This window comes from Triturus cristatus, chromosome 12 (genome assembly GCF_964204655.1).
Source record: "Triturus cristatus chromosome 12, aTriCri1.1, whole genome shotgun sequence".
In the NCBI taxonomy this organism is placed as follows: Eukaryota; Metazoa; Chordata; class Amphibia; order Caudata; family Salamandridae; genus Triturus; species Triturus cristatus.
This window is the reverse complement of record NC_140595.1, coordinates 694286033-694862748: the sequence shown is the minus strand read 5'-3', so window position 1 is coordinate 694862748 and position 576716 is coordinate 694286033. Positions and strand designations below refer to the sequence as shown.

The 576716-nt window shown below is 43.0% G+C and overlaps 1 protein-coding gene across 1 annotated transcript; it reads right to left on the bottom strand.

The window, feature by feature from the left end:
- Positions 1-93974: 93974 nt before the first annotated feature.
- On the bottom strand, positions 93975-572808 carry LOC146780114 (uncharacterized). The gene is made up of 12 exons (XM_085638050.1): positions 572366-572808; positions 481199-489541; positions 460054-460254; positions 440015-440133; positions 405129-405187; positions 345825-345982; positions 331261-331320; positions 300328-300493; positions 257714-257881; positions 194925-195028; positions 103430-103506; positions 93975-95687 (listed from the first exon to the last, which is right to left on the bottom strand). The coding sequence occupies exons 1-12, from the start codon at positions 572424-572426 to the stop codon at positions 95601-95603; spliced, it is 9603 nt and encodes a 3200-aa protein (XP_085494176.1). The 5' UTR covers positions 572427-572808; the 3' UTR covers positions 93975-95600.
- Between the last annotated feature and the right edge of the window lie 3908 nt (positions 572809-576716).

The following is a 576716-nucleotide window of genomic DNA, read 5'->3' as shown; positions in this document are numbered from 1 at the left end:
CCTGAAACCCAAAGCCTTTCCCAAGGGAAATCATTTTCGGCCTACAACGTTAGCTAACATAAGAAATGAACAGGCCTTTCTCTTTAAACGTATATGCGATCAGGCATTTAAACGGTTAAACACATTACTAAATCACACATTAAGCATTAGTTCATTATTTTTTTAAACGTAAATAAGCAAACTACACGTGCAACTTTAACATGTTTAACCTAAAACATTACATTACATGAAAAACAAACATTATGCATTTACTAAAATACATTTGCAATGCTCTATGACATTATTCTTTATAAAAAATCATGGTTACGTTTCAAATCAACTCTATGTTAAACAATTCTAATAATACAATTTCTATGTCACCTCTAAACTAATTTGAATAATATGTGTGTGCGGACTAACAGTGATTATGGTGCACCCCTACAAATTTCAGAATAACATGGCGCTCTATCAGAATGACTGGGGTTCCTCTGAGAAATGAAATGAGGAATTATTTGGAACTCTATAATTTTAGTTCTTATTACATCTGGTAATTCCTTATTTTCCAAATACGTTTCGTCTGGAGGTTTCGCTGCTTTCAGTCACTGAATGTGAAGAGATCTCCTGTGTTCCTGCTAATCTCATGAATGTGATGAGGGACAGTAAATGATGTGATCAGCCCCATTGGAATCAAGTGGCCACTTATAACAAGGGCCTAACCCATTACAACAGGCCTATATTAGCAACTGGGAATACAAAGTACATATCTACCATTCCCATAAGTAACCATCAGCATTTGGTTCAAACTCTAATAAAATGGAAGTCCTTCAAATACCAACAACATTCACAAGAATGTGGTCATACAGAGTGTCATTTTTCTCCACGCAGACAATTTTGAAAGGAGGCTGTTACTGCTACGTGCACCCAATTCTTAACATAAAGAATTTTCAAATACACAGTCACCTCCTTGGATACTTTATAGAACTGGTGCAGCTTCTTTAACACAACTGAAATTATATTGTCCAAAAAATGGCATTAGTTGCCTCTTCTTACTGGGTTAAGACTAGTGCAGTCTTTTCTAATGAGGGTTCTCTGAGTTTCACATCTGTCTTACTCCCAGCTGCGTACTCCCAGCTTCTTGTAAAACTATTCTAGAATGCATTCTCTCAGATTAAAGCAGTTTAAAAGTAACATTGTTATGACATAGGGGTCATATAACCTGCAGGACTATGTTACCATTGAAGGACCAGCCAGTTACACATCGGTGAACTTCTGCTGTTTCAAAATACCAAATGATTTCAAAATTTAACTTAAAAAAGATCAGAAATACTTTCCTATGACATATCAAAGGCAGGTTGACACTGACCAAAATGCTGCTCAAAGGATTTGCAAGTGCGTGGCGGCCATCTGTCTTGACAGCCTGTATGAAAAGGAGTTGACTCCCTTCAATGAACAGCTCCCGCAAGTAACATCCTGTTTCTCATTGCACCTATGATTGGCATCTATGGATGTGAGGAAAACCACAATACTGTCCTTCTTACAAGTACAGGTTCTCGCAGACTGCAAGGAGACTTACAACCCTAGGGTAGAGTAGGGCAAGGGTGCCTAGAAGTTATTTGTATTACTTCATTCAATGAGGGGCAGGAGATTGGCTTTTGTGGGAAGTAGGTGACAAAGATTACATTAAATAACACCCGAGTCTGCTTTTTAGCAAAACTGGAGAACAAGATCTTGTGGTATTCTTTTGGACTTAGATCATCTCTTGGGTGTCAGAACTGAATTAAGGTGCTGAGGAAGGAAGTAGAAGAGTGTGCAGGAATCGCAAGAAAATTCACCTAGGAAATTCTGCAAATCACTTATGAGGTAAGATTATAAAAGCTGCTATTCACCACTCCCAACTCTGTATGCTGAAGAGGAGACATCAGAAAAAGCCTGCTTGGACAACTTCCTGTCTGAATATGAGATGAAGTGAGGGGATTATGACCTCTGAAACTGTTCTCAAGGTCAGAAGCACTTACCACTAAAAGATCCCTCAAGCTAGGAGGGTCCAGGATTTCTTTGGAAGAAACCTGTCTATGATGTGACTACCTTGTAGGGCGTAGAAGTGTAGAAGATCCAAGGCCCAGAGTCACCTGCATATTCAGGTAAGAAGGATAGGGGCCGCACATATTACGAGGTGGCAGTGTGGGGGAGGGGGAACACGAACAAAAAGAGACAGAATTATGAATATATAAATTATCACTTATCTGGTCCGACAGCTGTTGCCTTGCTCCCAATCCTGCCTGCTGCCCAGGAACTGCTGTACACTGCGCAGACTCCCAGCATTCCCAGCATGAGAGCAGTGCTGCAGGTGTTCTGAGCACCCTGGTTCGGCACTCAGACATGGACCGGGACCCTGTGTTGGTTCTCTACCTGGCTGTACAACGCAGCTCGGGTTGGAGAAAGGCTAAGTGCGCATGACGGTTTCACCCGCCCCAGACAGCTGGCCAAACTGTCATGCACACTTAGCAGTGCCCACCACTCCCCCTCCTCCCTGGTGCTGCTGCGTCACTATGGATGGCCCGCCCCTCCCTCGGCTCAGCTGGCAGAATGCAGAATGAACAATAAAATGATAATACAATTGTTTTATCATCATTTATTTCATTGTCCTTTACTGTCTTTCAGCAGGGGAGGCGACAGTCCTTCAAAATGGAGGAACCTCCCCCGCTTAAGAAAACCCCAAAAATTTGGATCTGCACTTCTTGGTACTGTCCTGAATGGAAGTGGGAAAGCCTTTTCAACATTGGAACCTATGGCATTTCCCTGGAGGTTTGGAACCATAGACGTTTCCTACAAGTTCTGAAGGTTTGAACTTTTAAACGTTTTGATATTTGTTACATTGAGAAACATTGCCAGTGCGGTCCAATGAAGCCACAAACTGGTTGATAAGATTTGCTCGCTTTTCCTCCTCTGAGTTTTTTTGCCACATGAATCAAGGGTTCTCTGGAATCTTGTGAATAAGATATCGAACCCTCTGGAGCTCTGCTCAGCCTCTGCCACGGTTGCCTAACCCGCTGACATATGTCGACCTCCACAAAAGCGAGAAGGTAAACAAAAATCATGATTTTATTGAAAAATTTCACTGTCAAATATTATAAACTATTTACATGCTTATTTACATTATGGCTCGTATAAGCATGGGCTTATCATGTGCAATGTATTGCTTTTGAATGGGAAACATTTTGTTTTTAAAATGGCTTCTTTGCTCACTATTGGGCATATTATCAAGCACGGCGTTAGAATTATTGCCGCTTTAGCGGCAGAAAACTGCCGCTAAAGCGGCGATAATGGGCTTGAGAATATGCCACAGAGAATTCCAATAGAAGCCCATGTTCACACCGGAACATGGGCTTCTATGGGAATTCTCGAGGGCATATTATCAAGCCCATTATCACCGCTTCAGCAGCAGTTTTCTGCCGCTAAAGCGGCAATACTTTTAACGCCGTTTCTTGATTATATGCCCCCAAATAGTCACCACCCGCTTCTACTGCTACTGAAAACAATGCACCGAATACACTACAATTAAGGCACTCCATGGAGGTGAAATTATAAGCCTTATATTAGATCGCATGAAGGTGATGACACTTCATTGCTTAAGGAACTGAAGGGAGCTGATCCAAACAAGACAATGGATACATTGACTCAAACCCCACTGTCACCCTATTCTCCACAAGACATCTTTGGCTTGACAGACTCAAAATGAGAGGTCAATTGAAAAGTATAAGGGGTTGAGACATTCATGGTGCGTCACTGCAAACTGAACCATTTCATAATGTTTCACGGCTAAACAGAATGGTACCGTTTATTTTACATAGGTGCACATGCATCAAAATAAGCTATTGCGATTCTTTAATTACATTTTTTAAAGAGTCGCAATTGTCTATGCATGTAGGAATCGCAAAAATGATCGCGCTTCCTAAACATTCCTTAATTAAGGAATTGCTACCCATTCATTCCTATGGGCTTAGAGGCCCATAGGAATCAATGGAAATTGCATGCGCAATTTACTCGCAAATTTCGCATGCAATTTCAAGGGTGCCAAAAGGACACCTTGTTGCACCCCTGAAATTGCCATGTGACCAATAGTTTGAAAAAGAAAATCCGTTGGAATTACAGAAATATGCAAATGATGGTAAGATTTGCATTCCAGAACAAAGGGGAAGGTAGCATATAGACTGGCAGAGGCACATGGTATAGGTGGGGGACCCTCACAACAGGTACCACCAACACCCATGGAAACTCTAATAAAGTCAACTCCACAGCCGAAGAGTGTTGTTGTTTCATCAAACATAGATAGTATCAACCAACTATCTTCGTCCCAAGGTAAGAGTTTTACTACTTTGATAAGTGATATTATGTTTAAGGCCCACATTTGTTAATGCAAAAAGAACTATTGATGGACAGAATGCAGAACAATGTCATACATTCACCCCAGTACAGAGATCAGGGCCTAAATCCATCGTTTTTTTGCTCACCATGCCATTCCAGTTTGGACCCAGCCATATGCAAATCAGTCTTGACCCTGTGCCCAATGGGAACAGTCCAGCCCGAACTGCCAGGCCAGGTCCTTCCTGGACTGGAAACAAGCATCCTAGAACCGGTTTCGTGGTTTCACCCCTCTTCAGCCAGGATAGCTTGATTCCAGTGGCATGGAGAGCACAGGACTCACGTCTGAGCATACCAGTCCCACTTGGGGTGACAAATGCAAAAAGAACTATTGATGGACAGAATGTAGAACAATGTCATACATTCACCCCAGTACAGAGATCTGGGCCTAAATCCATCGTTTTTTTGCTCACCATGCCATTCCAGTTTGGACCCAGCCACATTTGTTAATGCCATTAAACTATTTAGTCAATAAAAACTCCCTTTTAATTTATTTTTAACGTTTTAATGCATTATGGGGGTTGAAGTACAAATGTTGAAGTGTAGTTTTTTTCTGAAAAATCCCCTTATAACTTCCTTTTAAACTCAAAGACATCATCTGAATAAATAGTCTGTAAAGACAGTGAAATATATTTCACACATTTTAATATATTTAAGTAAAGAAAAATCTGAAAAGTAATCCACATATACATATAATTCTCACATATATAGCATTCTAAAGAGAACAGGAAAGTGAGAAAGATGCCACTCTTTTCTTGTAACATGGAGGTAGCCACCGATATACCAGTCACCCTGACAGAACAAGTCCCACCCAGATGCATAGGTGCACACAGTGATAGTGACAGTGAGTGCCTGTGTGTATACGTAATACAACAGCAAAAACATGATGGATTAAACATTTGAATTGATATTGGCCACAGGAAATAGCTCAGAGTCGCATTCCAGTCCATCTATTTCTACCTACCATGCCACCCTAGTCCAAGGACCAATTTCTGAGAATCAATACTGAACCTAATCTTCATGGGGATAGTCCATCCCGAACTGGAAGGCGAAACACCCTCCAGAAAGCACCAGAACATACCATAGACTGTTTTCACCCTACCTGAATCTCATCAGTAGGATGTAGCCTACATCGTGCAGGACACTGAGAACAGGGCCCACATCGGGGCACACCTGCCGCACTTAGGACACCAAAAACAAGGGGATGGATAGAATGATTGAAAACTGATTGCTCTGCAGCGTGTTTTCAAAATTAAAATATTTGGCACATCCCAGGTATAAAATATGAATTTTCAGATATGGTAGACCAGTGCTGCAGTGGCGGTTTCTGTAAATAATAAAAGTTGCCACAAAAGTTTATATCACCGGACAAATTAGGTTACAGAACGATGATTTACCAGACACGTGCCCGTAACGCACCAACATTGCACAGTGAATTAGCAAAGGGCCAACCTGAGCCCCTCACCAATCCCCAAACTATCAATTACCCAAATCACTCTTTACACATATGCATTCAACATTTATAACCTAGGGCCTTGTGAGGTTGTGAGGTTGTAGCAGGCTGCTATTGAATGATGATGCAGACACAGGCATTGTAGTTACTTCCACTGGACTGACCTCATTCCTCGTGCTCCAGTTCTTTATATTCACTAAACCCCTAACAACCCAAACAATAAGGCTCAAGGCTATGCGAACACCCTCAATGGTACCATTCTAGTACTGAGCGTGCGCAACACTACAGTGGGACCAAAATATAAAAGTTTCCAAAACAGGTGACACCCCACCCACATCCCACTACTGTTCATAGTCTCAATATTTTATTGAGGGAGGCGAATGATTCCGAAGATTTTATCTAAGATCATTCTTTCGAGAACATGTTGCAGGACTACTTTGAGGACCACTTAACACTTCCTGCTGATCAGGGAACCACCCTTAACCAGCTCCTTCTGTGTCATCAGGTGGTGTCAGAAAGGTAGCGGCACCACTCCTTCTGAAAGGAGAACGACCAGTTATGACTAGTGGGCTGGGATCTTCTGTCCAATTGGCTTCCAGAACAGCGGACCATGATTCCATCTCTGTGAACGATTTGTAAAGCGAAATATTTCTTGTGATTCTTACTTCATCTCGTTGGTCAGTTACCATGGTGTCTTCAACTCGCATCATGTTCCTGAGGTTTGGTTCATACGGAAGTGGAAACTTGCTATGCAGATGATGATCCAACGCTAATTCTAGATCCTCTTCTTTTAAGTTACTCACTGTGGCATGCCGACTCCAGCTGGGAGTAGCATTTCATTTCCTTCACTTTTCCGGTGACAACTCATCATCCCAATGGACCAGAGTCTAACTCGTGTGATGAGGAATGGCTTCTCTGAAAAGGTGACTCACTCAGACACCATGACTCAAGCACTGGCCCATGGTCACGTAGGTGTGGGGCATCTGCCGATACTTCAAGGTGGAGGCCTTCCACTGTTTCAATGATGCCAGCCTCTTTTAACTTCCTCAGTTCTTCTTCAACTTTTGTCTGGTGATGAAAATCTAGTCTATGATGTTGCAGTGCCAAGGATATACTGAGTGATTGATATCTAGTCATACCATTTTTCCATTCAGACACCCAAATCCATAGACTAGTTCCCTGAATCCCTCAGTTAGTCTTTCAAACTCAGAAGCATGTACCCTGAATGCAAATTGAGTGAGCACAGTCTCTCAGTGGTCTGGCATCTTAATTGCACACTGGTGCACCTTCATTTGGGTGACAATATCATTATGAGTGATGTTGATCACATACCCATTGGGGGAAGTGGTCTGGAATATCTGCAATAATATGCTTTTATGAACCCCTCCAACTTTCCACATGTGGTGCACCTTTCCCACTGGCTGTGCAATCACCAGATGAGAGAACGGTCAACTACAGTACAGTGTCCACATGTGAAGCCTTTTCTGGGTGCTCTTTCTTGACATAATATATCAGCTCAATTTTAGGAGTCTGTTCCCTTTGAAAGCTCTCTGGAGTGCCTTAAGTTCACAATGTCCTGTAGAGATTTGCAAGGCTCTTGTAGTATCTTTTATCTCAGTGTGACTAACGCACATCCCTGGATAAACAGTGCTGTATCTTTTCTGTTTCATCCTGCAGAATGCCTGTGCTGGCAAACTCCATGACTTGAGCTGGGTGTATAAAGCATCAACAGATTTCTCTGGTGTCTGCTGAGTTTTTCATAGTAATATTTGCTTATAGTCTAGGTTGGGTTCAAAATGGCCTTTGACATTGCTAATTCTAGCGTACGCATGCAGGAGAGCTTCCTTCGGAAGACAGTGTGACAACTTGTAGATGTCTTCCCCCGCAAGGTGTAGCAGCAAAGGGTGTTGTCTTCCACTGCAGTTGCATTGGAATTCAGTTCTAGTCGCTCCATCCATAGCTTCCACTTGGGTGCTTGAGTCGTCGGTTGCCCCAAGATGAGAAAGTGCTCAATAACTTGAATGGTTTTCATTGCTGCTTGCCCTTTTAGCTACCCTTATTGGGTGAGTCCTACGTTGGAGTGACCTTGCTGTAAGAGGCGACTCAGTTACTGAGTGGGACCTTAGTACAAGCCAGGTTAACCTGCTGCCTCCAGTGGACTGCTTGCCACCTTGCTTAATCCTGCACCACATTTGTGTTCACCACATGGGTATGACAAAGACCTGGCTGCCATTGCTGGCTGGAATCAAATTTGTTTTTCAGAGATGGTAGGCTCCTCCCTCAGGGGTGAAGACCGCAGCACTTCCCTGTTAGGACCACTGCCACTGGCCCTGGTTGGCCCCCACCCGGGATGGGTAGGCAATGCCCATCCTGCTTGTACAGGGTGAGTGCAGGCCTGGTTACATACCGCCAATGGGGAATGGAAGCACCGGGAATTGGGGTTAAGTGCTCTTTGGCTGTGTTGGGGCCCACACAGTCAGTCTTGGGAGTTCTGCCTTGCGCTGAGTAGAGGAGCGTTGCTCCGCCCTTGTGTCCCCCGTGCTGCTGCGGGCTTCACACCGCTTACTAGCCAATGAGGTCACAAGTTCAACTTACTGCCCAAGGTGCCACCCCATGGCAGTGGATCGCGGTGCTGTGCTAGCACGCATGTGTGGTGGCCATAACACAGTGGCAGCGGTGTAGCATCTCAAGAGGTCTTGGTCTGCAGAGAATCTGGGTCACCCTTTCATTACCAAAATGATGACACAGACACAGGTATTGCAGGTACCTCAACTGGACTGACTCTGTGCTCCTGGCTCCTGTCCCTTTTATTTGCTATAGCACATAATCATTGATGAAACCACTAGCGCACCAAACCACAGGGTCCAAACACCCTCATTGTTCTCACCCTAGTGCTGCATTTGCACAACACTACAGATCACGATCAGTGGCATTACAATCAGTGAGCATGCTCACTCTTCCACCTGCTGCCTCGCATTAAGCCCCCTCCCTACCCAGTTCTTGAATATAACCCTATACCTCCCTCACATTCTGTGTGCTAGTTAATTTTGGTGCACATTTATTTCTGGTAAGGAGCAAATACAAATAGGATCAGTGATTACCACTCAGCCCTGTTGGGGCAACTCGCGGTGTGCATGACAATAAAGATCTGCGAAGAAACCGGGGATTGTTAGAATGATATATTTAAGACATGCAATATACTTAGTGCTCTTTGGCTTGTTCTGTGCCTTTCACCCCACACTTGGAGATAGTGGTGGTGCTGGAGCAGAGTTTTCTGTTGAAAATCTATTGGGTTTTTAAAAGCTCTGGTTTGTCTATTGTCAAAATAATTAAAAATCATTAATTCATAATTACTAATTAGCTTTACAAGTCTACAACATTTACAAGTCTACATTTGTTTTGTGTAAATGTTCTGACTAATCAATGCAAACTAACAGGAGAAAATTATACGTGGGGATGCTTTTGCGTTGCTTATTAATAAATGTGCATGTTTTATTAATAAATGTTGCTGAGTGTTGATTATTTTAGAGCACGAAAACGCTTTTTAAATGTTATGTACTAATGCTTTTCTTGTGTTGCAAAGGCTAGATAATTACATACACATAAGGGTATTAGTGGGGTTAACACTGTTTAATCACTATGCTGTGGTAACGTTGTTTTTGTCTCTTTTAATTAAGATGGTACATTTTGGCCTAGTGAAAAATGGCTACCGTTTAAAGCCTGTACTCGAGTGAATGATTTTGTGATGAGAAGGCCTTGCTGAACATGGTCGAGAGTCATCTGACCACAGTCTTCGCCTGGTAGAAAATCTTCCGTGAGGACAGCAGCTCTGGGCGAACATCCAAGTACATCTGAGTAACCTTGGAGGACAAAGGAGCCTCAATGAATATTGTGATTACCATGCTGGTTCCGAGGAAATATGAACATGGAAAAGAAACATTTCAAGATTTAGTTCCGTTGTCCGTCTTTTTATTTTTGTGATTTTTCTGAGCGGATATTTTCTAAATGTAGCGATGCTACATCCTTTCCTGCTTGCTTTGCTCAGCGGTTCAGCGGATATCGAAAACATTTTATGTTGCCTTCTATTGTTGAAATTATTATAAATATTGTTAGCTTAGAGAGGGTTTGTTCGTTGCATTTTGGAATCTGAAGCCACTTCTTTCCGAACTTGCGTTGGTGAGGATCGATGCTGCGAGGACGGTGACCTAAGAGACTTTCTATTGAGGGACCTGTCCTGATGACCCGTTTATGACATTTAAGCTAGAATAGGTAATTATGAGAATAATGAATTTGCTTTGAGTTAATTTCCATTTGAACTAATTTTAGATAAAGAATCATAATTTTAAAATACAGTGTTGGTTATTATTTCTTGTCAATTATTGAGTACTTTATTTTGATTATTGTTGATTATTATTGGATAAATCATGACTCAAGACAGTGTCAATTAGGTCCTATCGACCGTAGTGTAGATGCAGGGTGTTTAGAAGGTTTTCTTTCCACAGGTTCAGTGCTAATAGAGTAATCTGAGTGTATGTTAGTGAAATGGGCCCAAGCGTATGATGAGTGTATGTGCGTGTATCTGTGAATTTACTCTATCCGTGGAAGTAGGGAGAATTTGTACACCCCAATCTGCACCAATTTCCTGGTAGCAGAATTTGATGGTTTTGATGATTGTCTTGATCTGATTAGATTGCTTGTACATTAGCTTTTGATTTATTGATTATTGATTGATGTTGGTATATGTACTAATACTATATGTTGAAGTCGTCATGTTGAGTTTTATGTAGTGCTTCTGGAATTTGGGAGCTGGTAGCAGTTCCGTAGTAGGGCAGAGGGAAGTATATGCTGCTCTCGGGAAAGACGGGATTGTTGGTCCTGTATGTATGCAGGAAAAGAAAAACGTGTGACAATTGAAGTTGCGCGTCACATTGTCTGTGTTCGGAATTAGTGACATCGTTGTGTGTTACTATTAGAAATATTTCTGGTATAAAAGGAGTGTGTATGGTAGCGAAGGTTATCTGTGAAACTCTGGTCTTAAGTCCCAGGGATCCGTAAGGTTCACCGTTAAAGCTTATTGCGGGAGGAGTAATAGGTATTCTCTGAGCTTGTTTGAAGGACTGGGCAGAGGTAAACACTGCTTGGTTAGCGTATGTTATAATTCTGTAGTGGAGCAGATTGTTCGCTGTTCTCGGGAAAAGCAGGATTCTGTGTGTATGTACTATATTTTCTTGTATGAATGTGCGTGAATGCTCATATATTTAGTTGATTGTAATACTCTTTGGAGCAGTCCTAGAGGAAACAGTTAATAAATGCATGTTAGAAGGGCAGAGTAGAGGGATGTGCTACTGTGTCAACAAGAGGATTTTTGTGAAATAGATTTCTTTACTATTCTTTGGTTAGCGAAGCAGACAATGGAGATGTTTATATGTTGTAACTAATAGATTTTGTAGAATCTGACACGAAGTCTACTGAGAAATTTTGTAAAGGAGGGGTAGACGACTGACAGGAGACAGGAGCAAGAGACTGCAGCGACTGCTGACGTCAAACAGACCGCGCTCTGATTGGATATTAGATCAGAACAGTGCTCGCGCTGAGATTGGTGCGTTGGTGTGAGCCGCGCAAGGATTGGAAGAGGTATTCTAGTGACGTAGACGCTCCAGGATTGGTGCGTTAAGTGTGAGTCGCGCTGTTATTGGATAAAACATCGTACTATTGAGTTGTATTACGGAAGGGATTAGAAAGTTTGGTAAAAGCTAAAATGTATTACCAAGAAGAGAAAAAGAAAAAATCTTTATTCAAAAAGATTAAAAATTGGTTCGACAAAGATAAAGATGTTAAAACGAGAGAAGGTGAATTGTTACCTCCATCGAAAACGCCTGCATCCTTCATGGCTGCGAGATATGGGTATCATACCTGTATATGGTTGGAAAATTGGGTTAGGTATACTAAGGAAGATGGTGTTCTAGCATTTCCAGAACATGGTTCATTTAATCTGGCCGTGTTGAAAAATTTGCGGGAAAAGATGTTATGTCTTGACCCAAGACCTAGGCCGACACAGTTTGAGGCTTTAGTGGAATGGGAAGAGGAAGTACATGAGCGAGAAAAGCAGAGGTCTGGGGGAAACTACAGGTACATGTTTGGGAGGAGACATGGTCGTGAAACTCATCATGATCGAATGACGAGATGGCAAGATGCTAGTATGACAGAGGGATTATACCCTATGAGAACAGTTGAAGAGAAGGGTACAGAAAGGGTTCCTGAGGCAGAAGTGAGAAGATATGGAGTTAATGAGTATGAGGATGAAGTCTTGAATGACATGATTTACAAAAGGCCACCTCCATATAGACCAGAACCAGAAGAGAGCACACCAATTGTTTCTCCGATAAGAGATACATTGCGTATCATTGAGACAGAAAATGTGACACCTGAGTCAAGAAGTGGTAATCCTTTCAGGGAAAGAGAGAATAGAAGTGGTGGCGAAAATACGAGAGAATTAGCCAGAACTACATCGGAGTTGACTGAAAAGATCAAAGAGCTGACAAAGAATCTAGACGCTGTTACGGTGCCTGTAACCATAGGTCCGATTATGCCTGTTTTTGATAAGCAGAGGATAGGTGAGAATGGTTGGTGATTCCATGTGTTGGGAATAGATTGACAAATTTGGCTGGTCCTTCAGGAGATTCAGGAAAAAGGACAGAAAGTAGTGATCTGAGACAATCCAGACATGAGACATGTAGTGAAGGATTAGAGATACAGTCTAATTCAGGATTGAATGCTGGTGAAGCTAGTTGTTCAGGGATGCCGATTTTAGAACCGCAGAAGAAAGGGGTTCCAGTGAGAAAATCTACTGAAATAACAGCTGAAGATTTGAATGAATGGATGAAAGTTCTTCAAAAGAGGGATAAAGATTCACAGGCAATTGATGTGGCTAGGTTACGTGTAGAATTAGAAGAGCTTGTTGCAGGGACAGTTCCTACAGAAATTCTAAAAAATCATCATGATGGTGAATTGTTATTTATGTGTAAAAATATCACCTGGAGAACTAAAAATACACATGACAGGTTAAGAGCAATAGCGAATGAGCAAGGAGTTGATATGGATAAAGTGAAAGCTTTGCAGAAGTCTTACAGGATGGATTTCACGGATAAAGACATTGAGAATTTGAATGGTGCTGGTAGAACAGGACAGATTAAAGAGATGATCGCTTTATTGCGAAAATGGGGTGATGTTGAGAAGTGGAAGGATAGGTGGTACAAGAAAAGAGAAGAATCAGGGGATAGGACTTATTCAGCATTTCCTGTGAGAGAAAAAGAGAAAGCATCCACTGCTGCTTATCCTATGAGAGAAATACCTGGAGGAGGATATGTACATGTTCCATGGACCAGACAGGATATTTTATCATTTACGAATGATTTCCCTCGACTGAGAGAAAAGCCCGTCGAGTGGTATAGGCAGGTAGACAGGTTTGTGAAATTGTCAAAAGTGCTATGGATTGACCTGAATAGTCTATTTGATATAATTGTTCCAGCAGATTTGTGGGCTGAGTGTAAAATAGTTGTAAGTTGGCCTACTGAGGAATATCCAAGAGATCAAAGAACAGGAGCACCAGATCCAGAGGTAATGAGAAAGTATGAGCAGGTGATCGTATACCTGAAAAATAAAGTACCTCCAAAAGAGACAGACTGGGTTAAAATAGATCGAACACACCAAGAAGCAAAAGAATCGGTTCATGCTTTTTATGAAAGGCTGATACTGGCTTTTAAACAATTCAGTGGGGATGAACACCTGGGTGACAAGGATTTGAGTCATTTTGTATACAGATTTGTATATGGCCTGAGACCTGAGATTAGTGAGAGAATTCGTGAGCATACGGTGGACTGGCAGAGTAAGAAAATAGATGAGATTCTGAGACATGCAAAATACTTTAGTGATGAAATTGAAGCAAAACAGAGAAAGCTGAAAGAGAAAGCAATGTGGGCACAAGTGAAAGTTGCGGAAAGACAGGAAGCACAATTGGTGGAACAGGCGAATAATGCAGGAAATAATCCAGGGAATAGACCTAGATATGCAGGGAAAGGAAAAGGGAATCTTGAGAAAGCCAAAAAGAAGTTCCCGTGTCACAACTGTGGCCAACTGGGACATTGGAGATCTGAATGTACCAATCCACCATTAGCGATTAATGAGAGTAAAAACTTAAATCAACAGGTGCAGAACGAAGGGAATAATCGACAGCAGCAACAATCTTCTGTTGTGAAACAGCAGAGTCAAGAGCCAAAACCGCCCTTGCCGCAGAATAGAGGGTCACAAAAGTATAATCCGGATTCGGGATTCTACAATGATGAGCAGGTAAACAAACCAAGGCGTTCTAACCAGGTACAGCAGTACTTGTTAAAGAATGAAGAGAGTGAGTCTGAAGGTGATTATTGACGGTGCCGAAGAGAGGAGGAAGAGTGCATACTTGGTGCAACTCTAGAAATAGACCAGGCAGGACCATTTGTGGATGGAAAAATAAATGAAGAAAGTGTCACTTTTTTAGTAGATACAGGTGCGACAAGATCAACTGTCAGGTCAACAGATATTAGAAATCTTCCTCTCTCGGATGAAGCAATCCAAGTAGTTGGTGTAGCCAATACACAAATCAAGACACGTCTTACTGATCCAGTAAGAGTACAAATAGGGAAATTTTCAGACATGCACAGATTTATTGTTTGGAATTGTGACACTAGTCCAGTGAATTTGTTAGGTAGGGATCTACTTTGTAAGATGAATTGTACAATTTTTTGTACACCGGATGGAATAGCTTTTGAAACACCAGATGAGGATGTTTTGTACCGAATGACTCTAGAAAATAGAGAGAGTGAGTTAATTGGTGCATATGCTGTGTTTGATCCGGAGGATTTGCCTCAAGAGTTGAGAGACACAGTGAAAAGGACAGTTTGGGATTTTACTGGAGAAGATGTGGGATTGATGAATAATGTAGATCCTGTGAAAATTGCAGTAAAAGAGGGAATTACTTATCCTAACATTCCTCAGTACAAAATGACACCAGAAATAATTGAAGGAATAACTCCTATAATTGAGAAAATGATTCAGCAAGGAGTTTTGAGAGAACAATTGAGTAGCCCGTGTAACTCACCGATAATGGGGCTAAAGAAACCTAATGGGAAGTTCAGGATTGTACAGGATTTGAGAAAAGTTAATCAAATTGTGGTGGCATGTTGTCCTATTGTGCCAAATCCGTCAGTGATTTTGTATCAGATTCCACATGATGCTGAGTGGTACACAGTGATTGATTTGTGTCATGCTTTCTTTTCAATTCCATTGCATCATGACAGCCAGCCGATTTTTGCATTTAGGTTTGGCCAGCGTATTTTAGCATGGTGTCGTATCCCACAGGGGTATACAGAGAGTCCTTCGATATTCAATCAGTTATTGAAAAAGTCATTGGAGAGTTTGATCATGCCTGAAAACTCAGTACTAGTGCAGTATATTGATGATTTACTTGTGGCATCGAAAACACGTGAAGCTTGTGAAGTATATACCATAGCTTTACTGAATCATCTGGCAGATGGAGGGTTAAAGGTATCTCCAGCTAAATTGCAATTTTGCAAGAAAAAGGTGCATTATCTTGGACACAATATTGAAAAAAGGTCTGAGAAAGGTGACTGATGACAGGATTAGAATTATCAGAGAAATGAAAGCCCCAAAGACCCAGAGAGAAGTGAGAATGTTCCTGGGAATGGTGGGTTATTGTCGTCAGTGGATAATTAATTTCTCGCTGATAGCAAAGCCACTGATTAAGCTGACAAAAAGTGAGATGACAGATCCATTGGAACTAGATGCAGAACAAATGGCAGCATTTGAGGAGCTGAAGAGCAGAATGTGTGAAGCCCCTGCTTTGGGTATGCCAGACTATGAGAAAGAGTTTGAATTGTACTGCAGTGAGAGAAATGGATGTGCACTTTCAGTGTTAATTCAGAAGCATGGATTACTGAGAAGGCCTATTGCGTACTTCTCATCGACACTTGACCCTGTAGCTGTGGGTTTACCAGTTTGTCTGAAATCTGTGGCTGCAACATGCAGAAGTCTGGAACAGAGTGAGGGAATTATAATGGGATATCCTGTAAGGGTATTCGTACCTCATAATGTGGCAATTCTTTTGACAAGAAGCAGAACTCAGTACATGTCACATAGTCGGTTGACTAAATATGAGAAAGTCATTCTGGGAGCATCAAATGTGACTCTTGAGAGATGTGTGAATGTGAATCCAGCGACATTGTTGCCGGATATTGAAAATGTGGGTGTGAAGACAGAAGATGATCACAATTGTTTGGATGTGCTGGATTACTGTACAAAACCGAGACCAGACATAAGGGATCTTCCTTTACTTGAGAGTGATCATGTGCTGTTTGTAGATGGATCATGCCTGAGGAATGATGACGGTGTGCTGAGTGCAGCATATGCAGTGTGTAAAGTTTCAGAAGTGATGGAAGCATCACCATTGAAAGGAGTGAAATCTGCACAAGTTGCTGAATTGGTGGCATTGACGAAAGCTTGTGAAATTGGGAAAGATCTGAGAGTGACTGTGATGACTGAGAGTCAGTATGGATTTGGAGTTGTGCATGATTTTGGCCAACTTTGGCTACAGAGAGGTTTCTTGACGTCGAGTGGGACTCCAATAAAGAATGCTGAAGTGATTGGGAAATTGCTTGAGGCGATACAGCTGCCTAAAGAATTAGCAGTTGTAAAATGTGCTGCTCATGGACAAGGAGATGATTTTGTGACTGTTGGCAATAGATTTGCTAACGACATTGCACAATATTGTGCTAAGAACAATCACTCAATTAATAGGGAACGAGAAGGTGAAATGTCTTTTTGTTCTGTGATGTTTACTAATGTCCTAGAAACGTGGGATGAAGTGAAACAGTTGCAGGATGAGGCAGGAAAGGAAGAAAAGAAAGACTGGATCAAGGCAGGTTGTGCCCCAAGAGAAACAGACCATGTTTGGGTCTATAGAGATGGCAGACCAGTCATGCCAAATTCCATGCTGTCGACAATGGCAAGGATGTATCATGGCCAGGGACATTTGGGAAGGGATGCGATGATCAGGTCTTTTAAACAAACTTGGTACAATGCAAAGTTCAGGACAATTGCAGAGAGCATCTGTCAGAGGTGTTTGATTTGCCAACAATTTAACACTGGGAAAAAGACAGTGGTAAGTCTGGGAACGATAGGCAGAGAAGGTGGTCCTTTCACGAGAATGCAGGTAGATTTAATTGAAATGCCCCAAGTGAACAGACTGAGGTATGTTCTAGTGGTAGTCTGTTTGTTCTCAAGATGGGCGGAGGCCTATCCGACTAGGAGAAATGATGGAATAACAGTGGCAAAGTTACTGTTAAGAGAGTTGATTCCTAGGTACGGGTTTCCAGTAACGATTGAGTCTGATAGAGGTGGACACTTCTATAATGAGCTCATGAGTTTGATTTGTGAAGCATTGGGCATACAGCAAAAGCTACATTGTGCATACAGGCCAGAGGCTTCTGGTGTGGTTGAGCAGATTAATGGCACAATTAAGAACAGGATTGGTAAGATGTGTTTAGCCACTGGAATGAAATGGCCTGATGTCTTGCCTCTAGTGCTAATGACTATTAGATCTACTCCAGATAGAACTACTGGTTTGAGTCCGCATGAAATCCTAATGGGACGCGCAATGCGACATGCATATGTGCCTGTCAATAAGTTGATGACAATAACTGATGACATGATTTTGGATTACTGTAAAGGCCTGGCTGACGCAGTTCATTCTGTGTTTCACCAGGTTGGAGAAGAAGCTACCACACTTGAGAAGAAGCAAGCTCATGATCTGAGTCCAGGGGACTGGGTGAGGATTAAAGTACACAGAAGAAGAAATTGCTTGGTTCCAAGGTGGGGAAGACCAAGACAAGTTATTTTGACTACGACAACTGCAGTGAAGTGTGCTGGTGTGAAAAACTGGGTACATGCGAGTCATTCTCTGAGAGTTCCAAACCCAAAGGATGGGACTGGCAAGGAGTATTTTGAAGAGTCAGATTCCAGTGATGATGAAGACCCAGAACCAGTGAGAAAAAATCAAAGTTCAGGAAAAGAAGCAGAAAAGACTTCAAGAGAACAATTGAGAGTCTCAGAAGGGAGATCAGATTCTGTAAGAGAGCCTGAAGTTCCAAAAAGCAGTGGAGGAAAAAGAAGAGAAAAGAGCAAATCCACAGGAATTACTCCTGAATCAGAAGAGGAGGAGATTGAAGAACCACTTGAGATTATATCTGAAGAAGTAGGGTCAGAAGAAGATAGAGAGGGACAGATTGCGGAAGACCCCCGAGGAGGTGTAGGGAACACTTCTAATAAGCTAGGTGAAGGGACAAGTAGACAGCAAGAAGATTGCGTGTTGGAGACCCGAGGAGGGAAAGAAGTAGGGAAGTCTCAAACAGTGGTGAAAAAGACTGTGGAGCGAAAGAAAACTGCTGAAGAAGAAGAGGCATTTGAAACAGAATCGGATGAAAGTGAGAATGAAAAATCAGAAGGTCGAGTTCTGAGAAAGAGAACTTGGATTGGAGAAAGAAATAATACAGAAACAAGACCGAAAAAGGTTGTAAGAGGAGATCTTTGGCCTAACAACAGAGTAAAGAGGCTGAGATACAGACTGATAAGAGCAAATACATCGAAAGCTGAACAAGTGAATGAGGTGTCGAGTCAAAACGAAGTAAAAAGGAAGGAGCAAAAGGAATCAAGAGAACCTGAGGAGATAAAGAGAATTAGAAAACCCAACCAAAAGTACAGATCACCGGAATGGTCTTATGTGGCACTGTCTGAAGGAGGAGAAGAAGAAGAAACAGTGAATCGAGACAATCCGGAGGGGATCTTGAGAAAAGTGGTTGAGGAAAAGGAAAAATCTTAAAAGTTATCCTGACTGACATTGGAGAAGAGTCGGATGCACAGGATGTTGTTGATGATCTGATACAATTTGATGTTGCTGAAGAAGAAGGAGTGAAAAGTGATGAATATCCAAATTGAGTGAACTGAAGAAATCACTTGGAGAAAAGTGAAAAGGAGAAAGTCTGAAATCCAGCTGTTTGAAGTAATCCAGAAATAAAGAGTAATACAGTAGTGGAGTAGTAGAGGCTAAGTCAAAAGACAAGGTCAAAGTAGTAAAATGGCTAACATAGAGAATAATCAAAGTAGATGTGCCTTTTTGAAAAAATGGTGTAGGATGTGCTGTTGCTGTACTGCATTATTAATGCTACTATGGGGTGTTTTAGCTTTATTAGTTACATTTAGAGTTACAATAGGTACATTTGAAATACATACTGAGAATGAGACTAATGTAGAGAAGAATTCGCAAAAAGTAATTCCAACTAGAATTAGTAACACTTACATGCATAAAGATAGGTCAATTCATGATTTTTCTAGTAATGTTTTTTCAAAATTGTTGTATGAATATGTGAAGACAATGGAAGTGAGGGATTGCTATGTTTGTATGCAATTACCTGCATCCGTTTCAGAGGGTGTTACTTATCACCATTTACCAGCTACGTATGGAATTTCTTGTAGTGTGTTAAGTAGTGTTTTTTATTTGCTAGGGAAAATAGATTATAAGATGTCTAACAAAGATAGTATTTTTGGGCAATTGCCTATGAATGAGAAGCTGAATCCAGCTAAAGAAGCTAACATTTTTGGTGAGATTTTTATTGAAAAAGAAGAATTAACATTAGATTACATTTTTAAGAATAATTTAACTTGTAGTTTGAAAGAAGAGGAGAAAGCTTTCCTAAACATGGTGGAGGAAAGGAGATTGAGAATGCATGAAAAGACAGGGAAATACAAAGTGAGTGAGACAATTTGGGACATTGAGATGGGAAAAGAATTGAGAAATGGAGCTAGTCCAACTTTAGCTTTAGATGCACCACAGAAGGGTAAGCTATGCATTACAAGAAGAAAATCCCAATATGATACATACTTTGTTGGGACTAGTGAGTGTCATGATACATACTTCATTGCAACAGGATGGGGTTTTAGAGGAGGAGAAGATCCAGTTTTCCCAGGAGTGTATTATGTTTGTGGGAACAAGGCTTATTACAAGTTGCCTGACCATTGGTATGGCACGTGTTATGTGGGCCTGGTTTTTCCAAAGATTTTTCATGTAGATAGAATAGAAGATGTAGAACATATTAATTTACTAACACGTTTTAAGAGAGAAACTTGGTCAGAAATAGTGGGTGACATTTTTGGAGCTTTAATTCCAGCAGTGGGAATTTCTTTGAATGCATATGGAATTCGAAAACTGTCAACAGTGGTGGATCGCTTATCGACAAATACCGCTGGAGGGTTTGTTTTGGTGAATACAGAATTGATTGCCGTACGTGCCATGTCTATGCAAAATCGACTTGCCCTTGATATTCTATTGGCCAAGGAGGGTGGAGTTTGTGGAGTATTGAAAGTTCAACATTGTTGCACTTACATTCCAGACGAAAGCAAAGACCTGAAGGTCTATATAAAAAATATTACTGATTTGCATGAAGAATTAGTACCACTGGAAGCTGAGAGTATTTGGACTAAAATAGCTAATAAAGTAGTTGCTGTTAAGAATTTTATTGCAAAAATAGGTAGTACTATTATAGGTAAGATATTGTTTCCTTTAACTTGTATAATTGTTGCTTTATTGATACTAAGATTAGTGTGTTTGTGTTGTAAAAACAGGGGAGGGAAAAAGAAATTGATTAAAAGAAATATTGAAAGGAGAAATAAAAGAAAAAGAGATCCACAAGAAATAGAATTAGAAGAATTGAGGGAGAGTGTTTATTTGGAGACAAAGAGGGATGATGAAAGGGAGTCTGGTGTCTAGTGTTGTGTAAAAGAAAAAGACATTTCTAGTTTCTCCTAAAAATTGGGATTAAAATTTTACTAATTTTTTTTTGGGTTGTTTATTTGGTGATAATATCACCAAAGGGGGGATTGCTGGAGCAGAGTTTTCTGTTGAAAATCTATTGGGTTTTTAAAAGCTCTGGTTTGTCTATTGTCGAAATAATTAAAAATCATTAATTCATAATTACTAATTATTTGTTTTGTGTAAATGTTCTGACTAATCAATGCAAACTAACAGGAGAAAATTATACGTGGGGATGCTTTTGCGTTGCTTATTAATAAATGTGCATGTTTTATTAATAAATGTTGCTGAGTTTTGATTATTTTAGAGCACGAAAACGCTTTTTAAATGTTATTTACTAATGCTTTTCTTGTGTTGCAAAGGCTAGATAATTACATACACATAAGGGTATTAGTGGGGTTAACACTGTTTAATCACTATGCTGTGGTAACGTTGTTTTTGTCTCTTTTAATTAAGATGGTACATTTTGGCCTAGTGAAAAATGGCTACCGTTTAAAGCCTGTAGTCGAGTGAATGATTTTGTGATGAGAAGGCCTTGCTGAACATGGTCGAGAGTCATCTGACCACAGTCTTCGCCTGGTAGAAAATCTTCCGTGAGGACAGCAGCTCTGGGCGAACATCCAAGTACATCTGAGTAACCTTGGAGGACAAAGGAGCCTCAATGAATATTGTGATTACCATGCTGGTTCCGAGGAAATATGAACATGGAAAAGAAACATTTCAAGATTTAGTTCCGTTTTCCGCCTTTTTATTTTTGTGATTTTTCTGAGCGGAGATTTTCTAAATGTAGCGATGCTACATCCTTTCCTGCTTGCTTTGCTCAGCGGTTCAGCGGATATCGAAAACATTTTATGTTGCCTTCTATTGTTGAAATTATTATAAATATTGTTAGCTTAGAGAGGGTTTGTTCGTTGCATTTTGGAATCTGAAGCCACTTCTTTCCGAACTTGCGTTGGTGAGGATCGATGCTGCGAGGACGGTGACCTAAGAGACTTTCTATTGAGGGACCTGTCCTGATGACCCGTTTATGACATTTAAGCTAGAATAGGTAATTATGAGAATAATGAATTTGCTTTGAGTTGATTTCCATTTGAACTAATTTTAGATAAAGAATCATAATTTTAAAATACAGTGTTGGTTATTATTTCTTGTCAATTATTGAGTACTTTATTTTGATTATTGTTGATTATTATTGGTTAAATCATGACTCAAGACAGTGTCAATTAGGTCCTATCGACCGTAGTGTAGATGCAGGGTGTTTAGAAGGTTTTCTTTCCACAGGTTCAGTGCTAATAGAGTAATCTGAGTGTATGTTAGTGAAATGGGCCCAAGTGTATGATGAGTGTATGTGCGTGTATCTGTGAATTTACTCTATCCGTGGAAGTAGGGAGAATTTGTACACCCCAATCTGCACCAGTGGCACTATACATTTGTAACAGTGACCTAACAGTGGATTCTCTATTGCTGGTAGCAGTGCTGTCACTATGGTTGAGGCCGCTCATAAATGGAGCCGTGTAGCACAAACATTTTTAGATATATTGCCCTCCTGTATTGTTGTCAGCACCTGTAATCAAACCAGTGAAACGCCGTTGACCCCTTACAACAGGAACTCCTTACTCTTTGTAAAACTCTTGTGGTGTCCCTAATACTGTTGTCAATGCGATGTCTTTTTATTTCACTCTCACTTTATCACGTCACGCTTATTGTCACTTCTTGTGTGAGCGCCTGAATACTATATTAATTATTTGTTATTCTAACAAAATTAATTACAATTCCACATGACCTACATGTTCCCTTGTACATTACGTACCTCTCCCAGTAAGATTAAGTGTCAACAAAAAACTTGTCTCCTAGTGTCTCCCCTTGGAATCTCCACTTATCCTTCCGGACCATTTTGGCCATACTGAATCACTGTTGTCCCTAAACATATACTGACCCCAGGTTCACGTATCGGGATACCCAAGTTCTCCTATATTACTTATAGATGAAGTAGCAGGACTTTTCTTAGACTAGATGTTTTTCAAACTAATGTCCAAAGACCTTGGATGTGTCAAGCCACTGCATGAATCATTCCCTTATGACAGATGGGTTTCAGGGACAATTGGATGACTGCCAGTAGCACTTTGCCCTCAAAGGTGTATGACGATAACAGAGCAGTCATTGTCTTTTGCATAAATTGCGTTTGAATCTGAGCTTGGTGTGAATGCAGCAGCTGCAGAATTTGACCTTGTGGGTAAGTTGCAGTGCAACAGCATGCATTGAGTGGTTCCCTCTGACCGCCCCATCCCCCCAAAACAAAATGGGGCAACTAACATATGCTGTGCTTTCAATCACTAATTCCTGACAATAAGCAGGACTGACAATAACACTGTGAGGAAATGTGACAATGGCAATGTTCACTGTTGGAGAGCTTGATGATTCACAGCTTAAAGTATTTTATGGAATATATTCACATGATATATAATCCGATTTTTATCATACATGCCAACATTTTGACATTGGAAACTGGACTATTTTGAAAAAGAAAATATGGGGACTGAATTTTCCCCAGTTACCTAAATTGAAGCTCAAGCAATTTTAAAAAGGAGACTACTAACATGAAACCATTTTAGGATCATAAATTGAGTCTGCTGCTACGTGTGCATTATTTCCTATTGAGTGCAAATTAATTGCGAACACACCACTGTGCATCTCCCAATATTGTGGTAGAACTGGGTGCTGCCACCTGTAGGCCAAGATATCTTTTGTGGGCCTCATATTGGAATAGTGTTAGAAATTGGGTTTCTGTTTGGCAGAGGTATGTACTTTGTCCAAGCAGGAACCACAATCCTAGTTAGGGTAAGTCACAGGACACCTTAAATTATCCTGTGCTCACACTCTGGTAGCTTGGTACAGAGCAGTCAGGCTTAGCTTAAAAGTTAATGTGTAAAGTATTTGTGCAACACTTCAAACAGTAAAACAGTAAATATAACGTATTTTAATAAATCAAACAAGCCCAAAATGTCAAACATCCAATAATTAGAAATTTGGATATTATTTTTTAAAGATTAAATGTGAAAATAGTGCTTAGAAGGAATAAGCATCTATTTGGGCAATCTGGTCATGCTGGACTGGGACAAAGTCCAAAGTTCAGGCCAACCACAATGGAGCGTGGGTGGGATACAGAGACTTCGTAAGGCCAGTTGCAGTTGAGGTGATGCATCTATTTTTTCCATGCAATGATGGCGATGTGACAGTTCTGAAGACGAAGCACTGGTTCTGCAATGCACTGGTTCTGACGCCAATGCACCTGGTTTCTCCGCGCATTTGAGGAGATGAGTCCATAGTCTCTCTGCGATGGTGGTGATGCGATGGTTCTGATGCGGCGGCTCCGAATGCGATGCGCCAGTCCTGTTCCCGCAACAGCAGCGATGCAATGATTTTGCTCTCACAGCAGAGGTTGCGCTGGTTCTGCAGGGGCAAGGACCTGAGCCCCTTTCCAGTGAGCCAAGTACAGGAGCAGCAGGATGGAAGACTGTTATGCCCCTAAGTCGTTAGATCAGGAGGCTAGTCACCTAGCCATTTGTGTCACTCCGGGTTTAGGTGATGGGGGTCCAATCTTCACCCAGTCAGAGAGAGCAGCAGGCAGTAAGGCAGCACAGCAAGACAGCAGTCTTCCAGGGCAGCAGTCCAGCAGAGTGGCAGTCCTTAAACATAGCAGTTCTTCTTCTTAGGAGAGTGGTTTCAGGCCCAAACGTTTACTCAGTTGGTAGGGTCAGTGACCCAGTTTTTATTCCAGTTGTGCCTTTGAAGTGGGGGTGACTTCAAGCAAGGGTCTTTAAGGTGCAGAGAGGTCCTCCCTTCCTTCCCTGTTTTCAGATTCACTACAGGGGGTATGCAGCTCATATTCCATAACAATTTAGCAGAAAGGTTGGGACGCATATTTGCCCCCAAGGAGCTAAAATAGATTACAAGTATGTTTTGGCAATTGGCCTACACCTAATTCAATAAAATGTGTGCATAGATTCATAGGCTTTGCTATTTTTACATTATATAGATATTCATAATTTTTTATACATTTAGACCCATTACAAAACTCCTTTGTAAAGGATCTACCTTCACAGGGCAGAAAGACGCTGATCAAGCCTTTTCTCAACAAAATGCCTTTGTTTGCTTCTATTTTACAACTACTAAGTGGAAAGCCTCCAATTATTGTTGTGATATCTTTCAACACTTTATTTCGGCCAAGGACCATAAAAGCACAATCGAGTACATTTATACAATAATCAGTTTAGATCATTACATGATAATATTCCGACTTAATCAAGCCACGCAGTTTCATAAGACATTACTGTAAAGCATGCTTGCAGAGATCCAAAGATCCACAATGCAGCATATAAACCAACACCTTGAATCCATTGAAGAGAGATTAGTGTTAATGCATAATTTTCCACTGTGTGGGATGAGTGATTTGCCTACTACTACCCCCATGTGACAGAGTGCTAACATCTTAACATATGACAGCAAAACTTCCTTCATTTGGTTCAGTGGGCTCGGGCCTAGATCGAATATGCCATACACTTTCTAGGTATTTTGCAACTGAAAAAGCAATGGAAAGTGTAGTGTCTGACTTGAAGATTCTGAGTGCTACCCATGATTAACATATGTCCAAGGCTCGACATAGTGGGACAATCCAGTGTGTTTGCTGTTTAACATACTTAGGGCAGAAAAACAAGAGGTGCTCAACCGATTTATCCTGCTTGGATGCAAAGTTTGTCATCCTCTGTGAGGCCGCTCCATTTAGAGGTGAAAGATGCAAGTGGTAGAGTGCTCAGCCTAAATCTAATGTAAAGAGCATTAATAAAGGGAGGGTCTATCTTGTCCATATAAGGCTTAAATAGAGGTGCAAATTTAATCTCGAGAAAACTTGTTACTAAAGAGCCAGAGGTTAGTGGGTTTCATTTCTAGCAATGGGAATAGTTTTGTCCCACGGAAATGCAATCACTGGACTGATACATACAGTGGATTATTTTCCTAGAACTTTTTACCAGCAGAAAATGTTCCTAGAACTTTTTACCAGCAGAACTAAATCACACCATTACAGAATATACCTTTCAGAAACAAACAGATATCTTTAGGAATTGGTCATTATTTATTAGGAGCCAAACATACAGTATAAGTGTACACTAACCACAGAAATGCACAGTTTAAAATCTAAATCGGCTACAACAGATTTTGCTGAGCAATGTTCTTTGTTGAATATGAATCTGTGATCAAATGTAAACCCGGTCCCAATGATGGTAAGGAGGATGTCTTATCTTGATTGAATCAACCTGCAAATTAAAATAACACTGCCACTGAACCTTCATTGATTTGGTGATTTAGAACCCAGAAAAACTATTCTGTAGCCCTAATCAACGTTAAAGGTTGTTAAATCAAAGTCTGTGCAGTATTACTTCTATTAATAGAGAAGCTTGAGTCAGAGAAAAGGATGTTAGAAGTGAGAAATCCGGGTTGGTATATAAAGGGAAAGGTTTGTATGTACCTTCTGGGCAGCTAATACAACAAGCTATGAGTTAACCACATAATTCTAAGACGGCTGAGAATTCTTGAATAATGAAAACATCTCCTTAGATCCAGGGTACCAGATTAGTTCAAGCCTGGCAATGACTTCACCATTCTCTTTCCATGGCCTGTCTTAGACTATTAGCGCCCAATCACTCTCTACATGGTCAGCATTTGGTATCAGTCTAGCTCTATGGTTGGTCAATGATTTTGTCAAACTTGGTACAGGACATGCAAGGGATGTGCATGGAAAAGACCAAAGAGCAGGTAATGTTACACATTGCAGCTCCTCTGATTTTAAAACTCTAATTTTTGGACCTCTTTGTATCTGGTTGAAGGAGTCTCAAAGACTGGTAATGTGAAGATGTCTGAGGTGCTAGTGTATTGCACACATTGGCATGCTCAAATATACACACGCTCGCCCTCACAGGCACACCCTCTAAATCATCAGAACACCACATGTGACTAGCAACAACTTTTTTTCACAGGTTCCATTTGGACTCCTGGCCCTTCCTGTGTCATCCAGCTCTGGTGCATGAAACTTAAACCTCGAACCTTAGCAGTCACAGATAGGAAGTTTTAGTTTCTGATCTTTTACCCCACCCTTTCCCAACTCTGTGATGAGTTGAGAAAGGGTGGGATGAGTCTGGGTAATTGTCGTCATGGACACTGCAGGGCCTAAGTCAGCAGTACCTTTAGAAGTGATGCTTTATCATGTCACAGATGAGGAGGCACTGGGGCGTGCAGGGCCCCAAGAGAATGCTGGATTTCACCATCCCTGGACAATATCTCTAGTGGTTGTTGCAGGCAACTTCGTGGGCCTGCTCCGGCCATCAGGCAGTTTCCCTAGCTGCTTCAGTATTAACCTGAAGTAGTTTGGTATTTTATTTTACTATACCAAGAGTTCAAGATAGATTATTTTCCACTCTTAGTTTAATAAAACGGGCCATAAAACACAGGGGGCGTAGCCCTGGAGCCCATAAGGAAGAGCAGACACTATCAGGATTAAATGAATTACACTGAAAATAAGGGGCAACTTTACAGTCAAAGGACCAAAACAGTTTAGATCAAACCACTTCTGTCTCTCATATTGCCACTCTTTTTACAAACTCTGCCAGTACATTATATGGCCCTTCGTTAAATAGCCATTGATTAATGCTTAATTTCGGTTGACCTGTCCATATATATATATATTCACTGAAAAAACCATAGGTTTCACACACGTTATAGTTAGGATTTAGCATTTAAAAAACCTTGCAAATTCAGTGAAAAAACCGTAGGTTTCACACACGTTATAGTTAGCGGACATTTCACTCATAAAAAACCATTGAAATTCCCCCGTTATAGTTAGTTAAGCTAACTATAACTCGCGCACCCGCAATCCACTGCTGATGACATAACATATTACATCACTCATGACATGGTCAGTGACATCACTCATGACATCACTGATGACATCTCAAATGACATCACTGATGACATCATCCAGTGAATGTGTGTTTTTCTGAAAATTAAATATGTTTTATATATGTATATCTCACGGTCGATGGAAGAATAAATGGGTATATAAGTGTCTAAAAGGATGATTTGTTTTTGAAAAATTGATTGTGTAACTGACTGATTAAGTGTATCTTAGTGAATACATGTGTTAATGAGTAATGTTTAAATATGTAATTTTCTGTATCAGTCTCTCACTTTGTGTATAAGTGTCTGCATGGGTTGGTGAGTAGCTATATGGGTGTTTATATTGGATTTTAGGTTGTTTTTTGAGTATCAGTCTGAGTGTCTGCATGGTTCGGTGGGGGTTTAACGTAGTGCATAGGTGCATGAATGATTGTCTGTCTGGTTGTATGTTTAGAAGACAGCATGTGTGCATGACTGTATGGTTTGATGAGTGTGTGTATGGGTGTGTTAGTGAGTGAATGACTGTCTCAATAGTGTCTTTATGAGTTTTTTAATATGTTTTAAAGAAGTATATTTGACTATTGGTGTATATAAGTGAGTATATGTGAGAGTGAGAGATTGAAATAGTTCCTGTATGAATAAGTATGTGTTTTTATTAGTGATTATTTAAAAGAGTAAGTATGTGTAAGTTTCTGTAGAAGTACGTGTTGAGGTGTGTGTATAACTCAATATGCAAGTAAATGGATGTTTGATTCTTTATTAGCATGAGTGACTATGTGTGTGAGTAACTGTATGGATGAGTGGCAATGTGTAACAGGATGTATAGGTGTATGAGTACATATGATGAGTGAGTACATGTATGAGTGACTGTACAGGACTGTTGGTGAATGAGTGGATGTGTATGTGGATCTAAGAATTACTGAAAAGGTTATTGTAACTGGTATTGGTATGTCCATTGTTTTGAAAATTGTAGTCTCTATTTTTGAATGTGTGTATCAAAGGTTATATTAGGGTGAGAGGAGGTCTACCACTCTGTCACAAGGATGATGTCATCAGTGATGTCATTTGAGATGTCATCAGTGATGTCATGAGTGATGTCACTGACCATGTCATGAGTGATGTAATATGTTACGTCATCAGCAGTGGATTGCGGGTGCGCGAGTTATAGTTAGCTTAACTAACTATAACGGGGGAATTTCAATGGTTTTTTATGAGTGAAATGTCCGCTAACTATAACGTGTGTGAAACCTACGGTTTTTTCACTGAATTTGCAAGGTTTTTTAAATGCTAAATCCTAACTATAACGTGTGTGAAACCTATGGTTTTTTCAGTGAATTTGCAAGGTTTTTTAAATGCTAATTCCTAACTATAACGTGTGTGAAACCTATGGTTTTTTCAGTGAATTTGCAAGGTTTTTTAAATGCTAATTCCTAACTATAACGTGTGTGAAACCCATGGTTTTTTCAGTGAATTTGTATGGTTTTTTAAATGCTAATTCTTAAACATGTGTGATTCCCATGGTTTTTTCATTGATTTTGTATGATTTTTTTATTATAAATTCTTATATTATGTGTTTTTTTTTAAAAAAAAGCAAATTTTTTTTTTTTTTAACTTTATATTCTCTTAAAACACTATGTTTTTTTTAAAAAAAATTCTGCAATATATTAATTTTTCTCTTTTTTTTTTAACCAAACAGGTAAGATATATTAGTATAACATAGAAATTCTTTTTTTTTTTTTTTTAAGTGCGCGTACGGTAAGCTTACGGTAAGCGTACGGTTTGCGTAATGTTCGTAATTTTTCTACTCTTTTTGCGTATAGTTACGCAATTTGCGTAGCCGTGCGTACTGCGTATGGGGCGCGTAAGCGTGTACGCTACACGCGTACGTTACGCGGAAGTGTTGGGGAGTGACTGTTATGCGCATGCGCGCGAGCGCGTGTCTTTTTTACGCGCATGCGTACTTTTACCGTAAGCGCTCCGTAAGCGCTCCGTAAGCGTAATGTAAGCGTAACGTACGCGCACGGTGGGTCATGTGATCATGAAACAAAACTTTTGATTGGTTCAAAGTAGTTTCAGTTCTAGAACTCTCCTACACCACACCCATTCCCCTCATTTCTGCTTGTGATCCCTTAGGAGAAGGAGCTGACTTGTCTTTGTGATACGATGGCAGACCAGCACTCTTCTGCTGAGAGTGAGGCTAGCAGCACCACCATCAGGCAGAGAAAGAGGAAACAGAAGAGCTCTTTTATATGGGAGTATTTTAGTTTTCCTGAGGGTGAGAAAAAAGTCAATGCTGCCTTGGTGACTTGCAAGCTGTGCCAGCGTGTACTTTCGAGAGGAAATCCCAACAAGAAGTATTCCTTCGGGAATCACACTATGTTGAGACACCTTGAGGATGTACATCCTAGGACACATGCACGACATACTAGAGGCAACCCTTCAGTAAGTCGAGCAAGCACATCCACAGCAGCTCAGCCGAGTCCTTCTTCAGAAGCTCAGCAGAGCCCTTCATCTGTGGGGGCAGATTCACCTTTTTCTGATCCTGTGGAAATGAACCATCGGTTTGCGAGGGTTACTATGCGGTGTTCATTTTGCCATGGTCTAATTGTTCATAGGGAGACCAGTCTTCCCCTAATTAACAACAAGATAGACCAGCACATTTGTCCTACCAGCTAATGTTCCCATTCTTCCTTTCGTCTGTCCCTGCATGAACACAACGGCTCTTTTAAGAGCCAACCTTACCTCTCAACTTTTTTTTATTTTTTTCTTTAAAACTTTTTTTTTTTTTTTACCGTACGCGTAAGGTAAGCGGATTTTTTTTTTTTTTTTTTTTAAAAACACAAAAAATCAATTACCACATCTCAAGATCCTTGAGGAATTAATAACTAAATACTAAAAATCTGTTTGGGGAGAAGTGGAAGAAAGGGACCATCTAATTTCTGACTTACCTGACCCACCCAACAATTTAATTTTTAATTAAAATTTAATTGAAATTACTTGTAAAAATGGTTGGTTTTTTTCGAAAATTTTCTTTCACAATCTGAAAAAAAAGAAAAAAGTATTAATATTTAATAAATCATTATATAACACAGTACATGTTTTTACATATTTTCCCCAAAACATTTTTTGCCTTTTTTTTGCTGTTTTTAGAATATATTGCATTTCACTATAAATCGTGAAAGCAATTGCATTCATCACTTAACAGCGGGCAAAAAAAAAATAACAATCTCAAAGATTGTTTTAAAAAAGCCCAGAATCTCTTTTTACTTAAACATAACATTATAGAAATGCATAATATTCTAAATATATATCATCTAATAACAATAACTATTTCTTTAAAATACCGTCTGACAATTTTGTTACAGAAGCATAATCTCAAAAATAATATATCTCAAATAACTCCACAATACATCTGGTTACCTTTCCTTTAGGCCAAATAGTAATTTTAAAATTCTTTTTTGATTAAATTTCCAATGGTAATCTAATAAAATTCCAAAATTTAAATTGTACAGATGTTACCGATTCTCTCTAACATTTTGGTTTCCGAAAGATTAATTAATAATTAAATAAGTCCACAATACAATTGGTTACCTTTCCTTATGGCCAAATAGTAATTTAAAAAATCTTTTTTGAATAAATTTCCAATGGTAATCCAAAAAAATTCCAAAATTAAAATTGTACAGATGTTACCGATTTTCTCTAAATTTTTGGTTTCCGAAAAATTCATTAGGAATTAAATAAGTCCACATTACAATTGGTTACCTTTCCATTAGGCCAAATGGTAATTTGGAAAATCTTTTTTTTTGAAAATTCCAATGCTAATCCAATAAAATGGTAAAATTGTTTTGTACAGATCTTGCCAAGTATCTCTAAAATTTAGGTTTCAGGAAGATTAGATAGGAATTTGCTAAATCAAAAGGCAAACGTTGCTTGAAAATCAATTGGGAATCATTACACAGTGTCCAGCCTTTTTCACATTTAAGATAAACTGTGTAATGTCCAGAAGTAATAGTAGGTCCTTCATGGAAAATTATTGCAACTGTTACAAAAGTTTTTCCTGAAATTGATAATTGCTGTCCTATAAACTTCTTTATTAAAGTATCCAATTTTGAACCATCAGCTTTACATCGTTGCATCATTAAAATTACATACTGTCCGTATTCCTTTAAAATTAACGTTGAAAACATGTCAGATTTACACTCACCGCATTCCATGCTATGATTAGCATCTTTAACTAATTTAGCAAAAGTGACTGTTTTACTGTCTGGCAATGTTAAATAAATAAACCTTTCAGAATCAACATTAGAGCCACATGTATTGTAACAGTTTTCACAACTATGTTCCCATTTATAAGAGACACCAAACATATTTTCAATTGGCACCCCTTCTTCTTCCAGTACCTGAAGAAAATACATCAAGAATTCCTGTGCGTCTTGCTGTACATTTTGAGAAAACTGTGTTCGTCCTGAACATACATCTAAAAGTTTTCTAATTTCAGTAGCACTTTCTATTTGAGTTTTATCATTACTCAGCTTTTGAAAAAGGAGACTCAACTCAGAACAGAATCTTTTTCTCTGATTTACTATTATCTGCTCTTGCAAACTTTCCAGATAAAATGCAACATTCAGCACTACATTAGCGTAGCAGTTGACACCAGAGCTATTTTCAAAATGACATCCTACAACCTCTTCAACACTGTCCTTTTTCTTTTTGCTTGCAATTACATCACTCCTCTTTTTTTCCTCCTCTCTACATCCTCATTACAGATATTCTCAATTCTCCTTTTACGAGAAAATACACGTTTCTCTAACACAGGATACTGACCTAAATGAGGGGCATAGGTTCTTCTTAATCTATTATACTCCTTTACACAGTTTGTATCAGCACTAACTTTTGAATCATCAAAGTCTATCATGAATAAACCAGATAATGTTTTCACTCGTGACAAAGCTACATAAGCCATACCTTCTGTGAACACAGTTGAACCAATGTTTACAAATGCACAATCTACAGTCAATCCTTGAGACTTGTGAATAGTTACAGCATATGCTAGAGAAAACGGAAACTGTTTCCTTTGTACATATAAGTCTTTCACAAGCATGAAACGAACTGTACAACGACAAATGTCTATAACTTCTTCTATCTGATCAAATTTTATTTTTAAACATTCAATTCCATCTTTTTTCTGATAATTAATAAAACCCACAACTCTTCCCATAGCTCCATTAACTAAACCTTTTTCAACATCCAAATTTCTCCTTAAAAATACTCTACAGTTCATGCAAACATATAGATTTTTTTCTAATCCAGCAGTTTTCGAAATGTTCTTCTCTAGTGAATCCAATTTATTTTTCAGTTTGCCTGTTAATGTGATAGTAATTCTTCCATCCTGAATTTTGTCCACTGCTTCCAATTTCCTGAAATCTTCCTTTTCCAATTTCAAAAGCTCCTCATTGAATATTGAGCATTCACGTAGAGTTGGCATTAAGCAGATGACACTTTTCTTTTCTGCAATGTTCTTGTATATCTTCTCTGCAACTATATCTTCCTTTGGAAATAAATGATGTAGCAACCGACTCTGTAATGCTTTTGTGCCAGCTTCAGTGAGTAGTCCAATTCTGATATCTTTCAGAATACTTCCATATTCTTCATCGTTTGCTTGCCTCATATTAGTAGTAAGTTCCTTGTACTCAAAGAAGGACCAAATATTTGCATTACCAATGCTTCCCAATGACTTCTTTGTGTCTTCATGTGTCACAGTATTAAACACTGGTTGTCCTTTAACTGGAGTAAGCTGTAGAAGATCCCCAAAAACTATGACATGTTTTCCACCAAATAACATGTCATAGTCTGTCCTTAGAATTTGCTGCATTCTTAAATGCACAAAGGCAAGCATTAAGTTTGATACCATGCTCACCTCATCAATAATGAGAACTTGCATCTTCTTCAATACTCTTGAAACTTCCAAGCATGCTTCTCCAGTTAGCTTGTGGTATTGTATTTTGTTCTCATGCTCCACTGGTAACATTAGCAAACGATGTAAGGTGATTCCTTTTATGTTATATGCTGCTAACCCAGTTGGAGCAGTAACCACACAGGACAAAGTTGAATCCGTTTTTTGCTGTAGGTAGCTTCTGATGACTTTTATTAAGAAACTTTTTCCAGTTCCAGCTTGTCCACTTACATACATCCTGATTGGATGAAATGATGTGCATGAGCACTCTTTTTTTTCATGTAGTAATCCGTGATCAATTTTGTTTCTGATCTCTTCATAAATTTGTTGCTGCTCTTCATTCAGTTGTCTTTCCAAATTTGGTAAGTCTATAAATTCTTCTTGAGCTTGATTCATAGCCTTTTCCACTTCATTCATGGCTATTGCAGCTTCATTTTCAACGATTGGTTGTCCTAGGGGATCTTGACTGAGTGTTCCTGAACTTTGGCTGTCTTGAGAACTGTCTCTAGCTACTTCAGCTGCAATTGTAGTTTCCTGTTCAATTTCTTCATTTAACATTTGCACATAATTTGTGAATGTACTGCATTGTATGGTGTCTTTGCAAGCATTAAATGAATCTTCATAGCTTTGAAATTCTCCCAGTAGTTCATCCTCTGTACGCCATGGTTTAAACAGCTGTAAAAGAGCCAAGTAGTAAAATTCCTTTTTGTCAGTAGTGTCGCAACTGAGCTTCCTGTGATTTATCAAACTTCCTTTTGTTTGCTTCACCAAACATCCTTCCTCACCAATGACTTTATATTTTCCATTGTTGATGTCTTCTGTGGCTTTCCGTGAATAAATGTAGTTCTGCAGCACTTCATAGAGACACATGTTCTCTAGATGATGACTTCTCTTGGGATAATATGTGTCCAACATGTTGGATTTCAAAATATCTGTACTTTCTGGGTCATTCTCGGCCAAATATTCAATTTCTCCAACAGATTTCAGTACCCGATTTCTCATTGCTGCAAGGCCTAAACTTGCCCAAATTATTCTTCTTGATTTCGAGTAGAGACTTGCAGAAGATAACCTATCTGAACATTCGTAGGATCCAATTTCTCGATGCGATACCATCTTTAAACTGAAACTGTACAGCTTCTTACTGACAGTCTTCTCGTGAGAAATTTCTTCCCACATTTCTTTCAATTCAGTTTTTTCTGATTTAGTAATGTAAGACGCTACATATCGAGCAACAGCAATGGAATTGTCAGCTACATACTGTATATCCATGTTAGCATTCCACATGGATAAAATGACTGGGTTGTAGTCATTTATATTTTTTGATTCTTCTTTTCTTTTAAGGTTGTAGGTATTCTTAGGTGATTTTCTTGTAAAAGTATGTCTCACAGATGACATAAAACTGTTTACTCTTCCATTTGAAAGAACAGGTCTAGGAAATCCAAATCGACATGTAGTGTAGTATTTATCTTTGCTCTTGTATTTCCGTCGACAGTATTTTCCACACCGATGACTTTGGAAACGTAAAACTGGCTCCTTTAACTTTTTCTCTTCTGTGCTTTTTGGTATAGCACATGTTGCATATTCTTCAATGAAAGATAACACTGCTTCATCAGTATCTGTTCCAAACTTTGGGGCATCCTTGATCCACAACAGCATATGAATATGAGGAGCACCTCTTGCCTGGTACTCTTTTCTCCAAAAGAAATCCTCTACTTCTCCAAGAGGTGGATTTTTTTTATTGCAGATGAAGGACATCATAGCCTCAAATCTATGATTGAAATATCTCCAAACATTAACCGGATCCAATGAGCACAGTTCTCCTGCTGTCTTGTATTCGATGTTTTTAATGTTTGAATTTGCCTCTCGTAGAAAATCCAGTAAATCATCCCAAGCGTACTCAGCACAGCTTAGAGTAAGGAACCATGTTGGTGTTCCTAAATTCCGTAACATGCATTTTAATTCACCATGGCGTCGGTACCAATATTCATTTGTCCCACGCTGACAAGCCATCAGATTGATCAGTTGTGTTTCCAAATGATCATCTCGGTGCTGCACTTTCTCCATAAAATCCTTAGCAGACACATTTTGTAAATGTACTCCACTTTTTAAAATGTGTTTTACTGCATATGATAATGCAGACAAGTCGCTTTCAAATAAAAGATGGAACAAATAAGGAATACTTTGACGAAATCTGGGATCTTCTGCATATAGTCTTGTAGTTCGATACTCAGAAGCTGGAATCTGTTCTGGACGTTCATCGTATTGTCCTCCTTTTCCTGTAGGTAACAGCTGGGGAAAACATCGAGCTTCCAAGCTCTCCTCCCATACACTCACGGGAGTTCCTTTTGCTTTCTTCATCTGAAACAGATCAATATTGTCTCCCATAACTTCTTTTGAATGAAGAGGATGTATGCTAAAATGTTCATAAATTTCTTCTTCCTTTGACTTGTCCACTTTTTCAATTTGTCCAGTTGGTGTTTCTGTGTCTTCTTGTAAATCTTCTTCTTCTTCTTCTATATAAATTGATTCATACCATTTGTTATTCCTTTTCAAATACAAATTTGCTCTTTGTACTTTCCGTACATCTACCAGCTCCTGCCAAATCTTCTTATTCTTTGTAGGTACACCATTAACCAGAATAACTAATGGTTCAGTTTCCAAAGTATCTGCATCAATAGTTTCCATATTTTTTTTCAAATCCAAGGGCAAATACACCACTCTACCTTTTAAACCTCTCAGTAAATCTGAAGGAGGTAATTTACCAGTTTTGGGCTCCATACGTACTATGGTCTGGAACGGATGAAGACATTGAATAAGTATAGACTCATATGTATTTAATTCAGAAAGTTCGGCAGGAATAACATCCAATTCTAAATTATTATGTACAGCTCTGGTCGGCATTCTATTTTCCTCTAACTTGTTGTAACAGTATTTACAAATACGCTGATCTTCACCCAATTCAAAACAATTTTCAAGAAATATATATGTGGCAAAATACTTCCACTTATAATTATCTTCATTTTCACTTTTTCTGTAGAGATCAACATTCCTGGTTTGTTTTCTATAATGAGTTCTGCGGCAACAAATACAAGTAATATTTGGTCTTTCATTAGAGATTATTGCAAATTTTGTTATGTGATCATTAAATGTCTTACTTACAGAGGGTTCTACATTCTCTTCCACTTCTTCCTCATTTACTGTGTCCTTTTCTGCACTGTCTTGTTCAGGACCAAAGTAACAAAACTGAATTTCATCAGTAACCTTCTGTACATCTGATACCGATCCACGGAACAGAGCCCTATTCAATTCATCTAACTTTATTGCTCGACTTTTAGCAAAATACAACCGTCTTACAAACTTTCTCATTTCAGTATGATGAACAGCCAGCATCCTAAAATGATGAAAAACACTTTTACACACTTTTCTAGATAGACAAGCCAGAGAATGACCCTGCAAACCAGTATTCTCTGTCACTCTGCATGGATCTAGACTTTGAAGCACCTTAATCTTCTGTTTAACACTTTTTTTACTATATTCTCTTAGAAACTCACGAAATTTATCAATAGATTCCTGACGCACAGTGCAAATACTACTACAATTCCAAGTGTACACTGGGGCTTTAGGACGTCTCCCCATAGCCTCATCCGCCATCACTTGTACCTCATCTCTTGGAACCATTTTCTCCTTCTCCATTATACAACCATTTTTCACTTCATAAGCACGACCTCTGGTGTCAACTGCATGCAGCAAACTATTACTTTGAAAATAACTCTCTTCATTAAAAAAAGGTTCACTACTTGAACTATGCATCCATTCTCCTAAAAACACTTTACAAAAGTTTGTTCTTTTCACTACTCTTTTCCTTTTGCTTTGTGATTTCATTACATTAACCATTTTATCTAATGTACGCATCCTGTTCAAAATTAAAATGAATAGTTTCCTTTTTAATTCTAATGCCTTTGCTGCAATGGCTTCAATTTCTTTTTTTCTCTTATAAAATTTAGCCTTTTGCTTATATTTCTTCACATCCTTTATCAAATTGGACATAACTCTTCTCTGAAACATTTTTCTACGTATCTCTTTAAACGCTGTTTTTCTTTTTAAGTTAATCTTTATTGTTTCTGAAGGTATATTTGCATTAACTAAATGCTCAATTTTTTCCTGTTGTTTTCTATTTAAAACATTCTTTCCAGTACAGACATTTTGTACATTTTTCCTTTTTTTGAAGATGTTCTTTAAAAAATCTTTTGTCTGCTTACCAGAAGACTTTCTCTTTTTCCCAACATGAGCATCTCCAACTAACTTAGGTCCTCCAGTTGTCTTCAAATATAGTTTTTTTTTGTGGTTTTTCCTTAGTCTGGATTTTGTAGGCATCTTAAATTTTGTTCACTGCTCTTCAGCAATACCTGAAAAAAACTAAAAAAAAATTCCTTTTTTTATTTAAATATATTACTACATTTTTTATGATCTTTTCAAATCTTAAAATACTATGTACCCCTTTCCTACAAGTGAAAATCACAATAACACCTTCACAAATTAAATATCTAAAAACAATTCCTGTGTGCACACAGAGTCATGGTTTGAAATTATGCAGAAAACGAAATTTCTTTGCCAATTGGAAAGCACACTTACTACTGCTTTTTTGGCAAGTGATAAGTACTTTTACAGTCTGACACATTTTGAATCCACTTTTCAGATTCTGAAAAAAGCACATGTCCAAACAGCTTTTTGAGACCAGCAACATCTGTAACCTGGGTGACTGACTACACTCCAGCAAGGGCAACCAGCCTTAGTGATGCTGAATGTATTTGCATTACTGACTGCAACCTCAAACCCCACTCAGTTGTGAATACTGTGCATGATTTCACAGGATAAGCAGCTGGGTGTGTGCGAAGAGTCTGCTTCTGCAGAAAAAATAGCTCCCCCTTGCCATCTAATGCAAATGTAAAATTACCAGAGTAAAACTCAATAAATCTCTTTGTGTAATTCCTCTTTGCACACAGAGTCATGCTTTGATATTAGTCAGAAAACGAAATTTCTTTGCCAATTTGAGAGCACACTTACTACTCTTTTTTTGGCAAGTGATAAGTACTTTTACAGTCTGATACATTTTGAATCCACTTTTCAGATTCTTAAAAATGCACATGTCCAAACAGCTTTTTCAGACCAGAAACATGTGTAACCTGGGTGACTGACTACACTCCAGCAAGGGCAACCAGCCTTAGCGATGCTGAATGTATTTGCATTACTGACTGCAACCTCAAACCCCACTCGGTTGTGAATACTATGCATGATTCCACAGGATAAGCAGCTGGGTGTGTGCTAAGAGTCTGCTTCTGCAGAAAAACAGCTCCCCCTTTCCTACTAATGCAACTGTAAAATTACCAGAGTAATACGCAATAATTCTCTGTCTATAATTCCTCTTTGCACATAGAGTCATGGTTTCATATTAGTCAGAAAACGAAATTTCTTTGCCAATTTGAAAGCACACTTACTACTCTTTTTTTTGCAAGTGATAAGTACTTTTACAGTCTGACACATTTTTAATCCACTTTTCAGATTCATAAAAAAGCACATGTCCAAACAGCTTTTTCAGACCAGAAACATGTGTAACCTGGGTGACTGACTACACTCCAGCAAGGGCAACCAGCCTTAGTGATGCTGAATGTATTTGCATTACTGACTGCAACCTCAAACCCCACTCGGTTGTGAATACTATGCATGATTCCACAGGATAAGCAGCTGGGTGTGTGCTAAGAGTCTGCTTCTGCAGAAAAATAGCTCCCCCTTTCCTACTAATGCAACTGTAAAATTACCAGAGTAATACGCAATAAATCTCTGTCTATAATTCCTCTTTGCACACAGAGTCATGGTTTCATTTTAGTCAGAAAACGAAATTTCTTTGCCAATTTGAAAGCACACTTACTACTCTTTTTTTTTGCAAGTGATAAGTACTTTTACAGTCTGACACATTTTGAATCCTCTTTTCAGATTCTGAAAAAAGTACATGTCCAAACAGCTTTTTGAGACCAGAAACATGTGTAACCTGGGTGACTGACTACACTCCAGCAAAGGCAACCAGCCTTAGTGATGCTGAATGTATTTGCATTACTGACTGCAACCTCAAACCCCACTCGGTTGTGAATACTATGCATGATTCCACAGGATAAGCAGCTGGGTGTGTGCTAAGAGTCTGCTTCTGCAGAAAAATAGCTCCCCCTTTCCTACTAATGCAACTGTAAAATTACCAGAGTAATATGCAATAAATCTCTGTCTATAATTCCTCTTTGCACACAGAGTCATGGTTTCATATTAGTCAGAAAACGAAATTTCTTTGCCAATTTGAAAGCACACTTACTACTCTTTTTTTTGCAAGTGATAAGTACTTTTACAGTCTGACACATTTTTAATCCACTTTTCAGATTCATAAAAAAGCACATGTCCAAACAGCTTTTTCAGACCAGAAACATGTGTAACCTGGGTGACTGACTACACTCCAGCAAGGGCAACCAGCCTTAGTGATGCTGAATGTATTTGCATTACTGACTGGAACCTCAAACCCTAAAAGTATTCCTCATTTCTAACAATACACCTTATTTTATGGTGAAAACATAGTCCATATTATTTTACATGTTCCTCACATTTAAATTTCTCCCAAAACACAAAACGATAAACACAACTTCAACAAAAGGAATTCCAATTCTATTATTCATTTCTTAATTTACCATATACATCCCCTCTCAAACTCATAACTCACCTTTAAAATTAGTTAGTTGTGAAAGAAATGTGGCACTCAAACAGCAGATTATCAGAGCCAGGATCTCTGTTCTGTACACCTCTCTCCTCTCAGCAGAACCAGATAATGGCAATGTTTCCCTCTCTTTTTCCACACATATACATGTTAATTTCAAATCTCAGTGCTTCCCCCTTTTTTTCAAATGTAATCACACATTTCTATTGGTTGAAAACCAACCCTTTTCCAAAAGTACCCTTCCCCCAACTTGACTTCAGCCTAGTACCCTTCCCCCATCTTGACTTCTGCCTGCTACCATAGCAACAGCTCTTGAAACACTGCTGTGTAGAGTTAGGTCAGAAGTTCACCACACAATGTTTCATTTCCAAAGAGCAGGAGTGCTTGACTTTTCAAACCTAACAGCAAATCCCTATTACTGTTCTTTGGTTACACATTTTTCTGTACCAATACAAAACATGCTTCTATAAATTTACACATACAGCCTAGTTTTTAGTGTAGAATGGTATGAAACAGCCAATCAGTTCTTTTTTAAAAAAATAAATATGTATGCCTCCATTTCCAAACTGTCTTTCATTTTTTTTCTCATTCTACTGAAAGACACCTCCTGAGTGCATCCAGTTCTCCTTTTAAGATGTTCACAGTGTGGATTGTAGGGCACAGCTATGTCTTCTGGAGTGAAAAGTATGCAGAGAAAACAGGTATGGTGAGAGACCTTGCTTTGCCAAATGTCGACATTAAATGGATTGGTCAGAGAGGGTTAAAGTGGCATCAATTGATGCCATTGGTGAAATCCTTCATGCAAATCCAACACCCTGACCTCATAATAGTGCACTGTGGTGGCAATGACCTAGGCACTTTGACTGGGGTAGGTCTGGAAATGCTTATGAAGGAGACTTTTGCACAACTGTTTTCACTTTTCCCTAAAACTGCCTTTGTATATTCTAACATATGCCAAAGGCAAAAATGGAACTGGTCCAATCATTTTTGTCCGCAGATTGACAAAGCAAGAAAGCACGTCAACAAATCTGTTTCTGCTTTCCTCCGAGACTATGGTATGGGTTCCATTTACCACAACAACTTGCGTTACGACATGCAAGACATTTATAGAGGAGATGGTGTACACTTCACTGATGAAGGGAACAGAGTCTTCCTCTTGAACCTTAGACTCTGCATCGGTACTTACTTGTAGGTACCACTAAAAAATCAAATCACTTCATAAACACAACGGCTCTTTTTAGAGCCCCCTAATATCTAAACACTTAAATCTGAATTTTATTTCTTTTTTTATTTTTTTTTTCTACCGTACGCGTACGGTAAGCTTACCTTAAGCTTACCGTACGGGTACCCCGCGATTTTTTTTTTAAATTAATAAATGTTTTTTTTGTACTTTTCTGTCCTTCTTTGACCCCCTTTCAAATGTTAGGGGGTTTGTAACTCTCTTCCTTGCCCCCTTTTCAAGTTATCACCCTTTTTTTTTCTGTGTGAAACACACAAAATGGCGGCCGCCGCTTCCTGGTTTTGACCGATTTGAATGTTTACTAAGATCTAACAGCCAATCAGAATCGCGCTCGCGCACGTCACCGTACGGTAAGCTTACCGTAAGCGCACGGTAAGCGCACCGTAAGCTGCCACACATATATATATTGATTTAAATGCTATCTTCTCAGGAACTACTGAACAGATTTACACCAGACCTACAAAAGGCACTTCCTTGACCTGAGGACTACCTCTCTGCCAAATTTCAAGTAACTCTGTTCAGCCGTTCGGGCTGTAGCTGTGTCTAAAGGTCCTATGGAAAAATGCATGGGAAAAACGCGTTTTGGGACCCGCCTTTTTTCTCAGCCCCCGCTTGACGAATCCCCCCGAGACTTTCAGGGTAGGAGCGGAGCGTAGCGCCCCACCTATTTTGAAAATTTCGCGAGGATTCGTCGACCGGCGCCAAAGTTATTCAAAATAGAATGTTGCGGTTTTCCTATGGAAACAGGGTCCTAACTATAACTACCTACTGGCGACCGCCAGTAGGTAATATATATATATATATATATATATATATATATATATATATATATATATATTTACCCAAACTGCCCAGCAGATGAGGCCGCAGCACACAACACGTAAGGAACAACCTTTTTATTTCTTCCAACAGGCAGCTTACGATCCTGTGTTTGATTCTCCTGGCCTGACGCGTTTCAAAGGATGTCTCCCTTCTCTTCAGAGGCCACCCTGTGCAAATGGTGAATCCGTGCTTTGCCACAAGTTCCCTGCATGTTTTAACGTTTTCGATTGGCCCCAGGTGTGCCTCTTTCATTTTCCTTCAACAGTGCATGCTGGTCCTTGTGGTTAATTTTTGCATAGTTAAACCCTCCAATGGGTTCCAAATGCTATAAGTCCTTATAGTGTCTGTTTCTAGCCCTCCATTGGGCCCCCGAACCACACTCTGCCTGTCGAAATTAATCCGTGTTGTGCCTTTTGCCAAGGGGGAAGTTTCCCCCCTGTAAGCATCCCAGTGTCGGATGGCGTGATCCCTCCACGGCCTGGACCCGCCGTGTCAAATATTTACCCAAACTGCCCAGCAGATGAGGCCGCAGCACACAACACGTAAGGAACAACCTTTTTATTTCTTACAACAGGCAGCTTACGATCCTGTGTTTGATTCTCCTGGCCTGACGCGTTTCAAAGGGTGTCTCCCTTCTCTTCAGAGGCCGCCCTGTGCATATATATATATATATATATATATATATATATATATATATATATATAATTTTTTTTCTTCCTCAACCATCGTCGTACCGTAAATTTTACAGCCCCTAGTGCTGTAACTTTCAAATTGTTTAATCTATCTATTGTCAATTGAACTTCCTGTGGTGATGTATGCCTAGAACACTGCTCTGTCATGGAACCCGAACCGCTCGGTGATTCCAGGATAGGCAGCTACCTCTGGGCCCCTGTAAGGATGAGCTCCTCCTGTCCTCTCCTATTCTAATAAACCTCCCTGAAACACGAAGAATCTGCCTTGCATCCTTCTTCAATTTGGCGACGATCGGACTAACCCACAGAGCGTGCGGACTTCACTTCAAGAGGGAGAAACGTGTTTTTTTTTTTCTTTAAAAAAAAAAAACTCTTCACGGAATCATCGAACAGGGGCCAGAGACTTGGTGAGACCCACGTTATTAAAATTCCCCTTCACGAGGTGAGAGCTGGCATTTCATTTTCGCTACAATTTATTAACTTCACGTCCATAAGTGTTTTCAGGAGTTCAGCAGCGCGAGACAGGATCATTTCATTCGAATCCTGCGCACGCTCGGGAAATCTTTATTCACGATCCTCATATTGGGCCACCCACTGTTTGTCATTTTAAGTTTGCATTGCCATATGTAATCTGAGGGCGGATCTTTTGTTGCTTTGTGTCTCTCTCGCATGCTAGATAAAGTGCCTGGCACACGATTAAAGTGTTAAATTGCCCTGCGCTTTGATATGCAGCGTTAAGAAAGTCAACAGAATCTAATTCAAACGCGCGGAGGTTTTGACTCGTCGCGCTGAATACATTAAGGAAAAAAAAGTGTTCTGGTCTCACCTGTTACATGAAGAGATCTTCCTTCTCTACAGCCTTCTCTCCCTGCCTACTGCACTGCATTGTGGGACATCTAATATCAGTGAAATAGAAACAGGACTCATTTACTTTCAGGATTTTCATTCAGAGCTGCATGAAATAGAAAGAAGACTTCATTTGTGGGAATTCACATGCCATTTTTCTACACAAAGAGAGAGAGGAAAAGTGACAAGAAGAAAGCAAAATATATTTATAAAGTTTTAGGAAAACTCAACAGTGATTTGCACACTTATTTAAGGAAGTCATTTATGCAAATTACAGTGTTGTGCACATTTTTTTTCTCTCTGCTTCAACATAATTATCATTATTTTTAATCTTTTTTTGTCTTTATTTCTACAACAGCGATTTGCACGTTCACTCAAAGAAATTATTAGTGCAAATTACAGTGGTTTTTTTTCTTCATTTAACAACATGCAGAACGTTCAGGCACCGGCACCATTCCTACAAGACCCTGGAGATCCACCCTTAGAGTGGAACTTATGGCTCAGATCTTTTAAGGCATATCTAGGCGCTATTGATGCGCAAAAGTTTAGACCAGAAAGACGGAAAAGTCTCATGTACTATCACTTGGGAGTGGAAGGACAGAATATCTATGATCACCTACCTGAACATGTCCCTGTTGAGGATGAAGATTTAGATGAATTTGGGAGCGCAATTGCTCAATTAGATAAATATTTTTCAAAGACAAACAATATGGTTGTACATAGGTACACATTTTTTACAAGAACACAACAACCTAACGAAAGTATAGATACTTATGTCACTGCACTGAAAATGTTAGCTTCTAAGTGTGATCTTGATAATTTCACTGCAGAACTGATACGTGACCAATTAGTAGCTAGATGCTACTCTAAGAACATACAACAAAGACTGCTTGCATGCAAAAACCCCACTTTAGACAAGGCTATAGACATAGCTAAAAGCATTGAAGGTTCCACCATCGACGCAAAGCTACTGGAAGAGTCTTTAGCTAAATCCACTGTTTCCGGCGCTGTCATCAACAAACATAATCCTACTACTAAAAACCCTCAAACCAATTTTAAACCCAGATCATTTAGCAGGAAAAATTTCTCTGTTCAGCAATTCCAGAAAGTATTTTGTTACAGATGTGGTTCACCGTCACATGTTTCTTCCTTCAGATTTTGCCCTGCTCTTGGTCAACAATGTAAGAATTGTGGCAAAATTGGCCATTTTCAAAAAATGTGCAGAGCAGGTAAGCCTACTAATATTCGCTGTGTTTTAAATGATTTTGGTAATAATTTTGATGAAGAAAATCCTGAGGGTAACCAGGAATTACTCTTAGGTGTTAGATGTGTTAAATCTAACGATGAAAACTTAGTAGTCGATCCAAACCTTAATGTTTCTATTGAAGGTCATGCCATACAACTTTTAGTTGACACTGGTGCACGTATAGCTATTATCTCTAATGATATTTTTGAGAAATATTGGTTTAACAAAACTTTACTTCCCACAGATATTCTTACAGTAGCATTTGAGGGAAGCAAAGTAGACCTCATTGGCTTCTTTTAGGCTGACATTAAGATCTCAAATGAATCAATCAATGGTAAAGTCTATGTTGCAAAAAAGGAATCAATGTTTTGGGCTTAATTCACCAAGCTGAATTTGGTATTACGATCAGACCGGGTTTAGAACAACCCATTTCTTTTGAAAAGAAAAGGCTAGGTTCGGTAAGCGCCCTTGACAACATTTGGATTAAAAAGTTCAGCAGCGTCTTTCATGATAAGTTATGCAAAATTTCAGACTTTACCTATCGCATTAAGGTCAAACATGACGTTGTTCCTGTAAAACATAAGCTACGCAACATACCTTTCAGTGTGAGAAGTGATCTTTCTGCCATGCTCAATGATATGTGTTCACAAGGCATTATCGAAAAAACTGATGGAACTCTGTGGTTATCTCCGATTGTTCTAGCGAAGAAAAAGAATGGGGAATTACGCATGTGTGTGGATATGAGGAGTGTGAATGACGCTATCTGGATAGATAATTATCCCCTACCTAGAATTGAAGACATAATAACTAAAATAGGCCAAGCTAAGTGGTTTAGCAAATTAGACTTAAGAGCAGCTTACCACCAAGTTGAATTAGATGAAAGTTCCCGTCATTTGACTGCATTTGTAACCCCTGATGGAGTTTTCCAGTTTTGTCGCATGCCCTTTGGCATCGCTTCTGTTGCTGCAGTCTTCCAGAGACTCATGTCAGACATGTTCACTGGTAACGAACATGTTGCAATTTTTCAGGATGATATTTTAACCTCTTCGATGTGGCGCCGATTCCCGCTCCGCGCTGACCGTTTCTTGCGCGGGCGTGGTCATGACGGAACGGTTCCGTCATGAGCACAGCTCAACCGACGCTGATGACGGAACCGTTCCGTCATGAGCACCGAAAAGGTTAATATTTGCCATTAGCGAAAATGAACATGACTTTGCACTAAACAATGTTTTGGAGACTTTAGAAAAAAGAGGTGTTACATTGCGAAAAGATAAATGCACCTTCAAAACAAAAGAAATTGAATATCTTGGGCATGTGTTTTCCGAACTAGGTGTAAAACCTAAACCCAGTTTGATAAAAAGTATTGTAGATGCGCCCGCTCTTCAAAATAGAGAACATTTGTTATCTTTTCTAGGCCTTTGCGAATTCTATGCAAAATTCATACTGAATTTTGCTACAGTCACTGAATGCTTTAAGGTTTTACTTAAAAAAGGTGAAACATTTGTATGGTCAGACTTATGTCAACACACTTTTGAGAAAATTAAAAAAGACATTACTTCAGGACCAGCACTCCAACCATTTGTAGAAGGTAGAAAAACCTTTGTTACTGTAGATGCCTCAGAATACGGTTTAGGAGCAATTTTGACCCAACTTAACACTAATCATGAAACAACTGTTGGCTTTGCCTCTAGGACGTTACATTCACCTGAACGTAAATATTCTGTTATAGAGAAAGAACACTTAGCATGCGTATGGAGCGTAGAGAAATTCAGAGCTTATTTGTGGGGAAGACCTTTTACCTTAAGGACTGACCATCGTCCCCTGGTAGAAATTTTGTCAGGAAGGAAGTTATAACACACCACTGCCCGCATAGCTAGACTTTCAACAAGACTTTTAGAATTTTCCTTCTCTGTAGAATACATTCCAGGTGGGAAAAATTCTAGAGCAGATTGTCTTTCTAGACTCCCAATCGGAGACTGTGATGAATTTGATTGGGAGTCAGAGATTGAAGAATGCTTCATTGCCTACATTGGCGATTCAAGTATTTGTAAAGAACAGCATGATTGGGTGGAAGAATTACACAATGATGTTGTACTAAGGGATGTCATACAAATGGTTACTTCTGGTTGGCTGAAAGAAAGAAGTTTACCCGATAAACTTCAACCCTTTAGGAAAATCTCTGACAAATTATCTTTAGAATGTAATAAACTAATGCGTGGTGATAAACTCATTCCTCCAACTTGTTTCTAAAGGCGTATTATTGAACTTGCCCACTCTAGTCATTTGGGTTCCACTTCCACCAAAAGAAGAGTAAGAGAAAACTTTTGGTGGTCTAAAATGGACCATGAAATAGATTTGTATGTACGTGATTGTGGTAAATGCAAAGTCAGCGATAGGGTTTTAAAAACTGAAGGGTCTGTTGAATTCCCCACCATCTGTCCAGAAAGAGTTTGGCAACATAGTGGGGTAGACTTTTTAGGACCCTATCATGTTCTACCCAACTACATGAGATATTCCATTGTTTTAATTGACCACTTATCTAGGTGGGTAGAAGTTAGAGGAGTAATGGAGCCCACTACAAGAAATGTTATCAATTTTTTCCAAGATGTATTTGCAAGAGAAGGTATTCCAGGTGAAATTCTAACTGATAATGGCGTTCAATTTGTCTCCATTGAAATGAAGTCCTTTTTAGAGAAGTGTAACATCAAACATATTAAAACACCTTTATACAACCCTCAAAGTAATGGTAAAGTAGAACGCTTCAATAGAATATTTGTTGAATGTATCCAGTCTACTTTAAAGTGTAACATGAATGTTGAAAGTGCTTTGAAAGAGTTGATTTGGAGTTACAGAACGACACCCCATAGCGTCATGACAAAGACCCCTTTCGAATTAATGCGAGGAAGGAAAGCCACAACCGATCTATGCCCTTTTTGGATGACCTCAAGTCTTGGACAAAAATGTGGATATTAGTGACTCTTGGAATACAGCCAAATCCAATTCAGATGCTTCAAGTGCAAAGAGAATTTGTGGCAACTCAAAATACAGCAAATTGAAGTTAGGTGACTGGGTTCGTGTAAAAAATCCATGTCTTGTTGGGAAGGGTTTCTCTAAGTTTAAAGCGCCTTTGCAAATTTTGGATCTCAGGAAAAATGCTGCAAAACTTTCAGATGCAAATTGGTGGAACATTTCTCATCTTGCACGTGATCCTAGTGCTGGTTTCACCCCTAACAGCCAAAATGACTTCAACCCTTCTTATCATCAACTCATACAAGCAGATAATGGAACTTTGAGAAGAAGCGTCTGCACCAGGTTCACCCCCAGCAAGTACCAAGACTTTATTTGTGATTAATTTTCTTTCTTCTCTTTTAGAGGGGAGGAGAGCGTATTGTTCTTCTTTATTTTATGGCTCATTATGGTTTTCCTCAGTACATATTTTTTAGGTTTCCTCATTCCTTGTTTTCTGCTTGATTTGTCTTTAATTTGGAAAAAGGGAGATGTGTGGTGATGTATGCCTAGAACACTGCTCTGTCATGGAAGCCGAACCGCTCGGTGATTCCAGGACAGGCAGTTACCTCTGGGCCCCTGTAAGGACGAGCTCCTCCTGTCCTCTCCTATTCTAATAAACCTCCCTGAAGCACGAAGAATCTGCCTCGCATCCTTCTTCACTTCCTTAAAGGTTCATATTCCGAGTTCATCTGATTGGTTGTTTAGCATATGTATTGCCTTTGTATTACATCATATTGCACACATGTTCTCAGCAAATAGAACATTTTATTCATCAAGATTTCTGTATTCATGAATTTCTAATGCCTGAGACATATGAATAAATGTTCAACTATAGATATTTTTAGCTTCTATACTAGAGATTTTTTATATGATTTGAATATTTCACAAACATGTTAATAGAGGATACTAGCAGCTCTGCTAGTAAAAGCAGATGAACCAGTTCCTCCAAGATTACCAAATCTAATTTTAATAATCTATTTTACCAAGGCCAACTCCGCATTTTATTCTTCAGAGCTTGTTAAATTGAGTAATTGAGTGCCAATAGGCAGGGTAAAAGCAACATCAATTTAATTGCAGTCTTTGGAGACGGCAATAAATGTTTTTCCATGAAATTATATAAAAGTACATTATAAAAATAATAGTTATCAATGTTAGACATCGAATCCCGCAATTTACGTATAAAACCTTTCTCTGCATTTCTTACCCCAATCTAGTTGGTTCATCACTAGTTAACTGCAATAAGAAAATGACGCAGCTACTCAGCTATAATAACTTATCACAGCTGAGTGGTGGAGTCACTATCTCTGCTGTCAGCAATCGCCATACATATGAAAGGCAGGTCACTGAGAATATTTGCAGCTATTAGGTAAATAATGAACAGTGCAATAACCTTTCAGCTGTCCTGAACTAAGTTTCTTTGAAATAAATATTAGTAGAAAGGGGATATTTTGGGTGAACGTTTATTTTTACAGACCTAGAGTTAATTACACAAAAGCAGGAATCTCTCTGCCTGTTAAATACATTTTGAACTACTTTTTAACTTTTGTATTACTGAATCTTTTTTAATAACTTTTTATTATCAGTGTTTCTTATTGTAAAGATTTAAATTAATCGAACAATAAAGTTTATTGCCGGTGGGTACATTTTGAACTACAGCCCTCTTTTGTAAATTATGTACAATAATCTGCCTATAACACAGTTTTACCTCAATATTGTTTAGCTGCCTATTGGTGGGCTTCATTTTGAACTGCAGATTTTGCATTCATTCTAAATATCTGCTACCATACAACGTTTCCAGGGAATGAGACTTTTTTGGAAGGAGAATAATAGTTTGATCAAATATTATTAGAAATAAAATGTCCATGGTGGCACATTAAAAGCATAATGCAAGTGATCATGCATTGCGTGGCGGGCCTGACGGGAAATGGTACCGCCCGCCATATGTGCGGCGGTCCCATGGGGGAGATTATGATGCGCCCACCACACTGGCGGGCGCATCTCGCATTTTTATCATTGCGGCGGGCTGTGCTTTCAGTAGCACCCGCCGCAATGGTAAAAATGCATGTTGTGCATTTTCATGCACAAAGTGGCAGACTACGTGTGGTGCCTGCCGCATTGTGCATCAAATGCAGGGGAGTACCATAGGTATCCCCCATGTGCACCCCCTACCCCCCCAACTTCCTGGGGGCCCGCAACGGGCCCTCAATTGTCAACTCCACATGCCTTTCTCCGCCACGGAAAGGCTGTTCTCCGCCGGCATACTCATATGGATGGCGTCGTCTAGCAGACACTGACACCATATTAAACCCTTTTCCGACCAGTCGACTCGTCGACTGGGCGGAAAAGCGGAAGATGGACTTCCGGTCCGCTGCGGTGCCCCCCACCAACCTAATCAGGCAGGGGGTAAATTTAGTGTGGGCGGTAAATAATGGCGGGCGGATCGCCACCACCATACGGGCGGTGGCGATCCGCCCACCATTATAATTGATCCCATAGTCTGGCTACTTTAGTCACTGCTGCCCCCACAACTACTGGAGGACTTCGGAGCACAATAACAACTGATAGTGACAATCAAAGAGCATCACCTAAGTCGGCCAAATTGGGGAGCAGACCAATATCAAAGAGATCCAGGAAAAAGAAGAAAAAGGATCAAAATAAAGCCATAAAACAACAACTAGTGTCACAAAAGCTGGTGTCCCAAACTTGGATGCTCCCGATAAGTGAAACATCGGCCAACCTGTACCCCATCTTCCAGGGAATTCTAGCCCCAGGAAAGACAGCCAGCGGGAGCAACACAAATCAACCTCAGGAAACGCATGCACTTTCCTGTTCAGTACCAGAGTACTCTGAAAACATGCCGTATCACCTAGATACTCAGGACACTCTTCCCCAGTTGCATTACCAGTGAGGGATCACCCAAACAATAAATGTCCAGCCCGGGCTAAAGCCAGAAGCTCTACCACATAGAACAATAGTGCCACTCAAAACTCAAGACCCCAATAACGTTGGCATTTCTCAAACACGCGTAAACCAGCACCTGGATGGAAAACTCTGGGATAAGCATGACATCATCTCTTTGAGTAGTAATAGCACCAACAATGAGTTCAGAGATGAACGAACATCAGCAAAGCTGATCCTTGAACTCCTGTATCATTCAGAGGGCCAACACAATATACTAAACAGATTCAACTTGGTGAGACTGTTTCAAACCTTTCCGCACATAGCAAGAAATCGACAGAGGATATTCCTGGAGTCAAATTCAAAACATTGACAAATTGCCCGAATGGGCCCAAATCAACAGTCGTAACATTTAAATTCTCCATACTAGTAGCAGATATTCTGTCCAACAAGTCTTCGTTTGACTAGTGAGGGATAGAGATCATGGAACCTTTAACCCCAAAGCACCCTGACCCGCTGTAGGAACAAGGAGAGCTGCCAAGGCTCAATAGACACAGTATTCTTTGGGGGCTGGAAATTCACCACTCAACCTAACATATAATGAATTGTAGATATCACACTCTTACGGCAAACAAGTAGGCCCAATAAGGAGATGAGTCTTCGATCAAGCAGAAAATACAAAACAAAGAAATGACTGGAGCTGGCTATCAGCAACACTTCAGAATAATATAAGAAAGCATTCCTAGCATTGGCAGCTATTCGCTTCAGCTCAAATTCAAAATAAATCCAAGTATATTCATTATGTCATGGAATGTAGCAGGTCTAGCAAAACTACTGCTCTGCTTTCAGGAACCATTGGCAACCTGTCCCATCACATTCCCATGTTTCTTTGAATTCCACCAACCAGCCGTAAGAACCAATACATTTGGGAGACCCTCCGATAGACTCTCAATCTATGTAAGCCTTGACCTAGACTTGAAAGTCAACACTTCCATACTACACAATGAAATGTTCCAACTGGTGACCCTGGGTGGACGGCAAATAAATGACCAGTACTTGAAGATCCTGCTTGTTAACGTATACTTTAAATGTTTTGCCACAGGTTGACTCAGTTTTGCGACTCACTTGAATCAATTCTATATGAAAATATAACACAAGAAGTCAGTATATGTGGCAACTTCGATCAGCGATCTCTGGGAACAGACTTGGCAAATGGATGTGATATGGCTAGTCCGCTAGCCACTCTTTCCAAGCACACACCTTGAATTCCATCCTGCATTCAATTGAAAACAAATTTCCCGCACTTATATTACAAATTTCCTTTTAGGGATTAAGCATTTTGTATTATGTGTTCACCACAGCTAGGATCCAGGATGCGGTAGCAAGCTTTGACATCTTGACTCGCTCCGAGAGTGACCACTTCCCACTCGTTCCTTCATTAAAAGTTAGTTCCAACAGGCTGGAAAACCCTGAGTATAATAGCTGATTCTAAGGTGGAGGAAAATGGCAATTTAATCAGAAGGATGAAATAGGGTCCAGTGAATTTGCAGAAACTCAAAATCTAGGAGTCGACCAGAGGTGCGCATCTCAAGACCCTTAGTGGTAGAACCCTTCTGGCCAACTGGGACTCAACTGTCAGTGAAATATATCGAGTGTTTGGTAACAATCTATGCTCTCAGACTATATCTGCTAATGCTCAGTGGAAAGCAACCAAAGCTTACATCACTGCGAGCGAACTGAGGCTATTTAGGGTAAAAATCATGACAAAGGGAATGCAAAGCCTCAATTAAAGGCAAACTGAAAGCTAGACTGCAAATCCTTAACACCCAGCATAAACAGATGGAGCAGAACAGATAGAAAGAGAATGGTTGCATGTATACTCGCTGAGGGGGAAACCAGAACAAAGCAAGCCCTGCTACAGCAAGAGTTAAAGCCAGCTCTGAGTCTCAGTGGATCACACATGTACAAAATCTTTATGCAGCCGGGAACGTATCATACAAAGACTTGGAGCTGCAGAATTACTGCTCTGATTTACTAAATCTTGAGTAGGTGTTTTCGGGAAGTAATATCTCCAGACTCTTGAAGAAGATCAGAACAACTGGGTGCATCGCCAAACGGTATTTCTGCAATTCTCTTCAAAGGGGATCTCGTCCTGTGGATGCCATACTGTTCCTCCACTACCAAACTTGTCAATTGACTGTGCAAGTTCCAGAGAACTGGAGGGGTTCCATTCTGGATCCTATTTATAACAAGGGTGACAGAGCTAACAAGTCTAACAAGTTCAACTATCACCTCATCGCCCTTCTGGACATTGAAGCTAGGGTCTACACCTCCACTGTCTACACCTCCACTACTCTTCTACACAGAACAATATTGTGGCCGTTTCTTACCTATTTCACAGGGCAAAGAGCAAGAAACAACTCCCTCTCTTTGCCTGTTTTGTGGATTATTCATCAGTCTTTTACCAGGTAGACAAGAACAGCCTGTGGAAAAAGATCAGATGATGGGGCATCCCGAATACCATGCTTCTAGCCATCATATCCCTATATACCTCAACCTTTGTTAAATATTTTCTTATAAACACTTTATTTTCAAATAAAGGAAAAAATTCACATTGCATTGCATATAAAGTCGTCACAATGAAATCAAAACGTTCCTGACAGTTGTAGCGCATTAGTGGACATCATATCAACCAGTAGAATGGTAACACTCAGCCGACACCGGTCCCCGACCCTCCCCGTCCACCCCATCCCGCGACCCCAATCCAAATTGATGCACTGAAGGCTGTCCATGTATTGCAATCGCACTGTGCCACTACCTCACCCCGTGGTCTCGCAACACCACGTCATGTAGCTGTGCGACCTTGGGCCCCACCTTCAGCCTACACACTCAAACCTATATACCTCAACTTGGGTCAGAGTCATGTTAACTCCAAAGACGGTCTCCAGGAAGATTAAGAAGTATAATGGTCTCAAGCAAGGTTGTGTGCTCACGTCCTTGCTATTTAACCTCTTCATTGCTGACATGGACGTTGTGTTAAAGCATGCTAACTTCATTCCGACAAAAATCGTAAGGATCAATTTTGCGATACTGCAATATGTCAATTATATCGTTTTCTTTCGACTGCTCAACAATTGGCCTACAGAGAGCTCAGAATGCATTACACAACTATAACTTGGCTAATAAAATGATGGCAAATGGCTCAAAGACCAAAATTCTCGTCTCTGCACCCAGTCAAAAAACAAAACTACAGATGGAGTCTGGGAGCTCCACAAATTGAAATAGCCAACTCTTATAAATATCTGGGAGTCTGGTGCACCTCCAAAGGTGGGCACAAAAACAACTAAGACATGCCACAACAAAAGCTGAGTAAACTATATCAGTGTGTGCAAACTGAACAACTCTTTGGAAAGCCTGTCCACCAGCCGAATTAGCTGAGTATTGGCTGCAACTGTTACCAACGATTTGCCATAATTTGTGGAAAATCTATTCAGTTTTCAGTTTTCCACTGCTGACTGAGCTCTTCAAAGCATAACCCACTGCTCCAGTGAAATGTATTAAGTGCACTTCTCTTTGCAAGAAACAATCAATGCAATTCTGTCTCTTCTTAAATGTTTAATTTACTGCTAAATTTTGCACTTCTCTACTGTGCTCATCCAACGAAAGTCATTAATTTGCATTTTAGCACACTCTGAACCAAGTGTGTGGGGTCAGTTGTGTTTGTCCATTGTCCCCCATCAAACCTGTGGTTCCATTCCCCATCTAGAGGTAGTGTAGCTACTGGGTTACCACTTCCACCATAGAGCCACATCATGATCCACCAACAGGAACCATTCACCCTTTACAATGACCTAATGGACAATCTGCCACTAGGCTTCCAGGTCAAATTGATAATCCCTCTGCCCTATTTAGGGTGGAAGAAACATCACTATATTTCAATTTCCAGGTGGAACTGCATGGTGATGCAGGGCAGGGAACTCCCTCAATGGCCCCTGCATGTCAGAGGTATTAGTGTTTTTTCACCAACAAACCCTTGCTTTGGGGGTTTGTTTAAGGAAAACAAAAAACTTTGCTAAGCAGGCACAAAATTAACAGCCTTTACTGCAATTGCCTCACTGGTAGTCAGGCTTTAGGGATCCTTGCTAGGCAGGCGGGATGTGTACGTTGGCCATAGCCTGTACTAAATAAGCTATCACTGTAAGAAGTTCTTAATCCTCCAGTGTTTTTGTTACCTCTGTAAAGTGCTCTGACACTTGCTTTGTCATAAAGATGTACTATACAAAAATGTAAGATAAATAAATATATATGCTTAATTTCTTGTACTTACCTTATAGAACCTTCGTACCATTCTTGATCTACCACACAGAATCTGCTAAATATATCTTCCTAAACTACCTACATACCATATCTAACTACCATCTCTACCATACGTCTCATACCATATGTTTTATATCTAACCTACCATACATACCTACTAACCAACCCACACCTACACACATTCCTGCCATATATAACCTATCATACCTAACTTACTATACCTGCCTACCTAACCTACCATGCCACACCTACCTACACTAACTACCATATTTAAAATTATATCTACCTACCACAACTGCTATCCATACCTTCCGAGTGTAGCTACCATACCTACCTACCAAACCTAACATAATTTACCTACTATACCTAACCTACTATGCCATCTACAGTACCTACCTATATACCATACTTAACCTACTCCATCTGACTGCCATATCTAGCCTACCCTACTGAACCTACCTGGCATATATCACCCACCTACCACATGTAACCTACAATGGTTACATGCGTAACCTACCTCTGCCTCTGGAGTGTGTATGTATATCTCTTCCCAAGGTGGCAGTTTTGTGAAAAAGGGGTACGTTTATATTGAATTTGATAAAATTGAAGAATTAGCCATATGACATTTCCCTATTGAATTTGAGATCGTTTTGCAATGATAAGATCAAAGCATACATTTATTGAGTCAAATCTGGCCAAAAACTTTATGCAGTTTTTAAAATATACTATTAATTAAATACATATAATTCGAAAAGTACTTAAAATGCACCCAAGACCTATTTCCACATCTAAAGAGGTATATCAGTTAACATTTTCAAAGTTATATCTTGCGTTAAAGTGGTTTACTTTAAAATGAAAACCCACAAACACTTAATAAAATTGGTCAATCTATTGCCAATTGTAATATAGTATGAGTATACATACAAAGACACCATTCATTTTAACCTCAAACAAAATTTGATTTGTAGACCGAGGGCTACGACCTAAATGTAAATTTAGCACCGCCTATACTAAGAGGCTGTCACATAATTTCTCATCTTAATTTCCTAAGGAACCTATCAACAGGGCAATTGATGTCTTATCTGGTGAACTGATTCATTTTTAGTTAATAATTTGAGTGGTTCAAATAGACCTTGGTGGGTAGGGGATCACATGAGCTTTGTTATTTATATTCTTTTTTGCCACTAGTTTGTTATAAAATGAAATCTCAACAAATGCAGCCCTACCATTACTGTCCAGGAATGCAGTATTAATTCACAATGTAATCCCTCATTCTTAGTGCCTGGAGAAAATGTAAGCAATTTCTTTAAACATTTGTTTTCCAATGATTCCCAGGAAACACTGGCGTCCTCGTGTAACAATTAATGGGCATATGAAATCATTGTTGGTATCTTGCCCTTAAAGACCTTAGTTAAGGGTGATAGAGAGTAACCACTATAGTCGCTGTTAAATTTAACTCGGCCTCCTACTGTTAGTGCAGATATGTTTTTAGTGACTCCAGGTAATTAGCAAATTAAAATTAAATCACTAAACACAGACCACGTCAGCTTTTCACTCACCTAGATGCCACGAGAAATTGCATTCCTTTTTTACAAAAAAACATATGTTTTGTTTTTCAATATTAACCATGAGATGATTTAATGAGCAGTAAGATGGGAGATCTTCCAATTTACTTGGAAGGCCTATTGCTAGTTCAAGAGCACAAGAGCACTAACCAGGGAATTGGAGCTCCACCTATCTTGGTGGAGAATAAATTGGTTTGTTTCACAACAGAAGGAAGATCAGCTAGGTACAATCCAAAGAGGGTAGGGGTCAACATTCAATTGTTTTAGGCCATTTTAGTGTATCAATACATCTTTAGCCCTGTTAAAAGTGTGGAGCAGCTGTATAATAGACAGTAACTCTGATAAGATTTTCCATGTCTTAGGTTTCTACCAAAAGGGACTCTCATTCAACTGTCTCAAAGACGGTATGGAAATGGACAAAGCAACAACAGTCTTACATTTTGTCCAACCGTTTTCTGCACTACAGCCCAAAAAACAAAACCATAGTTCATTGTTGAGTTGCTTTCCCTAAAGCCACCTTGTTTAATGGGCATTGTTATCTGAAATTGATTCTTCAGCTGGTGTACCATTTGTATTAGAAAATGCTATAGCACCACTTGGACAAAGAGTCTGTAATTGGACCCAAATTGCCACCACTCTCCTTATAAATGTTTTTCACCATTGCTACCCTCCATGTATTTGGAATGTTATCAGTCTCTACAAGCTAATAGGCCCTTGAAAAAAGGGCAGCAGATGATTTGCTCTCACCATTCAGTATTTACTTATATGTAACCAATGAGAGATTGTAGGGACCCACCGCATGATTTCATTTCATTGACTGGATAATTTTCTTCACTAGGGTTGAGAGGAGAAACAATAGGCTAAAGGACAATCCTTTACATACAGTGGGAACATCTGATTTTGGCTGATCATGCAGATTTTTAAATTGCATTATCCAGGCTTCTTCTAGGATCATACAGATTAGTCAAGTGGGATATGCAGGGATACTGCCCTTCTCCATTCTTCAGAATCTCTAAAGATGTTGCTATTGAATTACCTCAATCTTAATTTCCCTTTTCTCTCAAATATTCAATATTTTTCCTTCTAGTCAAAGATTTATACACTTTCATTTGTCTGTTTAGAGTGGATTTATTATTGAGATCACATTTATCTATCCTTTTCAATTTACAGATTTTGTTTTTAAGGCTTGTAAAGGGCTAATCAAATCATTTTGGGTACTATTACACTGCCCCTACTTCTCCTAGAATGGCCTCTTTGTAACCATATTTGTACTCAAGCTTCCCCTTGTCTTATGCCAATTTTTTTGCATTTTTATGGTACTATAATTTCTGTTGTCTTTACATGCTGCATGATCTTGTTACTGGCTGTTTGAAATGTATCACTCATTTAAAGAATTCAGATAGACGGATCATTAGTGCTGGTGAAGTATGTCAATTCTTACTGTCAAATTATGAGGGTAACCCACTTGAACATGTAAAACTTTATTTACAGGCAAATAAAACTCTATAATCATGGTAACCTGAAGATGCCAATGGTGACTACCTTCCTGGTAACAAGGAAAAGTTCTTGAAACAAAATAAGTCAGAGCCTTCTACAATTATATAATCAATGATGTGGCACTAGAATCCACTTCAAAAGGTAGCTCAGAAATCCATCATGCTGTGTCCATTAGGGTAGCCTACGTAATCTTTGGCCAATGTCATTCCCTTCTCTTGAGGAGGACTAGGATGGAAACTCAGCAACAGAAACATAGCATGACTTTAGCAAGTCACCTATAATTAAATTAGTTGTAGAGGGGATCAACCTCATATTGAAATCATTGGCAATGTTTGTGACTGCACTAGGATGATGTAGATTTAGCTTATCAATATATTCTTCCATATATGAAACATAGTTGCCTACACATGGTAGCATATTTTATGTACATAATCATTGTTATATCTGTCAGCCTTGGGGCGGTCTCTCCACAAATTGTTGCCTTAGTCCTCCTGTGTATGCAAAATTTGTTTTTGTTAACTTTAGGACTCTGCACACTTTACCACGGTGCTTAACAGTGCTAAGGTATGTGTGCTCTCTCCTTTAAACATGTTGAAATTGGCTTACACTTGGCACAATTTACTTGTAAGTCACTAGCAAAGTGGTGCTAAAGGTAACCAGGGCCTGTAAAAAAAAAAGTTACTAGTGCCACCCAATTAAGTAACATTTTTAAACATGCCTTAAAACTGTCATTGCAGCCAGTGTGTGTGATTTTAAACTGCCATTTCAACCTGGCAAAATAAACCTTTAGCCAGGCCTAAACTTCTAATATATATAAGTCACCCCTAGGGTAGGCCCTAGATAGCCCACCGGGCAAGGTGAAGTTCATTTAAAAAGTTGGACATGTACTTTTAAGGTTGACATGTCCTGGTACTTAAATACTCCTACATTTATTTTTCACTACTGTGAGGCCTACCCTTCCCATAGGATAACATTGGGTTCCCTTACAACATTTAATAAGTGATAACTTACATTTGGGAGCAAGTAGGAAAGTCAAGTTACAATATTGCAATTTAAAACCCTCTTTAATGGTAAAGTTGGATCTAAGGTCACAATTCTGAAAATGCCACTTTTAGAAAGTTGGCGTTTAATTGTCCCATCCATTTGATGCCTACCGCCTGTATCCTTGGTCACATGACTAGTTGTAGGTGTCAGTTGATCATTGTTTTATTACTTCCAAAAAGTGAGACAAGGGGGAATAGGTGTTCAAAACCTAGCATACGGATCAAATCCGCAAAAAGGGCTTATCTTACTCAGCGTATCAACAAAGCGGCTCACTCTAGTAAAGAGCTACACAAGATACTGAAGGAATTTACCGCCCCTCAGGTTGAGCGATCTTCTTTTGTACCTACCCAAGACTGGGTCGACTCCACTGCCTTGTTTTTTGATAACAAGATCAAAACTATCTATGCCTCATTTCTTTCTCGGACAGCCGTTCATGTCTGCCATACCACCAATATGAGTCAAACTAGTCCCTCGCCTCAACAGAATAACATTCCTTTATTAACGGAGTTTGATCCCATAACAAGCATCGAAGTCAGGGAGAGCCTAGTAAGGGTTAAGTCTGGCTCCCCCGCCGATCCCTTTCCTCCCCGCTCCTGTGCCAAAATTTTACCTCTATTTGTGGATACCTTAACCGTTGTTTTCAACCAGTCTCTTAATCAAGCCACATTCCCCCGAAGATGGAAACAGGCACAGGTGAAGCCCATTCTTAAAAAACCCTCGGCTGACCCTAGCCTGCCAGCCAACTATCGTCCTATCTCTTTGCTCCCCTACTTTGGGAAGGTCCTGGAGCTCTTAGTTAATAAACGTCTCACGACCTATCTAGAGACCCACAGGCTCCTCGATCCCTCCCAATCAGGCTTCCGTGCGGCTCATAGCACGGAGACCACACTTATTGAGGTAGTGGACAATATCAGACTGGCCCTGGATCGCCGAGAGTCGGCAATCCTGGTCCTTTTGGACCTGTCGGCAGCATTCGACACAATCTCCCACAGTATTCTCAAACATCGTTTGTGGGAGATTGGTGTCAGAGGGAGGGCCCTGGACTGGTTTGCGAGCTATCTGGCGGATCGTTTTACTAAGGTTTCTGTGGACGGGATTACCTCCCGTTCCTACCCAGTAACGGTCGGGGTCCCGCAGGGCTCGATCCTCAGCCCAATGCTGTTTAATGTTTACCTAGCCCCGTTGGCCGACATCATCAGGTCTTATGGTTTTGACACCCTATCATATGCCGATGATACTCAGCTGTTAGTGACTTGTGATCCTGACCAGTCTGATGTCCAAACACGTTTCAAGAGCTGTTTAATTAAGATCAATGACTGGATGCATTTAAACAGGCTTCAGCTTAACGGTGGGAAGACCGAGGTAATCCTATTCGGGAAGGCTGAAAAGTTCTGGACCTGTGACTGGTGGCCTCCAGAGCTGGGTACCTGCCCTACGCCCAAGCTCGCAGTCCGTAACCTGGGTATTACAATTGATAATTCTTTATCTCTGAAAACCCACGTAAATCAAGTGCTGGGGACCTGTTTTGGCATCATGCGTCTGCTACGCAAGATTTTTAAATGGCTACCCATAGAGGCCAGGAAACCTCTGGTCCAGGGTCTAATCATCAGTCGTTTAGATTATGGCAATGCCTTATTTACAGCACTCAACCAGGATCAACTCTGCAAACTACAGATTCTCCAGAACATGGCCGCGAGGCTTGTTCTGGACCTCCCTCCACGCACTCCCTCTGCTCCCATTTTGAATACCCTACATTGGTTGTCAATTCGCCAAAGAGGGCGCTTTAAAATCCTATGCCTTACGCATAAGCTGATGCAAGGCACCGGCCCTCTATACTTGGCAAAAAAACTTCAAAGGTACGTCCCAGGACGCTCGCTGCGGTCCAGCGCTAGACCTCTACTTGTCCAACCCCGTGTCCGGACTGCCCGCAATGGAGGTCGCTCTTTTTCATACCAGGCTCCCACGCTATGGAATAGACTTCCTTTGGATTTACTTTCCATAACCGACCATCTACTTTTTCGCAGAAAGCTGAAAACCTGGCTCTTTTCCCAAAAAGCTTAGGCACATCAATATAACGTTACTGTCCAGTCTCTTTGTCTTGGTTGCGAGCGCCCTGCGACCTTTGGTGATTTGTGCGCTATATAAAAATCTTTGACATTGACATTGACATACGGTGGCTAAGCTGGTGTCTGCACATCTACCTCTAGTTTAAGGCCATAAGAGAACCAAGAATAAATTAACACAACAGAGTCAAATGTCTTTTCACTTAGTGGTGCTATCATGCTGTCTGCATCCAGCCACCTTTGGTGCAAATCGACCGCACTTATAAAAAATTCAGACCTACTAACTAACACAAAGTTTAGCACTCAAGCACACACAGTCCAGTTTGTTATTATTAGTTCCTTTCTTTGTCGAGTTCCACTCTTCCAGTAGTTGAATCCAGTCAAAAGGCACAGTACTTCAGTCTTGTTTACTTCAGAAGAAAATTCTTTCTACATTAATGTCCATAAACACTGCAGCTGACACATGTTTCTTCCTCCTGGACTTTTTCAAGCCTGCGAGATCCTATTGTACAGTTTTTTTGCATGATTATATATTCCGTATTCCTGACACCAAGAAATCAGTGCCATCCCCTCATTCGTGTGCCATCACCTGTTCAACCCACTGCGGTGATTAATGTACATGCATCCAAAAGAACCCCATAGGGAAGGGATGTGTTTGAAATGTCACTATCCTATAAAGGTTTATACTGTAAGGTGCCTGCAAATTGATTAGTGGGAAATCATAAAGTGCCTGTAGAGTGGTCTATTAAAAGAATCAAATGGTTTTGTTAGTTTGATAAAAATGTCCAATGTGCATTAATTGTGAATTTACACGATGCCTATAATCTCTTAATCATGTTGTGGGTGTAGGCTGTGTGGAGGTATTTCGTACCTACGTGCATGGATGGAGGTCCAAATAGAAAATTGACGTCTCTCCTTCTTTTATGTTCATATGTCAAGGTTAATGGAACGTCAGTCTGTAGACCTCGTCGTTGTGGTAGATGTCCCAATGACTGAGGATTCAGAAAGCATCTGTTAAAAAGAACCCAATTGTTTGTGAAAATATGCATTCTAAATAAAGACTAGTAACAGTAACCTGTTAAGTACAGTGTAAAAATGAGACTGTAAAAACCAGCAAAGAAGAAGGTGCAGGCACTTACCCTTCCTCTAAGCTTGTTGTAGCTCATGTTGAAGTTCTGTAACAGTCGAGATAGTCATAGCATGTGGGATCCCAACGTGGTAAAGATCCACTGGTCAGGGGATGGGCAGGACCCTCATAAGCCTTCTGTAAAAAATATAGACGGCAGCCACTGTCCGTGCAGGAAACAGTGGTGAGTCGGTGGGGCCATATGGGGGGGGGGGTTTCGAGGGGTGATGCCGAGGGAAAAATAAATAATTAATTAATTTTCCCTCTGTCCTTCGAAATACACCCCCACGTGGCCCCGCTGCCCCACTTCTGTTACCTGCATGGACCGCGGCTGATAGACGGTATCACAAAGCGGGGTCTTAACAGTAAGATGGGAGGACAAATAGCATGAAATCCTTTCCCCTAACTCGGGATTGTGAGAAGGTTTAAGGTGAGTAATCTGAGCGGAGAAGCAGAGAAGGAGAACAGTTCTTACCAGTTCTGTAAACCACAGGACTTGCAACACAGTATACATGCAGGAGTAGTCTGTCGCCCTGTATTGTGTGCAAAAGTGATGTAGTACCAATAGGGAGAACCCACCAAGGTGGGTAACTCCTAGCTAGTTCACGGACGAAATGTTGGCTTGGTCATCGGATTCCACTTTGTTTAGAAAATGGTGAATTGATGGAGTAATGTGAGGTCCGAACTCAGTCCAGCCGCAAAGGCAATTGGGTCTGGTAAGGGTGCATTGCTGTTAGCAATTGTATCCGAAGATTGAAAACGTAACAAACCTGTATGTGACCCCAGGATTGGGGATGACCACATATCTTAGTACACATCCTGGGTGAGGACTGCATTTAAGGTCAGCAGACCAATGCATCTGATGATAGAATTGACATGTTTCTGATTCGGCTCATAAGTCTGGGTAATAGTCAACTATGTAATAAAGCCTTATTAGACAGGATAAATGTGAGTGTGTGCTGTGTGACCAGCTGCTGATAAAATACCCATGGTCATGGTCTATGGGCCAAGCATCAAGGGATTGGGCGAACTAGTAGCATGTGACTCATTGTTGAGGTGCATGTTTCAGAATTCACACAATGTTGCACAATAGATGGTGTTATATTCCCCAATATACTACAATCAACATACATAATTGTGTGCTGTAACAATATGGCATACACTATTGTTGCATGATACAATTGTTCACAGATCTACAGAAACACATGTAGTTCCTTGTCCACATTCAAACCCTGCTGCACCGCCCTCAATTGGATGATCCAATAACATTCCAACTGTCTTAATCTTAGCGGAGAATAGGTGTTGGCAAGATGATCCATCTCTATCAGGAGAGGGGGAGCTGTGACCAACCACACTTGCACATCACACAGACTCTGCCTCAGAACACTCATAAAAGGTTTCACACTAATATTTTGCGTCCCTAGGTGAGTTTGGGTCAAGACAAGGAGGCAAGAAATTCCAGACGCCTCTGTAGGGGGAGCACTCTAGAAGCTTCTCCCACTTCAAAGCTGGCACCAGGTATAAATGTTGGACCCTCAGACCCAACACTTCAGGATGCTTCTGGACCTGTGGAAGACACGCAAGTTCCAGGAGGCCACCCTCTTTGGGCATGGTAAAACCAAAATCGGGTACCTGGCTGGGGTCAAGTCCATCCCCTGGGAGTAAGAAAGAGAAACCTAAATCAAGCAGGTTGGGGAAGAAAGGCTTATATTTGTATGGAAGCAATCACTATAATAGCTCTAGCACTCATACAAAGGTCACTCCAGATGGTTGCCCCCTTTGTAAGTGTGTACAATCAAAGGGGGAACTGAAATCTCTGATCTCCCAGCTATCAAGCTCAGGCACGGGATCTGGGCTGGGTCCTAAGGCTCCAGCCATCGCTAGAAGGTACACACTTGGCTTACTCACTGGCCTCCGGCCAGATGTATTGGCTCCGTCTGCTTACCAAACACATACCCCCGAACCACTTGAGTCTCAATCAAACCCCGACATTGGCAGTGAAGGGGAGGATACTGCTGGGAAACAATTGATGAGGGGCTCCTCAAACTCTGAAGAACCATCACTCTCTCTAATCCTGCAGGCATTGCAGGAGCAAAGGCTGGAGGCACAAGACCACTATGCGCAGGCTAGGGCAGACAATCTCAGTATCCAGCAGTCCTTAAATGAGGTGACCAGCACGGTGGGGGTACGAACGAAGGACATCACTGAGCTGCAAACACGGGTCACGAGACAGAAGAGGCAACCACAGCAACCACTAGAATTGTACAATCTCATGACAAGAAAATACTAGCCTTGCCAACTAAAATAGAGGACTTGGAGAACCCGCAGCGTTGTAACAACTTAAGGCTGTTCGGGGTCCCCGAAGGCAAGTAGGACTCTGACCCTTGTGCCTGTGTGGTTCAGCTATTCCAAAGGGCTTTCACTGAACTGTCAGACTGGGATTGTCAAATCCAGTGAGCACATAGACTGCCTATAGTTCTGCACAAACCAAACTCTCATTATCCCAGGCCTTTCTGATTTTTTTTATTAAGCCTGGTGATATCTATTAAAGCTAGGCCTTGTTCCCCAGTAGTTGTAGACTCCCTTTCTATCTTTGTCAGATTAGACCTATGCAGAGCAACCATGGACAGACACTGGAAGATGAGACAACTTATCGATCTTATAATGGCGGAAAACGCCCAGGTGTTTTTTCAAGAGCCAGCATGACTAAAAGGTATAAAAGACGGACATTTGCAGTTTTTTCTCATGGACCATGAGGCTAAGCAAGCTTTAAGCCAATGGCAGCTAGAGAGGGCTTCTAATAAGACCTAGAAGTCTAAAGACAATAAGTGCTTTATTTTCGGAAATAAGGCAAATCAACAGATTGATTTCTGTTTTCTCCCTCTTCCCACTTTTATCCTGATTTTGGAATGTCTCTACCTTTTTCTTTTTTTTCTCCACGGGGCACTTTGGTGGCGGGTGATGGGTGGACGGAGGGCTGCTCTGGGTGTGCTGTGGGCTGATAGCTGCCAATTCAACCAGCAGCCTATAAGAACGATGATTCCTTCTTCTCAATACTGGGGGGGCAGCGGGGAAGGGGTAGGAGTGCATGAGGAAATGGGGGCAGGGGAGGTTGCTGATGGAAAATTCAAAAAAGGCACACATAATTGGGGAAGGAGGGGGGTCAGGGGGCAGGATTAGGGACAGAAAGACGACTTGAGGATAGATAATGGGTCCATACTTAAATACACGGTAGTGGCACAGATCGCCAAGTTTTATGGCACTGATTAGATGAATAGCCCAGAATGTGTCAGGCCTAAATAGTGGAGCTGAGCGTCAATTAGTTCAGGAGGAGCTGAAAGCGTACAGAGACGCATTTAGCTTATAAAGACCGAGGCTTGCTTAAGCATCTTGGGTATCAAATAATTATCTGTACATCTCAGATCACGTCTATAAGGGGTACTGCTATACTGGCGAGCAAGGCACTAGATTATAGAGTCCTTGGCTGACCAAAGAGGTAGATGGACACAGATGCAAGTGGAAATCAAGGGTACGAAGTATGTGTTTTGCGCAATATATGACCCCAATGTCGATGAACATGCTGTGTTTGACTTTATTAGTTTGGGTGATTTTAACTGCATAGTGAAATATGCCATTGACTCCACAAACCAGGTGGCCACTCCTAAAATTATGAAGGTGAGAGCTTCAATCCTTGATATGGGGCAGCTGCACTCTTTAAAGAACACTTGGCGCTCACTCTATCCACCTGGTCCAGGGTATACTTACTACTCTGCTCCACATTGACAGTATTCTACAATAGACTTTGCTTGGATTTCTGACAATATACTGTCAACTGCTGACATGGAAGTATGCCCTATGATTGCATCTGATCATAAACCCATATTGTTATTTTTTCAGGTTAAGTCAAGGCTCAAAACATCTCGGCCCTTTTCATTCCCACGCTATCTACTTATCGATGGCAACTACTTAGCTCTTATTCATAAAAAATGTGCAGTGTTCCTTGAGGATAACGTGGGGTCGGCCTCTCCTTGTATAGTGTGAGACGCGCATAAGGCATATACTAGGGGGTTACCCAGAAGTATCTAAGGCAGCAAAACAGGGAGGGAGAACCCACACACAGAACTGCTTTTCAAAAACTATTAGCCAGTGAACTTCGCCATGCAGATGCAACTCGGTGAGGCACTCTAGATCAGGATCTATTGTATACGTCCCTAATAGATGAGCGACTGCCTATAAGCAGGTTTTTCGGAGAGAAAATTGCTGTGACCTACAACAAGCACAGGTTGTTAAATTATGAGTATAGGGATCGAGTAGGGAATGTGCTTTCTCATCAGCTAGCAGACAATTCGAGCGAAGACACTGATAAAAGTCATCAAAGGGGAGAACGGCATACTACATAAGCATTCATAAGCTTAAACTATAGTCGAGCAATTCTGCATCTTCTATCAAAAACTTTATAAACAAAAGGTGGTGCGGGACGAGACAGGAATTCAGGAATATTTAATGGTGAGTAAGCTCCCGCTTTTGAGGGAGGAGGACTCTGCCTTGTTGGAGCAAGAAGTTACGCATGAGGAAATCATTGAAGCAATACTTGGGTTACCATCGGGGAAAGTGGCCGGTGAAGCCTCAATCCCAGCCGAGATTTACAAAGCCTGTAAGAGTGCTATGGTTCTTTTACTGGGAGAGGTTATTCAACTTATAGGATCAAGAGACTTGGCTCCTGAGTCATGAAATATTACAAAGATAGTCTTTTTCTTGAAAAAGGACAAGCCATCTGAGGACATCAGTTCTTACCGGCCGCTAACCCTTATAAACGCGGATGCAAAGATACTTGCTAAAATCCTGGCCACCCGACTGGCTCCCATGATGCCAGGCTTAATTTCTTGCCAGCAGCATGGCTTTATACTGGGTAGAGAAACCACCGCTGATCTTAACACCGCAGTGGGGGTTTTGACATTGCTGGGAAGTCAATGCCGAGCTTGGCCATGGTCTTGCTAGGCACCGAAAAGGCTTTCGACCAGGTTTCTTGGGATTGCTTATGGGCAACACTTACATCATTTGGATTAAGAGGAAGATAAGGTAAATGGGTACAAGCCTTGTACAGTAGACCTCAGGCTAAATTGTATTACGACAGCTTGCAAACAGCTCCGTTTCGAATTCAGTGCGACACCAGACAAAAATGCTCTATTTCTCCTCTCCTCTTCGCACTATGGGGCATATCAACAACAACCGGCGATAATTATTGCTCAGCGCTCTTAGCGTGAGGATAATTATCGCCGGCTAGCGTGAATTTTTATCGCTGAGATAGCGTGCTATTAGCAACGCTTATCTCAATAGTGATAAAAATCTACACGCTAACAGGCTAACGTGAGATTATCGCTGGAAACCCAGCGATAATCACACGTTACCTTGTTGATAGGGACAGGCAAACTTAGCCATGATATCCTCCTTCCAAAGGATATCATGGCTAAGTCTGAAAATTAGCAGACGTAAAAAAGCAGCGTTAACCGCGGTTAGCGCTGCTTTTTTTGTCTCTAACAGGGTTAGCGACATTCTTGATAATAGGAGAAATGTCGCTTAGCGACATTTCTCCTATTATTTTACTCTGGAACGCCCCCTTTGCATCTCATTAGAGATGCAAGGGGAAGCGTAAAGTAAAAGGGTGCTAACATGCAAATTTGCGTGTTAGCACCCTGTTGTTGATAGGGCGCTAGTTTTATCTCTGCTTTTTTGGCTTTTAAAGCCAAAAAAGCAGAGATAAAGCCTTTGTTGATATGCCCCTAAATTTTGAGCCATTCATTAAAGCGCTGCATGCTAACGTACAGATACTTCCTTTGACCATAAGGCAGCGCCATCTGAAAATCATCGCTTATGCTGACGACATAGCCATCTTCACTACCGAACCAGCATCGGTGATAGAAGCTATTGAAACGGAAGCAAATAAATGTGGTCTTCTTTCTGGTTACAGGCTGAACATCAATAAGACTCAAGTGCTTCTTAACTTCCAGCCTGAACGACCTATCTCAGGTGTCCGCCCCACTGCTACTTACTTAGGGGTACGCATCTCCTCAAATATTGATCGTATACCAGCACTAAATTTTGATCCTTTGCTGGAAGTTATGACCAAGCAACTGTAAAGCTGGCATAAGCTTCCAATTAGCATATTGGGGAGGTGCAACATTATAAAAATGAAAGTGCTACCAACATTTTTATAACTATTCTGGTCAATTCCAATGCGCGTCCCTAACTCCTTCTTTAGTAAATTAGATAGTATCTTGAGCAGTTTTATATGGGGGTACAAAAAATCATGACAGGCAATAGGGCTAATGAAATTGCCGTATAACCAGTGGGGGCTAGAATCCGCGGATTTCAAAAGGGGGCGCCTGTTTGCTACTTTATATTGTTTTTTAAAGCAGACGCTGCCGTGTTCCTGGCCTCCGGCAATTTTAAGGCAATAATAAAAATGTCAAGTTAGCTCCGGTGATTAGTGTTCTTTCTGTAGAGAGACCGTAGTTTTCTCTAGTGGAAGTTTTGACTGCTGGAAGTTTTGATTCCTCATAAGGTAGTGCGGAGGGCTTATATGCCTGCTGCAAAGAAAGTGTACCATGCAAATCACAAAGTGAATAGAACATAAATAGGTCAGTGGGTTACTGCTTTCCTCAGAGACTTCCTTTTGTTACTTGCAGTTTACAAGTTAAACTCCTAATGTAAAATAGTGAGCTACTGTCATCAAAGAACTGAAATGCAGACGTCAAGTATAAATTATAGCGTATTGATTTTTTCCCCCAGACTTTCATTATCCTAATGTTTCACAAAGGGTTCATTTGGGTAGAAATAATTTCTGATTATTAAAGAGAACCCCGGACCATGGTGTTACGTTTCAGATTCTGAGTTTGTGCTTCTCCAGGCAAGCCCCCTTAAACTATACTGCCTACCAGTATGGATGACATATAAATCCTTTACCTTGTAGTCTCCGTCTTATGTAACGTTTCCTATAGATTGATTTACACATATATGATTGATTGTCTCTGTAATGTGTGTGCAATGTAAAGTGCTCTGACACCCTACATTTTTATGAGTGACACTATACGACTAAATAAATGTATCTGAGAGAGAGTGGTTATGAAGACCGTTAAAGGGTGGGTAGTGCAGAAATCCATTGAGGAGGTGGTCATTCAGGGGAGGGGGGGGGGGCGCCAAAAATCATTGTCGCACAGGGCGCCACCAGTGCTAAAGCCGTCCCTGAATGTTTTTATACAGAATCAATGACCCTAACTGCTCCAAACGTGTCCACTTTAAGGCCATCAGGGATTGCGTACACATATGGCAGAGGATCGTTGCCATGTGTTCCATCTCTCTTTTCCATGATAATCTCCCCTAATGGGGTAATCCAATGTTTCCGGAGGTATTTCAGGACTCTGATAGCAGGCGGGGCCAGTTATATGACCATAATGGCTTTCGCTCATTTGAAAGCCTGCGACTCACATTCGATGTTCCTCGTCAGATGTTCTTTAAATACCTCCAGCTCAGGGATCACTTTATGAGACACCATGCACTGCTAAAAGTATCGAGCTCCGCAGTGTGGGAATGTCTGTACGGGCAGAATAGACGGTCAGCAATTAGCATGATGTACCAATGCTTGTGCCAGTTTAGAGTAAATGGTTGCGAAAAACTAGTAGCAAGATGGAGTGAGACTCTGGGGATAAATGTCACCTCTGAAGCAATCAAGACGATGTTTGGAACTATAGAGCGATTAATACACTCTGTCAGTCTAAGGTTGCAGCAGTTCGGCACGATTTGTGCACTATATTATACCCCAGAAAGGACTGCTGGATGGGCTTGAGGCGGGGGAGGACAAGGTGGGGGACAAGGAGGGGACCACTGTAAATGCCCCAAATACGGCTTGCAGGCAGCTAATATTCTGCCCATGTTCGCTACTTGTCCTGACTTAGAAACATTTTGACAGAAGATCATATATGCTATGAAGCTTAGATTAAGGGTCCACTATACTTTATCGTTGGCTGAGATCATGTTTGGCTACAAAGAGGATAGTCATGGTCATAGATTAATTATTTCAATAATGCTGGTGGCAGCTCGACTTGCTATAGCCAGGGCCTGGATTTCATCTAAGCTTCCCTCAGAAGCTGAATGGTGGGCAATTATGAGAGAAACTTTTGAAAGGGAGAAGACCCTGGCTAGAGCAATTTGACTCCATATGGGAGTGTATCCAAGATGCTTAGAGTATCAGATCAACCGGGACTATTTATTAGAACATGGCCCATTAGTAGTAGGAAGTTCACATATTTTAAATCTGCTCATGCTATGATTTGGAATGATACGGAATGCTTGTTGTATGTATTATTGTTATAATTATTGCTTCCTGCTTTGCCATGTTTTTACAAAAGTGTCTTGGTGTTCCCTTCTTGACAATAAAATGTAAAACAATTAAAAATAGGTTATACATTCTAGCAACGTTCTTCCACTAATATTGTTGCACCTTACCAAATTTTTGCTGCTGTATATTAGCAAGATGCGCCTATTTTTTTTTAGTTTCGTTCAGTGTAAAATTATTTTTTCCAATACAAAACATATATACTTTTTTTTAATCATTCCACTACCACACGATTGATTACAAATCAGACAACAGTTCATAACAGCTAAGTTATGCATACTTTAAAAAAAAGACCATGTCTTAGTCAGTTTATTTACAACACCAACATTTTTTGTATGCATCGTTTTCCTCTTATGTACAGTTTATTAATCCATTGGTTAATTGGAAGTTCTGTGGATTCCCATTTAGGCGTTAAATGAACCACCCTACTCTGGCAGCATAGATGCTAACTCCAAATGCTGAGAGTCATCGTTTGTGAGAAAAAAGAGCATCCAGTGATATGGGAGTAAATACACTATTGCCAACAGAGTCTAAAATCCTACTTCAGAAGTTTTGTGAGCATTGACAAGTCCAGATCATATATAACCACGTTCCTTTCCCCATGAAGACGGGCTGAAATTGTCCCTATTCATAAAAAAGGTAGAAAACAAAAACTTGAGAACTATAGGCCAATTAGCCTAATAGATGTATTACAAAAAATATATGCAAGACATCTCTTGAAATGGCTAAATAAACGGATAGATAACAACATACTGTCCCCATATCAGGGAGGATTTAGAGTTCGTACAAGTACGATAGATCAAATCTTCAGACTTCTGTGCATTATCTAGAAATGCACCAAGGGAAAGGGAGGCCATATCTAAATAGCATTTGTAAATTTAAGGGCAGCATTCAATCTAGTACCCAGAGGTTTACTGTGGGACTCATTGACAAAATAGAAAGTACCTTCAGAAATGCTAGATCAGAAGGCAAGTTTTCATCATGATAATTATGCTAGAGTTTGCTGGGGCATGAATGGTGAACTTATTGAACCAATCCCTATAGCTAGAGGAGTGAGACAGGGACGTGTGCTTGCGCTCACTTTGTTCTCGCTCTATATTAATGATGTGGTTGATTACTTATATTACCTAAAAAAACACTCAAAAACTATCCTCTAAAGCTTAGCGGGAACTTGGCCCCAGCAATATTAATTGCAGACGATACCAACCTGATCTCACAGACGCCAGAGGGCTTGCAAAATTTAATGGACAATTTTAATATGTATTTTAATGCAAAAGGCCTAGAAATACATATTGGAGAACCACGTATATGGCCATAAATCCCCACAAGGATTTCAGAACCAATCTCAGGGTGAATAATCAGAAATTGGAGCATGTCCTAAAATTCACCTATTTAGGTATACTACTCGATTCAAAATGTATTTGAAAATCACAGATAAACCACTCTGCAATAGTGCTCGCACAGGGGTCCGAGGCTATTCTTAAAACGTATAGCCTATCCTCAAGTAAACCAATGACACCAGTGCTAGAGATTTATAAATGTAAAGTACAGACAGCTGCCCTTTATGGAACAGAATTTTGTGGTAGTGGCAATATTAAGCAAATGAAAAGCGGGGAGAACAAGTTTGTGAGAAGAATCTTGGGGTTACCCCTGGCAACACCACTTACCCCAATGTTTCATGACTTAAATATAAAACGTATAGGGCAAATCTCAACACTACGCCTGTTTCTTTATTGGATTAGGCTATGGACAAAGCCAGTAATAGCGATCTATAGAGAAGGCAGTAAAGAACTTCTAGCCATTGATAGATGCCTAACCTTTCCTTGGCTTAGACTTGTTAAGAAATGGTTCATAGAACTTGGACTCTGTTCTACTCCTTTAGAGTACTAGGAGCCAAACTTTGGAACAATTTGCCGGTGAACATCCGCTCAATGGAGAGTCTTTCCGCTTTCCGGAGAGCTCTTAAAACCCTTCTATTCCCCCCCTTTTAGGTTTTGACTCCTGGTCTTTCCTTCTCTGTCTCCTGTGAAGATTCTGTGGTTCTTTAGCGCCGGGACGCCCCTTTGCTGGGGCAGCTGTTTTGCGCTTTACCAAATTTTAACATAACATAACATATTGGAGTGAGCCATACAAGCTGCTACAAAGTTGCAAGAACGTGCTGAAACAAACATACTGGACACATGCCCTAAATGCACTTCATCGAAACCCCAATTTGGGTCAATTAACAATGCAATTTCTTAAAGTTAAGCCTAACCCATGCTATGAAGAGTTCCTTGACAACATCCATCCGCATCTGGCGAGAATTTTGTACCTGAAATGAAGGTAAGGCACACTACAGATCAACAGCTATACATCAAGTTGGGGAACCCAGGGAGAGCGAACCTGCACTTTCTGCACTTTAGACCTTACTAAAAACAATGCGCATATCCTCTTCTTATGCCCAGCATATGCTACGGCAAGTAGAAATGGATTTGTCCCTGGTGCAATAGGTTGGCATTCAGGAAGCATCAAGATGACTTAAGAGTGTTGAAATACAACGCAATACCATATGCAACATTTGCTACATCTAAATATCTGCTTGCAGTAGAGTTTATATGAAGAAAGAAGGGGTTAAAGCTGTGATTTTGCAGTGAATAATGCGTTCCTCCATTTGAAATTTGCACTATGAAGGATGCTAATTTTTATTGTAAATACTTTATATTGTTTTATACTGCTCCAACCGCTTATATACACATGAGAAAGATGGGGCTTAGATTGCAATATTGTAGTGAATAGCACATTCTTTATTCACCATGGACTCTGTACTGAGATTGATTACAGTTTTACTACGAATACTGAATATACTGTTCGATTCATTTTTAGATACTATTGATTTTAAGGTGTCCACTTTTACTCACAAGAAAGTATGGCTTTTCTCCAAGGATTTATTGATGGATTCATGGATAGACATCTCCTTCCCTTGTTTGAATACTAAGGGCGCGATTACGATGCGGGCTGAAACGGCTCCGACCGTCGGACGGAGCCCTTAAGCCCGCATCGTAATCGGCTGGTTGGATTCCTTTCCGACCAACCAATTTTTATGGGGTCGGTCGGAAGGGAATCCGAATCGAATTTCTGAACCGCCTCCGATGGGCTCGGAGAGCCCTTCCGCTGTTCGGAAAACCTCAGTTATCCATCGGCCGGCACTTTCCGGCCGAGGGATTATGATGGCAGATTCCCAAAGCCTTTCCGTGCCGGCCTTTCCGCCACAGAAAGGCTTTGGGAATCTGCCTTTGGGGGCCCCTAGCAGGGCCCCCATGGGTGCAAGGCCACTAAAGGGCCATCTATGGTGCCCCTTTGTTGATCCCTTCACCCGGTAGAAGGCACCGAACGGAATGCATGCTCCTGTTGTAAAGTATACGATTTCCACTGAACATGGTTCGGTCGCATCCTACTTGCTGGGCTGGAACAGACGACAGGAGGTCGTTTGGTTCCAGTTCGCAACCGATGTCAGACCGACTCCGTTCCGTCTGACATCGGAATCGGCCCCTTAGGGTCAAAACCCAAATAGAAATGCGATGCACGCTTATAGTATGGTTGAATGTGGATTATTTGAAAATCTTGTTTTATTGTGAGACATTTATGGCCTATGGCCGAAATAAAGAATTTAAGAAGGATTAAACACATACTGGTACCAATTTCTATTATCCACAATTTTCTGTTCAATGTATTCCTATGAGCCGATATTGGCAATTTTTTAACCAGTCTCCTTTTTTGCCTAAACTCAGTGTTTCCTTCTTTGATACCCCAGGAAGCATCATCTCCATCATTGATTTCCCATGCACCTTTGGTATAGTCTCATATCAGAAAAGATGTATTAATCTAATATTATAAACGTTCCAAATAAGGTATTGTACATGTTTAGGTTGCTAATTTGGGGTTTTTTGCACCAGTGGGGCACACAATTTGTCTATGATCCATTTAACAAAATATTTTTCATACTCCATGTTTTCTAATGTATACAGCCCTGCAATAACAGTTAAGAGGTTAGCAAGATAATGGCATTAGTAAAACCAGGCATTGCTAGCCCCTATTTCTCCATCCCTTTTTGGAGCTTTATCAAACTAAATCTTGGAGACTTTTTACTCCAAAGAAATCTGCTAATTAATCATTGAAGCTTATTAAAGCATTCCAAATAAAGTATACATGGAAGTGATTTTTTTTTAAATGTGAATAATTGGAGAATGCTCATTCTATTTATGGCGGTTTTACCAATTATAGAGATAGGAAGATTACTGCATTTTTCTAGTAGGGTTTGGATTTTAGTTATTAGTGGATTCAGTCCATACAAGTCAACACATTCTACTGTGGCCCAGATGCCCAAATATTTTTTAGGACATTTATTTCAGGTGGCAGATAAATCCTCTGGGAGTGAATCAGTTTGTGAATTAAATGGTCATATTCAGTTTATAGCCTTCTATTTTAGGAAGACTAACCATTACCTCAAAAAGAGCTTCTATTGATTGTGTGTATGGGGTTGTATAAACAACTAGGGTATCAGCATATAGTTTAAGCTTCAGGGAGCCCTGAGCAACGGGCTTAATGTCCGATGTTGCTCTAAAAGCTATTGTCATTGGTTCAATGTCAATGTCAATGTAGAAGCATTTCTAGAGCGCAAACTGTTACTCCAAGGAGTGTGCTGGTGCTAATGCAGAAGTGGGCTAGCGAGGGGATATAGTGATCAATATCAGTTATTGGGGTAAAGCCATGGTTTCAACTTTTTTCAGAATAAAAGGTTAGCTTTAATGCGTCCAAGTTCCAGAGGAAGTTTATTCCAAACAGAGGGGCCTAGGAAGGAAAATGATGATCTGCCCCCAGCTTTATGGATCTGTAGAACTTTGGCTCGACAAAGATTTGATGAATACAAGTTTCGGAGGGGAGTGTAGAACACAATTCTTGCTCGTAAGTAGCCTGGGCTGGCCCCGTGTAAAGCTTTATGGATGAGGAGTAGGATCATGAAAGTGATCCTCTTCCTGATCGGGAGCCAATGCAGATCACTGAGGAGTCGAGATTTCGTGGCAGGCAGAATATTGTTCAAGCTGCTGCGGTCTGAACCATCTGCAGCCTATCGATCAGATAGTCAGGCATGCCTAGATACAGTGAATTGCCATTTTCCAGTCCTGATGAGATCAAAGCCTGGATCACCCATTGTCTTGCCGCCAAAGACAGGAGATAAAGGAACTTTCTCAGCATACGTAATAAGGAAAAACAGGTTCCCACCATTGCATTGACTTGTGATTGAAACAAGAGTTGTTCAGCAAACTTGATGCTTAGATTTTTGACTGAAGTGGTATGGGTTAGTGGTGGAGGAGCATCCTTTGGCCAAAAGGTCTGCCACGGTTCCTCCGCTCTTAGTCTGAAGAAGAGCAGCTCAGTCTTCCCTGCATTACTTTTCAGTAGATGGGAGTAGAGTCATTGGAACATTTTAGTAAGACAGTTTCTAATTTTCTCACAAGGAATGTTCAATTTTTCTACCAAGAAAAGAGCATGTGGGTGTCATCAACAAATGACACAGCCTTGGTACCCTATGCTTCTGCCAGGCCTGTTAGAGGAGTGAGGTACACATTAAAAAGTGTAGGGCTTCGGGCAGAGTCCTGTGACACTCCCAACGTCAGATTACGCCGTTCAGCCGAGAAGGGAAGACATTTCCTTCGAAAAAGGATGCTAGCCAGTTCCAGGCCTGTTCTTGAATTCCAACGGACTTGAGATATGCCAGTAGGGTGTGAGGAGGGATTGTATCAAACACTGGTGATAGATCCAACATGACCAGCAGCTCCCTGCCTCCTGCATTGAGGCATCAAGGCTGTCTGATTTAATTGCCCACCTCTACTAGTACTGTCTCAGTGCTGCAATTGGGACGAAACACAGATTGGCTGGTGTGTAGCAGGTTGTTACTTTCAAGATGTAAAGATAGCTGCTGTTTGACATGTTTTTCGGGGACCTGTGAGAGACTGGGAGGAGAGAGAAGGGTCTGTAATTGGGTGGGTCTGTGGGATCGGCCTGAGGTTTTTTCAATAGCGCCACGATTTAGCCTGCATCCACGTTTTGAGAACAGTAGCCAGCGAGAGGGAGTTATTGAAATGAGGATTTGCGATAGGGTTGATAGCCTCTGCGTCCCGAGGTTGGCCGGGCAAGGATCAGATGGTGAACCTGATTTAAGGCTCCCTATAGCTAACAGAGAGTTCTTGCGAGAGATTGGAGGAAAAGTCTCTAAAGAAGTGGTCTTGGCATTGGTATAAGTGTCTTGATGAATAATTCTAGGGTTTTCCCCACCTATGCTACCTTCGAGAATTTCCACTACCCCACTAATGCACGGGACTCCGCATTGCCACCTGGGGGGGGGGCTACTGGCTTGAAATGTTTCAATTTTATCATGAAAGAAGTGTGCCAATTGTTCACACCATTCCATGGTTAGTAGTTGTTGGCCTGTACACGCTTCTTGGGAGGTGAATTTTGAAGATCTCTTTGGATTGACGTGTAAAGCACAAACAAGACTGGGAAAGAGGACATCCCTGCGGTGGACCCCATGTTATCTTGATTTGCCCCATGTTCTTCCCATTAATTATAAGCAAATATGTTGCTCTTGTATAGAAAAAAGCTACTGTCCTGACTAATTGACTCATGACCTCGATTTTCCTCAACAGGGAGAACAAACATTTCCATCACATCAAGTTGAATGCTTTTTCTGCATTTAAAAACAAAAAAATACAACAGGGATATTATCAGCAAATACATAATCAATAGACTTGAGCAAAAATATATCCATATAGTTGATGTCTGGACAGATATGCATTTTTAACTTTATGGATTATTTCAGGTATTTATGCTACCAGGCATATTGCGATTAGTTTCACGAGAATTGTATAATCCAAATTCAGCAGAATCGTGGGTTGAAATGAATTTAGGTTGGCCGGGGCCTATACTTTTTTTAAAAAAACATATTAGGTTCCCTCTCAATAAGGAGGGGGGAATTTTACCTCCAAAAATAAATAAATTAATTAATTTTGTCATAAGGGCCTTTAATTCTTCTTTAAATGTCTGACCTTTCAGATGTATAACCATCTTGTCCAGCCATTTTAACCCTAGGAAGATTTTTAACAACCATGGTTACTTGTTTGTGTGTAATTAATCCAATTAACCCTTTAGCTCCTTGGAGGGGGAGGTCATAGTAGTACACCATTAATTTAAAATATTCAAGAATAGACCCATGTGATTTTTTCTTACGCATTATAAATCTTTTGGAACAATTTCTGAAACAACTCCTTGTTTTGTTTTAGATTGGATGTACATGTAAGCATTTCAAGATGAAACTACCAGTGTTTTTATGTACCATGCCAAGATTTTACCACTATTCTCACCCTCTACATAAAAATGCTGATTCCTACTGACATTTAATTAACAAAATATTTTTCTAACAAAGAAATATTAAAATCTTTCTTCATTCTTTTCCATTGACCAAGATTTACTTGAATAATCTATTCATTCAGAGTTGTTTCTGTCTGGCTGAGAGTATTGTGTTTGATTGATAAACTTCAAATTGCATTCTTTATCCTGTTTGGCTTGAAATTATACCACTTCCCATTTTAGGGATGCTTTCAAACTTCCCATACAAACTCTAATGGAGCCATCCTAATAAATATTTAGAAAAAAAATGTGATACTTGTTTTAATGTTCTTACAAAACTCTGCATCATATAACAGAATTTGATCTAACTTCCACTTTGGGAAAACTTTCTTGTAGAATGGAAAGACAGTTCAAAAGTGCTTTGTTTTCAGGTAACCAGTTTGTCACAAAATTGCAGGGCTTATTTATCCCATTTAAAGACATTTAAAAAAAAATCTATTCAAGCAGCAATTCAAAATCTTTTTGAAAAAAATATTTTTGGAATGTAGGATTCACCTTTTTCCATAGGCCAGTTAGTCCTAGGTCTGATTTTAAGATCTGGAGGGCATGTGCAACTGTAAATTTTGCTGGCTGAGCTTGAGTTACTGCAGTTCTAAATTCCGGTATGATGAGCTTGAAAATTCTCCTCTTTTTAGCAGTCTCAAATGAAAAATCCAGGTGAATCTGCAAGGAGTATTATTTGGTGATTTTTTTTAACTCTTTCTGCTTTTTTACAGTGATAGTCAGTATATTTTCTTTCAATCTATAGTCAGAAACGCTCACCAATACAGTCATGGTTTGTGATGTGCTCTGCTAATAGCTAAATCTACTTTGCTCTATGTTATCACATAAGTACAAATAAGATGCTTACTGTTCTGAAGATTTTTGCTGATCTGGCTCTGGGATACCTAAAATCTTAAACTGCATTGTCTTGACCTGATTTCCTAGTCCTCAACTTGTGCTTTGAAATGTCTTAAGAATAAAGCAACACAAGTCATCACAATCCATGCAAGCCCTCAAAGTCCAACACTCTCTGTTCTAGATCCATGACTATACGATGTTTAGTCATCTATCTTTCTTTCAAGCCACTGTCACTATGAGCTAAGTATGGAGCCTAAGGACCTAATTGTGAGTGGCTGGTTAAATCCTATTCCGTGACTAAACCATGGCTTATGCCTGGCGGAATTACGAGTTTGTTTTTATTTAACACATCTGATCATTAGCGGCTGCGTTAGATAACCCTTCGTTGCATTTCATCAGGACAAACCTGTCAAAATTTAACAGAGTAAAACATATGGTGTGTTAAACACCACGATTCTCACGTTATTCCCCAGAAACTCATAATAGGTGTTATTTAGTGCACCCAATAAATAGCATACCCCATCGATTTGTTATTTTTCAGGGGTGATAAATAGCACCTCAACTCATCATCAGGACCTAAATTAGCTTCTTTTCAGTCATTTAATCTCTGTCAATATCATCTGTACCATCCATTCAGTCCCCTCCTCTCCATCAGGAGGTGAGGAGTCCTGTGCCACAATCCAGTCATTTCTCAGCCCTTGTCCATGGTTCGTGCTGAGTTTAAGTAGGTATGGTCAATGTGGTCATTTGTACTTTTGCAATGTCCTTGTCTTAAATCGAATGCTTCCTGCAGTCCATTCTTTCTGAAGGCATCAGATTGCACTGATATTCGAGAGTTAAATGGTATAGACCTAGTGATTAGGCTGCATAGTTTACTTGGGTATAGCTCCTGATCTGAAATGCTTATTCAAGCACAACAAATAGTTCACTTTACTAAAACAGCAAGCAGGTTTTCTTTGGTCTTGCCCTGGTTATTAGAAAGAATCTTGGCCTTGGCTCTCTCTTTTTCCCTCCATCTTGAAGAAGGTCAGGAGTCAGGCAACAAATTCTAACCTCAAGCAAGCTAAGCATATTTATTTCTGTTCCAGTATAGCGATGACAATAGTTTGTCACAAAATGTAAAGTGTAATGCACTGGCATTGCAGAGCTACTTATGTAAGAGAGCAGGTTGCTCTCTTACTTGTAAAGTGTTTTCCTTTACAGGCATATAATGCAGGGGTGTAACTAGACCTGAACTTCGATGGAGGGGGGATATGACGTCAAGCTGCAGTGGTGTGGCTACCACTTCATATAGAAATATCCTCAGAGCCAGTATATTAGCACACATTGCCAATATGACTGGGTTTAATGAGCAAGCAGCATTTGAACATGTCTTTATTTTAATGCTTCAGCACATTACAGTCAGATCTTTTGGCTTTGCCAATAATTTCCACTCAGACACTAAGCACTGCTGGAGTTTCAAGAGTATTCACCACACCTGTGAGATTTAGATGTCTGTAAGATGGTTGGTACTGAGCGAGTCTGGTGCTTCTGTGCATGTCTGACACACAGAAATGAAAGCTCTGAAGTCTTAGTAGAAAAGTATCTTCTCTTACCAACTAAACTAAAGACACATAATAAACAAAAACTTCCATGGAACAAGAAGATGTGCATGGGGGTTTGCCAAATAAACACAAGAAAGTGCTCTCACAGAGATCAAGAAGTAGACTTACATGAACCCTAATAAAAGTGTGATGCGTATACTGGGATAAAGAAAAGTATATTGGACTTTTATCTGAATGTCACAAAATTAGGGCGGTTCACAAAGAGCTCAAAAGTAAGGAGCATTCACAGAGCGGAGTAAGTGGGATAACGTCACAATGTAAAAACATATATGTGTTTACATTATTATAACTCAGACGTAGCTGGGGAGCAACAGAGCATTGTACATTATGGGGAGTGATGGAAGCCGAATCAACATTGGATACATCAAGTAAGGGCTTGAATCTTTGAACAACCGAAAGTTACACACAATTAAAGCATCAGTTGAGATTACTTTAATTTGCCCAGAACTGCACAGTGTAAGGTCAAGTGCCAAGTTTGATTCAAATCTAGGTTCCCATGTTGACACAGTCACTACACCACATCTTCTTCCTTAGTTGATGTTATAAAGCATTCTAAAAATGGTTAAGAGTTGAAAATGCTTACAAAGTTCACCTTCATCAATCCTTGTGAACACTTATACTATTTGGATATTTTTCCATAGGCATTATGTTGTGTTCCCCATTATGTCTACTGAGTAGATCGAATACAAATTATTTTGGTATTTAGTTATTATACAGGGGTCACACCTTGACTATGTTGCCTCTCGTTTAAGGTTCAGTTTTGTCTATGTGCATATGCACTATGGGGTAAAGTATAATGTCATATATAACACAAATATTTACGTAGTTCTATCAATGTAATGATTTATCAATAGTGATGCATCCCCATTGTACCCATCAGGGTGGAACAGAAGATGAGTGCCTTTTTTACTGGCTTATTTTCTAATATTTATAATAGTTTACAAAGGGTTGGAGGTGCTTTTTTCAGTCTTTGGCACTACAATCCTTTGTTGAAATAGCGATGAACTGCCGTGACAGGAAAGCACCAATATTGCAAGTTACAACTATAGTGTCAGTTTTTGATTGAGAGCTGGACTTAAAATATCTTTCAAAAAAAGACAGGCACGTGGCAAGGCCAAATTTGCACTCAGTCTCATTTTCATTTTCTCCGAATGAAAAGAGGTTGGCTAAAGATGTGAAATTTAAAATGTGTGCATGCTGCACCAGAAATTAATTATGGTAAATAATGTTGTCAGACATTCTTATGAAGGAGCCAAAGTTGTGTAAAAATGAGATGAAATCTTGTTATGGTGAGCATCAACAGCACAAGACACACTGCTGCAGGATTAGAATGAGAGATATGAGGTTAGCCAGATGAAGACCTGGGTGCAAGCCCATGGACGTGGAAAGGTTTGAACATGCCCATGAACCTGGCCACTCACACTGGGATGCTGTAGCTCCAGCTGGCTAGCACCACCTGCATCACCAGCCAGTAAGGAGCTCATGTTTCTCCGCTGCATCAGATGTCTATGATCTAAGGAATAGATATAAGGAATAGGTAGCAGTCTAGGGGAGTGTTTAGATCTTTTGTCTGCTGGTTGAACCATGATGGGAGCCTGAGGCTGCTGAAGGAAATCTCTCCTCCTGTACCCTTGAAGTTGACCTACTCTCACAGGCTTTCTGCTTCACGCATCCATCCACTCAATTGTGGTTTGCCTGCTGCAATAAAGCCCCGACAGATGGTACCATAAGGACTGACAGCTGGATCACCAGTGAATGACATCATTGTGCATGATGTCCTGAAGAAGCAGGGCACTGACATGAGTTATATCCATTGACAGCAGTACTCAGAGTGAAAATCAGCCGGAACAGACATGATATGATAGCTGCAGAACTCGCTTGCAGTGGCAAGGGCACAAGTTACAGGGCATGACAGCATTAAGACCTGCAGGCACAGAAGGCACGACTCAGCAGCTGCAGCAAAGCTCAAGGATATGACAAAAGTAGGAGTTGTGGTAACAACAAAACTCAATGTGCCAGCTCCAGAAGTTTCAGAATATGTTAGAGGCGTCGCCAGACAGCATCTTGAGTAAACAAGTGTGACCACACATGTACTGTCTGAATGCTGCCGAAGTGAGAATGGCAGCAGCACTCACCAATATTCCCATTTCAATGGATTTAGAACCTGCTCCAAAGACTGCGCATAACCTGCATCCTGTGATGCACATATCCTGTCAAAGATAAAAGGTTACATTACAGGGGGAGAGGAGTTGGCCTAACGGCTAGGGCTGTCAACCTCGAATCTGTGATTCTGGGCAAATCACTTAATTTCCCCGTGCCTAACAAAAATGAATGAGTCCTCATGTAGCCTAACGGGTGCTATGTAAAGCGCTCTGATACCCATACCGGGTAAACTTCGCGCAATATAAAACTCCGTAAAAAAACACAAAACGTGCCTTGATGTGTCTGTTCTAGACAGATGTTGAGCCTGCACTGCTGCTGCCTATTGCAAGCAACATTGTTTTTGCTGTCAAGGAGTACCTCTTCTGTGAGGGCAGAAAGCTTGCACTATAGGGGCCTGTTTGTAGTGAAGCTTGCATTGTTGCTGCCCAGGACAGCCATGTTTTGTGAGAGAGTACGGCTTGCAGTGCTGTCAACTAAGTGGCACCTGTTCTATAAGGAAGCAAAGCTTGAACTGCTGCTGTCCCATCTGTACCCGTTCTGTGAAGAAGATACACATTTCCACTGATGCTGGTCTTCTACCTATTCTGCAGGGAAGACTTCACAATAGCTGTCCTTGTTGTAACTCCTATGGTTGACAGCATCTGTGCTGCTCCTACTTCTGCTGCCACATGCCCTGTACCTATTTTTTGTGCTAGGGATGCTGCTCATGTCATGATGTGTCTCTGTTATGTTTTAGTGATCCTTCTAATAAAAAATATTTTTAGAGATGCCGAAAAAATGACTTGTCTGTGCTTATTTTTATGTTATCTTCATAAAAGACTTGCCAAAATATGCAAAAGGTTAATGCTTGATCTTTTATGTGAAACACAGTTCCAAAAGTGACTATACCACCTTGTACAGTTCTGAAAAATGGCTGCAAAGTGATTATGTTATATATGCAACAGAGTCACCCCCGCACAGTGCTTAATTTGTCAGAAGAAAAAGAACAAAGACAGCATATGTGCTGTTACCCAAAATATTTCATTGCACCTGGAACATCCAAAACTAGCAATGCCATTGGTCATTGACATGGTGTCAGTCTGACTTCTGAGGAAGAAGAGAACAAACGTAATTAGTGAAATGAGCAGTAAAGTTTGCTTTAGCATAATTTCTTACTGCTTGTTCACACGTCACTCACTCTTCCATCTCCCATTTCACATCCTCTCTCTCCTCTTTCCCATCTCAGTCACATTCTCCTAATTTCTTTTCCCTCTCTTTCATCCCTCCTTATTCTCTTATATGTTCTCTCTCTTCTCTGTCACTATTCTCTATTTCTCTGCAATTTATTTCCTCAATCCCTTCCCTCTCACTATCATCCTACCTCTTACCTTTTCCTCCTGACTCACTATCAGAGAATTGCTATGTCAGACACTAACCACTCCCACAGATTAGGAGCTGGTGACTGGTATCTCAGTGTGAGGGCGGGGTGTTATGGATTTTGTTTTTGACATGTTTATCTCTTGGCCTTGCATATCACATAAATATTTTAATCGATTTGGAAGCAGCTGAAGCCCCCCCTGGGTCTTTCGATGCCAGCAAGGTGTTATCTGCAAATAGGAGGGTCACAACTCCCCCCCCGCCCCACTAGAGTGGGTGCATATGACGGGTTCTGAGATAAAAACTGGACTACACTATTCATAAAGAGGACGAAAAGAATAGGTGCCAGCACGCACCCTTAGCATACTCCCCTAATAACATAAATTGGATCAGTGAGCTGACCTTGAGAGCCCCGCCAGACTCTTGCATAGTTGACCTCATGTTGGCGAATAACCAGGGCTAAGATTTTACTTGCCAATCCCATATATTTTAGCACACCTAAAGCTGTCCTTAGGTTGATAAAAGCAACATATAAGCTTCCCTGGCCAAGGATCACGTTTTCCCAAAATAAAAGGAGAAGGTGAAGCACCTGATCTATTGTCCCTGTCTTCTGTTTAAAGCCAGCTTGGTAGGGTTTTAGGATATTGTTATCTCTTATCCAACCCTGGATCTTGGACAAGAGGGCAGGGCAAAACACTTTTTGAATAGAGTCAATTAAGCTTATGGGCCTATAGTTACAAGGTTGGTCCCTATCGTCTTTCTCAAATAAGGGAATTACCTCTGAGGCCTGCCAGGACCCTGGGATCAGAGCGCCCTCTGTTATGGCATTAGACAGTAAAAGGATATAGCGTCACCAGTTGACACTTTCATGTAGAAAGTGGTCACCAGGAATTCCATAAGGGCCCAGGGCTTTTGCTTCAACAATTCAATCAATTGAAGCCTCAATTTCACTCATAGTAAACAAATCCCTATTGTCAGCCTGGGAGAGTATTAGTGCATTTACCAGAAAGTCAGACGTGCACGAATTGGAATATAGGGTTTTGAAATGATCATGCCAGTTGGAGACAGTAATATGATTTGCAAGAGGGGGAGCCCCCAATTGGTCACCCTACATGACCAGGGACCAGAACGTTTTTGCGTCTTAAGAATCACAGGCTACCTTGATGAGCTGCCATCTACTCTCGTCCCACTCCTTTTTAGATTTTAAGAGGGCATTCTTCCACATCCAGTATCCTTAGATTTGATGACCATGGAGAGTTGGATCTTGAGATGTCTACATCCTCATTTAAACCAGGTTTTCGATTCCCTATTAGTGGGTCTACAGTTATTCTCAGGCACAGGCATGACAAAATGAGAGCCGAACTGCTAAACAAAACAAAAAGAATGAGTGTCTGGCACCGCCTCTAACCGTCCTGGCTTCTCATGCAAAGCTGCTATCTCTAGTGTGCAAGTTAGCAGATCCTGATTTGTGAGTTGAAGTTTAACTGGAGAATCATCTTGTTTCACTTAAGGTGGCCCTTATCATTGGATGGATGAACCTCCCTCATTATCTGTTGGTTTTCAGGCCCACAATATATGGTCGCTATATGAACTTGACCCAGAACCATATCGATAACACTGCGCCAAAGTTTCAGGTCTAATAGAATATAATCAGTGGAACTCATACCTTTTATTCTGTTAAAGGAGTTGGCTCCCATTCTATCATATTTTGTCCTTCCATTTGTAGCCCTCAAGCCAAACTCAACATTATATCTGTAGGAGCTCAGTTCCATCTTTGCATAAATTCTGCCATATCTTTGGAAGGGTTCAGCACTATGTATGCAGGGACTCAGCTGTAGTCTTATGGCCAGAGCTGTTGACTTTGGAGCTGAGGAACCAGGTTCAAATTGCGAAGCCAGCTCTAAATTTCCTGACTCTTGGGCAAATCTTTTAAACTCCCTGTGCGGAAAAAATTTCTATGACCTGGTGTAATGTAACTTGTGCTCCTGTAAAGCACCCCATTAAATTCAGTTTAAGTTTTTGCTATATAAAACTGTGAATGAGCTCCACTCTTCAAGAGGATGGGTTATGTTTATGAAAGCGTCCTACTTTCTCCTCATGTGCAGAAACTAATTTTATCTGTGCAGGGACTTGTAGCATCCTGCCAGCCCCAGGTACTCGCCAAGAACCACACCACACATGAAGAGTAATTTTACACGTCTTTATTCCGATGCATGCAAGTCAGAACTCTACATTCAAACCTGCCTTCGACTCACCTCTCCCTCCCTTCAACTCACCTCTCCAACGCCTACGTCACAGGCCTATGGTATGCAGTGGGAACCAAAAGAGTTTCAGCGTTAAGACACTACAACTCCCTCTTTGTTAAACTAAAAGTTTCAACTTTTTCAAAATAGATAAATGAGTAACTTAATAAATAAATACACAAAATAAATTAACCGATAATCATAGATATATAGGCAATTACAGTTCTTCAATTAAACGTCATGGCGCCTGAATCACACATCCTGATCGGATCACTGGAAACCGGGAACTGGCAGTAGAAGTGTTAGTGCTTTGCACAGGTGAGATGGAATTATCAGCAAACACAGAGTCATCAACAGTCTGTCGGGACCCATTCTCTACATTGACATCAATGTTTGGTGAGTGAACGGCCACATGTTGCAAATTGGAGAAATCTCTTGTTAGGGACTAACTAGGATGCTGGGAAGTTACCATGCGTCCTTTGGTGTTAGTAATGGTAAAGGGTTCAGCCTCAAAAGGAGCATGAGACCTTTTTTGTTCTGTGTTGTCTGAAAAGCACTAGATCTCCTCCTGTAAAGATGACATCTTTTACATGATGTAATCTGTCAGCATATATTTTCACCTTTTGTTTGCAACCAAAGTCTGTAGCATGAATGTCTCCTAGTTCTTGGAGCTAAAGTTGGTCCACTGGGGCAGCTTGGTTGTCATGGCTCTTACAAACATGAGAGTTGCATGGCATTGCCCTGTTGTTGAGTGAGGAGTTGAATGGTAAGCTCGAAGAGTAGTGTTCAAAAGAACTCAAGGTCGAGCTTCTCTAATGTAGCACGCTGAACATATTTCTTTAGAGTTCACATGAGCTGTTTTACCAGATCATTGGCCTGGGGCCTAAGAGGCGTGATTTATTGATGATTTATATTAAGGTGATTTAGAACATCTTTTAATTCTCAACTATAGTTGTTGTCAGATTTTAAGATTGCAAGTATATCCTATGTCGTAAAGATGCCATCTAATTTTTGAATAACCTTTTTAAGTGTAGTGGATGAAAGGTCTTCTACTAATGGAAGACAGAAGTATTCATTAACAATTACTAGAAGATGATGCCCATTCTCAAGAGGACCAAAAAATCAATAGCAATTTTCTCCCAAGCATGTTGTGGCAATTCTGAAATGAATAACTTGAAATAAAAGATGGTAGCATGTGTGACAAGTCTTCAACTCTTTTTCGAACCTGCGTCGAGATACTGAAACCAGACTCAATAACGAAGACCTCTGTTAGTGGCAACTATTCCTCGATGTTCTTCACGGGCAACATCGAATTGTGCAGTTTTATTCTTGTAAACTCAGACTCCAACGTTCAATTTTAGGAGGCATTTTGGCTTTGGGATTGTCAAATAGTGGCAGCAGTGCTTGATGATCAGTCACTACTGTGAAGGGGTTTCCGTACAGAAACACATGGAAATATTTGCAAGCCCAAACCACTTCCAAACTTTCTTTTTAGGTTGTGAGTAAGCATATTCCGTTTGTGACACACTTTTACTGCCTTATGCCACGATATGTCTGCAGGCATTTGGCTGTCTGCTGTGCTGTGCAATGATTGAACCTAACCCAATAGGCTAGTATCAACTATAACCTTGGTATGAAGATTGGGATTAAAGTTGGCCCTTCTCATTACCAATGAAAAGACACAGTCTTTTTTGTTAGTGTTCATAACTGTGCACTGGCCATAGCAAAGTCTTGTACGTATCTAGAACAGTATCTGGCAATTCCAAGAATTGATTGTAAGATAGAAATGTCTTGTGGGGCATTGGCAGTAGATAACACTTGTACTTTAGCTGGATCATGTCCAGTGCCCTTTAAAAGCCTGTGCTTCAGTCTCCCTCTGGACAAAGTTCTACTCATGCACTCTAAATTAATTTCTGAGGTACTTAAAAAAATATATCTTCGTGTGCTATTTGCATGTCTCCACTCTGACACAGCCTAGGTTTTATAAATATACTTTTTATCAAACAACATTTTTAGAAAATGTTCTTAACAAGTAGCATTATGTTTTTAAACAAAACACTAGCACAAACCGAAACCTAAATTAGCTAAATATCTCTCCTTTGACTCGTCAGTGAAGGTGCATTGTTCTTTTTTGCAGGGAGAGCAGAAGGCCCAGACATTTGTGCACCTTCTAGGATGCTGGGGAGACACCTTTTTGGATGATGTTGAATTAGTGGAAGGTAGAGGAAGGAGAAAGACTGCTAGAACTTTTAGCAGGGGGGGCGTTAGAGCAGTAGTTGTTTGCCTCATGAGTGCCTCTTGAATTGCATGTGTTTATATAGCAGGGATAATTGTCCTCCAAACGTGCTAAGGTCCTGGACAGCTTGGTTCAACCAACAGACAATGCTTAATTTGAGCCAGTGGTTGCCGGTGGGGCCAACCAGTACGACCTGTGGGGCTCACCGGCACTTTATATTTCCTTGTTAGATATTTCCCGAGAGCAAGAGAGAAGAAAACAAACAAACAGAAAAGAAGGAGGAAGAGAAGATGGAAAAAGCCTACTAGAGTAAGATAAAGGGGCAGAGTGTGTCTGGCCGTGGATTAAAGAGGCCAGAGGTGGATTCAGGACTATGTAGCCTTAGCATACGACATGGGGGCATTTAATAACACCACCTGCTGTCTTTGAGCAGTGCGTTTGGCACTAGCACTCATCATATTACAAATTAAGCACTGCCAACAGATAGATATTCTATATGCCCATTTCTCAGAAAAAACCCAATCTGGTACCTAAGTGTAGACCTCATATCACATTGCATTTGAATACAATGGTGGACAGAAGATCTTTGTTCTTGTTGAACCCTCACCAGCTGTCCTTCAGATTCAAAGACAGATTGTAAATGTGTACCCATGCCTTCTAGCACTCATACAGCCTGTGACTGTGCTTGAATGGTGACATGACAGAATCCCATCACTGCCATTCCTCTAGACATTTCTTCTAGGGTCTGCATTACAGCACTGGTGTAGATTGGCATGGATGGGATGTCCTCAGCTTCCACCAGATGTTCGACATCCTGTAAAAATGGTCTTCACTCAGGGCCTAAATACAAGTCTGGCGGTCCGAAAACCTCTAGACACGCAGGGGTGGGGCGGTGGTGGTCCAGCCTCCACCGCACCAATGGTCTGTCCACCCCATAACAAGTTGGGGGGTAGACCGCCATTGCACTTCCACAGCCACCAGGGAACCACCGTTCCCTGGCGGTGGTGCTGTAGTAAGTGCTTCAGGAATACACTGGTGGTGCCGCTGCGGCCCCACCATGTATACGAGTTTCGGGACTACCAGCAGTGTCATAGATGTCTTTCCTCCATGAAAAGGCTGGCGGTCCTGACACAAAGGGGACATACAGGGTCCCCTGTTGCCTGCAGGGGGGCACCTGTGTGCATGCATCCCAGTTCCTGCACGGTATGGACTTTACAGTCAATGCTGTGCAGGAACTGTTTTTGGCGTTCTCATTACAATGCCAATTTTCAGAGGCACTGCTGAGGGCACGTCAAAAACAGCCTGCCAGACATGAGCAAACTCGTAATCTGGCAGGGAGTGCAACCGCAGGTTTGATGGTGCATGTGGGAGTGGGCCACCAGCATGGTGGACCGCTCTTGCACTGCCAAACTCGTAACTAGGCCCTCAGTGTCAGCCTCATGTTCTGCCAGTGGCTCACTCTCTTCCACTTCTTTCATTTCTGAAACACTTTTGGAACTGATGCTATTAGGTCAAGTCTTGCCAACGACAAATAATATGCAGGCTTATATGAAACATGAGGGGTAATCATGGTGGACAAGCACTGACCACTGCTGCCATTCACAACAGTTAAGATGGTGGATGTTGTAGATGTGGTCACAGATACACAGGGAAGCTTGGTGACTGCAATAGGAGCTAGAGTTGAAGAGTAAGTATTCCAGAAATTAGATTAGTGTTGTGTATATGAAAGTAGCACTTACTTGGCTCCTCTGCTCTTCCAGCTTCTGCTACACCTTAAGTGTCCTCAATGCTGGCAAGGTTGATTATTGACTATTTTTTTCCTCCCATGGTGTGAGCTTCCGTACTGAGGGTGGCTTTCCTCCAGTTTCCAGACTCTCTCATTTGTATTTCGAAATAAAATTCCAAACATAACGCTTCAAATCCTGGAAACATTTCTCAGAGTCTTCCACATTCCTTGAGTGGGAGGAGACTGCCTTGACTTTAGCAGTGTTTTGTTTCCACATCTTCGATCTGGTATTTGCACTGGTTCTGGCCATCAGCCTGGCCTCTTCTTTCTCCACCTCCTCTGCCAATACCTACAATTCAGACTCACTGAATTTATATTTACTTAGACGTTCACGAACCATGGTATTGACTGGATAAATAGACATGGATGGCTGTCATCACAGACCTGCAAAATGGCTGCCAAAAGTTCTTTGTATACGCCAAAAAAACACATGATGCAGCAAGTAAATTTCCCAAAATACAGTGTAAGCAATGACCATGCTCTCCTGTACTCTTCAAGTCATTTGAAGTTTTAAATTGCATATTTCCTGTTTGGTGACATCATTTCCTGTTGATGCAGTGTTTCCATGCATAAGCTTCTTTTGATTTTACCGCTGTTAACAATCACATGCCGAGAAATCATATCCGGTAAAATCGGGTGTGATGAAGTTGCGCACAATAAAACCATTATCGCTGGACCCGAAAATTACTCGTAATTGGGTGCATTTTTTTTCTCTGGTCCCCTGGACAGTTATCTGGCTGGTAATGGTAAACTAATGTCCGATTACACTTTACACAGTTTACTGGTCAACGGGCTATGGAACAATCCTTCCATTTAGTATACCTACCATAGTGAAAGGCTTCTTAAAGTGTTCTACATGTTAGAATAACATTTATTGTGTCCAAACTCTATCACAAAGCAGAAGCTAGTTTGTCCCCTTTTCTTGCCTGGAGAACTCCCGCCTACCCATATAGTCTTCAGTCACAATGCTGTCCCAGACTACATTAGAAAACATACTTGTGAATACTTATTTGTGTGGTTACTAGTTACTACTCAGTGTCCAGAATACATCAACCTTCTGTGTCTGTGGCAGAAGCATCACCCCATAAAGAGCAATTCTATATGTCAAACCTATGGCCAAATACTTCTGTCAATTTATGATTTTTAGAAACCCTAATAAACCAACATTACACCAATGAATCCAAGGTAAAGACATTGGTAAAATTAAGATTTTTTGTAAGAAATAATGAAGAAACAATAAAGATCATTGAACCAATATGACTTGTTGAAACTTTTAAAATAGCAATGTGATAATAATAAAATGGCGATTATTATAAGGTTTAGGGTAAGAGGGCATTAGGGTTAGAGTCAGAGTTAGCACTAGGTTAGAGGTGAAATAAGGACTTGGGGCCACATACATCATTGTAATTTGCGGTCGCAAAGCAAATCTGCCCCTTTGCGACTGCAATTTTTGCATTTGGGATGCATCATCCCAAATGCAAAAATCGCTACTTAAGTAATCGCTAAAATTGTGATTACTTATATTGTGATTGCATTTAGGGAATCACAAATTGCAATTCCCTAAATGCAATGCAACAACCAAAAAAAATTGTGATTTCGCAATTAAGAAACGCAAATTACCATCAATTCATAGTTGATGGTAATTTGCAAGAACTTTGAAAAATGCACAAAAGTGCATTTTTCAAAGTTCTATGTTGCACACATACATATCCTTGGGGCATGTGTGTGTGCAACATGTGTCGAAATTGCAATTTCATGGGTGCATCAGGGTGTCCTTTTGGCACCCTTAAAACTGCATGCGCAATTTGCGAGTACCTATTTGGTACTCGCAAATTGTGCATGCAATTCCCATTGATTCCTACGGGCCTCTGTGCCCATAGGAATGAATGAGAAGCAATTCCTTATTTGCGAATCGCAATTTGCGAGTCGCAAATAAGGAATGTGTAGGAATCGGAAATTTGCGATTCCTACATGCATAAGTATTTGCGATTCCTAAATTGCGATTTCTTAAAAATAGCAATTTAGGAATCGCAAATGCACAGTTTGATGCATGTGGCTCTAAAACCATATGTTAATTATCACAGAATTCTTTATGTGCTCAAGACTAATAAAAACTCAATCTAAAATGAAAAAAGTAGACATTGTAGAGTCTGCATTTTATATCTGTATTTCTTCATTGTAGCCATCTTCATTTTCAGAAAGATCCAACTTAATGAAGCTTGGATATAAATTGCTCTGTCGTTATATTAAGTGTTTTTTTTTGTCAGAGGGATTTGGGAGATATTCATATGGAGATGGAAATTGCCTGTGGGGTCCCAAGCCTGCACCTATTGATTTCTTTGCAGTTTTTTTTACATAGCTCAAACTCGACCTAAAGGTATTGGAACACCTTACATGATGAACATCAGTCGCATTGCATAAGGGCACATTGTTTTTTAAGGTATGGGGAGTTTAAAGGATTTGCGCAGTATCACAGGATGCTGAGCTGGCGCCGAGATTCGAACCTAATTCCCCAGTTCCAAAGTTGGCAGCTCTGTCCGCAGTGGTTCATCCTCTACCTTTTTATTCATTTTGGGTGTTGAAGTGTCCTCTGGTGTTCTTCTGAAACTGATGTGAGTTTTTAAATTGATACGAATACCCCCACCCCCTCTTCGTTAGCACTTACGCTGTTTGTGCTCTTGCATAGTGTGAAGATATAGCGAGCATAGGCCCTTTTACTGACACTTTCATCACTGCATAGACAACTCGAGGGTCATTGGAAAGGGTGGGAAACAGGCTGAGTCAAACATTCAAGGTTTTATTTTTGCAATATCTATAACATTAAATATGCAGCATAGAAACATATTGCTGCTTCAATCCAAAATAAGTGAATGAAAATGAGCTATCCTCCTACATTTATTCTGTTATTCTGCAGATTACGCAGCCGTTCGTCCATTGGGCCACCGTCAGCATCTGATGGTTCATTAATATTTTCTCTGATAGTCTGGATGGATGAAGTTCCTATTTCCTATCTGTGGAAGTTCTCTTCCAGTGTGAGCCTGAGTTATTTCCATTTCAAATGTGTATGCTTAAAGAGATTTGAAAGTAAAGTGCATGTGGTTACTACAATGAAAAGTACAGAAATGAAATCATCATTTTTATTAGTGGTGGGCGAAATAGCATTTTTTGTTAGGATATATGCATGTGTTTTAGCAAAAATATGTGACATTTCATAGATTCTGGCTCTGGGACATATAGCATAAGAAAATTCAATGCAAGGTTATAGCTTGCATACAAATGCCATGCGGGGCACCAGTAGGAGTCTTATTCGAGTATAACATGACTCACAACCTCAGCTTTTCAGCTGTCATGAGACATTCCTGATTAAACAAGTATCCCTGGCAAAAAAATAAAAAGCAGAACAAAAATAACATTTCACATTATTTGAATTTTGCATTATTCACAATAGATGAATTTTTCAAGATTTTAATACAATGTTTTTCTGAGCTCAATTTGTATTCCAATTCCAAAATTGGTTTCGGGATTTCAGAAAAGTTGAATTCATCCCACTTATCCCCAACAGCAGTTGGATGGTCCCAGCATAATCACAACATGGGTAATTCTGAAAAGAGTGTTCATTCATTGCTGTCAGAAATCTCACCTTTGTAGTTATTCCACTTAAGTAAACACTGATGCTAAAGCTGAATCAAAAGCAAGGCCTTCGATTGTGGTCAAATGTGGTCTCGAAATGACAGCAGTTATTTTATGTTGATTTGTATAGCGCACTAATCACCCGAGAGGGTATCCAGGCACTAACAGTGGTAGCTGGTCTGAGATATCCATCGATCACCTACAGATATTCAGTCAAAGGTACTTAGATGAGATGAGGAGACACTTGTTCTTATGTGGAGCACATATAGTTGAGGAGGAGGACTCTTGGCAAATGAAGACCTATTGGAGAAATCGCACTACGAGACACCGCTCAGCCGCAAGTTAGCACAAAGACTTGTCAACATTATACCCTCATTTTAGGAATCCTTCTTCACAGCACTTATGTTGCGACTACATTTTTATAGGAATGATATTCTATTGAAAACGTTGTAAATCCAAGGGTATTTCCCTTTGGAAGGTAGAAGTCAAAAACCTACATTTTCACATTTCTAGATCATTATCTCGATTTGCCTTTTTGAGAATTTAGATTTTGGGTAATGCTTTTGCGAGACTCAACTGATAGAGCACACGACTCACTTGTGAACTGCTAAATGGCATATGGTTTGATGGCATGCTATTACTTGATTTGCAGCGATTTGACATCTTCTTCGGTAAACTTGTACTTTGTTGAATTGGCAATTTTCTGCTACAGTATGTCAGCATCATAAATATATTTTTGTACATTTATATAGTTATGTTAATATAAGTTATCCTATGCTATACTTGCAAATCCACCCCTGTCAGGGGATTCAATCTGGGCTCCGCTTCACAGAAATGGTGTTGCCTACAAGCGCTGGGACTTTCATGAATGGCTTTTTGAGAAGCTCAGTGAAGGTCTGAGTACCCGGATTGCTGTATGACACGTAGGGCAAAAAAGTCCCAGTACCAGAGAAACTGGAAAAGTGCTGCAATGTGCAAGAGGACCTTGTTCAAAGCATGACCCTCTTAGACTTTGTCATCTTGAAAAGGTAAGTCCCGAAACTGGTTCATAGAACGAGCTTCAGAATTCAGTCAGGAGCTACTTCCATCTCTGTAGGAGGAGCAGCCTCTCTCCACACCCTAGCTTCTCTCTGATGGTCCATTATCGGACTGAGATTCTTCGACATCGGAGAGACTTGGGGACACCTCAGGCCTCTGGATTGTTATCTGTGAAAAGATGAAGACATAACTTTTATTTCCAAAAGGAACTAGCAATCTGAGAATTCAAGTGAATATATGCTATAGAGGGGGTTAAGAAAACAAGAGGAAACAGTTATGTGTAGTGGGCACAATAGTTGCTAATGCTATTGCCTCTTTACGTGTCTCCTGTGACAGGTAAAGTTTAATTTATCAAGCACTAAAAGGATCACCAGCCCTATATCCTAACCACTCCTATCCTGCCCTGCTCCGAGAGCAGAGCAACCTCACTCAAAGTTATGATCATTTTATGTTTCTACTTCACACTGCTTTAAAGCAGTAGGGTAATGCACCTCCGGCATAGCTGAGGAACCGCCACTGAAGGTGGTGCACCATATGGCAAAAGATGGGGTACTGGAAAAAAAGTGAAATATTGAAGAAGGGTGTTATCAGTTGAGCAAAAAAAGAGAATTGATTATTATAATTTATTTAGAGATAGGGCTTGGTACTGTAGGATAGGGATGATGACAAGCCATGAAAATTGAGCACGGCTTGGTGGAGGGTGGGCTCGAGCCTCAACATATTTCCTGAAGCATCAGGTAAACCCACGCGACCTCCAACCTGAGATGCCTCACCTTAGCCACCTCAACAGCCCTGCATTGAATCGCTCCCTCATGAGAACTCACTATACCCCTCCTAAGTCTGCGATTTATTTGTCCTGGATGTTACTGATTTCTCTGCTGTCAGACAAAAAACACTCCTGTTGGGTTAATTGAGTAAGGAAGGCCAAAATGTGTTTAAATATGTGTTTAAATATGCCACTGCGGGACAACCAAAGGAATGAATTTGAAGATATTTACAAGGAAGCTAAATTACCCCTCGAAACCAGATTTGCAAAGACTGTGAATGTTGTAATGTGCAGACATTCATTTTATACTTAGGCCATCTGAATCTGTAGATGATTTTGTGGCCATATTGAAAGAATTGGCTTCTAAATGCAATTTGGCCAAATGACGGAGGAGTTGATTCGGGATTAGCTGATTGTACAAAGTAGCAACAAGAAAAGTCAAGAAATATTGTGGGTGGCAGTAATCCATCATTGAAAGATGCCATAACCATAGCCAAGGTAGTTGAAGAGTCAGAAAGATGAATGAATGAATCAATCAATCAATCAGAGATTTGTGAAGCGCACTCCTCAACTGTGAGGCTCTCAAGGCATGGGGGAAGCGTGGTTTTGCGCAGTTTCATCTCATCCAAAGAGCCAGGTCTTGAGGCTCATCCTGAAAGCTTGCATTGTGGGGGTTTGTCTGATGCTGAGTCGGGGTTCATTCCAGGTCTTGGCTGCGATGTAGGAGAAGGAACGCCCCCCCCCGTTCTGGCTCTGCGGATGTGTGGGATTTAGGCTATGGCAAGATCAGTGGATCAGAGGCTTCTCTTGGGTGCGGAGAAGGAGATTCTTTTGTTGAGTTATTGGGGTCCGATGTTGTGGAGGGATTTGTAGGCATGAGTGAGGAGCTTGACGGTCACTCTCTTTTTGACGGGGAGCCAGTGGAGTTCTCGTAGGTGTTGGGTGATGTAGTGTTGTCGTGGGATGCCAAGGACAAGTCTAGCTGTGGTGTTATGGGTTGTCAGGAGTTTGAGGAGCAGAAATGTCTATTCTGGCATTGAGGGCATTCCCGTAGTCCAGTATGCTGGATATGAGTGCGTGGGTGATGATCCTTCTGGATTCGGTGGGGGGGGGTCCATTTGAAGGTCTTGCGGTGGGTGTTGAAGCATGTGGAGGATACGGCGTTGATCTGTCTGTGCATGGTGAGGGAAGAGTCGGGTATGATGCTGAGGTATTGTGCATGGTCTGTGGGAGGTTTGCCAAGGGTGGAGGGCCACCTGGTGTTGTACCATGTTGAGGTGGTGGATACGAGGACTCCAGTTTTCTCAGAGTTGAGCTTTAGGCAGCTGTTGCTCATCCAGGAGGTGACGTCTTACAAACCTTCCTGGAAGCTGTGTCTGGTGATGTCAGGTTTGTTGGTGAGGAAGAGGATGAGCAGGGTGTTGTCGGTGTAGGATACTATGCTGAGTCTGCGTTTTCTGACGATGGTGACGAGAGGGGCCATGTAGATGCTGAAGAGCATGGGGCTGAGTGAGGATCCTTGGGGTACTCCGCAGCTGATCTGTGTGGGTTCAGAGAAGAAGGACAGGAGTCTGATTCTTTGGGTTCGGCCGGTGAGGAAGGAGCTAATCCAGTCATGGGCAGTTCCCCGTATGCTGGCGTCGTGGAGTCTGGTGGCTAGTGTGCAGAGGAAGACGGTGTCGAATGCTGCTGAGAGGTCTAGTAGGATGAGGGCTGCTGTGTGGCCCTGGTAGAGGAGGGTGCGGTTGTCATCCGTGGCGGCTAGGGCAGTCTCGGGCTGTGGTTGCTGCGGAATCCAGATTGGGAGGAATCAAGGATCGAGTTGGCTTCCAAGACGTTAGTGAGCTGGTTGTTGACGATCTTGTCAGTGACTTTGGCTGCGAAGGGGAGGAGAGAGATGGGTCGGTAGTTCTTGAGGACCGTCTGGTCTGCGATGGTCTTCTTGAGGAGGGGCTATACCTCTGCACGTTTCCAGTAGTCAGGGAAAATGCCTGTTTTGAGGGAGCAATCGATGGTACATCGTAGTTTGGGTGCAATGGTAGAGGAGGCTCTGTGGAAGATGTGGGGTGGGCAGGTGTCAGTGGGTGCTCTTGACTGTATACTTCACATGTTATTGGCGGTGTCTTCTGTGGTTACAGGGGTTCAGGCAGTGATGGTAGGCTGGGTTGCATTGTCGGTTGGAGGTGTAGGGTCAGTGTCTAAATTCTGCTCCTCGAAGTTGCTGTAGAGAGTTCTGATCTTGAGATGGAAGTAGGAGCCGAGTTTGATGCAGAGGTCCTGGGAGGGAGGGATGTCGAGGATTGGCTGGGCGGGTTGGTGAACTCCTGTATGAGGGAAATCCAAAAACGTGAGGTAGAATGCAGGTATACATTGGAGGTGGCTGGGGTAGAGGATGATTCCAAACTGATCAATATAGTGAGACAAAAACTGTCTTCTGCCAATGCGAACAGCAATAAAGCGAGTGGCTCGAGAATTGGAGGCACAACAAACTATACTGGAAAGGGGTTGCCTCGGTGTGTCATAGGTGTGGGAGTGGCCATCACATGGCTGACTCAAAAAACTATTTTCCCCTGGGAAAATACTGTTGCAAAAGTGGAGGAAAAGGCCACTTTGCATGGATGTGCAAAGCTCCCAGCAGAAAAATTGCATCAGTGGACGATGGTGAGTCTGAACACAGAGTGCTCATGGTAAATAGTGAGGCTGTTGATATAGGCAAAGAGCCAAAAAGGAGTACACGTCCTAAATTCTATTTTGAGGTGAACAATGGTGGACTCAGGGTCATTGTACACCAGAATACCAAAACAGTTGTTTGACAGTGCTTGGCCTAACGGAGCACTACAATCCACTGATGTGATTGTAAAAGGATATCAAGGAGCGAACATAGAAGTGACTGGGCTACATCTCAGTAGTAACCAAGTTTGGTGGTAGGGTGACCAAAGGAAACGTGTCTGTGGCAGCTGAGGGTCCACCTATTTTAGGTTCATCACACCAATACGACTTACATATTATAGTGAAGCCTAGGGATGATAACCAGGTGATGGTGATGTGGGACAAAGACTTAGAAAAGAGTCTAAAACAACATGAGGCTGTTTGTGAGAACAGGTCGGGATTGCTAAGTGGTACTTTCAATAAAGCAAACTCAAGGGAGACGCAATACCTGTAAGGCATGGTGCGAGAAAAGTAACTGTGACCAGGAAAGACAAGGTCAAGAACATTTTGGAGTAGATAATCAAGGACAATGTAATAGCGGTTGTGGAAGTCACTGAGTGGCTTTTACCAGTGGTCGTCAAGAAAAAATCTGATGTGTCATTGAGATTTTCTGTGGATTTGCGTAGTTTCAACGGAAATGTGGTCACGGACCTTTTTCCCCACCCCAACATCAGCGAGCTGATTTTGCTGTTCTCAGCAAGGAAATACTTTAGAAAACTCAACTTAAGAAGTGTGAATCATTAGATGGCACTTAACCCAGACTCTAAGCACCTGACTTCCTTTATTGCTTTTGAGGGTACATTCCAATTTAGAAGTCTGCCCTTCGGCTTGTTGTCTACAGCAAATGCCTTTGAAAGACTGATTTCAAGCTGTCCCAAATATTGTTTTTTGTCAAGATGACATACTGGTGTTTGTGGATAACATTAATGCACATGAAAAGATTTTGGGTGAGATGCTGTCTCTCATTGCAAAAGCTGGGTTGACATTGCAGAGAGACAAGTGTACGTTTTTGCGACAGGATGTGGGATACTTAGGCTATTTGATCACAAGAGAGTGTGTCAAACCCAAAGTCGAATTTGTGAGTGCGATAGTGAATGCAGAGGTGCCAACTGGTAAAGACAAGCTTCGATCTTTTCATGGGCTTGGTGGAATATTATTCCAAGTTTGTATATGATTTCATCCATACGACGCAAGCCTTGAGGGTATAAGTGAGAAAAGGCAATGCATTTACCTGGTAAAAAGAACAACAAACCGATTTTATGCAGATCAAGGATAACATTGCCAATGCTGGGGTTTTAGTGCCCTTCCAGAAGTGGTTAAAAACGGTTGTTACAGTGATGACAGTGTAGTTGGGATTGGTGCAGTGTTGTCACAAGTACGTGGGCATGTGGAAAAGACAGTGAGGTTTGCCTCAAGCTCTTTGTCGGCTGCTGAGAGAAATGGGCAGCCCATTTTTATCTGGAATAGCAGAGTGGTATTGAGGACTGATTAGAAGCCTCTACTCAAGGTATTGGGCCCTGCTGGCAAAAAAATGTGTTTACGGAGGTTGGCAAGATTGACAGTGAAGTTGTAGGATTATGATTGCAGCATTGAATATGTATCTAGGTGGATAACTAAAGTGACTTATTGCTTATCAATGCTACCGGACAGAGTAGCAGTAGAGTATGACTTGCATACAGAAGCAGTTGCGGCTAATGTCATGTATGCCACGGAAGGGTTGAACAGTTTTGTCTCTAAGTAAGAGTGGATCAATGCTATGGAAAGTGATAACATACTCATGGGCGTGGGTGAGTTAATCAAAGGAAATATGAGATGAAGCACATTTCCAGAGGTAGTTAGGCCTTTCCATAAGGTAGTTGATGAGTTGTTGATGCAGGTGTTATTATGGAGGGTAGTAGTTTTCTGCCTCCTAATTTGTGAGACTCAAATTGGTGCATTTGGCACATGAGGGTCATATGGGAGAAAAATATTGGTGGCCACTTATGGACACTCTGGTGACAAAGTGGGCACTAGGGTATGGAGTATGTAAGGAATCAGGAATCGGAAAAGCAGTTGAGAGTGGGTTTAGGTGTTTCAGATGAGGAACAACATGTTGCAGAGGAAAGTGAAGTCCGGGTAAAGGTGTGTTTGGACTTAATAGGTCTATTTTCTTTTCTACCAGCAGGAAAGGTTTGCAGCTGTCAGGGTGTGTGCCAAATTAAATGAGTTGAGGTAGTGTGTATGAGTTCATTTTGTGTTGGTAAAAGACAATTGCACTCAACTCACCTTTTCTGGACAAAATAGGCAGCAGGCATACATGCACGTCATTGTGCAATCCCCAGGGGAATGGTTTGATGGAAAGGATCAACCGGATGGTTAAGAACACCATGGAGATGGTAGGTAGTGCGGGATTGGCCATCCAAGATGCCATCAAAGACATGTTGTGGGCTCATTAAACCACAGTCAGTGCAAGCATGGATAAAACTCCTTTTGAAAGGATGAAGGAGACAGTCTGGGACAATGTTGGCTTCTCATGGATGCATGTTGTGGTTTCCAAGTAGTTGGTAAGTGGAGTCCTGGAGAACCAGCTGCATATGTTCATCAACTACATAGATTGAGTTAAGGTCAGACCTGGTGGTGTGGGTAGAGTTTTGTCCCATTTTTGGAGTCCGTACAAAATGAAAGATGTGGGAGGTAATTGAGTCAAGTTGGGCAATGGCCTAAAGGGGAATCTAAGGAGAGTTGTCTTGTATCAGAGTGTTGGTACCTTGAAGATAAGTCCCAGGAGTGAAGAGAAGTGTTCAGAATGGTTACTCATGAGAGACAGTGAATTTCAGAGCGGTATGGAGGTGTGTGCAAGTGTGGGCAATTGTCAGTAGGCAGAGCAATGAGGTCACAGAGTCCACCTGGATATTTTGGTGATTACCTGTGTATTTAAGCAATGCCATATGTTTGCCTAGGTTTCTCTTTTGGGGGTGTGTTCGTGGAATCTTGTGTGCATTGTCTTGTGTGTCTGTTGTGTTTTTTTGTCTGAGTGTTTATGTTAAGAATGTCTTTCATGTTAGGAAGGAAAGGGGATGTTTTATAATGTAATGAGTACTGCCTAGCTCATTTCTGTGGAGCTTTGCGGAATGTTTCCCATGTAAAGGTTTTTATGGCACTGTGGAGCTCTGGGGGGTTTGAATGCGGAGAAAACATTTGCGGCTGTGCCTGGCTTGGGATGGCGTTCTGGGGATTTATTCTGGTGAATAAAACTAGCAGTTGCCTAAAACTTAGAGTGTCCTGCCGTGTTTACTACAATTTTGCATGGCTGTTCATGAGGGGCTTCTGATTCGAGCACAGTGCCCGGGTTCTTGTGTTGATGTGGGAGTTGAGATCTAGCACAATACATCCCAAAGGAATCCTATGTTTGTTTCCTGTGTTGGTGCAGTGGATTGTGACCCAGGAGTCTGAACCCCAAAGAAATCCCACTTGATAGTGTAAGATAATTCAATATAGTATAGAGCCAGAAATACTTTATGTTGATCTATTTCATCTACATTGTTTCCCATGGTGATGTGTCAGTTTGTGAAGTGGAACACATGCATTTTATATCCATTTGCAATCCCGGGATTATTGTAGCTCTGGATTAATGTAGCTATGATTAAACTTTAAAAACCTTGTGTCTCAGAGGATTTGGACCAGTTATGGCTAACATCCGTGCAATAGGTGTAACATCTATGTTACAAAAAGGACCATAGACTGTGAGCCCTTTTAACAGTCACTGTCTATGTCATGCATGAAGCTATTGCCTATATGAATCACTTAACCAAGCCGATATGACTGTGCCATGTTATCGGCCAGTGTGCTCAGGCAAAAAGGCATTTAGGGTACATGGTGACTGCATCGACTGGGAGGTGGCAGGCAATTACTGCACAATCTACACCGTTTGTACCCTCCACACTGATCACACCCATTTGGAGAAAGTACTGGGAGTCCAGAGACTCCAAGACGCCTCATCTCACGGGGATGAAACCTCAAACAGCATGCACTCTGCAGGAGAATCCATGGCCCTCCTATAAAGACAGGCTGGGGTGCACCTGCGGAAACACTGACAGTGTATAAGGAGCCACATTGTCAATGTCGCTTCCTGCACATAACATTAAAACAGGTTGAACCTCTCCGCTGTGTTCTTCATTTCTTTCTTTCTTTCTTGTGCACATTTGGTGAATGGCTCGTGTCTGTGCCAGGCACACCCCACGAGTGAGTGTCCTGATGTAATCCTGAGTTTGCTCTGAGTTAGAAATCCCCAGGTTTTCTTAGATAAAATAATGTTTCCCCTGATAGACTGTAGGTTGGAGTTGGGGGCACACATTCATGAATGTTTCATGTTCAGATAAAAATAAAAAAGGGATTTTGATCAACTCGGCCCGCCTCCTCAGTACTGTTTAGAGTTTTATAACAACACTGCGAGTACCTGAAGAGTGGTGTCCACCTTGTCCAAAGACGGGCGAAATTTCTCTTTAGTGGAAGAATAGTTGCTGCCCTCTTGATCTATTCAGAGTGGAGATAAAAATAAGACATTTATCACTTGTTAGTCGCAGGAAGTCATGGCATCTCGTTCATATCACTATCAATTAAATGGAATTTCATCGGTACCCGATTAGTAAATTTCCCCACTGTGTAAGTTGAGACTTCTAGAAAAAGTGGAACCATACTTGTTTGATTCTCCACCCTTGATAAGTTAAGGGTCTAAGGGGCACAGGTATCAAAATTGTAAATTGCAAATTCCCAATTTATGAATTCCAATCAATCAATCAATCATGGAATTTATATAGCGCACTACTCACCCGGAAGGGTCTCAAGGCGCTTGGGGGAGGGGGTCTGCTACCGCTCGAACAGCCAGGTCTTGAGCTGTTTCCTGAAGGCGAGGTGGTCCTGGGTCAGCCGCAGGTGGACGGGCAGGGAGTTCCATGTCTTGGCCGCCAGGTAGGAGAAGGATCTTCCTCCGGCGGTGGCTCTCTGGACGCGAGGGACGACGGCGAGGGCGAGATTCGCGGATCGTAGCTGGCGGGTGGGCGTGTAGAAGGTCAGGCGGTCGTTGAGGTATCTTGGGCCCAGGTCGTGGAGGGATTTGTGTGCGTGGGTGAGGAGTCTGAACGTGATCCTTTTGTTGACCGGGAGCCAGTGCAGGCCTCTCAGGTGGCTCGAGATGTGGCTGCGTCGTGGGACGTCCAGGATGAGTCGGGCGGAGGCGTTCTGGATACGCTGAAGTCTCTTCTGAAGCTTGGCTGTTGTACCGGCGTAGAGGGTGTTTCTGTAGTCTAGTCTGCTGGTGACGAGGGCCTGGGTGACCGTCTTCCTGGTCTCGGACGGGATCCATCGGAAGATCTTGCGGAGCATGCGGAGGGTGTGGAAGCAAGATGAGGAGACGGCGTTGACTTGTCTGGTCATCGATAGGGAGGAGTCCAGGATGACGCCCAGGTTGCATGCGTGGTCCGTTGGCTTGGGTGCGGTGCCTAGGGCCGGGGGCCACCAGGAGTTGTCCCATGCGGAGGGCGACGGCCCCAGGATGAGGACTTCCGTCTTGTCCGTGTTCAATTTCAGGCGGCTGATGTTCATCCATTCGGCGACGTCTCTCATCCCTCCGTGTAGGCTGGCTTTGGCGGTGTCGGGGTCTTTGGTGAGAGAGAGAATCAGCTGGGTGTCATCGGCGTAGGAAATGATGTTGAGGTTGTGTTGGCGTGCGATGGCAGCGAGGGGTTTCATGTAGATGTTGAAGAGAGTGGGGCTGAGCGACGATCCTTGGGGGACTCCGCAGATGACTTTGGTTGCCTCAGAGCGGAACGGAGGGAGGCGTACTCTCTGAGTTCTGCCGGAGAGGTATGAGATGATCCAGTCCAGAGCCTTCCCTTGGATGCCGGTGTCGTTGAGGCGTTGGACTAGGGTGCGGTGGCAGACAGTGTCAAATGCTGCGGAGAGGTCTAGGAGGTCTAGGAGACTCGCAGTTGGGTAATCACAATTTACAATGGATGAAACTCAATGAGTTTCAGATTGCGTTACCAAGGGGACCACAAATCGCTCTACCTCATTAATATTAATGAGGTAGAAAGCAATTTTCGACCCCCTAGGAATTGCAAAAAACAACAGGGATGGTGGCCTGCTGAGGTCAGCAGACCACCATGTCAGTGATTGCTTTAAAATAATGCAATCTGTTTTTTTAAAAAAAGCAGCCAGTTCACGAGATGCTTTACAAAAAGTAAAATGAAAAGTTTTCTTTTCATTTTTTAAGACCAGGCAGTGGTCTGTGGGACCACTGCCTGCTCTTATACATGCTTTTACTTCAAGTAGGTGGTAATATGCAAATGTTTTGCAACCGCATTCATGGTCACAAAACATTCATGCATACAGTTAGGATTCGGTATTTGGAAGGGACTCCCTAAACACGCCCCTTCCAAATACCGAATCGCAAAACCATTTTGTGCTTCAGTAACAGGTTACCGAATCACAAAAAGGGGTTTGCTGCATCTGAAAAGCATTTTTTGCATTCGCAAACGGGCCAATCCTGCGATCCGGCCCATTTGCAAAGGCAAAAATGCTTGATGCATGTGCCTCTCAATTAGAGTTAGGCGGTAAAAGAAATCCTCCAATCTCTGGAGCGTTTTATACATCTGTATTCCAGTGGAATGTTTCCAATCATATGTATAGTACGTTTCTGTTAATTCCACAGCTGTACTCTCTATGGGACTAAAACGTCCTCCACAAATAAAGGGATTTTTCTGTTACGACTCAATTTTAAATAAAGCTGCATTTGCTTCATTACAGATGCCTAAAAATCAAGATTAAGACACAAACAGCAGTCTAAGTCTGAATTGGGATTGTTGTTACCAGGGAAGTAATAGCACAGCCTCCTGTTTTTTGCACACGCTCTTTTCACGAGGTTATACAATAAATTTCATATCATGCATTTAAAGTTCGCGCACTTGGGGTATATTTCCTAAGATTTTGTGCCATATGACGCAAATCGACACAAAATTATTTTTTTCCAAATTACTTTCCAGTGCAAATTCTTTTTGCCTTGGAAATTCACGTGAATGTAGCACAAAGTAGCGCCTATTGCTGCTTTGCTTTACTTAGCGCCAAGGAGGGCTTTCCATGGGTGTTGCATAGGCATTCCATTGCAACCATCCATAACTTTTGATCCAAAACCCTATCTAATAAAAAAAGACAGGGTTTGCATAAAAACAGTATGCCGTTTTGAAGTAGGGGCTATAAGGAGAAATGCTTTTATTTGTCCTTTTATTTTCTGACTTTGCATGTGTGCTGTACTGTACTGAATAAGCCCACTATCACAGGGTTTTTTCCATGCACGACATTCAAAGCATGCAAGAATTACAAAAAGGTGAAGGACTTTGCGGTACCATGCAAGAAAGAAAAGAGGCCTATCTATTAACAAGCTGCTGAATTGTAATTCCAATTTTGTGGTGTACTGTTTACTTTGTCCATGTGGACTACAATATATTGGAAGTACAATACACCCAGCAAAGAAGCAAATCTTCGAGCACAAGAGGGCAATAACTAACAATGACAAAACCTACCCTGTCGCTAGACATTTCTCTACATTGCATGAGGCCAGGAGTGACAATTTGGTCTATTATTCTATTGACCTAATCCTGGCAAAAGAGAGAGGGGGCGACAGGGTCAAACTCCTGAGGCAGCTGGGGGCTAAATATATAGTCAACCTGTGAAGCCATATTCCATGGGGGTTCAATTGTGAAGGAGAACTTTGGTCTTTCATTGGTTAAATATAATTGTTATGAACCATCCCTGTGAGCTACAACATTGAAATGAAATTTTGAAGGAAATGTTGATACACTTTCTTTAATGAAATCTCTTTGAGTAGCCATAAGCACCGTTGGAATAATTAGAGGTGGAATTATGTGTGAAAAACAAGGCTCATTCAAAGCTGAATAACACCTTCAAATCAGGTCCATGGTAATTCAAATAATGGAATGTGATTGACTTCCGAAGTGCTTTTTTACCCATGTGTCATTGATTTTTATTTATAAATCATGCATATTGTGAATATAATTAGAATTTAATGTATAGGTGATCTTATCATTGTCACACATGTGGAGTTGGCTACTGATGATTTACATTGAGCTCTACTGAATAATAGTGGAAAAATGGCCGACACATTTTTTCCTTTAGAATGTGATCTGACTATTAAGTTCCTTTTTGATTTTGATTTTATATTTCATTGCGATCCAAAGAGATGAATCATTGTTTAAAAGGGTGTTTTTTCTAATGCAATCACTGACATTGATGAAGGCCAGTTGGCTGAAATGCGTTTGTCAGTATTCTCGTATTTGGAATGATTTAAATAATAAAAAGATATAGTGATACTTTTGCTGGAGTGCACAGCAATCTTCGAACACTGTTGATATTATATATATATATGTGTATATATATATATATATATATATATATATATATATATATATATATATATATATATATATATATATTATCTACTGGCGGTCGCCAGTAGATAGTTATAGTTAGGACCGTGTTTCCATAGGAAATCTCAAAATTCTATTTTGAATAACTTTGGAGCCGGTTGACGAATCCTCGCGAACTTTTCAAAACTAATGGGGCGCTCCGCTCAGCTCCTACCCTGAAAGTCTCGGGGGGATTTGTCAAGCGGGGACCGAGAAAAAAGGGGGGTCCCAAAACGCGTTTTCCCCATGCATTTTCCCATTGGACCTTTAGTCGAAGGTACAGCCCGAACGGCTGAACAGAATTACTTGAAATTTGGCAAAGAGGTAGTCCTCAGGTCAGGGATGTGCCTTTTGCATATATGGAGTCAAACTGTTCAATAGTTCCTTAGAAAATTGCAGTTAAAGTACATAAATATCTAAAGCCGCGCACCGTGCGCGCACGGTGCGCGCACCCTAACGTGCGCGAGCGTAATTCTGATTGGTGGTTACATGTCAGTCAATGTTCGAATCGGTCGAAATCAGGAAGTGTCGGCCGCCATTTTGTTTGTTTTGAGTGCGAGAGTGAAAAAGGAAGGTGGCGAACGTGAAAAGGGGGCAGGGTAGAGAGTTCCTGACCCCCTAGCCTTTGTCAGAAGGACCCCGAAGGCAGAAAAAAATATTTTAATTTTTTTTTTTTTAAATTGCGGGTTGCGCGCACCGTGAAAAACCATTACAAAAAAAAATTAATACGTAGTTTATTGTAAAATAAATATATAAAAAATATTATAATAAATACATAACTTAGCATTTAAAAAACCGTACAAATTCACTGAAAAAAACATAGGTTTCACACACATTATAGTTAGGAATTAGCATTTAAAAAACCTTGCAAATTCACTTAAAAAACCATAGGTTTCACAGATGTTATAGTTAGGTGGATATTTCACTCGTAAAAAACCAATGAAATTCCCCCGTTATAGTTAGTTGAGATAACTATAACTCGCGCGACCGCCACTCTATCACAAGGATGATGTCATCAGTGATGTCATGAGTGATGCCACTGACCATGTCATGAGTGATGTAATATGTGACGTCATGAGCAGAGGATTGCGGGCGCGCGAGTTATAGTTATCTCAACTAACTATAACGGGGGAATTTCATTGGTTTTTTACGAGTGAAATATCCACCTAACTATAACATGTGTGAAACCTATGGTTTTTTAAGTGAATATATTTTATATATATTATATATATAAAAATTGCTATTTTGATATTTTGCACAACTATATTTTTGACATCGATATTCTGTCAGCTAACTGTGCAGATCCGCAGATCCTCATATGTAGCAAAACAACCTTTATCAGTCCCATTGGGTTGGAGTGCCTCTACCCTGACCCCTTCCAGCACTTTTAAGTTCAAAGTTTAATTTCCCCTCCACAGGAACCGAGTCCCGATAAACAAATGGTGGCTGCAACTTTCCTCCAACTTGTGGCCAGCCAATCACGACATTGCTGGTGGCGTATCGATCCACAGATCGATCACTGTAGATCTGCTGTTGATCCATGTCTCTAGAGCTATACAATCTTTTTTCTTTATTAACTTCAAAACTACTGAACAGATTCACAGCAAATAACAAAAATCAGTTTTTATGGAACAAGATCTAGCTTTCTGCCAAAATTAGTGTAATTCCAATCTGCTGTTTGGGCTGTAGTCAAAAATCCTTACAGGAAATTGCATAGGGAAAAGAGCATTTTTGGACTCCTTACTTTTTTTAGACAGCTGGTAAAGTGAGTTGTACACTAGTTTTGAAAATTCATGATGATTCATCAAATGTCACCAAAGTTATTAGCAAACAATCTATGGAAACCAGGTCCTAACTATAACTAACTACTGGTAACTGCCAGGTTTTATATATAAATATTATAAATGAATATATATGAAGTGAATTTGCAAGGTTTTTTAAATGCTAATTCCTAACTATAACCTGTGTGAAACCTATGGTTTTTTCAGTGAATTTGTACGTTTTTTTAAATGCTAAGTTATGTATGTATTATAATTTTTTATATATATTTATTTTACAATAATCTCCGTATTTTTTTTTTGGTTTTTCATCGAGCACGCACGGTGCGCGCACCCCCGCGATTTAAAAAAAAAAGTCTTTTTTTTTTTTTGCCTTCGGGGTCCTTCAGGGACCCCTGACAAAGGCTAGGGGGTCAGGAACTCTCTACCCTGCCCCCTTTTCACGTTCGCCACCTTCCTTTTTCACTCTCGCACTGAAAACAAAAAAAATGGCGGCCGACACTTCCTGATTTTGACCGATTTGAACGTTGACTAACATGTAACCACCAATCAGAATTATGCTCGCGCACGTTAGGGTGCTCGCACGGTGCGCGCACGGTGCGCGGCTATAGATATGTATGTGCTTTTAACTGCAATTTTCTCAGGAGCTACTGAACAGATTGACTCCATATATGCAAAAGGCACATCCCTGAGCTGAGGACTACCTCTCTGCCAAATTTCAAGTAATTCTGTTCAGCCGGGCTGTACCTTGGACTAAAGGTCCCTAAGGAAAATTGCATGGGGTAAATGCGTTTTGGGACCCCCCTTTTTTCTCAGCCCCCACTTGACGAATCCCCCCCAGACTTTCAGGGTAGGAGCGGAGCGGAGCGCCCCACCTATTTTGAAAATTTCGCGAGGATTCGTCAACCGGCACCAAAGTTATTCCAAATAGAATGTTGCGGATTTCCTATGGAAACACGGTCCTAACTATAACTATCTACTGGCGACCGCCAGTAGATAATATATATACATGTCTATATATAATAAAATAATAAAAATGAAATATATTAATTAACAAAATTAATAAAAACATAAAGTAGATTTAACATACATTTTAACAAATATGACAGATAAACTTCATTGAAAAAATGTAAACACACATACATAATAATGAATATATATATATGTTTACATTGAAACAATTAATGAACTATTAATTTTACTTTATAATTTTAAAATTATATATATATATATATATATATATATTACCTACTGGCGGTCGCCAGTAGGTAGTTATAGTTAGGACCCCTTTTCCATAGGAAAACCTCAACATTCTATTTTGAATAACTTTGGCGCCGGTCGACGAATCCTCGCGAATTTCTCAAAATAGGTGGGGCGCTATGCTCCGCTCCTACCCTGAAAGTCTCGGGGGGATTCGTCAAGCGGGGGCTGAGATAAAAGGGGGGTCCCAAAACGCGTTTTTCCCATGCATTTTTCCATAGGACCTTTAGACAGGGCTACAGCCCGAACGGCTGAACAGAATTACTAGAAATTTGGCAGAGAGGTAGTCCTCAGGTCAAGGAAGTGCCTTTTGTAGGTTTGGTGTAAATCTGTTCAGTAGATCCTGAGAAAATAGCCTTTAAATCAATATATATATCTGTGGCAGCTTACGGTGCGCTTACCGTGCGCTTACGGTAAGCTTACGGTAAGCTTACGGTACGCGTACGGTGCCGTGCGCGAGCGCGATTCTGATTGGCTGTTAGATCATAGTAAACATTCGAATCGGTCGAAACCAGGAAGCGGCGGCCGCCATTTTCTCTCTCGAACTGTCAGGGGGGTGAATAAAAAAGGTGGATAATGTGAAAAGGGGGCAGGCTCGACAGTTCCTGACCCCCTAGCCTTGGTCAGGGGGTCCCAGAAGGACCCTCAAGGGCAAAAATAAAAAATAAAAATTTTTCGAAAAATCGCCGTATGCGCGTAGCGTACGCGCACGGTGACCCGCGGAATTCCGCGAAATTCGCGGAATTACGCGTACCGTGCGCGCACGGTAAAAAGAAATTTGCAAAAAGGAAAGCTTAAAAAAAAATAAAAAAAATTGTGAGGTAAGGTTGGCTCTTATAAGAGCCGTTGGGTTCATACAGGGATGGAGGAAAGAAAGAATGGGAGTATTATAAGCGTCTACAAACATGCTGGTCTATCTTATTGTTAATAAGGGGAAGACTGACCTCCCCAAAAACAATAAGACCACCACATTTTGTACACCTCATTTCAACACTCGCAAATCGAGGGTTGATGTCCAAAGGAAAAGAAGAAGGTGATGCTCCAACAACAGAGGAAGGGCTCAGCTGAGCTGCCGATGATGTACTCGGCTGAGCATCTGAGGCTGGGCTCTGGTGACTTACTGAAGAGTTTTCTCCAGTATGTCGAGCAAAGGTCCTTGGGTGTTTGTCCTGAAGGTGTCTCGTCATAGAGTGATTTCCAAAGGAATATTTCTTCCTTGGATTTCCTCTTGATAAAACACGATCACAAAGTATGCAAGTGACCAATTGAGCATTCACCTTTTTCTCCCCCTCTGGAAAAGTGAAATACTCCCATACAAAAGAAGTCTTTTGTTTCCTCCTTCTCTGGATCATGGTGGTGCTGCTGGCCTCACTCTCAGAAGAGCCCTGCTGTTCTGCCATTGTATCCCAATGTCAATCCAGCTCCTGCTCCTAGAGAATCACAAGCAGAAATGAGGGGAATGGGTGTGGTGTGGGAAGAATCTGGAACTGAAAGTAGTTTCAACCAATGAAAAGTGTTCTTTCAAGGAGTAATGAGGGGAATGGGTGTGGTGTGGGAAGTTTCTGGAAGTGAAAGTAATTTCAACCAATAAAAAGTGTTCTTTGTAAGTCACATGACCTACCGTGCGCGCACGTGACGCTTACGGTGCGCTTATGCAGCGCTTACGTCACTTTCGCGCATGCGCATTACACGCCCCTGCGTAACCGCGACGTTGCTTCCGGGTGTACGCGTACGGCACGCACGTATCACGTATCGCGCATGCGCATTACACGCCCCTGCGTAACCGCGACGTTGCTTCCGGGTATACGCATACGGCACGCACGTATCACGTAGGCGCGCTGCACTAATTACGTCCAGAGCGCGTAGCGTCAGCTTACCGTACGCGTATTCTACAAGCGCGTAGCGTCAGCTTACCGTACGCGCACGGAAAAAAATGCATAAAAAAAAAACCTTTCCATAATGCAGGATATAGTACATAAATTATTAAAAAAAGGCTTACAAAAAATGACATAAAAAAAATTTGCATTAAAATATAATTAAATTATAAAATCGAAATAAAAAAAACACTATCCACATTGACCCCACCCCCTGTGCTTTTGGTGGCCGAAGGCCACCAAATGTACAGGGCTTATTATAGTTGATAAAAACCGTGCACGGAACGAACTGCGTTAAGTGGGCGTGCACGCCACGAATGGCGTAAAGTAACTTAGCATTTAAAAAACCGTACAAATTCACTGAAAAAACCATAGGTTTCACACACGTTATAGTTAGGAATTAGCATTTAAAAAACCTTGCAAATTCACTGAAAAAACCATAGGTTTCAGACATGTTATAGTTAGCGGAAATTTTACTGATAAAAAACCAATGAAATTCCCCCGTTATAGTTAGTGCAGGCAACTATAACTCACGCGACCGCAATCTTCTGCTGATGACATATGTGTCTTTATGAAAAAAAAATATTTCTAATATATGTATAGCTAAAAATTTATGGAAGAAGACATGGGCAAATAAGTGTCTAAATACAGTATTAGCATCAGCAGAGGATTGCGGTCGCGTGAGTTATAGTTGCCTGCACTAACTATAACGGGGGAATTTCATTGGTTTTTTATCAGTAAAATTTCCGCTAACTATAACATGTCTGAAACCTATGGTTTTTTCAGTGAATATATATATATATATACACATATATACCAATAACATAAAATCAAATTAAAAAAACAATCTATTATAAATTAAACATTAATCTATTTTAAAATCTTTAAACTTAAATCTCCAACTCCAGTCAGTGCAACAATAGGGAAAGTGTTGAATAGCAAAGGGGTACAAATTACTATTCCCACTCCAATTAGTGCAACCGGAGGGGTAAAATGTACTATTCCTACTCCAGGCAGTGCAACAGTAGGGAAAGTGTTAGATAGCAGAGGGATAATAACATTTCTATTCCCACTCTAGTGAGTACAACAACAGGGAAAGTGTTGGATAGCTGAGGGGTAAAAATTACTATTCCCACTCCAATAAGTGTAACAGTAGGGAAAGTGTTGGGTAGCAGAGAGGTAAAAATTACTATTGCCACTACAATGAGTGCAACAGTAGGGAAAGTGTTGCATAGTGGCAGGATAAAATGTACTATTCCTACTCTAATCAGTGCAACAGTTGGGAAACTGTTGGATCGTGGAGGGGTAACAATTGATGTTCTCACTCCAGTCAGTTCAAAATTAAAAACAAATAAAAAATTAACAACAATAAATATATTTTAAAAAACAAAATAAATACAAAATATATAAATATCTTAAACATTTTAATACAAATATATTTAATATTAAACATAAAAAACATATTATAAATACATATGACAAATACCTACATATATTATATTAAATAAAATAAAGATATTTTTCAAACAAATACATATTTTAATTAGAAATTATTTAGAAACAAAAACATTAAATATTACAGAAATTTACTTTTTTTTATTTCCTACATTATAACACAACACAATTCACAAGCCACATCTAAATTAAAAAAATGAATGTACTTCCACAATTAACATAATTAATTACCAATTAAAGATCTATTATTAATTAAAAACAAATTAAAAATCATAAAAATTAATTAACTTCTCACACTTTACCACTATAATCCCCACACCCACAGCTAAAATTAAACTGCAAAAAACATCATTGAACAATTAAAACTTATTTTCATTTAAAAAACGAATAGTATTTAACTAATAATTATAAAGTAAGTAACATTAATTTACTTCCCACCCGTTACTCCAATAAAAGTAAAACCCACACACAAAAGAATAACAATTACCCTAATTAAATATCAATTAATTAATTATTATTAATGATCAACTAATTATCAATTAATTAAACATAAATTACTTCCTAACCTTTACCCCTATAAACCCCACAACTCACACATAAAATTAATTACACAATTTCCATAATTATTTTACAATCAATTAATTAATATAACTTAACAGCTAATTATTAATTAATTAAAAATAAACTACTTCCCACACTTTACCCCATAAACTCCACAACCCGCAACTAAACTAATTACACCATTTCCATCATTAATTTTCAATCAATTATTTAAATTAACAACTAATTATTAATCAATCAAAAATAAATTAATTCTCACTCTTACCCCTATAAACGCCACAACCTGAACCTAATTTCTTTACACAATTTCCATAATTAATCACCAATTAATTAATTAATTTTTAATTAGCAACCAATTAATAATTAATAACAAATAAACCACTTCCCACAGTTAACACTATAAAATCTCAATTAAATAAATATTAATAAATAAATAAAGAATCATCAATGTGTTATAATTAAATTATTTCCCACCCTATTCCCCTATAAACACACAACCTGCTACAGAACTAAAAAACACAACATTTAATTAAATAAAATTGATAGCTACTAAACATTTAACACATGTATTAAAAATATAAACAATACTTATACAAAAAACATACATCCCATACATTTAATATATAAACTAAAATACATAACTCTAATTAAAAAATCAATATATTAAACTATATTTTTGCTAACAATATTAATGACTTCTATATTTTTGCAAACGATATTTCTTACATTAAATTTGATATTCTTGACCACGATATTCTTCCTGTCGATATTTCTGTGTCACGATATTTCCAACTCGATATTTGTGTAAGTCGACATTTCCAACTCGATAGTCTGTCTGACTATCATGTAATACAACCCCCTGTGTAAATCCATGGTGGATCCCAAGATACAAACTCCATTTAGAAAAAAATACACCCACTCATACACCCTCTGATACACCTATGCAGTCACTGATACATCCACTCATAGACTCGGAGAACTCCTCACGCACCCAGTCACAGACCAACACAGCCACACACACACCCACTCATACATCCATACATCCACTCATATACCCATGTAGTCACTCACACACTGACAAATCTACTCAGCTTAGGATTGCTGACCAAGCCCACACTGAACGGCTGGCCTCGGTGGGGCAGGAGAGGAAAAACCATAGGGAGGACTGGCCCTCATGTAGCTAGAGGGTACAGGTCAGTGCTCTAGTTGTTTTCCAGAAAATGCCTACTTATGGCGCCCGCAGCGCGGACGCGCACACAGGTACACCAAAGGCGCACCAAAGGCAAGCCGGTTTGCACCTGTCCGGATACGGCCAATGGCCAGGAACCCTGTCCATTTGTTGTCAGGACCCCCCGGCACATTAAATATACTGCAAACAAACTATTACGATGGAGACTAAGATTTGCTCCCATGTGTGCCCAAGTATTCTCGGCACACAGTTTAATTGGTAAGAAGTGCATTTGTCCCCACTGCTAGACCATGGTAAGAATAGGGAACACAGCAAAACATTTATCAGCTGAGGGGCCTGCAAAGAAGGCCCAGTGGAAAATGGGACCTATCAATAGTCGATCACTTCCTGCGCTCAAGACAGAAATCAAGCTACTCATCGAGGAAGAGGGGCTTGACACACTATTCAGAAAGGAGACCTGGCTGAATGCCTGCTCCACACCTGAACTAGTCCAAGCACTCCCTCCAGGTTATACGATCAGAAGGCAGGATAGGGCTGCAAAGAAAGGAGATAGGGTGGCAGGCATATATAAAGATAAATACGGCTGTACGACAACTCCCATAACCATCACCAACTGTGATACAACACAATTCAGTATTAAACTTTCCCCCAATGTTACCTTCTCAGGCACACACCTCTATAGGCCCCCTGGTTCCTGTAATACCTTCCTAGATGATTTCCTAGACATGCTAGCTACAACTATTAGCCAGCAATGCATCCACAACCATACTTGGGGATTTTAACCTACACCTAGATGAACCTGGTAACACATCCTTGAATAGATTTAGTCAAGATATGGAAGCGATGCAACTTAGACAACTTGTAAGTGAGGGAACACATAATAAAGGGCACTTACTAGATGCAATCTTCTCCAATGAACCCAAAATAGAAGTAGGGACTCGACGACGGCCAGTTCCATGGTCAGATCACTTCTTTATACCATTCCCTTTAGACAACCCCCACCCTCCACATACAGGTAGTAAAACCTTTAAGGCAGGAAGTAAATGGCCAAGAACTATACCAGCCAACATGATCAGTGCCCTCGAAAGTCAGTCAGTCAGTCGAAAGTCAGACCCGAGCCTGACAGAGGATGTAGAGGTCGACCATAATATATGGGACTGGGTTAACAGAGCAGCACCACATTGCACTCAGAAAGTCAGGCTGAGAACTCAACCAGCTAGGAAAAAGGCCACGTGGTTTAATACAAACCTAATCTTGTTGAAAAAAACATGTAAAAAAATCGAAAGACAAGCGAGGAAAAACTATAACCCCACCATTAAAAGTCAATATAAATTGCCCATCATACAATACCACAATGAAATCACACAAGCCCAAGACAAGTACTTCGAGGACAGAATCAATTCAGCCCACAACTCCTCCAGGGAATTATTTAAGGTTGTGCGCTCCCTAACCACCACTGATCAAGGGACGGCCCATCAATCGTCCTCCAAAGAGAGATGAGACAAACTTGCGTTTTTTTTAAAAAACAAGGTGGAAAAGATATACAGTTCCCTGCAAGGGAACACTGATTCAGACAACTCTGATGAACAATCAGAGACCGGTGTTACTCCAGGAATGAAAACAGGGCCAAGTTTAGATCATTTTATAGAGTTAAGTGAGGAAGCCATGACCTTAATCCTACAGAATATTAAGTCCAGCGCTCCACAAGACCCGCCTCCGCCACACATCCTATTACAAGGAGGTAAAACTGCAATGAATACAACAGCTTAACTTCTTTCTCTCTCCCTTACACAAGGGGTAATTCCCAAGACATGGAAACACGCTTTAGTTCGACCACTAGACCTCACCTAGGTCCACTAGATCTGGGAAATTATCAACCCATCTCACTTCTACCTCTCTTAGTTAAAATAGCAGAAAAGTATGTCAATCAGACACTGTCCCAATTCCTAGAAGAAAATGAGGTGCTGCACCACACCCAAATGGGTTTTAGACCACAACATAATACAGAGTCCACCCTGTTGGTGGTCACAGGGGAACTCAAGGGAATCCTAGATCAAGGGTGTATAGCTATAAGTCTTGCTTCTGGATCTTAGTGCAGCCTTAGACACGGTTGATCACAACACTATGATCCTCAGGTTAAAGGAAGCAGGCATCACTGACACTACGTTGAAATGGCTGTCCTCATATTTTTAGAAGATAGATCCTTCCAGATAGTGAAAGGCGAGCACCTCTTAGATATCCTGCAAATATCATGTGGAATTCCACAGGGATACACCCTGAGTCCCACATTATTCAATGTATTGCTCCAAGCAAGGTTATAAATCATAGTTTTATGAAATGTTTTTTTAAAAGTTCTATGTGACAACGTTTGTATGCAAGATTTTAAGTTGTATATGATCATGCTTTTGGTCGATCAATAAAATAATATTAATAATATTCAATGTATACATGCAACCGCTGCCAAAGATAGTACAGGAATTTGGGTTATCTATTGTATCATATGCGGATGATATCCAGATGATACTATGAGTGACCAAGGGCCCTAAAGTCTATACACACCAATTTGGCCCCATGCATGGTGAAAGTATCAGAATGGATGAACAGGTGCAGCATAAAACTGAATAGAGAAAAAACAGAACTTATGTTGCTGGGAAATAAGTCTGTTCCTAGAAACTTTATTGGCTGGCCTCCAGAACTAGGCAACCCCCCAGCCCCAAAAGACTCTGTACAAAACCTGGGAATATGGTTAGACATTGCCTTTCTATGGAGGCACAAGCCCAAAAATTGGCAGCTACTTGCTTTGGATTACTTCACCTGATTTGGAAGATTTTACCCCTTATTCCGCAACAAACCCGGAGAACTGTGGTTCAGGCCATGGTGATATTACGGCTGGACTACAGTAACTCTTTCTACTTGGGTGCTCCCAAACATGCAGTGAACAGACTACAGCTGGTTCAGAATGCTGCTGCCAGCATACTGCTAGTCATTCCCATACAAAACTCGGCGAAAGCTGCACTAAAAATGCTGCACTGGCTCCCGATCCAAGCCAGGATTAAGTTAAAATCACTTTGTATTGTCCACAAAACCATGAATGGCGAAGGCCCGGCCCTAATTAAAAAAAGCTTGTAGTTCTTTATGTTCCTGGCAAATCTCTAAGATCCTCCTCAGATATGCTCATGAAAAAGACAAAAATAAAGAGAGCAAGATCCTTCGCACATCTTGTACCTAGCCTATGGAACTCCCTACCTAAAGAAACACGACTGTTAAAAGATGAACCGGTGTTTAGGAAAAAATGAAAAACTTGGCTTTTTCCCCGATAACTCTCCTCAGCGCTGGGAAGCTCTCAGGTAGCCATGCACTTTATAAATCCATAAACATATTCCTCCCATTTAAAAGCGTAAGTTGTTATGGTATATAGAGCCCATATTATTGTCTCAGAAAAATACAGAATCAGCTTTATTGACATTTTTCTTGTTTATTTTAATCTGCAGACAAAATTGGGTTGATCACTGCCACTTCTGCCTTTGGCAAATGTTGGAGAACACCAAAGCAGTATGTGGGAAAAGTGACATTCATTTATCAAAGGTATCCTTCCTTATAATTTCCAGTACTACCCCAGTAAATGTGCCTAGGTCATTGCTACCACAGTGCAAAATCATGAGGTCTGGATGTTTGCAATCTACAATGCTTTAAATCCAAGGGCAGCAATTGACGCCACGTTAAACCTCTCTAGCCAACCCAATTAAAGCATACATTAGATAAACCATGGTCCCTGTCAATGTCACTCTTTCTAGCACTCTCTGTGGCCCAAAACACAAAAATATCGCCCACAATCCAGATCATTTTGGAGACAAGCAGGATATGCTTGTCATTCTAGTTTGGGATAGGCTTGGAATTGCTAACAGTCAACCACATGTTCTACAGTTTATGTGAAACTAGTATGCTGTTTAGAGAAAGTCTTCTGACCGTTTGACCTACTGGTAGGTAGAGACTATAGGAAACATAGTTACTATGGAAATGGAGCTAAAAGAGTGTGGGAGGAAGGGAACAAAGTAGATTGCTTTGTGAAACTGAAAATAACACTAGTGTACAAAAATTACTCAGTAAGGAGTGTGTGTCTTGTAATTGACAATATTTTACAAAATAACAGCAGATTTTTGAATGATTATAAGGGTTTCGTGTAGATCTACGGATCCGACATGAATTCTTAGGGAGGCTGCTCTGAGCACCACAGAGGATCCGCAGATCTGCAAAAAAACAACAAAGTTGGTCTTCTTTACAGGAAGCATGGAAAGGGTTAAATAATAGGGACCATTTTAGAAGTGATATAACAAAAATAAAAGATGAAAGAGAATCTTTATATTTGCTAAAAACAGTAGTATGATGAGAATACATGTGGAAGGGTAGCCATTTTAGGTACTTTTCTTCTGATATTGGGTGAGGATTGCCATATTTCTGACTTAAAATTCCCTGTGGAAAACAGATGATAACAGATATTGCAATAACAATTGGACAACAGTAAAGAGATTTTACAGGTATGTTAATTAGGTTGTTGCTACAAAATAGTATATTTAAAAATATTTTAAAAACTGTTACTGTATATGAGCTGATAGAAAGTGTGTGGCTCCTAGGCAATATAGTAAAAGGAAAAATAGAAGAGGGCTTAGATGAGAACATCAACTAAATATATAGGTGCCGATTCCGATCCTGTAAAACCCGGTTACAAATGGTCGTACGGAGCATTTTCTCCATACGACTCGTACCCGGGAATACCACCGTACAAACCAGCAAGTACGATTCGTTCAGAAATACCTTTTCCATACGAATCGTAAAAAACACTGTGCGGCTAAAAAATACATACAATTCCGATCCTGGACAGCGCGTACGCGACGTCCGCACGGAGTCAGGCAGCGTTTTACGGACCAGCAAGTACGATTCGTACCCACAGCACTCCGCACGGCTATATTTTTACGGGAGCCAAAAAGTGCCGGAAAAGCCAAGTATGCCGCGATGCACGAGGAAAAGAGGGCCCGGTGCGCGCCGTACCCCCACCCCGTATGTATGCGCCATACCCTCACCCCCGTATGTACGCGCCGTACCCCCAGCCCCCCGTATGTATGCGCCGTACCCCAGGACCGTACCCCAGCCCACCGTATGTACGCGCCGTACCCCAACCCCCGTATGTATGCGCCGTACCCCCAGCGCTATGCGTCCGCACAGAGTCAGGCAGCGTTTTACGGACCAGCAAGTACGATTCGTACCCTCCGCACAGCTATATTTTTACGGGAGCCAAAAAGTGCTGGAAAAGCTAAGTACGCCGCGATGCACGAGGAAAAGAGGGCCCGGTACGGCGCATACATACGGGGAGCTGGGGGTACGGCACGTACATACGGGGGGCTGGGGTACGGTCCTGGGGTACGGCACGTACAGGTGCGGGGCTGTGCTACGGTGTTGGGGTACGGTGCGGGGGGGGGGTACGGTGGTGACACATGGGGGTACGGTGCTGACATGTGCAGGGTGAGGGGGGGCTGTACGACTCCTATCCGGGCACAAGTTTACCCGTGTACATGTGTGCTACAGCGTTCGCTCCGTACAGGGCCTTTTACATGCGGTTGTGTATTCGGACGGGCGGTACGGATCGTACTTGCACGCTCGGACTTCTGTTTTACGATTTGCACGTAAAAATGTCCGGCTCCCTATCGGACACTTTTCCCGACGCTATTCGGACGTAAAAATGTACTGCTTCGTCTCGGACCATTTTCCCGACGCAATTCGTATGTATTTTTCACGTACGAATCGTACTTCGCAGTTTGTACGGTACTTGTATGATTCGTACGTGAAAATATACGGATACGATTCTTACGCAATTTTTTTTACCCGGATCGGAATCGGCACCTTAGTTTACAGCAAAGGAAGATGAGGAATTGCTACACTGTAAATATAGTTTTTTATTAAGCCAGTATGGCTATAAATGATTGTTATAGAAATTAGAGGTGGGTGCTTGCTTATAGCATGTAATTTAATGGTATTGAATGTAGACCTTCTCAAGCAGCCGGGCAGGTACTTACACCCACAGTTACACCTCCAGAAAAGCACTTTAGTACTCACCATTCATATAGCCAGACATTGACTGACATGCTCAGTCAGACAACCATGAAAGCATTCACACACCAGTGACGGCCCGTGTAGGGCGTTTTACCGGGGCGGTGACGTGGCGCAGATGAGGGGCAGGGTGGGGGGTTGCAAAATGCGGCATACGGCCGAGTTCAGGTAAGTTACGAAAAAAATGAATAAAACGAATTTCGTTGCACGCGCTGCATCGCCAAATGCGATGCAGCGCGCGCAAATGAAATTCGTTTCATTAATTTTTTTCAGGTTTTTTAAATGCTAATTCCTAACTATAACGTGTGTGAAACCCATGGTTTTTTCACTGAATTTGCAAGGTTTTTTAAATGCTAATTCCTAACTATAACGTGTGTGAAACCCATGGTTTTTTAAGTGAATTTGCAAGGTTTTTTAAATGCTAATTCTTACTTATAACGTGTGTGAAACCCATGTTTTTTTCAGTGATTTTGTATGGTTTTTTAAATACAAATTCTTATATTAAACGTGTGATTTTTTTTTTTTATTTGCAAGGTTTTTTACATTTTTTTTTTTACTTTATATTCTCTTTAAACACTATGCTTAAATGTTAAAAATTTTGCAATATAATATTTTTTCTCATTTTTTTTTTACCAAACAGGTAAGATATATTAGTATAACATAGTGATTCTTTTTTTCCAATTTTTTTTTTTTTTTTTTTTTACGTGCGCGTACGGTAAGCTTACGGTAAGCGTACGTTTTGCGTAATGTACGTAATATTTCTATTCTTGTTGTGTATGGTTACGCAATTTACGTAGTCGTGCGTACTGCGTATGCGGCGCGTAAGCGCATACGCTGCACGCGCACGTTACGCGGAAGTGTTGGGGCGTGCCTTATGCGCATGCGCGCGTGCGCGTGTCTTTTATACGCGCATGCGTACTTTTACCGTAAGCGCACCGTAAGCGCTCCGTAAGCGTAACGTACGCGCACGGTTGGTCATGTGATCAAGAAACAGCACTTTTGATTGGTTTAAAGTACTTTCAGTTCTAGAACTCTCCTACACCACACCCATTCCCCTCATTTCTGCTTGTGATCCCTTAGGAGAAGGAGCTGAGTTGTCTTTGGGATACGATGGCAGACCAGCACTCCTCTTCTGAGAGTGAGGCTAGCAGCACCACCATCAGGCAGAGAAGGAGGAAACAGAAGAGCTCTTTTATATGGGAGTATTTTACTTTTCCTGAGGGCGAGAAAAAAGTAAATGCTGCTTTAGTGACTTGCAAGCTGTGCCAGCGTGTACTTTCTAGAGGTAATCCTAACAAGAAGTATTCCTTCGGGAATCACACTATGTTAAGACACCTTGAGGATGTACACCCTAGGACACATGCTCGACATACTAGAGGAAACCCTTCAGTAAGTCGAGCAAGCACATCCACAGCAGCTCAGCCGAGTCCATCTTCCGCAGCTCCGCTGAGCCCTTCATCTGTGGGGGCAGATTCACCTTTTTCTGGTCCTCTGGAAACTAACCATCGATTTGCGAGGGTTACAATGCGGTGCTCAAATTGCCATGGTCTAATTGTTCGTGGGGAGACCAGTGTTCCCCTAATTAACAACAGAATAGACCAGCACATTTGTCCTACCAGCTAAAATTCCCATTCTTCCTTTCCTCTGTCCCTGCATGAACACAACGGCTCTTTTAAGAGCCAACCTTACCTCTCAACTTTTTTTAATTTTTTCTTAAAAACTTTTTTTTTTTTACCGTACGCGTATTTTTTTTTATTTTTTTTTCAAACACTAAAAAACAATTACCACATTACAAGGTCCTTGAGGGATTAATAACGAAATACTGAAAATCTGTTTGAGGAGAAGTGGAAAAAAGGGACCATCTAATTTCTGACTTACCTGACCCACCCAAAAATGTAATTATCAATTTAAATTTAATTGAAATTGCTTTTAAAAATGGTTTTATTTTTCGAAAATTTTCTTTCTCAATCTGAAAAAAAAAAGAAAAAAGTATTAATATTTAATAAAACACTTTATAATACAGTACACGTATTTACATATTTTCCAAAAACAATTTTTTGCCATTTTTTTGCTGTTTTCAGAATATATTGCATTTCACTATAAATCGTGAAAGCAATTGCATTCATCACTTAACAGCGGGCAAAAAAAAAATAACAATCTCAAAGATTGTTTTAAAAAAGCCCAGAATCTCTTCTCACTTAAACATAACATTATAGAAATGCAAAATATTCAAAAAAAATATCATCTAATAACAATAACTATTTCTAAAAAATACCGTCTGACAATTTTGTTACAGAAGCATAATCACAAAAATAATATATCTCAAATAACTCCACAATACATCTGGTTACCTTTCCTTTAGGCCAAATGGTAATTTTAAAATTCTTTTTTGATTAAATTTCCAATGGTAATCCAATAAAATTCCAAAATTTAAATTGTACAGATGTTACCGATTCTCTCTAAAATTTTGGTTTCCGAAAGATTAATTAGGAATTAAATAAGTCCACAATACAATTGGTTACCTTTCCTTTAGGCCAAATGGTAATTTGAAAAATCTTTTTATTTGAAAATTCCAATGGTAATCCAATAAAATGGTAAAATTGTTTTGTACAGATGTTGCCAATTCTCTCTAAAATTTAGGTTTCAGGAAGATTAGATAGGAATTTGCTAAATCAAAAGGCAAACGTTGCTTAAAAACCAATTGACAATCATTACACATTGTCCAGCCTTTTTTACATTTGTGTAATGACCAGAAGTTACAGTAGGTCCATCATGGAAAATTATTGCAACTGTTACAAAAGTTTTTCCTGAAATTGATAATTGCTGTCCTATAAACTTCTTTATTAAAGTATCCAATTTTGAACCATCAGCTCTACATCGTTGCATCATTAAAATTACATACTGTCCGTATTCCTTTAAAATTAACGTTGAAAACATGTCAGATTTACACTCACCGCATTCCATGCTATGATTAGCATCTTTAACTAATTTAGCAAAAGTGACTGTTTTACTCTCTGGCAATGTTAAATAAATAAACCTTTCAGAATCAACATTAGAGCCACATGTATTGAAACAGTTTTCACAACTATGTTCCCATTTATAAGAGACACCAAACATATTTTCAATTTGTACCCCTTCTTCTTCCAGTACCTGAAGAAAATACATCAAGAATTCCTGTGCGTCTTGCTGTACATTTTGAGAAAACTGTGTACATCCTGAACATACATCTAAAAGTTTTCTAATTTCAGTAGCACTTTCTATTTTAGTTTTATCATTACTCAGCTTTTCAAAAAGGAGACTCAACTCAGAACAGAATCTTTTTCTTTGATTTACTATTATCTGCTCTTGCAAACTTTCAAGATAAAATACAACATTCAGCACTACATTAGCGTAGCAGTTGACACCAGAGCTATTTTCAAAATGACAACCAACAACCTCTTCAACATTTTCCTTTTTCTTTTTGCTTGCAATTACATCCTCATTACAGATATTCTCAATTCTCCTTTTTCGAGAAACAACACGTTTTTCCAACACAGGATACTGACCTAAATGAGGAGCATAGGTTCTTCTTAATCTATTATACTCCTTTACACAATTTGCATCAGCACTAACTTTTGAGTCATCAAAGTCTATCATGAATAAACCAGATAATGTTTTCACTCGTGACAAAGCAACATAAGCCATAACCGCTTTGAACACAGTTGAACCAATGTTCACAAAAGCACAATCTACAGTCAATCCTTGAGACTTGTGAATAGTTACAGCATATGCTAGAGAAAACGGAAACTGTTTCCTACGTACATATAAGTCTTTCACAAGCATGAAACGAACTGTACAACAACAAATGTCTATAACTTCTTCTATCTGATCAAATTTTATTTTTAAGCATTCAATTCCATGTTTTTTCTGGTAATTAATAAAACCCACAACTCTTCCCATAGCTCCATTCACTAAACCTTTTTCAACATCCAAATTTCTTCTTAAAAATACTCTACAGTTCATGCAAACATATAGATCTTTTTCTAATCCAGCAGTTTTGGAAATGTTCTTCTCTAGTGAATCCAATTTATTTTTCAGTTTGCCTGTTAATGTAATAGTAATTCTTTCATGCTGAATTTTGTCCACTGCTTCTAATTTCCTAATCTCTTCCTTTTCCAATTTCAAAAGTTCCTCATTGAATATTGAGCATTCACGTAGAGTTGGCATTAAGCAGATTACACTTTTCTTTTCTGCATTGTTCTTGTATATTTTCTCTGCAACTATTTCTTCCTTTGGGAATAAATTATGTAGGAACCGACTCTGTAATGCTTTCGTGCCAGCTTCAGTGAGTAGTCCAATTCTGATATCTTTCAGAATACTTCCATATTCTTCATCGTTTGCTTGCCTCATATTAGTAGTAAGTTCCTTGTACTCAAAGAAGGACCAAATATTTGCATTACCAATGCTTCCCAATGACTTCTTTGTGTCTTCATGTGTCACAGTATTAAACACTGGTTGTCCTTTAACTGGAGTAAGCTGTAGAAGATCCCCAAAAACTATGACATGTTTTCCACCAAATAACACGTCATAGTCTGTCCTTAGAATTTGCTGCATTCTTAAATGCACAAAGGCAAGCATTAAGTTTGATACCATGCTCACCTCATCAATAATGAAAACTTGCATCTTCTTCAATACTCTTGAAACTTCCAAGCATGCTTCTCCAGTTAGCTTGTGGTATTGTATTTTGTTCTCATGCTCCACTGGTAACATTAGCAAACGATGTAAGGTGATTCCTTTTATGTTATATGCTGCTAACCCAGTTGGAGCAGTAACCACACAAGACAAAGTTGAATCCGTTTTTTGCTGTAGGTAGCTTCTGATGACTTTTATTAAGAAACTTTTTCCAGTTCCAGCTTGTCCGCTTACATACATCCTGATTGGTTGAAATGATGTGCATGAGCACTCTTTTTTTTCATGTAGTAATCCGTGATCAATTTTGTTTCTGATCTCTTCATAAATTTGTTGCTGCTCTTCATTCAGTTGTCTTTCCAAATTTGGTAAGTCTATTAATTCTTCTTGAGCTTGATTCATAGCCGTTTCCACTTCAGTCATAGCTATTGCAGATTCATTTTCAACGATTGGTTGTCCTAGGGGATCTTGACTGAGTGTTCCAGAACTTTGGCTGTCTTGAGAACTGTCTCTAGCTACTTCAGCTGCAATTGTAGTTTCCTGTTCAATTTCTTCAATTAACATTTGCACATAATTTGTGAAAGTACTGCATTCTATGCTGTCTTTGCAAGCATTAAAGGAATCTTCATAGCTTTGAAATTCTCCCAGTAGTTCGTCCTCTGAACGCCATGGTTTAAACAGCTGTAAAAGAGCCAAGTAGTAAAATTCCTTTTTGTCAGTTGTGTCGCAACTCAGCTTCCTGTGATTAATCAAGCTTCCTTTTGTTTGCTTCACCAAACATCCTTCCTCACCAATGACTTTATATTTTCCATTGTTGATGTCTTCTGTGGCTTTCCGTGAATAAATGTAGTTTTGCAGCACTTCATAGAGACACATGTTCTCTAGATGAAGACTTCTCTTTGGGTAATATATGTCCAACATGTTTGATTTCAAAATATCTGTACTTTCTGGGTCATTCTCGGCCAAATATTCAATTTCTCCAACAGATTTCAGTACCCGATTTCTCATTGCTGCAAGGCCTAAACTTGCCCAAATTATTCTTCTTGATTTCGAGTAGAGACTTGCAGAAGATAACCTATCAGAACATTCGTAGGATCCAATTTCTCTATGCGATAACATCTTTAAACTGAAACTGTATAGCTTCTTACTGACAGTCTTCTCGTGAGAAATCTCTTCCCACATTTCTTTCAATTCAGTTTTTTCTGATTTAGTAATGTAAGACGTTACATATCGAGCAACAGCAATGGAATTGTCAGCTACATACTGTATATCCATGTTAGCATTCCACATGGATAAAATGACTGGGTTGTAGTCATTTATATTTTTTGATTCTTCTTTTCTTTTTAGGTTGTAGGTATTCTTAGGTGATTTTCTTGTAATAGTATGTCTCACAGCTGACATAAAACTGTTTACTCTTCCTTTTGAAAGAACAGGTCTAGGAAATCCAAATCGACATTTTGTGTAGAATTTATCTTTGGTCTTGTATTTCCGTCGACAGTATTTTCCACACCGATGACTTTGGAAACGTAAAACTTGCTCCTTTAACTTTTTCTCTTCTGTGCTTTTTGGTATAGCACATGTTGCATATTCTTCAATGAAAGATAACACTGCTTCATCATTATCTGTTCCAAACTTTGGGGCATCCTTGATCCACAACAGCATATGAATATGAGGAGCACCTCTTGCTTGGTACTCTTTTCTCCAAAAGAAATCCACAACTTCTCCAAGAGGTGGATTTTTTTTATTGCAGATGAAGCACATCATGGCCTCAAATCTATGATTGAAATATCTGCAAACATTAACCGGATCCAATGAGCACAGTTCTCCTGCTGTCTTGTATTCGATGTTTTTAATGTTAGAATTTGCCTCTCGTAGAAAATCCAGTAAATCATCCCAAGCGTACTCGGCACAGCTTAGGGTAAGGAACCATGTTGGAGTTCCTAAATTCCGTAACATGCATTTTAATTCACCATGGCGTCGGTACCAATATTCATTTGTCCCACGCTGACAAGCCATCAGATTGATCAGTTGTGTTTCCAAATGATCATCTCGGTGCTGCACTTTCTCCATAAAATCCTTAGCAGACACATTTTGTAAATGTACTCCACTTTTTAAAATGTGATTTACTGCATAAGATAATGCAGACAAGTCGCTTTCAAATAAAAGATGGAACAAATAAGGAATACTTTGTCGAAATCTTGGATCTTCTGCATATAGTCTTGTAGTCCGATACTCAGAAGCTGGAATCTGTTCTGGACGTTCATCGTATCGTCCTCCTTTTCCTGTAGGAAACAGCTGGGGAAAACATCGAGCTTCCAAGCTCTCCTCCCATACTCACAGGAGTTCCTTTTGCTTTCTTCATCTGAAACAGATCAATAGTGTCTCCCATAACTTCTTTTGAATGAAGAGGATGTATGCTAAAATGTTCATAAATTTCTTCTTCCTTTGACTTGTCCACTTTTTCAATTTGACCAGTTGGTGTTTCTGTGTCTTCTTGTAAATCTTCTTCTTCTTCTTCTATATAAATTGATTCATACCATTTGTTATTCCTTTTCAAATACAAATTTGCTCTTTGTACGTTCCGTACATCTACCAGCTCCTGCCAAATCTTCTTATTCTTTGTAGGTACACCATTAACCAGAATAACTAATGGTTCAGTTTCCAAAGTATCTGCATCAATAGTTTCCATATTTTTTTTCAAATCCAAGGGCAAATACACCACTCTACCTTTTAAACCTCTCAGTAAATCTGGAGGAGGTAATTTACCAGTTTTGGGCTCCATACGTACTATGGTCTGGAACGGATGAACACATTGAATGAGTATAGACTCATGTATTTAATTCAGAAAGTTCACAAGGAATAGCATCCAATTCTAAATTATTATGTACAGCTCTGGTCGGCATTCTATTTTCTTCTAACTTATTATAACAGTATTTACAAATACGCTGATCATCACCCAATTCAAAACAATTTTCAAGAAATATATATGTGGCAAAATCCTTCCACTTATAATTATCTTCATTTTCACTTTTTCTGTAGAGATCAACATTCCTGGTTTGTTTTCTATAATGAGTTCTGCGGCAACAAATACAAGTAATATTTGGTCTTTCATTAGAGATTATTGCAAATTTTGTTATGTGATCATTAAATGCCTTACTTACAGAGGGTTCTACATTCTCTTCCACTTCTTCCTCATTTACTGTGTCCTTTTCTGCACTTTCTTGTTCTGGACCAAAGTAACAAAACTGAATTTCATCAGTAACCTTCTCTACATCTGATACCGATCGATGGAACAGAGCCCTATTCAATTCATCTAACTTTATTGCTGGACTTTTAGCAAAATACAACCGTCTCACAAACTTTCTCATTTCAGTATGATGAACAGCCAGCATCCTAAAATGATGAAAAACACTTTTACACACTTTTCTAGATAGACAAGCCAGAGAATGTCCCTGCAAACCAGTATTCTCTCTCACTCTGCATGGATCTAGACTTTGAAGCACCTTAATCTTCTGTTTAACACTTTTTTTTACTATATTCTCTTAGAAACTCACGAAATTTATCAATAGATTCCTGACGCACAGTGCAAATACTACTACAATTCCAAGTGTACACTGGGGCTTTAGGACGTCTCCCCATAGCCTCATCCGCCATCACTTGTACCTCATCTCTTGGAACCATTTTCTCCTTCTCCATTATACAACCATTTTTCACTTCATAAGCACGACCTCTGGTGTCAACTGCATGCAGCAAACTATTACTTTGAAAATAACTCTCTTCATTAAAAAAAGGTTCACTACTTGAACTATGCATTCATTCTCCTAAAAACACTTTACAAAAGTTTGTTCTTTTCACTAGTCTTTTCCTTTTGCTTTGTGATTTCAGTACATTGACAATTTTATCTAATGTACGCATCCTGTTCAAAATTAAAATGAATAGTTTCCTTTTTAATTCTAAAGCCTTTGCTGCAATGGCTTCAATTTCTTTTTTTCTCTTATAAAATTTTGCTTTTTTCTTATATTTCTTCACATCCTTTATCAAATTGGACATAACTCTTCTCTGAAACATTTTTCTACGAATCTCTTTAAACGCTGTTTTTCTTTTTAAGTTAATCTTTATTGTTTCTGAAGGTACATTTGCATTAACTAAATGCTCAATTTTTTCCTGTTGTTTTCTACTTAAAACATTCTTTCCAGTACAGACATTTTGTACATTTTTCCTTTTTTTGAAGATATTGCTTAAAAAATCTTTTGTCTGCTTACCAGAAGACTTTCTCTTTTTCCCAACATGAGCATCTCCAACTAACTTAGGTCCTCCAGTTGTCTTCAAATATAGTTTTTTTTTGTGGTTTTTCCTTAGTCTGGATTTTGTAGGCATCTTACATTTTGTTCACTGCTCTTCAGCAATACCTGAAAAAAACTAAAAACAAAATTCCTTTATTTTATTTAAATATATTACTACATTTTTTATGATCTTTTCAAATCTTAAAATACTATGTACCCCTTTCCTACAAGTGAAAATCACAATAACACCATCACAAATTAAATATCTAAAAACAATTCCTGTGTGCACACAGAGTCATAGTTTGATATTAGGCAGAAAACGAAATTTCTTTGCCAATTTGAAAGCACACTTACTACTCTTTTTTTGGCAAGTGATAAGTACTTTTACAGTCTGACATATTTTCAATCCACTTTTCAGATTCTGAAAACAGCACATGTCCAAACAGCTTTTTGAGACCAGGAACATGTGTAACCTGGGTGAATGACTACACTCCAGCAAAGGCAACCAGCCTTAGTGATGTTGAATGTATTTGCATTACTCACTGCAACCTCAAACCCCACTCGGTTGTGAATACTATGCATGATTCTACATGATAAGCAGCTGGGTGTGTGCTAAGAGTCTGCTTCTGCAGAAAAATAGCTGCCCCTTTCCTACTAATGCAAATGTAAAATTACCAGAGTAATACGCAATAAATCTCTGGCAACAATTCCTCTTTGCACACAGAGTCATGGTTTGATATTAGGCAGAAAACGAAATTTCTTTGCCAATTTGAAAGCACACTTACTACTCTTTTTTTGGCAAGTGATAAGTACTTTTACAGTCTTACACATTTTCAATCCACTTTTCAGATTCTGAAAACAGCACATGTCCAAACAGCTTTTTGAGGCCAGGAACATGTGTAACCTGGGTGAATGACTACACTCCAGCAAGGGCAACCAGCCTTAGTGATGCTGAATGTATTTGCATTACTGACTGCAACCTCAAACCCCACTCGTTTGTAAATACTATGCATGATTCTACATGATAAGCAGCTGGGTGTGTGCTAAGAGTCTGCTTCTGCAGAAAAATAGCTGCCCCTTTCCTACTAATGCAAATCTAAAATTACCAGAGTAATACGCAATAAATCTCTGGCAACAATTCCTATTCGCACACAGAGTCATGGTTTGATATTAGGCAGAAAACGAAATTTCTTTGACAATTTGAAAGCACACTTACTACTCTTTTTTTGGCAAGTGATAAGTACTTTTACAGTCTGACACATTTTCAATCCCCTTTTCAGATTCTGAAAACTGCACATGTCCAAACAGCTTTTTGAGTCCAGGAACATGTGTAACCTGGGTGATTGACTACACTCCAGCAAAGGCAACCAGCCTTAGTGATGTTGAATGTATTTGCATTACTCACTGCAACCTCAAACCCCACTCGATTGTGAATACTATGCATGATTCTACCTGATAAGCAGCTGGGTGTGTGCTAAGAGTCTGCTTCTGCAGAAAAATAGCTGCCCCTTTCCATCCAATGCAAGTCTAAAATTACCAGAGTAATACGCAATAAATCTCTGTCAACAATTCATCTTTGCACACAGAGTCATGGTTTGATATTAGGCAGAAAACGAAATTTCTTTGTCAATTTGAAAGCACACTTACTACTCTTTTTTTGGCAAGTGATAAGTACTTTTACAGTCTGACACATTTTCAATCCACTTTTCAGATTCTGAAAACAGCACATGTCCAAACAGCTTTTTGAGACCAGGAACATGTGTAACCTGAGTGAATGACTACACTCCAGCAAGGGCAACCAGCCTTAGTGATGCTGAATGTATTTGCATTACTGACTGCAACCTCAAACCCCACTCGTTTGTCAATACTATGTATGATTCTACAGGGTAAGCAGCTTGATGTGTGCTAAGAGTCTGCTTCTGCAGAAAAATAGCTGCCCCTTTCCTACTAATGCAAATCTAAAATTACCACAGTAATACGCAATAAATCTCTGTCAACAATTCCTCTTTGCACACAGAGTCATGGTTTGATATTAGGCAGAAAACGAAATTTCTTTGCCAATTTGAAAGCACACTTACTACTCTTTTTTTGGCAAGAGATAAGTACTTTTACAGTCTTACACATTTTCAATCCACTTTTCAGATTCTGAAAACAGCACATGTCCAAACAGCTTTTTGAGACCCGGAACATGTGTAACCTGGGTGAATGACTACACTCCAGCAAGGGCAACCAGCCTTAGTGATGCTGAATGTATTTGCATTACTGACTGCAACCTCAAACCCCACTCGGTTGTAAATACTATGCATGATTCTACAGGATAAGCAGCTGGGTGTGTGCTAAGAGTCTGCTTCTGCAGAAAAGTATCTGCCCCTTTCCTACTAATGCAAATGTAAAATTACCAGAGTAATACGCAATAAATCTCTGGCAACAATTCCTATTTGCACACAGAGTCATGGTTTGATATTAGGCAGAAAACGAAATTTCTTTGCCAATTTGAAAGCACACTTACTACTCCTTTTTTGGCAAGTGATAAGTACTTTTACAGTCTGACACATTTTCAATCCACTTTTCAGATTCTGAAAACAGCACATGTCCAAACAGCTTTTTGAGACCAGGAACATGTGTAACCTGGGTGAATGACTACACTCCAGCAAGGGCAACCAGCCTTAGTGATGCTGAATGTATTTGCATTACTGACTGCAACCTCAAACCCCACTCGGTTGTAAATACTATGCATGATTCTACATGATAAGCAGCTGGGTGTGTGCTAAGAGTCTGCTTCTGCAGAAAAATAGCTGCCCCTTTCCTACCAATGCAAGTCTAAAATTACCAGAGTAATACGCAATAAATCTCTGTCAACAATTCATCTTTGCACACAGAGTCATGGTTTGATATTAGGCAGAAAACGACATTTCTTTGCCAATTTGAAAGCACACTTACTACTCTTTTTTTGGCAAGTGATAAGTACTTTTACAGTCTGACACATTTTCAATCCACTTTTCAGATTCTGAAAACAGCACATGTCCAAACAGCTTTTTGAGTCCAGGAACATGTGTAACCTGGGTGAATGACTACACTCCAGCAAAGGCAACCAGCCTTAGTGATGTTGAATGTATTTGCATTACTCACTGCAACCTCAAACCCCACTCGGTTGTGAATACTATGCATGATTCTACATGATAAGCAGCTGGGTGTGTGCTAAGAGTCTGCTTCTGCAGAAAAATAGCTGCCCCTTTCCTACTAATGCAAATCTAAAATTACCAGAGTAATACGCAATAAATCTCTGAGAACAATTCCTCTTTACACACAGAGTCATCTTCTGATTCTATGCAGAAAACAGTATTCCTCATTTATACCAGTACACCTTAATTTATGGTGAAAACATAGTCCGTAATATTTTACATGTTCCTTACATTTAACTTCAACAAAAGGAATTCCAATTCTATTATTCATTTCTTAATTTACCACATACATCCCCTGTCAAACTCATAACTTACCTTTAAAATTAGTTAGTTGTGAAAGAAATGTGGCACTCAAACAGCAGATTATCAGAGCCAGGATCTCTGTTCTGTACACCTCTCTCCTCTCAGCAGAACCAGATAATGGCAATGTTTCCCTCTCTTTTTCCACACATATACATGTTAATTTCAAAACTCAGTGCTTCCCCCTTTTTTTCAAATGTAATCACACATTTCTATTGGTTGAAAACCAACCCTTTTCCAAAAGTACCCTTCCCCCAACTTGACTTCTGCCTAGTACCCTTCCCCCAACTTGACTTCTGCCTGCTACCATAGCAACAGCTCATGGAACACTGCTGTGTGAAGTCAGGTCAGAAGTTCACCACACAATGTTTCATTTCCAAAGAGCAAGAGTGCTTGACTTTTCTAACCTAACAGCAAATCCATAGTAATGTTCTTTGGTAACACATTTTTCTGTACCAATACAAAACATGCTTCTATAAATTGACACATACAGCCTAGTTTTTAGTGTAGAATGGTATGAAACAGCCAATGAGTTCTTTTTATATTAAAAAAAATATGTATGCCTCCATTTCCAAACTGTCTTTCATTTCTTTTTCCCATTCTACTGAAATACACCTCCTGAGTGCATCCAGATCTCCTTTGAAGATGTTCACAGTGTGGATTGTAGGGCACAGCTATGTCTTCTGGAGTGAAAAGTATGGAGAGAAAACAGGTATGGTGAGAGACCTTGCTTTGCCAAATGTAGACATTAAATGGATTGGTCAGAGAGGGTTAAAGTGGCACCTATTGATGCCATTGGTGAAATCCTTCATGCAAATCCAACACCCTGACCTCATAATAGTGCCCTGTGGTGGCAATGACCTAGGCACTTTGACTGGGGTAGGTCTGGAAATGCTTATGAAGGAGACCTTTGCACAACTGTTTTCACTTTTCCCTAAAACTGCCTTTGTGCATTCTAACATATGCCAAAGGCAAAAATGGAACTGGTCCAATCATTTTTGTCCGCAGATTGAGAAAGCTAGGAAACACGTCAACAAATCTGTTTCTGCTTTCCTCCGAGACTATGGTATGGGTTCCATTTACCACAACAACTTGCGTTACGACATGCAAGACATTTATAGAGGAGATGGTGTACACTTCACTGATGAAGGGAACAGAGTCTTCCTCTTGAACCTTAGACTCTGCATCGGTACTTACTTGTAGGTACCACTAAAAAATCACTTCATAAACACAACGGCTCTTTTTAGAGCCCCCTAATATCTAAACACTTAAATCTGAATTTTATTTCTTTTTTTATTTTTTTTTTCTACCGTACGCGTACGGTAAGCTTACCGTACGCGTACTCCGTGATTTTTTTTAAAAATTAATAAATGTTTTTTTCGTACTTTTGTGTCCTTCTTTGACCCCCTTTCAAATGTTAGGGGGTCTGTAACTCTCTTCCTTGCCCCCTTTTCAAGTTATCTCCCTTTTTTTTCTGTGTGAAACACACGAAATGGCGGCCGACACTTCTTGATTTCGTCCGATTCGAATGTTTACAGTCATGTGACAACCAATCAGATTTGTGCTCGCGCACGGCACCGTACGCGTACGGTAAGCTTACGGTAAGCGCACGGAGCGCGCTTACAGATATATATATTGATTTAAATGCTATTTTCTCAGGAACTACTGAACAGATTTACACCAGACCTACAAAAGGCACTTCCTTGACCTGCGGACTACCTCTCTGCCAAATTACAAGTAATTCTGTTCAGCCGTTCGGGCTGTAGCTGTGTCTAAAGGTCCTATGGAAAAATGCATGGGGAAAACGCGTTTTGGGACCCCCTTTTTTCTCAGCCCCCGCTTGACGAATCCCCCCGAGACTTTCAGGGTAGGAGCGGAGCGTAGCGCCCCATTAGTTTTGAAAATTTTGCGAGGATTCGTCGACCGGCGCCAAAGTTATTCCAAATAGAATGTTGCGGATTTCCTACGGAAACAGGGTCCTAACTATAACTACCTACTGGCGACCGCCAGTAGGTAATATATATATATATATATTCAGTGAAAAAACCATGGGTTTCACACACGTTATAGTTAGGAATTAGCATTTAAAAAACCTGAAAAAAATTAATGAAACGAATTTCGTTTGCGCGCGCTGCATCGCATTTGGCGATGCAGCGCGTGCAACGAAATTCGTTTTATTCATTTTTTTCGTAACTTACCTGAACTCGGCCGTATGCCGCATTTTGCAACCCCCCACCCTGCCCCTCCTCTGCGCCACGTCACCGCCCCGGTAAAACGCCCTACACGGGCCGTCACTGGTGTGTGAATGCTTTCATGGTTGTCTGACTGAGCATGTCAGTCAATGTCTGGCTATATGAATGGTGAGTACTAAAGTGCTTTTCTGGAGGTGTAACTGTGGGTGTAAGTACCTGCCCGGCTGCTTGAGAAGGTCTACATTCAATACCATTAAATTACATGCTATAAGCAAGCACCCACCTCTAATTTCTATAACAATCATTTATAGCCATACTGGCTTAATAAAAAACTATATTTACAGTGTAGCAATTCCTCATCTTCCTTTGCTGTAAACTAAGGTGCCGATTCCGATCCGGGTAAAAAAAATTGCGTAAGAATCGTATCCGTATATTTTCACGTACAAATCATACAAGTACCGTACAAACTGCGAAGTACGATTCGTACGTGAAAAATACATACGAATTGCGTCGGGAAAATGGTCCGAGACGAAGCAGTACATTTTTACGTCCGAATAGCGTCGGGAAAAGTGTCCGATAGGGAGCCGGACATTTTTACGTGCAAATCGTAAAACAGAAGTCCGAGCGTGCAAGTACGATCCGTACCGCCCGTCCGAATACACAACCGCATGTAAAAGGCCCTGTACGGAGCGAACGCTGTAGCACACATGTACACGGGTAAACTTGTGCCCGGATACGAGTCGTACAGCCCCCCCTCACCCTGCACATGTCAGCACCGTACCCCCATGTGTCACCACCGTACCCCCCCCTCCGCACCGTACCCCAACACCGTAGCACAGCCCCGCACCTGTACGTGCCGTACCCCAGGACCGTACCCCAGCCCCCCGTATGTACGTGCCGTACCCCCAGCTCCCCGTATGTATGCGCCGTACCGGGCCCTCTTTTCCTCGTGCATCGCGGCGTACTTAGCTTTTCCAGCACTTTTTGGCTCCCGTAAAAATATAGCTGTGCGGAGGGTACGAATCGTACTTGCTGGTCCGTAAAACGCTGCCTGACTCTGTGCGGACGCATAGCGCTGGGGGTACGGCGCATACATACGGGGGTTGGGGTACGGCGCGTACATACGGTGGGCTGGGGTACGGTCCTGGGGTACGGCGCATACATACGGGGGGCTGGGGGTACGGCGCGTACATACGGGGGTGAGGGTATGGCGCATACATACGGGGTGGGGGTACGGCGCGCACCGGGCCCTTTTTTCCTCGTGCATCGCGGCGTACTTGGCTTTTCCGGCACTTTTTGGCTCCCGTAAAAATATAGCCGTGCGGAGTGCTGTGGGTACGAATCGTACTTGCTGGTCCGTAAAACGCTGCCTGACTCCGTGCGGACGTCGCGTACGCGCTGTCCAGGATCGGAATTGTATGTATTTTTTAGCCGCACAGTGTTTTTTACGATTCGTATGGAAAAGGTATTTCTGAACGAATCGTACTTGCTGGTTTGTACGGTGGTATTCCCGGGTACGAGTCGTATGGAGAAAATGCTCCGTACGACCATTTGTACCCGGGTTTTACAGGATCGGAATCGGCACCTATATATTTAGTTGATGTTCTCATCTAAGCCCTCTTCTATTTTTCCTTTTACTATATTGCCTAGGAGCCACACACTTTCTATCAGCTCATATACAGTAACAGTTTTTAAAATATTTTTAAATATACTATTTTGTAGCAACAACCTAATTAACATACCTGTAAAATCTCTTTACTGTTGTCCAATTGTTATTGCAATATCTGTTATCATCTGTTTTCCACAGGGAATTTTAAGTCAGAAATATGGCAATCCTCACCCAATATCAGAAGAAAAGTACCTAAAATGGCTACCCTTCCACATGTATTCTCATCATACTACTGTTTTTAGCAAATATAAAGATTCTCTTTCATCTTTTATTTTTGTTATATCACTTCTAAAATGGTCCCTATTATTTAACCCTTTCCATGCTTCCTGTAAAGAAGACCAACTTTGTTGTTTTTTTGCAGATCTGCGGATCCTCTGTGGTGCTCAGAGCAGCCTCCCTAAGAATTCATGTCGGATCCGTAGATCTACACGAAACCCTTATAATCATTCAAAAATCTGCTGTTATTTTGTAAAATATTGTCAATTACAAGACACACACTCCTTACTGAGTAATTTTTGTACACTAGTGTTATTTTCAGTTTCACAAAGCAATCTACTTTGTTCCCTTCCTCCCACACTCTTTTAGCTCCATTTCCATAGTAACTATGTTTCCGATAGTCTCTACCTACCAGTAGGTCAAACGGTCAGAAGACTTTCTCTAAACAGCATACTAGTTTCACATAAACTGTAGAACATGTGGTTGACTGTTAGCAATTCCAAGCCTATCCCAAACTAGAATGACAAGCATATCCTGCTTGTCTCCAAAATGATCTGGATTGTGGGCGATATTTTTGTGTTTTGGGACACAGAGAGTGCTAGAAAGAGTGACATTGACAGGGACCATGGTTTATCTAATGTATGCTTTAATTGGGTTGGCTAGAGAGGTTTAACGTGGCGTCAATTGCTGCCCTTGGATTTAAAGCATTGTAGATTGCAAACATCCAGACCTCATGATTTTGCACTGTGGTAGCAATGACCTAGGCACATTTACTGGGGTAGTACTGGAAATTCTAAGGAAGGATACCTTTGATAAATGAATGTCACTTTTCCCACATACTGCTTTGGTGTTCTCCAACATTTGCCAAAGGCAGAAGTGGCAGTGATCAACCCAATTTTGTCTGCAGATTAAAATAAACAAGAAAAATGTCAATAAAGCTGATTCTGTATTTTTCTGAGACAATAATATGGGCTCTATATACCATAACAACTTACGCTTTTAAATGGGAGGAATATGTTTATGGATTTATAAAGTGCATGGCTACCTGAGAGCTTCCCAGCGCTGAGGAGAGTTATCGGGGAAAAAGCCAAGTTTTTCATTTTTTCCTAAACACCGGTTCATCTTTTAACAGTCGTGTTTCTTTAGGTAGGGAGTTCCATAGGCTAGGTACAAGATGTGCGAAGGATCTTGCTCTCTTTATTTTTGTCTTTTTCATGAGCATATCTGAGGAGGATCTTAGAGATTTGCCAGGAACATAAAGAACTACAAGCTTTTTTTAATTAGGGCCGGGCCTTCGCCATTCATGGTTTTGTGGACAATACAAAGTGATTTTAACTTAATCCTGGCTTGGATCGGGAGCCAGTGCAGCATTTTTAGTGCAGCTTTCGCCGAGTTTTGTATGGGAATGACTAGCAGTATGCTGGCGGCAGCATTCTGAACCAGCTGTAGTCTGTTCACTTCATGTTTGGGAGCACCCAAGTAGAAAGAGTTACTGTAGTCCAGCCGTAATATCACCATGGCCTGAACCACAGTTCTCCGGGTTTGTTGCGGAATAAGGGGTAAAATCTTCCAAATCAGGTGAAGTAATCCAAAGCAAGTAGCTGCCAATTTTTGGGCTTGTGCCTCCATAGAAAGGCAATGTCTAACCATATTCCCAGGTTTTGTACAGAGTCTTTTGGGGCTGGGGGGTTGCCTAGTTCTGGAGGCCAGCCAATAAAGTTTCTAGGAACAGACTTATTTCCCAGCAACATAAGTTCTGTTTTTTCTCTATTCAGTTTTATGCTGCACCTGTTCATCCATTCTGATACTTTTACCATGCATGGGGCCAAATTGGTGTGTATAGACTTTAGGGCCCTTGGTCACTCATAGTATCATCTGGATATCATCCGCATATGATACAATAGATAACCCAAATTCCTGTACTATCTTTGGCAGCGGTTGCATGTATACATTGAATATTATTAATATTATTTTATTGATCGACCAAAAGCATGATCATATACAACTTAAAATCTTGCATACAAACGTTGTCACATAGAACTTTTAAAAAAACATTTCATAAAACTATGATTTAAAACCTTGCTTGGAGCAATACATTGAATAATGTGGGACTCAGGGTGTATCCCTGTGGAATTCCACATGATATTTGCAGGATATCTAAGAGGTGCTCGCTTTTCACTATCTGGAAGGACCTATCTTCTAAAAATATGAGGACAGCCATTTCAACGTAGTGTCAGTGATGCCTGCTTCCTTTAACCTGAGGATCATAGTGTTGTGATCAACCGTGTCTAAGGCTGCACTAAGATCCAGAAGCAAGACTTATAGCTATACACCCTTGATCTAGGATTCCCTTGAGTTCCCCTGTGACCACCAACAGGGTGGACTCTGTATTATGTTGTGGTCTAAAACCCATTTGGGTGTGGTGCAGCACCTCATTTTCTTCTAGGAATTGGGACAGTGTCTGATTGACATACTTTTCTGCTATTTTAACTAAGAGAGGTAGAAGTGAGATGGGTTGATAATTTCCCAGATCTAGTGGACCTAGGTGAGGTCTAGTGGTCGAACTAAAGCGTGTTTCCATGTCTTGGGAATTACCCCTTGTGTAAGGGAGAGAGAAAGAAGTTAAGCTGTTGTATTCATTGCAGTTTTACCTCCTTGTAATAGGATGTGTGGCGGAGGCGGGTCTTGTGGAGCGCTGGACTTAATATTCTGTAGGATTAAGGTCATGGCTTCCTCACTTAACTCTATAAAATGATCTAAACTTGGCCCTGTTTTCGTTCCTGGAGTAACACCGGTCTCTGATTGTTCATCAGAGTTGTCTGAATCAGTGTTCCCTTGCAGGGAACTGTATATCTTTTCCACCTTGTTTTTTAAAAAAAACGCAAGTTTGTCTCATCTCTCTTTGGAGGACGATTGATGGGCCGTCCCTTGATCAGTGGTGGTTAGGGAGCGCACAACCTTAAATAATTCCCTGGAGGAGTTGTGGGCTGAATTGATTCTGTCCTCGAAGTACTTGTCTTGGGCTTGTGTGATTTCATTGTGGTATTGTATGATGGGCAATTTATATTGACTTTTAATGGTGGGGTTATAGTTTTTCCTCGCTTGTCTTTCGATTTTTTTACATGTTTTTTTCAACAAGATTAGGTTTGTATTAAACCACGTGGCCTTTTTCCTAGCTGGTTGAGTTCTCAGCCTGACTTTCTGAGTGCAATGTGGTGCTGCTCTGTTAACCCAGTCCCATATATTATGGTCGACCTCTACATCCTCTGTCAGGCTCGGGTCTGACTTTCGACTGACTGACTGACTTTCGAGGGCACTGATCATGTTGGCTGGTATAGTTCTTGGCCATTTACTTCCTGCCTTAAAGGTTTTACTACCTGTATGTGGAGGGTGGGGGTTGTCTAAAGGGAATGGTATAAAGAAGTGATCTGACCATGGAACTGGCCGTCGTCGAGTCCCTACTTCTATTTTGGGTTCATTGGAGAAGATTGCATCTAGTAAGTGCCCTTTATTATGTGTTCCCTCACTTACAAGTTGTCTAAGTTGCATCGCTTCCATATCTTGACTAAATCTATTCAAGGATGTGTTACCAGGTTCATCTAGGTGTAGGTTAAAATCCCCAAGTATGGTTGTGGATGCATTGCTGGCTAATAGTTGTAGCTAGCAAATCATCTAGGAAGGTATTACAGGAACCAGGGGGCCTATAGAGGTGTGTGCCTGAGAAGGTAACATTGGGGGAAAGTTTAATACTGAATTGTGTTGTATCACAGTTGGTGATGGTTATGGGAGTTGTCGTACAGCCGTATTTATCTTTATATATGCCTGCCACCCTATCTCCTTTCTTTGCAGCCCTATCCTGCCTTCTGATCGTATAACCTGGAGGGAGTGCTTGGACTAGTTCAGGTGTGGAGCAGGCATTCAGCCAGGTCTCCTTTCTGAATAGTGTGTCAAGCCCCTCTTCCTCGATGAGTAGCTTGATTTCTGTCTTGAGCGCAGGAAGTGATCGACTATTGATAGGTCCCATTTTCCACTGGGCCTTCTTTGCAGGCCCCTCAGCTGATAAATGTTTTGCTGTGTTCCCTATTCTTACCATGGTCTAGCAGTGGGGACAAATGCACTTCTTACCAATTAAACTGTGTGCCGAGAATACATGGGCACACATGGGAGCAAATCTTAGTCTCCATCGTAATAGTTTGTTTGCAGTATATTTAATGTGCCGGGGGGTCCTGACAACAAATGGACAGGGTTCCTGGCTATTGGCCGTATCCGGACAGGTGCAAACCGGCTTGCCTTTGGTGCGCCTTTGGTGTACCTGTGTGCGCGTCCGCGCTGCGGGCGCCATAAGTAGGCATTTTCTGGAAAACAACTAGAGCACTGACCTGTACCCTCTAGCTACATGAGGGCCAGTCCTCCCTATGGTTTTTCCTCTCCTGCCCCACCGAGGCCAGCCGTTCAGTGTGGGCTTGGTCAGCAATCCTAAGCTGAGTAGATTTGTCAGTGTGTGAGTGACTACATGGGTATATGAGTGGATGTATGGATGTGTGAGTGGGTGTGTGTGTGGCTGTGTTGGTCTGTGACTGGGTGCGTGAGGAGTTCTCCGAGTCTATGAGTGGATGTATCAGTGACTGCATAGGTGTATCAGAGGGTGTATGAGTGGGTGTATTTTTTTCTAAATGGAGTTTGTATCTTGGGATCCACCATGGATTTACACAGGGGGTTGTATTACATGATAGTCAGACAGACTATCGAGTTGGAAATGTCGACTTACACAAATATTGAGTTGGAAATATCGTGACACAGAAATATCGACAGGAAGAATATCGTGGTCAAGAATATCAAATTTAATGTAAGAAATATCGTTTGCAAAAATATAGAAGTCATTAATATTGTTAGCAAAAATATAGTTGTTTAATATATTGATTTTTTAATTAGAGTTATGTATTTTAGTTTATATATTAAATGTATGGGATGTATGTTTTTTGTATTGTTTATATTTTTAATACATGTGTTAAATGTTTAGTAGCTATCAATTTTATTTAATTAAATGTTGTGTTTTTTAGTTCTGTAGCAGGTTGTGTGTTTATAGGGGAATAGGGTGGGAAATAATTTAATTATAACACATTGATGATTCTTTATTTATTTATTAATATTTATTTAATTGAGATTTTATAGTGTTAACTGTGGGAAGTGGTTTATTTGTTATTAATTATTAATTGGTTGCTAATTAAAAATTAATTAATTAATTGGTGATTAATTATGGAAATTGTGTAAAGAAATTAGGTTCAGGTTGTGGCGTTTATAGGGGTAAGAGTGAGAATTAATTTATTTTTGATTGATTAATAATTAGTTGTTAATTTAAATAATTGATTGAAAATTAATGATGGAAATGGTGTAATTAGTTTAGTTGCGGGTTGTGGAGTTTATGGGGTAAAGTGTGGGAAGTAGTTTATGTTTAATTAATTAATAATTAGCTGTTAATTTATCTTAATTAATTGATTGTAAAATAATTATGGAAATTGTGTAATTAATTTTATGTGTGAGTTGTGGGGTTTATAGGGGTAAAGGTTAGGAAGTAATTTATGTTTAATTAATTGATAATTAGTTGATCATTAATAATAATTAATTAATTGATATTTAATTAGGGTAATTGTTATTCTTTTGTGTGTGGGTTTTACTTTTATTGGAGTAACGGGTGGGAAGTAAATTAATGTTACTTACTTTATAATTATTAGTTAAATACTATTCGTTTTTTAAATGAAAATAAGTTTTAATTGTTCAATGATGTTTTTTGCAGTTTAATTTTAGCTGTGGGTGTGGGGATTATAGTGGTAAAGTGTGAGAAGTTAATTAATTTTTATGATTTTTAATTTGTTTTTAATTAATAATATATCTTTAATTGGTAATTAATTATGTTAATTGTGGAAGTACATTCATTTTTTTAATTTAGATGTGGCTTGTGAATTGTGTTGTGTTATAGTGTAGGAAATAAAAAAAAGTAAATTTCTGTAATATTTAATGTTTTTGTTTCTAAATAATTTCTAATTAAAATATGTATTTGTTTGAAAAATATCTTTATTTTATTTAATATAATATATGTAGGTATTTGTCATATGTATTTATAATATGTTTTTTATGTTTAATATTAAATATATTTGTATTAAAATGTTTAAGATATTTATATATTTTGTATTTATTTTGTTTTTTAAAATATATTTATTGTTGTTAATTTTTTATTTGTTTTTAATTTTGAACTGACTGGAGTGAGAACATCAATTGTTACCCCTCCACGATCCAACAGTTTCCCAACTGTTGCACTGATTAGAGTAGGAATAGTACATTTTATCCTGCCACTATCCAACACTTTCCCTACTGTTGCACTCATTGTAGTGGCAATAGTAATTTTTACCTCTCTGCTACCCAACACTTTCCCTACTGTTACACTTATTGGAGTGGGAATAGTAATTTTTACCCCTCAGCTATCCAACACTTTCCCTGTTGTTGTACTCACTAGAGTGGGAATAGAAATGTTATTATCCCTCTGCTATCTAACACTTTCCCTACTGTTGCACTGCCTGGAGTAGGAATAGTACATTTTACCCCTCCGGTTGCACTAATTGGAGTGGGAATAGTAATTTGTACCCCTTTGCTATTCAACACTTTCCCTATTGTTGCACTGACTGGAGTTGGAGATTTAAGTTTAAAGATTTTAAAATAGATTAATGTTTAATTTATAATAGATTGTTTTTTTAATTTGATTTTATGTTATTGGTATATATGTGTATATATATATATATTCACTGAAAAAACCATAGGTTTCAGACATGTTATAGTTAGCGGAAATTTTACTGATAAAAAACCAATGAAATTCCCCCGTTATAGTTAGTGCAGGCAACTATAACTCACGCGACCGCAATCCTCTGCTGATGCTAATACTGTATTTAGACACTTATTTGCCCATGTCTTCTTCCATAAATTTTTAGCTATACATATATTAGAAATATTTTTTTTTCATAAAGACACATATGTCATCAGCAGAAGATTGCGGTCGCGTGAGTTATAGTTGCCTGCACTAACTATAACGGGGGAATTTCATTGGTTTTTTATCAGTAAAATTTCCGCTAACTATAACATGTCTGAAACCTATGGTTTTTTCAGTGAATTTGCAAGGTTTTTTAAATGCTAATTCCTAACTATAACGTGTGTGAAACCTATGGTTTTTTCAGTGAATTTGTACGGTTTTTTAAATGCTAAGTTACTTTACGCCATTCGTGGCGTGCACGCCCACTTAACGCAGTTCGTTCCGTGCACGGTTTTTATCAACTATAATAAGCCCTGTACATTTGGTGGCCTTCGGCCACCAAAAGCACAGGGGGTGGGGTCAATGTGGATAGTGTTTTTTTTATTTCGATTTTATAATTTAATTATATTTTAATGCAAATTTTTTTTATGTCATTTTTTGTAAGCCTTTTTTTAATAATTTATGTACTATATCCTGCATTATGGAAAGGTTTTTTTTTTATGCATTTTTTTCCGTGCGCGTACGGTAAGCTGACGCTACGCGCTTGTAGAATACGCGTAAGGTAAGCTGACGCTATGCGCTCTGGACGTAATTAGTGCAGCGCGCCTACGTGATACGTGCGTGCCGTACGCGTATACCCGGAAGCAACGTCGCGGTTACGCAGGGGCGTGTAATGCGCATGCGCGATACGTGATACGTGCGTGCCGTACGCGTACACCCGGAAGCAACGTCGCGGTTACGCAGGGGCGTGTAATGCGCATGCGCGAAAGTGACGTAAGCGCTGTGTAAGCGCACCGTAAGCGTCACGTGCGCGCACGGTAGGTCATGTGACTTACAAAGAACACTTAATATTGGTTGAAATTACTTTCACTTCCAGAAACTTCCCACACCACACCCATTCCCCTCATTACTCCTTGAAAGAACACTTTTCATTGGTTGAAACTACTTTCAGTTCCAGATTCTTCCCACACCACACCCATTCCCCTCATTTCTGCTTGTGATTCTCTAGGAGCAGGAGCTGGATTGACATTGGGATACAATGGCAGAACAGCAGGGCTCTTCTGAGAGTGAGGCCAGCAGCACCACCATGATCCAGAGAAGGAGGAAACAAAAGACTTCTTTTGTATGGGAGTATTTCACTTTTCCAGAGGGGGAGAAAAAGGTGAATGCTCAATTGGTCACTTGCATACTTTGTGATCGTGTTTTATCAAGAGGAAATCCAAGGAAGAAATATTCCTTTGGAAATCACTCTATGACGAGACACCTTCAGGACAAACACCCAAGGACCTTTGCTCGACATACTGGAGAAAACTCTTCAGTAAGTCACCAGAGCCCAGCCTCAGATGCTCAGCCGAGTACATCATCGGCAGCTCAGCTGAGCCCTTCCTCTGTTGTTGGAGCATCACCTTCTTCTTTTCCTTTGGACATCAACCCTCGATTTGCGAGTGTTGAAATGAGGTGTACAAAATGTGGTGGTCTTATTGTTTTTGGGGAGGTCAGTCTTCCCCTTATTAACAATAAGATAGACCAGCATGTTTGTAGACGCTTATAATACTCCCATTCTTTCTTTCCTCCATCCCTGTATGAACCCAACGGCTCTTATAAGAGCCAACCTTACCTCACAATTTTTTTTATTTTTTTTTAAGCTTTCCTTTTTGCAAATTTCTTTTTACCGTGCGTGCACGGTACGCGTAATTCCGCGAATTTCGCGGAATTCCGCGGGTCACCGAGCGCGTACGCTACGCGCATACGGCGATTTTTCGAAAAAAATGTATTTTTTATTTTTGCCCTTGAGGGTCCTTCTGGGACCCCCTGACCAAGGCTAGGGGGTCAGGAACTGTCGAGCCTGCCCCCTTTTCACATTATCCACCTTTTTTATTCACCCCCTTGACAGTTCGAGAGAGAAAATGGCGGCCGCCGCTTCCTGGTTTCGACCGATTCGAATGTTTACTATGATCTAACAGCCAATCAGAATCGCGCTCGCGCACGGCACCGTACGCGTACCGTAAGCTTACCGTAAGCTTACCGTAAGCGCACGGTAAGCGCACCGTAAGCTGCCACAGATATATATATTGATTTAAAGGCTATTTTCTCAGGATCTACTGAACAGATTTACACCAAACCTACAAAAGGCACTTCCTTGACCTGAGGACTACCTCTCTGCCAAATTTCTAGTAATTCTGTTCAGCCGTTCGGGCTGTAGCCCTGTCTAAAGGTTCTATGGAAAAATGCATGGGAAAAACGCGTTTTGGGACCCCCCTTTTATCTCAGCCCCCGCTTGACGAATCCCCCCGAGACTTTCAGGGTAGGAGCGGAGCATAGCGCCCCACCTATTTTGAGAAATTCGCGAGGATTCGTCGACCGGCGCCAAAGTTATTCAAAATAGAATGTTGAGGTTTTCCTATGGAAAAGGGGTCCTAACTATAACTACCTACTGGCGACCGCCAGTAGGTAATATATATATATATATATTCACTGAAAAAACCATAGGTTTCACACATGTTATAGTTAGCTGTACATTTCACTCGTAAAAAACCAATGAAATTCCCCCGTTATAGTTAGTGCAGGCAACTATAACTCACGCGACCGCAATCCTCTGCTGATGCTAATACTGTATTTAGACACTTATTTGCCCATGTCTTCTTCCATTAAATTTTAGCTATACATATATTACAAATATTTTTTTTTCATAAAGACACATATGTCATCAGCAGAAGATTGCGGTCGCGTGAGTTATAGTTGCCTGCACTAACTATAACAGGGGAATTTCATTGGTTTTTTACGAGTGAAATGTACAGCTAACTATAACATGTGTGAAACCTATGGTTTTTTCAGTGAATTTGCAAGGTTTTTTAAATGCTAATTCCTAACTATAATGTGTGTGAAACCTATGGTTTTTTCAGTGAATTTGTACGTTTTTTTAAATGCTAAGTTACTTTACGCCATTCGTGGCGTGCGCGCCCAGTTAACGCAGTTAGTTCCGTGCGCGCACGGTGCGCTTCGCTTCGCGCACCGCGCGCCCACTTTACGCAGTTAGTGTCGTGCACGCACGGTGGTCATGCGGTGTGCTGCGCGCACCGCGTGCCCACGTTATGCGGGATGGGCCATGTACGCACGATGCGCTTCGCGCACCGTGCGCACATGGGGGACATATTATGCGCATTTTTGTGAAATTTATTCTTTGTTAATTTCGTACTGGTAATAATCCATGCACAAATGGTGCCCTTCGGGCAACATTTGCACACGGGGTGGGGAGGGTGTGGATAATTTTTTTTTAAGAACATTTTTACCGTACGCGGACGGTAAGCGTAATCGGCGATTTTCCAAAAAAAAAATATTTATTTTTTTTTGGGCTTGGGGGTTGTTTGGGGACCCCTATATCAATGCTGGGTGGTTAGGATCTCAAGAAACTGCCTCTTTAGACATTTTTTGGCTTCGTTTTTGCTGCCCAACTCAGAGAGCGAGAGAGAAAATGGCGGCCGCCGCTTCCTGGTTTCGACCGATTTGAATGTTTACTAAGATCTAAGAGCCAATCAAAATCGCGCTCGCGCACGCCACCGTACGCGTACGGTAAGCTTACGGTAAGCGCACCGTAAGCTGCCACAGATATATATATTGATTTAAAGGCTATTTTCTCAGAATCTACTGAACAGATTTACACCAAACCTACAAAAGGCACTTCCTTGACCTGAGGACTACCTCTCTGCCAAATTTCAAGTAATTCTGTTCAGCCGTTCGGGCTGTAGCTGTGTCTAAAGGTCCTATAGAAAAATGCATGGGAAAAATGCGTTTTGGGACCCCCCTTTTATCTCAGCCCCCGCTTGACGAATCCCCCCCGAGACTTTCAGGGTAGGAGCGGAGCGTAGCGCCCCACCTATTTTGAAAAATTTGCGAGGATTCGTCGACCGGCGCCAAAGTTATTCAAAATAGAATGTTGCGGATTTCCTATGGAAACGTGGTCCTAACTATAACTACCTACTGGCGACCGCCAGTAGGTAATATATATATATATATATATATATATATATATATATATTCAATAAAAAAACCAAAGGTTTCACACATGTTATAGTTAGCTGGACATTTCACTCGTAAAAAACCAATGAAATTCCCCCGTTATAGTTAGTTCAGCTAACTATAACTCGCGCGCCCGCAATGCACTACTGATGACGTCACATATTACATCACTCATGACATGGTCAGTGACATCACTCATGACATCACTGATGACATCTCAAATGACATCACTGATGACATCATCCAGTGAATGTGTGTTTTTCTGAAAATTAAATATGTTTTATATATGTATATCTCAAGGTCGATGGAAGAATAAATGAGTATATAAGTGTCTAAATTGATGATTTGTTTCTGAAAAATTGATTGTATAACTGACTGATTAAGTGTATCTTTTTGAATACATGGCTTAGTGAGTAATGTTTAAATGTGTAAATACCTGTATCAGTCTCTCACTTTGTATATAAGTGGCTGCATGGGTTGGTGAGTAGCTACATGAGTGTCTATATAGGTTAATAGTTGGTTTTTTGAGTATCAGTATGAGTGTCTGAGTGTCTTCATGGTGCGGTGGGGGGTATTACATAGTGCATAGATGCATGAATGAGTGACTCACTGTTTGTATGTGTTGAAGACAGCATGTGTGCAGGACTGTATGGGTGGATGAGTGTGTGCATGGGTGTGTTAGTGAGTGAATGACTGTCTCAATAGTGTCTTCATAAGTAACTACATATGTTTTAAACTAGTATATGTGACTATTGGTGTTTATAAGTGAGTATATGTGAGAGTGAGAGATTGGAAGAGTTCCTGTATGAATAAGTATGTGTTTCTATAAGTGATTGTTTAAAAGACTAAGTATGTGAAAGTTTCTGTAAAAGTAAGTGTGGTGGTGTGTGTATAACTGTATATGCAAGTAAATGGATGTTTGATTCTTTATTAGCATGAGTGACTATGTGTGAGTAACTCTATGGATGAGTGGCATTGTGTTACAGGATGTTTAGGTGTATGAGTACATATGATGTGTGAGTACATGTATGAGTGACTGTATAGGATTGCTGGTGGATGAGTGGATGTGTATGTGGATCTTAGAATTACTGAATAGGTTGTTGTAATTGGTATTGGTATGTCCATTTTTTTGAAAATTTTAGTCTCTATTTTTGAATGTTTGTATCAAAGGTTATATTAGGGTGAGAGGAGGTCTACCACTCTGTCACAAGGATAATGTCATCAGTGATGTCATTTGAGATGTCATCAGTGATGTCATGAGTGATGTCACTGACCATGTCATGAGTGATGTAATATGTGACGTCATCAGTAGTGCATTGCGGGCGCGCGAGTTATAGTTAGCTGAACTAACTATAACGGGGGAATTTCATTGGTTTTTTACGAGTGAAATGTCCAGCTAACTATAACATGTGTGAAACCTTTGGTTTTTTTATTGAATTTCTAAGGTTTTTTAAATGCTAATTCCTAACTATGACGTGTGTGAAACCCATGGTTTTTTCAGAGAATTTCAAAGGTTTTTTAAATGCTAATTCCTAACTATAACGTGTGTGAAACCCATGGTTTTTTCAGTGAATTTGCAAGGTTTTTTAAATGCTAATTTTTTTTTTTTTCTTCTTTTTTTTTTTACATATTTTTATTTTAATTTTCTATCCTTTTTTAAAGACCATGGTTAAATTTTTAAAATTCTACAATATATTTTTTTGTAAAATTTTTTATAAAATAAACAGGTAAAATTTATTAGCAATACATTTTTTCCTTTTTTTGAAATTTTTTTTTAGTGCGCGTACGGTAAGCTTACGGTAAGCGTACGGTTTACGCAATGTCCGTAATTTATCTACGCTGTTTGCGTATAGTTACGCAATTTGCGTAGCCGCGCGTACTCCGCGTGGGGCGCGTACGCGTGTACGCTACACGCGCACGTTACGCGGAAGTGTCGGGGAGTGACTGTTATGCGCATGCGCGCGAGCGCGTGTCTTTTTTACGCGCATGCGTACTTTTGCCGTAAGCATACCGTAAGCGTACGGTAGGTCATGTGATCATGAAACACAACTTTTGATTGGTTGAAACTACTTTCAGTTCTAGAACTCTCCTACACCACACCCATTCCCCTCATTTCTGCTTGTGATCCCTTAGGAGAAGGAGCTGGGTTGTCTTTGTGATACGATGGCAGAACAGCAGAGCTCTTCTGAGAGTGAGGCTAGCAGCACTACCTTGAGGCAGAGAGCGAGGAAACAAAAGACCTCTTACGTATGGGAGTATTTTACTTTTCCAGAAGGCCAGCAAAAGGTAAATGCACCCTTAGTGACTTGCAAGCTGTGTAAGCGTGTACTTTCAAGAGGTAATCCTGACAGGAAGTATTCCTTTGGGAATCACCACACCATGATGAGACACCTTAAGGATGTACACAGAAGGACACATGCTCGACTTACTGAAGGTAACCCTTCAGTAAATCAACCAAGCACATCCACAGCAGCTCAGCCTGGACCATCATCTGCAGGGCCGAGTCCTTCTTCTGCAGGTCAGGTGAGCCCTTCATCTGTGGGGGGAGCATCTCCTTTTTCTGGTCCTCTGGAAATTAACCCTCGGTTTGCGAGGGTTGAAGTACGGTGCGCCACTTGTCACGATCTAATTACTTATAGGGAGACCAGTGTTTCCCTAGTGAACAGTAAAATAGATCAGCACACTTGTCGTACCGTCTAATATTCCCAATCTTTCTTTCCTCTGTCCCTGCATGAACACAACGGCTCTTTTAAGAGCCAACCTTACCTTTCATCTATTTTTTATATATTTTTTTTTAAACTTTTTTTTTTTTTTTTTACCGTACGCGTAATTATTATTTTTTTTTTTTTAAAAACACTAAAAATCAATTATCACATTACAAGGTCCTTGAGAGACTACAATTAAAAACTGAAAATGTGATTGTAGAGAAGTGGAAAAAAGGGACCATGACATTATTGACTTACCATACCCACTCAAAAAAAGATTTATTCATTTAATTTTTTTTTTAATTGCTTTAAAAATGGTTCTAGTTTTTGAAAATTTTCTATCTCAATCTGAAAAAAAAGAAAAAAGTATTAATATTTAATAAAACATTTAATAATACAGTACACATATTTACATATTTTTCAAAAAATATTTTTGCCTTTTTTTTGCTGTTTTCAGAAAATATTGCATTTCACTATAAATTGTGAAAGCAATTGCATTCATCATTTAACAGCAGGCAAAAAAAAAATGAACAAACTCAAAGATTGTTTTTAAAAAAGCCCACAATCTCTTTTTGCATAAACATAACTTTATAGAAATGCATAATATTCTTAAAAAATATCATCTAATATCAATACTTATTTCTTTAAAATACCGTCTGATATTTTTGTTTCAGAAGTATAATCACAATAATATATGTCAAATAACTCCACAATACATCTGGTTCCATTTCCTTTAGGCCAAATAGTAATTTTAAAATTCTTTTTTTGTTTAATTTCCAATGGTAATCCAATAAAAAACAAAAGTTTAAATTGTACAGATGTCACCGATTCTCTGTAACATTTTGGTTTCCGAAAGATTAATTAATAATTAAATAAGTCCACAATAGAATTGTTTACTTTTCCGCATGGCCAAATAGTAATTTTAAAAATCTTTTTTGAAAAAATTTCCAATGGCAATCCAATAACATTCCAAAATTTAAATTGTGCAGATGTTACCGATTTTTTCTAAATTTTTGGTTTTCCAAAGTTTCCTTAAAAAATTGAAACATTCCACATTACAATTGGTTACCTTTCCATTAGGCCAAATTATAATTTGTTAAATCTTTTTATTTGTAAATTCCAAATGGTAATCCAATAAAATGGTAAAATTGTTTTGTCCAGATGTTGCCAAATCTCTCTAAAATTTAGGTTTCAGGAAGATTAGATAGGAATTTGCTAAATCAAAAGGCAAACGTTGCTTAAAAATCAATTGGGAATCATTACACAGTGTCCAGCCTTTTTCACATTTAAGATAAACTGTGTAATGACCAGAAGTTACAGTAGGTCCATCATGGAAAATTATTGCAACTGTTACAAAAGTTTTTCCTGAAATTGATAATTGCTGTCCTGTAAACTTCTTTATTAAAGTATCCAATTTTGAACCATCAGCTCTACATCGTTGCATCATTAAAATTACATACTGTCTGTATTCCTTTAAAATTAATGTTGAAAACATGTCAGATTTACACTCACCGCATTGCATGCTATGATTAGCATCTTTAACTAATTTAGCAAAAGTGACTGTTTTACTCTCTGGCAATGTTAAATAAATAAACCTTTCAGAATCAACATTAGAGCCACATATATTATAACAGTTTTCACAACTATGTTCCCATTTATAAGAGAGACCAAATAAATTTTCAATGGGAACCCCTTCTTCTTCCAGTACCTGAAGAAAATAAATCAAGAATTCCTGTGCGTCTTGCTGTACATTTTGAGAAAACTGTGTTCGTCCTGAACATACATCTAAAACTTTTCTAATTTCAGTAGCACTTTCTATTTGAGTTTTATCATTACTCAGCTTTTCAAAAAGGAGACTCAGCACAGAACAGAATCTTTTTCCCTGATTTACTATTATCTGCTCTTGCAAACTTTCCAGATAAAATGCAACATTCAGCACTACATTAGCGTAGCAGTTGACACCAGAGCTATTTTCAAAATAACATCCTACAACCTGTTCTTCATTTTCCTTATTCTTTTTGCTTGCAAGCACATTGTTGTAAATTAAGGCAGAATGTGATTAAGCATTTACTGAAAACATTAGTGTTTCCCTTTTATCGTGTTTTCCCCATTATGTTGGCCGAAGTCCGGACTCCATTTTGTATTGACATGCTGCCACGTGTTCACCACGAGGAGAGTCCGACCTCTGTGTTAGTTGCTCTTGTAATCTGCCTAGCAACAGTTATAAATAGCTCCCTCTTGTCCATCTGGCGCATGCCCAGACTTGACCGCATCTGTTATAATTAGCTTTGCTTGACCATGTGTTTTCGCGGGCTCAAGGAGTGTGTTAGCTCCGCCCATGTATTGATTTAGAATCGGGAATGACCCTAAATGGTAATGTTCTTCGACTTCATGTACTATCCACCCACTCATGAGCCCCTCTGTTGTGTATAAAAGGGGGCTGTGTACGAATGTTCGGTGTGCTACTCCTTGCAATACTGAAGAGTGTTGTGTGGATTGTAGGACCACCCTTAAGGGTTAATAAACGTTGTTTTTGTACTTTGCAGTTTCCGTGCCAACTTCCTTATAGATCTCGTTACAGAAGAGCGAACCCTTGTCTCTTGCGGGCCTAGCTGGGGCTTGTATTCATCAATTGGCGCCCGGCACGTGGGGCTCATCGGCGACTCGGATGCTCGAAGGACTGGTCGCGACGAAGGTGAGGAGTTTGGCCAGGGACGTGATCACTGCCAGCGGCGTCTTAGCCTTGGCATCCCGAGGTTTTTCTTCCTTCCCTTCCGAGCTGACCATCTGGGTGGCGCCGGTCATCGACTGAGACCTCTTCTGTCGGTCCTGCCGTGAGAGCCGTTTGGGCGATTGTGGAGCTTGGCAGTTGGAACCTGGACTCTTGATTGGTAAGAACCGTTGTACGGTACTTGCTCCGAGTTTTGAAGCCTGGTCTGGCTATTTGAGTTTGATTGATGGTGACTAGTCATATTTTGAATTTGTCTTTGTGAACATATATGCGTTGCAACACATATAGGCAGGTAATGTGGAGAAATTTCTCCGGAGCTGTGTAAACTTGGAACGGCGCAACGATTAAGTGCCATTTTTCTTGATAATACTGCATATTTTGCATTATTCCTAACATGCCTGCTTTTAGCGCACTCCGTAAGTGGTGCTGCTGTTTGGGTAACCGGTTGAACCTCGAGGAATCTGCTCCAGCTCCCCCAGAGGGGACTCCTAATAGGGATATGTACGTGAAGCATGGTCTTTCTTCCATAATGTACAGCACATTGTGGAGGAAATATACCAAGAAGGATCCTGAGTTGCGATGGCCTTTGTATGGATCGTTTGATATGCGTAAGATTGAGTATGTGGAACAGTGTATGTGTAAGCGACGTGCTCGTCAGGATATGTTTGAGTGTGTGCGGTTATGGGTGAAGGAAGTGCGTGAGCGAGAGAAACGTGAGAAAGCATTGTTTGATAAAGAGCAACGAAAGAATGATCATGTGCGAGCACAGGAAGCAAAGCGTCGGGAGGACAAAGAACAGACGGATAGACAAGAGAAAGAGCGTAGGCTACAAGTTTCGGGTCAATATGTTGTTCGCCAGCCAATTTATCCTGTCCTTAATAATCCTGATGACGATTTTTATTTACTAGATCGCTCTCCGCCCCCTTATGTTGGCGCATCCGCTCCGCGGCCGCAAGATTCCGACCCGGCTTCGGGTAAGGTAGACACACGGTCCATGTTGCCAGCCGAGCAAATGGCTGAGCTTCGGCAAATCTCCTTCCGTGCGCTGAAAGGCAAGGTATCCCAGGAGGAATTATTTCAACTTTGGGGGCCATGGCAGGAGAGAGATAAAGTGTATTTTCTGGGTCATTTCGCGGATGAAGTGATTAATGCTTTCCGAAAATATTCTCATGTTTTTGAGCCTGACGAAGTGTCTTCGGATGCCAGAGCAATACGTAACGGTGCTTTTTCTCCCTCTAAGGCTCCTAAGGCGGCTCGGCGGCTGTTCGCCTTGCGGGACGAGGTACTGGCCCTTCGAGAGAAAGCACGCCAACGAGCGGAAACGGAGAAGCAGTCGGATTCGGTTGCAGCAGAGGGCCACCCATCCGCCTCCCAGTCAGATAAGGATGACATAGTGCATGCTAAACCAATGCGAGAGGCGGCGCCTTTGTATGTTCCTCCTAAGGGAGCGGGGACTAGCTCCGATATTAACTCCGTCGATGCTAAGGGATATTTCGTGTATAATTGGGTTTATACTCCATGGCATAGAGCCGATGTTATGGCGTTAAAGAATGCATTGCCTGACCCCCGCAAGAATCCAGCGGCTTTCTATGAAGAAGTCGAGGGGGCCTTGAATTCTTGCATTATGACCTTAGCGGATATAGATCTGTTCTTTGGCCTTATTCTACCACCGGACACGTGGCGATCTGTCCGAAAGGTGGATGATATAGTTGCTTTTAAGGCCCGGTGGTCTGACCTTGAGGATGAGGATAGGGAGCGGAAGCCCGCACAGAAACCTCCCCGGAATATTCTAGATCTCCCTGCTGCTATTGTGGCTAAATTAAAAACAATAATCCCCCCCAAGAAGATTGACTGGAATATGTTGGCGGCATGTCAGCAGAAGGTTGATGAGTCAGTGGCAGATTTCTTCACGCGTTTTGAAGAAACGTTCCATGATTTTAGTGGCCAGTCGCTTACCGACGACACAGGCCGCCACCTTTTTGCGGACAAATATGTGGCTAATCTACTGCCGGCAGTTGCGGCCCGGTTAAAAGCAAGTGAGAGTTCTTGGTCCTCCGCGACACCGACGGCCCTTCTGACCATCGCCCAGTATTATGAGCGTCAGGAGCACGAGGCGAAGGGCCAGGAGGAGAAGAAGTCAAAAGATCTCAAAACGAAAGTTATGTTAGCACAAGTATATGGCCCGCCCCGCCGGGGTAATAACAATAGGGGAAGGAGCGGATCTTATGGTCCCCCTTCGGGCCGACCTGCTTTGAATAAGAACCAATGTGCGTACTGTAAGCAGTTGGGCCATTGGGCCAGGGAGTGCCCAGCGTTGCGCGCTTCGCGGCAGGGGCACACTCTGGGTGGCCAGAGGGGGAGAGGGGGCTTCTCGAACTTTAGAGGGACCTCTAATGATAATGTCCGTTTTGATACGGCCGGACAGCACCGAGATAGCTCGAATATTTTTGATCACCAGCATCAGTACCATGTATCGGACATCGATCACTCGGGATATCACGATTCTCAGCATGCATAGGAATGCGTAGGATGGGGGTCCGACTCAGTTGAGGTGCCGGTCGATCAGACGGGTCCTTATGTATCGGCTGAGGTTTTAGGTTCTACTGATCAGTTCCTAGTGGATACAGGAGCGACACGTAGTGCATTGTCTAGGTACTTGGTTCCGGGGGCTCCCCCATCCGGCTCAATAGTTACATCGGTAGGGTTTGACGGTACACTTTCCCGAAGCCCTCTTTCACAGCCCCTTGCATTTAAAGTTGATTGTTTTTCAGCGCCTTGTCCGTTTCTGCTTGCTCCGTACACACCGGATAACATTATGGGCCTTGATATGTTAAAGCACTTTAGGGCTACAATTCGCTGTTCCCCCGAGGGTGTGAGGGTGATTTTAAATGACAACTACCCCCGATCTGGGCGGATGTGTACGATCTCAGAGGATGCGTTGTTGGCTACCCTCCCCCGAGCTTTATGGGCCACGTCGGACACGGATGTGGGACAAATGGTGATTCCTCCGGTCCACATTAGTGTCCAGGAGGGGGCGGTGCTACCACGCCTCCCCCCGTATCGTATTTCCCAGGAGGGCGAGGAAGCTCTCATACAGATTGTGCAAGATTTGATCGCGGTAGGAGTAGTGGAAGAAGTTCCCTATAATATCTGTAACAGTCCGATTCTCCCTATTCTGAAAAAGGACACGGATGCAAAGGTTTATCGGTTCATAATTGATTTGAGGGAGGTGAACAAGATCGTGATACCTCAGTACCCGGTGGTTTCCGATATCACGACGTTGCTCACCCTGGTCCCGCCTACGGCGACCGTGTTCTCAGTGATTGATTTGAAAAATGCCTTCTTTTCTATTCCCATTCACCCTGATAGCCGATTCCTTTTTGGGTTCACATTAAACAATAGATCTTATCGCTTTTGTAGAATTCCCCAGGGCTACACAGAAAGCCCTAGTATTTACAGTCAGGCCTTGAAACGACAGTTGGATTCCTTTGCTTTACTCGAGGGGGTCGCCCTCATTCAATATGTCGATGACATCCTGTTGGCGGCTGACACCCTGGAGTTGTGCGAGGAAAGTACGATAGCCTTACTTTCCTTTTTAGCATCCCACAATCACAAGGTCTCTAGGAAGAAATTGCAATTCTGTAGACCAAAGGTGACTTATTTGGGTCACCTTTTGTCTAAGGAGGGGCGTGCACTCACACCAGATCGTATCCAAGTAATTTTGGACACACCAAGGCCATCCACGCAGAAGGATGTGCGTGCATTTTTGGGTCTTGTTTCTTTTTGTAGACAGTGGATATTGGGGTTTTCACACATAGCTAAGCCATTACTAGCGCTCTTGACAAAAGACACGCCCATCCCGATCCCCTGGTCAGATGAGTGTGACGCTGCTTTTCAGCAATTAAGACAGGCCCTTTGTTCAGCACCAGTGTTAGGGACCCCTGATTATGCAAAACCCTTTTCGTTGTATGTGCATGAGAAAGATGGATGTGCATTATCAGTCTTAGTGCAGATGCACGGCGATAAGCAGCGCCCTTGTGCATACTTTTCGGCTGTGCTTGATCCTGTCGCCCGAGCGTTACCAGGGTGTTTTCGCTCGGTTGCGGCGACAGCTGTGTCAATACGGCAGAGTGAAGGAATTGTATTGTCCCATAAACTGTTGGTGTTAGTTCCCCACGCTGTTGATGCTCTGCTTAATCAAACAAAGACGCAGCATTTGACCAGTGCCCGTTTAACGGGATATGAGTTGACGCTTTTGGCTCCTCATATTACGTTAAAAAGGTGCGTGACATTAAACCCGGCCACATTGTTGCCATACCCCGAGACCCAGCCTGAGGCGCAGAAAGCGCATGATTGTATTCTTGTGACTGAGGAACAAACAAAGGGTCGTATTGATCTCCAGGATACGCCCTTTTTAGATGTAGATGGAGAGTTGTGGGTAGACGGATCATGCCTGAAGCTACCAGATGGTACGACTTCAGCAGCGTATGCAATTACCACGTTACAGACGATAGTGGAAACAGCACGCATACCACAGAAATCAGCTCAAGCAGCGGAACTGATAGCGTTAACACGAGCGTGTGAGCTCAGTACAGGATTGTGTGTGAATGTTTACACAGACAGCCGCTATGCCTTCGGAGTAGCGCACGATTTCGGCCTACTCTGGAAGGAGAGAGGGTTTCTAACGTCACATGGGGTACAGATAATGCATGGGGAGTTAGTTCATAACCTTTTAACTGCATTGACATACCCAAAGAAAATCGCCATTGTTAAGTGTAGCGCCCATAGGAAAGTGGTTGATAAGGTTGGAGAAGGGAATGCGTTAGCAGATCGAGTAGCACGGGAGACTGCGATGCAGTCCGGTACTACTGCCATGTATGTAGTGAAGTCACAGGTGGAGAGATGGCATGATGCGAAGGAGCAAGTGCGAGAAATACAAAAGACCGCTTCTGACAAAGAGCGGGAACAATGGGTTAGCGAAGGAGAGCTGGATGACGAGGGTTGCTGGAGAAATAAGCAGATGGATAGATGGAAATTACCCACGGCTTTTGTACAACCTATGGTCCAGATGGCACATGGGCTAGCACATGTTGGAGCTTCCGCAATTGTGAAATTGCTTACTCAAGTCTGGGAGCATCCAGAGATTGCTAGCACAGCAAAGAGGGTGGTGCAGACCTGTATGATTTGTCTGAAGTACAACCCAGGGAAAGGCACGCGAACTCCAGCAGGAGGATTTGCGACACCCACTGCACCCTTTGAGGTTCTGCAGATGGATTATATCCAGCTTGAGCGCTGTAACAATTTGAAGTATGTTCTAGTAGTGGTTTGCGCCTTCAGTAAGTGGGTTGAGGCGTACCCTGCGAAAGACAATACTGCAATGACTACAGCGAAGCTATTGCTGAAAGAGTTTTTCCCCCGATACGGCATCTGTAGACTTCTGTGGAGTGATAATGGCCCTCACTTTGTAGCGGATGTTATAAAGTATGTCTTAAAGGGCCTAGGCATCACTCAGAAGTTCCATGCCGTGTTCCACCCTCAGTCTGCAGGACTAGTCGAGAAGTATAATGGTACACTGAAGCTTAAGATCGCCAAAATTCAAGCTTCAACATCTTTGACTTGGCCAGACGCCTTGCCACTGGCGTTATTGTCAATTAGGTCGGTGCCACACTCTCGAACCGGCCTTACACCCTATGAGATTGTATTTGGACGCCCAATGAATATCTGGGGTCCACCAAGGCCTAAGGCTGTGTATGATGTACCTTGTGTAATGATGAGCGATTATCTGGCACAGTTAACGGATAACTTGGTTTCTATTCATCAACAGGTCCGAGAGGCGCTCCCTGATCGGTCTACCGGTGAAGGACATGGTCTCCGGCCTGGGGATCATGTCATGCTGAAGGTCTTCGACAGAACGAACAGTTTGGAGCCGAGATGGATCGGACCTGAGCAAGTCCTTCTTGCAACGAGGACGGCAGTGCGAGTCTCGAACAGGAAGAATTGGATCCATTCCTTGCACTGTCGAAAGGTACCGCCCGGACTGGTGGAGTCTGCCGTGCTGACCGATCAACGAGAAGTCCTAGCAGCAGAGACAGGCCGTGTTGCGAGGCCAAACGACACTGAGGAGCTCTTTTCGGACCACACGACTTCTGGAGGAAGGCGATATCATCTGCGACCAAGGAAGTGAGATCTTCAGTACTGGGACATACTGTCAGAACGGCCCTTGGGTTAGTGAAACGGAGAGCCGCTGAGGCAAGGGGGGGGGATCAGCCCTGCATTAGTGTAGCGACACCCGTCTTGGCCCGTTGGTGAAGAAATCAACCGCTGCCCAAGGGGAAGAGTTCTGACAGACTTTTAGTTTCAGGAAGATATTAGGGTATTGTTTCCTTTGACATGGAGAAAAAGAAGATTTTTTGTGCGTTGGGGTTCATGCTAACAGTAGCTATCGTTGGTATAACCACATGGTTTGTGGAGGAGGCAACTCCAGCTCGAGAGACACTTGTGTTGACGACTCCAGTGCCTGCGGAGCACTACTTTTACACATTGCCATATCAAGAGTTGAAGCATCGACAATCCTATTTGAATAACACTTTCATTCAGATGCTGCATCACACCCACGTTGCTACAAATGCTACGAACTGTTGGATATGTGGGATGATGCCAGCCCATCAGAAGAAAGGAGGTACGCCATTCATACCACTTCCTTTCTCACACAATGGCTCTTGTAGAGCATGGTACACTTTGTTGTTTGCCACTCGGAAACTGACAGTGGGACGACTGCTTTTTAGACTTAATAAAGAATGTCATCAGGACAAAAATGGATATCCACAAGCAAATGGAACAATTTGGGAATGGGAAGAGTACCGACCAGACAATGAATCCATTCCCTATATCTTTACGAACACTAGAGACACTATGGGGAAGGACAAGTTTGTGATCCAAGTGGCACAAGCCCAAGCGGACCTGTGTGTCCAGAGTGTGGGTTTTATCCCTGTTGGTGTCAGTGATTGTTTAACTGTTCTGAATATCGACGGACTGAATAACAGCACCTTCCTAGCATTCCATAATACCTATTTTGTATGTGGAAATAAAGGTTATTACCGTTTGCCGGCTGGGTGGTCTGGGGTATGCTATGTATCATTCCTACTACCCCCTGTATTCCTAGCACCTGCATCGTATCATAAAGACTTGAAATTGTTGAATAATGTGACTGTAAATAGGTATAAACGTACTTTATCGACGGATGATGTGGATCAGACTGATACCAGTTTGCAACAGTATATTGATTTTAACTTAGGATTGTTCTTCTTTGTTGGTGCCGCCTTGAATAGTAGGAAGATCCGAAGATTAACAAGAGTGGTAGAAGCTGTGACAAATCAGACTGCTGCTGCTCTTGGGAATCTTACGGAAGAATTACAGATTACCAGAATTGTTGCATTGCAGAACCGTATGGTATTGGATGTAATGCTAGCTGATCGAGGAGGAGCCTGTAAAATTATTGGAAGTAGCTGCTGTGTGTTCATTCCTGATCATACACCATCCGTTTATAACGCCATTAATAAGCTGCATAAAATAGCAGCTGAAATCCACACGGAAAACGGCACTTGGTCCTTTTCTGGATGGTTTTGGGCATTGGTTACTGCCTGGGGATGGAAGGTCTTAACTGGTCTTTGTATTATCATAGCAATTCTATTCCTTCTCTGTATGTGTATTCAATGTGGACCATTATGTTGTTCTGTATGCATTTCATTCTGCATTCCAGATAAGAAAGCTATTGCCGAAGTTGCCCGTCAGAAGGGTCTAGCTAAAGAGGTTAAAGGAATGATGATAATTGACGTATACGATGATTATTCTTGGAAGCCAGATGTCTTCAGTAAATGCTGAAAGGGTCGTCTGTTGTAAATTAAGGCAGAATGTGATTAAGCATTTACTGAAAACATTAGTGTTTCCCTTTTATCGTGTTTTCCCCATTATGTTGGCCGAAGTCCGGACTCCATTTTGTATTGACATGCTGCCACGTGTTCACCACGAGGAGAGTCCGACCTCTGTGTTAGTTGCTCTTGTAATCTGCCTAGCAACAGTTATAAATAGCTCCCTCTTGTCCATCTGGCGCATGCCCAGACTTGACCGCATCTGTTATAATTAGCTTTGCTTGACCATGTGTTTTCGCGGGCTCAAGGAGTGTGTTAGCTCCGCCCATGTATTGATTTAGAATCGGGAATGACCCTAAATGGTAATGTTCTTCGACTTCATGTACTATCCACCCACTCATGAGCCCCTCTGTTGTGTATAAAAGGGGGCTGTGTACGAATGTTCGGTGTGCTACTCCTTGCAATACTGAAGAGTGTTGTGTGGATTGTAGGACCACCCTTAAGGGTTAATAAACGTTGTTTTTGTACTTTGCAGTTTCCGTGCCAACTTCCTTATAGATCTCGTTACAGAAGAGCGAACCCTTGTCTCTTGCGGGCCTAGCTGGGGCTTGTATTCATCAACATCACTCCTCTTTTTTTTCCTCCTCTCTACATCTTCATTACAGATATTCTCATTTCTCCTTTTACGAGAAACTACACGTTTCTCCAACACAGGATACTGACCTAAATGAGGAGCATAGCTTCTTCTTAATCTATTATACCCCTTGTATCAGCACTAACTTTTGAATCATCAAAGTCTATCATGAATAAACCTGATAATGTTTTCAATCGTGACAAAGCAACATATGCCATACCTTCTTTGAACACAGTTGAACCAATGTTCACAAATGCACAATTTACAGTCAATCCTTGAGACTTGTGAATAGTTACAGCATATGCTAGCGAAAACGGAAACTGCTTCCTACGTACATATAAGTCTTTCACAAGCATGAAACGAACTGAACAACGACAAATGTCTTTAACTTCTTCTATCTGATCAAATTTTATTTTTAAACATTCAATTCCATCTTTTTTCTGATAATTAATAAAACCCACAACTCTTCCCATAGCTCCATTAACTAAACCTTTTTCAACATCCAAATTTCTCCTTAAAAATACTCTACAGTTCATGCAAACATATAGATTTTTTTCTAATCCAGCTGTTTTGGAAATCTTCTTCTCTAGTGAATCCAATTTATTTTTCAGTGTGCCTGTTAATGTGACAGTAATTCTTCCATCCTCAATTTTGTCCACTGCTTCCAATTTCCTGATATCTTCCTTTTCCAATTTCAAAAGCTCCTCATTGAATATTGAGCATTCACGTAGAGTTGGCATTAAGCAGATGACACTTTTGTTTTCTGCAATGTTCTTGTATATCTTCTCTGCAACTATTTCTTCCTTTGGAAATAAATTATGTAGCAGCCGACTCTGTAATGCTTTTTTGCCAGCTTCTGTGAGTAGTCCAATCCTGATATCTTTCAGAATACTTCCATATTCTTCATCGTTTGCTTGCCTCATATTAGTTGTAAGTTCCTTGTACTCAAAGAAGGACCAAATATTTGTATTACCGATGCTTCCCAATGACTTCTTCGTGTCTTCATGTGTCACAGTATTAAACACTGGTTGTCCTTTAACTGGAGTAAGTTGCAAAAGATCTCCAAAAACTATGACGTGTTTTCCTCCAAATAACACGTCACAGTCTGTCTTCAGAATTTGCTGCATTCTTAAATGCACAAAGGCAAGCATTAAGTTCGATACCATGCTCACCTCATCAATAATGAGAACTTGCATCTTCTTCAATACTCTTGAAACTTCCAAGCATGCTTCTCCAGTTAGCTTGTTGTATTGTATTTTGTTCTCATGCTCCACTGGTAACATTAGCAAACGATGTAAAGTGATTCCTTTTATGTTATATGCTGCTAACCCAGTTGGAGCAGTAACCACACAAGACAAAGTAGAATCCGTTTTTTGCTGTAGGTAGCTTCTGATGACTTTTATTAGGAAACTGTTTCCAGTTCCAGCTTGTCCGCTTACATACATCCTGATTGGATGAAATGATGTGCATGAGCACTCTTTTTTTTCATGTAGAAATCCGTGATCAATTTTTTTTCTGATCTCTTCATAAATTTGTTGCTGCTCTTCGTTCAGTTGTCTTTCCAAATTTTGTAAGTCTATAAATTCTCCTTGAGCTTGATTCATAGCCGTTTCCACTTCATTCATGGCTATTGATGCTTCATTTTCAACGATTGGTTGTCCTAGGGGATCTTGACTGAGTGTTCCTGAACTTTGGCTGTCCTGAGAACTGTCTCTAGCTATTTCTGCTGCAATTGTAGTTTCCTGTTCAATTTCTTCATTTAACATTTGCAGATAAGTTGTGAATGTATTGCATTGTATGCTGTCTTTGCAAGCATTAAAAGAATCTTCATAGCTTTGAAATTCTCCCAGTAGTTCATCCTCTGTACGCCATGGTTTAAACAGCTGTAAAAGAGCCAAGTAGTAAAATTCCTTTTTGTCAGTAGTGTCGCAACTCAGCTTCCGGTGATTTATCAAACTTCCTTTTGTTTGCTTCACCAAACATCCTTCCTCACCAATGACTTTATATTTTCCATTGTTGATGTCTTCTGCGGCTTTCCGTGAATAAATGTAGTTCTGCAGCACTTCATAGAGACACATGTTCTCCAGATGATGACTTCTCTTGGGATAATATGTGTCCAACATGTTTGATTTCAAAATATCTGTACTTTCTGGGTCATTCTCGGCCAAATATTCAATTTCTCCAACAGATTTCAGTACCCGATTTCTCATTGCTGCAAGGCCTAAACTTGCCCAAATTATTCTTCTTGATTTCGAGTAGAGACTTGCAGAAGATAACCTATCTGAACATTCGTAGGATCCAATTTCTCGATGCGATAACATCTTCAAACTGAAACTGTACAGCTTCTTACTGACAGTTTTCTCGTGAGAAATCTCTTCCCACATTTCCTTCAATTCTGTTTTTTCTGATTTCGTAATGTAAGACGTTACATATCGAGCAACAGCAATGGAATTGTCAGCTACATACTGTATATCTATGTTAGCGTTCCACATGGATAAAATCACTGGGTTGTAGTCATTTATATTTTTTGATTCTTCTTTTCTTTTAAGGTTGTAGGTATTCTTAGGTGATTTTCTTGTGATAGTATGTCTCACAGATGACATAAAACTGTTAACTCTTCCATTTGAAAGAACAGGTCTAGGAAATCCAAATCGACATTTAGTGTAGTATTTATCTTTGCTCTTGTATTTCCGTCGACAGTATTTTCCACACCGATGACTTTGGAAACGTAAAACTTGCTCCTTTAACTTTTTCTCTTCTGTGCTTTTGGTATAGCACATGTTGCATATTCTTCAATGTAAGATAACACTGCTTCATCAGTATCTGTTCCAAACTTTGGGGCATCCTTGATCCACAACAGCATATGAATATGAGGAGCACCTCTTGCCTGGTACTCTTTTCTCCAAAGGAAATCCACTACTTCTCCTAGAGGTGGATTTTTTTATTGCAGATGAAGGACATCATAGCCTCAAATCTATGATTGAAATATCTGCAAACATTAACCGGATCCAATGAGCACAGTTCTCCTGCTGTCTTGTATTCGATGTTTTTAATGTTTGAATTTGCCTCTCGTAGAAAATCCAGTAAATCATCCCAAGCGTACTCCGCACAGCTTAGGGTAACGAACCATGTTGGTGTTCCTAAATTCCGTAACATGCATTTTAATTCACCATGGCGTCGGTACCAATATTCATTTGTCCCACGCTGACAAGCCATCAGATTGATCAGTTGTGTTTCCAAATGATCATCTCGGTGCTGCACTTTCTCCATAAAATCCTTAGCAGACACATTTTGCAAATGTACTCCACTTTTTAAAATGTGATTTACTGCATAAGACAATGCAGACAAGTCGCTTTCAAATAAAAGATGGAACAAATAAGGAATACTTTGTCGAAATCTGGGATCTTCAGCATATAGTCTTGTAGTCCGATACTCAGAAGCTGGAATCTGTTCCGGACGTTCATCGTATCGTCCTCCTTTTCCTTTAGGAAACAGCTGGGGAAAACATCGAGCTTCCAATCTCTCCTCCCATTCACTCACTGGAGTTCCTTTTGCTTTCTTCATCTGAAATAGATCAATATTGTCTCCCATAACTTCTTTTGAATGAAGAGGATGTATGCTAAAATGTTCATAAATTTCTTCTTCCTTTGACTTGTCCACTTTTTCAATTTGTCCAGTTGGTGTTTCTGTGTCTTCTTGTAAATCTTCTTCTTCTTCTTCTTCTATATAAATTGATTCATACCATTTGTTATTCCTTTTCAAATACAAATTTGCTCTTTGTACTTTCCGTACATCTACCAGCTCCTGCCAAATCTTCTTATTCTTTGTAGGTACACCATTAACCAGAATAATTAATGGTTCAGTTTCCAAAGTATCCGCATCAATAGTTTCCAATTTTTTTTTTTCAAATCCAAAGGCAAATACACCACTCTACCTTTTAAACCTCTCAGTAAATCTGAAGGAGGTAATTTACCAGTTTTGGGCTCCATACGTACTATGGTCTGGAACGGATGAACACATTGAATGAGTATAGACTCATATGTATTTAATTCAGAAAGTTCAGCAGGAATAGCATCCAATTCTAAATTATTATGTACAGCTCTGGTCGGCATTCTATTTTCCTCTAACTTGTTGTAACAGTATTTACAAATACGCTGAACTTCACCCAATTCAAAACAATTTTCAAGAAATATATATGTGGCAAAATCCTTCCACTTATAATTATCTTCATTTTCACTCTTTCTGTAGAGATCAACATACCTGGTTTGTTTTCTATAATGAGTTCTGCGGCAACAAATACAAGTAATATTTGGTCTTTCATTAGAGATTATTGCAAATTTTGTTATGTGATCATTAAATGTCTTACTTACAAAGGGTTCTAAATTCTCTTCCACTTCTTCCTCATTTACTGTGTCCTTCTCTGCACTGTTTTGTTCAGGACCAAAGTAACAAAACTGAATTTCATCAACAACCTTCTCTACATCTGATACCGTTCCACGGAACAGAGCCCTATTCAATTCATCTAACTTTATTGCTGGACTTTTAGCAAAATACAACCGTCTCACAAACTTTCTCATTTCAGTATGATGAACAGCCAGCATCCTAAAATGATGGAAAACACTATTACACACTTTTCTAGATAGACAAGCCAGAGAATGACCCTGCAAACCAGTATTCTCTCTCACTCTGCATGGATCCAAACTTTGAAGCACCTTAATCTTCTGTTTTACACTTTTTTTGCTATATTCTCTTAGAAACTCACGAAATTTATCAATAGATTCCTGACGCACAGTGCAAATACTACTACAATTCCAAGTGTACACTGGGGCTTTAGGACGTCTCCCCATAGCCTCATCCGCCATCACTTGTACCTCATCTCTTGGAACCATTATCTCCTTCTCTATTATGCAACCATTTTTCACTTCATAAGCACGACCTCTGGTGTCAACTGCATGCAGCAAACTATTACTTTGAAAATAACTCTCTTCATTAAAAAAAGGTTCACTACTTGAACTATGCATCCATTTTCCTAAAAACACTTTAGAAAAGTTTGTTCTGTTCACTACTCTTTTCCTTTTGCTATGGAATTTCAGTACATTAACCATTTTGTCTAATGTATGCATCCTATTCAAAATTAAAATGAATAGTTTCCTTTTTAATTCTAATGCCTTTGCTGCAATGGCTTCAATTTCTTTTTTTCTCTTATAAAACTTAGACTTTTGCTTATGTTTCTTCACATCCTTTATCAAATTGGACATAACTCTTCTCTGAAACATTTTTCTACGTATCTTTTTAAACGCTGTTTTTCTGTTTAAGTTAATCTTTTTAGTTGCAGAAGGTATATTTGCATTAACTAAATTCTCAATTTTTTCCTGTGCTTTTCGATTGAAATCATTCTTTCCAGTACAGACATTTTGTACATTTTTCCTTTTTTTGAATATGTTTTTTAGAAAATTTTTTGTCTGCTTACCAGAAGATTTTTTCTTTTTCCCAACATGAGCATCTTCAACTAACTTAGGTCCTCCAGTTATCTTCAAATATAGGTTTTTTTTGTGGTCTTTTTTTACTCTGGATTTTGTAGGCATCTTAAATTTTGTTCACTGCTCTTCAGAAATACCTGAAAAAAACTAAAATTCCTTTATTTTATTTAAATATATTACTACATTTGTTTTCACATTAGTCACAAAACGAAATTTCTTTGCCAATTTGAAAGCACAATTACTGCTCTTTTTTTTGGCAAGTGATAATCACTTTTACAGACTGACACATTATGAATCCACTTTTCAGATTTTTTAAAAAGCACATGTCCAAACTGCTTTTTCAGACCAGCACCATTTGTAACCTGGGTGACTGCCTACACTCCAGCAAGGGCAATCAGCCTTAGTGATGCTGAATGTATTTGCATTACTGACTGAAACCTCAAACCCCACTCGCTTGTGAATACTGTGCATGATTCCACATGGTAAGCAGCTGGCTGTGTGCTAAGAGTCTGCTTCTGCACCAAAAAATGGCTCCCCCTTTCCTTCTAATGCAACTGTGAAATCACCAGAGCAATACGCAATAAATCTCTGCCTGTAATTCCTATTTGCACACAGAGTCATGTTTTCACATTAGTCACAAAACGAAATTTCTTTGCCAATTTGAAAGCACACTTACTGCTCTTTTTTTTGGCAAGTGATAAACACTTTTACAGACTGACACATTATGAATCCACTTTTCAGATTTTTTAAAAGCACATGTCCAAACTGCTTTTTCAGACCAGCACCATTTGTAACCTGGGTGACTGCCTACACTCCAGCAAGGGCAACCAGCCTTAGTGATGCTGAATGTATTTGAATTACTGACTGAAACCTCAAACCCCACTCGCTTGTGAATACTGTGCATGATTCCACATGGTAAGCAGCTGGCTGTGTGCTAAGAGTCTGCTTCTGCACCAAAAAATGGCTCCCCCTTTCCATCTAATGCAACTGTGAAATCACCAGAGCAATACGCAATAAATCTCTGCCTATAATTCCTCTTTGCACACAGAGTCATGTTTTCACATTAGGCCCTTAAACGAAATTTCTTTGCCAATTTAAAAGCAAACTTACTGCTCTTTTTTTTGGCAAGTGATAAACACTTTTACAGACTGACACATTATGAATCCACGTTTCAGATTTTTTAAAAAGCACATGTCCAAACTGCTTTTTCAGACCAGCACCATTTGTAACCTGGGTGACTGCCTACACTCCAGCAAGGGCGAACAGCCTTAGTGATGCTGAATATATTTGCATTACTGACTGAAACCTCAAACCCCACTCGCTTGTGAATACTGTCCATGATTCCACATGGTAAGCAGCTGGGTGTGTGCTAAGAGTCTGCTTCTGCACCAAAAAATGGCTCCCCCTTTCCATCTAATGCAACTGTGAAATCACCAGAGCAATACGCAATAAATCTCTGTCTGTAATTCCTATTTGCACACAGAGTCATGTTTTCACATTAGGCCCTTAAACGAAATTTCTTTGCCAATTTGAAAGCACACTTACTGCTCTTTTTTTTGGCAAGTGATAAACACTTTTACAGACTGACACATTATGAATCCACTTTTCAGATTTTTTAAAAAGCACATGTCCAAACTGCTTTTTCAGACCAGCACCATTTGTAACCTGGGTGACTGCCTACACTCCAGCAAGGGCAAACAGCCTTAGTGATGCTGAATGTGTTTGCATTACTGACTGAAACCTCAAACCCCACTCGCTTGTGAATACTGTGCATGATTCCACATGGTAAGCAGCTGGCTGTGTGTTAAGAGTCTGCTTCTGCACCAAAAAATGGCTCCCCCTTTCCATCTAATGCAACTGTGAAATCACCAGAGCAATACGCAATAAATCTCTGCCTGTAATTCCTATTTGCACACAGAGTCATGTTTTCACATTAGTCACAAAACGAAATTTCTTTGCCAATTTGAAAGCACACTTACTGCTCTTTTTTTTGGCAAGTGATAAACACTTTTACAGACTGACACATTATGAATCCACTTTTCAGATTTTTTAAAAAGCACATGTCCAAACTGCTTTTTCAGACCAGCACCATTTGTAACCTGGGTGACTGCCTACACTCCAGCAAGGGCAAACAGCCTTAGTGATGCTGAATGTATTTGCATTACTGAGTCCAACCTCAAACCCCACTCGCTTGTGAATACTGTCCATGATTCCACATGGTAAGCAGCTGGGTGTGTGCTAAGAGTCTGCTTCTGCACCAAAAAATGGCTCCCCCTTTCCATCTAATGCAACTGTGAAATCACCAGAGCAATACGCAATAAATCTCTGCCTATAATTCCTCTTTGCACACAGAGTCATGTTTTCACATTAGTCACAAAACGAAATTTCTTTGCCAATTTGAAAGCACACTTACTGCTCTTTTTTTTGGCAAGTGATAAACACTTTTACAGACTGACACATTATGAATCCACTTTTCAGATTTTTTAAAAAGCACATGTCCAAACTGCTTTTTCAGACCAGCACCATTTGTAACCTGGGTGACTGCCTACACTCCAGCAAGGGCAAATAGCCTTAGTGATGCTGAATGTATTTGCATTACTGAGTCCAACCTCAAACCCCACTCGCTTGTGAATACTGTCCATGATTCCACATCGTAAGCAGCTGGGTGTATGCTAAGAGTCTGCTTCTGCACCAAAAAATGGCTCCCCCTTTCCATCTAATGCAACTGTGAAATCACCAGAGCAATACGCAATAAATCTCTGCCTATAATTCCTCTTTGCACACAGAGTCATGTTTTCACATTAGTCACAAAACGAAATTTCTTTGCCAATTTGAAAGCACACTTACTGCTCTTTTTTTTGGCAAGTGATAAACACTTTTACAGACTGACACATTATGAATCCACTTTTCAGATTTTTTAAAAAGCACATGTCCAAACTGCTTTTTCAGACCAGCACCATTTGTAACCTGGGTGACTGCCTACACTCCAGCAAGGGCAACCAGCCTTAGTGATGCTGAATGTGTTTGCATTACTGACTGAAACCTCAAACCCCACTCGCTTGTGAATACTGTCCATGATTCCACATGGTAAGCAGCTGGGTGTGTGCTAAGAGTCTGCTTCTGCACCAAAAAATGGCTCCCCCTTTCCATCTAATGCAACTGTGAAATCACCAGAGCAATACGCAATAAATCTCTGCCTATAATTCCTCTTTGCACACAGAGTCATGTTTTCACATTAGTCACAAAACGAAATTTCTTTGCCAATTTGAAAGCACACTTACCGCTCTTTTTTTTGGCAAGTGATAAACACTTTTACAGACTGACACATTATGAATCCACTTTTCAGATTTTTTAAAAAGCACATGTCCAAACTGCTTTTTCAGACCAGCACCATTTGTAACCTGGGTGACTGCCTACACTCCAGCAAGGGCAACCAGCCTTAGTGATGCTGAATGTATTTGCATTACTGACTGAAACCTCAAACCCCACTCGCTTGTGAATACTGTGCATGATTCCACATGGTAACTAGCTGGCTGTGTGCTAAGAGTCTGCTTCTGCACCAAAAAATGGCTCCCCCTTTCCATCTAATGCAACTGTGAAATCACCACAGCAATACGCAATAAATCTCTGCCTGTAATTCCTATTTGCACACAGAGTCATGTTTTCACATTAGTCACAAAACGAAATTTCTTTGCCAATTTGAAAGCACACTTACTGCTCTTTTTTTTGGCAAGTGATAACACTTTTACAGACTGACACATTATGAATCCACTTTTCAGATTTTTTAAAAAGCACATGTCCAAACTGCTTTTTCAGACCAGCACCATTTGTAACCTGGGTGACTGCCTACACTCCAGCAAGGGCAACCAGCCTTAGTGATGCTGAATGTATTTGCATTACTGACTGAAACCTCAAACCCCACTCGCTTGTGAATACTGTGCATGATTCCACATAGTAAGCAGCTGGGTGTGTGCTAAGAGTCTGCTTCTGCACCAAAAAATGGCTCCCCCTTTCCATCTAATGCAACTGTGAAATCACCAGAGCAATACGCAATAAATCTCTGCCTATAATTCCTCTTTGCACACAGAGTCATGTTTTCACATTAGTCACAAAACGAAATTTCTTTGCCAATTTGAAAGCACACTTACTGCTCTTTTTTTTGGCAAGTGATAAACACTTTTACAGACTGACACATTATGAATCCACTTTTCAGATTTTTTAAAAAGCACATGTCCAAACTGCTTTTTCAGACCAGCACCATTTGTAACCTGGGTGACTGCCTACACTCCAGCAAGGGCAAACAGCCTTAGTGATGCTGAATGTATTTGCATTACTGAGTCCAACCTCAAACCCTTAAACTATTCTTTTATTATACCAGTACACCTTAATTTATTGTGAAAACATAGTCCATATTATTTTACTTGTTCCTCACATTTAAATTTCTCCCAAAACAGAAAATAATAAACACAACTTCAACAAAAAGAATTGCATTTCTATTATTCATTTCTTAATTTACCATATACATCCCCTCTCAAACTCTAAACTCACCTTTAAAATTAGTTAGTTGTGAAAGAAATGTGGCACTCAAACAGCAGATTATCAGAGCCAGGATCTCTGTTCTTTACACCTCTCTCCTCTCAGCAGAACCAGATAATGGCAAACTTTCCCTCTCTTTTTCCACACATATACATGTTAGTTTCAAATCTCAGTGCTTGCCCCTTTTTTTCAAATGTAATCACACATTTCTATTGGTTGAAAACCAACCCTTTTCCAAAAGTACCCTTCCCCCAACTTGACTTCTGCCTAGTACCCTTCCCCCAACTTGACTTCTGCCTGCTACCATAGCAACAGCTCATGGAACACTGCTGTGTGGAGTCAGGTCAGAAGTTCGCAAAACAATGTTTCAATTCCACAGAGCAAGAGTGCTTGACTTTTCAAACCTAACAGCAAATCCATAGTACTGTTCTTTGGTAACACATTTTTCTGTACCAATACAAAACATGCTTCTATTAATTTACACATACAGCCTAGTTTTTATTCTAGAATGGTATGAAACAGCCAATCAGTTCTTTTTTTTATGAAAAAAATATGTATGCCTCCATTTCCAAACTGTCTTTCTTTTCATATTGCCATTCTACTGAATTACACCTCCTGAGTGCATCCAGTTCTCCTTTGAAGATGTTCACAGTGTGGATTGTAGGGCACAGCTATGTCTTCTGGAGTGAAAAGTATGCAGAGAAAACAGGTATGGTGAGAGACCTTGCTTTGCCAAATGTAGACATTAAATGGATTGGTCAGAGAGGGTTAAAGTGGCACCAATTGATGCCATTGGTGAAATCCTTCATGCAAAACCAACACACTGACCTCATAATAGTGCACTGTGGTGGCAATGACCTAGGCACTTTGACTGGGGTAGGTCTGGAAATGCTTTTGAAGGACACCTTTGCACAACTGTTTTCACTTTTCCCTAAAACTGCCTTTGTGTTTTCTAACATATGCCAAAGGCAAAAATGGAACTGGTCCAATCATTTCTGTCCGCAGATTGACAAAGCAAGAAAGCACGTCAACAAATCTGTTTCTGCTTTCCTCCGTGACTATGGTATGGGTTCCATTTACCACAACAACTTGCGTTATGACATGCAAGACATTTATAGAGGAGATGGTGTGCACTTCAATGATGAAGGGAACAGAGTCTTCCTCTTGAACCTTAGACTCTGCATCGGTACTTAGGATTTGGATTTGGATTTGGATTTATAGAGCGCATAGCTACCCTTGGGCATCCCAGCGCTGAGAGGACTAAGTTTATTCCCCGTGGGGTCGGAGCAGAGAAATGTTTAGGGGAAGAGCCAGGTTTTTAATTTTTTCCGGAATGCCAGTAAATTCTGCTCACTCCTCAAGGGTAGTGGGAGGGAGTTCCATAGTTTAGGCGCGTTATAGGCGAACCTGCGGCCACCCGATCTTGCCTTTTTTATTCTCGGGATGGATGCCAGTACAAGTGAGTCAGATCTTAATTGACGACTAGCTTTGTGAGGTTTCATCAAGGAACGGAGTATTGGGGGGCCTTTATCTTGCAGAATTTTGTGCAATATGCAGAGCGTTTTGAATGTGATGCGCTCTTTTACTGGGAGCCAATGTAGGCTCTTGAGGGCAGGTTTCGCCGAATTCCGTGCTTTAGTTCCCGTGAGGACTCTAGCTGCGGCGTTTTGGGCGACCTGGAGTTTTTGAGTGACTGATGCAGGGGCTCCCAAGTATAAGATGTTACCATAATCAAGTCTTGAGTTGACCAGTCCCTGCATCAGTAGCTTCCTGGAATGAAAAGGGATCAGGTGGAGGATTTTACGGGCCATACGGATTAGGCCGAAGCAGGTCCCTGATGTTTTCCTGGCCTGGGTTTTGAAGTTAAGGTCCTGGTCAAGCCAGATGCCTAGACTTTTAACTTCTGTTTTGGGAGTAGGGTAGGTGCCCAAGCAGGCAGGCCAGGAAAGATTGACGGGTAATTTATGTTGATTGCCCAGTAGGAGGATTTCGGACTTGTCGCCGTTAAGCTTGAGTCTAGAGTCCGACATCCATTGTGAGATCTCTTCTAGGCAACTGGATAAGTTTCCTAGGCTAGAGTCAGAGTGGTTAATGGACACGACCAACTGGGTGTCGTCAGCGTACATCACTGACTTGACACCAAAGGGAGTGATGATGTCTTCGAGAGGAGCCATATAGACATTAAAAAGTGTGGGGCTAAGGGAGGAGCCCTGAGGGACCCCACACTGCATCGGTAGGGGTTTGGACGTGGAGAAGCCGTCTGAAACCTGGAATGATCTTCCCTTGAGGAAGGATTTAATCCATGCGAGGGCCGAGTCAGTGATTCCCAGTTGGCTCAGCCGGTGGACCAAGATGGAGTGGTCCACCGTGTCGAAGGCGGCACTTAGATCGAGGAGGATCACTGCCACTGATCCTCCTGAGTCTAAGATGGCTCTCGCCTCTTCGACAACTGCGAGCAAGGTGGTGTCGGTGCCTTGACCCGGTCTAAAGCCAGTCTGGGAGTCGCGTAGTAGGTGATTGGACTCCAAAAAGGAGGATAGCTGTTTGTTAGCTATTCGTTCCGCCACTTTACTAATCCCTGGGAGGAGGGAAATCGGCCTGAAGTTGGCGGGGTCTAGGGGGTCCAGGTGGGGTTTCTTCAGGAGGGCCTTGACCGTCGCCTTTTTCCAGTTGGCTGGCACGGTGCCACTCCTGAAGGAGGCGTTTATTAGATAGGTGAAGGGTTGGGCAATGGTGGGGGCGACCAGTTTCATCTTGCTGATGGGGGCAGGGTCCGCTGGTGAGCCACTTTTAACAGCTTTCAGGGTTTCTAAGAAAGCTTCCGTGGAGATTTGATCAAAGGCTCGCAGGCAGGGAGCCTCCGGCCGACGGAGGGGTGCGATAGGATGAAGAGGAGCAGGGGGTGAGGGGAGTGAGGTGAGTATTTTGTCGATTTTTGCGGAAAAGAAGTTGGCCATTTGATTACATCTCACGCCTTCAGGGTCAGGAGGGGGGGGAGGGTCCTGGATTTTGGTGAGGAGCCGAACTATGCGGTATGTTTCCCTCGCTGAGTTAGCAGCTGCCGCAATCTTTCCTTCGAAGAAGGTGGCCTGGGTGGATTTAATTGCGGCTTTGTAGAGCTTGATAGCGGTTCTGTATTCGATTTTGGAGGCTGTGGACCAATTTTTCCTCCAGGCGCGTTCTAATTTTTTGCAGCTCTTTTTTAGGGAACGGAGTTCCTGGGAATACCAGGGATAGTTGGTCGATTTGTTCCTGCTAGGCATTGGTTTGGGTGGCAGAATGGCATCAAGGGATTGATGGATCCAATCCTGTAGCTGAGTTTCTGCTAAGGACGGGTCTTCGTCCAGGAGAGGGGAGGTGGAGGATAGAACCTGAGCCCAGGCGCTTTTGTCCAGTTTTCTCCACGGGCGATCTGGGGGTTGGGGAGGGGGCTTACCCATAGGTTCTGTGGATAGCAGTAGCTCGAATGGGACCAAGAAGTGGTCTGACCATGGAGTGGGGATAGGGAGCCTAGCTGTGAGACGGGGGAGGTTGGAGAACACAGGATCCAGCAGGTGACCTTTGATGTGGGTCGGGAGGTTATTATGTAGTTCGAGACTAAGCGAACCTAGGTCGGCTTTGAGGCTTACTTGTAGGTACCACTAAAAAATCACTTCATAAACACAACGGCTCTTTTTAGAGCCCCCTAATATCTAAACACTTAAATCTGATTTTCATTTCTTTTTTTTTTTTTTTTTTTACCGTACGCTTACCGTACGCGTACCCCGCGATTTTTTTTAAAATCAATAAATGTTTTCTTTGTACTTTTCTGTCCTTCTTTGACCCCCTTACAAATGTTAGGGGGTCTGTAACTCTCCTCCTTGCCCCCTTTTCTTGTTATCACTCTTTTTTTTCTGAGTGAAACACACGAAATGGCGGCCGCCGCTTCCTGGTTTCGACCGATTCGAATGTTTACTAAGATCTAAGAGCCAATCAGAATCGCGCTCGCGCGCGCCACCGTACGCGGACGGTAAGCGTACCGTAAGCGCACCGTAAGCTGGCTCAGATATATATATTGATTTAAAGGCTATTTTCTCAGAATCTACTGAACAGATGTACACCAAACCTACAAAAGGCACTTCCTTGACCTGAGGACTACCTCTCTGCCAAATTTCTAGTAATTCTGTTCAGCCGTTCGGGCTGTAGCCCTGTCTAAAGGTCCTATGGAAAAATGCATGGGAAAAACGCGTTTTGGGACCCCCCTTTTATCTCAGCCCCCGCTTGACGAATCCCCCCGAGACTTTCAGGGTAGGAGCGGAGCGTAGCGCCCCACCTATTTTGAAAAAATCGCGAGGATTCGTCAACCGGCGCCAAAGTTATTCAAAATAGAATGTTGCGGATTTCCTACGGAAACGTGGTCCTAACTATAACTACCTACTGGCGACCGCCAGTAGGTAATATATATATATATATATATATATATATATATATATATATATATATATATATATATATATATATCACAGAGTGGCAGTAGTTACTCTGTCATTATAGTTAGGCTGACCAGAGATAAGGATTTTGGGGATTTTTGTCTTTTAATAACTTTGTCTGCGTAGTTCCGCCAGCAGCAGAGCACTTTCTGTGAAATTCCATTTTGCACAGTAAAAGTCATCCTGCTCTGTGCTTCAACCTACTGGAAGGTGCATCTTTCTTCACAACATGGGCACTCAGTCACGGGACCACGTTAGACAAATACAGAGAAAAAAGCCGGGCAAAGGCTTACAAGAGGTCAAGGCTTTCAGTTTTATTCATATCCAGCTGGTACAGGTGACGTCTTCTGCTGTACTTTAATCTCCTGTCCCTCTTCTCCGATAGTCCCCTCCGTGTTCTGCCTGTGAAGTCTCACGCCTTGCAATGGAGATAAACAGTGCTTATACATTTTAGAAGTGAGAGACTAGCGCTGGGAGTGAGGTTCCGTGGGAATCGTAATGACACTTTTTGGGTGTGTTCGAATATGGACGAGTTTGGTATCTACGAACCGCAAATGACGAGTTTAGTGGGTGTACGCGTTTTAGCTACGCTACTATGTACGGTTCGTCTCATTCCTGGGTATGTCCATCTGAGCCCTCGGGTTCCATTTTAGATGCGGTATCCATTTTGTTTCTTGCCCTCAAGTAGCCAGCGAACGGACCTTGTCCGCTTTGTGACCCTGGGATTCCCAAGCTTTCGCGGAGGACACGTGCTTCTTTGAAGGTGTCTTCATGATGAGGGGGATGACACGGCAAAGGCAGATGGCCCCGCTCAAGGCTCATCTTGCCGTGCCAGTCTATTGTTTCAATCGTGCATGCATTAGGCACGGGTCCTTTGATCCTGCAATCAAGCTTCCGATATTGCTCTTCACACTCTTTTTCAATCTGTTGTGCATCCTTGTTTTTCCTTTGCATCTGTCTCTGTCCCTTCTCCCAATTCGTTTACAGTCAGAATGGAATGTGCTTAATGTGGAGATAATATGCTTTTACAGTTGGGAACCGGCAATGTTGCTGTAATTATGTACCGGGCTTCTGAAACATGAATGCGACCCTTTTGAAGTTTACTGTGGGAACTGAATTGTAAACCTTTATTTGCTATGTTGTGCGATGACGGAAAATGTGTATAAAAGGAGCGATCCACTTTTACAATTCGAAGCAGTCTCTCAGAACCTACACGTTGTGTACTTCTTGCGATTTCTGCATCCCTGCAGTAAATAAACGCTGATCTTTGACGCCGCAGGAAGTGTCCCGTGTCTCTGTGTTTTGTACGCCGGAACAGGTAACCCACGAAGGTTTCAGGTGTTGTTCCCTGGCACCGCTGGGCCTTAGAATAGCCCAGTCCTTCAGTTGGCGCCCAACGTGGGGCGACATCAGTGGTACCGGTCCGAAGCCCGACGATCGTGAGGAACTTTGTGTGAAATCTCCGAGGGAAGGTGCACCCCGCTTCATCAATCCAGTTGTCGAAATAAGTGGCCCGAAGACTTTTCCCGCGAAGATTCCCGCCTCCTGACGGCTGCGACGGACGGATGCCCTGACTGTCGACCTGTTTTGACGCCTGGCGTAGTCCTTTGTACGGCGAGACGATAGACGGGCCTTCCTGGTGACGCCATTGCTCTTTCAGTTAAGAATTTGTGGGTCGCTAACCCTGGTTGTTTGCATGGTTTCATTGCATTTGTGGTTCTTAGTTGTTGGTTCTTAGTTGTTGGGTTTTATTTGACGATTGCAATTGCCAAAAACCGAGGGTCTTTCATTTTTTTGCGAGGACATCATAATTCAATAGCCCTTGAAGTTTGTAAACTCGGTTAGTGTGCACGATGCCTGGCCGTAGTACTTTGTTTGGTTTCCTTCAATGTTGCAGCATGGATTCCCGACTGGAGGATTCATGTCCGATACCTCCAGTTGGAACTCCAATTTATGAGCTCTATAGTCGCCACGGAGTAGGTCCTATTGTATATAATGAATATTGGATTCGTTACACTAAAAATGATGGTGTTCTTAGTTGGCCATCACATGGTAGTTTCGAAACTGCAATATTAGATAATCTTGAAGCTAAATTGTTTAAAAAGAAGGCTAGGCCGGCCATGTTTGATTCCTTTCGGTTATGGCGCAAAGAGGCCAAGCAGAAAGAAATCAAACAGATTAAGAAAAATAAGAGAAAAGGTGTTATTACGGTGATGCGAAATGCAGAACAGTATCAGCGAGACAAAGACGAGAAGGAGCAGGAAGTTTGTGCTAGACTTCATCATATGGCGGTGGATAAATGTTATCCGGTTTTACCGTCTAGTCTTGATAAGACGGGAGAAGAAGTGGTAAAAGATCCCATATTGTCTTATCTATTGAAATCACCACCTCCCTATGCTCCAGATACTGTGGGTCCTGTGATTCCTCTTGTTCCTCAACCTGCTGTTCTGGCGGCTGCTGGTCAGCCTGTCATTCCTCCTGTTCTTCCGAATCCCCTTGTGCCGCAAATTGTTCATCCTCCTTTACCCGCTCTTTTCCCTACTGCTCCTTTGCCAGTATCTCATCAGCCCAATCTTGCTACTACTCCTGCTATCCCGACTACCGCTTCTGTTTCTACGTTTACTCCCAATGTCGTTGCTCCTGTGCTTCCTTCTTCTTCCCCTTCTGTTCGTAGTCGTATATTTAATGCTGTCGCTACTCTCTATTCTCCGCTTTTTGGACCGATACTCGGGCCCGATCTTTCTGATGTCGCTCAGAGGCGCAGTCAAATTCCTGATGGTAGGGAACGTGAGTCGTTAGTGAAAATGGCGCGTAAATGGATTAGGCATCCTGCGAAGTACGCTTCGAGTATAGTTTTTGAGACATTTTCTCAGTTTAATGAGCCCACACAAAGATTCGTGTTCGAGGAAATGTGTAAATTCTTGAGAGAAGAGTGGGATAATGAGGAGGTAGATAATGTACCGCCCGAGATCACTGAGCTTCAGAATCAATTTTCGACTGGTATGATTGTGGGTGGTAATGTCCGACGTGCTTTAGAGCGTCTGTTATCTTTTCGATCTACAGTACAACCTCGAGCATTGTTTAAGGACGAAACTGGGGAGCGGATGGCACAACCTGGTCAGTATCCTATGCGGGAAGTTCCCCCAGTATGGATGCCAGGTGATCCTGCTGCTAATCCTGCTATTCTACCACACTTTCAGAGAGTTTGGATACACCTCCCGTGGAAGCGATCGGAAGTTTTGCAGGTAAAGCAAACCTTGCCTGACCCCCGCAAAAATCCTGCAGGTTATTATAAGGAGTTGTCCCAATTAGTGGATGCTACTGTCATGAACCTTGCCGATATTGATATGTTGTTTGGTAATGTAGTACCTCAACCGATTTGGGCGAAAATCCGTCAAGAGAATCACGCAGCTGAGTTAGGCGGTGATTGGGCTGCTCTTGCGGCGGCTGACGGACGGCAAGTTGGTGGGGCTAAACCTGAACAGCTCATTGAGAATCTGCCCCAGAGGATAATTACACTTATGAAGACACTTATGCCAGCAATACGCGTTAATTGGGACAAATTGTCTGCGTGCAAACAAAAGAAGGGCAAGAGTGTCTCCGATTTCTTTACGAGATTTGAGGAGGCATTTATCGATCATAGTGGTCAGGATATGAGCTCTGAGGGAGGTCAGCGGTTGTTCGTTGATGAATTTGTATCGAATTTGTTGCCTGAACTAAGGAACAAGTTGAAGAATTCTGAAAGTTCGTGGGCCGTTTCTACCACTGCTCAGATATTAGCCACGGCCCAATACTACGAAAATAGGGAGAAAGAAGAAAGCGAACGCGCAGATAAGAAAACGAAGGATCTTAAAACAAAGGTCTTATTGCAGCAAGCGTATCCTCCGCGCTCGAATCATAATGACTCGCAACAGCCAAATCGATTACAATCGCAGTTTTCTAGATCGCAGCCGCGTACTGACTCCTCTACCCCTCACTTTGTGTTGGGGTATAATCAATGCGCATATTGTAGGGGTGAGGGCCATTTGAAGTTTAATTGTCCAGTTTTGCGTGACCGGAACAATGGTGTTTCGGCTCGGGGAGGTCGTAGTGGTCCTCCACAAGCGTCACGTGGTAGAGGTCGTGGTGTTACTCAGAATCAGAATGAGCGTTTTGCCACTTCATCAGACTCGCAAAATTGCTTTGATCGGCGCGATCCATCGTCTGGTAGCTCTGCAGAGTATCATGTGGACGACTATTATGTCGAGCATGATGTTGATGCGGACGGTAATTACTAGGATAGCCATAGACAAAGAAAGGGAGTAGTATCAGTTCCGGTTGATCAGAGAGGGCCTTATGTCGCAGTTGCCACATTGGGCGTAGTTGAGCCTTTTCTGTTGGACACTGGTGCAGCGAAAAGTTCCATCATGCATTCGAAACTCCCTGGCGCGCCTTTGTCTGGCTTAACGAATGTTTCCGTTGGATTCTCTGGCGCCCCCGTTAGCAATCCAGTTTCTAACCCTTTGCCCCTTACAATTGGGTCTCGTGAGTTAGAAGCTCCTTTGATTTTGACTACTGGTTGTGGTGAGAATCTTTTGGGCCTGGATTTATTGAAGCGGTTATATGCGACTTTGTACTGTTCTCCTGCGGGAGTGGAGCTTACGTTGGGTCAGAGAGTGATCTCTCCTATGTATTTGTCGACTGATAAGCTCTCACCGGAATTGAGTTCTCTTCCTGATTCTTTGTGGGCGACAGGTCCCAATGATGTGGGCCTGCTGGATATACCACCTTATGTTGTTCAATTGAAATCCAACGTGCGACTGCCACGCATTCCCCAGTATCGTATCTCTCTTGATGGAGAACGAGCACTTTTAGCGATCATTTACGATTTGATCGATAAAGATGTCATCGAGGAAACACGGGGTAACGTGTGTAATAGTCCTGTGTTACCTATTTTGAAACAAACTGATCCATCCAAGCCTCCTGTGTATCGTTTTGTTATTGATTTAAGGGAGGGGAATAAAATTGTTGTTCCACAGTTTCCCGTGGTGCCTGACATTACAGCTTTGCTGACTCTGATTCCAGCTTCTGCATCATGGTTCTCGGTAATCGATCTGAAGAATGCGTTCTTTAGCATTCCGATTGCTGAGGAAAGCAGAGATTTATTCGGTTTCTCATTAGGTGGTCGTAGCTTCAGGTTCAAATGCGCACCTCAGGGCTACTGTGAGAGTCCATCGATCTACAGCCAAGCTCTTAAGAGTCAACTTGATGCGTTTGTGTTGCCGGCTGGTGCGGCTTTGATTCAGTACGTTGATGATCTGTTGGTAGCTGCTGACACTGAACAGATTTGTAGAACTGCTACAGTGTCACTGTTACAGCATCTATGTGACTTACATCACAAAGTGTCACCTTCTAAACTACAATATTGTTGTCAAGAAGTAACCTATCTAGGTCACTTATTGTCAAAGGCGGGAAGAAGGTTGACCCCTGAAAGAATTGCAGCAATTGCTCGAATGACTGTGCCAACAACTCAGAGAGATGTGCGTGCCTTTCTAGGTATCACGTCATACTGCAGACAGTGGATTCCGAACTTTTCACTGTTAGCGAAACCATTGATAGCTCTCACGTGCAAGGATGTTTCGACTCCTTTGCCATGGACGGAAGAATGTCAGAAAAGTTTTTCTGAACTACGTGATGCGTTGTGTTCGGCTCCTGTGTTAGGTACTCCTGATTACAGTAAACCATTTACACTATACGTTCACGAGAGAGAAGGTTGTGCGTTGAGTGTTTTGACGCAACAATTTGGTGGTAAGCAGCGTCCATATGCGTATTTTTCCTCGACTTTAGACCCGGTAGCTAGAGCGTTGCCAAGTTGCTTGAGGGCGACAGCGGCAGCTGCGGTGTCTATTCGACAATCCGCAGGTCTGGTCATGGATTATATACTCATAGTGATGGTTCCGCATGCAGTTGACACTCTCTTGAATCGGACAAAAACTCAACATCTGACGAGTGCAAGGTTGTCCGGGTATGAGTTGACCCTTTTGGCAAGTCATATACAGATTAAGCGTTGTAATGTACTGAATCCGGCGACATTGTTGCCGGCTAATATGGAAACAAATGGTGTACCACCACATGATTGTTATTTACGAACTGAGGAAGAAACGAAGGGTCGTGTGGACCTGAAAAACACTCCATTGACAGACCCCGATGGCACTTTGTATGTTGATGGTTCATGTTTTAAGTTGGCGAATGGTGATGTGACGACTGCGTATGCTGTAGTGACGTTGAGCACGGTTGTGGAGCCTGCGAGATTGAGTCAGAATTCAGCGCAAGCGGCAGAATTGATTGCGTTGACAAGAGCGTGTGTTTTGTCCAAGGGAAGGCGAGTGAATGTGTTTACCGATAGTCAGTATGCATTCAGTGTTGCACATAGTTTTGGTCGATTGTGGAGAGAAAGAGGATTTATGACATCGCATGGTACGAAGATCCAACACGGACAGCTCGTGAATGATCTTTTGGATGCACTTACATTGCCTAAACAGGTAGCGATCGTTAAATGTAGTGCGCATCAAAAGGTTACGGATGATGTTGGTCGTGGTAATGCATTTGCGGACGAGATTGCTAAGGAAACGGCTAAGAATCTTGTAACCCGAATGTATGTTACGAGTTCAGTGAGGTGGTTGACGGAGACGGGTATGTGTGAAGATACTGTTGAGAGTGTGAAAGCAATTCAGAATGAGGCCACTGAAACTGAACGGACCAAGTGGAAAGAAAGCACGGGAAAGTTGGACATGCATGGATGTTGGGTTGACTTGTCGGAACGTCAGAGGTGGATGTTACCGGATGCGTATGTATTAGCCGTCGTGACTATGGCTCATGGTTTGTCACATATTAGCGCGAAAGGTATATGTAAGTTGTTGTTTCCTGTATGGAAGAATGATGGTATTGCTAAATGTGCTGAGAGGGTGGTTAAGAATTGTATGGTGTGTTTGATGCATAATCCTGGCAAGGGCACCCCCACTCCACGCGGTCATTTTGCTCCTCCTGCCTGTCCCTTTGAGGTTATCCAGCTGGACTTCATTCATATGGAGAGATGCAATAATCTGAAGTACGTTTTAGTTGTGGTTTGTGCGTTCTCCAGATGGATCGAGGCCTATCCTCTTAAGGATAATACTGCCCTGTCCACAGCGAAAGTCCTACTGAAGGAATACTTTCCTCGGTATGGAATGCCACGGATTGTGTGGTCAGATAACGGAAGTGAGTTTGTGGGAAGCGTGATGCAGAGTGTGTGTAAGGGCCTTGGAATTCGACAAAAATTCCATAGTGCCAATCATCCCCAGGCAGCGGGTTTGGTTGAAGGGTACAATGGTACTCTGAAGCTGAAACTTGCGAAGATACAAGCTACGACTGGTTTGTCATGGCCTGATGCCTTGTCTCTGGCTCTCTTATCAACCAGAGCGACTGTGCACTCTCGAGTAGGGCTCAGCCCATATGAGATTGTGTTCGGCCGCCCTGCGAACATTTGGGGAGTCCCGAGACCTAAGGCCTTTGATAGTCTTGAGTATCCAATGCTAATTGATTATCTTCATGATCTGACTGCTAAACTGAGGTTAATTCATCAACAGGTCTTTGAAGCTTTACTGGCACAGACAGAGGGTCCTGGACATCGGCTCCAACCGGGTGACTGGGTTGTTACCCGCAATTTTGGCAGAAAACGCAACTTGGAGCCGAGATTTGTGGGACCTTTCCAAGTGTTGTTGGCTACAAGGACTGCAGTCCGGTTGGAAGGTAGAAAGAACTGGGTGCACGCCACCCATACCAAGAAGGTTCCGATCCCTTCACCAGCAGACAATTGGGTGAGAACTGGTATTGCGGCAACGGAAACCGAGACCCCTCTATGCTTTGTGCCGTTTAGTGATGCTCAACCTGTAGGAGACAATTCATTGCAGCCAGATACACCTGTTGGGTCGTCAGTTGTGGAGAACTCAAGGTCTGAGTTGTCATCTAATCGACTGAACACTGTTTCACCAGCTGAACAATTATTTGAAGAGCAGACTCGACCTGGAAGAAATCGATACTTTCTTCGTCCACGTAAAAAAGACTAATAAAATTTTTTCTTATATTCTCCTTTACTGTTGCCACGAACATTAAGAACAATTACATCCTTTTCTGATTTTTTGAGTTTCTTTTTATGTGTGCTTTTCACAGCTAAAGAGATTTTTATTAAGCTGAGTGTTTAGGAAAACCTATCATCCGGGTTAACCGTAGGGCCGTGCGGGTACTCCCTTCTGTTTAGCAGGTTCCTGACACTAGGTCGGTTACTTTTTGTCGACTCCTGGGAACTCCTGGGAATTGATAATCGCTGCTCAGAACGAAGTGCGTCAAGTACGTCACGGACGGTTTTTAGAGGATGGCATTCTCTAAGGTGTTGGAAGTAGAAAGGATGTCAGCGCAAATATCAAAATTGCATAAGTTTGTACGAACAAAATGTTTTTTGTTTCAGGTATTCCTGCTGTTTCTGGCCGTGTCTATGCTATTGGTGGGTGGAGTGTATTTTGGAATACAGTCGTTATTGCCTTCCATTTCTCCTACTCTTTCTCCTAAACTAAGCTCTATTACCACTGCTTCTCCACATTCCTTTCATCTTCTGCCCCAACATGAATAGGTTAGACGTGCGGAATTCATGAATAACTCCTTTGTTCAACTCCTACATCAGCATCAGTTGGTGATGAATACTAACAATTGTTGGGTGTGCGGGTAAATGCCACATACCATGGATAGGGGTATTCCGTATCTGGTTCTTCCTTATAGCTCCCAAGGGTCAGCTCGAGCATTCCAAACTATGTTCCGTAGTGCACTAGATTCCTACCCCAGTCGAGAGCCACGCTCTGCAAACTTTGGTTCTGGTCCGTACCACAAGCCTTTGGCGATAGCGATTGCTGATCTAGATATTTTTGATGCATCGCTTATTCCAGATGAAGAGGTGCAATCCTATAAAGATCTGAGTGAGGCTGAATATAGTATGTCAGTGGGTGATAGACAGCTTAAGAGCTCGTCTCCAATATGGATCGTACCCCACCTCGGTAATTTCTGCTTGAAAGGTCTGGGTCGAAATCCGAGAGCACAACTTGGGAAGAGTGCTTTTACTGATACGTATGTTCTACCAATGCTCTCTTCCCCTGTTTTTCTGACTGCCAAGGGTACCTATTTTGTATGTTATGAACGTGCATATACATGGTTGCCCCGTGACTTCTCGGGTACCTGTTATATTGCGAATCTTTTGCCACCGACTTTTACAGTTGCCTCAGACTATCACAAAACTAGAATTGTGAGAGGCGTTATTAGCGAAGAGGACACTGCCGGTCAAGAAGCAGGAGACTTCTTTAAGGGTTTCTTGCCGTTTTGGGGACCTATGGTTAATAGTAGGAACCTAAGACAGTTGACCCGTGTGGTAGAGTCGACTGCTAACATAACTGCGAGTGCTCTTGTTAATTTAACAGCAGAACTTCAGGCGGATAGACTTATGACGTTGCAGAACCGTATGGTTCTAGACGTTGTTCTTGCAGATAGAGGTGGTGTGTGCAAAGTGATCCATTCGAGCTGTTGCATTTTCATCCCTGACAACGCTCCAACTGTTTACCAAGCCATCTCGAAGTTGCATAAGATCTCCGAGTCCATACACGTGGACGAAGGTGGTTGGACACTTCTAGGATGGTTTTGGGGTCTGATATCAATTTGGGGTTGGAAGATTCTGATGATCGTAGGGGTTGTTGTAACGTTTCTGTTCACGTGTTGTCTTTGTGTGCAGTGTGGTCCTGCCTTATGTGGCCTCTGTGCTACAACGTGTATAAGACGGCCATCTGTTACCAAGGAGACATTGATGGATAGAATGATGTTCCAGCAACAGCTGAACGATTTGATGAATATCGAAATCGATTCTGATCTCGACTAGTGCTTGCCTACATGAGGGCAAAAGGAGCGTCTGAGGTTCCGTGGGAATCGTAATGACACTTTTTGGGTGTGTTCGAATATGGACGAGTTTGGTATCTACGAACCGCAAATGACGAGTTTAGTGGGTGTACGCGTTTTCGCTACGCTACTATGTACGGTTCGTCTCATTCCTGGGTATGTCCATCTGAGCCCTCGGGTTCCATTTTAGATGCGGTATCCATTTTGTTTCTTGCCCTCAAGTAGCCTGCGAACGGACCTTGTCCGCTTTGTGACCCTGGGATTCCCAAGCTTTCGCGGAGGACACGTGCTTCTTTGAAGGTGTCTTCATGATGAGGGGGATGACACGGCAAAGGCAGATGGCCCCGCTCAAGGCTCATCTTGCCGTGCCAGTCTATTGTTTCAATCGTGCATGCATTAGGCACGGGTCCTTTGATCCTGCAATCAAGCTTCCGATATTGCTCTTCACACTCTTTTTCAATCTGTTGTGCATCCTTGTTTTTCCTTTGCATCTGTCTCTGTCCCTTCTCCCAATTCGTTTACAGTCAGAATGGAATGTGCTTAATGTGGGGATAATGTGCTTTTACAGTTGTGAACCGGCAATGTTGCTGTAATTATGTTCCGGGCTTCTGAAACATGAATGCGACCCTTTTGAAGTTTACTGTGGGAACTGAGTTGTAAAGCTTTGTTTGCTATGTTGTGCGATGACGGAAAATGTGTATAAAAGGAGCGATCCACTTTTACAATTCGAAGCAGTCTCTCAGAACCTACACGTTGTGTACTTCTTGCAATTTCTGCATCCCTGCAGTAAATAAACGCTGATCTTTGACGCCGCAGGAAGTGTCCCGTGTCTCTGTGTTTTGTACGCCGGAACAGGTAACCCACGAAGGTTTCAGGTGTTGTTCCCTGGCACCGCTGGGCCTTAGAATAGCCCAGTCCTTCAGGAGGTGAAGGCATGAGTCTCCTAAAATATTGCTCATTTATTATTAAAAACATTCACAACATAAATAGTAACATGCAGATGGTGATAACATTCAATTATGTCACTTTTTTCGTTACCCATGCAAAGAGACACACCAGCAATATTTGTATTTACTACAATTACACGCACACATACTAGCCTGGAATATTGACCATTCAAATTAATCTATTTTACACACAAAGTGCTGGAACCTTGTTTGTTAAAAAATGCATACACTCATGCAGAACTCTACAGCAGGTCTCATTTAATACTGTGAGCCTTTCAGCCACTATCAACAACTGATTGAGTTGCAGCGGGCAGTCTTTTAAGATAGAGCCATCCCATAACATTTGTATGAAATAACTTGTTACCAAGTAGAGAGAGCAATATGCACAGCTAGTTACCAGGAAGGATGGGGAGACGGAAAGCTGTCAATGTTTGGTCTGCTTCTTCAGTAAATCATTTTTGCAGGGAGAGATGCGACTTGGTGTTAGAGCCCGTGGGAGGGAAGGCGGTGCATAACTAAGAGAGAAGTGGTTCCAACAGATTCATGGATTATTACCAGTGCCACCCAGCGACAGAGAGCATACTACTTGGGCTGGACCACAGTCGGTCATGGCCCCATTTCAGAGCTGAGCTGTAGGTAAACAAATATTCAACTAAAGGAGCTATGCCACAGCAGCCGTTGTTGTTCTTGTACCAACTCAAGCATTAAGTATAGGTAGACCGCAGCTCACAGTACCTGAGATGAACTGCCAGGCCAGGTCCAGAGCTCCAGCTCTCAGATATCGATGTCTTTCTGCCCCTCCTCTCCTATCTTCATCTGCCACTTCTGTTCTGTTTCACTTTCAACTGCAGCATGTTGGCGCAGTGGAGACGCAGGAAGAGGATATAGAGTCGTCCCACAGTCACACAAAAGAGAGAGAGCTGATAGAACGCTGCAGCCAATTACAACCTGTGCTGCGATTACAGGACTCCAACTCTGCAATGTTTTTAATGGGGTGGGCAGCAAACTCAGCTACATGGCGGCCCACAGAGGTTTTGCCGAACTCCATGCTCCAAGCAGACTGTGAAATAGGCAAAACTCTGGGAACTTTGCCAACGGAGCAGAGTTCACTTCTCGCCTTTACAGAAATCCAATGCATTTTAAGACCATAGCACTACCAAGGTAGATAGTGATGACAAGTCATTAGCTGATTGGTTAATGGCTACCTTTAAAAAAGTTGACGGTAGCCATGTTGTTTTCACTTCAAGTTTCCCTGTGTTCAGCGCTACGCTTTTCAAGCTTGATACCTATTACCACTTTAGTACAGTGGTAATAGGTAGGAAAAATTAGTTATACATTTATATATATATTTTTTTAAGTACAGGGTACCGCGGTACCAAAAAATAAATAAATAGATAAATAAAAAATTAGAAATTCACTTTAAGACACTATGGGGTATATTCACAAGAACGTGTGATAACTACCGCAAGTGTAGCGTAACACAACTTCCAATATCGCAGCCCATCGCGGGAAAATAACCCTGTGTCAACGTGGAATTCACAACAAGGCGTTACCATGCGATAGTCCACCAACACCACAGACAATGTCCGCGATAGAACCACCACGACGGAGATAGAACCACAAACCACAACACCAAAAAACACGCGATGGTCCAAAGCGCAATGAGGAAATCAGCGATAAGCAGTGCCAGGCCTGCAACACACACCTGGCAGGCCGAAAAAATCACCATAAAAGTAGAAAAAACACCCACACACAAACTGACCTACAGCCAAGCACCTTGGAGGCAGCCGGAGCAGGCACAGAGGACGAGCACAACCCCACAAGCACCCCGGACGACCAGCCCGGGACATCGGGGACAGGGAAGGACAAGGACAAGAAGACAAGGAAGACGAAGTTCAGTCCGCAGGCGAACAGGATCATAGTCACGGAGGTGATGGAACACCATCAACAACTCTTCGTCACCTCCAACGTCTCATTGGGCGCCAAAACTGGAATATGGCGGGACATCGTCGACAAGGTGAATGCCATAGGAGAGCACAAGCGGACAATGGACGAGGTCAAGAGGCGATGGAATGACATCAAACGGAAGACCAAGGAGAAACTCTCCGCCAACCAGAAGGCAGCTCCACAGCTCATGCTGGATGACATGGAGGAACTGGTGTCGACAGTCATCAGTGTGGAGACTGTGGCCGGAGTCGGGGGCTTGGACACTGCTCGACAGGACACTACACAACCGCAACAGGGTGAGTGACCACCAAGTACTGGGGGTACGGGTGGAGATGGCCACAATGGCACACATGCACATTCAAGCAGGGCACAGTACACACCCACAATGACCCTGGCTCCTCGCACAGACCCACAGACTGTCACAATGTACAATGCCATGCTGTCAGAATGTCAACCTGTACCATGCGGCTACATACATGTGGACACATTGTAGTACACCATCTCCCCTTCACATCACAGGGGCATTGTCAACACCTCCTGCAGAGCAGTCCCAGCCACTCTTCACTGATGACAAGGAGGACAACACCAGCATTGACGCACTCCTAGACAACATTGACCTCATCCACGACTCACCTCCAGGATCAGGGCAGCCCAGTTACATGGAGCAGACCTCACCCACCACCCAAACCACCCAGCAGGAGGCACCCACAGCCCCGGCACCCTCCCAAGTCCACCAGGAACAACAAATGGCCTTCCAACGCTGTGTGCTGGAGGGCCAGAGGGAGACAGCTGAGCAGGTGCAGGTGGGGTTCAAACTCATGACTGCCAAACTGGACGCCATCCTTGGGTGTCTATGTTCACCATATAGTCTCCAACGAGCCCTGACTGACATCGCTGGAGTCATGACGCAGAGAGTAGAACAGCTGTCCCCTCAGAGTTGCTCCAACGATACCAGCCGTGAGTTGGCACACATGCGGAGGCTCATGGAGGACATGGTGCATATAGAGGCGGAAAGGATGGCAGCCACCGCTGCAAATCATCGAAATGTAGCTGGGATCTATCATGCCCTGCAGACCTCCATCATGGCATTGCCACCACAAGGCATGGTGCTGATGAATGCTTCTGCTCCCACACCATCCACATCCCCGCACCCTGGTGTGTCAGTGCCTCACAGTGCGGCAGACGTATCCACTCAGGCCCCTGATGTGTCAGTGGCACACAGTGCCGCAGCCGGTACTGCAACACCCACAGGGAGGGCGGGGCACACACCCAGCAACAAGGACGTGGATAGGTTTGTGATCAGGAGGCACTAGCATTCATTTCCGCCACCTGGCCTGTTTCTGCTTGGTGCCGCACATGGCCTCATGACCTTCCACTAACCCCCGATACACTCCGATGCACTCACCTTGGACAGCGACATGGACTGCCACATCCTGTTCGATGACCAATGACACGGCGGATAGATTGCGGACTGTACCCTTCCACTTCCGCAGTACATGTCATCCCCGTATGGACTCTGGCTGGCCCTCCACGGGCCCAAATTGTGTAGTGTGCTCGCCATTGCCCTGTACCGCTCCAGCTGCATAACTGCACTGGATGTGCAAATAAACTTCCAGTGACGCACTGCTGTGTCATGTCTTTCATCATGTATGAATGTGTGGATGAATGTAGGGACAGTGATTTCCCTTGTGTCAATGATGCTCATCCTGTGGGATGCCAGTCAGAGGTTGCTACATTGCATATTGTGTACCAGGTCCCGTGAACACTACAACAGGGACACAAGCATCAGTTACTTCCTTGTCCAGACATGGACTGGACCACGCGCCAAGCCCACAAGTCATTGTGGCAAGCCCTGCGCTGGTCCGGCGTACGGCAGGCCAGACCACTCCGATGACGCACCGAGGGAGGGCCACCATTGCTACCCGTCGCAGGCGTCCTCGCTGGTGGTGTGCAGGTCACTGGCCTAGTCCTCAGCATGTCATAGCCACTCCCTGAGGGCAGGTTTGCACACACACCACACTCATCTGGCACAGGCGTCATGGGACGGTTACTTTGGGTGCACTGAGTCAGTGGCACCTTAAGCTGCTGAGCGGGTGTGCAATAAAGTGCCGTTGACTCAGTGATAGTTTCTTGTGAACATGCCCCTATATTTTATAAATATAGTGTGCTACAGTGTATTTAAATAGTTTTACATATGAAAATATCCACAACAAAGTGTACAGAGTACCACTTAATTTGTTAAAATGACTGCGCTACTGTAAAAAAAGCACCCTTCCCCCTACACTGTTATAACAATCTATAGAAATTTAGAAACAAAGATTTTAACCGCCCAAAATGTTTGTGGGGTACAGCAGTAGTACCACACTTCGCAGTATTTCCTTTTTTTTAATTAAAAATCTGAAATACTCTGCTCTACCTATTGCCACTTTACTAAAGTGGTAACAGTTAGGGTGAAAATGCCAAACATAATACTTACCTACATTGGAAGGCATAATCCACAACACAGGCAAAGTGTACCTACAAATAACATAGCTGGCTTTCACTTTTGTAAGGCCAATGATTAGCCAATCAGCTCAAGACTTGAGATCCCAATGTACCGTGAAAGTACTGCATAATACAACCCCTCATTTTGGAAAAATACTGCAACAACAGATATAACTAACTTTAAATACCTTAAAACTTATAAACTACTTACACTACTTAGCTGCACTACCCTAAAGATTCATCTGCACACCATATTACCTAATTCATCAAAATTTGAACAAAATACAAATGTCGGTTTTTGCGATATACAAACTACAAAAGTGTATGCAAGTTTTGGGGCCCAAACAGTTGAATTTACATCACTCCATTGTATGCTATTTAGAGTATGCTACTCCAATTTACAACACTCCACTGTACACCCCTACTTTGTATGCTAATCCATTGTACATTACTCCACCCTGCATCACCCAACTGCATTGTATACCACTCCACTCTACACTGCTATACTCTACGCTATTTTACTGTTCACCACTGTCTTCTATTACACTTTTGTGTATGCCAGTTTACTGGACACACCTAAAGTTTGCTGCTCACAACAGTGTGCTATTCCACTGTACGCAACTCACCATACACTATTCCTCCACTATATGCTATTCCACTATACCCCACTTGATGTACACTACTAGAGTGTTTGCCACTCCACTGTATGCTGTTCGACTCTACGACACTCCATTGTATTGAAATGTAGTATACGTCACTGGACTGTACTACAATCCACTGTCTGCTATTTCACTTTACAAGACTACATTCTGCTCCAGTCCATTAAACAACACTTCACTGTATGTCACTTGACTCTACGCTTCTATAATTAACCCAATTGAATTATACAGCACTCTACGGTATGCTAATCCACTATATGTCACTCCAATGTATGTCTGAACAATTAACACCACTAAACTCTACGTTATGGCACTGAACACTACTGAAATCTGCGCTATTCAACTGTATGGCACAACACTTTGTGCTACTCCAATATATGCTATTGCACTCTACCCTATTACACTGTATCCCACCGTAGTGTATGCTATTATGCACTGCACTACTGCACTGTATGGTACTCCAATATACGGCACTCCACTTTACGCTATTTTACTTTACAACAATACACTGTACACACGTGACTTTATGTAAGCTCACTGTACACCACTGAACTGTATATTAATCCACTGTACCCCACTCTAATGTATGCTGTTCCAGTTTATGCCATTCCACTGTACCACACTCCACTGTACACCACTCAACTGTATGCTATTTCAGTATACTATATTCCAATATATACCCCTGCAGTGTACAACACTACAGTGTTAGCACTCCACCGTACGTCAGTCAAGTAGATGAGAATTCACTTTACAATATTGCAGGATGTAACTACACTTTACCACACTCCTCTCTATGCTACCCCACTGAACTGTACACCACTATACTATGGGCCAGATGTACGAACAATTTTAGCATGAACAAACAGGTGAGCAACCCATTTGGGCATGCTAAAATTGTCATGGCCATCTAGCAACACAATTTTGAGAGTCGCAAATGAATTGCGATTCGCAAAAAACAGTTTAGAGACTCGATATTTGGAAGGGGAGTTCCCTTCCAAATAGTGAGTCTCAAACCCATGTACTAATGTTTTGCAACCGCAATTGCGGTCGCAAAACACTCGCAATTACCACCTACTTCAAGTACTAAAAACATTTCTGTCAATGACTATTGGAACAAAAGTTCAATATGATGGATTATATCTACTTTCATCTTATAAAAGATCCAACAAATGATAAATAAATGTATAGGCTGTGCCCATTATATATTTACTGAATGCGCATCCCTTGAGGACCATAATCTCTTAGGCATTTTTGTTATTTCCAAAGAGGAGCTAGCACAAATAACAAATCAATCCTTACCTTCCCAAATCAAAACTCCAGTGTTTCTGATTGTGATCCCCTCATTGATGTCCAAATCATCTGGATCTTCGTACCATCGTCCTTCTTCACTTCCTCTCCTCTCACTGTGGAACAAATTACAGACACGCATTGGTAAGGAAATTAATACATTCATCCTACCATGTGAGTCACAAATATCTTCCTTCATTCTTATAACAGAAGTCTTCCTGTGTGGATTCAATTCATGCACTATTCACTTTATTACGGCACTTAAAATCATGTACCTCCCAGTTCTTTGTTCTCTTTCTCGCCAGCTTGGATGTATTCCATCAGCACTAGCAAGGATGGTCTACCCATCAAGAATAAATCAAAGAACTGATGGAAGAGGAAAATTAAATTTAAAATGGGGTACACATGAAGTAAACCATGGATGAGAAAGCCTGTGCCAACAGCCTTTGAGAGAATGAAGAATGCTAGTGCTTCACAAGACCACAAGCAGCAAAGGCTTCAATTAGGGGACCTTCAGTGTAGAGGCTGCCTCATTAGGGTAAACCTCTGGTAGGCTTGGCACTGCTAATGCCATCCCTTTATTTAGTGCTAAGCAAGGCTCCAGGAGCTATGTTCATCTTCTGTAGTTCCCACTGTTTGGCTTTACTTTGATCCCTCAGCAGGAAACAGGAGGCTGCCGAGGGGTTAAGAATGCAGCAAGGGGTCAACTATATGATGGCATTGAAGTCTGTCAGTGTTGCCACTTAACCTAAAACTAGAATTATAGTCAATTTACATTCTTGCCCGGATCATGCAAATATAAAAAATAAACATGTGTTTCATTCTCATCAGAAGAAACAGGACACCCCAAGCGAGATACTTCTGGAAGAGAAATCCCAAGCTTTTCCATGTAAGGTATGCGGCGGTCATACAATTGGATTTTATTTCCTCGCATGCTGGCAGTAGTTGATTACAGCTTTCATTTTGCAATTAAAATGCTGGGGTAAATGTTTGAGAAAGCAAAATTAAGTATTGTTCTGAATTGACATGAAATAAGTTGAGAATTATTTGAGTCTAATGAAAACTGTTTAAGGGCTAGGGACGTTTTTGATTCTGATAGGTTTTCCAATCCATGAACTAATCATAAACACCGATGGATGTGATGGACAAACTGAGGGGTACATTTGCTGCACTTTCATGCAATGTAGGGCAGCAGGCAAAGTTGCAATGCTGCGTTGCATACACTAGAGACAGCATGAATGCTCTATATCTACAAAAATATGGAGCATTTCTGCTCTCCCACTGCAATGGTGCTGTGTGTAAAGTCTAGCACCAACACAGACACCCTATCACCATAATGCAAGGGTGCATGCATTACAGACAGGATTGTTTAAGTGCAGGAAGGGGGAACTTTCCAGGAGAAAGTCAATCCACAGCAGCATTGTCCTCCTTCTAAGTGTTCTGCAGAACGCAACATATGTGAAATGAAGAAATAACAAGGAGATATAAAGATATTTCTCTTCATTACATATCACTTCCAAAGGTGTAGCATTTTGATGCATTCTCAGTTTTACAAGTCTTTAAAAATCTGGAAATGTGCCGAAATCCATGGGTGGATGCACGAGAACATATGGAATGGAATGTAGCGTAATGCAGCACAGGCACCTGCCATGAGTTACATTTCATTACAAAGCCACGCAAGGCTATGCAAACCAGGACTTGTGTGGCTTTGTCACAATTACTGAAGCCTTTGCATTGTCCTTGTGTTGCCTTGTGCTTGGCCATGCTCTTGGGTACATAAATATGAGCATGAATTTGTGGGATCTGTTTTTAATTTTGTGATGCAAACTATGTTGTAAGAGGCCACATTGCTGAACGTCCATTTGTAGGGGGCTGTAGAATGATCTGCCTTATGAATGTTAATTAGGCAGGTAACTATTTGCAACTCCCAGTGATAGGCTGCAAACACTGGGATGGTACCTGGCAAGGAGCAGCAGGCCATCACCCCTGTGTTTGCATTCCCAAATGGGATTCTTGAAAGGAAGGCCATCCTCCTTCAAAAAACCAGTGCTACTCTAAAAAATAAAAATACCGCATTTTGGAGAACATCGAAGGAAGCAGGTTGTGGTCCCAAGGACCACTGCCTGGTAAAGTTTTCAATAGGCTTCATTGGCTACGATACTGCAACTGCACAAAATGGAAAAAATGGGTTGTGAGGGGCCCCTTATAACTCTGTTGCGGAGGTGCATGCCTCCACTACTGTTTCTATCCTTTATGGCCCTGGGGGAGAGAAGACTAGGTCAATTGTTTCCACAGAGGGGGTTCGCCAAGGTTATATCCTGGCCCTTTTTTTATTCCTTTTAGATACAAATGGCCTGGAGGCTTTTCTCTTGGAGCAACAACTAGACTTTCCCAGCATGGGAGGTAAATCAGTACCTCTGCTGTCATACACAGATGACACTGTCTTGATGGCCTTGATGGTCAATAGCCTTCAAAAAGCTTTGAATGCTTTTACTGACTTTATGTTGGCATTGGACCTGAAAGTAAAGGGTGTGCTGTCCCAAACAAACAAAAACAAGGACATTTGTGGTGAAGGAAAAGATTATAGATAAGGTGCCCAATTTCACTTACCTAGGAAATGTTTTTAATAACAAATTAAACTGGGAGCAACTGATTGTGGCCAGAGTCCAACACACTAGCAGAACAGTGGAGGGGCTTTTCTACTTTGCTTGTAAGTTAGGACATAAGCCAGTAGCGGAAATGATAACCCTATACAGATCTAAATGTTTATCAGTAGCTACCTTCGGGGAAGGAGTACGGGGACATCACAAAAGCAACTGGTTACAAACTCTGGAAAATACATTTTTAAAAAGATTATTAATGATCTCTGTTAGTTCTTCCAAAGCTTTTAGCCACTCGGAAGTGGGGTTGGAAGAGATAGAATAAATATTGCTCCCTTGATCCTTTGGGGAAAGGTGTGGACATCAGAGGACTTATCATCCTCAAACAGGGTTCTTAGAGATTGTATGTCCCTTAAAAGGGCTCTTGCTTTTCCCTGACTCCGATATGTCAAAGAAAGTTTTTATATAAGATCGGGCCAGGGCACTACTATGATAATCCAGACTGTATTCAACCTAATATGAAATTGATGATAAAAAATGCTTATTATGCCGAATTAAGTATGTCTAATTGGGATTGTGAAACACGCAATTGTGTAGATGGGCCGCAATTCCATTTGTCTTTTACCATTCAAGTTCATTCACGTTTCCTCATGACTAGATTTCGACTCTGCACATTGCACTTTCTTGTGGCTTTCCCTAAACAGGTGAGTTGGTGTGAGAGACTAACTCCCTGTCCGTGCAATCATCTAGCCCAACAAAGCACAATGCACTTTGTGTTGTTCTGTTCTACAGTGCCTACAGCTGGCCGAAAGCCATACTGCACTCTAGAGAGAGTCTGATGTCCCACCATCCAAGTCTCTAATTTAGCATCCAGAACCCTATTTAGGCTCTTAAAGGAGCTATGTAAGAGGGCAATTGAACGATAACAACACAGAGAAAACCACTGCTTTCTTCCAAGAAGAAAGAAGTTGCCCTTTTATTGTGGCCTTAAAACGATTAGGTAGTATTGCTCCCCAGAAGTCAACATTATCTTTTTATAGGTCTAATAGTCCTCCATTGGGCCCAGGGGCCTTAGTAGGAGGATTCAGATTGCTAGCAGCAATTACGTCTCTGACATTGATGGTTTCACTAAATTGAGCAATGGTTTCATAATTGCATGGAGTTACTTCCCTGCTTCCTAGACTGACATCCTCATTGGCCAGGTCACAAATGCTAGTAAAATAATCCACCCTGGCTTGAACAGTTATAATAGACTCCACTGAAGCCTTTTTGTACCCGGAGAGAAAAGGTTGATTTACCACCTTCCAAAATTATGCACTGTCCCTCAGGGTAGCTGCCTTTTCTACATTTCTCCAATGTCTCCCTTCTAAGCTTGGATTTCCTAGCCTCAAGCGTTTCTTTCTAGAGACACTTAGGAGACATAATGTCTTCCTTAGAGCATGATGATTTGGATAATTCAAGCTTTCATTATTTATGAATGACTTCCGCATGAATGATCAAACCAGACCTGTGGAAGACACATTTTAGAAACATATGTTGTTACCCCTTCACCGTGGATGTGCCAAGAATATTAAAAGCTGTTAGAATGTTTTCAGGGGTTTCATCAGGGGACGTTAAACATAAAATTGATTGACTATTATCTTTGGTAAGCCTATGTAAAAAGGCCTCCTTATCAGCTCTGTCCCATTTTATCCTGGTGCCTTTATTGCATGAATATTTTAAAGGCAGATTTTCCTTAGACCCTTTGGAATCAAAGAGGTGTAGAGCACTGACCATGACAAACAGATTATGGTCACTTACGCAGAAGATTTCAACATTATAGTCCCTCAATAGTATGGTTAGATCCGAGGACAAAATTATGCAGCCTACCTCGCTCCCAGTATTTACACCTTGGGGGTGTGGAAGTCTCACTTGTCCAGAATTCTCTAGAAAATGACAGATTTTTGGAAACTGGAATCCTATTTAGAGGATCACCATAAGTGTCCGTCCTCATCAATCCAATCAGGCCAAAAGCAGATGATTTGCTGTGCACATTTAGATGCATTGTAAAATCCCCCGCCCTTATTATTAGAGCATGCTTTGTATGACCATCATAACATTTTTCATTAAACTATCCTCAGGGTCATATATTACATTAGTAACATGTGTATCAAACATATTACAGTAAAAATTAATTAACAAGACATCAAAGCAGTTGGGAATCTGCAGTAGCACTAATTGGTGGTAATAAGGCATAGAAATAAATACTTTTGTCAACATTGCAGGTAATTTCATGGAGATCAAAATAGTTAGGCCCCCTTTAGCTCTGCCTGCATGAAAATGCATAGCTGAACTACATCAAGATTGACTGTTTACACTGAAAACCTTAGTATCTCATGCTTCTTGCATGCATACAATGTCTGCTTTGTTAATAAAGGAAAGCAATTTTGGATTTAAAAGCTTAAAATGTATGCCAGCAGTGTTTCATGAAGAATCTTAATTGTTTCTTTATTTTTCTATAATATAAAACAATACCGAATTCTCCATATTTAGCATTTGTCCAAGCACTCCATTTTCTGTTGTGCTTGCACAAAGATATAGATGTTCATCTGAGGAAAAGAAGCAAAATGATGAGAATCTATTTGTTCACTCTTTGGAAATGTTAGGCAATAAATTACGAAAAAAGTGATACTAGTTTGACCCATTGTAGTTCCAAAGCTGTACCAAATTACCAGCCCCAACCAATACCACAAACACCAACACACCTCACTTTAAGATGTTCAAGGCAGGTGTTTGAACAGTATACATATCCACAGCTGGCTGAACATGGACAGCTACTAATGGAGAGAAATGATGAGTAACTGTTTCATCCCTCTTGCGAGATTATATTAGTAATTCCATTAAAAAGGGCAAACTGCAGCCAAATGGCGAGATTAGGTTTTTATGTCACAAAACAGGGCAATTGATTGTGTGAGGAGCAGTGACTGAGAAATGAAATTAATGATTTACTTAAGCTGTACATGCCTAAAAATGCAGGCCGTTCTAACGTCTGACTAAAATGTGCATCATGACTAGAATTTAAAGGTCCAAACTGAGGTGGCATTGTGTGCAAAGCAAATATGTATTGGGATACAGCCCTAAGTAATTACCAGTGGCTTAATTCAAGTATTCCATCCCTCAGTTTTTGTATACTTTAGTATGTCATCCTGAGTGGGATGGGTATGCCCAGACGTGGGTCCTGTGCACACTGTGTCACTGGAAGCAAGATTTACCTGGCTGATGAGCCCATAACAAGGGCAAAAACTGTCCTGGATTGCTTGTGTTATGGTTTAGGAAGGACCTGGCTTGGCAGTTAGGGCTGGACTGTTCCTATTGGAACAGGGTCAAGACTGATTTGCAAATGGCTGGGTCTAAACTGGGGTGGCATAGTTTGCAAAAGAACAAGGGACTGGGAAGCGGCCAGGGCAGACTGGGAACCAAAACCGGCCTTGGTAAAGTGCTCGGCCGGCCCCCTGGGGGGTTGGGGCTGCGGCCGAGCTGTTTGCCAGGGCCTGTTTCAGCCGATTTTGTTAAAAGGGCTCATTTTGCAGCTATGCTGCAAAAACAGCCCCTTTAACAAAAACGGCCCCCAGGGGCCCAAAATCGGCCGCCACCCTGGTGGCCTACCGGGGAAACACCCAGTGCCCGCTACGGCCTGTCCGGCCCTGGATGCGGCCCGAGTAATTAGGATTAATAGAGGCCATCTCCTGGGTAAATACAATATATCTCAGACCCCAAGAGGACATCATTAAACAAAGTAACATACTAGAATGCTTATTGCTGGTTATTGTTAGTGATGCAGGACTGGGTAAAAAGAACTGCTTCTTTTCTCTTCCCAGACAGCCTCTTTCAAGTCAAAGCAGTGTTTTTACTGCACACGTGGAGTGTAAATTACATTACAACCCTGAATCAGTGAGCAAGTGAAAACTAGTGAGTGAGCCAGCACAGCGAAGCATGACCCATCTCTATTTGGATTCTAATTCCTGTGATAGGTACATGGTTCAAAAAATGTATTATGAAATGTAATTAAATGTCACCTAAAATTGATAGATTTTATAGTATTTCATTCAAAAGTCATGCAAGAGATAATCAAAGGGACATGTTTGAGGAGAAATTATATCCTGTGAGACATTATCTCTTCAAACAGGTCTCCAACAGATAGTGCAACATTTTGAAGCTGAAGTATATGCAGAATTTGTCAAATTTTATGAGATGCAAATATTGTGGGTGCAATAAAAGGGTAGCACAGGCCTTGTAATGATGCCTTATCGTCCCTGAGCTTTTGCTCTGACAAGTAACACTAAATACCAGTTTTTAGGTCGAGCCTCGTGTCAGCACGCATGTGCTGCTCTGTGAGACATGCTGTACTGGAGTATGGAAGAGAAGCCCTGCCGACTCTCCGCCCATATTTTTCATTGGCTTGGGTCTTTGTCATTCGTAAATGCTGGCTTCTGATTCAGTTATCGGCTTGTTAGTCCCTCCTTAGTACGGCCTTGTCTTCATTTGTAGCCTCCCATGACTATTGGCCCTTTTTAGGTCTCGACGTTTTCCAATCGCCATGGCTTTTCAGCCAAACACGTGCACGCGTTCCATTGCCTTCAATGGCAACGCGTGCACGTGAGGCGTCATATGGTAGCAATTATTGCTCCCGCAAGTAAATCGCGCATGCCCCCCTCTTCCCCCCTGCTTCTAGCGCGCGCGTGCTCACACACAACTCCAGGGCTTGTTTTTTTTCTTTCTACTTTAAGCGCGAGGAGCACGTGCGGCCAATGCTTTATTTTTTTGCTCTGCTCTCCTGGTTTCGTTCTGACTTTAACAATTTCGATTTTTCATCCACCACTCTCATTCTGTTTCCATCTTGCCTATTTTCTCGTTCATCACCATCTTATTCTTTCACCTCTATCTTCCACAGTTTCCTCTCACATTGTTTCACCGCTGTCTCCATCCAGTTTCTCTCCTCTCTACCTCTCATGTTCTCACCCCCATCTGGAAAAGTCGCATTCTTATTTCCATATCTCCAATTTCATGTCCGCATCACACATCAGTATTTTTTTTTACGCCAACCTCATATTCTTTTGCCTCCATATTTCACAAACACCAGTGCTCAGTCCGTTAAAAAACAATTAAAATAAGTGATGCCTAATTTCTTTCTATTAAAACAGCACTCACTTCTACCACAGATGCTGATGACTGCCTGCATGAAAACTGCAGAAAACCTTGTGTTCTCACACTGCCTCTTTAGAAAATTGTTTGGTTAGGGGCAGAAATGTCCAGCATATTCAGGGGTAAATTTTTTTCTAGCTTGTTATCTTCTGCAACTATCAACCATTGGCAAAGCCAATAGTACTTGTGTGTTGTAGGTGTAATGTTACTTGTTGCATTATATATCTGGATGCATTGACAAAAGCAGCAAAATACCAGTGGGGCGGCACACTATGCTAAGCACAGATTTTTACTTTAAGTGTTTTTTAAGCCACGCCTTTAATTACATCGGCCACGCCCCTTGCCCAATTCTAATGAGGAAGGCTGGCAGGGCCAGACAGAGACACTAATGTGCTAGGCAATTAATGACATGTGAATAGCTGCACCAGTCCGATGAGCCTTTCAAGGGCCCCCATCTGCCAGTCATGATTTCTCCTACGTTTTCAGTAGTGTCAGAGATCTGAAGTTTCCCAGCTCCATAAGCGGGCAGATAGTCAATGTAGGACTTGAACTCCTTAATTTAAAATGACACGGGCAGGACCGCAAGCCCCAGAAAAGAGATTTGGACAGAAGGTGCAACTCGTTCACGGGCCTAGTAAACTACGGAGCTCGCTAACCAAGGGGCATATCAACAACAACCGGTGATAATTAGCGCTAAGCGCACTTAGCGCTAGGATAATTATTGCCGGCTAGCGTGGATTTCTATCGCTGAGATAGCATGCTATTAGCAACGCTTATCTCAAAAGCGATAAAATTCCTAGCGCTAACTGCCTAACGTGAGATTATCACTGGAAACCCAGCGATAATCTCACGCAAAGTGGCGTTAGCTTGTTGGTAGGGCCCCACAAACTTAGCCATGATATCTACCTTCCATAGGATATCATGGCTAAGTCAGTCCTGAAGCAGGCGTAAGGAAAGTAGCGATAACAGGGGTTATTGCTACTTTTCTTGCCGCTATGCTTCAAAGCGTGGGGCTTAATGATAAGAGAAATGTTGCTTAGCGACATTTCTCATGTCATGTCAGGTCAGGAACGCCCACTTTGCATCTCATTAGAGATGCAAAGCTGGGTGTTAGGAATTCCTACGCTAACGCAAGTTTTCACGTGTTAGCGTGAGCTTGCTAATTAGGCGATAATTCTATCGCCGCGCCTTGCTGATATGCCCCCAAGTCCGCCTCTAACACATAAAATGGCTGTGATCCTAGGTTCAAAGGTCATCTTTACTTACAAGTCTCCAAGGAATAGACGTGGCCAAACTTCGTCGACGTGGTTACACGCCCGCCTCCCCGTGGCCAGCAGCTGCTCAATATCTTTCACTGTTGGGGCCCGGGGAGAGCCTTTGTCGGACCCCGTGGAGTCCACAGCGCCCCCTTCATCTTCCATGCCACCGGCAAGGGTATATCCGCAGTCACTCTCTGACTGCCAAGCCTTGGAGCATATCTCCATGCCAAGGGCCTGCCAGCGTTCCCAAATGCCAGTTGTATTTCTGGAGACACGCGGCAACAGGTGCCAGCGGAATCACACTGCACTTTGCAATTTAATCAACGTGAAGTTACGTAATTCAGTTTGAACTCAGCCTGCCAGCTCGTCAGCATATCGCTATTAACTGGACTTTCAAATGGCGATAGTGCTGAGTGATGACTGTGCTGTTTACTCACGAAACAGCTGATGGGTACAGCGTGAGGCACATTGCACAAATAGCACTGTGTGCAACTTGCAGGTCACACTTTAGAGACCCCTGGTGTGGCGTAAAGGCCAGAGCTGTCCGCGTTGGAACTGGGAAACCGGGTTCCAGTTTTGGCGTCGGATCAACATCCTGTGATTCTGGGAAAATCATTTAATCTCCCTGTGTCTCCAAAAAAGTTTAATGTGTCCTTCTTTAATGTAACTAGTGCTCCTGTAAAGCGCTCCAATACCTTCGGGTCGAGTTTGCGCTATATAAAACTGCCAAACAAACACAGCATTTCAATCTTTCACGATCGCTAGCGTGATTCAAGTGAAATTTTCCCCATATTATTGTAAGAAAGGATGGCCCTTGATGATGACGTCCTCTATCGTACCCCAAACAAACTCGAATATGTTCAGATAGGCAATTCTGTCTCAGAAGTCACACTTACACACAAACGATTTTCAGAGTGTGTCATTGCTCCAAGCCTGGCAGTTGGCCTCTATACTTTTAATATTTGTTTTGAGACATTAAGAAAACTATTACCAGCTGGAAGTATCATTCTACCAATTATGGTTATGGTTCTCCACTGTATATAACAAGCATTTGCAATGCAATAGGTCTCACAGTTACGCGAGTTTGAGATATTGATATTGCAAATTACAATGCCTTTTATTTTTGTTTTTGTTTTAAAAACATAAATAAAAGGCGTTGTCAATTACAATGCGAATAGCTTAAACTTGCGTAAGTGTGAGACCTATTGCCTTGCAATGCTTGTTACATGGTACATGTGAGCAGAACTTTCTTTAATGAATTCTTCCTACTAGAAGCACAACATGCTTTCAGAGCGCGATACGTGCTTTCACTTTCCAAGCAGCAGCCCCTCACTTGTTTTATCCGTCTCCCATCCTAGCCCTTCCGAGATAGCGTTTATTTATTTTTTTAATTTGAAGTGCTAGATCCAGATCTGGATTTGCTAATAAATGCAGATGTTGAGCCGACGCCAAGGCTCGAACACTAGTCCCCAGTTCCCGAGTCGGGAGCTCTGACCGCTGAACCACAACCGCTCCCTCTGCGGCTGCCCTGGTGCCCACAGGGCGCCCTAGAAGGGCGGGCCTCTAGTGCCAGCTAGGCATCAGCCCACCCCCCTTCTGCTAGGAGACCCCTCAGGGAGGAGTCCCCACACTCCTAGCAGCCAGTGGCTGCGGCTCGCAGGGCGCGTCACTTCCGGGGTGCGAGGAACGAGGGGGGTATATAGGCCTCCCCCACCCGCTGACCTTCTTCTTTTCGCGCCATGGACACGCCGTCGCTACCTCTCGCTCTGGAGGTGACCTGGCCCTGCCCCCCCATACCCCAAGCCATATCTCCCCTTTCGGGGGATTCTGGTGGGCGGCCCAGCCTCGGCTGGAGGCTGCCGGGGGCATGGGAGGGGAGTAGGGTGCAGCTCCGGCCAGGGCACGCAGTCGGTCTTGCTCCGGGCCAGCCTGCGGCGGTGTCATGAGGTGGCCGGCTTAGAAGCAAGGTGAGTCAATCACCCAAACCCCCCCTAGGGCCCACCACGTAGGCCATTGCCTGTGTGGGACCCCGTCCCAACTGCAAGCTCCCTGGTCCGGCCCCGCAGGGGGCCCACGGAGGTTGGTGCCTCCGGTGGGGTTGTGGCGAGGGACTGGGTTGGGGGCAGGGTTGGGGGTCTAGCTTCCCGGCCCCTCACCGCGCACGCCTGACCTAGCAGCTGCACGCGGAGGAGCTTCTCTAGCTCCCCGCTCCACCCCCCAGGCACGGCCCGTCAGCAGCCCCCTGAGGGCTCCAGGGCTATGCTGAAGGGGCAGCAAATGGCGCAATAGACCCGACCGCTAGGGGTAGAACCTCCATGGGGGATCGGCCGTGCTAGGCCTTGCGTGACTTTGCCTGGGCACCGTGCCTCCCCCTGCTGCGATGGGCACGAGTGGGGCTGCGTCAAGTGTAGGGGCTCCTGTTTCACACAGGTTCACATCCCGGCGGGGGTTCTCAAGTCGGCACTCGTGTAAATACTTTAAAAACGCATTAAGGACTGCAAGCATTCGACCCTCAGGGGTGCGTCCACATCCTGGGGCTAATCGCTCAATCTCCCCGCATCTGGCCTCTGCAGCCCACCCTTTCCCCCCTCCGTCTCCCCCACCCCTGAGGGGAGCGCTACCCCCCTGCCCATCGCCGGGCCTTTTCGGGTGAAGTCGGAGCAGCAGCTCAGTGGGATATTTTACTGCTGGAATCCAGAATTCCACCCAGGGGCAGCTCAACTTTTCTTGAAAGGGTGCCGGTTCCAGGTGACATCGCCAGGGTTGCGGGCTCGACCCGGGCAGGCCTCAAAGTGTTGTGGTGAGGCTATGTCATGGCAGATGGGTGTACATTTTCGGAAAAACGGGGCCTGCAATAGGGGGCACAGCAACGGAGTGTCTGATGCGCAGTTGCAGGGTAACTCGGGTAGAGCCCCTTCCCACCTTACTGCGGCCCGGGTTCGCCCCTCGTAACACTGTCTGGTGGCTGCTTTCGGTGCTCTAGGCCAAAGCGCCAAGGACCCATTGCCTGATTTAGGCAATGAGGAGTCAACGTGTGGGCACAACAATGATGGTTTGAGTGCTTGGACTTCGCACCTCAGCATGGGTTAGGCCCTGGCTTCCTGGTGGCTGATGTGTGGTTTGCCAGGCACCGCATGCTCCACGACAGATTGGATATGAGGAGGGTGGGGTATGCATTGAGGAAGAGTGCCAAGGGGGGTTTCAGGCTCTGCCGCATGGGATGGCCGCGGCCGGGAAGATTAGCTCTTCATTTCCACAAGTCTGTGGGTAGGGTCTTGGGCCATATGTTAGACACGTTACGTGTGGGGCACCATGTCACGCACATAGCAAATGCACTTTTGGGAGGATGGGCAGACATCAGTGGCTCGCCCTGCTCTCCGATGCGGTATTACGGGTGAGTCAGACCTGTGCCTCCCCGGGACCTGTGCTCCCACCTCTGGGTGGGGCCCGCATTGGGATAGGGCTACCCCTGTCTCCAGGAAACCTTGCACCGGCATGGAGTCGAGGCGGCCTTGGGCGGTGTCCCTCTTACTGGGGGGACTTGACAGCAAAGGGTGTGGGCTCTGCGGAATGTCTGACGTCGGGAGGAGCCATGGGGGGACGAATCAGGGTCTGTCACAGCTGCGGTGGGACCGACTGTTCGCATCTCTTCCTGCGAAGCTCCCTCTTCTACTTACCAGGAAAAGAATCACACACACAGGGTTAGGGTGTGAACAAAGGTTTTGGCACAAGCGAAGATACGTGCCTATCTATCTCATGGAACTAATGACCATTGACAATGCCAACGGTCCTGACCTGTTGTAGGTATGATGTGAGTTACTTGTGATATCATATAGTGGGACGCAGTGTACGGAACAGCCATAGACAAGTCGGGCGGCACACCACAGCTAAGCACAGATTCTTATCTTACATGTTTTATGTCACGCCCTCAAGTACATTGGCCACGCCCCCTTATGAACACCCCCCCGCGTTTTCATCCCACTTAAACCGGGGGCTGCACATAATATATACATCGACATCGAGAGAGAGCATTTTATCTGGTGTTCCAGAGCAGGGAGGGATCTTTGCTGCCTATTTACCTTAGGCTAACAACCTGTACAAAGCCAAGAACCCTGACATGTTGCTGGTATGATGTTCTGACTGTATCATATACCTGGAAGGCAGGTGCAGAAACAGCGACATACCAGTCGGGCGACTGACCATGCTATGCAAAGAACTTTGCTGTCACAGGTTAGCCATCCCCCCATCCCCCGTACAGAGGAGTGTAGGCTTTGTGGTTACTGTCATCCGAGGGGCTTTTGACATTTAGTTATCGTACCCCAGCACTGTGCAGGGGTGTCTTCAGACACACTTTTTCTGCTCCCAGCGTATTTCAGGGTCGTAGTGCATTGCTGCCTACCAGCAACCGTTGCCCATGTAGAGTGCTCCAATATATGCAGCTTGGCTATACACCGGTCCCTCGCTGTCCGGTGTATGAGCAGTGTCGGTGTTTCCGCGGTGAGCCTGGGAGAACTTGCACACTGCAGGTATCCCAGAGTAACTGGTGATCAGGGCTGCTCATTGTCATAAAGGTGTAACATGACCGGAAGCCAATATCGGTTGGTGGGAAGTTAATCACCGCTGCTTTGTGCTGCGCTGTACCGGACACTCACCGCATATGCTGCCGGCAAGACATCTGCATCGGGCGCATGGCGGCGTCCTCAGCGTATTTCATCCATAGGTGTAAGTCTGTTATAAACAATGTGCCACTGCCTACAGTAGTGCTAATTTGTAAACTCCTGTTATGTCTAGGTCTGCACGCAGTCCGTGGATCTTAAAGACTTCCGCGCACTTTGGGGTTGCGATGCTAGACTGAGGGATGGGCTCTTGTAAGACATCGTCCTGTCAGGCTCTCCCCACTTGCCAGTTCCCCCTGGCTTGCTTGACTTTCGACCACGCAGAGGACTACCAGCGAAAGGGCAACAAGCGGCTTGAGTAGGTGCACCCTAGTGCCTGCATGAAGCCAAGCCAGGAGGAAGAATGTTTAGGTGGGTGTTACACACAGCAAGGGACAGGGGTCTCATAGTCTTCTGAATATTACACCGTGACACAGACCCATTCACCTTGACGCCTACCCTCTTGGCCCAAGCAGCGCATGGAGAAGCCTTGCTGATAGGCATACCGGGGTCATTAATTGGAGCGCTGAGGGTCGGTAGTGCGACCGTTGATATTAGTTTTGCTCCCACAGGTTGAGAAGAATAAAAAGAAACTAGTTCTTGGTTGGCGCCAATTTGATAAGGGAGTGTGTTCCTTGCAAGCACACAGAGTTGGCTAACCTGTGGGTGGATAACAGATAATCAAGGGACCACTCAGAAATGTGGGCAATGCAAAAGGTGGTCAAAGCATCCTTATGCATCATAGGTTTAAAGCATTCAAGAAGGCTATTAAGGGGGGAGGAGCCAAGATGGCGACCGGGATGGCAGCGTAGGCTCCCGGCTCCGTGAATCTCCGCATCCCGCACAGATATCCTGCATGAGATCCTCAGCCTGTGCTACGTGCCCGTGTTGGTGATTGAGAGCGGCAACCGATCGTGTGATCCTGAAGCTTCTAGCGGCGGTACCGCCCGAGAAATGTTCATTTGAAGTTTGCGGCCTGTGCGGCCCTGGAGCCGGGACCTCGGGTGGACAACATGGCCGGGCGGCAGTTCAACAACAGCGGCCATTGGTGACCGGGTGGAGTCGGAATACCGAAGCGGCGCGAATATTGGCCTGAATCTCGCTGTGGTCGCTCCTATCACCGAGAATAGCGTGACGGGTGCATACCCGGGGTGACGATTCCAGGGGTTATCGGCGATCGCCTGGACCCTCGCCAGTGAACTGATCGGACGCGGCCTGTGGCTCGTCCCGATTTGCGCGGGCTGCTCCCGGTTTTCGCAGACACTGGCCCAGGGGGAGAACGACTGTCACCTGTGACCACACACTGGATACACTTTTTGCCTGCCTCCGGACCCTTGTTTGCAGTGACATGGAACTTGATGCGCTTGTGCCTGAGACCCGGTCCCCATCTGGGGTGGCCCTGCCCTGCGGCCATCTTGATAGGATGGACTCTATCATCCTGTACACTGGGTCGCAGAAAGATTGGGAGTGTGTGGCGCAGAGGAGCGTAGCGGAGCGAGCGCGGAGGGCCGTTCTGGGGTACGGTGACCTTCTCGATGCTCTCGGAGCCCTTCATTCCACCCTGGTTCACGGCGCCCGGGTTTTGGGGAGGAAGCTTGATGGTATTGCGTCAGCGTCGGAACAATTGCGGTCGGCCTGTCCCCAGGTACATAAGGCTCTGTCTCACCCACTTGTGGGACACCCCCGCGCCGCACGGCCACCAGCTGCTGTGTGTGCCCCCTCGCCTTGCCCTCTGCCTCGCTGCCTGCCTCGCTGCCGGCCGACGCCGCTGGCGTCTGTTTTTGCTTGTTTTGTCTAGCATTTGTGCTTGTTTGAACTGCATTTTCCTCCCGTGTTAGCAGCTTTTGTCTGACTTTTGTGCCTGTATTTTTTCTAGTCAGTTTCCTCATTTTCCTCCCGTGTTACCAGCTTTTGTCTGACTTTTGTGCTTGTTTTGTCTCGCATTTGTGCTTGTTTGAACTGCATTTTCCTCCCGTGTTAGCAGCTTTTGTCTGACTTTTGTGCCTGTATTTTTTTTTCTAGTCAGTTTCAGCCCTTTGCGTTCTCCTGCCTGTCTGCCCGCCTACCTCGCCGCCCTCCGCCTTCCCTCCCCGCTCCCCGCTTCCCGCCACCACCGCTGACCACGCCCCTTTTCCTTTCTGTTCCCTCCCCGCTCCCGCCTCCCAGCTGCCCCGCCCACCCGCGCACTTCGCCTTATATGGCGACCGTGCGAACGCGCAGCGGTCACGCGCAGCGGGCGCGCCGATTGTGCGCCGAAGGCGCGCCAAAGGTAAGCCCGTCTGCGCCCGTCCGCGACCGGACCGCGCCCAGCGCCAGGACCCCTGGCCAACGAAGATCCAGACCGACCCGCCTGACGTACTCCGCCGCCACCCTCACCGCACTCAACACCGGCCGACTCCCAGAATGCCATCAAGCCACTCCACGACGTACCCACGGACCTTTCAGCTGCCACGCCTGCAAGTTCACCTGCATCCGGACCAGCCTCGCACCAGCACCCACCAAGTCGAATACCAGCAGCACCCACCTCAAGTGCATCCTGCTCAACACCCGCTCCGTCCACAGACACGCCATCGAACTCTGGAACCTTCTAGACGCCACAGCCCCTGACGTCGCCTTCCTCACGGAGACCTGGATGAACGCCTCTTCAGCTCCCGACATCGCCATCGCTATCCCAGAGGGCTACAAGGTCGTCCGGAGGGACCGAAACGCCAACCAGATGGGAGGAGGCATCGCCATCATCCACAGGAACACCATCCGTCTCACGACCAGCACCGACAACACCCTGACCAGCGCTGAACACCTGCATTTCCAGATCCACACCAACCCGAACACCACCCTCAGAGGCACCCTGATCTACCGACCCCCTGGACCACGCACACAATTCAGCGAGGACATCGCCGACTTTGTCAGCCCGCATGCCCTCCCCTCCGCCGACTACATCCTCCTGGGAGACCTCAACTTCCATCTGGAGAACAACAACGACCGCAACACCAGCACCCTGCTCGACAACCTCGCCAACCTGGGACTCAAGCAACTGGTGTCCACCCCCACCCACCTCGCCGGACACACACTCGACGCAGTCTTCTCATCCAGCACAGACATAGACTTCAGCCACGCCACAGAGCTTCAATGGACGGACCACAGCTGCGTCCACTTCACCTTCAAGAGAACGACGACCCACCAACACCAGCAACAGGAAGCCCGCAGAAGCTGGAACAAGATCACAGCAGACCAGCTCGCCACCTCCCTGAACCAGCACCCTCCTGCCAGCTCAGCGAACCCCAGCCAAGCCGCCGACAACCTCACGAAGTGGATCAGCAACTGCGCGGACGAACTCGCCCCACTGAGGACCCCGCCTAGCAGACCCGGCAGCAAGAAGGCCCCATGGTTCACCGACGAACTCAAGAGCTCCAAGAAGAACTGCCGAGCCCTCGAGAAAGTCTGGAGAAGGGAACCGACACCAGACAACAGGACCTCCTTCAAACTTGCCACCCGGAAACACCACCAGCTGATCCGCGCCGCCAAGAAAACAGCATTCAAAGACCGGTTGGACAACAACGCACACAACTGCAAGGAACTCTTCAACATCGTGAAAGAGCTTTCCAACCCCAGCACAGGAAACAACGACATCACCCCATCGCAAGACCTCTGCAACTCCCTCGCTTCATACTTCCACAACAAGATCGCGGACATACATAACAGCTTCAACAACCAACCAACGCACACCATGACCGAACAACCACCCCCCACCACCACCCTCCACGCCTGGACCCCGATCAGCACCGAAGACACCATCCGCACGATGAACTCCATCCACTCCGGATCACCGACCGACCCCTGCCCTCACCACGTCTTCAACAAGGCCGACGCTGTCATCGCACCCCACCTGCGAGACATCATCAACACTTCCTTCGACACCACCATCTTCCCTGAGAGCTGGAAGCACGCCGAACTCAGCGCCCTACTAAAGAAACCTACAGCGGACCCCACCGACCTCAAGAATTACCGCCCCATCTCGCTCCTCCCGTTTCCAGCCAAAGTCATCGAGAAGACCGTCAACAAGCAGATGGCCGCCTTCCTCGAGACAAACGGATCCCTCGACCCCTCACAGTCCGGCTTCCGAGCCAATCACAGCACCGAGACCGCCCTCATCGCCGCCACCGATGACATCCGAGCCCTGATGGACAATGGAGAAACAGCGGCCCTCATCCTCCTAGACCTCTCTGCGGCATTCGACACGGTCTGCCACCGCACCCTAGTATGGCGCCTCAGCAACATCGGAATCCAGGACAAGGCGCTGGACTGGATCATCTCCTTCCTCGACGGAAGAACACAGAGAGTCCGCATACCACCGTACAAGTCAGAGGCCTCCGAAGTCACCTGCGGCGTCCCTCAAGGATCATCTCTGAGCCCCACCCTCTTCAACATCTACATGAGCCCCCTCGCGGCCATCGTACGCAAACACAACCTCAGCATAATCTCCTACGCCGACGACACCCAACTGATCCTCTCCCTGACCAACGACCCCGCCGCCGCCAGATCCAACCTGCACGAAGGGATGAAAGAGGTAGCCGAGTGGATGACGACCAGCCGCCTGAAACTGAACTCGGACAAGACGGAGGTCCTCATCCTGGGCTCCTCACCCTCCGCCTGGGACGACTCCTGGTGGCCTCCCGCCCTGGGCACCGCACCCAAACCGACAGACCATGCACGCAACCTGGGCTTCCTCCTGGACTCCTCCCTCTCCATGACCAGGCAAGTCAACAACGTCTCCTCGGCGTGCTTCAACATCCTACGCATGCTACGGAAGATCTTCTGGTGGATCCCCACCGAGACTAGGAAGACCGTCACCCAGGCCCTCGTCACCAGCCGACTGGACTACGGCAACGCCCTCTACGCCGGTACCACCGCCAAGCTCCAGAAGAGACTCCAGCGGATCCAGAACGCCTCAGCCAGACTCATCCTCGACATCCCACGAACCAGCCACATCTCCGGACACCTGAGAGACCTTCACTGGCTCCCCGTCAACAAAAGAATCACCTTCCGCCTCCTCACCCACGCACACAAAGCCCTACACGACCAAGGCCCGAGCTACCTCAACAGCCGAGTCACCTTCCACGCTCCCAAACGCCACCTCCGATCAGCCAACCACGCCCTCGCCGCCGTCCCCCGCATCCGAAGAGCGACTACAGGAGGAAGGTCCTTCTCCTACCTGGCCGCCAAGACCTGGAACTCCCTCCCTACCGACCTGCGCCTGACCCAAGACCACCTCTCCTTCAGGAAGAAGCTGAAGACCTGGCTGTTCGAGCAGTAGCGGCACCCCCCCTCCCCCCCCCCCCCAGCGCCTTGAGACCCTACGGGTATGTAGCGCGCTCTACAAGTGTCACTGATTGACCTTCCACAGGAGGAAAGTACCGTGACCGCCTCTGTGAATAAGGGACAGATGGAAACTTTGGACACTGTGGCAGCGTGTGGTCGGCTGGCTGTGGGGTTGGTCTGTTCCGGAGGTTTTGGACTTGAGCGGAAGGTGGTGACTTTGTCCCACGCGCGGCCTCCGGCGATCCAGGCAATCTTCACGCAACGGTCGCCTGCTCTGGCTGATTCCTCCTTCCTGGACCTCGTGTGCGGCGCAGGCCCTGGGGCAGTACTGGGAAAGGTGATCTTCCATGACGATGACTGTGTTGGTGTTCCGAAACGTCCTCCCCACATGTGTGTGTCCCTTCCTGGTCTTCTTTGGACGCTCCTCTTCCTTGTAACCTTGGACATTATAATGGGTCGATGGGTATGCATTGGTGGATTCGCAAAGAGTGGCCAAGGATAAGGCTGATCCTTCAGAGGTTGTCATTTAATAGGCGGGCGGGCTTGGGGGTTGTGTGCTTTCATGATGTAACTAATAGTGTAGTCGGTGAATAATGCTCCCCATTTCTCTTAGATATGGCCGAACTTTTGCTGTTTACTGTTTGCGTTGGGGAGGAAGATATTGTGCGGGAGGGAGAAGCCGGGGGCATGGTTGAAGGCCCTCCTCCAGTTTATTATTACTCTCTCCCCTTTTCTGTTAGGGGGGGTTTCCTCTCTTTCCCCTTTTTCTCTGTTTCTTCTATATTTCGGGTCTGGTTCTGGGGCGACAGGCACGCTGCGGGGGGGGGCGTAGTCATCTGCAGAGGTGCAGGGTGGGGGGTTGGGGGAGGGGCTTCTATAGTCCTTTACTTTGTTTCTATGGCCTTCTTTTTCTTCTCTTATTCTTCTTTGTCTTTCTTTTCTGGGGTCAGTGCGGTAGGTTTCCTTCGTGGCCAATCATTGATTTTCATTTGTGCCCCATTTCCGTGGGGTTTTATGGGTCCTAGGGCAGGAGACTGCAGGCGCAAACGGCTCGTGATAGCCCTCCACATCCTGAACCTCCTGTTTCAGCGCCATTGACTTGATAGATTGCTATTTATTGTTGACGTTCACTATTCTGCCTGCCATTTTTCGCTGCTGAGAACTTGATTGGCACCTGATCCTTCTATCCTTTATTGTAAAATGAAAACCTTTTATATCCTGGTTTCCCTCTTGGGCTGTTCAGTGGATAAGAGAATACTAGCATGGAGAATCTGCTTCCCGAGGTGCTGCATGTGATTAGAATCTGCTTGCTGTTACTTTCACTGCTTAGCGGCCGGCCCCGAGGGTTGTAGGCCCATACTTGTCTTTAATTGCAATGTCAATAAAGGTTTTTCAAAAAAAAAAAAAAAAAAGAAGGCTATTAAGGGATCATTTACAACATGCTCTGGTACCCCTAAAGGTGGCGATTGTCTCATGTCTTCAGCTTTACGAGTATAAACTCCTCGGAGACACAGGTTTAGGGTACGCGATTGAAGCTAACACTGTGTAATTTGACCAAGTTGGTACTGGTGCACTGCACGTGACTCAAGGGGTCACTGGCACTTGGGACAGTCTGCCACGAGGTGGCATTGTCTGTCTCTTGTAGAGATGACCCTAAAGGCATGGATTAACGCAATTGCCATTAAATCACTGTTGCCAGCTGCCCAAACCATCCTTTTAGTTGTGAGGGCTTGAAATAGGCGGGATATCACGTTTGCACGAGTCCTAGGTTAGTAGTTGTGGTGTTACTATGATTGGCAGCACGGCAGGTGCACAGTGTGGTGCAAAAGGAAGTAGCCGCCTGACAGGAGTCCTGGCTTATATTGGCCCAATTGTTAGGTGTTCCTTAGAACTGCGTTGCGTTATATAGTGCACGCGTATGCAGATTCTAGTTTTGCGCAACACTGGGCGTCACTAGGTATGTGTCGCCGCGAGCAGCCCAAGGTTAGACAATGAGTTTTGCTCTGCCTTCAGTTGCATTGCGGTACGTCTGCCTTGGTGGTTACCGGACAGGGTGCCCTGGGTGGTTCAAATCAGTATATCAGTTTGGGGTTAATTATTGGTGCTCTAATCCTAGTTGTACTGGCAGGGTGCCACTAAGCAGGACGACTACTGGGGGGCAGTCTCACACAATTTGGCTGTTCATGTATGAATAATGCCTTCATTCACCAATCTGATAAAAGGCATCGCTCCTTCTTTCCCAGCAAGGTAGACCTAAGCGGGTAGTTATGTCCTTTACTTTGAGGAGCGATTTTTTCAATGCTTTTCTCCATAGAGCTATTCTCGCCAACTTTGTTTCAGTTTTGGACGGTGCCTTTGTCCCAAATCCATCAATACTTAACTGTCTATTGGGTGACTCGCTGTCCACTGGTCCTTGTTCAAGACCGTTTCATGGCACCCGAGTTAATTGTGGACCATGTAGGTTTCAATTGTTTCAATATCAGTTTTGTCTGGGCAATCGACACAATCGGTGAAGCGAGTGCCCACCCAGCTGGTCATTGTTTCCCTGCCCTATACTAGAGCTCATACATGTCAGTGGGGACAAGGTGGGGTGCTCCGTTGAGGTCCACCTTCCCTTTAGTTTTGTTGGTTTGAAGTAGGCAGGAACTGTACTTCTCTCCTCAAGGGGCTTGGCACCGTGGCGGAATCTTCTTGGATGTGGCACGGCGGTGTCCGGCTGTCCTTTTGTTGGTATTATATCAAGGTGGTGTTCTAACGTAGTATTATGCCCAGGTGGCAAGGATGGAATTGGCACATTCTTTCACCTTTAAAAGAGTCGCCTGTTTGCCCCCCCCCCCGGGGTATGTCATGATTGCGGTATCATGGGGCCACTGGTTTGTGGCCGAATTTTGGGGAAGTGGCCCTCGGGCCAGTCCATGCATGATGTAGACTTCACGGGGCTCTGGTCACACCAAAGTTGGCCAAGATCACACAAAGCACAGGCCGAGAGTGCAGTGTCAGCCATATATGGGGAATTATGAGAAATATGCCAGAGGTGGCGAAGAGGACATCACAGACTTGGTCAATGATAATATCATGGTTCATGGTTGTCCCCATTTAGGCTATAGATTCGGACAGGCTCTGTTTTGCTAAGAATAGTTATTTTGTCTCCGCATGTGCCCCTTTCGCAGTACAGCGAGGCCAATTTTGTCTCCAACCCTGGGATTGTGTGCGGCTTTTCCGTTTACATAGGGCTCCCGCTTTCGGTACCTGGCTCACGGGCTTGTGTCCTGCTGGCTGTTGCGGAAGTTGATTAATGGAATGGTCCCAATTGCGGGTAAGCTCACTACTCATCGTAGGGAGACAATTCATGCTTGTTCAACACATAAGGTGACAGCCCCACCAGTTCAGAATGGAGGTACGATCAATATGCTACGCAGCGAAGCCGGAATTGTGGCTTCAGTAACCTCATGCAACTAACAAGCATTGTTAAAGCCAATGGTACTGACATGTTGTAGGTGCATTGTGGTTTTGTAGTAGTTACACAGCGGCAATGCCAGAGGCGACACAAAATAATAGTCTGCCTTACCTCCGGTTTCCTGCCCAATGGTGGGAAATTATAATTTTCACTTACTCAGGAAATTTAAACGCAGAGAGAGGCACTTACAAAATGATGACGGCATTGTGCAATTGGCTACGAGGGCCTTCATGGGGCACACCTGCGAGTACCATATAGAACCAGGTACCATGTACACTGGGTGGGCCGTCCCCTGCAAGCCAAGGGCCGGTATCTGGCAGCTCCAGTAGGCATATCCGCCCGTGCGTCAACCAGGGCAGCAGGCGGGTGGTGGTAGTTGTCAGCTAACCAGTGTGCTGTGGCGCGGAAAGGTTTGGTAAACTCTGCGTTAGTGCCACTTGGACCTTTTGGCGTCCCAAAATTCAGGTAAGGGCAGGTAATTGCACTCACCTCTCCCCCCTGGTTCCGCAGACTTGTCTGCCCCCCCCCCCACCCCGGATTAGCCTCCCAGCGGGCTAGAACCAGACATTAGAAGGGGCATCTCTTGGGTTTGGAGTCCCTATCACATGGATAGTCGAGCGCTGGGGTAGATGCACCAGGTAAGACAGGGTCACCCCTGGGGTTGACCCCAAGTTCTGGGATCATAGTGGGTTGGAGCATTAAGTCTTCAGCCCTGGGGTAGCATCCAGCAGCTCCTCAACCCAAGTAAGGCCATCTAGGATAGATAAGTATCAGCGAGTGGGTACATACACAGGCTAGCAGCGTCATCGTGCCCTGTGGGCATGCGCGCTTTACTAATACACCCAGCTGCAACAAGAAGGGTGCCAAGTTCGTAACGAGTAAAGTGTCTCTGGCATCACAGCTGGGTGGAGACAGTCCCACTTAGAGGTACGCCCGGGGGATATGGTGTGCTCCTTTAGATCCCCATGACCTAGGCGGTGGGTGGCATCTACCTCATCTAAGGTTAGGCACTGGATCACAGACTGTGCGCCCAGTATCGAAGCAGCAGATTCTCTAAGTGGGTATGCCTAGGGAACTTCCCAGAGGGAGCTAGCAGTCGATTTTCCTATAAAGAATAGGAGATGCAGGGCTGCGCTGGGGTGCAGCCGAGCGCAATGTTCATACGCCGTTAGGGACCTCCATGTGCGCATTGATTTAGCGAGTAACGGGACGGCGCCTAGGTTAACTATAATCCTTCCCGCCCTAATAGCCTAGCTGGCTATTGCAGTAGGATCGGTCTCCTAACTAGTGAGTGCTGTCCCAGAGATCGGAGACACATGTGCCCAGTCTCACACGGTGCCAGAAGGGCGGCATCCAGTGTGATCAGCAATTAGATGGGCATCGTGAGCCAGGGTGCCTGAAACTGTCCTGTGCTGTACGGGGCGGAGGCAGGTGACACAGTCGAACTTTGCGGCATGAGGTGTTTGTGCTTGGCACAACCCCACAGGCATGGGGCGTCTGTTCATCAGGTGCTAGCTGACCCAAGCTAGCGGCTAGGGCTATTGGGAGATAGTTGGGGCATCGATATCCTGGAGGGATGTCCTTTCATCTAGATTTACAGGAGGCCCTAGACAGACGATCTAGCGGGCAAGACTATAGCTACTTTGGTGGGGGGCCCTTGCAGCGACGGTGGCCGCCTCCAGACCTGTGGCGGAGTTACAGGGCGATCTGGAAGCAAATGGGTACCAAAGGGTACCTCTGCGTGGCACCATAGGGGGTGCCAGAGCCCAGGAGCCTCATGGAAGGTTCCTGGAAAACCATGTCGGCGCTCCGTCAGTCCTTCGGGCGGTTGTGGGCCTGAACAACCGGGGGCTTGCCTTGTTACGCTCTGCCCTGAAAGGGGCGTGAGTAATAAGGGACCGTGATTAGGGAAGAGGATCACCGAAGGGGCAGCACAGACGGGGTTCGCCCCAGTGCTGCTTGGCTCATCAGGCGGGCAGGCGGCCCAGTTAGTGCCTGCCCTTGGATCGCCCGTAAGATAACCCACCATATTACATAACGGTCTATGTAATAAACCTGCAGCAGTTTCTTACCCTGTAGGATGGGTTAGCCACTCCCTATTTACAACACCAAGTTAGCATAACCGAGCCAACTGTTAGAAAGCCAGCTTGCCGTTTCTGCTGCTTTGCACGCGACACTGTTGTTATATGTTATTCATTTTAGAAATGCTTACTCGACTTTGCCTTACAGGATAACAGTTTGTTGTTTAACATTCTTAACAGTGTGCTGCGACCTTCGTCTGTACATCATGTAAAGAACAAGTCTAGACTAGGACACTAGACGGTGCAGAGTGTTGTGTTCAGATTGATCGACCACTTTTTAGACATATCATACATGCAGCTGCCAATATCTGAAGGACAAGTGCTTTTAATATTGCAGGACAGAATGTTTTAGATTCATTTGAACAGAAGAGCTGATGCATGAGAGAGCCTAGCTGATCCTGTGATGTGATTCTACTAAGCTGATCTATACGGTATGGGGTTCCCCCTGTTAGCCTAAGAGACCTTCTATTAGTATAATAAACCTATTAGTTACTAGACAAAGGAGTGTGGCTGTTTACCACTGTCATTATTATTATGATTGCTCCTTTCATTGTGTATGGTATTGTAACAATGCTGATGGTTCTGATCTTAACCATTTGTCTGATAGTGTTAGCCAAAGTACTGCATCTTAGGACGCGAGGTTTATAAAATAAACTCTTTAAACTTTACTGTGTCTGTATTATTCTGTTGTGGACTGCTAAATAAGTACAAACAGGTATTTCGGATTCCCACCACTCCTGAGAAATATCTAAGTCGCATGTTCTGGGTTGTCTATACATTGGGACCGCCTAGCTAGATCTAGGCTAACGAATGGGACACTAAGCTAGTCGGATATGGGGTTCTTGGTTCTGAGGGGAGTTTCTGGTACACCACAATTCTCTGAGGTCCTGGTTTCCTGCGCATAGTTCTGTGCATAAGCAGAATCCCTGCAACATGGCTCCCAACGTGGTTATGATCTGATACGCCTTACTAGTACTTTTAATAGTCCACAACGCCCTCACTCTGGTTTCCGGATAACGGGAGTGACGGCTTAATCTACCTGAGTTTCGACTAAAGGTTCGTTCAAGCTTGATAATTAAAAAGATTAGTTTTTACTGAACCCAAGTGCTACTGTAGAACTTGTCGTTATTCTTTAGTGTGTCCTAATGGCGGTCGATATAGCCGCGCATAGTCGGGTTCCTCTACGTCAGCATTTGAGGACGTATGGAGTGCCTGATGACGGGCTGGCTGTGGTCTTTGTGGTAGCTGCTGACGCAGCACACCCTTATGAGTTGTTTTACTCTTGGGTGACTTTTCCAGAGGTGAATGCGGACGATGATACGTTCCACACCTACACTGCCACACAAGTACCTGCAGTTTATGCTCCGTATAGGGCACTAGAAATACCTATTTCTGCCTGGCAGCATACCATTTGGTTTAATGGCGCCCTTCCCCATACGGTGGCACCGCCAAGACTGGGCCCTTTGTCAATTGCAGGGGCTGATTGGCCGGTGCTGGCCGGTTTTACACCCCATCCCAACTACTTGACGGTTGGGGTGGCTGACTTACGGGTACCGTTATTTTGGGGCGACTCTCGCCCCAATTCAAAGGCACAACTTTGCTATTGCTTGTTGCTTCTGTATTTCAAACCATGTTTTTCAGTTTTATTCTATATACTCATACTCTTATTCCATCTTGTCATGTTCATCCATTTTGTTCCACATGCACGGTATAATGCTATTTTTCAAAGTTTCTCATGTTATTGATGTGTCCATCCGGACCTCTTCTCAAAAACACGTACAGACGCATATGTTCATCCAAAGGCAGCATTTATTAAAACCCAATGCATTTCGGGCTACTGGGGCCCTTCGTCAGGGGTCACTACAAGTAACAATAAAAACACAGATTTATTGTTTAACCATTGTGTGTGCTCAATAAAATGTACATAATATTTTATCAAAGTGCAATTAACTCCACCCAGGTTTTAGTGACTATCGCATTTCAAGGGATCTAGTATCTCCTTCAAAATAAAATCAAACAACATCACAATATTTTACAAAAACAGCAGCAACAACCGTCTTTCAACAATTATTCTCATCCTTCAAACTTTCTTAAAACGTGCGTGTTACTCTACCGATACCTCCCTTTCGAGTGTAATCTTCTTAAAACATCCTCGTTATTCAACCGATGACTCCCAATCAAATGTAACTTGCCTTTAAACACTTCCCTCCCCTCTTTTTTACACCTCTTTCCCGCACCATTATCATTCTGACACCTGCATGTTTTATTTTGAAGGAGATACTAGATCCCTTGAAATGCGGTAGTCACTAAAACCTGGGTGGAGTTAATTGCACTTTGATAAAATATTATGTACATTTTATTGAGCACACACAATGGTTAAACAATAAATCTGTGTTTTTATTGTTACTTGTAGTGACCCCTGACGAAGGGCCCCAGTAGCCCGAAATGCATTGGGTTTTAATAAATGCTGCCTTTGGATGAACATATGCGTCTGTACGTGTTTTTGAGAAGAGGTCCGGATGGACACATCAATAACATGAGAAACTTTGAAAAATAGCATTATACCGTGCATGTGGAACAAAATGGATGAACATGACAAGATGGAATAAGAGTATGAGTATATAGAATAAAACTGAAAAACATGGTTTGAAATACAGAAGCTACAAGCAATAGCAAAGTTGTGCCTTTGAATTGGGGCGAGAGTCGCCCCAAAATAACGGTATTTTATCTTAAAGCGCCACTTGGGCAAGGTGCTTTTTCAAGGAGCACGCAACATCGAATAATCTGGATGAACGTGGATTATAACAAAAATAGGAGTGCATTCCCCACCATTATAACTTACATTAGACTTACGGGTACTACACACTGCCCCGATTACGGTCCATAGGGCTTTAGTGCAGTGCGTGTCTCGCAACGTGCAGGTGGGGGTACCTGCTGTTGCGGGTCACACGAATGAACACCGAGCCGTGGTCATTAGGCCCGTGATGGTTAATGCGGTTGTAGGCAAGCGCCCCCAAAGTAAGGATGAATTTCCTTACTGGCTTGCTGAAAAGTTTGATCAACTGGAAGCCGTGTTTCCAAACACTTCTCCTGTGGATAAACACAGGATACTCACCATTACTTTGCCGAAAGATCTAGTGCCTGATATTGTCGATTGTAACAATTGGGGCAAGGTCTTTGCTGCGACCTATTTGAAGTGCTATGGCACTCCGTCTATGTCTGTACTACCCTCTGTCATCAAGAAAGTTCAGGAAAATCATGGTGCAGAGGCGGCCATTGAATTGGGAATGAGGCTTGTCGACAGCTTCGATGTGGTTTGTTCCATGGTGAGGGGGAACCTTAAAGGAGATGCCATGCAGTTCCAAGTAGGCAATATGCTGGAACATGTGGATCCTGCCGACAGGCCCAGGGAATTTGCAAAAATGATTGCAAAAGCCTACAGAATGGTGGGACGTAGCGCCCTAGGCGTGAAACCCACCGTAAAGATTCCTGATGTAGTACAGCAGACTAAGGTGAGTTCGTCTACAAAAGACGAGAAGCCCAAGTTTCCGAAGGAAAGTTGGCGAACCAAAAAACAGAGGAAACAGCAACAGAAGCATAGGCCGCGTTCTGCTTCGCCAGTTCAGTCGTCTACTGAACGTAAATATGATTTGCGCGATCGTTCTAATATTAAGTCACCTGATAGATTTCAGGTTTCTGAATGCTCTCCTCGTTCTTCACAGGAAACATCGGCTTCACAATCCGGTGGTGGAGACTGTGGAAGAGGAAGGGGTGCTCAAGGTCGTGAGCAACCCCGCCAGACTGACGTAAAAGGCAAGCAGGACGACGCTGCGCGTCAAAGACCTCCGTTTCAGAAAAATAAGGTTGCTGCTCTAACAGCGAGATATGCCTCAGATGGTACGGACACTGCTTCAGAACCGGACATGGGCTCTAACGGTGTTAGACAGCACGGCGGAAGTTACAGTAGTGCGGCAAGCACTGCGTCCGTATCTGGAGGTGACAGCAACTGATACATATGTGAGTGTTGAAACTGCTGATACTTGCGTAGCTCCCCCTGAACAGATGTTTGACATTATCCTTAAAATAGAGGGTGACATACATCGTAGAATTAGAGTAGTTTTTGGGATAATTTGTCCTCCACTTATGACATTCTGTTAGCGGAGGAGGATTGGCCTCCGGCTTTCATTTTAGATGCTCCTAGAGGAGAGGTGGTGATCCTCCCCTCCTTTGGGCACACAGGGCCTATGGGACATTCTAACAGGTTGGCCGGGGAGTGGGCGCAGGTGCAAGCGCCTGCGTTGTATCGCAATCAAGTGGGCTGAGATAACATTTCTCCCGACCATACGATTCCGTTGCGGTCCGATCCCCAGCCTCAAACACAATATCCCATGCGTCGCGAGGCTAGATCTCACGTCACGACTATCCTTGAACAATTGGAATATCAGGGAGTAATTGAAACTTGTGTGTCACCTATGAATAACCCTTTATTCACTGTGACGAAGCCTGACGGGTCGTACCGCCTAGTTTTGGATTACCGGCACTTAAACTCTCACTGCCGGACGTGCGCGGTACAGAATACTCACAGTTCGGCTCTCGTAGATAGTCTTGTGAGAAAACGATTTAAAACCACATTTGACATTTCCAATGGCTTTTACAGCCATAACCTGTCCCCTCAGAGTAGTGAGTGGACGGCTTTTACCTCGGGCGGTAAACAAAGAAAGTTTAAAAGGCTACCTATGGGCTATAAGAACAGCCCGGGGGTCTTTGCTGCTCGAGTGGTCTCGCTCCTAGAGTATATGGACCCGGATGCATACTCGTATGTTGATGACATCTATCTAACGGACGACGAGTTGCTTCCACACCTTACTCGCGTGGATAACATAATAACTATGTTTGCAGACTTCGGTTACAAATTCAATTTTGCGAAGTGCCACATTACCGAGTTTACAGTGGTGTTCTTGGGGTACGAACTCAACAGTGAGGGTCGCGGCTTGGCTCCGCAATTCCTTGAGAAGTGCGCACGCCTTTGTACTCCTACAATGCTGAAAAAATTGCAATCATTGCTGGGTTTTCTGAATTTCGGTCGTACCTACATTCCTGATTGTGCCCAGCGTATCAAGACGCTTTATACCTTGGTACAACCTACTTTTACCAAATCATGCTGACTGTCAGAGCATACAGCTGCATTGCAAACTTTGCAGTCTGATCTTCTTGCTTCAAAATACTTACAAACTCGTGATAACCACACTAACCTGGTCATTAGAATTGTGCCAGGCGCAGTGTGTTTCACGTACTTAACGTTCAATGAGGGCGACACCGTTCCCATTGCTTACAAATCTCATCTGTACTCTTCAGCTGAGCTGCGCTTTTCCGCTGTCGAAAAAGTACTGACAGCAGTTCAGATGGCGATCCTGAAAGAACGAGCGCTATCACAAGGAAAGCAGATGCTGGTGGTAACACCGTACCCTGCCCTCGAGGCAGTCACTAAAGCTAGTGTACCAAATTCTAAGGCTTTGCATCCAAGGTGGATACAATGGGCAACTTCCTTGGCTTCGCAAGACGTCACATATATCTTTGACGCGGCTTTGCAGTCTCAGGAGTTCTTGGATTATGAATTTGTTCATCCGACTCCTTCGACGTTGCGCCCACTTGAGGAGTTCCGTTGTGTCATTTACACTGATGGGTCTGCGCAACCCGCTACTGGATCAAAGCACGCCTATTCAGCTGCCTGCGCAATTGTTGTGGGTACATTCATGAATGGAGAGTTCCAATCTGAAGCTGTGCATACACAGACATTGGGTGATTGTACCGCGCAGTTGGCTGAAGTTCGTGCTCTAGTGCTTGCACTGGAGTTTGCTGATCTTCGAGTCCCCACTCTCGTGGGGTGTGACTCGTTCTATTGTGTTCAATCTTTCAATGACAATCTACATTTTTGGATTCAGAATGATTTTCATGATTCCAAAGGTAGCACAATAAAGCATAAAACGCTTTGGGTTCGAGTGGCAGCACTTAAAGAACTGCTGCCACTCGTGAATGTAATTCACACTCTTGGTCACCAACGAGTTGGCATCCATGCTGTCGGTAACAGTCTGGCTGACGAGGCAGCAAAAACAGCAGTGGCGACATATCTAGTAGCAGCAGTTACAAGATCAAAAAGTAAGATCGATGATGACATCTTGGCGGCTATTGCCGCTTCCGAGACAGGGAAAAACTTTCCGAAGGGTTTCCCTTCTCGCTACCAGTATCCTGATAACGTCCGGTTAGTGAGGATTAATGACGTTGGTGACAGATTGATTCCCAACGTGGACTGCAGACCATCTTTGATATCAGCTGCCCACGAGAGTGTTGCGTCTGCGCATGCCGGAGTGTCGGCTACTATATCTCTTTTGCAGCAACGTTACTGGTGGTACGGTTTGTACAAACAAACGCGGGCATATGTTCTTAATTGTGACATTTGCCAACAGATTAAACCTTCTTCTGCAGCGCGTCCACCACAAACACAGTTGCATATATCTAATCAACCACTTGCGTGCGTTTATTTAGATCACTGCGGTCCTATTACCTCTGATACTGCGTACAAATATATCTTGGTTGCAGTTGATTCGTGCACACGTTTCCTGTGGGTATGGCCACAAAGGAGTGCTGATGCCAGAACTGTCATCAAGGATTTGCGTGTCTTTATAGGGAGTTTTGCATGTGGTACCCTTCATTCTGATCAGGGTCCTGCGTTCGCCTCAAGGGCGTACAAGGAGGCCATGAGAGAACTGGGGGTCCAAGTCAAATTTTCATCTCCATACCGGCCTGAGGGCAATAGTGTTGTGGAGCGGATGAACCGTGACCTAAAGCAATCTTTGACAGCGAGGGTATTAGGTACAGGCCGGAACTGGTCTCCCACTTGTATGACGTACAACGTGCACTTAATAATCTCCCTAGAAGGTCTCTGGGTGGAAGGACCCCGTACATGATGCTCTTTGGAGTAAGAATGTTTGTCCCGGACCTTGATGGTCTAGACATGGCGGCAGCAGCCGCCCCTTTTGACCTAGATGACCGCTGTGCTGTATTGCAGAATCTACAAGAAGCCAGAGACACTCTAGCGAAAGGACACGTACCCTCGTCATCCGGAGCTGCGCTCCAGATTCCGGTAGTCGGCTGGCTACCTCTAGTTGGTGACCTGGTCCGTGAGAAGGTGGAGAACAAGAAGTGGTTCGGCCCCTCTTATCGTGCACCGGTCCCGGTGCTTGGAGTCCTGGATACGCGTACAGTTGTTTTACCTCCACTTCCTGGTCGCAAGGATAACAGGTACATCTCGATTGACAATGTCACGCTACAGCGGGTGGCCGATTCTCCATAGTATGACACATTCAGTTTCTTGCCCTTCAATGCTGAGAAACTCTGTTGTGGTGCCACCCTCTAACATCTTGCCTGAAGTTTCCATTGAGCTTGCAGTTACTGGTCCTTCTATGCCATCTAATGCTGGTGGTTTACCTGATGATCCTGAGTATGCTTATCCAACAGAAGTACCTTTGCCTCTATTACATTCAACAACAATTGCCCAGTCACATTCTTCCTTTGAAACTGAATCATTGACTTCCACTGCCCCTTCCAAAATTTCAATTTTTTTTGCCTGGTTCAAGAGACATTTTTTGGTTGCACCTTGGACTTACATCTGGCTGATGCTAATAAGTATTTTTGTATTCATGTCCATTGGCTGTGTGGTAGTGTTTTTTAAATTGATCAATGGACACTACCTGAATGAACGATCTACAATTCGATTAATTGATGGAACTTTAGCCCCCCATTCCTCATCACACATCATGAAAAGGGACCAGACTTTTGTGAACATCACCGCCTGGCCTTTACGTGATGGAATTGCTTGGGATGCTGTGAACTTTCAAATTCATGGTCCCACCGAAGTGATTAATGTACCAACCGTTTTTCGTGTTTCTATGGGTGATGTAGTTAAACAGAACATCCGATCAGATGATTGGGATGTGCACGCGATAGAAGCACTATTTTCTGATTTGAAATATTATGCTGCATTTGATGCTGATGATTTGTATTTAAATAATGCAAATTACGATGAACAGTTTTGCTATCAACATTATGGCACACATTTCCTACACAGGGCAAATACCTTTCGGAATTTTGTTAATTTCACTCAGTGGGAACATTGTCCGGTCCCTATGCCTGGCAGTTCTGCCACTTTAGTGAAAAAATGTACATACTTTTCGGATTTTAGTGTGTCTCACCCTGCCTGTTTTTATTTTAAGGTGGCGGTAGAACCAGCTTCTAAGGTTAGACTGACACACACCAAATTATTATATTCCAAATCCTTTATGGATGAATTGGCTATTGGAGGTTATGACCTCTGGAAAGCTACAGTCGATCTTAAATCGGTTTGGGGAACTAAACCGTGGCAGGTACAAGGAACAGAAGCTTTGCATCGTGCCTGTCTTATCCCAAATCATATGTTATTTTTTAATTCAACTATTTTTTAGACCACCTGTTTTGGATTGGCTATATCTAAAAAATTGAATTCCCCCACAATCCCGGATCTGGGTGCTTATCCTAATTGGGCGAATCACACAGATCTGTCCCTTACTATGTTGCAGTCCCTCGTCTCCAACACCGCCTTGAATATTTCAGCAATAGATCCCGAAGGATGGTTGGTATGGCAGACGGGTTCAGATTCCTGTCAACATCGGTTTCTGGATTTGACACCAGGGTATACACAACTTAGAGTAGACCCTCGTTTTCCATCGTCACACACGGTAACTACCTACTCGGTAGGTAAGTTATGCCAGTCATGGTTGCAACATTCCACATTAGCTTCAGTTAAGCTTCATTTATCACGGTTAAATGACAAAATAGATTTAAATGATTTTATTAAGGGTCCTGCGACTGGCAGGTCCAAGAGATGGGTTTATGCTATTTACAATGAAGTTTGGAAGTTATCGCAATTTGAAGCTGCTTCCAGGCTACATGCTATTGACCAGGCCAATATGGAGAAAGTATTGGCTGTTATAGATAATAGTACCTTGTCTTCTAGAATTTATACATTAGATAATATTGTTTCATCTGTCGTAGACATTGTGCAAGATGATGTGTCTGTGTTATATCATGGTCAAAATCAGTTGCGTTCAATTATGCAGTTTGCATGGACCTTGCAAACGTTAAAAGCAGGGAAAGTCCCTTGGGATTACATGAATACGTCTTCGTTGTTCCTTCCTTTTAATTTGACCGATAAACAGCAGTTCATTTCCATGAAAGACGCAACTTACGCATTACTGCACATTGAAAAACTAGAACCTTTACCTTTTTCTATTGCTGAGTTGAATTCGGCTGTGTGGCTTGTACACGGATTGATCACGTTGCCTTTTTCTCGGTTTAAGTTCAGTTCGTGCATGAAGCATTATGCCATAGGCAGATATGAACAGCTTGGTAATGCCTTCCTGCACGAAGTTTGGTCACTTCCTTTCACATATAGATGCGTGAGGGATGGCAAGGAAGTTTACTTGAAAGGTGAAGAATGCACTTCCGCTCCTGATCATTCTGTGGTTTGTAGACATATACAATTACATGGCACTTGCAATATACACGCTCCTAATTTAGCTTGTGTCCTAAAAGGTATTCCAATGCCAGTTATAACGTCTTCTTTTAAGCTGCTTGCCAACGGTAGTTATTTGCTTTTAAATAATGAAACTTGCTGTGGGATGCTAGTGGGTATTCCATACATAGTCACCGTTTCACAAAGGGTGGTTTGCTGTAATAACGTCCTTTTCCCACCCCCGCACGGCAGGCTCGATATATCCATCTGGCCGGCGATTCCAACCTTGAACGCAGAGTTCAACAGGATGAGTAGAATAAGAGCTCTTTTGTCTCAGAAAGAAGTTTCTTTGACTTCGTCCCGTGAAACATTTCTTCTTCACATAGCAAACACACGCACTGAAGTACAAGCTCTTTTAAATACTGACCTCCCCCTACATTTTGGAACGTTGATACAGACTATCTTTAATGCTTCGTCTATGACTGGCCTTGTTCATTTTTTTTAAATTGTCAGCTCAGGCCTCGTGACATCTTTCCAAACTATTTTTGGTGTGATCCCCGCGTTTTTACATTCTATTTTTTCAAGTGTCTTCGGAGGGTTTCCCTTGCTCCTCGCTCTTGGGGCCGGGATCCTCTTGTTGTTCTGTGCATTTTGTTATGGCTGCACGTCTGGGGTTACAAAGACAGTATGCTCCGCCTGCTCTATCTGCGTAGCCGGATGCTTGATTACTAGGCACTTTACCTCTGGTGACCTTAAGCGTCAAGTATGGATTGTCATTCCGGTTTCCTTATTTTACCTGTGTGCAGCCTGTCTTTCATTGCCTAGATTGTCCCTTCCAATGGGCTCTGGACTTGTGTCTGTCAAACTTGGTGTCACCTGACCCGGATTTTGATGAACTAATGTGTCCATTACTGGATCATGAGTTTGCTTGTTCTGGAATTGGGTTTATGGCTTTGGGTGCTACACAAGGAGTCCTTGGTAACTGGGATATCGGAGAGGCCGCTATTGAATTCCTTGAACGAAGTTATCTCGAGGATGCTGACAGTTGTCCTGTTATGGTGCTGGATGCTCCGATAATTGAAGAACACGTGTGTTCCTTTCCCTTGCTAAATTGGATGGCAGATACTTTTGCGGAATGCTCCAATGATTTCCTCTTGGAAGCTGTTGCAACTTACGGTGCATATACCTTGATGGATTGACTGTTTCACATAGTCAAGACAGGATGCATCCATAGATGTCAATTTTTATCAATTTTTTTTAATGGTTTTTTCTCTAGGACATCGTTTTTATTTTTTACTCGATTTTTTCCTCGAACTTTACACTTACCTTATATGGACTTATAGTTCATGCCCTTGGTTCTGTTCTATATCACTTGAACTCTGCGTTCTTGATAAGTGCGCCCCTAGTGGTTAGTAGTCCGATCAAGGGAGGGTGTAGGATGGGTTAGCCACTCTCTATTTACAACACTAAGTTAGCATAACTGAGCCAACTGTTAGAAAGCCAGCTTGCCGTTTCTGCTGCTTTGCACGCAACACTGTTGTTATATGTTATTCATTTTAGAAATGCTTACTCGACTTTGCCTTACAGGATAACAGTTTGTTGTATAACATTCTTAACAGTGTGCTGCGACCTTCGTCTGTACATCATGTAAAGAAGTCTAGGACACTAGACGGTGCAGAGTGCTGTGTTCAGATTGATCGTACCACTTTTTAGACATATCATACATGCAGCTGCCAATATCTGAAGGACAAGTGCTTTTAATATTGCAGGACAGAATGTTTTAGATTCATTCGAACAGAAGAGCTGATGCATGAGAGAGCCTAGCTGATCCTGTGATGTGATTCTACTAAGCTGATCTATACGGTATGGGGTTCCCCCTGTTAGCCTAAGAGACCTTTTATTAGTATAATAAACCTATTAGTTACTAGACAAAGGAGTGTGGCTGTTTACCACTGTCATTATTATTATGATTGCTCCTTTCATTGTGTATGGTATTGTAACAATACTGATGGTTCTGATCTTAACCATTTGTCTGATAGTGTTAGCCAAAGTACTGCATCTTAGGACGCGAGGTTTATAAAATAAACTCTTTAAACTTTACCGTGTCTGTATTATTCTGTTGTGGACTGCTAAATACGTACAAACAGGTATTTCGGATTCCCACCACTCCTGAGAAATATCTAAGTCGCATGTTCTGGGTTGTCTATACATTGGGACCGCCTATCTAGATCTAGGCTAACGAATGGGACACTAAGCTAGTCGGATATGGGGTTCTTGGTTCTGAGGGGAGTTTCTGGTACACCACAATTCTCTGAGGTCCTGGTTTCCTGCGCATAGTTCTGTGCATAAGCAGAATCCCTGCAACAAACATTTGTGTGGTGTGTTTTATTTATGTGTAAGAACATGGATGCTATTGTGGGGGGTGCCTCCTGCTGGCGCTATGAGAGCAACATACAGTTCTCTCTCCATGCTTTTTTAATGTGCATATGCCTTGTAAGCACGTTTTTCAGGGTCGATGCTGTGGCTCAGACTTGTCTTTCCGTGTCGAGAGACTCCCGCCCACCACTATGAGCCACGAAGAGCCATCCACCCTCCTAAGACTCGACTCGCACTGCCCAGTAGAGGAGACCTTAGTATTTAAAAACAGCATGCTATCGGGAATTTTCTCATTGAATGGCAGCAGTGAGGAGAACCAGAGGATCGGGAAGTAGATTTCCTTTTCTTATGAGCCTGTGTTTGCTGACACAGGCTCCACCACTGCACTATTTCCTTCTCAGGTATCGGTTGCTGCGGGTGTTAGATACATCACAATGGCAGCAGGGGTATTCTTTTCGTAAGTTTAGAGGCTGCTTTCTCAGCTACATCTTGCCAATGAGTCTGGTAATCCGTCAGCATGTCCTAAAAATCAGTTTTGGACAAGAATACTCCGGAACAGCGTAAGTGACAAGGCGACGAGAATTACGAATGCAAGTAAATATCTTTAAATATGCGTTATGTGTAAGAAAGAAAAGAAATTGAAAACCATGTACATTGCTGTCATGTGCAGACCCCCCTCTTCAAACGACAACAGGCTTAGCACTTTAATGCTAGCTCCGCCCCTTCCAAACTACACTTCATACAGGGCGGATGTGTAATTTACCAGGCTTCATCCACTGGCCTAAGCGAGGCGCTAGGGGACATTTTAAAATCAACGCGGAGGAACTCCCTCTGACGCAGCCCTGCTAGCTGTCCTTCGATTACAAGGCGCTATTGTGGAGCTAGGGTGACCAACCGTCCGTAAATTTCACAGACAGTGCGTAATTTCGGCCGTCTGTCCGTTGTCCGTGAAGGATTCTTTAATGGACGCCATTTGTCCGTAATTTTAACCGGGCACCGGTCGCACCACCCTAAAAGCGGCACAGCTTCCACCCACCTCCCTTCTTGACTCCGATGCTGTACCAAGGCTCAGATACCCAGCAGCATTGGAGAGGCACAGCGGGATGGCAACTCTCACACCTTCAGCCCTTGATGAGCTGTTAAGAGGTTTTGAAGGTGACTGAGAGGGAGGGGCTACAGCTGCAGGGGCATCTATTCAGATGCAAACAGCCCTGAATGCGTCATGTCTCTACAATTTAGAGGGGCCTCACACATTCCCTTTCTGCCCAGGGCCTCAATCATCCTAGAACCGGCCCTGATTACACTGAGGCAGCACGTGGTTCTCTTCACAGAGCTTAATTACTGTCACTAAATTGTAAGCAAACCTCGGCTCTTCAAACATGCAGTCTATAATGTAATAAAATAAAGAAATGGCACAATCGCACCCACACTGATTAACAAAGTATGGAAGACAATCCGTTAAATCAGTTCTCTTGGAGTATCTCCTTTAAGTACTGTACATCAGTGTGGGGTGGCAAAACTAACATTTTAGAAAGATAGCCTGCCTTCTCATTGTCTTGTCCAGGAGGGAGCCCTACCCCCACCCTGGAAGGGCCAAGATGATACCTGAATACTGCATGCCCACCCCTGTGCCCACCCTGGTGGATCCTGTTCCCCCTCTTGTGATGGCTCCTGCCCCCCCCCCCCAGTGATGGCTCCTGTCCTCCCATGTGGTGGCTCCTGCCCCCACCCCCCCCCTCTGTGATGGCTTCTGTCCCCCCTGTGGTGGATCCGGTCTCCGCCCTGGGTGGCTTCTGCCCCAGTCCTGGAAGTAAGTGAAGGGATGGGTGGAGGGCTGGATGAATTAGTGAAAGGGTGAATGGGTGAATTAAAGATTGAATAGATGGAGAATGAGAGAGGATGGATGGATGGATTGATGAGTGAGTGGAAGGATGGATGAGAGAAAAGGTAAATAGCTGGATGTATGGGTGGAAGGGTAGCTGGATGGGTAAAAGGGTGGATGGATGAGTGAAAGGATGGATGAGTGAAAGGATGGATGAGAGAAAAGGTGTATGATGAGTGAGTGGATGGATGAGTGAAATGATGGATGGATTGATGGATTGATAAGTGCAAGGGTGAATTGATGGACGGATGAGTGAAAGGGTGGATGTAAGGATGGATGAGTGAGTGAAAGGGAGGGTAGATGGACAAAAGGATGAATAGATGAGTGAAGTAGTGAAAGGATAGATGGATGAGAGAAAGGATGGATGAGTGATAGGGTCAATGGATGGATTCATGAGTGGATGAGTAGATGGATGGGTGAGTGGATGGATGGAAGGAAGGAAGAAAGGATGGCTAAGTGAAAGGGTCGATGGAGAGAGAAAGGGAGGATGGATGGATGACTGAAAGGGTGGATGGGTGGGTGGAAGGATGAGTGACTAGGTGACTGGATGAGTAAGTGAAAGGATGGCTGGATGGGTAAAAGGATAAATGGCTGGATAGATGAGTGAATGGATGGATGGGTAGAAGAGTGGATGGATGAGTGTACAGATGGATAGGGTAGATGGATGATGGATGGATGAGTGAAAGGATGGATGGATGGATGAGTGAAATGATAGATGGAAGGATACTTGATGGATAGGTTTGCAAATGGTTGAATATATGGGCTTACTTATATACTATTGCGCGACCTCCTCTGATGTGTCTGTAAAACTTATCTATTGTCCTGAAGTTTTGTCCTGAATTTTGACCTCCTGTCCTGAATTTGTGTCCTGAATGTTGACCCTTTGTCCTGAATTTTTACACTCACCGTCCTGAATTTGCACCAATGCCAGTTGGTCACCCTATGTGGAGCCCACCAATCATTTGGAGGCCTCCCCACCGCCCGGCCAAACCCCCGCCATTACAGAGCTGGGTGGAAGTATGTGCTGCTCTAGTCTCCCATGGCTAGGCAGCAAGGAAGGATAGATGCAGGGTGGCAAGCTTTCCATCATCTCTGCAGGACACCTCTCACGGGGCTACAGCACAAGACATCAATGTATCACAGAGCACACTTTTGTGGTTTTATTCCCGAACTGCCTCCTCCATATCAGGTCCATTTAAATGGTAACGTAGCTGGATAATGATCTATTGGGTGGGACTACGGTGTTGTACTACATTTGAGTCTTGATGCCGTCACACCTCCTGCAGTAAGCCTTAACTGCTTGCTGTTGCCACCAGACAAGTTTACAAATGAATAACACAGTTGTGCAAATAGAGTGAAAAGAGTCTTATTCAATCACTGATGGGAAACAACTGTGTCCACCAGGGGTACTGCCCAGTAACAACCTGTTTACTCCAGGACTTTAAGAGAAAGTCTCACAATCTACTACTGCTGGTTTCCCTTTCTACTAAAATATAGGAGGAGCTTAGACGTAGGCAGAATACAGGCAGCGAGAGCTGTAACAATTGATTCGACAGGACCCTTACCATGGTGGGTAATTCAGTGGAATGGAGGATACACCACCATTAGTGGTTCAGCTGCCACGTTTTAGTAATGGACCTAGGGCGACTTGAGATCTAACTTCATCACTTTACCGAACCACATTGGATGGAAGCACTGTATTGAGAATCTCGAGAGGGCCCAAAGCACAGTGACATTTCCCATGGCAGAGTAGTCCATGGCCTGGATATCACATCACTCATACCCCAGTACTGTTCGAGTGGGCTAGCTAGCAACTATGGAACAAGAATACATGTTTTTTAATCCAAAATTTCCAGTTGGCCATATCTTGTGCTCTTCAGTGTTTGCTCTGGTGCTCTTCATACTGTTATGAAACAGTGTTCCAGGCCACTTTTTTCAGTTTCGCCCCCTTTACCTGAGCTTCACTGGCGCACACAGTGCCCTTAAAGCCCTCTGCTTTTGTCATCAAATGTTTTATAGCACAGGCATCACCTACATTCATCAGAAACTCAAGAGATACATTCCCGCACTGTCCGGGTTAGGGTTGACCCTTCCTAGTGGAAAAAACTGACCGTCCGTTTCACGTTTTTATATTCTGCAAAGGCTCTGACACGCTTCATAAATAGAACGTTAATTGAATTCCTCTGTATTCATTTTTAACATGGCCTTTCTGTCTTTGTTTACTTTAATTATCTGTTTGGGTGTTCAGGGCAGCTGTAGAACACGTTTTATAGGGTTTCCTTCTTAAATTTACTGTTTAAAGTTTTATTGATAAGGGAAAAAATAGCGGCTTAAGGTATTTATTCCATTTTTTTTTTTTACCAGCTGAGTCATCAAAATACCGATTGTGCTATTATAAATCTGGCCAGGTGGCAGCCCTAGTCCATGTCTTTTTTACGTCGAGCTGGGCAGCGCATGCGCTGCAAGACATGCTGTATTGAAGAATGGAATAGAAGCCCAGCCCATTCTTCTCCCATATTTGTCATTGGTTTGGGTCAATGCAAGGCTGCCCGGGGGGGTTGTGCAGCAACCCCCCTAAAAAGGCGGCCGCCTTAGTGCATGATGGCACTGGGGATAGCCGGTCTAGTCCCTGGGGTTTGGCCAGGGAAGACGTCCGGCAAAAGACCACTTCCGGCGGAGGGGGCAGGGGTATTTAGGCTGTCCCCGCCCCTTCCTCGCCCTCTTGTCCCTCTCGTCTTGCCTTGACGCCGTTCGCTCCTCCGGGTCTTGCGGCGGGTTGTTTCGTGATTCCGGTTATCCCGGTGAGTGTTGGTGGTTGTTGAGAGCGAGAGTCTTTGTGGAGCGGCGGGGTGATGCGCTTGGTGTTGTTGCGTGGCCGGGAGGGCCCGGTGCGGTGCTTTTCATTAAGGCATTTGTGGTGGGGAGCACGGTCGTCATTATGCCAGGGGGTGTACCTCAGTGGTAGAGCTCATGGAGTGCGTGGAGGAGGCCCCGGCAGGGCCGGATTTAGGGCGGTGCGACCGGGGTGCTGGCTTCTTGGGGGCGCCGTGTTTGGAAGTTTATTATGCTTTTGAAGCACCTGATGCTGCGTCTCTTTCCGGCAATTACCAGGCCTCACATAAATGTCAAGATAACTCGTGTGATTAATTTTTTTCCTGGAGAGAGATCAGCATTTTGTATAGTTGAGGTTTTGACTTCGGTGAAGTTAGTGCAGAGGATCAATGTGCCTGCTGCAAAGAACGTGTGCCAAGTAGATTACAGAGTGCGTATGATGTAAATAGGTCAGCAGGTTACTGTTTTGAAAAGAGGCATCCTTTTGTTACTTGCAATTTATAACTTAAAGTCCTAATATTCAACAGTGAGCTATAAACGTTCATCCTAGAACTGCATACACACCACAAAGTATACATTATTAGAACATTGATTAATGTTGCAAAAAAGGGTTAATTTGGCTAGAAAGCGACTCTGAGCTTGTGCTTCTCCACACCAAGCAACCTTAAACTATACTGCCTACCAGTAGGGATGACATGAGACTCCTACACTTTGAGTCCTTTGGCTTAGGTAACATTTCCTATACACTGATTCACACGCGTATGATTGATTGTCTCTGCGTAAGTTGTGTGAGATGCAAAGTGCTCGGACACCCTACACTGGTAGGAGTGGCGCTATATAACTAATTCAATGCATCTGTGCTGTGCTGCGCTGTGTGAAGTGCGTCCTGAGGCGGAAAGCCGGGACTGTATGCTGTTTGTAAGGATTGTGCGTGTTGCATTTTAATTTCACTGTATATACTCTTGGGCACATAGACTGTTTTTTAATCCTAAACCATTGGGAGTTACCGCTTCTTTATACCGCCACTTGGTGCTTACCTGCTTAGGCTTCTTGCCCCTTAGCAGCTGAGTAGACGCTGTTGGGGCTGTGACTCGCCTCTGCTTCCGACAATCTTGGGGGTGAATCTTAACAGCGGTCCAGTCTTCGGCCCCTCCCTCGCACTACAGCATAAATCCCCACTTCCCTCCCACTCCGCTGACTAAGAGCGCTGTGTGAAGTGCGTCCTGAGGCGGAAAGCCGGGACTGTATGCTGTTTGTGAGGATTGTACGTGGTGCATTTTAATTTCACTGTATATACTCTTGGGCACATAGACTGTTTTTTAATCCTAAACCATTGGGAGTTACCGCTTCTTTATACCGCCACTTGGTGCTTACCTGCTTAGGCTTCTTGCCCCTTAGCAGCTGAGTAGACGCTGTTGGGGCTGTGACTCGCCTCTGCTTCCGCCATCTTGGGGGTGAATCTTAACAGCGGTCCAGTCTTAGGCCCCTCCCTCGCACTACAGCATAAAATGGCCCCCCTCTATAGGAAGCGCAGCGGACATGCGGAGCGGGCGCGCCAGCGGCGCGCCGAAGGCGCGCCAAAGGCAAGCCCGTCTGCGCCCGTCCGTGCCAGATCCGCACCTAGCGCCAGAGACCCTGGTCTTCTTAACTCTACCCAGCTTCTCCAATACTCTAATACTCAATTGTTAGAACTGAATCAGTTCCGCTGCACTCGGATGCAAACGATAGATGTAGCCGACCTCCCTTCTTCATTTAGCTGTGACTCCTGTGAACGACTAAGGTTTAACAACCCCCCGCCTCAACCTCGCAATCTTAGTACTCCACCTGATTGTTTCGATACCCACACCTGCCCACGGCCCAAAATTAAGGGCTACTGTGGAATCAGCCGTCCGATGAGCCGGGAAAGTTCTTTAAAGTGCATTTTGCTGAACACCAGATCCATGCCTAAACATAAACATGAAATTTCTACTCTCATCACAGATCACACTACAGATCTGATGTTTTTAACAGAAACATGGGCATCTGAAATCTCAGGACCAGACTGGAATGATGCAGTTCCGGAAGGATACCTGGTAGAGTTTTTAAATAGGTCAGGAGCAGTGGGAGGTGGCATTGGGATTATTTATAAATCCCATTTAAAAGTACTCTCACTATCCGATCTGGGTCTCGAAGCAGAAGCCATGAGCTTCAAAATCAAAAGCAACAACTGCCTAATATTCACAGGCCTCCTTGTGTATCGCCCCCCCGGATTGAGAGCACCATTCACCACGGCATTGCTCACTTTTCTTGAATCCACATCGGATTCTGCTTCTTACACCATCTTGGGTGACTTTAACTTTCACTTAGAAGCAAATAATGACTCTGAATCAGCCACTTTAATAGACAATTTTTTCAGTTTTGGCATGAATCAGTTAATATCTGGCCCTACCCACACGGCGGGCCACACTCTTGATGGCATTTTTACCAACAATAGCCATATTAATGTCACCTCGATTTTAGCAGTCCCCTGGTCGGATCACAGTGCCATCTTTTTTAACTTACCTCAAAATAACCTGTCTAATCATCGAAGAGGCTTTTCACTTCCTGAAAAACCCCATCCATGGAATAAACTTGAACCCATCAGCCTAGCTGACACACTCTTGAATAATCCCCCTACCCATGGTTCTGGCAATACTAATAAGGGAGCAATTGAATTTAAAAATTGGATCAGTCAGGCAGTTAATCAGCTGGCGCCTGCTGAAATAAAAAAAGCAAGAAGGCGATCTGCAACTGCACTGTGGTATTCCGCAGAGGTGAAACATCTAAAAATGAAATGTCGACGACTTGAGCGGCTGTGGCGTTCGGATTATAGTACCCTAAACAAATCCGTATACACAAAAGCCCTACAAGAGTACAAGTCAGCAATAATTCAGGCCAAATCAGTATATTTCACAAATAAAATTCAGGCAGCCTCTAATACTACCAGAGAGCTATTTAAAACGGTCACGCATCTGACCAAGAGCCCCCGTGATACTGTTTTTAGTCCTGATCAGAACCTCGTTACCAATATTGCAACCTTCTTTCAGCAAAAGGTGCAGAATGTGTACGATGATCTGAGCTCATCTGCACTTATTATACCCAATGACTACAAAGACACTGTCCACCTGACAGGGCCTAACTATCCTTGTTTTCAGCTGCTAGAGGAAACTCGGGTGGCAGATCTAATTGTACAGATGAAGTCAGGGTCCCCATTAGATCCATGCCCGCCACGCATTCTACACTTGATTCCACAGACGGTGGCAGCTGTTCTGACCCCTCTGCTAAATAATATCATCTCGTCTGGTGATTTCCCCAAATGCTGGAAAAAAGCATGTATTCGTCCGATCCTCATTAGATCCAACGGTACTTAAGAACTACCGGCCAATATCCTGCCTGCCCCTGCCAGCTAAAATTCTTGAAAAAGCTATGAATCAAGAAATGATGAAATATGTTGACCAAAACAAGCTCTTGGATCCCTCTCAACATGGATTTCGTCCCTTTCACTCAACAGAGACCGCCCTAATCATGGCCACTGAAAACATCCGAATGAAAATGGATGAGGGTAGCAGAACAGCCCTGATCCTACTAGATCTTACAGCGGCGTTCGATACCGTCAACCATTCGATCCTATTAAACAGATTAAAAACTCTAGGATTTACTGGAACGGCTCTTGCTCTGCTAACTTCCTTCTTGGATTCTCGAATCCAAAAGGTATTTTGGGAAGGTCTACAATCTGATGAATTTTCCCTTCCTGGCGGGGTCCCTCAGGGCTCGGCACTGTCGCCCACCCTTTTTAACCTATATGTCACTCCTCTAGCTGCCCTAATTCAATCTCATGGCCTACAATTAGTGTCTTACGCCGACGACACTCAAATTGTAGTGTCAGTATCCCAGACCATCGAAGCCACGGCAGAACGATTCAAAAACTGCCTTCTTGATGTGAAAAATTGGATGAGCTGTAACTTCCTAAAACTAAATGCGGATAAAACCGAGATAATCGAATTTGGTCAGAAACCACCTGTCTGGAGCAGCCTCTGGTGGCCTCAGGAGGCAGGCGCCTGCCCTAATCTGGTTGACAAGGTCAGAAATCTCGGTTTCCTGGTTGATAAAGATCTCTCCTGTAAAGCGCAGATCAACCAGATCACCTCAACTTGCTTTTACACCATCAAGATTCTTAGAAAAATGTTACCCTACATTCCTACAACTTTAAAAAAGACTGTAATGGGCGCACTGATAATGTCCAGAGTGGATTACTGCAATGCACTCTACTTGGGCACTGGGGAAAAACAAATTAACAAACTCCAGGCAATTCAAAATGCCGCAGCTAGGGTTCTGCTCAACCTACCCTACCGTCATCCAACGTCAAAAGCCATCAAGGAACTTCACTGGCTCCCAGTCAGAGCCAGAATACAATTCAAGGCTCTCTGCCTATACATAAATCACTGTATGGCACAGGATCAGATGACTTGTCCAAACTTCTTCCTCGCTATGTACCATCGCGTACATTAAGGTCAGCCAACCTTGATCTGATATGCCACCCAAGAATTAGAAGAGTGCGGTGGGGTGGCAGGTCTTTTTCGTACCAGGCCTCTAGATTATGGAATTCTCTGCCTTCTCACCTGCGCTCACAAAAATCCAAACAATGTTTCAGAAAGGCATTAAAGACCTGGCTTTTCTCCTCCTACTGAGATTTACTTCCATCGCTCTCAATGTCACTATAGCGCCAAGACGCCTCGGCATTCGTGCGCTCTACAAATATTTCAGTATTCAGTATTCAGTATCTGAGAGTGTGGTTATGGAGACTTAGTCACTGTTAAAGGGGGCTAGTGAGAGAATCCGTGATGGAGGTGGCATTGGGGGGGCGCCAACAAACATTGTTGCACAGGGCGCCACCAACACTAAGGCCGGCCCCGGGCTCAACCCCCGGCATCTCCAGTTGGATTTATTCGGTTGAGGGGAGGGTGCATCTTCCACAGGGGGGTGATTCGAGTCCGGCAGCGCGGTAAATGGCCCTAGGTCGCCTGCTCCCATGCGCGTTGCGGCCTCTTCACCCCCGGCTCATATGGCATCCCCAGGCTTCGTCCAGGGGGCTTGCCAGCAGCCCCCCTCACCCCACTGGATCAGTCAGCACCGGTTCCTTTTCCCACTTTGTAGCGCCTGCACTTAACCCCCCCCAGGCTTCGAGTGTGGTCCCGAGGTCACCCAGGTACTTGCTCCAATTGGGCAATGGTCTGCGGGTTTACAGCCTAGCCCCGCTAGACCGCTTTCCCGCTGGTGCATGGATCGGGCCTGGTTTATGGCCAACGTGGCTCGCTGCGGGTGCCAATGTTTGAACCGAAAGTGCCGGGTGTTAGGGCCCTATCACCCGGCTGGAGTTGCGCTTTGTGCCATCAATTTTAATATGCTGGGGCGGCAAATGAGGTTGAACGGGGGGCGCACGGCTGACGCAAGGGTGCACAGGTAACCCTGCCCCTCCCGTTGATTACAGTCTGGGCGGCCACCCCCACAGCAAATAGGCAACGCTGGGGCGATGGATTATTTTGACCGGGTGCTCCGGTGGGCACCTGGCCAACACAAGGTAGCCGCAAGTATGCACGTTGGTGTGTAATACGTTCGGCGCTCCTTCCAGAAGCTTACTATGTATCTTCCCATACATCTAGCATCAGAAGGCACAAAATAGAGCATGCTTGTGAATCCGTCCTTGCTTCAATTTGATGATGCATCCATACCTAGGTCATATTGTAAGGAGTGAGCTGCCGTATAGGTACGGGTATGCCAGGGTCGAGCGCGGCGTCCGTTCACCATCCTGTGATTCTGGTCAAATAACTCATCTACCAGTGCCTACATAAGTATATGTTCTCCAGGGGGTCCGTGAGTTGCATTCCACCTGAAGGAGGGGCATAGGGTGAGGGACAAGTGCTCCCTCCTCTAGGTTAATAGCCAATTTGCGCGGCAAAGCACGAGGTACGGCGCACGGCGGTTGCCATGGCACTGTGTTAAGTCGCTCTGCCCGTGGGGGCACAGACCAGCTGGTTCTATAAAAACAAGGGTAGCAGTTTACCACTCATACGGCGGTTGACATGGCAACACAAGTTTCGCTTTGCTGGGGTGGGGGGGGACAGCCAGTCCGTTCTGATGGAAACTAGGGTAATAGTTTTCCACACTATCTATACTTACAGCCTTGCACCATGCTGCTCTGCCATGAGGAGTGGGGGGGGAGGCTGCAAGTAAGATAAGGGGCAAAGGAAATGGGAAGCGATCATGGTCTGAGGATTATTTCCAGTCTCTTCGGTAAATGTATAGTTGTTATGATTTAGTAGTTTCAGTTGCATCGCAGCTCACCACCCAGATGGGGTGGCGACAGCGATGGCCAGACGGGAACCTTGGCTGTGCAACAGGTGCTGGGTGGCAGAGAGCCATGCGTCCCTGGAATAACATCTGGCTGCCGCACACCACACCCCTTGGCAGCGCCCAGCTTTTGAATTAATTCCACTGCTCAGTGCGAGCCCTGCTGGGGCAGTGGGCAGCATTCCAGAAGCAGAGCGTTTCGAATAAATCGTTCAGCAGACAAAGTGTTGTATGTGTGGGAACGAGTGTCAGCCTTGAATCTGCTAGGGAAAATCCCTGGATTGCCATTTCTGCAGCAAAGATAGAGCGGCTGAACACACTAATCGGCTTGCATTCGGATTAGAGACAAGTACTGCTAGGCGTAGGGAGTGATTGCCCTACTCCGAGCTCCAGGAAGTGCTGTGATACTGGGCATTGGAGGGAGGAGCTTATATTAGCTTTTGTGTTTGTTGTGAAGATTTTTATTTCCACTCAAAGTTGCAGCTTCATAATTTTAGTATAAAGTGGAAGTTAAAAGGACTCCCTTCCATGCAGCTGGTCACATTGCACAGTCAGAGGGAGGGACGCAAACGTATGTCACCCCTGCCTCAAGTAGCCAGTGATGCCGCTGGCCGCCTCCCGCTCCGTGGCAGGGAGTGCCTACTGTCGGTGTTTAATGGTTGGAGACAGTCAGATGCGTGGTTCAAAGACCGGCGTGAACAGTCCGATCCTTTAGATAGATCTTTGACGTCTCGCCGCCAGCGGTTTCATAGTGTCTTGCAGCCAGCATGAGCGGAAGGTCACTCCCACCAGGAGCATCTTTACCTCTGGTGGGATCCAGCGCTGCCATAGCTCAGTTAAGGGTCACTGCGTTACTTAGGGTAACCTTTGCGCATTTTCGATTAGCTGTAACCACTATCGCGCTAGGCCAATGTTAAATGTTCACAGTCACAGGCCCATTCGCACAATAGGGGGTAGTTGGCTGGGGGTGTCCCGGCACTTTCCTTGCTTGTGGATATCTCGGTGTCCTTTCGGTTTCTCGCCAAGGCGGTACAGCACACACACAGCGCCTGTCGTTCATTCGAGCAGTACCACCTTTGCAGTACTGCACCTGGGAGATGTATCTACACCTTCTCCAGACCAAGGGGATAGCATAGGAGGTAGCAGCCCACTCCGAGTCTATACAGCTTGCAGGTCGGGGTTGGGGCCTTGCTTCCATACAAGCTTGTCCAAAGGTGTTGGAGCGTTTAGGATACGACAGTGACTAGGCATAGGGAAGCCAGGCACACTATTTACTCGATGGTGCGACGCTGTGTGCTTCTACACATGAGGCGACGCTGTGTGCTTTTACACATGAGGCGACGCTGTGTGCAGTTACACATGAGGTGTCTGTGTGTGTAGTTACACATGAGGTGTCTTTGTGTGGCGTTACACATGAGGTGATGCTGTGTGCAGTTACGCATGAGGTGACACTGCAGTTACACACGAGGCGACGCTGTGTGTATGTACACATGAGGTTACACAGTGTGCACTTACGCAGGAGGTGATGCGGTGTGCACTTACGCATGAGGTGATGCTGTGTGCACTTGTGCAAGAGGGATGCGTTGTGCACTTACACATGAGGTGATGCTGTGTGGGTTTACGCCTGAAGTGACACTGCAGTTACATATGAGGTGACGCGGTGTGAGATGACACTGCATTTACACATGAGGGGACGCTGTGTGCTGTCACACATGAGGGAATGCAGGGTTCAGTTACACATGGGATGACGCTGTGCGCCGCTACACATGAGGTGGCGCAGTGTGCAGTTACACAGGAGGGAAGCACGATGTGTAGTTACATAGGAAGTGACGCTGTGTGCAAGTGCACATGAGATATCGATGTCTGCAGTTACGCGTGAGGTCTCGCGGGGGCAGCTACCATGATTAACATTAACATTAGCAGCTGCCAGTTTTACCGTGCATCCTTCACTTAATTATACAAGGCAGATCTCATGAACTAGTTCCCCGGTTCCAGTAGTAGGTGCGTGTAAAGGTTGGGGGAACCGGGCGAGGGAACTGCGCCTCGTGTGGTTGGTAGCTTGTGTCACTCGGTTTGGGCAGCAGCACGTCCTGTCGCCGGTGGTCGGTGAAGTTGGTGGCCCGTGCTCCCAGCAGTCATGCTCGTTGCGCGCATTGTTGGTTTGCTTTGGTTTTGGTTTACGTTATCCTTGCACTTGCGGTCAGAGAAAGTAAAACATCTGGTTGGCTGTAACAGTGCATGTTCTGGGACACTTAGCATTCAAAACTGGCAAGCGTGAAGTGCAGACATCATCATCCGTAAGGGGGATGCAGATGTTTCAGTTCCGTTCGGACAATTGCTCGGTAGTTTGAGAGCTCTATGGGTTAGTCGTGCACCGCAAGGATCAGGGGGTAACCAGCAATGGGTGGCTTCCTGGATTTGTAAAGGTGATAAGATGGGCCATGATGTGCTGCGCAGCACCGTGCACAATCTCAGGTCATTCTTGTTTACTAGCACGGGCCTATGCACAGTTAATATTAGGTTCTGAATCCTACACGCCTACACATTATCACATTATTGTATATTCAGGACACAGGTTATTCATTTTACCGACGGGCGGCAAGGGGTTGGGGAGGACATAGGATTTTAAGGTTTTAAGGTCTCCTGGCCACAGCAGGTTGTGGATGGTGATCTCTAAGGGCTTAGTGAAGGTCTTAACAAAACACACCTGGGCTGTTTCACAGGCGGGGGTGGTGGTCCCTACCCCCTTCACTTGATTCTCCCTGTCGGGTCTGTCGAACAATCTTAGTAAAGGTCTTTAAATTACTGCCTCCCGTGTCTCTGCCTTACTGTGAGCATTATGCGAGCGGTCGGAGCATCAGCAGGGGGGGGGGGAGCACGCCTGTTCACGGCGTTGTGGCTGTGATTACTGATGTGCCTCTTAGAGTCCTAGTCCTGCTTGCTTAGGTGGAATGAGGAGTGTTGTTTACTTGCCATTATGCGATGGCTGAGGAGGCAGAACATGGCAGCACCCCCTGCTAAGCGATGTTCCTGGCGAATTGTGTTGACCCAAGGCCGTAGAGTGAGCCTCATCAGATCTTGCAGTCCCGCCTTTGCAGAACATAAGATTTGTTTTCATTCTTCTAGGATACCATCATTAGCAGGAAGGTATCGAACCACAGAGAGCCAAGGGTTGGGGGTTCTGTCAACAGTAGTACGGGAATTCTTTTATTTCCAACAGCCTTTGTGTACCATCAATAGCACCAGCAGCGGAAAGCTTCGATTCGCCCAGGATTGGGGCCGGTTATGGCATCATACTTTGCAGTCTGAGAAGGTTATATTGATGGCATGGGATCAGTTACTCCAGTTATGCAAATTTTCTTGCAGTTCTCGGCAAAGATTCAGACTGCAATGTTGGAGGTTAGCCTGTTCTCAGGCCTTTTAGATGTTTTTAGCTCAGGCAGGGCCAAGTATGGGTTGGAGGCCTGAAGCCTGCCCTGGGTCGCATGTTTACAGGCATGTGGGGCGGCAGAACTTAAACGGGCTTGGGTCCGACCTCTGGCCAGGTTCAGATCCTGGTAGGTCCACTTAGTATCCTGTCCTTCTGAGTTCTATGAAACAGGTAACAGTGAATTGAGTAACGATAAAGGGTAATTTCTTCCGCCCTTTAGCCTTGGCTGGCAGCAACTGCAGGTTGTGGAAGACGTCACCCATCGGGTCGGCTATGGGCCAGCACTCTGTCTGCTGGGGCGGGAGTGTGCCAGTGCCAAGAGGGTGCGGGTTGCCTGGGTAGGGCCGATATGGATGGGAGGGAGCACTATCCGGACAACCAATAGAGCAGGTGTGCAGTTATAGAAGGTTAGATTTATAATTTGATGGCGTGGTATCAGTTGCTTCGGTTATGCGCATTTTCCTTGGCAGTTGTCAGCGAAATTTCAGAATGCAAGGTTGGTGGTTGGCCTGTGTCATGCTTTTCATAGGTGTTTTTGCTCAGGCATAGCCAAGCATGGGTTGGATGACTGTGGTCGGCCCTGGGATTCACGCTAACAGGCAGGTCGAGCGGCTGCACTTAGAGGGGCTTGGGTCCGACCTCTGGTCACAGGCACACACCTGGGCAGGTTCACTTATCCCGTCCTTGAGCTCCATTTAAACAGGTACCTTGAATTGAGTTATGATAAGGGGTAATTTCTCCCGCCCTGCAGCCTTGGCTGGCAACGATGCAGGCTGTGGGAGTTTTCTTCCAACTAGGGCGATATGGTCCATAGGAGTGGGGCAACCCCCCCAGGGTTAAAAACACTATTGGGCTACAGAGTATTAGGAGGACACTTGGCATTCCCAGTATCCATAGAGGAGAGATTTATACTCTAGTTCACCTCTGGGTTACTCTGTCCTGTCTGCTCCCTGGTATACTAGCAGAAGTTTGGGAGGGCAAGGCTTCACACTGGGTGGTGACTGACGGAATGCAATGGACATACTCCGACTAGTGCCAGACTCAGACACCTGAGTGACAGGGGAAGTAGGGCGGGCTTGTTAACTCTTACTTCAACCCGCATTGGCACTGCCTGGCAGGAGTGGCTTGTCAAAGGTATTGTTCTCCAGTCATACAAAGGTGACATGGGACCAACCCCGATTTTAGGTTTCAGGTCATTTCAGTCAAAAACCCACGGGGAGTTTAGAAAGGATGGGGGCACCTGTCCTGTGGGGGCATGCTGGCCTCTGGTTCTGTATGGGCTAAGACTTGTTTGGGCTGGACCTGGGAGAGGCCTGGTTATCAGCTTGTTGTAAGCAAATAGGCCTACCTTGGTGGGGGGCCCTGGTAGTGACGGTGGCCACTCCCAAGGCTGTGGAGGAGTTACAGGGCGATCCAGAATCTGCAGATACCAAGGGGTACTTCATGCAGCAGCACAGCGTAGTGCTAAGCCAGGATACCCAGGGATGTCTAGCGTTGTTCCCTGGAAGAACTACGGCGCCCCGTTAGTCCTACGGGCGGTTGTGGATCTGAGCAACCGGGGGCTGCCATAATACGCTCCGCCCACCTCTTACGGGGGGCGTAAGTAAGCAAGTGGACTGGTGGTCCACTGATGGGAGGGGATGGCCCCTCCCAAGGTTTGGTATGCACCAATTGGCGACTGCCACGGTGTGATTCAGGCTTATCAGACGGGCAGGCGGCATAGGGGTTCGCCTGCCCTGGGATCGGATCGCCCGTAAGATAACCCACCATGTTTGCATATTGGTTATGCTAATAAACCTGGAGCAATATTTCTCCACCTACATATGTGTCATGTGGTTTATTTATGTACTTATGTGTAATGTCCAACAGTTGCCGATATTGGCACTATGCAAGGCTGCCCGGGGGGGTTGCACAGCAACCCCCCTAAAAGGGCGGCCGCCTTAGTGCCGCATGATGGCACAGGGGGTAGCCGGTCTAGTCCCTGGGGTTTGGCCAGGGAAGACGTCCGGCAAAAGACCACTTCCGGCGGAGGGGGGAGGGGGCAGGGGTATTTAGGCTGTCCCCGCCCCTTCCTTGCCCTCTTGTCCCTCTCGTCTCGCCTTGCCCGCCCCTTCGCTTACCCAGCAGACGGAGGTACAAAGGAGGGGGGTTACGCTTTCTAACATGTTACTTTGTGTTGCAGGAGGAGTTACAGGGCGATCCAGAGTCTGCAGATACCAAGGGGTACTTCATGCAGCAGCACATCGTGGTGCTAAGCCAGGATACCCAAGGATGTCTAGCGTTGTCCCCTGGAAGAACTACGGCGCCCCGTTAGTCCTACGGGCGGTTGTGGGTCTGAGCAACCGGGGGCTGCCATAATACGCTCCGCCCACCTCTTACGGGGGGGGGCGTGAGTAAGCAAGTGGACTGGTGGTCCACTGATGGGAGGGGGTGGCCCCTCCCAAGGTTTGGTATGCACTAATTGGCGACTGCCACGGTGTGTTTCAGGCTTATCAGACGGGCAGGCGGCATAGGGGTTCGCCTGCCCTGGGACCGGATCGCCCGTAAGATAACCCACCATGTTTGCATATTGGTTATGCTAATAAACCTGCAGCAATATTTCTCCACCTACATATGTGTTGTGTGGTTTATTTATGTACTTATGTGTTATGTCCAACAGTTGCCGATATTGGCACTATGTCCTTCGTAAATGCTGGCATCTGATTCGTCCTTAGTACCACCTTGTCTTCATTCCTAACCTCCCATGAGGAATTACCCTTTTACATCGATTGTTACACAGTGAGCTTTTTTTTGTCTGCAAGCACTATTTTTCATAAGTAGTTTCTCCTGCTGCAGGCCTGACATACTTTCCTGCAACATTCAGCACGCCAAGCGCGCTTTCACTTTCTAAGCAGCCCGGGACAATGGCGGCTACTTCTTTGAATATGTCTCGCATTGACAAGAGTCTGAGCTATTAGCATTGTACATGAACAATGCATTTTGTTTATGTGTTAAATTTCAGAACATATAAATAAAAGGCATTGTCATTTACAATGCCAATAGCTTAAACTCTAGCAAATGCGAGACCTATTGCATTGCCAATGCTTGTTTAACGTATTCTGCATTGCATTCTTTCTATGACTCGCAGATCATGACATTTGTTTCCTCTGGCTTTATGGTACTTTGGCTCATTGGCTCAATGACCATACACCTGAATTTATTTAAACTTTGTACAGTACTGTATTCATGTTCATGCATTTGCATTGCCTATTATAATTGAATCAGCTGTAGTGTGATGAACATTTCTGATTCTTTAAAATCCTGATACTCAATCAGGAGCTGGCCGCACAACTCTTCCAATAAACCTGCTAGTCTGAAATCTTTTCACTGTCCGCCACCCACTGCAATTGTGCTGAAGTGTAATATTGTTCCGACTCTGGTGCACTGAGGTCACCCTTCGTGGTTGGGAATTTAAGTTTGACAAGTGCAAACAGTTGTCTACCGCTTCTGCAGATCAGCTGGGTTAGCAGAGAGCCCAGATCTCTAAAGAAAGTTCTCAGCACCCACATTTGTATCTTAGTAAAGAAATGCAGGAGGTGGGGTAGCATAACCCCATTGACAAGGGTGTTTTTAACCACTAGCAACATGGATAGGTTTTCCAGAATTCTACAGATCCCTTGAGGGAAAGTAATGCTCTGCCTCAGTTCCAAATCAGTAGATAAAGGTCTGATCAGTTTATTTGAATCAACATGTATTTTACATATCAGTTTCCCGATTAATGCCAAATCTGTCAATTTGGGCAGGATATCATCCGCTGTGGGTATGAGTGGGAAGCGACACGTTATTTCATACTAGCAATAATACCTGAGTATTGACTCATTAATACTCTTTATAGTTTGAGGAATATTCGGGTTTCACTGTCTTGTGAAGAGCAATAAATCATCTGCATGAAGAGAGATGGTATGCACACCATCTGCCAACTGTAGCCCTCTCTCATTTCTTTCCTTTTGGGCAATGCTAACAAAGAGTTTTATTGCCCAAATGAATAACTTAGGAGAAAGCAGACAACCTTGCCAAGCTCCACGGGCGATGATTATGGGTGATGATAGTATCTGTACCATCTTTACAGTTACATGTTTTGAATGCCTTTCCTAGTCCAACCAACACTGTTGTCCTAGGTGTTCTCAATTAAAGAGGTATGGCGATAAACCCATTTTGATCTGAGTGTGATAATTCTAGTAGTAGTGGAGATATATGCCTTGCTAGTATCTTGGTAGGATATTTTGACAAAAGCAGCTGAGCCTTCGGTCACTTTAGAAGTCAGCTGAACCATATTGATGTGAATAAAGGATGACAGGGTGATTGATAACCCTTTGATATCATCCATTTTTTTTTAACCCTATCAGGGCGTCCACCATTAAAGTAATTCTTGGATAGCCCTAAATAGTTTTAACAGTTTATCTCACTATGGCCAACTCTTTTTAGGATAGAATCGAAGTTTTAAATAAACCTCGAGCCCACTCACAGTGGCAGACCCCAGCTTGGACTGAACCGAGTCTAGGGTGTGAGAAGCCCAACGATGAAGCATGTCACCTATTGGTGTGGCTTATCAAACTCACGTACATCACAAAATGCCAGGCTTTTCATGGTCTCTAATCAACTCATTCAAACAGAGAAAGCTTGTGGCATGCGTCACATTTTCCCAAGAAAGGGTTTGCATGCCAGCCTTTTTTGAAAACTTTCAATGGTGTAGAACATGGATAGTTGTGCAGGTCTCCTATACACTTTGGGAGTGGGGAAGACAGTAGAAGGGAAACTGTTGGCCAGATCTTCTAGAACACCCTAAATCCTTGCCCTTCTTATTGAGTGGGAATGTACCCCTTTATACAAACATAATTTAGACTGAGCACCGATGCAGCTCTCTCTTGCGGATAGGAGTTGAGGGTTGTTGGTGATGGGCTGAAGGAAGTCTGCAATGGAAATAAATATCTAGTAGACTTGGGAGGCAAGGATAAACGGGTAATTCACAAATCTTTTCTCTGTGGGAATCATACACCACTTCTGATATATTAGAAGTACACTTATGAATTTAGATGGTTACAGTAAATAAATATAGTTCTGTTGGATGAAATATATGTGGCATGGTTTCTGTGTCTAAAAGAAATCCTCAAGTAGACACACCTTTGGGGCACTGAACAAGACAGATTGTAATGCTGATGGAGGGGCAGACTATTTGCGACAAACTACTCCACATCTGAAAGGGCTGTGTTAATCTGATCACTTACAGAGTACAATTCAAATCATTTAGACTTAAATAGCTAGAGAAAGCAGATATGTCCTTCCTAGAGGCAGAGTTGATAGCTTACAGGATATACTGGAAATCAGATATGCCCCCCAGTACTGATCAACCGAAATTCTTTCCAGCGAGATCAAAGTGTTGGCACAATGACTGGACGTCCTGGTAGTGCTTGATACAGACTAAAGCTGTGTTATATACATAACAACACCCTTTGGCTGGGACACCAGGAGAGGAAAAGATGTATTGTTTAGCTAAGTGGTTACAAAACTAAAGATTGGTAGATGTGTGGATTCTCCTACATCCTCACTCAAAGGAATTTCTCTAGTAGTCTCAAGTGTACACCTTACATGTAAGGCTTGCTAATTTAATATGCTCCACCTAAATCAGACTCATTTAGTATACACAGAACATTTGGAATATCTGGAGAGAACCATATCCAACCATAACACCGTACTAATGTCTATGGCCGGGGAGATACATCTGATCCAAGTTGATGCCTGGAGGCCTCCATGCTCGAGCAGAGAGGCGTCCAGGGAGAAAAAGGGCACAAATATTCAGCCCTATTTTCAGGATAATGTATCTAGTGTCCTAGTAGGATGGAAAACCTTTAAAGTGATGATCAGGGGCCACTGCATCAGAGAGGTGGTGGGAGTTAGAAAGATCCAAGAATGGAAACTAAACACAGTATAGGAAAATACACTATTTGAAAAAGAAGACTGACTAAACACCCAAGAACAGGGAATGACAAACAAATGTGAGTGAAAACTCTGCTACATTGTTGGAGAGAATAGGACTTCTTAACAGCAGCGGCCGATGCAGGTAGGCGGGTGTGGTGAGTCGGGCGGGGTGGGGGGATGCCGACAGATGTCAGAATAGGATTTATTTAGTTATTTAATTTTTCCTATTCCATCATCTGTTGACATCCCAGTGCCCTGCCCCATCACACTTACCTGCACCGGCCGCTGCTGCGTCTTAACCCTACCGGATATTAACACACACACACACTGAGGTAGATACAGTGAGTCACCTATTGGTGTAGCTTATCAAACTCACACAAGCAAGGCTTTTTTAGTCTCCAATCAACTCAGTCAAACAGAGAGATTCCTGGGAAATGTTTGGCCCCCAGCCATATCATAATGTGGCATGCTTCACATTTTTCCTAGGAGGGAATTGCACATCTTTTGAAAAACTTTCAAGGGTGTAGAACATGAATAGTCATGCAGGTTGTCATGTAAGTGCCTCCAAGCCCCTCGGGGAGACTAACTACATGAATGTTGTTGCACCTTGAATGCCACTTCGAATCTTCAGCCTTGTTATTGAGATAGTGCACCATTTTTGTAAAGTCCAACACTTGTTTCTGTAATGTGACAGTTTTCAGCTGTAGTTCGTTTAGGGTCGCCTCTGTTTGACAGTTTCCCTTGATCATCTCTTAGTAGTCCAACATCCACTTACATTGTACCAGTCTTGGCCTTCAGTGCCTCTCTTGTTGCTGTGATGCAGTCAGGATAATATCCAATTTATCACACTCTGTGGGTTGTTCATTTACTATCGTTAGTTTAGTTTTATGTCTGTTCTCACTAGGTAGGTTGTGAGCCACCTGGGACTGAGATTCTTGTTGGTTCCTTAGGCATGTCCATTTTGGCTCAATTTTAAGGTCCTATATATGTTGTTTACAATGATGCAAATCTAAAGTAAGGTGCCCCTTGTCTTCATTTCGTTGGCTCGTCATGTGAATCTTTAGTTTCCAGTATGGCACAGTGCTGGAACCAGAAAAAGAATCCTACTTTTGAACAGGTGTCACAGATCTCAGGTTGGTTTCCAGATTTGACTCTGCATTTAGTGGGAATGGGAGGAACACCTTCCTTGAGCCACGTCATATCCACTAAATCTAGAGTGGTTGTCATCTTTGGGCTTTATTGATGTGTTTATGAGGTTGAGGTGTTTAACAGATTGATTATCATTGGTGATCATTAATTTTCTGGTTTGTGTTAACCTCTTGAGGCATGACCATGTCCCTGTTCCCAAACTGTATAGGCAAAATTCACAAAAAGACTCTGTATAATGCCCCAAACATGTAAGACAGTCAGTGTTAAGCCCACAGTCCCCTATTGAGTCGCTTGCTGGTTTGTTTTAGTTATGGGAGTGCACTCCACACCTGGGAGCATCCTCTGTGTATCACACTACCCTGTAGCATGCTTGTGCCCCAGGTATTGGGCCACATAAATGCGATCTCCAATCAGGCATGGAAGGAGTCCCCAAATGTATGGAGAAGCTTGTGTTCGGTAGAGAAGTGGTCTTGTTCACCTCGGCCATTGTAGTCGGTTCACTGATGGAAGTGGGGCCCACGTGGTTATGCTGCTCATGGCCTCTAAGCCACTAGCACTCTCCTGTCCACTATAAGGTTTTAGGGCCTCCACCACATCAGTCACAGTGCAGACCCTCACTCACTGGTCTCTATAGACTCTGTGGCTCTCCTTCAGTCCGAGATATTCATGGCTTCTCCTCTGGGGTCCTTTGGGTCTTTTCAGATTTTGGTGCCTTCTTTTTCTCCTCACTGCACACCACCGGTTGCTGCCACCAATATTTTGTAATGGCGTTTCCCTGGTCCCCTGCAATCTCTGCTTTGGTTTTTGCAAAGTTGGCATTTTATAGAAGCATTAGAGGGCTGTCACTGGGTGCTAGAAGGATTTCACTCTTATCGTCATATCAAATACTTTCCGACTCACTTTTTTGATTGCGGATTGCAGCAATGTTAAAGGTGGGGAGCATGAGCTCAGAGAGTGTGTGCTACTCCATTGACCACTCAGATATGCACTCCTTCCCCAGTGCTAGATGTTGGTGTGGGTGTAAGACCATTTCTGGACTGCCTAAGATCTCTATGACAGGAAGGATAGCAGAAAAGAGGGGATCTATGCCTTAGTCCCTAACTTATGTCTAGGAGCACTACTGGATTGACCTGCAATCTCAATTCATTTGGCATTTTTGCTTTGGTTTCCAATATCCAACTAGAAACTTTCAAATTAGTGTTCAAAACCATTTTGGGCAACATATTCCTACACATATTTTATGTTCATCTTCACCCTATCATCTCATAGTCCATGCAGCAAGAAAGACCAAGAATTGGGGCTGATCGTATTCTCTTCTGTCTGCTAAACAGTTTACCATCCTTCCTTTGTCTATTAAACCACTGATAATCATCATGCGTTTAAAAAACATTTGAAAAAAGTTTTTTCTTTCTTATTTGTAGCTTGCAGCCTTTTTTACTTTTCATAAGCACCAGGATAACCATGAGGTCGTATTACAGAAAGTGCTACGGGGGAACAGCGGACATATGCTCCTGCTTTGTGCCCTCTGGTCACTTTGGTATTGCAGAAGGGGACAAAGATGCTTGTGTGGACCCTTCTTTAATACAGACAGCGCTTGCACACATGTAGTGCTGTTATTTAAATAGGGCTTTTCCTCATGTACATAGGGTCGTGACCCCGTGCAATGAGGGAATCTTTTTCCCTCCTCTCCCAAAACTGTACCATGGACGCAGGCGCTAGGAAAAGAAGCTGTCAGGAAGCACATTGAAAGTGCACAACAAAAAGGTGGTGCACTGTCAGTGCACCTCCTGATGGCAGCCCTCTGGAGAGGGGGTTGGGAGTCCCAAGGACCCCCAGACATCTCCTGAAAGGTCAGTGCAGTTACCAACGGCAAAAAGAATAATTGGTGGATAGAATGTCATACATTCACCCAGCACAGAGATCTGGGCCTCAATCCCTTGTTTTTTTGCTCCCCATGCCATTCCAGTTTGAACCCAGCCATATGCAAATCATTCTTGACCCTGCACCCAAATGGAACAGTCCAGCCTGAACTGCCAGGTCAGGTCCTCCCTGGACTGGAAACAAGCATCCTAGGACCGGTTTCTGGGTTTCACCCCTCATAAGCCAGGATAACTTGACTCCAGTGGCATGGAGAGCACTGGACCCATGTCTGGGCATCCCCATCCCACTCGGGGTGAAAAAAAAGCAAAAATAACAATTGATGGACCGCATGCAGAACAATGTCATACATTCACCCCAGTACAGAGATATGGGCCTAAATCCATTGTTTTTTTGCTCCCCATGCCATTCCAGTTTGAACCCAGCCATATGCAAATTATTCTTGACCCTGCGCCCAATGGGAACAGACCAGCCTGAACTTCCTGGCCAGGTTCTCCCTGGACTGGACACAAGCATGCTAGGACGGGTTTCGGGGTTTCACCCTTCATCAGCCAGGATAGCTTGACTCCAGTGGCATGGAGAGCATGGGACCCACGTCCGGGCATACCCGTCCCACTCGGGGTAACAAATGCAAAAAGAACAATTGATTGACAGAATGCAAAACAATGTCATACTTTCATCAGAGTACAGAGATCTGGGCCTCAAGCCATCGTTTTTTTACTCCCCATGCTATTCCAGTTTGAACCCAGCCATATGCAAATCATTATTGACCCTGCGCCCAATGGGAACAGTCCAGCCCAAACTGCCAGGCAAGGTCTTCCCTGGACTGGAAACAAGCATTCTAGGACCGGTTTCGGGGTTTAACCCCTCATTATCCAGGATAGCTTAACTCTAGTGGCATGGAGAGCATGGGACCCAAGTCTGGGCACACACGATCCAACTGCACTGCCCTGCAAAGGGATCTGTAATCCCTCTTTAAAGTGCAGGTGGGTTGCCCCCTGCACTGTGAATCACAGAGCAGCTTTGAAGCAGCCGCTTCGTATTTCACTTCAATGCACTGCCCCCAGAGAGCATGAGTTTGCCGCTGCCCTGGGGGCAGCACATTCACTGTTATAGGGCTCATCTTCCCTGTTTGCGCAATGTGCACCAATGTAAAGGTGCGCTTTGGCTCAAACAGGAAAAGTGTGCCCTATGTGATTAGGCCCCCTGGTGTAACCGTATAAGCTCTATAAATGACTTTTTATTCATTAATTCATCTAATCTTGCCTCATTTGTGATCTGTCTTCGCTGCCCTTTATGACATGTGGCTGTCCAGAACTTGTCATGCTCCCTTATGAGCAGATACAACACGATTCAAGAAGAGCTCTGAAAGCCATGTTTTGTTTATGAGTGATCAGTTGCACCCTGGATTAGTAATTCAACTGCTTATTTGGACCCACTAGTCTTATATATCTTTTTTTACTTTGGATTATTTTGTACACTTCGTTACCTCCACAAGAGAGAGCGCCCATCACTCTGAAGAGGAGACATTGCAAGAAGCCACTGAGTGTTACTGTCTCTGACTTACATACAGCTTGGTGGGAGCTAAAAGTCAAATCTGATAACTAATATATTCTTGTTAAGGTTTGATACCTGTCCTATGACTGTAAACCTCTGTCTTCTTCTCCACAACAGTGTATTACTACTCAGAGCATAGGATAGTGATATCTGAGTGGTAGCAGGGTATTGGAGGCATTATCTACTGCGGTAAGAAAGTCAAAAGCAGCAACGCAGCGTCTCTCCAACTGCATCCTGATGACTTTAAAGTCAGGTACTCATTGTTCTGCAGCAGTTACAATACAAGAATACTAAAGCTAATGTAACCTTTTGTATTAACAAATTTCAAATCGAGCATTATCTAACCACAGAAGCATGAATACTGGCTGCTAAAGCGGGCAAGATCTTCGCAGAGCCCTTGTTGCCAAGGTGTGCTGTGATCTTCAAGACAAGGGTTTGAATCCTGGTTACGTTTGAAATAGAGCAATTATAAATTGAATACAAATGAAAGTGTGGTCTGAGATGCTGCATAAAAGCAAGATATTAAAAGCATGAGAACAAATATAAAGATATAATTATTAACATGATTATAACTTTACTGAATGAGAAGCTGGTGGCATTTTACAAAAACGCAAACCCTGCGTCATGTACAACAGTAGGAAAATGCTCCCGCTGTCACTCCAGCAGCCCACCGCAGTCCCACCACTGCTCAACACTTATAATCTAGCATGAGCACGCTTGCCAGAAACATCCTACTTCGGGCGATACTTCCAATAAAGGACTACTGGCTTTTGAGTGGGAACGCTGGCCTTTCCCAAATATCACCCAAGGTAAGCGGGCAAAACTGGGAACTGCCTACAGCCTGGCCTCACACCCAGCTTGGTCAGACTTATGGGCTGCAGGAAACTGATGCCTGAGAGAAGCTAAGCTTCACCTTGTCACAGCTGGGCAAAGTCAAGAACCTTTTGTGAAGTTTCCAGATGTTGATCAAGAACCTTTTGTGAAGTTTCCAGATGTTGATCAAGAAACTTTTGTGAAGTTTCCAGATGTTGATCAACATCATGGGCTATGCTGAGGTTTCACACAGTCCTCGATCAGTGCATGAGAGAAGAGTGTGACAGTCGCGCCACCTGGGCAGAACAAATATGCTGCTTTGGAACAACCATAATTAAGGTTCAAGCTTTAAGCAAATCAATTCATTAATGAACAGATACAACAACGTCAGTCCTGACGGAAGGAATACCATGGTGTGAATGTATTCACCCCTCTGGGTGGGATGCACACATTTTATCACTTACCTCCCAAGATGCTTCTTCTTGCTAGATGTTTGCCAAAATACAGTGACTATAATGATGATAATCACCAGGACAGCGAGCCCTGCAGCAAAGCCTCCATAGACAGCACCCTTATTGACTCTCGAATTACATCGCTCTCCACTGTACCAATATATGTCATGATTAGGGCAGCTGTAGAAAAGACATGTAGTAAGTTAGGTCAATAGTTTGTTGTCTAGAAATCATCAACAACAAGTGCTTAAATATCTTAGCAAATTTCTACATTGACACTCACCACTACTATTCTTTTAAGTCTAAAATTTGAATGTTAGCAATGTCACATGTGGCTACCTGCTTTAATGGACGGGCTGGCATTTATCCCATTGGGCATTGCTCTAAGGTATGGTTGCCATTGGAGGCCGGTTTATGAAGGTCTAGGGTTGCTACTGGCACCTTGGTCACTTCATCCATCGCATACCGGTTAATTACAGAAGGTAAGGCAGGGGTTTTATGAGGTAGAGGGAGGAAGTGAGGAAGGAAGGTGGCACATGAACATCTTTCCCAGGCTGCTTTTGATTCCCAGTTAAACCCTAACTGCTTCACAAGAGCCATTGCAAACAGGGAAGATTAAACAACAGAACTGCAAATCATTTGGTTCACCACCCTATATAAATATTTCTTCAAGGGCAACAACATTACGCTAAAGCCTATCATTCACTCTTGAGAAGAACTGTAATGTGTTATTCTGTCTTGGGTCTAATCCTCATCTGTGCTTGTGTATGGTGATTCCTGAAAGTTAAGGGTCTTGCAATATTTGCTGGCTTTAAACACCAGCTTATATTCCTAGAGATGGTTAGAAATGAGCTGCTTGTTCAGCTATACTTCGATATACTTAGAGGAGCAAAGGAAGTTGAAGGGCTTCTTCTTTTGTTAGTTGTCCAACACTATTTTGATTTGATATTACAAAGTGTCAATAGGGCCTGTTATGTCTCAGAAACCCTTGCAATGGGAGGCATTCCACAATATACTCTGTACGGTGGGAATACTCTCTAAAATGATTTTGACATGCAAAGAGTGAGAGAGCGTGGTCATGTTATCTGAATGGATCAACACCTTCTTTCCAATGGTAACCCACTATCTTGAGGTTGGTCCACTCAAAAGAGAAGCTATCCACTCAGGTACAAGCACAAGCATACCAATCATTAACAGAGCCCTTGGGGTAATGATAGCTCTGATGCATGTTGGATGATACATGAGGGAACAATTGTATCCTTGTAGATTATTTCAAGAAAAAGGGGCCTATGTGCCTGTTGCTGTCAGACTGCCTTCAACTGTCAGTCTCTCTTTAGTCTGATTATGGAGGGGTACTAGTCTTCTTTGCTAAGGGGTGTATATATATATATATATATATATATATATATATATATATATAAATATATATATGACGCTATAGTTAGATTAGAATGTCAGTCATAATGTTAATGTTGCATTTTAAATGCAAAAACACTGAAATTCCTCAGTTATAGTTCACTGAGCTACAGTTCACTGCAATGTCCTGCTTATGACCACCCCACACCAAAGCTAAAGGGCCAGCTAAGACTGCCCTCTTATGGTGCCTCAATTTTATTTTTCAGGGCATGTCAACTGAATTCTCTCTTTCTGTAATGGCTGCTGCAACATTTTTCGTAAAGTTGAAGCCATAGAGCTTCCAATCTGCAGGCCGGATTTAGGATTTGCTGATGTTAAAGGATGACGGTATAAAATGCTTCAACATCCTATCGCAGTTGATCATTTTTGGAAATGTGGGTCCTTAGATGGTCCACAAACACAGATTTAGCTCATCTCAAATTAAGATCTACAAAAAAACACTTTTGCAACACCAATATCTTGGAAACCACTGAATAGATTAAAACCAAACTGTCAAGAAGGGGGCTGATGATATTACTTACTGCTCAGTGTGACTCACATGAGAGGGAGCTGTAATCTAAATCCACCTGCAGTAAGTACTTCTCTGTGAAGGAGAGGTATGCACTCATCATGAATTGCTAACATTGTTTGGACTAAAAATGGAGGCACATGGAGAACAGGTTATGTGGCAGAATGCGGTCACTAAACTACGATTCCCATTAAGCAACAAACATTTGCTGCTAGGAATCAGCAATTTAGGAAATTGACATCATGCACACAAAGTGAGAACAGGAGGCATGCAAATGTGTTTGAGCATCAGGAGAATAGACGAATGGCTCAGAACAAAATAAATAACGAACTAATACCAAAACCTAACACAGAACATTGAGAAAGAGCCTGGGACCCAGGGATTTGCAGCTTTGGAAAATAGGCCGATAGTGTTTGGGGAAAAGACTAGCACTACAGTAACTATAACTCACACCCCCATCATGCACAGTGTTGTCATCAATAATGTAAATTCAGATGTCATTAGGGTTGTTATCAAGGCAGTCACTAAACATTTCATGAGTGATGTAATATGTGAAGGTGCAAGCAGTGCATGGCGAGGGTGTGAGTTATATTTACTTTAGGGCACACGTTAGAGTTACTTTAGATAGTTATAACTGGTGAATTCCAGCATTTGTTTTACTTTAAAATGTTGTGTTACAACTGTTATTGTCACCTAACTATAACCTTTCTCTCTCTTTCTCTCTCTCTCTCTCTTTATATATATATATATATATATATATATGTATATATATATATATATATATATATATATATATATATATATATATATATATATATATATATATTACCTACTGGCGGTCGCCAGTAGGTAGATATAGTTAGGACCCTGTTTCCATAGGAAATCCGCAACATTCTATTTGGAATAACTTTGGCGCCGGTCGACGAATCCTCGCGAAATTTTCAAAATAGGTGGGGCGCTACGCTCCGCTCCTACCCTGAAAGTCTCGGGGGGATTCGTCAAGCAGGGGCCGAGAAAAAAGGGGGGTCCCAAAACACGTTTTCCCCATGCTTTTTTCCATAGGACCTTTAGACACGGCTACAGCCCGAACGGCTGAACAGAATTACTTGAAATTTGGCAGAGAGGTAGCCATAAGGTCAAGGAAGTGCCTTTTGCAGGTCTGGTGTAAATCTGTTCAGTATTTCCTGAGAAAATAGCATTTAAAAGCATATATATATGTGGGCGGAGCCTAACCACACATCTCATCCTGAGATCTGATTGGCTGTCAGCACTTCATCCAAGAAGTGTTGGCAGCCATCTTGGGACCAATATACATGATAGCACCTCATTAAAAAGCATTGCAGTTAATAGAAGGTTTTAAGACTTTAGTTACATTATAAATCATTTGTTGATGGTACCATACTCATTTTAGGAATTGTGGTATGTTCTAAGGTGATTTCACCATGTGAAAAAGCCTTCTGCTGGGATATCATGATTGAGAGAAAAATATTTTCTCATGCTTTTACCACAGAGGTTTGGAAGGTGATCTATAGGCTAAACTGAGAGCTTATTTTCTGTAAATTCACATTATCTTTCTCAGTCATGTGAGAATGAAGTCTGACATTCTCAGTAAAACATGTACATCCAACAAGGGCAGAGACTGTCAGTTGATTCCTTTGTGTTCTACTGCAGCTTCCCAGAGTGTTCCAAAGAACTACTAGAGCGCTAACAGTCCTACTTATGATAAACGTATGGCACACCTGAAGCCATCTTGCTTGGATTAAAGTGGTAACTCTTAAAACATTTAATTTAAAAAGGAACAAAATGAGGGGGTTCATTTTTCCATAAAAAGTATGATTAGTGCTGCAGAAAGAAAAATTAGGGCACATTTTGAGTGACTTCTCAAATCCTCTTCTATTTCATTAAAAAATTCTGACATGCAGACTGAAACATGCACTTTCAATACCAGCAGCAGTTTTCCCTGGTGAGCAGTAGCTTTACTACAGTGATCTAATGAGCAAAAAGAGTGCTAACATTCTGAATTTATGGCAAATGTGTGACACATCTGAATGCCTTCTTGATGGAATCAAAGTAAAAAACTGAAAGTATTTCCTACTGAGGAGACTGCAGTAAATGAGGAAATTAGGAAACTTCATAACAAATAAGTCTCCCAAGATGGCCACCAGAGACAAAAGAGCCCAAATGTAGCCCAAATATCACCCAGATGTAGCCCAAGTATAGCCCAATGACAGAATGTCCCAGAATGTTCTTAAAAACAACTAGAGCGCTTACTGTCTTCATTATGACAAAAGTAAGGCACACCTGAAGCCATCTTGATTGGAATAAACTGGTAACACTTAAAACATTTAATTTAAAAAGGAACACAATGAGGAGGTTCATTTTGCCATAGAAATTATGATTAATGCTGAAGAAAGAAAATGAGGGCACATTTTGAGTGACTTCTCAAATCCTCTTCTATTTCATTAAAAAATTCTGACATGCAGACTGAAACATGCACTTTTAATACCAGGAGCAGACTTCCATGGTGCAGTAGTTTTACTACAGTGATCTAATGAGCAACTAGAGTGCTAACATTCAGAATTTATAACAAATGTGTGACATATCTGAATACCTTCATGATGGAATCAAAGTAAAAAACTGAAAGCATTTCCTACTGAGGAGACTGCAGTACATGAGGAAATTAGGAAACTTCATAACAAATAAATCTCCCAAGATGGCCACCGGAGACAAAAGAGCCCAAATGCAGCCCAAAATCACCCAGATGTAGCCCAAATATAGCCCAATGACAGAAGTGTGCAAAACACTTATTATTTTGTGTTTTTGCAGTGTTATATAGTGCAGACTTGTCAGGTATTGGAGTGCTTTACATGAGCATTGGTTACATCACACAAGAACAAATTCATTTTGGTTGTAGACATGGGGAGACTAAGTGATTTGACCAGAATCACAGAATGTCGAGCTGAAGCAGAAACTTCAACCTGGTTCCCCAGTTGCAAAGTCTGCAGTTCTGGAAGTAACACCACATCCTCTCCCCTAAGTGCAACATTTAATCAAGTGGTCAACTGGATAAAAAAACATAAAGATAACAAATAATTTAAAAGTGCTTTGTCGCTATTTGAAAACTCAGAAAATATGTCCTTATTTTAGTCTTTTAGAGCACTAACCATAATTTTGATGCCAATAAGACCCTCTCATATATGTAATTTCTAAAGGAAATGCTCTAGGTATTACAGTTTTGATTACATCAAGATGATGTCAGGCGTTCCACACTTTTGTAATAAATATAGAATGTTAGCAATCTAGTTGTTCATTAGGATACTGTTGAGAGGCAGAGGCCAGGGGCACGGACTCTGAAAATTGAAGGCAGGTAGGAGGGTGCAAAGGCAACAATTTAACCACACTGAGCAGGCAGGAAGGGCCGTGGAAGCACAACAGACTATGGAGGGCAGTGGAAAGGGGGGCAGGGGCAACAAACCAACAATACAGGACTTGCAAGAGAGGCTGTTGGAGGGAAGATCTATTACGGGTCAAGGAAGCTAGGGGCGGTCGCCAGATCCCCGGGAGCCACCACAGAACTGAGCAGGAGAGTGAGTCAGGGACAAAAGGGGCACCTTAATTTGAGCCGGGGTGCCTAGGAAACCTTGCTCCAAAAATGAAGAAAACAGACATATGAGACATGGAATTGGAGGCAGAATACAATGGCAGTTTAATGAGAAGATGCAACTTCAAAGAAACCGCAGAATAGAGACATAAAGTACAAAATACAGAATCCAGATAATCATACAGCTGTCATAATATTCTCTGTATCTCAATTAATGTACTGACAGAGAGAGAGAGAAAACACATCTATAAATGCATCATGAGAAACAAGTTACACCAAGGAAAATGTTACCTAGGAACACTCATGTTTACTCTTAGAGCAAGCATTCCTGCAATTACAATACAAAATCTTTTAAATGCAAAAGTAAAGAGAACAATGGTTAAACATAACATGACATTTCATATAGGTAAAATAGAATAAGATACTTCAAGCAAAGCAGAGCAAGACATTTTAAGCAAAGGAAGACAAGAGCTCCCAGCTCTTGGGGAAAACCTGCACTGCCTGTTAACCTACATACAGACGGCGAGGTAGTTCGTCGATATCTGTGGGTGCTCCCTTTTTATATCATTTTGTGGGCTCCTTTGCACGCTACATCTACCTACGTATGCTACCCAAAAGCTTCGTCTGCAGATTTTACCAGACATTTCGTCATTTACCCACTTAATGCTGACAATGGACTGGGTGAAAAGGTCAGTCTCTCAGGCCAATCGCTTATCGTAAGTTCCATAGAGCAAGCAGAAAATAATGGGTATTGTACGGGAATTCAATATATTCATGTATAAAATCTCCTCAGTTCTCCTAACTTGACGCTCTGCGGTTGCCACTTCCTTAAAAGCGGGAAACCTGCCCAGGAAGCAAGTACCAGTCCAGGATGCAGCCTACTGTATGTCGACAGCTTCAGGGGGATGTTGAACTTTGATACCGAGCACGGAGCACTCGGGTAGGGTGGGGGCTACTAGTTTGGATCAGAAGGCCTCGCAGACCTGCCTTCAGACTGCTATACACTAAAATTGCAGAGCTATGGTCAATTTAACAAAGAGGCCTACATATTGAACAGAAGGGCCTACACAGGGGTTTTATGCTGGCTGAGTGGTAAGGATGTCTCAGGATAATTATATAGCAACACAGGACCCGCTGGTCAATTTAATACGGCCTACAAATGCAGCTGGCAGGGCAAGGACAAGGGTCTCATACTTCAGGTGTGGACAGAACGGGCCCCCTGTGATACAAAATCTACCCTCCTTCAAGGCTGTGGCAATGTAATAGACCATTTTGGCCGAAGGAAGAGGCAATGGTAGTACAACCATACATGCCAACAGACCCGATTCAGCCAGGAAACGTCCAATGTTTTTAAGCTCAAATGGGCTTTATTTGATCTGTCTCCTGTCTACAATATCCTCTTTTTCAATGTAACTCAAAGGGGAAAATCAATACCCCAGTTTTTTTTCAAAATCTCCCTCTTACCAAGTTCAAAATGTTCGCAAGTATGGTACATTGGATCATGGAAGGAAATGGGATAGGGACATGGACTTGGATAACAGAGGACAGGAGGGACATGGAGAGGTGCACCAAACTGACCCTGCAGGGCAGGCATCAGGGTTTGCAGCAGCACAATACACCACACAGGGCATGCAGGACGGGAGTGCAGCACAACAATCCATAGAAAGCAAGAGGGAGGGGACAGGACCATGCACATGGACAACAGAGAACAGAGGGGCAAGAGGCAATGGTAGCTAGCTGACCATAATGGACAGACAGGAGAGAAAGCTGCAGTATAACAGACCATAAAGGGCAGGAGGGACGGATCAGGGGCATTACAATGGAACAGACAATCCAGGAGGGAGGGAGTAGGGCTGGGGGCAAGGGGGCAGGGCAGGAGCAGCAAGATAGCCATGGAGGTCAGGCAGGATGGGCACTAGAAGCAAGACACACCATGAAGAGCAACAGTGAGACTGTGATGGCATACACACAGACCATGGAGGGAAGGTGGGAGGGGGTCAGGGGCAGCTAACTGACCACACAGGGAAGGTAGGAGGGGCCATGGCAGCACAGAAGACCATGCATGGCAAGTGGGAGGGTTAGTGGCAGCACAATGGCTATGATGGGCAAGAAGGAGGGTGGAGGGGTATGCACAAAGGACGATGGAGGATAGAAGGAAGGGTCAGGACCTGTGCACAGACAAGAAAGTTCAGGGGAAGGGACCTCACAACAGACCACACGGGGCAGGCAGGAGGAGCAGTTGCAGCACAACAGACCAGGGAGGGCAGAAGGGTGTGGCAGTACAATGGACCATGTAGGACAGGAGGAAGAGGATAGGGGCATGGCATGTGGACAGGCAGGGTGGAGGTGGCAGGGACAGGTTACAGTCATCTGACAATGCTAGGCAGGTGGGAGGGGAGTGGCAGCTCAACAGAACACTCAGAGTAGATAGGAGTGGCAGGTCCATGGGACATGGTGGGCAAAAAGGATGGAGCAGGGGCATGCACAAAGACATCGGAGGGCAGGGGGAAGAAGAATAGGGGCAGCAAGCTAAGCACAGAGTTTAAGCAGGAGGTCAATGATGGAGCATAGAATTGGGCAATGGAGGGCAGGAGGAGTGGACTGGTACATCATACTAAATTGAGGGCAGTGGCAGCACATCATACCATGCATGGCAGGAGGGAGGAGGCTAGTCCATGGATTCACACAACAGAGGATAGGGAGGAAGGGGATGGGGCAGCAAGCTAACTGTTCAGAGAAGGCGGGTATTAGGAACTTTATTGTTTTTAAAACATTGTGTCTGTGCGAACTACTTAAAATATGAACAAGTATGCAGCATAATCTCACTTTTATTCAGGAAGAAGAGGAGGTTTGTGACTGTGACTCCGGGCTCACTTGGCAGAAACACCCCCTGACCCTCCACCCCCTATCGCAAAATGTAATGCCCGTGAAAAGGGTAGGTGAACACAGTGTTATATAGAACATAGTCCTGAGAGCACGATTGAAAATTAAAACTAGATATAGTGTATGGTATAAACTATGCACCAAAAAGTGTGATATAAGATGAACCGGGCGTGAAATATAATATGGAATACATTGTGCGCAATGACAGATTCATGGGAGAGCGCGAGATAGCACAGGCACTAGCGCGTGCTATGCGATATGCGCCTTGGAGTGTAATATGCACAGGGCAGTGTTGTGTAACCTAACTAGTCTCTAAAGTTGTAATATAAAATATGTGCTGGGGAGTGTAACGTTGCATATGCACTGTGACAACGATATGGATCCCAGATTGTAATATGTATGGCATAGCACTGTGCGTTATAACATAGGCATCGAGAAAGGCACGTTAGATGGGGCAATATAACCCGTGCGAAGACAAGTGTGGCATGACATATTCACGGGGTGGTGTTACAGTGCACATGGGCTAGAGAGTGTCATAGCATATGCACTAGCTAGTGGAATACAACACAGAGGTGTGTGGCACTCGGCAGGCAATGGTGGGTGTAACACAGCATTGGGCTCTGTCAGGAGCACGCTGTGACTCTCAAGTGATGTTCGTCCCCTTTCCAGAGAGTAAAATAAAAAGTATTACACATCCGGCAGTGGATGTGTGTTTTATTAACCGTGAGGGGGGTTTCTTGCATAGTTTTGGTCGAATTTTTGTCGAATCCCCTTTGAATGGCTTGGTGTGCATGTGTATTAAATGTGCCCGTCAATAGCTACCTATGTTTGTATAAATAAACGACAAGGGTGTCTACCAGGATTAGGCACGGTAGGGCATCAGACATGTCAGAGCTTCACTAGTGGTGTAAATACATTCCACGTGGATTCATTGCATGCATAGTCGCCTTTTAATGAATATCACGCAAATCGTCATGGTGATAGGTACGTACGGTTTGTCCAGCATGTCCTAGGTGTGTCTATAAATATATATTTTTAAAAAAAAATAAAAAACAGTGGCCGGCCCTGGGGTTTGGGGTCAAAAAAATATAATTAGGAGACTGGCCCTGGGGGATGGGGTCATCAGGGCCAATAAATTAGAATAAGAAGGGGAACCAAACAGCCCCCCTTCTTAAAAAACTAAAATAAATAAAAGACTGGCATCGTGCCGGAGGCCATGCCCCCTCCGTGCAGCACTCTGCAAACGCGCCCCCAACAGGCATCTCCAGTATGCGCCAGGGAGCTGCGCTGCAGACAGGTATTCTGAAGTGCAGAATGAAGGAACAGTGGTGCAGAAAGAGGCCAAAAGGGGTTCAGAAAGGGGTAAGAGGGGTGCAGAAAGGGGCAATGGTGTGCAGAAAGAAGCAAAAGACGTGCAAAAGAAAACAAAAGAAGAGGCAAGAGGTGTGCAGAAAGAAGGAAGAGGGATATAGAAAGAGGAAAGGCGGTACAGAAAGAAGTAAGAAAGGTGCAGAGAGAGAAAAAAGCAGTGCAAAAATAAGGAACAGGGGTTGCGTAAAGAGGAACGAGGGGTGCAGAAAGATGGAAGAGGGGTGAAGAGAGTCAAGGGGTGTAGAAAGAAGCAAAAAAGGTAGAGAAAGAAAGAAAAGGAGTGCTGAAAGTTTGAACAGTTGCGCAGAAAGAGGCAAGAGGAGTTCAGAAAGAGAGAAGGGGTGGAGAAAGAGGCAAGGGGCGCAGAAAGAAGCAAGAGATCTGAGAAACAAAAGAAGGACAGAAAGAAGGAACAAAGGTGCAGAAAGAGGCAAGAGGGGTGCAGAAAGAGGGAAGAGGGGTTTTAAAGAGGCGCAAGGGGTGCAGAAAGATAAAGAGAGGTGCAGAAATAAGCAACAGTGGTGCAGAACGAGGGAACAGAGGTGGAGAAAGAGAGAAGAGAAGAGCAGAAAGAAGCAACAGAGATGCAGAAAGGGGTTAGGGGTGGAGAAAGAGGTCTTTTGCAGCCCCAGGGACCCCATCCCTCAGGGCTCAGAATCTTTTTTTCTTTTAATTATATTTTTTCGGGAGGGAGGCCACGTGGCCCCCCTTCCTTGGGCCACTTTTGTCCCCATGGACCCCATCCCTGGGGCCTGGCCTTACGTTGGGTTCTGCAGGGGAAGCCCCAATGCCCCCGCGTTCCTAGCTGGCTCCCCGCCTACTGCGGGAACCCACATTGCTTTTGGACCAGGGGAGCTTTGCTTCATTGAAGCGAGAGCAGTTTTCCTGCTCTTGCTTCCATGAAGCGAAGCAGAAGTTTGCAATGACAGGGCCGGAGCATTGCTCCCGCCCTGTCATTACAAGCTGCAATGTCCTGGGGTGGACACCCTGGGACATTGCTGGAGCCGGCCCTGAGGGGGGCAATCCCCAGGGCCAAGGAGGGCACCTGGAGGGGGGCCACACTGTCCCCCCTCCCAACTGATGTGAAGCCCAGTTCCATTTTACAAGTAGCCCTGGGGAGCTGGCAGTCCCGAGTGAATTGTGGGGCCTTGGAGGCACCACACCCATAATAAATTGGAGCCCCAGGGAGGTGGTAGGCCCCGAGGCAGCGTGAGCAGGGGAGGGCCCGCATGCACTTTTTTCACTAAGCCCCGGGGAGGTGGCGGTCCCCAGGTGTACATAATACTGTACATAATACTGGATTGCCCCTGGGACCTGGCCCACAAGGGGCATAAAACAAACAAACAAAGCTTCAATTTTTCAACATTTTCTGCTGGATTTGCAGATCCTACGCTAATCCCACTGAAAATTTAAAAAGAACAAAATCTTTTTTTGGCCAGGAACCCCCTGAGCAGGGTGAGGGGGTCGGGGTGTTTCTACCCTGCCCCCTTATCTTGTTTTTTAGGGTTTTTCTTGTGACCCGGTTCTACCGAGTCACAAGATGGCTGCCAGCACTTCTTAGTTTGAAGTATTGGAAGTCAATCAGAGTCAAGCTCGTGCTTGTGAGGGTTTGCGGATCCATTGCGGTCGCCAGATATAGAAGTTTTTTTATTTTTGAATTTCTCAGAAACTACTGGACAGATTTACACCATTTTAAAAAAAAGGAGGCTTTCTGAACCAAGATCTACCATTTTGCCGAATTTCATTCAGCAGTTCGGGCTGTAGATTTCTCCAAAATTTCCTATTGAAATTAACATGGAGGAAACGCATTTTTGGCCCCCCCTTTTTCGCAGCCGCCGCTTGACGGATCACCCCTAAACTTTCAACACAGGAGCTGACCAGAGCACCCTATTAGTTTTGAAAATATTACTATGATTCGTCAAACGGCGCCAAAGATATTGGCAAATCAAAAAAAACGCTATAGAAACTAGGTCTTAACTATAGCTACCTACTGGCGCCCGCCAGTAGGTAATATATATATATATATATATATATATATATATCTATATATCTATATTACCTACTGTCGGTCGCCAGTAGGTAGTTATAGTTAGGACCTATTTTCCATAGAAAATTCGCAACATTCTATTCCCAATAAGTCTGGTGCCGGTTGACGAATCTTTGCAAAATTTTCCAATCTTTTGGCCAGCTCTGGTCTTCTCCTTTCCTAGTTTCATGGTGATTCATCAAGCGGGGGCTGAGAAAAAAGGGGGGTCCCAATACACATTTTCACCCATGCAATTTCCCATAGGACCTGTTAGTGTAAATCTGTTCAGTAGTTCCTGAGAAAATTAGTCTAAAAAAGATAGATATATCTATGGCCTTGGAGAATCCGCACACCCTAAGCGCACTCTAAGCGCACCCTCCCCAAACCGAGCATGCACCCTCCCGATCACGCGCTGAATGCTAATTGGCTGTCAAGTGTCTGTCTACATTCGAAACCAGGAACTTTGGCAGCCATTTTGTAACTGACCCTCTAGTGTTGCTTAGGGGGTCCCAGAAAGACCCCCTGGGGCCCCCTTTTTTTTAAAAATGGCGAAATGCACGCAGGGTGCGCGGTTCCTAACGCATTGGGTGCGCGGATCCCAAAAAAATGGAATTTTTTAAAAATAAATAACGTTTTGAAAATAATACTCTGACCCTCTAGTGTTGGTGAGTGGTTCCTAACGCGTTGGGTGCGCAGATCCCCAAAAAATGGGGAAAAAAATAAAAAATAACGTTTTGAAAATATAGTTTAAAAAATATTTTTAAAAAATATAAAAATATATTTTAAAACATTAACAAATTTATTTTTTTAAACCAATAAAAACAAATAATATTTTTTAATTTTTATAAAAATACATTGAAAAAATAAGTTAAAAGAAGGTGATGAAAAAGTATTTTTTTAAAACATAATTAAAGGTATTGACACTTTGAAATTCCCTGAAAAACCCATAGGTTTCATGCACGTTATAGTTAGGAATTGGCATTTAAAAAACCTTAGAAATTCACTGAAAAAACCATAGGGTTTAGGGGTGTTATAGTTAGCTGGACATTTCCCTCGTATAACACCCTAGAAATTCCCCCGTTATAGTTAGTTCAGCTAACTATAACTCGCGAGCCCCCGCAATGCACTGCTGATGACGTCACATATTACATCACTCATGTCATGATTGTTGTAAACTGATGTGCTCTGGGCACTGTAGCATACTGGCCGCTATAGCATAGCTGTGCAAGTGATGTTAGTATGGGTTTAGACTATAGCGGGAGTGGGAAGCAAACTACTCACCCCTACCAGTCTGAAGACTCGAATGGAGTGTTTTAGCAAGCAGGAATAAAGAAATAATCGTGAAGAATATAATGCAGAATGTTGCAATGCCACAGAAGACATATGGTGAAATCAGGTGTGTTTAAGAAAGTGGCTGTGTGGGATAAAGTGATGGAGTCTGCAAGTTATATAAAAAGTGTCTTTATTTAAGTGCAATAAATGGAACCACTGGTGCAAGAGCTAAGGCATCCAGCTGAGGCAAACTCCAACCGCTTCTGCTGTATTCAAACCTAAACTCCTGCATCAGTCAATTCCACATTACATGTTACAGTTCCATGTGACATAAACAATACCTATTAGACATGAATGACTGTAAATTGCAGAATGAAAATTATGGTAGGATACGATTACCACACTGTGCCAACCAGTTCTTAAACAATGCCGCGTTTTTTTATCTTGATCGCCAGCTCGTGAGCAGAGGCTGAGGATGAGCTAATTTGTGTGAAAGGGCTTCGTGGATAACAGGCAGGAAGAGTAACGTGTGTACAAAGAATAGATATGGTTTCAAAATGGATGTCGGGTTTAGGCTTATTTATCAAGTAAATAGTGTATTTGCATAGGCCAGACATCATCCATCCCTGGTTAGTGTGGAGACGTAAGGGCCAATAATGAAAACAGAGTTCAAATGCCTAAGCATACTTAGGAAAGTCATTATATGAAAATAGTTCAATTGAAGTGTATTAAAAATGTAATAGGAAAAAGTAAAAAAAGTTGGAAAAAATCAATCCAAGAAAAAAGTGAATTTCTTACAAGTCTTGGAGATTGCAGTCCGGAAGTTCTTCAGTGGCTTGAGATGCGTAATGTTCCAAGAGGCGATTGTTGCCATCGTGTGAGAAAAACGAAGCGATTAAATTCATATCCTCGAAGGGACAGTAATGTTCCTCAAATGTTGGAGTGGCAATTTGAATTGGTAGGCAATCTGCGATGTTGTCAAAGGTCGCACATTGCAGAAGATCTTTTGCGGCTGCGCAGAAATCCCATTCTGCCAGGATACCTTTTTGCGTTGCATCCGCCATTGCTCCACTGCCCGAACAATCAAGTTCATGGTTTTGAAGATACTCCATTACCTGCTAGATATCGGGAGCCTTTGCTGGGATGTTGGCAAGGCATAGATCCATTCGCCAGTCGATTGGGTAAGTTTTGCAATAAAAAGATGGTTGCACGCAGATTGTATAAGTGTAAATAAATGTCATGTTGTAGCTGGCTCCGATAATAGATAGAGGCAGGCAGCCGAAAAGTTGTTCAATTTTTTCACAGTATTGATGTAGCTTTGCGTAGAGGCGTATTCTGTCGGACATTCTTGTTACCACAGGGAGCGCAGCCATTTTTAACAAGCTAATATAGTAGTAGGATGGCCACAAACAGAGCGAGAATTATGGACACTGTTGCTGTTATTCCAGAGATGATCGAATGAATGAAGTATGGTATTAGACTCAAAACAGTTTGAAGGCCTGTGAGAAGGCTGGGGGAGACAGTGATAAAAAAGTGTGCCAGACCTTAAATGTCAGATGCGTTGAAAATTGTGTAACAATTCACAAAGTGTAATGGGAGGTTTGTTTTTAAAAGGGAGTGTATTTTACTTGAAGTTCGTGCTATCTGCAGTCGATAAATTACTTTTGAAGAAGTGAGGGACACTTCTGTTTGAAACAAAAGTGCTTTCAGTTTGCTCCGTTTAATAAAATCTGTTTTCAAAGTAGGTATTGAAGGCCAAGTTGAACTTTGGGAGTTACTTTGTGTGGTTGGGAATAGAGATTGCCAGAGGAAGTTATCCGGTGTGAAACAGTAAGGACATATGATATGCCAGCTCACATTGCATAGCCGTCTATGTTATTAAGAAGCAGTTAACTGCCGTTAGAAAGCTGTGTGAATGTTGATATGAATGTGGGAGTTGACATTCTTTTAAGAAAGCACGCAAGATTGGGGGCTTAGATGCGTCGTGCAGTTGGACATTCTTGCATAGTAATGAATGACTGCCATTGTGGTCCCACTTTTCACCTGTGAGAAAAACGTTGGTATCCTCTTTAAGACAGCGATATGTAAATGGAAGAAACCACTGCTCGTAAATAAACGCGCTACCTTATATAATCACATCCAACATGACAAACAACATGTACACCCAGCAGACACAACGACACTACCTACTGTGGGAACTGTTGCTAGCCATGTACACAAACCAAACATAGCACCTCTGCCACACAATGCAGAATGCGGGGAGAGATGGGAGCAAAGTATGTGCGAAGGTGGCAAGTGATTCTCGATTATAAAAGTATACAATGCAAAGTGTTGAGGGGATGTGCCGGACAGACTTGAGTATGCAGAGCACAGACATGTACATGTCAACATACACTGATGGTCTATTGAGTGAAGTGAACAGTGGATGCAAACATGATAGTACAGTCAGTAGGGAAGATTACGAAAACATAGTGCATACGTGCCCCCTCCCCACCAAAAAATATTTAGCGTAGTGGGCTGGCTCAGCGTATGCAAGGCTAGCGTAGGGGTATGAATAAAAGGCACGTTTCTCTGGGTGTGGTTCTCTTCCGGAATGGCGAACATGTCTGTCAGGTCTGCGCAGCTTACACCGCCACGAGGCTGACGCCATGAGCAAAGGTGGCTGCGGGAATAATGCTCTCAGCCTGCTGGTATGCAGAAACCGGCATGGCTGCTGCCACGACATATGCCCCACAGTTCACCTTTCGACACCGCCGTATGTGAAAGAGGGCCCACCATGTGCTGGCAGAAGCTCCTGGGCCAAGGTCTGCGAGCTGGGAAGGCTCCTGAGATCAACGCTGGCTAACGCGACACAGGAAGACAGCGCCCAGCCTGAGGCCCAGCACCGTGGAGTGCTCTGTATACTATTAACACAGTAGTCCAACAGGTACCAACAGTGGAACGGTGTCATGATCCAACAATGGACGATGTTAGAACTGCATCTGAGAGTGCAGATGAAGGTACTCCTTTCAACCAGCTGTAACCAACTCTAGGTCCCAACAGTGGAACGGTGTCTTGATCCCACAATGGACGATGTTAGAACTACATCTGAGAGTGGAGATGAAGGTACTCCATTCGACCAGGTGCAAGCAACTCTAGGTCCCAACAGTGGAACGGTGACTTGATCCCAGAATGGACGATGTCCAATATTACCTGCTGCTTGGTTTTCACAGAACTCCCTCCATTGAGGTGCATCAGACTCTGTGCTTTCGTAGCTTATTGCTGCAGAGGATCATTGGGCTTGGCTGACTGCAGTCGCTGGAGTACACCACGGTACAGCATGTCCGAACAGTGGAACGGGGTCTTGATCCCAGAATGGACGATGTTAGAACTGCATCTGAGAGTGCAGATGAAGGTACTCCCTTCGACCAGGTGTAACCAACTCTAGGTCGCAACAGTGGAACGGTGTCTTGATCCCAGAATGGACCATGTCCGATATTACCTGCTGCTTGTTCGTTTTCACAGAAGTCCCTCCGTTGACGTGCATCAGACTCTGTGCTTCCGTAGCTAATTGCTGCACATGATCATTGGGCTTGGCTGACTGCAGTCGCTGGAGTACACCATGGTACAGCAGGTCCGAACAGTGAAACGGGGGCTTGATCCCACAATGGATGATGTTAGAACTGCATCTGAGAGTGGAGCTGAAGGTACTCCCTTTGAATAGGTGCAACCAACTCTACGTCTCAACAGTGGAACGGTGTCTTGATCCCAAAATGGACGATGTACGATATTACGTGCTGCTTGGTTTTCACAGAACGCCCTCCGTTGAGGTGCATCAGACTCTGTGCTTCCGTAGCTAAGTGCTGCACATGATTATTGGGGTTGGCTGACTGCAGTCGGTGAAGTACACCACGGTACAGCAGGTCCGAACAGTGAAACAGGGTCTTGATCCCACAATGGACGATGTTAGAACTGTATCTGAGAGTGGAGATAAAGGTAGTCCCTTCGACCAGGTGCAACCAACTCTAGGTCCCAACATTGGAACGGTGTCTTGATCCCAAAATGGACGATGTCCGATATTACCTGCTGCTTGCTTTTCACAAAACTCCCTCCGTTGATGTGCATCAGACTCTGTGCTTCCGTAGCTAACTGCTGCAAATGATTATTGGGCTTGGCTGACTGCAGTCGGTGGAGTACACCGTGGTACAGCAGGTCGGAACAGTGAAACGGGGTCTTGATTCTGTGATTGAGGATGTCAGAAGTAAAAGTTTGTGCTGATTTGTGTGTACTCCATCTGATCAGGTGCAACCAACTCTGTGCTTCCGAATCCAACGGCACGTGGCAGTGAGGCATTAATGACCGCTGCCTCTGGCCCACACTGCGGTCAGCAGGGCTCACAATTCAGATCGAGTGGTGATTGTTTAATTACAGAATCCAGTAGGCAACTAACTACAACGTCTATTGAAATATACACAATAGCCTTTTAGTATACTTGCTTGAAGAAGTTTTTTAAGATAACTTATAGGTCTAGTACAATGGCCAAATTCTTCTTGGTAGTGGTAAAGAACACTGAATAACAGTGTATACAGTGGACAGCAGAGATCGCAATTTGAATTGTGTTGATTGATTTATTGCAGAGTTTTGTGTAATTTATGTTGTTGGATTTTGTGAAAAGGAAGTGAGAAAAAGTATTCATGGAAGACTGTGCTCACTACTGCCTTCAATTTACACTGCAGACAGCAGTGTTCACAATTCAGATTGAGTCGCTATTGTAGATGACGCAGTCCTGTAGGCAAAAGACATTGCTCGAGTGCGCTCTGTTCGCACCACGCATACCCATCATCACAGGGTCCGCACACGTTTTTTTCTGCTTCGCGTACGGCAATCAGGACAGCTCAAGTCTACGCCATGTGGCTGTGGGCCCTTGCTGACTGCTCTCTGGCCTACACTGCAGACAGCAGTGTTTACAGTTCAGATTGAGTCGTTATTGCAGATGAAGTAGTGCTGTAGGCAACAGACATTGCTCCTCGTATGGCCCACCCGCAGCACGCATCATCGCTGGCTGAGCACATGCTGAATGCTTTTGATGTGGCTGTCTGAGTGCACTAGACCTGATGGACCCTTTTTGTGTATTATTTCAGATCTACTGCCTGTGTCTCAGTATACCACAAGTTATGGTTCTTTTACGATATAATCTTTTCTGTATTATTTCACATCTTGTGTCCCTACCTTACTGCAGCACAAACTATTGACCCTTTTATTATTGAATCTCTGTGTGTGATCCAATGATTACTGTTGTAGTTGATGCTAGCAGCAACCATTCCCTGAGGGCTGGTTTACACTTACCCCACACGCATTCAGCAAAGACGTCACTGGATATGTGACCCTGGTAATAAAAAGAGTCAAGCGCACGTGCCAGTACCCACTTCCACTATCTATCTGTGTCCGTGTGTTCATTATCTATGCATGATAGTGTCCCTGGGCCGTACCACATTATATTGTGCTGTGGACAGCGTATGCAACCATGTTATCTCTGGCAGTGGGGAAAGTTCTGTTATGTAGCTTTTACATGCATGGCTATCACAGGTGGAAGGCTACTTTACAGAGCATGAATATTGATGAAGATGATGGTTGCATGTTGTGTGTAGTGTCAGATATGTGTACATAGCCAAAAGTTTTCAAAAAAGCTATGTAAGCAGAAGAGAAGTCTCTCATCAAACGCTGTAGAGAGAATGACTAAAATGGGTGGGGTCCTCCAACTGTTACAATGGGAAATGTTATGAACCAATCAAATGCTTTCCTTTAAGGTCACATGGCAATCACGCACCGAGCACACAAGGAGGCCGCAATCAACGCAATTTTGAGAAAAAATATTTACCATAATATAACTTCATTACAGTTAGGAATATATAAATGTTTAAAATATTTTAGATTATCGCTTGTTCTCATATACACTTTAAACTCATTTAGATATAGTTTTGAGATGGAAAAAAAAATGAGGGAATGGCATTCCCGGCGCCACACCATACGCCTATGACGTAACACAGGGCTTGGCAGCGTGCACTTGTTGCATACGCAGCACGTAGCAGGCGTGACCCCGTATGTACATGACGTAAGGCGCAGCTTGGTACTGCGTACCCGTCGCATACCAAAGTAGCAGCTGGCGCGACCACATACGTATATGATGTTACGCAGGACGCGGTGCCACGAATCCGTCGGATACGAAATGCGCATCCTTTACGAGTTTAGCAATATGGCGGATAGGATTCGCGCGCTGATGGAGCTTGGGACACTACCGGTACGGGATTTCAGTTTTCTAAAAAAAAAAAACAGAAAACAAGATACATACTTTTTTTTAAGATATAAAACATTACATATTTTTCAAATAAAAAAAGGATAATAGAGTTCCAAAATATTACAAAAACAAATATAGGTTTTATAAATATTAAAATATGAAATTAACATTTAAAAAACCTTTGAAATTCACTGAAAAAACCATAGGTTTTACAGACGTTATAGTTAGGAATTAGCATTTTAAAAACCTTAGAAATTCATTAAAAAAACATAGGTTTCAGGGACGTTATAGTTAGTTGGACATTTGACTCATATAAAACCAGAGAAATTCGCCCGTTATAGTCAGTTGAGCTAACTGTAACTCGCGCGCCCGCAATGCACTGGTGATGACCTCACATATTACATCACTCATGACATGGTCAGTGACATCACTGATGACATCTCAAATGACATCACTGATGACATCATCCACCTGATAATCTGATGCACATACTGATGGCCTAATATAAACTTTGATACACACACTCTAAAATACAGACTACTATTTTTGAAACCATACACACAACAATGCCAGATACTACATATCACCCACTATTTCCAAGGTCTACACTCACATCCACTCACTTATACATGCAGTTACTCATCAATACAGTACTATAATATGCACTCATACACCTATACATATAGTCACAGTCCGCCACTCATCCATAGAGTTACTCACACACCTAGTCAGTCATGGAAAGAATCAATCACATACCCATTTACTCATGTATACAGTTGCACACCAACTGCGTTATTTATACACACACCACATCACTTATTTATGCAGATACTAACACATACTTACTGTCTTATACAATCACTGATACAAGCAGACACTCTTTTATAGACCCACTCTTCAAATAACTTACTCTCACGTATATTCTTTTATATACTCCAACACTCACATATACTGCCTTAAAACATATGTAGTTACTCACACATATGCCAGTGAGACATTCATTCACTCACCAAAACACCCATACACACACTAACTCATCTATACAGCCCTTCCCAGATGTACTTTTGAATCCATACAACCAGTAAATCACCCACTCAGACATGTATGCACAGAGTCACACACCCCCACCCACCCAGAGAAGTGTGGCTCAATGGTTAGAGTGGCAGACCCTGATGCAGAGGTCTGGCCCGGGACCAGGGTTCAATTCCCGCCTCGGCGGCTCTTGGATTCAATTTCCCCGGACCTGATAATTCTCGCCTCGGTGCCTATTTTAATCATGGGTCCCACTGTGCAACTCTGGGCAATAGCTTGCTTAATCTCCACAACGGCCCCCACAGCGCTAGGATGCCTGGCTTCACCTTGGGGGGTGCCCAGGATTGGACATCTCACAGGAAAACCAGGAAGGGCTCCACAGCGGTATGAATACAGTGCTACGAGACCCCTGGGTAGAAGTGCACTATATAAGTACATTTACATTTACGCACAGACACTCAGGCACTCATACAGATACTGAGACAACAAATCAATAATCCATATAGACACTCATGTAGATACTCACCAACCCATGCAGCCGCTTATACACCAACTGAGACACTAATACAGACTTTCACACAGTTTAGTCACTAACCCATACATTCAGTAACACATGTTCAATCACTCACTTATACAGTCAGTCACGCACCTACTAAATAATCCATTCAGGGACTTGTAAATTCACGCTTTCTGTAATACACCTTGGCATAGATAATACACCTTAGCATAGATATATCTGAAAAATATTTAAACTTTACAAAAACACACATTCACTGGATGATGTCATCAGAAATGTCATCAGGGATGTCATCAGTGATGTCACTGACCATGTCATGAGTGATCTAATATGTGAAGTCATCACCAGTGCATTGTGGGCGCGCGAGTTATAGTCAGCTCAACTAACTATAACGGGCGAATTTCTCTGGTTTTATGAGTCAAATGTCCAACTAACTATAATGACCCTGAAACCCACATTTTTTTCAGTGAATATATATATATATACACATATATATATGTGTGCAGGCAGTAGAATACTTTTTAAAAGAGAGATCTCTCCAATTCGCTGAGCATAATATCATGCTCACTGAATTTATTCTGTTCTGCCTCAATAATAAAAAAAATTTGTTTGACAAACAACATTACCGACAGATCCAGGGTACAGCCATGGGCACCTGCTTCGCCCCCAGCTATGCGAACTTGTTCGTAGGCTGGTGGGAGAGGCAGGTGGCCTGGGCTGATACATATGAACATTGGACTAAAAACATTATTTTATGGTATAGGTACATAGATGACCTGTTTATCTTGTGGAAGGGACCCAAGGACGAAGCTGAAAAATACATTTCAGCACTCAACACAAATACCCTGAACCTTCATTTAACTGGACAATTCAGCACGCAACAAGTCCCTTTCTTGGATCTTAAAGTCTTTGTCCAAGATGGGAGTATCTGTACAACTCTCTTTAGAAAAGAGGTTGCAGGGAATTCAGTATTAGAAGCACAGAGTAGCCATCAAAAATCTTTAAAAAACAGCATCCCTTACGGTGAATTATTACGTCTAAAAAGAAATTGTTCCCGTGAGGTGGACTTCCAATGTGAAGCATCAACTGCCATTGAAAGATTTCGATCACGTGGCTATTGTCCTAACCTGCTTATGAAAACTTTAAGCAAGGTTAACAAAATCTCTAGACAATCCCTATTAGACACAAACCATGCTAATGCCAAAACAAAATCAGATATTTGTAGGTTTATCACAACTTTCTCTAACGAGACAAATACTTTGAGAAAGATCCTTTGCCGTAATTGGCACATTCTGAAAACAGATGTAATAATAGGTGACCTCCTACCACCCTATCCACAAATAACCTTCAGAAGATGTAGATCCCTAAAAGACAAATTGGTGAACAGTCACTATGAACCTATCCCTTTTGTCCAACCTATTAGCAAAGTTGCGGGTTTCTTTCTTTGCCTGAAATGTAAGGCGTGTAGGAACAGTAAAAAGGTATCTTCGTATAATGTCCCTGGTATGAAGAAACCGAGACTAATTAACAAACTGTTGACTTGTAATACGCCATTTTGCGTCTACTGTCTTACATGTCCTTGCCCTAAGCAATATATTGGCAGTACGATCCACCCCACAAAAAAACGCATCCTAGAACATGCCAGAGCAATTGAAAAACAAGACTCCTCATACCCTGTAGCGAGACATTTCGCACAATACCACAACAGTGACAGAAATCTATTGTCATTTTTTTGCCTTGATCATGTCCCAGTCAGTGACCGAATGGGAAATCGGGAATTGAGGTTGAGGAGATTAGAATCTCGCTTTATTATTGACCTCCAAACCACTACACCTTATGGTTTGAATACAGAGGAGGAACTGTCATGTCATCTAGGTAAACGCTGAAATATTTTTTTGATATATGGGGACCGAGATGTTATAGTGTTTTTCTGCTTCATAGTGATGAATACACTACTGTCACTTTATGCCCATACAGGGCTCAATTATGTTTCGAATGTCTGAAATGAATTACATAAATTTACTTATTTTTGTTGTATGCAGAATTCTGACTTGTTAATCACTGTAGGTTGATTTGACTCATCTAGGGTAACAATCCGCCTAAAATTAACCGCCTATTGATGTATTTACATCATTTGTTCCTAAGTGCCTTTTTTTCACTTGCATTAATGAATTTAAGGACTGTATTTAATTTATGATGTAACATATATATTATTTTCTTTAAGTGAACAAAAGTCCGATGTTTAACTGCATTTGCAGTCTTTTCACTATGTTTTTGATTTAGTGAACCGGAACTAGATTATGTGAACCGGATATAATACTGCTTACGCAAACTGCACGGTGTAACTCAGTCGAAAAAGGCGCGAACGCCGAAACGCGTCCTGCTGTTACTGCTGCTATCTCGAAATAATGCAATAAACTAATCGCATCGAGAAATCTTGCTCAGTGCGGTCTCCTTGATTCTACAAGTGGAGTTCTTGGAGCCGAATATATATATGTATATATATATTCACTTAAAAAACCATAGGTTTCACACATGTTATAGTTAGCTGGACATTTCACTCGTAAAAAACCATTGAAAGTCCCCCGTTATAGTTAGTTCAGATAACTATAACTCGTGCGCCCGCAATCCGCTGCTCATGACGTCACATATTACATCACTCATGACATGGTCAGTGGCATCACTCATGACATCACTGATGACATCATCCTTGTGATAGAGTGGCGGTCGCGCGAGTTATAGTTATCTGAACTAACTATAACGGGGGAATTTCAATGGTTTTTTACGAGTGAAATGTCCAGCTAACTATAACATGTGTGAAACCTATTTTTTTTAAGTGAATTTGCAAGGTTTTTTAAATGCTAATTCCTAACTATAACGTGTGTGAAACCTATGGTTTTTTAAGTGAATTTGTAAGGATTTTTAAATGCTACGTTATGTATGTTTTATTATATTTTTTATATATTTATTTTACAATAAGCTACCTATGTATATAGTCATAGATTGACTGTATCCTGTAATATGGAATGGCTCGTTTAAAATGTTTTTTTGTTTTTTTAAGGTTTTTCACCGTGCGCGCACCGTGCGCGCACCCCGCAATTTTTTGAAAAATAAATAAAATGGTTTTTTCACCCTTCAGGGTCCTTCAGGGACCCCCTGACAAAGGCTAGGGGATCAGGAACTCTCTACCCTGCCCCCTTTTCACGTTCTCCACCTTTCTTTTTCACTGTCACACACAAAACACACAAAATGGCGGCCGACACTTCCTGATTTTGACCGATTTGAATGTTGATTGACATGTAATCACCAATCAGAATTACGCTCGCGCACGTTATGGTGCGCGCACCTGTGCGCCCACGGTGCGTGCACGGTGCGCGCTTATAGATATTTATGTACTTTTAACTGCAATTTTCTCAGGAACTACTGAACAGATTGACACCATATATGCAAAAGGCACATGCCTGACCTGAGGACTACCTCTTTGCCAAATTTCAAGTAATTCTGTTCAGCCGTTCGGGCTGTACCTTCGACTAAAGGTCCTATGGGAAAATGCATGGGGAAAACGCGTTTTGCGACCCCCCTTTTTTCTCAGCCCCCACTTGACGAATCACCCCGAGACTTTCAGGGTAGGCGCTGAGCGGAGCGCCCCATTAGTTTTGAAAATTTCGCGAGGATTCGTCAACCGGCGCCAAATTTTCAAAATAGGTGGGGCGCTACGCTACGCTCCTACCCTGAAACAGCTACAGCCCGAACGGCTGAACAGAGTTACTTGAAATTTGGCAGAGAGGTAGTCCTCAGGTCAAGGAAGTGCCTTTTGTAGGTCTGGTGTAAATCTGTTCAGTAGTTCCTGAGAAAATAGCATTTAAATCAATATATATATCCGTGCGCTTACGGTAAGCTTACCGTACGCGTACGGTGACGTGCGCGAGCGCGATTCTGATTGGCTGTTAGATCTTAGTAAACATTCGAATCGGTCGAAACCAGGAAGCGGCGGCCGCCATTTTGTGTGTTTCACTCAGAAAAAAAAGGGTGATAACTTGAAAAGGGGGCAAGGAAGAGAGTTACAGACCCCCTAACATTTGAAAGGGGGTCAAAGAAGGACAGAAAAGTACAAAAAAAACATTTATTAATTTTAAAAAAAAATCGCGGGGTACGCGTACGGTAAGCTTACGGTGAGTTTACCGTACGCCTACGGTAGAAAAAAAAAATAAAAAAAGAAATAAAATTCAGATTTAAGTGTTTAGATATTAGGGGGCTCTAAAAAGAGCTGTTGTGTTTATGAAGTGATTTGATTTTTTAGTGGTACCTACAAGTAAGTACCGATGCAGAGTCTAAGGTTCAAGAGGAAGACTCTGTTCCCTTCATCAGTGAAGTGTACACCATCTCCTCTATAAATGTCTTGCATGTCATAACGCAAGTTGTTGTGGTAAATGGAACCCATACCATAGTCTCGGAGGAAAGCAGAAACAGATTTGTTGACGTGCTTTCTTGCTTTGTCAATCTGCGGACAAAATTGATTGGACCAGTTCCATTTTTGCCTTTGGCATATGTTAGAATACACAAAGGCAGTTTTAGGGAAAAGTGAAAACAGTTGTGCAAAGGTGTCCTTCATAAGCATTTCCAGACCTACCCCAGACAAAGTGCCTAGGTCATTGCCACCACAGTGCACTATTATGAGGTCAGGGTGTTGGATTTACATGAAGGATTTCACCAATGGCATCAATTGGTGCCACTTTAACCCTCTCTGACCAATCCATTTAATGTCTACATTTGGCAAAGCAAGGTCTCTCACCATACCTGTTTTCTCTGCATACTTTTCACTCCAGAATACATAGCTGTGTCCTACAATCCACACTGTGAACATCTTCCAAGGAGATCGGGGTGCACTCAGGAGGTGTAATTCAGTAGAATGGTAAAAAGAAATGAAAGACAGTTTGGAAATAGAGGCATACATATTATTATTTTTTTTTTAAACTGATTGGCTGTTTCATACCATTCTACACTAAAAACTAGGCTGTATGTGTAAATTTATAGAAGCATGTTTTGTATTGGTACAGAAAAATGTGTAACCAAAGAACAGTAATAGGGATTTGCTGTTAGGTTTGAAAAGTCAAGCACTCCTGCTCTTTGGAAATGAAACATTGTGTGGTGAACTTCTGACCTAACTCTACACAGCAGTGTTTCAAGAGCAGTTGCTATGGTAGCAGGCAGAAGTCAAGTTGGGGGAAGGGTACTAGGCTGAAGTCAAGTTAGGGGAAGGGTACTGTTGGAAAAGGGTTGGTTTTCAACCAATAGAAATGTGTGATTACATTTGAAAAAAAGGGGGAAGCACTGAGATTTGAAACTAACATGTATATGTGTGGAAAAAGAGAGGGAAACATTGCCATTATCTGGTTCTGCTGAGAGGAGAGAGGTGTACAGAACAGAGATCCTGGCTCTGAAAATCTGCTGTTTGAGTGCCACATTTCTTTCACAACTAACTAATTTTAAAGGTGAGTTAAGAGTTTGAGAGGGGATGTATATGGTAAATTAAGAAATGAATAATAGAATTGGAATTCCTTTTGTTGAAGTTGTCTTTATCATTTTGTGTTTTGGGAGGAATTTAAATGTGAGGAACATGTAAAATAATATGGACTATGTTTTCACCATAAATTAAGGTGTACTGGTATAAATGAGGAATACTTTTAGGGTTTGAGGTTCAAGTGAGTATTGCAAATACATTCAGCATCCTAAGGCTGGTTGCCCTTGCTGGAGTGTAGTCAGTCACCCAGGTTACACATGTTGCTGGTCTCAGAAAACTGTTTGGTATTGCTCTGGTGATTTTACATTTGCATTAGATGGAAAGGGGGAGCTATTTTTTTGTGCAGAAGCAGACTCTTAGCACACAGCCAGCTGCTTATCCTGTGGAGTCATGTACAGTATTCACAACCGAGTGGGGTTTGAGGTTGCAGTCAGTAATGCAAATACAGTCAGCATCACTAAGGCTGGTTGCCCTTGCTGGAGTGTAGTCAGTCACCCAGGTTACACATGTTGCTGGTCTGAAAAAGCTGTTTGGACATGTGCTTTTTTAAGAATCTGAAAAGTGGATTCAAAATGTGTCAGACTGTAAAAGTACTTATCACTTGCCAAAAAAAAGAGTAGTAAGTGTGCTTTCAAATTGGCAAAGAAATTTCGTTTTCTGACTAATATGAAAACATGACTCTGTGTGCAAAGAGGAATTACAGGCAGAGATTTATTGCGTATTGCTCTGGTAATTTTACAGTTGCATTAGATGGAAAGGGGGAGCTATTTTTTTGTGCAGAAGCAGAGTCTTAGCACACAGCCAGCTGCTTATCCTGTGGAATCATGCACAGTATTCACAACCGAGTGGGGTTTGAGGTTGCAGTCAGTAATGCAAATACAGTCAGCATCACTAAGGCTGGTTGCGCTTGCTGGAGTGTAGTCAGTCACCCAGGTTACACATGTTGCTGGTCTGAAAAAGCTGTTTGGACATGTGCTTTTTTAAGAATCTGAAAAGTGGATTCAAAATGTGTCATACTGTAAAAGTACTTATCACTTGCCAAAAAAAAGAGTAGTAAGTGTGCTTTCAAATTGGCAAAGAAATTTCGTTTTCTGACTAATATGAAAACATGACTCTGTGTGCAAAGAGGAATTACAGACAGAGATTTATTGCGTATTACTCTGGTAATTTTACATTTGCATTAGATGGAAAGGGGGAGCTATTTTTTTCTGCAGAAGCAGACTCTTAGCACACAGCCAGCTGCTTATCCTGTGGAATCATGCACAGTATTCACAAACAAGTGGGGTTTGAGGTTGCAGTCAGTAATGCAAATACATTCAGCATCACTAAGGCTGGTTGCCCTTGCTGGAGTGTAGTCAGTCACCCAGGTTACACATGTTGCTGGTCTGAAAAAGCTGTTTGGACATGTGCTTTTTTAAGAATCTGAAAAGTGGATTCAAAATGTGTCATACTGTAAAAGTACTTATCACTTGCCAAAAAAAAAGAGTAGTAAGTGTGCTTTCAAATTGGCAAAGAAATTTCGTTTTCTGACTAATATGAAAACATGACTCTGTGTGCAAAGAGGAATTACAGACAGAGATTTATTGCGTATTACTCTGGTAATTTTACATTTGCATTAGATGGAAAGGGGGAGCTATTTTTTTCTGCAGAAGCAGACTCTTAGCACACAGCCAGCTGCTTATCCTGTGGAATCATGCACAGTATTCACAACCAAGTGGGGTTTGAGGTTGCAGTCAGTAATGCAAATACATTCAGCATCACTAAGGCTGGTTGCCCTTGCTGGAGTGTAGTCAGTCACCCAGGTTACACATGTTGCTGGTCACAAAAAGCTGTTTGGACATGTGCTTTTTTAAGAATCTGAAAAGTGGATTCAAAATGTGTCATACTGTAAAAGTACTTATCACTTGCAAAAAAAAAAGAGTAGTAAGTGTGCTTTCAAATTTGCAAAGAAATTTCGTTTTCTGACTAATATGAAAACATGACTCTGTGTGCAAAGAGGAATTACAGACAGAGATTTATTGTGTATTGCTCTGGTAATTTTACAGTTGCATTAGTAGGAAAGGGGGAGCTATTTTTCTGCAGAAGCAGACTCTTAGCACACACCCAGCTGCTTATCCTGTGGAATCATGCACAGTATTCACACACGAGTGGGGTTTGAGGTTGCAGTCAGTAATGCAAATACATTCAGCATCACTAAGGCTGGTTGTCCTTGCTGGAGTGTAGTCAGTCACCCAGGTTACACATGTTGCTGGTCTCAAAAAGCTGTTTGGACATGTGCTTTTTTAAGAATCTGAAAAGTGGATTCAAAATGTGTCATACTGTAAAAGTACTTATCACTTGCCAAAAAAAAAGAGTAGTAAGTGTGCTTTCAAATTGGCAAAGAAATTTCGTTTTCTGACTAATATGAAAACATGACTCTGTGTGCAAAGAGGAATTACAGACAGAGATTTATTGCGTATTGCTCTGGTAATTTTACAGTTCCATTAGATGGAAAGGGGGAGCTATTTTTTTCTGCAGAAGCAGACTCTTAGCACACACCCAGCTGCTTATCCTGTGGAATCATGCACAGTATTCACAACCGAGTGGGGTTTGAGGTTGCAGTCAGTAATGCAAATACATTCAGCATCACTAAGGCTGGTTGCCCTTGCTGGAGTGTAGTCAGTCACCCAGGTTACACATGTTGCTGGTCTCAAAAAGCTGTTTGGACATGTGCTTTTTTAAGAATCTGAAAAGTGGATTCAAAATGTGTCAGACTGTAAAAGTACTTATCACTTGCCAAAAAAAAAGAGTAGTAAGTGTGCTTTCAAATTGGCAAAGAAATTTCGTTTTCTGACTAATATGAAACCATGACTCTGTGTGCAAAGAGGAATTATAGACAGAGATTTATTGCGTATTGCTCTGGTAATTTTACAGTTGCATTAGTAGGAAAGGGGGAGCTATTTTTTTGTGCAGAAGCAGACTCTTAGCACACAGCCAGCTGCTTATCCTGTGGAATCATGCACAGTATTCACAACCGAGTGGGGTTTGAGGTTGCAGTTAGTAATGCAAATACATTCAGCATCACTAAGGCTGGTTGCCCTTGCTGGAGTGTAGTCAGTCACCCAGGTTACAGATGTTGCTGGTCTCAAAAAGCAGTTTGGACATGTGCTTTTTTCAGAATCTGAAAAGTGGATTCAAAATGTGTCAGACTGTAAAAGTACTTATCACTTGCCAAAAAAGCAGTAGGAAGTGTGCTTTCCAATTGGCAAAGAAATTTCGTTTTCTGCCTAATTTCAAACCATGACTCTGTGTGCACACAGGAATTGTTTTTAGATATTTAATTTGTGAAGGAGTTATTGTGATTTTCACTTGTAGGAAAGGGGTACTTAGTATTTTAAGATTTGAAAAGATCATAAAAAATGTAGTAATATATTTAAATAAAATAAAGGAATTTTTTTTTAGTTTTTTTCAGGTATTGCTGAAGAGCAGTGAACAAAATTTAAGATGCCTACAAAATCCAGACTAAGGAAAAACCACAAAAAAAAACTATATTTGAAGACAACTGGAGGACCTAAGTTAGTTGGAGATGCTCATGTTGGGAAAAAGAGAAAGTCTTCTGGTAAGCAGACAAAAGATTTTTTAAAGAACATCTTCAAAAAAAGGAAAAATGTACAAAATGTCGGTACTGGAAAGAATGTTTTAAATAGAAAAGAACAGGAAAAAATTGAGCATTTAGTTAATGCAAATATACCTTCAGAAATAATAAAGATTAACTTAAACAGAAAAACAGCGTTTAAAGAGATACGTAGAAAAATGTTTCAGAGAAGAGTTATGCCCAATTTGATAAAGGATGTGAAGAAATATAAGCAAAAGGGTAAATTTTATAAGAGAAAAAAAGAAATTGAAGCCATTGCAGCTAAGGCATTAGAATTAAAAAGGAAACTATTCATTTTAATTTTGAATAGGATGCGTACATTAGATAAAATGGTTAATGTACTAAAATCACAAAGCAAAAGGAAAAGAGTAGTGAAAAGAACAAACTTTTGTAAAGTGTTTTTAGGAGAATGGATGCATAGTTCAAGTAGTGAACCTTTTTTTAATGAAGAGAGTTATTTTCAAAGTAATAGTTTGCTGCATGCAGTTGACACCAGAGGTCGTGCTTATGAAGTGAAAAATGGTTGTATAATGGAGAAGGAGAAAATGGTTCCAAGAGATGAGGTACAAGTGATGGCGGATGAGGCTATGGGGAGACGTCCTAAAGCCCCAGTGTACACTTGGAATTGTAGTAGTATTTGCACTGTGCGTCAGGAATCAATTGATAAATTTCGTGAGTTTCTAAGAGAATATAGTAAAAAAAGTGTAAAACAGAAGATTAAGGTGCTTTAAAGTCTAGATCCATGCAGAGTGAGAGAGAATACTGGTTTGCAGGGTCATTCTCTGGCTTGTCTATCTAGAAAAGTGTGTAAAAGTGTTTTTCATCATTTTAGGATGCTGGCTGTTCATCATACTGAAATGAGAAAGTTTGTGAGACGGTTGTATTTTGCTAAAAATCCAGCAATAAAGTTAGATGAATTGAATAGGGCTCTGTTCCGTGGATCGGTATCAGATGTAGAGAAGGTTACTGATGAAATTCAGTTTTGTTACTTTGGTCCTGAACAAGACAGTGCAGAAAAGGACACAGTAAATGAGGAAGAAGTGGAAGAGAATGTAGAACCCTCTGTAAGTAAGACATTTAATGATCACATAACAAAATTTGCAATAATCTCTAATGAAAGACCAAATATTACTTGTATTTGTTGCCGCAGAACTCATTATAGAAAACAAACTAGGAATGTTGATCTCTACAGAAAAAGTGAAAATGAAGATAATTATAAGTGGAAGGATTTTGCCACATATATATTTCTTGAAAATTGTTTTGAATTGGGTGAAGATCAGCGTATTTGTAAATACTGTTACAACAAGTTAGAGGAAAATAGAATGCCGACCAGAGCTGTACATAATAATTTAGAATTGGATTTTATTCCTGCCGAACTTTCTGAATTAAATACATATGAGTCTATACTCATTCAATGTGTTCATCCGTTCCAGACCATAGTACGTATGGAGCCCAAAACTGGTAAATTACCTCCTTCAGATTTACTGAGAGGTTTAAAAGGAAGAGTGGTGTATTTGCCCTTGGATTTGAAAAAAAATATGGAAACTATTGATGCAGATACTTTGGAAACTGAACCATTAGTTATTCTGGTTAATGGTGTACCTACAAAGAATAAGAAGATTTGGCAGGAGCTGGTAGATGTACGGAAAGTACAAAGAGCAAATTTGTATTTGAAAAGGAATAACAAATGGTATGAATCAATTTATATAGAAGAAGAAGAAGAAGATTTACAAGAAGACACAGAAACACCAACTGGACAAATTGAAAAAGTGGACAAGTCAAAGGAAGAAGAAATTTATGAACATTTTAGCATACATCCTCTTCATTCAAAAGAAGTTATGGGAGACAATATTGATCTGTTTCAGATGAAGAAAGCAAAAGGAACTCCCGTGAGTGTATGGGAGGAGAGCTTGGAAGCTCGATGTTTTCCCCAGCTGTTTCCTACAGGAAAAGGAGGACGATACGATGAACGTCCAGAACAGATTCCAGCTTCTGAGTATCGAACTACAAGACTATATGCAGAAGATCCAAGATTTCGACAAAGTATTCCTTATTTGTTCCATCTTTTATTTGAAAGCGACTTGTCTGCATTATCATATGCAGTAAATCACATTTTAAAAAGTGGAGTACATTTACAAAATGTGTCTGCTAAGGATTTTATGGAGAAAGTGCAAAATTTGAAATTTACTCCCGTTATGCCGAGAGATTCCTTGGATGTTTTCAATGAGCAAATAGTGGCACAAATTAAAAAGCTTAACATCAATATTAATAAAACTAAAAGGAAAATGTCAGATCAAGAAAGGAAATATGGCTAACTAATTGAAAAACTAAGAAAAGAAAAAGAGGTTGTTGTCAGGAACTCGGATAAGGGAGTAAACATTGTCCTGTGGCCCTTAATAGAATATATGACTGAGGCAATGGGACAACTTAACAATATGGAGTGTTATAGAAAATGTTCTTTCCAAAAATTCAAAAGCACACACAATTGTTTTTTAACAAAACTGTTGGTGTGGAAAAATGTGGGCATGTTAAGCACTAATGAATACAATATCTCAGGAAAGAGCATCCTACCATCCCTAAGATATATTTAATCCCCAAAGTATATAAGGACAGATACAAGCCACCGGGAAGACCGATCATTTTGGCATGCGACGGGCCATTTGAAAACATGTCACGTTACATCGATTTTTTTTCCTGCAAGATCATGTCCATAGTTTGGACTCTTATGTACAGGACACTCGTGACTTTCTGCGGAAAGTCAAAAATATACAATGGCAAAGTCGGTACCATCTAATAGCACTTGATGTAATGTCCATTTATACATGTATACGAAATTGTGATGGAATACGGGCAACTGAACATTTTTTATCTGGTAGACCGATGCAATTTGTTCAACACAACAGGATGATAATTGATCTGTTAACCTTCTGTCTGGACAATAATCTGTTCCTTTTCAAAAATCAGGTATACCAACAGGTACATGGAGTGGCAATGGGGGCCAGCTTCTCCCCCAGCTACGCATGTTTGTTCATGGGCTGGTGGGAGGAGCTGGTCCTCAAGAAGCAATATGATCATATTTGCCAGGAAAAAAAGAATCTGTTGGCTTAGATATATAGGTGATTTGTTCATAGTATGGCATGGCACGGAACAGAGTGCGAAGGAATTCATGGCACAGCTTAACATCAATTATATCAATGTAAAGTTCACATCCAGCATAAGTAAGGAAAGTGTAACATTTTAGATGTACAAATCGCTATAGTCAATAATGCCATATCAACTACTCTGTACCGAAAAGAGACGGCGGGCAATGCGTTACTACACGCATCCAGCGCTCACCCTCGTCACCTGATAGAAAGCTTCCCCTATGGGGAAATGCTGTGAATACAGTGGATCTGCAGCAGTGAGAAAGATTGTGAAAATGAACAAAATGAGAGTAAGGTCCGATTCCTGGAAAGAGGATATAGGAATAAAACCATTGGTAAAGTCATGGTAAAATCGAGGCAGAAGCCAAGGGATGAACAACTAATATATAGAAGTAGGCTGGAAGGAACAACTAGTAACACCTTGGATGTACTGAATGAATCCACACGTTTTATTATGTAATTTTCAAGGCAGGAGAAACAGATTAGGGGGATAGTGAGACGTAGGTGGCCCTTTACATTAGTTGATCCTATAATTGGGCAGTCCCTCCCTAGGAAACCAGCCATTACCTATAGAAAAACTGCATCTTTGAGGAATGCCTTGGTGAAAAATATTCCTGAAGATCAGATATAACTTCTTGGCTTACATCTAGGAAGGGAATTTTTACAAGTTGTACATTTTGCATTTGTACAAGTTGCAAGGCTTGCCAATTTGGGGTTAATGAATCGGTATACTACACAGCTTTTAATGATAGTCCTCGTACTATCACTCGACATTTGACCTGCAGAACAGAGTATGGAGTCTACATTTTAGAATGTAGCTGTGACTTAAAGTATATCGGCAGTAATAAATTGTCAGTACGTAAAAGGATCCTACAGCATACAAGGGCAATTACCAACAATGACCCGAGCTACCCTGTGGTGAAACACTTTGAAGAACAACATGAAAGTAATCTCAAGCATCTACGATATTATGTATTAGATGCTATTCCCTTAGACAAACGAGGGGGAAACAGGGTAGCAAAATTGAGACGCCTGGAAACCCAATATTTATTGGAGTTGGATACTAATTCTCCGGGGGATCTTAACACAAGTGAGGACCTTTATGCTTAATTATGAAACCACCACAATAAATCGCCTTATCTCTGAAAGACCAGCGAAATAGGACCTTTAACCCATACTGAACACAAATGTTTATTTAATGGATTTTATTGTAGTTAATATTATTCTTAAAAGATGGTATTTATACAACTGTTCATCTGTCGTAATATACAAAACATTTAATGATCATTTCCAAAAATAGACTGAAAACCAAGGAATTTTATACAGTAGGAAAAAAATGGAATTGAGGTTTTAGCAATTGAGTTGTATATTTTTTTATATTTATATGTATTTATTTATTTATTTAATTACATATTTTATGTCTTTAGTTATGTTATTGCTTAGTTTTGCACATGCTATAGATTGCACCAAAGTCTTTTGCCAGGGCATGCCCAGTAGTATGAAGAAGGACATTATGTCAATACATGCTGCCCCTGGCACAAGAGGATATTTACAATTTGAAAATGTATAACTTTTTAATATTTTTAGCACTTGCACAATTTATAGGATTTTAGCACTTCTCTAGGGTATTTATATTGATAGGCACTTTCACAATATTTTAATACAGTTATAAGATGAGAATGGGGAACAATTAAGATACAGGTGATGGTTTAGAGCAGTATTTGTGCTAATGAAATCTTCAAAAGAATAATGAATACTAAACCATGTTTGGCGTGTCCATAATATGTATTTAGAAGAAATTGATAAGTACATTTTTATGAATTTACAAAAAAGCATTTAAGCCAACAATTGTATCACTAATGTTTAAATATATATTGAAGCATTCAAGCATACATTTCTTCCATGTCCATTAATTAACTGTTAAGCACTGTCACTTTAAAAATGGCGATCAGACTTCCTTACGCTGTCATGTGATCAAGGAAGGCAACTGCCGAAACGCGATGGCGAGGCTGTTTGTGCGTGAATGAACTGAAAAAAGAAGTACATTACCTGGGTCCAGTCTCGTTTGTTGGAGTAGCAGATGTGAGCGAGGAATAGCGATACATATATGTAATATCTATAGTGGTGATGTCATTGCACCCTGAATGTTCTGTCAGCTCCTAGGTGATAGAATGTTCATGCTTGAAGCATGGATCATTCCCTGGAAGCTGTTGTTGATGAGCAGTATTAAATACGTCTTCTCCACATACCGGTTGTGATAGTGGTCACTTCAATTGGCGACGCGATTGGGATTTACTGCTCATCTTTATACCAATGTGTGCGGAGTTAATCAAGTTAAAATTCGTTTCTACAATTTTTTTTTTTTAAAGGAAAATAATCGTATCCAGCTTTAATATTCTAAAGAACACGTCTGAATTGCCATGATCTTCATACTGCCGATGGGACACTCGGTCTCGGCTAACAGTGACATCCTCTGAAGTCAGATTCATCTGTTGTTTTCTCCACGGAACGTCAAGGCCGTTACTAGTAACGTATAGTCGAGAAATAAGGTATTTGCTGACTGGATGTATTTTTGAACAAATGCGAAGGTATTTGTCCCTGCGTGTATTGGAGGCTGATTTTGTTTACTTGTAGTACGCTCACTCGTACCAGCGCTTCATTTGTGTGACATTTACATGTGCCATTGGAAAATTATTTGGCTACCGGCGCTCTGACAGTTGCACGTATGAATTTAGACCTCTGATGCCACATTTAGAGGAGACCGACGCCGTTATCAAGGTCCATTTTTAAATTGTTGGTTTGATGGTTATCATGACAGTTGCGCTTCACATTTAAACTTCAAATTGGCTCGCGTAACTCACCTTGTTCATAGAGTCGGGCGGAACCTGTTGTCAACCTTCCATGGGGCTTCTCTGTCTTTGTTGCTGACATTTGACGTTGTGCAGCAGGAGCGCGCCGTGAGCCACGCGGCATGTGTCTTCTGTGCGTCTCGCCATCTTCTTGCCTGCAGATCCAAGTTATCGTTTTTACGTGTTCTTAAAGGATTACAGCGCCCATCAATAAAGTTCAATGAAGCCCTCTCAATAAAGTTATGTCTCGATTGCTGCAACTCATAAATCTTTGACATATTCCGCTGGCGAATATCAGGAATACTTTTGGTCCTTTAAATCTTAATATTTGGCAAGACATCAGCGTATGAATGCTTATTAGCTGACATTTCGTCGGGGTCAAGGTACTGTTTCTACGATCCTCACGTCAATTGTTTTCCTGAATTCAACCATTGGATCTATCATTCTCCATTTACTGACTTTACATTAACTGTACTCTATCGCCATCTTGTGGATGTTTATTTAAACTGAAGGACTCTCTTAACTTTATGTTAAATTGTGATTTTAAAATAACATCTCACGTTTATTACAGGTGCAAATTCACACATTATTTTTTTTAACGATAAATCCGACAACAGTTGAGTCTTTTATTTAGGAAAAATACACTATAACAATATTAGTTTTTTGTTCTTGTGAAGGAAAAGGAGAAAGTTTATATTGCAAGAGAGAATATTTGTCGTATTTCTACATAGTCGTGTAGCTTGTCTCTTGCAGCATTTTTATCATGCAGAATGTACAAGCACCTTCTCCTTTCCTACAGCTTCCAAGAGACCCACCAGTAGAGTGAAAAGTATGGTACAGGGCATTTACGAAATATTTAGGAGCCATTGGGGGTCTTAGATTTAGTGCTGAACGTAAAAGATTGATACTCGAACACAATTTGGGTTTTGAGGGTCAGGCTGTGCTAGAACATTTACACTTACCAGAACCAGCAGAGGGTGTTGAACCGCTTAACGATTTTGACCAAGCTATACAGATGTTAGAAAAAAATTTGATGTTGAAAAGAGCTTGGTAGTAGCCAGGCATAAGTTTTTCACGAGGGAACAACAAGCCTCTGAAAGTATTGTGTCATACGTTGCTTCTCTACGTATATTGGCTTCTGAATGTGAGTTTGAGAATTTTACGTCTCAACTCATCAGAGATCAAACCAGATGCTATTAACTTTAAAAAATCCATCACTTGAAGAAACGGTCTCTATCGTTAAGAGCATCGAGTTATCACAAATGTCTTCCGATGAGCTTAGATCAGACAAATCCACGGTTGGTGTTGTAAATGAAGGTAAAAATGGGGCAGATAAGAATAGTGTCTCTGAGAAAAACAGTAGTGAGAAAAGCAGTAATGAGGTTAAAGGGAAATTGCCTGTGGTAAGACAAGATAAGAAACAATTCTATTTCCAAAAGAAAAATGTGTGTTCAAAGTGTGGTTATCCGTCTCATTTTCCTAATTCACGAGTTTGCCCTGCTCGAAACGCTTTGTGTAGAAATTGTGGTAAACAAGGTCATTTTGCAAAAGTGTGTACTTCCAGGAGGAATATCAATGTTGTGTGGGAAGAGAGTGACAAATTGGGGAGTAACACAGAAGTTGTAAGTTCCATGAGTGACTTGATGTTAGTAGTCAAGGATGATTGTGAGGAGTGTGCAGACCCGATTGTTGACATAATAGTGGATGGAAAAATGTTGAAACTACTTGCTGATTCAGGAGCACGCTTGACAATGATCACCGAAGAGTTGTTCGAATCTGTATGGGGTGATAGGCATCTTGAACCTCCTGACAGAAGCCCTGTGTCTTATGAAGGAAGGAAGATTCAACTAAAAGGTTTTTTTGAAAGCACATTAGTGTTCAAAGAGAAGTCTATTAATGGAAAGATATATGTTGCTATCAAAGGATTAAATATCCTGGGGTGGTACCACCAAGGTTTATTCGGAATGACTCTTAGGCCAGGCACAAAGGAACCAGTATCCATTGTTAATGAATCAACATGCTATGACGAACCTTCCAACTGGGGAAGCAAATTCCCAAAGGTTTTTTCTGACTCACTAGGTTTAATCAAGGGTTTTAAACATCTTATCAAGGTAAAAGATGGAGCTATTCCTTGCAAACACAAACTGCGTAATGTACCCTTGAGTGTTAGGGATGATTTAACAAAAGAGTTGGAGAAGATGTGTGATTCAGGTGTGATTGAGCCAATCGAATCATCTCCTTGGTTAAGTCCTCTGGTCGTCGCACGGAAAAAAAATAGGAATCTCAGAGTCTGTATTGACTTACGCAGTCTCAATAAGAATATTTGGGTGGATTCACACCCACTACCCCGCATTGATGACATAGTTTCAAAGTTTCAAGGTTTCAAATGGTTTTCGAAGATAGATTTATCTTCGGCATACCATCAAGTTGAATTGGATGCATCATCTAAACACTTGACTGCTTTTGTTTCTCCATCTGGAACTTTCCAATTTAAACGGATGCCTTTTGGGCTGGCTTCCGCAGCTTCCGTATTCCAACGTGTGATGGAAAAAGTTCTGATGGGGGTGCATAATACAGTTGTTTTTCAAGATGACAACCTAGTAGCAGAAGTTTGCAGGTCGTCGCATGATAGAAGTTTGACTGAAGTGTTAAACAGACTACAAGAGAAGGGTATTGTGGGCAATTTGAGCAAATGTGTTTTTGGGGTACAGTCTATTGATTATCTAGGGCACCGAATATCAGGCGAGGGCATTCTTCCCAGAGTTGGTTTGATTGAAGCAATTGTTAAAGTTCTTTCTTGGTATGTGTGAATTTTATTCTAAGTTCATTTCAAACTTTTCAGCTAAGACTGCTCATTTACGTGAACTTCTGAAGAGAGGAACTGTCTTTCTTTGGGATCAGAAGTGTCAAACAGATTTTTACAAAATTAAGAATGAACTGAGTCTCTGTAACATAATGACTCCATATGATCCTACTCTAGAATCCATTGTGTCAGTGGACGCTAGTCTGGATGGTCTTGGTGGCATGTTAACTCAAATGAAAATTGGGATGGAACATACTGTTGGATTCATCTCTAGATCATTACGTCCCAGCGAGAAAAACTATTCTGTAATCAAAAGAGAACTTGCTTGTTGTTGGGCTGTTGAGAGGTTTAAAAGTTTTCTCTGGGGTAGATCTTTTAAGCTGCTGACTGATCACAAACCCCTTATTCCCATTCTTAATGGTGTTCTTGTGAAATATCACACGCCCAGGATCGCGAGATTGAGCTCTAAACTTTTTCAATACAATTTTGCAGTTGAACATATTCCTGGAGGAAAAAACATTAGACCTGACTTTCTCTCCAGATTGCCGTTGCCTGCGGTGCAGAGTGAATGTGTTGCAGATGAAGATGAGGAATGCTTAATTGCAAGTATCGATGTCTGTAAAGAGGGGTGTTTCAAGGAGGAAGAATGGTTTGATGTGTTACATTCAGATTCTGTTCTCAAGGAGGTAAAAAGACGTATCATCCAAGGTTGGCCAAAGGAAAAACATCTGGATAGTGAACTACAACCTTTTTCTAAAGTGGCTGATGAACTCTCTCTAGAAGAAGGTGAGATGATTTTACGTGGCGATAAATTTGTACCCCCAGTTAGTTTGAGAGATCGCATAATTATGGCTGGACATGAAGGCCATTTGGGGCAAACATGTACCAAGCGCAGAATTCGTTCTATTTATTGGTGGCCTTCAATGGATCGTCATATAGAGAGTATGGTTGAAAATTGTTTTGCCTGTTGTTCCAGCGACAAAGTGATCAAGACTGTCATTCCTCCCAAGGTAAAAGTTTGACCTACCTTCAGGGCCTTGGATGAAACTAGCTTTGGATTTTATTGGCCCGTTCAATGCGTTACCTAATAAGTATAAATTTGCATTGGTTATTGCTGACTATTACAGCAAGTGGTGGGAAGTGTGTTTTATAACTGAACCTAATACAAGTGAAGTTATTAAGTTCTTAGAAAGTCTTTTTGCAAGGGAAGGTTTTCCTAAGGAATTAGTGTCAGACAATGGAGTACAATTTGTCTCCAAAGAAATGCCTAGTTTCTTAAATCAATCTGGCATTTTCCATAGGCGTGTAGCTCTTTATCACCCACAAGGAAATGGTTTTATTGAGCGCATGAATCATATTTTGGTTGATTGTGTGCAATGGGCTGTCTCTGGTAATATTGATATTAGAGGAACTGTTCAGAGTATGCTGTGGGATCATCGGACTACACCGGGTACTGAGTTTGGGAAAAGTCCTTTTGAGTTACTGAGAGGGAGAGTTGCAACGTTTAGCATGTGCCCAGCTTGGATGAGGCAGTGGGGACTATTGTCAAGGTCAGTCTTGTCATACTGTTTTGAGAGAGTTGAGGGAAATGTGCATTCACATGTACACAATAAAATCTATGCTGAGGAAAACACTTCTCATCTTTCCGGAGGAAGTTCTCATAAAGATGAGTGGTCTCACAATATCAATGTGGGGGATTGGGTTAAGACAAAGATTCCACATAATGTACCCAAGGGTCTATCTAAATTCAGTCAACCAATGTGCGTTGATTTGGTTTCGCGTTATGCTGTGAGAGTCAATGGCAAGAATTGGTGGAATGTATCTAGAATTTATAGAATCCCTGATAAGGTTGTGCATCAAATGGGCTTAAAAGATAACATTGTTCCTCCTCTTAATAAATCTTCTTTTGAGGGTGGGAAGATTGGATTGAGCGGGAAAATTTTGTCCTGTGATGGTCCATCACAAGAAAAGTCTACTTCCTTGATAAGGAAGAGCACCCGCAGGAGATTTGTTCCCAAACGTATGGATTTGTAAAATGTTACAGTAATTCTAATTTTGACTAAGTTTGCTTTCTGTATTTATAGTGTCTTTTCTTGTTATTCATATTTTTTATTGTATGTAGTTTTGCCTTATGTTCTTTTTTGTTTTTCTTGAATATTCTATCATTATGTTTTTGTAAAGAAGGGAGATATTGTAATATCTATAGTGGTGATGTCATTGCACCCTGAATGTTCTGTCAACTCCTAGGTGATAGAATGTCCATGCTTGAAGCATGGATCATTCCCTGAAAGCTGTTGTTGATGAGCAGTATTAAATACGTCTTCTCCACATACCGGTTGTGATAGTGGTCACTTCAATATATATATACATACATACATAAATAAATATATTTAAAGTCTATACATCCTCTAGAATTCAACACACAGGGAGCAGCAGATCAAGGTTTTACCTGAGTACCATTCAGATCTCTCCATCTGTCCCCTTTTGATTGGAACAGCCTCCTCAACACTAGCGTTCATTTTTCTGTCAAGTGACAAAATAGGACAGAGGGGGAACAGACCCTCTTTTTCTTCCACCCAACATTAGAATGTAATCTTCCATGAAGTAATGGGTGTAGTGTTTCCCTCATTTTACACCCAAGAGGAGCTGAAACACACCAACTACAAGGGCATATTTATTCTCTATAAATGTGGATTTTACAAGATGTGGACTGTGGTCTGGTGCTTGGCCTGTTTGTGCCCTGCCAGTCAGCTGTTCCACACAGCAATCCATCAGAATAAGTTCACATATGTAGGTGACTATACCACAGTGGAAACAGGCACACCAAAACTGTGTACGGGTGTATTTTTGATTCTAGGTTTGTTGTCAAAACAATCGTGAAGTGGTATGCTTACAGTTTTCTCTCTAGGCCTGCATGATATCTAAGAAAATCTGCCATGCCCACTGTGGAAATGAAGCAGACGCGATCAGTAGAGTTCTAAGTTTATTCCTTACAGCCCCAAATGGAGTGCGGTTAGAAGTCAGAGCTACAATATCGTTATCACAGTTGGGAGCAGGGAAGGAGAGGAGAGGGTAAGATGCAATGTTGGGGAGCCAATGGGAAGGGGTGGATAACAATGGGTGCTCTCACGCAGGAGAGCCTGTGAACAGTAACTGTCACGCGCTGGCAGCAGCACGTGACATTGCATTTGAATAAATTACAACACACACACACATTTTTAAAGAGCAGAAACCTAAGAGCGTGGTAGAATGTAAGTAGTGTCAAAGACTTTCTTACTGGTAATACCTGTGAATATCAAGTATTGGGAAAATACTGATTCCTCAGATTTACAAAGCAGTGAAGACCAGAACTCCCTGCCAGTGGCAAATTTCCTTTGATTGAGAGTTCCACACTTCTGATAAAAAAACAATATCTCACGTGTGTGGGGTTACTTATCCAGAATGCACTCCAAACTTTGAACTTTGCCAACATAGCACAATATTTCCTTACAGTTCCCATAGGTGTTGGCAACAGTGTTTGGGCAAGGGATTGACAGGCACCGAGGAAAACCGGATATGTGTGCACCTCACAGCTTTGTGTTACCCATGATGACATTAGTTGCAGCTATGTGCAGTGGGTTATGTCCACAGTGAGTCTTTCAGCTAGGCCCTACATCCAGACACCATGTCACAAGGTGTGGTGATGCTGGAAAAAATGTACAGTGAAAAAAGACGAATGGTTCTGACTCAAAGTCTTGGACTGAAAGTATTTGTGCAAAGCAATGGTTTATACTTACAAACACTGAGGTCCTGTTGTTAACAGCCTGCACTCCCCGTGGTTGCAGTCTATAGCTCCTGGCACGTTCTTATTGCAGTAGGTCACGCAGTTCAGCAGCCCATCAGCAAAGTAATATGGGAAGTAGTATTGTGTATAATTGGCATCTACTCTACTTTGGCATAATTCTGTTGAAAAAGTATCCATAATAATATCATCATTTCACATTCATTAAACAAATCTCATAATTTAGTAGTTCTAAAAAATGAAATGCTTTTTTCCTCTGCTTCATAAATGGCAGTACAGGTGCCTGGCCCACTGAACATGCCAATGAGACAGGAAATGTGATAGAAATGTGACAGCATGTGTGACGCATGTTAAACTGATTGTTGCACAGTTCTGGGATGCTGTAGTTTATAAAGATACAAAGGCATGGTACATATTACACAGTTAGTGCAGCAGGAACAGGAAGCTGTAGGAGTGGTACAGGTTGTTTTGACAGAACCCTGAAGCATACTACCAACCATGTTTCCTGAGACTTGTGTCGTTCAAACCACAGGAACCATACACTACTGCTGGATCTCTATGGATGTGGGGCTATATACACATAGAGATGGGAAACAATCTTTACCCTGCAGTCTCGGCAACAACCAGCCTTTAAAACGCAGTCACTACCCTGACTGCTACGTTACCATGTGTGACTTTAAACCGCAGGTCGTTACAATTCCTTGCTGTAGGGGGAGCGTTGTTGGACTAGTGTTTGATTTTTAAGTCCAACACCTTCCCTACTTTTGCGTAGCCTGAAGTTGGAATAGTCATTTATACTATTCTAATGTCCAGCGCCCCCTAAAGCAAGTCATTGTAATGACTTGCGTGGTAAAGTACTGAGTGGTAACGTCTCTGTCGGGGTAGTGACTACATTGTAAAGGCATGTGGAGTAAATTAATGTGGGGTTCTGTCATACAACCCACAGGGAGATCCCCATACTAGAGTCCTTCAATTTCTCATGTATCTACTCGCCCACTTCTAGCACTCAGGAGGAGTGAGGAGTTTAAATATGATAGAATACATGGATTTTATCATGAAGGCATGTTGCTCTCTATCAGATGCAGGTAAAAAGACCTGTCCCACATAACTATGTATCTGTTCCCTCCAGCCATGAACTGTGCCATGATCTGGGCATGGACACAGACATCATCTGTGTCAAAAAGAGTTCCACTTTGGGTTGACCCCTGTAGTCCAGCCAAGTCTGGAACTCCTCTAGGAAGCAATCCAAAACTTATGGATCTGTGCAAATTTTGTTAAAAATTGACCCAACTCATAGTTGTAAGTGAGCCTCTCAAACTGAGCGTGACTATTCAACAGTCAATTGTGACCCCTGTTTAGAAAACATGTTTGCCAGATGGTGAGGGCAGTCCAATACATGCCCAAACAGTATTTTCACCATTTCATCTCCTGCTCCCCCATAATGCTACCCCAACTCTTGCACTAGTTACACATAAAAGTTAGAACTATTATTTGCATTGCATAGGAGAATCATTCTATTATGGCTACAGTGCTTGGAACATAATATGAGGAATTTCTTTTGCACTGAGGAAATTAGACCTACTAGGTTTATATCCTAATCTGCACTGCAGGGTTCATCTCGGAGCAGGTGTCTTCATCTCTCTGTCTCCTCCTACTTTAAGCGCCACAGATTTAAAACAGCCATGGGCGCTTCGCTCTCAAACCCAGGCTTTTCAAAGAAGCATGTCAGTAAAAAGCGTTTTTCTGCGCCCTTTCAAGTTACATCACAGAGTGGTGTGAGATCAGAATGCTTCACTGATTCTATGAGGCTCAGATTGTGACTAAAAACACAGCAGTTAATTGAACACTGAAAAACTTTAAGTCACATATTTCATTAGCCCCAACATCCCAATGTCTTGTCCAAACATAGGGACCACATCTTCCCATATATATTACTATCACAAAAGTCCTTCTTCTTTCTTTGATTCTGCAGTGGCCGGAGATAAATGCACTTTTATTTCTCCTTCATTGAACACGTGCCGTGCAACACACTTTATTGCTTTACTAGATTTCATGCTATAGGAGATGGAGTGGGTTCTACTCGGGGTGGGGGGAATTCTCTGATTACCCCTGTCGCATTGGCCAGAAGTGGAGTGAGAGCAGGCACTGTAAAGCGCCATCTCGCCGCTTGGAGCGAGGACATTGTCCTCTTTCGCTGTCTTCATGCATGGTCGTGCAGCCGACACAGACTTTTTCAGTGCCCGATTGGTTTTGTGTGCCTCATGCGTAGAGCTCTATGCTTCATCCCCTAAGAAATGTCCAACTGGGCTGGAAAAACATGAATAAAGGCTTTGCTTGAGGGAATGCTGCAGGTTGCTCCTTCCACAGCTAGGGGCCGATTCTGATCCTGGACTTTTATTTTACATGCAAATCGGATCCGTATTTTTTTCCATACAAATCGTACAAGTCCCTTCTAACCCGTGTAGTACAATTCGGACGGGCAAAATACATCCAGATCGGCCCAATCCTTACAAATCGGATCGGGAAAAGCTGTACGACACGGACTTGTAAAAAAGACCATACAATTTGTAAAAAGGCTGTCCAACCCGTCAAGTACGATTCGTACCGGGTTGTCAGCATGCGATTTGTATGGAAAATGGCCTGTATACGGGGAATGACTTGTACCGGGCTACGAAGCGAACCCCTATACGCCTCGTACCCTGGTATGACTCGTTCTGGGGGTACGACTCGTACCGGGGTACGGGTCGTATAGGGGTATGAGGCGTACAGGGGTCCCCCCACATGCGAGGCGTGTGTATCGTGCGTACACCAACATCGCGCATGTACGCACCGTACATACGTGATTTTGGGGTCCGCACCGTACATACGCACTTTTGGGGTACGGTGCGTACACAAGCGATTTTGGGGTACGGTGCTTGTACGGTGCGTACACGACCAGTACCCCTTCAGCGCATATATACGCACCGTACCCCACTTTCCGTGTCATCGGTACGCACCGTACATACGCACCGTACCCCTGTATTCATGAGGTGTACGACGCGTACATGGGGGGGTCAGTCTCGTACTGTTTTCGGGGCGTACAATGTTTTCCCGGCACTTTTTGGCTCCTTTAAAAACAGAGCCGTACGGAGTGCCATTTGTACGAATCGTACTTGACGGGTTGTAAACTGCTGGCGGGAATACATTTGAACGTCGCGTACAGGGCAATCCGAATCGGAATCGCTTGTATATACGAGTTGTATGGTCTTTTTTACAATTTGTATGGAGAGCGTCTATTTGTATGGATCGTACTTCCTAGGTTGTAGGGGAATCCTTACAAGTACGAGTTGTATGGGGAAAACGCTCCATACCACGATTTGTACAGCGTTTTTCCAGGATCGGAATCGGCCCCTAAATGTCTATATACTGGACAGGGCAATTCACTGCCTCTCTAGGACTATCTGACGCCTGCTTTTGGGCTGTACCCCCCTTGAACCTATTCCATCCTCATGAGATTGATTCACTAATGACATACTACGCCAACGAGGAGGAAGGATACATGGAGTATGATGATGTTCCCTATGGGCACAAAATGGAAGAGAGGTTGGTGGAGGCACTGAATACCCGTGTGCAGGACTCCTTTAATGGGGCCCTGATTAGGCCCGTTATGGGTTGCGTGAGTCGGATGGGCCCTCTGGGGACTCCTTACCTCGTGACATCACGACCAATGAGCTGGGCTTTGCCCAGAGAGCCTCTTCTGGGGGTTCTTCCTCAGCGGAAGTCCTCTTGCAAATTGCCACTTCAGTCCTTCAGGACCATGAATATGGAAGCACGCATCCTCAAGACCCTTCGGGATCTCAACAATTTAAATACCCCCAGTGACAAACGTGTGTGCAGCGTCATCTCCCCCCTCAACAGATTTGGAAGCTCCACTGCCAGCGGCTAAACTATAGCGTAAAGTACACCATGATGCAACTGATGTTCCAACCCATAAAAACCTACTGTTTGACCCAGACAATTTAGTTCATCCACGTTCCATTGATTGGGAGCCTTTTATGGAAGGGGCGCATCAGGAACAGGTTAGATTGAGCAAAGGCTTCGAACCAGAGGTGTCCTCGGCCCTCTCTCCTTCGGAAGGTTGGCGAATTTCATTAAAACATTTGCAGAAGACCCCAAAAAAGGCCTGGATAGGGAATGGCGTGGATGCCAAGATAAGCTGTTGGATCTTTCCAGTCCACATGCTAAAGCTCTAGAGTTGGCCTTCCAGTTGAAAGAGGCAAATTCTCAGTTGGATCCAGGGAAACTTATTGAATAGGTTCAGCACGCGCTGTGCCTTCTCAGCAACACCAATCGAGCAATGTCCACAGTACGCCGCAAGGCTTTAATCATGCGGATTGATCCATAACTGGCAGATTTGGCCTTAACGGAGGCAGGCACTATAGCGAATAGGTTACTGTTTGAGGACAAATTCGTCAAAGACCTCAGCAAGTATGTTGCCACATTCTCCGCATTGGACAAGACCTAAACTTCCATAAAGAAAGTGTTTAACAGTGGCCTTTTTATCAGGGTCAGGCACTTTTGAGGCCAAGCACCAAGCCGTGATTCAACCAGGCTACCCTACGCTATTCACAAAGGGGAAGAGGTGCTCCCTCGGACTCCTCCAACTTCTCCCCCACCCGTAACAGAAGAGGTTGTGGCCATGCCCAATAAGGTGGATATAGGGGTGGAAACAACGCCACCGTTGCCACAAAGGTAAGAGTTATCCCATCTTCGAAGGCTGTGGTGTGGGAACGAATATAGTTGTACCTGCACAATCGAAGGGCTATCAGCCAGGACCCTAGGGTGTTGCAGATGGTTCAGGGGTGCAGACAGGAGTTTTACTCCACCCATCAGCAAAAGAAAGATCCAACTCCTCTTCTTTTTTCCCAAGCAGAAAGCTGTTTCATAGACAACAAGACTCGTTTGCTGCTCTTAAAAAGGGCAGTGGTGAGGCTATTCACCCCACCTGCAGGGGTTTGTCAGCACAATATTCTTGGTCCAGAAGAAGGACCAAGTCTTTCAACTGGTCCTGAACCTCAAATATTTGAACTCTTGGATCGTGTATCACTAATTCAAAATGCAAGGCATATACTTGCTCTGCCACCTCTTACAGAAGGGAGATTGGATGGTCTGTCTCGATCTCACGGACGCTCACTTAGCAGTCCCCATCTTTGCCCACCATCGAAGGTTTCTCCATTTGCTGGTACCATCACTGGTTTGAGTTTACCACCCTTCCATTTGTATCAAAATCTTTTTATTGAATTTAATCGGAGCATCACAGTAATAAAAAACATTGCAGGTACATTCATACAGTAAACAGGTCAAGTGTTATGGATAGCTTCCAGGTGAACACAGCTTGTGAACGAGGACTCGACCCAGTGCAGATCTATGCTTCTACGCCCCTTCTTAATTTACCCGCTTCTACTAGCAGTTCCTCTTGTTATCGACCCAGTTGTAGGGACACTGAGTTAGAATATGAATGTATACTGTCCATACTATGCTCTCCATTGAAGGAACATAAACAAAAAAGAGTGTAACCAGTGCATCATGGTGTTAGTGGTGCAGAGTGGTATACAGTGTGGGGCGGGCCAGTGGGCAGAATCCAGGTGCCTCTCAAATTAGAAAAAAAAACCTTGAGGGATTCCCTACTTGGTTAGATGTGGAAAAGGTGAAGGGCCCTTAGTCTGGGGCTGCATGCAAATAAGGGTAGACCGTCTGATTGGTATGTCACCAACAGGGACCAAATGCATTCAAAGCCTTTCCTAGTGCCCCCTAACGCTCGCCGTAATCTCACGTCACTGTGTGATGGATGTGGCCTCTGCCTTTTTCCAAGCTGCTGCGATCGCCATCTTAGCCGCTCTGATACACAACCACATGATGGCATAGTCACTGTTTGTTTGTCTCTTCAGTAATCGATCTCTAAGCCCCAGAAGGGTGTGTTCAATGGTCTCCGGTATGGGATACCCTAGGATCAGTTTTATCTGAGACAGGATTTCTTTCCAAAATGGGTTGATGGATGGAAAGTCTCACCAAATGTGTCTAAAGTCTCCCAACAGACCACAGTCTCTCCAATATCTATCAGAAGTGTTAGGGAATTTTTAACGTAGCTTCTGGGGGTGCATGTACCTATCGTACATTATTTTGTAGTGAGCTTCCCGGAGATACATAGAGTGAGCATGTTTGGTTATGTCTTTATATAGGCGACTCCACTGCTTCTCCTTCACTGGGTTAGACAGGGTGGCGTCCCAGAAAGCTGTGTGACTTGTTCTCTCCCGAGGGCTCAGCGACTGGATAAGTGCATACAAAACAGAGATATTGCCCTTGGTGGAGGTCCCCTACGGTGCAAATTTCTCCATTGGGAGCAGGTCCCTGGTAGTGGTCAGCCACTCCTGTGGTTGCTGCACCCAGTGTTTGAGTTGCGTGTAGTGGAAGCCCTCAGATGACTCTAAATGGAACTCTTTAGCGCATTCCGCAAATGTCATTAGTTTCCCCTTCTTATGTAGGTGAGAGATCATTAGACAACCCCCTGTTTCCACTGTGTGAATGGCCCCTCCTGCATGGCCGGGGGGAAATCGGGCTTAAAATCAATGGGGGGGGGAGCGAGGGAAAGGTCGACAGGGCTAGCGTTTTAGTAAGCAGGTCCCACACTCTCAGGGTAGTGGCCGTGGGGGTACTAATGTACACGTTTGGTGATCTGTGCTGTTTTTTAACCATAAAAGATCCCATATCGTCCTGCCCGTTATCTGGCGATCCTCATGCAGCCAGTGCTTTTCAGACTCCCTAAGCGACCATTCAGTGATGACCCGTAGCTGGGCCGATCGATAATAACTTCTAAAATCCGTGATCTTGGCCTAACCAGAAACCGGTGCGAGAGCCGTGTTCTTTGATCCTGCCAGATAAATTTGGTGACCGCTTTTTTGAGGTCAACATAAAATTCCCTGTCTACGGAAATCGAGAGGCCTTGAAATAGGTCTAGAAGTCTAGGGAGGATATTCATTTTTACCGCATTTATTCATCCTATCCAGGATGTGTAGGCCTCTTTCCACCTGTTGAGGTCAGCCTTAATTTGTCTCAGTGAAGGCGCATAGTTAGCCTTGTAGAACCCCGAGAGTTTTGGAGTGAGTTTGACCCCCAGGGAAGTAATGTCTTTGTTTGTGAAACAGAAAGGCATGGTCTCATTTATGCGCTCTCATTCATCCGCTGGTAGAGTCAGGTTTAACAGGAACAATTTGGAGCTGTTCCACTTAAACCCGCCACTCTTTCGAAACCTTCAAGCTCCGCTAGAATTGCCGGGAGCGAATTCTGTGGGTCGGTAATAGGTAGGAGCACGTCATCGGCAAAGAGGGAAATCTTGTGGATATCCGTGCCGATGGGGACCCCCTTGATGTCCTGGTTGGCTCTTATCCTCTCTGCTAGTGGCTGAATACTATGCGTGAACAACATGGTAGATAGCGGGCAGCCCTGCTGCGTCCCCCTCATGAGCATGAAGGCGTCGGACACCGTTCCATTTACTAGAACACTCGAAGTGGGGGGAGTGACAATTGGCCTGTACCATACCTATGAATGTGTCGCAAAAGCTGAATCATTACAGATCTAGCTAGAAAGGCCCAACCTACCCAATCAAAGGCCTTCTCTGCGTCCAGCGAGAGGATGGCTGCGGGGATACCTTTCCTCTGTACCTTTTCAATGATATGCGCCATTCTACGGAGGTTGCCATGGGTCTGGCGCCCCTTGACAAACCCCGATTGGTCGGGATCTATCAGGGCCGGGAGAAGGTTTTCCAGGCCCGTAGTCAGAATTTTAGAGTACAGTTTAGCATCCCGATTCAGGAGAGCAATTGGCCTATAAGAGGCGCATACTGTTGGGTCTTTACCTGGTTTGGGGATGACTGTAACCAGGGCCTTCCCCATAGTGTATGTGACTCTGCGCGCCTTTGCTATTTCATTAAATAGGGTCACAGATGTGGGGTCAATTCGGGAGCAAACGTACTACAGAAGTGGGCATTAAGCCCATCCGGGCTTGGCGCCTTCTGTAGTTTCAGAGCATCTATTGCCTTTTGAACCTCCTCCCTGGTGAAGGGCTTACTCAGTTCCTCGTTTGTGTGATCTGAAACCTAGGGTAGGGAGTGGGTCTGCAAGTATTGCTCTTGGGCTTAGCTGTCAACTGGATATTTCTTTGTAGAACTGGCCAAAGGCATTCGCTTTATCCTCTTCCTTGGAATGGGAGACATCCGCGTCATCTACTACCTGTTTAATATATGCTTTTTCTTGTTTTGCCCTTAGTTGGCGCGCTAAGAGTGTGCCTATCTTGTTGCCACTTTCATACCCTCTTGCTTGTAGCCTCAATAGTGTGTGCTCAGCTCTGTTAGTGTATATGGCTTTTAATTTACCCTTAAGGGCGATGACCATTTGAAGCGATTGGCTTGATGGGGCCTCTTGGTAGTTCTTTTCTGCTTCCTGTAAGTTTTTTTCCACTAGAAGCCTCTCCTCCTTTTGTTGGTTCTGAAGAGTAGTGACTAACTCTATACTTTTACCCCAAATCACTCTCAATTGTTGGTGAAGGAGGTCAGGGCTGGGTCATTATTCTTAACTAATTCCGTGATAGTCGCCCTCAGGTCATCTCTAAAAAGTCTGTCCCGGCTGAGAATGTTGGGGAAAACCCACCTCCTGTGTTTTGGCTGGGGCGCTGGACAATTTAGTGTAGTCTCCAGTGGGGCATTATCTGAGAGGCAGATCGGTGATAGCGGTTATCTGATACCACTCCCAGGAGTGACTGACTGAGAAAGACGTGGTCTATTCTAGAATGGGTTCTATGGGAATGGGAAAAAACCGAATGGTCTCTCTCAGTGGGGTGGGTTTCCCTCCATGCGTACACTAAGCCCAAACTTTGAAGCACCGCCTTAAGAGATTTACTAAATGTTCCTCCCATGGCCCGCTGGGGTTGGGTCGTGTCCAGCGTGGGTTCCCAGATGAGATTAAAGTCCCCTAGAAGCAGAATATCTCCCGTGGCAAACCCCTGCAGTGCGGTCAGGAAGGATGCCATAAAGTACAATTGCCCCGTGTTAGGCGCATATATTGTGGCTATGGTGCACTCCCTGCCCCTGAGTTCCCCCCAAACCATTAAAAAATGCCCTGATGTGTTGGATTTAGTAGCTTAGTGATTGAAGGGGACCCTGGAATGAAAGAGGAGGGCTACCCCATTCTGCTTCAAGGCAGCCGAGGAACCGAATATCTGGGGGTACCTCTTGTGTTTCAGCCTGGCCTCTTTACTTTTCTTAAGGTGTGTCTCTTGTAGTGCGGCCAGGAGGATCTGATGGTCCGTTAGATATTTCCATAGGTATTGCCTTTTATTGGGTGAATTAAGCCCCCTTACATTCCATGAAAGACAATTAACTGCCATTTCTTGCACACGTCTGTCCCTCCCCACAGTAAATCTCTCTAAGGCCCCTCGTCCAACACCGCCCTCCCCCACCGACCCATCACCACCCATCGATGCAAAATGAAAAATCACCATGATACACAACAAATATAACAACACATAATTAAAACAGTGAGTTGTAGGAACCTCCATCCCAGAGGAGGGACTCCTGTCAGTCAACTCCAGGAGCGAGCCCATTGCCGCTCCCAGTTACCCCTGCTACTTTATAATCGGGGTGTGTACTTCGTCCCTGTCGTAAATGTAACCATTACCCTTTCCCTTACTTCTTTCCAGAAGCCTAGTTCGCTCTGTGGGCGGCAGTCCTTAAGAGACACAATTCGGGGGATGCCTATGTGGGGGACTCGATCCCGTGATCTGGCAACTGTGACGCCCCCGAGTCCTCTTGCCATCGTTCAATGTCACGCCCCCTCAGGTGGATCTGCTCGCTCGAAAATTTACTCAGCGTACCTGCATCCGTCTAACATTACCTGGGAGTCTTCTTGTTTACTCGACCTGTCATCCTCCACACACCTGCGACTTTCTGTTCCCTTCTCTGGCCCCCTTCATTGTTCCATGACATGGATTCACTTGGTGAGGGGGGAGGTCTGAGACCCAGGAGCCTCATCGCTTCATTGAGTTCTGTGTGTAGTGAACCTGCTTATTGTCCATATGGAACTCAATGTCGAAGGGCTAGGTCCATCTGTACTTGACTTGTCTTTCTCTCAATGCTTCTGTTACCGGGCGTAATTGCTGCTTACGCATCAGGGTGGCCTGGGCCACATCTTGGAAGAGTGAACAAGTAGCGTTCTGAAAGGTGATTTTCTACAAGCCCCTTGCTTTCTACAGTACCAGTTCCTTTGTCTTGAAGGAGCTAAATTTTGCAAGGACATCCCGCGGATTCTTGTTAGAACCAGGCAGCTTTGGTCCCACTCTGTGCATCCGCTCGAGTTTCACCTCTGGACCTCCCTCTCTGATGACTGTGGAGAAGAGGCCCACCAGAAAGGCCTCCAGGTCAGGCCTGCACATCCTTCTTCCAGGCCTCTAATTCTTATGTTGTCACGTCTGGAGCGATTTTCGAGGTCTTCGCATTTAAGGACGGAGGCCTTCAGCTGCTCACAGAGTAACGCCGCGCCTTCCTCCAGTGGGCTCAATCGTTCTTCTAGTTCTTGACATTTCGCCTCCACATCTAATGTGCGCGACCCCACCGAGTACACGTCGGCCTGCAGAGCCACCATCTTCTCTCTCATCTCTGCCCTGAAGGATTCAAAGGAGGCAGTCATGTCCGCCTTGATGTCCTCTCTTAGTTCCTTTTTGAATTCCCTGAGTGACGCTAATAGATCCTCACGGGTGAGCACCATGTTGCCCCGTAATTGTGCGTAGCTTTCCTTGGCAGGGCCTGTGCCTGGTTGGGCAAAATAGTTTGAGACTTTGTTGGTCGCAACCTTTTTGGGTGGCATATGGGGACTGAGGAAGAGGCCTCCCTGGGCCCTTTCGAACAGTGGGCTCCATGAGGGGCGGTTCTCTAGAGGGGCAGCTCCTCGGCGATCGCTTGCATTCCTTGTCCTGTGGGTCTAATGTCTGCTAGGGGATCCTGCTGGCTCGTGTGCCTCCCGTTGCTTCCCTTCTAGCTCACTGTGCCCCTTAGGGTAGTGCCCTTGACTCGGTGGTACAGGCTGGCTGCTGTTAGACTGCCTTCAGGGCGCGGATCTCGAGCAGGGGGCACCTGGCAGTTGAATGGCCTCCCGCTGCTGGGCGACGCCTCCCCGCTGAAGTTAGGCTACCCCTCTCCTGGGGCCTGATCTTCTATATGGGGTACCGGGTCACAGGGCTTGCGGCGCCAAGGTAAGCTGCTTTACTTGTGGGGAGGGCAGCCGCCCTAGGCAATCCACTCAGCCACGCAGCCCACCTCTCCCGGAATTTGTGCTCGCAGGCTCTGTGTTCTTTCCGGCGCCCTGGTGATGTTTTACCCCTGCCGGCTTACCAAAGCCTCAACTTATGATAGATGGGGCGCTTGAGGTAGGGCCCTGTCTGTGCCACTGTATTTGTGCCTAGACCAGCGCTGCGGGACTCAAAGTCGGGTCCTTGGTGTGGCGATTAGGCGGGCTGTTGCTGGCTCTCACTGAGGGTCCAGGGCGCTGACCGGAGACCTCACTCTGCAAAATGGTGGCCCGCTGCATGTGGATGCTGCCATGTTGGGGTCAGGCAACCTCCCTCCCGGGGTCAGATGCTCAGCTTGGGAGCCCCCGTTACTTGAATCAGCACCAGGGGGTTTGCCTCCTCTCGTAGCAGGGATGGGACTGCCGGCGGACTGCCCTTGTCATAGCCTGCGCTTCCTCTCACCCAAACAGAGCTGTCACAGCGCCCCATGTCTGGGCCCCGCTCTCACCGGGCAGCTGCTCCTCATCTGGGGGGGGGGGGTCCCTCGGTGCTTCTCCTCGATGCTTAACATCAGTTCGTAGATTCGAGCTTCGCTGGCTATGGAGCGGCATCACAAGTTCCGAAGGCGCCGTCGGCAACCGGCCGCCATTTTTTGAGGCACCACGTCAGAACGGGTCCGCTGCTTTCTACCTCCAAAAACGGCAGGATTTAGGCTACTGAAGGGCTCTACAGTGTGCCGGAGACTTCACCCAATAATACTGAGATTTGGTAGTACTCTGTGGGCCAAATAGCACCCTCTAATTACTTGTACTCATGGGTCCTGAGACAGAGCCGTTCGGATTCACGTCCGAGTGGCCATGATGGCTGGCCACGACCCCCACCCTTCCATTTGGGCTTTCATCAGCTCCCTGGTGTTTCATCAAGTTGCTTCAGCCTGTGGTCCAACAGGTCTCGAAGCAGGGCATAAGATTGATTATATATCTGGACAATATTCTTGTCATAGTACAAAGCATGGACACGGTTCTTCTTCATCTCAGGCTATCCAGCTCCTTCAGGATCTAGGGTTTGTCATCCGCTCAGAGAAATCGATCCCAATTCCTTCTCAGACCCTAGAATTCTTAGGTTTTCGGGTGGACTCTATCAAGGCCCAGCTCAACTTACCATTAGAGAAATGGCTGTCTATCAAAAAAGAGTTAAGGAGAACCCTTGCCTCTCCAACTATATCATTGTGGATTGTGGATCACCTGATAGGTCTTTTGGGGTCATCCATCCAAGCGATATTTCACAGACCCCTTCATTATCAGGCCCTTCAAAGATTAAAGATCTTACATCTTCAGAAGGGGCTGTACTATTCTTAGCGAACATTGCTATTGGAGGAAGCCAGGACAGAGATGTCCTGGTGGCTGGATCACATGGATTGGTGGAATGGCTCGGTTCAGAGGTGATCATAGAATCAGATGCCAGCTGGTGGTGTTGGGGGGCACAGTGTGTCTGGTGGATACAGGGGGGCAGGTGCTCCACATCAATTACCTTGAGCTGTTAGCAGGGGCCTTTGCAGCTCACACTTTATCCCCATGCAAGGCGAGTTGTTGCATTCTTCTGAGAATGGACAACATTTCGGCAGTACAGTACATCTACTGTCTGGGCAGGACAAGGTCCCGTCTTTGGGTGGAGATTGCCAAGCATTTCTAGCATTACTGTCTTCAGTATCAAATTTCAGCGATGGCGGAGTATATTCCGGGTAGGTCCCAAGTGATAGGGGACTGGAACTCTCGATTCCTGTGCGATTCCAGCAATTGGAAGCTTCATCTTTGGATTTTCTGCAAGTTGAATCTGCTTTGAGGTCCGTGCACAAAAGATTTGTTCACATCCCATCTGAATGCCCAGCTTCTGATCTACTACAGTTGGAGGCCAGATACCCTGGTGCCAACTCAGATGCTTTTCTCCAATCCTGGTTGACAGCTCTTCTGTATGAGTTTCTCCACTTTCCTATGATCCATAGAGTACTCTCTGAGGTGAGCCGGCAAATAGTGGAGTTTGCCCTAGTGACCCCTTGCTAGAAGGCCTGGTCTTGGTTTATTGTAGCAATGTCATTGTCTTGTGTGCCACAAGTGCAGATTCTCTCCACCCTGGATCTTCTTTCCAACCACATGGGTCTCCCTCACCCTGTAGTGAGTGAGGAGCACTTGTCCCTCATGGCGTGGAGACTTTCCGGCGATGCTGTTGAGTGTTAGGAGTTTTGCAAGAAACGATATACTTGAGCTCCCACGCGCATTAACGATATGAGGCGGCCTGGCGCTGATGGACATGTTGGTGTAGTGAACGGTTGGATTCCTTGGGAGTGGTTATCTCTATGATTGTGAATTTTTTATCGGACCTTGCTAACCAGGGTTTAGCATATAAACAACTTCCATTCTGCTATTCCACTGGACATCCTGATCTGGATGGAAAACCGGATGGTGAATATCCTCTAGCATGCAAATTGCTTAGGGGTTTTCGGTTGGTCCACTCCCCTCAACCGAAAAATTCCATATTATGGGATGCTGATGTAATTTTGTGCTTCGCAAACAAAACTCTCTCTCACAAACAGTTGTCTGCCAAGCTGACGCTTCTTCTGTGACTCATTTTATGTAGACGATTTAGCAGGTAGAGTATTTACTCCTTCTGGGGTCTCTTTCTCTATTTCACGCCATGCTAAAACTGCATCACAATGTATTAGTTATCCAGTTTCCCCTCCTAATCAAAAATTATGTGTGGTTAAATGTCTTAAGTCTTGTGAGAAGTGTACCGACTAGTTTTGCAGAGATTCTACAGATAAACTGCTTTTATCATTACAGAAACCTTTCTGTCAGGTCTCATTGGCAAATTTGGCCCATTGGATTAAATGGCTGCTGGTAGCAGCTGAAATTGATGTATCCCTTTTTGGGATGCATTCTGTGTGAGGGGCTATGGCCTCTAAAGCCTTTTCTACTGGTTCTCATTTAGAAGACATTATGACTGCGGTGCATTGGTCTTTTGATTCCACCTTCAGGGTATTTTATGGTGGTGGCTCAACTTTAATCTAGGATAATCTGATGCCTTTGGTCCTGACATAGAATAAAAAGAATTCAAGATGACACGTCTAGAATTTCCAATCCTATTAAAGGCACAGAGGCAAGGATTATCCCACCCTCTTAAGTTAAACTCTGTTTGCATTTTTACGTGGCATTTCAAATGTTATTGCTCTTGCTTGTGAAGCACTGCTTGATTACTTTTTTTTTCTATTTGAAATTTCCCTCCCAAGATTCTTTATGTTGTCTTTGAGGGGCTCGATATTATTCTCAATATTCTTTTTATCAGGGATGGATAATATATCCGCATGAAGATGACAGAAGAACCACTGGTTTCTGGCCGATTAAATGGTTCCGAAGGGAGTTCGCCTTCCTCTGTTGAGTCTGGCTCTACCCGTGGAGTGCGGCAAGTTGGTGTTCACCAAAGGTTTCTCATTGGACTCTGGTTGGAGGCCTTATGTTGATGTTCGTCAAGAGAGGTGAAGGACTATTGTAATAAGAATATATATAAGGAGATGTGGTCCCCATGATTGGACAAGATATTGGGCTATTGGGGCTCATGGGATATGTGGTTTAAAGTTTGCAAGTGTTTAATTGACTGCTGTGTTTTTACTCTGTAAAGAAAGAGAAGCATAATCCTGGCCTCTGTGTCCTTAATAGAATTGAACATTCATGACGTATGGGCCAGCTAGAAATGTTTTTACTCCACCTCACTTTGTGATGAAGCGGTAAACGGTGAGATCAAGGTATTTGTAACTAGACGTCAGTGATAATGAACATGTTATTTTCTGATGTCAGGTTGTGTCCAGCTTCACTTTTCATTTATGCATGCACATGACACCGATTTAAAGCTTAGGCCCCAAGTGACGGAAGGGGAGCTCAGGATCACGTGTATCCCAATTACAAAGAAGAATGTGTCGAGGCACTCTAACTCTAGATATAAAGACCGCAGTGTGCCGTTTGAAATGCAAAAGCAAGCGATTGTGCCTCAGAAGTTATGAGACTGCACTTGCCAACAGCCCTTTAGTGGAGTGAAGAAAATGTCGGTGGGAGAAATCAACAAGCAGTACGGTCTGTAACAATTTATTTCTAAAATAGGAAGTTTCGTGGTTGCTAGATTACTCTGTGAATTTGATGTTAAATGTGATGCAGCACATTTCAGGACTAAGGTGTTACTTGTTTGATGTAATTGAAGATTTTCACTGCAGAGACCCTTCCATGCTGGCACTGGATTGATGTGAATTTTTCACACAGAGTGCATATGACGTGGCTGCTCAGTGAGCAGTGCACACTAGGGTGTTATGCTGTAGAAGGCTAGATGTAACTGTGGTTTGTGTGGCTTTAGAAGCTTGTCTTCCTACCTAGACTGTGACACGTTTTTTGTAGTGACCTCTCGCTCTGTGTTGAGATGTTTCTGTATTGCACTGAAAATTGATTTTTTTTTGCATTTTGTTGGTGTTAATTATCCTGCATCTGAAAACAAGATTTGCTCCCAAATGCATTAGACAAATGTGTTTAAAGTAACATATGCACAACAGTTGGCCAAGTGGGCGCCACCTAACTACAAAAAGAGACCTCTATAAATCCTTATTTATTAAGTAAACCTTAAGAATTGCCTTTTATGAATAGAGCCTCATAGTCAATGTCTTTGGTAAATTATGGTATATAATGCACACATTTTCAATCTCCAGAGACCAGCCTTGGTGAAATTGTACTTTGAGCGGTTCCGTTTCAGGCATTTGTTTATGTCCCACCACTTTTAAATTTCACCAGCTTCCACTGGACGGGAGATAATAGGGGCATATCAGCAACAACCAGCGATAATTATCGCTCAGCGCTCTAAGCGTGAGGATAATTATCGCCGGGTAACGTGGATTTTTATCGCTGAGATAGCGTGCTATTAGCAACGCTTATCTCCTCAGCAATAAAAATCCTCACGCTAACTGCCTAACGTGAGATTATCGCTGGAAACCCAGCGATAATCTCAGGTAGTGCGGCGTTAGCTTGCTGATAGGGACTCACACACTTAGCCATGATATCCACCTTCTATAGGATATCATGGCTAAGTCAGTCCTGAAGCAGGCGTAAGGAAAGTAGTGATAACAGGGGTTATCGCTACTTTTCCTGCCACTTTGCATCTCATTAGGGATGCAAAGCCGGGTGTTAGGAATTCCGACGCTAAAGCAAGGTTTCACGCGTTAGCAAAAGCAGCGATAATTTTTTATCGCCAGCTTGTAAATATGCCCCATAATTTGTCGTTTGTTATGTTAGCTGCTGCGGTGCGGGAGGGAGGGCAAGATCCAGTGGGCCCCCTCCCACAGTGTGCACAGGTAATGGGCCCCTGGCCTGAGTATTCCTGACTGGGTCTGGGGGGTACTTTGCCCGGGTGGCCTCTCAAGGTTAGTTACACCACTGCCACCAGTGTCATTGCTCAGTGGGATCGTTCCTCCCCACGTCGCATATAAAACATAATAATAATTATAAGAAATAACTGGGAGCCTATGGGTACCTTGGATATATTTGTCAGGACTTGAACCTCAGAATCACCTGAGAGTGAAAGAGATTTGGTGTCCGGATGAAGAAATATGCACAGGTCTGCCATTTTTTTTTTGTAATCCAAGCTCCCTCCTGCCTCGGTTATATGAATAGGACCAATCTTGCATCTTAGAACATGTACATTGGCTATCAAAGAAGACAATCGAATTAAAGGTAGACATCAGACTTACAGAAAACAGAGCGAAATGGTCATAAAAACTGTGAGGTAGAAGAATAGGATCAATGGTGCTCACCTCACCAGGTGATCTTCCTTACCCTTATTCTAACTCCTTGAGGATACAGAGAGAGTATTCATCTCTCCAAGAACAAATACAGCGTATGGTTTAAAGTGGCCACAGATATTTTTTTATATAAAAAAACTAATCATTTACTACAAGGGAGAGTAAAACAAAACCAGTGTCCAGGTTCTAAAACAAATAAACCCCTCACTTGTTCCTCCATTAACCGCTCCCTAGCCCTCCTGAACCCCATCCTTACTCCTTCAAGAGGGGCTGAGAGAACCTCTATAATACAAGGCCAGGAAATCTCCTCTGACACCTGCAAACTCGCCGAATTCACTAAAAAAGTTAACTGACAGATTCATTAACAAGGTCCAAAAAGCAGGAAGTCCACAGACCCATGTGTGATCTCGCAATCTTGTGGTGAGATCTCTCAAGTAAGAATTAAACCAGCTTCGGAGATTAGAGCAGTAAATCAGCAATACCCCTTTACAAGCAGTCGAAATCCAGAAGACAAGGAAGGCCTATAGTCCCAAAGCCTAGTAAATCCTCCGGTGCAACGAAGAAATGGAATTGATTGAACTCCGCATGGCCTTGAAAACAAAAATCCCACAAAATTTTGTAACCTGGTAAAGAAAATATCGGGGGGCTATTCTCAAGAATGTGCGATAATCATCGCCAACCTAGGCTAACGCAACTTTACATAACGCCGTCTATCGGGGGAAACTAATGCCGTGTTAACGGCGTACTGTCAACACGCCGGCAACAGGCGATAGTTACCCGATAACACATCAAATGTCTGCGTTAAAATTACCTGGACACCGATAAAAAAGGAAACCCGAACCTGAAAAAAGTTACGATGGGCCCAACAGCCATAAAAATATTAGCGATAATCAGCGCCAGGCTTGCTATTCCCACGTGAGGTGGGAAAATTCACCATTAAAGCTGCCCCAAAAAAAAAAAGAACTGAGAAGCACCATGAAGGAAGCTGGAGCAACTACAGAGGCCATCCAGAACCCCACAAACCCCCCGGAAGATCAGCCAAGGACCTTGGAGAAGAACAAGAAGAACAAGAAGAGGAACCCGCAATTCAGTCCGCAGGAAAACAAGATCCTGATTACGGAGGTGATAGAACACCACCAACAACTGTTCATCACCTCCACTGTGTCATTGGCAACTAAAAATGCAATATGGCAGTCCATCTTGGCCAAGGTGAATGCAGTCGGAGTGAAGGGAAAGGAAGTGGATGACTGGTAGAAGCGCTGGAATGATGTGAAGTGCAAAACCAAGCTGAAACTTGCTAACAACCGGAAAGCCGCAATACAGACTGGAGGTGGGAGTCCAGTGCCACATCAGGAGCAGATGAGATGGAGAAAATGGTGTTCACAGTCATCAGTGGTGAGATGGTGGCAGGAGTTGGAGGATCGGACACTGGTCAACATGACCTGACCCAACAGGGTGAGTAACGACCAGGGACTGAGGGGACGGGGGAGATGGGCACAATGGCACACACGCACAATTCAGTATAGCACAGTGCACACCCACAATGACTCTGAATCATGTCCCTGATCTCCTTGGCATACTGCAGCACACATAGAAACAGCAAGTAGGCCCCCGTCGACAATGTGCCCAGAGGGGGCCCTCTCCACACATCATTAATCTCACAACAAACCCATGCACATGTGCTGAACCCAGCAAAGCTGCGGGTCCAATGACCCACACTGGCAATGCAAGTGACACTGCATGACGATTAGCATGGCTGCAGTCCAATTATCATGACATGTTGCACGCCATGACACTGAGGTGGCTGAGTGTGGCCCACATCCGTAAAGGAGCAGGTCACACTCTTACACATCCACGTGCACAAACAACCCCTGACGTCAACAAGACATCTGCAGACAAACCATGTCCAAGAGTCCCAACTCCCACCAAAAGCCCAATTTACCCAAGTCTGCAATATCTCCACTGTATGAGCACAGAAGTAAAAGGCACACTGCCTGAAAAGGATAAGGGCCAGCAAAATCAGGGCTGCAGGGGTGACTCTCCCACAATGCAGCACACACACATAAGAATCAGAGCACATCAACTTTGACAACAATGTGGTACAAACTGCAACATTTTCACAACAGAACAGAGGACACAACTGCTGCCGCTTGTGTGTAGAAACTGGCCAATCACATTTGGCATAGCAGGAAACTGTGAGATGATAATGTACAAGTACAACCTCACATCCCTGATGGTGTAGAAAAGTCCACTGTCCCGCTCAAATTGGCATCTCCTCGCAAACAGTCACAATGAACATTGTCATGCAGTCTGTCTGTAAACTTGTCCAATGCATGAACATACATGGAACACACGGTTAAACTGCATCTCCCCTTTACATTGCAGAGGGAGAATCAACACCTCCTGCAGAGCAGACTGTACATCTCTTAACTGATGATGAAGAGGACCTCCATACCATCGACACCAAAGCCCTCCAACAGCTCATGGACACCCTCAGCTCTCCACCCCCAGGAGCAGGGCAGCCCAGCTGCATCGAGGAGACCCCACCCCCTGCACAGACCACACAGCAGGAAGCACCCACCACCACGGCTATCACCCAGGACCCCCACGACCAACACATGGCATTCCAATGCCTTGTGTTAGATGGCCAGAAGGAGATGGCTGATCAGGTGCAGCTGGGGTTTGACCTCAGGGCAGCCAAACTAGATGCCATACGTGGGTGTCTAAGTGCCATCAGGGACCACTTATAGCCCCTAACGGACACCCACAGTCCGGTCCATGCTCTCCAACAATCCATGGCTGACATCGCTGGAGTCATGACTCTGAGACAAGAACAACTGTCTAGTCAGAGTGGCTCCAGCGATGTCACCAGGTAGTTGGGACACATGCGGAGGATCATGGAGAACATGGTGCGAATGCAGGCGGAATGAATGGTGGCCACGGTTGCACACCAGCGAGATGTAGCTGGGATCTTCCATGCCCTGCAGATCCTCATCAAGGCATTGCTGCCACAAGGCCTGGCGCAGATGAATGCTGCTGCTACTACTCCATTTACATCTCCGCCCCCTGATGTGTCAGTGCCTCACAGTGCGGCAGACATTCCACCTCCGCCCCTAATGTGTCAGTGTCACACAGTGCTGCAGACGAAAAACCACCACCCACATGTGAGGCACATCACACATCAGAGGACGATGATGTGGATGATTCTGCTATTCTGGTAAGAAGGAAGCAGTAGCATTTATCTCCGCCATATGGCCTGTTTCAGCTTGGTTCTGCCCTCTGCATCATGCCCTGGAATAACACCTTCCACTGTCCCCCGATACACTCTGCGACACTCACCTTGGCCCTCAACATGGACTGCCATATTTGGTTTGGTTACCAATGACACAGCATTCAGACTGCGGACTGAACTCTTCCTCTTCCGATGAACTTGTCAATCCCTAAACGACTCTGGCTGGCCCTCCACGGGGCAACAATGTAAAGTGGGGATTGCATGGCCATGCACTGGTCCAGCTTCAACACTCCACCGAATGTGATTAAAACATTCTAATTCACACAGATGTGTCATGTCTATGATCAAGCAAGTATGCGATTGAGGCTAGGCCTTTGGCTTATGCTGTGGCAATGAAGATACAAACACAACAGTTGGCATGTATGAGCCAAGACCCCGAGCTGTCTTGCGCTCCTTTAGTTATCCATTCAGGAAAGCCCACCCTCAGGGTGCATGCTACATTGCAACATTGTTGATAAGATCCGGGTGGCGCTGACACTACAACAGACACACGCCATAGTTACTTTTGTGGCCAGCTCAGAACTGAACCATGCCCAGAGCCCAGAACTGAACCATGCCCAGAGTCCCGGGCCATTTCTTCACACTCCTCATACGCCTATGCGTGTGCCACTGCCACAGCACTGGGATGTTGTGTCCTTCGGAGAACGTCTCCAGACGTTCCACCCAGGCTTTTGAGCGGCCTGCCTAGGACGGGATTGGCCCCGTGACTGTGAAGGGCTCCAGTAGCATTACCGAAGACATACTATTGGCTGCTGGAGGCAGACTTGTGTGGTAGCCCCACGGGACGATGACTTGCGTTGCAGTGAGTTAGTCCCACTGTAAGAGTTGAGCAGGTGTGCAGCCTGCGATGATGCAGTGGCCTGGAGGCTGGACAATGACTTGTGGTGCACAGAGGTAGTGGCACCTGAGGCACTGCACCCGGCACGGGCCTACCGCCCCCTGGCGATGACTTGCGGTGCACTGAGTTAGTCCCACCAGAAGAGCTGAGCTGGTGTACAGCCTGCGATGATGCAGTGGCCTGGAGGCTGGACGGTCACTTGTGGTGCACAGAGGTAGTGGCACCTGAGGCACTGCACCCGGCACGGGCCTACCGCCACATGGCGTTGACTTGCGGTGCACTGAGTTAGTCCCACTTGAAGAGCTGAGCAGGTGTGCAACCTGCGATGATGCAGTGGCCTGGAGGCTGGACGGTGACTTGCGGTGCACTGAGTTAGTCCCACCTGAAGAGCTGAGCGGGTGTGCAGCCTACAATGACGCAGTGGCCTGGAGACTGGACAGTGACTTGTGGTGCACTGAGGTAGGCCCACCTGAAGAGCTTAGCGGGTGTGCAGCCTGCGATGCTGCAGCGGCCTGGAGGCTGGACCGTGACTTGCGGTGCACTGAGGTAGGCCCACCTGAAGAGCTGAGCGGGTGTGCAGCCTGCGATAACACAGTAGGCCTGGTGTGCCCGTCTGGAATAGATTTATATGAGATCTGCTGGACTGCAGTGTAGGCCAGAGGGAGCAGTCATCACACACAGAACTCCGTGGTGCGGTGCCGCAGGGTGCGCTGGGGGCCTGTTGCACAGAAGCCAGCAATCAGCTGAGGAGGCTGCCAGGCTCACGGGCCTCGGGCTTGAAGATTGCACCGGCACGTGGTGGGCCCTCTTGGAGACACGCCGGTGGCGTCAGGTGAGCAGTGAGGCCTGGGTGCGCAGGGAAGGGCAAGAACATGTGACAAGCCTCAAATATCTGGGCAATTGTTTTAAATAGCGTGGTTCCCATCTCACACACCTGTCCATCCTAAAGGAATCTGCCTTGTCAAGGACAATGAGCTTAAAAAAACTGGCATCCAGTCCACATCTAACTGCCATCTGTAATGTCATTGATGACAAATTTATACCAATGCTCATGTACGGCTCATTGATTTTTAAAGATCACATCTCTTCATGGCTGGACAAAGCCCAGACAAGATGTTACAGACGTCTACTCAACCTTCCTGATGCTGCACCATCCTCACCGATATGGCTGGAATTCGGTCTCAATAAACAAACTAATATGTTGAAAGCCCGATTATTGGAATATTATTCGAAGCTGAAGTATGACCCTTCGGGGTCCCTTAGAGAAATGATAGGGCAAGGTATCTAAGACAAAAAAGTACTGAAGGAACCCTAGCCGAGGGAGGCAATAGAAGCATTCAACACGCAGAACATCTTTAAGCAAAATCTAATCCTGAAGCTCACTGCAAAATTGTTAGTTAAAATGGCCAAGATACAATCTGAAATCAATGAGAAACACGATCTTTCTCAAAAAGCCCACGCCAATCTATGTGAGACTTTGTACCAAGAGCTGGGGAAAGCATCAAATCTAGCTAGCCCCATGAAATTGGCCTTCACAAAAGATTTTTTGAGGTTGAGATGTGACTTAATTCCCTATAAAAGGCCTCAAGTTTGGCCGTTTAACTGGGTCAGTGGAACATAACTGCAGTTTATGCAACTACAAGAAGGAAATTCTAACTCAGCTGAGATGCTTGTGTCCAGAACTAAAGTTTAAGATTTTAAGAGTTTAAGGGGCTATTGGTGGAAATCATTGTTCCGCAACCTCAACTTAACACAATGCATTATGGCCGTCGCCACATGTCTGAGTGGTATGGATGCGCGACTATCAGTTAAATGTGTGAGATTTCTCAAAAAAGCACTTAAGCTACTGAACACACCCAGAAAGCCTTTGAAATTGGGAATCCCCTGATCCTCTATTCTTTCTTTCAGGTTACCCCGGCTATGGCAAGCAGGAGAGGCCCCAAAGGGCCTGTCTGTGGTGGCAGGCCACTGTAGATCTGCTCCAACCAGGCCGGTCCCCAATCGTTGGTGCTTCGCCTCAAAAATCTAACTACTAGAGCACAGCCAAAATGGACTTCCCACATGACATTGTATTAGTATATTACCCTATTAAATCACCAATTTACACTCCAGTCATTGGCTTTGTCGCAGAGATGTCTGCCAGATCTTACTGCACTTGCCACTCTTCCAATTCTACTCTGCTCTGGTCTGCCTTGGATCTCCTGCTCCTTATCTCAAAAGAATCGGATTATCAGAGCACAGCAAATATGGACTTCTGTCATCTGGTTGCATTTCCACTTTACCTTTGTCGAACTTTAAATTTGCACTCCAGCCATTGATCTTGCTGTACAGAGGTGCCTGCCAGTTCTTAGGGAACTGGGCACTTTTTCATTTGTAATCTGTTCGGGTCTCTTTTAGATCACTGGCTCTTCACCTCAAAAGTCTATTAGAGCACAACCAAAATGGACATCTCGTTGCACTTGCACTTTACTTTAATCGAGCCTTAAATTTACATCTCAGTCATCGGCCCCGCCTAGGAGAAAGCCTGCCAGCTCTCAGTGCACCAGGCACGTTTCCAATATCAATCTGTTCTTCACTTTCCTTCTATAAGATCCCTCAGCATATAAAATGCTTGCTGTCCAAATAAGATCCCCTGGGGTCCCATCACCTAACACACTTGCTGCATACCCGCATGGTCGCGGCTTGCACCTTATTCACTGGATTATCCAACTCCAGCACTGGTACCTTTGAAGAAAACATCAGTCCTGTTTGGCTGCCGAAGATGCAATAATCAACCTTTTTTATCTGCCTGGTCTGTTGTAGTTCGCTTTAGCTGCTCTCCATTGTACTTTAAAGTTGCACTCAGGCCTTCTCAGTCCCAGACCTGAATCACATTGCATCTGGCACTTTTTCGGATTACGGCCCAAATTGGGTGCATTGTGTTTTATAACAATAGACTGGCTGACCATGGCTTTTATTGGAAAGATATATGAGTTACTAAATGTATAAAGGCAATAGGTTATATTGTGTCTTCTTGCCACTTTTATTTCTTTAAGAACGCTGTTGTTTTATATTGTGACAGAATAAAATAACTGGAACAAATAAAAATCTATCTATCCTTCCTAAACCTCTCCCATTTAGAAGTTAGAACCACCCTTTTTTTCAGCCACTCCACCTGGTCTCTCCCACCTTAACTAATAAGTAGTACACTTAAATGTGTGAGGATCTCCCCATAGAAACGATAACAGAGGTGGAAATTTTCACTCTTAGGTTTCTGCTTAGTATTTTGTAGTACTTTAGTGGCACTACTGTAGTACTTCTAGACGTACTACAACATGCAGTTTGTGAATAGGCCCAATATTGTTTTAGGAATTTATCATTGAAAACAGAATAGATAGGAAATCTGATCTTTGGCTTACAATTTGGGTTGGGGAGACTTCTCTCTGCCTGCTCATCGATTTCACATATGTTGTCATGATCAGTATTGTAAGTTGGTCTAACCTCTGAAAAGTTGTCCTTTTTTTGTTCATCCCTGCATTGAAAAGTAGCATTTCCTAAATAAGGACATGACTTTGGAGGTTAGAATCATAACACTTTACAGTACAGAGCATGACAACATACACAGACATATGTGACAGAATTGGAAGGTATTGTGATGAAAACAGTGATTCACGATAACCTTCAGTCATGAAAAGGTTAAGTCATTATGAGACAAGCTGTTAGAAAGGTAAAAAAAGTGAATATGGTGTTAATAAAATGACATAAAAGAACTGGTTTACTGGCACGTAATTTAAGGTTGCTCGGAAAGATGACAGTCAGTAGATCGGAAACCTGTCAAGCTCATGAGTGAAAGGACTGACTCCTGACAATAATATAGGGCACCTTTTATTTTGATATCAAGGCAAAGGACGACACAAATCTTATACTCAGAGGAGGCTGAAGGCCCCCCCACTAGATCTTCAGCAATTGAGGTCAAACAAAAGAATAAAACACAACCCGAACGCATGCACAGGTTCTTTCTGGCTACCCACTTGCGCTCTTAAAAGAGTAACCATCCAACATGAGGACTGCCAAATACTAAATAGATTGGAGCAGCAATCCTTGGGTCACTGTATCTAAATAGAGGAAGTCGAATAGAACAGTCTTTCTTGTTATATTGGTATTAATTCGTCCTATTGTGCATGTCTCTGAGAGATTTATAGTTTTGTCATGTCCTGAAGAAGGTGGAAATATATCCGAAGAGCCACCGAAACACATCGATGTAGTCTGATGTTATGCAAGATCCCCTACACATTGCAATATATTAGATGATTTGGAGAGAGAAACGTATCATTTTACCTTTTTAGGTTGAGCCTAGCGCAGCGCGCATGCATTGCACTAGGAGAGGGCCTCTTGGAATCACTCCAGACTTCCCAGAGACTTCTCCGTGTGGGTCGGACTCCTCCCACACATTCCAAAAGCCTTTGCGTGTGGCTTTCAATAATGAAAGAACGCACATGGCCAAAGATGGGTGCATGTCCCACCTTTCCTCTAAACGTTCAGTCCCATGGCCTATGGGTCTCGGAAGTGAGCGGAGGAGCAGCGGCGCGCAGTGTGCCAGTTGCATTCCAGAATCAGGTTACTAATTAACCCAGCGTGGTCGCTCTCACTTTCACAACCGCGCTTGTTTTCCAAGCCGTTCTCTTTTAACCACAACCTTTGTATGACTAGCCATGCATTGTCACGATTAAAAAGCCTTTATTCAGATGAGTGGGAAACACCACTTCTGTTTACGGGGAAGAGAACCCACGCATGTCTGCAGCTGATACCAGGACAATGCTAGGATAAGCACCTAGAGGCGCCTCTCATGTGATCTCAAGCTTCAACATGGCAACATTTCAAGAAAAGATGAAAATAAACCAGCTTGCGCAACAAAGATGATTATTCTATGTGCCCTTAGAACGACCAGCAGAGCCCTCCGCGGCATAGCGCTCTACAGACATGTTAGAACAACTGGACATTCTCGTCCCTTTGTTTTTTATGCATGTCTTATTTACACTTATGAATACATATGGCAAAGTGCACTCCTATGGTAAGTAAAGTTTGATATATGCTTGTTACTGACGGACCATCCAAAGTGACAAACAAGTGTGACGCTCACAGACTCTTCTTCACGCAGCCGTTGCCTGGCACCCTTTCCCTTCTCGTGATGTGTGATGCCAAGGTGAGGGTGCCAGGCTGAAGCATCAAGCCTTTAGTTGGCTACAAAACTCAGGGGCACATTTCCTTACGTCGGATGTGTGCTTTTGGACCATTCCTTATTTGAAAACTGGCATCTTCCTGGGCCCTGGTGTAATAGAACGGTGTGTCTGAGTAGTGCACCGCCAAGTGCTGCAATAGAAGAAGGACAAACGTTTATTTCGAACACTTGCAGGAGCGAGTGCCATCTATAAAGAGTGGGGCATACAATGCAGATAATGAGTGAGCACCCTTACAAATCCACCACCTGCCTTCTGGGGGATTGGGGAGCACTGCACCTGGAGTCATAGCGCCTACACATTGTGCATTACAGGCCTGGAACCTGTAAATGACTTGTTGGCATCCCTAAACCTGGGAACATTGTGTAAATGTGGAAATTAAAAGGTTATGTCTGTGTCACTCTGGAAACACTGGTCCCACAGGACTGGAAGGGGGAGGGAGAACATGGTGGGTTTTGCATTGGTGGCCCAAAGTCATGCATTGCGCCGGCGATTAGTTGTTGACTGCTCACCTCCCAAACAGACTGAGGGCTGTGTCAGTTTCCATATTTGTTGGGATGCCATTGGCCCCTTGAGCGCTTACCTCCTGGTGCGGAGAAGGTTCTGGTTGGAGCGCTGTGGGTACTGTTGGCTCTTCTAGTTACAGCGATGTTTGGATGGCGCTGGTTGCCATCTGTTGTGGCCTGCTCTCCTCCTGGCACACAGACATATATGGGGCATAAGTTGGCTACTATTTTTGGTAGGCCTGCTTTAGGTTTGATAACAGTGTGCCTCCTTTGAAGCCAATGGACACTGCAGTGTCCATGCTTTGCAGAAGAAGCACACCTTTGGTGGGCCGACAAACCTGATAGCCAATAAAATGGTGAAGTGTCATAAGAAGATCAACAAAGGGATAGAACCAAAGCTTCTATTTTTTTCAGATCTGGCAAAGCGTGACTGTTATGTTTATGCTTGTTTCCAGGGGCATTCAGTCAGCCCTCATCATCCATTGGTCTGCTGGAGTGTCATTCACATTTCGCTTCTGCCCCCACAGGATACAGCATAGGGCGCAGGGTACGCTCACTTCAGCAAATAGCTTACTTAGCTGGGTGACCGAATTCTGCCCTGTACACATCTGCACAGTAAGTAGTCCCTTCAAGTGTCAGGGACTACTGGTGCTATGTGTGATTTTACATTTAAAAAATCTATATTCTGGCTTTTAGACTTGGGTGTTTTACTTTACACTTACAAGGAACTGACAGGTTCACCACCAACACTGCTACCAGGCCTCTAGTGTGTTGCATGGTATTCATTTTAAAAAGCTCACTAAGAAAATAAGCGTTGACAAAAGAAAGAAGGTTGATTGTGTATAATGTTTTCTAGGTTATATAAAAGGTGACAAAAATGGTTATAACACTTTTTATACTATAACTTATAACTTTTCAACATGCTGCACAACATTCACCATGTTGTACAACACATATTAAAAACGTTAACAAAACCAATTGCTCTATATAAACACTTATATGGCCCCCAAAGGCGAGACCTATTGGCTTTGCCAATGCTTGGTAAATATACAGCGGGCCAGAAACACAGGAACTGATCTATGTGTACTCTCTTGTTTATTTTTCTCCCTGTTTTTCTCTACTTTTATTTTTGCTATACATTATTTCCTATTGTTAAAATAATTGTTGCACTGACTTGAGAGGTTGTGGGCGGATTTAAGTTTAATTTCTGCTTATAATTGCACAAACCTTCATTTTTAATGATGCATGAATTTAAGAATGGAAACATTTTTTAAATTAATTGTGTCATGCTACTTTCTATATAAATAATACAAAAATGCTTCAGTGCACAATTAATGTTGATGTGGTACCTTCCTGTGAATGATAAAACCATTCAAGCTTGTGAGAAGTGAGCTGTTTGTTGATTGTGAGACATAAAAATGTTTGATTGATTTCTCCAAGGGGAGAATTCTTTCTACTTACAGTAAAATTAACCAATATAACTGTACGTCTCAACTGTAAGAGTGGCACTGCAGTCTACAGACCTCATCAAATGTCAGTCGGAAAGCCTCCGACTAACGACCGTCATGGAATGTTTACACTCCGACCGCTAAATTACAGTGTCGGCGGTTGGAGTGTAAACTGGCCGGGGAAACCGACTCGGTTCTGACAGGCTCAATCAGCCAGCGGCCAGTCAGACACTGCTCATAATCCCTTATGGGTGGCGTTTTTGCTGTCTGGATTATGCTGTCGGTTTCCGACAGCCTTTCCATGTCAGCCTTTCCAAAAGGGGCACCCAAAGCGACTTTGGATGCCCCTGGCAGGGCCCCCTTCTCCCCTGGCCCTCTAGTTGTGGCCCTGCGGGGCACCTATGGTGCCCCCATTCACATCCCTGAACCATGTGGCAAGCACTATAAGTAAAATGGAAGTTTGCGACTGCACCGTATGCGGTTTCATCCTAATTGCGGTTCTGGGGCTGGTGACCGGAGGTTGGTCGGTTCCGCATCTGCGGCGTTGTCAATCGGAGGCAACTCTGACCCACATCATAATCAGGCCCTAAGTATCATACTAGCCTTGCTCTAAATGATACATGGGGAGCCCTATTTTACCAGATCATAACAGGAGCTTCAACACCTTAAAGCCATTGAAATTAAGGATGAAAACTATCCAGTGTCTAGAAACGTCCCCCAGAAAAATGAAGCATGATAGGAAATGCATTGTGATTGATATGGTTTCTTAGAATATTCCAGGCGGCTATGGGGAACGAAGACAACGGTGTCTGGAATGTATATATTTAACTTTAAGATACCAATGAGATAAAACATTTAAGAGGAACAATTTGTATATCTATGGAAGATAAATTAATTTGAATTCCTCAAACATCGTTTGGATTGTCTGTTTAGAGGTTATTTTCTTCGATGTATTTTGTTTTACTTTCTCCGGTCAATGGATGAGGGCAAAAGGTACTGTACGTAAAGATTTGTTTACAAATGTTTCTATATTTTATCCAGATTACTTGTCGAGGGATGACGAACAGTTTAATTTTCCCACCTGGGGGGAATATTTGGTTGTAATATAAATTAATTTTATGTATGACATCGAAAAATCACCCACTTAGACAGGAAAATGCTGTGATATTGCAAAATCAAATTAATTGGGACTTATCGAACTATAGTCTACCAGTGTTTCAGATATGGTGATGTATTTTCTAAATATGATGATTCATGACTGAAAATATTTTAGGGCCGATTACGATGCAGCCCGTAAAGGATCCAACAGAGGGTCGGAGACTTAAGGGCTGCATCGTAATTGGCCGCGCTGTTTACTTTCGAACTAGCTAATTAAAATTTAAGTGGATAGAAAGTAAAGTGGCCGGTCATTCCGGCTGGCTTCCGATGGGCTCCAGGAACCCGTCAACCAGTTGGAAGCCGGATAGTAATCTCAAGAGTGGGCCTTTTCGCCCTTGAGATTACGATGCACGGTTTCCAGCATGGTTTCCATACTGGCCTGTCTGACATGGAAAATATGTCAGAAAGCATGTTTGGGGGCCCACAGCAGGGCCTCCTTCTGTATTCGGTTCCCTGTTCATCCCTGCACCTTTGTGACAGGCACCTTGGGAGCTTGTGTTACTGCAGGTTTCAGCCGTAACACAAGCTCCTATTGAGAAATGGGAGTATGCGACTGAACAGTGTTTGGTCATATTATAATGAGGCGGTCAGGACCTCCGACCAGAGGTCGGTCGGTCCCGGGACCGAGACAGTATCAATCGGACACACAACCTCATAATCAAGCCCTTTGTGTTTATTACAATTTCTTTTACATACAAGAAGTTTGTAATCTTAATTTAACTACGAAATTATATATTTCCTGGAATCCACAGAGAAAAACTATATTGAGTAGCTCTCTGGTCTTTCAGCCCCTGCAATTTCCTGTCTCAGCTTCTACCTCCTTCTTGAACAGAATTATCTCACCATCAAAGGTGGCTCTCCATTATACTTGAGAGTGGCAAGAGTGAGGGGCAGGCTGCTGTAGAAATCTACTTTGTCAAGCGAACTGGTAGCCAAAACAAAGTCCTTCAGAGAACTGCATTTACAGCTGTCTCTTTAAACCAAATCTGTTAACCAGGTCCTAGGGTCAACTTCCATTACGTAATTTCATTTACAATACGCATCATATAAGTAACTGCATGTAAACACTCTGGGAGTCATGAACCACCAGGTACACAATACCTGTGACACATGTTTTGCTGCAAAAAAAATAGTTGGGCTACCATGCATGAAATAATTTTAATTTGTCCATGCATATAATCAAGTCTGTGGGTTTTACCATTTCAGCACATTGCGATCTGTTTTTAGTTAGCATGTATTTCTTTGTAATGTCAAAAGAAATTACTAGATGCAGCAGCACTGGTTCTTACAGACTCTTTTTGGGATCATGGAAGATTTTTCTTTCTCTTACCAGCTTCCGTGGGCGGAGGGACTTCATCGACTGTAGTTTCATTGAGCCAACAGAAAGCAGCTAGAAAGAAATGGACAATGCACTTAACAGTCTAATCTTCATCCAGATTTTTATTCTCACATCAGTTGCTATACTTAAAAGGGTTTCAGTTTAGGAAGAAAATCACGATGCATGCATATGCTGCTAAATAGAAAGCATAGAATTATAGATGGGTAGCTGTCAATAATGGGATTGTTTTCTAAAGAGGGTATCTAGCGACATCAGATAGAGAGTGAAGCTTGAGTTGTCTCTGGTTTGACTTTGATCTCAGATGTAGAAAATGACATGTTCTTGCCAGCTGTCTATCTGCTGTGTCAGTCTGTGCAAGTTCTTCCAATTCCCTATTCCCGGAACATTCCAGGTTGTTAGATCTGGGGGCCTCTAGTTGGCAGAGATAGGTACCTTTGTCCAAATAGGGACCCTTGCTTCTAGTCAGGGTAAGGGGGATACACACTTTAGATAACCCTTGTTCACCCCCTTGATAGCTTCGCACAAGCAGAGAGGCTTCTCCCAAAGGCAATGCGTAAAGTATTTGTACTAACACACACAGTGACACAGTGAAACACCACAAAAGGACACCACACCAGTTTAGAAAAATAAAATATATTTATGTAAACCAAACAAGACCAAAACGACAAAAATCCAACATACACAGTTAAAAATATGACTTCCAAAAGGTTTCAAGAACCTGTACCGTAGAAAATAATGGATGCGTGACTTTTATACCAAAGTACCTGTAGATGCGTCAAGGCAAAACAGCCGCAGAGTCGGAAACAAAGAGATGCGTCAGTTCCTGAGATCTCGAGGAGGCGATGCGACAGTTCTGCTGCACGCAGGAGAAGGGATGCGTAGAATCTGGTCTGTAGGGGAAAGTGATGCATCAATTCTTCGTGGCAGTTCCAGTCCGTAGGTGATGTGTTGGGAAAAGTTGCCGCACAGGTACAATGCGTGGAAATCCGGGATGCTTTGGTGATCGATGCGGTGGCATCGAGCGAAGCTGCGTCTGTCCTCTTCAGCTGCAACCCCTCAATGCATCGATTCTTGCAGTGGCGACAGGCGCTACATCGCTTTTCGCAGCGACGATGCGTGGAAATTCTTCCCGCACCGCGAAGATGTGTCAGAAAAAAGCGCAAGAAGAGCGATGCATCGATTTTTGTAGGTCTTCAAGTTTCTTCTCTCATCCAGCTCCCAAACAGCAGCAAAAACCTCCGGAGGCCCAATACTGGCACAGGCACCTCCTTACAGGTCAGAACTCACAGCAGCAGAGTTCAGGGAAGCTGGGGGTGAAGTCTTTTGTGAGACTTCAGAACAGGAGGCCAGCACACACAGGCCCTTGGGGATCTCCTTCAAGCAGGGGACACAGCACATAGAAAAGGCTTGACAGAAACAGCAACTGCAGGTCAACCCCACTCAGCACACAGCAAAGGGGCAGTACTTCTCCTCAGTTTCTCCCACTCTTCTCCTTGGCAAAGGTTCCTCTTGAATTCTAGGAATGATTTAAAGTTCTGGGATTTTAGATCTAATACTTATACCCCAAAATGGCTTTGTTCTCTTTGTGAAGGAAGTTCAAACCAGTTCTGCCTTCACTGGTGCAGCTTGACCACAGGAGGTGGAGACAGCATTGTGCAAGGGAGGCAGGCTCCATTCAGGTGCAAGGTGAATCCCCTCCCAACACTCTATATGCAGCGAAGGTCTATTCAGCCCAGCCCTGACTCATCAGAATCTCTGGAGCCATTGCACCTGCCCAGACACTGACACTCCAAACCCAGACAGTCAATCCACAAACAGGCAGAGGCACACAGGATGGTTGAACAAGAAAATAGCTAATTTATGAAAAGTGGTATTTTCAAACACACAATTTGAAAACCATCTTTACTATAAGAAGTGTTATCAAATTCAGGGATACCAAACTTCCTTTTCCCATCTTATCCCTATGGGAAGATCTGCGTGTAAAATGTTAAATAGCATTCCCCATTCTGTCCTATGGGCAAGGTAGCCTTTCTGCAGTTAAAAAAATGAAATTGGCAGTATTTCACTATCAGGACATGTTACACACACCAGTTCATGTCCTACCTTTCACATAAACTGAACTCTGCACCAGGGGGGGGGGTACCTTGGGCCTACCATAGGGGTGTCCTATGTGTAAGAAAAGGGAAGGGTAGGGCCTGGCAAATGGGTGCACTTGCCAAGTCGACATGGCAGGTAATAAACTGCGCACAGGCACCTCAGTGGCAGGCCTGAGACATCGTTTCAGTGCTACTCATGTGGGTGGCACAATCAGTGCTGCAGGCCCACTAGCATCATTTGGTTGACCAGCCCTGGCACGCTCAATGCACTTTACTAGGGACCTACTGGTAAATCAAATATGCCAATCAGGGAGAACCAATCACAATACCAATTTACACAGGGAACTCTTGCACTTTGACACTGATCAGCAGTGGCAAAGTGCCCAAAGCATCTAAGCCAGCAAAAAACGAAATCCAGTACTGCATCAAAAACACAGGAGGTAGAGGCAAAAAGTCAGGGAATACCACGCCAAGGATGCCAGGTCTAACACTGGTGTAGATGGGAAAACAATGCACAATGTGACTTCATATCCCTCAGCCCCCTTCTACGGAAGTACAATAAAATATCATGTAGTTGCTTATATGCCATCTGCCATTTCGCCATCGTAAAAAATTAAAAATGGGCCTGGTGTCCTGCCATACTTCCCTACCACCAATGGTATGACTGTTCCACACCTACATATAGTAAAACATCTCTGGTGAACTGCTACTCTCCTCTGTTTAAATTCTACTCTCCTCTCTCAAATATATATATAAAACACAGGATTTAATGAAACAACCCAAGAAAGCTTAAATTATTATTCTTCTGGTTCAGCTAAACCAAATGGTGTCTCAATCAATGTAAGCACATGTAATCCAGAGAATCAGACAAAAAACGTTGCTCCTTTTTTCAGGCATCTATATATTTTGAAAAATTCTTAGCTCTTGGATAGGAGCAATGCATCAACCTATTTTTAGGAAATATTATCAGAGTGATCTAAAGAATAATTGTCTATGCTTTTCTAGATGCTGAATATAGATATTAGCAAAAATCTGAGCAAATGTATATACAGAGATGGCTGAAAATCTCACAGCTCTCAGCTGATCTGTGAGTGTCTGCCGTTCAGGCATCACAGTTGTTCAATGTGTGTGGGCATGCATGTGTGTGCATGTATGTGTGTTTTCTATGATATATCATCCTAAAAATGTACAGGCAGATGGAAAGTGACTTTGGGGGCACCTAGAAGGGACCCCATCCCCCACTGGGCCTCCGCTATGGGTTCCAGGGGGACACCCGTGGTGCCCCCCTAAACATCCATGCACTCTGTGTCAGGCACCACATGGTGCCTGGCACAGGGATGTCTCTAAACATGCCTTTTTGCATCGAGGCTTGTGCTGCATCTCTTTTCCCAGCAGCAGCACAAATCTCAATGCAAAAAGGCATGTTTCCGACCACCTACATGGTGGTCGGATTGTAATTTGGAGGTCGGGACCTCTGCCTACTTGTCGGGTGGTCCCGATCCCGGAACGATCGTTATCAGCCCCCTAGAGTTGAGTCACTTGTTAGAGTCCTACCCAAAACCTCAAGTGCATTGAGCAATTTGTGAAGATTGATCAAGATGATAGAATGTTTAGAAAAGGATAACTGTCAGATGCATGTGACTTTTGAGTATAGTATCCAGAACCACCTAAAATCCTTGCTGTTGCTCCACACTAAGGAATCAATTTAGAGATTCTGAAATATCAAGAGCTTTCTAGTTACCCATTCAAAATGGATACAGCAAGATGGTATGTTATGAATGTTGGCTGTCTTTAGTAATCCCTTTTTTGAAGACCTAAGCTTGAAAATAAAAGTAATATCATTGCTGGCAAGTAATATCTTGGAACGTTTATCAAAACAGCAGTTAGAACCAGAAACAGTGAGTACAGGGCAGCCAAAACTCACTGAAAATGATACATCATAGATATCTAAACCTCAATCTATTAGTGAAATCATCAAACAAATTCTCCCACTGGTCGTATGGACCTTTGATGCTCGACTTGAAGCATTTTGAGGGAGCTAACATCAGAAATACATTTCTATCTGTGTGACTTCACAATGATGTCCAAAAATCAATTATCTCAACCACGAAGGTTCATTTTAAAACATTGATCAAGCCAGTATATATGCAAAGCAGGAACGGATTTGAAAGATAGAACAATACAGTCGAGGATTCCCTGACTCCATCTGGGATGGAGGTCAGTGGGTGACCAGGCTGGCTTCCACCCTCACACTGAACAATCCAGCAGAGCCCTGCCCGGTACCCCAGACGATTAACACTGTCAGTTGGAAGAAGCTGTCAACCTTTGATCAAGCAGGCCTAAACAGAGATGGGCTTGCACAGGTCTTCATGTCCGAGACAAGCCCCGATCTCAGAAGCCCTCCACGTCTCTCTGACCATGAACTTGGACCATTGCCCTGCCAAGGTATTCCCTTTGTACTTCCTCCGTGCCCTGGCTCACACTCCCCCCTTTTAATTTTCCACCTCTAGCAGGCCAAGACCACTTCCATTAGTACTTCTCTTCAACAACCGGTACGTCGTGTTCCTTGGCTCATTCTCCTACCCAGCCACAGCGAATACTATTGACCTGACTCAGGTTCCTTCCACGTGCCTTAACCCCATTCCAGGTCTGCCCACGCACAGCATGCCTCACCTCCTGGGCCTGGCCACTCACTGGGTAACACTAAGCAACTTCCTTCCCTCTCCATTGTCTCCCTGAATGATAATGGATTGTCAAGTTACGTCAACCATAAAAAGGTGCTGGATTATGTGAAATTCCTCTGCCCTGGCCTTGTTCTGCTACAGGACACATATCTCACCAATGCGGAGAGTCAGAAACTTCATCCTGAATGGGTGGTTAGGGAATATCACGCTAGCAAAACCTCCTGGGGCACGGTGAGGCCTGACCTTCATGATTGGTTCCATCTATGCACGACTCACGCAAAAAGAGACACCTTCAGTATAGACCGTATTTTAAACCAGCATTCCAGCACTAAGTCCATACTGGGGAGCAAATGGAACTTGGTCCTCGACCCGTTTCTTGACAAGTACAACCACCCACGATTCCCTGCCTCCTCAGACCGGGCCCTCCTTCTAGATCTGACCTATGACTTCTCCCTAGTCGATCTTTGGAGACTGACCTACCCGGTGACCCGGGATTACATGTTCACTCCCTCTGTACATGGCACTCGTACACAGATAGATTACTTCCTTTTATCCCCATACATGTTGGCTCACCTGACTGAGACATCCATATCCCCCTCTGGGGTGTCCTATCATGAAGCAGTACAGGTGTGGCCCCTCCTGGGACTAATACGATTTCCCCAGTGCAGTGGAGGCTGATTCTTTCCCGCTATAAACGGTTGAATGATAAACGATGCCGCCTTGGTCACCTTCAAACCTATCTGGACCACAACTGGGAAACAGTGTAATCTCCTGGGGTTTTTTGGGCAGCTCGGAAGGTGATGTTTAAGGGCAACATAATGCAGGACACCGTCTCCACAAAGCAGGAAGCCCTTAAAGCTCGAACAGCACTGAAGTGTGAAATTGTACGCTAACGGCCCAGCACTCCTCCACACCCACCTTACCAACACTGCAAGCACTCCTACAGGCTAAGTACAACCTTAACTCCCTTTACACTGCCACACCACAATGGAAAAAGGCCCTTTTCACCTTAAACAGCATCACTATGAAAGGAGGAAGAAGGCTGGCCATATTTTAGCTTAACAAGCCTGCTAGCAGGAAGCATCCTGAACCATGGCAGCTATCCCCCATGCAGCAGGCATGCCTCACACACATCCCTTGGACTTCTTGGAGACTTTCAGCTCCTAATACCTTTCCCTCTACAGCTCAGACATTGATAGTGCTACTACAGACATTGCTGACTTCTTGGAGCGAAATGCCCTGCCCTGCCTCTCCCTGACGCAACAGTCCTGGCTCGATCCCCCCCATTACTGAGGACGAGATTAGGGAGGTCATAGAAGGCCTGCCATATAACAAATTCCCAGGCACCAACAGATACCCCTCTAAATTTTATAGGATGAACAAGGATTTTTTGGCCCCTGTATTGTGCCAGGTTTTCTCAAAGCACATCCTTCAGCTGCCCTGCTCATGGAGCCTAACAGTCAATCAATCAATCAAGGATTAGTAAAGCACAACTACTCACCTGTGAGGGTCTCAAGGTACACAGGGGAGGTGGAGAGCAGATCCGCCTAAGTGCTGGGGTGATTCAAAAAGGCAGGTCTTGAGGTCCCTCCTGAACTGGGGTACAGTGTGATAATCAAGACCCTTCCTAGACAGGGCAAAAACCCTCTGCTTTCTTGAGCTAATGACCCATCGCTCTCATTAACACCAACACTAAAATCCAGGCCAAATTACTAGCCAATTGTTTCCAAAAGGTTATCACCCCCTTGATGCATCAGGATCAGATCGGATACCTCACCGTTCTTCTATATCCCACCTCCCAGCCCTCTCTGATGTCCTCTGGGAAATGCGCAATGAGATGGCCGAAAAGCTCTTGGTCTCCCTCAGCACCGAGAAGGCGTTTGACTGGGTGGAGTGTAATTACATGTGCCAGGTGCTGAACCATATCAGCATAGGGCCCACTTTTACAGCAAGGGCACGGAAACTCTACACTCAGCCAACAGCAAGGGTGACATGCAACAGTCACTTATCCTTCCTGTTCCCTGTTTCTAGGGGAACACAACAGGGGTGCCCTCTCTCCCCACTTCTATTCATAATAGCTTTGGAGCACCTTGGCAATAGCTATCCGTTACTCCCACGGTATACAAGGCATTCCTATCCCGGGTGGGATACATAAAGTATCATTGTATGCAGATGACATCCTGGTTACCCTTTCTCTGCCTATGCCCTCCCTTGATGTCTTGACCACACTCATCTCCCATTTCTCTGGCCTTTCTAGATACAAGATGAATTAGAACTAGTACCAAACCATGCCCCTGACAGCATACACACCCTAGTCTGTCCTTGTTTCCATCCATTCTCATGTGTCCCTGACTTTTTGAAATACCTAGGCAATATGGTATTCCTGGGATTGACCAACATGGTTGAAAATAATTCTAGGCCCCTACACACCAGTATCAAGGCCGACTTCCTGTGATGGTCTCATTTTAACCTCTCCCTCTGGGGGTAAGACCTAGCAAATCTAAATGAATATCTCACCCACGCTTAACTACCACATCCTGGTGATCTCCCTTCCGATCACCACTAACTCAATGCATGCTCTTACCAGCACATTAAGACCCTTCGTTGGGTGGGATGGCATGAGCCCCAACTAAAACTTGTCAAACTGCATGCTTACAGGGTGGGTCTTCCTAGCCTCAGAGAGATTACTGCCTTGCTTCACAACTGATGCCCCTGAGGTAAGTCCTCCAGAGCGCTCTGGATACACAGAAATGGGCCCACATAGAGGAGGCACTAATCGGCCGCCTTAGTGGCCTCAGGATGCAGTATTCTGGCGATTTGGACCACCTACTCTCATCTCACCTCGTCCTGATCACCACAATCTATGCCTGGAAGAGGGCCAATGCCCTACTGAAAGTTCACCCCACGCTTTACTCTGAAGCACCATTTTGGTGCAATGCCTCTTTTCTTAATAGATTGCTGTTAGATTTGGGGGTCTCTAGTTGGCAGAGGGAGGTACCTTTGACCAAATAGAGTCCCTTACATCTAGTCAGGGTAAGGGGCTACACTCCTAAAATAACCCCTGCTCACCCCCTTGGTAACTTGGCATGAGCAGGCAGGCTTCTCTCAGAGGCAGTGTGAAAGCCATTGTGAACACATACAGGAATACATTGAAAACACTACAGATGGACACCACACCAGTTTAGAAAAATAAGTAATCTTTACTAGACTCAATACAAGACCACAATACAAAAATCCACAATACTGTAATGAAAATAGGACTTCGAATAGGTAGAAATAGCTTACTTCAGTGTAGATGGTAAAAGTGACACTTTACTTTCAAAGTACCTTGGATGCGTCACGCAAAACAAACAAAAGTGTCGCAGGGAAGGTGATGCGTTGGATCCGCGCTTCCGGGGGCGGTGATGCGTCCGCTCCTTACTGCGACGCAGGGGAGGTGACGCGTTGGTTCCTTACCGGAGAGGAGGTGATGCATCGGTTTCTTATGTGATCCGGTGTGATGCGACAAGATGGCGCCTCGATGTGATGCGATGATCCGGTGCGATGCGACAAAATGGTGTCTTTGATGCGATACGACAACGTGGATGCAATGCGTGCACGCCCGACCTCGGTGCAGCGAAATCGATGATCTTTGGAGCTGCGACAGGCCCTGCGACACACTTCTCCGGTGATGCGACGGTGACCTCTGCGGCGGCGGCACACTTCGTCAGCGAAGCGAACAGCTGCAGCAGCGGCACGCTTCTTCGGCAATGCGACGGCAACTGCTGCGGCGGTGACACACTTCTCCTCGTTGCGTCGCGCTTCCAGCGACACGCAGTCTCTCAGAGGGCCCCAACAACAGTAGGCACCTCACTGCAGGTCAGAATTCCCAGCAAGGAAATTCAGGGGGAGCTGGTGGTGAAGTCTTTGTGTCCCTGAGACTTCAGACAGAAGGCAAGCTCAGTTCACGCCCATGGAGATCTTCCTCAAGATGACAAAGCAAACAGCAAAGTCCTTTTCTCCTTTCCTTGGCAACAAGTAACCACTGCAGGCCAACTCCAGACAGCAAACAGCACAGGGGCAGTCATCCTCCTTCAGCTTCTCCGGTTTCTTCTCCTTGGCAAAGGTTCCTCTTGATTTCCCAGATGTGATCTAAAGTTCTGGGGTCTGGGTCCCCCTTCTTATACACACAAATCCTTTGCCTCTGAAGGCAAGGCAGAGAGTGTCTGTACCTAGTTCAAACCAGTTCTGGGTGCATTTTGCCAGTGCCCAACTTCTTCCTTTGTCAGTGTGGGCCAGGGTCATCAGACACACCACAGGAGGTGGAGCCAGCACTGTGGAAGGCAGGCCCAGGTGCTACTCCTTCCACCACTCCGAATGCAGATAGGTCTATTCAGCCTAGTGCTGGCTCACCCTGTCTCCTGGAGCCACCCCAGCCCCTGTCACTCACAAACCAGACATGCAATATAACAAACCTAGCAGAGGCAGGCTGGATGGTTAGGTAAGAAAATACCTACTTTCTAAAAGTGGTATTTTCAAAAACAGAATGTTAAAACCAATTTCACTAAAATGTGTATTTTATCATTCAGAGTTCAGGCATAATAAATTCGTTTTTCTACCACCTTCCCTGGGTCAGTGAGGATTATAAGGTGTTATAATCAAACTTCCCATTCTGGCATATGGGGACAGGTAGCCTTGCAATAGTGAAAAACGAAATTGGCTCTAATTCACTATCAGGACATGCCACACACATCCGGGCATGTCCTACCTTTCACATACCGTGCACCTTGCCCATAAGGGAACCTTGGGCCTACCTTAGGGGTGACTAACATGCAGAAAAGGGAAGGTTTAGGGACTGGCAAATGGGTGCACTTGCCAAGTTGACATGGCAGTCCCAGACTGCACACAGGCTCTACAATGGCAGGCCTGAGCAATAGTTTACAAGCTGCTCCTGTGGGTGGCACAACCAGTGCTGCAAGCCCACCAGCAGCATTTGATTGACAGGCCCTGGGCACACATGGTGCACTGTACTAGGGTCTGACAGGTAAATCAAATAAGCTAATCATGGAGTCACTAACCATAACAATAATGTACAAAAAGAGCATATGCACTTTAGCACTAACCAGCAGTGAAAAAGTGACCAGAGTCATAAAACCACCAACAACAGGTCGGACAAAATTCAGGAGGAATGCAAAAAAGTTCAGGGATGCCCCTGCAAAAAGGGCCAAGTCCAAAACTTGCACTGAACCCTTGTGGAAGATCTTTCACTCTAAAAGGCCTATGCTCTATATTGAACCTACTCACAGACCAGTCTTACAAATCGTTGGACAATACAACCTGCCCTTATGCTCCTTTTGGAATTACCAACGTCTCCAACATTGTGTATGGAAAACAATTGGGTCCCCCTCCCGTTCAGTTGGCCTCTTCCCCCATAGCGGCCTACGTGAGGAGATGGGGCACACATAAGGGTGTGGTGTCAGGCCTATACTGTATTTTGAGGGACCTCCAATATTCTGTGCCAGCTTCTCATTCCCTGAAAACCTAGTAGTCAGACATGCTGGGTCTGCTATATATGGATGAGGATGGGATGGACCTGATGGCTAATTATGAAGGTTCTCTCAGGGTAGTCTGATTGAAGTTTAGCTACTTTAAAATACTTCACTGCTGGGCCTTGACACCACTCCGGATACGACACTCCCTACCACTCCTGTGCCTCTGCGGAGGGAGACAGAGTCCACCTTCTGTGAGAATGCACCTCACTGGCTCCGTACTGGTTCTCTGTGACAGCAATGATCAAAAACACTGTTCCTCTCCAAGGACCCGCCACGCCTCAGTTGATCTTTCTCCATGATATGGTGCAATGCCCTGACATTACTAACCAGCCAACAAGCTGGCTCTCCACGGCATTGGCTACTGCAAAGTTGTGCATTCTTCATCTGTGGTGTGCTGGTGCTTGCCCATCCTATGATCCTGGTTACAAGGTATGTAGCAACTGCCATCTTACAATGTATTGTCGCTAGACTGAACAATTGCTTGGAGAAATTCCTGGATACTTGTGGAGGGTTCCTTACAGTCCATTAACACTGCCTTAACTTGCCTCTATTGGGGCCATACAGAGGACACCAACCCCCCACCCAGCGTGGACACTGAGCCCAGTTCAGGATTTCTGCGTTTGAACTGGAGGACCTAGCTCGGGGTCTGCCTGATAAGTTTCTTCAGCCTTCTTTGTTACTACATTTTTTTTCGGGGAGGGGGATTGGACAAACAGTGGGCAGACTGATCTCCCCACCCGTCTTCTTTCTTGATCTCCTGTTTTGTTTCTTGGAGCCATCTCTACCCTCTGCGCATTCCTCCCTCTCAATATGGCCCCTCCCTCCTCCCCTACCTGCCTCCCTCCCCTTTTTCCCTCTTCTGCTCCCCCTTTTCCACTTTCTCCTTTATTGTTACCACTCTACGCCACGCATTTATTTCTTGTTCTCTCACTGTGTTTTCTATGGGATGGAGTGCAATAGTGTACTGTTGTTTATTGGAGGTAATGCCAGATGTATGTTTGTTTGTGTATACATGTTTTTTGCTCGTGTAAAGTTGATGTTCTGGAGCGTCCATTGTGCTTCCTCACCCTTTGCTGTTATTTCCTGTATGCACTTTGTAAAACTCAATAAAACTATTTAAGAAAAGCATAATTACCGCATATTTTCCTTTCTAAAATTATTGCAGTGTTAAAAAGACATTTCGAATTAGAATATTGGGGGCTAAAAAAACATATTTTATTAGCTTGAAAGTATCTCCTTAAAATTGGTATATTGTTGTAACCTCTGGACTTTTAGTTTTTAGCACAGTCAAAATCTAAGCAATTCTCGCTGAGGCAACCAGAACTAAACTCATCACAACACAAAGCATATGAAATGGGAGATGAAGCAGGCAAGCTCTTGGCCTGGTTAGAAAAAAGGGTCAACAACTAAGACCACAATGGATGACTCACAAGAACAACGGAAGGACATCCCGCTATTAACCCTGTCCCCTGAAGATCGGGACTCACTAGAGGACGAACTCTCAGAGGAGGAATTACGCACTGTGATTTGTTGTGTGCAGTCAGGGAAAGCGATGGGCCCCAATGGCCTCCTGATTGAATTCTTTAAACTAACTGCATCCCGAATAACACCTTATCTAAGGGACATGTATCTAGAGAGCTCCCGTACAGGAACACTGCTGTATGATCAGAGACTGACTTTCATAATAGTTATACACAAACAAGGTAAACCGGCAGAGAGCTGTAGCTCCTCATTACCCTTCTCACTGCTCAATGCAGAAGCTAAGAGTTTGTCCAAAACACTGGCCACACCCTTGATTCCCATTTTCACCAAAGTAGTACATCCAGACAGGTCGAGCTTCATGCATGGGCGAAACACAGCACTCAACATATGCCGTCTCCATGGGGTACTGGGTAGGATTGAAACACTCAGAGAGAGTGCTACTATACTCTCCCTTGATGCACAGATGGCATAGGATACGATAGAATGACAATACCTCTTCGCTGTCCTGGAACGTATGGGCTTCGCCCCGAAGTTCCTGAAATAGATCAAGGTGCTCTATATGGAGCCGATGGTGCAAGTAATAGTGAATAGACATACTTCACGAAAGTGTCAACTAGGAAGAGGAACGTGTCAAGGATGCCCTTTGTCGCCTCTAATATTTTCCTTAATGTTGGAGCCCTTGGCAACTTGGGTGAGGGGAGACCCGATTGTCAGGGGACTATGGTAGGCGGGTAACTTCGAATATAGAATATCCTTATATGCACATGACATTTTACTATGTTGAGCGTCACCAGTTAGGTCAATTAACAGAATTCTAACTTTGGCAGGTACTCTGGTTTTAGCATCAACTGGTCCAAATCCAAAGCATCCATATTACATGGCCCACCACCAAAACTGCCATCTGAGTGTGAGGCTAAGATCAAGACAGAAGGCATCCACTATCTGGGGATCTATATCACACCAAATCCCACCCTTTTTTTTCACAAACAATCTCCTGGGTTCTCTGTCCAGATTGCAAAAAAGTTGTGCAGCACTGGAAGATGCTGCCTTTGCCCCTACTTAGGCATGCAGCTCTGTTTAAAATGCTGTCTCTGTCGCGGTTTTTATACATCTTACAAAATGACCCCTTCAAAGTCCCTGAAACGTACTTCACTAATATCGAAAGCGAAGTGAGGACCCTGCTATGGAACGGTAAACCCCCTCGCATAACAACAAATAGAATGCCAAAAAGCTGATATGACGGGGGGATTGCACTGCCTAAAATTAAGTTATATATTTGAGCAGGCCAAACGATGGTCATCAATCATTGGGCCTACCACCCCCATAATGACCCGGCATACATACCGGATGGACAGGCTTTTAATGGGTCCTGAGGGATATAGATGAGCCCTTTACACAGACCCCAGATCTCAATCGCTAACGGGCCCAATGGCTCTGATGATTGCTATTTGGCGCCAAGCATATAAAAAACTAGGCTGACACAAGAAAGTGACACAAGCTATGCCCCTGTGGGCAGCAGAGCAACTAGGCAAGTTAGGGAGTCAACCAGGGTTCGATAAATGGGACAACATGGGCATCTCCTCCGTAGGGGATCTCTGGAAGAATAGAAAGGTAATCCCATTCACTGAGTTGCAATCTGACTATAAAATGACTGACCAGGAATTATTCGGATACCTGCAAATACAACATGCGTTAATAACAATAATACCGCGAAACAAGGTGATACCAAAAGCATCTCCATTAGAAGATAGATTACTTTTAAATCCAATGATCCAGAAGGCTATTTCAATGATGTACCAAAAGCTAAGTAACAATCGCCAGACCCACTGCTCTCACTCAGAGAACGTTGGCAGAAAGACGTAGGAGAGCTAGATGACGAAGAATGGCAGGAAGCACTGTCTTACCCCCCGGCAGGCGGTGATTCCACTGAAATATTGATTGATTCAACTTAAAATACTGCACAGAACTTGGATGGATTGTTGACTAAGATCGGAAGGAGGGAGGACTCTAAGTGTCTTAGACTATGCACAGAAGTGGGCACATTTTATCATACCCTCTGGGACTGCCCAGCTATTAAGCCATTCTGGGAAACTATCACGTCCCAGATGTAAAATGTGTGTGAGAAAGAGATTCACCTAATGCCCAAACTAGGCTTACTGAATATATAGGAGGCCACTGACCTAACAGCTGCTAAGCTACCGTGGGTCACATTAGGGTTAACCCTGGCCAAGCGAAACATAGCGCTAAAATGGGGGTCGAGCAAGATACCTACCTTGCAGGGATGGAAAAAAGATATGGATAAATGTATGTTCATGGAAAAAGATGTATATATGTCCAGAGCCTTCCCTAAAAAATGGGATAAGAAATGGGGAAAGTGGAACCCACACAGAGGGGATATATGTATCTAGCCCACAAGAGAATTTGCAAGACATCGAAGACGGAGGGGTCTGAGAGAATGTGATAATGTGGAAATTGAAATATAATAATTGCCAGGATGCATGTACTGTATACTGCACTGTATAATGCTTGTTATTTGTGATGCAAACTCTCTCACCTGACTATTGCAAACATTTTAAATAAAAATATATATATAAAAAATAAAACAATCAAAGCAATGGGCTTTTAGGAGCAGTTACATAGTATGTTAAGAAATGATCAATCAACTCAAACTCTTTACCCACAGGCTTGTATGTTCGCAGAAATGCAGGCACCTCCTTGCAAACTTAATCACATCAGATACATAAAGCTCTTGCTGTACTTACATGGGTCGGTTTTGTTACAACTGGTGTCATTGCTGACAAACGCTTTTAGCTCCTCCTTGAGTACAGTCACCACCTCCTTGTAATCTTCTTGGATTGAGGTATTTGGCTTTAATTCTATCTCCATGAGGACTTTATGATCCACAATTATACTACCCTCCCTAAAAAAAAAATCTATATTAATGTCAGGGAAATACAGTTAAAAATTCTGAAAGACAGTGACCAATCGCAGCAAGTGAAAACAACAACTCTATCTAATCTGCTTTAACTCAGACTCATCAATTTACTCTGCATTATAACCAGTGAGCCGTACTTACTTTAGTCGAGAGGATGCAATTCCAGCTGTGTCTCTCCTACAAAGTTCTAGTGCATCTATGCTTCAAACAGGGTGTCCTAGGAGCCACAGTCAGACAAGGAAAACTATTCAAACCATCCCCACAATGTAGGCGGACACAACTAAAATATGAGTATGGGCATGGTTGGGTCATGAGAGCACATCCTGCTCAAAAAAGCAGCTCTCTAGACTGCCGCCTAAGGGGAAAATGCCACGGTGACAGGATGGCCATTGAAGCCATGGCTGCAAAGGGCACAAACTGTACATTTGTGATGTGTCAAGCGATGACCACCCACCCATCAAACATTTTTCTGACTGCACAGCAACACCAGATTAAACAGCGTTGCAGTGGGAGTAGCAAAATACCCTCGGGCAGAAGGGAGCGGAGGAAAGGGTGAGGGGCAACACCCCCTCCCCCAAATAAAAACAGTAATCACCGCAGGGCAACCACCAGTGACAATCATGTGTCGGTGTTTGCCCCATGGTAAAGTCGATGGCAACATAAGACCACAAAGAACAAACCTCTAGAAATGTGCAAGACTCATATAGATTGTATACAAAAATAAACAATTCCATATAATGATGAAATTAGTATTCATCTGTGCATAAAAAATTAAATTCTTGCTTCACAAGTGTCCACTTCCAAATTTCTGTCATTCTTGCACGGGAGAAATCTGCTATAGACTTATTATCCGTGATAATCTGCCACATTATAGTATAACTCCCATAAAGTTTCACATATTCCACCAGGAAAGAGAGATTTTCAAGTGACGTCAGGGGCAGTCTTTTTTTTTTTTTTTTTAAAGGTGTGCAATGCCATTGTGCCAAATAGGACTATGAACGAGTTCACTATTGTGAGAAATAGGGTTGCTAAATGAGGGGATATGAGCCTTTCTCAAGCAGCAGCCACAATCTTTGTCTAGGTGAACCAAAAAAGTCACTAAATTAACCTCTGCTTAACCCTCCGGCATCTTGGTACAAAAGCAGTCAAGCTTAACTTAGAGGCAAAGTGTAAGGTATTTATGTAGCGCTTAAACAGTAATAAATGAAAACACCACAAAAGCCGGTGCCTACTGCAGGGAGATAGGCCTGAAGTTGCTATATACTTCTGGTTCTGTGTTGGCTTTCTTCGGGAGAGGTAGCAGATAAACAAGTTTCAGACCCTAGTGAGGTGTTCCAGATATGATTCAGGACCGGATTGAGCCACTCGCCCAGCAGCCTAAACTGCTGAGCTGGACGGGGATCCTCAGGTGACCCTGATTTACCTGTCCGAAGTGCAGCCAGAGACACCTTTGCGGGAATCGGGGGAAAAGATTTTAAACCATGCTGGTTATTGGGAGAGCCGAAGTCGTCTACCGTTGCTCTGGGATCTGAAGCTGGAGGAAAAGCGGAGGAGAGCTGCATAATCTTTTCTTCGAAGAAGTCTGAAAGACTAGTGCAAAGGTCCTGAGAAGGTCGACAGCTGTGACGGATTTCACTATCCTAAAAACTTCCCTTGAGGAGTTTTTAGCACTGACAATATGGTCAGCCACAAATTCCCTTCTCTTGCAGTTAAGTAATTTATGATGGTCTTTCAAGGCGTATTTATAGGTGTTTTTAGCGAGTATGACTTTCTCCAGTCACGTTCCAGTCTTTTACAAGTGCTTTTTTTCCCGTCTGACTTCCTCTGAGGAACACGGGGCAGACAGATTTCAGGGGGGCATTTTTATCAAGTGCTGCCGTCAGCCGCATGTTAAAACACGCAGCGTTGTGGTTGGGATTGTCCATAAGGTTTGGCCTGAAGCCGTCCAGCACGGGGCCTAGGGTCTCAGGGATGACCCTACCCCAGTTCCTTTTAACTTCATTAGATCTTATGGCCATCGCCGTGGTCCTCAGGCAAAACTGAAAAGGGACCAGCAAGTGGTCCGACCAGATGATATGTAGAGGCTTTCAACCCTCAGCTCCTGCATGTTTGTGCAGATGAGGTCAAGTGTGTGATGAGCCTTGTAGGTGGGGAAGGAGACCAGCTGATCTAGGTTGAAGCCCGCAAGAGCATTTATGAACTTCGTACTGTGAGGACGTAGGGGGTCGTCGACATGAAGATTGAGATCCCCCAGTACAGTAAAGTTGGCATAGCATGTGGCTATCTGAGCGATGTAATCTGCCAGATTCAGCATGAAGCTATGGGATCAATCTGGTGGCCTATAAAGCAATAACCCCAAAAGGAGAAGATGAGGAACAATTTAATACAGAAGGAGAGTCCTTCAATGTTGCCTATTTGATCCAGGTTGGAGGTGGCAATCTCCCAAGAATCCTTGTAGACAATGGCCACACCACCCCTATGCCTGTTTTCACCCCTATTGGCACATACTATGTGAAAGCCAGGGGGTATTGCCAGGATCACCATTGGGTTCAAGTTCTTCCTTAGCCAAATCTCAGTGAAGAACATGATTTCCCATTTATTATCCTCAAGGGATTGATAACCCTCAAGTGCATGTTTGGGTAGGAATCTACAGTTAATAAGACAGGCTTTTATTTCGCTGGAACTGGGATTCTGGGCTGAGCCACGCCTCCCTTCAGAGGCCTGAGGGGCAAGCCTGGGGTTAAATGAGAATTTACAAGCCAGGCACCAATACACCTTGTTCCCTCCCCCAACATCGGCAAGAGGCATACCAGAGCATTTTTCTGATCTTAGTGCCATCAGCTCATTGCACCCCCATCTCAGCATTCTGCCACTATCCCATTGGGCAGCATGGCTTGCCTTTTGCGCACCCACTGCACACTTCTGTTGCACGTTCGCATTACCGTGATGTTCCTATAGCTGCCAGGAGAGAAAACTGGTCTGCTAACCTCACCAAGATGGTGTCGGAGAAAGTACCGAAGGAGCAAGGTGAAAATGGTGCTCCACAATGGGACAACTCCATGCCAAGGAGCACCTGAGCTTGGCTCTGCCTCGGTCAAGGTGGGCTCAAAGCAAAAGTGTGTCCTGCACTCGGAAAATTCAGAGCAGCGAGGACCAAGGTAGGCACGGATTCAAACTCCTAAAACAACACAGTAAGCACTGTGCACCCTGCAACACACACCAGTGCACAGCACAAAATATAAAAATAAGCAAGGACAGTTTTAAAAATGCACAACCCACTGGCCAGAAAGGGGCCGCAACACAGCCTTCAAACTCCGACATCCGCTCAAAGAGCGCAAACTTCAGAGCTTCTCCTATTCTGGCAGGAGGAGTTCAACTGATGCAACACCAATGGTCCAGGTCCTGGGAGGCACCACTTGGGGATCAGGAACTCACTCCAGTAGAGGACAGGAGGCCTCTGAAGCTTTTTGTATTCCTATCGCTTAGGACATAAAGCCATTTAGCTAGCCTTTGGAGTTACTAAGGCAGTTTGGAATGAAGGCAGCAGGTCTAGTCTTCCTTCTCAGACATAAGGACAGGCCTCAAGCAGCAGGGCAGTCCCCTGGCACCAGGGCAGTCCTTTTCGTATAGAATCCACAGGCCCAAGAATGTACTCAAGAATGAGTCTAAGAGTCCTAGTTTTATACCTGGTGCCAGCTTTAAAGTAGAAGAAACTTCTGGAGTTTTCCCCCTACAGAAGTGTTGGGAATTTCTTCCAGCCTTCCCTTGTTTGCAGGACGTCTGGGGGCACAATGTGCTTGTGCTAAGTTCTTTGTGGGAGAGCTAGACAGTGCCTTTGAAGTGCAAATGTGACAGGTGAGAGCTATGCCCCTTCAATCAAGTAAGGAAGTCCCATCCTGCCAAGTCCCAGCCCCGCTAATGTATGCCTGTCTGGGAGGAATACACAAAGAACAACTAGCAACTCCGCCTAGTCATTTGTCCCAGGAAACAGGCTGCAGGCACCAAATGGCTAATACAAGAAAATGTCAGCTTTATAAATGTGAGTGCCAATGCTGCACTGAAATTTCAAAGAAAGTTTTTAAGCAAGAACTGAATTAAACATGTCCATTACTACCATTTTTTTTGGGTTGATTTTAATCAAAAATATTTTTGCAAATTTTCTTATTATTTTGCACGGTTATATAGAAGTGAATAAAGCATTTCAACAATCAAAAATCAAAAAACCACAGATTTTTACAAGTATGTACATTACATTAACACATATAAATGACGTCACCACTAGCGTACCAAAATCACTCAACAAACAACAGCACTCAAAACACCACAAATATGTACAAAAGAATGCTCAATCAACATTATAAAACTAACAATTTACAGTTGTATGTACAAAATACATAAGGCCATCAACAACTAGCATTTGCAGTACTTCTAAACATTTATTTTTAGTTGTTTAGACAGATGATTGGCCAAGGGCGAAGATAGGTCAAAAAAGGGGGTCTACGCGTTTCGAATCCCTTCACCGGGGACTCTCTTCAGGACCAATACTTTCTAGGAACAAAAACGAACACAACACTGAGTTAGACCAGTTGGCCCCTTACTTCTCAAAACAATAAATTAGCCAAACCAAAAGTACCCGAGAGCCTTACCTAAAGCTTCAAAGTACGCTACTCAGGCTTTCGAAGTGAGACGACATAACAGTCCGACACCCACAATCTGTGAATAATAGGGTGAAGTTTATCAGAAGATAGTCAAGAACAAGATCAGAGGAAATCTTAAGCGGCAGAGCGGGCATCTAGTGGCCCCAAGGTGCCATGGTCTGAATAAAATTCTTACTTGTGGAGGCGAACGGTATCTCATAGGCGTGATTATGTTATCGTGCAGAAAGGCGTGTTGGGAAATAAATCGCCAGCTGTGGCCTAGGGGCAAATAGTGAAACAAGTTTTGAGACTGCAGGTCGGTGATCAGTTTCATCAACAACACGTTTTGGTTTTTAAACGCTCTTAATGTCCTGTTTACCTTTTATCCAGTTAATCCATTGCCGCCATTGCGCGCCGTGCTCACAGCACCGGAGGCTAATTCTGGAAGGGAGCGATGGCTGTTGAGTAAATATGTGTCAGCTATCAATTGGAAGATTCAAGTCGCCAGCTAAGGCCTGGGAGCAGAAAGCGAAGCAAGTTTTCAGACCGCGGGTCTTTAAACAGATTCCGCATCATTACGTTTAAGTATTAAGCTCCTGATTACCTATTGTCCGGTTATTCCAAAGCCGCCGTCACCATCGCGCACTGTGCTCACCACACAAACGACTGAGTCTGAAAGAAAGGGGTGGCTATTTGATGAATGTGTATCGACTTGCCTTAGTGGGGCGGAGCTTCTCAGGCATTCTGGGAGATGTAGTTAAAATCCAATTTAGGTTTTTTGAAAAGAAGAGACGTAGCAAAACAACCAGCTGAGCGAGATATTTATTGCGTGAGGACCCTTCCAGCTCGATCGTATGTCCGTGCAAGGACCATAATTTAGAAAAGGAAGCCGGGTTCGTGTGAAATTCAACTATACTTTTTTGGTATTTAAAAGAAAAAACTTTATTGCACAGTGTGAGACAACACCTTTATTGTAATCTTACTGAAGGCACAATGTGGCTGGGCGCCATTCATGATGGTTAATGGCTGCTTGCCAGCTCCTATGGGCGTGCAGGATGGGCATTCCAACGAGTTACCTAACCGATGGGTATTTTAGTGGCTAAATGTCCCTACAAAGTAGGAATGTGATAGTCAGTGTAAGTCATCTTAGTATGATATCCGAAATGGGTACCGGCAGGTCTCGATTAATTGAAACAACAAAACAGGTTTTACAGATTATAAATCTCAGATAGCTCATTGAGTCCATCCACTGATGTATTAAATTTGATAATGAGCATAGCCTCTCTTTTGACCAGTTTGGCGTCCAGGTCCCCTCCTCTGTTGTCTTGTGTGACTTTAGAGATCACAGTCCATCTCACATCTTTTTCTGTGTGATTGTTGAGATGCCAGTGGTTGACCAGCGGGGCATTAGGCACATTCTTGCGTATCCTTGATTTGTGCTGTTGAATTCTTAGCCTTATCTCCTGATTTGTTTTCCCGATGTAAAGCCTGTCGCATGGACACAAAATCCCATATACAACATATTTTGTTTTACAATTGGAGAAAAGATTATGTTTCCAGTGGGTTTCCTTGTGAGAGAAATGGTTCCCTTCCATGGTGGATTCGCAACAGACACAAGTGCCACATTTACGATGTCCTTGTATAGGGGACAGATTGAGGAGGTTCCTAATGTCAGGGCTTTTAGTTTTAGGGAGTGAAGCTCTTACTAGCTGATTGGCTATGCTCTTGTCTTTTCTAAAAGCAAAGAGCGGTGGTTCTTCAAGTGAGACATCAAGGTTTCTAATCAGATGCCAGTTTTGAGAGATGGTCTTTTTCAGCCAATTCGATGTAGGACTGTATGTGGATACACACACAATCCTGGAGGTTTGGGATTTCTCTTTTCTCTCCAGAAGTGCATCACGAGGGGTCCACCATGCCCGTTTCATCGCTTTCTTCAGTAGTTTCTTGGGGTAACCCCTGGATTGTAAGTTGTTTTTCAAATTTTCAGCATGGCACAGATATTCGTCCTTGAATGTGCAATTTCGGCGAATTCGCAAGAATTGGCCGTAAGGCAAGTTGTCTCTTAAACTGCGCGGATGATTGCTTGAATAAAGGAGTGCTTTATTTCTGTCCGTCTTTTTCTTATATAGAGTGGTGACTAGACCGCCATTGCTGGGATAGATCTCGACATCTAAAAATGGCATTCTGTACTTAGAAAAGTTCAAGCTGAATTTTATGTCTGGCGTTCTATTGTTAAGCCACTGTACAAACTCCTGTAGTTGATTTTCTTCCCCAGTCCAAATTAGGAAGACATCATCGATGTATCGAACCCAATTAGTGATGTAAACTGCAAAGGGGTTGTTGTTATATACAAAACGGTCCTCATATTTGGACATAAAAAGGACTGCCAGCTCTGGGGCGAATGGACACCCCATCGCGACGCCTTTAGTTTGCAGAAAAAAGTCGTCTTTAAAACAAAAGTAATTATTTTTCAAGGCAAATGTTGCTAGTTCCAGGATAAAATCCGTCGGAACCTTTTCTGGTTTGGGTCTACTGTTCAAGAATGACTCCAACACCGCCAAACCTTCATCCTGTGGGATCTCTGTATAGAGGGAAGTGACGTCCAGTGTTACAAGGAAGTGTGTATCTTCTTCAAATTCCATTGTGTTGAGTTTATTTAGAAAATCCGTAGTATCTTGTATATACGATTTCACCGCTGGCATGAATGGTTTGAGGAAAAAATCAACGAATTTAGATATTGATTCGTTCAATGACTCACAACCCGAGACGATTGGGCGTCCCGGGGGGCTACTCTGATTTTTATGCACTTTTGGGAGGACATAAAAGATCGGTATGCGTGGATTTTTGTTCTTTAAGAAATCATATTCTTTTTTGCCCAGGAACCCTTGTTCAAAACCTTTCTGTAGGATATTAAACAGTTTTCCTTGAAGTTCAATAGTAGGATCTTTGTTTAATTTCCGATAGCATTGTTCGTTGGAGAGTTGTCTCATAACTTCTGTAGTATATCGGTCTGTCGCCCAGATGACAATTGAACCGCCTTTGTCCGCTTGTTTTATTACTATAGACGGATCATTTTTTAGGGCCAGCAACGCTTCTTTTTGAGCTCTGGTTATATTGAATTTGACAAACTTCTTATTTTGTTGTTCAGCTGCGGAGATGGCGGACAAAACTACTTTCTCAAAGAGTATTACTTCTTTTGGAGTTTTTGATGTTGGAGGACAAAAAGTTGATTTTTTCTTTAAACCCGTTGTTTCTATGTTCTCTTTCAATGGATTCTCACAAAAGAAAGTAATAAGACGTATCTTCCGGCAGAATTCAATAAATTCCGTCTTAAGTTGTACGAAATTCGTTGCTTTAGATGGGACGAACGATAAACCCTTTTCCAACACACTCAGTTCTTCCTGTGTCAGAATTTTGTCTGAAAGGTTGAAAATTGGGGAACTATTCGGTTCCAAAGGTTCCTGTAGGGAAGCGCTTGCCTGAGTCCTTAGTTTTTGTAATTTTGGCGTCTCGTGGACATTTCCCATGGCTGGTTGGTAAATCTCGCCCTGCCGCGTTGTTTCTGTCGGCCTCGTCCTAAAAAAGACGGTTGTTGGAAATTCGATTGATAATTCTGTTGGAAATTGCCACGTCTATTGGATTCTCCTCTTATGTTTGTATTATCTGTGTCACTCCCACTAGATGATGACGTGGTGTCAGAAAAAGTAATAAACTTTTGTCTTGATCTACCTTGATTATCTGTTAGGACTCTTCGTGATTCCGGTCTAGTATAAAAATCTACCTGAAGATACGGATACACTTTTTCCAATGAAAAGGTCTTCCTGTCTTTCTCAAACTGGTTGCCTTTTTGATTGATTGTATAGTCCTTAAATTCAAGGATTTCTTTCTCGACTTTTTCCAGAAGTGTCTTAGCGTCCGTGATCAGTTGGTTGGTTTTAATTTCCGTCTCAATGACAGCGATTTCCTCTAGCTGATGTTTTGAGAGTCTTTGTGCTGTTTCCACAGTTAGGACCATTAGATCTCTGCTACATTTCGTTTCTATCTGACTGTAGCCTTTTTAATAAATCGGATCATCTGTAAAAATGACTGGGACGTTCCGTATCTGAAGGCCACCTGGGATGGTGCCAGCTCGCAGGTGTTCAATTAGAAAGTGCCCATGCAGGTCTGTCCTAATTTGTTTTTTCTTTAGTCTGACAAGTTTGTCAGATTCATTGTTGATTTTAGCTGTTGTGCTTAGTGCAGCGGAAGAAAATAAGGGGGGGTCACTGATCAACTTCAGTATGTGTTCTTCACTGTATGCAAATGTGTCGTTAGAGGACATGATATAATGAAAAAAGAGAAAAAAGTAGAAATAGTGCAATACAAACTAAAAAACTACCACTAGAGACGTCTCAACTGAGATCAACCGTGATAAATTAGAAAAACGCAGTCAAAGACTGCTAACCATATGTGAAAAAACCAAACAACCAATTCGACTCAATTGGCGTCCAACAAAACCTCGCGGGTATGCACCCGCCAGACAATTAGCAAAACACACTTGGGTTTTGACTCGATGGCAGCAAGGCCAAGTCATATAAACTGAACAAAACAAAGAGAGTGCCAATGCTGCACTGAAATTTCAAAGAAAGTTTTTAAGCAAGAACTGAATTAAACATGTCCATTACTACCATTTTTTTTGGGTTGATTTTAATCAAAAATATTTTTGCAAATTTTCTTATTATTTTGCACGGTTATATAGAAGTGAATAAAGCATTTCAACAATCAAAAATCAAAAAACCACAGATTTTTACAAGTATGTACATTACATTAACACATATAAATGACGTCACCACTAGCGTACCAAAATCACTCAACAAACAACAGCACTCAAAACACCACAAATATGTACAAAAGAATGCTCAATCAACATTATAAAACTAACAATTTACAGTTGTATGTACAAAATACATAAGGCCATCAACAACTAGCATTTGCAGTACTTCTAAACATTTATTTTTAGTTGTTTAGACAGATGATTGGCCAAGGGCGAAGATAGGTCAAAAAAGGGGGTCTACGCGTTTCGAATCCCTTCACCGGGGACTCTCTTCAGGACCAATACTTTCTAGGAACAAAAACGAACACAACACTGAGTTAGACCAGTTGGCCCCTTACTTCTCAAAACAATAATTAGCCAAACCAAAAGTACCCGAGAGCCTTACCTAAAGCTTCAAAGTACGCTACTCAGGCTTTCGAAGTGAGACGACATAACAGTCCGACACCCACAATCTGTGAATAATAGGGTGAAGTTTATCAGAAGATAGTCAAGAACAAGATCAGAGGAAATCTTAAGCGGCAGAGCGGGCATCTAGTGGCCCCAAGGTGCCATGGTCTGAATAAAATTCTTACTTGTGGAGGCGAACGGTATCTCATAGGCGTGGTTATGTTATCGTGCAGAAAGGCGTGTTGGGAAATAAATCGCCAGCTGTGGCCTAGGGGCAAATAGTGAAACAAGTTTTGAGACTGCAGGTCGGTGATCAGTTTCATCAACAACACGTTTTGGTTTTTAAACGCTCTTAATGTCCTGTTTACCTTTTATCCGGTTAATCCATTGCCGCCATTGCGCGCCGTGCTCACAGCACCGGAGGCTAATTCTGGAAGGGAGCGATGGCTGTTGAGTAAATATGTGTCAGCTATCAATTGGAAGATTCAAGTCGCCAGCTAAGGCCTGGGAGCAGAAAGCGAAGCAAGTTTTCAGACCGCGGGTCTTTAAACAGATTCCGCATCATTACGTTTAAGTATTAAGCTCCTGATTACCTATTGTCCGGTTATTCCAAAGCCGCCGTCACCATCGCGCACTGTGCTCACCACACAAACGACTGAGTCTGAAAGAAAGGGGTGGCTATTTGATGAATGCGTATCGACTTGCCTTAGTGGGGCGGAGCTTCTCAGGCATTCTGGGAGATGTAGTTAAAATCCAATTTAGGTTTTTTGAAAAGAAGAGACGTAGCAAAACAACCAGCTGAGCGAGATATTTATTGCGTGAGGACCCTTCCAGCTCGATCGTATGTCCGTGCAAGGACCATAATTTAGAAAAGGAAGCCGGGTTCGTGTGAAATTCAACTATACTTTTTTGGTATTTAAAAGAAAAAACTTTATTGCACAGTGTGAGACAACACCTTTATTGTAATCTTACTGAAGGCACAATGTGGCTGGGCGCCATTCATGATGGTTAATGGCTGCTTGCCAGCTCCTATGGGCGTGCAGGATGGGCATTCCAACGAGTTACCTAACCGATGGGTATTTTAGTGGCTAAATGTCCCTACAAAGTAGGAATGTGATAGTCAGTGTAAGTCATCTTAGTATGATATCCGAAATGGGTACCGGCAGGTCTCGATTAATTGAAACAACAAAACAGGTTTTACAGATTATAAATCTCAGATAGCTCATTGAGTCCATCCACTGATGTATTAAATTTGATAATGAGCATAGCCTCTCTTTTGACCAGTTTGGCGTCCAGGTCCCCTCCTCTGTTGTCTTGTGTGACTTTAGAGATCACAGTCCATCTCACATCTTTTTCTGTGTGATTGTTGAGATGCCAGTGGTTGACCAGTGGGGCATTAGGCACATTCTTGCGTATCCTTGATTTGTGCTGTTGAATTCTTAGCCTTATCTCCTGATTTGTTTTCCCGATGTAAAGCCTGTCGCATGGACACAAAATCCCATATACAACATATTTTGTTTTACAATTGGAGAAAAGATTATGTTTCCAGTGGGTTTCCTTGTGAGAGAAATGGTTCCCTTCTCTCACAAGGAAACCCACTGGAAACATAATTTTGTGTCCATGCGACAGGCTTTACATCGGGAAAACAAATCAGGAGATAAGGCTAAGAATTCAACAGCACAAATCAAGGATACGCAAGAATGTGCCTAATGCCCCGCTGGTCAACCACTGGCATCTCAACAATCACACAGAAAAAGATGTGAGATGGACTGTGATCTCTAAAGTCACACAAGACAACAGAGGAGGGGACCTGGACGCCAAACTGGTCAAAAGAGAGGCTATGCTCATTATCAAATTTAATACATCAGTGGATGGACTCAATGAGCTATCTGAGATTTATAATCTGTAAAACCTGTTTTGTTGTTTCAATTAATCGAGACCTGCCGGTACCCATTTCGGATATCATACTAAGATGACTTACACTGACTATCACATTCCTACTTTGTAGGGACATTTAGCCACTAAAATACCCATCGGTTAGGTAACTCGTTGGAATGCCCATCCTGCACGCCCATAGGAGCTGGCAAGCAGCCATTAACCATCATGAATGGTGCCCAGCCACATTGTGCCTTCAGTAAGATTACAATAAAGGTGTTGTCTCACACTGTGCAATAAAGTTTTTTCTTTTAAATACCAAAAAAGTATAGTTGAATTTCACACGAACCCGGCTTCCTTTTCTAAATTATGGTCCTTGCACGGACATACGATCGAGCTGGAAGGGTCCTCACGCAATAAATATCTCGCTCAGCTGGTTGTTTTGCTACGTCTCTTCTTTTCAAAAAACCTAAATTGGATTTTAACTACATCTCCCAGAATGCCTGAGAAGCTCCGCCCCACTAAGGCAAGTCGATACGCATTCATCAAATAGCCACCCCTTTCTTTCAGACTCAGTCGTTTGTGTGGTGAGCACAGTGCGCGATGGTGACGGCGGCTTTGGAATAACCGGACAATAGGTAATCAGGAGCTTTTTACTTAAACGTAATGATGCGGAATCTGTTTAAAGACCCGCGGTCTGAAAACTTGCTTCGCTTTCTGCTCCCAGGCCTTAGCTGGCGACTTGAATCTTCCAATTGATAGCTGACACATATTTACTCAACAGCCATCGCTCCCTTCCAGAATTAGCCTCCGGTGCTGTGAGCACGGCGCGCAATGGCGGCAATGGATTAACCGGATAAAAGGTAAACAGGACATTAAGAGCGTTTAAAAACCAAAACGTGTTGTTGATGAAACTGATCACCGACCTGCAGTCTCAAAACTTGTTTCACTATTTGCCCCTAGGCCACAGCTGGCGATTTATTTCCCAACACGCCTTTCTGCACGATAACATAACCACGCCTATGAGATACCGTTCGCCTCCACAAGTAAGAATTTTATTCAGACCATGGCACCTTGGGGCCACTAGATGCCCGCTCTGCCGCTTAAGATTTCCTCTGATCTTGTTCTTGACTATCTTCTGATAAACTTCACCCTATTATTCACAGATTGTGGGTGTCGGACTGTTATGTCGTCTCACTTCGAAAGCCTGAGTAGCGTACTTTGAAGCTTTAGGTAAGGCTCTCGGGTACTTTTGGTTTGGCTAATTATTGTTTTGAGAAGTAAGGGGCCAACTGGTCTAACTCAGTGTTGTGTTCGTTTTTGTTCCTAGAAAGTATTGGACCTGAAGAGAGTCCCCGGTGAAGGGATTCGAAACGCGTAGACCCCCTTTTTTGACCTATCTTCGCCCTTGGCCAATCATCTGTCTAAACAACTAAAAATAAATGTTTAGAAGTACTGCAAATGCTAGTTGTTGATGGCCTTATGTATTTTGTACATACAACTGTAAATTGTTAGTTTTATAATGTTGATTGAGCATTCTTTTGTACATATTTGTGGTGTTTTGAGTGCTGTTGTTTGTTGAGTGATTTTGGTACGCTAGTGGTGACGTCATTTATATGTGTTAATGTAATGTACATACTTGTAAAAATCTGTGGTTTTTTGATTTTTGATTGTTGAAATGCTTTATTCACTTCTATATAACCGTGCAAAATAATAAGAAAATTTGCAAAAATATTTTTGATTAAAATCAACCCAAAAAAAATGGTAGTAATGGACATGTTTAATTCAGTTCTTGCTTAAAAACTTTCTTTGAAATTTCAGTGCAGCATTGGCACTCTCTTTGTTTTGTTCAGTTTATATGACTTGGCCTTGCTGCCATCGAGTCAAAACCCAAGTGTGTTTTGCTAATTGTCTGGCGGGTGCATACCCGCGAGGTTTTGTTGGACGCCAATTGAGTCGAATTGGTTGTTTGGTTTTTTCACATATGGTTAGCAGTCTTTGACTGCGTTTTTCTAATTTATCACGGTTGATCTCAGTTGAGACGTCTCTAGTGGTAGTTTTTTAGTTTGTATTGCACTATTTCTACTTTTTTCTCTTTTTTCATTATATCATGTCCTCTAACGACACATTTGCATACAGTGAAGAACACATACTGAAGTTGATCAGTGACCCCCCCTTATTTTCTTCCGCTGCACTAAGCACAACAGCTAAAATCAACAATGAATCTGACAAACTTGTCAGACTAAAGAAAAAACAAATTAGGACAGACCTGCATGGGCACTTTCTAATTGAACACCTGCGAGCTGGCACCATCCCAGGTGGCCTTCAGATACGGAACGTCCCAGTCATTTTTACAGATGATCCGATTTATTAAAAAGGCTACAGTCAGATAGAAACGAAATGTAGCAGAGATCTAATGGTCCTAACTGTGGAAACAGCACAAAGACTCTCAAAACATCAGCTAGAGGAAATCGCTGTCATTGAGACGGAAATTAAAACCAACCAACTGATCACGGACGCTAAGACACTTCTGGAAAAAGTCGAGAAAGAAATCCTTGAATTTAAGGACTATACAATCAATCAAAAAGGCAACCAGTTTGAGAAAGACAGGAAGACCTTTTCATTGGAAAAAGTGTATCCGTATCTTCAGGTAGATTTTTATACTAGACCGGAATCACGAAGAGTCCTAACAGATAATCAAGGTAGATCAAGACAAAAGTTTATTACTTTTTCTGACACCACGTCATCATCTAGTGGGAGTGACACAGATAATACAAACATAAGAGGAGAATCCAATAGACGTGGCAATTTCCAACAGAATTATCAATCGAATTTCCAACAACCGTCTTTTTTAGGACGAGGCCGACAGAAACAACGCGGCAGGGCGAGATTTACCAACCAGCCATGGGAAATGTCCACGAGACGCCAAAATTACAAAAACTAAGGACTCAGGCAAGCGCTTCCCTACAGGAACCTTTGGAACCGAATAGTTCCCCAATTTTCAACCTTTCAGACAAAATTCTGACACAGGAAGAACTGAGTGTGTTGGAAAAGGGTTTATCGTTCGTCCCATCTAAAGCAACGAATTTCGTACAACTTAAGACGGAATTTATTGAATTCTGCCGGAAGATACGTCTTATTACTTTCTTTTGTGAGAATCCATTGAAAGAGAACATAGAAACAACGGGTTTAAAGAAAAAATCAACTTTTTGTCCTCCAACATCAAAAACTCCAAAAGAAGTAATACTCTTTGAGAAAGTAGTTTTGTCCGCCATCTCCGCAGCTGAACAACAAAATAAGAAGTTTGTCAAATTCAATATAACCAGAGCTCAAAAAGAAGCGTTGCTGGCCCTAAAAAATGATCCGTCTATAGTAATAAAACAAGCGGACAAAGGCGGTTCAATTGTCATCTGGGCGACAGACCGATATACTACAGAAGTTATGAGACAACTCTCCAACGAACAATGCTATCGGAAATTAAACAAAGATCCTACTATTGAACTTCAAGGAAAACTGTTTAATATCCTACAGAAAGGTTTTGAACAAGGGTTCCTGGGCAAAAAAGAATATGATTTCTTAAAGAACAAAAATCCACGCATACCGATCTTTTATGTCCTCCCAAAAGTGCATAAAAATCAGAGTAGCCCCCCGGGACGCCCAATCGTCTCGGGTTGTGAGTCATTGAACGAATCAATATCTAAATTCGTTGATTTTTTCCTCAAACCATTCATGCCAGCGGTGAAATCGTATATACAAGATACTACGGATTTTCTAAATAAACTCAACACAATGGAATTTGAAGAAGATACACACTTCCTTGTAACACTGGACGTCACTTCCCTCTATACAGAGATCCCACAGGATGAAGGTTTGGCGGTGTTGGAGTCATTCTTGAACAGTAGACCCAAACCAGAAAAGGTTCCGACGGATTTTATCCTGGAACTAGCAACATTTGCCTTGAAAAATAATTACTTTTGTTTTAAAGACGACTTTTTTCTGCAAACTAAAGGCGTCGCGATGGGGTGTCCATTCGCCCCAGAGCTGGCAGTCCTTTTTATGTCCAAATATGAGGACCGTTTTGTATATAACAACAACCCCTTTGCAGTTTACATCACTAATTGGGTTCGATACATCGATGATGTCTTCCTAATTTGGACTGGGGAAGAAAATCAACTACAGGAGTTTGTACAGTGGCTTAACAATAGAACGCCAGACATAAAATTCAGCTTGAACTTTTCTAAGTACAGAATGCCATTTTTAGATGTCGAGATCTATCCCAGCAATGGCGGTCTAGTCACCACTCTATATAAGAAAAAGACGGACAGAAATAAAGCACTCCTTTATTCAAGCAATCATCCGCGCAGTTTAAGAGACAACTTGCCTTACGGCCAATTCTTGCGAATTCGCCGAAATTGCACATTCAAGGACGAATATCTGTGCCATGCTGAAAATTTGAAAAACAACTTACAATCCAGGGGTTACCCCAAGAAACTACTGAAGAAAGCGATGAAACGGGCATGGTGGACCCCTCGTGATGCACTTCTGGAGAGAAAAGAGAAATCCCAAACCTCCAGGATTGTGTGTGTATCCACATACAGTCCTACATCGAATTGGCTGAAAAAGACCATCTCTCAAAACTGGCATCTGATTAGAAACCTTGATGTCTCACTTGAAGAACCACCGCTCTTTGCTTTTAGAAAAGACAAGAGCATAGCCAATCAGCTAGTAAGAGCTTCACTCCCTAAAACTAAAAGCCCTGACATTAGGAGCCTCCTCAATCTGTCCCCTATACAAGGACATCGTAAATGTGGCACTTGTGTCTGTTGCGAATCCACCATGGAAGGGAACCATTTCTCTCACAAGGAAACCCACTGGAAACATAATCTTTTCTCCAATTGTAAAACAAAATATGTTGTATATGGGATTTTGTGTCCATGCGACAGGCTTTACATCGGGAAAACAAATCAGGAGATAAGGCTAAGAATTCAACAGCACAAATCAAGGATACGCAAGAATGTGCCTAATGCCCCGCTGGTCAACCACTGGCATCTCAACAATCACACAGAAAAAGATGTGAGATGGACTGTGATCTCTAAAGTCACACAAGACAACAGAGGAGGGGACCTGGACGCCAAACTGGTCAAAAGAGAGGCTATGCTCATTATCAAATTTAATACATCAGTGGATGGACTCAATGAGCTATCTGAGATTTATAATCTGTAAAACCTGTTTTGTTGTTTCAATTAATCGAGACCTGCCGGTACCCATTTCGGATATCATACTAAGATGACTTACACTGACTATCACATTCCTACTTTGTAGGGACATTTAGCCACTAAAATACCCATCGGTTAGGTAACTCGTTGGAATGCCCATCCTGCACGCCCATAGGAGCTGGCAAGCAGCCATTAACCATCATGAATGGCGCCCAGCCACATTGTGCCTTCAGTAAGATTACAATAAAGGTGTTGTCTCACACTGTGCAATAAAGTTTTTTCTTTTAAATACCAAAAAAGTATAGTTGAATTTCACACGAACCCGGCTTCCTTTTCTAAATTATGGTCCTTGCACGGACATACGATCGAGCTGGAAGGGTCCTCACGCAATAAATATCTCGCTCAGCTGGTTGTTTTGCTACGTCTCTTCTTTTCAAAAAACCTAAATTGGATTTTAACTACATCTCCCAGAATGCCTGAGAAGCTCCGCCCCACTAAGGCAAGTCGATACGCATTCATCAAATAGCCACCCCTTTCTTTCAGACTCAGTCGTTTGTGTGGTGAGCACAGTGCGCGATGGTGACGGCGGCTTTGGAATAACCGGACAATAGGTAATCAGGAGCTTAATACTTAAACGTAATGATGCGGAATCTGTTTAAAGACCCGCGGTCTGAAAACTTGCTTCGCTTTCTGCTCCCAGGCCTTAGCTGGCGACTTGAATCTTCCAATTGATAGCTGACACATATTTACTCAACAGCCATCGCTCCCTTCCAGAATTAGCCTCCGGTGCTGTGAGCACGGCGCGCAATGGCGGCAATGGATTAACCGGATAAAAGGTAAACAGGACATTAAGAGAGTTTAAAAACCAAAACGTGTTGTTGATGAAACTGATCACCGACCTGCAGTCTCAAAACTTGTTTCACTATTTGCCCCTAGGCCACAGCTGGCGATTTATTTCCCAACACGCCTTTCTGCACGATAACATAACCACGCCTATGAGATACCGTTCGCCTCCACAAGTAAGAATTTTATTCAGACCATGGCACCTTGGGGCCACTAGATGCCCGCTCTGCCGCTTAAGATTTCCTCTGATCTTGTTCTTGACTATCTTCTGATAAACTTCACCCTATTATTCACAGATTGTGGGTGTCGGACTGTTATGTCGTCTCACTTCGAAAGCCTGAGTAGCGTACTTTGAAGCTTTAGGTAAGGCTCTCGGGTACTTTTGGTTTGGCTAATTATTGTTTTGAGAAGTAAGGGGCCAACTGGTCTAACTCAGTGTTGTGTTCGTTTTTGTTCCTAGAAAGTATTGGTCCTGAAGAGAGTCCCCGGTGAAGGGATTCGAAACGCGTAGACCCCCTTTTTTGACCTATCTTCGCCCTTGGCCAATCATCTGTCTAAACAACTAAAAATAAATGTTTAGAAGTACTGCAAATGCTAGTTGTTGATGGCCTTATGTATTTTGTACATACAACTGTAAATTGTTAGTTTTATAATGTTGATTGAGCATTCTTTTGTACATATTTGTGGTGTTTTGAGTGCTGTTGTTTGTTGAGTGATTTTGGTACGCTAGTGGTGACGTCATTTATATGTGTTAATGTAATGTACATACTTGTAAAAATCTGTGGTTTTTTGATTTTTGATTGTTGAAATGCTTTATTCACTTCTATATAACCGTGCAAAATAATAAGAAAATTTGCAAAAATATTTTTGATTAAAATCAACCCAAAAAAAATGGTAGTAATGGACATGTTTAATTCAGTTCTTGCTTAAAAACTTTCTTTGAAATTTCAGTGCAGCATTGGCACTCTCTTTGTTTTGTTCAGTTTATATGACTTGGCCTTGCTGCCATCGAGTCAAAACCCAAGTGTGTTTTGCTAGCTTTATAAATGTGGCATTTTCAGAATGTGACTTAAAATCCAACTTTACCTTTATAGATGGTTTTAATTTACAATTTCTTAGCCATCAAACATGAACTTTCAACCTGCTCCTATACAAAAGTTATCATTTATTAAATACAATAGGATAAACCAATGTTATCTTATAGGATAGGTAGGCATCACAGGAATGTAGCATGCTACAACGCATGCTTTTACATTGCATTCCATTACAACACGGTCGTTGGAACGACCGCGTTGTTAGAACGCGGTAACTTTTCAACCCAAGTCATTAGATCGATTTGCTCTAGATGGCGCTCCAACCTTAGGAATAGTATAATTTACTATTCCAACTCCACCCTGCGCAACAGTAGGGAAGGTGTTGGAATAGTAAATCATACTATTCCTTAGGTTGGAGTGCTATCTAGAGCAAGTCGATCTAATGACTTGCGATGTAAAGTCATCGCATTGTAAACACCGCGGTTGTTGTAACGACCGCATTCTAAAGGTAACGCGATTAAATAACCGCATTGTAAAGGCTGTTTCCTGCCTCACAGTAGTGAAAAACACATTTGTGGGGCTTTCTACTATGATGCCATCCAAAGCCTACTACTATTCAGCACCTGCCCTGGCACTGTAGATGGAACTTAATGGACCCCCCAGGGTCAATGTAGCTAGAAGGTTCATCACAAAGAAAGACTGGGTTAGTGAGGCACACCAGAGAGATACCATAAGCAGACCACTTGTTAAGGCTCAGTGCATAGGGTCAACACACTGTGTATTAGTGGTCTTACGTATCATGCTGCAACAGAGACAATGGATGCTGTGCAGCACATAGAAGTGTTTTTGTTCTTCCTTGGCTGATGGTGAGTAAGGATGGTTTGTGGAAAGGGAGTGGTATAACCCTATGCTGGTTCATCTTGCCATACTACTGCAGTAACTGCCAAATCTATGCAGACATTATGGCCTGAAAATGGTCATTCATGATAACTTCCGTAGCATTAACAGCAGTAACAGTGATAGTAGCCACTTTCTTGCCTTTGTGGAGCTGTCTTGCAGACTGAGGCATATATAGATCCCACAATGTCCACAAATTGACTACACACTTGTAGAGACATTTTGATTTGATCATAGAAAACAATATGAAATTATATACCAGGTAGTAGTGTTCCCAAAATGGGTGAAGAACCGCACATCAAATATACACATGTCATGTAAAACCAGTCAATGGCGTATTTACATTCCCAAATGCTATTAGTATAACAGGGTGCTGATATGACTGTAAGCACTCACTACCAAAAAGTGCCATTGGCAAGTTGAAAGATCAACTCAACCGTACAATTATCAAAAAGAGAGACCAGCTAATAACGCACACCCTTATTTAAAGTACAATAGGCCTAGACACACCACAATGTAAGAGGACCAGTATTTCTAATAAATAAATAAACAGTTCAAAAAGAGTTCTTGGAGGATTCAAAATATTTCACAGTTCCACCGGATAGGATGAAATAATCGTCAAAGCTTCAGACAGATGTTCTTTTTATTGGTTTTGAAACCCATATTCAATATCCAAAATAGCCATCCAATATCCAAAGCAGCCAACACGTGTTTCGTCCGTGCTTAATATGCACAATGACTTTCTCAAGGCTAATAGTTGGTTTATTGCTTCCAGACTTCAAAACTTGATATCCACATTGAGATATCAGGCCAATAAGACCTCTCCACAGTGTATAATAAAATTCTCATGAAATCGTATAGTCTATTTCACGTATCACAGCCCACGCCTGATAACGCTGTTTGGGAGTAGCAAACGTTTTGGAAGCAATAAACCAACTTTTAGCCTTGAGAAAGTCATTGTGCATATTAAGCACAGACGAAACACGTGTTAGCTGCTTTGGATATTGGATGGCTATTTTGGATATTGAATATGGGTTTCAAAACCAATAAAAAGAACATCTGTCTGAAGCTTTGACGATTATTTCATCCTATCCGGTGGAACTGTGAAATATTTTGAATCCTCCAAGAACTCTTTTTGAACTGTTTATTTATGCATTAGAAATACTGGTCTTCTTACAATGTGGTGTGTCTAGACCTATTGTACTTTAAATAAGGGTGTGCGTTATTAGCTGGTCTCTCTTTTTGATAATAGAAAACAATATGCACCACACTCCTTTGGACCCCATTCTGCTAGCCATGATGCTTGCATTTGTCACAGAGAAGCATGCAATTGAAGTTGAAACCGAGGAGAAGAGGTATAAAGCTGCGCGTCCACTTGGGCAAAAGTGTAGTTGTTAATGCTAAAGGTCATATCAAACTATCTCTGTCAACAAGCTCAAGTACACAGGGACCAGTATGAGTGGCAAGAAAACAAAGTCTCATATTGCTTTTAAATAAATAGTTCAAGCACTCTAGTGACCCGACTCTGTGACTCAAGACATTTGCAGACATTTCCCAGCAAACCCTAAAAGAGACCTTTAAGTCACAGGAATGAGCTCAAGATATCAATTACAATTCATACTACCAGAAACCAGAATAATATTGCACCAAAAGAGACACACAATAGCAAACACGCATATAATTAAATCCAAAGCAGAAGAACGAGAGAAGGAAAATCTAAAAAATCAGAAATTAGCATTTGGCTAGAAGCCATTAATTTCGACATAAAAAAGGATGACAATTGTTTGTTGATTGTAATTGTCAACATCTAGCACCTGACTGGCGAGCTGAGTATAATTCATTAAAAAATTTCCCTAGTGTAGAGATGGAAGTGAAACCAACAGAGATACCTTCACAGTCAGCAAAGTGCAAGAATCCACGAACAACTAGACACTTAACAAGGTAAATAAAATAAACCAGGGAGCTATGTGAATACCAAGGCCAATATGCACCACATATTGAAGGACACATGCATGAAATGTGAGCTGCGAAAATGGCTTTGAAGGAGGCACAATGTCAACATGAATCTATTTCCAACTAACCAAGGAAGAGACCAAGGGGCATATTTACAAGCTGGCGATAAAAAATTATCGCCGCTTTTGCGGCCCTTTTCGGCCGAAAAGCGGCGATAATTTTATCGCCTAATTAGCAAGGCCACGCTAACGCGTGAAACCTTGGTTTAACGTCGGGATTCCTAACGCCCAGCTTTGCATCTCTAATGAGATGCAAAGGGGGCGTTCCTGACCTAACATGACAGGAGAAATGTCGCTAAGCGACATTTCTCCTATTATCAAGCCCCACGCTATGAAGCATAGCGTCAGGAAAAGTAGCGATAACCCTTGTTATCGCTACTTTCCTTATGCCTGCTTCAGGACTGACTTAGCCATGATATCCTATGGAAGGTGGATATCATGGCTAAGTTTGTGAGTCCCTATCAGCAAGCTAACTCCACACTACGTGAGATTATCGCTGGATTTCCAGCGATAATCTCACGTTAGGCAGTTAGCGTGAGGATTTTTATCGCTGAGGAAATAAGCGTTGCTAATAGCACGCTATCTCAGTCATAAAAATCCACGTTACCCGGCGATAATTATCCTCACGCTAAGAGCGCTGTGCGATAACTATCGCCGGTTGTTGCTGATAGGCCCCCAAATGATTAATCAATGTAAACAAGCCAACTAAAATAATTTGGTAGGCGACTAAGGAAAACTAGTCGGAGGCTTCAATGATTTTGAGACAAATGAAAGTATCAATGGCTGCACGCAAAAAAGGTTCCTTAGACCTGAACCAAAATATTCAATAAAAAAAAAAAATCTTTGGATATAAATAATATATAGCCACTTATTAATATTTTTTTCTACCTATTACCACTTTAAAAAAAGTGGTAAGCGGTATTGAAAAAATATCAAACATAATATTTACCTACAATACAAGGTGTTTTGCAGAACACAGGGAAACTCGAGGTGAAAACATGATGTCTGCCATTAACTTTTGCAAAGGCAATCATTAGCCAATCAGCTAATGACTTGGCACTGATATGTACCACAGGAGTACAGCGGTAATAATCCAGCCACAGATATAGGTAAATGAAAAACCCCTAAAACATATGAAATACTTCCAATTTACCTGCAGTTCCCCACAGAATCATCTGCGTACCATATTATATAAACCTTCCAAATGTAGTCAACATTGGACTAATGTTTTGAGAGCTATGCAAAATAAAAAGGTATATGTAAAAGGCATTCAATTTTATGCCTATTTTGGGACTCCCCTTTTTTCTGTGCCCCCTTTTAGCCAAATGTAGCAAAACCTTCACTACTCCGTGAATTAAACGGGGGCAGTGGTCTGCAAAGTTTCACAGACATTCGTAGAACAGATGGAATGGTATTAAGGGACAAATATTCTAAAAATCCTTTTCTCTGGTGACTCTAACTATGATTGCAGAGTGGCTACCACCACTCTGTAATATATATATATTACCTAATGGTGGTCGCCTGTAGCTAGTTATAGTTAGGACCTAGTTTCCATCGGGAAACATTTTTTGTTTTGCTAATACTTTGGCGCTGTTTGAGGAATCTGAACAAATTCTTCAAAACTAGTGTACACCTCATTTCAGCCACTGACTAGAAAGTTTAAGGGTGATTCAACAAGAAGGGGCCGAGAAGAACGGGGGGTCTGAAGAAGCTTTTTTTCCAATGCAATTTCCAATAGGGATTTTTAACGACTACAGCCCAAACTGGTAAACGGAATTTAACCAAATTTTGCAGAGAACTAGCTCTTGATCCAGAAAGAGTCCTTTTTAGGTCAAGCCTAGTGCAGCGCATGCGCTGTTTCATGCGTGACATTTAGTAAGTGGCTTTTCAAAGTGCTGCCAAAGGCTTTTCCCGGCCACAGCGGGCGGTTATGCGCGTCGTGAACGTGCACAGGAGCCCTTTGGCTTTTGTAATGGCTCATTAAGCCTTACAGCGCCTGAACCATGCTCCTCCACCCCGTCTCTCTTGAGTTCCCTCTACCATTCTCGGCAAACAACAGAAACAAATTCAGGAAGCACGCAGTAGCTGCACACGCAGAAAACCACTTAACACTTATTCGAGCTTCCGCCTTGTTAGATTTCTATCTCGTGCTTTTATTCCATCTGCCCCTTCTATCTTCCCCTCCTTCTCTCTGCTCCTTACTCCAATTGTATTTCTCTTTATCTTGCCCACTATATATGTACTTATTTCTTGTTTTTTGCGTCCTCTCTTGTCACTGACTTCTCTCTCTTTCTTCTCTAGATCATTCTCCTCTGTGTTCTCTGTCTCTATCTCACTTTCTCTGTTTCCTTCTCTCAACCTCTTTCATTCTCTCTCTTTCTCCCCGTTTGTGGTTGCCCTCTCTTTCAATTCAATCTCTTCTCCTCTCATTCATATACTTGTATTGAATTTCAGATTCTGCAGATTATATAAAGATCTCAGCGAAAGGTGCATTAATTCGCCATTCATTTTAGTACAACCGACCAGTGGCTTAGGTCCACCTGCTGAAGCAGTTAGCTGGGGTGACCCTGCAGTACCGACCAGGCACTGGCGAACAATTCGAATTTCGTACTTTAAAATGAGATTGTTTTAATCAAAGTGATTTTAGAACTCGTTCCGCGTTCAATAACCTCTGTCGCTGATACGGTCATGCCACTGGAAAGATCTTTGCCCAAATGGTCACTAGAGGGATATTTACAGATTGCTTGGAGTTTTCCAGACCCAGCACACAGCATGCACCAATGTAATCACTCTCTTTTGAAAACAATGGCATAACTCACATGACCCAACTCACTCATTACTCAGCCTCTCTCTCAATCAAAGCAATCAGTCCTTTTTTTAATTAAAAGATAAATCGTCGCATTGCATCTGTTGGTCTCACGTGTCTGATGTATTTAGTGGTTTAAAAGATGCATGGACTGCTTCATATTGACCGGACCGTTAAATCTGTTTCTCGCACACTCCCACCAGATAACAAGTGTGCTATGTTTCCATTGTCTGTCAATCTCAGTAGAGGTGTACGTGCCGTATATTCAACACTCCTCTCCCCTCAAGCATGCAAACAAGTCGCCACAAAATGCGGTTTGATGATACTGTCGATCAAATACCTGTGTTACTTAAATATACACATCGCATTAACAAAGCACTCTGGTAGTGGCATAGCGCACTGAAATGTCGAACAATTATCAGTGAGTGTCTGTTGGTGAGCAAGCTCATGCACAGCTGGCTATCTTTAAGTTTCAGCACAGACCCATGCTGTATTGTCTCATCTGCTTGCCTCCCGCCCAGTTCAGCTGGTAAGAGCTGAAATGCTGTGCCATATTTATACACAGTGAGAGGCATGGCTTTGCATGATTGACGTACACTCTTGTGGTGACGCTGCTTTTGGGCGGCATTTCTCTTCCACCTTGTCTTTTTCTTTTTTAATGGTGTGCCTCGAAAGCGCAGCTGTTGCACGTCAATTATGCCATCATCACCAGGAGAGGGGGTTTGGCTCTGCCCACTCGTTTGGGGGAAGCTGTGTCTTCCACGAAACAAGCATTGGCATTGCTAATAGGTCTCGCCTTTGGGACCTTATAAGTGTTTAGTTATCCAGCACAATATCCTTGGTGCAGCAACATCAACTGTTGCATGGCTAAACACTTATAAAGTCCCAAAGGCGAGACCTATTGGCTTTGCCAATGCTTGTTGTACTTTGGTGTAAATCCATTCAGTAGTTTTGGAGTTATTAAAGGAAAAAAAGAAATATAAATATCTAGAGACACAGACCCTCCACGGATCCGACAGATCTCATGCTGAGATCGGATTGGATGCCAACACTTTAACCAGGAAGTGCTGGCAGCCATCCTGAGACTCAGACTCAGTCGAGTTCCAAGAAAAAAGTTTTAAAAAACTCAGGAGGGGTGAGGATAGGAATGCCCTGATCCCCTAGGCCTGGTGGTGGGGGACCCGCCAGGGCCAAAAAGCATATTTTTTTTGCTGCATACATCATTGATGATCCATGAGTCTCTGTCAAAATTTTCAAAGTGCTTGTTTAAACTTTGGCCCCTGAGTGGCCAGGACCCAGAAGCAAACTGTAATAACTATATTGGAGAGGAGAGCACACGTGCCCCCCCCCCCTCCCCATGGCCAATCTTGGCTCCAGGGACCGATAATTGCCCGGGACGGGGCAAAGTTTATTAAGCGAAAGGGGGCTGGTCCCATTACAGCCCCAGGGTCCAACAGCACTCCCGGGGCCAGCCATTAATTTAAAGTGAGAGGGGGGCAAAGCAACCCCACTACCCAGGTGATTTTCCGCCACGGGAGCACGCCTTCCCAGGGTGAACAGCCATGCACTTTAAAAGGCCATGGACTGATCGGCCCCCCTCTTGGAACAATTGATGGCCCTGGAGACCACCCTGTAATACCTATATTGGAGAGGAGGTTGCATGCGCCCACCCTCCCCATGGCCAATTTTGACCCTAGGGACTGCCACCTACACGGGGCAGCACAAATTGTAATAAGTGGAAGGGGCTCAGGTCACATTATAGCCCCAGGCTCCACCAGCCCCCCCCCCCCCGGTGCCAGGCCTTTAACTTAAAGTGAGAGAGGGGCAACGTGGTCCCACTCCCTGGGTGACTATCCTCCATGGGGCCACCCCCTCCCCGGGTGAGTAGCCATGCACTTTAAAAGAAGTTGGACTGTGAGGCCCCCCTCTTGGAACCATTGAAGGCCCTGGCGACTTCCCGGGAGCAAACTGTAATAACTATATTGGAGAGGAGGTCACATGCGGCCCCCCTCTCCATGGCCAATTTCGGCCCCAGGGACCGTCACCTACCAGGGGCAGGCCAAAGTTTAATAAATGGAAGGGGGATGGTCCCATTACGGCCCCAGGGTCCACCAGCTCTCTCCATCAACTGAAAGTGAGAGGGGCTCCCCCTCTTGAAACCATTAATGGCCCTGGGTACCTCCACTCGCTGGGGCCGGCTCTCTATGTCCTGAGGTGCCCACCCTCGGAACACAGATGTTTGCTTTCACTTGGCAGGAGCTTTGACAGCTCCTGCCAAGAGACAGCAAACAGTATGTCCACTTCCAGTGGGTGGGAGAAGGAAAGCTGCTACAGCCTGCTAGGAGCTGACTTTTCATCTGTTTCCCTGCCCGCTGTCAAGCAGACAGGAAAACAGATGAAAGAATTCTTCCTGCAAGCAGGGCAGTGCTTAATTTGAGCTGGAGCTTTCCGGTGCTGAGCACCGGCACTTAATTGATTTTCGGTGCTCGACACCGGCACCTTATTGTCAACACCACAAGTAGGGCAGTCTGCCACAAGGTGGCGTTGCTCATGTAATTTAGAGATGAGCAGTATAACAGTTGTTTTGGAAAACAATATACATAAAACAATTACTAATACCTGCCTCCCCAGCAATTTCGTAGCTTTGGGGACCTGGAATAATCTTAACTGTCACATTTACCTGCAAGAGAGATGGTTAGTAGTTGTTTTGGCAGGGATGACAGGGTGGATGGGTGGTGCAAGCTGCAGTGGCCTCCTGGTCAGAGCGCTGGCACTTAATATTTTACAAATTAAGCACTGAAGCAGGGAGCAGCATTTCCTGCTGCTCACTGCAGAAAAGGTAAAGAAAGAAATGCTCCTGCATACAGGAAGCAGTTTCTTCTACTCTATGCATGCAAGGGCAATGACGGGTCATGCTGGAAGCGGGGAGCTGTCAGGAACAATTGGGGCATTGATGTGGTCCCCAACAGAGCACACTGGGTGCCCTGGGTGGGGCCAGGGCACTCAACATCAAGTGGATGGGCCCAGAGGATGGGGGCCCTTAAGGCCTAAACCAACCCGAGGATGGGTGCCATGTGGCCCCTTCCCCCATTAATTCTTGGCCAATATCAGCTTAGTTCCTCCCCTCTTCTAAAGGGCAAAGGATCTTAACTTCTTGGGCTTAGAAAAGGCAAAGCAAGTGCGTTTTCTTAGGAATTCTACATTAAAAAACGATCTGAAATCCTTTTTGGAGGTGAATGCATCATTGATCTATTGGAGCCAATCAGTAGTGACTGTGACAAGTGAGTTCTTTCTTAGGGAGAGCAGAGTGCATGGTTCTCCCTTTAAATCACTACGAGTATGCAAGTGTGCAAAATCAACTAGAAGCTCTGCCTGTTTGGCCCCGCACCATCCACCTTAGAAGTACGAAAACGTCTTCCCACCTTTTGCCAGGATGATTGGCACCTTAATGAAAGGCCCTCCAGAACGTTTCTTGCCAATTTTGATTAAGCGTTCTTGATGCAAAGGAATATGAGGACATATTCACCAAACAAAGAGGCATTTACTTCAAATAGTTGAGAGGAAGTACCCTTGTTTGGTAGAGATTCACCACTTTGTATTCGTGTAATCTTCTCTGTAGGAGCTTTCATTTTATCACAGATTTTTGGAAAAGATGTTTGAGGAACAATCACATTTCCAAAATTAAATGCACAGAAGGTCGCTGGAGACATTTCCTCCTGGTCCATTATGCAGCTGTATTGCAAAATAGGCACTAGACATGTACACAACAAGTTAGCACTTACTAATTAACCAGTAGGAAGTACTCCAGTTGGGGAGGCATTTTGTGTAAAACTGGGGATTCTTTTTGGATAAAAGGGCAGGTAAGGTTCTGTTCTGGTGCAGTCACTCACACAACTAATGGGACACATACACAGAAACCTACTCACACACCCATTCAGCCACTCTCACATCTACTCACAGACCTACACAGCCACTCACACACCCATACAGTCACTCACACCACAACAAAAACACTCCCACATCCACTCACAGACCCATACAGCCACTCACACACCCACTTACAGACCTGTGCAGCCACTTACAAACCCACTCACACACCCACAAAATCATTCACACACACACACTCACCGACCCATACAGTCACTCACACACCCACTTGCAGACCCAACAGCCACTCACACATCCGCTCACAGACCCATACAGCCACTCACACACCCACTTCATTAGCTTGGCCTAAGTAGTAAGGTGACCTTTCACCTACATAACGGTTCTGTCGCTGACTGTATACGCAGTAATGAGCTGAATAAATGTTGTATTGTTTTCTTTGAAACCTTCCATCATTTATTATGAATGAATATTCTTAGTACCATATCTTAATCCCCTTCACACTCTGTATAATAACTCTGTACAAAAGTCACCACCATCGCCATCCTTGGACGACAGGCCTGCTGTGCACAGTTGCAATTATTGATCTAGGTTGATTTACATATTGCAACCATAACATATCAAACGAGGTAGAACTCCTGAGGGTAACTTTTTGGTATAAAAGACCCACACCACCACTGGGTTACCAGAGGAGACACTTCCACGCTGACACTGGGTCCTTCATGCTGAATCATCAACCCGCAGCGGTCTGACATCCCTTGTGGGGTGTCCAACTCAAGACCAAGATGGGGTCCTTCATTCCCTCCCATCAGGTAATGGGGTTGGCTCTTTTCTAGGGGATTCTTGGCTTCACACCCACACATCGGCCTTGCACCTCCATACATCTAGGTACTCTTAGATAGGGTTTGCATTAGTAGGAGTAGGCTGATATTACTATATTATATATGCCTGCATATATTCATTGCTTTAGCACTATGGTAGAAATCTATCGACTGTTTACTCTATTGGTGCTCGTAATCTTCTACATTTGCTTCTGTTTAATGGTTGGTGCAGCACATATGTTTTACACTGGAATGACACTGCTTCAATAAATGCTTATTGAAAAACGTCCCCATCTTTTATTCTGTGTATCTTTCTGAGACTAAGTGAGCATGAGGGACTGAGCAAAATGTACTGTACTGTTTCCTCGATCACCTGAGGAGTCAGGGTTGTCATGTTCAGTGGTTGCCAAAAACATTTTGCTCCTTGGTAATGTTTGGGAGCTTAGAGTAGCACTGTGAGCTAGCAGGACTATAGGATGACATATCCTGTGGGAGCTGTCCAGAATTAGTCTTTACAACAAGCCCTTAGTTTATCTTTTCCAACAAACGTGCTTGGGGGATGAAGTCCAGTTTAGTTATGAGGTCTGAAGTACACAAGGGGACCTCATCATCCCACCATCAGTGCGCCAAGAGGCATGTTTGCAGAGTGGTGGAAAAAGGGGCGTGGCCTCCTACCACCTCCAAGCAAACCAGCTGTGTAGGGCTTACTAGAGGTACCTGGTGGTGAGGACCCTCAGTAGTGACAGGGATCTCACTCCCCAACCAAGATTGCACCTGGAGGCGCCTTTGCAGAGTCGTGCAGGGAGGGGCATCCGGCGAGTTGCCGGTTTCTTTTTTTAAATTTTATTTTAGGAAGGGGGCTGTGTGGCCCCTATTCCCTTGACCCTTTTGGGCCCCATAGACCCCTTCCCTTGGGGCCTGAGTCATTAAAAAAATATATATAATAAAAATGGTGGGGATGCGTGGTCCCCCTCTTGAGGCCAATTACTGCCCCGAGGACCCCATCCCCCAAGGCTACAGGCCTTTCTTGGCCTGGCCATTTAAAAAAAAAATATAAGAAAAGAGGAGGGGGTGGAGTGGGCCCCCTCCCAGGCCATTTTTGTCCCGGAGACCCCTTCCCTTGGGGCTTGGCCATTTAAAAAAATAACTAAATAAAAGGGGAGGGGACGAGTCGCTCCCTCCAAGACCAATTTCATTGGGGACCGCAGGGGTAGCCCCAATGCCCCGCGGTCTCAGCCAGTTCCTCGCCTCCTGCGGGAGCCGGCATTACTTTTAGGCAAAGGGAGCTGCTGACATGGGGCCCCCCAGCCATCTGTCTGCTGCCCTGCGTAGGTGGTGGTCCCCGCAACAGACCCCCGCACTTTATTGATGTATGCCCTGGGGAGATGGTGGTTCTTGGGGCTCGGGGGGCTCATGAGGCCCCCCCACCCATTATTTAAAAAGCCATGGGGAAGTGGCGGTCCCTGGGGCAGGTGGGGGGCAGGAGCCCCTCCAGGCATTTTACTGTAAAAAAGCCCTGGGAAGGTGGTGGTCCCCGAGGCAGCGTGGGGGGAGGAGCCCACCACACAATTTTCTTTAAACGCCCGGGGAGGTGGCGGTCCCCAGGGCTTGGCGGTCCCTGGGGCAGGTGGGGGGCAGGAGGAACCAATGCATTTTACAGTAAAAAAGTCCTGAGGATGTGGCGGTCCCTGGCGCTGTGGGGGGCAGCGTGCCTCCCGCAGTTAAATGAGTATAGACCTTGTTAGTTTGAAGTGTTGACAGCCAATCAGAAGTCAGCTCATAAATGGAAGGGTTTGTGAATCCACTGGGGTAACCAGATACTAATTATTTTATATGTGTATTTCTCAGGAACTACTGAACGGATATACACCATTTATAAAAAAAAAAGTCATTTTCTGAATCAAGACCTACCTTTTTGCCAAATTTGGTGTAATTCTGTTCAGCAGTTCGGGCTGTAGCCTTGTCTAAAGTTTCCTATGAAAATTAACATGGAGAAAACACATTTTGGGATCCCCTTTTTTCTCAGCCCCTGATTGACAATTCACCCCAAACCTTTCAAGACAGGAGCTGACTGGAGCGCCCCATTAGTTTTGAAAATTCGCGAAGACTAGTCAACCAGCGCCAAAGATATTGGCAAACAAAAAACGCTTTTTGAATAGAAACAAGGTCCTAACTATAACTACTTACATGCGACCGCCAGGAGGTTATAAATATATATTTATATATGTATATGTATATATCTATATATATATATATATATATGTATATATTTATATATATATTCAGTGAAAAAACCATAGGTTTCACACATGTTATAGTTAGCTGGACATTTTACTCGTAAAAAACCAATGAAATTCCCCCGTTATAGTTAGTTCAGCTTACTATAACTCGCGCGCCCGCAATGCACTGCTGATGACGTCACATATTACATCACTCATGACATGGTCAGTGACATCACTCATGACATCACTGATGACATCTTACATGACATCACTGATGTCATCATCCAGTGAATGTGTGTTTTTCTGAAAATTAAATATGTTTTATATATGTATATCTCAAGGTCGATGGAAGAATAAATGGGTATATAAGTGTCTAAATGGATGATTTGTTTTTAAAAAATTGATTGTGTAACTGACTGATTAAGTGTATCATAGTGAATACATGGCTTAGTGAGTAATGTTTAAATATATAAATATCTGTATCAGTCTCTCACTTTGTGTATAAGTGGCTGCATGGGTTGGTGAGTAGCTACATGGGTGTCTATATAGGTTATTAGTTGGTTTTTGAGTATCAGTATGAGTGTTTGCATGGTTCGGTGGGGGGTATGACGTAGTGCATAGGTGCATGAATGAGTGACTCACTGTTTGTATGTGTTGAACAGAGCATGTGTGCAGGACTGCATAGGTGGATGAGTGTGTGTATGGGTGTGTTAGTGAGTGAATGACTGTCTCAATAGTGTCTTTATGAGTAACTACATATGTTTAAAACTAGTATATGTGACTATTGGTTTATATATGTGAGTATATGTGAGAGTGAGAGATTGAAAGAGTTCCTGTATGAATAAGTATGTATTTCTATAAGTGATTGTTTAAAAGACTAAGTATGTGTAAGTTTCCGTAGAAGTAAGTGTGGTGGTGTGTGTATAACTGTATATGCAAGTAAATGTATGTTTGATTCTTTATTAGCATGAGTGACTATGTGTGTGAGTAGCTCTATGGATGAGTGGCATTGTGTAACAGGATGTATAGGTGTATGAGTACATATGATAAGTGAGTACATGTATGAGTGACTGTATTGGACTGTTGGTGAATGAGTGGATGTGTATGTGGATCTTAGAATTACTGAAGAGGTTGTTGTAACTGTTATTGGTATGTCCATTGTTTTGTAAATTTTAGTCTCTATTTTTGAATGTGTGTATCAAAGGTTATATTAGGGGAAGAGGAGGTCTGCCACTCTATCACAAGGATGATGTCATCAGTGATGTCATCAGTGATGTCATTTGAGATGTCATCAGTGATGTCATGAGTGATGTCACTGACCATGTCATGAGTGATGTAATATGTGACGTCATCAGCAGTGCATTGCGGGCGCGCGAGTTATAGTTAGCTGAACTAACTATAACGGGGGAATTTCATTGGTTTTTTACGAGTAAAATGTCCAGCTAACTATAACATGTGTGAAACCTATGGTTTTTTCACTGAATTTCTAAGGTTTTTTAAATGCTAATTCCTAACTATAACGTGTGTGAAACCTATGGTTTTTTCACTGAATTTCTAAGGTTTTTTAAATGCTAATTCCTAACTATAACGTGTGTGAAACCCATGGTTTTTTCAGTGAATTTGCAAGGTTTTTTAAATGCTAATTTTTTTTTTTTTCTTCTATTTTTTTAAACACATTTTTATTTTAATTTTCTTACCTTTTATAAAGACTATGATTAAATTTTTAAAAATCTTTAATATGTTTTTTTTAATATATTTTTTAAAATAAACATGTAAAATTTATTTGCAGTACTTTTTTCCTATTTTTTTTATTATTTTTTTAGTACGCGTACCGTAAGCTTACGGTAAGCGTACGGTTTACGCAACGTCCGTAATTTATCTACGCTGCTTGCGTATAGTTACGCAATTTGCGTAGCCGCGCGTACTCCGCGTGGGACGCGTGCGCGCGTACGCTACACGCGCACGTTACGCGGAAGTGTTGGGGAGTGACTGTTATGCGCATGCGCGCGAGCGCGTGTCTTTTTTACGCGCATGCGCACTTTTGCCGTAAGCGTACCGTAAGCGTACCGTAAGCGTACGGTAGGTCATGTGATCATGAAACACAACTTTTGATTGGTTGAAACTACTTTCAGTTCTAGAACTCTCCTACACCACACCCATTCCTCTCATTTCTGCTTGTGATCCCTTAGGAGAAGGAGCTGGGTTGTCTTTGTGATACGATGGCAGAACAGCAGAGCTCTTCTGAGAGTGAGGCTAGCACTAGCAGCACTGTTTTGAGGCAGAGAGCGAGGAAACAAAAGCCCTCTTATGTATGGGATTATTTTACTTTTCCTGAAGGCCAGCAAAAGGTGAATGCACCCTTAGTAACTTGCAAGCTGTGTCAGCGTGTACTTTCTAGAGGTAATCCTGACAGGAAGTATTCCTTTGGGAATCATACCATGAAGAGACACCTCAAGGATGTACACAGAAGGACACATGGTCATCTTTTTGGAGGTAACTCTTCAGAAAGACAAGCAAGTACATCCACAGCAGCTCAGCCTGGACCATCATCTGCAGAGCTGACTCCTTCTTCTGCAGGTCAGGTGAGCCCTTCATCTGTGGGGGGAGCATCTCCTTTTGCTGGCCCTCTGGAAATGAACCCTCGATTTCGAAGGGTTGATATTCGATGCACCTTTTGTCAAGATCTAATTTGCCATAGGGAGACCAGTGTTTCCCTAGTGAACAACAAAATAGATCAGCACATTTGTCGCTTTGAATAATTTTCCCATTCTTTCTTTCCTCTGTCCCTGCATGAACACAACGGTTCTTTTAAGAGCCAACCTTATCTTTCATCTTTCTTTTACATATGTTTTTAAAAACTTTTTTTTTTTTTTTTTACCGTACGCGTACGGTGCGCGTACTTTTTTTTTTTTTTTTTTTTAAAACCACTAAAAATCAATTATCACATTACAAGGTCCTTGAGAGACTACAATTATTATTATTGACTTACCATACCCACTCAAAAAATATTTATTCATTTGTTTTTTTAAAAAATAGCTTTAAAAATGGTTTTAGTTTTCGAAATTTTTCTATATCAATCTGAAAAAAAAGAAAAAAGTATTAATATTTTTAAAACATTTTATAATACAGTACACATATTTACATATTTTTCAAAAAATATTTTTGCCTTATTTTTGCTGTTTTCAGAATATATTGCATTTCACTATAAATTGTGAAAGCAATTGCATTCATCATTTTACAGCGGGCAAAAAAAAATAACAATCACAAAGATTGTATTAAAAAAGCCCAGAATCTCTTTTTACTTAAACTTAACATTATAGAAATGCATAATATTCTAAAAAAATATCATCTAATACCAATACTTATTTCTTTAAAATACCGTCTGATATGTTTGTTTCAGAAGTATAATCACAATATTATATCTCAAATAACTCCACAATACATCTGATTCCATTTCCTTTAGGCCAAATAGTAATTTTAAAATTTTTTTGGGAATAAATTTCCAACGGTAATCCAATAAAATTCTAAAGTTTAATTTGTCCAGATCTCACCGATTCTCTGTAACATTTTGGTTCACGAAAATTTTTTGAATAATTTATTAAGTCCACAATAGAATTGGTTACTTTTCCGCATGGCCAAATAGTAATTTTTTAAATCATTTTTGAAAAAATTTCCAATGGCAGTCCAATAACATTCCAAAATTTAAATTGTGCAGATGTTACCGATTATCTCTAAATTATTGGTTTTTGAAAGTTTCATTAAAAATTGAAAAAGTCCACATTACAATTGGTTATCTTTCCATTAGGCCAAATGATAATTTAAAAAATCTTTTTTTTACAAAATTGCAATGGTAATCCAGTAAAATGGTAAAATTATTTTGTCCAGATCTTGCCAAATCTCTCTAAAATTTAGGTTTCAGGAAGATTAGATAGGAATTTGCTAAATCAAAAGGCAAACGTTGTTTGAAAATCAATTGGGAATCATTACACAGTGTCCAACCTTTTTCACATTTAAGATAAACTGTGTAATGTCCAGAAGTAACAGTAGGTCCATCATGGAAAATTATTGCAACAGTTACAAAAGTTTTTCCTGAAATTGATAATTGCTGTCCTGTAAACTTCTTTATTAAAGTATCCAATTTTGAACCATCAGCTCTACATCGTTGCATCATTAAAATTACATACTGTCCGTATTCCTTTAAAATTAATGTTGAAAACATGTCAGATTTACACTCACCACATTTCATGCTATGATTAGCATCTTTAACTAATTTTGCAAAAGTGACTGTTTTACTCTCTGGCAATGTCAAATAAATAAACCTTTCATTATCAACATTAGAGCCACATATATTATAACAATTTTCACAACTATGTTCCCATTTATAAGAGAGACCAAAAAAAATTTCAATGGGAACTCCTTCTTCTTCCACTACCTGAAGAAAATACATCAAGAATTCCTGTGCGTCTTGCTGTACATTTTGAGAAAACTGTGTTCGTCCTGAACATACATCTAAAAGTTTTCTAATTTCAGTAGCACTTTCTATTTGAGTTTTATCTTTACTCAGCTTTTGAAAAAGGAGACTCAGCTCTGAACAGAATCTTTTTCCCTGATTTACTATTATCTGCTCTTGCAAACTTTCCAGATAAAATGCAACACTCAGCACTACATTTGCGTAGCAGTTGACACCAGAGCTATTTTCAAAATGACATCCTACAACCTGTTCTTCATTTTCCTTTTTCTTTTTGCTTGCAATTACATCACTCCTCTTTTTTTTCCTCTTCTCTACATCTTCATTACAGATATTCTCATTTTTTCTTTTACGAGAAACTACACGTTTCTCCAACACAGGATACTGACCTAAATGAGGAGCATAGCTTCTTCTTAATCTATTATACTCCTTTACACAGTTTGTATCAGCACTAACTTTTGAATCATCAAAGTCTATCATGAATAAACCTGATAATGTTTTCACTCGTGACAAAGCCACATATGCCATACCTTCTTTGAACACAGTTGAACCAATGTTCACAAATGCACAATCTACAGTCAATCCTTGAGACTTGTGAATAGTTACAGCATATGCTAGAGAAAACGGAAACTGCTTCCTACGTACATATAAGTCTTTCACAAGCATGAAACGAACTGAACAACGACAAATATCTTTAACTTCTTCTATCTGATCAAATTTTATTTTTAAACATTCAATTCCTTCTTTTTTCTGATAATTAATAAAACCCACAACTCTTCCCATAGCTCCATTAACTAAACCTTTTTCAACATCCAAATTTCTTCTTAAAAATACTCTACAGTTCATGCAAACATATAGATTTTTTTCTAATCCAGCTGTTTTGGAGATGTTCTTCTCTAGTGAGTCCAATTTATTTTTCAGTTTGCCTGTTACTGTGACAGTAATTCTTCCATCCTCAATTTTGTCCACTGCTTCCAATTTCCTGATCTCTTCCTTTTCCAATTTCAAAAGCTCCTCATTAAATATTGAGCATTCACGTAGAGTTGGCATTAAGCAGATGACACTTTTGTTTTCTGCAATATTCTTGTATATCTTCTCTGCAACTATTTCTTCCTTTGGAAATAAATTATGTAGCAGCCGACTCTGTAATGCTTTTTTGCCAACTTCTGTGAGTAGTCCAATTCTGATATCTTTCAGAATACTTCCATATTCTTCATCGCTTGCTTGCCTCATATTAGTAGTAAGTTCCTTGTACTCAAAGAAGGACCAAATATTTGTATTTCCGATGCTTCCCAATGACTTCTTCGTGTCTTCATGTGTGACAGTATTAAATACTGGTTGTCCTTTAACTGGAATAAGTTGCAAAAGATCTCCAAAAACTATGACGTGTTTTCCACCAAATAACATGTCATAGTCTGTCTTCAAAATTTGCTGCATTCTTAAATGCACAAAGGCAAGCATTAAGTTTGATACCATGCTCACCTCATCAATAATGAGAACTTGCATCTTCTTCAATACTCTTGAAACTTCCAAGGATGCTTCTCCAGTTAGCTTGTTGTATTGTATTTTGTTCTCATGCTCCACTGGTAACATTAGCAAACGATGTAAAGTGATTCCTTTTATGTTATATGCTGCTAACCCAGTTGGAGCAGTAACCACACAAGACAAAGTAGAATCCGTTTTTTGCTGTAGGTAGCTTCTGATGACTTTTATTATGAAACTTTTTCCAGTTCCAGCTTGTCCGCTTACATACATCCTGATTGGATGAAATGATGTGCATGAGCACTCTTTTTTTTCATGTAGAAATCCGTGATCAATTTTGTTTTTGATCTCTTCATAAATTTGTTGCTGCTCTTGATTCAGTTGTCTTTCCAAATTTTGTAAGTCTATAAATTCTTCTTGAGCTTGATTCATAGCCGTTTCCACTTCATTCATGGCTATTGATGCTTCATTTTCAACGATTGGTTGTCCTAGGGGCTCTTGACTGAGTGTTCCTGAACTTTGGCTGTCCTGAGAACTGTCTCTAGCTATTTCTGCTGCAATTGTAGTTTCCTGTTCAATTTCTTCATTTAACATTTGCAGATAAGTTGAGAATGTACTGCATTGTATGCTGTCTTTGCAAGCATTAAAAGAATCTTCATAGCATTGAAATTCTCCCAGTAGTTCATCCTCTGTACGCCATGGTTTAAACAACTGTAAAAGACCCAAGTAGTAAAATTCCTTCTTGTCAGTAGTGTCACAACTCAGCTTCCGGTGATTTATCAAACTTCCTTTTGTTTGCTTCACCAAACATCCTTCTTCACCAACGACTTTATATTTTCCATTGTTGATGTCTTCTGCGGCTTTCCGTGAATAAATGTAGTTCTGCAACACTTCATAGAGACACATGTTCTCCAGATGATGACTTCTCTTGGGATAATAAGTGTCCAACATGTTTGATTTCAAAATATCTGTACTTTCTGGGTCATTCTCGGCCAAATATTCAATTTCTCCTACAGATTTCAGTACCCGATTTCTCATTGCTGCAAGGCCTAAACTTGCCCAAATTATTCTTCTTGACTTCGAGTAGAGACTTGCAGAAGATAACCTATCTGAACATTCGTAGGATCCAATTTCTCGATGCGATAACATCTTCAAACTGAAACTGTACAGCTTCTTACTGACAGTCTTCTCGTGAGAAATCTCTTCCCACATTTCCTTCAATTCTGTTTTTTCTGATTTTGTAGTGTAAGACGTTACATATCGAGCAACAGCAATGGAATTGTCAGCAACATACTGTATATCCATGTTAGCGTTCCACATGGATAAAATGACTGGGTTGTAGTCATTTATATTTTTTGATTCTTCTTTTCTTTTTAGGTTGTAGGTATTCTTAGGTGATTTTCTTGTGATAGTATGTCTCACAGCTGACATAAAACTGTTGACTCTTCCATTTGAAAGAACAGGTCTTGGAAATCCAAATCGACATTTAGTGTAGTATTTATCTTTGCTCTTGTATTTCCGTCGACAGTATTTTCCACACCGATGACTTTGGAAACGTAAAACTTGCTCCTTTAACTTTTTCTCTTCTGTGCTTTTTGGTATAGCACATGTTGCATATTCTTCAATATAAGATAACACTGCTTCATCAGTATCTGTTCCAAACTTTGGGGCATCCTTGATCCACAACAGCATATGAATATGAGGAGCACCTCTTGCCTGGTACTCTTTTCTCCAAAAGAAATCCTCTACTTCTCCAAGAGGTGGATTTTTTTTATTGCAGATGAAGGACATCATAGCCTCAAATCTATGATTGAAATATCTGCAAACATTAACCGGATCCAATGAGCACAGTTCTCCTGGTGTCTTGTATTCGATGTTTTTAATGTTTGAATTTGCCTCTCGTAGAAAATCCAGTAAATCATCCCAAGCGTACTCGGCACAGCTTAGGGTAAGGAACCATGTTGGTGTTCCTAAATTCCGTAACATGCATTTTAGTTCACCATGGCGTCGGTACCAATATTCATTAGTCCCACGCTGACAAGCCATCAGATTGATCAGTTGTGTTTCCAAATGATCATCTCGGTGCTGCACTTTCTCCATAAAATCCTTAGCAGACACATTTTGTAAATGTACTCCACTTTTTAAAATGTGATTTACTGCATAAGACAGTGCAGACAAGTCGCTTTCAAATAAAAGATGAAACAAATAAGGAATACTTTGTCGAAATCTGGGATCTTCAGCATATAGTCTTGTAGTCCGATACTCAGAAGCTGGAATCTGTTCTGGACGTTCATCGTATCGTCCTCCTTTTCCTTTAGGAAACAGCTGGGGAAAACATCGAGCTTCCAAGCTCTCCTCCCATACACTCACGGGAGTTCCTTTTGCTTTCTTCATCTGAAAGAGATCAATATTGTCTCCCATAACTTCTTTTGAATGAAGAGGATGTATGCTAAAATGTTCATAAATTTCTTCTTCCTTTGACTTGTCCACTTTTTCAATTTGTCCAGTTGGTGTTTCTGTGTCTTCTTGAAAATCTTCTTCTTCTTCTTCTTCTATATAAATTGATTCATACCATTTGTTATTCCTTTTCAAATACAAATTTGCTTTTTGTACTTTCCGTACATCTACCAGCTCCTGGCAAATCTTCTTATTCTTTGTAGGTACACCATTAACCAGAATAATTAATGGTTCAGTTTCCAAAGTATCCGCATCAATAGTTTCCATATTTTTTTTCAAATCCAAGGGCAAATACACCACTCTACCTTTTAAACCTCTCAGTAAATCTGAAGGAGGTAATTTACCAGTTTTGGGCTCCATACGTACTATGGTCTGGAATGGATGAACACATTGAATGAGTATAGACTCATATGTATTTAATTCAGAAAGTTCAGCAGGAATAGCATCCAATTCTAAATTATTATGTACAGCTCTGGTCGGCATTCTATTTTCCTCTAACTTGTTGTAACAGTATTTACAAATAGGCTGATCTTCACCCAATTCAAAACAATTTTCTAGAAATATATATGTGGCAAAATCCTTCCACTTATAATTATCTTCATTTTCACTCTTTCTGTAGAGATCAACATTCCTAGTTTGTTTTCTATAATGAGTTCTGCGGCAACAAATACAAGTAAAATTTGGTCTTTCATTAGAGACAATTGCAAATTTTGTTATGTGATCATTAAATGTGTAACTTACAGAGGGTTCTACATTCTCTTCCACTTCTTCCTCATTTAGTGTATCCTTCTCTGCACTGTTTTGTTCAGGACCAAAGTAACAAAACTGAATTTCATCAACAACCTTCTCTACATCTGATACCGTTCCTCGGAACAGAGCCCTATTCAATTCATTTAACTTTATTGCTGGACTTTTGGCAAAATACAACCGTCTCACAAACTTTCTCATTTCAGTATGATGAACAGCCAGCATCCTAAAATGATGGAAAACACTATTGCACACTTTTCTAGATAGACAAGCCAGAGAATGACCCTGCAAACCAGTATTCTCTCTCACTCTGCATGGATCCAGACTTTGAAGCACCTTAATCTTCTGTTTTATACTTTTTTTACTATATTCTCTTAGAAACTCTCGAAATTTGTCAATAGATTCCTGACGCACAGTGCAAATACTACTACAATTCCAAGTGTACACTGGGGCTTTAGGACGTCTCCCCATTGCCTCATCTGCCATCACTTGTACCTCATCTCTTGGAACCATTATCTCCTTCTCCATTATGCAACCATTTTTTACTTCGTATGAACGACCTCTGGTGTCAACTGCATGCAGCAAACTATTACTTTGAAAATAGCTCTCTTCATTAAAAAAAGGTTCACTACTTGAACTATGCATCCACTTTCCTAAAAACACTTTACAAAAGTTTGTTCTGTTCACTACTCTTTTCCTTTTGCTATGTGATTTCAGTACATTAACCATTTTGTCTAATGTACGCATCCTATTCAAAATTAATATGAATAGTTTCCTTTTTAATTCTAATGCCTTTGCTGCAATGGCTTCAATTTCTTTTTTTCTCTTATAAAACTTTGCCTTTTGCTTATATTTCTTCACATCTTTTATCAAATTGGACATAACTCTCCTCTGAAACATTTTTCTACGTATCTCTTTAAACGCTGTTTTTCTGTTTAAGTTTATCTTTTTAGTTGCAGAAGGTATATTTGCATTAACTAAATTCTCAATTTTTTCCTGTCCTTTTCGATTGAAATCATTCTTTCCAGTACAGACATTTTGTACATTTTTCCTTTTTTTGAATATGTTCCTTAGAAAATCTTTTGTTTGCTTACCAGAAGATTTTTTCTTCCTCCCAACATCAGCATCTTCTACTAACTTTGATCCTCTAGTTTTCTTCAAATATAGTTTTTTTTTTAGCGTTTTTTGAACTCTGGATTTTGTAGGCATCTTAAATTTTGTTCACTGCTCTTCAGCAATACCTGAAAAAAACTAAAAAAAAATGTACTTTATTTTTTTAAAATATATTACTACATTTCTTTTCACAATAGTCACAAAACGAAATTTCTTTGCCAATTTGAAAGCACACTTACTGCTCTTTTTTTTGGGAAGTGAAAATCACTTTTACAGACTGACACATTATGAAACCACTTTTCAGATTTTTTAAAAAGCCCATGTCCAGACTGCTACACTCCAGCAAGGGCAACCAGCCTTAGTGATGCTGAATGTATTTGCATTACAGACTGAAACCTCAAAACCCCACTCGCTTCTAAATACTGTGCATGATTATACATGGAAAGGAGCTGGGTGTGTGCTAAGAGTCTGCTTCTTCCCCAAAAAAATCGCTCCCCCTTTTTCCTACTAATGCAACTGTGAAATCACCAGAGCAAAACGCAATAAATCTCTGCCTGTAATTCCTATTTCCACACAGAGTCATGTTTTCACATTAGTCCCAAAACGAAATTTCTTTGCCAATTTGAATGCACACTTGCTGCTCTTTTTTTTTGGCAAGTTAAAATCACTTTTACAGACTGACACATTATGAAACCACTTTTCAGTTTTTTTAAAAAGCCCATGACCAGACTGCTTTTTCAGACCACCACCATGTGTATCCTCAGTGACTGCCTACACTCCTTCAAGGGCAACCAGCCTTAGTGATGCTGAATGTATTTGCATTACAGACTGAAACCTGAAAACCCCACTCGCTTGTAAATACTGTGCATGATTATACATAGAAAGGAGCAGGGTGTGTGCTAAGAGTCTGCTTCTTCCCCCAAAAAATCGCTCCCCCTTTTTCCTACTAATGCCACTGTGAAATCACCAGAAAAAAACGCAATAAATCTCTGCCTGTAATTCCTATTTCCACACAGAGTCATGTTTTCACATTAGTCCCAAAACGAAATTTCTTTGCCAATTTGAAAGCACACTTACTGCTCTTTTTTTTTGGCAAGTGAAAATCACTTTTACAGACTGACACATTATGAAACCACTTTTTTGATTTTTTTAAATGCACATGTCCAAACTGCTTTTTCAGACCACCACCATGTGTAACCTGGGTGGCTGCCTACATTCCAGCAAGGGCAACCAGCCTTAGTGATGCTGAATGTACTTGCATTACAGACTGAAACCTGAAAACCCCACTCGCTTGTAAATACTGTGCATGATTATACATGGCAAGCAGATGGGTGTGTGCTAAGAGTCTGCTTCTTCCCCCCAAAAATCGCTCCCCCTTTTTCCTACTAATGCAACTGTGAAATCACCAGAAAAATACGCAATAAATCTCTGCCTGTAATTCCTATTTCCACACAGAGTCATGTTTTCACATTAGTCCCAAAACGAAATTTCTTTGCCAATTTGAAAGCACACTTACTGCTCTTTTTTTTTGGCAAGTGAAAATCACTTTTACAGACTGACACATTATGAAACCACTTTTTTGATTTTTTTAAATGCACATGTCCAAACTGCTTTTTCAGACCACCACCATGTGTAACCTGGGTGGCTGCCTACATTCCAGCAAGGGCAACCAGCCTTAGTGATGCTGAATGTACTTGCATTACAGACTGAAACCTGAAAACCCCACTCGCTTGTAAATACTGTGCATGATTATACATGGCAAGCAGATGGGTGTGTGCTAAGAGTCTGCTTCTTCCCCCAAAAAATCGCTCCCCCTTTTTCCTACTAATGAAACTGTGAAATCACCAGAAAAAAACGCAATAAATCTCTGCCTGTAATTCCTATTTCCACACAGAGTCATGTTTTCACATTAGTCCCAAAACGAAATTTCTTTGCCAATTTGAATGCACACTTACTGCTCTTTTTTTTTGGCAAGTGAAAATCACTTTTACAGACTGACACATTATGAAACCACTTTTTTGATTTTTTTAAATGCACATGTCCAAACTGCTTTTTCAGACCACCACCATGTGTAACCTGGGTGGCTGCCTACATTCCAGCAAGGGCAACCAGCCTTAGTGATGCTGAATGTACTTGCATTACAGACTGAAACCTGAAAACCCCACTCGCTTGTAAATACTGTGCATGATTATACATGGCAAGCAGATGGGTGTGTGCTAAGAGTCTGCTTCTTCCCCCAAAAAATCGCTCCCCCTTTTTCCTACTAATGAAACTGTGAAATCACCAGAAAAAAACGCAATAAATCTCTGCCTGTAATTCCTATTTCCACACAGAGTCATGTTTTCACATTAGTCCCAAAACGAAATTTCTTTGCCAATTTGAAAGCACACTTACTGCTCTTTTTTTTTGGCAAGTGAAAATCACTTTTACAGACTGACACATTATGAAACCACTTTTTTGATTTTTTTAAATGCACATGTCCAAACTGCTTTTTCAGACTACCACCATGTGTAACCTGGGTGGCTGCCTACATTCCAGCAAGGGCAACCAGCCTTAGTGATGCTGAATGTACTTGCATTACAGACTGAAACCTGAAAACCCCACTCGCTTGTAAATACTGTGCATGATTATACATGGCAAGCAGATGGGTGTGTGCTAAGAGTCTGCTTCTTCCCCCAAAAAATCGCTCCCCCTTTTTCCTACTAATGCAACTGTGAAATCACCAGAAAAAAACGCAATAAATCTCTGCCTGTAATTCCTATTTCCACACAGAGTCATGTTTTCACATTAGTCCCAAAACGAAATTTCTTTGCCAATTTGAATGCACACTTGCTGCTCTTTTTTTTTGGCAAGTTAAAATCACTTTTACAGACTGACACATTATGAAACCACTTTTTTGATTTTTTTAAATGCACATGTCCAAACTGCTTTTTCAGACCACCACCATGTGTAACCTGGGTGGCTGCCTACATTCCAGCAAGGGCAACCAGCCTTAGTGATGCTGAATGTATTTGCATTACTGAGTCCAACCTCAAACCCTTAAACTTTTCTTTTTTTTTCCAGTACACCTTAATTTATCGTGAAAACATAGTCCATATTATTTTACATGTTCCTCACATTTAAATTTCTCCCAAAACAGAAAATGATAAACGCAACTTCAACAAAAAGAATTTCCATTTCTATTATTCATTTCTTAATTTACCATATACATCTCCTCTCAAACTCTAACCTCACCTTTAAAATTAGTTAGTTGTGAAAGACATGTGGCACTCAAACAGCAGATTATCAGAGCCAGGATCTCTGTTCTGTTCACCTCTCTCCTCTCAGCAGAACCAGATAATGGCAAACTTTCCCTCTATTTTTCCACACATATACATGTAAGTTTCAAATCTCAGTGCTTCCCCCTTTTTTTCAAATGTAATCACACATTTCTATTGGTTGAAAACCAACCCTTTTCCAAAAGTACCCTTCCCCCAACTTGACTTCTGCCTAGTACCCTTCCCCCAACTTGACTTCTGCCTGCTACCATAGCAACTGCTCATGGAGCACTGCTGTGTGGAGTTAGGTCAGAAGTTCGCCACACAATGTTTCAATTCCACAGAGCAAGAGTGCTTGACTTTTCAAACCTAACAGCAAATCCATAGTACTGTTCTTTGGTAACACATTTTTTTGTACCAATACAAAACATGCTTCTATTAATTTACACATACAGCCTAGTTTTTATTCTAGAATGGTATGAAACAGCCAATCAGTTCTTTTTGTTTTGAAAAAAATATGTATGCCTCCATTTCCAAACTGTCTTTCTTTTCATATTGCCATTCTACTGAAAGACACCTCCTCAGTGCATCCAGTTCTCCTTTGAAGATGTTCACAGTGTGGATTGTAGGGCACAGCTATGTCTTCTGGAGTGAAAAGTTTGCAGAGAAAACAGATATGGTGAGAGACCTTGCTTTGCCAAATGTAGACATTAAATGGATTGGTCAGAGAGGGTTAAAGTGGCACCAATTGATGCCATTGGTGAAATCCTTCATGCAAATCCAACACCCTGACCTCATAATAGTGCACTGTGGTGGCAATAACCTAGGCACTTTGACTGGGGTAGGTCTGGAAATGCTTATGAAGGACACCTTTGCACAACTGTTTTCACTTTTCCCTAAAACTGCCTTTGTGTTTTCCAACATATGCCAAAGGCAAAAATGGAACTGGTCAAATCATTTCTGTCCGCAGATTGACAAAGGAAGAAAGCACGTCAACAAATCTGTTTCTGCTTTCCTACGTGACTATGGTATGGGATCCATTTACCACAACAACTTGCGTTATGACATGCAAGACATTTATAGAGGAGATGGTGTGCACTTCAATGATGAAGGGAACAGAGTCTTCCTCTTGAACCTTAGACTCTGCATCGGTACTTACTTGTAGGTACCACTAAAAAAATGACTTCATAAACACAACGGCTCTTTTTAGAGCCCCCTAATATCTAAACTCTTAAATCTGCATTTCATTTCTTTTATTTATTTTTTTTTACCGTACGCTTACCGTAAGCTTACCGTACGCGTACCCCGTGATTTTTTTAAAAATCAATAAATGTTTTCTTTGTACTTTACAGTCCTTCTTTGACCCCCTCACAAATGTAAGGGGGTCTGTAACTCTCCTCATTGCCCCCTTTTCTTGTTTTCACTCTTTTTTTTCTGAGTGAAACACACAAAATGGCGGCCGCCGCTTCCTGGTTTCGTCCGATTCGAATGTTTACTAAGATCTAACAGCCAATCAGAATCGCGCTCGCGCACGCCACCGTACGCGTACGGTAAGCGTACGGTAAGCGTACCGTAAGCGGGCTCAGATATATATATTGATTTAAAGGCTATTTTCTCAGAATCTACTGAACAGATTTACACCAAACCTACAAAAGGCACTTCCTTGACCTAGGGACTACCTCTCTGCCAAATTTCAAGTAATTCTGTTCAGCCGTTCGGGCTGTAGCTCATTCTAAAGGTCCTATGGAAAAATGCATGGGAAAAACGCGTTTCGGGACCCCCCTTTTATCTCAGCCCCTGCTTGACGAATCCCCCCGAGACTTTCAGGGTAGGAGCGGAGCGTAGCGCCCCACCTATTTTGAGAAATTCGCGAGGATTCGTCGACCGGCGCCAAAGTTATTCAAAATAGAATGTTGAGGTTTTCCTATGGAAACGTGGTCCTAACTATAACTACCTACTGGCGACCGCCAGTAGGTAATATAGGTATATAGTTATTCTGTATTTATCTAAAATTTCTCTATATTTGTATACTTTCTGTCAAATATTTGAAGTTAATGTTAATTGGGGTATTCATGCTGGCTACAACACTAAGAAGACGTGAAATGAAACTCAAAATAAAGTTATGACCTTAACCTTAACTTTCACCTGCCACACACTTTTTAGAACACTTTATACACTATCACACATGCATAACTACATTAAATGGTCTATCGTAGCTCTAATTACATGGGGAAAGTGGGAATCTCATAGGGGGACTACCTTAATTAGTGAATTTCATAAATTTTGAGGGTTTGTTCTTACAACTTAAATGCCTTTTAACTTTAGCTTTTGCATGGAATTGTATAGGTGGTTACACATTTATTGCGCTCATGATGGTTAAGGCAAACATAATTTTGACTTTTTATGTTTATTACTTATTTTCAAAGACAACAGAGTGTGTTTGATGAATGCATGTAATGCAGCCTAGATGCATACGGATTTGCCATCGTAAAATATTAACTGGTGATTGTGAAAATGCATGGACATATAAAGCATTGATACATTGAACAATAACATCCTCATTTAGAGGCCAGGGTTGACCTGCTGGAGCCCAAAGATTGGCAGAGGTCGGGCTTCCACACCTTCTACACAGAACTAGAATCTTTCAAAATGCTCTCATCCAAATACACAAATGATTTTCCATTGCAAGTGAGGCAGGGAATGTTGCAAGCCCAGAGTGGTGCTCTCAATGAGAACAGGGTCCTTAAATTGACCTAAAGAGGACATTTATTCATAGTGGCATTCTGGCTATCACAGGCATGATAGACTCCCAACTTTGACATATAGGGGACATTCATGGTGATATTCTTGAAAGCAAAAAACATTAAAGATTCCTAACTCTGTCAGACCATTGGCACTCATGTTGAAATATAGCACAAATGTATTTTCTAAAAATACAGCATTTTTTATGAAACTGACACTCTTTGTCTAGAAGGAAGTGAAAATATTGGTGCAGTTCAAAATGTTGTATTTCATGGTGAAATGTGAATTTCCATAAGCTGACAAGCTGCTTTTTCAGACAAAAGTATTTATTTTATAAAATATATTTAAAGTTTAATTAAAGTCTATGCTTGGGGATCATCTATGCTGGGTTTAGGAAGCTGTAAGAAAGTGGGCTATCAGTTGCAAAGGAAGAGGGTCCTTCCAAAGAAATAAGTCCACAATCTCCCATTCACTGGCAATCAAGTACGACATTGTAGATTTTGACTCTCTTAGGTTACTGATGCAGATCAATCCAAGTGCTACACAGGGGAGGTGGTGTCTGCTAGTACCCCAGACCGCAAGAATGCAATAAACAAAACCCAATAAATCACTGTCCAGCAAATGCAAAAGAAAAATGCTGGGGTCGCACATTAATAAAAGTAGAAATGTGTAAGTGTTGGACTTAAGGGTCACCCCAAATGTTGCTCTTTTTCTGACCTTCTTTTTGTTGGCTTTAGGGAGGGGCAGGGAAAGGAAGAACTCACCCCTGACTCCTGTCCAGCGCAAGGGTACAGACCCTGGGTTGGAGGACCAGTTGCAGGATACCACCCCTGAACTGGTGGGAGGTGGAGTGGGGAAAGAATGAAAGGTACCCTGGGGCTACAGCCCCTACTCCGAGAACCCACAGAGAACCCTGGATGGCCTGGGGCCTGGCTCCTGGTTGCTGTCCTTATGGACAGAGTTTTACTTGGGTTGGGGACAGAAGTGAGACCCATGGGGTGGAATCGGCCTACCTAGATGCATCTGTGAGCAAGTTAAGTGCTGCACAGATGGGTTCCACAGGTAAGGAGAAGGATTCCCAATGGGTTAGCTCAGTGGACCCTGAGAGCATAGACAGAGGGATCCAATTGGATTCAGTGGCGTAGAACTGGCAAGTGCCCCTGCAGTAATAAACCAATGTCTATGTTCTATCACCCTAAGCAGGGAAGTCCATCAAGGTGTTGATTAGTCCATGCCAGCTTTAGGCTGGGGGGAGCGACATGTTGAAAAATTGCCCTTTCTTTTTCTGACATTTGTTTTGTTGGCTATAGATCTCCAGGCAATTTACCACTCCTGACCAGTGCTAAAGTACATGTGCTCTCTCCTCTAAACATGGGATATTTGGTTTACACCTGTTTAGCATTTTTGATTTACTTATAAGTCCCTTGTAAAGCGGTATACCATAAGCCCAGGGCATGTATTTCAAATGCTACTAGTGGGCCTGCAGCACTGATTATGTCACCCGAGAAGTAGCCTTTCAAACCTGTCTCAGGCCTGCCACTGCAGGGCCTGTGTGTGCAATTTACTTGGCATTTAAAACTACTTGCCAGGCTTTAAACTCCCCTTTAATTACATTTTAACTACCCCTAAGATAGGCCATAAGTGCAGAGTGCTATGTGAGTAAAAGGTAGGACATGTACGTTTATGTTTTTCATGTCCTGGTAGTGACAAACAGCCTATTTCATTTTTCACTATTGCGAGGCCTACTCCTCTCATAGGCCAGCATTGGGAATTCCTTAATACACTTTTAAGCTGTAATTCTTGATCAGAGTGAAGTAGCTTTTTCATGTTTCATATGCTTGAAATGGTAATGATAAATCCTCCTCACTGGTGAAGTTGGTGTTCACATTACTGTTTTAGAAAGTACACTTTTAGAAAGTGGACATTTCTCTGTGCTTACGGCTCCTTGTGCCTTACAGCCTGTCTCCAATACACACCTGGGTTGGGTAAAAGCTATAGTTTGTGCTGTTCTTCTAGACAGCCACAAACACAGGAAAGAGAGGCTCAACTGCATTTTGAGCACTCTTCTATATTCATCTGCATTCTGATGGATCTTCCTGGGCAGGAAGGAATGGGACGGGCTGACCCTTACACTTCACTAGGTAGTGTCCTGTCCATGCGCAAAACACTGATTTACCCCACACAGATAGCCTGGCAGACAAGACTGGGTTGAAAAGGGTCTCTGTGCACTTAAGAGAGATGCTCTGAAGTCACTCGAATGACAAACAAAGACACTTTGGGTGAATGTTCTGGGTCTTTGACTCCCTAAAATCAGACACTTCTTGATCTTGAACTGAACCTCTGTCAGAAGGACTTCTGTGCTGCTTAAAGGTCTCAACTGGACTGATTTTCTGAAAGGACTGTTTTTCTACTAGTTGCCTGCTGTCTCCTGCTCCCTGACTCTGCTGAAGGAGAGCTGGACTCTACCTTCCCTCAAAGTGATCTTCAACGCCTTGCTGGGTTGCCTCTTGTTTTCGGATGTTTCAGGGACACAACAGACTTTCTACAATCCTGCTAGTGCTGCTGAACTCTGCCATCTGTGAGTCCTATGCTTGTGTCAGGTACTCTCTCCACGCTTTTGACCTCAGAAGTGGGTTCTGCAGCGGTTTTGCAAAGAAACCGACGCATCATCACCACTGTACCCGTTAGAACCGAAGCATCACTCTTCGATGCCGACACATAGGCTGTTCGATGACTGTGGTTCAACAGTCTGCGCAGCCCAACGATAGCGTTCTGCATGGCCCGACCGCAATGCATTGTTTTCACCTCAGCAAAGCTCAACGAAGCAGAAACCCGACTGCATGAAAAAGATCGACACATTGTGCCCTCAGAGTCGATGCTTTGCTCCATCCAAGGTACTTTCTCTGAGGGCCTTGCGTGGGTCCTGTAGCTGGCCTGCCCTCCATTGCGGTCGGCCTGAAGTTTGAATTGGCACCGGTCCCTCATGACATAAAGTAACCTTTTGACAGCTAGTGACTTCTAAGCACTGTTTTTGCAGTTAATATTCAAAAACTTAGATCTCGACTTCTACTGATTGGACTTTTGTCGTTTTGGTCTTATTTTGCTCAGATAAGTATACTCTTTTTTTCTAAACATGTGTGAAGTCTTTTGTGGTGTATTCATTGTGTTAGTCTGTGTATGTGTGTGGCACAAATACTTTCCACATTGCCTCTTTAGATAAGCCTGATTGCTCTGTGCTAAGATACCAGTGGCTGAGCACAGGTTATCTTTTAGTGTGTATCCAGCTTACCCTGACTAGAGTGGTGGTTTCTGCCTGGGTGCATACCTCAGCCAACCAGGAATCTCATTTACCACAGTCATGATAAAACAATGAAAAAACATTAACATCACTAATTAATTAATCATCTGATTTGGAAAGTTGCATTTTGCTCCTTGTGGTGGCGTTCCTGGTGGTGCACTCTAGCCAGCATGAGTAGTTTCTTCCGCCCTCCTGGAATCTTATTTTTTCAATTCTTGAGAAGCATGACTTTTCACTCCTCCCTCTCCTCTCACAGGGTCTGCCCCCTGTTTTGGCATCAGGCACTTCTCCTGACCCTGTGCCTTGCTCACCAGCACCCCATGAACCCCAAAGCAGAGTTTCTTCTCATATTGTAAGGACATAAGCAGGTCAGCATCAGTCCCTGAAGGGAACCTTCTGCAACAGTCTACTTGTGCTCAGATACTGGGCTGAGATAGACAGTTGTCTCACAGGCTCAGACCACACAAGTATGTATACAAGTGTGCACACTTGTGTGCACATGTGTTTATATGTGACCAGCCAAGCCAGAGCCTCCTACCCTAGCTGCACAGCAGTGGACCTTATCTTAGAAGGTGTATACTGTCAATAATCACTCCCTGTCCATTATAACAGAGAGTAGAGTGAGTGTATCTCAGGTAGTGAGACTCCCTTGTGGCAGAAGCCCTTAAACTAGGTAGTCCAAAAAGTGAACAATACAGGTGGACTAAAAGGCGGGGAGCCCATTTCTCGCATAATCCTATTGTTCTTTCTGGCTTCTTGGTAGGAGCAGGTGCTTACTGTTACGTCTGTTATTTAATAACTTGTTTTTGAGGCATTTAAATTATCTAGATTGTTCAAAACTTGTATGAAATTACTACCAAAGGATTTCCTGATAAACCTGTAGGGGTTTTGTAGCCCTATGCCAGTGGCCTGTGACTGTGAGATTAGTATCACTTTTATTTTCCAGATGCTTATTGTATCCCGACAGATCATTGCAAATCTGCTTGGGTGAGGCTGGATAGAAAAATGAAGTGAATAAAGACGGTACTTACATTTTGAAAGATGATAGATCATGTGATTTAACTTTGCCAGATTCTTTTAACATTCTGTAATTCATATATCCCTTCAAGTAATATTTAAGGAGATAATACTGGAAAATACAAGGTTTTTCTACCATCGTTTGAAAGTTTTCTTGTGCAGAATTATCCTCAATCCCTCAGGAGAGTGTAAGACTTGCCCAGAACACCATAAAAGTATTGGGATATTTAATTTCCCTGTAAGGCACTCTGGCTTTTTAGCTATTTTGTGTGATACTTGCATTGTAAAGTGCACCATTTAGCTCTTTAATTCAATGTTTCCTGGGGCAGAACCCAACTGAAAAAGAATATTAAAGTGAAGTTAAGGTTAATTGTGGGAAGAGTGTTAAGAGGGACAGTTAATAATGGTTATATAACATAACACAATACACAAACCTATATTGGGACGGGTCCCTAGTTAGGTTAGGGGGCCGAGAGGAACTCAATGAGGGAGTACACCCTCCCGTGGTTTAACACTAAATCACTATAGGTACTCCCAAAATGGACCAGTCAGAAAAAAGAAAAGAAAACTCTGCTGTCAGCTCAGGTGTTGGTATGCCCTATTAGAAGTAAATAACACCACCTAGGCGTGGGGAAGGAAGCAAGTCCTTTTGTTATTATTTTCCCTCACACACCCTAGTGGTGTCATGCTTCATCATTGGGACACCCCGACGCCTAAAAGTCAGGGTGGGCTCGACCAATATTTCAGGGAGCACTTGATGAGATGTTTTTTGGCCAGGGGGTATAAAGATTAAAAATCGGCGTCAAACCCCAGTTTCCCTTTATTTTTGGGTTTGGCACTGATGTTAAAATATGATAAGTATAAGGGTTTGCTAGGGATATAATGGTCCTAGGACCCATTTTGGGAGTACCTATAGTGATTTAGTATATAACATAACACCCAGAGAGGTACACATGTAAAGGTATTAAGGTGCTACCTTAGCCGTATCTTCCACACTGTCAGGTACACGGATATAGGCACCCACTGTTTAAAAAATACCACAAAGTGTAGCATCCTCTGGCAAATGTGTAGAGTACACAGTAGCTTCAAGGTCAATGGAAATGACATTAACAATATTTATATTCAGTTGACTGTCTTGCACTAGCAAATGTTTCAAACAGAAGTTGTCCTATTTGAAATTTAAATAAAGACATTTAACTTCTTTAAAATGAATCCCAATTAAAACTGTTTGAGGGTCATTTGGAGATGTGAGTAACACATACCTTGAAATAACTGAGGAATGCCACACCCATTCAACCCATCAATTGGAGCAGTTTTGCCCAGTAGCTCTGTTAGACTTGGCATCCTTGCCATAGCTTTTTGTCTAAAACTTTTTCCCTTCAGATCTCCTGCTTTGCTGACATTGTTTTTGCTTTGCTTGAAAGTGTGAAATTGCTTGTGCTCACTCCTTAAAACATGATAGAATTGGCTTCTACCAAACTTGGATATCATAATTTACTTTAAGACAGGCTACAACGTTCTTAAGACCCTAGTAAAGTGGCACTACATGTGTTCACGTCCTGTAAAATATATTCTGCTATTGAGCCTTCAGCACTGATTGTGCCACTCAGTTAAGTAGCCCTTTTAAACAAGTCTCAGGCCTGTTCAGGCTCGACAATGAGGCTAGAATTCACACTGCAGGCTGCCAGCTACACGGAACCAAACATATTGTCCCAACTGCTCAACACATCCTCGGCGCCGGTCTTCGTATCACAACGCTCATCAACGAGATCTTTGATGAAGACGCAAAACATTGCACCGCAGCCTCACCTCCGTGCACCTCTCAACCAATGCGGAAACGGAAAGATTTCCAGTGGCAGAAGATACAGCTAAGGGAAAGACCGATCAGAAAGCGGGAGAAGCAGTCGAGGAAAAACCGAAAATAAGACGAGTTGGTTCTCACGAGTGAATGAATAAATAAGGGATTCCAACAGCCCAAAGCAAGAAGGGATCAGAACCATATTCCAGTTTCCCCTTCCCCATCGAACTAAGCCAATAGGCAAAAGAAGATGCTAGTAATCTACAACTGGTAGTACGAGAAAGATGTACATTCGGAACCACATATGAGCCCTGATGAAGACCTCTTGAATAAAACACAGGTCCACTTTAACCACAGGTCGAAACGCGTCGGCCAGCAGATAACGAGACTTACTTGGGATAGCAATCAGACACCTTCGTCCCCAGGAGAACAAAAGCAATACATCTAGTCAATGCCCTGCATAACTGACTTTGAATACTGCTCTTTGACCCTGCATAGGACCAGAAAGTAATTTACGTAGAGGCATCAACAAGTTTGAGTTCCCGCGCTTTACAAAAAAAAGAGGGATATCTGAGTGCTGTAGAGATATAATTTCCTCATGTTTTGTCTATATTTGTAGATTTGTCATTTAGTTAATGTATTATATGTAAAGTAATCTTTCAATGTTTGCATAAAGTTTTGTGTATGTTTTATGTAAAGGACATGTACTTGACACAGTGAAGAAGTGTTCTTTTCGCTTCAAAGAATTTAAGATTTGTACAAAAGAGATAATACTCGCAGTCAATAAATAGGCTTGCTGAGATAAGTAAAAAGTGTGATCAATGGTATCAGAGGTTTTCGCTTTACAAAACAGTATTACATGATTCTGGCCTCTGATAACCTCATAGAATCCCCCCCTTAGTTTTATATCCCCCTCTCAACCAATGCATCGCTTCCCTTGCACAACACATCTTAGGCACGGACCCTCGAAACGCTCCACAAACCCTGATTTAAGGTACTTTGTTTAGCAGCCCCAATCTGGGTCACCATAGATAGCCAGCGCTCCATCACAGTCGCCATGAACTTGTGACTTTGCCCCAGTCTGGTGCAACTTTGTGATCTTTGGGGCTATTTTCACTAAAACATTTAAATTGCACATCTTCGATTCTACCAATTAGAATTTTTTTGTTTTGGTTGTGTTTTATTTATTAAAAATTACTTTATTTTTCTAACTTAGTGTGGGATTCTTTTTATGTGGTGTGTTCACTTTATTACTGTTTGAAGTATTGCACACATACTTTACACGTTGCCTCTAAGTTAAGCCTGACTGCTCTGTAACAAGCAACCAGAGGATTGAGCAAAGATTAACTTTGGATTTGCTAATGTCTCACCCAGAAAAGAATGTTGGTTGCAGCTTTACCAGGGCTCAGTGGCGGTGAGTCCATTGGGGCATTGGGGCGTTGCCCCACTAATGCCACATGGCCACAGCATGAACAGCATGGCCACAGACTCATTACACAACTTACACTTCACCTCACCAGTCCTGACTTGAAATCGGGTCTGCCGTTCGAGTCAGTCAGGACGCGATCGCGAAGGGGGTGGGGCAGCACTGCAGGTTTTTTTGTTGATTGACACTGACAGACTTAGTAGCGCAGTAGCAATAGTGCGAATGTTCGCGTTTGGGCTGGTCATTTTTCCAACCAGCCTGAACATGCGAACTGTACTAGCCTGCAGTGCCCCCTGCACATTAGGAGAGTGAGGGCGATGGTTGCTACTGGCCAGTGGCCGCAGCCCCCGGTCTCCTATGGGCAGGGACAGTCCCTGCTCAAGCCAATCCTGGCGCAGCTGGAGCAGCGTCAGTATTGGCTGAGAGCGGGGTTGCCGCAGTGACGCGGCTGTTCCTATTCGTTCAGTTGAAGAAGAGCGCCAACGCGGCGGGACCCGGCGGTCAGGTAAGTTTTCTTTTAATTTTAACCTCCCCCGGCCCCCACCCCCGCACGGGTATTGAGACTCGAGCCGCAACTGCGTCCTTTGGCGTCGAAATCAGTCTTCTGCATTGCGTAACTTAGCCCACGCTAGAACCCCCTCCTGCCCCCAGAAACGAGAGAAAGAGCATGACCCCCTCTATACCTAAAAGCCGCACTTCTGTCTTGACAAGGGTGGCACTGGGATAATAGAGCCTGTGTACCTTGAGCCTTCAGTATTACGGAGACCGGCGGTGCAGAGATATAAGTTGTATAGTTTGTGATGTCATTCGGTACTATAGACCTAACAGCACAGGGATGCATTGGTAAACTAACAAAGCTGCAAATGGCATAGCCTGACCCTCATAGGCTTCTCACTGCTTGTGTGTGTGGCGAGTGGATGTGGCCACTGTTGAAGTCATTTTATGTGGCATCTATTGTGACACTTGCTGTTGAGTGAAGGCTCTTTTCAAGCTCCACAGCACAAGGCATGCAGTGCCACATAATGTACAGGTGTCTGTCCGGAATAAGGAATGTGCGTACTCGTAACATGGGGCACACTCATAACGTCTGAGGCATCATCATATCCGCAATGCCGGCTACTACAGATGACTCTCTTTATGCGGTCTATGCAATGTAACTTCTGTTGACTTTCAGAACATCATTAAAATAACATAATTTACTAGTAAGGACGCAACCATGCTAGGATTGCACTACCCAAAAATGTTGTTTTTCTTTCACTCTATGTGCCTCGTCCCAATGCCAACACTGTTGCCATAGAACCGGATTTCATACCCTGCTAAAGTTTACATGGATGTAAGGCATCCATAAGCGGCATATTTCAGTGACACTAAACTTCTGCTCTCTGACCCTGGCCATGTATTCAGCATGTGCAAGGCACGAGGAATCCTGCATGGCGTACTAGCTATCCCATCACAATCGGGGTTCACTCTTTGGCCCTGTCCATCTTGAACGGAGCAGAAAGCGCCTTCTGTACTAGATCATAGCATTAAAGGGTCATTCCAGAAAGATCAAGATGTCCATACCGACCTACTTGTGTATTTAGACTTGCATGTTGTTTATCACATTATGAATAGTCACATACATTCCCTAGTGACTTGTGAAAAACATACACATGTGATATGTTAACACAGATCTGTCTGGTATTGTTCAATATTCCTAGCTTATTTTCATTACCTCACATTTGCAATGCGTACACCATGCAAGTCAAGGGTTAGTCAAATTGTGGTATCATTTCTTTACAGCATCTTCCCTGTTTATAGGCTGTTTTTACACACACAAAACCTCTTCCTACAATCAGTCAGCATTAACTAGAGAGATTGAGCATGTTCCCACGATTTCTGCACCACTTATGACTGAATTATTCCGGTTTAAGTTAAGTCTACAAGTTTGAGAGTGCATTCCTCAGGCTTTGTGAATGGACAAAATGTACTAACTTTTGGTGTCTGTCTAATTTGCACCACACACCTCTTCCTGTTCTGTGACACTTTCCTTTGAACAGGTATTCTGTTAATGACAGTCCAAAGGTTTCAGGCCATAATATTTTCATTTGTCGTGTAACTGATCATCAGCCAGACACATGCCTTGAACAACTTTATGAACTGGGCCATTAAACCTACTAAGGGGGGCTTGTAATGCATCTGTTGCACATTCCTGCACTCTTCCGCCCACACAGGCAATCCCTGCACATGGCACACGCACATGTGTGTGTCCGTCCTGGCGTCCACGCACACCGTCATGGTTCACTATCTGAACCCTGTGAGTGTACTGTGGCGACAGGCACCTGGCCCGTCATGGCTCCAAAGTATTTGTACAAACATGTGTTTCTGTGGTCGAGCCTGCTACTCTCTGAGGTATATGGGTGGGCCACAAAGTGTACAGTAGGAGCCAGGCAGGCGGCAGCTGTCTCTTCCTGCTTTCTCAAATTTGCTTGAAATTGCACCATTTGCCCACTCTTTTTCAAAATTGTCTCGGGGGTAGCATCGCCCCCAAGCACCCCTTAGGCGGTTCGGGCTCGCTCGCTACGCTCGCTCACCACAGTGCGGTACAACAATTGTTTTACGCCTCACCACTTTCAAATGTCACCATCCGCCACTGCCAGGGCTGACACTACAGTCATCCAATAACCCAAACTCGTATCCTCTGCTACACTGGCTGTTTTGCGGCACATCCACCAAATTCCAAAACATGTAATTTGCATGATTCATTAGAAAGTTCTTTTATGTACCTTGTAGTTTCAAATAGTTGGCCCTGTACAAATTTTACAACTCTTACAGTGAGAAATTGTGGTGTTAGTGAACTTAATTAAACTTTATCTGTGGGGTGAAGTTTCTAACAAAAAAACGCTTTCAAGAAAATCCTTTTGCCAAAAAGTAGAATTTGTAAGATTTACCTCCTACAAAGCTTGCTTCGACATGCTTTTCATCAGATGTTTTTTGACCTCCACAAACTTTGGGGCATATCAACAACAACCGGTGATAATTATCGCTCAGCGCTCTTAGCGTGAGGATAATTATCGCCGGCTAGCGTGAATTTTTATCGCTGAGATAGCGTTATCTCAATAGCGATAAAAATCTACACGCTAACAGGCTAACGTGAGATTATCGCTGGAAACCCAGCGATAATCTCACGTTACCTTGTTGATAGGGACAGGCAAACTTAGCCATGATATCCTCCTTCCATAGGATATCATGGCTAAGTCTGAAAATTAGCAGACGTAAAAAAGCAGCGTTAACCGCGGTTAGCGCTGCTTTTTTTGTCTCTAACAGGGTTAGCGACATTCTTGATAATAGGAGAAATGTCGCTTAGCGACATTTCTCCTATTATTTTACTCTGGAACGCCCCCTTTGCATCTCATTAGAGATGCAAGGGGAAGCGTAGAGTAAAAGGGTGCTAACATGCAAATTTGCGTGTTAGCACCCTGTTGTTGATAGGGTGCTAGTTTTATCTCTGCTTTTTTGGCTTTTAAAGCCAAAAAAGCAGAGATAAATCCCTTGTTGATATGCCCCTTTGTTGTTATAGTTTTAATTTTTGTTCACATAAATCCAAAAGCGAAAGCTCACAATTCCATATTCCCCTACAAAGTAGGAGAGCCTTTTCAATATGGGTCTTAAAAAATAAATTGGGCAGGCTGCAGAAAGCATTGCACAACTGAGACCAGACTGTACTGAACCTTCCAAGGAATCCACAATAATCCATATGCTACATGGCCAGTGTCATGCTTTACACCTTTCTAATGGCTAATGCTAAAATTAAAGTATATAGACGGCTTTAACTTCCCAATAATGTTACCAGTCCCAAGGGTGACAGTGAAGGTAGTGCAGGCAGGGTGTATTCTTACCTTATTTTGAGGATTTCCACGTCTTGAAAACCTGGGACATTTTTATAGGCCTTCACCATCTAGGAGAGACATTGACAAAGTTATAAATCCATTCAGTAACTTTTTTAGCAGCGCTCTGAATTCCAGAAAGAATATTTCCAATACATTACACGTAAATTTACCTCTGAGTCTGAAGCATATAGAGACTAGCACATGATTATTTCTTAAAGACCTTAGTAATGAGTAATGTGTGCAACTAATGGACCAGGGCTAAAAAACATGGCAGTCCTGGCAATGTAAAAAAAAATGTACTTGGTCCTAATGAGACGTTCATGATGCTGTCAGCTTTGACAATGCAGTTCCCAATACATTACACGTAAATTTACCTCTGAGTCTGAAGCATATAGAGACTAGCACATGATTATTTCTTAAAGACCTTAGTAATGAGTAATGTGTGCAACTAATGGACCAGGGCTAAAAAACATGGCAGTCCTGGCAATGTAAAAAAAAATGTACTTGGTCCTAATGAGACGTTCATGATGCTGTCAGCTTTGACAATGCAGTTCCAGCTTTCTTAATTTTTTCTACTTTCAGTGCTAGTACACTGCGGGGCAGATTTATAAGAAACTGACGCATTTGTATAGATGCACCAGTTTCCCTGCGCCTGCGTGAAAAACCCTTGCGCCACCATAGATGCGCCGTATTTACAATACGGTGCACTATGGTGCAATGATTGACAGATGCGTCAGAAATTCTGATGCATCTGTTTGCGGAAAAGTCACGCATTGCTGGAGTCGTGTCGCAAGCACAACGCAACTCCAGCAATGTGTGTTGCAGCCTCTTCCTAATACACTGCGTCATGCGTAAGGTTTTGAAGCAGTGGCGTCCTAAATGTCACGCAGTGAAATCTTGTAGATTTCACTGCGTCACCTTTACGAGGCTCTCCTGCGTGGGAACGCCTACCCTGCATACATCATACCTGACGCAGGTATAATGTCACGCAGGGCTTTACAAGATGACTCATCTCTCTAGATGCGTCACGTTCTAAATTTTCTGCATCTTTACGCCACCGTTCCGTCCCAAAAGTGACGCAAGGGGCTTTTAAATCTGCCCCTGGGTCTTTTTCATTCCTAGGCCCTGATTACAAGAAAGGAGCTAATTCCATTTTGATTGCAAATTCCCATTTGCTCCTGAAACTGGATTCCAATTTGGTGGTATCGACGCAAGTGCTAATTGTGCGTGTACTCTTTGTGAATGTGCACATTACGTACCCCTAGGTATTTCCTACATGTTTTTGGCAGGTAATACTTGGCAAGAATCCTATCTATAAATAGTGTGACATGACCTATCAACGTTGTTCTCAAACTCACCCAATATGTTTTATTTTAGAGATAAGTTCTTATTTAATGCTAAACTCTTCTGCCAGATGTGACATACTTTAAAATGACGATGAGTTCTAGTTATTTTAGGTTTGTCTTTATTAACCTCACACATTCTAATGCAAGGGTTGCAGTCTGGAAAATCAAGTAGGGAATATCGAGTTGTCAGAATATCATAGTCAAAATACAGAGGGCGAAAATAGTAAGGTGGTAAGTGCATATGTTATGTTATTTTCATTTATACAGCGCACAGCTACTCGGAAGTGTCCCGGCGCTATAGACCGCTGGGGAACCCGTCCTGGCTATCCCTGTGAGATGGTCCCTTTCTGGGTATCTCCAAGGTGAAACCAGGCATCCTCGGCATCTGTGGGGGGCTGTTGTAGAGATGAGGCAAGCTTAATGCCCAGAGTTGCTGAGTGTGTTCCTGGTTAGAGTAGGTACCGAGGGGAGAATTATCGAGTCTGTTTTGACCCTGGTCCACGACCCTGCTGCGTTGGGAATTGAACCCTGGTCCCTGGCCGATTCTCTGCTTACGGATCTGCCACCTCTAACCAGTGAGCCACACCTCTCCACTAAGAGTGAGAGTTATAATTAATTATTGTAGTGATCTATGGAGTCAAAACCGATAAATTAATAATGTTACACTTATAAATATTTGGCTACCTTGTCTAGAAGTGTTATCACTTATGTGAAGTAGGTGTGCTACATCCTTGTGTGAGATGCCATTTATTTAACAATTGATGCTTTTTCAGATGTTTCTCCTGCTCCTGCTCATCCCCCTCTCCAAATCAGTGACCTCTGAGTATGAGTGTCTGAAGACTGATCTTTGTTGTGTTCCAAGCTGTTCGGAGATGCGATTATGATCCTGGGTTCCATTGGTGGGCTGGTTTCTCTTGTGTTCAAGTATTGTTCATATTTCAAAACCCATTTGAAGTTGTTCTGTATTGAAACAGAATTGAGTTAGTTACTGGATTTGTCAAAAATCTGAGACCTTGAGATATTAATTACTTTGTCTGCATTGTGGTGTGTAGGGCGACAAACCACTTACATTTTTATGAGGACTTTGTATTAACAGTTTTTCTTAACAGGTTTGAGAGTTTAAATTGCATTATTGTGCTTGCCCTGAGTGCACGGGATGCAATACGTTGAATCGGAGGTAGAATTCTTCAACTCAAAGTTTGCCAAGCAAGAACTTTGTAGCCCGTCTGTTATCCAATCTTATTTACTGATAATGTTTTTCTCGTCTTTGCTGAAATCGAGTTGCTAACTTAACTACTGAGTTTTCAAAATTGTGAGTGAATTGTCTTAAATGCTAATTTTATTTCCTTTCTAAAGTATACTGTGTCACACGCCATTCTGATTAACAGACTTGAAACCTCTGGCATTTCCGGCACAGTGTTGGAATGGATCAAAAACTTCCTGAGTGACAGGAGACAAGTAGTTACTCTCGGAGAATTTCGCTCCAAGGAAAAATTGATAAAGATGGGCGTCCCACAGGGCTCAAGCCTCAGCCCAACGCTGTTTAATGTCTACACCGCCCCTTTAATTAAACTAATATCGTCATTTGGAATTGATGTAGTCGCCTATGCTGACGATACTCAATTGATATTGGTTTTGGACAAAGACACACAGGAATGGGAAGAAAAACTTAAAAACTGCCTCACGGCAACCTTTGATTGGATGAAAGTCAATCATCTAAAATGCAACACAGGCAAGACAGAAATCGTGCCAATGGGCCCAAATAACAACTTCACGCCCAAAACCTGGTGGCCAGAAAAGGCAGAAATCCCACCGAACACAACCCAATCGGCACGAAACCTAGGGATTACATTTGACAGCAACCTCTCGTTCAAGCAGCAAGCCTTGAAAGTGGCAGGAAACTGCTTTGCCATTATTAAAGGACTCAGGAAGTTTTTCGACCTCCTTCCTCTTGAGGCTAGGAAGACGGTAACAGTTGCTTTGGTGACGTCGCGGATAGACTATTGTAATAGTCTATATGCAGGTACTACAAAAACCACCACACATAAACTTCAAATGGTGCAGAATGCCGCAGCTAGGTTAGTCCTTAAATGGCCGAAGAAATCTTCTGCATCATCTGCACTAAATACTCTACATTGGCTCCCAATTAACAAGAGAGTCCTCTTCAAAATACTGATTATCACCTTTAGAGCCACCCATGCTCTGGGACCAAAATACCTACAGCAGAGATTCGCCAGATACCATCCCTCTCGCAATCTCCGTTCATCTAGCTCTAATCTCCTGTCAGTACCTAGGTTCAAGCTCAGCACAAGAGGTGGCAAATCCCTTCCAGTACTTGGGGCAAAAGCATGGAACACTCTTCCCCCCGACCTTCGTGCCCTAGACAAGGAAAAAGATTTCAGAAAGGGACTGAAAACCTGGATTTTCAAGCTACAGGACTCCCGCGTTAGAGCACTAGTGTAACAGTTGGGTGAGTTCCATCCACTCCCTACCTGTTTCCTTCATCACTAAATCAGTATCTGGCGCCTTGATGCTCCCTGGAGTGACTGCAGCGCGGTACAAATGCTATTTTACATTACATTACAAAGAGGTTTTTTTTTATTTAAATGTGTAATGTGGTTCTGTGGTTGTTTTCCTGTTCACAGAGAAATCATACTGTGATTGGTTGCTCGGCTAGGGAGCGTACTGGGATTGATGTGACATGTCACTAGGCTGCGCTCTGATTGGTTATTTGCCAGTATAGTTGCGCTGTGATAGGTTGACCTTTGACAGAGCTGCACTGCTGTTGGCTTTTGTATGCTAAATTCATATACTTGATTCTTTGGATTATTTTGAGTTTGAGTTTGAAACATGGGTGGAGAATTTATGAAACCCAAGCCTAAGGATGATTGATCTAGAGAGGACAAATAGTTACAGAGTAAAGGCATGCCAGCTTATGAAATGATGATAAAATTATACTTGTGTCATGATCTCTGAATAGAATAAATATACAGCCCATAATGAGGCATTACAATTTCCAATGGAAGGTATTTTTAGTATTCAATAATTAGACTTTCTGAATCACCTAATGTATAACATGAGACCAATGCCTAGAACTATGCAGTTTGAGACACTTAATGAATGGAACTGCCTGGCAACCGAGAAAGAGAGCAGTAAGAAAGACAGGACTATGAAAAAATACTATTGGAGCTGGTTGGAAGGTAAATTAGAATGCCAAGAGAGGTGCGATATTCTGGAATGTATTGAAACATTTCCTGCTATAGTCAAGGGAATACGCAAACAAAGAGAAAGACAAAAAAGAGAATGGGGAGCCTGAGGATGACGATGAAAAATTCATAAATGAACTGTTGATTTTAAGACCTCCTCTGTATTCAGATAGACCAGGGGAATCAATGCAGACTACTGTAGGGGTTGACAGAAAATGGACGTGGTGACACCACAGTGGTGCAAGCTTCTACTGGAGCTGTGCCAAGATCTCAGTCAGACGTTTCAGTCACAGTGGCAATCCCTGGAATCAGTGGGACCAAAGCACAAGTGAAACTGGCACAGGTTATCTCTGAAAGAACAGTGGTGGTATAGTCACCTCCTCAGGACGTCTGTACCGGAATTTTTAAAAAACTTGGAGAGATGCTTCAGGGAAATGTGGATTTGAAGAGATTATTAACATATAATGCTGAGGAAATTAGGTATATGGTAAAAGAAGCATCAAGATGTGCTGATGAAGAACATGATAAATTAGTAGAATTGGCTGACAAATTAGAAGTTGACATTAGTAAAATGAAGAATGTAAAACAAAATCACAAAATGGATTTGACGCATGAGGACATCAAAGAGATGGGTCTAATAATTACTTTGAGGGCCCTGTTAGACCTGGCACCTTGGAATGGTATTCCCACTAACATTTTGCCTTCAATCCTCCTGTGTTGCTGACTTCGTTTTTGCTGGCTTTAGGACTGTATGTACTTTACCACTGCTAACCAGTGCTAAAGTGCTTGTGCTCTTTCCTTAAAACCTGGTACAATAGGCTTATACTCAATTAGTATATTTAATTTACTTATACGTCCCTAATAAAGTCACACTACCTGTGAACAGGGCCTGTAAATTAAATGCTATTAGTGGGTCTGAATCACCGATTGTGCCAGCCACTTTAGTAGCCCTTTTTTATTATTTGCAGCCTTTATTTATATTTTATCACGCAAACAGGTAGGTGAGTAAGTGAATAAAGGGAACCCTCAGCTAGACATATCATGCCATGTACAGTTAAGCTTCCAAGGGAGGTGGCACAGGGAGGAGGAGTAGAGCAATCCAGCCCATGTGGCTGCCCACAGACAACATCCTCATCGGTGTGCATGATCACAAGATGAATTGCCATCACCTGGCTTTAGCCAGATTATGAGGGTCAGATCCCTATAGGAGTATGAAAATCACCTAGTCTAACCAAGTAACAGTTTCTAACTTGTGGAGGGGATGTAAAAAGGACAGGGTTACGGGAGGTGGAGAAAAGTGGGGGGAGCTGGTCGCGAGAGGGCTAAGGTGAAAGGGGTGGATGACCTGTTGCTCAGCCCCTGGTTCAATTTAATAATTTGTAATTCTCTTGCTCCCTGCTGGTTCCCACCACTGCTGCCCCTGCAGCCCCTCCCACCGACACAGCCTCCGCTACCGCCTCCCTACCTCGAGTCCCGCCTCCCTCCCCTACTTAATGGTGGCCGCTGCTTGGTTGCTCAGAGGGCGCGCTGCTGGCGTGCCAAAGGCACGCCTAAGGCAAGCCCGTCTGCCCCCGTCCGCGACCCGAACACGGCCAGTGCCAGGGACCCTGGATCTCCGGAACCCCGCCGATACAACTCTGCCGCCCTCCACACACTCAACCCCGTAAGACACAACGACTGCCAAATAGCAACACTGAACACCACACAAGGACAGTTCTCCTGCAGACACTGCCGACGATCCTTCACCATCAACAGCACTCCCATGGCCGCCAAAGACTTGCTGAACCCCCGCAAAACCGAAACTCTGACTTACATACTCCTCAACATAAGCTCTCTGCATAGACAAGCCATCGAGATCTGGGACCTGCTCGACACCTTCTCGCCTGACGTCGCCTTCCTCACGGAAACCTGGACTAATGTCTCCTCCGGCCCTGACATCGCCAACGCCATCCCGATGGATACAAGATCCAGAAAAGGGACCACCTCACTGCCCAGGAAGAGGAAATGCCGTTGCACATCACACACAAGACCTCACTCTGACTCTCCACCTCCAACACGAGTGACCCCCACCACAACACAGAACACCTCCACTTCCAGATCCAGACCCACCCAATCCGCCTCAACCATCGCCGACCTCGTCGCTCTCCACGCCATCACCTCTACGGACTACATCCTATTTGGAGACCTTAACTTCCACCTCGACAACCGCCGCGACCCTGACTCCATCACCCTCCTAGATAACCTCTTCAGCCTCAGAATGAAGCAGCTCGTCACCACCTCCACACACATAGCAGGACACTCCCTTAGTGCCATTTTTGCAGAAATAACAAACATCCACTTCAGCCACACCTAGCAGCCCCTCTGGACGGACTACCACTGCGTACACTTCACCTTCAACACCCCCACCAGACCCAGAACCCCCCCGGGCCCACCTCGAAGGAACAGGAGCAAGATCACAGAGGAGCACCTCAACACCAACCTCCTCCTAGACCCACCCTGCACCATGACCAACGCCAACTCCGCAGGAATTTCACTGCTGAATTTCCAGCTGCGCCGACAAACTCGTACCCCTACGCCACCCTGGCAAACAACGCCCCCCAAAAGCTGCCTGGTTCACGACCGAATTCCAAGAAGCCAGATGCTCCTGCAGACACCTCGGGAAAACCTGGTGAAACCGGAAAACCATGGAAGACCTAAACAGCTACAGGAGTGCCCTGAAGGAATATCACCAGTACATAAGAGACACCAAGCGGACTTTCATCAAGAAAAAAATCCACACCAGCGCTACCAACGCTAAAGAACTCTTCAACACCATACAGCAATTCACCAAACCCACCAGTGAAGCCTCGGACGTCACATCTTCCCAGGAACTCTGCTCTTACTTCCATCTGAAAATCAATGCTCACTACGACAACTTCAGCCAACAGACTCTGGACGCCACCCCCCTTGCCACCACCACCGACAAGGAGCCGTCCATCACAACCTGGAATCCTACCACCGTCAAACACACCACAGTGACCATGAAAAACACCCACTCAGGAGCCCCCACAGACCCCTGCCCACCGGATATCTACCACAGGGCCCCCGTCGCCATCGCACCTGAACTAGGACGTACCATCAACGCCTCTTTCGTATCTGGTATCTTCCCAGACGACTGGAAACGGGCGGAGGTTAAACCCCTCCTGAAGAAGCCCACGGCCGACCCAACAGACCTGAAAAACTACCGGCCCATCTCTCTCCTCCCCTCTGCCACCAAAGTCACAGAGAGACTCGTAAACACCCAGCTGACTGCCTTCATCGAAGATAACTTTATCCTAGATGCCTCCCAGTCTGGATTCTGCAGCAACCACAGCACCGAGTCGCCCTCCTCACTGCCACCTACTCAACCAGGGACACACCGCAGCCCTCACCCTACTAGACCTCTCCACAGCCTTCGACACCGTCTCACATCACACTCTCACAGCCAGACTACACAACACTGGAATACGAGGAACCGCCCTCTCATGGGTCTGATCTTTTCTCTCCGGAAGAACACAGAGGATCCCTCCTTTTCTCTCCGAACCCACAGAGATCCACTGCGGAGTGCTCCAGGGATCATCGCTCAGCCCCACGCTCTTCAACATCTACATGCCCCCCTCGCTGCCATCGTCAGACACCATGGGCTCAGCATAGTATCATACGGTCCCAGGATGCTTGTTTCCGGTCCATGGAAGACATAGCTTGGCAGTTCGCGCTGGACTGTTCCCATGAGGCACAGGGTCAGACTGATTTGCATATGGACATGTCTGATCTGGGGTGGCGGAGTGAGCTAAAGAATGATGATGGATTAAACCCAGATCAGTTGACTGGGGGTGAGGGCTTGCAATGTTCAACACTCCGTCCATCATCCCCTTTGGTTTTGCTTTGTTCACTCTAAGTTGGCAGGGGATGCCCAGACGTGGGTCCCTTGCTCACTTTGCCACTGGATTCAAGATAGCCTTGCTGATGAGGGTTATGAACCCGAAACCGGTCCCAGGATGCATGTTTCTGGTCCAGGGAAGACATGGCTTGGCAGTTCGGGCTGGACTGTTCCCATGAGGCACAGGGTCAGACTGATTTGCATATGGCCATGTCTGAACTGGGGTGGCGGAGTGAGCTAAATAATGATGATGGATTAAACCCAGATCAGTTGACTGGGGGTGAGTGCTTGCAATGTTCAACACTCCGTCCATCATCCCCTTTGGTTTTTCTATGCTTCATCATAGGACAGCTCCTCGTTGGGTCAGCACTGCAATGCCCAACGGGCCCCACAGGGGGGCTCTGTGCCATATATCTTCTCTGGCTGCCATCGTGAAGCTAAAAGATAATAGTAGGGCGTATGTGTAGCGAGTAGAGGTGGGAGAACGTGAGTGTGGTTTAAAAATTGCTACAGGATTCTCCCAAAAATATTTATTCGCTGGGATTCTGTGCTATGAGTAAAAATCGACTAGGAAGTCGTGGCTGAGGAGGGAGATTTGTACCTACTTCAGCTCAGGATGATGTGTAAAATGTGCAGAGGTTGACATGTTTCATACCCTATGTTGTCCAGGCGGATCTAGGCATTTCATTAGGACCAGGGGAATCCTCATCTACTCTAAGGGGACGGAATTGGTGTATGTGAAAGGAGTTCACATTCCCTATAGTCTGGACTCATGCTGTAGTCCTGTTTCAAGGTGAAAAAATGATTAAACCGATGTAAAATGGTCTACATCTTCTGGAAAACATCTGGAGGAGAGAAAGCACAGGTACAAGATGGTTCCACAACCACAGTTATAAGTAGTTAGGAAACACAAGTGCCCGTGGTGGGTAGGGACAAGGGAAGGGCAGCTGTGCAGGACATAGTATAAAAACATTTGTTATTATAATTATTAATATTGGAGCTTGTAGAGCGCGCAGCTACCTCCAACGGAAGTGTCCCGGCACTAGCAGCGCATCCAACCTGTAAAGAATGAACCGGACTGGACAGTGAGTACTATGGCAGGCCGAAGAGCCAAGTTTTCAAAGCTTTCCTAAATAAGGTTTCCATAATGTAGCGGTTTTCACCGTAAAAGCACGGCCGCCGATCCTAGCCTTTGCAAAACGAGGAATCACCAGTAGATTCTGGTTGTTTGATCTGAGTACTCTGGCCTGGCTGTATTTCTGAAGTCTCCGCTTCAGGTATTGGGGACCGATACCTCTGACTGCTCTGTGTGCCAAGGTCAGTACCTTATACTCTAGTCTTCTTTTTACCAGAAGACAGTGTAAACTGCACAAATAGGGGGGTAATGTGATGTCGCAGTGGCACATTCCTAATTAGCCTGGCTGCCGCGTTTTGAATAATCTGTAGCCTCCTGAGTAAATACTCAGGAAGACCAAGGTGGAGGCTGTTAGCATAGTCAAGTTTGGAGGTGACTAATGCATGCTACACTGTCTTCCTACAGTCCATTGGCAGGAAGTGAAGGAATCTCCGCAGAGCCTTCAACTTCCAGGAACACAGTGTGGAGAAATAAGCAATTTGCGCCTTGCCCGTAAGTTGAGAATCAAACTTAAACCCCAGGTTCCTGGCAGAGGCAACTGGCAGAGGGGGTGGATTTAGCTCAGTCGGCCACCAGAGTCCCGAACGAGGGGGAGGAGGTTGATTAAATAACAGGTCCTCCATTTTGTCAGTGTTTCATTTTAAGCAACTATCCGTCATCCAAGACAAGATATTTAAAAGACACTGCTTAAAATTGGTGAAATCTGTCTCATTGTGTTCCCTGAAGGAGAACACTAATTGTGTGTCGTCGGCATACGAGACAAGTTTCACCCCACACTGCTCAACAACTGCCGTGAGGGGACAAAGATTTACATTAAAAAGCGTTGGGCTTAGAGCTGGGCCCTGAGGGACACCACACATGAGGGGACTGGAACTGGAGACATGGGGGTGAAGGATCACTTGTTGAGAGCGACCCTCAAGAAATGAGCGGAACCATGCCAGGACAGTTCCTGTCACTCCTAAATGATTAAGCCTATGTAGGAGAATCCTGTGTGACACCGTATCAAAGTCTGCGGAAAAGTCCAAAAGCACCAGCATCACACAGCTGCCCTGATCTAAGGTTTCACTAATTGACTCCGCGACCTCAAGCAAGGCTGTCTCCGTACTGTAGCCCGATCTAAATCCAGACTGGGAGTCATGCAGAAGGTTGTTCAACTCCAGGAAGTCCAAAAGTTGTCTCTGGACTTCCTTTTCCAGACTTTTAGCCGGGAGGGGCAGAAGAGATATTGGTCTAAAATTGTCTTGCTCTGTTGGGTCAGCGTCCTCTTTCTTCAGGATTGACCGAACAAATGCTTTTTTCCAGCTGGTAGGGTAGACCCCAGTCTCTAACGAGGCATTCCAGATAGAGTTCAATATAGGATTGAACCAGGGGGCTAGCAGCTTAAAAAATCTGTCCAGGCAGGGGTCCAACGGAGAGGCTGATTTTGTTTTGTTTTGTTCCACCAAGGACGCTTCCGGGCAAAAAGGGCGGAAAACTGACCACAGGCTCAGATATTGTGGGGTATGTGTTACCAAATCAAATGGTCCCATGGAAGAAAAAGAGGAATAGATAGCTAAAATTTAGTTCTGGAAGGTGGGATAGTGCTCTTCTGGGCTTGTGGTTTAAGAAACCCTTGGACTATCTTAAAAACTTCTTTTACAGAATTGTCAGAGGATTTAATCTACTTAGAGACATAGTCCCTGATGATCTTACATTTTAGACTGTGAAATTTCCTCAGTGCTGCTTTGTTTGCGTGCTTGGCCAGTGGCTCATAATTTTTCTGCAAAACGTGCTCCAGCTTCTTACATAGGCTTTTCTCCATGCGAAGCTCCATAGTAAACCAAGGGGTTGAACGTTTATTCCTGGCCAATTTCATAGTCTTAATTGGGGCTATTTTGTCAAGGGCTGATTTTACCCAACCGTTGAAGACTGAAACATCTTGGCTCGGATCAACTGTAAGCTTAGGGTGGGGGTGTTTTGAAACTCACAACCCATAGATTCAGGTGAAATCTTCCCCCAATTTCACCTGTCCTCAAATGTTGATCAGACCTGATTATTACAGGCACCCCAAGTCAGTTGGAAAGGGACCAGCCAGGGATCCGACCAGGTCACAGGTAAGGGCTCCTCTACATGTAATGTGTGATCATTAGTAAAAAGTAGATGAAGTGTGTGGCCAGCCACATGTGTATACAGTAATACTTTTTGAAACAGGTTTAGCCCTTTTAGGGTATCAGCTAGTTGAACCACTAAGGGGCAGTTCTCAGTCCATATGGACATTAAAATCACCGAGAACTGTGAAATTAGTATGTCTCAGTGAGAGGTCAGCAATGGTGTCATACAACTTTTGCCAGTGGGCAGTCAGTGCATTCGGGGGTCTATAGACCAGAAGTCCAGCCATAGAGGAGATCGTAGAGAATTTAGTACAGAAGGACATGGCCTCAATCAGTCCTGTATCTTCGATTCTCTTGTACGAGATCTCACAGCCTTCTCTCATAATCACGGCAAGGCCGCCGCCTAGTCTATTACCAACCCCATCGACCTTGGTTAATCTATATCCTGCATTTGTGCAAATTAAAAACCAGACAGACCATCCAAGTGCATGCAACTCCACACATCAAGCAGTTGTGCATCGGTAATGTAGTGGACCACATATCTATATGTCCAGTAATGGTGGGCCCTCCAGCGGGGTAGGGTGGTGGCATTCCACCACAGGAGTGTACAACAACATGTGCCCCTTTCAAGCCAACCCATGGCAAGAGGGGGAGGGTATGAGTTGACTCACCTAGAAGGGGGGGCTATTTGCCCCAACCGTGACGTCCAGGTTACTCATTGAATGGCGAGTGGAGCAGTGCCTGCAACATAATAGAGTGGAAAAATAGTGACGCAATGCAGTGGGGGGATGGTGTGGGTTGAAGGGGACACATGCGACCCGGTGGTAGGGGATGGGTAGGGAGGGGAGGAGGCACCGGGGCCTGTTGGGAGACCACCAGCGGTCACCCTGCTTCTAGCAAGACATTCTGATGCACCACCCTCAGGGATGAAGACTGAACTTCCCCCACCCCAATCAGCTTCATCATGGATTGCACAACCTTGGCTCTCAAGGGGAACTACTTTCAATCAAGGAACAGATATACCACCAAACGCAGGGCACCTCGATGGGTAGTACCTTTGTGCCTAGCCTGGCCTGCCTCTATATGGCCGATTTCGAGAAAAAGTACACCCAGAGCAAGAACGACCCCTAAAAAACCAACATCCTGATCTGCCGGAGGTATATCAATGATATACTGATTCTGTTGCCAGGTGTACTAGACACCTGTTCAGAGTTCTGTGAATGGGTCAATACACTTGATCGTTTTCCTAGATTAAGCAAGAACCTTTAAACTACAGAAATACCTTTCCTTGACCTATCAAACTCACTAAATGAAGGTAGGCTCACTACCAAGACATGCAAAAAATCCACAGACAGCAATAGCTTGCTCAGATACGACAGCCACCACCCTAAGCACCTGCGAGACAACCTCCCCTTTGGGCATACATGTAAGTCACCCCTAGGGTAGGCCCCAGACAGCCCAGACAGCAGGTTGTAGTGTATTTTAAAAATTGGACATACGCTTTTAAGTTTTACATGTCCTGCCTTGTTGTGAATCATTCTTAAATCCATTTTCACTACTTTAAGGCCCGCCTCTTCTATAGGATAACATTGGAGTTACCATATTAATTTAATAAGTTGTAACTTCCAATAGGAGCCAGGTAGATACGTTGAGTATGGTGTCTAAACAATTGTAATTAAAAGCCTTCTTTAATCGTAAATTCAGATTTTTAATCAGAATTCTGAAAATGCATTGCCAACCGACACTGCATAATGCATCCTCAGCATATGCCCTCGCATCACAAATTCCTCATCGATGGCAGCCTTGACGGCGATGACCTGGTTCCATGACAGCCATGCAACTCCTTTGAACTGATGCATTGCCCTGACTGCATGACAGATCTTCAGTGTTGGACTTCACATCAGAAGCCCCTCATTGACTGAATCCTCGACGATGACGCATGACCTCGCCTTGCAGTCTCGCATCCCCTCGGACCTACGCTTTGCTGTGGCTGCACAAAAAATCTTTGACGTTGGACCTCACAACGCTCCACAACCAGGATTTAACATACTCTTGTTCAGGAGCCCTAACTGGGTCCCTGTAGCTGGCCACCACTCCACCTTGGTCAGCCTGAACTTGTGACCTGGTCCGGGTCCAGCACAAGCAGATATCCAGAGTCGCGCTTTGTGCTTTTTGGCACTATTGTCACTAAAATCTTTAAAACTGCATATCTCAGGTTCTATTGATTTGAATTTTGATGTTTTTATCTTGTTTTATTTATTACATTTTACTTTATTTTCTATTCTAATGTGGGATCTTTTGTGTGTGATTTGTTATTTTATTACTGTTTAAATTGCTGGATAAGTGCTTTATGTCTATAAGTTAAGCCTGACTCCTCTGTGCCAAGCTACCGGAGGGTTGTGCACATTTTAATTTGGAGTTTGCTTGTGCCTCACCCTGACAAGGATTGTGGTTACTGAATGAGTAAGGTTTCACACCCCCCACCCAGTAACCCAATTTCTTGCAGGCCCATTTTGAAGATCTAATTAAAAAAACACAAGATTGGTATGATTTGAAGAAATATCAAGAATCATGGAAAAAAGAGGCAACAAATAAAAAGAAAACCAAAGGCAATGAGGGAAGGTTGGCAAGTAATATAGCAAGTGATTTGGAAGAGGGACACATTCACTGGCTGAAATTTCTTTAAGGGAAGTTACCGGGGAGGATTTAGTGCATGTCCCATGGACAAGGGTAGATTTGTAAGCTTTTATACATAACTTTCCAAAGTTGAGAGAAGATCCAGCAAAGTGGTATGATGAGATCCATAGTTGATACACATTTCCCTGTTGTTGAATGATGTAAACACATGATGTAGCCCAGATTTAACCTAGATTTAGGCATTGCTCTGTTTTGTGTTTCAGACATAAACTGCTTATTTTTTAAAAAAATGGTACGCAGAATTTTGGTGCAAGTGAATACACATGAATGCGGCCTGGTCAAAATGCTTTTCGTCTGAAGTGCTTTCATGTAAAACCATGCTGAATTAATTAATCATGCTTGTTTAATTGTGATTATTCCAGATCTAACCTCACTATAGAATGTACATTTTTAATTTAGAAATGAATTTTGAACTCTCAAAGTAGCATATATTTGTGGTGAATTAACACGCATTTCACAGTGTAGAAAGGCTGAATATGCTTGGGCTGGCTCAGCTAACTGCAAGCCTTTAGCCTTGAAGATAAGAATGGAATGTGTGCTCTTTCCCTCCCAGCTTTCATGAAAGAACTTTTCTTACAATTTACGCCTTTGTTTAAGTCTCTTCATGAGAGAGACCTTTGCATACTTTTATCTCCATGCTGTTGTTTGTACAATACATTATTCACTACATCATGTAGAAAGAAAACTTCAAAGCACACATTTTTCTTTTTGATTAATATAATATGTATTCTCTGTTTCCGCATGATTAGTACTTTTTGCTGCAGAAAATGTACTTGTTTTCGGGATGTGAAGTAATCTGACTCAAATGTGTTGAAAGAACTCACCTGATTGATGACGTGTCCAGTCAGCCTATGGGGTGTCGATGTGTTCTGAAGCTCCTATTGGACAAGTCACATGTATTTTTGATAGAAATATTGTATGCTATGAGAGGTGCAGGGCAGGCTCATATTTCTTTTAGCAGGCCCGAGGCAGGACACACAGTTTTTTAAGGGTCTGTGAAGCCAGAGAGGAAGGTGGGGACATGGGCAGCTCCTGACACAGAAGGTAGAGATGCACAGCGCTGAGCCAGAGAGAAACCAGCTGAAAAACAGGACAGGTTTAGATTCTAAAACTTTAAATTTCATGCCTTGACTAACTGCCTTGCAAAGACTTAATTTATCCTATGCATTTTATTTCTCTTTATGGGAGATTGTTGCCAATTATTAATTATTGATTAGCCTTGCAAAACTCTCTCTAGAATTATATTTTCTTAAACTCTTTAAGAGATTCTGACTGACATTTTATGCCTCATTTTCTTCCTTTATGGAATGCCTTGTATGCAATCTACAATATCTTGTATGTTAATTCTAATATTTTTCCTATTTTTCAATTCTGTAACCTGATTGATATTTCACTAATGAATAAAGATTCAGAGAACTCCGGGGCATATTAGCAAGAACCTCGTTAAAATTATCACCGTTTTAACGGCAGGAAACTGCCGCTAAAATGGCGATAATGGGCTTGCTAATATGCGTTATAGAATTTCAATAGAAGCCCAGGTTAGATGTCCTGCACATCTAACCTGGGCTTCTATTGGAATTCGATAACGCATATTATCATGCCCATTACAGCCGTTTTAGCGGCAGTTATTTTAACGAGGTTCTTGCTAATATGCCTCTTTGACTTTTGATTAGAAAATAAAACCCTTTAAAACTACTCACAACTCTCATTATTGCATTACATATTTAATTGCACTTGATTTTCATGTTTATGCAAAGTCTCCTGATAGTGATAACACAGTGGCAAAGGTCCAGCCTCTTTAAGCGGTAAACATTTTGCATTGAGAAATTACCGTGAAATTACCACTGGATCACACATTATTTGAGATTGTTGTCCCTAGACATTTTTGGTTGGAATATAAGGCAATTTTTGGATGGCCAGTACAAGAACCAGCTAAACTTGGTCCTTACAATGCACCTGCAGCAGATGTAGCTGAAAAATACAAGGCTGTAATTGAGTATTTGAAGAAATGAACTCCAGAGAAGGATTTAAATTGGGAAAAGATTATAAGAGCAACACAGAAGCCCAAAGAGTCAGTGCATTCTTATTATGAGAAAATAATGCAGGTATTTGGGAAACACAGCGGAGTTGAAAATCCAGAGAAAAATTCTGTTGGTGATTTTGTTTTTGCGTTTGTGAAAGGTTTTAAATTAGCAATCAAATTCAAAACAGTGCATTGTGCTGGTCGACAAAGGGCATTAGTGATATCTTGCAATTGACAAAAAACAATAGTGAGTATTTTGAGAAAAGGCTTAACAAGTTGAAGGAAAAGTTAATGATTGCTCAAAATAAAACAATTTTTTAAAAGATCGAAGAATCAAATGGGTTTGAGTATGAATTTTGTGTGAAATTTTATTAATGGGATGAATCAAATGATGCAAGGGGGTAGAGGAAAAGGAATGATTGGAAATGTTGAAGGGTTGTAAAAGAATACAGCTTGCCATTTTTGTGGTCAAATCGGGTACTTGGAAAGGCAATGTAGGCAGAATCCTGATATGATTCAAGAGAACTCTGATCAAATTCAATAGGTACAGAAGGCAATGTAGAATTTTGGACAGAACATGCAGAATAAAAAAACATTTTGAATGTCAATGCCTACAGCCTCAGCAATGCAAGACATCATGAGAAGTAAAATGCCATATAATCCAGGTTATCAACAGATTGCTATGATACTGACTGATGACATGGCAGGAAGAAGTTAACAATGACAGTGCCTGAGTATTGATGATTTGCTGATACTTGATACGATTGCATTGTTCAATCATTTGGCTGAAATTTGACATCTACTCTCCCCAACCAAAATGCAGTACTGTGAAAGAGAGGTTGTTTATCTCCGATACCATATTGAAAAGGAAGTGCGAAAATTCTATAAAGAACGTGTTTCGGTAATTGAAATTGCGTCCTCCAACCATTCATAGGTAGGTTCGGATGTTTCTTGGAATTATTGAGTGTTGTTGGAGACAGGAAATTTCCAGACTTGTCCCTGATTGCAAAACCTTTAGTGAGGCTTACTTTAATGATGCACATGATCTGCTACCATTTGATCATGAATGCCTTGAAGCATTTAAGAAACTGAAAGAGAGTTTCTGTAATGCGCTCCCACTCTGGATGCCAGATTACAATATGATGTTTTACTTATTCTGTCATGAAAAAGATGGATGTGTGCTTTTGATATACGTCCAGTGGCGTATCTTTCAGGAGTGCTGGATCCAGTTGCTGTAAGTGTTCCTGGATGTTGGAAATTGGGTTGTACGTTGACTGGGGTATGAGCCCTAGTCTAGCAGCAACCACAGTCCTAGTCAGGATAAGAGGCAGGCGTACCCTAAATTAACCTGTGCTTACCCAATTGTATCTGTTTACAGAGCAGTCAGTCATAACTTTAGAATCAATGTGTAAAGTATTTGTGCACCACTTCAAACAGTGAACAGGAAAATCACCAAGCAAAAAGATTTAACACCAGGTTAGCAATATTGCACTTAATTTAATAAACCAACATGACAAAAATCCAATAAGTAGAACTTGGGATATACATTTTTAAAGAATAAGCTGTAGAATTGGGCTTAGAAGCAATAAGTACCTACTTGTGATATCTGGTAGCGCCAGACCAGGACAAAGTCAAAAGTTCACGCCGACCGCGATGGAGCATAGGCCAGATACAGGGATCCAGTGAGGCCTGTTGAACAAAAGTACCAAGATCCTGCCTGCGTCAATGTCAAAGTTGTGGGTCTCAGCTGAAGCTTTGCATTAGTGTTGATCCAAGCACTGTGGGCAATGCGCCGGTTCTGATCCGCTCAGTAGTGATGATGAACCGTCTCCAATCAGTGAAGAGTTAAAATGCAGAGATTCAGCATCATCATCGAGGATGCCATCGACGTATATGTGGTGACCTTGTGCAGTGGGGGTTCCCAAGACGTTGCATGGGGGCAATCCACTCAGTGAGGGCGGTGCACCGGTTCTGGTCATGCAGCTAGAGTGATGCACTAGTCCCAATTCAAGCAAGCACCATAGGTCTCACTTTCAAGGGTCCAGGACTGTGGTGGCACCACTAGGCAGGGCAGACTCACAGATGGCAGAGTTCAGGTGCAAAAGCAGGTAAGTAGGAAGTCTTTTATGTCCCTGAGACTTCACATCAGGAGGCCTGCCAGTTAGCCCTTGGAATCACTCTGAGTTCAAGTGATGCAGGACCAGTGCATCTCACCCAGGCAGGGAACAGCAGACAGTAGGGCCGCACAGCAGGCCAGAAGTCCAGCAAAGCAGCCATCCAACAGAGTGAGCGACAGTCCTTCAGCAACACATCAGTCCTTCTTCCAGGCAGAGTCTTCACCGGTCCAGAAGTGTACTGAAGTGGTGTTGTCAGAGGTCCAGTACTTCTACCAAGTTGTGCCTTTGAATTTGGTAGGAACTTCAAATACATGCCTTTGAAGTGCACAGAGGTCCTCCCATCCTGCCCTGGATCCAGACTCACTACAGGGGGATATACAGTCCATTATGTGGGGACAGGACACATCCTATTCAGGTGTAAGTGAGGCTGGGTCCAGCTTCTTACTCCCATCCTGCTAGGATGGCCCATCAAGTCCCATTGTATGTGGCCCTATAGGGGCAATACACAAAGTTCAACTGTCACCGACCCCAGACGTGATCAGAGACAGGCAGCACACCAAATATCTGTAGTAAAAAAATGTCCACTTTCTAAAAGTGGCATTTTCAGAATTGTAGTTTAAAATCCGACTTCACTATAAATTAGGATTTTAAATTAGGATTCTAGAGACATAAGACTTGGGGGTATTGACTTCACTATAAATTAGGATTTTAAAATTAGGCTTCTAGAGACATAAGACTTTGGGGTCTTATCTTTTCCCAATTGGAAATGGAACTTATGAAATGTAATTGGGTAATCCAAATGTTATTTGGAGAGATAGACCTTGTGGAAGAGGAAATCGACTTTGGGATTTTATGCACTATCAGGACATGTAAAACGTAAAAGTACATGTCCTGTCTTTTAAATAAATTGCAACTTGCCCTAAGGGGTGTCCAGAGTCTACCTTAGTGGTGACTTATATGTTTAAAAAGTGAAGGTTTGGGATGTTTATTTTGCCAGGTCAACATGGTAGTGTAAACTGCACGCAAAGGCTCTGCAATGGCTGGCCTGTAACATGGTTAGAGGTCTACTTAAGTGTGTGGCACAACATGTTCTACAAGCCCACTAGTAGCATTTACTTTACAGCCCTTGGGCACATGCAGTGCACTTTGCTAGGGACTTTTAAGTAAATGTATTATGCTGATTAGGTTTGAGCCAATGTTACAATTTTCTGAGGATAGAGCACATTAGCATTGGTTAGCAGTAGTAAAGTGCTCAGAATCCTAAGAACAACTTAAATAAGTTTAGACAAAGTGGAGGAGGAAGGCAAAAGGTTTGGGAGTGACCCTGCAGAGAGGGCCATTTCCCAACACTGGAGGTTTGAAATCGATTGCAGCTATTTGTTTGGCAATTGAATAACGTGAAAATATTGTGCTGGGTCATACTTTAATTGTCTCTGTCCCACATTTGGCTGAGATTCATTTCACAAGATCAAGACACAACACATAACAAACATTAGGTTGGAATAGTAAGGATAAATAATTCTTGCACCAGAGAATATTGCCATTCAGATGTGTAATGTCCTGAACTCAACAACACTGCTTCTAATCTCAGACAAATGTAAAGACAGGGAGAGTGAAATTGATGACATATTGAAGTGTGAATGTATTGAAATGACTGAATTATGAACAAAACCAAGACCAGGCATAAAAGAACTTCCAGTGGAACAGGCATTGATTTGACATTGTTAGTTGATGGTTCTTGTTTGACAGACCAGGATAGAAGATTAAGAGCTACTTATGCAGTGTGCTCTATTACAGAGACACTGAAAGCATCTATCTTGCCAAATGTACCATCAGCACAAGAGCGTGTTACTTATTAGAAAATCTGAGTGGTGACAATCTATACCAATAGCCTGTATGATTTTGATGTTGTTCATGATTATGGGCAACGACAGGCGCAAAGAGGATTATGACATCCTCAAGTGCTCCAATTAAAAAGTGTATGTACATATTAGATTTGTTGGATGCAATCCAGAAGCAAAAGGAAGTGGCATTTGTGAAGTGCATAGCGCATAAGGCTGGCAAACGTGGTTACATTGCGAAAATGTATGCTAACCAAACAGCAAGGTATTGTGCCTTGCAAGTAGAGTCAGCAGTCCAAGAGAATGGAAAGAAGAATCTGACAGATGATATTACACAAGGCTCAAACAATGGAAACTACTTGTTTATGGACTTAATACAGACCACATCAAGTAAGCTAAGAAACCTGCAGGAAGATGCTCCTGAAAATGAGAAAAAGAAATTGGAAACATTAGGCTATAAAAATAATGACCAATATTTGTATGTAAATTCAAAACAAAAACATATCCTACCAGACTCAATGATGCAACCTGTGTGTAAATATTTGCATAATCAAACTCATACGGGAAGAGATAGTTTGGTTCAGATATTTCAGAAATATTGGGAAAACACAGGGTTCAACACGTTGTAGAAGATGTATGTAGCCATTGTCTGATGTCATTTAAATAATCTGGGTTAGAAAACTGTTACAATCATGTATTACATTGGCAAATCAGAAGTCCTGACTACAGGCAGATTTTAGTGAGATGCCACACTGCAATGGTCTGAAGTATATCTTAGTAATTGTCTGTCTTTTCTCAAAATGAGTGGTAGGTTTTTCTACCAGGAAAGCAGATAACTTTACAGTTGCCATATTTATGCAGAGGGAATGGATCCCAAGATTCGGCCTCCCAAGGTCTATTGAGAGTGATCGTGGCGTATACTTCAAGAATGAAGTGTAACAGATAATCTGCACAGCTATTGAAATCAAGTAAAGATTCCATTGTAATTGTTGACCACAACCCCCAGGAGTAGTAGAGGTAGCAAATGGCACAGTCAAGAATAAACTGGCAACATTATGTGCTTCAACAGGTCTGGAATAGCCTGACACACTTCACTGTGGTTTGATGAAGATGGGAAGTACTCCAAACAGAAAGGCAGGCCTTTCACACCACAGGGTGATGATTGGCAGATCAATGAGACTTGCACATGTACATTCAGCTGCATTAGTTTCAATACCTGATTATATCATTGTGGATTATTGCATAGCCTGGCTAATGTGGTGAAATCTGTCTCTGACAACCTGAATGTGGCCAGAGAAGATTACAAGGATACACCCTGCGATGGTTTGAATGCTGATGATTAGGTGGTTATCCAGAAACATGTCCTTAAGGGCTGCATTGATGAACACTGGAGAGACCATTTCAAGTCATGTTAACAATGGTTTTTGCAGTCAAGTGCACTGGAGTGCTTCAGAGGATCCACTCTGCTCATACAAAGAGAGTGAGAGTAGCTGAAGCAGAGGAGGATACAGATAACCATGATATATCGTCTGCTGATCAAGGTCATAGCCAATTCCAACATTGCAGCGTAAATCCAAAGGGGTGGGGTTGAAGGTTTTTCTGAACCTGTTGATGATCTAGTGCAGAGTTGGGAACAAAGGTTTCAAGTGAGCGAAAGGTCAGATGAAGAACCTGAAACCTCGTAAGTCCAATTGCTGAGTAGTCTGAGGGAAGAGCTGTTGCAATGCAAAAGAGCAAAGCATGAGTGGCAGCAGGAAGAAGGAGTCTTTCATCAAAACAACAGCAAGTTGCAATTAAAAATCAGAGTAGAAAATACACCCTTCAGAAGCAGATGGGAGAGAGTCTGAGCAAAGTGTACGCTCATGTTTTAGCTGGTGGTACTACTAGCATTATTAATATTAGATAGCCTATTCGTGTGCTCATTTGCATCTGTGGGAAATATTTCAGATCATACTAATGATGTTGCAATTACAACTAATCATAAAGAATGTAAGCAAATGATACCAGTACATGAATAACATTTGGTTAGTGGTATTAGAGATCATGTGTATACTAAAATGATTAAAGAATACATTGAGATAGTAAAAAGTTAGCAGGTGCTACGTCAGCATTTTCCTTCCTACATCAGCTGGGGAGGGATCTACCTATGTTCAGTTAGAACTTTCGTATTTGCTTTCTTGCAGTGTCTGTACAGTGATCTTAAAGAAAAAAATGTTTGCTGGGTAGGGAAGAGCATGCTTTTATTAGACAATATTATGAAATAGGTAAAAATATTAAGGAATTTGAAACAACAGAAGGTTGGTTTGGAGGAAACCAAAGAAGAAGAAGAATTTAGGTTTTCAGATTTACATACGAAGTTGAAGACATAATGGGAAAGGAATGGTGACATGTGTATGGTAAGGCATAGTCCTATGAAAGGCAAGAGTGTAGATTTTGTAGATGAAAGTGATCTTTTGGCTGGAGGTGAACCTATTCTGAGGGTAATTCATTATGTTTGTGGAAAGACTGAACATTTTCATTTGTAAAATAAGTAGGTGGGTTCATGTTAGCTGGCGTAAGTATTCCCTAGAAATTATCATGTGGAAGAGTTGGAGGAGGAACATACTTTATGGAGAGAGAAGAGAAGTCTTGGGCAGGTGGTTTTGGATATTTTGGGAGTTATTATTCCTCCAATAGTAACAGATATTAATTATGAGAAGATTAGATGGTTGTCCATAGTTGTAGATAGACTTGTGGATACAGGAGGGTCTTTAAAAGAAAGTATTAAATGTAGAGAAGCTAGCAATCAGAGCAATGGTGATGCAAAACAGTCTCATCCTAGACATTCTTCTAGTGAAAGAGGGCAGAGTCTGTAAGGCAATGAAGGCAGACAACTGATGTACCTACACTCAGGATTATAGAGGAGCAATTGATTCTTACACTACTAACATAACTAATTTGACACATGTGACTAGATAATTTGAAGAACTAGGTTAATGGCAAGCTGTGGGATCCTTGATAAGAGCGATAGGGAGTGGTTTTTAGAAAAGTGGGTGAAAATTTGAGTAGTATTGGTGTTGGGGTTCTGCAGTCCATTCTAACGTCTATAATAATAATAATGATTTGTGCAGTTTCTCTATTTCTCTTATTAAAGTTGTTAGAAAGTCTGATCAGTATATATAATAGTTAGAGGAAAAGTAATGAGAGGAAAAGGAAGAGGCCCATGGATTTTGAGCTATACAATTACAGGGATTGAGTGTTCCAACAGCTGAAATGGATGGAGGAGCTTGTCCAACTAACCAAAAAAATGAAGGCTTCAAAGAACTAATGGCTGATGAATAAAGTTACTAATGGGGTTTTAATAAAGTTACTAATGGAGTTTTCAGTGATTATTTAAAAATAATCAGAAGGGCGTTTGTGAGAGTTTTTTATCAATGTGTGAAAATGTAAAATTATTTTGAGAAAATTATTTGTGAGAATTAATGATTTTAATGGGAACCGATGAATTGATGATGTTGCATTTGAAACTATTTGACTACCTTGCCTGGAAGTGTAATTTATGATGTATAGTAGTCATAACACATTTTCGTGTGAGACACCATTTATTTTAAAATTGATGCAGTTTTGATGTTCTGCTCATCTGGCACCTACTCAATCCCTCTGCCAATCAGTGACCCGCTGCAAGTCATCTCTCCCCTCATTTCTACGGAACACCAAGTGAAAAGACATCAAAAGCGGACAACTGTGTTAAAAGCATGTATTCTGAATGAAGCTTCAATCGTGTACCTAAAGTATCATTCATTTTCAAGGACTTCTACTGGAAGTTCTGATGCACGCATGCTAGAGAATATGATTCTATGAGCCATTGTTAAGAAATATTTCATTTTGTGTTGTGCATCTCCGGACTGAGTTTGCTGAGGAAGTAGCTGGAAATATTTATCTTACCTTAAGTAATGGGTTAGCGTTAAAGCTGTAAAGAATGATGTAGCTGCTTCTGATTTGCAAATGCGAACCAACTATAATCATACCATGCTGAATTTGCAGCTTCTATCAATAACTATTTGTGAATTGTGTATAAAATCCTCTGGGTTTTGGGGTCTGTGGGTGACTTTCCATTTTCCTCCGAAGACTATGCCCATTTTGTTTTAGACTTTTCTTATTGAGATGCTGACAGTAGTCTTTATGAGTTTGACTATTAGAATATGCCTTGACTTGCCTAAATAGGGATTTTACTAAGTTTTGTGATTCTATATTTTTGCGTCTGTGCCTTCATAGCGCTTTATACATTTTTCTCTGTACCACACTTATTAACAATTCTGTAATAAATCTAGTTTCCCTATTTTTGATCTATAACTCAGTTATGAGTACTTCCATATTTTATTCTGTGTTATCTGTTAAATGTCTGTGAATTTGAAGACAAGTGTAGTGTCTAACTGCAAGATCAACTGGAAACCATTGAGAAAAATTAATTAGGTTAAAAATCAGGGGGCCATATTCACAAGGATATATCGCCGACTTAATGGCACTTTATCGCAGCCAATCACAAGATGGTGTTAACATCCCACAGCACCAGTTTACCCGCGATAGCAGCCGCAAAAAACATCGCCACGGATGACCCCCGCAACTATCGCTAATGAGATGCAGAGTAGGCATTCCCGTGACAAAAGCCGTGACAACACCACTCCACAACATCCCCAACGAACAGCCAGAACTGCGATAAGAACACAAAACAGGCGATAAGGCGCGTTAGCAGCAGGAAAATAACACCTGCTCTGACCTGGTTCTAAGTTGGACCACAGCCTGCACCACAAAAGGGAGCCCAGCTCACAGGCACATCGGAAGGGCAGCAGATGCCATGGAGCCACTGGTCATGCGGCCTGGTCACCCAAGAGGGCCACAACACCCACCGCCACCACCCCAGGACCCCATACAGCACCCGGAACACCCCCCCGGACCACCACAGAGGCAGCGCAGACAAAGACAGCGGACCCCCAGGAAACTCACAGACCCAACACCTGACAATGTCATTGCCCACTACAGGCTCAAAAGGACAACCATCACACGCATCATGACCAACAACGCCCAACAGGCTGACGGCACCAACACAGCGGACAACCAACATCCCACACATAGAAAGCTACTGGCTGTGCTGCACCTGTTGGCCCTTGGTAACCCCCAACCAACACCCGCCAGAGTTGGAGGAGTCACACAGCTAGCCACATCCCAGTCACTCACACCTGTCCTGGACATCACCATCAGCCTGGTACCCCAGTCCCCATACATCCAACATAATGTGCAGGATCCGCAGGAGACCTAGCAAGGACCATACGCCATAGCTGGATGCACGCACATGTTGGGGGCAATCCACAGCACACATGTCCTACCTGTGCCCCCTAGTGACACAGCACACAAACACCGCAACAGAAAGCACACGTCTCACATCAATGTGCAGGCAACAACCAAACACCATGGAACCTCCACCAATGTTGCCTCCAAATTCCCCGCCAGTGTGCATGATACCTTCATCCTCCGACAGTCCATCAGCACCCAGCATTCCCAGGATGGCAACAAGGGAAATGCACAGTCTCTTGGCAAGTAGAAAATGAACACCCCACTCACCTCAACTCCACAACCATGCAACTCACAACACTGGCAATGCACACAGCACAAAATCACAACCAACATGCAAAACAACATGCCCACCCACCAGACACGACAGAACAACTCACAACAGTAACCTTGGCAAGCTGTGAACATGAGCCATCAACAGCATGGTACCTCAGCCACACAATGGCTGAATGTGGGGAGAGGTGGCAACCAGGCATGTGTGAAGGAGGCAGGAGAACCATGATTGGGATAGTACACAATGTCAAGAGTGGCGGAGATGTGCTGGACAGACTGCAGCATGCAGAACACACCCATATGCATGGCAACATACACCGCTGGTGTATGGAGTGTACTGGACAGTGGACGCAACCATGTCACCCCAGCCAGTGGAGGAGTTTGTGGCAATGTTGCCTGTTACGTCCCCTCCGTAAGCGTGAGCGGAGTGGGATGGCCCGGCATATGCCAGGTCAGCGTAGGGGTGTGAATTAAAAGCACGTAGCCCTGGGCTTGGGCATCTTCCTGAAAGACCAACATCTCTGCCAGGGCGTCGACTCTCACCACGCCACGAGGCCGACACCGTCCTCGTGAGCGGAGTTGCCTGTGATCCTGTGCGCCTGCCGTACCCCGGCCCGCTGGACCCTGAAGACGTCAGGCCACACTGATCACCTTCCGAGACCGGCGTGTGTCAAGGATGGCCCACCACGTGCCTGCGCAAGCTCCAAGCCTGAGGACTGCGTCCTTAGCAGCCTCTCAGACCATCACGGCCTCCACGACACAGTCCCGCTGGAGTCCTTTCACGTTGACGTACTCTACTGCCGCCTCCGGCCTACACCACGGTCATGCAGGTCACACATTTGGGACTGAGTCTTGATTACACGATGGCAGAGTACATATGTTCATTGCAGAGTTTACATCAGTGTTCTCCCTTCGACATGGTGCCACCAACTCTGTGCAAAGCATCAAAACCACACGTGTCTGTGGGTCCACGTGGACTATTGCCCTCGGTCTACGCTGCGCACAAGTAGGTCACAGAATTGGAACTGAACATCGATTTTTCAAAGGCAGATTACATATTTTCGCATGGAAGGAGAGGCGTGAGAGGATGACGTGTTGTAGTCCAGAGGGAATAGGATCATTGTTACAGAGGTGATCGAACACTACCAACAACTGCCCTGTTGCCACTAACTCTGTGTATCGCAAGCCAACGACAGGTGTGTGGTCCCCTACTGACTACTGCCTTCGGCCTACACTACGGACAAGTAGGTCACACATTTGGAACTGACTCTTGATCATACATTGTCAGTGAAAGCATGAAAATGAAGATTCCACTTCACTGTACTCCCTTTGGTCAGGTGGCAGCAACCATGTGCATAGCATCCCAACGACAGGTGGCTGTGGGCCCTTGCTGACCGCTGCCCCTGGCCTACACTGCGGTCAAATAGGTCACACACACCTTCAAATTCAGCCTCGATTTATTTATGGAAGACTTTATGTCTTTGTACAGGCCTCATCGCAGACTGCATCCCCTTTCAGCCCCGGTGCCAATATGTCTTTTCCCCGAGAAAGATGGTCAATTTCTGGTTGGTCTTTGGGGGCGACTGACTCCATGGACTTGGGGTTGCCGTCGCCATCATGGCGGTGATACTGACTTTGTGGCGAAAATGGGGTTGTGGCATTCCACTCCACCATTTGCTGATTCCGGATAACATCAGACATTTCACCTCATGCCCTGAAGGACACCTTCAACTGTCCTCCGCAACATACACTTTGGACATTGATGAGGACCCGCTCAGGTGGCATGGCCCATCTGAATGCACCGCAAGTCACCATCCCGTGGCAGGGTGCCTGTGCCAGCCGCTGTGCATCTGGGGCCACTAACTCTGTGCTGGTCATGTCCGGGACCCCTTCTTTTGTGGTGTTGGCTGGCCTCTGAGGCGATGGCCTTAGTGTCATCAATGCCATGTGTCTGTGGCCTCTGCGCTATCCGCTGCCTCCGACCTCAACTGCGGTCCACCAGAGCTCACACAAGAAATCGACTCCTGACTGGCCTGGACGTCACATCACCGCAGGAGGCACACACCACCTCCGCCAGGACAACCTCCAACCGCCATCTGCCAGAGTCGAAACGGTGGTCCTGATAAACCTACGGAGTTGCAAAACGCCAGTCGTGGATGCCATCATCAGACTGATACCCTGCTCAGCACACCAGGTGCCATTAACTCAGTGCACCGCAAGCCATCATCTGTTACTGATTATGTTTTGTGCTGTGGAGAGGTTGCGCAACAACAACAGTTGATGGACAGAATGCAGAAGGTGGAGAGGCTGCGCAGCAATGTCATCTCAAGCAGTGTGGGAGACCTGGGACATTGTTGCGGAAGCTGATGGAGGTCTAACACACCCCACTGCATCTACATCTGGAATAGCTCGAAGGGACACAATCCGAGACTTTGTCTTCACATGAGCACGCTCATCTCTAGTGCCCCAACCACAGTGCACTGCAACTCACGGACACTTCTGTTTGCATGTTGTGTGTCCTCTTGACTTTCTCCAGCTCCCTCCATGTTGCTCAACAGTTGACTCTGTTATGCAGGTGTTTTCAGTTCCTGTTGCACTGGTGTCCACTGTTCAAGTGGTTGCCAGCACCAAACACTCCGTGCGTGCTGGCTTACATTCACCCCACACCAGCAGAGGCGTCACTGTACATGTGGCCCTGCCAATAAAGGGGCCGGGCGCACGTGCCCATAACCAGTTCAACATGATATCTGCATGTGTCCTTGTGGTCTTGTTGTATGCATGAGTGCCCCGGGTCATACGACATTACATGGTGCCATGTACTGCGGATGCAGACATGTCAACACAGGCAGCTGGTTGGAGCTTGGACAATATGTTTTGTCGTCAGCCACTCAATTCCTAAGGGGAGTGGGCTGGGCCATCGTAGGCAGAGTCAACGTGTGTGTGTGACTGCTATTTGCCTGCCCCTGGGCGTGGTTCTTTACTGTGAATGTGCATCTGCATGTGTCTCTATGGCTGTGTGGGTCTCCTGTGTGGGTGGTCCCTGAAGTGTAATGGACACCAACGTATGTGATCTAGTTCGCCTTCCATGAGTTCGGACCCCACCCACGTCTGTTCAGCCACCTCCTTTTGGCGTGCTGACACTTGGCAATGGGGTGCCATGTGTGGGTGGGTGAAGTGTCGTGAGCCAGCTGTGCTTGCAGGTGCTTCCTGCTGTGTGGTCTCTTGTAGGCTCTGTGTCAACCTCTGAGTAGCTTGGCTGCCCGGGCCCTGGTGGTGGGTTGCGTGGGATGTCCATGGTCTGTTGTAGGGCGTAGGTGTCGAAGGTGTGGTGGTCCTCTCCGGCATCACAGATGTGTTGTCTTCTGTGCTCTCCTGGAGGTGTTGTGTGCCCCTCTGCAAAAGTGAAGGGGAGATGCATGTTGACATTGTCTTGACATGTATGTTTGCGCATTGTTCTGGTCTTCATGTACATTGTGACTGTTTGTGAGGTGCTGAATTTTGCTGCAGGACAGTGTACTTTTGGACTACATGATAGATGTGAGGTCGTACGCATACATTTCCATTTCACAGTTTCCTGCTCTTTCAGATGTAGTAGGCATGTTTCTGTGCATACGCGGAGCCAGTTGTGTCCTCTGTTCTGCAGTGTCAGCTATGCGCATTGTACCACGTTGTCGTCAATGTGGGTGTGCTGTTTTTGCTATGCGGGTGTGCTGCAGTGTGCCAAGGGGATCAGGGACATGATGCTGTGTAATTGTGGGTGTGCTACGCCTCGTTGTGCATGTGTCATTGTGGCCATCTCCCCCGTCCCCCCGTCCCTGTTAGTTGCTCTCCCTGATGATGTTGTGTTAGGTCCTCTCGAGCTGTGTCTGTACTACCTACTCCTTGCACCGTCTCCACACTGATGACTGTGGCCTCGGTTTCCTCCAGCTCCTCCTGTGGCGCAGGACTGCCACCTCCTGTCGCTGTTGCTGCCTTCCTGTTGGCATCGGGTTTGTGCCTGGTTTAGGTTGTCACGTCATGCCGGCGCCTCTTGGCCTCCCGGATTGGCCTCCTCGGTACTCCGATTGCATTCCAGGTGGTCTGCTTGTGGGCCAGTTGCTGGTAGTATTCTGTCACCTCCGTGACGCTGGTCTTGTTTTCCTGCGGTCTGCACACCGTCTTCCTCTCCCTCTTCTCCTTGGCCTTCCCCAACCCCGTTGTTCCTTGCTGGTGGTCTGTGGGGGTTTGTGGGGTTCACGTTGGCCTCTGCGCTGGGTCAGGGTGCATCCATGTTGCTACATGCTTTGACTTTTTTCTGGTGTATTATTTCTGTGGTTTTTATGGTGCATTTTTCTGCCAGACACGTGGTATTTGCAGGCCTGTGGCTGGTGTGCGCTCCTTTTTGTACCGCGATTGGCCTCATCGCATGTTTTTTTGCGTTCGAGTTTTGCATTTTTATCTGGCATGCTACTACCACGTTGTGAATACTTGTTTGGCACAGCGTAATTTTACCGCGATGGGGTGCGATGTTGAGACTTGCGTTAGGCTACTCTTTCGGTAGTTATCACGCGTTCTTGTGAATATACCCCAGTGTGTTTAAAATATTGGCGTTCAGATGATTATTGGGGTTTGGCTCCCACATAATAACAGGTTTACTTTTCTTAACTGCACATTTATGTACCTTGAAGATACACATGTTATCAAGATACATATATGCGATGTTATGTACAGTAAATCTATACTTACCTATATACAATTATGTCAATATTTTAGTCCTTAACATTTGGCTAAATTATTCTGGTAGCTCGATATTTCCTGCTTGATGTTCTGCACCTTCTCTAACGGAGGTAATATTTAAAATGGGCTGTTCATCAAGACTGACCACGCAGTTGGTTGAGCTACCATCTTCATGCTTCAGAAATTGAGCTTGCTTGTGGTGTTCGTAAGCAGTATTAGTTGTTAGGTAGTTTATCTCTGATAGAAAGTGAGTTTTATATTCACAGGAACCATTTTGACAGCAGGTATGTCCTATAATGTGCAACCATCATAAACATTAATGCTCTTGCCTCATCAGCAGTTCCACCGCTAAGAGGTAAAACTTGATGACAAATTGACACATATGCCGAAAGCAGGCACGTTTCATTATAGAGATTTATTGCATGTTTTCATTCTGATAAATAAAAAGGTTAGGCATGCTGAAGATGGCAGCCATGCAACAAACTTGCAAGCGCTTCAGAGGAACTGCCAAGATGGTAGTACCTCTGAAGACAAAGAAATCACCACTGGAAGTAATCTCCTCTGTAGCTTGATGGAGGGCAGGCTGCCCACCAATCGAAAAATCTGGCCCTTAGTCACCATTACAATTTGATTATCAAAATTACCATTATCACCCATCATCATGCTTAAGTTTCTCACAATGGGTTCCAAATCTGAACAACTACCAATAGGCCCTGCCCATTGCAAAGCTTTCAGAGATTTACTTTTCTGCTTGTAAGCAGAATCTCCACTTTGGAAGAGATCAACTTGAAATCCTCATCCAGATTAAGGTTGTTTGTTCACAGTGGAGACGGGAGACCAAGCTCAGAGGTATGCTGATTTTGCTGTAAGTTAAATACCAGCTGTGTATCATCAGCAGACATATATCGATTGCCCAAAAGTGGTGTAGTTCACTGGCTAGAGATGTAAGTGTAAATTCAAAGAAGTGGGGTTAAGCTGAATCCGTGGAGCAGAACAATGTAAATGAAAGAGTTTGGGATGGAAAGAAGTACAGATTTTGGCCTTTTTGAGTTCTGTCCTGAAGAAAAGATGCCATTCAAAGCAGTGCCATGCATTTTATCACACCACTGGATAGACAATGTGTGAGTCTGTGATGGTCAATGGCAGCAAAAGTGGCTGATAGATCTGATAATAAAACTGCCCCTAACTGTCCCCTTATCAACTATTATTCGTAAGTCATCAATTACTAGCATCACTACTTGTTCAATGGCCTGCTCTGCTCGGAGTCCATCTTGTGCATCGTCCAACAACAAATTATTATTTAATTCCACAAACCTTCGAAGCTGAGAAGTAAATGCCCTACCCAACAATTTTGAAAGCTATGGTAGTGGCGAGACATGTCTAAAGTTTGATGGCCCTTCAGTGCATAGGAACGGTTTCTTTGACAGTGGGAGTATAAAAGCCACTTTAAACTCTCTAAGTAGTAGATCAAAACTCAGACATTAATTCATAATTTGCACTATGCACACTTCTACAACACAGTTGATGGATTTCTCAAAATGGGCAGAACACACATCTAAGCGGGACCAAGTCTGACAAGTTGCTATATGCTGGTCTCACCATGTCAATGGACAGAAGCTTTAATGCTTTGATTTAGACACTCTATCACCCAATAGGTCTCTGAAACCACCACTGCTTCCTCCCCCCACATCACTAGCCAGTTCACCTCTGATGTTACCACTTTTTTCATAAATATATGCTTAAATAATCTTTCACCACTCTTAATGGGTACTATTTTGTTGGCAATGGCTACTGGAGTATTTAGGGCATCACTGTTCTTAAAAATCCCTTTTGGAACATTGTCAACCGCCAACATTTTGTTGAATGTAAGCCTTCTTTTGCTAACCTAACCATGCAATTGTATTTTCATAACTGTTTTATGAAATGCTGTCTGTCCATTTGATTGTAATATTTACATCATGTGATTACAACGTTTGTAGTAGTCTTTTAAATTAGCAGAATTCTTATAATTTTCAATTATTCTGTCCATCTCAATATCTGTCAAGACCTTCAATGAGTTCTGGCTTTTATGCCAACAGGAATGTTTAAATTGAGGCTTTGAGATTTTCTTTTTCCATTCTAGGTAAAGTTTATAGCCCATTGGCTTAAAAGTGTCAACAAAAAAAAATACTAGGAGGTGGACATAACTTGCATAATTCCATGTACTGCAAACATGTGGAATTACCTAAGAATTTCATGAGAATACGCTCAAATTACATGAGAGAGCAATTCTACATTTAGCACTTTTCTCAGCATAAAAATCCCCCCTTGAGTACAAAATGTATGGGATATAGTACTAAATGCAACAGTGCCGGAATAGTGAGCACAAATAGGCACTCAAGCTCACTAAATGTGTTCTTGGGGTAGGATTTTTCACAATTTACTACCGTTATTTAGCACTATTTTCTTAGCACAAAGAGCTCCCTCTCATCCAAAATGGATGCAAGAATATATTTTGTACTAAGAAACCGCTAAATGCAGCAGATCATGAATAGTGAAATGTGCTCTCGCTTCAGGATCGTTCCCGCAAATTACATGAAGGGGAATACTTGAATTATTATGCGTAATTCTGTCTGAAAGAGTAATGCAGAATTACTAAAAGTACTCCGATTTCTCCCACCTAAAAAAATACTACGGTTCAAAAGTCCAGGGCTGGAAAAAGGTGTAGCACATGACAAGTCGCATAACAACATGTTTCCACACTTGTGCATCGCCCTATGCCACCTAATGCACATCATGGTATGCCCCAATAATGTGTACACTTCCGTGCCTATGCACCGTACTTCATCCATTGTCTCTCAGTAGTATAGGATTCAATGCTCATTTCATTTGCAACATCCAGTGCCCACCGGATGTACTGTACCTATTACTTCCATGCACGTCACACACTGCTCCCATGAGTGTGTCATCCGATGCTCTCCGGAGGCACATTGTCCAATGATTCCCTGAGGCACATTGCTCACTGCTCTGCTGGGGCACATCCGCCAATGCTTCTGTGGTGCACACCATTTTGCACTTTCCTGATGTACATCACTAAGGGGCATATCATCAAGGACATGCGATAATTATCGCTCAGCGCTCTTAGCGCAAGATTAATTATCGCCGGCCAACTCTGAATTTTATTGCGGAGATAGCGTGCTATCAGCAACGCTTAACTCCAAAGCCATAAAATTCAGAGCGCAAGCTGCCAATTGTGCGATTATCGCTGGAAATACAGCGATAATCGCACAAGGTTTGGCGAAAGCTTGCTGATAGGGCAAGGCATACTTAGCCATGATATTCACCTTACATCGGATATCATGGCTAAGTCAGTTTTGAAGCAGGCGTAAGGAAAGCAGAGGTTATCGCTACTTTGCTTGTCGCTCTGCAGGTTAGCGTGCCCATTGATAATTGGAGAAATATCGCTTAGCGACATTTCTCCAGTTATGTCAGGGCAGGAACGCCCACTTTGCATCTCATTAGAGATGCAAAGATGTGCGTTGGGGGAAAGGGTGATAATGCAAGGATTCACGCGATAGCGTGACCTTGCTGATTAGGCGATAAAATTATCGCCGCTTTCCGTCTGAAAACCGACGCTAAAGCGGCGATAATTTTATCTCCGGGGCTTGATGATATGCCCCTAAGTCTTTCATACAGCACATCATTCTGTGCTCCGCTGATGCGCAGCGCTCTATGCCCCGTGCTCTACAGGGTTGATGTGCATGTGTGCCACTGCCTACGTTTCTGCTGGTCTACGAAAATGGCGTCTGTCGGCCTGCCGGTCTATGCGCATGTGGGCGTGCTCCATGTGTGCCAGTGTGATGTGTGCCTCTGTGTGCATGAATTGTATAAAAATCAATACTATTATCGTAGTGAACGCTTATTAATCTAGCACGTTTACAGAAATAAAAAATCACCTCTGCAAAATGCCTGTAATGTTCCCCAATGAACTGTTGCCCACATGGCACTATGCGCATTTGTTAACGAGCTTTTCGATTTGTTTGTCAATCTGCTCTTGTGAAAGGTGGGAAATCGAAAAGAACCCCTCTGTATCAGAGAGCCTTCGTTAAAAGACTGTGGCTAATATTATTTGGCCCTTTTATCAGTTTGTTTCGCAACTGAACTAAAAACAAACTTTTAAACAGGAGCATAACACATTTCGATGGTTCTTCTGGCAGCCCTCCTCTCACACATGCTCTTGTCTTACCTCAGCTCTGAAGTTGTCCGCAAAGGCTTTATATTCCTCGCTGTTACTATCCGTCAGCTCTTTGCTGAACTCTTGGTTGGTGATCTTTACCTCGACGGCCACTTCTGCACTGACGGTGGCTGAAAGAAAGAGACTTCTAATGAGAGACTAAACCAGGGTGAAACAACCCTTTAACCAGTGGCAGCTGGTGACATTTGAAACTGATGAGGCATACAAGTGTGTGATGAGCGCCTTGTGGCGAACATGAGTAGTGAGTGAGCCCGACTGGCATAAGGGAGTTAGGGGGAGGGGAGGGGGGGGGGAGGGGGGGGACGGATGAGCCGGTGTGGTTGTCTCCCTGAGAAAAGTTTGGAAAAAAGAGTGGGAATATGGTGCATTTTCAAGCAATTTTGAGAGAGCAAGAAGGTTAATAAAGCAATAGTGAAAGTGTTGTTATGATGTTGTGACATCGATAAAGAGATTTCATATAATGATGACGTAGGTATCTGCTTATGCAGTATAACCACAGAACGTCATAAGAGACATTGAGATAACAATACCTAAGGGGAGCTCTTTTCCCTGCTGTGTTTCACAGTGCACTCCCCCCCCCCCTCCCTCCCCCGCAGCAGACGCTGCTGAAGCACTGCTGAGACACTTGAGTGCTGCAGGGCTAGGCAAACTACACTGCCCATGCTGCGGGTCTGCCCCCGACAGTTGGATGCGATGGGGTATTTTTCCTACAGTATAACATAACACGCTTCCCCTCCGCCAGTGGTGCGGGACACTGCTAAAGTTTGCTGAGACTGTTGGGGGCACAGGGCTGAGAAGACTACACATAACGATTCTCCCTTGCACAGAAGCACAAGAAGAATCCTATACCGGCACTCTAACATGCTGAGGAGGCAAGGAAGGCCGAATGTCAAGGTTGTCCAGTATTGATGACATCCAGGGCAAAGGTCCGACCACCGGAGTACGATACCGGCAGTCAGAACGTAGACGGTGGGGAGGAAGACCGCCACCTCCGACTGGCTCAAGGAGCCCGTCGGGGTGGGGGTCACACAATAATCCCTACAATGAAGGTGGGGCCTGCACAGGTACAGCCTAAGGTTATGATGTACATTTCAACAGCCTTTTCATGGTGGTCCCACCGCCATGAAAAGGCTGTCAGAATTGGACTTTGGGGCCCCGTCCCCTGTGGGCCACTGCTTTGTGTCCAGGGGGGCACATGTTGTGCCCCCCAAACATCCATGCACACTGTGCATGGATGTTTGCAAACATGCTTTTTCAAGCTGCAGCCCTTTTCTGGGCAGCAGCACAAGCCACAATAGAAAAAGGCATGTTTCTGACTGCCTACCCAGCAGTCTCATCATAATATAGAGGGTGGAATCGTCGACTACTTGTCAGGTGGTCTCCATCCCGCTGCGATGGCGGTCGATCGTAATGAGGCCCATAATGTGAATCCTGCTGATGTAATACCCTGCGGAATGGGTAGCGTTTGTCCAGTGCTAGGAGTGAAATACACCTTAGCACTAGGCACTAGAGTTCTGATATTATCACCACGGCTTAGAGATCTTGAAAAGCGCTCAGGTTTGAATGGCAAGCAAGGGGGTAGAGATGAAAGTACTCAGTCTGGATACAGCTCTAGGTCGGGCCACCCCTTTACCCACTTTACCTCCAACGGTAGAATAAAAGCTTCTATTTCCAAGAATAGGACTGTGTTCACAACAAAGGTGTCAACTGAAAAATATCCGTAAAAAGCAGCCACTCAACTAGCTAGGACCTCATCACCAAGCACATTGATTGGAGCTCCTTAAAAGTGTCCCTCCTTCATTCAACGTGACTCAGTTGTGTTCCAACACTTGTCTTTGGGTGATGTGTTCTAGCAGTAATGCATGGTTTAATCTCTGGCCAGTTTCAGATGGCTGACATTGGGCCTGCTGGAACGAAATACACAACTCGACCATCCATATCATGAAAGCACAGACTACTATTTATGTTTAGTCCTAGTTAAGGGGAAAGTTACGAGAGGAAATAGTTCAACTTGGCAGGCGTAATCTGATTTGGCAGTAAATCTGAGCTACAGGTATCGTCTATTTATCATCAAAAGTCAGTAACTTATGCATGTAACAATAGGTAGTGGAAACAATATACAACCACCGAACCCAACCCAACTCAACATCGTCATTATCCCCACCACCCACTAAACCCTTGCCTTCGCTGGGCCCTTCCTTTCCCCAGTTCCATATTGTGCCACCTACTTCTGCCTAAAGTGGCTTACTGGCTATCTTAGTGTTGTTGTGACCACTGCCCATTCGAGTCCACTGAGGGATCTTAGCGGTAACACAGGCTCAAAGGAGTCAGTCAGGACAGACTCTAGTCTGGCCTCAGCAGCACGAGGTCAGGTGTGCTCTGGCCCATCTCGCTTGCTGATGCCGGCTGTGGGAAGGAACAGACAGGCTGGCTGAGCAGCCCTGGCCAGCACCTGCAGTAATGGCCAATCACTGCATGGCCTCACAGTAAACCATTACAGTGATTGGTTATGCTCTGTGAGCAGAGCCTCCAACCCCCGCGGTGCTTCTCACATGCACAAACTGCACTCAGCCAATCAGACGCTGCATGAAAGCAGTGCCAGGATTGGCTTGAGCAGGCAAACTCACTGCTCATTAGGAGACCGAAGGTTGCGGCTTTGATCAACCCCCGCTCCCCGAATGTGCAGGTGGAGAGAAGCCTCTCCTGCGCATGTCGGGCTGGCCAGAGAAAGGCAGCCGGCAAACCAGACATGTGCACTTTGTGCCATAAGCTCGCTTCCCCTGGTATGCTGCTAATATGTAAATTGAAGCCCCACCTCCTTCAGAGCAGCCGATGCCAGACACTATGGCTGAAGGCTGAGAGCTGCAGGTGCGAGCTGAATAACAAATTGAGAGTTGCATGTGTATTAATATATATTTACTTACATGTAATAGGCGGGCCAGGGGGGCCAATTTATGAGTGGGGAAATGCCCCAACGTCCTAATGGAGGCACTGCCCCTGCTTTGAACGCGGTCATTACAACGCAATACCATTACCATGCAACCATTACCATGCATATGCCTTTACCACACATGTCTTTAAAATGAAAATGTAAATATTGAACCAGGCATCTCAGAAAGTGTGCTTGGAGCATTTGCTGTCAGTTTAAATCTTCATGAAGCCGAGGGGTGGGAGTGATTTCTGCATGGACTGGTCATCATTGAGTGGTACCTTGTCCCTGCACATTACTTTTTATTGTATTGTAGAAGATGGGCGGCACCCTTGCATTACGGATGATGAAAATTGCTGGAAGTGAGGTTCGCGCCCAGCCTTCATGCATCTTTTTATGCCTACCTCGGTAATGCGCATATAAACAAATTGGTACTGTTTAAACCATTCGGACTGGCAGCCTACCTCTGTACAGTGCAGACGTAGGGCTTTGGACTGACAGCTGCCCTCTGAACAGTGCAGACGTAGGGCTTTGTCTGGCAGCCTACCTCTGTACAGTGCAGACGTAGGGCTTTGGACTGATAGCTGCCCTCTGAACAGTGCAGACGTAGGGTTTGTCTGGCAGCCTACCTCTGTACAGTGCATATGCGGGGAGTTGGACTTACAGCTTGGCTCTGTCTAGTCCAGACACAGTGGTTTAATCTGACAGCATCCCCCTGATGATTGCAGATACAGGCGTGTGGCCTGACAGCTTATCCATGAACAATGCAGATGCAGGAGGTTCGACTGACAGCTGTTTGTTTGCAGTGCGGACAGAGAGGTTTTGGACTGACAGATTACACCCATACAGTGCATGTGCAGGGAATTGGACAGACAACCTGCCCTGTACTCTACAGATCCATGGGGTTGGTCTCACAGCTTACCCATATACAGTACAGATGCAGGAGGTTGGACTGAGAGTTTGCCTCTGCCCACCACAGAGACAGGGGTTTGAAAAGGCAAATAGCCACTGCACAGCAAAGGCATACAACTTTTCCTGAAGTTTTTCTCTGCACACTGGAGACATGGTTTGGATTGTCTGCTTGGCTCTCTACCAAGCAGACTCCAAGCCAGTCTGTGTACAGAACATGCCTCAGACAGTTCCATGTACAGACAGGAGCCATATATAACTAGTGCTTCTGTATGTGAGCAATGGTGTGACCTCCTCACACCACATAATTAAGGGTATTATCTCCACTCCTGCACTTTTCACCTGCAGTCATTGATTTCAGGCGTTTTGGTGTAATTAGTTAAATGGAAGCACAACAAAGCTACAACACCCTAACATAGCCTATCACACCAAAGAGCAGCATTGGAAAGAGTGTCTCTAATAATGTGGATGGAGGTGGTCACCCTAGTGAGCATCGCGCTGTTTTTGCTTGGAGCTGGTTGCAGTGTAATCAAATATCAATCCTGATAATTGTTCTAAGTGACCTGACTGATGTGATGGGGACATTCACTTCCTTGAACACCAGAAGTCTTTTGTAATTATACTTTGTTCAAAGGATATGCAGCATTTGTATACCATTAGTTCACTGGTAGTGTATTTCGAAGTATAAGCCCAAATCACCTTACATCTAGAGGGTGTGTGTAAAGCACAATCTGTGATTAATATCTGTCATGCATTGGGAACTTCTTTGTGAGGTCCTAATTAATGCAGGGCACAGAAACAGTAGGATACTCCTGTACTTGAAAGGTGAGTTTAGCATAGTTACTTGGTCGCCTGGGAGCTCCAACCCAGAGCCCAAATGGTCTTTAAAGAGTGTGTGTGTTGTAACTAGGAGCGTGCAAAGGTTCACAGTATCATGGACATTAAAATCGAGTGTTACAAATATCGTGTCACAAATATCGTTGGCAAAAATAAAAACTGTATACAAATTTAAAAAAGATTATTAACTTAACTAAATTAACTTAACTAATATAGTAAATTTAAAATATTAGTCGAGCATAGCCTCTTTGCCATCCTTCTTATTTTTCCACTGTCCACATTCAGAGAACTACTTTTTTCTTTTTCCTTCAGCATTCCATGAGTACATGTGTGTTTTAGATCTGACCCTCACATGCTTTTTCCACCTCCAAAGACCCACCTCAACAAACTCTCAGAGTTGCTCTTTACCCTCTCCCATCTAGTCTGTAACAGAAAAGCAACAAAAATATTTTTGCAGGGCAATCAAATGTGGACAAGTGGACTTTGGGTAGGCAGTAAAGCAGAGAAAACAGATTACCTATGTGGGAGAGTCAATTATTATTTATTTTGGGTAGATGGTAGTCAATCACAAGTAATAACACCACTATCTTGTTACATCGAGTTAAAGGTTTTAGTAATTTAAACCTGAGCTCAACCCCTGGTGGCTAGGACATAGAGCAGAGAGGTTTAACATAGGAAAAGATGTAAAGCATTTAGAAGTATTAAAACAATAAATAAAATTCAAAACCATAGCTCAGTAAAAATCCTACTCCAATTTAATAAACTAGAGACTAATTTAATGAACAAAAGGACACCAAAATGATAAACATCCATTAAGAGGAACTGAGATATGAATTTTAGATGATTCAAGTAACATCAGCACCAAACATCACAAAGCACCCATGATAAGCTGTGGCCGCAGTAGACCTGAAACTAGGTGCAATTTCAGGCCGGAAACAATAGAGGATTGTGTGTAAGATATACCAACCAGGTTTAACCCAGTCGTAGGTTTCACACTGGGACTTAAGGGCTGATTACAATGGCATAGGTTGGACTGGCCACAGCCCGTCATAGGCAGTCTGACCACCAACAGCCTGCAGTCTGACTGCCGTATTACAATACTGGCAGTCAGACCTACAGCTGTTGGGCACCATACCGCTGCCTCTGCCAGGATCATAGGTACCGATGGTGCGGCAGTCAGAAAAAGCATCCAGGAATGGCTGCACTGCCGAGGCAGGCTACGCCGGCTGGATTATGATATCCTTTTCTTACAGCCTTTTCATGGTGGGAACCCTGCCATGAAAAGGTTACCAGAAAGGGATCTGGGGGGCCCTGGAAAAGTGTCCCTGGGGTCACATGTAATGCCCCCCTTCCACGGCACCTTACCTCTGTGCACCTTGTGCGATGCACGACATGGTGCATGGCACACAGTGCACTGACGTTCAGGAGATTAGGCATGGCCTATGCTGAACCATGCCCCCAACAAGTTTCCAACCGCCAGCCTGGCAGTTGCATCGATTACAGCAGTCCGACCGACCGACATCGTAATAATGCCCTTAGTCTCTGAAATGGAAATGAAAATCCTTCGAAGGGGTAAGACTGCAGGCTGTATCCAAAGAAGTCTTCAAATAGCCAGATAGGCATTAGATGAGGTCATGATGAACCTGTTGGTTTAGGCAGGAACATTCAGGACAGGAAAACACATAATTCATGCTCAGGGAAGTTCTCTTGCTGGATTGATACTTTTGCCACTTTTCCCGGTCACGTATTTTTATTTCTGACTTGGGGCCTGATTTAGATCTCTGCAGACTGGTTGCTCCATCACAACGGTGACATGTATCACGTCCACCGGAATTTAAATCCCTTTATATCCTATGAGATTTATATTTTAGCAGAGGGTATGTCCATCACCATTGTGACAGAATAACCCATCCACCGAGATCTAAATCTCTGTGAGAGTTTGGAATTTTCCAGCAGGGCAAATTTACAGGTTGTATGTGATGGTAGGTTCCACAAGGTCAGGTACCTCTTCATCGATGGCCTACAGAACCAGATATTCTGCTGCTGACAAGCTCCAAGAAGGAGAAACCTCTTTTTTTCAGCCCAGAGGTTGTGTCTTGCATGGATCATATTATAAGGTTTCTCCCAGTTCTCTGAAGGTCTTGAAGCTCATAATGTTTCTGCGTCCCAGTTTTTCAAAGGTGATTTGTAAAAGCATAATAAGACACATCCAAGAATCCACATCCAGGACCTCAGGAATAGCACTTGTGGGGTCAAGATTCACTACAGCAGAGGCCACCAGCAGGGTCTAGGTCAGGTTCAGTTGGTATTTGGGCAATATATTGAGTTGTAAATATCGGGAGACAGAAATGTCTGAAAAATAATATTGTGATGCAGGAATATAGTTGTCAAGAATATCATTTTTTTAGGTAAGTAATATGTTTGTTGAGAATATTGTGTTGTTATTATTGTTTTCCATAATATAGTTGTGGGGATAATACATTTAGCCCCTCTGAAGTCCTACAGTGTCTCTACTGTTGCATAAACTAGAGTGGGAATAGTATATCTATTATTCCCAGACTCCAATACTTTTCCTAATACTGTTCAAGTAAATCTATTATCAAAGTTTGTTTAGAATTTTTTATTAGTTGTTTACATTTTAATTTGTTTTAAAAAAATGTAAATGTATTTCATACATTTTTTTAAATATTATTAATCTGGTTATTAATGTAATGTTTTGGAATCGTTACTATAAGTTGTGTGCCATGTAAAAAAGTATATATAGTGTGCTTTTTACAGTAGTAAATTAAAAACATTGAACAAAAAATAAAGTAAAATATATATTTGTAATAATTGTGTTACATTATAGATATATACATAAACATACACACACACATATATATGCATATGTGTTTACATAAGTATATATTTACAGTATTAAATATTAGTGAGGTGTATTTAATTAACATTATAATAGTGGTATATATTAAAATATTTATTTAGAATTCATTCTTTTAAAAATAATTATATATATTTATATATATGTAAACCAAGATCCTCCTTTCGTATCCTCAATCTATTACAGGGTGGCGCGAGACCGGCGGAGCAAAACCGGCACTTCAATATTTGTGAAAACGGAGTCCCACTCGCGCTCTCGGATGGCAATTGGCAAATAAACAACGAACTTCAATCCAAACAAAGGGAGTTTATTCACTTCATAAACTCGCCGTGACGCGTTTCGCCACTGTCGTGGCTTGTTCACACAACGATACACCGTGAAAGGCACCATTACATACTTTCGCCTACCATAAACAAAGAAAGAGGACTGTAACCTCTCAACATCGCTGGGAAACTCATGAACAAAACGGTCGCCATTTTAGCAAGTGCAAATTGCAATGTTACAAACAAAATATAAATGTTAGATGGCACCATTGTTTACATAGCAAGGGGCATTTTGACATAGAAACAATTGTCAATAAAGTTCTATACTCATTTCGATATGATACATAGATTATCCGTACATAAGAAATACTTTGTGTCACAAAGTTGGGAATAGTTTGTTTGTTTGTTTTGTGATCAATCTTATTATTACGAACAAACTTCACATTATTTTAATAAGATTATCAGTATTTAGATCGACATTGCAACATTCCTGTCTGGTTTATATATATGCCTTTTGCCCTTAATGACAAAGAGCCCCTTGTTCCACATGGTATTGCAAAATTCTTGCTCACATAGGTTCTCAGTCACATTGTAATTCAACCCTTGTTAGTGGGTGATTGAAAAAATTATGGTTTTCTGATGTATGTAAGGCTATCAAAGCATGGTGTCTTAATCCCTTATATCACCCGTATATTAAAATTAAGAACCATATGGTCTTATCTCACACAGAGGGAACCGTCGGATGATCTGAGGAGAAGGGGCAGAGATCTCAATCTGGGTCAGCCATACCACCCTTTCTTCCTTCCTGTTAAGAAGATAATGCATACAAATGTAAATAAGTCATAGGGAAAATTATGACATCAAATTTAAAACAATAAACATTCATTCATTTTGAAGATGTATTGCCATTTCTTCATCAAGATTATGGCCGTTCGGAAATAGGGTACACATGCCTATTATGTGTTTCGACTCCCGTTGTCTAAGTCTTAGAACCCTGTTACCCCCTCTGACTTTGGGTGTGATCTGTTCAATGGCATAGTATGTAAGTTTTGAGAGATCTGAAAAATGATGGCTTGCGAAATGGCGGGCAATGGGATATTGTCTATCCTGGTTGGTAATCGCACGCATATGTTCAAGCACTCGTTTTTTTGCCATATGCGTGGTGCTACCCACATATCGAAGCTTGCAAGGGCACTCCAACACATAGATGACAAAAGTGCTGGTGCATGTCAGAAATTGTGAGATATTCATCATAGTTCCCGTGCTGGTGTTAAAATATGTTTTGACCATTTTGCTATTCCCACAGGCCTTGCAATGGCCACACGGGTAAAAACCTGGTAAATCAATGCCTCTATTCTCAAGATTGGAATTGAGATCGCTGTGAACTAGAGCGTCCCTGAAGCTACGTCCTCTCCTGTACGTAATCATAGGATATGTTGGTAAAGTTTTGCCTATGACGGAATCACTTTTTAATATTTCCCAATGTCGTTGTACAATCTTGCGGACTTGGGTAGAGTGTCCATTGTATGTCATGATCAGCCTAGCTGTTCCCTCCTCTTCCCTTTGTGTTGTAATCATTTCTGGAGGTGCTAAAGTACTGGATCTTTCAACTGATTTGACTCTTTCTGTGGCTTTTTTGAGAACCCATGATGGATACCCTCTTGCTTTGAATCTTTCAATCATTATTTTATTTTATTTATTTATTTATTTTTTTCTTCCTTTTGGTAGTCTGATGGTAAGCTGCAGTTCCTTTTAGCTCTGAGTAATTCCCCGTAAGGGATGCTCCACTTTAAACTGTCAGGATGACTACTCAAAGCATGGAGCAAGGTGTTCCCAGCTGTACATTTACGATATAAAATCGTATGTACAATGTTATTCTTCACTTGGACACATGTATCGAGATATTCCACTTTTTCTCTGCTAATCGTGCTGGTAAGGATGATGTTCTTGTTATTGTGGTTTAGTTTATCGACGAAAAGTACAGCTTCTTTCTCTTCTCCTTGCCATACCAAAAATATATCGTCGATATACCTAAGCCACAATATGACCCTGGTAAAATCATGTTGTAGATCTGCCCTGGCCTTGGTCTCTTTCTCCCATGCCCCCATGAATAGATTCGCGTAACTAGGCGCGAAGCACGTACCCATCGCGGTCCCGTGTTCTTGTTTATAGATCCTGCCATTGAACATAAAAAAATTGTTCATAAGACAGAATCTAATCATGTCTAAAACCATGCCTGTGTGTTCCAGTAAGTCCAGACTCCTACGTTTCAGAAATTCAGCACATGATTGAATCCCTTGTTCATGGTCTATTATCGTGTATAGTGAGTTTACATCCAAAGTTATAAGGATGTAATCTTCCTGCCATACAAGATCTGAGATTCTATTAAGAAAATCTTTTGTATCTTTTACGTAGGAGGGGAGGGTGAAGACAAATTCTCGTAAAAAATGGTCTACATATCGTGAGATATTTTCAAGGGCACTCCCTCTTGATGAGATGATCGGCCTACCTGGGGGATTGTTCCTATTCTTGTGAACCTTCTCATCAAGGTTCACAAGAATAGGAACAATCCCCCAGGTAGGCCGATCATCTCATCAAGAGGGAGTGCCCTTGAAAATATCTCACGATATGTAGACCATTTTTTACGAGAATTTGTCTTCACCCTCCCCTCCTACGTAAAAGATACAAAAGATTTTCTTAATAGAATCTCAGATCTTGTATGGCAGGAAGATTACATCCTTATAACTTTGGATGTAAACTCACTATACACGATAATAGACCATGAACAAGGGATTCAATCATGTGCTGAATTTCTGAAACGTAGGAGTCTGGACTTACTGGAACACACAGGCATGGTTTTAGACATGATTAGATTCTGTCTTATGAACAATTTTTTTATGTTCAATGGCAGGATCTATAAACAAGAACACGGGACCGCGATGGGTACGTGCTTCGCGCCTAGTTACGCGAATCTATTCATGGGGGCATGGGAGAAAGAGACCAAGGCCAGGGCAGATCTACAACATGATTTTACCAGGGTCATATTGTGGCTTAGGTATATCGACGATATATTTTTGGTATGGCAAGGAGAAGAGAAAGAAGCTGTACTTTTCGTCGATAAACTAAACCACAATAACAAGAACATCATCCTTACCAGCACGATTAGCAGAGAAAAAGTGGAATATCTCGATACATGTGTCCAAGTGAAGAATAACATTGTACATACGATTTTATATCGTAAATGTACAGCTGGGAACACCTTGCTCCATGCTTTGAGTAGTCATCCTGACAGTTTAAAGTGGAGCATCCCTTACGGGGAATTACTCAGAGCTAAAAGGAACTGCAGCTTACCATCAGACTACCAAAAGGAAGAAAAAATAATGATTGAAAGATTCAAAGCAAGAGGGTATCCATCATGGGTTCTCAAAAAAGCCACAGAAAGAGTCAAATCAGTTGAAAGATCCAGTACTTTAGCACCTCCAGAAATGATTACAACACAAAGGGAAGAGGAGGGAACAGCTAGGCTGATCATGACATACAATGGACACTCTACCCAAGTCCGCAAGATTGTACAACGACATTGGGAAATATTAAAAAGTGATTCCGTCATAGGCAAAACTTTACCAACATATCCTATGATTACGTACAGGAGAGGACGTAGCTTCAGGGACGCTCTAGTTCACAGCGATCTCAATTCCAATCTTGAGAATAGAGGCATTGATTTACCAGGTTTTTACCCGTGTGGCCATTGCAAGGCCTGTGGGAATAGCAAAATGGTCAAAACATATTTTAACACCAGCACGGGAACTATGATGAATATCTCACAATTTCTGACATGCACCAGCACTTTTGTCATCTATGTGTTGGAGTGCCCTTGCAAGCTTTGATATGTGGGTAGCACCACGCATATGGCAAAAAAACGAGTGCTTGAACATATGCGTGCGATTACCAACCAGGATAGACAATATCCCATTGCCCGCCATTTCGCAAGCCATCATTTTTCAGATCCCTCAAAACTTACATACTATGCCATTGAAAAGATCACACCCAAAGTCAGAGGGGGTAACAGGGTTCTAAGACTTAGACAACGGGAGTCGAAACACATAATAGGCATGTGTACCCTATTTCCGAACGGCCATAATCCTGATGAAGAAATGGCAATACATCTTCAAAATGAATGAATGTTTATTGTTTTAAATTTGATGTCATAATTTTCCCTATGACTTATTTACATTTGTATGCATTATCTTCTTAACAGGAAGGAAGAAAGGGTGGTATGGCTGACCCAGATTGAGATCTCTGCCCCTTCTCCTCAGATCATCCGACGGTTCCCTCTGTGTGAGATAAGACCATATGGTTCTTAATTTTAATATACGGGTGATATAAGGGATTAAGACACCATGCTTTGATAGCCTTACATACATCAGAAAACCATAATTTTTTCAATCACCCACTAACAAGGGTTGAATTACAATGTGACTGAGAACCTATGTGAGCAAGAATTTTGCAATATCATGTGGAACAAGGGGCTCTTTGTCATTAAGGGCAAAAGGCATATATATATAAACCAGACAGGAATGTTGCAATGTCGATCTAAATACTGATAATCTTATTAAAATAATGTGAAGTTTGTTCGTAATAATAAGATTGATCACAAAACAGACGAACGAACTATTCCCAACTTTGTGACACAAAGTATTTCTTATGTACGGATAATCTATGTATCATATCGAAATGAGTATAGAACTTTATTGACAATTGTTTCTATGTCAAAATGCCCCTTGCTATGTAAACAATGGTGCCATCTAACATTTATATTTTGTTTGTAACATTGCAATTTGCACTGGCTAAAATGGCGACCGTTTTGTTCATGAGTTTCCCAGCGATGTTGAGAGGTTACAGTCCTCTTTCTTTGTTTATGGTAGGCGAAAGTATGTAATGGTGCCTTTCACGGTGTATCGTTGTGTGAACAAGCCACGACAGTGGCGAAACGCGACGCGGTGAGTTTATGAAGTGAATAAACTCCCTTTGTTTGGATTGAAGTTCGTTGTTTATTTGCCAATTGCCATCCGAGAGCGCGAGTGGGACTCCGTTTTCACAAATATATTTATATATATATAGACACTATTTTTATATGTTTTTTAACAATATAAGTGTGAAACAAAATGTTTTCTGATATGTTTGTACTATACCATTATAAGGATAGGGACACGATAATTTGGTAAACAATATTTTTGACAGAATATTTGTATATTTGTGTTGAACAGTGTTGTTGAATTTGATACTGTGTCAGTGATCTGTCCAGTTGTTACTGGTCAGCTGTGCACTTCAGGGAAAGGCCTCTTGCAGCTTTTTGTGCCCCTGTAGGTTAAATAGGAGGTCAGCCAATGGACTCTTAGAGTGGAAGTCTATGTACTGGGCACAAGCGGGTTCAGGTCCAGTCCTTCAGGTCTCAAAACAGGTCACAAACAGCAGGTGCAGTCCTTCTTGTTTTTCCACATGTCCAGTGTATTCTGAAGAAGGGGCCTTGGGGTGCCATGCATGTGCAATATGCATGGCACCAGATAGTGAGCAAGGAGATCTCCTGGCCTGTCCCTAAACAAAGGGACAAAAGTTCCCAGTGGTAATCCTACCCACTTTTGCAGCTGTTCCTGTATGAACTACTGCAAAATAATCCCTCATTGCCCCTCACTCTTAAAATCCAAGATGGGGAAACCCTTCTATCCTTGTGCAGAGCCTGTGTGCACACAGGTGTGGCTAGGGTAGTGAGAATCCTCTCCATCCTGGTTACTACAAACCAGTCCTGGGGCACCTCTTCCTTTCCTGGGTTTGGTGTCTGACAGACTGGGAGGACAAAAGCTGGGGCTGCTCAGTTGTCATTAAACATTTGCTTGTGATGTGAATGCCCCTTTGAAGTAAATTAAGTTCCTGGGTAAAACTGGTCTTCTTGCCAGAGAACAAAGGCACCTCCCCCACACCCAGGTGTCTCTGCTCTAGGAGCAGTTTTCACACCTCATCAGGGATAATCAATCACTGGTCTACATCTGAAGAGCTAATACAAATTAGGCTCCAGGAGCTTCAGGCAGGGGAAGGTAACTTTCTAAAAAAAGAATAATTAAATTATTTTTCTAGCTTGTCCCTAGCCTAAGATAGCTGAATCAATATTTAATATTGATCCACCATGTTTCTCCATGGGCCAGCCAGCCATCCGACATTAAAAATAGCTTTTGGTTATAAGTCAACTTTAAGGACATTTTAACTCAAATTTGTACATGTCTTACTGTTAAATATCATGCATTCAGCATCGCGAGCTACAAAGATCACATTGGGGTGACTTATTAACATTTAAAAGGGAAGTTTTAACCAGTCAAACATTTTTATTTTCAGAGGTCGGACTGAAGGGGTAAACAGCAGCAACCAGACTACAGTAGTAGTAGGCCTGGAGTCATGTTTGTCTTGTCACTCTTATGGATGGCACAGTAGTGCCGGTGTTCGTAAATGAAATTTAACTTTACATGCAATGAGTATACTTTAGGCACCATATGCCATGGCCTTATAGGAAAATTAAATATGCCAATTGTGGATTATACAATTTTGATATGTTTTAGGGGTCAGAGTGCATACACTGGGCATCAGGGCTTAAGAGTGCAGAGTCTACAAACCAGCAACAAAATTCAGCCGGTATTGGAAGTCACTATTTAAAAAGGGGCATTTTTCACATACATGTAGAGGGGCTTTTGGTAAGCACAATTCACCCAGTGTTCAGTAAACTGTCATTCACGTTTTGCTTGTGCCCACCCCATCAAGTAATGTAAGTGCACAAATCTAGTGCACATTGTTTACATCCACCTATCTAGTTCCTTACTCCTATGTGACAATACAGGACCAGACTGTGCTTTTTTATTTATTTATTAACTTTTAATTTAACATTCAATACTGGCTATTTATTTTGCCTGCACCTCAGCTGCCCAATTAGATGGGGATATATTTTCCATCCGCTTTTTGTAACTTGTTTTTATAAAGTGTTTAAGTAACATTGTAACATTGTAACTCCCTGTGATTTGAGTTTCTGGTTAGACTGTAATCCATTATTGTTTGGTAACACAGACATATCACTGAATGATGTTTGAATTTTTTTTTTTATTGCAAAGAGTTGGCAGTCACGTTTAAGTAACATATTAGGAAACATATTTTTGTTATTTTTTTTTTTTTTGGCACATGATTTCAATATTTGTTTTGAAACACAGAGAAAGCTTTGTTAAAACTCTGTGACCTTTGTCTTGCTTTGTGAAAACAGTGAATTATTCTCAAGTTGCCCCACGGACCTCACACTATTTAGGTGTAAGGTAAAATACGTTTTTTTGATGAGAAGGCGCTGTCATTTTTAGTCCATTGAAATGGATTGTAGTGTGCGTCTGGTTGTAAGGCTCACAAAAAAACAAATATAAAGGGAGATAATAAATTTTCGTCACAATATAATCAATATAAATCATTTGTTGGTGGCATCTTACTAAAGTTAGGAATTGCAGTACTTTATAGGGTGATTTTACACTGAAAATGCTCATCTTCTGCTGGAACATTAAGAATCGTGTTTAAAAGAATCTAGGTTCTTCTCATGATTTTTTCATAGAAGGTTTGGAAGGTGGTCCAGAAGCTAATATGCGACCCATTTTTAATAAATTCACAAATATTTTAAGACATGTGAGATAAAAATGTATGAGATGCTGATAAAAACGTGCTTCCAACAGCAGCATCAGTCTGTCAGTGTATTGCCTATTATTCCACTACAGCTTTAACAGAGAGTTCTAATGAACAACTAGAGTGCTGACATTCTGTATACATGACAAATGTAAGCCACATCGAACTCCATGCTGGCGGAATCAGAGATTTAGTATTGAAAGCATTTCCTACGGAGGAGGCGGCGGCAGTAAATTAACAAACAGATGGGTTTCTAGGCATCATAGAAATTTTGGTTAGTGCTCTAGAAAACTAACATTCTATAAATTCAATAAATTGTCCATTAATAATTATAATGATGCACAAAATGATACCTAACTCTACAAACTCTCGAATACCTTTGTCATCCATACTAGAAAAAATGTCTGAAATACTGGGTGAACAATGTACTTCAAACACCAGCAGCACTCAGTAGACTTCCCAGCGTTCTGCTACAGTTTCACCACAGAAGCCTAACATTCTCTATTCAAGATAAACATGAGGCACTCTCGAACGCCATTTTATTGGAATTTGAACTGCTGAATATAAAGCCTTTCTAGTGTTGTGGGCTGAAGTAAATATGCATTGTGATGGATTTAGGTCATTAAAGGCTTGTTATATATTTTCAAAGGGTCCAAAAGTAATTAACGAGAGAGATCCATGCCAGTCCATCAGCCCCTTTCCACATCTGTGTACTCAAACTTCCAATACTCACTGCTATTTAAAAGCTCCATCATTTTAAAATAATATCATTTTGGCAAATATCAAAGTTTTTTTCTAATCTTCCACTTAAATGTTTGAGTAGATTTTTTTTAAAGTGCAAAAAAGGTATTTACTAATAGATCTCATATTTAAAAATAATACATTTGTACTCCAAAGGGAAGATAACTTTTTCATTATCAGGTTTTTGATTATTGGATCGACAACGGTAAAACGGGGATGATGAACTGGAATGATGTAGAAGTCAACCCTGGTGGCTGGGAAGGATCCTGTTAGAAACTTGGGTATCACAATTATTTAAAAATTGAGAAGTTATTTGCGGATATAATTCAAGGTTTTAATAGCCAATCTAACTCAGAATTTTATCTCCTTGTTTCATTATAAGTTTAAAAAATATGGCACTCAAACTGACCTCACTCTGAACTATCATTTTCTTTTATGTATTAGGTATCCCAGGTGAGAGGTTTTGCACATATTTGTTTTTGTTACTTGGGGGCATATCAACAAGCAGGCGATAAAAAATTATCGCCGCTTTTGCGGCCGTTTTCGGCCGAAAAGCGGCGATAATTTTAGCGTCAGGATTCCTAACGCCAAGCTTTGCATCTCTAATGAGATGCAAAGTGGGCGTTCCTGACCTGGCATGACAGGAGAAATGTCGCTAAGCGACATTTCTCCTATCAGTAAGCCTAACGCTATGAAGCATAGCGTCAGGAAAAGTAGCGATAACCCCTGTTATCGCTACTTTCCTTACGCCTGCTTCAAGACTGACTTAGCCATGATATCCTATGGAAGGTGGATATCATGGCTAAGTTTGTGAGTCCCTATCAACTAGCTAAGGTGAGATTATCGCTGGGTTTCCAGCGATAATCTCACGTTAGCCAGTTAGCGCTAGGATTTTTATCACTGATGAGATAAGCGTTGCTAATAGCACGCTATCTCAGCGATAAAAATCGGCGCTAGCCAGCGATAATTATCCGAGCGCTAAGTGCACTCAGCGATAATTATCGCCGGTTTTGTTGATATGCCCCTTGATTAGATGGCTCAAGCATTTGGGTTTCCTGGAATATCAAGTAGGATAACTTTCAGGACAGCATATTGCTGTTAGCTTCAGACTACTAAGCATCTTCAGAGGCGGAGAAATGCACCTCTATTTTGACCTTGAAACCGCACCTGAATCACTTGGATTCACAGATTCCCTAACTGGCTTTACATGTTAGAGCTGGTCACTGTGTTTTTACAAATAAACATGGGTGTCTGGCCATATATCTGGGCTACTGATCGCTTTGCCGAGGATGAATTTTAATCCAGCTGTTTCTTAATTGAATTATGTCTGCCAGCGATGTATTCTATTATGTCAAATTTCTTTAATTTGGTGGATGAGTCTGAGACTCTGGAGAATAAGGATGGACATTTTTATTTACTGCTCCCTAAATCTGAAACTTTTCTTAGTTTGTTCAACCAGTGACACTTCCTTATGCATCCATAGCCTTCTTTAGTTTGCAGTTCTAGATGGCCTCTTTTGATGCATTTATCATGAGTGTCACCAATGTTTGCCTTTAAATAATAAATAAATATTTATTGGCAAATGTGCCAAAGATTTATTAAAACTATATTGAAAAATGTGCGAGTATATTTTAGTTGGACCCAAGCATTCCCTGTCATTGTTTTGGGGCAAGATTGATGTAAATATTCCTTATTAGAGCACCCCCATTTCCTTTCAAGGTTTTAACAAATTTTACTAGTATAGCCAGTGAAAATGGGAGAGGAAGGGTGATTTTTGTTACTTTAAGGCTGTGGACAACTAAAAAGTACTGCACCACACCTCCAGACATTTTTAACTGTTGGTGTATAGTTAAGTGCTGACCCAGCAAAGGTCTCAAAGCCAGGTAATGTGAGAGCATTTATACACCAAGGATCCGATTACGATGTTGGTCGGAAAGCCTCTGACTGCCAGTCGGAAGCTTTCCAACCACGTCAGAGGCTTTCCGACCTGATCTGACCTCCGAATTATGATGTCAGCCGTTGGAGCGAAATCCGTCTTTCTGACGCGGTTCCGACCGGCTCTCGGAGTCTCACAGTCAGTCGGAACCACACCGTAACGCCCTATGGATGACATTTACGACCAAGGGATTACAATGTCGGTTCCCGACAGCCTTTCCATGCCGGTCTTTCCAACATGGAAAGTGACTATGGGGGCCCCTAGCAGAGCCCCCTTGCCTCCATGACCTATGGTCTGTGGTCGAGGGGGTACCTAGGGTACCCCCTGTTAATCCCAGCACTCTGTGGCGGGCACCATGGGATGCCTGCCTCAGGGTGCAGGGTTTTCTACACAATCCAATTTCTCTATGGGAGCCTGTATTACAGCCAGTGTATGGCTGTAACACAAGCTCCCATAGAGAAAAAGGAGAATGGGAGCAAACCCTGTTAGGTCACATCGTAATTAGGCGGTCGGAACCGCCAACCGGAGGTTGGTCGGTCCCGAGACTGCGATCGTGTCGGTCAGAGGTTTTCGGACCGACAGCGTAATAAGCCCCTAAGTTTCTTAGTGGCATGCAATATCATGACAGAAAACCAAGGAATCAACCTCACTTTAATTCAATAATCTTTCCCAAAGTCCAACATTTCACACACACAAAAATTAGGTGTAGTATTTTCAAGTACAGGAGTTTTGTAACAAGCGCTTCCTTTCTATTAAGAAATATCCCAGCAAGGGGTTACTTTTAGAATTATAGGTGGATTTTAAATGCAGTCCAAGATTTTTTTCTTCAGCAGTCCAAAAGGAATAATACTATATTTGTGATTTAACTAAACATGTCCATAAATTGATATGTAAATGTTTTTCCCCTTGACGCTCCTTGGAATCCATTTTATACTTATTACTAGACAAGACGTCTGCTTAATTAGCAGGTTCCTTCATGTTATATACAATTGATGTGGGAATTCTGGAACATTTATCCATATCGTTAGCTCAACCTAAGGTATTTGAAGACTTCTGGGCAAAAACACTAGAGACGGTGTCCTAAATATTGGACACATAAATTGTGCCAGATATTTTTGTTAATGTCTTTGGCGATAACTCCAGCAGGGCAATATTTTTGGGGCACAATATTTTTGTCAATCCATATATCTATCACTCCCACCATTCCCAATAACAACTGAACGCCTCATGAGGGGTAGTAAGCATATACAAATACAATTACACATTAAACCACAATATCCCGGTGCCTTAGCAGCGAGCAAAAGGTGCAATAATCGGAGTCTCTGCTTGCTCTATAGGGTCAAATGACTGGCAAATGCCAAATTGGGTGCAAACACAAGTTGCGCCTATTTTGACTTTCCAGCCTGTGGACAAATTTCACACCAAATTGGGGAATCATGATGCGCAAAGTCCTCTACGTGTAACTCCAATGTCGAGCGTTGTGTATGTATCACGGGCATTATTTCAGTGCCGGGAGATAAAATAGTTTGTGGTACATAGTACATCAAATGTCAATTCCATTGATGTATGAATGTGATTTCTATAATTATTATGAATATGATTGGAACTATCATTATTTTTATGATTAATATTATGATTGGTGTTACTATTGCTATTAATTTTGTTATGTTGTTAGCGTTAGTATTACTCAAAGCAGAGCGTTCTCAGTTATTGCACATGACTCAAGGCAGCTCCACAGAGAGCAGGGACATGTGTCTGTTCAAGCAGCCCTTCTGTTCATGCTCGTGTATCCCTCAAGCTCGGACAGTCCTTTAGTAATGAATTTATAGCCATGCTTACCGACTCCTATCTCATCCTCGGGATACTGGCACACGTCCCCGTAGAACTGTGGGGTACAGAGACATTTATATGGATCCAAGGTCCCGCCGTTCTGGCACTCTTTCAGGGGTACTTCACAAGTTTTTCCACCATAACTAGGCGGGCAGATGCATTTATTGCCAGAGCTAGATAAAGACGCTCCATTCTGGCAATTCAAAGCGGCTGCAACAAAAAAAATCACAGTGTTTTACGTACAGTCTTATAAAGCGGGCGAGATATATATGCTCTTCAAGACATGACACATACCCCCCCACCCCCCACACCCACACCCATCTGTTCCGTTCTTGAAATCATTGATTCTGTGAAAAGAAGTCTGAAATATTCCAAGCTCTGACCCCGATTTTCGTTTGAGGAACTGTATTCCGGAGCAGCCTGTATGCTGGAGGATCAGGGGGGCAGGCGGGCAGAAGAGGGGCACTAGGGGTCGTGGGGGGGGGGGGAATACAAAAAAAAGCTTACCTGCAGCAGTCCACGTCCCACTCTTCTTCACCTCTTCAGGAAGGCACAGGCTCCCATGATGCCCTGCGGCCATTCCTGATGCTGCTCTCATGCAGAGAGATCTTCAGGATCAGCCTGAGCGCTCTCAGTTCGCGCCCTAGCACAGACTGTGAGTCTGTGCCTGCTCTGTCCAACCAGCTGCGTTGCTGGGTTGGAGAGAGCTTTCACTGCGCATGGTCATTTGGCCGGCCTGAGACGGCTGGCCAAAACATCATGCGCAGCGATGGGAGCCCACTACCACTCCACTCAGTGCCTGTCACTACCAGGCCCCACCCAAGGACTCAGCAGGCACGGAAAAATAAAACAAGTGCCATTTTATTTATTTTTTCAGCTGTTTTGTGGGGGGGGGGGGCGACGCTCCTCCGCCATAGCTTCCTGGCTGCATGTGAATGTAAATATTAGGGCAGCAGTTGCCTTTTAACGTCTAGACAATAATATATGATTTGGAAATAACTAACTCGCAGCGTGTTCATTTTTTCAGAGCTACTAGAGTAATGCAATTTTGCAAGCGCTGCATTTTCCACGTAAGTATAGATTTGCTGCATTTGCCGCATAATCCATCTTCTGCTGAATAATCGGCAGATTTTGCCAAAAATCAAATTAGTTTCTAGCTCACACAGATCAAAAGTTACTAAAAACATGACAAAATATGTTTGTTCCTTTACAGGGAATGGCCCTTGTCAAAGGTTGATTGGTCAACCTTCAGCTGCTTATTACTGTATTTGAGGGTTAAATTGGTACTAATAAGGTGAGCACTTTCCTCAGGCAGTGTTACCATCTGTAAAAATTCCAAAACAATGACGACATACTCAGGGCTTTTAATGGGATGAAAAAACTGGGGGGTCTCTCAAAGGGGCGTGGCCACTGTATTTAAGGGTGTGGCTTAAACATGTAAGCCAAAAATCTGTGCTTAGCACAGTGTGCCAGACGACTGGTATTTTGCTGCTTCTGTCATTGCATCCAGATGTATAATACAACAAGTAACATTACACCTACAGCAAGCCAAAACTATTGGCTTTGTCAATGGTTGTTAGTTGCATAAGCAGCAACGATGACTTCATTGAATATAATATTACAATGCTTCAGTTCTGAAAAGATGAGACTGTGAAAGAACTTTAACGAATCTCTTCGAAGTTACCCTAAAGACAGTGAAGGGTGGTACTGTTGTTGAGTTAAGATTTTTTTCTCTCCTTGAGGGTGAGGGCAAAAATTAAGAGCCAGATAGGGAACCATCTCGCCACCTGCTTTTTAGAACTGCTGGTGCTCAGCATCGGCACTACCTGGCCCACTTAAAGCCCTGGTCATTCTCTAAAAAATGTCACAATATGCCGCATAAATTGCCTTTTCTTGCTGCATAAAATAGTCAAGCCTGCCCCGTACGCTGGCTCGCCCCTGCTGCATAATTCCAGTGGCCCTGGCTTTTTTATTTTGTGTTCTCGGCTGTGCCATCCTCCTCCCCAACAATGCATCCTTCCCAACTACTGTGCCGTAGCAGCATCAAATTAATGAATAGAAGTTATGTAGGTGCCCAACAGTGATACATAATCACAGCGATATACTCGACACCTTCCAATCCGAGGAAGCACACTTAAAACTGCCTGGGATCCAAGTAGATTGGGGAAGGGAAGAACCACTAGAAAAATGTTTATAAATGCTTCCTCTAACCCTCAATTTACATCTTGGCAGAAACGAAATGCGTTGGATGGAAAGATGTCATCTGCATTTGTTTATTATAGCCTTATAGCCTGTCATAGCGGGCATACAGGCCATTAAAGGCCCGGTTCAGCAGTAAAGGCCCGAGCCGAAGGCAGAGAGAGCCTTTAACAAGGGAGAAGGATTTTAATGCCGGTATACAAAGGGCTATAAGGCTATTAGAACATTCTGCCACTAGAGGGCAGAATGTTCTAACAAATAAAACAAAAGCCTCACAGAGTCGGGGAAATCCCCTCGGGCTCTGTGAGGCCTTTGCTCACAATAACAGCTGTGAAGGACAACATTGGAATTTCAGAGCTCTGGGCTTCTACCAGCCATTAGCACTCCATTGTCTTCAATGGAGCTCCGAACATTCCAATGTTCTAATAAAGATTGAAAGGAAACAAGATTACTGGACTACCATTTGCTCTTCTTTGGGTGGCGATATATGCACTTTAAAGTTTTATGATTTGGTCATCAATGCATATCTTTTATAAGTGCTGTCCAATATTTATCGTGTTCCAAATGCTAATGAAAACATAAAGCAACACAAAAAAAACGCACACAAAAAACGCACTATAAAAGACCTTTTTATTGCCATGTATCATTGGTCTAGTTAGATAATTGTAGTGCTCTCAAATTCATTAATAAATCATTTATTAGATCCTGTCTCATGAACTCAAGAGAGATCATGATTTAATAACTCACCTACATACAGAGGATAGCTCAAAATTTCACTTCTGAGTGTTCTCATACTCAACTGTAAACAATCAACTTTTTGTAATTTACTTACATTAATGTATCGCCAATTAAGTTAACTACAGAATTTAGAGTGCGGATTGGAAACTCCGTCAAAACGTGCCAGATATCATGTCTGCCATATTACAAGTGCCACGGGGCGTAATCCACTTACAGTAAGGTAGATGGGACATCTGCCAAGACTTGGACAGAGTACCAGTTCGCCAACCTCTAAATAAGACCCTTATTGCTGGACACCCTTCGATTCCTTTTAAGCCTTCTAGAAATTCTTGTTTGAGACCTTTGTCAAGGGATGTTGCATGTTAAGTGATGCTGCATTCCTTTGGAAGGGAAACTTCTTTTCATTTTGGACCCAGTGTTGACATCTGGAGTTCTTTTCACGTCTCCCAGAAGACCACCTGGTGCAGGAGTTTACAGAAAAGCCTCTGCAGCTGACCTAGAAGCTCCCACAAACCAGCCTTAACTTTATACAGAAATTCTACTCAACATTCTCGACTAGAGGATTAGCCTAAATCTTGCATTATTTAAACTGGTTGTTAAAAGGATTTCAGGATTATCCAGGCCTACAGTCTGACTACAACTCCTAGTTGTTTAAAGTTGTTCTTACCTCTGCTTGGAAATGCTCCCTATTGGATTCGGTTTTATTAATGGTCTTTTTTCTTTTTGTGAAATTGACAGGCCCTGTAATTGCTGTACTTTATCCTACTTGGGACCACCCAGGCCCTTTAGATTCAGAAAATTTTTTCCTTCCCTCTCATACGGTCGATTTATTGAAGCTGTTCATGGTGGGCTAAAAATCTCCCAGGTAATAAAGGCACATGCATTATTTGCCTTTTCCAGCCATAATTTACTTTCTGGTTTGGTATTTAACCCAATGTTCACATATATTTCAGCAAATCTAGTCACGTTTGGTATCTGCAAAGTGGTTTCCCTTACCCACTTAGGACAATCCCGATTGACCTGACCACCAATTTAGTGGTGTGTGAACAGATCTAGTGCCAATATAAGCATTATCATCGTTGTCTATTAACACAATGCGGGTATTTTAGCTGCAGAGCTCTTCACCTTGAATTGGTACTCTATCCAAAGGAAGAAAGAGAGGACAACAACACTCAATAAGATAAAGGGGCCAAAGGTAATCACTGGGTTGGTGTACACTATTTACACCGCTATAGAGCGGATGCATATACAAATAACAGATTTACACTTTGGTTTGACTGTACCACAAATAAATGGAGGAATGATAGAATGAAAGGGTGTTTGATAGAATATTTGAGAGTGATGACATATAATTGTTGAAGGTTGAGAGGATTATAATTGTTTTATCATGAGTTGTTTTTCTAAAAATGCACACTTAAAACAGAAATGAAAAAGTTAAAAGGAAAATGAATGTAAATCAACATTAAATAAACATAAAAAAAACGAATATAAATATAAATAAATTTGAGGAAGTCTTTAATGCATTAAAAGTCTACTGTGGCCAATATATACTGTTGACTCCATTGTAAAGAATTATTTGGAAGTGCGTTTTTGTTTTTTTGTTTTTTCTTTCCCCTATCCCACTCCAATATCAGTGTCTCTTAGATGGGAAGTGCTTTCTAGGCATCACTTTACCACTGTTACTCGTGCTAAATTGAGTGTGCTCTCTCCCTAACACATTGTAACATTGGCTTCAACCCAATAGGCACATTTAATTAACTTCTACCTGGCGCCTGTAAATTAAATGCTTCTCATTGTGGCACCCACTTAAATAGCCTTTTAAACTTCCCTCAGGTCTGCCATTGCTGTCTGTGTGTGCAGTTCTAAACTGCCATTTCTACCAGTCAAAATAAACCTTTTGCCAGACCTAAACCTTCCTTTTTAATTCATGTATGCCACTCCTATAATAGGCCCTAAACAGCTCTTAAGGTAGGGTGCAGTGTATTTAAAGAGTTGGACATGTACTATTAAAATGTACTTGTCCTGGTAATGAAAAACTCTAAACATTATAATTCACTACTGCAAGGCTCCTCTCCAATAGGTGAACAACATTGGGTTACCTTATTACATTTAATAAGGATAACTTTTAATTAGTAGCAGGTAGGAAAATCATGTTCGGTGTCTAAAGAATTGTTATTTAAAACCTACTTTAATTGAAATGCCAGAATTTAAGTCATAATTCTGAAAATACCACTTTTAGAAAGTTGGCATGTTCTTGTCCCAACAATTTGATGCCTGCAGTCTGTATCATGGGTCACATGACTAAGTGTATCTAGCAGTTAATCTTTGTGTGTTGCTCCCATGCAGTGAGACAAAGGGGGAACAGGTGTATTGAAGAGAGGCATTCTCACACTTAATAGGGTGGGAAAGATCCAACCTGCAACACTTGCACATCACAAATATACTGCCACTGCAAACTCACAAAGGGTTCACCCTAGTCTTTTGTGCCCCTATACAAGCTGGAGTCAGGGCACGTAGGAAGGACATTTCTCACACCTCTGGGGGTGGAACCCTCTAGAAACGTCTACTTCAGAGCTGAAAGCAAGTATGAATAGTGGCCCTCAGACACAAATCTTCAGTACATGTCTAGACATGTGAAATACTGCTTGACTGCTCTTCCTCAAGAAGGACTGCTACTCTGCTACCCTGCTGCCTGAGTGAGACGGACTGGAACTGCATTGAACTCAGTACTATGAGAGTGATTCCAAGGGCTAGATGACTGGTATCCTGGTCAGAACATCAGGGACAGAAAAGGCTCCAACCACCATGAACTCTGTACCTGGAATATGCCTGCGTGAGTCTTGTCCCCAAGTGGTGCCAGCACAGTCCTGGACCATTGGAAGTGGGACTGAAGGTTCTCTGTCAGCCCAGCCCCTGTCATTTGGGTTGAACACATGCAGCACACCTCATCCTCTTGCGGTTCCCCATTTGAACCACTGCTCAATGCAGGACCTTGCATCACTGCTCCACAACTCCACGGAATCGCAGCTGTGGATGAATCCTCAACGCAGTACCTAATGTCACACCCCATTGCTCATGGTAACCAATGCTGAGCGATGCATCCTCAAAGCAGGAGCTTGCAACGCTCCGCAACTAGGACTTAAACTACTTTGTTAAGCAATCCTAGCTTGGTTCCTGTATCATACCCATGCTCCATCATGGTTTGCTTGAACTTGTGACTTTGTCCTGGCCGGGTGCAAAAAGATAACCACAGTTAGCTTTTTGTGCTCTTAAGCAGTACGTTTTACCTAAATCTTTAAAATTGCAAATCTCTGGTTCTACTGATTGGATATTTGTTGCTTTGGTGTCAAATAATTTAATACATTTTAATCTATTTTTCTAAAGTGTTGTGGGATTTTTCTTGTCTTGTGTTTTTCTTTTATTACTGTTTGTGTGCTGCCTAAATACTTTACACTTTGCCTCAAAGTTAAGCATGGATGCTTTTGTGCCATGCTATCTGTGTTAAGCACAGGTTAATTTGGGGTTTGATTGTGTTTCACCCTGACAAGAACTGTGATTGCTGGTTGAGTAGCGTTTCACCCCCCTCAACCAGTAATTAAAGTTCATACATGGACTGGCTTCTCTTTAAAAAGAAGGATGCCTAGAAGATGTTTTTTGCCACTGTGTCTTGTCAGTAGTATGGCACAAGCTCAAAATGTTCCCTCATTTGCATGGAGGCAATCCCCAGGGTCATCTATATTGTAAAAGGGGTTGCACAAGCTCCTGTGACCTCTTTGCTACATCTACAGTACTTAGTGCCCAGGGGACGTAACAATCACAGCTGGCTAGTGTAGTTTTTGCACAGATTGGAGTGCAAATTGGGAGTAAATCCACCTATCTGCCTCCTAGGGGGGACAAAAGTCTGTTGGAGCTTTTGGGTTTTTGAGTATGCCCAACAGGACACGTCACCCCCACACCTCTTATTTTCTGATCTACCACTGGTATCTAGTGATCTAGGGGGTGAGAATCCACCTCAAATAATAATCACAATGCTTGTCAGAGTGAACCACTAAAATCACTAAATAAATCTCTGCCTAACCCACTGGTAAAACTTGACACAAAGCAGTCAGGCTGAACTTAGAGGCAATGTGTAAAGTATTAATGCAGCACTCAAACAGAAATAAAGAGGAATACACAGTACAAGAAGAATCGCAAACCAATTTACAAAAATAGAGTACATTTTACTACATAAAATGACATAAAAACCACAAAACTCCAATCCGTGGAATCGGAGATGTGCATTTTTAAAGTCTGAATTAGAAATAGCGCCAAAAAGCACGAGGGGCCAACAGCTGTTATCTGGTTCCACTAGACTGGGCCAAATTCAAACGTTAGGGCTGACACCAATGAATAGCCATTTGGGTACAAGGAAAAGGTTTCTTCCCTGTGAAAAATTGACTTTTGGGCTTAAACATTTTTATGGAGAAAAAGTGGTTGTAGACGAGGCAAGCTGCAAGCTGGATCCGATGAGGAGCTTGGTGGCACCAGGTTACTAAACAGTGTGGTCCTGGTGCAGATGTTGAGGAAGGCAGAAATGGGCCTGTGCCCAGTCAGGCCTCAGCATTACAAGGTTGCTATTTAGTGTTGGTACAGATAAAGCACTCTGAATTTCACTTTGAATCTTTTCTGGAAGTTATATCTCCTTCACAAGGGCCACCAGCAATTTGAGGCCCGCCGGCGATTCAATGTCTCTGACTGTGGCATTGACTGCATCAGTTCTCCAGAGAGAAAGTTATCAAAAAGTTCTACATCCTAGCTTTTGCAGTTTAGACAGGAGGGGTACATTCTAACACCAGCGAAGGGTGCAGTACCTGGGGGTTGCAATTGGGAGTTAAGACTCACTCCAACAAAGACTAGGAGCAGGATCCAGAGCTGATCCAGTTGGTCCAGGTCAGCTGTACAGTTGCAGGGAAGGGCCTTTTGGAAGCTTGTTGTGTCCTGGAGCTCAAATATGAGTTCAGCCAACCTACCCTTGTCGTCACTTTTGGAACCCTGGGTTCAGAAAAAGCAGGCCCAGTCTTCCTTCAGGTTTCAGACAGCAGGATAATCCTTCTTCTGATCTTCACAGGTCAAGAAATGTTCTGAGGAGGGGTCGGTGGGGTCGACCTTTATGTCCAGTACTAGCCTATGGGTGGAGGGCAAGCCTTTGTCCAACCATCAAACCAGTTCTGGTGTGGTCTTCTACCGTCTCTTGGTTTGGTGTCAGTCTCACTAGAGAGACAAAGGGGAGACAGGTTTGGTGTGAGCTCCATCTGCACATGACAAGGTAGACATTCCTTAAATCTCAGGAAAGGGCTGGGCACAGTTCTCTAGGCCAGGAGTCACCCTCCACATTCCCAGGGTCCTGTGTCTACTGTCTGGTAGCAATACACATCTCACCACAGGGGAGCCATCAGGGGTTAGGTGCCAGCTGGACACTGGCAGGAAAGCCTTTCAGTTTTAGGCAGGAAAGTTACAAATTCCTAAAAGTGTTATTTCCAAAACAGTCATCTAAAATCTGACTTGATGATTAAGTGATATTTTATATTACTGTTAAAGTAACTCCTTGAAACATTGTTCTATCTACTCAGAAAACTAAATTTAGCACTTATTGAAGGTAATAAAGTAAACCAGTGGTGAACTGTTGGAGAGCCAGTCTTGTCACAGTGAACAAAGACTTTGTAGATTTTTCACTGACAGGACATGTAAAACACAAATTATACGTCTTACGTTTTAAATATCATGCACCCTGCCCTATGGGATATTATGGCCTGCCTTAGAAGTGCATTATAAGTAGGTTAAGACTGGTTAAAATTTTGTTTTGCCAGGTTAAAATGGCAGTTTTTAAAACTGTCCATGTGGGCTGGAACAGCAGGTCTGGATATGTTTTACAGTGCTACTTTAGCAGGTGGCACAATGAGAGCTGCAGCCCACTAGTAGCATTCAATTTACAGGCCATATAACAGGGACATATTAGTAAATTAAATATGTCACTTAGGTATATGCCAATCTTACCATGTTTAAAAGGGAAATCACAAGTACTTTACCAGTGAAGCACAGGTGTAAAGTGCATAGAAACCCATGGTCAACAAAGACAGGTTCAGAAAATAAGGCAACTTTCTGGGGGAATGCCACACAAAAGATGGTATTTTCCAACTCTGACCCCCAGGGGACATACTGTGGGTGAATCACCGAATTCCCACCCAGGTGACAGAAACACTCTGCAGGCTTTAGAAGTGGGGTTAGGGCCCAATGTCTTGGTCTAGTTTTTTAACATAAAAGATATCTGTGACTTCCAGTGGGGTTTCTGCTCCCAAGAGGGGTAGAAAGTCTTTTAAAGCTCTACTAATAAGGGGTATTTTCAGAAGGCAGGTCAAGCAAGCCCCCACCCCATGTTGTTTATAATAGATAAACAGCCCTGGAGTGTAGTTTGCTTTCTGCCACCTTGGGGTGGGCAGATTGGGGGTTCACCCAACCATTCTGCCCAAGGTGGCCTGTAATATTTTTGAGGCCGTTCGTGGGTAAGCGGGACAGCTGGCAATGCTTGGGAAGGGGACACTCGCCCAGCTTTCACAGCCTAGGTGATCAAGTAAGCTTTCTGTCCTTCAAAGGGAGGACAGAATCGGGATAAACTCCACAATCTAGTGGTGGGGGAGGGAAAACATGGACTGATGTTATGATAGGCCAACCAACAACCATTTATTTTTTAATTACCAATCCTTGGTGTCTAATTTGATTCCTGCCCCTACCCCTGATATAGTGCAGATTCATTAATGCCTAATCTGCCCTACCTGAGGGGTGGTCGAAAGAATTTTGAGGTTTTTGGTGGATAAAGGGAGCAATTTCCCAAGCCTGAGGTGCCACTCACCACATTTTAGAGCCACTGTGGACTAATAGGATTTATAACAACCCCCACAGGAGGACAGATTTGGGATAAGTCTGCAGTTGCCCCCCAGGAGGCAGAAAGTCTGTTGAGGGGTGCAGTGCGGTGTCATGGTGAGATGGCCCCACCCTATTAGGACAAAGTCAGAGAAAAAAAAATCTTCCCTACCATGGTACAGGTAGACTGTTGGTGCCTTGTGGGGGGTGGGAGAGCTGGCAGTGCTTAATTCGAGCCACCTGCACTTATGACAGTCTTCCACATGGAGGCACTGTTTGTCTGAATTGGACATGAACTCAACAGTGGTTTATTAACTTAATATACATCAAACATGACTAATTTGCCACCCACGCCATTACTATAGATTTGGGGCCCTGGAATTGTCTAAATTGTCACACTTGTAGGGTGTAGTGGTTAGTAGTTGTGTGTGTTCGGTCAGTCAGGGCGCTGGCAGGGGCAAGAGGTAGTGTAAGCTGTAGTGGCCTACCGACGAGGGCCCTGACACTTCCTTCCACAAATTAAGTTTAGGAGGGTGGCCTGTAAGTGGCCATTTCCTAGAAGGCCGTCCCTTCATCAAAGTCATCTCTTGTGGCTACTGGGTGGATTCCAAACTCGAAGCACGCTCCTGCAGCGCTCCCCAAGCAGGCATCTATTAGGGAGAGGTACCAATGGGAAGGTGATATTCTACTCTTTCCAACAGTACCTCTCCCATCGTGATCGGTGCTCAGGGTTGCTGAGATAGGCCCCGAGAACTGATCACACTGTAAGCAGTTGGAGACTGCAGTTTCTAAAGCAGTGGTGAGCTGAGTCACTGCTTATAAAAAAACACCTCGGGCTGCAACTTGAGTTGAAAAGGTTATGAAGGAGATCCTTTGGTGCAGGAACAAAAGGGATTTCCTCCCTTTAGGTGGAGGGAAAGGGTGGCTTTTGCATCCTCTGCACTGGGAGTGGAGAACGTCTTGTCTTCCACACTTAGGAGGCTAAAGAGGTTAAAGTGGCTGCTGAGCACATTGTTCCAGCAAGTGCCCCAGCCTCTCTTTGGGGCATTTACGCATTGCAGGGAAGGGTCATTGCACGGCTCCTCTGTTGCCTGCATGATCACCAGAGACTCACCGATGACCTTGGCATGCTCTTACTCCAAGATGGGTTGGAAAGCCCATTATCTCCTCCGTACCCACAACTGCACTGGTCTGAGGAGATCCTCTCCCTCACAGGGCACATCTGGAAGGCATGTCTGCGCCCCTGGCAATTAGGATCTTCTCTTGCAATTTCTCCAATCCCTACTTGAAATGAGTTCCAGGGTAACACTTCTGATGGGGCCGACTTCCTGTCTGGTCCCCCTGGGGGACCCAAATGTCCACAAGCTCCTCTGTGGTGAAACCAAGATCAGCAGCAGGAATAAAAGTAGATATCTCTGTCCCCGAAGAGGCTTTTTAAGAGACTTTTTAAAGGGGTCTTTGGATTTTCTGCTCCTTGTGATGTGATCCACCTGCCAGTGCTACACACCTGTTAATTCATTCTGGAGGTGCCGTAGTGATGTGGACCTAGTCAATCCCCTTTCTGCCATTTAGGAGACAGTGGTCTAATGAGATGGTGTTATCTGGTAGGATGCTATCAATAGTTTTGGTTTGAAAGAAAGGGAAAAAATGCAAGAATCAGCACAGGAACACTGACTGCTGCTAGTTATTCCCTCAATTCTTATAATCCCCCTTATTTCCTCATCCCCAAAATGACCGGCAACCTTGGTAATGGTACTTCCAAGAGGGTACAATTTTAAGGATTGTAACAGTTCACTCATAATGAGGGCCTTAATGTGCAAAATCTTGAATTGTCTTTGATGCTCTTCATTGATGCACATCATCCTTTGCTTTTATGACAGATTTGCAGTGTATAAATATCAGTGGACACAAGCAAGTTGCAGTGGATGATATTGCATAAAGCTGCCAGTATTTCTGTGAATTCAACTCAAAATAAGAAGCTGCCCACTATCAAAAGGATTTCTTTCTCAGCAACCTCCTCATTTGTACCATAAAGTGATCTGAACTGAATTGGACTGAGATCCCACGCACTGGCCTGGATTGACTGTTAAGTGGTGAGCCATGTGCAGGCTTCATCTTTCTTGTTTTTGTCTATATTTTACCTTTAAGTGTAAAGTACCACAGAACCCTTTCAAATCCCCACTCTTTTCAACTTTTAGGTGTTACCTAAGGACATCCTGTTTCACCCATTTGGATGTGTGTTTCATTCATGTACCTATGATATCCATGCTACCAGATGTTTGGATGGCAATGAGGATGATACCGCTCAATGTTTCCATCGGTGCATTCCAGTCTGAATGTAGCCAAATACACCTGACCAAACGTAGGTTCTCAATGACCACTTCTTTCTAGTCATCAAAAAAGGCCCTCATTAAAAGGTGGCAGATAATCTCCTGTTCCTGCACAGAGCGAAATGATAGATTTTGTGATAAAAATGACATCACGCAACGAATTTCAGCAGATCAAACTGCCAATATTCATAGGTAGAAACATTGATGGTAAACACTGGGATATTTGGAGTTTGAATCCGTAAGATATTCTCCATTTTAAGAGATAAACTTCTAATTGGATATTTATGGCTCCCAATATGTAACGGCAATATTGAAAAATGACATCTAACACCACACAGTTTATAATGAGGGCCATGGGGCCACAGCTATTAGATCCCTTTTCCATAACCAGGGCCACTGGAATAATGTGATTCTGTGGGTGCAACATTTTTTGCGTATTTTGGAATTTCTCTAATTTGCCAAATAATCCATAATTTGCTGTATTATCTCCAGATTTTAACAAAAAAAATTGTTACTAGCACAAATGAAGCAAAAGTTACTAAACAGATGGCAATGTGTTCACACGCAATGGAAGGCAGTTAGACCTGTCGTCCTTTGGGTGCTCTTCCCCCAAACGTTTTGCATTTGACGTCAACATTTTGCTGAATCTTTTTGTTGGCCTTAGGACTCTTGTAAAGTGATATACCATATTTCAAGGGCCTAAAAGTTAAATGTTACTAGTGGACTTGCAGCAATAATTGTGCCACCCTCAGTAGGAGCCTTTCAAACCTGTCCCAGGCCTCCTATTGTAGTGCTTATGTCTGCAGTTTACTACCACTTCGACTTGGAATTTACAATGACTTGGCAAGCCTTAGCTCCCCTTTTACTACATATAAGTCACCTCTAAGGTAGGCACTAGTTAGCCCTAAGTGCAGGACACTATGCAAGAAAAAGGTAGCAAATGTGCTTTTATGTTTTGCATGTCCTGGAACTGACAAACAGCTAAATTTATGTTTCACTACTGTGAGGCCTACTCCTCTCATGAGTTAGCATTGGGAATTCTGCTATACACTTTTAAGTGGTAATTCCTGATCAGAAAGGAGTAGCTACTTCATGTTTTATAACTTTTGGAATGGTAATGATAAATCCTCCTAGAAAGTGCACATACCTATGAACTTACTGCTCTGTATGCCATGCAGCTTGTCTTCAGTACACTTTTGGGATGGGTGACAGCCTCACTTTGTGCATTTTCCCTAGACAGCCACAAACACAGTAATATGTTGGACTTGGCCCCTTTTGGCTAAAGTTCCCTAAACCTTTTGATTTCCCCTAGACCTTTTTTCTGACATGGTGTTGCCAACTTAGATGCTTTGGGCACTTTGCCACTGCTGATCAGTATCAAAGTGCAAGTGGTCCCTGTATTAGGTGTAATGGTAATTGATTGTCCATGATTGGTATGTCTGCCTTACTAGTAAAGTGCCCTATGTGTGCCAGGGCTGGTAATGCAAATGCTACTAGTGGGCCTGCAGCACTAATTGTGCACCCACACCAGTAACCTTAAAGAGGGAACTCAGGCCTGCCATTGCAGCCCCTGTGCGCAGTTTGTTAACCTGCCATGTTGTTCTGACAAGTGCACCCACTTGCCAGACCTTACCCTTCCCTTTCTATGCACATCAGACACCCTTATGGTAGGTCCAAGGTACCGCCTGGGCAGGGTGCAGTAAATGTTAAAGGTAGCACATGTACTACGGTGTGTACCATGTCCTGACAGTGAAATAATCTCCATTTTGTTTTTCACTGTGGAAAGGCCATCTTGCCCATAGGAAGAAATGGGGAGGCTGTGTAATATGTTTTCCAGCCTATCTTCCCAAATGCTTACGAAAGAGAGGTGAAGTTTAGTGTGCCTGAACTCACAATGTAATGACACATCTTTTTATGAAGGAGGTTTTTCCATTGTGGGTTTAGAAGCCACTCTTTCAGAAGTGGCTGGGTTTTTGTGCTCCAACATTTCTGTGTGTCTCTGCCTGGTTATAGATTGACTGTCTGGATTTGAAAGCGATAGGATCTGAGGAATGTTTTGACCCAGGGGAGGAGGTGAGACAGCATCAGACTGACCTGCATCTTGAGTGTAGGGGGAGGAGTAGCCTTAGAGGTGAAGAGGCCTGGGTTGCTGTCATACAACAATTGTCCCATCTCCTGCTGAGTGATTGAGAATCCAGACCCCCACTAATCAAAGGAAGAAGGTGTCACTGGCAGAGAGGCACCCAGAACTAGTTTGAACAGGTGTCAGTGCCCCCCTGAACACAAAGACTTCGTGAGGATGGCCTCATGTCATCAATCCAAGTGAGTCTCAGCTACGCTGTGTGCGTGTGCTTCGTGCAGCCTGAGACCTTCGTGAGGAGTGCCCTGTGATCGTGCATCCAGAGCTCAAGAGAGTCTCAGCGACGCTGTGTGCGTCTACCCTGTGGCAGCCTGAGATCTTCGTAGTGTCAGCGGCCCAGACCGGCAGCCCCAGAGGAGCTGAGCTGCCGGCCTGAGCCCGCCGTTGCCAGAGCAGGTCCTCGAGCCAACCTTGTCGAGGGAGGACCCAAGTCCCACTGCCCAGAATTCACAAAGATTGCATCGGAGGCCCAAGTCGCTGAAAGCAGAGATGAGAGGGGGCTGCACCCCCCAGGCAACATGTGTCGGCGCCTGGGGCGGGGTGCGGGCTCGGAGGGAGACACTCTCGGCCTCTCTCATTCCGGCAGCGCGAGCCTCTGCTTCGGCTCGTATCGGGGCCCGTACTTGCCATGGGGGTGGCAGTACCGGGGCCGGAGTGCAGGGCTGCACTTTTTGTTACACCATACCTGTGTTGGGGGCAACTGTTGACAGAGGTTGACTGTGAGTCAGCACGAGTGGCGGAGAGACTGCCTAAGGCACTGTGATAGGTGCCGCAGTGTATTACGCATTACATCATTTCTGCATAACGGAGTACCTGATTGCCGTATTACACATTGCATCTTTTCTGCATAACGAACTACCTGTGTATTACGCATTGCATTATTCCTGCAGAACAAACTACATGATTAGTGTATTACGCATGGCATTATTTCAGCATAACAAACTACCTGATTGTCGTATGATGCGTTGCTTTGTTTCTGCATAACAAACTACCTGATTAGTGTATTACGCATTGCATTATACCTGCATAACGAACTACCTGATTAGTGTATTACGCATTGCATTATTTCTGCATAACGAAGTACCTGGTTGTTGCGTTAAGCATTGCATTATTTTTACATTGCAAAGTACCTGGTTGTTGCGTTACGCATTGCATTATTTTTACATTGCACAGTGCCTGATTGTTGTGTTACGTGTTGCATTACTTTTCCATTGCAAAGTGCCTCATTCTAGCATTATGAATTGCATAACATTGTATTAGGACTACAGTGGAACGTTTAGAAGTGCTCTTTAATATCGTCAGAGCTTACAAGGGCTGGTTGGACTAACAACCGGCCAGAAGGAATATTACAAATACGCATATGTTGGATTTATATAATTTGGTCTTATCTTATATCTTTTTATATAAATTTACACTTGTTTTTATGAAACTCGTGTGAAGTCCATTTGTGGTGTCATCATTGGTTTGCTGTGAGCGTGACTGCAAATACTTTACACATTTGCCTTGAAGATAAGCCTGGCTGCTCGTGCCAAGCTACCAATGGGGTGAGCGGCGGCTATCTGAGAAGGTGTCCTTCCTTTCCCAGACGTGGAAACGATGGTCCCTATTTGGCCTAAGGTACCTACCTCAGCCAACCAGGGATCCCGGGTCTAACAATATACATCTGCATTCTGATGGCCCTGCCACAGCAGGATGGAAGGAAGGGTCCGACACTTAACTGAATAGGTAGTGTCTTGTTGCCACACAAAGGGTTGATTTACCCCCCCTCCCCGCCCCCATGGATAGCCTGGCAGACAGGGCTGGATTGAAAGTAGGACCTGTGCACTTCAAGGAGCTGCTTTGAAGTCACCCTCACATCAAAGTCACTTTGTGTATAAATAGTGGGTCTCTGATCCCCTAAATTCAGACACTACTGGACTTGTAACTGAAGCTCTGCCAGAAGAACTGCTGTGCTGCTTAAAGGCTCTACACTGGACTGCTGGTCTGGAAAGTCTGCGTTTCTGCTTGTTGCCCTGCTGCCTGCTGCTCTCTGACTTTGCTGAAGGAGAGATGGACTCTGCTGTCACTCCAAGTATGTTCCAAGGACTTGCTGGATTGCCTCCTGTTTCTTGAAACTTAGTGATATCAAAGTCCCTACCCTTGCTCCTGGGCCTGGCTCACTGGAAGTGGCCCAGATACTTCCAACACCAACTTCAATGCATCTCCTGTCTGTGTGTAGTAGGACCGGAGCATTTACCTGGTTGCAAGAGCAAAATCAGTGCATCACATTGGAACCAGCACTTTGCCTCCCAAGATCGATGCACCGGACAAAGTTCATCACTGATGCAGCTAGGAGAGATTGACGCATCCCTTCAAGAAACCCAGTCCATTGCTCGATGCCTCTCGACGCCGGCACCCATCTACTGAACCGATGCATCGCCGTCAGCACTTGAAAAAAATCAATGCATCCTCGATGTACGGGACCCTCATTAATGCATCTCGCTGTTGCAGCTAGTAAAGGTACTTTGTTCACCAGGGTCTGCAAGGGACCTGTAGCCAGATTGTGCTCCATCGTGGTCAGCCTGGACACTGACGTTTGCCCTGTCCAGCATAACCTCAAATAACCTCTAAAGTGCTATTTGCTTCTAAGTGCTATTTCACTTATACATTTGAAATTCAATATCTCAACTTCTATGCATTGAAGTTTTGTTGTTTTGGTCTTGCTGTGTACATAATATAATAATCTATTTTCTAAACTTGTATGGAGTATTTTTGTGGTGTATTCATTGTGTTACTGTGTGTCGGTGTTGCACATATATTTTAATCATTGCCTCTTTAGATAGGCCTGACTGGTCTGTGCTAGGCTATCAGAGGTTGAGCACAGGCTATCTTTTTGTGTGTACTTAGCTTACCCTTACTAGATCGGTGATTGCTGCCTGGCCTGGGCGCATACCTCAGCCAACCAGGAATTCCAACAAAGGCCCTTTGTAAAGGTTAACTGGTCACTCTTCAGTTGCTTATTTCTGTATTTGGTTATTAAACGGGTACTATTGAGCTGAAATATTTGCCCAGTTTACTATGTGAAAAAATGACAAAATGATAAAGTAATACTATCAAAAAAAGTGCCGCATTATGGCACATATTTCGCCTTTTTCTCCTGCATACTTTGGTGCTACCTGCCACATACTTCCAGAGACCCTACCCTTAACCCACATCCAAGGTACATTTTTTACGCTTTTTGTTTGAGGAGTTGCTCTGTTATAAGTTAACAGAGAAACCTTGTCTTCATTAATGTTTTACTAAGAGGAAAAGAGTCTCCCTTCATCCCAGTTAGGGAAGGAAACCTATGGTCCATGTCATTCTTTCTCATTTACTAACCATGGAAATATCCTTTATTTGGCACTTGATTACTAGACTCTAGGTCATACAGACTGTGGCTGCATATTTGTCGCGTCACTTTGCTTCAACCGAATTTCCCCTTTTCCTAGCACCACACACTTTAATTGCTTCTTGTCAACCAGCTTATTGACTTTGAAGCTCTCTTCCTCTGTTGTCATTCAATCTATAGAATGAATCCATCCTTGAATATTTATATTCACTCTCCAGCGTGGAAGTCATCTGCAGGGTCCTTACTGGGGGTGAGCAGAACTCACAGAGTTTCAATCTGCGGAATTCCGTGGAATTCCGCAAACGGGCAGAAATCGTCAGGTTGCGCTGCTCGTGCTGATTTTTTAGTTCCAGGAGCTTGTTCCATGCTGGTTTAACAGTGTGAACAGCACCATATGGCATGCAAGAGGGTGCTGCTTCTTTGCTGCCACTTAAGAAGATTTCCTACTCCAGCTGCAATTTGCTCGCTACAAACAGTTGCTACCACCCGGGTGGAGAAAGTCTCATTGTGTGCCCTCCTAGCACCTAAAAATGGCACTACGGGACGTCAATTCTCATTCATACTCTCCAACTTACCGTTGGCGAGCCACGGGCAAGAAAAAACTCTGCCACTCAGAAGTTGGCAGAGTTTGGCCAGAACTCCACATTACAAGCATGCCGCGGACTGGCCAAAAGTCTGTGAACTCTGTCGGCGGAGTGCAATTTATAGTCCTTACTTCAAATATCTAGATAATTGCCAGGCACGTATTGGCGGTTGTGTCTTTACTTGCCTTCCTCAGTGACTTTAGAAAAACTGCCCAGCCATATTCAGTGGCAGCTTTTAGGATACAATTTTTTAAAACTGATTTTAACAATGTAATCATAAACTGAACCTTTAAGTCAATCTAGTCTCTACTAAAAAAAACTAGTAAAGGTAACTGCGGGTTTTCTAAACTATTTCAGTTATAAACTGTTTAATTCGTCCATTCAAACTACATCAAATATTTTAAATACTCCAAACATTTTAGTGTACAGCGGAATTGCCTGCCTCATCCTCAGGTGTAAAAGTGGTTGTACCTTTTATTGTGCTCTCGACAATCCAAGTGTGTAGCACAATCCTTCAAGATTGAACGGCCACCCTCCTGCGAGCTGAAAATATTTCAAATCTGCCGCCTTTTGAGTTTGGCACTCGAATGAGGAGACTCCATCTTGGGGAATTCTTTGATCAAATACCTTTTAAAGAGCCAACATCGACAGCTAAGAGGCACATCTTCGAATCTTCGTGATATCAGTCCGAAACATTTTTTTCAGGGTTGAGAGCAACGTTTCACTGTAAACTCAAATGATCTTATGAAGTGATTATAACTGCACGTACTAATTTAAACATTTTTGACTGGCGCAATGCTATGTCCTCGGTTCATATTTACAGTGAGGCCATGCTTGCTCTGAACACATTTTACGTATAAAAACAGGATTCTGGAGGTGAGCCAAGAACGTTTGTTCACATTTGTTGTGTAGCACTGTGTTGTGGTGGTGATGCGTTTTTTTGTTGCTGCAATATTTCAATGTGAATTTGTTGTTTTGGACTCTAGCTGTTTTGATGCTTTGACTATTTTTTTGTGAAGTGCCCTGTTATGTTTCAATTGTGTGGATACATAGGAGCATACCAGCAAGGGCCGGCGATAATTCGCTAAGCGCACTTAGCGCTAGGATAATTATCGCCGGCTATCGTGGAATTTTATCGCTGAGATAGCGTGCTATCAGCAACGCTTATCTCAAAAGCGATAAAATTACTTGCGCTAACAGCCAAAAGTGAGATTATCGCTGGAAATCCAGCGATAATCTCACACATTTTTGTGTTAGCTTGCTGATAAGGCAGGGCATACTTAGCCATTATATCCACCCTACATTGGATATAATGGCTAAATCAGGGTGAAAGCAGGCGTAAGGAAAGTAGCGTTAACTGTGGTTAACGTTACTTTTCTTATCGCTATGCCTGTTAGCGATTCCCTTGATAATTGGAGAAATGTCGGTTAGCGACATTTTTCCAGTTATTTTGTGACGGAACGCCTACTTTGCATCTCATTAGAGATGCAAGGTGGGCGTTATGGGAAAGGGCGATAAAGCAAGGAATCACGCGTTAGCGTGACCTTGATGATTAAGCGATAAAATTATCGCCGCTTTTCGTCCAAAAACGGACGCTTAAGCGGCGATAATTTGTCATCGCTAGCTTGCTGATATGCCCCATAGTTTTATCAACATAGTTGTAGTAAGCAACAGATCACAACAAAACAATATACACAAAACAATATAACAAAATTATTGAAAAATAACATGGTGCGATACAACAAAACGGTTGAAGCAGAATATTATATCACGATACTAATACAACACAGTGGCATCAGATTGCAATAAGTTAGCACAAACACATCAGCCCAAAATGCAACAGAGGACATTACCACAACAAAAAGCCACATAATGGACCCGATTCCCAAAGGAAAAGTGAGACGAAAGTCTAACTATATGTCTTTTGGTATTCACAACGGGCCTTTACTACTCGTAAATGACATTTGTGGATACAAAAAGTTGAACTTTACGATTATCGGTATTCACAAAGGGCATTTACGAGTAGTAAATGCTCTTTCTGAATACCGAAAGTCGTAAACATAGACTTTCGTCTCACTTTACCTTTGTTATTGGGTCCAAGAATTGTACATTAACATGCTTGTCGCAAATTACTACTTCCAGAATCCAACTTTCATAATATTGAGAATATTGTGTGAAAAGGTAATTCCACCAAGCATTGTTTTCACTTCACAACAAAGACGTAGAATAGGAGCAGTCAAAAATATTTTTGTCATCCAACCCAAACTATTTGAAACTGTGCTGCTACAATGTCTTAATGTATTTAATTTTCCTCCATTATTATTTTTATCCATTCCTTGCCTTATTAAGTCAGTTGTATTTTATGTTTTTCAAGCTACTAGCAACATTGTATTTTTGTTCTTCGATTCAAACATGTCCAGTATTTTATTGGTTTGAATTTTAACATTTTTAGGTTGCTTTCTTTTTGTGAAAAGACTTGGCTAGGCCATGCTCCTGGGAAGTGATCAGTTTTTTCTCTTTAGGTGATTAATATGCTACTATAGAAGTCAGTTGTTTCAGGTCGTAGAAGAGGAGGCTTGACCACCAAGCCTCATGTCCTCACATATGAAGCAAATGTACATATAACAGTGTCTAATTTGACAAAGAATGTGAAATACATGAAACAATTGGCACCTAAAAAATATATATATATATGTATTTATTTTTGGGTGCCAATTGTTTCATATATTTCACATCCTTTGCAAAATTAGACACTGTTATATGCACATTTGCTTCATATGTACATATAGGTATACAAATATATATACGTATAAATTAGACCTAAATTCAACATAAATACAAAACACAATATTTTAAAACACACACAATATTTAAAAAAATAATTTTTTAAGGGACGTACCTGTCGTTGTTTTGGCCGATGTAGTACTGGTAGTTGAAGGCGCAAATGTAGTGGACGTGGATGCAGGAGTAGAACTGGTGGTAGTTGAACGGATAGTAGTGGTGGGCATACTTGTAAGGGCAGAAGTGATAGTTGTGGGGGTACTAGTGATGGAGACAGTTGTAGGGGTGGAGGCTGTGGTTTTATGTGTGGTAGTTGTGAAGGCTGTTTTAGAGGCAGAAGTGATGGTAGTTGGAGCAGAAGGAGGCACACTAGCTTTAGAAGTGGTCAGGGAGGTGGTAAATGAAGGGGCAGAGGTGATAGTAGTTCTAGGCGTCAAAGCTGCAGTGGTAACATTGATGGTACTAATGACAGGAGAAGTGGGATTTGAAATATGGACAGTGGAAGTTGACTCAGCTATAGTAACAGTGGAAGTTATAATTGGAAGAGAGACAGTGGCAGTTGACTGTGCAGGAGTTTCACTGGAGACTGGCTTTGCAGAAGTGGAAGTAGTACTTTTGGTGGTGAGAGTGGACGTTGTCTCCTCAGTAGCTTTTATGCCTGTAGTAGTGGCAGTGAAAAGTGAATTTGTAGTAGTGATAATGGAGGTCGGCACTGCTGTAGTGACAACAGATGATGCATTTGTTGTAGTGAATGCAGAGGATAATTGTGTCAAAGTGACAGAGGAGGTTGTCTTTATAGTAGTGGTTGTTGAGTTTAGCAGACTTGGCGTGACAGTAGAGGCGGGTTCTGCAGTAGCAACAGAGGTTGCTGCTATTGTTAAGACAGTGGAGGATGCCCCTGCAGTAGTGACAGCAGAGGTTGTTGCTCTAGTAGTGATCGTGGAAGTTGCTCCTTCGATAGAGGCAGTGGAGAACATCCCTACAGTAGTAATATTCACTTCTGTGGCTGCTGATGTACTAGCAGAGGCTGTCTGTAGTGAAGTAGCACTAGAGGTGGGCTGTGCACTCTTGACAGTTGAGGATGTCTCTGCAATAGTGCCAGTCAAGGAAGGAAATGTAGTAGAGGAAAATGAAATTGGTTCTGCTGTAGTGACACTTGAGGTTTTCTCTGCTGTAGGACCTTCAGATGTCGGCTTTCCAGTAGTGCCAATCGGAGTATTGTCTTTAGTACTGACAGTATAGGTTAGGTTTGCCGTAGTTGCAATCGAGGATTTCTCTGCAGTAGTGATAGGGTAAATTGGCTCTGAAGTTATGGCAGTTTGGCTTAAGTCAACAGAGGTTGTCTTTGCTGTAGTAACCGAGGAGGCTGATACGTTTGTAAAGAAAATAGAGGATGTTTTTGCAGTAGTGACAGTGGAGGTTTCCTTTGCAGAAGTTGTCATCAAGATTGGATCTGTAGTATTAAAAGTGGAGGCTGGTTCTGCAGTAGTGACTGGCAATGGTGATTCTGTACTAGTGACATTGTTGATTGACCCTGCTGTAGCTGCAGATGATGTTGGATTTCCAGTAGTGGTAGAAGGAGTCTTGTCTGCAGTAGTTACTGTTGAGGTTGTCTCTTCATTGGGAATAGAAGTGGCTGATTCTGCAGTAGTGACAGTTGAGGTTTCCTTTGCAGAAGTTGTCATCAAGATTGGATCTGTAGTATTAACAGTGGAGGCTGGTTCTGCAGTAGTGAAAGTCGATGATGATTCTTGGTTAGTGACAGTGATGATTGACTCTACTGTAGCAACAGAGGATGTTGGATTTACAGTAGTGCTAATAGGGGTATAGTCTGCAGTAGTTACAGTCGAGGTTGACTCTTCATTGGTAATAGAAGGGGCTGATTCTGCAGTAGTGACAGTGGATGTTTCCATTCTAGTAGTAGTGGTCAAGATTGGCTCTGTAGTATTAAAAGTGGAGGTTGCTTCTGCAGTAGTGACTGGCAATGGTGATTCTGTACTAGTGACATTGTTGATTGACTCTGCTGTAGCTACAGAGGATGTTGGATTTCCAGAAGTGCTAATAGGACGATTGTCTACAGTAGTTACAGTCGAAGTTGGCTCTTCATTGGTAATAGAAGGGGCTGATTCTGCAGTAGTGACGGTCGAGGATGCATTTGTTGTAGTGAATGCAGAGGATAATTGTGTCAAAGTGACAAGGGAGGTTGTCTTTACAGTAGTGGTTGAGAATTCAGGTACCATATTAGTTGTTGTGTTTTCTTTCGTGCTATCAGAGGTCACAGCCCCAGTACTAGTATGTGTGTTTGAGTCTGGACTAGTATCTGTGCCTGAATCAGAGGTAGTGGTAACAGTGTCCTCAGAGGTTGACACTGCAGTGTTTTTATCAGAAGATTGATCTTTAACAGTAGTATCAGTGGTAGTAGCAAATTCAGTTGTAGCAATTGGGACTGAAGTAGAGTTATTAACGGTTGTGGCACCAAATGTGGCATTGGAGGTTATGGCTGTGGTAGCAGTATCTGTGGTTGAGATTGGAGGAGATGTAGCAGTGGCTGGGTACATGGTAGTGGAAACAGAAGCTTGATCTTCAGTAGTGTCATCGTAGGTGCTTATGATAGTAGTGGTAGCGGAGGTTTGAGTTATAACAGAGGTATCTGTGGTAGGAAGAGCTCCAGTAATTGTAGCCGTGGTTGGAACTGCAGTAGAGGAATCTGTCATTGTGTCTCCAGTCATGATACTAGAGATCAGAGCTGTAGCAGTAGTAGGTGCTGTTGAAGTTGGAGAAGACATAGTACTGGGGGGATGATCACCCGTAGTGTCCTTAGAGGTTATCCCTACGCTAGTTGTATCAGAGGTTTGTTCTTTATTAGTGGTGAGAGTGGAAGGAGTTGCTGAAGAAATGGTGTCAGTGGTTGGGCCTGTAATTATCGTATCAGAATTTAGGGCTGTGGTAGCATTATTTTTGAGTGTGGTTAGAAGAGTAGTATCACTCTCTTGTTGTGAGGGAGTGGTATCATTGTCTTCAGTAGTGAGAACTGCAGTAGCTGTTTCAGAGGGCAGGTGTTTAATGGTGGTTTCTGGGGTGGGAGCAAATACAGTAGTCACAGTGTTAGAGGCATCAGATGGGATGGCTGTGGTAGCAATTTCTGTGGTTGAGATTGGAGGAGATGTTACAGTGGCTGGGTATGTGGTAGTGGAAACAGAGGTTTGATATTCAGTAGCATCATCATAGGTGCTCATTATAGAAGTGGTACCAGAGGTTTGATTTATAAAAGAGTTGTCTGTGGTAGGAAGAGTTCCAGTAATTGTAGCTGTGGTTGGCACTGCAGTAGAGGTATCTGTGATTTTGTCTCCATTGGTGATACTAGATGTCAGGGCAGTGGTAGTAATATTTGTTGTTGAAGGTGAAGTAGAAGTATCAGTTGTTGCGTTTGAGTTAGTAGGCTGATCATCAGTAGTGTACTTAGTGGTTAGCTCAACATTAGTTGTATCAGAGGTTTGTTTATTATTAGTGGTGTGAGTGGTAGGAGGACCTGAAGAAAGGGTATTAGTGGTTGTGCCTGTAATCATGGTATCAGAATATAGGGCTGTGGTAGGAGTATTTGTGGATGAAGTTGGAAGTGTAGTAACAGTGACTTGATGTGAAGGAGTGGTATCAGTGTCACCAGTGGTGAGATCTGTAGTAGGTTTATCAGAGTATTGATCTGTAATGCTGGTTTCTGTGGTGGGAGCAAATACAGGAGTCACAGTATTAGTGACATCAGAGGTTATGGCTGTGGTAGCAGTATCTCTGGTTGAGACTGGAGGAGATGTAGCAGTGGTTGGGTATATGGTAGTGGAAACAGGGGTTAGATCTTCAGTAGCGTCATCATAGGTGCTCATTATAGTAGTGGTACCAGAAGTTTGATTTATAAAAGAATTGTCTGTGGTAGGAACAGAGGCAGTAATTGTAGCAGTGGTTGGCACTGCAGTAAAGGGGTCTGTGATTGTTTCTCCAGTCGTTATACCAGATGTCAGGGCTGTGGTGGTAGGATGTGCTATTGAGGTTGAAGTAGAAGTATCAGTGGTTGGGTTTGAGTTAGTAGTACTGGAGGGATGGTCATCCGTAGTGTCCTTAGTGGATCGCTGTACATTAGTTGTATCAGAAGTTTGTTCATTATTAGTAGTGTGAGTGGTCGGAGGACCTGAAGAAATGGTATCAGAGGTTGTGCCTGTAATCGTGGTATCTTCATTCAGGACTGTGGTAGCAGTATTTGTGGGTGAAGTTGGAAGTGTACTATCAGTGACTTTTTGTGAAGGAGTAGTATCAGTATCATCAGTGGTTTCTGTGGTGGGAGCAAATACAGGAGTCGCAGTATTAGTGGCATCAGAGGTTATGGCTGTGGTAGCAGTATTTGTGGTTGAGATTGGAGGAGATGTCGCAGTAGCTGGGAACATGGTAGTGGAAATAAAGGTTTGATCATCAGTAGTGTCATCATAGGTGCTCATTATAGTAGTGGTACCAGAAGTTTGATTAATAAAAGAGTTGCCTGTGGTAGGAAGAGTTGCAGTAACTGTAGCCATGGTTGGCACTGCAGTAAAGGAGTCTGTGATTGTTTCTTCAGTCGTTATACCAGATGTCAGGGCTGTGGTGGTAAGATATGCTGTCGAGGTTGGAGTAGAAGTATCAGTGGTTGGGTTTGAGTTAGTAGTACTGGAGGGATGATCATCCGTAGTGTCCTTAGTGGATAGCTCTACATTAGTTGTATCAGAGGTTTGTTCATCATTAGTAGTGTGAGTTGTCAGAGGACCTGAAGAAATGGTATCAGAGGTTGTGCCTGTAATCGTGGTATCTTCATTTAGGACTGTGGTAGCTGTATTAGTGGGTGAAGTTGCAAGTGTAGTGTCAGTGACTTGTTGTGAAGGAGTAGTATCAGTATCATCAGTGGTGAGAACTGTAGTAGTTGTATCAGAGGACTGATCTGTAATGGTGGTTTCTGTGGTGGGAGCAAATACAGGAGTCGCAGTATTAGTGGCATCAGAGGTTATGGCTGTGGTAGCAGTATTTGTGCTTGAGATTGGAGGAGATGTCGCAGTAGCTGGGTACATGGTAGTGGAAATAAGGGTTTGATCATCAGTAGTGTCATCATAGGTGCTCATTATAGTAGTGGTACCAGAAGTTTGATTAATAAAAGAGTTGCCTGTGGTAGGGAGAGTGGCAGTAATTGTAGCCGTGGTTGACACTGCAGTAAAGGGTTCTGTGATTGCTTCTCCAGTCATTATACCAGATGTCAGGGCTGTGGTGGTAGGATGTGCTATTGAGGTTGAAGTAGAAGTATCAGTGGTTGGGTTTGAGTTAGTAGTACTGGAGGGATGATCATCCGTAGCATTCTTAGTGGTTTGCTCTACATTAGTTGTATCAGAAGTTTGTTCATTATTAGTAGTGTGAGTGGTCGGAGGACCTGAAGAAATGGTATCAGAGGTTGTGCCTGTAATCGTGGTATCTTCATTCAGGACTGTGGTAGCAGTATTTGTGGGTGAAGTTGGAAGTGTACTATCAGTGACTTGTTGTGAAGGAGTAGTATCAGTATCATCAGTGGTTTCTGTGGTGGGAGCAAATACAGGAGTCGCAGTATTAGTGGCATCAGAGGTTATGGCTGTGGTAGCAGTATTTGTGGTTGAGATTGGAGGAGATGTCGCAGTAGCTGGGAACATGGTAGTGGAAATAAAGGTTTGATCATCAGTAGTGTCATCATAGGTGCTCAATATAGTAGTGGTACCAGAAGTTTGATTAATAAAAGAGTTGCCTGTGGTAGGAAGAGTTGCAGTAACTGTAGCCGTGGTTGGCTCTGCAGTAAAGGGGTCTGTGATTGTTTCTCCAGTCGTTATACCAGATGTCAGGGCTGTGGTGGTAAGATATGCTGTCGAGGTTGGAGTAGAAGTATCAGTGGTTGGGTTTGAGTTAGTAGTACTGGAGGGATGATCATCCGTAGTGTCCTTAGTGGATAGCTCTACATTAGTTGTATCAGAGGTTTGTTCATCATTAGTAGTGTGAGTGGTCAGAGGACCTGAAGAAATGGTATCAGAGGTTGTGCCTGTAATCGTGGTATCTTCATTTAGGACTGTGGTAGCTGTATTAGTGGGTGAAGTTGCAAGTGTAGTGTCAGTGACTTGTTGTGAAGGAGTAGTATTAGTATCATCAGTGGTGAGAACTGTAGTAGTTGTATCAGAGGACTGATCTGTAATGGTGGTTTCTGTGGTGGGAGCAAATACAGGAGTCGCAGTATTAGTGGCATCAGAGGTTATGGCTGTGGTAGCAGTATTTGTGCTTGAGATTGGAGGAGATGTCGCAGTAGCTGGGTACATGGCAGTGGAAATAAAGGTTTGATCATCAGTAGTGTCATCATAGGTGCTCATTATAGTAGTGGTACCAGAAGTTTGATTAATAAAAGAGTTGCCTGTGGTAGGGAGAGTGGCAGTAATTGTAGCCGTGGTTGGCACTGCAGTAAAGGGTTCTGTGATTGCTTCTCCAGTCATTATACCAGATGTCAGGGCTGTGGTGGTAGGATGTGCTATTGAGGTTGAAGTAGAAGTATCAGTGGTTGGGTTTGAGTTAGTAGTACTGGAGGGATGATCATCCGTAGCATTCTTAGTGGTTTGCTCTACATTAGTTGTATCAGAAGTTTGTTCATTATTAGTAGTGTGAGTGGTCGGAGGACCTGAAGAAATGGTATCAGAGGTTGTGCCTGTAATCGTGGTATCTTCATTCAGGACTGTGGTAGCAGTATTTGTGGGTGAAGTTGGAAGTGTACTATCAGTGACTTGTTGTGAAGGAGTAGTATCAGTATCATCAGTGGTTTCTGTGGTGGGAGCAAATACAGGAGTCGCAGTATTAGTGGCATCAGAGGTTATGGCTGTGGTAGCAGTATTTGTGGTTGAGATTGGAGGAGATGTCGCAGTAGCTGGGAACATGGTAGTGGAAATAAAGGTTTGATCATCAGTAGTGTCATCATAGGTGCTCATTATAGTAGCGGTACCAGAAGTATGATTAATAAAAGAGTTGCCTGTGGTAGGAAGAGTTGCAGTAACTGTAGCCGTGGTTGGCACTGCAGTAAAGGGTTCTGTGATTGTTTCTCCAGTCATTATACCAGATGTCAGGGCTGTGGTGGTAGGATGTGCTGTCGAGGTTGGAGTAGAAGTATCAGTGGTTGGGTTTGAGTTAGTAGTACTGGAGGGATGATCATCCGTAGTGTCCTTAGTGGATAGCTCTACATTAGTTGTATCAGAGGTTTGTTCATTATTAGTAGTGTGAGTGGTCAGAGGACCTGAAGAAATGGTATCAGAGGTTGTGCCTGTAATCGTGGTATCTTCATTTAGGAGTGTGGTAGCTGTATTAGTGGGTGAAGTTGCAAGTGTAGTGTCAGTGACTTGTTGTGAAGGAGTAGTATCAGTATCATCAGTGGTGAGAACTGTAGTAGTTGTATCAGAGGACTGATCTGTAATGGTGGTTTCTGTGGTGGGAGCAAATACAGGAGTCGCAGTATTAGTGGCATCAGAGGTTAGGGCTATGGTAGAGGTATCTGTGGTTGTGCCTTTAGTATCAATATGAGTGTAGTATTGAGTTGTAATGTATGTGGTTGTGTCTGCAATATCAGTAGTACTGTCTTCAGTTGTATTGTCTGTAGTTGTGTCTGTAGTATCAGTGCGAGTGTAATCTTCAGTTGTGGTGTATGTAGTTGTGCCTGTAGTATCAGTAGTGAGGTCTTTAGTTGTGTTTTCTGTGGTTGTGCCTGCAGTATCAGTAGTGTGGGCTTCAGATGTGTTGTCTGTGGTTGTGCCTGCAGTATCAGTAGTGCGGTCTTCAGTTGTGTTGTCTGTGGTTGTGTCTGTAGTATAAGTGGTGTGGTCTTCAGTTGTGTTTTCTGTGGTTGTGTCTGTAGTATCAGTAGTGTGGTCTTCAGTTGTGTTGTCTGTGGGTGTGTCTGCAGTATCAGTAGTATCGTCCTCAGTTGTATTGTCTGTGTTTGTTTCAGTAGTATCATAAGTGTAGTCTTGAGTTGTTGTGTCATCAGTTGTGTCAGTGGCATCATTAGTTGAGTCTTGAATTGTGGTGTCTGCCTTTGTATCTGTAGTGTCACTTGTGTCTTCAGTGGTGATATCAGAGGTCTGTTCCATATCAGTGGTTGGAGAGTCTGGATTTGCTGTACTGCTACCCGAGACAGCCCCCCTCATTCTTGCATCAGAGTTTGCATCTGCAGTTGTGGTAGATGCTGTTGTCCTTTGGGGTGTCATTTCAGAGGCTGTGTGTGCAGCTTTGACGGTGGGCTCTGCTGCACTCCAGTATTCACCCAGCGCTGCTCTCCGATGGAGGATGTGTGCATCTCCAGGGTCTTTTCTGTGGCTGGTAGGTCTCTGAAGGGACTTTTGATTTACAGGCGATGACTCTATTTCTGCTACATCCTCCGATCCCCATCTCCATGTGTGGGCTTTATAGAAAAAAACAAAGAAATAAACTTACATGTGGCCCTTTTGTACTTATTTTAATCTGTTTGCTCATTTTGCCACCATCTTACATAGCACACAACATTTGAGAAATAAATCGCAAATCTAAAAAGCAAGACCAAGAGCCCGCACATTACTGCATCAGTCCCTCTAATATGCCCAGCTTCCCCGAATATGACTTCTTTTTTCATCTTTATCGGTCAAAAATGAGTTGCTAACACTCATTCTTTTTATAACAACATATCTCGTGCGATTGTAAAGCAAAGGTTCTCTCATTAGGGCGTCTTGGCACTGAATGATAGTTGTTTCTTGTCATCCAAAACAATGGTTCTCATGTTAACGAGCTCAGACATCAGAGAGGCTGAGTTTACCGACTAAAAAAGCGCTATTCCGCTTCAGCATGAACTAGCAGTGCGTGTTGCGTAAACTCGCCGTTGAACGTTGAGGGGCCACTGGTACTGGATGGGCAGAGGAGGACTCAAAGGGGAGACTGGGTAGCTTCCGTACATCATCTACCCAATCAGCCAGTTGACGGATGTATCCTCCATATAAACTAGCATGCCAATGTAAATATCTTGGACACACACTTCGGGGGTATATACTCTTCATCATAAAGTTTTACGAAATTTCATAAAAATCTTAGGAAATTGAACGACCCCAGTAGAATATGTGTGTATCTCGTGTGACCAGGGCTTAATTTGTTAAAAAAAAATATTTCAGGAGCGGGCAATTGGCACCACGGGCACCGGCTTTGCCCTGTGGCAACTGCCCTCTGTTTTTGGTGTTACCATCAGACTCGTTTTTAGGCAGTGACGGCTTCAAAGGGGTGTAGAGTAGCTCCCTCCAATAGAACTACGTGGGGGAGCAATGGGGAAAAAACCCGACTTTAAAAAAAATGATTTTTAGGGGCCTCGCCCTCGAAAAAAGTTCAGACAAAATCAGTGACAGATGGTGATTTTTAGAGGGCATAAGTGTGCTTAAAATTTTCGAAAAAAAACGACATTCAAAACAATCTAATTATGAAAAACCAAATTACCTACATTTTATTAAAATGTAGATAGCCTCATTCTTCACTATATGTTTGCACTATATCTCTTCAAAGTAGATTCTGGGACGCTGCTTGTAAAGGACGGGGGGTGGGATCAAATATTTTACAAATATCAGAATTGAACCCTTTAGACAGAAGTGCTAGACAAATGCTACAGACTCACAGAGCAATGCCGCTGTTCAATTCCATAAAGTTTGCAGGATTAGAGAGCAGACAGATTACAAGTTCTGGCTCCAGACAACCATAATGATCAGAAATTTGTTTAAAAAAACTGAAATAAGATTTAGGTCCAAACATTTCTGAGGGGATCATCAGCGCTATCTACATGTTGTGCATGCAATCCCTTTTATTCCATCCCTTTATGTGATATAGGGCCTAATTTAGAGGATGGCAGTTTTACCTCTGTTTGTCAAGGTGCCAGAGGACACTACGTCTGCCACCCTGACCAATAGAGGACCGCCAAATTTGGAGCACATCGCTGCCTCAGCAGTGATCTCTGTGGTCATAGGAGCCACTTCTAAGGAGGCTCCTGAGCAGGCCTGGGCGTAGTTCGTGGAGTTTCGATACGCAGAACTCCGCGTAGTGACAAAAAAAACACTGCGGAGTTCCGCAAGTGGCGGAGTGCTGTGCGAACTACTGTTCTCACTGGTTTGCCTGCCGCTCGGGTAGAAATTCTATTCTACCCGTGCAGCAGCTCACACTTGCGAATTTACCGTGTGTGAGCGGGGAAAAACTCCACTGCACTACGCAGAGCAGAGTTTTCTGCACTCTACGAGCTTCGCGGATTGCAGAAAACTCTGCAAATTCCGCGAACGGAGCAGATTTCACTACACAGGTCTACTCCTGAGAAGGAACTGGAAGTCTGGGGTACCACAGCCATGTTATGGGCAGCAACAATCTCCCAAACAGGGAGTTTATCTATGAAAAACAAGATTCGAATGTCGCCTATCCTCTGGGAGTTTTCTCCCACAGTTTGGGGGACATAATGTTTTTTCTGCTGGTGACCATCCCGGTTTACCTGTGCTAATGGAAAGGAAAAAGAGACTACATATAACACAGAACTCCTGAAAGAATTATTTTGCAATACTTTTAATTCTATACAATTGAGGTTGGTAAAAAAAAAATACAACCTATATTAACGTTGATTAAAAAAATGGGGTTTTATTTTGACAGATGTAAATGAATAAATCAATCAATCAATTAAAAATTCATTCGGCCACGTTCTGGCCATACAAGTACACTTTACATAAAAAACACTTACGTTGTAGATTAAAATACACAAAGTTAAAATAAGTCAATAAATCGGCGTCCTACGTATTTTGATTAGGGTTCAAATAGAGTTATGTTTAAAAGTTCATCAATCTTTGCAGCATAAACACAATGTAGAAAGTAGATAAAACAATTGCAATTATATATAGTTTTTTTGGGTACATGAGTTCAAATATACCTTTAATGACACAAAGACCAGCTGATATAGTTTAACAAGTGACCCTATTTTGACATTCCACCCACATCAGTCTTTAGAAATGATGTATACTTGTATATACTCTTAATCTAGAACTTCCTGTACCTCAGGTTGAATAATGTTTTACACCAAATATTGTCACTTATTAAGCTGTATCAACTGGTCTTTGCATCCTTATAGGTGCATTTGAACTCATGTAACCCCGAAAACAACTATATCTGCCTGGATTTTATTATTTAGTTTCTACCTTGTATTTTATGCTACAAAGATTTGTAAACTCGGAAATATATCTCTATATGTACCTTAATCAAAGCACAGAGTATGCCTATGTATTTGTTCATTTACTTCTGTCAAAGTTAAACCCCCTTTTTTTGAATTAGCATTACTATAGTTTGTATCTTTATTGACCAACCTTAATTATCTAGAATTTGAATTATTAAAAGATAATTCCTTCAGGCGTTCAGTGTTATGTAAATTTATTCTCCAATCTCTTGTGGGAAGACTGGGTTGCATTAATGATTTTATATGGGAAAAAAGGACATCAGACTGTCCGCTCTAAACAGGGATAATGTACTGACAGCCCCTAATCTGCCAGGGCATTGGAGCACATTTTGCAAAGGCAATGTCAGACTGAGCAAATAGACAGAGGTGTTGCTGGACAGGGTACATTCACGGCAGAGTACCCATGTCCACCAAACTCTAAATCAGGCACATAGTTCTTATGTAAGCCCTATTGCAACATAAAGAGCTCCATTGATCCCCAACTAGGTTATAAAGCTCTCTGAAAAATAAAAGTGCAAACATTGCATTTTGAAATTTGTTTCAAAGTAGCAGAATTGATCATTTATTCAAATTGAACTGATTCCAGTTTGTTCCATCTCTGCTCTCAACAACAGCGCCAGTGCTATTTTGCTTTTGCACTGTGGGATTTGCAGCCTTCATTTGGAACAGAAGACAAACTCAAATTACCATGTTTACATTACAAACATGATTTAATATGTTAACTGACGGTCACGGTTCAAATGAGAAGCTTTTTGCTTTGTCTGGATGTCTAATTCTGACAAAGACAGATTTACCAGCTCCATCACTGAAGGATTCAGTGGACAGGAAGAAGAACACCTGCCCGCCCTACCTGGGGCATGGCAAGTGCAAGTTCTGGACACCACTACTCATTATCAAAGTGTTATTTTTTTGTTATTATTATGATTACTTTTTGTAGGAAGTTATGCTTACGGGGAGGCGATGCGGCCTGGCAGCCACAGCTGCCTACTATGGAACTGGGAAGCCAGGTTTGAGTCCCAGAATCATTCAACATCATGCTACATTAGAGAAATCCCTTAATCTGGCCTTGTGTAATGTAATCTGGTGCTCATGTAAAGCGCTACAATGCCCTTGGGCCGAATTTGTGCCATGAAAAATGGTAGAAAATAAAATGGACATTTCAACCCACCCCAGACAGGTTACCTGATCCTACCAAGCATTTGAATGTCCCTCCCCTCCACACGCCCTTCTTTCCATAAGAGTCAGAGCCCCCTGGGTGGAGGTAAAGGTCGTAGATTATTAACATTAAGTCAGAAATCGTGAGATGGCCATAAATCATCAAGACAGTAATCAATCATTGATATACACCATAAATGCCTCAAAAACATCATAAATTAATCAACAGCCTTGAATAATTGATCCCAAGCCTTAAGCCAATGTGGCACCACTGTACCATCTCTGATAGCACCATCCGACATAAATTCCTGTTCATGCTGTGGATGTGAAGCCCTCTCGGCTTGCGGGCAGCAGCTTCTAGGCTTCCCTTCCTACTGACGTGCGGCATCTGAGGCCCTTTCCAGCGATGCCTGGGCTGCAAGTTCCATGTCTGCTTTGTGGCTATCCTCTCAGGCTCTCTCCATTGCCCCCAGTAGTGTTCCAGCAATCAGGCATTCCAAGGACCACTGTTATGGCAACTCTTTCATTTCTGATGGCATACTAGTCATCCCTATGGGTAATTGATGCAGTTTAACTGTGCTATTTCCGCCCCAGTGTCACACCTGTCAGGCTTTCCAAGGACCACTCTTGTGGCAAATCTCCTTTTGCCAGCCTACCGGCTGTCCTTATCCACTACCAACACAGTTCTTTCTTGCTGGATATTGCGGATCCCTTTCTCCCATTGAAAGCAGTGGCTGTGACACCCGCTGTCCTGGTAGGTGTGGGTGGGCGGAACAAAATTTGTGCTAAGCAACTGACCGCAGACCGCAGTCTTTGTGTATTAGGCTCCCGGAGGGGGGTCTTGCCCTTCTCCCAGTATTGAATCTATTAAAGGACCTTGGTCAATCTTGAGCATACGTTTTCCCACGTCAAGGTACGGCTACCTACATATGTCAAAGGGGAGGGGGCGATTGCGTATGCGCTCTGCTTCAATGCCCCCCTGTCCCCATGCTTCCCTTACTACTCATTCTCACTGCCCATACATCCTGGTGCCCCCGGCGTGTTTGCCGCAGTCCCCTCCAGCTATGGCTTTGCCTCCTCATCCCGTTCTTCTACTCTTTGATCTGATTAGTCGTGTAGGTTTCACTCGCCTCCATCTCTAAATGACAGCTTTTTCTCTTTGGCTGGTTCTCACACATGTGCACGCAGGTGAGGTGGTCTCTTTGTTTTCATAGGCCACACAAGCCTTGACAGTGGTAAACGCTGCTGCATGCTGCTAGGCTCTGGCATTGGACGGATAGCCCCAGGATGGATTTAGACTAGAGACTCATGGAAGGAAACAGACACGGGGTCAGTCTGAGCAGAGAAAGACATCTTGAGCAACCTGCTTGAACAACCAAAACCTAGAAATGATCTGGTACATCTCATGGGAGGTACAGGCTTGCCAGCACGGTGGCTGATGCACTCTTTCCTCACTGACAGGGAAGAGTCTCAGCCCTTGAAATAATTGTTGTTGGTCCCCTAATTATGAAATCAACTTGCCTTTTGCCACAATTGTCCACAAGCACAACAGATGAGAAGCATTTTGGCTCCCCACATGCATCAAGATGAGCACAATCAGACTACAGCTTCAGTCCCACAGCACTGAACTTCAACAAGGACAGAGCCCAGGGGTCGAGAGCTGCCTGGAGAGTGCAATTTAACCTGGGCACAGGGCTTTAAGGAGGATCAAAAAAGTGGGGGTGCTCTAAAAGAGGTGTGGCCTATTTAAATTATAGCATGGATTAAAAATAAACAAAATGTCACTGATTCCAATTGCTTGCCACCCAACCGGTGTGTTGGCTCCTCTCTGTGCTTCCAGGTGCACAACACAAATGACATATATCTAAAACCAGATAGAACTATTGGCTTTGTCAATGGTTGTTAGATGTTTAAGATAAATGAGTAACAACAATTATTCTTGTAAATAATTAATATTGTAAATGTTTCAATTCTGAAACTGTGAGACTGTGAATTAAACATTACTCATGCCTGTGAAAGGGGCATTGGTCTTTAGAATGTCTTAATCTCTTCTGTTATGTTTTCTCTGTTAGACATATACGCCCTTTTTCTCTCCACTTCTGGTCGATCTCCATATCTGACACCTCATCCCTCCTCATCAGTACCCTTTTTTTCGCTCTCTGATGTGCTTTCTCACATTTTCGTCACCACACCCAAAAAGCACCCACTCACCTGTTAGCATTGCGTTTTCTTTTACTTTCACATTGTCAGTAGTTTGATAACTGTGTACCTCCTTCACACACATTTGCAACAGGACTACGTGACCATTGCTCTGTGTACTCTGCAGAGAGGCTAACAATTGGAAAGCTATGTTTTCGGCACATCTTTCCGACACACTGAGCGGCACTGTGAGAAACTCACAATGCCTTCAGCCTCAACTCCAGAGACCTCAATCATGGCCTGCTATAAACACATGAATGTGAGTCTGTTCAAAGTATACACTATACAAGAGTAATATGCAGTGCAGAAATTACAGGAACATTCGTCCTGGAAATAGCTAAATGTTCAAGAAGGAATCAGACACGTAGAAGTACCAAGGAGGTAAGTTTATTTCTGCTTCTTCAAAGATAGGGTTCCCAGACTACTGCCTCCAGCAACAGCCACTCCAAGAATGACCCAACCACCTGGAACACTAGAAGTTTTCCAAGTGTGACAGGCCAGCCTCGCGCAGCAGGAAGCACAAAGACAGCAAGTATAACATCATAACACATCTTCTTCCCTTACAGCAAACAAAGAGATAAAGAATGTAAAGATAAAACAATGCTAAAAAGTATGACAAATATACCATAACATAAAAGACGTAAGTAATGTAGAAAGCTCTTGTTACAGAATAAAAACATGAAACAGCAAAGATCAATATAATATGAAATCACCATATTTTCTCGGAACATGAGTTTCCTGTAACCCCAGAACAACTTTTGACGGAATTTGGTTGTTGCAGAACTGCATTACCATCAAGTGATCGAATATCCCCCTTGGAATAAAGAGCAATCCTCCTAAAATTCCACTTCTGCCCATTCTCTAATACAACATGCCACCTATGCACTTCTTTGACTTTCAAATTCTCAGAGAATTTGTTCATGCCTTGCTCTCTTCTGCCCAATTTCATCTTAACAAGTTCACCCACTTCGACTTTACTACTCTTACTAGGATGAACAACAGGAGAAATAGACATGCTCTCTTCCTGCATCCATTGAGGAGTAAGATTAGTTTTAGGTACTCTTCCTCGCATTTTTACAAATGGAACTTCGTTAGTGACACTATGGGCAGTGGTATTGTAGGACCATAGCAAATCATCCACACATCTTTAAATATCACGAGCGCCTTGAACAGCCAATTGAATGGTACCTTTGACCACTCTGTACATGCGCTCAACCATGCCGTTGCTTTGAGGGTTATATAGTGAGGTATACATATGCCTGATTGCATTACCTGAAAGAAAACTGCGCATGGCAAACGAAGTAAGTTGAGTACCATTATCTGTAACTAGCACACGGGGAAAACCTTCCCTCAAGAAAATGGACCTCAAATGTTTGATCACGTTACTGGTGGTAATAAAATTTCAACAGCAACCCACCTTAAAGACACATCAACTAGAACCATGGCAAAGCGATACGCAAAAGAAAGAAAATCCATAGGACCAATAAAGTCTAAACAAACCTCTTCCCATGGCAAGCCAGCTTGACATGAAATAGAACCTGAAACCTGTGAATTGATCTTTAATCTTTTCTCACTCTCCTTGCATAATGTACAATTTTCAATCCATATTTAATCCAAGAGTGCGGGGAGTTGAAAGGAGCTATGACCCATTCAGCTTCCTTACAGTAGTCAAAATCAAAGGGAGAATGGATCACTTGAACCTGCAACCAGGGTCCGGGTATTGTAAGCGTCAGTTTAAAAAGAAAAAACTCATTCACGTAAACAGGTCGTATCGGCGGTATATCTTGATTTTCTGCCTGTGTCAAGTACGTGACAGCATCATCATTGAGTCTCTTATTGCATGCTTCCTCCACCAGGAGGGAACCACTGGTCAAAGTAGTGATCAGTGATAGGTGACAGGTGTTGGTGCTCTAGTGTGGTGAGTACTTTAAAACATGGTCCTCGTACTACCTGAACTGGAGCTTTATTCAGTTCGGTGTGTGAGGAGAGAATAAAAAAGGTGTTGTGCAAAAGGGACCTAGTTATTAGTCCATTGCATTCAATCAAATGGTCGACATGTTTCAGCTCTTAATGGTGCTCATATGGGGTCAAGGGGGCTTTCTTCAGGACCTAGAGATATAAGTTGGAGGTGTTGGGCTCCTGCAATATGAGTTCAGAAAATATATTTATCTGAATGTGAGGTCAGTAGTACCTGTGATGGAAAAGAGACAGATATGGAGACAAAACATGCAGTGATAATGAATGTGAGTTACAAATACAAAAACTTAATAGCAGTTAAAAAACAGGTCTCAAGATGATGGTAATATTGTTCAACTTGAACATGTCATCAAGCAATATAAGCAAAAGAAAAATGGCAATTCTTATCACTGTACATACTACAACAGAGGTGTTGTTTAGTAATTCTTTCAATTTCATATCAAACAAGGTCCACAATATCCAGTAAAATCCCTGGCATGCATAGATGTGAAATATTATTATAATACAAATGGCGTGGTTGAGGCTGACTAGTACATGGGCAGGCAGAGTATATTGACGATGAGTTCCTGTTGTCTACAGTGGAATTGGACACACGACTTAGGACGCGTCAACTTCAATGATTAAGCTTGGCTCGATGCCATGACAAGAGGCTAGTACTGTACTAGGTAGGTTGTGATTTGCAGGGTCTGAGCGAGGGACATATGTGCGAGAGCTCTGGTAAAGCACGTTTGTGCCGCGGAGATGTTTTTAAACAATAGGATGTGTGATGTCAGTGCCCAGTTTGTAGTGCCGGTTTTAGTGATTAGTTGAGCACTCGTATGGATGTTGAAGATCTGTTTACACATTAGCGCAAGTTGTAAAAAAGCAAATAGCAGAACGGGCTTTGTTCGTGTAAAGGTAAAGGGGTAATGAGTTTAAATGCCGTAATTAACATATATAGAAGTACGCGCGGTTTCTGTTTTTGTAATGCGCGCTCCTTATCATTGGCAGAGCTACGGACCTAAGATGTAAAAAAGGTACGGGTAATGTGAATCGGCGGAAAATCTAGTGCACGATGGCATACCGTCATGACAGACGTAAAGGAGAGGTGCATGTAGAGGTTTAAAGAGCGCATGACCGTAATATGCCTACCTCACAAAATCCTATTTAGGACTTCATCGGTAATGCTGAGTGTGTGACGCCTTGCTGAAATAAACGGGGGGTTGAAAGTTAAAGTCAGAGTTTCTACCAGCTAGGTACATTACGTGTGCTGCTATGGCAGGCCAGTTCCTCTTCTCTCCATACCTTGTCCAGCAGGCTGCACAACTTGTGCTGACGCTTCTTTCAGATTCCCGGGTGGCTCGAGAGTTTGTAAAGAGCTGTTCTTATGTCTCAGATAAACCAATCAGTAGTAAAGAAAGACTAACATGAAGTGTAAAAATGTAGAAAAAACAGAATATATGGTTTGTGTAATAAAGGTTAAAACTAATCAAAAAATTCTAAATACCAGATGTCTTGTTTAAATTTTTAGGAGATAATCATGTGTACTATAATCAAAATTAAATGACATGGTGTGTGGTCTCTGGGTGGATTAGGAGAATTATTTAATGCAAAGGCAAGGAATATTGTCATTTAATCCAGCGGAGTCTGTCTTCAAATGGTATACCCATCTCTGCTCTTTCTCGAAGAGTATTTTTTCTGCGTTTTGAGTGGTACTTGTCAGTGTTTTGATGACAACCCATTTGAGATCGTCTATAGAGTGTCCTCGTTCGATATAGTTGGCGCTCATTTGAGCTGTTCCACGTTTGCACTTTACGTTGCTTCTGTGTTCACAGATCCTCTGTTTTACTTTGCGTCAGGTCATGCCGATGTACATGAGCTTGCATGAACACAAGATCATATAGACTACATGCGTAGAATTACAGTTAGTGTGTTGTCTAATAGTCCATTTTAGTTCTGGTGTTAGTTGGATGTCTTTTGTGATAATGGTCAGTTTGCATACTGAGCAGTATCCACAAGCGTAGTGGCCAGTGACTGGTTGTGTGTTCCAAAGAGCGTTGGCTGTTTCAGTGATTTTTGGTTTCTGAGGTCGTGTGTGTACCAAGATGCCTTCGATATTCCTCGTTCTGCTGTTAGCGAATATTGGTTTTGGCCAGTTTAACGAGCCATATATTATTACTGTTCGCCAGTTCTTATTTATTATCTTCTTGACAGCATTGCTCGCTATACTGTACGTTATGACGCAGGTCAGTGTGTCTTGTGCAGGGGGCTTGGATGTTGTTTCGAGGAGAGTTTCTCTTGGCCAACAACGCCATACACCCAACACATAGCGCAACCCACAATACGGAGAACAACCACCATCTCCTTTTAAACCCTTCACACCGAGCTACCATGGCTGGATGAACCCGTATACCCCAGGACCACCACCAATGGGTCCATTTATGGGACCATACATGCAACAGCTGCCTTTTTTAGGGAGAGGCTAACCGAACCAAAGGGGACGAAGAAAAGGATTCACATGGACAGACCAGGAGAGACAAGTACTGACCAGAAGCATGTCAGGCATGATGAAAGAAAAACCAGGAACAAGCACGACCCACTTATGATCAACCTTACGGACGTAACCCTGAGCGAAAACGTACTAAACAAAGGTCTAGGTTTCGTGCCAACACCAACACTTGATGTCTTCAAAATATACTGCGAAATTGCAGAATTCGGTAGAAAAATGAAACTCATGGCCTTTTTCAGTGACAAAGAAAATACCACCACCGATGGCGACACATCACTACGACCAAAATCCAACTTCTGCACATTGAACCACCAGATTCCAATAGAAATCCAAACCTTTGAACAGGCAGTTATGAAGGAGGTGGGAGACATCAAAAAACAAACTAAGAAACAATTCATGAATACTACCAAGGCCGAAAAACAAGCCTTAGAAGAACTCAGACTACACAAGGACCTCATAATCAAACCAGCCGACAAAGGTGGAGGGATTGTCCTCCTAACCAAGGACGGCTATGGCCAACAATGCCTGGAACTTCTTTCAGATGACAAATTTTACAGAATTATAAAGGCAGACCCCACTCCCAGACTACAGCAGACGATTGGAATGATGGTAGAAGAAGCAGAGATCAACAGATGGATCTCTAAGAATGAGGCAGACTTCCTGAGGACAAATTCACTAAGAATACCATACTTCTATTCCCTCCCAATACTACACAAAGCAAGAAGACCACCACCAGACCGCCCGATCGTGTCGGGTATAGTGTCGGTTCTTGAACCAATCTCCCAATTTGCCGACCAGTACCTTAAACTCCTGGTACAGAAGACACCAACTTACCTGAAAGACACGCGTGATCTACTCAATCTCTTGAAGGATTAGACTTTTTCCAATGACACCATGCTCCTAGTTGGGCTAGACGTAGAGAGCCTGTCCACCAGCTTGCCCCACCAGGAAACAATGGAAACACTGGAGGAACTGCTCTTTGAAAAAAACTGGCCTCACCAAACACCGACACATTATGTCCTAGAGTGCTGCAGATTCGCGCTCAGAGAGAATTATTTTGAGTACAACGGAACACTATACCAACAATGCCACAGAACTTCCATGGGAAGCACATTCACCCCAAGTGTGGCCGGACTATACGTCAGTAACTTTGAAAAAACATATATACAGAACATGTAACCCATACCTATCAAAGATCCGAATCTGGAAGCGGTATATAGACTATGTCATTGTGATCTGGGAAGGCAATGAAGACAGTCTCCACGACTTTCACAACTGGATTAACACACAAGATCAATGCCTCAAGTTCACGTACAATGCTGACAGAAAACGATTGGACTTCTTGGACCTAACCCTCTATGTGGAAGACAACATCATCAGAACCAAAACTTTCTTTAAACCTACTGCAAAGAACTGCCTCCTTTCTTACAATAGCTTCCACCCACATCCCTTAAGAGACAATCTACCATACAGCCAGTTTCTTCGCCTCACACGAAATTGTAGCAACCTATCTGATTACAAAATACAAGCAAATGATCTCTCTTCAAAACTCGCAAAACGCGACTAACCAGCTAAAACAGTGGCGAAGTGCCAAAAGAGGGCCAGGAACCAACCAAGAAAAAGTCTCCTCGAAACAACATCCAAGCCCTCTGCACAAGACACACTGACCTGCGTCACAATGTACAGAATAGCGAGCAATGTGGTCAAGAAGATAATAAATAAGAACTGGCGCATAGTAACATCTTGCTCGCTAAACTGGCCAAAACTAAGATTCGCTAACAGGAGAATGAGGAATATCAAAGATATCTTGGTACACACGACCTCAGAAACCAAAAATCATTGAAACAGCCAACACTCTTTGGAACACGCAACCAGTCACTGGCCACTACCCACTACCCTTGTGGATACTGCTCAGTATGCAAACTTACCACTGTCACAAAAGACATCCAACTAACACAGGAACTAAAATGGACTATTAGACAACACACTAACTGCAATTCTACGCATGTAGTCTATATGATCATGTGTCCATGCAAGCTCATGTATATCGGCATGACCTGTCACAAAGTAAAACAGAGGATCTGTGAACACAGAAGCAACGTAAATTGCAAACGTGGAAAAACTAAAATGAGCACCCACTATATCGAACAAGGACACTCTATAGAGACCTCAAATGGGTCGTCATAGAAACACTGACAAGTAGCACTTAAAATGCAGAAAAAATACTCTTCGAGAAAGAGCACAGATGGGTACACCGTTTGAAGGCACACTCCGCTGGATTAAATGACAATATTCCTTGGTTTAGAATAAAATAATTCTCCTAATCCACCCAGAGACCACACACCATGTCATTTAACTTTGATTATAGTACTCATGATTATCTCCGAACAATTTAAACCATACATCTGGTATTTAGAATTCTTTGATTTGTTTTCATATTTATTACACAAACCATATAGTCTGTGTTTTCTACATTTTTAGACTTCATGTTATTCTTTCTTTACTACTGATTGGTTAATCTGAGACATAAGAACAGCTTTTTACAAACTCTCGAGCCACCCGGGAATCTGAAAGAAGCGTCAGCACAAGTTGTGCAGCCTGCTGGCCGAGGTATGGAGAGAAGAGGAACTGGCCTGCCATAGCAGCACACGTAATGTACCTATCTGGTAGAAACTCTAACTTTAACTTTCAACCCCCCCTTTATTTCAGCAATGCGTCACGCACTCAGCATTACCGATGAAGTCCTAAAAAGGATTTTGTGAGGTAGGCATATTACGGTCATGCGCTCTTTAAAACTCTACATGCACCTCTCCTTTACGTCCGTCATAGCTTTATGCCATTGTGCACTAGATTTCCCGCCGATTCACATTACCCGTACCTTTTTTACATCTTAGGTCGGTAGCTCTGCCAATGATACAGAGCGCACAGCACGAAAACAGAAACCGCGCGTACTTCTATATATGTTATTTACGGCATTTAAACTTGTTACCCCTTTGCCTCTACACGAACAAAGCCCATTCTTCTACTTGCTTTTTTACAACTTGCGCTAATGTGTAAACAGATCTTCAACATCCATACGATTGCTCAACTAATCACTAAAACAGGCACTAAAAACCGCACACTGACATCACACATCCTATTGTTTAAAAACCTCTCCGCGGCACAAACATGCTCTACCAGAGCTATAGCACATATGTCCCTCGCTCAGACCCTTTAAATCACACCCTACCTAGTACAGTACTTGCCTCTCGTCATGGCATCGAGCCAAGCTTAATCATTGAAGTTGACACGTCCTAAGTCCTGTGTCCAATTCCACTGTAGACAACAGGAACTCATCATCAATGTACTCTGCCTGCCCATGTACTATTCAGCCTCAACGATCCCATTTGTATTATAATATTTCACATCTATGCATGCCAGGGATTTTACTGGATATTGTGGACCTCCGTTTATATGAAAATGAAAGAATTACTAAACAACACCTCTGTTGTAGTATGTACAGTGATAAGAATTGCCATTTTTCTTGTTTGCTTATATTGCTTGATGACATGTTCAAGTTGAACAATATTACCATCATCTTGAGACCAGTTTTTTAACCGCTTTTAAGTTTTTGTATTTGTAACTCACATTCATTATCACTGCATGTTTTGTCTCCATATCTGTCTCTTTTCCATCACAGGTACTACTGACCTCACATTCAGATAAATATATTTTCTGAACTCATATTGCAGGAGCCCAACACCTCCTACTTATATCTCTAGGTCCTGAAGGAAGCCCCCTTGACCCCATATGAGCACCATTAAGGGCTGAAACATGTCGACCATTTGATTGAATGCAATGGACTCATAACTAGGTCTCTTCTGCACACCATCTTTTTTATTCTCTCCTCACACACCAAACTGAATAAAGCTCCAGTTCAGGTGGTACGAGGACCATGTTTTAACATACTCACCCCACTTGAGCACCAACACCTGTCACCTATCACTGATTACTACTTTAACCAGTGGTTCCCTCCTGGTGGAGGTAGCATACAATAAGAGACCCAATGATGATGCTGTCACGTACTTGACACAGGCGGAAAATCAAGATATACCACCGATACGACCTGTTTACGTGAATGAGGTTTTTTTTTTAAACTGACGGTTACAATACCCGGACCCTGGTTGCAGGTACAAGTGATCCATTCCCCCATTGATTTTGAACAATTTTCAACCCAACTACAAACTTCATCATCAATACATTGCCACCAAAAATTGCACTTGAGACGTTTAGCGGTAATAGTTTGTCCAAGTTGACCTTGGTGGGCTAAAAGGAAAAGGTTCTTTCTGAGTGCCTCTCATAACCAAGTCATCAGTAATTCTCAATACTGAGTTCCTCTTGTAGTTTGACAAAACTCCGTAGTGATGGCTTAACATCACCTTCATGCTTCCAACCATGCTGAATAGAACTAATCAACTCAACAAAATCGGGATCATCAATGACTGCCTGATGCCACTCATCCTTGGATATAGATTTAAACTCCTCAGAACATGCATCCTCACCATCGCTACAACGCACAGTACTTCATCATCAAAATCAGAACATTGTTCCATCTCAAGGGGTAACCGAGATAAACAATCTGCTTGGACATTCTTCCAACCAGAAATATACTCAAGATCATACATAAACTCTTGCAACCTAGCAGCAAATCTCATTAACCGAGGAGAGCCATTGTTCGCACCACCTGGACATAACATCCTTATGAAGGGTTTGTGGTCGGTCCTAAGAGTAAAATGTGTGCCCCACATAGGTGCGAAAATGCAGCACACCCCATGCAGCAGCTAATGCTTCATGTTCGATCACTGCAGAATTACGTTCAGAACTACTGAGTGTATGTGAAGCAAAGGCAACAGTTTTTTCCATCCCATTTTTTGTCTGAGAAAGAACGGCACCAATGCCATGGGCACTTGCATCAACTGTGATACAGGTATCTTTCCCAGGTTCAGAGGTAGTAAGAATACCAGCATTAATAATCTCATCTTTGATATTGTTAAAAAGCTTCATTTTGTGGTGCCCCCCAAGAAAAATGTGTACCCTTTCTGAGTAACACACGTAATGCTTCAGTTTTATGAGCAAAATTACTGACAAATTTGGAGTAGTATTCAATTAACTCCATGAACGATTTAAGTTTGTCCTTGGTAGAAGGAGTAGCTGCTAACTTAATGGCTTTTAACAAATCTTCCTTTGGTTTAACACCACTCTGGGAAATAGTGTAGCCAAGATAATTTACTTCGGTCATTAAGAATTTACACTTATCTTTTCTCAAGGCAAGACCAGCATTAAATAATATTTGTAACACTTTGGCTAAATTACAGTTATGCTCAAATTCATCTTCGCCAGTGACAAGTATGTCATCTTGAAAATAATGTATGTGTCTTAAACCTTTCAACAAAGAATGCATCATGCGTTGGAAGACGCTAGCAGCTGAGGCTAACCCGAAAGGAAGTCTCTTAAATTGAAACACCCCTTCCATAGTCAAAAATGCTGTTAGCTTGCGAGAATAGAGATGTAAAACTACTTGATGATAGGCTGATCTAAGATCAAGTTTGATGAAAAATTTCGCCTTATCCATCAAGAGTACCATCTCAGAGATGTTAGGGAGAGGAAAATTATCAACATTAATGTTCTGATTAACAGACCTGAGGACCACACAGAAGCGGAGTTTACCATCTTTCTTTTTAGTAACTACCACCGGAGTAAGCCATTCCAAGGCTTCGACCGGTTCAATAATATCCTGCTTCTGCATGTCCTGCAGGATTTAATAATTCTTTAAAGGTAAATCATCAACATTGATTCTAATATTTAATAATATTGTGTAGGACCTATTGTTTCTGTACCTACTGATACCCAGGTCCTTTGATTTAGATAAATGGTCTGCATGTCCCCAAGCATTTCCTTGACTTCTTGACGAATGGAAATGGGAATTTTCTAAGTGGGTGTTTAACAGGACGAGCATGGTCCTTTAACTTTATTTCATGAACATACCCAATTAGTTTTCCAAGATCTGTACGGAATACATCTTTATATCATGATAATACCGAATCAATATTGAGCCCAACCAAGTATAGCAGACCCATAATTTGAGATATAAACTTTACCTAAAGAAGATCTACCTTTAAATTAAAATTTGGATTGCATGACACCGTTAAAGTTAATGATCTCACCACCATAATCTTTAGGTGTAATATCACTACTCAAAAGAGTGTCATTGGGCCAACACTCCTTAAAAATGTGAAAAGGAACGATAGTGAACATTGAACCAGGATCAACCAAAAGTGTTATGGGAATGTTATTCAACACAAAAGTAGCTTTGGGTCACTGCAAAAGACCAGGACAATTGTCTTCAACACACAGAGAAATGTCAGGAGAGACAGAATCTTCATCAATAAAAGCAACTCTATTCTTGGATGGATTTCTACAAACTTTGCTTACCTGACCTCTCTTCCCACATTTCTTACAAGTTTTATCTCTAGCAAAACACCCAGAAAAAACAGCAGCATGACCCATACTTCCACAACGATAACAGCCACCAAATTTGCTTTAGTTATCAGAAGAAACTTTAGACTTACATTTAGAAGTAGATGGCCGCCGTGGTGAAGGCTGTGTAACAGCTCGACTCCCTGTCCTCCCCCGACTGCTGGTTCAGGTTCTGACCGATATGGCTATTGGTGATTTCGATCGGTAATAACCCGTAATTAGAACTCTGAATGCTTGGTGGGGTCCTCATTCCCCGACTTATCGCCAGGATACTTAACGGCTGGAGGGCGGTAACCGGACAGAGTCGAAGCCAGAACCGGAGCTGGGGAGCGGCTCAGACTCGCTTACCTCTTATCGGCGTTCGGCGTGTCCTTCAGAACGCGGCGGTCAAGCGCAGGAATATTCGGTGCATGATGCCGCCGAAAGCAGTAACGCGCAGCACTAAGACCCATGCAGCTCCTTTGGAGAACGCTACGGCTACGGCTACGACCAACGAATCATCAGAAGGAGCGTCCAACGCCAACGGTAATACCGGCTTCATCCAGCACTCCAGCAGCGCGTTCCAAAAGAAAGGGGATCGAGGTGGAAAGGAGAAACTTCGCGCAGGGAAGCACGGAGCGGTAACCCTCCCAGAGTTGTTTGGAAAGCAGGTAACAAAAAGAGATACTCTGTTGCAACTCGAAAGGGAGGGGGAGCCCTGCTCAATTTCATCGTGCAACAGTGACATTGTAGCTGGCAATCTTTTAACTTTTGATGAAAGCGTTAATCTGTCTCTATCTAAGTCTCTAAAAAGTATTATAATAGAAGAACAGCTAATAGATAGAAACCAGTTGCTTCCCAAGCCTGGAGAGGGAATTCTGGGAGATGTAGTACAAGAAATTCCTGTGTCTGACGGTGTAATTGCACAAACAGAGGTACCGGGACTTGAGGTACCAGGGCTCGACAAAGGAGCTTTGCCACAGGCAAGTGCAGGGTCTCAAGAAACTACAGATAATTTTTATTCCTTGTCCGATTTTTCGTCAGACGAAAGTAGCAAGGATTGGTCCGACAATGAAGCAGAAAATTATACTGAAAATGAAGCCGATTTAAGTAAGGTTTCCCCGATGACAACAGTGAAAAAGACCAAAAAAGGAAAAGAACGTCTTGCTAATGGGGACGCGTCAGCAGGGCCTCGGAAGACAGGACCAATATCGGAAAAACAGTGTGACACAGTAAATGATCCTGCTACACAATTATCAGATCATGAAATTACATTATCCACAATCTATAATACTATGATGGAGCACAGAGCCGAGATCAAACTAGAAAATGTTCGTATGCAAGCTACATGTCGGAAAGTTCAAAATTCTGTGCGTAGGGTTATAAAAATCTGTTCTGATACGGCAATTAGAGTGACTGAAGCAGAGGCTAGAATCTCTACATTAGAAGACACCGTAGCAGCCCAAAAAATGGAAATAAGTTCTATTCGTGAACATAGGGATGATGTTGTGTCTAAATTGGCGGAATTGGAAAATCAGGCCAGGAGAAAGAACCTTCGTATCTTTGATATTCCGGAAAAAGCAGAAGGAACTGATGTTCGCAAATTTATTTGTGATTTATTCGCTGAAGCTTTTCCGGAACTGACTTTATGGGACTGGTCTGTTGAGATTCAAAGGGCTCACAGGATTCCTTTTAATGTTAGGAAAACCAGATTGGGAGAAGAAGAGAAACCTCGTGCCATTTTGATTCGATTTAATAATTTTCTGGCTAGAGAAGCTGTGTTTGGTTTGGCACGACCCGATAAGAAGAGAGCTGCAAAAGGTTGTAATTTTTTTGTTAGACCTGATTTTTGTAAGGAAACAGTTTCTAGAAGATGGCATTTACGACAATTAATATCTGGTTTCCAAGAGAAAGGTGCTGTTGTATATTTGCAGAATCCCGCCAAGCTCAAAGTCATGTTTAAAGGTCACACTAGATTTTTTTCTTCTGAGATTCTAGCCAGAGGATTTCTAGACTCCTTATAGACTCCTTATAGATCTTTTATAGATTCTTATAGTATGTGATTAGAATTATAGGGGATGTCTTTCTTTATAGCCTAACTGTGTCTGCAGTTGGGGGAAGGGGGGAGCGCGGCTGACCATCTCTATTAGGGCCTGTTTGTCCCTATGCCTCATTTGGTGGTTTGGGTGGGTTGGGTGGTTTGGGTGGGGTTGGGTGGTGTGCAGGGGGTTTTTGGGTGTGGGGTAAGGGGAGTGTGGGGGGTGTTGGGTTGTGTGGGGGGGGATAAAAAACATCGGCAGTCTGGACTTAAGAGGTTACTTGATTGTACTGATTTGAAAAGTATTGAATTTTATGACAAAACCATATTAGTGTGTATTCAAAATGTCATTTCGATAATTCTTGCTGTCTCTATCAAGATGGTGGTCCGTTATGTGTTCCTTTTTTGTTATATATTATGGCCAGGAAATTAAAAATTTGCACGCTTAATATCTGTGGGCTAAATGATGTGAAAAAAAGGGAAGTTTTTGCGAAGTTCATACAGATCATAAATGTTGATCTACTCTGCCTTCAAGAAACTCATGTTGCTTGGGCCAGAAGGGGCTGCTTGAGGAAACTTGGATTAGAACTGGTTGCCTGCTCTAAACAGACAGGGGTGAAGAGAGGGGTCGCAATTTTAATGAAACGTGGCTTAGGTGCATGTATCAAGTCAGCTGTAGATAAATGGGGGCGATGGACGATTAGTTTATTTCAGATTGGACTATCTAGATTCACGGTTTGTAATGTATATGGACCTAATCTGGATGATACAGAGCTTATTCATTTCCTCAATGTTGAGTTAGCCCAATGGCCACAACCTCTAGTTTTATGTGGCGATTTGAACATTCATCTGGATGCTAATCTAGATGTTAGGATGTCTATCTCATATAAGGGTAGAAAACCCCGTTTACATACAGCATTAAGAAATCTGATTATAGATCATGGGCTATTTGACACCTGGAACGCAATTCATGGGGATGATTTAGGATATACTTTTTACTCTGCTCCGCACAAGAAATTTGTGAGATTAGACTATTTTTTTATGTCTTTACAATATTTAGGAAAAGTGGAATTAGAGATTTTGCCAAAACTCATATCTGACCATAATCCTTTAGTTCTCGAGTTCTCAATTGAATCACAAATAAAAGCAGGGAATCAATCATGGTCTTTCGAGCGGAGCCTCCTCTTAGAAATTGAATATCGTGAATTTATGCTTAAAGTTATACAGGAGTTCTTCTCTTTTAATAAAGGGACAGCATCTATTCAAACTACGTGGGATGCATTTAAAGCCACAGTTCGCGGGGAGACCCTCAGCTTCTCATTATCTCGTCGTAAAAGAATGTTGATAGAATACAAGAAGGATTTTCAGCTGGTTATGTTAGCTGAACATAAATTAGCCGAGGTAATTAGGTCTGGTGGGGACCCAGGATTGGCTCAAAGAGAACTCACTGTTAATAGGGCAAGAGTATATTCTAGCATTGCGGATAAAATAGCCGTAAAATATAAACAACATAAAGAGCAAGCGTATGAATTCGGCGAAAAAACTGGGAAAATTTTGGCTCAAAGATTAAGGCAAAAAGCGGCATATAATGATATTATTAAAATTATGGATGTCAATGGTGTTATTCAAGAAACAAGAGAGGGGGTCTTGGAGGCTTTTCAGAACTTTTATCAATCACTCTACAGTGCCCCGGGTACCGAGACTCATGGTCATGACGGGGGGGGGTATATGCTGGGGGACCCGACAACAGAACTCTCTGAATTACAGAAAACTTTTCTATCGGCCCCTATAACGTGGGATGAAGTTGAAGAAGCTATTTTAGCATTAGCTATGGATAAAGCAATGGGTCCGGATCAGATTCCCTTGGAGTTTTATCGTACCTTTAGAAATATGTTGAAAAATGAATTACTGGAGGTGTTCCAACATTCCTTTTTGGGTAGACCCCCGGATTCATGGTCGGAGGCCATCATAGCAATTTTCCTAAAAAAAGGAAAACCAGAAGTAGATATGGGATCTTATAGACCCATATCTCTTCTTAACGTAGATAGTAAAATCTATTCAAAAATTATAGCAAATAGGTTAAATAATTTTATGCCGTTGTTGGTATCTAAGCGACAGCATGGATTTATTCTACAGCGCGATACAATGGACCACGTTAAAAGAATTATTTCCATACTGGATTGGGCACAGGCCTCTAACTCTCCGGTTGCAGTGGCTCTGTTGGACGCTGAAAAAGCGTTTGACCGGGTCAGCTGGCAGTTTTTATGGTCAACTTTAGCCTGGAAAGGCTTTCCTGCTGAATTTATTATAGCTATTCGGGCTCTTTATAAAGATCCAAAAGTAACCCTGCGTATTGCAGGTCGGTTCTCTGGTAAGATAATGATCACAAGGGGTACAAGGCAGGGCTGCCCTACATCGCCCCTGCTGTTCGCTCTGTACATCGAGCCCTTTTTAAATAGCTTGGACAATAATGCTGGAATTAATCCGGTTATGATATATGACATAGCTTATAAGGTGTTTGCATACGCAGACGATATTGCGATAGTCACAACAGATATTAGGACTGCCCTCCCTAAAATAATAGAAGCGGCGGGAAAATTTGGTCAATACTCTGGATATAAGCTTAATGTCGCTAAGACTCAACTACTCCACTCTGAAGCTGGACGTCCACAAGATATGCATTTTGAGGCAGAGGCTACATACTTGGGAATAAAAATATCTGCTGACCTAGATAGAATTGTTTGTCTAAATACTGATGCGGTAATTGCTTCTGCCAATAAAACTTTGGAGGGGCTTGATAATCTTCGTTTGTCGTTATATGGCCGCAGCAATGTTTTAAAAATGCTCATTTTTCCTAAGTTTTTGTATTTATTTCGAACTATACCTCTGCTTTTTTCCATATCAATTTTTAACCGAATTGAGAGAATGTCGTCCAGGTTTCTATGGAGCTATCACAGGTCTAGAAGAGCCTTAAAAAAACTTACCCTACCAAGAGAGAGAGGAGGCCTGGCAATTCCTAATTTTCAATTATACTTTTGGTCTATTTTTCTACAGAATATGGGTGTCCTATTGGTCAATGAAACATATTTGGATGAGTCAGTTAGGCCATCTATATATGAGATGGTTTTAGGACAGGAAGCACGTCAATGTTTAGTTCGTATTATCGAGCCGAGTTACTATAAAAAAACCAAATTTAAAATTATATCAACTGTGTTTGTGATTTGGAAAAAAATAAAGAAAAGACTAGGTTTCAGCTCTAACTTTAATTATTACACACCTCTAATTAATTGCCCTTTGTTACCGGATATATTCAAAGACCCAATAATGCACAGATGGCACCGAGCCGGAATTAGTCAACTGGGGGATTTATTCGTTGGCCAACAGATGGCCTCTTTTTTGTCTCTACAACAGCAATATGGTCTTCCTTATGTAGAATTTTTCAAGTTTTTACAGATTCGTAGCTTTCTTGATAAAAAACGTCTTGAGAATCAAATTGTGCTTCAAAAAATTAAAATTATCGAAGTACTTCGGAAAAGGTCAAGAATTGGTACTATTTATCAATTAATGCTTGCCAATTATCAGGATGACTTATTAATAGTAGCCGACAAATGGCAAAAGAAATTTGATGTAGACGGAATTGACATGAACAGAGTCATTGAAATATCTAGTAAAACGTTGTATAATGGTTCATTAATAAGTCAACACTTCATGTCCGTTTACGACTTATATTATACACCGGCTAAAATTGTTAGATGGGCACAGGTCAGAGTGAATAAATGTAATCGATGCGATTTAATAGCAGCAGATACTATACATATGTTCTTTCTGTGCCCAAAACTCAGTCAATTTATCAAAGACATCGAGAATTTCTTATCGATTTATTTAGGGGTCTCAATACAAATTACTGCTGAGTTGGTGATTCTGGGGGTACAAACTAGCAGCAATGGTATAAGAACGGATATGGAGGATAGATTTATATTTATATGTATGTCAATCCTTCGATGGTGTATTACTACTCAATGGCTAGATATTGAACCACCTGTCTTTAATAATTGGCAAGCAAGACTGCTCTCTGTATATCACCTGGAAATGGCTGTTTATAAAACTAAGGGCAAGAGAAGGAGAGCAGATGGTCTGAAACTCTGGTCTCCACTTATTAATTGGTTATGAAGTGATGTAGTATTTTCATGTATGTATTTTTGGGACATGTCTTCTCACAAGTGATGCTTTTTTTTTTTCTGTGTTAATTTATCGGTATCTCTCGATCTTTGTCCTGACTGCCTGATGTTATAAAAAATTCAATAAAGAAATTGTAAAAAAAAAAAGAAGTAGATGGCTTGTATTTCGAGTCACTGTTTTTAAAATCATTGTCTGGTGAAGAGTCTTTCTCATTTTTATTAACAATATTGACAGTGTCTTCTTTTTTTTTACTCGACCGAATGCATTTCCTGCATACACTTGTCAGATTCTTCAACCACTTTGACGATGGAGATAGCTTTGAGAAGCGTGGGATTCTTGCCGGCCGAAAGCTTTTCTTGCATCCTTTTATTTTTACATTGAACTATCAACTGATCTCTAATGAGTTGGTCAGTCATGGGACCGAAATCACACTTGATGGCAAGCTCTCTAAAAAGAGTAACCATTTGGTCAACAGTCTCTCTGTCCTTTTGAGGCACCGTGTAAAATTTATGTTGTTGCATAACAAGATTAAGTTGCTTCCCAAAGTACTTAGAAAGCCTATGTTTTGCCTCAATATAGGGATTGTCGATAGATTCGCCATCAGCCCCTAAAAATTCTGGTAAAAACTTAAAAACATGTTGGCCAGCTTTTCCTAGTGAATTCAATAAAACGGCTTTCTTTCTTGAAGCTTGGAACCTAAGACCATCAATAGCCTCAAGAAAGTTTTCAAAAATTCCAATCCACTCCTCCCATTCAACCGAAGGAGTGTCCCCTTCAATAAGAAAAGCTGGAGGAGGTGCTATCATCTGACTGGCAGCCATGGCGAAAGTGAGGAAATAACTAGGGGTGGGCGGAATTTGCGAAATCCACTTTCGCAAATTATCGCGAAAATGTTAAAAATTATCGCAAACACGCGGAAATATCGCGAAGATGCGGACGTTTTTTTCCCGCATGTTCGCGAGATTTTCTGCATGGTTGCGGCTCGCCAACTTACCCATGTGGTTGCTCACGCGCGCGGGCATCTTGTTTTCAGTTGTCTCGCGGTGCATGATCGCGAGAAGAAAGACGTGATCGCGCGACGCATGACGTCACTGCAGGCGCGAACTGTCGCGAGACAGCGCAAATGGCTAAAAACAATACAACATCTCATGGAGAACGCGACCGGATCAAGAAAACTTGTCGGCGAACGCAGGGATTCAGGTAAGGTGATTGCGCGCGCGCGAGAATGTATTATTTTACAGCGCGAGCAAGAAACAAATTATCGCCAAGCTGCGGAATGCGGAAATTGTTACATTTTCGCGCTTTCCACAGAACGCGAAAATGTCAAATTATCGCAATTTCCGCGAACGGACCGAAATTTTAGCCCAGGCCTAGAAATAACAAAATGAAATGCAAAGTGCTAGCCAATGAGTAATTTTGAAAAGGTGTGCAGATCACCGTAGAATCTGTTTGATGGAATGGTGAGTAGGTCACCGCAGATCTGCTACAGTATGAACAACTTAAAACAAGAAAGGCAAACACAAAATTTTCCTCCAAATGCAAGTCACCATAGGATCCGACAGTACAAATGGTGTCAAGATCACTGTAAAATTTGCAGATCCCAGTAGGACCTGACTGTAGAAGTAATATGTAGAAGACAAAAAAAATCTGCGAATAATCTTAGAATATTGCAGTGGTGTGCAGATCACCGTAGAATCTGCTTAATAAGGTGAAGTCTTGATGGAGATGTTGGGCGATAACAGGCTGGAGAGAAAATTAACAAAAAACAGCTGTGCACTGTGAAGGTAGACGTTAAAATAAGCTGCTCGTCTGGATACGAAGGTGTAGTTGGCAATGGTTGGCAAAGTTGAAAAAAAGGGAGCTAAAATGGCCGCACGCTGAGTGAGAGGTATGGGCGTGATGACGCTGTGGTTGGCAGGGAAGTGGAACACTGAATGGTTGGCAGGGAAGTGGAACACTGAATGGTTGGCAAACTGAGCATGCGCGTTATGGTTGCTTAGCAACGATGTGCCAAGGGGTCAGAGAGCGATCCGGATGAATAAAATGTTTTTAAAAAAACAGTACCTTCACACACACTTGCCAGCAAACCACAGAGAGATCCAGCAGGACGACGTATGGGACGATCCAGAAGGACACAACAGCAACTCTTGACTTGAGCAGGACAGAAAGGATGGATTCCTTCCCCGCCGATGAAGAGCTTCAACAGGAGATCGTCGCCAAAATGTTCAAGGAGGAATCGGATACGTAGAAGTACCAAAGAGGTAAGTTTATTTCTGCTTCTTCAAAGACAGGGTTCCCAGACTCCTGCCTCCAGCAACCGCCACTCCAGGAATGACCCAACCACCTAGAACACTAGAAGTGTTCCAAGTGTGACAGGCCAGCCTCGCACAGCAGGACGCACAAAGACAGCAAGTATAACATCATAACACAAACACTCTCAGGCAATGGAAGGTTAAGGGCCTGATTATGAGTTTGACGATCCGACCGTCATATTACGGGTTGGGCAGTCGGATCGCCATGGGACTGCGGCTACCGCCAGGGGTCAGCGATCTCTGGCAGCCTTGCAGTGGTCTGACTCTGAAGCCTGCAATATGCTGGCGGTGCAGATGTGGCACCGCCTGGCATATTACGAGTTTTCTCACTGCCACAGTTTTCATGGCGGTGAACCCGCCATGAAAACTGTAGCAGTGAGGAAACTAAGGGGGCCCCACAGGGCACCCTGTTGCTTCAGGGCCTTGGAATGCATGCAGGGGGACACAGGCCATGCAGGAAAGGGCTTTGGTGTTCCCATTGTGAATCCTTTCTAAGGCTCACAACCTGGGACCAGCAACGACCGCAGGCCAGACCACGAATGTACTCGTAATTTGGTGGTCACTGTGCGGATGAGTTTGGCGGTGTGGGAGCGGGGCGCTGGCATGGTGGCCCGCTTATACACTGCCAAACTCATAATCAGGCCCTAAATAAAATGTAAAATACAAACAGGAATCAAGTCACTGACATGGGTTATCTTAAAGTTTTTTTACATTCATTGTTCAGAAATCAAAATGACTATAGGGCCGGATAGGGACCTGTTTCAAAGTCTGTTTTTAATTACTACCAGGTCTGAGACCTGGAGGGACCCAATCCACTTAAAGCCATGACTGGACAGTGATCTTTTGCAATGTAAGGCATCCTGGGCAACAAAGTGTACCCAGGGGGTGAAACATAGTATGTAATGCTTTACAAACACCATACATAAAGAAATAAGTGTCCAGAGCAACTGGAAAGTTAATTTTCTTACTTGACTGCACATGTTTTGTTTTTTCATTTCCTTTGGATATACTTCCTCTTCTCTCATAACTTCCTCTTTCCCAAACTATTTCACTTCCTCTACCACCTTTCATTCCTTCTCTTGATTCCTTTGTATTGCTTCTTTTTTTATTTCTTTTCTCCTTTATCCATATTTTGCTCCATTTCATTTTTTCTTGGGCATGCTTTCCTACAATGTTGTCTTTCATTTCTGCACGTCCCACTTTTCTTCTATCAACCTTCTAATTATTCCTTTTCAACTTCCCTCAGATCTTTCTTTATCCTTCATCCCTCATTTCCCAAACTTTACTTCTTTCGTGGACACTTCATTCTACTGCTGAATATTTTTCCTTTGTGCACTGGTACATTCCAACTCTCTACTCTTATTAAGCGCCTTGCCTCGCTCGTTACCTCCTCATCTGTATTCCTCATCCTAGTTCTTACTAATGAGGCCTCTGCCTTAGAATTTAAACCTTGTGAACTCTTTGAAAATGAACATTTAAAATACTCAAGAGATTATGGTGCTACATGTACGAAAGGCTTTTTGTGTTTGCATTTGGTCCGTTTAGAGTGCAAAAATGCCTTTGGCTATGTACATAGCACCAATTATGATTCAATAATGTTACCAAATCACAATTTGGGTTTGTGACCCAATTCTGATTCAGTATCTGAAATGGGCGTCTTACGGCATCCCTTCCAAATACAGATTTGGAATGGTATGTTTTTTGCGACCGAAATCCAGTCACAAAACATGAATATTTTACAAACTAAAATCGCAGAGTTAACCCAATCACAAACAAGAAAGAGTCCCCAAGGTACCCCTTCTCCTTTGAAAAGGATGAAAAAAGCAAAGAGTAGGCATTAATACCATGGACCACTGCCTACTCCTAAAAAAATTCCTTTAGCTTTTCATTTGTTTTTTTAAATGCATCCTGTTTTCCTTTAGTGTAAAAATAGGTTGCATCAAAAAGATATATGGTGGCCTGCTGACCTCAGCAGGCCACCACCCCTGTGATGGCTGCAATTCTTAGTGGGTCGGACAATGCCACCTTCCTCATTGATATTCATGAGGTAGGTTGATTAGCGACCCACTAGGAATCCGTATTTCCAAAACAACCTAGTAGTACATAGGTAAGTTTGCAAAAATATTGCACTGGTCACAAAAATACTGGTTGCAACTTGAGAACATTCGGTCTATGGTTACTTCAACACTTCCTCCATGTCATTAATATAAATAATAGACTTAACTTCACTTAGGGCCTGATTATGCTGTCGGTCAGTCGGACTGCCACCAACCGACTGACGGCCCTTAGGTCCAACCGACGCATTATAATGCAGGCGGTTGGACCCTCATCAGTTGGGGCGAAGACCACCACCTACAACAGTTTCTGAGATCCAGTCGGGGGGCGGTCAGAATCATATCGCTTGAATGGCGGCTGTGCCGAGGCAGGCACCACTGTCAGGATAACTATGCCCCTTTCTGAGCAGCAACATGCAGGCAGGGAGGAGACTTATCAGGTTTCAGCTGAGCCCATTACAGAGGCCAAAGTTAAGGGGTCATCAGAGCTCGTTTTGTTGGAGTATCCTGGCAGGGAGCTTTCAGGAGTCCCCACCTAAATGCAATGGGAGGAAAACAAAGGCACACAAATTATTACTTCACAGGTTCTTAAAAGAGGCATGCTTTTGATTTGGTTCAGTCCTTGTATATAAAATATGAATGTTATGTAAGAATGTATAATTTCTGTTATAGCGCTGTAGGGCTACTCATCCCATTGCAGGGTGTCAGACCGCTTTACATCACACATACACATTATACATCGACAATAAATCATGTGTGCAATTAATGTGTAGGATGTGTTACATAATACATTGAGGGTTACAAGGTGTAGGAGCCACATGTCCTGCATAGCTCACTGTGTTTTATTAGAAGGATTACAATTCATGAACTGCAAGTAACAAAAGGATCTCTGTATTAAAAGCTGTAACCCACCTACCCATTTCTATAAAATACAAATCTGTCATCTGCTTGTAATATAATGTGCTTTGCAGGAAACATAGGAATCCTCCTTGCTACTTTGATTCAAAACTGGGACTAGGCAAAACACAGATCTCTATCGCAAATGCATTAACATCTAGAGTTATCTTACCATTATTGTTATTCTCTGATATTTACTAGGCATATACAGATCTCTGCATGAGGTGACTTAACCCCATAAGATATTTTAAACAAAAGACTTTGCAGCCAATTTAGCAGAACAGATTTACTGCCACGTTTCTCCTTGTTCCTAATTTCTTTGTGGCAGGGTTTTAAAAAAATATATATATGTTAAGGCCCAGATTTTGCTTCAGGGTTGGATAAATTATTTGGCACAACCCTGACGCAAAATCTCTTTTGTTAAATATTGTAATGCACTCAAATGTAATCATGATAGACCTGCTAAACATATGTATTAGGTCTTAAAGTCTTATTTCACTTCTTGTCATTTGACTTCCTTTGAGGTCATGGGTTGTGATGCCACTTCCTGTGATGCCAAGTACGATGTCATGTGCCATGATGTCATTTGCATACTGCCTAACTTGGTTAGTGCCACACTTCTTTTTTTAGGGTTTGTGCCCTGGTTATTCGGCCATGTCTCTGACGTCAGCTCTGAGTCAGGGATCATCAGAAGGCTTCAAATGTGCAGATAACTCACTGCAACCAAAATTGTTACCTGTCAACCAGTGTTAAAGCTATGCATCGATGCACCAGCTGTTAACCATGACTGTTTCAGAAATTATGAAACCTCTGCGATGTTTCCATCTCCCTTTGAAGTTCCATGGAAATGATGATGTGTTGCAGTGAGTTCCCAGCCTAAATCGAGATATGAGGTCCTATGACTGTAAGAGTGGCTATCTTTATGTGCGCTTTTCTAGAATTGAGGCACATTACTTTTTTAGGCCGTCTCAAAAACAAAGCTCCTTTATTAACTTGTGATGACATATGCACAATGCATGATCTATGGGATATGCACTGATATACTGGCGAATGTGCATTTAATAAGGTCTTCTAGCTTTGTTATAATGAATGAATATTGCATTTCTAAAGTGCAGCTGTCACTCCAGAAGAAGCATCCTGGGGCTAAATAGAAAATTCAGGGTTCATAATGGGGAGAGAATCATAGGATCACTGAATAAGTGAGTGACACAGTGACTCACAGGCCATAAAGATCCAAGTTTTCAGATGTTTCCTGAAAAAAGACTCAGAATCAATGAATCTCAGATGTCAGGGGAGTTGATTCCAGGCCTTAGTCTCCAGGACAGCAATTAATTTGACACCTTTAGTCTTACACCTAAAGGTAGGGAGTTTTCAAAGATTGGCAGATGAGGATCTCAGGGTCCGAGCAGTGGTCTAATGGGTGAATCTAGACACTAAGGGGCAGATTTACTAGCCCCTTGCGCCACTTTGCGTCACTTTTCCCATGTTAAAAGTGACGCAAAAGTGGCGCAGGGGGCTTGTAAATCTGCCCCTAGATATTTTGTTCCTAATGCTCTGTAAGCTCTAAAGGTGAGCAAGAGGATTTTAAACAAAACCCTTTCATGTATTGGTAACTAATGAAGGACTTAAAACGCAGCTGAGGCTTAGGAACAACATGACAATATCAGCACAAGCCTAGCAGCTGATGCTACATCTGTTTAGTGGCACCTGCATATAGACTGTTACATAGTCCAATCAGGACGTAATTATTGCAAAGACCACTGTCTTTTTTTCTGCAAAGGGAAGATAGTCAAAAAGAAATGTCACTGATTTTATTAAATTAAAACATACTCCTGCCACCTCAAGAGCTTGCGGGCGAAAACATAAATTGGCGTCAAATTTCACGTTGAGGTTTTTTACTACCTTAACTGTGTTAGGTGGGGGAGTTGCAGAGTCCATCCGCCAAAACACTGGATCGAAGGAGTAAGACTTCCATAAAAGCATGATTTCCATCTTATCGGTATTGCATTTAAGGTGGTTGGCTTGCATACACTGGATAACCTCCATTAAGTAGTGTTTGAAGTTAAGCTCTGAGCCAGTGGATAATTTATCCAAAGCCAAAATAAGCTGTGTGTCGTCAGCATATGATGTGGTTTCAGTTCTGAAAGAGGACATCAACGTGATCAGTGGGGCCATGTATGTTTTAAGAGTGCAGGGCTAAGAGATGAGCCCTGCGGTACACACAACCTGATGGTTTTTCTGATGATAGTAAAGGTCTTAATACCACTGTTTGCCTGAGGTCTGAGAGGAAGGATTTCAACCAGGCCAAAGCGAGATGGGAAATACCACAATTTTTAATACACTGCAATAAGATGTTATTAGAGATGGTATCAAATGTGGTTGATATATCTAAAAAGATCAGCACTGTGTTCTTTCCAGGGTCTAGGGTTAACTTTAGGGTATTTGCAACTTCCAGCAGTGCTGACTCTGTAGAGTATTTGGGACGGAAGCCAGACTGCCGAGGGTGAAGAATGTTGGCCTCTTTCATAAACATCATCAATTGGCTATTTACCAGTTTTTCAGCGGTTTTCTAAAGAGCAGGAAGTAATGAACCTAGCCTGTGCTTTTCAATCTGCTCAAATTAACCCCATCACCAATAAAGTTTTCCAAAAAAGTAAACCAAACTTTAACCCATTCCAAGACATTTTAAGGGATGGGCAAAGTGGGCTCTGGCCCAGGGCCCAGGCTTTCAGGGGGGGGGCCCTGATGGAGCCAGCTCTGTTCTGCTGAGAGTGGTGCCCTGAAGACCTTGAATAAATCTTAAACATATTGTTTTAAATACCTTTTTCCTTTAATTTTGTTTTAATGCGGGTGATGTGTGGGGAGTCTATTACAGACATTTTGAAGAGAAGTATTTTGTTGATGTTCCATGCAACATTCATAAAAACTTCTTTTAAATAAAAAAAACAGGACATCACATTTGAGAAATGGAAGCCGTCACAAAGATTATGTGCAGATGGGTTCCTGCTGTGTTACAATATTGAAACCTTATGCCACTATCATTGAATAATATATGTTAACACATTTAGAATTGTAGAGGTATGTGCCTGTGCACTGTCGGTGACCTGGCCCAAGAGGGCATGAAAGAGCTTAAATTGGATCATAAATTCAAAGCTATTCGGAACAGGAGTCCCCAAAATAAGTTTGGCCCAGGACCCCCAAAATTCTTAAGATGTCCCTGGGACCAAGCTTCTTTTCAAGGACTAGTTACTGTGGCCTATTGTGATGAAGTGAGAAACAAGGGAGTTCACCTTCTCCAAGGGGTTTCTTGAAATCGTGTTGGATGCTGAGAACATGGAATGCGTCAATTGTTTCAATTTGTACTTCAATACATTTTTATTAACATGTGTTTATAGAGCTAGAGCTGTCCCGTCCCCTCTCATCTCTACTCTCTTTCTGAAATTCCTAGAATTACCTCTCTTCAGGGAAGATCTCCATTCAAGCCTTTTTCCCATTCATGAGATGTCTACTGATTTATAGCTGATCATACTTTAGAGCTTAAGAATTTCTTTATTGCTTAAGTTCAAAGGATTCATGCATATGCATTTTATTGTCTCTTTATTGGGTTTCCAAACTGACACATTTGATCTCCTTAGCTTAATTATGAAATTGCTAACCAAATCCTTAATTCAGATGAGGGAAATTCTTTTATGGAACATGCTTGCTGTATTATGTCTATTTTATTTCTAATCTCCACTAATTTGGTATTTTGCATTGTTTTGAAATACCGACTAATGGATCATTCGAAGTTGTTATGATGATGGCTAAAGACTAACAATTACTGATAAAACAAATATTATTAGAATTGTTAAAGAAGTCCTTTAACTCACACCAACTCTCTTTATTGATTAGTGTAGAGCCCCAAATGGATTCCATTGTTCATGGTGTTTGATGTATAAGATTGATCCTTTTCATTTCTCCTTATCAATGAACAAAGGTCCATACAAACAGGGTTATTTAATGATTACACCCGAAGACTGAGATACAAAGATCCCCGGGTCTTCACACTCTTAACATCAGAAATTAGCTTTCATTATTGTAGGCATTGTGAGAAGTTGGCCTGATATATAGTGCTCACTATTCTAGTGAACACTGTGTATCATTCCAAACGACCCTTATTGATGATTGGTTGTAAGTCAACCTTTTAGACCAGCTATCCTAGTAGCGTGGATACGAGCAGTCTTAGGCTAAACTCTAGAGGGCGTGTTAAGCCAGCTGTTTACCATCACATATACCCCTTGAACACCAAGTGAAAGGACACCACACAAGTTGTTATGAAAATAAAAGGATATTTATTTATAACAAGACTACCCTGGCTCTTTATGAGTCAGGGAGCTAAGCACACTACAAAACTCTTAGGAAAATACTTCAGTTGCACAATTTACACAAATGCCCGAGGGGCACGAGAAACCACCTACACTAACAGTGAAATGCGGATGGTTAGAGTCTGGAGATACTGATCCCGGAGTGATCCGATCAGTGGGACTAAACGAAAAAGGAACTGGACACTTGTAGAGCGAACCTGCGATGGAGCACCGAGATGCTCGAGTTACCTAGCCCGGAGGCTGCGGCTGCGTGAAGTTCGTCAAGATGTCGGGAGTCCTCGTGTAGTCTCAGGAGCCTGAAAGAAGAAGTTGCTGGCAGGCGACCAGTGACGATGTTCAGAGCGATCCAAGCCTGGATCGGGGGTGAAGGAAAACCTGAAAGCGGAGGGGACTCAGTTCTCAACCGCTAGCCAGCGATCGTGTGGGTACCAGGAGGGTACCGGCTGAAGTCACCTCGACCAGGTGAGTGGATGACGTCGGACTCGGCTGTTCCTCGGACCAGGAGGCGCGGCGGCGACCAGGATGGAGGGCGAGCTGTCCCACGAAGGTGTCTGCTGTCGATGATGCTGGGCCCAGGAAGGGGCAGCGGATCTTGGCAGTGGCCACCCAAGCGGGGGAGTCAAGATGGCGTCGGGAGTGGACCAGGAGGGTCCGGGGTACTCCTCTGTTGACGGGGAGCAAGAGCCAGTCTGGAGCAACCAGACTAGTGATGAAACAAAACGTGGTGCGTCGTGAAGCGGGCCACAAGCCGGTCGGCAAGTGGTCGGACAACGCGGTGAACAGCAAGGAGCGGAAGGGCCCCCCACGCAGATCTCATGGATGCTGGGGAGACAGACTTCGATGCTGGAGCTGCTCAGGGTTTAGGGCTTCTCAAACCCTAGGTGCACTCACTCGAGGGTCCCTCGGTGGGCGTGCTAGATAAGCGTCGTGCAGGTCCTGAAGATAGCCGGTCCCGCAGGTCTCGTCACACCTACGACTCTCAGCTGAGCTGATGAGGGAGGTAAAAGGTCAGAGATGGCAGGGAACTCGGGTCTCGACGAGCTGGGCAGTCTTGATCCGTAGGAGAGACTTACAGCAAACCGCAAGCGCTTAGGTGGTGCCTGCGGGTGCAGGGTGGCTACTCCTTAGCCACAAGGGAGAGTCTTCAGAAATAGTCAAGAGTTCCTTTCGTGGAAAGTGGTTCGTGATTCGGAGGTATCCGATTATCTGATTATCCAATTTGGGAAGGGGACTCGCTCCTACCTTTATTCTAAGAAAATGGGCTGGCCCGTGACTAGGTTCTACCTATGGGTGGAGCCAGGAGGGGGGTGGTTACACCCCTATCCTTTGTCCGGCTTCGCGCCAGCTCAGGGGCCGGTGTGCCCCCGAAACTGGTTTGAGCCGGGCTATGCACAGTGAGCACCGGGGTGCCACTTGCAGTCACCTTCCTTTCAGCCCTGCCCACCTGGGATACACAAACCCTGTCTGGGACGGTGCTAACACCGCCCTCGACAGGAAACCCTTTGTCCAAGCTCCCTTTGCTGGAAGGTCCCCCAGCAGCGGGAGGTCAGACTTGTGTCTGGTGGCAGCATCCATTTTGTGATGCTGAGGCTTGAGTCAACTTTAACCGGGGTTCAAGGTTACTTCCATGTCGTGTCCCTCTAAAAGGGGGGGAATGCCAACCCCATCACCAGGACTGGCGAGGGGTTCGTATTCCCATTCGTATGACACCTTACTCGACATGTGTAGGTGATGTGAGGCCAAAGTTAGCAAATAACCGCTAGGATTATAAGGCATTAAAAGTAGTTGGCCCGCGTCACCATGGAACGGCTATTAGGACTTGGTTCCACAAGCCGTCGACGGGCTCAGCTCGCGCCAGAGCACCGTCCCACATGATCCCCTGCACTCTGCCTTCAGGATTGATAAGGCCTGCCATAGGAGTGACTGATAGGAACCCATGTGTCCATGTTAGGGTTTAGGTGTAGGAATACTACACCTACAGCAACGGGTGATTACACCACGTGGCCCCAGCTGTCGTGCAGCCAGTTGTGTCAGATTTGGGCGGCCATTCCAGGGGTGGCATAATACATGCTTCAGCCCCTGGTAGGCCCTGGGTACACCGATGCCCTGGATACCTGTGGTATGCTGAGACAGGGACTGACAAGGCGGCCCAGTTCCAATTAGTGGATGCACCTAACGTACATGTGTGTTAATTTCGAGAGAGAACAGCTAGGCTGTGGGTCTGATTGGCAGGCCCACAGCCGGAGAAAGTCGTAAACCAATGAAGCAAAAGCAAAAAATCTGGGTGATCATAGGATTGCAGACCCTACTCTCCTACATGACCCCCCCCCCAAACTTTGGGACAATAAGCTAACCTTGACCAGGTGAGTCTTCTTGCTCTAAGTGGAAATACCTGGAGAGCCCATCTGCATTGCCATGATCAGTGCCAGGTCTATGCTCCACTGTGAAGTCCATCCCCTGTAGGGAAATGGACCACCTAAGTAGTTTGGGGTTTTCACCCTTCATTTGATTTAGCCACAAGAGGGGCTTATGGTCGGTCTGAATCTTGAAGTGAGTGCCAAACAAGTATGGCCTCAACTTCTTCAGGGCCCAAACCACAGCAAAGGCCTCCCTCTCAATAGCTGACCAATTCTTCTCTCTGGGGGTCAGCCTCCTGCTAATAAAAGCTATGGGCTGGTCATGACCATCAAAATTCAGTTGCGATAGAACAGCTCCCACACCCAGCTCCGAAGCGTCTGTTTGGACAATGAATGGTTTGGAGTAGTCTGGACTCTTTAGGATAGGTGCGGTGCACATGGCCTGCTTTAGGTCATCGAATGCCTTCTGACAGCTTGCTGTCCACTGAACTTTTTTTGGCATCTTTTTACTTGTCAGGTCGTTTAGCGGGGTCACAATGGATCCATAATTTCTGACAAATTTCCGGTAATAACCAGTCAGGCCCAAGAAAGCTCGAACCTGAGTCTGGGTGGTTGGAGGAGCCCAGTCCTGGATGGCCTGTATTTTGCTCTCCAATGGTTGAACCTGGCCTCCACCTACAAGGTGGCCCAGGTATACAACCTGTGTCTGCCCTATCTGGCACTTGGTGGCCTTGATAGTGAGGCCTGCCTTCTGCAGGGCCTCTAACACTTTCCTCAGGTGGACCAGGTGATCCTCCCAGGTGGAGCTAAAGACAGCGATATCGTCCAGATACGCCGCACAGAAGTCGTCCAACCCAGTGAGAACTCGATTCACCAGCCTTTGGAAGGTGGCAGGTGCATTTTTCAACCCAAAGGGCATTACCACGAACTGATAGTGCCCACCCGGGGTAGAAAATGCTGTTTTGGGCTTGGCCTCCTCAGCTAACCTGATTTGCCAATACCCAGCTGTCAGGTCAAACGTACTTAAGTAGCTGGCCGAGGCCAACCGGTCGATAAGTTCGTCTGCTCTTGGTATCGGGTGGGCGTCAGTCTTAGTGACTGCATTGAGACCTCTGTAGTCCACGCAGAACCTCATCTCTTTCTTACCGCCCTGGGTGTGAGGTTTCGGCACGAGCACTACGGGACTAGCCCAGGGGCTGTCCGAGGGTTCAATGACTCCCAGCTCCAACATTTTCTGCACCTCTGTCTTGATGCAGTCTCTGACATGATCAGGTTGCCGATAGATTTTACTCTTGACGGGCAGACTGTCCCCAGTGTCGACCTCATGGGTACACCACTTGGTCTGACTGGGTGTCAGAGAGAACATATGTCGAAAGGATTGAAGAACCTGTTTACAATCCTCTTGTTGATGTCCAGAGAGGCTGCCACAAAAGACAACACCATCTACTGATCCATCGTCAGGGTTCTGAGAGAGCAGGTCTGGGAGAGGGTCACTCTCCTCCTCCTGTCCCTCATCTGTGGCCATGAGCAAGCCCATGCCCTCCCTGTCGACATATGCCTTGAGCCTGTTTACATGGAGCACCCTGTGGGGGCTCCGAGGAGTTCCCAGGTCTACCAAGTAGGTGACCTCTCCCTTTTGCTCAATGATCGTGTGGGGCCCAGACCATTTGTCTTTGAGTGCTGCTGGGGCCACTGGCTCCAGCACCCACACCTTCTGTCCAGGCTGGTACACAGTCAGGACAGCCTTTTGGTCGTGCCAAGCTTTCTGTAATTCTTGGCTCGCCTCCAGGTTTTTAGACGCCTTTTCCATGTACTCCGCCATCCGCGAGCGGAGACCGAGCACATAGTCCACAATGTTTGATGCCGGCTTTCTGAGAGGTCTCTCCCATCCTTCCTTGACCAAACAAAGGGGTCCCCTTACAGGATGTCCGAACAGAAGCTCGAAAGGGCTGTAGCCAACCCCCTTCTGCGGGACCTCTCTGTAGGCGAACAAGAGGCAGGGTATCAGGACATCCCATCTCCGCCGAAGCTCTTCAGGTAGTCCGTGAATCATCCCTTTTAGGGTCCGGTTGAATCTCTCAACCAGCCCATTGCATTGTGGGTGATAGGGTGTGGTGAACTTGTAGTTGACACCACATTCCTTCCACATAGCAGTCAGATATCCCGACATGAAGTTTGCACCTCTGTCTGAGACGACCTCCTTAGGGAAGCCCACTCTGGAGAACACTCCAAGTAGGGCCCGTGCCACCACAGGTGCTGTAGTGGTCCTAAGGGGAATAGCTTCAGGATACCTGGTGGCGTGGTCCACCACCACCAGTATGAACTTGTGCCCTGATGCTGTCTGGGGTTCCATTGGTCCGACAATGTCGATCCCCACTCGTTCAAAGGGTACCCCCACCACTGGCAGTGGTATGAGGGGGGCCTTTGTCGTGCCACCTGACTTACCACTGGCTTGGCAAGTGGCACAGGAGCGGCAAAACTCCTTCGTATCTTCGGACATGTGGGGCCAGTGAAAGTGTGGAACAATTCTGTCCCAAGTCTTATTCTGGCCTAAGTGACCTGCAAGGGGAATCTCGTGGGCCAAGGTGAGAAGGAAACCTCTCAGAGACAAGGGGATGACCAACCTCCTGGTCGCACCAGGTTTGGGGTCTCTTGCCTCGGAGTACAGGAGTCCATCGTCCCAGTACACTTTGTGGGTACCTGTGGCGTTCCCTGCAGCCTCAGCAGCGGCCAGCTGTCTGAGGGGTTCAAGGGAGGGGCAGTCTAACTGTGCCTTCCCCAGGTCTTCCCTGGAGGGTCCCCCTGAGCCCAGAAACTCAACCTGACCAGGTTCAAGCTCTTGCGGCTCAGTTTCCCTCAGTTCTTTAAGGTCAGCCTCCTCGGAGACTTGATCCACGACCTGGGGCAAGGGGGAAGGCGAAGCCTTACCCTTACTGCTCCTTTTCTTGGAAGGTGCCTGGTCCGTTCTTCCAGGATCCAGCACCTGTTCAGTGGGGCATCTTTTGGCCTGTGACCTGGTCACAGCAAGGACATGTGCTGGCAAGCCTAACATCTCCATGTGAGTCCTCTGCTCCACCTCTGACCATTGTGACGTTTCCAAATCATTGCCCAACAGACATTCTACGGGGAGGTCTGAACTAACCACAACCTTTTTCGGGCCACTTACCCCTCCCCAGGAGAAATCAACAACTGCCATACTGTGATTGGTAGTGACGTTGCTGGCATTGGTCACTAGGTAACTGGTACCTAGCATGATCTGTCCAGGGTCCACGAAGTTAGGCGTCACCATGGTGACACTGGCACACGTGTCCCTGTAGGCCTGAGCCACTCTTCCATTTATCAAAGGTGTCTGTCTGTATTTGCCCAAAGTATTGGGACTGGCGTCAGGGGACATATCCATATCCCCTGTACAGACAAGGACGGCCTGAGTGAGCGTGCCGACTAAGTCGTCACTCCCCTCGGTTCCCAAGGTTAACCCAACTAATGCCTTGGGAGGCGCACTACCATTGCTGACTGTACTAGGGGGTGCAGGTGCCTTAGGGGCTGCAGTGGCAGGAGTGAGCCCTCCTTTCTTGGTGCACTCACTAAACCAGTGAGTCTTACTTTTACAGTATTGGCACCACCTTTTTGACTGGCCTTCTTGAGTCTTCTTCTTCTGCGAAGCCTGACCCCCACCCTCTTTGGTTTGTTGGGGACCTGTCGAAGACTTCTGGTCATTTTGTTCGTTCTTGTTACCCTTCTGGTCTGCTTTCTTCTGACCACCCTGGTTCTGATTCTGGTTCTGCTTGACCCTTGTTCTGACCCATCTGTCCGCCTTCTTTCCCAATTCTTGGGGAGAGGTCAGATCCGAGTCGACAAGGTGCTGATGCAACAATTGGTTCTGACAGTTGTTTAAAATCTGTTCTCGCATGATAAGATTGTACAATCCTGTGTAATCAGTAACCTTGCTACCCAGCAACCAGCCTTCCAAAGCCTTAGTGGCACAATCGACAAAGTCAGCCCAATCCTGAGACTGAATTTTCTGGGTGTCCCGGAACAGCACCCGGTACTGTTCCGTGGTTAAGCCGAACCCATCAATCAGTGTGTTCTTCAGGACCTGGTAGTTGTTAGCATCCTCAGCTCTTGTAGTGAGGAGCTTGTCCCTTCCTTTACCTTCAAAGGAAAGCCACAGTATAGCTGCCCACTGACTTGGGGGGACGCACTGGACAGTGCAGGCCCTCTCCAAGGCAGTTATCCACTTGTGGATGTCGTCCCCTTGTTTAAAGGGGGGCACGATTTTACTCAGGTGTCTAGTGTCTATACCCCTGTCTTTCTCTCTAAGGAGAATGCTGCCACCAGTGGGATCTAACCCACTTAATTTCTGTTCTCGGGCCAAGGCAAGTCTTTCTTTGGCGAGGGCAAGTTCTTCCCGCTCGATCCTCAGATTGACCTCCCGCATCTTCGCTTCATGCTCCCTCCTCTGAGGGGAAGTCATTCCTCTCTGAGAGGATGCCTGAGAGACATGTGTATGAACCGATCTGCCAGAGCCTCTGGAGAGAGACCTAGCTCGTCCGTTCCCAAGGTTAAGCCTGCTTGAGCGTGGGCCCGGGGCTCCCCCAGTTCCATTTTCATGCCTGCTTAAGTTGGTCCTTGTAAGCCTGCCGACTACCGCTGGACCTTTGTCTGCCTCGTCTCCCGATAACTCGTCCTCGTCCTCCTCCTCTGTGTGAGGGTCGAGGTCCGGGTCACCGAGGGTTCCCTCTAAGGGCGGCATGTTCCCATCTGCACTGGGGGGACCTGTGTTAGAGGACCTCCTAGCATCGTACGCCTCTAAGAGACCTATCAGTATTGCGATGGTAGGGTTAGAACCCTGGTTTAGCTTCCTGGAGGCACACAGTTGTCGCATCTCCTTGAAGCTAAGAGTTGCATATCGTGACACGACCTGTGGAGGGTCACTGACCACTAAGGGAGTCTGCGAAGACTCTCCGTGGATCGACATGCTTTTCTAGTGAGGTGTAAGTGTTGCACCTACCTACACTATGGGTTTACCTACTGATTCCTTGCTAGGAGTTGTAGTCAGGGTGTGCTAAGCCCTGTTACACTACAACAGCCGGTTCAGTAGAACTCGGAGTATTCTAAGTTAAGTTATATGTACCTGGGTACTTATGTGATCTTTCACTGCGATATTCTTAGGATACGTGTGTGGTAAAACAACAGCAAGCTCAAATCCCAACCGCTGCTCACCAATGTGAGAAGTTGGCCTGATATATAGTGCTCACTATTCTAGTGATCACTGTGTATCATTCCAAACGACCCTTATTGATGATTGGTTGTAAGTCAACCTTTTAGACCAGCTATCCTAGTAGCGTGGATACGAGCAGTCTTAGGCTAAACTCTAGAGGGCGTGTTAAGCCAGCTGTTTACCATCACATATACCCCTTGAACACCAAGTGAAAGGACACCACACAAGTTGTTATGAAAATAAAAGGATATTTATTTATAACAAGACTACCCTGGCTCTTTATGAGTCAGGGAGCTAAGCACACTACAAAACTCTTAGGAAAATACTTCAGTTGCACAATTTACACAAATGCCCGAGGGGCACGAGAAACCACCTACACTAACAGTGAAATGCGGATGGTTAGAGTCTGGAGATACTGATCCCGGAGTGATCCGATCAGTGGGACTAAACGAAAAAGGAACTGGACACTTGTAGAGCGAACCTGCGATGGAGCACCGAGATGCTCGAGTTACCTAGCCCGGAGGCTGCGGCTGCGTGAAGTTCATCAAGATGTCGGGAGTCCTCGTGTAGTCTCAGGAGCCTGAAAGAGGAAGTTGCTGGCAGGCGACCAGTGACGATGTTCAGAGCGATCCAAGCCTGGATCGGGGGTGAAGGAAAACCTGAAAGCGGAGGGGACTCAGTTCTCAACCGCTAGCCAGCGATCGTGTGGGTACCAGGAGGGTACCGGCTGAAGTCACCTCGACCAGGTGAGTGGATGACGTCGGACTCGGCTGTTCCTCGGACCAGGAGGCGCGGCGGCGACCAGGATGGAGGGCGAGCTGTCCCACGAAGGTGTCTGCTGTCGATGATGCTGGGCCCAGGAAGGGGCAGCGGATCTTGGCAGTGGCCACCCAAGCGGGGGAGTCAAGATGGCGTCGGGAGTGGACCAGGAGGGTCCGGGGTACTCCTCTGTTGACGGGGAGCAAGAGCCAGTCTGGAGCAACCAGACTAGTGATGAAACAAAACGTGGTGCGTCGTGAAGCGGGCCACAAGCCGGTCGGCAAGTGGTCGGACAACGCGGTGAACAGCAAGGAGCGGAAGGGCCCCCCACGCAGATCTCGTGGATGCTGGGGAGACAGACTTCGATGCTGGAGCTGCTCAGGGTTTAGGGCTTCTCAAACCCTAGGTGCACTCACTCGAGGGTCCCTCGGTGGGCGTGCTAGATAAGCGTCGTGCAGGTCCTGAAGATAGCCGGTCCCGCAGGTCTCGTCACACCTACGACTCTCAGCTGAGCTGATGAGGGAGGTAAAAGGTCAGAGATGGCAGGGAACTCGGGTCTCGACGAGCTGGGCAGTCTTGATCCGTAGGAGAGACTTACAGCAAACCGCAAGCGCTTAGGTGGTGCCTGCGGGTGCAGGGTGGCTACTCCTTAGCCACAAGGGAGAGTCTTCAGAAATAGTCAAGAGTTCCTTTCGTGGAAAGTGGTTCGTGATTCGGAGGTATCCGATTATCTGATTATCCAATTTGGGAAGGGGACTCGCTCCTACCTTTATTCTAAGAAAAGGGGCTGGCCCGTGACTAGGTTCTACCTATGGGTGGAGCCAGGAGGGGGGTGGTTACACCCCTATCCTTTGTCCGGCTTCGCGCCAGCTCAGGGGCCGGTGTGCCCCCGAAACTGGTTTGAGCCGGGCTATGCACAGTGAGCACCGGGGTGCCACTTGCAGTCACCTTCCTTTCAGCCCTGCCCACCTGGGATACACAAACCCTGTCTGGGACGGTGCTAACACCGCCCTCGACAGGAAACCCTTTGTCCAAGCTCCCTTTGCTGGAAGGTCCCCCAGCAGCGGGAGGTCAGACTTGTGTCTGGTGGCAGCATCCATTTTGTGATGCTGAGGCTTGAGTCAACTTTAACCGGGGTTCAAGGTTACTTCCATGTCGTGTCCCTCTAAAAGGGGGGGAATGCCAACCCCATCACCAGGACTGGCGAGGGGTTCGTATTCCCATTCGTATGACACCTTACTCGACATGTGTAGGTGATGCGAGGCCAAAGTTAGCAAATAACCGCTAGGATTATAAGGCATTAAAAGTAGTTGGCCCGCGTCACCATGGAACGGCTATTAGGACTTGGTTCCACAAGCCGTCGACGGGCTCAGCTCGCGCCAGAGCACCGTCCCACATGATCCCCTGCACTCTGCCTTCAGGATTGATAAGGCCTGCCATAGGAGTGACTGATAGGAACCCATGTGTCCATGTTAGGGTTTAGGTGTAGGAATACTACACCTACAGCAACGGGTGATTACACCACGTGGCCCCAGCTGTCGTGCAGCCAGTTGTGTCAGATTTGGGCGGCCATTCCAGGGGTGGCATAATACATGCTTCAGCCCCTGGTAGGCCCTGGGTACACCGATGCCCTGGATACCTGTGGTATGCTGAGACAGGGACTGACAAGGCGGCCCAGTTCCAATTAGTGGATGCACCTAACGTACATGTGTGTTAATTTCGAGAGAGAACAGCTAGGCTGTGGGTCTGATTGGCAGGCCCACAGCCGGAGAAAGTCGTAAACCAATGAAGCAAAAGCAAAAAATCTGGGTGATCATAGGATTGCAGACCCTACTCTCCTACAGGCATGACCCTCTTTAAATGAAATTTTCCACACTGGAACACTCTAAAGAAAAATAGAGAATTCTGTAAAAAGTTTTCAACAACAAAACAGCACTGGAAAAGCCAATTAGTCTCACTTTGACAGTGCAGTGCAAGCATTGACAAAGTCAATAGCATGCAATTTTGTTATATTTCTGAGATGAATGTTATGTTGTGTGTAAGTGCAACGTGGTGGCCATCTTAACAATACTGAAGTAGCATTATTAGTTGGCCACCACATTGATATTAGCTTTGCTAATATTTGTAAAATTGCTTAAAAAGCACTGGCAAAAGCAAACGCAGCAGGCAGCCATCTTCGAGCATTTTTTTTGGACAAAGCGAATATGTTTGATGTAGCACTACATGCTTATGACCTTGGCAACTTTTGTTTGTTTGCTGGGGAAGTAAATTCAGTGCTTACTTTCCAAGCGCTGCCCAGCTTCATAACCAACATTACCATACAACACTGCGATCCAAGCTTGAGGCTTTACTGGAGCAGCAGTATCATTCCAAACAGATGGAGTTAGTTTGTCAGAAAATTAGACCATGCTGTCAATTTATAATGATCCCTTAATGGGTCCAGGACCTTTACACTATCGACAAACCCTCCTTTCCATGTAATTTACTTTTTTTCATCTATTTACTGATCATGTACATTGGAATACTCTCCATGGAAAAAAGATAAACTTATTTGAATGCCTAATGCATGCAAAAAAGGTAGGTATCCTCCCTTGAAAAGACTTTGAAATTGGAAAAGTATGAGAAAGCAAAGACATGAATAGGAAGTAATCAATTAGGACATCCCAAAGCTATTTACATGCACGTCTTGATGTTGTGTTGTCATGCTTGAAGTGTATCTTGAGCCATTCATTTGAGTCTCACTTAAAATCTTTGATGCCTAATCGCAAAGGTAAACGTACATGTGAGTATATCACATGTAAATTTACTTTTTCATTTTTTGGTAAATTTACTACTTTGGTTTATTCATCATGTATTTTACTTACATGTCCTGAAACAGGGGACAGAATTACTCCTGTAGAGTTACCACAGCCAGGAGTAAATCCAGCAATAGTCATGAACAACCGCCTGTACTGCAACACCCTCCCATAGAAAATAAAGCAGACACAGAATGAAAATAGAACCCCATTGCAATAATAAAAATAAATTAATTTGAATGAAATATATATAAAATTTATATAAATGATAAAGTATAAATAAATATTGATATTATTTTACAGTAAAATATTTTAATTAAAGAAATATATAAATATTTTTAAATAATTACATTAATTTAAATTAATTATATACAAAAATTAGGCTATTAGTGCAAATTTTCTACTATTAATTATTAACATATTGACAAAGGACAAGGTACTCCCTATGGGAAAATATAGGAAAATGTAAAATGTTTAGCAAACTGTAAAAACATGGTAAACATATATGTATCAAAAATCTTGATGTCCGGGTCGTGGCTTCAGCACCACTCAAGATGGCTGCCTGAAGATGGGGGTCCACCGCATCACGGACGAGTCGTGACATTGGGGCACTTCACGGTGCCATCTCAAGGGCCCAAATTATAGGCACCTCAACAGGAACGCACAGGGGTGCAGACAAGCTTTTTTTTTAGCCGAAGGGCTGTGCGTTTCTTCGTGCTCTCTTGCCGCCATGGCAGGCTGCTCAGGAGCAGGCCGCCATTTTGGATTCCTGTTTTCTGCTCTCATGGATTCGCGCCTCACAAAGTAAAAATTATCTATGCAGCAGGTCGAAATGCAGTTTCTAACAACCTTATTCAGTGACTTCGCCAATGTTTTCTCTGAATAACTTTTAAGAATCTCACTATCACTTTTTTTCCCTAATGCGGTTTATCTTTCTAGATTATTCTTTGAAATCTTTGCTCTACTGAGATTTTTTGAGGTAAATCTATGCGGTACTTCCTTGATGCAAGCCCAGCTGGAAAGGGCTGAGCCTGACAAGTACATGTAGCATATGGAAGTTCACCAATGCCCTTATAATGAGATTCAACGATACTAAATGTTAAATGCAGTTTTACGTGCCTTTTTGTTTGGAAATTTTGTGTACTACTGGCAGTCTGAGGTACTCTGAAGTGGCATTTCTTGGTGCAGGTTCTGCTGGAGGAACACTTGCGTAGTCATTGTCCTGGCATTGGTCCACTTTGCATGGGGAAATTATGGAAACCGCAATTTATTTTTACATCCAAATGATGCCCCTTGGCAGAGTGGAATAATGTCTCCACATCTCTTTCATCAACAGAAAGCCAGTCTCTTGCTACTAGAGAAATAACTCTGCCTCTGTTCACAGCTCCTTGACAATCTCTGGCGTCAATAAGGTTTTGCCATTCTCCTCTACATCAAAAGGGTTGAAACAAGATCCACCTTCACCTGACAAATCAGGACCCTCTTTCTCCTTAGAGTTGTTGCTGTAGGAAATCCAGGCATTACGCCCTTTTGTGGAGGAAACTAATAATAAAATACAGCACCTAGATGACAAATGGTCATCAATGGAAAGTTGTGTATCGGTAATGGAGCAACACCTTCTGGTGCTTCAGGATGAAACTCATAAAATTTACTCCTTGGAAAAAGAGGTGCGCAAGCTTCAACAACATACAGAGGATTTGGAAAACAGGAATAGGAGGAACAATCTACATAATTATGGCCTGCCAGGAGATTTGGAGGGAGAGGACCCGGTCTCCTTTTTCACTTATTTTTTGCCTAAACTACAGGATATGCCCTCCTCAACCTCGCTCAATATTCAGAGAGTCCATAGACTTGGTCCTCGTCCTTCACTTTCTACATCTTTGGACAAACCCAGAGGAGTCATTATTCTATTTCTCAAGTTTATTGACTTGCTTTCGGTTCTTACTGCCTCCAGGGCTAAGTGTCAAGCATGTTGGGTAGGTCAAAGGGTGTTTCTTTCTCAGGATGTCTCCAATGCCACCGCAACCAGAAGAAAATAATTTTCCAATCTTTGAGCTCCTCTTTGCTCACTAGGGTCAAGATAAGGTTTGTTTCACCTTTGCATTTTTAAAGTAACTCTCCGTAATAACACGACGTCATTTGAGGAACTTAAGAAGTTTATTCAATCTCATACTTTGAATAGTAGGGATACTGCTGATCCATCTCTTGGTTGATTCCTGTGTAATTGTTTGCTTTGGTTCTCATTATTTGATCTTTTTCTTTGCCCGAGAAATGAATTGAATTTTTTCTTTGCCTTTATTTAATATTTCTCAGACTGTAATTTTTAATATGTTATATTGTATTTAACATGTCTTATGTTGTTTCTCTTTCTTTTTTTCTTGTCTTATTCTCTCGCTTGCAGGTTAGTCTGAGGTAATTCCGTATGTTTGGTCCATTTTCCTCAGTGTTCTTGGTCCTGGTGTGGCTGGGCCTTCCCTTCTTTGGGCGTGTCATCGTCTTATGTGTCGTCACCATCCCTGCTCTATTCGTTCCTGTTTTTTTGTTTTTTTGTTGCAGGTATGTGTTTTTGGTCGTCCATTATGGATTTGTACTATCTCTTCCTTTGGTACTTTTTTCTTTTCTTTTTGCATTTCCTTTTTCTGTTTCTTGCCCTTTTTGATCTTTTTCTTTTCCTATCTGTCTCATTTCTGTATTGCTCCCTCTCTTCCTTGTATTCTATAATGAAATTTGTCTCACTACTTTCCAATAATATTTTTTCTCTTGTTGTATATAATTCAAAGTTATCTCATGGAATATTAAGGTAAAATATATATAAAATATAAAGATTTAGGTAAATCTAATCCGGATCAAGTTCTTCTTCAATAAACCCATTTTACACAGTCTGAGGCCCTGATATATAAATGAGCCTGGGTGAGCTGTGTGTTTGTATACCCATCGGTGGATGAAAAGAATGGAGTGGTGATATTGGTTAGAAAGTCCCTTAAAGTTAATTTGGTGTCTCAACAAATGGATGATATGGGTAGGTGGATTAAAGTAAGCCTTAGTATAGATAATGTCCTCCTTACCATTATGAATTTTAATGCCCCGATACAACCTGATAATGTTTTCTGGCCCTCCATTGCACAAAAATGTACACAATATGATGACTCGTACTTTATTCTTGAGGGCACTGCAATCAAATAATGGACCTATTTTTAGATAGACAATCTACAGTTCGCTTTTTGTCCCATAAAATGCATAAACAGTTTCAATCTGTTCCTAAAAAAGCCTTGGTAGACTCTTGAAGACTGTCTAATCCTACTCCCCGTAAACTTTCTTTTTACTCTGCCTCTCTGGTTTCACTTTCATGATTGGACCATATTTTTCTTTCAAAATCCCTCGCACAATTTATCAGTCAAATATCTCTCCAATTGTACTTTCTGATCATGCTATGGTCATTAAAGACTTGGATTTGGTCCCCCCTCATCCTTCCTTGCATAGATGGAAATGTGATAATTACTTACTACAATATGCTCAATTCTCCAATTCATTTACTGTTTTTGTCTCTGATTTTTTTTCCTTCAACGACAATCCGGAAATTTCCCCTTCCTTGCTCGGGGATACTTTCAAGGCAGCAGCAAGAGACTTCATTTCAAATTATTTCTCTAGACAAAAGAAGACACGACTAAAGCAACATGCTAATCTTCTCTCATCAATTAAATCTTTAGAAAATAAATATTTTTCCACTGAACTGCCCTACTTAAGGCCAAACTGCAATTTAATTCTATTTCCACTGAAGAAGTCTCTGTTGTGCTTCTTCAGAAGAATGCGCGTTACTATGAGGGGGGGGAACAAGGCTAGCCAATTATTAGCGAACGATCTCAAGGTAAGAAAGTAGCGGCACATTATTGATTCAATTTCTGCAGTATCTGGAAAGTCTATTACTAGTCATCAGGCTTTTTTTGAAGAATGTCTTATGTTTTATAAGTCCCTTAACACACCTGAATCAACTCCATCTTATCCTGCAATTGCGGATTATTTGCATCATACCCCTCGCCCTGTTGTTCCTGATTTGGACTTTGGATCTTTAGAGAATGACCTTTTTACTGAAGAAATTGTGGCAGCCTTGCAAGCACTTAAATTTAGGAAAACGCCTGGTCCAGACCAGTTGAGAGTGGGATTCTACCTTCATCTCTCCATTATCCTTCTCCCTTATCTATATTGCCTATTTAATCACTTTATTGCATCTTCCTCTACTTCTGGTACTTTTCAGGAGGCTATAATACGTCTTATTCATAAGGATGGGAAAGACCCGTGTGAATGTAAACATTATAGGCCTATTTCATTATTGAACGTCAATTATAACATTTTTGCTAAGCTCTTAGCTCTTCGGTTAGAATCCTTTCTTCCGCAACTTAGAGGTAAAGAACAGTCAGAATTTATCAGAGGTAGGCTTTTATCGGATAATGCGAGATTGTTTCTGAACGTTCTTAGTAAGGCTTCTTCTTTTAAATCTTCCCTCGCTGCTAAAACAGTCGACACTGAGGACCTCCTATTTCACTCTTTAAAATGGCATCGGTTTGGACCAAAAATGATAGCTCTCATTTCCCTTTTATATCACGCGCCCTAAGCATCACTAATGGTTAATGGCATGATATCTTTGTATTTTCATCTCAATAGGAGGGTTAGACAGGGTTGCCCAGTTTCTCCTTTATTATTTGTTTTAGCTCTTGAGCCTTTTCTTTCTCAGGGTTAGACAGGGTAGCCCTGTTTCTCCTTTATTATTTGTTTTAGCTCTTGAGCCTTTTTTTTCTCAGATCCGTCTTAACTCATCTATCTATGGCATTCCGCATGAAGATTGTCACTTAAAAGATTCTGCATATGCAGACAATATTCTATTCTTTATTTCTTCTCCTAAGGACTCGATACCTGCTTTATCGCATGAAATGTCTCTATTTTCCACTCTCTCTGGAAATAAAATCAATTTGGATAAAACGGAAATTCTCCCACTTACTAAATACACATTTAGTAATTCTTACTCCCTTACTGGTTACCAATAGTCCACTTCTGCAAGAATTAAATATTTGGGGAGTATGGTTTACAAAGTTCATTCATGAACAGTTAAAATCAACTTTACAGAACTTAGTATCAGAATTGTGTGATTCTTTCCTCCTGGAATCCCCTATTTGTATCATGGTGGGGTTATTTGAACTCTATTAAAATGATGATCTCTCCCTTACTGTTATACCTTCTTTCTATGCTGTCAAGTCATATTCCCAAGCAGTTTTTCAAGAAAATCAACACACTACTCCTTACATTTCTTTGGAAAAAATAAAAAGTCAAGAGTAGCATTAACCACTTTACAATATCTGAAATTAGTGTGAGTGGTTAATTTTCCCTAGTTTTATGTTTTTTATAGATCTTTTGCTTTGCGTCAAGCGGCTCTTTGGACTAAGGATCTAGCCTCGTTCTTTTCTCCATTATGACTAGATATTGAATGTGTTTCTCGTCTTCCCTTTAACTTCATAGAAGCCTTATCGCTGACTGCTAAGACGTCACTTCTCTATTCGCCTATTTTACAAAACACAGTATCGCTGCTCAAATTGACTTTTCTTTCACTCACTCTGGATACAACCTTGTTTTTAAAAATGCCAATATGGTACAATTCCTTTCTCAAGATAAAGAACAGGCCCTTTTCTGGCATACTTGGAAGGATAAGGGCATAATGTGGGAATCTCAACTATTTTATAATGATTCCCCTATTTACTTCCCTCAATTTGGCTTATTTATCACTGCCCTGAGTCTTTTTATACTCATTTTTTAAAACGAATGAATGTGGTCCTTGATGTTTATTTCTCCTTACAAAACTCTTTGAAGTCGGTTCCCTTCTCTTCTGGCATTACTGAATTTCTGGAAACGGGTCCTAGGGCTTCAGCTATTTATAAATAGCTCTACCTCCCTGACCCATCTAGAGAAAAATCCAAATTTGAGCTTTTGTGGAAAAGAGATCTAGGAATTTCTTGGTCGTCACTTTTTGGAATAAGTAATGGGCAGGTATATATAAAATCTTGCAGTCTGCTGGTATTACACAGTCTTTATTTTTTATTTATCACCATTTTTATTTTACCCCCTTGCAGTGCTCCAAATTCTCCCAGGCTACTCCTGCTAACTATTGGTCTTGTGACTCTCCTAATGCAGATTTATTTAATATCTTTTTCAATAGTCCTAATACCAGTCATTTCTGCTCACTCCTCCATAGCCCACACAATGATGCAGACCAAGGAGGAATTGGTCAATGGGCAACTACCTTTGTCTCCTCTTTACAATTAGGAAAATGATTCAGAGGTGAAAAGGTGCCAAATTCTCCATTATTCCATGACCTGCAAGACTGGGTATAAGTAAGGCAGCTGACAATTGCACCTTCACCCTGACTAAAATTGTGAAAAGAGAATAGACGTGAGTGGCAGTTGAACAACTCCTTAATGTCCTAGAGTACAGTAGGGGCAACAGATTTGCTGGCCAGCTTATACCCACCTCTGGCTCTGTTTTTGATTGGGAAAATTCACATGAGTGGAGACCAATAGACCTGTATTTGCATGTCTGACACCTGTCCCTGCCTCCTGTGTTCAATACTGAACACCATGCAGGAGTGATTATTCTGCTCATCTATGGCTCACACAGTGCTGTGGTCCACAAAGGGGCTGGTCATCTGCCACTGAACCCTGTTTGCAAACCAGGTATAGGGACAGGAGTGACTTCATCTACTACTTCATACTTTCTTTAGATTCCTCTCACCTCGGGCAAGGAGAGGGCAGATGTGGAAACATACTATACCTCCCTTGGGCAAGGGCAGCAGCTCCCCCTGCCCTTGTGCAAAGTTGTCAAGGACTCTGTACAGTGAGTCTGAGGATGTGAAGGCCAATCTCTCTGTATTCCTCAAGAGGTCGACTGACCCCTTTGGATTAGATGAAGGACAGTAAAGAGGACCCAGAGTGAGCAGAAAATGGGGTGAAGAGATGCAGGATGACAGAGAGACATTCCTGAAGTTTGGTATTTGGAAGGTCTAGACTAACCCTGGGCGAGACACTACGCTTCGCCCACGTAGTGTACGTAGCGCTGGCTGCTTCGCAGTTTTCGGAGTAGGCGAAGCAGGCTAGCGCTACGCACACCCAGGGCGAAGCGTAGCTGCCTACTGCAGCCACCCGCCTCCCGCCCGCCCTCCTTTTAAATCAAACCCCCGCATTTACAATAAATACATAAGTAAAGAAACTTACCTGAAGCGCGGCGTCTCCGGGGCTCCCTCTTCCATTTTCAACTTCTTCTGACAAATGCGCATGCGCGGACGCCCGCGCATGCGCATTTCTTGCTAGTATCACTAAGCAGTCACACATCGATCCCAGTGGCAGGTTACCCCCTCATGCCCCACCGCCCTTTCTCTCTCCTGGCGATCACCTATGCACGATACCGCCAAACACACCACTATCTTAAGTGGAGTCTAGGCTCTTGCCCTCCATGGATTCTATCCAATCCATTCCGTCCCACCACCCTTCACCCACCTCCTATCCTTTACATCTAGCTCACCTCACCACCCCTCCATCCCCCTATCCTCTCGCCACGTGAACTGGTACCACACAAGACTTCATTGAATCAAAGGCTCCCCCTGTCCTCTCCATGACCGCCTTTGACCTACCAGATCTCCCTAAAGATACCACATCTCTGGCGGAACTATCCACACAACCACTATCCATTAGCCAACACCTAGACCTGGCTGCACACCGTTAAGAGATCTCTCTCCACCTGCACCTACTCACGGATGAATTTCATGAACTGAAAGCCCTCTCTATCGATCATCTCCTCCTGCTCAGAGTGCTATGCGCACTAGGGAATCTACCCTTGAGCCTCACTAGTGCAGTCCCTGTCTCAGACATGCGTCCCTCTCACCTTACTTTGAAAACTTTACCCCTCTCCAATGCCCCCTTCCACCCCAGAAGAATGAAGACCGAGCTGTCAAATAAGGATATTCATGTTCTTCTCCTCTCTTATGCCCTCTCACTAAACACTGACAAGACACCTCTGGACTCATGCAAGGCCCCTATGGGCTTAATCCAAACCATCCATGCCTACCTGAACAGGGAACCCTCCAACAACCTCAGAGTTATAAACAATTAAAACCTCAAACGAGTGAACATCATGCAGACTCTGACCGCCCACACACCTCCCCAATTGAAATGCGTACTACTCAGTTGCAAATCAGCGAGTAAACACGCAGCCGATATCTTTGTCCTCATTCAAAACAATGAGCTTGATATCATCATCCTCATGGAAACCTGGCTAACAGGCTCTTCCATCCCATTCTTGATCTTCTAGTCCCACCTAACCATGACATATTTTGATTAGACAGATCTATAAAACAGGGTGGAGGATTAGCCTACATACACCGAAAAGCACTCTTAGTCTCACATTCTGATCCCTCCACTCTAACCTCCAGTGAGTACCTATGCATCAACATCTATAGCAATCACTGCCCAGTATGCAAATTACACACATTCTACAACCTCCCTCGGGACAATCGTTCCTTCATTGAAACGTTAATGGAAATCATCTCCTCCAATGATGACACCCTAGTTTCCCAAATATTCCTGGGAGATTTCAACCTTCACTGGTCTAACCTAAATGATCAATCTGTAAACTGTCTAAAATTCTTCCTATTTTAGCACGAGCTGACACAATATTGTGAGAGTCCAACCCATTAAAAAACGTGAAACTCTGGACCTCATCATCTCCAAAGGAAAAACCATGTCAATAGAGGCCATTATCCCTTGCAATTGGTCTGACCATTACAGCATCTTCTTTCTAATTAAGAAGGAGGTGTCACTGAAAAGGGTTCATCCCAAGAAAACGAAGCATTGGAAAAGGAACCTTAATAATATTAACTCCATGGATCTAGCAACCCGCTGGAGAAAGGCCTCCCCAATCCAACATGTCTTGATGTTCATGTCCTCACGGATTTCTATAATACCACCATCGCTGGCATCCTGGACGAAATAGCCCCTCTACAACAAAAAAGTGCCTCCATTGAAATCTCCAAACCTTGGATCAACGACAACCTAAACTCTGAACGCTGCAACCTAAGGTTAGCTGAAAGAACCTAGAGAGCAGTACCCTCCACTGAACATCTGATTACACCTGATTCACCTTAGATTGGTCAGGAACACTTTTAACAAAAAAATCAAAACTGCAAAGCCTGACTTCTTCAGAACCCAACTCAATAAAGCCAAAACCGCCCCAGAAAACTGTTTGAAATTGTTAAACAACAATCAGGCAAGACACCCAACAGCTCTGACTTTGGCAATCGCCTTCCATCATGAGAGGAGGTGGCGGCCTTCTTCCTGAGAAAACGAAAAGCATCAGTATTAACCCGGAAGCAAAGAGGGCTATTATCCCATGCTCAGGGAGTGCTGCTCCAGCTCACCATGGGCGACTCAGTCCATCCAGTGTTGGCACCAAGAATGACGCGTCTTATATGCCCTTTCTCAGTGAAAGAGTGAAAGAGATATTTACAACACTCTGTGGGTGATCAACCCATATAGTCATTTCACCGACCCGCTACCTCCACCGATCTTCAAAGATATCAAGGATACCATCCTCTCTCTATGGACAAAGATTGTCAATGCCTTGCTATCGCAAGGCACGATCCCCAACTGCTTAAAAGTAGCGCAGGTCTCCCCATTCTAAAAAAAACTAATGCAGACAGATCTGATCTCAATAACTTCCAGCCTATCTCCACCATCCCCACAATGGCTAAACTGCTGGACACAATGCGTGCAGATGCAACTTTGTACACACTGCATATTTCCAACTTTTGGACCAACCGCAATCCGGATTTCAAAGAGGCTACAGCACGGAATCTGCTCTCACTCATATTATGGATGACATCTTGATAATGCTAGACCACAACGAAGCATGCATCCTGATCTTCTTGACCATTCTTCAGCCTTTGACCACGACAATCTCTTATCCATCCTTAAACACAGGTCCGGTATTGCGATGGTTTACTTCCTTCCTCCATAATAGATCACAAAAAGTCAAGATTAAGCAATCCCTATCCCAGCCCTCTTCAGCTACTATGGGGGTTCCACAGGGGTCAGCACTATTACCGATAATCTTGAATTTATTCCTAGAACCTCTGGCAAATGCTCTGATCTCTGCGAACATCCTCTTCTATATGTATGCGGATGACACTCAACTTTATCTGAAAATCACCTCCCCTGAAGACTTCATCTACCCTTTTGGATACTCAAAACTGGGTAACTGACAACCACCTCATGCTCAACACCTCCAAAACAGAGTTCCTTCTCATTGCTTTGCATAATCACACCCCAGATTCGGCCACTGGCTGAAATATCTTACGGCCTTCAACTGCAATACCCGCATTATCGACTCTGCGAAATCCCTTGGAATCCCACTTGATAAGCACTTGAACATGCAGAATCATATTAGAAATTTAAGCAAGGATGCTAAATACCAGATGAACACCTAAAACCTATCCTTCCACAAGAGGACTTCAAGATGGCGGTGCAAGCTCTGGTTCTGCCAAGCTCTGGTACTGCCTAGGCTAGACTATGGTAGCACTATGCTCTGTGGACTTCCCAAATATAACTTGGCCCCACTAAAAACGTCCATTAATGCAGCAGATAGACTGATCACTGGTTCAAAAAGAAATTAGTACATCTCCACAGCCCTCAAATCCCTAAACTGGCTGCCCTTGAGGCTAGAATACAGCTAAAGATAGCCTGCATGACTCACAAAGCCCTACATCTCAAGACTCCCACGTATCTGGCTCAAAAACTAGAACTATATGGAGGTTGCAGACAGTCAAGAAGTGCAAGTTCATGGCTCTTAAAACCACAGATCTTCCACAATATGAGAACGAGTCACAGAGCCTTCTCAGGTGCTGCTCCAAAAATTTGGAACTCTCTTCCACCGGAAGTCCGACAAATTTCTTCCACTACTACCTTTAAAAAGGAAGTTAAAAAAATCCTAATGGCTATGTTTTTGCCATAAAATGGCTCTAGCACCACTGCTCATTGAATTCCCCCTGATTTACTATTAGTTGTTGGACACCTTTGAATCCCAGCATTTGCCTGCCATGCTAATTTATGTAGTAAATATTATCGAATATTCGTCTCCATGGTCTGTATCCGCCGTACCTTAACTGTGTTGCACGACTATCTTGTTGTTTTAAGCATATTCATGTAATACCTTTCCAAATTGTAAAGCGTTCTGATACCCGCCTAGGTCACGTTCACGCTATATAAAACTTTCAAAATAAAGAAAGAAACTGCCAGTGTATCCCAAAACCAACTCAAGAGCCAAAGATGTAGACAAATGCAGCACTGGGAGAGAGGAAGTCTTAAAGGAGAAGACAGCCTAACAAAATGGTAACAAGGAAGGTAACAAATCACAACAGGTGATGAATTAGGAGGAGGCTCAGAAACCAGACAGGGAAAATACAAGAAAAGTAAATGAATAGATCAATCTAAGTGCAAACTAAAGGGAATATGGGGCATCATAATGTACTATATTTAACGCTGTTCTCAATTAGGAATGTTTCTCAACATACTTCTGAAATCAATGGTTTCCAATCAATCCCTACTATAGGTTCTGGAAACCATTTGCATTGATTAGATAAACATTGTTTCTCATTAAACGTTTGATCCATGAAGCACCTTAAACCCCAAAAGCAATGAGAGCTAAAACAGTAAAGGGGCAGTGAATAGTGAGACTCTCTATGGAATTACAAGTACATGTATTACACACAAAGCTCTACACTACAAAACACCACTTTACCATGCCCAGAAAATTACGATTTCTGGAGGCCTTAGATCTTTGAGGGGGGCCGCTGATTTCCTACTGAAACCAGCAATTTTCCGTAAGAAGAGAACATACGACAGAGCGTTCTCGGGAGCTTCGCCAAGAATTTGGAATGCGTTGCCTCCGAACCTCAGTCTCGAGATTCAAAACAGAGGCTAAGTCCTTTCTCATGAGTAAATTCCTACCTTAACTGACTAGGGTGCTCTTTCGGCTCCTTTGAGACCTTTAGTCATTCCTGAAGATACTATTTTAAGTTGTGCTAATAGATGAAGATAATCAGTATGATTGTACTGCTATTATCTGAATAATGACTCCGGAGATAGCACAAGTCAGGGGGCTTTTATTGAGTCTCACATATGGTCCTCAGTCAGACCTGGTAGGATATCCAAGTCCATACGCAAAATTTAGGGACAATGGCTAATGAAGGTACCTCTATCAAGCCACATGGTTCTGGGTCTGGTCTTGTAACTGTCTTCATGTTGTGACTCCATGCTTTCTTTAGGGATGATATTACATTTTATATGCAAGAATTTCATGTCATGTACTACTATAACCCGAGTGGTCACCTAGTAAGACTTAATATGTATATTATTGTAAATGTGTAAACTGTGAACAAAACTGATTGCTCTTGATTTGTAAAGCACTCTGACACCCAGGATTGGGTCATGTTCGTGCTATAGAAAACACTAAGTAAATAAAATAAATAAAAAAAATGAAATTGTTTTCTACTATATTCTCTTGAGTTGAAAGTGTGCACAATTTTCTTTCACTTTCCTTTGCACGTGTTTTCTCAACCCTTTTCCTCACCTTTTGACCACAGTATTGATTGCTTGTTTGGTAGTACCTAGATTCATTTCGTTTTTTGCATTCTAGGAATTTCCCCTGATGAAGGCCGGGTCCCGAATGCATTCGAAGTCTCTTATGACGCATCCCGTTACGGTGAAAACTTTCCCTATCAACCAGGATGGAATTTTCCCTGATGAAGGGCCGGTCCCGAAAAGCATTGGGTTATGTCAACATGAATATATGATAAATAACTACTTAAAATAGTGTGATTGTACAACGCTGTACTTATTGAAGAAACTCTACAATAATAAATGAAGATTGGATTTACTATCTGATGAAATTGTGTTTATTACAAAAGAATACCATTCAAGAAATCTTAATGGAGTGACATATGGGGATGTTTCTCGTCCTTAGGAAGACAATTTTTCTCTGACTCATAGGCCTACTGATTAGAAGGCGATACCCACTTGCACCCTTCAAAGTGTTTACAAGGATTACTACTACTTAAAACTTAGGTGTGCGTGTCGCTCTATTACCATTCACTGCATTGACCTGTGTGCCATCTCTACTATGTTTGCTGTTTCTTTGTTCTCTTGCGCCTAACTGTGACCTGACAAAGGTGGAGATAGTTCACCTATGAAAACCCTAAACCCCCTAAAACGTGGGAAAAGTGAAGGTTGAAAAGCTCAATGGGGCGGTATAATAATCCCCAGTCCTGCAATCTTTTTTTTGAACCTCTCTCAATTTTCAAGAACTCTAGCAGAAATAACTGCCCCACCAAACCCTGTGCTCATTTTATATTTGAAATCGCTCCTCATGTTCATCAACCTGGATAGAGATTAAAAAACCTCCACACCTCCCAAGTGGCATTAGAGTCTTCTACCTCCACTCTTCCTTGCCAAATGGTAGGCAAATTGAATTATTCCCTCACCTAGCATGCATAAGAGCACGGGATGGATGTATTCAGCCAAAATCTGCCTGCCCTCTATAAAGCAATAATGGAGAAACTTACAGCTGATCCAGTGCATACTCTCTTTCATCCACATTAGCAAAATGCAAGAGGTTAATGTCCTCTAAACCCTGGATGTAAGACTCTGTACCCAGATCTTAAGGGAAAAAGAGTTTCCACACTTAAGCATTGAACTTCTTTGACCTATGTACCGTACAGTACAGATTGCAGCAGACGAGCGTTGACACAGGCAAGGTACATTCAGTCACATTGGCAGGTTTCTTGAATTGGATAGGCACATGGCCAGGTACAAACAGCTGATCTGTAGCTGCCTGAGTAATCAGTAAGACAAAATACTCCCACACAAAATTTCCATTACTGTAAATGAATATGCTAGGTTCATTCCAACATTTGCTTTTCTACATGTTGCTCAGTCAATGCACATGCATTACTCTGCACAAACTGGTATTCCAATGATCTTCCATAAAGTTACATTGCACTCATTTGGTTTCATTGACAGACTGCAGTACAAAAGCCATGTTTTGTTTCTTGCTGTCTCAGTGGACCCAGAGTTGCAGCCACAAAATGTACAGGTGTTCTCAATAAAACAGTGACAGGGATTTGAGACTCTAAGCAACAAATCTTCATATACATTCCCACATAAAAATATACATTGTTTAAACTGTAAATCGAAACTATATACATTACTACTTAAACATCATTTAGAAAAAAACACATATAAAATTACAATCTGTACCTCCCCAGAAGACATGCTTAATTCTTCACTAATAAAGGAATGTCATTGTTTATGTTAATATGAGGTTTATACACATTACGATAAACAATTGACAATGCCTGAATTAAATAAAAAGCAATAATTGCTCAAAAACATGGCAAAAATCTGAATAATTGATAAGCAAAATGTTCATAAGTATTGTAAAGAGAAAAATAATCACTGCCTGTCCAGATCTTATCCTGGTCTCTTAGAATCGTGGTCTTGTATATACCCAGCACTCTATGCGCAATCTCCAGCAAACAAACAGAACATGTGTGAAGTACCGGATACCCTTTTTATAAAAATGCGTATGATTGATCATTGGCCTATTAAGTGACCCTCTGCCGTTCTCTAAAAAGATCATCTAATCAATATACATTACATAGCTCTAGATACTCTGAACGTTGAATGGTATTCCACCTGAATATCGACTACTAAATATCTTGGGGCCAAAATATTGTGGTTCAAAGTATAATGAAGCTAAGTATATATGGTTAAATATAGGCTTACTATACATATCCTTGCATATATGGACTTTGACAATATATGTATATGTTCAAGGTATGTGGATTTAAAGATAGTACATCACTACTTTAACTGTATGCATATACCTTACAAACATTTAGGTTCTTCATATTTAAGCCTCAATATCTCCACAATATTTCTGTTTTCGATATTCTGTCATAAAACAATTTAAGTCGAAGTGGTTGAAGCAGCTCAGTGAACAACTTCTTTGGAAAGCCTGATAAGGACACGTTTCCTGCACATTCAGATAAAGGCATTATCAGTACTATAGGCCAGGCACACTTATTCATTTAAATGAATGTCACTAAGTGAGGATGATGCTGATTACACTGTTTTATCAGGTTGAAAGTGAGGTTTGTTTTAGATAGATTAATCAACAACTTTAATGTTTGTGCTCCGTTTTACACTTTCTTTCAATGTGCATTGGCACATTTGGCTGCATATTATTACATGTATTGTCATGGAAATAACATTTTTACATATATTGGAACTGGTATGCCTGAGATTCCATGGGTACAAGTAAAGCGCTATATTTAAACCTGTAGGCATTAGCATTAGTTTCACATTGTCTCGTCTACATTTAAGGAACAGAAAGTCGGATTTAAATTAGGCAATAAGAGAGCAAGTCTCTAACTCTAAAATGACATTTAAATATTTTCACAGTCATGCTGTGAAATCTGTTGAATCATTTCACAACATACTTAAGAATAAGACCAGGATGTCCGTTTCACACTACACAAGCAGACTACAAAACAGAAACCACAGAAGTAAATATAGCTAAGTATGCTAATGATGTGATCTTTTTCCTCAAAGACTAAGAACATTGTAAAATAAAACAATCAAAAACTAAATTAGAAAACAGTGAACACTCTGGATATGCCCTAATCAAAAGCAAATCCAGGACCATGCCATTGGAGAAGCGGTATTATTTTATTCAATGTGAAAAGTAGGATTGAAGAGGCAATGTGGCCAAATTTAATATGTGAACAGAGTGTTTTGTCAAACAAAAATAGACACAAAAGAAATCAAGAAATACATAGCACCATAAAAATATTCAAGAACTCTCAAAGGGTTGGTCTTCCAAACCACTGAACATGGTGGAGGTAGATGGAATGTATACAAATGAAGATATCCATGATTATCGACCTTTGCCTAGCCTTACTCCTCCTGTACATTCAATGGACAGAGGAAGAAAATAATAAATACTTTCCAAAGGGATAGGAAAAATAAGTGGGCTTAAAAAGGATCAAATAGCTGAAGAATAAACCAGGTACAAATGTACATCATTATAGACTGTCACAATACATTCTTACTGCGGAGTCCAAGGTGGTGGTGACATGGTTTTGGAGATGTAACTAATGTAACAAGCAGGCTGGCAATTAAAAAGTCTATGTCCATTCATGATTGCCCAGTATAGGACCTTCAACCCCTCAAACAACCTACATTGCTAAAAATTTAGGGACATATTCAGACAGGATGCTATGCCGCAAATGTTTCAGATTTCCAGTATGCCGTAGTACCAGTGAATTCTAGCCCATGGCACTTAGATTTATTTCAGACAGACACCAGCCCACTGGTATGGCAGCTAGTAGATGTGGTGACTAGGTCTTGTAGTGTTGCTCAGGCCATTTTGTGTCATGTGCAGTGTGCTAAAAAATTGGGAAGGAGTGCAGACCTTTCATTAACTGTGTGGATCTTCACATATCGGAGGACCTGTGATATGTGATGGGTTAGGTACCCCAATGTACTTTGTAGGGATATTGCAGGTCACTGAAGAATTCTGTGACCATGTTGAGGAATGCAGCCGAAAGGCATGTTCCTATGTGGGGTCATGGATCTCTGAGTTGGCTTGTGGTGTTCCTTATGTTGGGAGGTAGCCGGTATCTTATTCCCTATAATACATAATCACAACATCACCTTTCCCTCAAGCCACCCAAATGCTTGGTGTGGTGCACTTTTATATGAAAGACGTACAATGTTTGTAAATATAACATTTTAAACGCTACTGCAAAATTAAAAATGGTAAAAAAAGCTGTTTTATATTTGTCGCAAAAGATTGGTATCAGTTTAATACAAGTCAGATGTTATTAAAAAGCTGTAGCTCAGAATGTGTAGAATATAGAGAGAAATTATCTTTGCTATGATTACCTAAAGAGTGTAAAACATAAATATGTTGTCATAAGTATCTCCTTTTTCCTTAGCAAATCAGAGCAGAAGAAGAAAAAGGCACATTTTGTTTTAGGGTCTGATTACGAGTTTGGTGGTCCCAAGACTGCCTAACCAGCCGTGGCGGTCCGACCACCCCGATTTCGGTGGTCCAACCGGTGTTATACGAGTCCGTTGCTCGGACGGCAACCAGCCCGATACAAGACCGCAGCCACCGCCAGAATCCTGGATCCCGCGGCGGTGTGTAAAGCAGCAAGGTATGGAGGCGGTGCTAATCTCGGCACCACCGTGCATATGACGAGTTGCTTTTACGACAGCCATTTCATGCCCGGGGTTTCCGCCGTGAAAAGGGTAGCTGAAAGGCAAGGAGGGGACCCCAAACAGGACCCCCATACGTTTTTGCCCTTTTGGCATTGTGGTTGGCGGCACATGTTGCGACCCCCCCTTATGCCTCCATTGTCGTGCGAGCACTGTATGTCACGCACAACATGGTGCATGGTAACAGTGTGCACACAACAGTGGAGGAACTGCATTGCAAAGTATGCCACCGTCGCAAGACCACCACTGGCACACTGCCAGCACGACGGTCAACTCAGAATACGGCAGCCAGGAAACCATAGCCTCGGACTGCCAATGCCATAATCAGGCCCTTAGTATTTTTAAAGTACTATTAATTATGTTCTGTAACCTGCCTTCCCCTGCTGGCATAAGAAATGGTGACGGCAGAACTCAACTATAATAAGTTATTACAGTTAAAAAGCAAAGTCATTGATTTATTACAGTTGACAAGAAAGGTCACGATATGCCTGTAATTAGGAAACTATACATAGGCTTGTATACAGGGATGTAATCTATTGTGTTCTTATATATATTGACTATCATGGTACAAAATATCGTGGACAAAATATTGAAGACAAAAATATCGATAGGTATGTTCACATAGAGGAAGTATACATTTACTATAACAAACTCCACATCTATGGATTTTGAAGATGTATGTATCATCAAGGTACTTATATGTGTGGTTAGTGATAGAAACCTACCATATTCATTCACGGTAATAGACATTTCGGGCCTCATTGCGATGTCAGTCGAAAAGGCTCCAAACGGCATTCGGAATTCCCTTACCTGTGTTGGAACCCATATTTCAGACCAACTCCAGAAACATTTCCGACCAAACGATTATGATAGATGGTAACCGGTCGTTCTTTCCGACTCAGTTCCAACTAGCAATCGGGGACTCCGAGTCGGTCTGAGCCGAATCGTACAGGTCTATGGACCGCGTTTCTGATCGACATATTACAATGTCGGATTTGGACAGCCTTTCTGAATTTTTTCTGTCCGGTATGAAATGGCTGTCGGAAACTGACTTTGGGGGCCTGTAGCAGGCCCCCCTTCACCCAGACACCTCTGGTTGGGGCCTGTGGGGGTCCCCATGAGACCATGAGACCCTGAGACCCTTCGGTATAACCATGCACAGTGTGGCAGGCACCATGGAGTACCCGCCACAGGGTGTGAGGTTTTCCGCAACCACCCCTTTTTTCAATGGGAGCATGTGTTGTCGGTCTGAAACAGGATCCCATTGGCGTCAATGGGAGTCCAATCGAATCGGTGTTCAGAAACACCGTAATCGGTCGGTCGGACTCCTCCAACCCGAGTCGGTAGAAACTATTCCGACAAGGAGTGGGTCAGAATGCTTTCCGATTAACATCGTAATGAGGCCCTTTGTGTGGAAGTATTTTGACTTACTGATTACTCAGGCAGCTGATCAGCTGTTTGTACCAGGCCATCTGCCTATCCAATTCAAAAATCCTCCCAGTGTGACTAAATGTCCCTTGCTTGTATCAAGGCCCGTCTGCTGGAACGATATATGGGACATACAATTCCAATGCTAAAGAGTGAAAACTTATTTTTCCCCTTAAGATCTACAATATTTTGTCTGTACCTCTCTTGATATTGTGGCTTTGATATTCAGGGTGTAAACCTATACTATATCCAAATACACACACACACAAACACACACGCAAACACACACACACACACATCTACATAGGGGCATTAAGACTATTTAGCATTGCAGCAAAAACGATGTGAGGCCAGACTTAAATTCGGAAAAAGGTATAAAATGACCAAATCAGAAACTAAGGACTATTTAGAAAAAGAAATCAAATTTGATGTCAGAATATTTATATGCGACTTTAGCTTTGCAGGGAAACTTTGGGGCACTGCACAGATACAAGTATTGGATCCCACCTTTGAACACCAATGTAAGAAATTGGGTTATTGGTTGAGAGGGATGGAAGCCCCACATAAATGAGAACTACAATCTTTTTCAGGGTGAACAAGAAAGTCACTAAATTTACCTGTGCACTCTAGTAGCATGGCACAAAATCAGTTGGACTTAACTTTGAAGCAATGTGTAAAGTATTTATGCAGCGCACAAACAGTAATAGAGTGAAAACACAATTAAAACAAAATCCCAAACCAATGTAGAAAGATAGAATACATTTTAATAAAGGAAATTATACCAGAAAAATTAATATCCAAGCAGTAGCACAAGCTATAATGAATTTTTAAAGATGATAAAGATGTTTTTTTAAATATCGCTTAAAGAACAAAGTGCCACATGCAGTCCTCTGGTCACAATAGACATGAATAATAATAATAATAATACAGAATTTTATTGAGCGCGAACAGCTACCTCGCACGGAGGTGTCCCGGCGCTAGACACAGGCAGAGAATACATGACCGAAATTCAAGTCATTAGCAAGGTTGAGTAAAGAGCCAAGTCTTCAACAAATCTTTAAAACGGGGTTCAGAAGGAGCCTGCTGAAGCTCAGGGGGTAGTGAATTCCATAACATCGTTACATTTGCCGAGAACGTTCTGCCTCCCAGACGGGCCTTATTTATTCGAGGCACTGCTAGCTGGGTCCAGCAGTTGGAACGAAGAGAACGGGACTGTGTGTATCTTGGCAACCGATCTTTCAGATATATTGGGCACGTGCCATACAAGGATCTAAAGGCTAACGTAAGGGCCTTAAATTTGATCCTGTTGGCTACTGGTAACCAGTGAAGTGATCGAAGAATGTCACAAGTGTAGTCTGACCACAATGGAGCATGGCTTGATTAAAGGGAAGGGGTTAGTCCCACTGAAGAATTACCTTCTCAAGTCTGGTGCAAAAAGGTACTGTTTGCATTGGAGGAGGCCACAAAGAGGAGGCTTTTGGCGTAAAGAACAGGTCAGACATCGCAGAAGGTTGTAGTTGTAGCACAAAGGTCCAGTCATCACTGAAGCTTCACATTGGTTGGTCGTCGCAGAGGGTTGCTGCTGCCGCGAAGTGTAGGTCTCGTGCTGCCCATTGTCATGGTCCGTGGTTGTCAGTATGAAGAAAAAGTGAAAGGACCTATTTGGGGTCGCAAGGAGGTCAAACTGCAGGCTTTTCTCTTCTTCTTTAGGAGGAGCTCTCACTGATATCAGCAAAGGGCCCAGGACCTGGAAGGAGCCTCATGGGGGATCAGGAGTTATTCCAGCAAAGGCCAGCAGCAGGGGACAGGCAGGTCCATGCAGGGCCAGGCAGGTTCACTCGCAGCTGGTCAGCTGGATAGTTGCATGGAAGCCTCAGAAACGTGTTGTGTCCCTGTAGGTTACACAGAGGCCAGCCCACTGAAGCTTGGAGTCACTAAGGGTTTAAGGCACGGAGGCCCGGCATTCCTTCGTCAGACAGCAATGCAGTTTTTTAAAGCAGCAGAGCAGTCCTTCAAGCAGCAGGGTGGTCCTTCTTATGAATCTTCCAAAGGTTCATGAGTGTTCTGATGAGTGGTTCTGAGGATCTTCCCTTCATACCAGGTGCCAGGCTCTGTGTGAGGGAATTCCCTGACCTACCACCAAAACAGGTTCTGATCGTCAGTTCCTCCCCTTCCCCTGGTCCATGCTCCAAACTGTCTAGGTTAACAGCAGGCAGGCCAGGCCTAGTGTCAGATTCTATCTGTGTGCTGCATGCAAAGTCCTTTGAAATGAAAGTGGGTCGGGTCACTGACACAACATCGATGTAATAAATATCGATGTAAAAAGTATCAAGTAAAAAATATAGACGACAACAATATCAACATCTATACTTAAACAGGTAAGTACAAAAATATAGACTAAAAAATGTTGATGTAAAAATATAGATGTATAAAATATTAACTTTTATATAAACATAAATAAAATAATATATATTAAATTTTATTTTAACAAAATAAAATATGTTTAATATACATTTTAATAAAATATAACAAACTAAATAAAAAAACTTGAACACACAAACATAGTTATGTATACATATATATTTACTTTAAAAGAATTAATAAACTATTATTTTTAATTTATGGTAAAAGTTCAAAATGATATAAAAAAAATATAGATATCAATTATTTAAAATATAAAAAAACAAAAGAAATCTACAATAAATTAAAACATTGAACTATTAAAAAATATTTAAACTTACATTTCACAATGCAGTCAGTGCAACAGTAGGGAAAGTGTTGGCCAGCAGAGGGGTAAAAATAACTATTCCCACTCCAGTGAGTGCAACAGTAGGGAAAGTGTTGGACAGCAGAGGGGTAACAATTGCTATTCTCACTCCATTGGGAGCAACAATAGGGAAAGTGTTGGATAGCGGAGGGGCAAAAATTACTATTCCCACTCCAAAGAGTGCAACAGTAGGGAAAGTGTTAGATAGCGGAGGGGTAAAAATTACTATTCCCACTCCACTGAGTGCAACAGTAAGATAAGTGTAGGATAGTGGAGAGGTAAAATTTACTATTCCCACTCCAGTGAGTGCAGCTATAGTAGCTTTGCTAAAGTTGTGAAACAGAGAAAAAATATTAAGTAGATCAGAATGTTCAAGATTATGAGGGTCACCAGTCAAACAACTAGTAGAAAGGCTGGCTGCTTGGCTACTCTCTGGTTGTGGGCATGCAGCTTAAATACCCACCTTTACCAATATAGAAATGTGCTAGCACACAGCAGAAACCAAAATGCCCACTGTTCATGTTCAACTTCTACAAAATGCCAGACCATGGTGTATTTTTATATGTGTGAACGCCGATTTGTAAAAACCTACAGTATAGCTATATTTCATAGTGTTTTAAATAGTAAATCACAAAGTGGAGACAGCAGACAGACAGATTATAGTGCATCTGCCATAAAGCTTATCTGAGCATTGTTGTATTGAAAATATACTGTATATGTGGCTTTTTAAAATCATTGTCAAAACATCTTTCAACCATTTCCGGTTAACTTGTCATGTTAGGCAAGCTTGATGTTATAAGTATGCCTCAATTTGACTTCCTGGAATCTCTATACGACACAGATAAAGGAAATATAAGCTGTTGTTAATATTTCTTGCTTTACTGCTTAATTCGAGTGAACCTTCTCATGTCAGAAAAGAACAAGCAATGTGAGGGGAACCAAGCTGAAAAAAGAATTGTACTGTCTGTCTAGCAAGTTTATGGTGTTTAGGTAATGGAACAGTCTTTGAGTTGTAAACGTAACATGATCTTATCGTGGCAGCAAAGTAAAATAAATCAAACAGCAGAGGAGAGAAGTGGTTGACTATCTAGTAGCTCTCAGTTAAAAGCTACAGGTCCTATCCCATTTTTACTATAACAAAAGGACTACTAACCCCATCAGAAAAAGCAAAGTGGACCCCAAAGGCACAATATAACCTTCCTCAAAATGCCATGGCCTTCACAGACATGGAATCAAGCAATTGCAAAGCATGAAACACGGGTGGCTGAAGGGGGAGTGGATTCAAAGCCCAATTTCTCTATGTTTAACATCTTATTGTATTTTTAAAAGAACTGATACCATGAGTAATTCAAGACAGAAAGAAATGAATGTAAGGTGTACAAAGTGGGCAGGGAGAGTGAATTGCTGACAGCAGTGGTTAATTTGTAAAAAAAAAAATAAGTGCCGGGGCTCTGGTCAAGAGGCAACTTGCACCAGCCCATTTCTCCTGGTAGCGCCTCCTAAAACAAAAGAGGACGTAGTGTAATGGCCAGAGCTGCCGACTTCGCAGCTAGGGAACTAGGTTTGAGTATCAGCATTGGCTCAACACCCTGTGATTCTGGGCAAATAATTAAATTTCCCTGAAAATGAATGTGTCCTTAACGGCTACTCATGAAAACCACTTGTGTTGATCATTAAGGGCCGGTGCTTAGCACCAGAAACCACTGGCTCAAAAAAACACTGGATGATAGAGGAGTGAAGAGACAGAGTGAGGGAAGCAAGAAGGTTGAAATTAAGATTAAACTATAATACTGTGAAAAAAAACAGTATAGATTTAACGTGAGAGAGCAGAGAAATTAGAGACTTAGGGGCTCATTATGATGGCGGAAGGACCCCCATCGCCGGGCCGGCGGTGGTGGTCTTACCTCCATCACATAGTGATTTGCCCACCGCCAAATTAGGATGGCGGTGGGTAGTGCGGCGGACGGGAAGTTCATCTGCCGCTTCACCGCCATAGGCAATCGCACCGATTGCCTGGCGGGCGGAGCAGGGCCACTAATATGGTGGCGGTGCCTAGCAGGCACCATCCTCCACATTAGGATGTGGGTTTGGAGAGGCCTTTCCATGGTGGCGATGCTGCCATGGAAAGGCTGGAGCGGATTGGGTTGCAGGCCCCCCTTGGTGGGAGGAGGGGTGTCGCTGCACTGTGCATTTCCATGCACCAAGTGGCAGGCACCATGTGGTGCCTGCCACGCAGTGCAGGGAAATGGAGTGCAAGCACTTTTAACAGTGTGGACAGTGTTGCAGCCAACAGCACCGCCCCCAATGTTAAAAGCCCAGGATGCGCTAACCAGTATGGTGGGAGCATCCTAATCGCAGTGGTGGGACCGCCACATGTATGGCAGGCAGTCCCAAACACCGCTACGGTAGCGGGCGGACCAAGTCCTTTCGCCATCGTAATCAGCCCCTTAGCGTTAAAAGAACAGAGTGACAGCCTAGAACTCCACCAAATCTTTAAAGAAGTGAGACTGCACTCACATGGAGTTATCCCATACCAGAAAATGTTCCACACTGAGGTCTGTACCTTTCTAAAAGCCCTCATCATATGCTCTTGCTGCACTGACATAAATGTTGCTTGAAACAAAAAGAAGGGCTGTCTTGTGGCCCATGTCTCCTGGCAGCTTATTTCCTCTGAGCAAGACACTTATCAATCCTTATTCTCTAAATATGACAGCTAAGAACAAATGGGAAGCCAATGTATCCAGGTCGGTTCCCTGGACCCTTCTGTTACTGAACACTGCATATGACAGGCTTTTGTCCCAGTCTGACTTTGATTAAAGACCACTAGTCATGGGACTTGGTCAGACTTCCAGCGTTTTGTCATTAACAAAGCTCAAAATGCAAATGATTTATAAAATGTGTATTGTTTTACGTATCATCGGGTGGCCCCACCACTTTGAGGCTTCCCTGAAATTCAGTGGTTTCCCATTTTTGAGTTTTAGCATCACTGTAGATAATTAAATGGTTGGAATTCATACAAAGAAAATGTTATGACTAATTAATGTAAACCTTTTAATATGAACTAGTTAGATAGTAGGTAACACACAGTGAATGTTTCCTAACAGCTAATTCTTTCTTCACTGTTAGATGCATACTTTCCAGGCATGTTGCATCCCCCAGAAAACTTGTTTTCATTCGGGCACCCAATGACACTTGGAGCACTCCTAATGGGAACTTGCCTAAATTCACTTACTGAGACTGAGCATCTAGAGTTTGCTTTTCTAATAATCATTTCAATCTAGAATACTACTCATTAGTCCAACGTGATGGTGTACAAGCGCATGTCTCTCTGTTGCCTATTTGGCCAGCTTGATAACCACTGCAGAGCAGAGCATTTCTGTTCCAATTGCATATGTTCTTTAATCCCATATTTCAGATTATTTGGAGTTCTTTAATCCACACAAACAAATGTCACTTGTATTATTATGGTCTTTGGTTGTTAAAAATGTCTTTACAGTCATCTTTCACTTTGTATGAGGGCTTACTCTCTACTGGTCTGAGAGCATACTATCCCTCTATCAGAGGAGGGATTCACTGGAATATAGTTTGCATTAATGGATTTTGTGTCACACATATAGTGTTAGCTAATTAGTATTACATATAATTTTAGCACTTTTGAAGTCATAGGGCTTAGTAGTCGCATGATGAAACACACGTTGACTGGAAGTCTCCTATGATTGAATAATTGATTGAATCACTGTATTCATTTAGACTCAGTGCACTGTTGTGAAACTTGACATTAACAATGCCTACCAGAAGATGACACATCTCAGGACCTCAGGACATCTCAGGACCTCCATTTAACCCAAAAGAGACTGGAGTGCGGGTACAAGTTGGACAATTTTTTTAACTCTGTGTTCCAATTAGGAGACCATTTGATTGAGTACTCTTCCTCTCACCACCAAGCTACCACATTGCTGCAGACAAATATATCAAATGTATTGATGCAAAGCTTGCAAAATTTGCTGTTGTGCGCTGCTCAGGCGCAATCCTACCCAATTTTAGATCAACTTCACTCATCAGAGGTGATTACCCCCAGTAAAAAGATCTGTGTGCGAGGCCAGTAAACTTTCATTATACTGCCTATTTACTATTTGAAGAGCCCATTACTTTTTGACTTGAGACCTTTCGGATACACACTCAGGCGATTCTTGATGGGTGTAAGAAATTGGGGTTTTTGTTGAGGGGGTGTTAACCCATCTCAAGGGACAACCACGGTACCTTTCAGGGTGAACCATAAAAGTCACCAAACTGACCTATGCTTAACCGTCTGGTAGATTTGCGCAAAATTAGTCAGGCTTAACTTCGAGACAAGGTGTAAAGTATTTATGCTGCCCTCAAACAGTAATGAAGTGAAAATACCACACAATAAAAATTTCACACCAATTTAGAAAAATAGAGTACATTTTAATAAATAAAATTATACCAGACTGACAAAATCCAATCAGTAAAACTGGAGGTATGCAATTTCAAAGTTTCAGGTGGAGGTATCACCAAAAGCTCAAAGTGCCAAATGGGGTTATCCGGTCGCATCGGTGACAAAGCCACAAGTTCAAGCTTCCCACAATAGAGTGTGGTCATGGTGTCGACTGAGTTCGGCCTACTGGTCAATGTACCAGGTCGTATTTGAACTGAAAAGCAAGGCCCTGTGTCTTGCTCTGCAAAGTTGTGCCAGTTTTAATGAGGCTCCCAACCAGAAGCTAAAAGGTGCTGCATTAAATTATGTCATGCTGCATTGGTTCCAATGAGGTTGCCAATCATAACATTACATAACACTTGTATTTGTAAAGCACACTTATCACCCATGGGTCTCAAGGCGCTGAATAATAGATGTTTAGTGTTACCCAACTCAATGGTACTCATTTTATCAACCTCAGATGGATGAAAGGCTGAGTGGACGCGCCGGGATTTGAACATGTGACCATGAGGTCGAACACAAGCTCCTGCAGTGGATCCATTAGTCCACTAAGCCACCAGACCTGGCATAATCAGGAACTGAGAGATGCTGCAGTGAGAGGTCCTACATTGGGATGCATCATGCGGCATTAGTTCAGATGAGGCTGTAGACCAGGAGCAGTAAGGTGCTGCATCGAAATGCATCGTGATGCATCAGTTCCGATGATGCCAATGATCAGGAGCTACGAGATGCTGTGTTGAGGTGTCCTGCATCACACTGCATCGGTTCTGTGGGAACCTACAGCTGGGCCAGGAGATGTACACTCTGATGCCAGCCTAGGGTCTAAGACTTGCGGAGCACCTCTTTGGGATTAGGACTCACTCCAGTAGAGGCCAGCAGCAGGGCACAGACACATCCAGTTGAGTCTTGGCAGCTGGGCAGATGCTGGGCAGGACTCTGGAGTTTGTCCTTCCGGAAGCAGAGCAGCAGAGGAGTCCTTCTTCTGAGTCTTACACAGGTCCAGAGGTAATCTGAAGAGTTGGTCTGAGAGTCCAATATCTATATCTGGTGACAGCGCTGAATTGAGAGAAATATCTAGACTCTCCCCATATTTGGTTCTGTTATTTCCTTCCTTCCCCTGCCCTGGCTCCGACATGTCTGGGGTGACAATAGACTAGTATGATGCCCTTTGTGAGTGTGCTAAGGCAGCCCAATTGAAGTGCAGGTCTGTAGGTGACAGCTCTGCCTCTCCAATCCTGACAAGATGGCCTATCCAGACAACACCTGGTCCCGTTTTGCATCACTGCCTGAGAGGAATACACAAAGGCCAACAGCCTATGACACCTAGTCAAGTGACCTAGGATGCAGGGTGCAGGCACCAAATAGATATTACAAAAAAGGCACATTTCTTAAGGTGGCATTTTCAGAATTTTGACTTAAAACCTGATTTTAAAATTAAAGGGGATTAGGAATTTAAATGTCACACTCTTTGAGACCAAACTTGAGCTTCCTACCTGAATTCAATAAAAAATTATCACTTATTCAATGTAGTAAGTTAAGTTAATATTATCCAATGGGAGAATTAGGCCCTGCAGTAGTGAAAAACTAATGTAGGAGATTTTTCCTACCAGGTCATGTAAAACTTAAAAGTACATATCCACATTTTTAAATACACTACACCCTGCTCTATGGGCTGTTTAGAGCCTACCCTAGGGGTGACTTATCTGTATTAAAAAGGAAGATTCAGACCTGGCAAAAGTTGTATTTTGCCAGGCCAAATTAGCAGTTTAAAACTGCACACAGGCTGCAATGCTAGGCCTGAGACATGTTTAAAAGGGCTTCTTTGATTGGTGTCACAATAAGTGCTGCATGTTAAACAGTAGTTTTTAGTTTACAGGCCCTGGGTACATGTAGTACCACTTTGCGAACAACTTACAAGTAAATTAACTGTGGCACTTAAGTGTACGCACATTTTACCATGTTTAAAGGAGGAAGCACAAGCACTTTAGCACTGGTTAGCAATGATAAAGTGCATATTGTCCTAAAGCAAACAAAAACGAATTGTGGTTGCTGCTTGAGTAGGGGTACAACACCCTCAACCAGTAAACCAATTTCTTACAGGAAGAAAAAGGCATCAATGGTGGGAAGTGCAACCAGAATCAGTGCTGAAAATAAGACCACTTCATCTGGAGTAGTTTGTGGTGATGCTATCCCCACTTTCTCATCCACAGTACGTTATGAGGACCAAAGGCTAAACTGGGAATGCTATTCTCACTTTTTCTAAACTGAATTAACAGGAATTTCTGAAGGAAAGTTGATATATTATTCCATTACCTCAGTCTGCCTCAGAGCAACATTTTACCATAGTAGCAATGATGATTGCTCCTAAAGGAAAGTTGTGTGTCTGACACAAAATACCAAAGGCACACGAGGCAAATATCGGTGGCACTGGCACAGGAGAGAGCACTGCTTCTCTGATAAAGCACTCCTTAACGGATTGTAAGTGTAAATTCATCCAAAACCTCATGCCACAAGGCAGCCACATGTAGTAAATCCTGTGCCTTGACAAAGCACCTCCTTGGAAGAATAAAAGGCAATAGGTCAAATTATTGAATTACTTACAAGCCAGCAACTAGTGATGGCTCCAAGCAGCATTCCAGTCCATTGTTCTTTTAGTCACTGAACCATCACTGACCGGGATCCACCAATGGCAAACCAGTCTTGGCCACGCCTCATGAGGTAGAGTCAATCAATCAATCAAGGGTTTGTAATGCACGGCTACTCACCATTGAGGGTCTCAAGGCTCTGAGTCCTGCCCAAACTGCTAGGTCACATGTACTCTGATTGTGAACACAAGTAACTCCATGCATGATATAGTTTTATTCATCCTTCCCTGAGGGGCAGCTTGACTCTTATGGCACACCCGGCTACGGAGCTCTGGCACATTTGTCTTGGCATACCGTCCAACTTAGGGTTACTGAGAGACACACATGACCTACCAATTCAGGTTTATTCATAACAAAGCTCAGTTGTATCTGGTTTTTCCCTGCCTGTAGTGCCACAGTTACCAAAAACTGTAGCCTGATAAAGGCGCCACGGTCATGGATGTAATCCACACTGTGACTGGCATATAAAGTTCCATGTTTTACCATTATACACTTTGCTTACCAGCATGAAAAGATTAATTACTTAAGTTCCATTGCTGTACCTGTGCAGTAAGTCTTCTCCCCTGCCCACAGTCTGTAAAAGAATTAGACCTGGATAGATTATTTTGTTCTCATCTCTGCCCACAGTCAGGTACCCTCTCCATTCTCTCTATACCTTGCAACTTTCATCCCCCTGTGTAAGGGCAAGGCGTACTTTTGGGGGGAGAGTGGTTGGGGTATTACAACCCCCTAATAAATGTATTCTGTAGTAAATAGTTGGGTACAAGTGCTCCAAAGTGGGTATGGTGAAGTGCTTGTCAGATTTCACTTGGGATTTTTATAGACACATGCAGACAAAAACATACACACACACATACACACTAGTCCCTGTTAAAAAAGGTCTTAAAAATGGTTATTTTACAAAATGTTGAGTTTTAAGTACCTCTCTCAATCCGCACTCTTCCTTCCTACTGCTTCTTTATCCCCCCTCCCAACCACGTCCTGATTTTACTATAATGTATTTTAACCAGGGTGATTGCTAGCAAACATGAAGCTCACACCCGCCAATCTTACTGACCAAGCTACACCTCTGTGCAGCTCATTGGATGCAGTATTACAGAGCCCCGGCTGGACAGATGTGAGAATCTTTGGCCACCACCAATAGGGTGACTGTTTGACTCCAGGTTATTACAAACACTGCCCTGAAGTTTTTACTTGCAAATCATTGATTTCAGATGTGTTAGTCTAACTAGGCCAATGGGAAGCAAAACCAGACTACAACACCCATCATGCATTAGTGTATCACTCAAAAGTCCAGGATCGAAAGAAGTGTCCCACTTACACTGCTGGCCACACCCTCGCTTCTCCAAGATTTACTACCACAGGGAAGCCATACTATCGCCTCCACTAACAGTGGACCATTGTCGAAAGAGTGGAGAGGTATTGGAGTGGGTAGAGGTAGTGGGGCGGGTGGAGGGGGTGGAGGTAGTAGAGCGGATGGAGGTAGTGGAGCTCTAGAGGTAGTGGAGTGGGTCGAGGTAGTGGAGCGGGTAGAGATTGTTGAGTGGGTGGAGGTAGTGGAGCAGGTTGAGGTAGTGAAGCGGGTGGAGGTAGTGGAGCAGGTGGAGGTAGTGAAGCGGGTGGAGGTAGTGTAGTGGGTGGAGAAAGAAGCTGCTACCTATTGTGGTTGTTAACCTTATGAAGTACCTACAGTGTTATACAATTATTGGTCAATACGTATTTCCACAAACATGCTTAGTTAAAGAAGATATTTGTATTCACTTAAATGTCTGACATTGTTCCCTAAAATTATTACCTTTCAAGAAACAAATTTACCTCTTGCAATTACAACGCGTCTGTTAGTGAAGAGCAGAGACTTATATTGACCTTGATCTGTGGTTGGCATCAAACCGAATTTTTCAGATAAAGATTTCCTGCTATAGGGACCATAAAAGAATGCAATAGGGAAAAGAGGATGATGCAAAGAACTCAACACAATGCACTTCTATTGAAATATGACAATTAGACATTTGTACTTTGAAGTATTACTCTGTAAAGAGGTCCAGGTTCACATAACTAGTAAATCGAACTCTTAATTAAAATTTAAAATATTGGAACCATCTGTTATCCTTTGTTGAACTCAGAACAATTGTCCGCACTTTGCTGAGAACAGTTTAACTTTGGTATTTCGCTTACTTACCTAAAATCAGTTTTCCTTTCTTAAGGCATTACATTGCCCCGAACAGACAGAGCATGGAGCTTGAACACCCCATTCAACCTATAACCCAACTTCTGTCATTGGTGTTCAGTGGTGGGATCCTGTACTTGTGTTTGTGCAGTACCACACAGAGATTTTTGTAACACAAAACTTCCATATAAATAATTTTACACCAGAGTTAACCTCTCTTTGAATTCTTCTTAGTTTTCCATTTTTCATAATGTAAGTACCCTACCATCCTTTTTTGTACAATGGAGATGGAGCTGCTCAACATCAACAGCCTCACCACGGCAGAGCCGCCGAGCCTATGCAAGTAAAGGGGGCTGAATCCAAGCAAGAACCCAACAAGTTGGGCTGCCAAATAGCCCTCAGAGCCTATGAGGAAGTCCGGAGGTGGCAGTCCACCCCAGCGGAGGCTGATGAAGAGGAGGGTGTACACTTGGATGATGATAAGGAGGAAGACCCAAACGGGAGTCTGGAGCGGCAGGAGGAGCATAATTCGCCCCACCCTCCACTGAGGATGGCCAGGATGGGGCAGCAATCACTGTTTCTGCCTAGGTCTGTTCCCAGAGAAGCTGAAGGACAGAAAGGCAGAGAGGGAGCTCAAACACCAGCTGGCAAACATGAAGTTGCAAGGAGAGGAGAGGATAGGAGAGGTAGGCTAAGGCAGAGAGCGCATTGGCCACGGAAAAAGCTGAGGCAGAGAGAGAGTTAGGAATGGATAAAGTTGAGGCAGAAAGGGACATGGCTGAAATGAATCTTCTGTTGGCACGAGATGGGCCTGAAGAAGGTGGAGATAAAGCCAGGAAAACTTCAGAATCCAGCAGCAATGGTGGCAGCAAAACCAAGTGTCCATTGGAGAGAGAAGAGTCCACATCTAAAATGATCTGGTGCCTAACTTTGTTGTGGGAGAATATGTCTCAAAATCCCGCAGTCTTTTTGTCTGCAGGGAATCACAACACGGTCGTTATAACGACCGCATTTTGATTCCGCACACCATTACTCCGCAAGTCGTAACAACGACTTGCGGAGGGGGGCGCTGGATGTTGGAATAGTATAATTTACTATTCCAACTCCAGTCTGTGCGGACACAAGGGAAGGTGTTGGATTTTGAATCCAACACCTCCCCCCCCCCCTCCGCAAGTCGTTGTTTCGACTTGCGGAGTAATGGTATGCAGAATCCAACGCGGTCGTTGTAACGACCGCGTTGTGATTCCCTGCGGGCAAAAAGTTTCTTAGTAAACGTTGTTTACCTTTAGACAACTGGTTTGTGGCCTAGAGGTTTCCTTAGAGATGCACAGGATCCCTGAGTAAACCTGGGGGGTCACCATCTGTAGACAGATTTCCAATGATGGGGGGTGCCCCGGTTAGCCCTAGGGGAAGGGTTCAGGCTGAAGTACCCCCTCATGAAGGAGGCCCTGACTAGGAAATATGGGTTCACCCTAGAGAGAAGTTAAGGGACAACCAGAAGCTGGCCGAGCAGACATAGATGGATTGTGTGGATCATTTTCCAAGACACTGTATTGTTGGGTGAACGGCAGTGAAGTGAAAGATTAGAAGGGGCTGCACAATCTGATTGCTAGAGAGCACATATTTAGTCTTTGTTTTACAGAGCTGTGCCAACACCTTGTAGACCCCAGGTAGCAGCTTGCTAGGTACACAAGCAGATATCTGGGAGGGACTTCCAAAAGAGTGACCAGGCTTCCTACCAGAGGAAGGCGATGAGAGATAAGACTAGAAATGAGTTCTTTCACAACCTCTAATTCAGTCTTCCTACCTTTTCCTTGGTGTCAAATGTAAATTCACTATTCTGTCTTCTGCCCTTGGCTTTTAAATTTCCAGCCTGGTGCCTATCTTTAACTGTGCAGTGTGGTTTTATCTCACACAATGTGCTGGGAGTCATGTTAATTTCCCTGAACAATGCATTTCATATCCCTTCCTTTATAACAGTTATATGATTTAATGACGATACTTGACTTACTTAGACATAAATGGTTAATTAATACCTGTCCTTGCCACAGTGCCAAAACAATTTTCAATGCTTGTGTATGCCAGCAGTCTCACCTGCTATCTGGTTGCCATAGTCACAGGCACAAATATTTAATTAATGTTATAATTTACCAAAGCTCACAACACCGGTGACTTAAAGGTGTACAGCGACTGAACAATAAAAAATCAAGTACCCAGCAGAATGACGCATTTGACATAAGATCCAATAAAGTATACTCAAGATTACATCTGTGCCTACCAATCTACAATGTGCTGCCAAACACTGCCACTGGCTAAATATAACTCCATCCTCGAATGAAACGATCATACTTCAGGTCTCACATTAATCGAGTTGATCACAAAGTAGATTCCCCACTGCATAAGTTATTATTGCAATGATAATAATTATTCTGTGAGTGAACACATAGAAATAGAGGAGGTAAGGTTGTTTGCTCATCTTAATGAATTCTGTAAAATATCCACTGAACACAAAAGCAAAAAATAATCAACCAGAGCATCAATAATCCAAAATGTAAGAGACTCCAAAAACTGCTGGAACTCAAACAAGATACTGATTACTATAGTCCTTACTATAGTACTAAAACATTTCCACAACATAATAGAAGAAGAACAAAACCATAGAGTACAAATTGTTCAATATTCACCTAACAACACAGAAAAGAGAGATATGGACATGAATGGCATAAAATTAGCCTACAGGTGAAACTAATGTATTATGAGCAATATCCTGATGAGAAGATTATAAACAATGGAATGTCATACATATCCAAAAGGCAAACATTCAAATCAAAGTGAAAGAGACAAAATAGGGACCAGATACACCACAACACACAGATGACTTTCTTCCAGTCCTAAAACGAAACCGGTGTCTTCATACAACACTTCGTACAATACATAAATATTGAATCCTTGCCTCCCATAATAGCTTTCACATTTTTACCAAAGAAAAACTCAACAAGACAGTGAAAAACATGAATCATCAAAATGAAACATGAAATCATCAAACATTTATGCAAACACTAGTACCACACATGGAAGAAGCATTGAATGAATCCCTGCAACTGAAATCAACCGCCACCCTAATGACACAGGTACCTATAACATACTTCCTCCTAACATCCAGAGCAAACTTCAGAAACCCAGCAATCAACATATAGCAGACATTATGTGCATTATCAACATGGTAGTAAAAGAAGCAACCAAACTGTTACAGGATCATGTTATAACACTTCCAAACTGTTAAGAAGGGTCCAGGCCACCCAAAGAAAGCAAAAACAATCCTAACAAATGATTCCTTCGACTGGCACAACTCTGATAATGCCCAATTTCTCTGTGGCATATGACACTGTTGACCACCACACAGGCTTTTAGAACAACTTTGAGAAAATAAGTCTTGAGGTTTCACAAATGATCATTAGTTTGTTCCTCCAAGACCACAACCAACAAAATAGGATGACTCCATGTTGATTTCGAAATATAGGTTTTCCCCTTAAAACAAGTAATTGAATAAATAACCTTATTTTCGTGCCTGTGCAGATTATACCCAAACGTGTATTCACCTGAAAGCATGTGTAAACTATACCACTATTTCAAGACACATGAATCCCATCTTGCATAGGCTCAGGGAACATTGCTTTGTCTGAATGAAAGGAGGGGTGCTTATGACGGCCAGCATATCTAAAAATAGTACATTTTTCACCTAGCAAAAAATAATACAACTAGCACCAATACACAGTATAAATCTGAAGAATTTAGGATTAGTATTAATACCTAAAATCTCATTCAAAGCCCATGTGAATGTAGCAGTGAACAGCATCCACGTCCAATTCTACAAGTTATATAGAAAGAGGGGTGAAACCCGGAAACCGGTCCGAGGATGCTTGTTTCCATTCCGGGGAGGACCTGGCATGGCAGTTCGGGCTGGACTGTTCCCATTGGGCACAGGGTCAAGACTGATTTGCATATGGCTGGGTCCAAACTGGAATGGCATGGTGAGCAAAAAACTATGGATTTAGGCCCAGATCTCTGTACTGGGGTGAATGTATGACATTGTTCTGCATTCTGTCCATCAATAGTTCTTTTTGCATTTGTCACCCCGAGTGGGACGGGTATGCTCAGACGTGAGTCCCGTGCTCTCCATGCCACTGGAATCAAGCTCTCCTGGCTAAAGAGGGGTGAAACCCCGAAACCGGTCCTAGGATGCTTGTTTCCAGTCCAGGGAGGACCTGGCCTGGCAGTTCGGGCTGGACTGTTCCCATTGGGCACAGGGTCAAGACTGATTTGCATATGGCTGGGTCCAAACTGGAATGGCACGGTGAGCAAAAAAATGATGGATTTAGGCCCAGATCTCTGTACTGGGGTGAATGTATGACATTGTTCTGCATTCTGTCCATCAATAGTTCTTTTTGCATTTGTCACCCTGAGTGGGACGGGAATGCTCAGACGTGAATCCCGTGCTCTCGATACCACTGGAATCAAGCTATCCTGGCTGAAGAGGGGTGAAACCCCGAAACCGGTCCTAGGATGCTTGTTTCCAGTCCAGGGAGGACCTGGCCTGGCAGTTCGGGCTGGACTGTTCCCATTGGGCACAGGGTCAAGACTGATTTGCATATGGCTGGGTCCAAACTGAAATGGCATGGTGAGCAAAAAAACGATGGATGTAGGCCCAGATCTCTGTACTGGGGTGAATGTATGACATTGTTCTGCATTCTGTCCATCAATAGTTCTTTTTGCATTTGTCACCCCGAGTTGGATGGGTATGCTCAGACGTGAGTCCCGTGCTCTCCATGCCAATTTCACCATGTCTTATAGAAACCAGTTTGGTGTGTTACAGTGTCACTGTCACAGCATTTTACCATTTATGCATAGGTTGGCATGAAACGAAGCAGTGCCTTGAAACATTGGCGAGTTAGCCCATTAAAAACATTGAAGTTAACTGAACGAAGACAGAAGCACTGTGCCTCCCAAATGGAAGCCACAGAAAGCTGGCGAAGTTGACTCCCTTCACCAGGAACGAATTAGCCTGTTTCTGTGCTAACGCCTGATTCAACACACAATTTTAAGAAAAAGAGGGAACGTTGAGATAGTGGTCTCATATTGCAACACTAGAGTTCTGACACGATTTCTCATCTGTGTTCCTCGCAAACACAAACTATTACGCAAATCTCTGATTACCAGCAAAATTGGTCACGTGGGTTGTATGTCGGAACAATGAGTTCCTCTACAACGCCTACCTTTACAAAGCAGTCTTGACAATGACCGCACCTTAACCACGAATTGCTTAACCACTCATTCCTTTACCACAATTTTTTCTGGTAAAGTCATGCATGGTAAACAGCTATTCGTGGCTAAGCTTACCACCCCTTTCCTCTTCCCTTGAGCCCTAAATACACCCCACATGCTCCGAAAAATTACCCCGAACCCCCCACACCCTCTAAAAATTACTCCTAATCCCCCCTAAAAACTACCCTGAACGCCCCCACCCCCCAAAAATACCCCAAACCCCCACCCCCTAAAAACTACCCCAATCCCTGCCTACCTCCTAAAAACTACCCGAACCCCCCACCGCCAAAAAATGACCCCAACCTCCCATCCCCTAAAACCTACCCCACCCCATGAAAACTACCCCGAACACTCCACCCCCTAAAAACTAGCCCGATCACCCTTACCCCTAAAAACTACCTCGAACACCCCCCACCCCCTTAAAACTACCGCAAACGCCTCTTTCCTGTCCCACTCTCTTTCCGACACTCCTCTCTCCCTGCCCATCTGAACATTAGACAGACTTTGCCTTAACCACGCACATGTGTGGTTAAGGCAAAGTCGTTTGGCTTGCGGGCTTCCGGAACACCTGGCTCCGGCCTCGTTGTTCCGGATGTTCCCCATCAAGGGCTGACTTTGTCTGCTGCTGAGCGAAGTTCCTCCTCCAAGTATGACCTGTGGTACTTGTTAAATGCTGAGATGCAATCTTGTGTTTGAAAAAGGAGCACTAGATAAAGGTATGGCATAAGAGAGGAACGCTGACAGCGTGCCATGTCGCCGAAAGCCATACCATCGCCACACTGCCTTCAGTACCCATGCCTTTACTAATAATGTTATGTTATTTGGGTTGACCCCTGCCCCCTACACACACATGCTCCTCGCTTGTTGTAAACTGTTGACAATTTCTGGGTGATCATTTTTACAAGGGTGAGTAAGGAGACGGGACAACTCAAGGGTTGATGCATGGCAAACTGAAAATGGACATTTTAGGGGGCAATGTGAGTCTATATAAATACTACCTAAAGTTGTTCACCAAGAGTTTTTTCTTCTTTATTTTCTATTTATCCAGTCGTGCTCCTCTCATGACCCTGGGGAAGGAAGCTCTTCGGCCAGGATAGTGCACTGCAGCACCTCAGACGGAGCCGCAGGGATGGGGATAGACGTGTCCGGCTGAGCACAGCTAGCTTTCCGTTAGTTTTACTTTGACCAAAAGCCTCTCAGCGTCGGAGAGTCGCAGGTAACCAATGCACGCCCTGGATTGACATTCCTATATGTGCTTTTAGAACCTCACAGATTTTACAGAAAAACAGGTGCACTGGTCCAAGTGGGGACTTTTTTTTATTTATTTTTTTATTTCAGAATTTCTGAATTAAATGAGGTTGATGTTTACAATTAATGTATACTATTTCAAAGAAGTGGTAAATGTCGGCTGCTACACACACTAAAGAAATCATTATGTCAAGCTTTGCAATTTTACACTATTAAACATAGTGGGGCAGCACATACTATTCTCCAAAACAAGTCAATACTCTAATATTATTCTTTTGATAGTTGCACAAAGTATATTTTCAGTTGTAGTAGTGGTTTAACATTGCCGCACGTGTGGCAGAACTACAAAAATTACAAGTTTTCATGAGTTCTCGTTGATCAATGTTTACAAAGAATATGCAAATAACGCTTAAATAAGTTTAAAATGTCATATTTCAACCATATTCAAATGGTTCATCGGGTAGACACCTCTCCTTCACACACATTTTTTCAATTTTGGAGTTTTATATAGCGCGAACTCTAACTGAATTTATCAGAGCGCTATACATGGGCACCGGTTCGGTCACGCACACGTTCATCGTTAGGCCGGAGACATTAAGTGCCCAGAATCACAGGATGGTGCGCGCACCCTGCCGAGACTCGAACCCGCTTCCCCAGCATCAAGGCCCGCCGCTCTAGCCGTTAGGCCACATCCTTTCCCGCATGAATGTGCCATCGAAGTGGAAGATGAAGTGTTAGCTTTCAGGGTGGCTGGCCACATCATTCGCATGCGACAAGGAAAAATGTGCGCAATACAATAACTTTTCGTTCATGCAAGGAGAAAATAAATTATATGAATTATTGGTCGCAAATTAGTTTTAAGGAGATCCTATTTTTGTGCATAAGTAAGATGTAAGCCAAAAAATGCCTATTCAAATTAGGGCTTTATACCTGCATCTTTCACTAGTAAATAGCGCCGAAAAATGTGGCAAATGCCTTTACAAATAGTTTAAACATATGTTATCATATCTGCCTCCGTTTTCTCCGACAACACATTTCACACTTACCTTGAAATACATTCTTGTGTAAACTTGAGTAAACTATGTGTCAAGTGTTGCACACACGAACAGTTTACACCCCCGTATTCAAGAGATATACGCCTGTAATAACGCCTTTGTAAATCTATACACTCGTGTCAGTCCCACTCTTTTGCAGACAGAAGTCCGAGTTACGCCTGGGTAATTCTTCCTGGCTCGTGCCACAATCCCAGGCGCGCTGGGAGGTCGCTAACCGGAAGTCCCGGCATACATTGTTCTAACGGTTACTCTTTGGTACTTACCAGTTGTAGAAGCGGAGTATGAACATATGCAAAGTAGGACCAAGCATGCGGGCGCCCTCATTTAATCTTTTTGGGTCTTTGCCTTCAGTCCCTGTGCCATCAGCTGCAGAAGGCTCGCCGCCTCGTGAGAAGTGAGGGCTTGGCAGGCGGTGGGGTGATTTTTGACCGTTGCAGCCTCGTTTCTGTTCTCGATGTAGGAAATGAAACATTAGAATGTCATTGTACGCATTTAAGTAATTACTTGTTCCTCTGATAACCAGGCTGCAAAGTTCACTGATTGTTTTTGATAGGAGTCCATAAAAGAATGATGGAAACCCAGCGGGCACACCTCGGTAGCCTCAAAAAGACGGTGTTATAGAATGCATAGGGATGCCGTCTAAGGATTCGTAATCTCGCCTGGGCCTGCCCACTCATCACCAACACTATCTGATGAGCAGGCGCTTGCTTTTTTCATACTATACCATGTAATGTGATTACGTGTGTTAATGATAGCACTGCGAGACCTTGAGTACCCAGATACGCCCACATTATCACTTTCTGAAGGGACTCCTTGACATTTCCACGGAAGAAGTCTGATAATAGAACACGCTTAATTATTAATTCTGGAAAAGTGTTAACAGCCAGGAATTGAAAACAAAAACAGTTTCAATATACTATCAATAAAAAGAAAGTACAGAAACCAGGAATCAGGAACTTTGCAGCGTGAGATATAACTTTTATTACCAACATAAATTGGCATCAATCAGTGTATCAGGGAATTTTGCCATTCACCATTGACTCGGTTGGCGGAAGTGGATTAACTCACTTCCACCTGGACTGACAAAGAACATTCACTCTAATGCCCAGATTACCAGGAGGTCAGGGTTTTCCAATTCCTGCGTAAAACCCCTTTTTGAAATGCATTTAGAATTCCAGCTGGGTCATATTTAGGGTGTCCAGTAATTACCCCGTGCTCTAAATATCTCTCTCTTTGCTAAATTTCAGGCAGGTCAAATCTGTTGGAATTTACCAGAGGTAAAAGTGTGTCGTATTTACTGTACTATGTGGATTTTGGTTCAGTACGCACTAAAATATGCATGTTATTCACTATGAACCGATTCACAGAACTAATCTGAGATAAAATCCGAAATTTACTACTTTTGGTATTCACAGAAGGCATTTAGTAGCATTAAAGTTAGGAATCCTAACTTTACTACTTCTAAATGCCTTTTGTGAATACCGAAAGTCGTAAAGTTAGGATTTTGTCTCAGTTTAGTAGTAGTAAAGTTAGGAATACTAACTTTACTACTTCTAAATGCCTTTTGTGAATACCGAAAGTCGTAAAGTTAGGATTTTGTCTCAGTTTAGTAGTAAAGTTAGGAATACTAACTTTACTACTACTAAATGCATTCTGTGAATACCAAAAGTAGTACATTTAGGAGATTATCTCAGATTAATTCTGTGAATCGGCCCCAAGAAACTCAAAATAGGTAGCATTTATTGTACCTATAGCGTACCCCAGTATATTCTTACTTATCTGGTGTCATATGAAGCACCTGGATTCCAGCAAACTTGGAATCAGGGCCTATATATGTTTAGGACCATATCACACTGAATGTAAAAGAAGACGTTCACTTTCAACATTTCATGTCCAGATCAAATTAAATGTGTATTTCGTTCTGCATTACCATTTCTCTTCCCCTAATCTGTAGCATAATGAACTTGAGGTACATTCGAAACACCTCAAGCATATTTATTTTTTGTTTTGACGTTTTATAAAGTCCTATTAAGGCCTGTGTGCTAGAGTGCTTTAGAGCGTTTTACAATGACAAGTACAATTAGTACAAGACTAAGTCAGTCACAGACATAAAACAAGCATTGGCATAGCCAATAGGTCTCGCTTTTGGGACCTTATAAGTATTTAGTTATGCATCAGAATATCCTTGGTGCAATAACGTTACTGTTGCATGGCTAAAAGCGTATAAGCCAATTCTTTTTTTAGAGGGCTGGCATGCATTTTTAAATGTAGGCTAGTAAGAAAGGTGCCAAGCCAAGGGGCAAGGACTATATAGAAATAAGTTAGTAAGAGAGGTGAGTTATAATGAGATAGCACAAATAGAAAGGTGAAGCACAGAATGACAGGTGTTTTTAACCAAAGTAGCGAGGCAGAGAGGCAGGTAGAGCCAGTGGGATTAAAATTCGAAAGTTATGAGAAGTAGAGAGAAAAGAGGTGAAGATGACGTAGAGAGATGAGTGTAATACAGAGGATGGACGAGGGAGAAGTATAGAATGTAGAACTTGGTAGAGAGAGATAGAAGTAAGACCAATGTATTAAACGAGTGAGACGTAAGCAGAGATTGAATGGTAATAGTGAATGAGATAGAAAGAGAGATGAAAGCAATGGTCGTGATAGATGGAGTGTAAGAGGTAGAGAGAGTATTGTAGAGATAAACTAATAAAATAATGAGAAAGGTGACATTAATAATAAGCAAGACCTGGTAGGCCAATTGGTGTGGTAAATTGAGAGGCTAGATAGTGTCTGTGAGGTGGGGAAGATAGAGATGAGGCAGTGAGTTGAGAGGCAGAGAGAGAATTGAAAGAGAATGTTGATTTAGAAAGAGGCATGCAAGAGGTAGTTAAAGGTAATGTACAGATGTTAAAAATGTTTGTAATAAATGGTAGAAAGTGTAATAGAAAGAGAGATGAAATTAAGAGAGAGGTGAAGTAAATGTAAGAGAAATGATGTGGGATGAGATGCAGAGAGAGAGAGGAGAGAGGAGAGAGGAGAGAGTGGAGAGAGAGGAGAATAGAGAGAGGAGAGAGAGGAGAGAGAGAGGAGAGAGAGGAGAGAGAGGAGAAAGGATAGAGGAGAGAGGGGAGAGAGGGGAGAGAGAGAGGAGAGAGAGAGGAGAGATAGGAGAGCGAAGAGAGAGAAGAAGAGAGAGGGAAAGAGAGTGAGGGAAAGAGAGAAGGAAAGAGTGAGGGAAAGAGCGTGAGGGAAAGAGCGTGAGGGAAAGAGGGAGAGGGTGAGGGAGAGTGAAAGACAGCGATGGCCCGTGTAGGGCGTTTTACCGGGGCGGTGATGTGGCGCAGAGGAGGGGCAGGGTGGGGGGTTGCAAAATGCGGCATACGTCCGATTTCAGGTAAGTTACGAAAACAATTAATAAAACGAATTTCGTTGCGCGCGCTGCATCGCAAACTGTACAATGCTGAGATGAGCCCACCATATTCTCGTTAAAATTAGACCCAGCTAACAATACTGTTTAAGGTAGTTTTGCTTAAAAAGTAAATTTTTTCTATGGTTTGGTTTTATTGGAGTTGAGCGTAAAGTGACTCAGCTCAGAGGGGAAACAACAATTAAGGAGGATGTCTCTGTGTGCCTTGTGCTTGGCTGGCGCCTCGGGCATGTTTACTGCGAACACATGGGAATGCAAATGGAAAGGGAGGGAGGGGGTAAATGCAAGCAGAGGTGACAAGAAGGGCTGGGCGAGAAGGGTGGGGGAGGGGGAATGCGAGGAGCAGAGGAACCTGAATACAAGTGACAAAAAAAGAGGAGGAGAAAGAAGGAGGGCGATGCGAGCAGAGCATCAAAGGGCTGGGCGAGAAGGGAGGGGGGAATGCGGGGAGCAGCTCTGCACGTGCACGCCATCGTGCACTCAAGCTTGTAGCCAGCAAAACCATGTTGAAAACCCACCTACTAAATGTCTCGAAGAGACAGCATGCGCTGTCTCAGCGAGACCTAAAAAATAAATGAAAATTGCAAATACACAATAAGCTACTAGATACATTGAAGAGCTTATGAAGAGCGAAGCACATGACTGGAGCTTAGAAAAATGAACTATTTGAAAGGAATTGTTATCAAGCTTTGGTCTATTGGAAGAAGTGCATATTTACAAAGAGGGACCGCATTGACCACAATGCACTGAGAGGGCTGCTGAGTCTGGTTTCACTTGAAACTCAAAGCTGAAAGCTATTGGTGAGTGCCAATCCTGTTTAGAGTGTGGCTACGAGGAGGCAGTTTTGCCTATGATGGCTCCCTGGGCCAATGGCTCGAACCGGACTGGGATGGCCCTTGCAGTAACATGCTGTTTGTTGGACTATTAACAAGATACGGGTCTTTGAATGTTATGCTGCAAACGAGATACATGTGTCTTGGGCTTTGAAAAATGAAATGTTTGAAAGATTTAACAGTTATCAAGCTTTGCTGTTTCGGAAGGATGGAGGGTGCTGAGGCCACAGAGGGAAGATGAACAGTCAGTCACGAAATTCCGGGAGAAGCCACGAGGAGGGCATCAGTTCAAACGGACTATACAACATTGGGTGGAGCAGGGAAACGGCACCTGGTGGGAGGAGACATAAGGAGATTAGCTAA

Excerpts from the sequence above, each read along its gene's own strand:
- LOC146780114 (XM_085638050.1), bottom strand. The coding sequence starts at position 572,426 with ATGAGGGCGCCCGCATGCTTGGTCCTACTTTGCATATGTTCATACTCC. Across the intron at positions 489,542-572,365 it reads ATACTCCGCTTCTACAACTG|CCCACACATGGAGATGGGGA; the intron begins GTAAGTACCAAA and ends TTTTCTATAAAG. Across the intron at positions 331,321-345,824 it reads TTGTAACAAAACCGACCCAT|CTGCTTTCTGTTGGCTCAAT; the intron begins GTAAGTACAGCA and ends ATTTCTTTCTAG.